Source organism: Elephas maximus, chromosome 22, assembly GCF_024166365.1.
Source record: "Elephas maximus indicus isolate mEleMax1 chromosome 22, mEleMax1 primary haplotype, whole genome shotgun sequence".
Classification (NCBI taxonomy): Eukaryota; Metazoa; Chordata; class Mammalia; order Proboscidea; family Elephantidae; genus Elephas; species Elephas maximus.
Window position 1 is genome coordinate 43,258,948 of NC_064840.1, and position 576,716 is coordinate 43,835,663.

The window sequence follows — 576,716 nt, forward strand, 5'->3', positions numbered from 1 at the left end:
AATATTTTTCAGACTGCCACTCTTGCAACTAAATGAGATCTGTCTGCATTAGGCTGTGAGGTTTTTACTGTTGCTCAAACCCAGAAATGAGCTGTAGTGGATGTGTCACATTTAGTTCATTCATTACTCATTTGTTCATTGACTCATTCCATGAATATCTGAGTACCTGTTATGTGCCTGGGTGGTACAAGTAGTTAAGATGCTTGGCTACTAATTGAAAGGTTGGAGGTTTCAGCCCATCCAGAGGTGCCTGGAAGAAAGGCCTGGCAATTTACTTATGAAAAATCAGCCATTGAAAACCCTACGGAGCACAGTTCTACTCTGACACACATGGGTTGCCACGAGTTGGAGTTGGCTCAATGGTAACTGGAATTATGTATCTGGCCTTGTGGACCAGAAGCCAAACCGTCCCACTCTTGTGTTTACAATCCAGTGGAAACAAGCAGCTGTAAGTTCCACAACAGGGCTCCCGTGGAGTGCTCTGGTGTACCAGGAGGGCCCTAGCCCAGCCTTCTGGAGGGGTAAGGAAGGTATCCCTGATTTTTTTTGCATTTTAAGGACATGGAGGAGTTGATGCCAGGGGAGGAGGATGGTGTTGCAAGGGGCAGTTGGGGAAGACTTCCAGGGCAAGTGAAGAACTGGAGGCCTTGCAGCCTAGAAGGTTCAGTGAAGGTTGTGCTTAGCGGGGGTAGATTGGCAGGATGAGGCTGGACAGGTAGGCAGGGCCCAAAGGGCAAAACTTGAAACAGCAATTTTTGCCCAAATAATACAGGACTGAGACAGAGCCCCCACAGTGCTTTATCCTTTACCTGGCTTCCTCCCGGACAGTGTTGTATTGAAAAACTGTTTCCTTTGCTGGGCTCCCGCCCCCTCCCCCCACCACAGTTTAGCATTGGAATCCTGCTTTTGCTTGGAGGTTATATGTAAACCCCATCGTGCCTGCATACTTTTATGAACTCCCTGCTTGTAAACCCCTTTAAAAGTAGCAGCAGCAGCTCCAACTGACTCCTTATCCTTGTCCAGTGAAGTAAAGGTGCCTCTCTCCCACCTCGGTCTCCCATTTATTGGCCAATACAAGTCATGCCAAGCAAGAACCTGCGGTTTCCACCTGGTAACAAGAGCTCGTATTACTCCCCACCACATCTGCCTCCACCTGGCAGCTTAGACAGGGTTTGGGGGTGCCTTATAATTTTGCCATCTTTTCTAATTATGTATAAGGAGAGAAAAAGGCCATTTACTTATTAGGTTTTTGCTGAAAAGGGGAAACTAAAATCCATCTCAAGAGACCACTGAAGAAAGGGAAGCTTGGGTGCTTTGTCCTTCAGAACTGCTTAGGAATTTCACCTCAGCCACTGGAAACCTTTAAAGCTACAGCTTTTTTGTTTTTTTTTTACTGTTAAAGGTGAAGCCCCAGGATAGATGGCTCTTTAAAAGAAGGCTCAGGGTGTGGCCTGGAACAGGAAGGTCAAGAAGAATGGACTTCAGCTATTCAGCATAATAAAGTAAAAGGAATTTATTCCACTAGGTACTGGGGCTTAGGTGGAGAAACTTAGGATCCTAAAGGTTTGAGGATGCAGCCAGATCTTCAGGCTGTAGTATCAAGGGAAGATGGTGGACTAAGAAGAAAGCTAGGTGGGCTCAGACCCACTGTGAGGGAAGATGGAACGTGGGGGCAGGGAAGCTACTGAAAATCACAGCCTCTCCTCTGGAAAAGGAAAGATAATCGGGGCAGATGCATTTAAGAGAGCACATGTTTGAACATCAGAAAATGGGTGGATTCAGGTGTTTCCCAGCATTTCCTCTTAAGCAAGAAAAAACCACATAGTGTTTAATTGTCCACTTAACCATTTTCAAATGCCCGTGGGTTCCTAGACTCACCAGTCCTTAAAAGCACAAAGGGACTGATGATCAAAAGGAGACACTTTCAACCCTCTTGTCAGTTTCTTCTAAATGACTGGTTTTATCCAAAGAAATTCCAGCCAGTCTTTGTTCAGTTATACATTTTATTCTCTAATAGGTACAATACTAAAATAAACACAAATTAAAAAAAAGTTTTATTAAAACAAAACTGTACAAAAAAGCAGTATACTACATTTTAATTACAGAACAGTCTACTGTCCAAAAGGCACTAATCCAGAATAGGAGATACAATGATACAGGACTCATTTGAACTATTTTAATCAATACAATAGAGCACTTGTTTCTTTGACCATTTACATCTAGAAACAAGGGCTATTTGCTACAATCATTACACATTGTTACAAATATGAGTCCTACAGGTGAAGGTGCAGTATCCCTCTCCCTAGAGAAGGTTAACATCAAGAGGGACCATTAGGGCGCTAAGAGGTGAATGGGCAGCAATGGGAAGGGCCTGGGGCCCAGGGCAGCTGGGTGCCTTCCCCGGGCAAGGACCCATTGCCACTGGGCACCCGGAGCTTGTCTTTCGGCCTGGCCTCTCGGTTGGTTCATTTCTTGGCCACCATCTTATTACTGGCAGCCACAATAACCTCCTCTTGTGTTTTAGCACCGGGAAAGTGGGTTCTAAGATGCTCCAGGAACTGGGGCTAGAGGTCTGTGTGATGAAGCATCAGGAACTCAACAGAAGGGAGGCATTTTGATAACCTGATCTGAGAAAAGGCAGCAACTACTCTGAAGAGGGAAGAGGAGTCCATGGGCAGCCAATGAGCTGGGCATGACAGCCAGAGCAGAGCCACCTGCTGCTTTCTGGCCAAACTTCTGGCACAGAAATAAATAAGACGTCCTATTTCTAAGTTGAGAGAGATCCTAAATGTCCCTTTTCTTGGGCTGGACGCAATGGGGAGTACATATTAGAGAGATGTGACAATTGACTTTTGTTTCTTAGAAGTTGACTTCTAGAAGTGGGATTTTTGCTTCCCAGAGGCAAGTCAAAATGCAATGGCCAGTCTGATTGGGTGAGGCATCTTCCCTCCTGCGCATTACAGGAACCCAAGCTCGAGTAAATGGGTCTGTTCATTTATCGTGTTTTGTGACCAAGACAACTCTCTAAGCCCCAGATTTCATTCTTTAATGGACTCTGGGCCTGAGGAAGGGAGATACTGCAGCTTTCAGAACAGTGTCAGACACACAGAAGACAAAGACAGGCATCTGGATGTTAACAAAGTAACAAAGAAATATGATTAAACCAAATCTCTTCTCACAGCATCCTATACTACATCCTCCTTCTGCTTAGCAGAAAATTGTACGTACACAAAAATACAAATACACAATTTTGTAGAACAGTCTGATTTTAATATATTTATATATATTTATATTTATACGAGTGGCAGGTTAGTTCATCATATAGAGCTTTTTGCACTTTTGGCTCATATGCAACAAGGCTTATAAATTCAGCATTAGCTTTCATTCAGGTTTTATAGCTTTTGAACAATTGTTTTCACATTTAAAGCAGCATCCAATTTGCACTAGGAGTTTGTGGTGATTACAGGAAAGACAGGGTCAGGAGGTTATTGAAGGAGAAGGGGAAGTAGGGACAGGGGAAGATATACATTCCAGTGTGTGTGGCAATGTAAAAAGGACTGTGATGTGGACAAGAGTATACCATGGTGACCCTTGAGGTAGACTGAACACCTTACAGCAGACTCAGACACAGGTGTGACTCGCCCTCAGGGACACATGGTGCACAAGATGGGAGAACAGAGACCAGAGGAGACTCCAAATGGAAACACAAAGACTTAAGACACACAATGGCTGAGGCAGGAAGGGCGCACTGTCCTCCCAAACTTCTCCAGCAGAGATCCTACACAGCCTGTCTAGGTATGTGTTTGATAGATGCTAAACACTTTCAGGCAATCCCGAGGCATCTGGTCCATGGTATCTGATCAAATTGCTAGGGTTAAATTTGTTTTCTTTTTTATAACTTGCTATGCCAGCTAGTTCCCACCCCTACAATGAACAGTAAAACAGAAGCTGCACATCATTCCGAAATGGAGATAATTCCCCAGCACTCTGCTCTGGCGGGATGTTCAAGTCCAGTTAAGTGAAAAGAAGCTGGGTTTCTTTTCCTGCCTCTAATTGCATTTCATTGCTACATTCCCTAGCTTGCTGCACTCTCTTGCTTACATTCATCTCTTTTCAATTACAGCCGGGTAATTGATAAGCACTTGGCAGAACCTGTAACACAGCATCTAGAGAACTGAGTGACAATGTGCGGCCAAAGAGTCCAGCCGGGTTTACACGTTCGGGACAAGCTTTATTTCATTACTACCACAGCAATATTGCCCCCATCTGATCACTTTTCATCAACAGCACCTTCCCTTCTCTATCCAAGTCAAAGGGTTTCACTTGCAAATTTGCCCATATGCGTTAAGTGAGAATGCCCAGTGTTTGGGTTATCCCATTTTCTAAACAAAAATGCTAGATTATTAATGAAAATAAAGTGCTTGGATATGGATTGTTCCATTTTGCAAAACCTTTTAATATATCAATAAATCGTCTGAGTGCTGCTTAGTTATGTGATTTGAACAGAGTGCAGTCACAAAATAATCTGTCATACCCCCACCATGGAATAAAGGCCCCATACTTAGATCAGACTTCAGTTACTTTAAAAAAGAGGCAAGTAATCTCATACTCACTTTCAAAGGTGCACTTTCGACCTTAACACCCTACCAACGACAGCCTTTCTGAGCCCTTGTGAACAGATACCCTGATCCCTCCAGTCTAGGAAGGGAGGATGAGGACAGGCAGCCAGGGTTTGTGAATGAGTCATCACATTTATTAATCATGATTATTTGACTCTTTGCCCTCTTGGATCAGGTGCATTTTCCAGGTGCCGACAAAAACAGAGGCAGAATTCTGCTCTGAGGCTGTTTTGCTTATCTATCTTCTTCGCTCAATAACTAAGATTTAGCTAAGCAACAGAAGACTCCTGAAAAAATTCTCTATAAGCCAAGACCATGAGCACATGAACAGAAACACCCCTAAAAAAGAAAAACATGAAAACAGTGACAAAGCCAGCCTGACGTAGCGTGAAGCTCTCTCCTGTTCGCTCTTGCAGTTGTTCTGCCTGCAGAACGCCAGGGACACAGGAGAGGGCGCCACCCTATGCCCACCCATGAGGGATAAGTGCAGGCTGGGAAGGAAGTGGGCATAGAGCATAGGCTGACTCTCTGGCAGGTTCCAGAGGCCTGTAACTTGCTTAGGCACTTAAAAAACATAAATAAAAATTTATCCTTGGAAGCTACTTGCATACCCAACATGGCTACAGCCGTGGGATGGGGAGCCCGTGGGGAGGCAGAGAAGGCTGTGGGCTCTTCCAGGGGAGGCAACCATGATGTCCTTGGGATCTTCTGACATACACAGCTTCCCACCTTGCAGCCAGGGTTAATCTGAAGAAATCAAGTAATATGAGGGCTCAGACATGGACAGCAGAGGCCTCTGTTTTTGTGTCCTGCTAACCACTGAAGAAGTGCAGTGGGGCAAAGAGCAAGTCTGCGAGTGTTCTGACGCCTGCTCCAGACTCGCTGTCACAGGATGTGGGGATTGATGTGAGAGAAACTGCTAGGAAGAGAAGGGATCCTTTAACTTTGGTTTTGGTTTAGTGCTGCCATCCTCACAGATGCATGACTAAGGGGTTCACCAACGCTAATATATTGAAATGTGGTTTTCAAGGCAAATGATAACAATAATGCTTCTTGAAAGAAGCCCACAGCTGGGCGCTGTCACCTCCATTCAATCCACTCACTAATGTATGTACTTGGGTGCTCTCCCCCCCGCCCCCGAATCTGTATAAAAACAATGTAATATCACTAGAGTGGCTGCTGTTTACATTAACATAGCACTCGCGTCATTTTGTTTTCCAGTTTAAGAGCTTCAATGAATGATGAAATGGAAAAATGACCCTCACAAGTCTTTTGCTAGGCTCTTAGTTCCAGTAAAGCAAAAAAAAAAAAAAAAAACGTAAGAGGTTTTTGTGCTTAAAGGAAGCCACAACAAAGACTGAAATTCAGGCCTGACTTGGAAGTGATACGAAATTGGAAAAGTCACACAGGGAGGACTAAACCTTGAAACAAGTCTTATGACTTGTCTCACCATGAATGGAACTTTGTGATTATGTCCTCTTCCTATGGAAGAGTTAAACAATGCCTCCATTCCAAAGTTCAGTGGCATCAAACCACCACCAGAGAAGAAAATCTGGATCAATACCAAACTGGAAGCCATGCATGCCTTCTTCCCTTCAAATGAAATTTTTTTTAGGGGGGGAGGAGGTATTGGATAATAAAAACACCCATTAACCAGGGAATGAAAAATGTCTATTATTGGGATCATCAATCCTAACTCATAAGCCTAGTGGGTTTTCTTGCAGAGATGATCTCAAAGCTGTGGCTTTCACCCTCCTGGGCTTTCATTCAGGTTGTCCATGACATGACAGAGTGGGTTAAGAGCGAGATAATCAAAGAACCAACCACTGGACAAGCACTCATTTTTAAAAGGAAAAGAGCTAGAAAAGGGAAGGGAGGAACATGGAATTCCAGGCTGGCTGAATCCTCAGTTCAGTTGGGAGCCCACGTCCTTTGTTCAGGGTCCCTGACCAACAACCACCGAGCCTCCACATGAGCCATGGCAGGGACAGGGATCCTCCAATCCTCAAGACACCTTGCTGCTTTGCTGGATTCGGACTATAAGAAAGTGGGGTGGTCTTACGCTGAGCCAAGTACCTGGATCTGTCTCCATGAAACTGCTATTTACTGGCCACTGAAGGCTCATTTAGAACCACTGAGTGCCCAAGGCAGGGCTGGCACTCATTCAGCATCAGAATACGAGCTTCGGGTTTCCACAAGTACTGGCCCAGCACCACAGCCTTCTGTGGTTCCCCACCTCCAAGTCATGGCTGTGATGGCAGGGATGGCACAGCAAGCTGGAATGGTTTAGCAAAACATAAATACCAGCAGGGTGCCTGAAAGTTACAGGCACTAAGAAAACACTAGAAGCGCTGACTAGAGAGAAAGCAGGAAACATGAGCAATTTTAACGTTCTTTGCCTTCACTAACTGGAACAACACCTCAAGAGTGCAAATGATTTCTAGCTCCTCTCAGTACTCACACCGTTAAGACAGCCATCTACGCTTCTTCCCCAAAGGCAAGACTTTCACATCTGCATCCCTGACACCACAAAGTGGAAACAAAATGTTTCCCATCACGGTTGCAGAGCCTCACCAAGTTAAGTGCATTTCTGTCGCCAGCACTAACTAACCAGGGAGGAAGGCTAACCATGACGAAAAAGGCCTAGGCTATGGTATCTAGACCATAATGACAATGCCAGTCCAGTATTAGAGGGAATGGAGTGCCAGACAGCGACAGCAATGCTGCAGTGTGACTGTGGGGATTCTCCAAAGCTGCCATGGAAGAAAACGAAACGGCTCAGATCCAGTGAGTTCATTCAGAGCAGGGACAGGCTGGCTTTTCCTACGCGTTCCATTTTATGATTAATATTCTACTAAAATGAAAGAAGTGACTGGAAATTTTACTCATGAAGGACTTTGTAGGGTGGTATTGCTCAGTGTAGGGTCCGTGAATCTTTGAGTAATGAAGAGATGGTGTGTGTAAACACACTCAGTAACGCACCCGGCACAGAGTACATGCTGAGTGAATGGCGCCTGCTATTACCATGACCTTCGAATGCTCGGGAGGTCTCTCTCTTTTTGTATTACGGTTTAGAATGACAGCATCTTTACTCCAGTTTCTTCTAAGAACAATTTACTTTTGATGTTTCTTTAAAATAGAAAAAAAAAAAATTTTATGGGTAAACACCCCCTATGTTTTCACCCATTTTTGTGAGTTGGGTTTCTTTTCTTATTAGGGGAAGGGGAGCGGGGTGCTAGTTTGTTTTTTGAGTCACCAAAGTGTTCTCTGGAGACACCTGGGAAGGGAAATCTTCCCAACTCCAGTTCTTTCTGAAGAGCACCATCCCTTCGGCAGCACATCTAATACTCTGATCCCTAAAATAAGAGACCATGTTACAAGGTTTTAACTGCAATGATAATTCTATTTCCTTTCAATGTAAGCAAATCATCAGAATGTTCTGCTGGCTGTTTTACTGCATGTCTCTCAAATCAGTATTCTAGTCGTCTAGTCAGAGCTTAGAAACCCCGGTGGCATAGTGGTTTAGTGCTACAGCTGCTAACCAAAGGGTCAGCCCGCCAGGTGCTCCTTGGAAATTCTATGGGGCAGTTATACTCTGTCCTGTAGGGTCACTATGAGTCGGAATCGACTTGATGGCACTGGGTTTGGTTTGGTTTTGGTTAGTCAGATCTCAGAATTTTTAATCTTAAGACTTGCTCTAAATTATAATGAAGATATTTAGCTATCTTTCAGCTGAGCAAATAAGCAAAGGGATGCTCTAATCTTCGGTGTCATAAATTCATAATCATTTCAGTTGTCATGAAGACAGGTAGGGTCCCGCTGCAAGCAGGCTCCATGACGTACGTATCTCTGGAATGCAGGTGTGCAGGGTGCATGGGCACAAAGTTGCTTTTATATCTTACACAAAGAGAAATGCTAAGCAAAAACCTTTTACACATTTTTTTTTTCCTGATCTAGCCCAACTAGTACACATTCGATTGTTACTGTAGGTATTTTGGGAAGAAAAAAAGTAAAACAATACTGTGGCATAAGGACCTTTCCTCAACTCTAAAGGTGTGTGTGTTTGTTGGTCGAGAGAAGAGGACAATTATAAATAAGCTGCCCACCTCAGCATTTTATAAAACTGATTTTGTAATTAGACAGTTAAGCTAGGTTAGGATTCCTTCAGATACATGGAGGAGGGAAAAGATGTGTATGAGGGGAAGCAGCAAAATATGAAAAAAAAAAAGAAAGAAAGAAAGAAAAAGGCAAGAGCTGTATTTTCTTTAGTGGCTACTAACCAATCTTGGAGTGTCCAGCCCTGAGAAAGGAAGGGCTCCGGAACCTGGGCTTGCCTAGCACAACTATGAGCCTCCTGGAGACAAACTGCTCATGAGGGACCTTTGGCACTATGTTGGGTGCTGGTGTTCTTGCAGGCTCACTCTTGATCATACAACAGAATAAAAACTTCTGCAAGTGATGGAAAAAGAAAAAATAAAAAACCTACATATGCTAGAGCAGGGCTAGCTGCGACTCTGCAGCTCTCATCCAGTGTCTGATACCTCAGGGTGAGAAGAGTGGATGCCACGGTCGTGGCTGTGTAGGGAGTTAAGACCACATGACAACCCACAGGACAGGGTGGTTGGAAGAAGAGAAGTGGGGAAAACTCAGGATAACAAAAGAAACCCCTAACAGAATAACGCTGGTGACAACATTGAACAGTGATGTAAGAAAAGCTGGGGAAAATTCACTGGTGTTCTTTTGCTCCAGGAACTTTAGGATATTGCAAGTACCAGTACTCCCTTTATGCCACATAGCTGTTTAAAGCTGGTAGGTATAAATTCATTCTTATGTGTTCGTGTCGTGTTGTTTGTTCTAGATCATATGATTCAATAAGGAAAACCTTACTTAACCCCTATGTAAACTGCTGTTTGATAAATACTTTCCTGCAGTGATGGCAGTGGACATATCACATAACCAAGGAAAACTCTGAAAATTCTAGGGAGCTCATTAAGCAGTAAATGTCCTTAAGTCAGGCCAACATGATACGGTAGCTGGTTAGCAAGTGGGACAGTGACCTAGAGGGCCTGTCTGTGGTTGGCTAGTTTGGAATTCTGACTGTGGTTTCTACTGAAAGGTAGAACAGGCTGCAAGTGGATGTGAGACAGAGGTTTCAAATACTTTAGAAGTCACATGGGGAGCAATAAGCAAAGGCTTCCATTTTGAAGCTGAAATAAATCCAAATCCTATTCTTCCACTTGAGAGAACGTGAGCACCATGTCATTATTTTAGTTTACTGGGTTGCTGTTTCAAATGTTCCCGGGAGCATTAGTGCTAAAAGGGACAAGGGGATGGGACATCTGCCATTTTCAATCATATAAAGGACAGAAATCCTTTTAGTTATGACCACGCCAATCCACATCTTGCTAAAACAGCTAATTACATGTCAGGAGGACACTCAGTCATTCAGAGCAATTGTCATTATATTTTTATATAGTCATTCTATGCCACCCCCCTCAAATTACCATGGTTACAATTTGAAAAGATTCAGCCAAACATTCATTTGATCACAGCACACCAATGTGAATTTGAGCGTTATTATGGCTGTACAGAGCCATTTTTATTTAAAAGAGAGAGAAAATGAAAATGGAGCTGAAGGAGCTGGTATCCCAAGCAAGAGCTAGGCTGTATGTGCACACACGCCCCTCACTGGGGTAACCCCAGAGCGATGACAGCACACAACCCACTGCTGTCCATATGCCACCTGCACCTGGGTGCCTGGACACTCACTGGAGGGCACAGAGAGTCCAAATACCACTCGGGGAACACTGGGGCAAAGAGATCTGAAAAATTACCAAGTTAAATGGATGGCAGGGGAGGGAAAAGGCAAAGCTGCTCCCTGCAGATGCAGCCTTCTGTTTGTTGTTAGGGAGCTAGCTAATGAGATCATGGGTGTGAGACGTGCGTGGTAAACTGTCAAGTGGTATAACAATGCCAGTTAGATTTCACCTGAATAAAATCAACTCTATTTAGTTCTGCTTACTGCCTGGCCCCCAGCACAGTATAAAGAGTCAGAAAGAAGTTAAGAGATGTGGATGTTTGTAACCCTGAGGCACTTACTATGTCTGTGAAACCCCTGGGTGACTATGATAAGAAGGTTGTGTAAGATACCTGGGTGCATACAAATTTTCTCTCAATCTTTTCTCTCCTGCATTTCTTCGCCCCTTGATAAAAACAAAACAAAATGAACAAAAACCCCAGGGTTAGAAGAAACTGGATTTCTCAGATCATGAGGTTTCTTGTTGCTGCTATTTCTCTTCTCCACCAAGAAAGAACAATAAAGCTAGCACAGAAACTTCTAGCTCTTGAATGTACATACACAGGCACAGAGCTGCACTTCAGAGAGAAATGAGTCAACGATCGGCCCTCTAAGATGGCAAGAGTGGCAGCATATCATTGAGGCTAATAAATAAAGAGAATTAAGAACAGAGTTTCCCAACATAACCTGTTTGTGAGAGAGAAGTTTCTTTAATCAGAAAACTGACTTGTTGGCTTGATGCATTCAAAAAGCCTTTCCTGCCAACCTTAGTATCGTAAATTCTTTTCAAAGTGGCAAGGGGATCTTTCTTTTTAAGTGACAGTCATCTTTTGAAACAAACAGTATATAATGAAGGAGTCCACATTACAGAAAAAAGGAAGGTCCTGTACTCCGCCCAGCATACTATCGCAGTCTCCTCAGAGGATAACTGCCTCAGCAAAGCACTGGCCATTCAGTTGCCTCCTCTGGAAAACCTTCCATTCTCATTACTGTGCAATACCTTTAAACTGGATAACTTAGGCATCACTAGGCAATGTAAATCAGACAATATGGAAGAAAGAAACAGTAAGAGGGCTTTCAGGGCATGCAGCTCCATTTGCCAAATTCACTATGGCTGACAACTGATCCCCAAATCCTGATTAAAGATCCTTGCTATTTAAAGAGCACCCAGAAAAGGAATGCTTTATATGTGTAATTCCCACCCTCACCCCAAAGCATCCCCCCCGCCCACAAGATGCCACCAGCAGAAGCTGGTCAATGTGCCCACCTTTTACTTGGGAAGTCTTGACAAGTAGATCCGGCTCAGTAAAGCTATAAATGGATTTGGCTGGTCTCAATGCAGCCCCAATGAATACAGTAGTAAAACACTGCCAATAACCACAACAACAAAAGGACAAAAACTATCATCACTGACTTAAGATGAAAATCACAGAGATTAACACAGAAAATCAACACACAATGTACAGGGTCAGGACTACTCAATGTAGAGTGTTACCAAGAACAAAATCATCAAGAAGAAAAATTATTGCCTAAGAATCTGCTGAGACTCATTGGGGAAAAAATACTTTGCTTGTTCTCTGAATAACAAAATGACAAAAAGCAATTTTAAAAGGCAGAGCCGTGAGTTAAATGGGAAGACTGCTTCTAACCAAACCCTTCTTAAGAGCAAAGAGACAGTAAGGACTTAAAGTTCACATTTTTAGGACAGGGGTGGGGTTCACTTATGAAAAAAGGGACTATTTCCACTGTTGTAAAGATAGAGAATGTAGCTGGTCAGTGGAATATGTAGCTGTCAAAAAGGATGGGCTGCAAAGCAGGAAGGAGCAGCTGTGTCAAGAAATGGACCATACCCACCCGCTCTGCCAGCTATCAAAGGTAACAGATTCCAGGTCAGATCAGAACCAGTTCTGGAGCACAGACAAAAATGGAAGAAGACTGAGAGAATGTGATTGGAGATTCCTGACTGAATGAAAGTCTGTTTTATAGTTGGTGTCTGATGGTTGGAATTCAAGAGGAAAGATCTGAAAACCAATGTTTCCTAAAGACAAAGGCCAAATAGGGAGAACTGAAACATCTGTATTAGTTCTTGAGTTTTTTTTTCCTTCAAGGTAAAAATACCTTTGGATGTCTGAACCCAAAATAGGTGTTACTGATCAGTGGATTATCTACCAGGAACTGGAGTACCACAATCGCATGCCTCAGTGTTAATGCACTTCTTCCTCACATCTTTAGGTGGTCATCCCTACTGAGCTGGGGCAAAAGGTACCCTAGAGGGGGTTCCATGCCTTTCTGCCCCAGGTTCCTTCTTCCTGTGAAGGGTCATAGGAATGTATGTGGGGGGCTGTCCCACCAAATGACAATGTTGGAAACTGTACAGAACTCATGGATAGGTGGGAGGTAATGACATTTACCAACCATTTAAAGGATTGAGATTGTGAAGAAGGAAACTGCCTTAAGGGACGCTCCACCATTATAAGCTTTGCTGAAATAAACCAAGATGTCTACTTGGTACTGAATGGCTCCATAAGGTCTCAGATACGAGTGTACTGTATTGTCCATCCTGGGCCTTCATCTGATGTTAGGGCTATAAACAGACAGGCAGACATTGCATTTGGATGGTCCATCTTTAAAAGGTCCCTATGTAAAGTTGTGTTGTAAAAAAAAGTAGGAAGTTCACCCATCTGACCTCTGTAATTCAATTAAAGTATCTTTAAATATAGCAAGAGAGAAAAAAATAGTAACAGATAAATTACATGAATAACAGTCAGTAAGATTCCTCCCACCCCACACATTTTAATAAAGTCTTCCTCAAACAGGAAGGAACAGCCCCTGAGAGAGTCCTTTCAGGCCTGAAGGACAGACGTGGTGAGAGAAGAGGAACAGAGCCACTAAAGGGCATAAAATTCTTAAGAGCTTGGATATTTTTCTTCCAGTAATAGAGCAGCTTAGGGTTTCTAATTTAATACCACCTCTAAAGCCTGAAAAAGCTTAAGAAAAAAAAAAAATCTCTCATCTAAAGATATTACAGATTAAACAGTGGCAACTTCATGTGCCATTATGAGAATGAAAGTGGCTGGGACAAGACAGCAGAACTGAACCTGAGGACAAATAGAAAACCGATGGAAGATTTAAATCGAGGTCCAAAAGTAGACTCTTGGTGAAAAACCAAAAGTTATAGGTAAGGCAGTAGGTCTTTATAGGAGGCTAGCAGTGTTCTCTAATCAGAGAATTGTTGGTGAAATCTATTTCCCTTCCTTCTATTTCTACTGAACTGAATAGGATACTATCCTACACTGGTAGGAATATTCTTCAGTTTTACCACATTGCCAGATAGGGCCTGGTACTGCCTTCATGGATACTAATTCTCCTTTATTCCCAAAAGATTTTTCTTTCTTTCCATAAGTCTTAAAATAATGAAACCTTTTAGCTTTTCTGTGGCTATCATTGTATTTCTTTAGAAACTGCAGCTGTCTAACAGTTTGAGTCTGTTCCTTTAAAAAGGCCAGCAAGAACAAATGGTAGTAGCAATCCTATCATTAAGAAGCTATCAATTATAATAATCTCCTTACAATAAATCATGGATGTGGCTTGTCAAAGAGTATACTTTTTTCTTTCATTTTCTTTCTGACTCAACTGAGAATAAGCAGACAAAATTCCACCAAAATGAGAAGATATGTTATATTTTTTCTAATAAAAGGAAAGAAAGATAATACATGTCCTAATTGAAATAAAAAGTCAAACAAACCAAGAAAGAATAGAACCGAGGGGATCATTCCTGAGATTAACAAATACTACTCTTGAAATGGTTGGTTCAAGTAATACAGTGAAACAGGAAAGACTGCTCCGCTTTACTTCAATTCTGGGAAGTTGGAAAAAGCACATGCGTTTTCCCCCTGAAATCCACAGACGAGAGTAGGATCAGGCTTGCACAAAGGTCTCTGAAGCACTTTCAAGTCCTCTCAAAGACTTTTCCTCACTTATGTAAGCAAAATAAACAGAGCGGGAGATGGTCTAGTCAGTGTGTGCCTTACGTAGAGTTAGACCAGCTGAAAACTGGTGGGTATGTAATGTCTCAGTAATAAGAAAGGGAAAACAAGGAAGGTAAGTCTCTCTCTCAATGGTTTTAAGTTGAATACATCTGGTGGGGGAGGAGGGGTGAAGTGGTGAGGAAATGGCACCTTCCTTCTACTTTAGAAATTGTTTTCAGATAACAGACATAACGACAGAAGCTCTGCTTATTACCAAGCCCCATATTCCCCTTTAACCAAGGCTTCATTATTCGTAGAAAGGAGAGATGGAATGAGGCAGAACACACGCAGCACTTGAGCCTCCCGCAGATGCACCCTATGCTGCTACGCTGAATGCTGTCTCCTCTTACCTGCAGTGACAGTGTGTCATTTAATCGGGATGTCAAGAGATCACTTCATACAAGACCAGCAGATGTAATTTTCTTTGATGCATGAGTAGTTCATCATTTTGCTACTAGATGACAAGGTGATCACAGGGTGACTTTATAACACAAATTCACTGTTTGGTATTTTGAGTTCTCAAAATGAAAAAAGGATTTATCAAATATAAATATCTTTAAAAAGTAACAAAAGTACTACATATGTGATCAAGGACAAAAATTCCATTAGTTACTGCCACTTAAAGTAGATTAAACTTTACAAATATTACCACATCCATTATCAATATGGCTTCCAATTATTAAACAAATTGCCTGTAGCAATATAGCTTTTCATACCTCTACAAGGACAGAGTAAAGAGAACACTAAAGCAGTCACATCTCGTTGTGTTCTCACACCGCCACAATGTGTGGTAAATGTCCCCTGCTTTTTTCTGCTCCTTTCTAGGTATTTGCACTTGTGATAGTCAGCATAATCCCATTATAAAGTCCTCCTCAACCTCTCACATTGAGGGGCCTCAGTTAATAGACACAAAGACAGTAAGTTCATTCACTCATGTTTGACCTCAGTTTCATCCTTGTAGCAGGGAAAAGGGGACACAGAGAGGAGGCAAAGTAACTTCTATGATGACCTCAGGACTTTTCCAGGCAGGCATTGGTAATTGTGCCACATAAAGTACAGTGGTTCTGAGAACTGGACGTTAGCATCCATTAGACATTCAGGTCATATTTTTTCCAATGCTCTCAAGCTGGGTTTTGTTTCTTTGTCTTTTTTTTAAATCATGGTCCCAAAGGCAGAAGGCAGTATTTTATCTACTAAGTCACACAGCTTGTGAAAGGAAAGGATGTCTGTGTTAGGCATGTTAACATCAACCAAAATCCACTGACATTCTTAGCACAGCACCCAAAGAAATATAATCTAGCCACAGTGTGACTATAATGAGGCACGGCTTATTGCAGCTGGAAATCAATTATTCTCATGCTGAGGTGGGGACTCTAGTGTTCCTTTTACTCTGTGGATACTCCCCAAGTGGTGTCTGTCCATCCTGTGCCAAACGACCTCAGCTTGCATCCTATCAGTCTTGGGGAAGGAAAAGGGTGTACAGACTAGTGTTACATGAATCTAAAGGTATCCAAGATTTTATACATTGTCTAATATTTGAGAACTGAGGGCTATCTAAATACCTGGAAGCACTTTCTTGGAATGCTAAGACGGAGCAGCAAGATTTTCTAGCCTCAGGGGCTGGGAGAGAGAAGTTTGGTTGGTTGGTTGGTTATTATTTACTGGGAATTAATACTGAGAGAGTATATGCAAAGGCTGAGGGCACCATGCCATCTTCACAGAACAAGACCCTAACGGCTAACTGACATACAAGAAACTGTAAAGTTATACTGTTAAGAACACATGTTAAGGACCGAGGAAAGTCTGCTAAGGTGCTACATCTAAAACTAAGTTAACGTCTTATGTTTAATCCTTCCTGATCAGTCGTCATCCAGGGCCTCTGTCTTGATTTCGCTGGCCCCTTGACAGGCCAATGCCAAGATAGTGTGGTTGACTGCCGCCATTTCCACAGCTAATGAGATGGGGTCTTGGTGGTCACTATGGCTAGTGCTGTCATCCTAGATGTGCAGAAATAAGAAACAAGATGTTATTAGTGGAGTGCTAAAATTCTCCAGCTCACAGAAAGACATGCTGGGGCAGGGGAGGTAGAACATTCATGAAGGAAACAGAATACGGGAGGGTCTCATGATAAAGGTGAACTGTATTTAGGTAGACACTGGATGGATACAGGTCCAGAGACTCAGAGTTGATGACATTTTTATGATCCAACTAATAAAAAGTACTAATATGTTTTTTTTTTTTTTACTGGGGATTTTATTCTTTCTTTCAGAAAGATTGCTGGTGATGATGATCAAACCTGGAGTGACTGATATAAAACCAACAATTTGGATCTTTTGGTTTGAAACAAAGAACTAATCTTGAAGGCCATACACATAAGCTATTAGCTTCTAGACTGGCATTCTTTCAATCAAATTATTAGAATTCAGGGTATCTCTCTATTTAACTGAGAAAGCTAAACAAAGTTTAAAACTACAGAACAATATCTTGCAGACCAAATGCCCACTACTTTACAATTAAAAATGCATTTTTGCCAAAAAGAAAGAAATAATTTTAAGTTACGACAGTTCAAAAGTATTAACTGCCTGAAATGGATATGAAGTGTGGAATTCTCCTGCTGTAAGGCAGCTGTGTAATGAAAGTGGCAGGTATTTTATTTAGCAGGAGTGTGAAGCACTCCTTCCACAGACAAGCTCCATGTGCTAAAAAATAAAGCCGTGAAAGGAAACTGGCATTTTGGGATATATGTCAGGGACTGAAGATGGTGTTACAAATAAGGGGTAAGTTTCTCACCTGTCACATCTTCAGGGGAATTCTGTATCAAAGAACTCTGAAAGGGTAAGTCTCTTAGGGAAAAAAGCATGGGATGTACTACTTAGGGCATCTGTAAAACAAGATGGGAACGAGCCATCTATGGAAGTAGACTGAAAAATAACAAGAATGTTTCTAATTAAAAAGACTTATAGGACATTCTCTTGAGTGAAAGGTCTGAGATATGTTTTGGAGTCCTAAAAGGAAAAAAAGGAACTCTTGGGAAGTGTGGATATCATTGTTTCATTGTCATTTTCACAGATTAGCCTTTAGAGTTTAAAAAGGATCAGTGTAGAAATGCAGCAGCCTTGCAGTGTCTGCTCAAGCTGGCAAACAGAGGCTATACAACAGTTGGTAGAAAGAAAAAATAGGGGAAACGACAGTTTGGAACACAGTGGACTATATCTATGAGCTGGCTGAGGGGCAAGGAAAAGGTGTAAACACCCTGGGAAAGCGTGAACGTTTTCCTGCTGGGTGGGGTCTAGGGGAAAAGGCTGCACATTCTCTTCATATTCCAAATGGAAATGAACTCTAAACCCTATAAAAAATTTTAATGAAATATGACAATAGATATGTGGGGGGAATAACTCCTACATTCTTAGTTACTGAATTATTCCATCCAGTGGCTATAATTAAGTAAGTGTTTTCCAGGCAATGAGGAGTACACCATGGTGAAACGGGAAGACATGCAGGTATTGCACTGATGAAAGGATGTGTGTCAACGTGCCAGGGAGACTCTGGAAGAACCACTCATCTTGGTACGAGGGTTCCTACTGCAATGGGGCCATAGTGGGTGGGACTTGCCATTGCATCCTGTATTGGTACATGTTTAGGCATGGATTACAGCTACCCAGTTGCCCCTAGTATTTCTCAAACATTGAGTGTGTATGTGGTGAATGGTGTAACTTGCTTGTTTGGATCAGATCCTCCTCTCTTCTTCTACCTTCTCTGCTTCTCTGCCTCCCTCTGAACTTCTTCCCTCCTCCTCCTCCCCATTGCGTACTTGCCAAGTATCCTGTTGTATGACAATAAATCCATGTGGGTGAATAATGATTTCTCACAATTCAACAGGACAACTGAATCTTACCACATTCCTTCAAATTACATGAAATCTAACTAGACATCTAAGCAGAATGGGAGGACGTTAGATTGTTTCCCCTCCCCCACCCCGTACAAAACACACCCACAGACCTGAGTTGTCACACTGTCCCATCCACTCTGTAACCAAGAACCTCTGTTCAACTGTTCACCTGCTCTGAGTAGTCATTTCCATCGACGTCATCACTGTTAGAATGGCCTCCTGGACTCTGTACATCTATCCCATGACTCTCCAGGATTGCTGCTTCTTCGAAAAAAGCAAATAGATCCCTAAATTATCTGTTACATTATTATAATGGGTGAAATACTAAATTAACTTTTGTGTTGAAGAAATGAAAGTGTAACTAAACAAGAACTTAGATTCCTCAACTTATTTTTTTTAAACTTCAGATGGATGAAATTCAATGGCACACGGGTCAGGGGAGATATATATTTGACATTCTTGAGCCCCTGATGCTATACATGTAAGGTTTGAGAAGCTGTTAGGTGCTTAATAACTACTTGTTAACTAATTAATTCAAATTTATGCACCAACCACTAAGGCCAAAAATGAAGAAAAATAAGATTTTTATCAGCTGCCGCAGTCTGAAATTGATCAAACATGCAATCAAGATGCATTGATAATTACTGGTGATTGGAATGCGAAAGCTGGAAACAAAGAAGAAGGATCAGTAGTTGGAAAATATGGCCTTGGTGATAGAAACAATGCTGGAGATGGAATGACAGAATTTTGCAAGACCAACAACTTCTTCATTGCAAATACCTTCTTTCACCAACATATATACATGGACCTCGCCAGATGAAACACGCAGTAATCAAATTGACTACATCTGTAGAAAGAGATGATGGAAAAGCTCAACATCCTCAGTCAGAACAAGGCCAGGGGCCGACTGTGAAACAGACCATCAATTGCTCATATGCAAGTTCAAGCTGAAACTGAAGAAAATCAGAGCAAGTCCACGAGAGCCAAAATATGACCTTGAGTACATCCCACCTGAATTTAGAGACCAACTGAAGAATAGATTTGATGCATTGAACACTAGTGACCAAAGACCAGACAAGTTGTGGAATGATATCAAGGACATCATACATGAAGCAAGAGGTCACTGAAAAGACAGGCAAGAAAGAAAAGACCAAGATGGATGTCAGAAGAGACTCTGAAACTTGCTCTTGAACGTTGAGCGGCTAAAGCAAAAGGAAGAATTGATGAAGTAAAAGAACTGAACAGAAGATTTCAAAGGGCAGCTTGAGAAGACAAAGTAAAATATTATAATGACATGTGCAAAGACCTGGAGATGGAGAACCAAAAGGGAAGAACACGCGCGGCATTTCTCAAGCTGAAAGAACCGAAGAAAAAATTCAAGCCTTGAGTTGCAATAGTGAAGGATTCCATGGGGAAAATATTAAATGATGCAGGAAAACATCAAAAGAAGATGGAAGGAATACACAGGGTCATTACACCAAAAAGAATTAGTCGATGTTCAACCATTTCAAGAGGTGGCATATGATCAGGAACCGATGGTACTGAAGGAAGAAGTCCAACCTGCTCTGAAGGTACTGGCGAAAAACAAGGCTCCAGGAATTGATGGAATATCAACTGAGATGTTTCAACAAACAGATGCAGCGCTGGAGGTGCTCACTCGTCTATGCCAAGAAATATGGAAGAGAGCTTCCTGGCCAACTGACTGGAAGAGATCCATATTTATGCCTATTCCCAAGAAATATGATGCAATCGAATGTGGAAATTATAGAACAATATCATTAATCTCACACGCAAGCAAAATTTTGCTGAAGGTCATTCAAAAACGGCTGCAGCAGCATATTGACAGGGAACTGCCAGAAATTCAGGCCGGTTTCAGAAGAGGATGTGGAACCAGGGATATCATTGCTGATGTCAGATGGATCCTGGCTGAAAGCAGAGAATGCCAGAAGGATGTTTACCTGTGTTCTATTGACTATGCAAAGGCATTCGACTGTGTGGATCATAACAAACTATGGATGACCCTGCAAAGAATGGGAATTCCAGAACACTTAATTGTGCTCATGAGGAACCTTTACATAGATCAAGAGGCAGTTGTTCGGACAGAACACGGGGATACTGATTGGTTTAAGTCAGGAAAGGTGTGCGTCAGGGTTGTATTCTTTCACCATACCTATTCAATCTGTATGCTGAGCAAATAATATGAGAAGCTGGACTATATGAAGAACATGAAATCAGGATTGGAGGAAGACTCATTAACAACCTGCATTATACAGATGCTACAGCCTTGCTTCCTGAAAGTGAAGAGGACTTGAAGATCAAAGACCACAGCCTTCAGTATGGATTACACCTCAACATAAAGAAAACAAAAATCCTCACAACTGGACCAATGAGCAACATCATGATAAATGGAGAAAAGATTTAAGTCGTCAAGGATTTCATTTTACTTGGATCCACAATCAACAGCCATGGAAGCAGCAGTCAAGAAATCAAAAGACGCATTGCATTGGGCAAATCTGCTGCAAAGGACCTCTTCAAAGTGTTGAAGAGCAAAGATGTCACCTTGAAGACTAAGGTGCGCCTGACCCAAGCCATGGTATTTTCAATCACATCATATGCATGTGAAAGCTGGACAATGAATAAAGAAGACTGAAGAAGAACTGACACCTTTGAATTGTGGTGTTGGCAAAGAATACTGAACATACATTGGACTGCGAGGAGAATGAATAAATCTGTCTTAGAAGAAGTACAACCAGAATGCTCCTTAGAAGCAAGGATGGTGAGACTACGTCTTACATACTTTGGACATGTTGTCAGGAGGGATCAGTTCCTGGAGAAAGACATCATGCTTGGCAGAGTACTGGGTCAGCAGAAAAGAGGAAGACCCTCAATGAGGTGGACTGACACAGTGGGTGCAGCAACGAGCTCAAGTATAATAATGATTGTAAGGATGGCTCAGGACCGGGCAGTGTTTCCTTCTGTTGTGCATAAGGTCGCTGTGAGTTGGAACCTACTTGACGGCACCTAACAACAACAACAATTAGATAGCTTTCTAGTCTTGGGAGTTTATAAAACATTTGAGAACTGTAAGGATGAACTGGAAGCATGTTTATAAATAAAATATAATTTTAGAAGCTCAAAACCAATCCCCTACCCCAATTTTATCAATTCAAATTTCTTAAATGCTCTTTTTATCTACTGCCTTTTGTTGTGTCCCTTGTCTAGAAAGTCTTTATTCTAATATTATTAATCAGGTATTTCCTAATACATATCTTAGTTAAAATCAAACCCATTGCTGTTGAGTTGACTCTGACTCATAGTGACCCTATAAGATAGAGTAGAACTGCCCCACAGAGTTTCCGAGGAGCACCTGGTGGATTCAAACCGCCAACCTTTTGGTTAGCAGCTGTAGTACTTAACCACTAGGCCACCAGAGTTTCCGTATCTCAGTTACAGTCCAGTAATAACACAGGAGCTTAGGGTATCATATTCCCTCCCTCAAGCCCCTACAGGTACCTTTAACGTGTCCCACATAAGTAATCTGCAATGGGGCATGTCTAATATTACATTCTAAAACATTAAGAGCAATGAGTTTTATAACAATGCTGTTTTATTATTATAATAAAAATAGTGTAAATAATACTAAGTTTGGATTATTAAGAATACAATGAAAAAAAACATAAGGGCAATTCTTGTTAGGCTTAAATGCCAGGATCACTTAGACCTAAAGTTTCTAAACTGCACTCTTAAAATAAACACAATGTTTGTAATGGTTTCAAAAAGAGAAAACAGCCTCTCTGATACATTACCGATATTGGCTCTCCTCTTGATCTCCTTCCGTCTGTTAGCAAACCAATTATATACTTTCAGGGAGGTAACTCGTTCCAGATCTGACAGCTTTTTGCCTGTGAATGCATGCAATAAAATTCAGATAATCTATATCTGGAACCCAAGGATGAACAAGTCTCAAGGGATGATACTTCTCCTTTCTTTTATTAAAGATGCTTTAGATTGCATTTATTGCTATAATAATTGTAGAGGAGATTTTTTTTTTTAGCATGTTTTTTTAGTACCATGTACACATTTGGAAATTACTGAATGAATAAACACATAAATGAATTTAAAAAATAGCACTTAGTAACATAACATGCTTCAATCTAAAAAGTCATATACATTATTAAGGAATTTTACAAAGTCAGTCTAGTCTACTAGGGTTTCAGATCAAAGTTCACGTTATGGTATCAAGGAGGCTTCATTTAATTGGCACCATTCTAGATAAATATGGTATTCTGTATCAAGATGCCAGATAACTGAACTTTGCTTACATTTTCAGGCCTTGTATTAAATGTTTCCTGCCATCTTAATGAGAATATTACACATTTTCTTGAAGACTACAGGTCACTATGATCATCGTAACTATGTAGACACAATCCAGCTATGTTGGATAGTAGAATTCAGTTTGTTCTTCAGGTTTATTATCTTCTTTGCTATCAAATGTCCTTTTTTACTGGTAGTACTATGCTTTCCAATAATGAACAACCTATACTACTTCCCTTTGCCTCTGTTTTTTTCTGTTTTTCACCTTTTAATCCACAGTGGGCTGGGAAACTAGAGAACAGGTTTGCTAGGGTCTGAATGGTAAGAGGTAGAGTGTTTTCCAGGAATAGCTCAAGCTCCTGAATGGCTTTAGGGCTGAAATAAGGGTACAGAAGCTCTCACTTACATGTACTTGGAGCTGACTCGTAGGGTCTAGATTGCTAGAAGTCTGGCTTATAGCTAGGGGAGGGCCAATTGCTGTTTGCCAATTAAAATAACCAAACAAATGGAGATCAGTTGTACCATCTTAAATGAGAATCATTTCTGGTAATAAAAACTGTAAAATGTAGAATAGCACACACACAAAAAAACACATATGTTCAAGTGGCTCTGTTGACTTGCATAGAAACAATAGCAAGGACTTCAAAATAGAATTCCTCCAAGTTTTTCCTAGAGAAGCAGAAGTTATCCCAATGTGGGAAGGACAGAGAAGCCAAACCCCAAAATAATTCCTTCCCCAAGCAGAATTACATAATTTACAACAAATGTAAAAAGATATAACTCAATATTTTTATTAACAAACCCTGCTTACATATTTTAAACTTTAAAGTTACTATGGAATTGATATATTTATTTTATATTTCTGAAAAAAGAAATCTATACATTCTTTGAAAAAATAATGCCAAGGACTCATATCCTATTGCAGGGTCACTCCCTGGGAAGTTTCCAATGTGAGCATGTGATTCTGAATACCATAACAGCATCCCTGAGATGTACTGTTTGAACAGAACATGGCAGTAACTACTGGCAGAAGGATGGCAAAGATTGAGCTGACGGCACCAAGCTGGGAAACTAAGATGAAATTTAGTATCCTGAACGCTGATTTATAACTGAGGACTCCACCACAGAGCAAAGCTATGCTTGCTGACTTACCTGGCTTCTGAATAACTGCATTGCAAGCATTTGCAATTTCTTCTCTCTTTGCTTCATCTGGGTATTGATTCTCATTGAAGTAACTGCAGAAGCAACGAATAAAGGCAATTTTTTTTTTTAAATGTACTATCATTAAAACACTAACCCACTGAAAAATATGTTCTTCTTTAAGATGTAACACTGGAGTGTGCAGACAAGGTTGCCAACACAACTTTCTGTGATAATGCAAGTGGTCTATTCTGAGCTGTCCAATATGGTAGCCACTACACACGTGTCCATTGAGCACTTGCAATGTGGTCAGTGTGACTGAAGAACTGAAATTATTTAATATTAACTAATTTAAATTTAAATAGCTCCATGTGACCAGCAACTACTGTATTGGACAGCACAGGTCTAGACACTGACGTGCTTCATTAAAAGATGTCACTGATATAAAAGTTATTTTTGATATGTATGGCTGACTGAAGTCACAGAATTATATTATCTGAAGCTCTGGTAACAGTAAAACTTTTTTTTTGGTCTCATCAAACAGGATATCAAACTGTCCATCGATGGGAGAATGGCAGGACAAACTATGGTACATCTGTATTTATACACAGCTATTTAAAAATGTTTAGGAAAAATATAAGTTACAGCTCTATTCACTGACTTGGACGGATGTTTAAGACATACACCTAAGTGAGAAACACTCAGAATAACGTGCATGTGAAAATACCATTTTGGAATTAAAAGAAAATTCCTGTCTGTGTATACATAAGTTTGTGTGGATAAAAGCTGGCAGAGTGCACATCAGGCTGTTAATATTGATTACATCATTATAAGGCAAGGAACATAGTGGGAAGAGATTTAAAACATTTTCTTTATTCATCTTTGCAATTTTTCACATGTTAAAAAGCATGTATTACTTTCTATAACACTACTTATTTAAAAAAATTAGCTTTACTGTACCTATCCTTAGCATTACCAGACCTGTGAGACTTTCTTTCATCTATGAGTTTAAAAGAAGAAAAAAGAGCATCTTCATGCTTTGAACCTGGAAACTTAAGATCAGGAAATGATCACTTGTCAAATTCTAATAATACTATCTTCTCAGGGCTTCCCTTCCCCCATAATCTGGCCTTACCTCTTCCCTCATCATTCCTGCCTACACAGGTGGAAATGCCATTTCATTGTGAATAAATACTGAAGGCCCCTAACCCTTCTCATGACCCACCCCAAAAAGCCAGCTTCTGCTACCACCACTCCTCTCCCGCACAGCCTCCTCTGTGGAAGGCACACCTTCACAGCAGTCCCAACTCACAGAAGCTGCCATTGCCCAAGAATCTTTCTTTTCTAAAATATAAGTCTTAGAGCCCTATTACCCAGTCTTGCCAACTAGCATCCTCCAAACGGTCTCCTGCTTTATTCTATGATTAAAGTATCCAGATTATTTAACGCATTTATCATTTTGGGGGCTCCAGTGTTTATACTGAAGGTCTTCCCATGTCAGTGTCCTTATAACTGCTCCCCTTGCCCATTTCTGATAACTTTATCTTGACTCTGCTTCTGCTATTTACTTGGGCAAAGAAACTCTGGATCAGTTCCACAAACCAGCAGCACTGGCGACACCTGGGAGCTTGCCCGAAGTACGGAATCTCAGACCGCACCTCAGACTTAATCAGAATCTCAATTTTTATAAGGTGACATGAATGCACATTAATTCTGAGATGTACCAAATTAATTCATTCATTCAAAACTCAACAACAAAAAGCAAATATTAAACAACTAATATTATGTGCTTGGCACTGTGGATACAGAAGAAAAATAGATGTTTCTGACTTCAAGGAATTACAATCTACTGGAAAAACAGACATATAAATACATACGCTTGTGGTAAAATGCAACAGATATATGAACAAAGTACTGTAGGAGCACAGATGAAGGTATGTTCAATGGGAAGACTTCTCAGAGGAAGTGACATCTGAGTAGATCTTGAAGACAGAAAGGAGATTGCAAGGCAGAGAAGAATAGGAACAGCATTTCATGCAATGGAACAGCATGTGCAAAGGTAAAAAAGATGTATAGAAGCCTCGAGGATTCAGGAAACAGCCTTGAGGATTCTGGGAATAGAGGAGTTCTATGTAGTTAGGACATGGGGTTCATAAGAAATGATGACCTATTAGATATATTAGCCTGGAAAGTAGAATGGAGCCAGCTTGTGAAGAATTTTCTCTTCTGTAAGGAGTAAAGACTTCATCTTGAGAAATGGGGAGCCCTAATGGTTATCAGGCCATTCAGAGACATACCCTCATCTGTTCTTTAGAAAGATAACAGATCTTCATCTTCAAGGCTCAACTCTTAGAATTCTACCTCCATGATCTTAAATTCTGAAATTTCCCAATCAACTTTCTACTTCAAAACTTCTTTTCAAAAGAATTTTTTCTTTACCTTCTTTAAATTTTGTCACCAATCCCTTAACCTCCCCACCAATTTTTTTTTTTTTTTTTAATTTCAGTTTACCTATCACTGGTGTTCTGGTCTCGCTTCTCCTTTCTTAGCCTGAACTCCATGGCAAGCCAAATCAACAGTATTCTTTAGATTATTTAGCTCTTCTATCTCGGTTTTTTATCCTTTAACCATACCTGTCCAGTCAATATCCTACCCTGCAGAAAGTGCCTTCCATTTGTTTTCTTCTATCCATTTCTCGGGGTACCAAGTGTTCCTGGACAAAATCATAAAATAAGGCCAATTGGGTTTTTTTTTTTTTTTTTAATCTATGCTTTTTAACCTTCACTGGGCCCTCCATTTCTGCTGGGAATTCTTTTACTCCTTTTTAACCTCCTATCTTTCATACCCCACTTACTAGAAAACTTTTCCACTCTCAAGTCCCAAGCCCTCAAGCGCATCACCATCACTCTTTTGGCAGATAATCTTGTCTTCTCTTTTATCAAGGTGAAGGTTATTTAATAGGAATTTGCTTAATTTTTAGCTTCTCAACTTCAAATCTTCTCAGGATCATTGCTCATTCATTCCTTCTTTTCACAGCAGAGGAAGACGCATTCTACTCCTACTCAAGGTCAACTTCTCCATTTGTGTCTTTGATCTCAGCCCTTCCTTCATTTCCTCAACTCTCCCTTTTCTCTCTTGAATATCTTTTTTATGTGCCCCACACGCAACTGCTCTATTTCACTGATTTTAAGATGCATGTTTCTTCATTATAAAGATTTCTGAATTCAGGATATATCTTACAATTAATTGGCAGCATATTTTTCTCCTTCACTGGTACGCAAAATAAAGGTGCATCTTAAAACAAAAGCCTTCTTAGATTTGATGGAATACAGTAATTGCCAAGACATACAGGTCCAATTTCGGCAATAGTTTTATAGCCACTACAGCTCATTGTGATAATTTTTCATTCGACTTATTGTAATGGCCTGTGACTGGTATTGCCTCCATTGCCTGGTTTATAGTCCTAAAGCACATCTCTAACCATGCCACTATCCTATTTAAAATATTTCAAAGATTTCTTACAGAAGCACTCAGGATCTTCTCCCAAACTACCTTTGCACTTTTATCTACTGTTACTCTGTATATGCGTGCTACCTTCTAGGAAAATGGAGTAACTTTGTAAACTCCCTGTTCTCTGTGTCTTTCTCCTGCCAATACATCTGCTTTATCCCCTACGACCAACCAAAATCTTGTCTACCTTTCAGTGTACAGCACAAATATTACCTCTTGGTCAGCTAAAGGTGTTTTCTTTACACTTTGGATCCCACAGCACTTTATCTGTTCTCCTCACATCTTTTTCATCACTGTATACATCTCTTTCCTACTACACTGTAAGCTACCTGAGGGCAAGGCGCAAGTCTGACTCATCCTCATACATGCTTCATCCATGATAGTGCTGATGCATCAATAATGGTGGACAAAGTCACCATCAATGCAGTGTAAAACCAAATCTGCTGCCATGGAGTCAACTCTGACTCATAGCAACCATACAGGACACAGTAGAACTGCCCTGTAGAGTTTCCAAGGAGCAGCTGGTGGATTCGAACTGCCACCAGGACTCCAATGTAGTGTAGGGGTCTCCAAAAAAATTTAAAAAAGGATATCACAGTGAATGTACTGTTGACAACTAGGGGTATACAGCTATTTGCAATAGAATGAATCTTAAATGGAGCCATTTTATTAATAAACTTTGTTAATGCCAGTTGACCTAAATGTCCCCCATGGTCCCCAGGCCCCATCCTCAGCTACTCTGTCCCTCAAAGTATTCGGTTGTGTTCAGGAAAGTCCTCAGCTTTTGCTTTGGTGCGCTTACACTGACTTCCCCTGTATTGTGTGCTGTCCTTCCCTTCACCAACGATGATTCCTACCTACTATCTAGTTAGTGAATTCTCCTCTCCCTCCCTCCCTCCTCACCCTCATAACCACCAAAGAACGTTTTCTTCTGTGTTTAAATCTTTTCTTGAGGTCTTATAACAGTGGTCTCATACAATATTTGTTCTTTTGTGACTTACTAATTTCACTCAGCATAATGTCTTCCAGATTTATCCATGTTGTGAGATGTTTCTCAGATTCATCATCATTCTTTATCGTTGCATAATACTCCATGGTGTGTATGTACCACGGTTTGTTTATCCATTTGTCTGCTGATGGGCACCTAGGTTGTTTCCATCTTTTTACTATTGTGAACAGTGCTACAATGAACATGAGTGTGTATATATGGCCACTGGTTTTAAGAACATACAGTTCAGTGCAGGAAGATGTGAAAAAGCTAAACAATAAAAGGAGTCAAAAAACAACAGTCAAAACAGTAACGTAACTGACAAATCAGAACATCTAGCTAGAAATTAAGTATATAGGCAATCTGTTAAGTAAATTCAGGGGAGAGAGATATCTCTGTAGACTGTGCTGATCTGGGAAAGCTCAATGAGTTGGGCAGAGTTCCGAAGGATGCATAGGCTCCAGACATTGGGGAGGGAAGGGCAAAAGAAACAATAAAGGCAAATATACAAAGACATAAAAACCTAAGATGTACTTAAAAAAAGGAAGGCAACTAGTAATACAATCTGACTGGACTATAGGGGTTATATAGGGAGTGATCATACATCCTGGTTTTCCTGGGAAAATGCTGTTATCTAGGGTTATTAACAAAGTCCCTTTTACTCCATAAAATATCTCACTTGGACAATAAATAATGTTTATATAATTTATATAAATTATATTTATATAAATAATACCACATCACAGTAGTGACTTACACTGAATTTAATATCAACTTAAATTCCTAAGTCTTTTTCACATGCGCTCCGTGACAGGATATGGTAATTGACTAGAAAAATGAAGTACCAAAGAGGAAGATAACTAAAGTTTCTATCTAGTTACTAACACAGAGGAGCTAATCTGGGTCCAGATTTTAAAGGGTAAAACAGAGTTTGGAGTTAACTTTTTAAGCAAGTGGGAACCAAGGTTTTAAGGCAGGAGTATTACACAATCAAACTAGTTTCCATAGGGCTGAAGCCAGTTTGGCAGTGTGGCAACAGCTGTGGAGAAAGGCTGAAGCAGACTGACCCACGGAGATAGAGAGGATAGGTAAGACATTTGAATGGTAACAAAAATCATTCAAGATAGCTCTAGGAACAGTTATTATTCACCTTCAAACATTTTAACCTTTGTTGTTGTGCCGTTCGGTGCTGTGGAGTCAGTTCCAACTCATACCAACCCTATGTACAACGGGAAGCAACACTGCGCCATTCTCACAATCGTTGTTACGCTTGAGCCCATTGTTGGAGCCAGTCTATCAAGTTCATCTCTTTGAGGGACTTCCCTTTTTCACTGACCCTCCACTTTACCAAGCATGAAGTCCTTCTCCAGGGACTGGTCCCTCCTGATAACATGTCCAAAGTACATGTGATGAAGTCTTGCCATCCTTGCTTCCAAGGAACACTCTGGCTGTATTTATTCCAAGACAGATTTGTTTGTTCTTCTGGCAGTCTATGGTATATTCAATATTCTTCACTAACACCACAATTTAAAGCCCTCAATTCTCTGGTCTTCCTTATTCATTGTCCCGCATTGACATGCATATGAGGTGGCTGAAAATACCATGGCTTGGGTCAGGCGCTCCTTAGTCCTCAAAGTGATATCTTTCCTTTTTAACACTTTAAAGAGGTCTTTTGCAGCAGATTTGCCCAATTTCAAAGCAGTAGATGTTTCTAATGTTAGAAGGTGGATAAACTGTAGAACTTGGCTCTGTCCAAGACTGTAACAGGGACGTGTTTTTGTTTTTTTAATTAATTTCTTGTGCTTTAGGTGAAAGCTTACAAATCAAGTCAGTCTCTCATAAAAAAAGGTAAACACGCCCCACTGTGCACTCCCAGCTGCTCTGTCCTTAATGAGACAGCACATTCCTCCTCTCCACCCAGTATTCCCCGTGTCCATTCAACCAGCTCCTGTCCCCCTCTTCCTCCTCATCTTGCCATGAGGCAGGAGTTGCCCACACAGGCTCCTGTGTCTGCTTGAGCCACGAAGTTCACGCCTCACCAGCATCATTGTCTATCTTATAATCCAGGCCAATCCCTGCCTGTAGAGTTGGTTTCCAGAATGCTTCGAATCTTGGGGTATCAAAGGGCCTGGGAACCATGACCGTCAGATTCCTCCCGTCTCAGTCAGACCATTAAGCCTGGTCAGGGACATGTTTTTGAAATGAAACTCTGGAGCTAAAAACACAGTTCTGTCCCATATAAGCTTGTTTACAGTCCCGGAAACCCTGGTGGCATAGTGGTTAAGTGCTACAGCTGCTAACCAAAGGGTTGGCAGTTTGAATCCGCCAGGCGCTCCTTGGAAACTCTATGGGGCAGTTCTACTCTGTCCTATAGGGTCGCTATGAATTGCAATCGACTTGACGGCACTGGGTTTGGGTTTGGTATGGTATAGTCCTAGACATTTATAAGACAAAAGTAAGGAATAAGACAAGTAGAAATTTACAGGTAGCAATAAAAAGGTGATAAAAATAATTTTTAAGGTCACTACACTTCTGTAGACTAAGGACACTGTCAGTTGAGTGATCAGTGATTATCTTCACAGAAACCAAATGATCGTTTTGCCAGACAATGACAGCAAAGAATTAAAATGAAAAGTGGAAAAATAATTTACATGAGATGAGAAACCATAAGCTATAACAAATGGAAATGTCCTTGAAGCACTTTCATTTCAAGAACAATGTAATCTATAAAAACTGCAGAGAATTCCTCCTTTTGTGTCTTGGTGAGCATATAGAAAAGATAGGCTGATTCTCTAAGCAAGGGGCAATGCCACATAAATGTCTTCATGCAAACTATCTCTGCTTAAGAGATTTTTAAACTCTCCATTTTAGTTATACAAAATAAGGTTTCAGGATTGTCAGACAGTGCCCACTACTTACAATTCAGTGTGCCTTTCTTCATCACTAAGTAAAATTCCTGGGCAGTGGACAGAAGAGGTCCACTTTTACAAGAAAGACTACTCTTTCCGAATAAGGGCAGTGGATAACATTTTCTAACACACTTTGGAACCTAACTGTGCCATCTCCTATTTGAGAGCATCTATGTGTTAAAGGATCTTCAGGAATAAACAAAACAATTAAATTTCTGATCCATCTTCTTTTTGAAACAGCGGGGTAGAGGTAGAGGTGACAGAAACGGGAAAATCTTATCCAAGTGGTTAAGAGCTAGTGGCATAGTGGTTAAGTGTTAGCCAAAAGGTCGGCAGTTTGAATTCACCAGGCACTCCTTGGAAACCCTATGGGGTAGTTCTACTCTGTCCTATAGGGTTGCTATGAGTCAGAATCGACTAGGTGGCAATGGTTTTTGTTTTTTTTTTTGGTATCCAAGTAGAGCAACTATCTTTTGTTAATCAGTAAGAGCCTAAGGAACATCCTCAGTCCTTGTGCAGGCTAGAAAACTGATATCCTATATTTTATCTAAAGCTGTCAAAGCCCTTTCTGAAACGAATCCCTACAGACATACATCTTAAAACACCCCTGAGAAACAATCAGGAGACAAACAAGTGGGACAGAGTCAGAAATCAGCTATGCATATGACTCTTTTAACATTTAATCTGGACTTCAAGACAATTAGGGATCTTGCAGATCATTGATCAACCTCTTCATCTGAAAAATGAACACAACGATAAGTTGAGCTTCTCGAGGTTACACAGCTGGTTAGTATCAGAGTCAAGTTTCTTGACTTACAGTTCCACGGTCTTTCCACTACTGCTTGCTAAAAAGTTGCAGGGTATAGTGAGTTGAATAGTGTTCCTCAAAAATTCCTGTCTCTCTGGAACCTCAGTCTGTGACCTTATTGGGAAACAGGGTCTTTGCAGGCGTAATTAAGGTAGGATCAAGATGCGATCACGGTGGATTGGGGTGGCCCCTAAGTCCAAAAAGAGTGTCTAAGAGACAAAAAAGGACATACCTCCATAAGAAGGTGATGTGGAGGTGGAATAAATTCAGCTTTTTAGCAGGAGGAGGTAGTATTTTGGCCAAATGTATCATGATTCTTAAAATTTTTTTATACCCTTTAATGTAACACTCTTAGGAATTCATCCTGACACAAAAATCAAAGGTTCAGAGATGTGGGCAAAAGATACGGATGAGGGTGTTCATGTCGGTACTATTTAATAGGGCAAAATTAGGATGAATTTAAATGTCTGATAAAATAGTAATAAATTTTGGTATTAAAAAAAAAACAGCCATCTGATAGAAAAGAAAGGAGCCATTAAAAAATCATGTTTTCAAAGAGTTATAATAATAACATGAAAATGTCAGTGGAGGAAAAAAAACAGGCTACAAAACCATGTATTCTAATTATGTAAAAAGATTATTACATATATATATATATATCTTAGGAGCCCTGGTGGTACAACGGTTAAGCACTCGGCTGTCAACTGAAATGTTGGTGGTTTGAACTCATCCAGTAGCTCTGCAGGAGAAAGGCCTGGCGATTTGTTCCCGTAAAGATCATAGCCTAGAAAACCCTATGAGGCAGCTCTCCTTTGTCACATGGGGGTCACTGTAAGTTGAAATTCACTAGATGGCACCTAAGAACAACGACGAATATATACTTTATCTCTCTTTTTCTCAGAGAGACAGACACAGTAAATGTACTAAAATATTTTTAATGGTTATTTACAAATGGAATGAATATTATTTTCTTTATACCCTGTATTTTCTAGTTTACAATATCTCAATGCTCTTTCTAACAAAAATGTTACTCCACATAAAAAGAAATTGAGTTATATAATATGATAAAAACATACCTCTGATTAATTTAAAAATTGCTTCTCAAAACACTTTTTTTTCTTTTACCATCCTTATATTGTGTAAAAACAAGCAACATAGTCAGTTACGAAGCAAGGACCTGAGCTATACAGTTGTCAACCTAAATGTCCAATCATAGTGGACTGGGAAGTAAATGATAGTATATTCTTAAAATAGATTTAATTATTAAAAATCCTGTTTTCAAAGATCATATAAATGATAAGTATAAAACTACATATCCAGTATAATCTTCTTTTGTTTCAAAAAATTACATAGATACATAACACAGAAAAAGGAGTGAAAAGAAATATACCAACATGTTAACAACGATTATCTCTGGATAGTGGTATTAAGGGGTGCTTAAGCTTTCTTGTTATATTTTCTTGCATTTCCCCATATTTTCTATAGTAAGAATGTGCTGATTTTATAATTAAAAAAAATTATTTGAAGATAAAGTTTGCTGTCTCAAAGCTTGAGCAAAATGGAACTGCATAAAATGGGTGGATAATATATTTTCTTAGTTTATCTCCATGCCTTTTGGCCAACAAACAAATTTATAGTTTAACAGTTTGTTTTGCAAACACACTATAGTACAACAAACAAAAGATGTTCTATATTTCCTAGGGTGTAATCTTGAGTACAATGTACACATGGTGACTTTATGGTTAATACTTAGCTATTTATCATTATGATGACTTCCCCTTCTTGCATCTCCAGTTAAGCAACATGTTATCTGAACTTTGGAGGGGGAAAAATCTGTAAAAGATCTATTCTCACCATATGGGGGAAAAGTATTTTGGTAGATTTATTGACAAGATGGTAAACAGACTACTCAATAATTTTGGGAGGGATGAAGTAGTGGAACAATGATTTATTGTTAGAATACTTAATCTGAATAGATTATCTTCAGTGTATTTTTATTTTATTTTTATAAATTTTAATTTTACAGAGTTAATAAAAGAAATAATGGCTCTCTCCAAATCAGCCTTTTAGAAGGTCTGACTATAAGGAAAAGCTGAAATATAAATGAGTTTCTATTATCAAAGAAGCTGTAAGTTCTTTTGGCTCTGCAGCTTCACAAAGTTTTAGAATAGAAAAGCCTATGAAAAGAGAAGGCAGTTTTAACTGGAAAAATCATTGTTGACCTATGAACAGATTAAAGCAATCAGATATGAGAAGTTAAAATTTTGAATCCTAATTTATAAATGAAACAGAATTCCACAATATAGCTCATTACATATGAGTTTAGATATATAACACATTAGATCCTGACAAAGAATCAAAGAACTTTAAGTTGGAAGGCAACATTTTACCAGGTCAGCCTCTTCCTTTTGTAGGTGAGGACATGACTTGCCAGAGGAGCCAGACAGAAGAATTGACTTGTTCAAGGTTACATGACCTAGAATGAAGGTTTCCTGACTCAATTTATTGGCTCAGAGGCCTCAAAGGAACAGTCATTATTAAGCAAAGACATGTTATTGTTTTAGACTTCATTAAAGATACATAATGCAAATCTCTGTACCAATGAATCATCTAAACTGAACTGTGTGTTTCACAAGAGTTCCTGGAAGCAAAGATGTGACAGCATCAGTAAGAAGCCCACGACAGCCCTAGGACCACAACTGTATCTCATCTAGAGGCTTTTTTCTCCTTAGAAAGGAAATCTAATTGCTCTGGAGACAACGATAACATTGACCCTACCTTCTTCATCCTGGAATCAAATAAACCCTTGGACTTCTCAACTGAAACAAATATCAACATACAGTAAAATCTATGTATCCAGAAATTAAACCCATACACCTATGGTCAATTGATTTTTGACAATGGTGCTCGGTCCATTCAATGGGGGAAAGAATAGTTTCTTTAATAAATGGTGCTGGGACAACTGAATTTCCACTTACCTCACATCATAAATGAAAATTAACTCAAAATGGATCAATGACCTAAATGTAAAATCTAAAACCATAAAATTCTTAGAAGTAAATAGGGCTAATGTTTGGGATCTACTTTTTGACAATGAATTCTTAGATATGACACCAAAAGCACGAGCAACAAAGACAAAACAGATAAATTGGACTTTGCCAAAATTAAAAACTTTTGTGTATCAAAGGGCTTTATCAACAAAGTGAAGAAACAACCTACAGATTGGGAGAAAATTTTTGGGAACCACGTTATCAGATAAGGATATATGTATATATGTATCTGTATACACATGTATACCTATATTTCAACTTAACAAAAACACAAACAGCCCAATAAAAAAAAATGGGCAGAGGACTTGAATAGACTATAAAATAGTACAGCTGCTGAGGAAAACAGTTTGGAGGTTCTTCAAAAAGTTAAACATAGAATTACCATACGATCCAGCAATCCTACTCCCAGGTATATACCCTTGAAAGAAGGAAAACAAACAGATATGTACACACCAATGTTCACTGCAGCACTATTCACAACAGCCAAAAGATGGAAACAACCTAAATGTCCACCGACAAATGAATGGGTTAACAAAATGTGGTACATACATACAATGGAGTATTAGTCTGACATAAAGTGAAATGAAGCCTTGATACATGCTACATCATGGATGAACCCTGAAAACATTTATGCTGAAATAAATCAGTCAGGAAAGGACAAATATTGTATGATTCCACTTACATGAAATATCTAAGAATAGACAAATATACAGAGGCCAAAGTTTATTAGTGGTTATCAGCGGTGGGAGGGAAGGGGGAAGGAGGAATAATTGCTTAGGGGACACTGAGCTTCTGTTAAGAGTAATGGAAAAATTTGGAAATGGATAGAGGTGACGGCTGTACAACATGATGAATGTAATTACTGTCACTAAACTGTACACATAAAAAGTGCTGGAATGGCAAATGTTTTGCTATACATTTTAACATAATTAAAAAAAAGTCTATGTATATAGTGTAGTTAACCTATAGTAGAAGAGTTAGTACCTCCTCAGATACTAGCACAATCAAAAGCTTCCAAATCATTATCAGGATGGCAAGATGCCTTTTTTCATTTGTTTAAAAAAGAAAAACCCACACACGAGAATTATGGACACCATGTATGATATGCGCCCCATCATGGACTGAATTGTGTGCCCCCAAAATATCTGTCAACTTGGCTAGGTCATGATTCCCTTGTATGATTGTCTACCATTTTATCTTCTGATGTGATTTCCCTATACGTTGTAAATTCTATTGCTATGATGTAATAAGATGGATTAGCGGCAACTGTACTGAAGAGGTCTACAAGATTAGATAGCATCTTAAGCCAACCTCTTTTGAAATATAAAACAGAGAAGCAAGCAGAGAGACATGGGAGCCTCATACCACCAAGAAAGAAGCGTTGGGAGCAGAGCTTTGGACTGAGGTTCCTTTGGACCTGAGGTTCCTGTGCTGAGATGCTCCCAGACCAGGCGAAGACTGACGACAAGGACGTTCCTCCAGCGCTGACAGACAAAGCCTTCCCCTGGAGCCAGTGCCCTGAATTTGGGCTTCTAGCCTACTGGACTGTGAGAGAATAAACTTCTCTTTGTTAAAGCCATCCACTTGTGGTATTTCTGTTGTAGCAGCACTAGATAACTAAGACATGCCTTAACATAAAGTTTTCACCTGTCAAGGTCCTTTATTGCAAAGATTCTATGTTATTTACCTGCAGCATGATAATTTTCACTACATTTCACTTGTTACTTTGATAAACAGGTTTCAAGGCTAAAACTGAATTTAAAAGCTGAGTTTTCAGCACACTTTACCCTATCACAAAGCTTTAGAAAAAACACAGGCTATCACTTATCCAATAACTTGCAGCCTTAAAGGAAGTACTATCATATTAGAAGTTTGGTATACGTTTTATTGCTATGTGGCAATTATATAGCAAGTTTTCTTTTTAATCTGTATTACCTTTTAGTCATAGTCTTTCCTTCTATGAAGACCATGAAATGAAGAGTAGAGACAATTTTCTGGATTTGTCAAGCAGAACAGTAAAACTGACAACAAATTCTAACTACCTTAAACACACACACACATACACACACACAACCAAGAAAGATCATTCCTCCCACAACTCTCTTGACTGAATGAACACCCACTGAATTCATCAAATACTTGCTCACCTCTTCATTTTATTCAAATAAGGAAGAAAGAAAACTTGCACAAGAGGGCAGTGTTTAATTTTGCTGGTCCACTAACTTCACAGTTTTCCTAACAGTGAAGGTCATACCAGTGGAAACTGTGGTGCCTTGGAAAGTGAACTGCATCTACCAGTTCACTAGCTATTACAACACTGGTGCTGGCACGCTCCTTGCTTCATTTGCTTTACCTCTGGTTAGGTATCAGCTGCATCTTCCTCCTCTCTCTTTTGTCAGCCTTTGCTGGTAGGAACTAGGTTTATAGCAGAGATTTGCAAGGTTATCTGGAATTAAGTTTCTTACATTTGGTATACAAGTTGTACCAAGGCAGGGAGTCTATTTTTAAATACAGAGAACTGAATTGTTAACTGACCACTTAAAAAACTGACACTACGGACCACCAGTTTACTATAACGTGAAGACTGACAGAACAGGATTGATAAGGATCAACCATCTACTGCTTGCTTTTTCTTTTGATCATAACTGGTTATCATAGTTGGTTTTTCTTACTCTGCAACATGCCTAACTCTTGCTAAAAGGATATAGTCTGTATCTAAAATGAGATCCTCCCAAAGATCAATCCAAAATCTTTGTCTCAATAAACAGCAAACCAACCAGAGACAACAGCATAGAGTCTTTGAAGAATCAGGTGTCCAGGATTATCTTGATTACTTTCCTCAAGGCAGACGGAGAAACAATACCATGTACATACATAAGTGTGTTTATTGGCTTCTCAGAAACAGTTTGTGTGTCTTGGGTTTGCTACAGTTTTTAGTAGGAATTAATCTAACTAGCCAGAATATAGATAAATAACTCTTCAAATTGCCTTTTAAAAGGCCAAATTAATTCTGATAAAACTTGACAAAAACGAGCTACTTATATTAATATTGTCAGGATTGGAAGGTTACTTTACTAGTCATATGCACTTCACAATAATACTGCAGAGCAAATCTGGGGAACAGTCATGTCCCAAGTTAGGTATTTTGATAACAAACCAAAGCTTCTAATCCCAGTAAAATGATGATAAGTACATGACAGTCTCAAAATGGTTAGAACCATACATTAGTCTGATCTATTAATGCATGACATGCCCAAGTGTGGCCCAATAAAAACTGAGATCTGGACGAGGTACTATTATGATTGGAATTTCTATGGTACACAGGTTTTCAAAGTATAGTCTGAAGACGACTTTTAGATGCTTTATACCACTGTAATTCACAGTCCATTCAAGCTTTCTCAACCAAACGGCAACCAAAAAAAGAGGTAGGATATTCATCCACAGGTTCACATTCTACCAATTTCAATTCTTCAAACACCAAATACATATTTAAACCTTTGTATGTGCTGTGAAGGTTTAGTCTATCAATAATTTCTTCACCCAAGAGCACAAAGGACCACATCTGTCTTGTTAAAAATTGTACACCCCAGTGTCTATCACAGTGATTGGCAGAAGCTCTATAAATATTTGTTGAATTTTAAAAAGAAAAAAACCACTAGTATTTGGTGAAGACTTTTCTACAAGTTAGTCTTTATTAGTATTAATATTTATGACACCTTTAATTCTGCTTCTCTGATGAATCATATACTTCACTGGTGACTCATTAACACAATACCATATTTGCCTAATTATGCTTCATTTCTTTGTAAACTGTGGCCAAAGAACAGTATGAGGAACGCAGAGTCTTTCTGTCTTGCTTAAGGGGCTTAAAGACTAGGGAAATGAGAGGTCTGTTGTTTATATAAAATAAAGCTACTGGCAAAGAATCTATATGAAGATGGGAAAAACTTCTAATCTGCTTAAAAAACATTGTGATAATTCCTCTTTTGGCTATTTCTGTTTGACCAAAAAGGAACCAGGAAGTGTAATTTGCCAGTTTTAAAATGCATTTAAGGACATTTCATCTTCTTGCTGGCTATGAAAAATGGATTGGACTAACTCTACTTGTCAATAAGTGGGAAAGTTTTGTTGTTTTTTTCCTCAAATAGTCTAATGGATTGAAATGAGGTCATGTCCAGGCTCCTGCTGTCTCATATAAATGTAAAGAACTTCCTTTTATTTGTAGAGATACAGGAGGTGTAGTTCATTATGGTCCACCTGAGTCATTCTATAAGGAGTATGAAAAAGGACAAACTCTTTTTAAAATTCAACTTGCAGAATCTATTAACTCCAAAATATGTAGTGTATTCCTCCAACATTTTCTACCTAGAACAGTTATGACATCAGAAGAGAGGGAAAGCAAGACCAGCTCAAAAGGGGTTGCAGTGATGGCCAGACAACCTAAGGGAGGCAGAGTACAAATATCTTCATTCCTCACTTGTTACAGACGATGACAAACAGTAGATTTTATAGGACTCAACTCTGCTTCTACAAAGCGATTTTTGTACTGGCTGAGGAAAAACAACGAGGCATTTAAAAGTCATTTTTCTGCTGTTTTTGAGTCTTTTGTTGTTGTTGTTTCTTTTTGAGTCATTGTGATTGGATCCTTTTTATCCTTTAATCACTGAACTGGATTATTATTTATCACTGAGTTGCATCAAAAGTAGAAAATACTGTTTTCTTCTACTCATGCACCCCTACCTCCTGGATCTAAGACATCGAAGCAGGAAATGGTGGGGGTGGGGGTGGGGTTACACTAAATTCTAATATTGTTAAAGTTGTAGGGTCTTCTTAAATATTGAATTCAATCTCAGCAACACTTACTGATGTGTCAGGTGTTATGAGCCAGCCTATGGGCGAGCTGAGTAAAACCAAACTCTAGCCTGTAAGAGCTCATAAACCACACTACTAAAATACCAGGTAAGGTTACTTAACAACAGTGAAAATAATTCACTCTGGCAAAGACTATTACCCAATTTTCTTAATAACAATGCAGCTCTATAAAAAATCAGTAGGAAAGCTGGATTTTATAATTTTATAACAATGGACCTTTATAATATAATACAAGTCAACAGGGAAAAAAAAGTATCAAATGATTTTTTTTCGATTGAAAACTGCTGGAATTTCAAGGTATTTTCTTAAAAAGAAATATTATCTAGTTTCTGTTCTAAAAAAAGGAAGGCTGGAAAGGTTTTTAAAAGACATTTTCAATTTTTTAATTTACAGGATAATTTGTAAATATTAACACAAAAATCCACCTCATCACAAATTCTCTCTCTTTTATACTTGGGAGGAGAGGGGCACAAAAACTGAGAAAATGGTTTAAGAAACTTAAAAAAATTATTATAACAACCACGCTTGAGTGTAAATGTAAATAAAAATGCTTTGAGAAAAACAAACATTTCAAATGTGACAACACAGACTTTCGACAATCTGGCTGCAATCTCCTTACCTAGCCTCATTTCCTGCCTGATTGACCATACACTCAAGTTATTTAATTTTTCATGCTGCTGTGCCTTTGCACATACTGCTCTCGTTGTCAAAAATGTCTTTTTTTCCTCTTCTCAATCTATCAAAATTCTACTGCTCTACAAGACCCAGCTCAAATATCACCTTCACGGTGTTGCCACTGCTCATACCACTCTCCGCTATGTTCCTACCATACTTGGAAGGCATCACTTAAGCTACTTTTTTAGCCTGTCTCCCCCGCTACACTGTCCTACAGATCTAGAACTTTATATTTGAATACGCTTCACCACTGGGTACAACTGCTTGACATGGAGGAAATGAATGACTTTTCATTTTTATTATTTTTATTGTGCTTTAAGTGAAAGTTTACAAATCAAATCAGTCTCTCATACAAAGCTTTATATACACTTTGGATATACTCCTAGTTGCTCTCCCCCTAACGAGACAGCACACTCCTTCTCTCCACCCTGTATACCCCATGTCCATTCAACCAGCTTCTGTTCCCCTCTGCCTTCTCATCTCCCCTCCAGACAGGAGCTGCCCACATAGTCTGTGTCTACCTGAGCCAAGAAGCTCACTCTTCACCGGTATCATTTTCTGTTTTATAATCCAATCCAATCCCTGTCTGAAGAGTGGCTTTAGGAATGGTTCTGGTCTTGGGCTAACAGTCAGTCTGGGGACCATGATCTTTGGAGTCCTTCTAGGCTCAGTCAGGCCATTAAGTCTGGTCTTTTTATGAGAATTTGAGGTCTGCATCCCACGGCTCTCCAGCTCCATCAGGGATTCTCTGTTGTGCCCCCTGTCAGGGCAGTCTTTGGTTGTAGCCAGCCACCATCTAGTTCCTCTAGTCTCAGGCTGAGGTACTGGTTTATGTGGCCCTTTCTGTGTCTTGGGCTCATAATTACCTTGTGTCTTTGCTAGCATTTAAGACCAGAGACACCACTCACCAAAGTGGGATGCGGAATGTTTTGTTAATAGATTTTATTATGCCAATTGACCTAGATGTTCCCTGAAACCATGGTCCCAAATCCCTGTCCCTGCTACTCCGGCCTCCGAAGCATTCCGTTCATTCGGGAAACTTCTTCGCTTTTGGTTTAGTCCAGTTGTGCGGACCTCTCCTGTACTGTGTGTTGTCTTACCCTTCACTTAAAATAGTTCTTGCCTACTACCTAATTAGTGAATACTCCTCTCCCACCTACCCTCCCGACACTTATAACCATCAAAGAGTAGAGTATTTTCTTCTGTGTTTAAGCTATTTCTTGAGTTCTTATAATAGTGGTCTCATACAATATTTGTCCTTTGCAGACAGAATAACTTCACTCAGCAAAATGCCTTCCAGATTCCTCCATGTTATGAAATGTTTCAGATTCATCATTGTCCTTTACCGATGCATAGTATTCCACTGTGTCAATATACCATAATTTATTTATCCATTTCATCTGTTGATGGGCACCTTGGTTGCTTCCATCTTTTTGCTATTGTAAACAGTACTGCAATGAACATGGGTGTGCATATATCTGTTCATGAAAAGGCTCTTATTTCTCGAGGATATATTCCAAAGAGTGGAATTGTGGGATCATACGGTAGTTCTGTTTCTAGCTTTTGGAGGAAGCACCAAATCAATGTCCAAAGTGGTTGTACCATTTGACATTCCCACCAGCAGTGAATAAGTGTTCCAATCTCTCCACAACCTCTCCAACATTTATTATTTTGTGTTTTTTGGATTAATGCCAGCCTTGTTGGAGTGAGATGGTATCTCATTGCAATTTTCATTTACATTTCTCTAATGGCTAATGATCATGAGCATTTCCTCAAGTATCTGTTAGCTGCCTGAATGTCTTCTTTGACGAAGTACCTGTTCATATCCTTTGCCCATTTTTAATTGGGTTATTTGTCTTTTTGTAGTTGAGTTTTTGCAGTGTCATGTAGATTTTAGAGATCAGGTGCCAAGTGGAAATGTCATAGCTAAAAACTTTTTCCAAGTCTGTAGGTAATCTTTTGATTCTTTTGGTGAAGTCTTTGGATGGCATAGGTGTTTGATTTTTAGGTGCTTCCAGTTATCTACTTTCTCTTCTGATGTTTGTGCACGGTTAGTAATCTTTTGTACACTGTTGATGCTAGGTAGTAGGGCTCCTAGCGTTGTCCCTATTTTTTCTTCTATGATCTTTAGCATTTTAGATTTTACTTTTAGGTCTCTGATCCATTTTGAGTTCGTTTTTGTGCATGGTGTGAGAGGTGTGGGTCTTGTTTCATTTTTTTGCAGATGGATATCTGGTTCTGCCAGCACCATTTGTTAAAGAGACTGTCTTTTCCCCATTTAACTGATTTTGGGCGTTTTTGTCAAATATCGGGTGCTCATATGTGGATGGATTTATGTCTGGATTCTCAATTCGGTTCCATTGGTCTATGTATCTGTTTTTGTACTAGTACCAGGCTGTTTTGACTACTGTGGTGGTATAATAGTTTCCAAAATCAGGTAGTGTGAGGCCTCCCATTTTTTCTTTTTCAGTGATGCTTTATTTATCCGGGGCCTCTTTCCCTTCCGTATGAAGTTGATGATTTGTTTCTCCATCTCATTAAAAAATGTCATTGGAATTTAGATCGGAATTGCATAGTAGCTACAGATCGTTTTTGGCAGAACAGACATTTTTACAATGTTGATTCTTCCTATCAATGAGCAAGGTAGGTTTTTCCACTATGTAGGTCTCTCTTGGTTTCCTGCAGTAGTGTCTTATAGCTTTCTTTGTATAGGTTTTTTAAATCTATGGCTAGATTTATGCCTACGTATTTTATCTTCTTGGGGGCTACTGTAAATGCTATTGATTTGGTGATTTCCTCTTTACTGGTGTAGAGGAATCCAACTGATTTTTGTAAGTTTATCTTGTATCCTGATGCTCTGCTGAACTCTTCTTTTAGTTTCAGTAGTTTTCTTGAGGGTTCTTTAGGGGTTTTTTTGTGTATTAGATCATGTCATCTGCAACTAGAGATACTTTTACTTCCTCCTTACCAATCTGGATGCCCTTTATTTCTTTATGTAGCCTAATTGCTCTGGCTAGCACCTCCAGCACAATGTTGATAAAGGGCATCCTTGTCTGGTTCCCATTCTCAAGGGGAATGCTTCCAAACTCTGGTGATTTAGGATGATGCTGGCTGTTGGCTTTATATAAGTGCCCTTTATTATGCTGAAGAATTTTCCTTCTATTCCTATTTCGCTGAGAGTTTTTATCACGAATGGGTGTTGAACTTTGTCAAATGCCTTCTCTGCATCAATTGATAAGATCATATGATTCTTGTCTTTTGTTTAATTTATATGATGGATTACATTAATTGTTTTTCTAATGTTGAAGCATCCCTGCATATCTGGTATAAATCCCAGTTGGTCATGGTCAATTTTTTTTTTTCCATATGTTGTTGAATTCCATTGGCTAGAATTTTGTTGAGGATTTTTGCATCTAAGTTCATGAAGGATAGACGTCTGTAATTTTTTTGTTTTGTGGTTTTGCCTGGTTTTAGTATCAGGGATATGCTGACTTCATGGAATGAGTTTGGGAATATTCCATCCTTTTCTGTGCTCTCTGAAATACCTTTAGTAGTAGTGGTGTTAACTCTTCTTTGAAAGTTTGATAGAACTCTCCAGTGAAGTCGTCTGGGCCAGGGCTTTTTTTGTTGGGAGTTTTTAATTACCTTTTCAATCTCCTTTTTTGTTATGGGTTTATTCAGTTGTTCTACCTCTGTGTTAGTTTAGGTAGGTAATGTGTCTCCATGTCTAGGGTGTGTCTCTTGTAGGCCGCATATAGACGGATCTTGTTTTTTAATCCATTCTGCTACTCTCTGTCTCTTTATTGGTGCATTTAGTCCACTTACATTCAGCATAATTATGGATAGGTATTAAATTAGTGCAGTCATTTTGATGTCTTTGTGTGTTGTTGACAGTTTGCTTTTCCCACTTAATTTTTTGTGCTGAGTAGTTTATATATTGTCTTTTCCTCCTTTTTGGTTACCTTAATATTTACCCGTTTTTCTAAATTTAAACCTTACTTTTATTTCTTTGTATCACCTTATCCTCCTCTCCATATGAAAGATCAATGACTACATTTCTTAGTTCCTCTTTATTGTTTTAAAGTTGTCTTTTACATAATAATATCACTGTTTCCCTGTTTCGAGTGTTTTTTTAAATCTTGATTTATTTTTGTGATTTCCCCATCTGGGTTGACACCTGATTTCTCTGTCCAGTGTTCTAGTGTTGGGTTGAAACCTGATGTTATTGATTTTCTAACCAAAGAGCTCCCTTTAGTATTTCTTGTAGTTTTGATTTGGTTTTTATAAATTCTCTAAACTTTTGTTTATCTGGAAATGTCCTAATTTCATCTTCATATTTGAGAGACAGTTTTGCTGGATATATGATTCTTGGCTGGCAATTTTTTTCCTTCAATTTTTTTAATAAGTCATCCCATTGCCTTCTCACCTGCATGGTTTCTGCCAAATAGTCTGAGCTTATTCTTATTGACTCTCCTTTGTAGATGACTTTTCATTTATCCCTAGCTGCTCTTAAAATTCTTTATCTTTGGTTTTGGCAAGCTTCATTATAATATGTCTTAGCGACTTTCTTTTAAAATCTAACTTATGTGGAGTTAGATAAGCATCTTGGATAGATATCTTCTCATCTTTCAAAATATCTGGGAAGTTTTCTGCCAACAAATCTTCAACAATTCTCTCTGTAATTTCTGTTATCCCTCCCTATTTTGACACTCCAATCACTCATAGGTTACATCTCTTGATACAGTCCCACATGATTCTAGTATTTCTTCATTTGTTTTCAATTCCTTTATCAGGTTTTTCTTTGAATATATTGGTGCCAAGTGTTTTTTCTTCAATCTCACTAATTTTGCCCTCCACTTGCTCAATTCTGCTCCTCTTACTTTCTATTGAGTTGTTTAATTCTGGAATCTTATTGTTAATCTTAAGAATTTCTGATTGCTGTCTCTCTATGGATTCTTGTAGCTTATTAAATTTTTCATTATGTTCTTGAATAACCTTTTCAATTTCTTCAGCTGCTTTATCTGTGTGTTCTTTGGCTTGTTCTGCGTTTTGCCTGATCTCCTTCCTGATCTCATTCCTGATGTCTTGAAGCGTTCTGTATATTAATCTTTTGTATTCTGCACCTGGTAATTCCAGGAAGTTACCTTCATCCAGAAGAGTCATTGATTCTTTGTTTTGAGAGCTTGTTGAAGCGATCATGGTCTGCTTCTTCATGTGATTTGATATTGACCGCTGTCTCCGAGCCATCTACAAGTTATTGTATTAGTTTATGCTTATTTACTGTATCATAGCTTCTTGCTTTGTTTTGTTTTGATATGCCCAAATAGGCTGCCTGAATGAGCTGGCTTGATTACTTTCACCTTTGAAGCACTAACAGCCTGTCACCAGATGGCTAGAGCTGTTATCAGGTACATGGGCCTAGGAGTCTATTTGTTTTTCTTCTTTGGATTCAGCTCAGGTGTCCAGGTAGTTGGTCATCAAGTGTGTGGTAGATGCTCTGTCCTACAGTCTTAGAGGGGCAGGGGTGATTGGTATAGATACTGGTATCTGGTTGCAGTAGGAGCTCATGCTCTAAACAAGGCAGGGGGATGACAATCATCCCCCGGACGTCTGTGAGGAAAGCACGTCCCTGTTCCCTACAACACACAGGTGGGTGGGTTCTGCAGAGGGACCATGGGCACCCAATGCTTTTGGTTGTAAGGACTGGGAGGTACCACTTATTCTTGGACCCCTCTTGTGGGTGGCTAGGTGATGTGGGAAGAGCCACCTGTCCTTAGGCCCCTGATGTGGGTAGGTGAGGACCTTGTTTAATAGGCAAAGCGGTGTCAAACACTGAACACCCACCTCTCCACCGTGTAGATGAAACAGTTGCCGTCTGTCAACAAGGGCCTATTCTCCTGAAATAGGCTCACACAGTTCCATGCCAGGGGGAAAGGTATTCAAAGTCCATGGACCGTTTATGCCTGGACAGGAGCCACTTCTGTCCTGAGCTCCCCAGCTTAGCGGAGCTGGCAGATTATCTTTTACCCTAGTTGTGAATTTACTCCTTTTCCAAGGCCAGGAGAATGGCTCAGCACTCCCAGCCGGGCCTACCTCAAGCCAAGGGAAATTGACAGCCTCTGCAGCCGGCTTGGGGCCTGAGGGTACAGTAAAATAAACACAGGTACTTAGACTTTATTGAGAGCGCCATTCTTCTCTGGTTCCAGAGGTGTGAGTAGGCTGTGCAGCTCTCTGTCTCTCCCTGATTAAACTGTGTCCTGAATGCTACCACCAGCTCTGCAGCGGTCACTCCAGGGGATCGTGCTTGAGGGGCACTGACTTCTGCCTAGTCGGTTTCGGTAACTCCTTGCTGCTTCTGAAATGTCTCTCCCTCCCCCTGCAGCTCAGTCCAATTTCCTAACTTTGCCTTTGATATTCAGGGCTTCTAGCTTGTCATATATATAATCGTTTCACTTGTTTTTTCGGGTCTTTGTTGTAAGAGAGATCACTGGAAGTATATGACTACTTTGCCATCTTGGCCCCACCTCCTGACTTTTTTTTTTTTTTTAGTAAAGAAATGCTAAATAGATTCTTAAGAATACATGAGAAAATAACTCTTTGGAAAATTCCATTTGGGGAAATGCAGAATTCCTTTTGGAAGTTCTTATTTGTTTAATATATTTGTACTATTCAGTAGAGGAGGAATATTGATTCAGCACCTACTATAACATCAGAGATTGCAGGACAGAATTTTGCACGATCAATGACTTCTTCACTGTAAATAACCTTGCTTCAACAACTTAAACAGCAACTATACACGTGGACCTTGCCAGATGGAATGCACAGGAATCAAATCGACTATATCTGTGGAAGGAGGTGATGGAGAAGCTCAATATCAACTGCCAGAACAAGGCCAGGAGCCAACTGCAGAACAGACCATCAGATTATATGGAAGTTCAAGTTGAAGCAGAAGAAAATTGGAACAAGTCCACAAGAGCCAAAATACAACACTGAGTATATCCCACCTGAATTTAGAGATCATTTCAAGAATAGATTTGATGGATTGAACACTAATGTCCAAAGACCAGATGAGCTGTGGAATAACATCAGGGGCATCATACATGAAGAAAGCAGAAGGTCATTAAAAAGACAGGAAAGAAAGAAAAACCAAAATGGATGTCAGAAGAGACTCTGAAACTGGCTCTTGAAAGTCGAGTAGCTAAAGTGAATGGGAGAGATGATTAAGTAAAAGAGTTGAACAGAAAGTTTCAAAGGGTGGCTCAAGAAGACATAGTATTATAATGACATGTGTAAAGATCTGGAGATGGAAATCCAAAGGGAAGAACACACTCAGCATTTCTCATGCTGAAAGAACTGAGAAAAAACTGAAGCCTCAAGCTGCCATACTGAAGGATTCTTCGGGGAAAATACTGAACAATGCAAGAAGCATCAAAACAAGATGGAAGGAATACACAGAGTCCCTAAACCAAAAAGAACTGGTAGACATTCAACCATTTCAGGAGGTAGCATATGATCAGGAACGAATGGTACTGAAGGAAGAAGTTCAAGCTGCAACGACGGTAATGGCAAAAAAACAAGGCTTCAGGAATTGACAGAATAACTGAAAAGTTTCAACAAATGGATGCAGTGCTGGACGTGCTCACTCCTCTATGTCAAGAAATTTGGAAGACTGCTTCCTAGCCAACCGACTGGAAGTGATCCATATTTGTGTCTATTCCAAAGAAAGGTGATACAACAGAATGTAGAAATTATAGAACAGTATCATTAACATCACATGCAAGTAATACTTTGCTGAATATAATTCAAAAACTGCTGCAGCAGTATATCACAGGGAACTGCCAGATTCAAGCCAGGTTTAGAAGACGACGTACAATGAGGAATATTATCGGTGATGTCAGATGGATCTTGTCGGAAAACAGAGAATACCAGAGAAATGTTTTCTTGGGTTTTACTGACTATGCAAAGGCATTCAACTGTGTGGATCACAACAAATTTATGGATAACATTGTGAAGAATGGGAATTCCAGAACACTCAGAACAGAACAAGAGGATACTGCGTGGTTTAATGTCAGGAAAGGTATGCGTCAGAGATGTATCCTTTCAACAGACTTATTCAATCTGTATGCTGAGCAAATAATCTGAGAAGTTGGAGTCCTGGTGGTGGAGCCCAGCTACTCCTACTCTGTCCTACAGGGTCACTACGAGTTGGAATCGACTTGACAGCAGTGGGTTTGGTTTTCTGGTTTATTCGGTTTGCTGAGCAAATAATCTGAGAAGCTGGACCATATGAAGAAGAACGTGGATGTTGGAAGATGACTCATTAACAATCTGCAATATGCAGGTGACACAACCTTGCTTGTTCAAAGTGATGAGGACTTGAAGCATTTACCGATAAAGATAAAACACTACAGCTTTCAGTATGGACTGCACCTCAACATAAAGAAAAGGAAAATCCTTACAACTGGACCCATAAGCAACAGCACCTTAAAGAGAGAAAATGTTGAAATTGTCAAGGATTTCATTTTACTTGGATCTACAATCAACGCCCATGGAAGCAGTAGTCAAGAAATCAGACAACACACTGCATTGGGCAAATCTGCTGCAAAAGACCTCTTTAAAGTGTTGAACAGCAACCATGTCACTTTGAGGACTAAGGTGCACCTGACCCAAGCCATGGTATTTTTAAATGCCTCACATGCATGCGAAAACTGGACAATGAATAACGAAGCCTAAAGACCTGATGCCTTTGAGTTATGGTGCTGGCAAAGAATATTGAGTATAACATAAACTGTCAGAAGAACGAATGAGTCTCTCTTGGAAGAAATACAGCCAGAGTGCTCCTTCGTAGCAATGATGGAAAGACTGTCACACATACTTTGGATATGTTATCAGGAGGGACCAGTCCCTGGAGAAGGATACCATGCTTGGTAAAATGGAGGGTCAGCAAAAAAGAGGACGGCCCTCGACAAGATGGATTGATACAGTTGCTGCAACAATGGGCCCAAGTACAACAAAGATTGTGAGGATGGCACAGGCCCAGCGGTGTTTTGTACTACTGTACATATGGTCACTCTGAGTCAGAACTGACTCATGGCACCTGACCACCACAACAACAACAATATATACATACATATGCATATATATACATATATATATATGATAAACCAGTTGCCACTGAAATGACTCCTACCCAGGGATGGTGCAAACAGTTAATGCACGTAGTTGGTAACCAAAAGGTTGGAGGTTTGAACCCATCCAGAGGCAGCTTGGAAGAAAGGCCTGGTGATCTACTTCTGAAAAATCAGACACCAAAAAAACCCTATGCAGCATAGTTCTACGCTGACATGCATGGGGTCACCATGTGTCAAAATCGACTTGACAGCAACTAGTACTGGTATGTTGTAAAAATGGCGGCGTGGCAGTATCTGACCTCCCTGTCTAACTTTACGAGGGGGAAGAATCACCATCAATATCAGCCCAAGGGTTATTCCTATGAGGTTGAGGTCAAACATACCTCCACCTGTCAACTTTTTTACCAAGTCTGATACCAGGTATCCTTTCTACAGCACTCTCTACTTCTCTGTTGCATTTGATAATTGGTTAAAATGGCCACACAGAACTCAGAGGCAATACTCACAATTTATTACAGAAGTACCAGGTTACAACTCATGATAAGGATCAACAGGCTACAACTTGGAATCAGGATCAATAAGCATGTAGGCAGTCTCCGTTCTTCAGTGCAGGATAGCTCTCTCAGCTCCTCTCAGCCATGTGGGGCTCCTCCCAGCTCCCTGAGAACAGGCTCCTCTTGGCCCCCTCAGGACAGAATTCCCTTTCTCAGCCCTTGGCCTGGCCTCTGCCCTGCTTGGGCAAGTGTTACAAAGCTCTTTTAGCTCTACTATTAAGTGCCCAGAGGTACCCCACTCCTCCAGCAAGCCTCCTTACAGAAGGCGCTCAGCTCTCTTGATCCATGGGTTGGCATACCTACCGGAGCTGCCTCGGTGGGTTGGGGAGTCCACCATCCTGTCTCACATTATTCCCCTGGTTCTCCTGCCTCTGTTTCTCTGCCTCTGCTTTTTGTTGTCTCCTACTACAGCTCCCTCTCCATCTCCCGGATCTAGGAGGTTCTCAGTGCAGGGATCCTAGGTCCAATGGATGTGCTCCACTTTCAGCTCTTCATTCTTGGTGGTGGTGAGGTTCCCTCTTTGGTTCTAGGACTGGCCCCCTTTAAGCCTAGCAGGATGGCAAAACTGACCAATTCCCTCTCTAGGGTTCCATACACCTTATTTGCATGGTATCACCTCTCTGCAAGGGTTCCATACACCTTATCTGCATTATTAGCTAGATGTCCAATCCCCTTGGTGGACCATAAGCACTTTATCTGTAGAGTCCCACCCAATCATTGTGTGGGAGTTATAAGACCATGCATGGCTGACACGGCCATATTAATTCACTACACAGCACATGTGTACCATGTATCATGCTTAGTACCTTCCATGCACTGTCTTTTGGTATGAAATCACAGCAATCCCATAAGATAAGTACAATTATTATAGCTATGTTATAGCAAGTAATTTGCCTAAGGACACATAGCTGGCAAGTCAAAGTTGAGACTAGAACCAGAGTCTTTTTACTTCCCACATTCTGTATTCTTAACCACTGTGTCATTAAAAATAGGCAGATAAAAAGTAACATAAAAATGTATAAACCATTCAACACTTAAGGCAAATAACTTATTGAAAAGTTTTATTACCTTTCCCAATCTTTATCTGTGTACCTGTATGTATTTTTACATTATAATGAATGTTTCTTCTTTTGCTTAACATTATTTCATTTATATTTTTCCTAGAATATACACAGGCCACATCCCTCATTTTATCATAGTATCCCCCTTAATAGGTGTATCATCACTGACTTCGCCACTTGCTAAAAAGCTATCATCTGTAAAGAAGCTGAAATTTTTTTTACTAGGTTTCCTATCTAAACAAAATCACTACCGTGGTCCAACATGGCTGATCATGATCCTATATGTGAGGAACATATTTTTTTCAGCTAGTTCACTCAATTCAGCAGAGACATCATAAAGGAGAAACTAAAATTTAAGTTTTCTTCCAATTGTAAAACACTGAACAAATTTTTAATCTTAGACATAAACTAAAAAATAAGAAAAGCCAATTTCTTCTAAACAGCAAGAACATGAGCATCTAGTTTTCTCATTTTATAAGGAAGAAAGGAATTGTAACTTTCTAGACTTAAAAAAGGAGCCCTGGTGGCATAGTGGTTAAGAGTTCGGCTGCTAACCAAAAGGATTGGAGTTCAAATCCACAAACCGCTCTTTGGAAATCCTATGGGGCAGTTCTACTCTATCCTACAGGGTCACTACGCGTCAGAATTGACTCGATGGCACCTAACAACAACAGCAGACTTAGAAAAGGAAGGCAAATAGCATGTTCTTTGTATTTTCATATTGTAACACCCTCAAAATATTTCACAAGTATAATACATAAATATAGGAATTGAGGGAACCAGAATACAAACTGATTGCTAACACAAGGAACTGAGATAGATTATGCTGATACACCTAAATGTAGTCCTAGAGAACTGCTTTTCTGACAGAACTTAGATATCATGGAGGTGATTTTGTTCTCTGAAGTTAGCCTGTTGGTGCTGTTATGCTAAGCACCAATTATTTTGCAGAGATTTAATTCCAGGCTGGGAAATATCTTACTATCAAATGCCACTGAGTCTCAGAAGGAACAAAGTCTCTATACACACAAAGAATTATTTAGAATCATGTTGCTGTCAGGTGCTGTTAAGTCGGTTCAGAGTCACAGCAGCCCTATGTACAACAGAACGGAACACTGAATGGTCCTGTGCCATCTTCACAATTGTAATGCTTGAGCCCATTGTTGCAGCTACTGTATCAATCTATCTCACTGACGGTCTTCCTCTTTTTCGCTGACCCTCTATTTTACCAAGCATGACGTCCTCCAGGGACTGATGCCTCCTGATAACATGTCCAAAGTATGTGAAACAAAGAATCATCATCCTTGCTTCTAAGAAGCATTCTGGTTGTACTTTTTCCAAGACAGATTTGTTCATTCGTCAGTCCACGGTATACTTGATATTCTTTGCCAACACCATAACTGAAAGGCGTACATTTTTCTTTGGTTTTCCTTATTTTCCAGCTTTTGCATGCGTATGAGGCAATTGAAAACACCATGGCTTAGCCCAGGTGCACCTTAGTCTTTAAGGTGGTATCTTTGCTTTTTAACACTTTAAAGAGGTCTTTCACAGCAGATTTGCCCAATGCAATGTGTCATATGATTTTCTTGACTGCTGCTTCTATGAGTGTTGATTGTGGATCCAAGTAAAATGAAATCCTTGCCAACTTCAATCTTTTCTCCGTTTATGATGATGTTACTTGTTGGTCCAGTTGTGAGGATTTCTGCTTTATGTTGAGGTGTAATCCATACTGAAGGCTACGGTCTTTGATCTTCATCAGTACAGTACTTCAAGTCCTCTTCATTTTCAGCAAGCAAGGTTATGTCATTTGCATAACACAGGTTGTTAATGAGTCTTCCTCCAAACCTGATGCACATTCTTCTTCACATAATCCAGCTTCTTGGATTATTTGCTCAGCATACAGACTGAACAGGTATGGTGAAAAGATACAACTCTGACGTACACCTTTCCTGACTTTATGCCACACAGCATCCCCCCTCTGCTGTTCAAACGACTGCCTCTTGATCCATGTACAGGTTAATCATGAGCACATTTCAGTGTTCTGGAATTTCCATTCTTCGCAATGTTATCCATAGTTTGTTATGATCCACACAGTTGAACCCCTTTGTACAGTCAATAACACACAGGTAAACATCTTTCTGGTATTCTTTGCTTTCAGCCAAGATCCATCTGACATTAGCAATGATATCCCTCATTCCACATCCTCTTCTGAATCCAGCTTGAATTTCTGGCAGTTCCCTGTCGATGTACTGCTGCAGCTGCTTTTGAATGATCTTTAGCAAAATTTTACTTGTGCGTGGTATTAATGATATTGTTTGATAATTTCTGCCTTTGGCTGGATTACCTTTCTTTGGAATAGGCATAAATATGGATCTCTTCCAGTCGGTTGGCCAGATACCTGTATTTCAAATTTCTTGGCATAGGTGAATGAGTACTTCCAGCGCTGCATTCATTTGTTGAAACATCTCAATTGGTAGTCCGTCAATTCCTAGAGCCTTGTTTTTGCCAATGCCTTCAATACAGCTTGGACCTCTTCCTTCAATACCACCAGATTCTGATTACATGCTACCTCCTGAAATAGATGAATGTCAACCAATTCTTTTTGGTACAATGACTCTGTGTAATCCTTCCATCTTCTTTTGATGCTTCCTGTGTTGTTTAATATTTTCCCTGTAGAATCCTTCAATATTACTTTCTTCACTTCTTCCAGCTTGAGAAATTCTAAGTGTTTTCTTCCCTTTTAGTTTTCTAACTCCAGGTCTTTGCATATGTCATTATAATGCTTTACTTTGTCTTCTTGAGCCACCCTTTGAAATCTTCTGTTCAGCTCTTTTACGTCATCATTTCTTCTATTTGCTTTAGCTACTTGACTCTCAACAGCAAGTTTCAGAGTCTCTTCTGACATCAGTTTTGGTCTTTTCTTTTGAATCACAGACTGATACATTTTTGAGCACTGGAAGGATCCTCAGAAATTATACAATATTTGATACTGCTTTGAAAAGTATAAATTGATGAACCTGCTTTTTAAATGAAATAGAAGCATAATACTTTATTCAATAAGTGTAAGAAATACTAAAATATATACTGAGTTTTACATTTTGATCAACTAATAACAACCGTGGGAGCGTAGAAGGCATGCTTAAGGGAAAAGAAAGTGTGTAAGAGGAAAGAAAGGATTGAGGTCTGAGAGAAATAAATGAATAAAGAACCACAGAAAAGAAACTCAAAGTTAAATATAATAAGGATTTTTGTCTTAGTCATCTTTGTATCCTAATTCTTAGAATAAAGTTTAGCACATAGTAGACACTCATGAAATGTTTATCAAATAAAAATTAAGAAAGTTAAAGTTGAGAAGTTCAAAGAGTATTTTTTTTTTTAAAGCATATTCTATGGCTCATGTGGCTATGTTTTCAAAATACACAACTCATTTCTTCTGCATATTTACCAAAGTCAGTTAATCTCTTTGAACTAAGAGTTCTTGATTAAAAAAAGAACAGAATGAACTAGATGATCTTTAGGGTCCCTTCCTTATTCTCGGCAGGAATGATGACCAAATATAGGTAAACAAAATCAAAGTGAGGTTTTTAGCTTCAACCTGCTCTTCTTAAACTCAATCAGTGGCCAATAAATATAGTTTATATATTTTTGTATGGTGGAGCCAAAGCAGTGCTTTTATTATTCAAACTATACAAGTTATCTTCCAAATAATAATCTAGATATGTCTCAATCTCTCAGAAGAGCACTAAAGGAAAGCATGGTAAAACATTTTGACTCTAAATTTTTTCAGGCCACGTGTAATCTTACTAAAATGAGTAGGCTTCTTACTTCATATATTTCTATATAGAATGAATGGTACCAAATAAAACTGGAAATGATAACAAATAAAACTGGGACATTACACAAAATAACAAAAATGATACTGATAAAGAAGAAAAGGTGACGGTTTTTGCATTTTACAAAGTAGCAAGATTCTCTTCAAGAGTTAAGTGTTTTTTAGAAAGAGGAGGAAAAGCCTACTAGGAGAACAAGCAGCTATTTCCCCATTTTATATGGTAATTAACAAAGTCTCAAACTACATAAAGCAACACAAGAAGAAAGAATATTTTTCCTAAATGTGGTTTCGTGAAATGGAAACAGAAGTGGAGAGGACTTGCTGAGAGATTTTTCTTTCTATGTCTCATAATGGTAGCTAAAGGTAATAAAGGAATACTGCAAGCAGTATCATGAACACATGACAGGATAATATCACGAGGAGACTAGGTGATCTTCCAGACACTTCAAGCTTGAACCTACAGTAGCTTTTTGTCTTTTATTTTATTTACACATACAAAACTATGTGCCATATATAGCCATGCCATCATAATCCAATATACTTCAGAGTTAGGCGACCAGGAAAAGAAATGTTTCATGCAGGTCAAGGTTTTGATGAGTGGCAAAACAAATCAGGCAAGCTTGCACTGCAGTTGTCTAAGCCACACACAGTCTGCAGTTAAATACAGAATTTAGTTTCTGGAATTATTGGTCTTCTTAACCTACACAGTTCAAGTATTCACTGAAAAAATTAAAAGTAAAAAAGAGAAAGGAAAGAGACTAAAACCAAAGTCCAAGTACTAATAAACTCTCCTGCGAAGAACTTCAAAATGCAGTAAAGGCCAACAGAATTAAACTACAGAAACCTCAAACAACATTCTAGAAACACACTTTATAAATGGATCTATCTCTTCCATGCTAATTCTCCCAGTATGTAATAACACATTTGTATAAAATGCATTTGTGTACCAGACCATGTCTTTAATTCAGATTATGTAAGTCAGGTTAACATCAGTGGCACCAAATTTAAAACTATAATTTAATTTTGGTTTGTTATAGTATTTTGGTTGCAATGCCCTTCTTGTTCATGAAGAGGCACTTTTACCCTAACAACCTATTTTTAGACACTTAGAATTTCTGGGAAGAGATACTCTCAAGCTGAAATTTTTTTAGAATTGTCCATTAGGTGAAGGTTTACACACAAATTAGTTTCTCATTAAACAATACACATATTGGTCGCCAAGCCCATGACGTGTCACACTCTCCCCTTCTCGACCTTGAGTTTCCCATTTCCATTCATCCAGCTTTTCTGTCCCCTCCTGTCTTCTCATCCTTGCCCTTAGACTGGTGTGCCCATTTGACAACAACATGTGTTATTGTTAGTTTTTTTTTTTCCATAGTTTTTATTGTGCTTTAAGTGAAAGTTTACAAATCAAGTCAGTCTCTCAAACAAAAACCCATATACACCTTGCTACACACTGCCAATAACTCTCTCACTAATGAGACAGCCCACTCTCTCCCTCCACTCTCCCTTTTCGTGTCCATTTCGCCAGCTTCTAACCCCCTCCACCCTCTCATCTTCCCCTCCAGGCAGGAGGTGCCAACATAGTCTCAAAGTGTCCACCTGATCCAAGAAGCTCACTCCTCACCAGCATCCCTCTCCAACCCATTGTCCAGTACAATCCATGTCTGAAGAGTTGGCTTCAGGAATGGTTCCTGTCCTGGAACAACAGAAGGTATGGGGGCCATGGCCAGCGGGGTCCTCCTAGTCAGACCATTAAGTCTGATCTTATAAGAATTTGGGGTCTGCATGCCACTGCTCTCCTGCTTCCTCAGGGGTTCTCTACTGTGTTCCCTGTCAGTACAATCATCGGTTGTAGCCAGGCACCATCTAATTCTTCTGGTCTCAGGATGACACAGTCGCTGGTTCTTGTGGCCCTTTCTGCCTCTTGGGCTCGTAATCCCCTTGCGTCCTTGGTGTTCTTCATCCTCCTTTGATCCAGGTAGGTTGAGACCAATTGATGCATCTTAGATGGCTGCTTGCTAGTGTTTAAGACCCAAGATGCCATGCTTCAAAGTGGGATGCAGAATGTTTCCTTAATAGATTTTATTATGCCAAGTGACTTAGCTGTCCCTTGAAACCACGGTCCCAGAACGCTGCCCCTGCTATTCTGGCCTTTGAAGCATTTAGTTTCTGCAGCGAATCCGTCCCAATCAGGGCTTTTTTTTTTTTGTTGGGAGTTCTTTGATTACCTTTTCAATCTCATTTGATATGGGTCTATTTATTTGTTCTACCTCTGTTTGTGTTAGTTTAGGTAGGTAATGTGTTTCTAGGAATTCGTCCATTTCTTCTAGGTTTTCAAATTTGTTGCAGTATAGTTTTTCATAGTAATCTGGTATGATTCTTTTAATTTCAGTTGGGCCTGTTGTAATATCACCCCTCTCATTTCTTATTCGGGTTATTTGCTTCTTCTCATGTTTTTCTTTTGTCAGTTTGGCCAGTGGTTTATCAATTTTGTTGATTTTTTCAAAAACCAGCTTTTGGTCTTGTTAATTCTTTGAATTGTTTTTCTGTTTTCTAGTTCAGCTTTAATTTTTATTACTTGTTTTCTTCTGGTGCCTGTGGGTTTCTTTTTTTGCTCTCTTCCTATTTGTTAAAGTTGTAGGGATAATTCTTTGATTGTGGCCCTTTCTTCTTCTTGGATGTGTGCATTTATTGATATAAATTGGCCTCTGAGCACTGCTTTTGCTGTGTCCCAAAGGTTCTGATAGGAAGTCTTTTCATTCTCATTGGATTCTCTGAATTTCTTTATTCCATCCTTAATGCCTTCTATAATCCAGTCTTTTTTTGATCAGGGTATTGTTCAGTTTCCAAGTGTTTGATTTCTTTTCCCTGTATTGATTGCCACTTTTACGGCCTTATGGTCAGAGAAGATGCTTTGTAATATTTCAATGTTTTGGATTCTGCTAAGGCTTGCTTTATGACCTAATATGTGGTCTATTCTAGAGAACGTTCCATGTGCACTAGAAAAGAAAGTATACGTGGTTGCTGTTGGGTGGAGTGTTCTGTATTCATCTACAAGGTCAAGTTGGTTGACTGTAGCATTTAGATCTTCCGTGTCTTTACTGAGCTTCTTTCTGGATGTCCTGTCCTTTACCGAAAGTGGTGTGTTGAAGTCTCCTACTGTTATTGTGGAGCTGTCTATCTCACTTTTCGATGCTGATAGTTTGTTTTATGTAGGTTACAGCCCTGTCATTGGTTGCATAAATATTTAATATGGTTATATCTTCTTGGTGTATTGTCCCTTTAATCATTATATAGTGTCCTTCCTTATCCTTTCTGATGGATTTAACTTTAAAGTCTATTTTGTCAGAAATTAATATTGCCACTCCTGGTCTTTTTTGATTGTTTGCTTGATATATTTTTTCCATCCTTTGAGTTTTAGTTTATTTGTGTCTCTAAGTCTAAGGTGTGTCTCGTATAGGCAACATATAGACAGATCTTTTGTTTTAATCCATTTTGCCACTCTCTGTCTTTTTATTGGTGCATTTAGTCCATTTACATTCAGGGTAATTATGGATAGGTATGAATTTAGTGGTATCATTTTGGTGTCTTTTTTGGTGTGTTGAGAGTTTCTTTTTCCCACTTTATTTTATGTGCTGAGTAGGTTTTCTTTATACATTGCCCTTTCTCATGTTTGTTGTTGTTGATTTTGTTTCTGCTGAGTCTGTATTTTTCCCTTGTATTTTATTTTGATGAGTAGGATAGTTTGTCTCCTTTGTGGTTACCTTAGTATTTACTCCTATTTATCTAAATTTAAATCTAACATTTCTTTGTATAGCCATATCTTCCTCACCATATGTAAGTTGTATGATTACATTTCTTAGTCCCTCTTTATTATCTTAATGTTGTCTTCTTTTGTATAATAACGTTGCTGTTACCCTGTTTCGGGCTTTATTTTTTTTATATGTAATCTTTCTTTTTTTTTTTTTTTTGATTTCCCTCTCTGGGTTGACTTCTGGTTGCTCTGCCCAGTGTTCTAGTCTTGGGTTGATACCTGATATTATTGATTTTGTAACCAAAGAACTCCCTTTAGTATTTCTTATAGTTTTGGTTATGTTTTTATGAATTCCCTCAACTTGTGTTTATGTGGAAATGTCTTAATTTCACCTTCATATTTAAGAGACAGTTTCGATGGATGTATGATTCCTGGCAGGCAATTTTCTTCCTTCAATGTTGTAAATATGTCATCCCATTGCCTTCTTGGCTGCACGGTTTCTGCCAAGTAGTCTGAGGTTATTCTCATTGGTTCTTCTTTGTAGGTGACTTTTCGTTTATCCCTCGCTGCTCTTATAATTCTCTCTTTATCTTTGGTTTGGCAAGTTTGATTATAATATATCTTGGTGCCTTTCTTCTAAGATCTACCCTATGTGGAGTTTGATGAGCATCTTGGATAGATATCTTCTCATCTTTCACGATATCAGGGAAGTTTTCTGCCACAAATCTTCAACAATTTTCTCTGTATTTTCTGTTATCCCTCCCTGTTCTGGTACTCCAATCACTCGTAGGTTATTTCTCTTGATAGAGTCCCACATGATTCTTAAGGTTTCTTCATTTTTAAAAATTCTTTTATCTGATTTTTCTTCAAATATATTAGTGCCAAGTGATTTATCTTCGAGTTCAGAAATTCTAGCTTCTACTTGCTCAATTCTGCTCCTCTGATTTTCTATTGAGTTGTCTAATTCTGTAATTTTATTGTTAATCTTCTGAATTTCTGATTGCTGTCTGTCTATGGATTTTTCCAGCTTATTAAACTTTTCATTATGGTCCTGAATAATCTTTCTGATTTCTTCAGTTGCTGTATCTGTGTGTTCCTTGGCTTGTTCTGCCTATTTTCTCATTTCCTCCCTGATGTCTTGAAGGGTTCTATATATTAAACTTTTGTATTCTGCAGCTGGTAATTCCAGGAATGCACTTTCATCTAGAAGATCCCGGATTTTTTTGTTTTGATAGCCTGTTGAGGTGATCATGGTCTGTTTCTTTATTTGACTGGATACTGACTATTGTCTCTGAGCCATCTATAAGTTATTGTATTAGTTTATGCTTGCTTACTGTGTCGTAGCTGCTTGCTTTGTTGTGCAAGCTAGTTTGATTATTTTCACCTTTGGAGTTCTGGTGTCCTGTCCGCAGCTGGCTAGAGCTGTTATCACGTATATCAGTCTAGGAGTCCATTCAGTTTTCTTGTACGAATTCAGCTCAGGTTTCCAGGTAGCTGATCATCAAATATGTGGTACAGGCTCTGTCCTACAGTCTTAGAGGGGCAGCGGTGATTGGCATATATACCAGTGTCTGATTGCAGCAGGGGGTCACGCTCTGAACAACGCAGGGGGCTGAGAACTGACCCCCAAGTGTCTCTGAGGAAAACGCGTCTCTGTTCCCTTGAGCGTGGTGGTGGGTGGGTTCTGCAGAGGGACCGTGGGCACTGAAAGTTTTTGGTTGTAAAGACTGGGAGGTACCAGTTATCTCTGGACCTGTCGTGAGTGGCTTGGTGACCTCAGTGGAGCTACTAGTTCTTAGGTAAAAGGACCCTGTTTAATAGGCAAAGCAATGTCAAACGTGAAACACCCACCTCTCCATCGTAGAGCTGAAATGGTTGGAGTTTGCCAACAAGGGCCTATTCTCCCAAATTAGGCCCATACAGGTCTATGCAGAAGGGAAAGTTGCTCAAGGTCCATGGACGGTTTATGTCTGGACAGGAGCCGCTTCTGTCCTGAGCTCCGCTGTTTAATGGGGCTAGCAAATTATCTTTCCCCCCAGTTGCACATTTTTTCCTGCCCCAAGGCCAGGAGGATGGCTCTAGGTGCTCACCAGGGTCTCTCTCAGGCCCAGGGATTCAGCTGCTGAAGCTGGCTTGGTGTTGGGGGTGGGGCACGGTAAAATGTATGCAAGTACTTAGCTTTTGCCAAGAGCGCCGTTCCCCTTAGTTTCCAGGGGTGTGAGTAGGCCGTGTGGCTGGCTGCTTCTCCCTGAGTAAACTGTGACCGATCAGTAGTACCAGCCCGCCGCCGCCGCTCCTGGAATGGTGCTTGAGGGCTCCCCGCGATTCAGGTCTGGTAACTCCTCTCCACTTCTGAATGGTCTCTTCCTCCCCCTGCCCCTCAGTTCGTTGTCTAGGCTTGCCTTTGATGCTCAGGGCTCCCAGCTCGTCACAAATATACTCGTTTCAGTTGTTTTTTCGGGTCTTTGGTGTAAAGAGGGCTCACCAAAAGCGTCTGTCTATTCTGCCATCTTGGCTCTGCCTGCTGTTATTGTTAGTTGTATAGGCCTGTCTAATCTTTGTCTGAAGGGTGAACCTCCTGAGTGAGTTCAGTACTGAGTTAAAATGGTGTCCGGGGAGCATACTCTTCAGGTTTCTCCAGTCTCTGTCAGACCAGCAAGTCTGGTCTGAGTTTGAATTTTGTTCTACATTTTTCTCCAGCTCTGTCTGGGATCTTCTATTGTGATCCCTGTCAGAGCAGTTGGTGGAGGTAGCCAGGCACCACCTAGTTGTGCTGGACTCAGTCTGGGGAAGGCTGTGGTACTTGTGGTCTATTAGTCCTTTGGTCTAATTCAAGCTGAAATTTTTAATGCTGATTCCTTGCCTACTGGGGAGAATATTTTGTACGTTGCTTTGGAGAATGACAAAGGCTAAAACAACAACGAAAATGTTCTCCTTACAACTTCAGAGGGTTCTAAGTTTTATTAATGATTTTAGGTATTAAGATGATATTGTTTGCTGAAGATGAAAATGGAAAGACTCTAAGAGGAACAGAAATTTATCACAGGTGTACTGGTTCCATAAAACATTTAAAACATGCAATGCTTTTAATTACACATTCATAAAGAGGTATTCAGAATTTTGCATTCATTTGCCTGGACACACCTAGATACAGAGTCATCATCCAGCCACATTTATTAACAGTAACAGCAATAAGTGTCCTCTATACACAAATCTGGTTCTAAAGCTGGTGCTCTTAAACTATTATAGTCTATTGCTTCTACCTTTTACAGCTGGGTATTCTCACATTCATTCCTGTAGTCTTTGCCACTTTCTTCATCTTGCTTAATTGGACTGAATAACCTATAAGGAAATATGAAAGTTCCCTTTACCTTTCTTCCTTGAGACCAGAATTGGCACAATAGCCAGGTCTTGCTCCTTCATGTCCCAGGCACATACCCTAACACTCCAGAGTCAAATCTGTTTCCAAAGCCAAAGGAATATCCTTTCTAATCAGTGAAACATTAATAAGGAAAAAGTATGTTAAAAGCCTCACTCCTAGGCCATCATTAATAAAACCCAGAAATCTCTGAAGCTCCTAAGCTCTAAAACTTGTGACCATAGACTCTAAAGACTTCTCAGGTCCACTAGGTTCATCATCCCCTTCACTCCTTCACCCTAAAATGTACCTCTCTATCCTAGCACTTTGCCTCTTACCTAATAAGTACCTTATTGAGTGAATAAAGGGACAGTTAGGTTTGCAAAATAAAAATCGTATGTGAGTCTTACATCATTTGCATTTGCAGATTTTCTGAACATGTGGTTATAATACAGATTACTTTTTTTCCCTTGTGAATCTGTAAACTACTTAAGGTCAGAGAGCTTAGTGTTAGCACACAGCAGATGGTTTATAAATAAATGACTGAATGAATAAATATCGGCGAATGATCTAATTCTATTTTACCCACTAAAATCTAGTCAGGTCCTCTTTACACAACAGTAACAACAAAAAACTTTTTATTGCAGAAAATTTCAATTCTACACAAGTATAATGAACCTATGAACCCTCATGTACTTAATAATTATCTTAATAATTAAGGTTCAACGATTACCAATAGTTTTGTCATTCTTGTTTCATTTTCCTGTTACCATCTCCATATGTTCTTAGGTAGGTGGAAAGTTGTAACATATACTAATGGCATCAACCTTGTCCCCAGACTTTAGGATTCAGTTGGTAAGGGGTATAACTGTAACACTGATAGTTTTCAAAGCTCCCAGGTGATTCTAATACACAGCGAGGCTTAAGAACCATGGTCCTGAAACTATTAGGTAGATGTTTTATGAGGAACTTTCTTACCTTTTGGTTAGCAGCGAAGCTCTTAACTACTGTGCCACAAGGGTACCAAGACTAATTAATGGGAAAAAAACAGTCTTTTCAACAAATGGTTCTGGGACAACCGGATATCCATATGCAAAAGAATGACGTTGGACTCCTACCCCAAAGCATACACAAAAGGGAACTCCAAGTGGATCACAGATCTAAATGTAAAAGCTAAAAGCATAAAACTCTTAGAAGGAAACTTAGGGATAAATGTATATGATCTTGGAAATGTTCACAGAAGCATCATTCATAATAGCCAAAAAATAAAAATGAGAATGTCCATCAAGTAAGAAATGAATAAATAAAATGTGGTATAACCAAACAAAGGAATATTATTTGGCAATAAAAAGGAAATGAAGTACCAATACATGCTAAAACATGGATGGATGAAATCTTGAAAACATTATGCTGAATGAAAGAGACAAATCACAAAAGATCACATATTGTATGATTCCATTTATATGAAATGTCCAGAATATGCAAAATTACATATAGAAAGAAAATAGACTAGTATTTGCCTAGAAGTGAGGATGGCAAGACTTCCTCTCATGTACTTTGGACATATAATCAGGAGGGACCAGTCCCTGGAGAAGGACACCGTATTTAGTAAAGTGGAGGGTCAGTGAAAAAGAGGAAGACCCTCAAGGAGGTGGACTGACACAGTGGTTGCAACAATGGGCTCAAACATAGCAACGATTGTGAGGATGGTGCAGAAAGGGGCAGTGTTTTGTTCTGTTATACAAAGGGTCTCTATGAGTCGGAACCAACTTCATGGCACCCAACAACAACAGCTGGGAGGGGACGGAGGAAAAAAGAAGTGACTGCTAATGGGTATGAGGGTTTTCTGGGAAGGTGATGAAAATGTCCTAAAATTGATTATACCAATGTTTGCATAACTTTGTGAATATACTAAAAAACCATTAAATTGTACACTCTAAATAGGTGAGCTGTACGGCTGTTATCTGAAAAAAAAAATGAGATGAACTACTACCTTTATGCATACACACACAAAAAAAAGATTACAGGTTTTACTTAATTCTTTTGATTTTATATTTCTTTTTCCTCTTACACTAGAAGTCCTGGTTCCTAATAACACTGATATCATTACTTGTTTTATCTCTCTCTGTCTCTACATATATATACATATACACACACATACATATAAATATAAAATAGTATTTAAATGATACCAAAGTTATCCAAAGGGTATTCCTTTCTTTAGTGTAAAAATATTTTGTAGCTTTTTTATTCTTAACCTATATCCCACTAGGGAAGTATAGTAAATTTACTGTATTGTAAATTTATTTGATAAAATTCTTGAGTGTTTAAGTCACCAACCTGATACACCTTTAGGTTTGCTTGTTTCATTTTAGTTATTTTTTAGGGATCACTTTTTCCCTTATTTTAAAGTTTTTTTTATAATTATGTATTCCATTTATATAGTTACAGTGTCAAAATAAAGTATATTTAAAGAAGCCTCGCTTCTATCCCTGCCCTCTCCAACCTGTCTTCTCTTCTCCTGCTGGTAACAATTTTATTTATGATTTATTCCTCCATTTTTAAACAAATACATAAATGGTAGCATATTATATAGTCGACTCTATCTTTTTTTTTTTTAACTGAACATTACATCCTGGAGATCACTTTATATATAGATATTCCTTTTTTCACCTGCAGGGTACTCCAGTATGTTAGCCTGGACACCCAACATATAGATGTACCATAATTTATTCATCCAGGCTACTACTGATAAACATAAGTTGTTTTCACTATTTTAATATCACCATTTACAGCTGCATAATATTCCATTGTAGGTATATACCACATTTTGTTTATCCATTCATCCATCTGTTGATGGGCATTTAGATTGGTTCTACTTGCTGGTTATTATGAAAAGTGCTGCAATGAACATTGGTGTATAGGTTTTCCCAGTGTTTTTCACTGGCTGATTTTTGGAAGTAGATTTCCAGGCTTTTCTTCCTAGTTTGTCTGCCTTAGTCTTGTGGCGATGCTTGAGGTACACTTACTGGTCGCTGAACCCAGGTCTCTGGCATAAAAGGTGAGAATTCTACCACTGAACCACCACTGTCTTCCTTTATATATTTGGGAAAACAATAAGTTGCAACTATTTTTTTTTTTACCTTTTTACTTTGCTCACAGTTTCCCCCCTGCCACGCAATGTTTTTCTTTTAATTTTATGTAATGAAGTTTATCAATTCTTGCCCTTATTGCTCTTGGATTTTTAATCATAACTGGGAAATTTCCCTCTATCTCTGCAATATGGAGGAATCACCCACATTTACACCTATTACTTACATATATTCAATTTTTTTGATTCATTTGAAAGTTATCTGGTGAATAGTGAGGAATAAAATCATTTTTTACTTTCACCTTATATTAATATATCTAAGTAAGAGTTACATTACTAGTTTTACAATCTGTACATATGTATTCATTCACAAAAGGTTTTTGCCATTTTTGTAACTATTGGAATAAACCATATGCTCTGTTACTAGCGCCAAGATAAAATTAAATCAAAGACAACCAGCTTCCGTATTATACAGATACTTATTAATTAAAATTAAAGGTAAAAAGAGAAAATTAAGAACAAATGGGAGTCTTACACAGGTTGAGTACTCAGTATCGCTTTAACTGAACTTAATCCAGTCAGTGGTTCTGTAGCTATTTCTTGTTTCTAGCCTTTGAGATTAAATTCTGAAAATGCATTAGGAATATCATCAATCATTACTAATGTTATCAATTTTTAAATTCTTTCTTTCATGTTATGACATTATGTGATAAATGTATACTGGTGTCTTCATGAAGAAGAATTAAACAGCTATCATAGCACAATTAGAACTTAAACCAACGAGAAACCAAAGGTTATTTTATTTTTCCCTGAAGGAAAATACACAATATTGCAAATACTTTGTTACATGTTAATTTAATTCGCATCTGCTATGCGAAGAAGGGATACTATGATATGTTCTGAAGAAACTGTTAAAAGAATCAAAATTTTCAGATGAGAAAAGTAGAAGAGATTTTAAATGTCAGGTCTCCAGGACAATAAAGTCTTATTCTGTTATTTTAACTCTCCGGCATATCAGCGTTCATTATTCAATAAATGACTTCTACTTTTATCTATAATAAAGAGAATGAGAAAGGGAATAGATGATTAACATCACTGGATAACTTATGGTCTCATTTTAGCCACTGGAACCAACATTCTCAAGTAAAGTTTTTAATTTCAATTTGACCAAAAGAACAAAAACATGGTCTGAATGTCAACATTTTAAATATCCTTCTCTAACTTTCAGGTAGAGATGTTAATGTCCTGTGAGACTGGAGTCAGGAAGAAAGATAGTAAAAGTGCTAAATAACATAAAATTCAATACTGGGTATTAGAAAACCTCATTTTAGAGATGAGGAAGTTAGAGCTTAGAGTTTGAGACATACACAGTTAAACATTTGCTTAAAGGCAAAGCCAAGACCAGGTTTCAGCTTTTCTAACTCTGCATCAAATGCTCATCCATTATGCCATTCTACTAGTCAGACTAGACAACTGGAATAACATAAAGCTGGCTCAATGTAAATATGTATTCTATATCAGCTTGGAAGTTAAACCTAGTTTTAAATACTCTATTCCATTCTTTTGTATTAAATTATTGAGGCATCTCAACATGAAAATCAATTGTTTTTCACCGATAGGTAATATATATTATTCTCTACGTTTAATCTTAGGAAATAGAGATTTTTCTAATGGAGAATTATTACTTTTTTTGCATATAAAGCTCTCTGTAAAAATAAAATTCTGTAGACGTCACTTATACTTAGGAGAATAAAAAGATAATTATACTACAGAATCTGCAGTAAATATACTGAGCATTTCACAATCATATTTAATTAATTTGTACCATTTCAGATGGGAAGACTGAAAAAAAAAAGGTAAGGTCAAATTCAAGTTAAAAAAAAGTACTGAGTACCTAGTATGGATCAGGTGTACTGCTCTTTAGATAAATTACCAAATCAAAGTCAAAACAAATATTTCTAACCTTTGGGACTTAAGCTCATTTAGACCATATGTCCTTACTGAAGACAGTTGTCTTAGTGATCTCCTATACAACTAACTATTCAATTATTATTATTTTTTTAATACTTTTTATTCTGCTTTAAGTGAAAGTTTACAAATCAACTCAGTCTGTCACATATAAGCTTATATACACCTTACTACATACTCCCATTTACATTCACCCTGAGTCAGCCCGCTCCCTCCTTCCAGTCTCTCCTTTCATGACCGTTTTGCCAGTTTCTAACCCTCTCTACCCTTCTATCTCCTCTCCACACAGGAGATGCCAACACAGTCTCAAGTGTCCACCTGATACAAGTAGCTCACTCTTCATCAGCATCTCTCTCCAACACATTGTCCAGTCCCTTCCATGTCTGATGAGTAGTCTTTGGGAATGGTTCCTATCCTGGGCCAATAGAAGGTTTGGGGACCATGACCGCCAAGATTCTTCTAGTCTCAGTCAGACCATTAAGTCTCATCTTTTTCTGAGAATCTGCAGTCGGCATCCCACTGTTCTCCTGCTCCCTCAGGGGTTCTCTGTTGTGCTCCCTATCAGGGCAGTCATCGGTTATGGCCGGGCGCCATCTAGGTCTTCCGGTCTCAGGATAATGTAAGTCTCTAGTTCATGTGGCCCTTTCCGTCTCTTGGGCTCATAGTTATCGTGTAACCTTGGCGTTCTTCATTCTCCTTTGATCCAGGTGGGTTGAGAACAATTGATGTATCTTACATGGCCGCGTGTTACCATTTAAGGCCCCAGACAGTACACTTCAAAGTGGGACGCAGAATGTTTTCATAACAGAATTTATTTCGCCAATTGACTTAGAAGTCCTCTTAAGCCACAGTCCCCAAACCCCCGTCCTTGCTCCGCTGACCTTTGAAGCATTCCGTTTATCCTGGAAACTTCTTTGCTTTTGGTCCAGTCCACTTGAGCTGACCTTCGCTGTATTGAGTATTGTCCTTCCCTTCACCTAAAGTAGTTCTTATCTACTAACTATAATCAGTAAATAACCCTCTCCCACCCTCGCTCCCTCCCCTCCTCATAACCACAAAAGAATGTATTCTTCTCAGTTTATACTCTTTCTCAAGATATTATAATAGTGATCTTATACAGTATTTGTCCTTTTGCCTCTGACTAATTTCACTCAGCATAATGCCTTCCAGGTTCCTCCATGTTATGAAATGCTTCACAGATTCGTCACTGTTCTTTATTGATGCGTAGTATTCCATTGTGTGAATATACCACAATTTATTTAACCATTCATCCGTTGATGGACACCTTGGTTGCTTCCAGCTTTTTGCTATTGTAAACAGTGCTACAATAAACATGGGTGTGCATATATCTGTTCATGTGAAGGCTCTTATTTCTCTAGGGTATATTCCGAGAAGTGGGATTTCTGGGTTGTATGGCAGTTCTATTTCTAACTTTTTAAGAAAACGCCAGATAGATTTCCAAAATGGTTGTACCATTTTACATTCCCATATAAGAGTTCCAATCTCTCTGCAGCCTGTCCAACATTTATTATTTTGTGTTTTTTGGATTAATGCCAGCCTTGTTGGAGTGAGATGGAATCTCATCGTAGTTTTAATTTGCATTTCTCTAATGGCTAATGATCAAGAGTATTTTCTCATGTGTCTGTCAGCTGCCTGAATATCTTCTTTCGTGAAGTGCGTGTTCACATACTTTGCCCACTTTTTGATTGGTTTCTTTGTCTTTTTGTGGTTAAGTTTTAAAAGAATCATATAGATTTTAGAGAACAAGCGCTGGTCAGAGATGTCATAGCTGAAAATTTTTCCCAATCTGTAGGTGGTCTTTTTACTCTTTGGTGAAGTCTTTAGATGAGCCTAGGTGTTTGATTTTTAGGAGCTCCCAGTTATCTGGTTTCTCTTCATCATTTTTAATAATGTTTTCTATTATCTTTATACCTTCTTTAAGGCTCCTAACGTTGTCCCTATTTTTTCTTTCACGATCTTGATCATTTTAGTCTTTATGTTTAGATCTTTGATCCACTTGGAGTTAGTTTTTCTGCGTGGTGTGAGGTATGTATGGGTCCTGTTTCATTTTTTTGCAAATGGATATCCAGTTATGCCAGCACCATTTGTTAAAAAGACTATCTTTTCCCCAATTAACTGATACTGGGCCTTTGTCAAATATCAGCTACTCATATGTGGATGGATTTATATCTGGGTTCTCAATTCTGTTCCATGGGTTTATGTGCCTGTTGTTGTACCAGTACCACGCTGTTTTGACTACTGTGGCTGTATAATAGGTTCTAAAATCAGGTAGCGTAAGGCCTCCCACTTTCTTCTTCTTTTTCAGTAATGCTTTACTTATCCGGGGCTTCTTTCCCTTTCATATGAAGTTGGTGATTTGTTTCTCCATCACATTAAAAAATGTCATTGGAATTTGGATTGGAAGTGCATTGTATGTATAGATGGCTTTTGGTAGAATAGACATTTTTACTATGTTAAGTCTTCCTATCCATGAGCAAGGTATGTTTTTCCACTTATGTATGTCCCTTTTAGTTTCTTGCACTAGTACTTTGTAGTTTTCTTTGTATAGGTCTTTTACATCCTTGGTAAGATTTATTCCTAAGTATTTTATCTTCTTGGGGGCTCCTGTGAATGGTATTGATTTGGTGATTTTCTCTTTGATGTTCTTTTTGTTGATGTGGAGGAATCCAAAAGATTTTCGTATGTTTATCTTATAACCTGAGACGTTGCCGAACTCTTCTATTAGTTTCAGTAGTTTTCTGGAGGATTCCGTAGGGTTTTCTGTGTATAAGATCATGTCATCTGCAAATAGAGATAATTTTACTTCTTCCTTGGCAATCCGAATGCCCTTTATTTCTATGTCTAGCCTAATTGCTCTGGCTAGGACCTCTAGCACAATGTTGAATAAGAGCAGTGATAAAGGGCATCCTTGTCTGGCTCTCGTTCTCAAGGGAAATGCTTTCAGGCATTTTCCATTTAGAATGATGTTGGCTGTTGGATTTGTATAAAAAAAAAAAACTAGTATAGACGCCCTTTATTATGTTGAGGAATTTTCCTTCAATTCCTATTTTGCTGAGAGTTTTTATCATGAATGGGTGTTGGACTTTGTCAAATGCCTTTTCTGCATCAATTGATAAGATCATGTGGATTCTGTCTTTTATTTATATGGTGGATTACATTAACGGTTTTTCTAATATTAAACCAACCTAGCATACCTGGTATAAATCCCACTTGGTCGTGGTAAATTATTTTTTTGATATGTTGTTGTATTCTATTGGCTAGAATTTTGTTGAGGATTTTTGCATCTATGTTCATGAGGGATATAGGTCTGTAATTTTCTTTTTTTGTGGTGTTTTTACCTGGTTTTGGTATCAGGGATATGGTGGCTTAATAGAATGAGTTAGGTAGTATTTCATCATTTTCTATGCTTTGAAATACCTTTAGTAGTATTGGCGTTAATTCTTCTCTGAAAGTTTGGTGGAACTCTGTAGTGAAGCCGACCAGGCCAGGGCTTTTTTTGCGGGGGAGTCTTTTTATTACCTTTTCAATCTTTTTTGTTATGGGTCTATTTAGTTGTTCTACTTCTGATTGTGTTAGTTTAGGTAGGCGGTGTTTTTCTAGGAATTCATCCATTTCTTCTAGGTTTGCAAATTTGTTAGAGTACAATTTTTTGTAATAAACTGATACGATTCTTTTAATTTCAGTTGGGTCTGTTCTGATATGGTGCATCTCATCTCTTGTTCGGGTTATTTGTTTCCTTTTCTGTATTTCTTTAGTCAGTCTGGCCAATGGCTTATGAATTTTGTTAATTTTTTCAAAGAACCAGCTTTTGGCTTTGTTAATTCTTTCAATTGTTTTTCTGTTCTCTAATTCATTTAGTTCAGCTCTAATTTTTATTATTTGTTTTCTTCTGGTGCCTAATGGACTCTTTTGTTGCTCACTTTCAATTTGTTCAAGTTGTAGGGACAGTTCTCTGATTTTGGCTCTTGTTTATGTATGTGTGTATCTGTCAATATAAACTGACCTCTGAACACTGCTGTTGCTGTGTCCCAGAGGTTTTGACAGGAAGTGTCTGCATTCTCGTTGCATTCTATGAACGTCTTTATTCCCTCCTTAATGTCTTCTATAACCCAGTCTTTTTTTTTTTTGAGCAGGGTATTGTTCAGTTTCCAAGTATTTGATTTCTTTTCCCTGATTTTTATGTTATTGATTTCTACTTTTATGGCCTTGTGGTCTGAGAAGATGCTTTATGGTATTTCGATGTTTTGGATTCTGCAAAGGTTTGTTTTATGACCTAATTTGTAGTCTATTCTAGAGAATGTTCCGGGTGGAGTGTTCTGTATAAGTGTATGAGGTCAAGTTGGTTGACTGTAGAAATTAGGTCTTCCGTGTCTCTATTACGCTTCTTACTGGAAGTCCTATCTTTCTCCGAAAGTGGTGTGTTGAAGTCTCCTACTATAATTGTGGAGGTTTCTATCTCACTTTTCAGTTCTGTTAATGTTTGTTTTATGTATCTTGCAGCCCTGTCATTGGGTGCATAAATATTTAATATAGTTATATCTTCCTGGTCAACTGTCCCTTTAATAATTATGTAGTGTCCTTCTTTATCCTTTATGGTGGATTTAACTTTAAAGTCTATTTTGTCAGAAATTAATATTGCTACTTCTGCTCTTTTTTGATTGTTGTTTGCGTGATATACTTTTTTCCATCCTTTGAGTTTTAGTGTGTTTGTGAAGTCTAAGGTGTGTCTCTTGTAGGCAACAGATAGACAGATAGTGTTTCTTTATCCACTCTGAGACTCTCTGTCTCTTTATTGGTGCCTTTAATCCATTTACATTCAGAGTAATTATGGATAAGTATGTGCTTAATGCTGTCATTTTGATGCCTTTTTGTGTGTGTTCTTGACAATTTCATTTTTCCACTTACTTTTTTGTGCTGAGACTTTTTCTTTGTAAATTGTGTGTTCCTCATTTTCATAGTATTTGACTTTATATTTGCTCAGTCGTTATGTTTTTCTTGGTATTTGAGTTATAGACATCTTTGTGGTTACCTTAATATTTACCCCTATTTTTGTAGGTAAAAACCTCACTTGTATTGTCCTGTATCACCTTGTTTTCCTTTCCATATGGCAGTTCTATGCCTCCTGTATTTAGTCCCTCTTTTTGATTATTATGATCTTTTACATAATGACTTCAATGATTCCCTGTTTTAAGCATTTTTTTCTTTTTACAATTAATCTTAATTTGTTTTTGTGATTTCCCTATTTGAGTTGATATCAGGATGTTCTGTTCTGTGACCTTGTGCTGTGCTGGTATCTGATATTATTGGTTTTCTGACCAAACAATTTCCTTTAGTATTTCTTGTAGCTTTGGTTTGGTCTTTGTAAATTCTCTAAGCTTATGTTCATCTGTAAATATCTTAATTTCACCTTCATATTTCAGAGAGAGTTTTGCTGGATATATGATCCTTGCCTGGCAGTTTTTCTCCTTCAGTGCTCTGTATATGTCATCTGATTGCCTTCTTGACTGCATGGTTTCTGCTGAGTAGTCTTAACTTATTGATTCTCCTTTGTAGGAGGCCTTTCTTTTATCCCTGGCTGCTTTTAAAATTTTATCTTTGGTTTTGGCAAGTTTGATGATAATATGGCTTGGTGATTTTCTTCTGGGATCAATCTTATATGGGGTTTGATGAGCATCTTGGATAGATATCCTTTCATCTTTCATGATGTCAGGGAGTTTTCTGCCAACAGATCTTCAACTATTCTGTCTGTATCTTCTGTTATCCCTCCCCGTTCTGGAACTCCAATCACACGCAAGTTATTCTTCTTGATAGAGACCCACATGATTCTTAGGGTTTCTTCATTTTTTCAAAATTCTTTTATCTGATTTTTCTTCGATTATATTGGTGTCAATTGCCTTATCCTCCAACTCCTCCTTTCTGCATTCCAATTGCTCGATTCTGCTCCTCTGACTTCCTACTGAGCTGTCTAATTTTGTAATTTCACTGTTAATCTTTTGGATTTCTGAATGCTGTCTCTCTATGGATTCTTGCAGCTTATTAATTTTTCCACTATGTTCTTGAATAATCTTTTTGATTTCTTCAACTGCCTTATCAGTGTGTTCCTTGGCTTTTTCTGTAGACTGCCTTATTTCATTTATGAGTTCATCCCCAATGTCTTGAAGCATTCTGTAGATTAGTTTTTTTATATTCTGCATCTGGCAATTCCAGGATTGTATCTTCATTTGGTAAAGATTTCGATTCTTTAGTTTGGGGAGTTGTAGAAGCAATCATGGTCTGCTTCTTTATGTGCTTTGATATCGACTGCTGTCTCTAAGCCATCTGTAAGATATTGTAATGATCTATTTTATATTTGCTCACTGAGTCTTATCTTGTTTTGTTTTCTTTCAATATGCGTAGATGGGCTACTAGATTGTGCTGTCTTGATTGTTGTATCCTTTGAATCACTTATGTCCTATTACCAGGTGGTTTGGGCTGTTACCAGATATATAAGCCTTAGGGTCCATTCACTATTCTTGAGTAGAATCTGATTTCGAGTTACCTAGTGTGTGGTGTAGACTGTAACCTATTCACTTAGAGGAGTAGTGGTGACAGTTGTGTGCACCATATTCTAGTAGCAGCAGGGGGTCACACTCCAGGGGAGGCAGGATGCTGACAGGCTTTCCCCAAGTGCCAGTGAGATAGGTGTGTCTCTATTCCTAAAGCACTTTGGTGGGTGGGCTCTGCAGCTGTACCTTAGGCACCCAATGCATGTACCTCTACAGATTGGTAGGTGTCACTATCCTCAGACCTCTATGGCAGGAGGCTAGGTGGTTTGGGGGGAGCTTCAGCCCTCAGTTCCCTGTTGTGGGTCAGTGAGGGCTCTGTTTAATAGGTAGAGATATCAGACCTGGGAAACTTGTTTTTCCAGTAATCCACTAAAACAATTATAGTCAGATCCCTATCAGAATTACCTTTGCATTATAATAGCCACCTTGTTCCCTGTAGGGATGAAAGCCCTAGACAGTGGATCTCATATGCTTGGCTGGAGCTGGTTCTGTATTTTTAGTCCAATTTTGGTAAGTCAGGGAAGGCTTCTTGGTCCCTGGGTTTTCTGTAGCTGCTTCGCTCAGGCCAGGAGAATGGGTTAGAAAGGACAAAAACAAAAAACAAAAAAACCGCAGAGCACTTCACTCTCTGGCCCAGGAAATTCCAATGTTAATGAAGCTGCCTGGGAAGGGGACAGGAGGGATCTGATAGATAGTTGAGAGTAGCACCCAGGAATATAGAGAAAGTTACTTATCTTGCTTGGTAATGACTGTTTTATCTGAGATTCCCAAGGGGTGTGTAGCCTGTGTGTTGGCTGGCTGGGTCAAGATTGTCCCCAAGGGTCAGGCCCATGTCCTGTGCTCGTGCTGTCTCAGAAGCCGTGGTCAGTTCCTCTGCTCCCATTCCAAAGCCTAGAGCCGAGTTTCCCCAGCTGGGACGCTGCACTCCAGGCTCCAAAACCAGTTTCTGCCTCCCGGTGACTTCTCCTCCTGTGAGCCACGTCGCTGCGCTGCCTGCGTGCACTGGCTGGGCTTCCCCCGAGGTCACTTCCGAGGGCTAGGGCTGCATCCCATGTTTGCGCCATCTCAGGATGCCGTGCCCAGCTCCCCTGCACCCAGTCCAAAGCCTGGCGCCAAGGTTTTCTGACTGGGACGCTGGCTCCAGGCTCTGAAAATAGTTGCTGCTTCCCCGTGGCTGCTCGTTCTCTCATTAGCTGCGTCAGTGTGCAGCCTGCTTGTGCTGGCTGAGTCTCTGTCACTCAGGTCAACCCTTTAGATCTGTGTTTGATAGTTAGGGTTCGTAGACTGTCATGTATGTGATCGATTCACTTGTTCTTCCGAGTCTTTGTTGCAAGAGGGATCCGAGGTAGCATCTACCTAGTCAGCCATCTTGGCCTCCGTCTCCTATTCAATTATTTTTGATGGAAATAAGACTTCAAATAGTTTTTTCCAAAAATTTATATAAAGATCTAAACTCAAAAAAATATTTCCTCCACATCAACCACAAAAGGAAAAATATTGCATGATCTCACTAATATGAATTACCTAGAACAGGCAAACGTATCACGATCAGAGTTTAATAGTGGTTACCAGGAGTAAGAAGGTAAGAGAAAAAGGTAAGCACTGTTTAGAAACCACTGTTTATAGTGACGAAAAATTTAGCAATGGAGATTGGTGATGGTTGTACAACATGAATGTAGTAATTGGTCTCACTAAAGTATACATGTGAAAAATGTTGAACTGGCAAATACTGTTTTATCTATATTTTTAAAACAATAAAAAATATCCTAAAGTTCTTAAATTTCGTATAAATTATAAGTAAATTGACAGATGCTAACTTCCTCTTCTTGTTAGGTGCTGTCAAGTCGATTTTTGACTCATAGTGACCCCATGTGACAGACTAGAACTGCCCCATATTTTTCTAGGCTGTAATCTTTATGGAAGCAGTTCGCCAAGTCGTTCTCCCACAGAGGTGCTGGGTGGGTTCAAACTACCAACCTTAGAGTCAGCAGCAGAGTGCTTACCTGTTGTGCCACCTGGGCTCTTTAGATGCTAACTATAGCTTTGTTGTTGTTGTCTGCCGTTGAGTTCGTCCCGACTCACAGTGACCCTACAGGACAGAGTAGAACTGCCCCATAGGGTTTCCCAGGCTGTAATATTACAGGACCAGATCACCAGGTCTTTTCTTCTGCAGAGCAGCTGGGCAGTTAACCATTGTGCCACCATGGCCCCTTAACTGCAGCTTTATAAATACTGAATGCTAAGATCACCTTTATTTCAATAATACAGCATTTATAATAGTCCAAAATGCTTTAGAGATGAAACCCACATCTCAAATTATTAGACTGAAATGAAAACTGTCCAAAACGATCCAGTTTATCTCTTTTTTAAGTTTGAGAGATTTCTCACAGGAAAAGGGGAATGTACCTTTCCATGACAGCCAGGCATTCCTTTCTCCAGGTAAATCGACTACCCCGTCTTAGTCGGAAGGTGCCAGGTGTGGCAGAGACTGGGGGAGGTGTTTGTCTCCACTCTGGATCCTCTACTGGAATGGGAGCAGGTCTCATACTTAGTGTAGCCCCTGAAATAAACAGGATATTTTCAGCAAATATCTTGCAATTTCTTAAAACCAATATAAAAAATACATCACGAAATCAAGAACATAAACTTTTGTCCTTCCACTGAAACTTGCAGGCCAAGTACATTTGATACTAACATTAAAAAAATATTTGGCCAAAATAAAAATCCAAGTTACTTTTAGCCAATATTCTTCCTTAAAAGTCTATCATTAATAAGATATGTAAAAGACATCATTTTTCCAGTTTGTCATTTGTCTTTAGTTTTTGAATTTTTCAAAACAAAGCACAAATCTATCTCCTTATGTGAACAGACATATATGGTCTTTGGCTTAGTGACAATGTAATCAATGTACCCTCCTCTGAAAAAGCTTCTCTAGAAATTCCTTTTTGACACTTTTAATCATTTTGAATGATATGCCCTATATGTTCAGAATCTTTCTTTACTACTGAAAGGACATTTTGTTGTTGAGCAAACGGAGCCCTAAGGAATTTGTGTAGGAAGGAGAAGAATTTAAAATAACCCTAACTGTTTTAAGCTCTTTAAAAAAAAAAAAAAAAAGTCAAATACAGCATCAAAGATAATAATGTCGGATATGCTTTCAGTCTATTAACTAAATCAGGTCTCCATACATCTACTACCTGTTGATAGTATCCTATTTTCTGTTGCCTCCTTAATGTAAGGAGCCCTGGTGGCACAGTGGTTAAGAGCTCAGGCTGCTAACCAAAAGGTCAGCAGTTCAAATCGACTAGTTAACCCTTGGAAACCCTATGGGGGCAGTTCTACTCTGTCCTATAGGGTCACTATGAGTTGGAATCAATTCGACAGCAACAGGTTTTTAACTGTATTTGAGATGTTTTATAAATTCAGACCAGACTTTTCTCAAATAGCTTGATCTAATAATGCATTTATACATTGATTTTATATTTACTGAACCCTGTCTTAGTCATCTAGTGCAGCTATAAAAGAAATACAACAAGTGGATGGCTTTAACAAAGAGAAGTTGATTTTCTCACAGTAAAATAAGCTATAAGTCCAAATTCAGGGTGTCATGTCCAGGGGAAGGCTTTCTCTCGCTGTCATCAATCTTCCCCTAGACTGGGTGCTTCTTTGCAGAGGAACCCCAGGTCCAAAGGACACACTCTGCTCCTGGCACTGCTTTCTTGGTGGTATAAGGATCCCCTATCTCTCTGCTTGCCTCTGTCTCTTATATCTCAAGAGATTGCCTCCAGACACGATCCAATCTTGTAGGTTGAGTCCTGCCTCACTAACAGAACTGCCACCTACCCTCTCTCTTTAACATCGTAGAGGCAGGATTTATAACGTACAGGAAAATCACACAATACCAAGAATCACGCCCCAGCCCAAATGATACACACATTTTGGGGGGGACATAATTCATTCCATGACAAACCCCTTTTACATGGCTTACTCTAAGGCTATAAACCAAAAAAAACAAACCCAGTGCCATCGAGTTGATTCCGACTCATAGTGACCCTACAGGACAGAGTAGAACTGCCCCACGGAGTTTCCAAGGAGCCCTTGGCGGATTCGAACTGCCGACCTCTTCGTTAGCAGCCACAGCACTTAACCACTACACCACCAGGGTTTCCACTCTACACTATAAGCTAGGAATAAAACGGGAAGAGGAACATTGTCTCTGACTACCAAAGATTTGTCTCAAAGAATTTTCATGAAACTTGGTATGCTTTCATAGGGTTCAATCCCTGGCTTCCTACTTTTCTGTCACTCCTTACAGGTTAAACTCATCTTCCCAAAGCATACTTCTGGTCATATCACTTCTCTGATTTTAAAAAAAAAAACCTTCAAAAAGTTCCCGCACTCTATGGAATAAAATTCAAATTCTTAGTATAGTCCTAGAAAGACAGGTAAGAACTTGGGAGTTTTATGCACATATTCATAAATATAAATATACATTTATTTCTTCATAATAGGAAGCTAACTCTATTGTACCTTACAATTGATACCACAAATAGTTTTGCTACTTCAATATATGCAGATCTATTTGTAGGTCCTCTTCTGAATGACTACATTTTTTTGTATTCTCTTATAAAGATGCCCAATATTTTCACCAATCCTGATTCTCCTCTCCAAACCTTTTGTCCTGTAGTCTTTCACATCTCAGTAAACGGCATCGTTATTCTTCAAATTGCTCAGCCCAAAAATCTGATTCATCTTTGACTTCTCTGTTTCTCCCACATACTACGTATCCTATTCATAAGCAAATTCTGTCAGTTTAACCTTCAAAATATGTCCAGAATCAGAGCAATTTTTATTACCTTCACTGCTACCACTTTTGAACAAGTCAGCATCATTTTTCATGATCCCAACTTCCTGTGATAGGTTCCAAAGATGACCCTTCACAATAAGTCATACCTCCTGGTAATCATGACCTTGTGAAATCTAGGCTGGTCCTGTAACATGTTTTTGATAAGAGGCAGTGGGAAAAGTGATGTTCTATGACTTTTGAGGCCAGCTAATAAGATGCTTTGTAGATTCTGCCTAAGTCTCTTGAATTGCTGGCTCTGCAGGAAGCTAGCTGCCATACAAGAAGTCTGACAAACCTGAGACTACAATGTTATAAGGAAGCCCAAGCCAGCCTAATGGAAAAACCACATGAAGTAAATAAAAGATGCCCTACCAGTACACAACTGCTCCTGTAAATCCATCCTGGAGCCAGGCATTTGAGTAAAAATGCCATCTAGGACATTCTAGCCCCAGCAGACACATGTGGAGAACTAGAGAACCAAGCTGACAGAGAACAAGGCTGCAGCAATACAGTTCCAGTAAAGCTACATGGTAGCCAGCCTCTGAGGTGGTCTCTAATGATCCCTGCCTCCTGGTATTCACACCCTTGGGTAGTTTCTTCCCATATCATACCAAGATTAGTCCCTGTGACCAATGGTATATGGCAGAAGTAATATGTCACTTCCGGAATTAGGTTATAAATGATACTGTGGTGTCTGTTTTGGGTGCTTTCTCTATCTTGGGTTATTTGCTCGGGGGAAAACCAGCTGCCGTGTTGTGAGGACACTCAGGCAGCCTATGGGAAGGCCCATGTGGTGAGGAAGTGACATCTCTGGCCAACAGGCAGCAAGGAACTGAGGCCTGCCAACACTCATGTGAGTGAGCCTGGACGTGGATTATCCAGCCCCGGTAACTATCGCCCTGCCTAACAGCTTTACTGCAACCACATGAAAGACTCTGAGCCAGAACCATCCAGCTAAGCCACTTCTGGATTTCTGACCCATAGAAAGTGTGAGATAATAAATGTTTGTTGTTTTAAGCTGCTAAATTGTAATTTGTTATACAATATGTAACTAATATAAGCCATTGCAACTATGTACAGTTGTTTATTCCCCCACATTCCTCAACACGCTATTATGAATTATTCATATTTATAAATTTGGCAGGCCAAATCTTTTTTTTTTAATATAGAGATTTCACTATTATTAAGAATGAATACCTTTTCCTGTTTATTGACCATTATATTTTTCTGTGAATTCATTTCTTTCATCCCTTTTTCTTTTGGGTTATTCAAATTATTCTTAGTAGTGTATAGAAACCATACTAACTGCTAGTCATATAGATTGTAATTATTTTTTTTTTCCAGTTTATCATTTGTCTTTTATCTTTAAGGTTTTTTTTTTTTAATCTTAATTTTTATATAGTCAAATATTTCAATCTTCTTTGGTCTACAGGTTTTGTATCACTTGGAATATCTTTACAGTTTTTATTTTTATGTTTAAGCCCTTAATACATATGTAATTTCCTATTGGGCATGATCAAAAGTATATATTTAACTTTTTTCTCAAATGGACAACTGTGTTACCATACAACACTTCAGAGAGTCATAGCTTAAAAGAGGGTCAACAAACAGTTTTACTGGAACAGTAGTGCTCATTCATTTACTATGGTGGCTTTTGCATTACAGTTGTGACAGATCACATAGCCCACAAAGCCTAAAGTACTATCTGGCCTTTTACAGGAAGAGTTTGCTGATCCCTGGCTTTAAAACATTCCTGGCCTATCCACAATGAAACTCTAAACCAAAACCCTTCTTTAGATGGTTCAAGAAAGAAGATTGCATTCTGCCAAAATAACCTGGGAATTACGTCTGGGACTAATTCAAAATTAAGAAGTTTAGTTATAAGTAGGAATTAGGTGGCTAGATCAAAGTCTTTGTTTTGTTAATTTGACAAAAGCAAGCAGGAATTACAGCATAGCAAGAGCTCTGGAACATACATGTTTGTTCTGGATCAAGGGTAAAAAAGTCCAAACACAGCCAAGCTGCTATTACGGTTGATCAAGGTGGAGGTGGAAATAAACTGGGTAAGGGCAGTAGGTCCTCTCATCCAAAGCCTAGTTTTGATAAAGGGACAGAGAGTTTCATTGCTTGAGTGGGTGGACAGTGGAGAAGAGGTCAGTGAATTCCAACTAATAGGCCTCATGGATAACTGCGGCATGCATTCTTAGGTAAGTAAGAGTGATTAAATTGGTACAAACAAAACAGACAATACAAACAATCTTAAATGAATCACCCTCGTTTCCTTCATTTCTCTTGTCTGGTGAAAATGCTGATTAGGCTTTTGTCAATTCTTCTGTGCCAGGTAGTATTTATGTATTTATTACTGATAAATTATTTATTACTTGTTTTTGACAAATTCAATGATGTGACAATTTAGAGCCTTTTCTAAGAGAATCAGTTTTTTTCTAAAGTTAAGCTGTACAAAAATTCATGGCTAGTGCTAAAAAAAGAGGTAAAAGGAATCAAGAGGTGGAAAGAAATAAGCCAACTGCTAACAATGGTTCTTTCTCGGTATTGAAGATTATGGATAATAGTTTTATATTTCACTATAACATTTTGTATTTTCCAGATTTTCTATAAGAAAGTTACATGAAACAAAACTGGTCAGGAAAAAAATGAAAGAGGAAGAAAGGGAAGGAGGAAAGAAAAGACTACAGAAGTAAATAGTGGCCTGATTACTTTGAAAGAAATCAGGAAAATTTATGCACAGAAGGTGGAAACTGAATAATTCCAAACTTGTAAACATAATTTATTATAACCTTACTTTTTAAGATTTTTTTTTTCCTTGCTCCCTTTTCTTCTTCAATGCAGCAGTGGTTAAAAATAGCATAAGAAACACTGTGGAAACACTCCAACAAACACAGATTTGTTCTAGAAACCTTAGTTCATCTTGCTTCGGTTGAAACGGTTGGAGAGCCATGAATAATCCAAGGATAGGTTCAAAATTATTGACTCCAAAAGAAAAATTAAAAGATATGAGAATGCAGGAATAATGTACATAAGTCTTTAAATTCTTCTGAGGTAAAATACAGAAGTTCTGGCTATGCTAAAGATCCTACAGGAAAATGCTACCTATGTTCTTTAAAAAAACATGTTTTTCCACATCATATCTGGATTACCATTAAAAAAGAACTCTGCACATTCATCTGGCAAGTCTTAACCCAAGACAGGGAAAAAACTCTTCATGATTTCCTGATAGGTTTCTAAATTTTGGTAAATGTTCTCTTTGTACAAATAATAATTTTCTTGCTTCTAAGGATTAGTTTTGAGTGAGCTTTTACCAATCAGCTAATGAAAGAATAACTAAAAGCACATCATCACTACTCTGTCCATAGAAACTACTGTTGTTGTTAGACGTTGTCGAGTCAGTTCCAACTCATAGTGACCATATGTATAACAGAACAAAACATTGCCTAGTCTTCTGTTGTCCTCATAATCGTTGTTATGCTTGAACCCACTGTTGCAGCCACTATATCAATCCATCTCTTTGAGGGTCTTCCTCTTTTTCACTGACCTTCTACTTTAACCAAGCATTATGTCCTTCTCCAGGGACTGATCCCTCCTGACAACATGTCCAAAGTATGTGACTCTCGTCATCCTTGCTTCTAAGGAGCATTCTGGTTGTACTTCTTCCAAAACAGATATGTTCGTTCTTTTGGCAGTTCATGGTATATTTGGTATTCTTCACTAACACCACAATTCAAAGGCGTCAATTCTTTTTTGATCTTCCTTATTCATCACCTAGCTTTTGCATACATATGAGGCAACTGAAAATACCATGGCTTGAGTCAGGCACACCTTAGTCTTCAAGGTGACATCTTTGCTTTTTAACACTTTAAAAAGGTCTTTTTTAGCTTTTGCATACATATGAGGCAACTGAAAATACCATGGCTTGAGTCAGGCACACCTTAGTCTTCAAGGTGACATCTTTGCTTTTTAACACTTTAAAAAGGTCTTTTGCAGTAGATTTGTCCAATGCAATCTGTCGCTTAATTTCTTGACTGCCGCGTCCATGGGTGTCGATCGTGGATCCAAGTAAAATGAAAACCTTGACAACGTCCATCTTTTCTCCGTTTACCATGATGTTGCTTATTGGTCCAGTTGTCAGGCTTTTTGTTTTCTTTACGTAGAAGTGTAATTCATACTGAAGGCTGTGGTTTTTGATCTTCATCAGTGAGTGCTTCAAGTCCTCTTCACTTTCAGCAAGCAAGGTTGTGTCATCTGCATAACGCAGGTTGTTAATAAGTCTTCCTGAAATCCCAGTTCTTCACATAACCCAGCTCAGATTATTTGCTCAGCATACAGATTGAATCAAACGCAAACCCGTTGCCATTGTGTCGATTCCGACTCATAGCGACCCTATAGGACAGAATAGGACTGCCTCATCGGGTTTCCAAGGAGCACCAGCAGATTTGAACTGCCGACCTCTTGGTTAGCAGCTGTAGCTCTTAATTACTACGCCACCAGGGTTTCTGCAGATTGAATAGGGATGGTAAAAAGATACAACCCTGACACATACTTTTCTTGACTTTAAACCCTTGTTCTGTTCAAATGACTACCCCTTGATCTGTGTACAGGTTCTTCATGAGCACAGTTAAGTGTTCCGGAATTCCCACTCTTCACAATGTCATCCATAATTTGTTATGATCCACAAGGTCGAACGCCCTTGAATAGTCAATAAAACAGAGGTAAACATCTTTCTGGTATACTCTGCTTTCAACCAGGATCCATCTGACGTCAGCTATGATATACCTGGTTCTGCATCCTCTTCTGAATTCGGCTTGAATTCCTGGCAGTTCCCTGTCAATATACTGCTGCAGCCGCTTTTGAGTGATCTTCAGCAAAATTTTACCTGCATGTGATGTTAATGATATTGTTCAATAATTTCCAGATTCAGCTGGATCACCTTTCTCAGGTGATCCAATTATGCCATAGAAACTAGCTTCTCCAAAAGTAATTTTTCATCTTCTCTCACGTCACACACATAATTTCCCTGAGGCTCTGATACTCTGCAACAGTGAGGGATGAGGCATTACTTCTGATCTCCAAATTTACTTCAGGTGCTTGCTGCATAAGCCTCTTGACAAACTTTATTTAATTGCTTAATTTAGAAGTATGCCAAATCAGTGCTGTGAACCAAGAGGAACTCAGCAAACCCTGTGTGATGTGGTAATGTTTAAATCAGGCAAGGAAAAAGATTGTTGAGCTTCGTTTGATCAAATAAAGGGGCTTTTGATGTCAACCATGCTTAAGTTGGTTTTCCCTTCTTTTTAAACAAATAGGAATTTTGTTGTAAATGTTTTTGTAAGAAACAAGATAAAATGTATTTGATCAGTTGCCATCACTATTATATTCATATGCCTTTGCAGGCTTTGCATTATGCTGGGAAATTCTGTTGATGAGTCTGTTTATCAGTGAACTCTACTATATCTGCCGGATATTTAAAAATAACCTAAATATCCACTCTATTATTTTCTTGCTGAGTCCACTTAAAAAGAAACTCAAAAGAATCCATATCGAAAACAGAGCAAACAGGCTGAAAAAGAGAACTTCAATCAAGGTATATACAGAGAAATGCTCTGAAGCCCAGAAAGAGAGACATACAATGTACAAATGTCTTTTGTTTGTTCTCTAAATGTTTAAATTTACAGAGAAAAAGCACTTTTTCATTTTGTGATTTTCATTCATTTTTAATTTTTCTCTCAGAATACACACAAAAGGATGGTACTATTTACATTTCCTCTGATAAGCTGTCTGTTCTGGACAGAGAAAAATTTATTAAATTAAAGATAATCAATAAAAATCGCTGGAATCTTATTTTCTATTTAACTGTCTCTCAACGGCAGCAGGTCAAGACCATATTAATCTAGGTTCTTCAGTTGTTTAAATCTTGAAAGCCATTAACAAGGCAGATTGATTTTGTTGTTGTTACTTCCTTTAATTATACTTTATATGCACTTTTGGGATATATAATACAAATACATGGTACAAAATTTGGAAAGACAAAAGATTGCATAGTGAACAGTCTCCTTCCCACCCCTGTACTCCTACCTACCCAGGTCCCCTCCACAGAGCCATTCTTACCAGTTCCTAACATAGGCTTCTGGAGATGTCTATGAATATATAAACACTGTGTATGCGCGCATGTGTGTGTGCATACTTGTGTGTATTCTCCCTACATAAATGGTAGTATACTATATATACTGTTTTGTACCTTACCTTTCTCATTTACAAATTTCATATAAATATAAATCCAATTCTTACTCAACTTTTTTTTTTTTTTTTAAGACTAGCTATACAGCCTCGTGGTATTCCACTGTACAAATACACCGTAATTGATTTAACTATCCTCACTTTTAAGGAGCATTCTGGCTGTATTTCTTCCAAGATAAATTTGTTTGTTCTTCAGGCAGTCCATGGTATACTCAATATTCTTTGCCAACACCGCAACTGAAAGGCATCAATTCTTCTTTGGTCTTATTCATTATCCAGCTTTCACATGCACATGAGATGATTGAAAATTCCATGCCTTGGGTAAACCACACCTTCGTCCTCAAAGTGACATCTTTGCTTTTCAAAAAGAGGTCTTTTGCAGCAGATTTGTCCAATGCAATATGGCGTTTGATTTCTTAAGCTGCTTCCGTGGACATTGCTTGTGCGTCTAAGTAAAATGAAATCCTCAACAACTTCAGTCTTTTCTTTGTTTACATGATATTGCTTGTTGGTCCTGTTGTTGTTTCTTTTTGTTTTCTTTATATTGAGGTGTAACCCATACTAAAGTACATAGTCTTTGATCTTCACCGGTAAGTGCTTCAAGTTCTCTTCGCTTTCAGCAAGTAAGGTTGTGTTATCTGCATACTGCAGGTTGTTACTGAGTCTTCCTCCAAACCTGATGCTGCATTCTTATTCATATAGTTCAGATTCTTGGACTATTTGCTTAGCACACAGATTTAATAAGTGTGGTGAAATGATACAACCCTGACACATAGATTTCCTGATTTTCAACCATGCGGTATCCCTTGTTCCGCTGGAACGACTATCTCTTGGACTATGTACAGGCTCTGCGTGAGCACAATTCAGTGTTCGGGATTTCCCACTCTTTGCAACGTTATCCATAGTTTGTTATGATCCATATGGCCTTTGCATCGTCAATAAAACACAGGTAAATATCCTTCTGGTATTCTCTGCTTTCAGACAAGATCCATCAGACATCAGCAATGATATCCCTTGTTTCACGTTCTCTTCTGAATTTGGCTTTGAATTCCTGGCAGTTCTCTGTCAATTTACTGCTGCAACCATTTTTGAATTATCTTCAGCAAAATTTTACTTGCATGTGATAGTAATGGTATTGTTTGATAACTTCTGCATTCTGCTGGATCATCTTTCTTTAGAACAGGCAAGTTTATTGATGTTTTCCAGCTGGCTGGCCAAATAGCTGTCTTCGAAATTTCTTGGCATAGACAAGTGGGTTGCATCCATTTGCTGAAACATCTCAAATGGTATTCTGTCAATTCCTGGCGGCTTGTTTTTTGCCAATGCCTTCAGTGCAGCTTGGACTTCTCTCTTCAGTACCACTGATTCTTGATCATACTCTACCCTCTGAAATGGCTGAATGTCAACTAGTTCTTTTTGGTACAGCGACCCTGTGTATTCCCCCTTCCATCTTCTTTTGATGCTTCTTGCACTGTTCAACATTTTGCCCACAGAATCCTTCAATATTGCAACTTAAGGCTTGAATGCTTTCTTCAGTTCTTTCAGCTTGAGAAAGGCAGAGCGTGTTCTTTTCATTTAGTTTTCCAACTCCAAGTCTTTGCACTTGACACATTTCATTATAATACTTCACTTTGTCTTCTAAAGCCACCCTTTGAAATCTTCTGTTCAGCTCTTCATCATTTCTTCCATTCACTTTAACTACTGTACATTCAGCAGCAAGTTTCTTCTGACATCTACTTTGGTCTTTTCTTTGTTTCCTGTCTTCTAAACGACCTTTTTGCTTTCTTCATATATGATGTGCCTGATGTCATCCCAAAACTTGTCTGGTCTTCGGTCATCAGTGTTCAATGCATTGAATCTATTCTTGAGATGGTCTCTAAATTCAGGTGGGATAAACTCAGGGTTCTTCTTTGGCTCATGTGGAGTTGTTTTAATTTTCTTCAGTTTTAACCTGAACTTGCATATGAGCAATTGATGGTCTGATCCACAGTCAGCCCCCTAGCTTTGTTCTAACTGATGATATTGAGCTTCTCCATCATCTCTTTCCACAGATGTGGTTGATTTGATTCCTGTGTATTCCAACCAGGAAGGTTCACATGGATAGTCGTTATGTTGTTGAAAAGCCATTTACAATGATCAAAGGGTTGGTCTTACGAAATTTTATCATATGATCATGTGGTTTAAGTTGCCAATATACAGTTATTCTTGATGAAATGAAAATTACAAACTTACCCTCTTCTCTTCAGGTACCTGTAAATTAAGTCTTACATAAAGCTTGACTGAAGAATCTCAGAATCAGTATGGATTTGGTTTTCAATTAAAAAGTAGAAAGTCCTTAAAAACAGGACAGTAACGCAACTTCATCGGAAAGCAAATGCGTGTAATTAAGGGAACTTATTTTTAAAAGGCAGCACTATCTCCTTAAAAAAGCGGCTCCTAAACAATACCTAGATGAAAGCTATTAGTCCTTTCTCATTTTACCTGTTCTGATGCCCTAGTTCCACCTTCCTCCAACCTCCCAATGATGGGTGAGCCTAGCTTTGGTACCAATATGAATTCAAGTGTGACGTAAGATTACAAACAAAACAACAAAACCAGGTTCAGACGAATACTACTACACCAGTGCTAAAAACTGGAATCCTATAATAGTATTCTGCAGTCATCAGTACTGACCCCAAATGCTATCGAGTCAGCTGCATCAGTGCTGCTCCAGCTTGAGAGATGCAACTTTAGTCCTTATTCCTATTTCTAGCGAATTAACTATCCTGGTATCTTAGTCTTTGCTTGGGATTGGATCCCATTCATGAAATTTCAGTGTGGAAATTTAGCCTCACCAACTGTGGTTAGATTATATGCCAGGCACTGTCTAAGTGCCAAATCTAAGAGACAAAAAAACATTCTTTTATAGAGTTCACAGCTACCTCCTATATTCAGGCTTATTGCCTGACATAGTCGAAGAGTGCCTGCCCTCCAAATTCTTCATTAATCTGCCCTACATACATTGGAACATTCCGATTATCTCTCTGGAGGTCCTCCTGGTAGCCAACTGCTTGTCTGGAATGTGACCAGACTTTATGAAAACCCTTGGTATTATACAGTTTCTTGTTTACTTAGTTGAAGCCTAAACTGTTCTATTAAACCACAGTTTTGTCCCTCTCCATCTGATATGCTCCGTTGTGAATCACAGAAGAAGTGATTTTGGGGGGGAGGAAGACTACTTAGAGCTGAGTTTGAAGTGTACCTTCAACTATAATAAACCTTAAAACTGTGCTGTCTCGTACAGTAGCCACTAGCCGTATGTGGTTACTGAACACTTAAAAGTGACTGATTGGGACTGATATGGGCCGTAAGTGTAAAATATATATTGGATTTCAAAGATTCAGTACAGAGAGAGAAATCTCAATAATTTAAAAATATTAATTAAATGTTGAAGTGATAATACATTTGTTAAATAAAATATATTATTAAAATTAATATTAGCTGATTCTTACTTTTTTAATGCAGTTGCTAGCAAATTAAAAATTATACATGTCATTCACATCATATTTCTACTTGATTGCACTGTCTTAGAACATTTAACTAATAGAAGCAATAATAGTCATTATTTTGAAAGGTTTGCTTATATATCTAGATATCATATCTAAAAATGAAAACCCTTTTTTGCACAAAAAAATCCCAGCTAATAAATGCTGAAGGAGTGATAGAATTAGAAAATCACCATTTTGCAACCTATACTGGAATAACTGATTCATGTAAGGACCATCAGAGGATGCTAAAACCACAGGTAAAATTGTTGTTGGGCAAGAAGATATTCAGCCAGTGACAAAGTGTCATCCTACAAACTATCTATAAACTGCAAAGAAGAGATTTGGTGGGCACCACTTTTAACAAAAAGTGATCAAATTTAGCATATAAGTAGTACTACAACCTGACATGTGCCTGGTGACGTGCTAATAATACAAGGTAAACACTACCTACAAAATAGTTTTCCCAATGTTTTATTATGAACATTCTCAAACATACAGCAAAGCTGAAAGAATTTTACAGTGAAATTTCACTCCTATCACCTACCATTTTACTACATCACATATCTATCCACTAATTCGTTTTATTTTTGATGGAGTTCAATAAACTGCAGCCATTACTACATGCTGCCATCTGTAATCTATGAAGTTATTTTGGCAAAAATGTTTAAGCCGATTCTAACCAAGCAAGCTCATTATCCTAATTTCCAGTTTACAAAAAAAAAAAAAGAATAAATAAAGAATAAATTCAGGGGGTCAAGATGGCTGACTAGGTAGACGCTACCTCAGATCCCTCTTGCAAAAAAGACTCGGAAAAAACAAGTGAATCGATCACACACATGACAATCTACGAACCCTGACCATCAAACACAAATCTAAAGAGTTGACCAGAGTGACAGACACTGAGAAAGAACAACCATGGGGAAGCAGCGACTGTTTTCAGAGCCTGGAGCCAGCATCCCAGTCAGGAAACCTTGGCGCCGGGCTTTGCACTGGGCGCACGGGAGCTGAGCACGGCATCCTGAGACGGTGCAAACACGGGGCGCAGCCCTAGCCCCCTGAACTGACCTCAGGGGAAGCCCAGCCAGTATATGCAGGCAGCGCAGTGACGCAGCTGACAGGAGGAGAAGTCACCAGGAGGCAGTGACTGATTTTGGAGCTGGGAGTGCAGTGTCCCAGCCGGGGAACCTTGGTGCTGGGCTTTGGACTGGGAGCAGAGGAACTAACCATGGCTTCTGACACGGCGCAAACACGGGGCATAGCCCTAGCCGCCTGAACTGAAGAAGGGAAAGCCCAGCTAGTGCACGCAGGCAGAGCGGCGACGCGGCTGACAGGAGGAGAAGTCACCAGGAGGCAGCGACTGGTTTTGGAGCCAGGAGTGCAGCGTCCAAGCCGGGGAACCTTGGCGCTGGCCTTTGGACTGGGAGCGGAGGAACTGACCGCGGCTTCTGAGACAGCGCAAGCACGGGACGTGGGCCTGACCATCGGGGGCAATCTCTACCTAGCCAGTGTACACAGTAGACGCACCCCTCAGGAATACCAGATAAAACAGTCAACCCAAGCAAGATAAGTAACTTTGTCTATATTCCGGGGTGATACTCTCTCCTATTTTTTTTACTCTCTCCTATTTATCTGAACCCTCCCCTCCCCTTCCCAGGTGGCTTCATTAACATTGGAATTTCCTGAGCCTGAGAGTGAACTGTTCTGCGGTTTTTCTTTCTTTCTTTTTTTTGGTTTTTCCGAATTCATTCTCCTGGCCTGAGAGAAGCAGCTACAAAAAAACTCAGGGACCAGAAATCCTTCCCTAATTGGACTAAAAACACAGAACCAGCTCCAGGCAAGCATATGTGATCCACAGTCTTGGGCTTTCATCCCTACAGGGAACAAGGTGGCTACTATAATGCAAAGGCATTTCTGATAAGGATCTGACTGCAATTGTTTTAGCAAGGTTACTGGAAAGACAAGTTTCCCAGGTCTCTTATCTCTGCATATTCAACAGAGCCCTCACTGACCCACAACAGGGAACCCAGGGCTGAAGCTTCCCCCAGACCACCTAGCCTCCTGCCTTAGGGGTCTAAGGAGGGTGACACCTACGAATCTATAGAGGTACTTGCATTGGGGGCCTAAGGTACAGCTGCAGAGCCCACCCACCAAGGTGCTTTAGGAATAGAGAAACACCTACCTCACTGACACTTAGGGGAAGCCTGTAAGCATCCTGCCCACCCTGGAGTGTGAACCCCAGCTGCTACCAGAATCTGATACACACAACTATCACCATTACTTCTCTAAGTGGATAGGTGACAGTCTGCATCACACACTTGAGGACCCAAAATCAGATTCTACTCAAGAATAATGAATGGACTCAGGCTTATATATCTGGTAACACCCCAAACCAGCTGGTAATAGGACATGAGTGAGTCAAGGGCTACAACAATCAAGACAGCGCAATCTAGTAGCCCATCTACGTATATTGAAAGAAACCAAAACAAGATAAGACTCAGTGAGCAAATATAGAATAAATCACTACAATATCTTAGTGATGGCTAGGAGACAGCAGTCGGTATCAAACCACATAAAAAAGCAGACCATGACAGCTTCTACAACTCCCCAAACTAAAGAATCAAAATCTTTCCCAAATGAAGATACAATTCTGGAATTGCCAGATACAGAATATAAAAAACTAATTTACAGAATGCTTCAAGACATCAGGGATGACCTCATAAATGAAATAAGGCAATCTACAGAAAAGCCAAGGAACACACTGATAAAGCAGTTGAAGAACTCAAAAAGATTATTCAAGAACATAGTGGAAAAATTAATAAGTTGCAAGAATCCATAGAAATACAGCATTCAGAAATCCAAAAGATTAACAATAAAATTACAGAATTAGACAAAGCAATAGGAAGTCAGAGGAGCAGACTTGAGCAATTAGAATGCAGAGTAGGAAACCTGGAGGACCAGGGAATTAACACCAATATAGCTGAAAAAAATTCAGATAAAAGAATTTTAAAAAATGAAGAAACCCTAAGAATCATGTGGGACTCTATGAAGAAGAATAACTTGCATGTGATTGGAGTCCCAGAACAGGAAGGGATAACAGAAAACACAGAGAGAACAGCTGAAGACCTGTTGGCAGAAAACTTCCCTAACATCATGCAAGATGAAAGGATATCTATCCAAGATGCTCACTGAACCCCATTTAAGACTGATCCAAAAAGAAAATCACCAAGACATATTCTCATCAAACTTGCCAAAACCAAAGATAAACAGAAAATTTTAAAAGCAGCCGGGGATAAAACAAAGCTCTCCTACAATGCAGAATTAGTAAGAATAAGTTCAGCCTACTCAGCAGAAACCATATAGACAAGAAGGCAATGAGATGACATATATACAGCGCTGAAGGAGAAAAATTGCCAGGCAAGGATCATATATCCAGCAAAACTATCTCCGAAATATGAAGGCGAAATTAAGACATTTACAGATGAACATAAGCTTAGAGAATTTGCAAAAACCAAACCAAAGCTACAAGAAATACTAAAGGAAATTCTTTGGTCAGAAAACCAATAATATCAAATACCAGCACAACACAAGGTCACAGAACAGAACATCCTGATATCAAATACGGAAATTACAAAAACAAATTAAAAAAAAAAAAAAAACAACTCGCAAAACAGGGAATCATTGAAGTCAATATGTAAAAGATCACAATAATCAAAAAGAGGGACTAAATACAGGTGGCATAGAACTGCCATATGGAGAGGGATACAAGGCGATATAGGACAATACAAGTTAGGTTTTTACTTAGAAAAATACGGGTAAATACTAAGGTAACCACAAAGAGGTATAACAACTCCATAACTCAAAACAAAAACCAAGAAAAACATAACGACTCAGCAAACATAAAGTCAAATACTATGAAAATGAGGAACACACAATTTACAAAGAAAAATGTCTCAGCACAAAAAAGTAAGTGGAAAAATGAAATTGTCAACAACACACATAAAAAGGCATCAAAATGACAGCACTAAACACATAAAGGAAAAATAATTACACTGAAGGTAAATGGACTAAACGCACCAATAGACAGAGAGTCTCATACTGGATAAAGAAACACGATCCGTCTATATGCTGCCTACAGGAGACACACCTTAGACTTAGAGACACAAACAAACTAAAACTCAAAGGATGGAAAAAAATACATCAAGCAAACAATAAGCAAAAAAGACCAGGAGTAGCAATATTAATTTCTGACAAAATAGACTTCAAAGTTAAATCCACCACAAAGGATAAAGAAGGACACTACATAATGATAAAAGGGACAACTGACCAGGAAGATATAACCATATTAAATATTTATGCACCCAATGACAGGGCTGCAAGATACATAAAACAAATTTTAACAGAAATGAAAAGTGAGATAGACACCGCCACAATTATAATAGGCGACCTCAACACACCACTTTCGGAGGACAGCACTTCCAGTAAGAAGCTCAATAGAGACACGGAAGGCCTAATTACTACAATCAACCAACTTGACCTCATTGACTTATACAGAACTCTCCACCCAACAACTGCAAAGTATACTTCTTTTTCTAGTGCACAAGGAACATTCTCTAGAATAGACCACATATTAGGTCATAAAACAAACCTGTGCAGAATCCAAAACATCAAAATATTACAAAGCATCTTCTCAGACCATAAGGCCATAAAAGTGGAAATCAATAACAGAAAAATTAGGGAAATAAAATCAAATACTAACTAGGAAGCTGAACAATACCCTGCTCAAAAAAGACTGGGTTATAGAAGACATTAAGGAGGGAATAAAGAAATTCATAGAATGCAACGAAAATGAAAATACTTCCTATCAAAACCTCTGGGACAAAGCAAAAGCAGTGCTCAGAGGTCAATTTATATCGACAAATACACACATACATAACCAAGAGCCAAAATCAGAGAACTGTCCCTACAACTTGAACAAATAGAAAGCGAGCAACAAAAGAGTCCATCACGCACCAGAAGAACACAAATAATAAAAATTAAAGCTGAACTAAATGAATTAGAGAACAGAAAAACAATTGAAAGAATTAACAAAGCCAAAAGCTGGTTCTTTGAAAAAATAAACAAAATCGATAAAACCACTGGCCAGAGTAACTGAAGAAATACAGGAAAGGAAACAAATAACCCGAATAAGAAATGAGATGGGCCATATTACAACAGACCCAACTGAAATTAAAAGAATCATATCAGATTATTACAAAAAATTGTACCCTAACAAATTTGCAAACCTAGAAGAAACGGATGAATTCCTAGAAAAACACTACCTGCCTAAACTAACACAATCAGAAGTAGAACAACTAAATAGACCCATAACAAAAAGATATTGAAACGGTAATCAAAAAACTCCCAACAGAAGAAAGCCCTAGCCCGGACAGCTTTACTGCAGAGTTCTACCAAACTTTCAGAGAAGAGTTAACACCACTACTACTAAAGGTATTTCAAAGCATAGAATATGACAGAATACTACCTAACTCATTCTATGAAGCCACCATATCCCTGATACCAAAACCAGGTAAAGACATCACAAAAAAAGAAAATTACAGACCTATATCCCTCATGAACGTACATGCAAAAATCCTCAACAAAATTCTAGCCAATAGAATTCAACAATATGTTGAAAAAATAATCCACCACGACCAAGTGGGATTTATACCAGGTATGCAAGGCTGGTTTAATATCAGAAGAACCATTAATGTAATCCACCATATAAATAAAACAAAAGACAAAAACCACATGACCTTATCAATTGATGCAGAAAAGCCATTTGACAAAGTCTAACACCCATTCATGATAAAAACTCTCAGCAATATAGGAATTGAAGGAAAATTCCTCAGCATAATAAAGGGCATCTATGCAAAGCCAACAGCCAACACCATCCTAAATGGAGAGAGCCTGAAAGCATTTCCCTTGAGAACGGGAACCAGACAAGGATGCCCTTTATCACCGCTCTTATTCAACACTGTGCTAGAGGTCCTAGCCAGAGCAATCAGGCTAGACAAAGAAATAAAGGGCATCCGGATTGGCAAGGAGGAAGTAAAACTATCTCTATTTGCAGATGACATGATCTTATACACAGAAAACCCTAAGGAATCCTCCAGAAAACTACTGAAACTAATAGAAGAGTTTGGTAGAGTCTCACGTTATAAGATAAACATACAAAAACCACTTGGATTCCTCTACATCAACAAAAAGAACATCGAAGAGGAAATCACCAAATCAATACCATTCACAGTAGCCCCAGGAAGATAAAATATTTAGGAATAAATCTTACCAAAGATGTAAAAGACCTATATAAAGAAAACTGCAAAGTACTACTACAAGAAACTAAAAACGACCTACTTAAGTGGAAAAACATACCTTGCTCATGGATAGGAAGACTTAACATAGTAAAAATGTCTATTCTACCAAAAGCCATCTATACATACAATGCACTTCCGATCCAAATTCCAATGAAGTTTTTTAATGTGATGGAGAAACAAATCACCAACTCCACGCGGAAGGGAAAGAAGCCTCGGATAAGTAAAGCATTACTGAAAAAGAAGAAGAAAGTGGGAGGCCTTACGCTACCTGATTTTAAAACCTATTATACAGCCACAGTAGTCAAGAACAGCGTGGTACTGGTACAACAACAGGCACATAGACCAATGAAACAGAACTGAGAACCCAGATATAAATCCATCCATATATGAGCAGCTTATATTTGACAAAGGCCCAGTGTCAGTTAATTGGGGAAAAGGTAGTCTTTTTAACAAATGGTGCTGGCATAACTGGATATCCATTTGCAAAAAAATGAAACAAGACCCATACCTCACACCATGCACAAAAACTAACTCCAAGTGGATCAAAGACCTAAACACAAAGAAAGACTAAACGATAAAGATTGTGGAAGAAAAAATAGGGACAACGTTAGGAGCCCTAATACAAGGCATAAACAGAATACAAAACATTAACAAAAATGACGAAGAGAAACCAGGTAACTGGGAGCTCCTAAAAATCAAACACCTAGGCTCATCTAAAGACTTCACCAAAGAGTAAAAAGACCACCTACAGACTGGGAAAGAATTTTCAGCTATGACATCTCTGACCAGCACCTGATCTCTAAAATCTATATGATTCTGTTAAAACTCAACCATAAAAAGACAAACAACCCAATCAAGAAGTGGGCAAAGGATATAAACGCGCACTTCACTAAAGAAGATATTCAGGCAGCTAACAGATACATGAGAAAATGCTCTCGATCATTAGCCATCAGAGAAATGCAAATTAAAACTACGATGAGATTCCATCTCACTCCAACAAGGCTGGCATTAATCCAAAAAACACAAAATAATAAAGGTTGGAGAGGCTGTGGAGAGACTGGAACTCTTAGACACTGCTGGTGGGAATGTAAAATGGTACAACCACTTTGGAAATCTATCTGGCGTTTTCTTAAAAAGTTAGAAATAGAACTACCATACAACCCAGAAATCCCACTCCTGGGAATATACCCTAGAGAAATAAGAGCCTTCACACAAACAGATATATGCACACCTATGTTTACTGCAGCTCTGTTTACAATAGCAAAAAGCTGGAAGCAACCAAGGTGTCCATCAACGGATGAATGGTTAAATAAATTGTGGTATACTCACACAATGGACTACTACGCATCGATAAAGAACAGTGACGAATCTGTGAAACATTTCATAACATGGAGGAACCTGGAAGGCATTATGCTGAGTGAAATTAGTCAGAGGCAAAAGGACAAATATTGTATAAGACCACTATTATAAGATCTTGAGAAACAGTATAAACTGAGAAGAACACATACTTTGTGGTTACGAAGGGGGGAGGGAGGGAGGGTGGGAGAGGGTTATTTACTGATTATAGTTAGTAGATAAGAACTACTTTAGGTGAAGGGAAGGACAATACTCAATACAGGGAAGGTCAACTCAACTGGACTGGACCAAATGCAAAGAAGTTTCCGGGATAAACTGAATGCTTCAAAGGTCAGCGGAGCAAGGGCGGGGGTTTGGGGACTATGGCTTCAGGGGACTTCTAAGTCAACTGGCAAAATAATTCTATTATGAAAACATTCTGCATCCCACTTTGAAGTGTGGAGTCTGGGGTCTTAAATGCTAACAAGTGGCCATCTAAGATACATCCATTGGTCTCAACCCACCTGGATCAAAGGAGAATGAAGAACACCAAGGTCACATGACAACTATGAGCCCAAGAGAGAGAAAGGGCCACATGAACCAGAGACCTACATCATCCTGAGACTAGAAGAACTAGATGGTGCCCGGCCACAACCGATGACTGCCCTGACAGGGAGCACAACAGAGAAACCCTGGGGAGCAGGTGAATAGTGGGATGCAGACCCCAAATTCTCATAAAAAGACCAGACTTAATGGTCTGACTGAGACTAGAGGAATCCCGGCGGTCATGGTCCCCAAACCTTCTGTTGGCCCAGGACAGGAACCATTCCCAAAGACAACTCATCAGACATGGAAGGGACTCGACAGTGGGTAGGAGAGAGATGCTGATGAAGAGTGAGCTACTTGTATCTGGTAGACACTTGAGACTGTGTTGGCATCTCCTGTCTGGAGGGGAGATAGGAAGGTAGAGAGGGTTAGAAACTGGCAAAATTGTCACAAAAGGAGAGACTGGAAGGGCTGACTCATTAGGGGGAGAGTAAGTGGGAGCATGGAGTAAGGTGTATATAAGCTTATATGTGACACACTGACTTGATTTGTAAACGTTCACTTAAAGCTCAATAAAAATTATTAAAAAAAAAAAAAATAAATTCACTGACACCAAGAGGAAACAGATAAATCCAGAATGTGGAACATTCTGTAAGATGTCTGTTGATTGGATGCTTTGAAAAGTTTATGGTATGAAAAAAAAGTCTGGGTGGCTAATTACAGATTTAAGAGTCTAAAGAGACATAAAGACAAATTACAATTTGTCAACCTAAATAGCATCCAAGTTACAAAAAAAAAAAAAAAGGGGTACAAAAGATATTCCCGCAATAACTAGAGAAATGTGAATATGAGCTGGATAGTGGATAATATGGAAGTATTGTTAATTTTTAAATTTTCTTAGTTGTGATCATACGATTGTGATTATATAGGCGACTGCCCTTATTCTTAGGAGACAAATGCTGAAGGAAACAAGGGCCATGAGGTCTTTAATTTACTTTCAAATGGTACAACAAACCCCAAGCATGTATATCTGTATCTTACTTTTTTAATTTATTAATTTACTTTATAGAAATAAAACCAGTATTAGCAAACATTATTACAGAAACAGGTGTTCATTGTGTTGATCTTTCAACTTTTCTGTGTATCTGAAAATTTTCAAAATAAAAAGTGGCATGGGGTATATAAAAAATACTCCCTGCAGAGAGGTTGATACACTAGTTTGTGGAGTTTTTCCTGCCCAAGACTTTCAGTCTGAGAATGTGATCTTTGAATAAAATCTTATTACAGGCAATAAAAAAAATACGTCTCTAGAACATTATTTCTCCTCAGAGCCAATGCTATTATTAGCTAAAAGTGTTCAATATACAATATTCCAACTTGTAATTTAGTCTGTAAACAAAGGCTTTAATGCTGTGGTATTACAGAAAAGAGTTCCACCATAAGTTTAAACTTTTTTTTTTTATTCTGGTGCTGAAATACAAAGCTAAAACTTGAGGTTAGGCTCACTGCCACCAGTCTGTGGACTGCATATTTATAGATGTTTACTTTACTTCAGATTTTACTTTGTGTATCTCTTATTAAAAGTATCTCGCAATAGATCTTGCCTATTTCTGGTAACTTTAGCACAGGTTTTTGTGATCCTTTTTCCTTAAGATTTCATTCCACTTTCCAACCTACTCCTGTTCCTGAAAGTCATCGTGGCAGGTTCATTCTAATGTCCATTAAAAACATTCAACTGAATTAGAAAATCATTCGCAGAGATTAATGGATATGACGCAGCATGAACTAAATAAAAATATTAAATTCATACTACTAATTAAAGCAAGAATTTCAAAAAAAGAATAGGGAATCTTAAATGTGAACCTAGGATTGTGGAAAAGATCAAGCACTGACAATCATGATCCTTCTTTCAAACTATAGTTATAAAAACCACCTAACGTAGAAGCAAAGAGGTGCCCTGGAGGAAGAGTGAAGATGACTAGATAATATCAGACACTAAGCTAAATATTATTACAATCCGGACTTAGGCTTTACTGTAAAGAGTGTTCTTTCGTGTAAAAGAACAGGAGAAAAGTGTAGGAAATGACCTTATAGAAGATAAGTGAGCACATGGTCTTAATAAAATAAATTAGTTATATCTGTCTTGTTTTAGATACAATAAAAAATTTAAAAAAGGGAAACAGTATTTACCAGGGTTTGTCTTCTCAAGTTGATACCATCGATAAAATGCCCTCTTCTTCTGTTCACTCAGGTCTGATCCCTGCTGCAATAGCCAATGAGAGATCCGGCTCTGACTGATACCTATGAAGAAAGAGAAATAGCTTTTGGGAATTACTGAAATTACAGTGAAGTTAAAAGGGATTCTGTTGGTTCTAGGTTATTGGGTGCTTTATTCTCTGTGTTACTTGAAAGAAAGCTGCAACTTCAGTAAACTCCTTAATATTGGACTTCTTTGTAAAGGCTGACTGCATTGGCTATGATACACTCAGAAATAATCTAGTACAAGTTAAAGTATTTTATTAATCAAGACTTGACCGTGGTCTCTAAAATTAAACTCCAAACCAGGTCCAGGAATATGAGATAAATGAAAAGATTCCTAAGTACTAGTTATTTGTCAGAAGTTGATTATATCTGTGCTCCTTCAACCACTCCTTCCCACCTTTTAGAATATTAGCACTTTTATCAGAATTTGAGAAGAAAAAAAATCAAGTAAACAAGTTTTGCCCCTCACTGTTGATAATGATAAAAAGACTGAGGGGTTGAGACTGAAGAGGTCATTAAAAATACCATTTTCAATAGGTTTTTGGCTTATTTGTCAACCCATTTGGGCACTCAGACATGTTACCATTAGTACAGATAACTAAGATTTGACAGACGTTTAGAGTTATTCTGAAATATGACCACTTAAGAAATCTCAAGAGCTAAAGATATTCTTCCAACACATATACTTAAAACAAATGAATAGAATATAAAGCAGTAGCTTTCTGCGGCCACTAGGAAGCTCTTGACAGGAATTAACAAGAAATGTGGAGAACCTCCAACTCTGAAAGTAAAAGACCCTATTTTAAACTTACTAGTATGAGAATCACACGCTCATTCTGGTCATTATAGCTGTTCCAAAAGTGAATGATTTAACATTCAACTGAGAAAAACAAAGAATAACAGGAAAGACTGTCTTATAAGCCCACAAGGCACTTTGAAAAAGATCATTCAGCTATCATAGAGGGTTAATTATATCTAAACCCTCCCAAGGAATTACTTATGGTAACTGGATATTACTGAACACCACCTGTGCCAACACCTGTTTAAAGCTATAATACACAACAGGAAGAGTGGTTATCACGAAGTAATCACATCTCCTAACATAAGAAGACACAGGTCTGGTTATCACACCGAGCTCACTAAAAGCAAGCCCCTAATTTTCACACACCTTAAAAAACCTACGTTAAAAGAAAATTTGAATGAATGAGGAAGAAAACTGTTAAAAGTAAGGCTGGACTGTGAAGCAATATTCTCTGACTGGAATCATCTTTCACTTTGAAAGGGTAAAATTCTAACAGTTTTCTAAAACCTAAACAATTACATTCTCAACTAATTCACACAGCAGTTTTCCAATGGATAGGAAGACCTACGTGTTGCAGGTGCTGGCAGCTAGCACTGTGTGCTTATTCTAAGAGAATGCAAATTGTTCTGGAGAATTAAATTGGCTGTGTTTAGCACTGCTTTCACCAAAAGTCCAGTTTCAGATATTATAGGGTTTTTTATGTTACTTTTAAAAAAGAACGAAGAAAACTACCATAAAATCAAAATCAACTTTCATGTCAACAAAATAAAACTATTTTATATGACACTTTATATTGGTGCCATAATACTCAAAAACAGAAGGAATTAGAGGAAAATCTGTTTTTTTAAAAAAAAGAATATATTGGCTCTATTAATTTGAACATTAAATTCTCCTTACACAGTCAGGTTAACACACAGAATAATCCACAGAGCCCATTAAATATTAGAGCTGTCCAGACTCTGGCTCTACTATAAAAAAAAAAAATATAGAGGAGGAAAAAAGAAAAAGTTAAATGGTTACTGAAAGGAGACTGGTTAAATTATGATCTGTTCATATGATAAAATATTGGGCAGACTTCTAATATTAATATTAAAAAAAAAAAGCCACTGATACCAAGTGTTGACAAGGACATGGAATATCTGCAACTCTCACACTACTGATGGGACACACAGTTTTCTGAGCCCTGGGACCACTTTTGAAAACTGCTGGGCAGCAGTTTCTCAAGTATATAGGCAACAGAAATGTGTACATATTCAATAGAAATATGTTCAAAAGACATGCACAGCAATGCTCATACCAGCATAACTCACAATAGCCCCCAACTCCAAACAACTCAAACATCCATCAATACTAGAATGCATTAAGTTGTGATATTTATGCATTTTACTATAGAACACTATACCAAATGGAAAAAGAACGGACTACTATATGCTATCACATGGATAAACGTCACAAAAATGCTGACTGAAAGAAGCCAGAAACAAATGAGTACAGCTGTATGGCTCAATTTATATAAAGTTTAAAAAAAGGCATAGCTAATTTATACAGATGGAAATCAGAATAATTTACCTATGGTTTTGGGGAAGGAGGTTAATGACTGGAAGGTAGTATGAGAGATGCTTACAGGGTGACCAGCATTGTTCTTAATATCAATGTCAGTAGTGGGTATATGGGTGTGTTCACTTTGTAAAAATGTAGTAAGCTGCACACTTTTCTGCGTTCATGTTATATTCAATAAAAAGCTTCCAAAAAAAGTTCTAAAAATACTATACAGTTTTAAAAAATAAATGGGCAAGTATTAATATGGAAAGATGCCCACGAAATAAAAAGTATATATTTATAACTATATATTTTTTACACACTATACATTGTTGTATGTAACAAAAGCTTATTTATATACAACCAAAAGATACACAAGGATTTATAGTGGCAGAGTCTTCCTACATCATATAGCACCTCTATATTGTTTTCTTAACCTTTCTACAAATATATATTGATTTATTTTATTTTTAGCTTCCCGCTAAATACTACATACTTTGTTCACTGTTTTATAAACAAATATGTCACTATAATAAACAACACAGAGGTGTAAAAAGAAGTTAATTTCTGCATTCCCTCTCCAATTTTACCTTCAGAGTTAAGCAATGATAACTAGTTGTTTGACAGTTTTCTCTATGTTCAATTATTAATTTCATAACACAAAGGGAGAGGAAGATGATAAAGAATATTCTCCTGTCTAGTCTTTTTGTATGAAGAGATAAGAAACTATCAGAGCTTCTTCCTTATGTATCTAATCTTAGTTTCCATACAACAAATGTAGAAAACAAAATAATGAAGCAGGTAGTTTTTCCAGAAGTTGTTATGTACTGTTGAGTCAGTTCCAACTCATAGCAACCCTATAGGACAGAGTAGAACTGCCCCACAGGGTTTCCAAGGAGCAGCTGGTGGATTCGAACTGCTGATCACTTGGTTAGCAGCCTGAGCTCTTAACCACTTCGTTACCAGGGCTCCAGAAGAGGAACTATAAAAAATATACATATTCAATGATTTTTCTTACTGAGCAGCTTGTTGAAAGGTAAGGTTCCTTTCACTCATCCTATATTCCCATCTTGGAGACAGACTCCTGGAGTTGACACATGCCTTTGAAGCTTCACTTAAAGAGCCTCTGCAGTTTTACCTTACTGTAGCCTTTGGTACTTCTCCTTGGGAGAAAATTTCCTTAACTTTCCTCTTCCTATCTCCCGCTGCTGAAGAAAATCTCATTCTCCACAAGTGTTAGCTCCCCAAAAGCCTCTTTTCTACCTTTTACAGGGAAAAGAAACAAGCAATTTACGTACAACCTTCAAACACAGAGAGACTAAACCTATGATTAATAAGAAAGTAATCACGTTTTATTCAAAGAACGATAAAGCCTTTATGGCTGCTTCACTCCTGTTGTCTTCTGAGTCTCAATTAACATTTTGGCTCATTTCAGTTCCTCAAGTGCCATGTTCCCTTCCACTAGAGGGCTCTCCATCATAACCCACTCTTGTCAAAGTCCTGAACGCTACAAATTTAAATGTTTCATCTTCCTCCACATAACCTTACTGTGGAGTGAGACACTAATGATAAGTCAGATCATCTTCATGCTTGGAATGCTGGACGTAACTCCTTGTCTTAGTTATCTAGTGCTGCTGTAACACAAATATCACAAGTGGATGGCTTTAACAAAGACAAAATATTTTCTCACTGTCTAGGAGGCTACAAGTCCAAACTCAGGATGCTAGCTCCAGGGGAAGCCTTTCTCTTTGTTAGCTCTAGAGGAAGGTCCTTGTCATCAATCTTCCCTTGGTCTAGGAGCATGTCCACGCAGGAACTTCAGGTTCAAAGGATACACTCTGCTCCCAGGGCTGCTTTTGGTGGTATAAGGTCTCCTCCCTGTCTCTCTGTTCAATTCTCACTTTTATATCTCAAAAGAGATTGACTTATAACAACCTAATCTTGTAGATTGAGTCCTGTCTCATTAACATGACTGTCAATAATCCTGCCTCATTAACATCATAGAGATAGGATTTACAACACAGAGAAAAATTCTATAAGATGACAAAATGGTAGACAATCATACGATACTGGGAATCATGGCCTAGACAAGTTGCCACACATTTTTGGGGAACACAATTCAATCCATAACATTCCACCTTTAGGCCCTCCAAAATTCATGCCCCTGTCACATGTAAAACATATTCACCCATCATATCATAGCAAAAGTCTTAAATTAACTCCAAGTCCAAAACTGAAAAATTCCTCTTCTCTGAAATCTAAAATACAAGTTATCTGCTTCCAAAGTAAATGGTGCAACAGGCACAAGGTAGACATTTTCATTACAAATGGGAGAAACTGGAGGGAAAGAAGTGATAACGGGCACCAACCAAGTCAGCAGAACACATTACCTGAGTCCTCAAGGCTTGAAAATAATCCTCTGTTCTGTGAGACCATTCCAAGAACCCTGCCCTCCAAATGGCTATGCTCTCCGGATTCTAGGTGGAGGCCTCTCGGCTCTAGGTTTCAGCTCTACCTTCCAGGTCCACTGCACTCCGCTCCCTTGCATTTGGGCAGCCCCATTCTCCTAGAAGATTTGTGTGGTGACTCCACTGTTTGAGACCACAGAGGTCCTACCCTTTGAGACCAAGGCATCTCTGCTTCCTGTGTTTCTTGTCTCTTCAGCTTCTACTTCCAGGTTCCTTGGCCTCTTGGGTCCTCAAGCCTCACCTCCCATGTCTGCTGTGATGGGGCAAGAGTTCCAAAGCTCTATAGCCCTACCGATAATTGCCTGGAGGCAACCCACTCCTCCAGTAAACTTTAGCTGGGAGGCACTCAAATCTCTTGCTCTTGGGTAGCTAAGCCTCCTGCGCAAAGGAATTTAGCTCTTTCACTCTGAGGGTCAACTCCAGGGATGTCTTGAGCTAGTCTCCTGGTTCTGCTGCTGCTGCTTCTCACCATCTGTGCCATCTTCAGTGTAATACCTCTCCTCACTCCCTTCTGAGTCCTCACCAGAATTGTCTTGGAGGTCCATAATTCCATCAGCAGTCTCTTCAAGGCAATCTAGGCTTTCACTATTAGGCACTTTAAAACTCTTCCAGCCTCTATCCGTTCACAGTTTCAAACCAGCTTCCACATTTTAGGTCACACTTCTAGTAGCAAATTCTTAGTTATCTAGTGCTGCAATGACAGAAAAACCACAAGTGGGTGGCTTTAACATAGAGAAATTTATTCTCTCACAGTCTAGAGAGCTAGAAGTCTGAATTTGGGGTGCCAGCTCCAGGGGAAAGCTTTCTCTCTTTGTTGGCTCTGGAGGAAGGTCCTTGTCATCAATCCTCCCTTGGTCTAGGAGCTTCTCTGCTCAGGAGCCTCAGATCCAAAGGACACATTCTGCTCCCGGCACTGCTTTATTGGTCGTATGAAGTCCCCATGTCTCTCCGCTCGCTTCTTTTTTATTTCAAAAGAGACTGACTGAACACACAACCTAATCTTGTAGATTGAGTCCTGCCTAATTAACATAACTACCTCTAATCCTGCCTCATTAACAGGGATATTATAATAACCGATCGTGATTGAGAAGGTTTTGTGTCCACATGGCTGGGCCATGATTCTCAGTGGTTTGGCAGTTATGTAGTTTGGCAGTCGTATAATGATATGATCACCTCCATGATGACATCCGATATAATGTGATCACCTCAATGATGCGATCTGCTGGGAGCAGCGAATCAGTTTAAAGGGAGTTTCCTTTGGGGTGTGGTCTGCACCCAAAATAGGTGGACTTTCTGGCAAGGCTTGTGGCCTTTTGCTCACTTTGGATCCTGTAGCTGATTTCTGTTTGTCTGACCTCTGGATCTTGGGACTTGAGCTAGCAGCTTCCCTGACATCTTGCCTGCCGATCTTAGGATGTCGTTCTTTGCAGCCTGTGAGCCTGAGTCCTGCTGTCTGATGTGCTGATCTTGGGTTTGCCAGCCTCTGTGGCTATGTGAACCAGGAGAAGACTCCAGCCTGACCATGGACTTGGGACATTCCAGCCTCTACAGCCACGTGAGACATTTCCTTAATATAAATCTCTCTATATACATATTTATACGCTTTACCGGTCTTGCTTCTCTAAAGAACCCAGTCTAAGACACTGATGAAAAAAAACAAGCCATCCAAGATACACAAAGTATAAAACTCCCCGTGACTTGGTAATTTTTAATTAGGTTATTTTATATTTGAAAGAATAAAACAGCCTTCTTCAACGAATTTTCTACTTGAAAACTGCTCTTATTTCTACAATCCACCTCTCATAGTACAACCAGAGTTACATTTAAAAAAAATTAAAACACATGCATTCTATAAACAGTCAAATAATTCACAAACGTGCAGCAAAAAAAAAAGTTCTTTCTCTCTTCTGGCCCTTTCTCTTATTTCCTAATCTAAAGGTTACTCGGTGGAAACCCTTCCAGACTTGTTCCTATATATGTAATACACAAACATGTGCATATATATGTACACCCAGTTTTTTTTTTTCTTTTTAGGAGACCTAGTGGCTCAGTGGTTAAGAGCTTGGCTGCTAAGCAAAAGGTGGGCAGTTTGAATCTACCAGCTGCTCCTTGATTTTTTGCTCTGGTGGTACAGTGGTTAAGCGCTTGGCTATTGATCAAAAGATCAGTAGTTCGAATCCACCAGACATTCCCAGGGAGCCCAATAGGGCAGTTCTGTCCTATAGAGTCTTGATGTCAATGGGTTTGGTTGGAGCCCTGGTGGTACAGTGGTTAAGAACTTGTCTGTTACCCAAAAGGTCTGCAGTTCAAATCTACCAGCCACTCCTTGGAAACCCTATGGCACCATTCTACTCTGTCTTATAGGGTTGCTATGAGTCAGAATCAGCTTGACAGCAATGGGTTTGGTTTATTGTTTTCTTAGTATTTTTAAAACACACACATACAAACACATTTGGGGTTTTTCTATACATAGCAAGTATTATGGGTTAAACTGTGTTCCCCCAAAATGTGTGTCAACTTGGCTAGGCCATGATGCCCAGTATTGTGTGATTGTCCACTATTTTGTCATCTCATGTGATTTTCCTATGTTATAAATCCTACCTCTATGATGTTAATGAGGCAGGATTAGAGGCAGTTACATTAATTAGGCAGAACTCAATCTACAAGATTAGATTGTGTGCTCAGTCAATCTCTTTTGAGATATAAAAGAGAGACACAAGCAGAGAAGACGGGGAACTTTGTATCACTAAGAAAGTAGTGCCAGGAGCAGAGTGTGTCCTTTGGACCTGGGGTCCCTGTGCACAGAAGCTCCTAGACCAGGGGAAGGTTGATGACAAGGACTTTCCTCCAGAGCCAACAGAGAGAGAAAGCCTTCCCTTAGAGTCAGCAACCTGAATTCGGACCTCTAGCCTCTAAGATCGTGAGAGAATAAATTTCTCTTTGTTAAAGCCATTCACTTGTTGTATTTCTGTTATAGTAGCACTAGATGACTAAGACAGTAAATAACTTACCTTTCTCACAAATTATCTTGGCATGTTCTCATGTGGAATATTATAAATCATCCTCATTCTGATGGCTACCTGGTATTCTACATCACAAACATATCATAATTAATTATTTATTGATTACTGGACATTTCAGTTGTTGCTAATGTTTTACTACTATAAATGATGCAATGAACACCTTACACATATCTTTGGCACATGAGATAAATATTTCTTCAAGGCAGATTCACCGGAATAGAATTTTTGACTCGTAGTATTTAGTATTTAAGTACCATTTAAACTACCAAAACTGCCTCCCAAAATTACTACCAAACTGGACCAAAAAGAAAGTTTTAGCCAATTTTATGTTCTAATAGTGATGAGAATTTTCCCTGTATTCTTACCATTAGTGAATATTAGAAAATTCTTTATTGAAATTCTGACCTTCTTTTTATAAACACAGTACATTCTCATTGTAGAAAAAAATGAAAACAATTCAGAGAAAAGAGAAAATGTTAAGAAAAAAGTTTTAAAAAACCATACACTGGAGCCAATGTGGTGCTATAGACAGAAGTACCATGCCATCCCCCCACAGCAAAGACCCAAAAAACTAAGTAAAACTGAGACAAATGTCAATCCTGGAACCCTAAGCATCAAATAAAGAGATAAGGAGCTCAACTGAAAGGAATAAGAAACTGATGCAGGATTGCATCAGCCAGATACCAACCTAGGTAATAAATTCTCAAGAACTAATGAAAACTAAAAGATTTACAACAGGAAACCAGAGAGGGTAATCTGTAAAGGACAACAATGTCAGAACAATGGAAGTGGGAATAAATGGTGTAGTTATAGAACTTTCAAATGGAAAGGAAGGCAAGGCAACACCAGGTAATAAAAGACTGTTCAAACTTAAGAAGATAAGGACAAATTTCAAAGTGATCACAAAGAAAGTTAACAAACCTACTCATCAAAATAAAGAAGAAAAACAAAGTCTGAGTAAACATAAAATCTACAAAAGCAAATGAAAAAAAAAAACAAAAAACCACAAACAAAAGGAATTCACCACAGGAGAGTAACAAAAACAAAGAAAATGTCAGAACAACCCAAAAAAAGCACTACAAAATGACAGCAGTAAACTCAAACCTATCAATGATTACAATGAACGTAAATGGCCTAAATGCACCCATAAAGAGACAGAGACAGAATAAATTTAAAAAACAAACTCCACTGATACGCTGTCTACAAAAGACACACCTTAGAAAAAAAGACATGAATTTACTAAAAATCACAGGGTGGAAAGAAAATATGTCAAGCAAACAAGTACCAAAAAAGAGTGGGAGTGGCAATACTAATCTCAGATAAAATAGACTTTAAAACAAAATCCACCATAAAAGACAAAGAAGGGTATTATATAATGATTAAAGAGACAATCCATCATGAAGACATAACCGTAACAAATATCTACGTACCCAATGACAGGGCTCCAAAATACACAAAACAAGCTCTAACAGCACTGAAAAGGGAATCTGACAGTTCCACAATAACAGTAGGAGACTTCAACACGCCGCTCTCGGTAAATAATAGAACATCTAGAAAGAAATTCAGTGATATGATACTACACATAGAGAACCCAAAAGACTCCACGAGAACACTACCAGAACTAATAGAAAGATTCAGAAGAGTAGCAAGAGACAAGATAAACATACAAAAATCACTTGGATTCCTGTATACCAATAAACAGAACAACAAAAAGGAAATCAGGAAAACAATACCATTTATAACAGCCCCTAGAAAAACAAAATACTTAGGAATAAATCTGACCAAGGACATAAAAGACCTATACAAAGAAAACTACAAAACACTATTGCAAGAAACCAAAAGAGATCTATATAAATGGAAAAACATACCAAGCTCATGGATAGGTAGACTCAATATTGTGAAAATGACAATTCTACACAAAGCAATCTACAAATACAACGCAATCCTGATCTAAATACCAACAGCATTCTTTGAAGAGATGGGAAAACTAATTATTAACTTTATACAGAAAGGGAAGAGATCCCAGATAAACAAAGCACTACTGAAGAAAAAGAATAAAGTACGAGGACTCACACTACCTGACCTCAGAACCTTCTGTACAGCTACGGTAGTCAAAAGAGCCTGGTACTGGTACAATGACAGATACAATGCCCAATGGAACAAAGTTGCGAACCCAGGTGTAAATCCATCCAACTACGGTCACCTGATCTTCGACAAGGGCCCAAAGTCCATCAAATGGAGAAAAGATAGTCTTTTTAACAAATGGCGCTGGCAAAACTGGATGTCCATCTGCAAAAAAAAAAAATGAAACAGGATCCATACGTCATGCCATATGCAAAACTAACTCAAAATGGATCAAAGATCTATACGTAAAACCCAAAAGTATAAAAATCACAGAAGTAAAAATAGGATCAATGCTAGAGGCCCTAATACAGAACACCATATATAGGATACAAATCATAATTAACAACACACAAACTCCAGAAGATAAGCTAGGTAACTGGAATCTTCTAAAACTTAAAACACTTATGCTCATCAGAAGAATTCACTAGAAGACTAAAAAGAGAACCTACAGACTGAGAAAAAAATTTTGACTATTACAAATCAGACAAACATCTAATCTCTAAAATTTACAGAAAAATCCAACACCTCTACAACAAAAAGACAAATAATCCAATTAAAAAATGGCCAAAGGAAATGAAGACACTTCACCAAAGAAGACATTAGAGTGGATGACACATGAGGAAATACTCAAGATCACTCTAGCCATCAGCGAAATGCAAATCAAAATCACAAGGAGATTATCATCTCACCCTGGCATTACTGGCATGAAACAAAAACATGGAAAATAACAAATGTTGGAGAGGCTGTGGGGAGACTAAAACTCTTACACACTGCTGGTGGGAATGCAAAATGGTACAACCATTTTGGAAAATTATATGGTGCTTCCTTAGAAAGCTAGAAATAGAAGTACCATGCGATCCAGCAATCCCACTCCTAGGAATATATCCTAGAGAAATAAGAACTGTCCCATGAATAGACATATGCATACCCATGGTCACTGCAGCACTGCTCACAATAGCATAAAGATGGGGGACACAACCTATATGCCCATCAACAGATGAATGGATAAACAAACAGCAGTACATACACACAATGAAGTACTATGCAACAATAAAGAACAATGATGAATCTTCGAAGCATCTCACAACATGAATCAGTCTGGAGGGCATTATACTGAGTAAAATAAGTCAATCACAAAAGGGCAAACATTGTATGAGACCACTACTATAAGAACTCATGAAAGGTTTATACACAGAAAGAAACAATCTTTGATGGTTACAAGGGAGGGAGGGCTGGGGATGGAAAAACACTCAATAGCCTATAGATAAGTAGTAACCTTGGTGAAGGGTAAGACAGTATACAATACTGGGGAAACCAGCACAACCTTGTACACGGCAAGGTCATGGAAGCTTCACAGACACATCAGAAGTCCCTGAGGGATCAAATCACTGGGCTGAGGGCTGTGGGGACCATGGTCTCGGGGAACATCTAGCTCAACTGGTATAATATAGCTTATAAAGAAAATGTTCTACATCCTACTTTGGTGAGTAGTATCTGATGTCTTAAAAGCTTGTAAGCAGCCATCTAAGATACTCCACTGGTCTCATCTCGTTGGGAGCAAGGGAGAATGAAGAAAACCAAGACACAAAAGATTAGTCCAAAGGACTAATGGCTTACAACTACCACAGCCTCCACCAGACTGAATCCAGCACAACTAGATGGCGCTCAGCTACCACCACTGACTGCTCAGACAGGGATCACAACAGAGGGTCCTGGGTAACACAGGAGAAATACGTAGAACAAAATTCTAACTCATAAAAAAAAGACCAGACTTACTGGCCAGGCCAAGGTCTGAAGAAACCCCCAGTGTATGGTTCCTGGACATTCTTGTAGCTCAGTAATGAAGTCACTCCTGAGGTTCACCCTTCAGCCAAAGGTTAAGACAGACCCATAAAGCAAAACTAGACTAAAGGGACACACCAGCCCTGGAGCAAGGACTAGAATGCAGGTGGAGACAGGAAAGCCGGTAATAGCGAACCCAAGGTCGAGAAGGGTGAGTGCTGACATGTCATGGGGTCGTAACCAGTGTCATAGAACGGTATGTGTACTGTTTAATGAGACGCTAGTTTGTTCTGTAAACCTTCATCTAAAGTACAATAATAATAAAAAAAAAAAAAAAACCCAAATTCTTAAAAACCAAACCCAATGCCATCGAGTTGATTCCAATTCATAGTGACCAAATTCTTAGCACTGAGAAATAAGAACATTCATTTCAAGATTACCTCAAGAATACACACAGAATAGGCAGAAATGATTAATGGGGTCACAGTATAAACAGAATTTTTAAAACTATAATAAATTACTATATAATTAATAAATATATAAAATTATAATAAAATAATAAATTTAGTTTGATTTGACTACAAAAAAAAGAAAAAAAATGTATGATTTCATTTTTTATGAAATAATTTAGAGTAGACAAATCTATCAAGACAAAAGAAGATTAGTGTTTACCGGGGGCTGGGAGAGAGTAGAAGGGAAAATTTAAAAATAAAAAATTGAGACGTCTTGAGAATTAAATCCAAATTTAGTTTGAGGTACACAATATTCCACTTATAGGGTAAGGATAACAACAACAACAAAAAAATTTAAGCTAGGATGAAGATGAAAGACTGACTAAAACTTAAATAAATTCCTTTATAAGGGAAATAAGGTTCCCGAAAGAGCCCTCTAAAGCAAAGAAAAATAATTATACAAAAACATTAGGAGGTTAGCAGCATTATTTTTAAACTTTTAGACAGTATTTAACTGCTCCTGGCTAAGAAAGCTAAGGAAATTAGCATAAGGAAGTAGCCAGCCTCCAAAATGAACCCCAATAATCCCTATTCTGCTGGTATTCCCACCTTTGTGTAATCTCCTACAATGCAGCAGGGTTGGTCTGTGCAACCAACATAATATGGCAGAAATGATGCTAAGTGACTTCTGAGGCTAGGTCATGAAAAGCATGACTTCTCCATTGCTCTTTCTCTCAGATCATTGGCTCTGGGGGAAGCTACATGCCGTGTCATGACGGTCTCAAGCAGCCCTACGGAGAAGCCCATGTGGCACGATACCGAGGCCTTCTGCTAACAACCATGCAAGTTAGCCATCTTGGAAGAGTAGCTTTTAGCCTCAGTCAAGCCTTTAGATGACTACAAACTCATGTGAGATCGTGGACCACAACGACTTAGCTAAAACATTTCTGGATTCCTTACCCTTAGAAATTGAGTGAGATAAAGGATTATATTTCAAGTTGCTAAATTCTGACGTAATTTTTTATACAGCAAAAACTAATACACATGCTTATATTATACTCTCCCCATCTCCCATCGTAGTCTTTATACCCAACTCTTAATATCTGTAAGATATTTTTATATAGTAAACATTTATAATGTGTTCAGAATTCATTAAATCCCATAGTTCATACACAGTTCTACATTTAAATAGATTCAAAGTTTGCCAAAAAGTTTTCCATTCCTAAATTCTTTATTTTTGTTTTTAACTCAGGTATATTTTACATACAGCAAAATATACTGCTCCTAAGTGTACACTTCAGTGAGTTTTGACAAATGATATACCCATGTAACTATCGCTCACATAAAGATACAAGTTATTTTGGTGCCCCTAAAAGGACTCTCTTTCCTCTCTACAGTCAGTATCTACGTTCTGTATTTTTTATTTAACACTCAGTTGGCCAGGTTTCTTCACCAAGAGGTTTTTTCCAATAAAGGCTTATTAAGGCTGTATTCCTCCAAGTCCCTGTACGCTTATATATTTATCTTCCGTGTTTATACTTTGAGAACAACTCTGCGGAGAGAAATTTTGGGAGGTTACACTTTCCTTTAAAATCTGTTAAAGTGATTAAATTCAGTAAGAATGGTAGAATAAGGACATTGTCCATAAAAACAAAGAGAACACGGGCAAAAACTGTCAAAATCAACTTTTCGGAACTTTGGAAATTAACCAAATGCTTGTAACAATCCAAAGGGTGTTTATACAAGACAAACAGCTAGATTTTGGTAAGAACAGATTTGTGACATTTTAACTTGCCCTAATGTCATGCTGGAGCCCTGGTGCCGCAGTGTTTAAGAGCTCAGCTTCTAACCGAAAAGCCAGCAGTTCAAAATCACCAGATCGCCTCGGAAACCCTACGGGGCAGTTCTACTCTATCCTACAGGGTCACTATGAGGCGGAATTGACTCGAGAGCAACAGGTTTGTTTTTTGTATCATGCTTGAGCCCTGGTGGCACAGTGGCTAAGTGCTATGGCTGTAAATCTTCATGGAAGCAGACTGTCACATCTTTCTCCCACTGAGTTCAAACTGCTAACCTTTCAGTTAGTTAGCTGGCAAGGGCTTTAACCACTGCACCATCAGGGCTTATTAGGTGAAGACCAGCAGCCTACTAACTACTGGAGAAGGAAAAATGGGTTTGGAGTTTCCAAATATACTATTCTAAAAGAATTGTTATTATTTCACCTACCTGACAATTCTCTGGAAACCCCCATTTGCAAAGCAAATTTCTTTGATCTGACTCAGATCTGATTCTGTGTGAATAGCCTTTTCCTGGGTAGAGGAACAAGGGATGGGAGTGTTTTGCTGAAAACAATCAGTGGCAATCAGTTAACATTGGAACTGCCCAGGCAACTGTAACAGCTGGGGCAAACAAGAAGCTAACCAAAAAATTTAAAAGGAAAGCCAGAACATAAGACGTCCAGGTGGAGATCTGCAAAGCTTTGGCATATTCCTGGATATCTAGGGGGCCATGCATATGCATAGGGCTGTGAGCATGCCCAGGGCTATGCACATGTCCAAAACTACATGCATGCTCAAGAAAAAACCCTGAAAGCCTGAGGCTTTCCCCTCTGGCTGACCTTGAGATCCTTCACAAGCAAAATGTGAAGGAAAAGGCAGAGTTGTAAACTGCCTGCCTCAATACTGAAGTCATTCCCCAATACATATACAAAGCCCCTCAGCAAAAGCAGGCACTTACTGGTTCCAGACATTTAAGGAAATTTTTGTTCAATAATTAGCTGACAACTAAGCTAACTGGGAAGGAACTTCAGTGGCCACACATGACAAAGAATACTGAAAAGTATTAAGTTCAATACTAGAAGAAAGTTCAGGAAAGTCACTAAACACATAAACAGCAACAACAAGACCAACAAACAGCAACAATGACAAATCCAGGGAAGGAGAGAAATCTGATTTCCAGAGTTGTCACACTACATTATTTAAATTTTTCAGTTACCAAAAAACTCATGAGATACTAAAAGAAGTAAGAAAGTATGGCTCATAAATAGGAAAAGCAGCAGTTAATAGAAACTATCCTTGAAGAAATGCAGATTTTGGTGTAAAACGCTGACCCTACTTGCTGTGCCAACAGCACCAAACTGTCAAGCCAAGGCCCAAGTCTGGGGTTGCCAACAAAAGCACAACAAACACATAGGCAGCTGATGTAATAATGCTTTACTCACATAGAGAACAGACAGTGCAAGATCAGCTTCAACTATGGGTGCCAGTCTCCTGTGACTAATGTGTTACTCCCTACAGCCAACACACAGCTGATGGGATGCACACCCTTCTCATGCCACAGTTTAGAGACCCTGTTCCCTCCTTGCCAGGAAAAGATATAGAAACTATGCTGGCCAGGTGACATATAACACACACACTTAGTTATGCAATTTCTGAGAAAGTTGCCATGTACTCAGGATAAGATGGGCTGATAGCCCACCAGCTACTAGGGGATGCGTTTTGAGTCAAGACACCCTGGAAAGGGGAGTCAGCCTACATTCTCATCCTGTCCAAGGAGACAGGTTGACACATTTGGTCCTAAGCACAAAGTTTGTTTTAGGGACACAGAGAAAGGCGGCAGGCTGCGCTCTGACTGCCTCTTCTACAGCTGAAAAGTCCTAGAAAAAGATTTAAATTAGCTACTTTAAATACATTCAATGAATTAGAGAAAACCATGCCTAAAGAACTAAAGTATGAAAATAACTCTTACCAAGCAGAAAGAAAAAAAAAAAAAAGATAGAAATTATAAAAAGAAACCAAATAGAAATTCTGGAGTTGAAAAGTACAATAACTAAAGTGGAAAATACACTAGAGGGGCTCGACAGCAGATTTTAGCTGGCAGAAATATCAATCAGCAACTTTTAAAAATAGGTCAATTGAGATTATTCTGAAAAAAACAGAAAGAAAAAAAAAATGAAGAAAATTGAATAGAGTGTCAAAGACCCAAGGAACACTGTCACACATACCTGAAAACTTCTCAGATTCAATAAAAAAGAACTAATCTACACACACAAGAAGCTCAATAAACTCTAAGTAAACTGAAAGAGATCCACACCTAAACACATCAAAATCAAACTACTGAAAATCAAAGACAATGAAAAAATTCAAATGCAGCAAGACGGAAGTAACTTATAATGTACAAGGAATCCTTAATAAGATTGATTTCTCACCAAAATCATAGAGATCAGAAGGCAATAACATGAAATAGCCAACGTGTTGAAAGAAAAAAAACTATCAACTAGGAATTCTACACCCAGCATAGCTATCTTTTGAAAATGAAGGAGACATTAAGATGTTTCCAGATAAACAAAACCTGAGCGAATCTGTTGCTAGCAGATCTGTCCTATAAGAAATACTACAGAGAATTCTTCGAGCTGAAACAAAGGGGCACTAAACAGTTACTCAAATACACATAAAGAAATAAAGAGCACCATTAAAGATAACTACTTAAGAAAATATAAAAGACGGTATATATGTATTTTTTTGTTTGTAACTCCTTTTTTCCCCTATTTTAATTTAAAAGACCACAACGTAATAATTCTATATGCAAGTTGATGAGCATACAATGGACAAACATGCAATCTGTATAATAAGAAAGGCACAAAGAAGGGAGTAGGAAATGAAGGTACACAGAAGCTAAGTTCTTCTATAGTACTAAAATCAAGTTCATATTAACCCAAAGTAGAGTATGATAATTTAAGACATCAATGGTTATCTCCAGGGCAACCACTTAGAAAACAACTCAAAAGTACATATATAGTAGAAGAAATGACAAGGTAATTAAAATGGCACCCTGGAAAGTATCAATTTAACACAAAAAAGACAGTAACAGAGAAACAGATAAATAAAAAAGACAGGGACATAAAAAATAGCAAAACGGCAGATGTAAACCCTATCTTCTCAGTAATTACATTAAATTTAAATGGATTAAATAGGCCAATCAAAAGGCAGAGATTGGCAGAACAGATAAAAGAACAATCATTAACAATAAACTATTATCCAATTGTATGCTGTATACAAAGACACATTTTAGATCCAAAGACACAAACAGGTTGAAAGTAAAATAATGGAAAAAGATAAATCATGCAAATAGTAACCAAAAGAGAGCTGGAGGAGGTATACTAATGTCAGGCAAAAGAAACTATAAAGGACACTGTATAGTGACATAGGGCCAATCCATGAAGAATATATAACAACTGAAAACACATACACACCTAACAACAGAGCCCCAAACCACACAAAACAAAAAGTGACAGAATTGAAGAAAGAAATAAAAAAATTCAACAACAATAGCTGGAGATGTCAAAACCCCACTTTTAGTAGTTGACAGAACAACTAAACAGAAGATCAACAAGGAAACAGAGGACTTGAGCAACATTATAAACCAACCAGACTTAAAAGATATCTAGAGAACATTCCTCTCCAAAATAGCAGAATACACATTCTTCACAAATGCACATGGGACATTTTCCAGAACAGACCCATATGCTAGGCCATAAAACATGTCTCTAAAATTTTAAAGGTACTGAAACCATACAAAGTATGTTCTCTAGCCACAATGGAATAAAGTTAGACATGGCAGGAAAAAAAATTGGAAAAGTCATAAATATGTAGAAATTAAACAAAACTCTCCTAAATAAACAATATGTCAAAGAAGAAATTACAAGGAAAATTTAAAAATACTTTGAGACGATTAAAAACAAAAACACAATATACTAAAACATGAGATGAAGCAAAGGCAGTGCTTAGAGAAAAATCTACATCCGTAAACGCCTCTACTAAAAAGAAAAAAGATCTTTTATCAATAACCTAATTAGAAAAAGAACAAATTAAATCCAAAGCAAGCAGAAAGGAGTAAATAATAGGATTAGATCAACAAAACTGACACATCTTTAGCTAGAGACTGACCAAGAAAAAAAGGATTCAAATTACTAAAATCAGGAATGACAGAGGGCACATTACCATCAACCTTAAAGAAATAAAAAGGATTGTAAAGGAATTCTATGAACAACTGTATGTCAACAAATCAGATAATCTAGATGAAATGGACACATACTAGAACAAAATACTGAAACTGACTGAAGAAACAGAAAATCTGAATAGGCCTATAACAAGTAAAGAAATTAAATTAGTAGTAAAAAAATCTTTCCACAAACCAAAGCTGAAGCCCATGTGACTTTACTGGTGGACTCTAACGAACATCTAAAGAAGAATCAACATCAATCTTCACAAACTGTTTCAAAAAATAGAAAAGGTCAGTATTTTATGAGGCCAGTATTACTCTGCTAACAGAACCAAAGATATCACACAAACACACACAAAAATTTCAGACTGATATTCCTTACAAATAAAACCTCTTCTAGGTAGCTCAAAATATCCCTAATTGTTTTCAGTGGCATTTATTCCACTTTTGGTTGTTTGTATTATGACTTTTTTTTTCTGTAATTTTCTGTTTTCTCCCTTCTACTTTTGCCAATTCATATTTTATATCCTTCTGTTTTCCTGTGATCTCTTTTTTAACTTTTACATTCTTCTTGAATTTTTTTTTTTTTTTTGATAAAGAGATTTCTCTGAGACCGTTAGGAATTACTTGTTGAAATTTTTCCAATTTTTATTCAGTTAATTCTTTTGTGAATTGTATTTTTCATGTGCTATAAGCCTTTTGGAAACCCTGGTGGCGTACTGGTTAAGTGCTACGGCTGCTAACCAAAGGGTCGGCAGTTCGAATCCGCCAGGCCCTCCTTGGAAGCTCTATGGGGCAGTTCTACTCTGTCCTATAGGGCTGCTATGAGTCGGAATTCACTTGCCAGCACTGGGTTTGGTTTTTGGATAAGCCTTTTAAAACTCCCAACTTCTTCCTCCTTTACTTATTTATTGTAGTTTCTAACACAGACTTGATGCTAGTTTTTATTTCTGACTATCATTCATCTTTGCAAAGGAGCTAGCCAAGTGCAGAAGAATACACAGAAGAATTGTGAGATCGATTTGGGCATGGGTAGGGTTGCTATGAGTTGTAATCTACTCGATGGCAATGGGTTTGGTTTGTTTGTGTGTTTTGGTTAGTCCAAATGTCCAATTTGGGAACAGTCTTGGCTTGAACAAGTTTCTATAAAGTCTTATTCCCTTCAGCAGGGGAGGACAGGAATCACCACTAACTTTTGAGCATTCAACATGATAGCCTGGCTCACAGCAAAGCCTCATAGGTCAGATATTCTTTCTATGTGTTGCAAATTAGCGATTATGTACAATTTCCTTCTTTGTTTCTAGCAGTCACTCTTGGCTAGAAAACCAGTGAGTAAACAATAGAAATGACATGTCTGCATGGTTTCTTTTTATGCTGAACTGTATCTGTACAGGAACATTCCTATTATTCTTGTTGCCCCCTCTCCCTAGAATGGTTAAAAAAAATATTTTTTTTTGAATGGTTAGCCTTAGCCAAAAGATCATGAATTAGCCTTTTGTAACTAAGATACTAATTTTTAGAGAAACTGATTTCTTTCTCCAGGTTGGAGTAGGCCTGTGTCAGCAACTCATCATTTTCCTTTGTTTTGCTCCAGAATTCTTGTTTTAGTCTAGCTTTTAGGGTTCTAGCTACTGCTTCATTGAAGATAAAGGGTTTTCTTCTATTTTTATTTTTTCTGGGTTTTTAGGGACAGAAGTAAAGAAAAATTTTATCCTGCTATTTTTTAACCAGCAGGATCCCTCAACCTTCTAAAGTCTGCCAATCTGATAGGCAAAGAACTGTTAACTGGCAGTTCATCTTGTTTAATTTTCCATGAGGCTAGAAATCTTTTTGTACATTTATTAGACATTTGTATTTCTTTTTCTGTAAATTACATACCAATATCTTTTGCAAATTTTTCTACTGGGATATTTGTTGTTTTTAGAATAACTTGTAAGAGCTTTTGATATAGATACCGACTCTTTACTCCATATGGTGCAAGTATCCTTCAGCATGAATCTTATTTACAATGTCTTATATTGAACATATGCAGAAAAGTTTTATACAGTCAAATCCATTCAACTATCTTTTGGATTTTATGTATTGCTTAGGAAAATATTACTCCAAAATAATAAAAACATTAAATATTTTCTTCTAACAGTAGTGTAGACTTGTTTCACATTTAAAAAATCTATATTTAGCTTATTTATCCATTTGGAACTGATTTTTGTTTCTGGTGTGATGTTGGGACTTTATTTTCATATAGACAACGTATGGAAAAATACCATTTCTTATGAATTTAAAATGTTTCCTTTAATTATGCTAAATTTCCGTGTATACAATGTTCTATTTTCTGAACTCAGTTTTGTACAATTGATATATCTATCTGCCAGTATAACCGTGTTTTATTTACTCTGGCCATATAAACAAATAGAGGATAGAGAACTTACGCATGGAGTAAAAAATTCAAAAGTTACAAAAATAAGTCATCTTCCTCCTACATTTTACAACCCATTCCCTTTTTCATTCCACTCTAAGACATAATATGGCAGTATTATTCTTTCAGCGGCTAACAGTGCTCCATGATATGTATGTACCGTAATTTACCTAACTAGGCTGCTACCGATGGACACAGGTTATTTACAGCTTTTTGCTATCTTATTGACATGCTGCAATAAATATTCTTGAACATTCATCACTCTAGACACAATCAAATAATTCTATAGGGCAAATTCCTAGAATTTACAAAAGGAGTGTACATCCACAAATAAAGAACTATGTTACACATACAAAAGAATATGTGGATTTTAAACAATACTAAAATCAACATCAACATGCTAAGAAGCAAAGGCTTTTGCATGGGTATATGCATTTTATTTTAATTTTAGTAGATGTTAACAAATTGCCACTTTTTAATCTAAGCTAATCTCTTAGGTGAAAAACAGTTCCTTCTAGTTTTAACATGTATTTACATTTTTATGAATAAGGGTGTTATCTCCCTAAAAGTTAAAGTGCAATTTTCTCTGGGTCATCTCTTCATATCTTCCGCCTATTTTTTAAAAAAAATTGGATTGTTCTTCTCATTTCTTTATGAGCTCTTTATATACTAAGAATCTGTTACAGTGGTTGTTGTTAAGTGTCATTGGGTCAATTTTTGACTCACAGTGACCCCATGTGACAGATTTTATCCAGATTCACTCTCATTGAAATCTTTGCTCTATCTGCAATTTATCTTGCTGTAAAATGTAAAGTAGATCCATCTTCTTCATTTAGTCTACAAAATTTTCTGTTTCAGGCGAGCTAATCCATTCAGCATTGTACTGTATTATCCCCATACTCCCACCTCCATGTCTTTCATCCAACTATTCCTTCTGCCCTTACCATTTTTCTAGGTTCAGCTTAAATTACATCTTGTACATTAAAGCTTCCCAACTCTTTTACACATATTAACCTCTTTTTTCCTGGAATTGTAACTCTATTTGTAGTATTTGGGCTAATTATACCTTGTGTTATCTTTTTATGTGATTATAACTTGAATCCCTTATACACACCCCCATTCAAGCATAGCTTTAGAAAACATGTACGATGCATTATAATTACAGGCTATTTTAACTACTCAATATTTACTTACACAGTGATTGCATTTAGTGGACTAGTAGGTTTGACTGAAGCGCTTGTCACACAAAAGCATTCATAACTGATGGGGTATACTCTATGGAATAAGGAAATTCTTGAGAAGAGGAAAGACAAGATGAAGCATTTAGGCAGCTCGAGAATAAAGAGAATAAATACAGTGGTGGTGAGAGTCAGTAGACAGACGAATAAGGGGCTGTGGGAAAAATACGTGAAGTAAAGCAGTTTGTTGCAGTGGGGATGGAAAAAAAGGGGAAAATTCTAAATGATCCTATTTATTCAATTTATTGTGCAGGTATTTAATAAGTGCTTACTATGTGTATAATAAAGACAAAAATTGGTTTAAATAGTTATTGACTTGCTAAATGTTAACAGTTTATTGAAAATTGTAGTTTCTAAAAGACAGAGTACTCTGCACTTTTAAAAAATAGTAATGACGTTCTTTATGTAGTGATATGTGACAATTTCCAAGTTAAAAAAAAACAGGTGTAGAATAATTTATATAGCATGCCAACTATCTGGCAAAAAAGGAAAAAGGACTAACGAAAAATGTCAAGGCAATTATAAAGGTCCCTGGGTGGTATATACGGTTTGTGCTTGACTACTAACCTAAAGGTTGGTGGTTCTAACCCAACCTGCAGCACCAAAGAAGCAAAGCCTGGTGATCTATTTTCAGTAAAGTCTACCATCAAGAAAACTCTATGGAAATCTGTAACATATGGGCTTTCCGTGAGTCAGAATCAACTCAGTGGCAACAGGTTTGGTTTTGGTTTTTGTTATTTGCCTATCAATGCATAAAATATCTCTGAAGAAATTGGTAACACTGGTCTCTTCTGGGAAAGGGGACTATGGTTGATGGACAGAGAGAGCAGAGAGATTTAGCACTGTATACTTTCATGCACTTCTCAAGTTTGAATCATATGAATATACTTTCTAAAATAAAAGTAAATATGTTTACTTTTTAAAAGTTGATTATTAACTGGTATAGGGCTCAAAAAAATACAGTTACTAATATACTTAGTCTTAGGAAGCTTAACCTCAGACAAGTCAAATCAGAGAGTGATAAATGGAAAATGACTGTTGGCTAAAAATAAAGCAGCAAAGTCTCATGGTTAATAATGATAATAAAAGAAAACATTTATGGCATTTACTGTTTGCCAGAAACTTTACATAAATTAACTCACTTACTCAACTTATGAACACTTTTAGGTAGGTATTATCATTATTTGAATTTTCCAGAAGAGGAGTCGCTGGGTATATAAATGGTTAACGTGATCAAATGCTAACTGAATGGCTGGAGGGCTAAGTCCACCCAGAGGCACCTTGGAAGAAAGGCTTAGCAATCAACTTCTGAAAAAAATCAGCCATTAGAAATCCAATCCTTCCTGCCGGCTTCAAACCAATGACAAAGGAAAAATTCTGAAAGCAGCTTGAGAAAAACGAATAGTCACATACAAAGGGAAAGCAGTGAGACTAAACTCTGATTACTAAGCAGAGACCATGCAGGCAAGAAAGCAATGAGAGGATATATACAAAACCTTGAAAGAAAAAAAAATTGCCAAACAAGAATAACATATCCTGCAAAACTCTCTCAAATATGGTAGTGAAATTAGGACATTTCCACATAAAAAGATTAAGGGAATTTGTAAATACCAAACCAAACTTACCAGATTTATTAAAGGAAGTCCTTCAGTTAAAGAACCAGCAACATGAGACAACAACCTGAATCTAGGATACAGGTCAGTGTCAGCCACATACTGATCTAGGTAATGAACTCTCAAGAATAAAGCAAAACTAAAAGATTCAAAACAGGGAACTAGAGACATCAATCTGTAAATGATGACGATGTCAGAACAATAATGGGGGAATATACTGTGTAGATATGGAACATTCAACAGGTGATGAAGGCAAGGCAATATCAACTAATTAAAGACTGGTTCAACTTAGGTAGATAGGGACAAATTATAAGGTAATCACAAAGAAAGTTAACAAACTTACCCATCAAAATAATGAAGAAAAACAAAGTAAACACAAAACCTACAATAATGAAAAAACAAACAAAAAAAATCACAAACAAAAGGAACTCAGCACAGGAGAGTAAGAAGAACAAAGAAAATGTCAGCACCACAAAAAAAGCACTACTAAACGACAGCAATAAACTCACACCTATCTATAATCACATTGAACGTAAAGGGCCAAAATGCACCCATAAAGAGACAGAGAGTGACAGAACGGATAAAAATACATGAGCTACCAAGATGTTGTCCACAGGAGAGGCACCTTAGACACAAAGATGTAAATATATTAAAAAATCAAAGGATGGAAAAAATGTATCAAGCAAACAGCAACCAAAAAAAAAAAAAGCAGAAGAGGTTAATACTAATCTGAGATAAAAATAAACATTAAAACCAAATCCACCATAAAAGGCAAGGGAGGACATTATATAATGACTAAAGGAACAATCTACTATGAGGACACAACTATAATAAATATCTACACACCCAATGACAGGGCTCCAAAATACATAAAACAAAACTCTAAAAGCATTGAAAAAGAGAGATTGACAGTTCCACAGTAATACTAGAAGACTTGAACACATCACTCTGCTAAAGGGCAGAAATTTAGAAAGAAACTCAGAAAAGATACATAAGATCTTACAGCCAGTCAACCATTTTGACCTCATACACATATACAGAACACTCCACACAACAGAAACAAAGTATACATACTTTTCCAACACACATGGAATATTCTTCAGAATAGACCACATCTTAGGCCAGAAAGTAACCCTCAAGAAAATCTAGAACACTGAGATAATACAAAGCATCTTCTCTTATCACAGCATCATTAAAGTAGAAATTAATAACAGGAAGAGCAAGGGGAAAAAAATCAAATGCATGGAAATTGGAAAAGAAAATCTTACTGAAAAAACACTGGGCAATAGAAGAAATTGAAGATGGAATCGAAAAATTTATAGAACCAAATGAGAATGAAAGCACATCATATCAAAACCTATGGGACACAGCTAAGGCAGTGCTCAGAGGTCAATTTATAGCAATAGGCACACACATCAAGAAACAAGGGACACAACATTAGCCCTACAACTCGAATAAATAGAAAAAGAACAGCAAAAGAAGCCCAGAACCACCAGAAGAAAGAAAATAATAAAGATCAGAGTAGAAATAAAATGACATGAAGAATAGAAAAAGAATAAACAAAATCCAAAGCTGGTTCTTTGAAAGGATCAAAAAAATCAACAAACCATTGGCCAAACTGAGCAAAAGAAAAAGAGGAGAGGAAGCAAATAACCCAAATAAGAAATGAAATGGGGGACATTACAATAGATGTAACTGAAATAAAAAGGGTCATAACAGAATAATATGAAAAACTGAACTCTAACAAATTTAAAAACCTAGAGGAAATAGACAAATTTTTAGAACGACACTACTTACATAAACTAACACAAACTGAGGCCAAAAATCTGAATAACAAGATAACGTATTGAAAAAGTAATAAAAAAATTCCCAACAAATAAGAGCTTTGGCCCAGATGGCTTCAGTGGAGAATTCTACCAAACATTCAGAGAACAGCTTGCATCAGTACTACTCAAACTATTTCAGAACACAGAAAAGGAAGGGATACTTCCAAATTCATTGTATGAAGCTAGCATAACCCTGATACCAAAACCAGGCAAAAATGCCACAAAAAAAAAAAAATTGTAAACCAATATTTCTCATGAATATATATGTAAAACTTTTCAACAAAATTCTAGCCAATAGAACTCAACATAAAAAAAATATACCACAACCCAGTGGGATTCATACAAGGTATGCAAGGATGGTTCAACACTACAAAATCAATCAGTGTAATCCACCACATAAATAAAACAAAAGAATCACATGATCATCTCAATTAATGCAGAAAAGGAATTCGACAAAGTACAACACCCATTCCTGATAAACACTCTCAACGAGATAGGAACAGAAGGGAAATTCCTCAACATAATAAAGGGCATTTATTAAATTTTTTTTTTTTTTTATACAAAACCAGGATACCCTGGTGGCACAGAGGTTAAGTGCTACAGCTGCTAACCAAAAGGTCGGCAGTTTGAATCCGCCAGGTGCTCTTTGGAAACTCTGCGGGGCAGTTCTACTCTGCCCTATAAGTGTCATTATGAGTTGGAATCGACTCGATGGTCAACAGGTTTTTGGTTTTTATACAAAGCCAACAGCCAACATTATTCTCAATGGAGAAAGGCTGAATACATTCCCCTTTAGAAATGGGACAACAAAAAGACGCCCTTTATCACCACTCCTATTTTTTTTTTTTTTTTAACACTGTGCTGGAAGTCCTAGCTAGAGCAATAGGCAAGAAAAAGAAATAAAGGGCAAACAAACTGGTAAGGAAGAAATAAAACTATCCTCATTAGCGGATGATATGATACTATACATGTTGTTGTTGTTAGGGTGCCATAGAATCAGTTCTGACTCATACTCACAATATGTACAACAGAAAGAAATATTGCCCTGTCCACTGCCATCCTCACAATCATTGTTATGCTTAAGCCCACTGTTGCAGCCAGTGTGTCAATCTATCTCGTTGAGGGTCTTCCTCTTTTTTGCTGATTCTCCAGTTTACCAAGCTTGACGTCCTTCTCCAGGGACTGACCCCTCCAGATAACATGTCCAAAGTATATGAGACGCGGTCTTGCCATCTTATTTCTAAGAAGCATTCCACATTCTGGCTGTGCTTCCTCCAAAACAGATTTATTTGTTCTTCTGGCAGTCCATGGTATCTTCGATATTCCTTACCAACACCATAATTCAACGGCATCAATTCTTCTTTGGTCTTCTTTATTCATTGTCCAGCTTTTGCATGTCTATGAGGTGACTGAAAACCCCATGGCTTGGGTCAGGAACACTTTAGTCCTTAAAGTGACATCTTTGCTTTTTAACACTTTAAAGAGGTCTTTTGCAGTAGATTTGCCCAATGCAATGTGCCATTTGATTTCATGGCTGCTGCTTCCATGGCTGTTGATTGTGGATCCAAGTAAAATGAAATCCTTGACAACTTCAATCTTTTCTCTATTTATCATGATGTTGCTTATTGGTCTAGTTGTGAGGATTTTTGTTTTCTTTATGTTGAGGTGTATATAATCCACACTAAAGGCTGCAGTCTTTGAACTTCATCAGTGAATACTTCAAGTCCTCTTCCCTTTCAGCAAGCAAGGTTGTGTCATCTGCATAACACAGGTTGTTGATGAGTCTTCCTCCAACCCTTATGTCCTGTTCTTCTTCATATAGTCCAGCTTCTTGAATTATTTGCTCAGAATTGAGTAAATAAGTATGGTGAAAAGACACAACAATGACACACACCTTTCCTGACTTTAAACCACACATTATCTCCTTGTTCTATTTGAATAAAATACTATACATACAGAACCCTAAAGACTCCAACAAGAAAACTACTGGAACTAATAGAAAGATTCAGCAGAGTAGCAGGGTATAAAATCTATATACAAAAGTCAGTTGGATTCCCATACACCAATAAAGAGAACTATGAAAAGGAAATCAGGAAAGCAATACTATTTATAATAGTCCCTAAAAAAACTTAGGAATAAATCTAACCAAGGACACAAAAGACCTACACAAAGAAAACTACAAAACACTACTGTAACAAACCAAAAGAGACCTACATAAATGGAAAAAAACATACCACGTTCATGGACAGGTAGACTCAACATTATGAAAATGTCAATTCCACCCAAAGCAATGAACAAATACAATGCAATCTTGATTCAAATACCAACAGTATTCTTTAAAGAGATGGAAAAACTAATCATTAACTTTATACGGAAAGGAAAGAGGCCCTGGATAAGTAAAGTATTATTGAAGAAAAAGAACACAGTAGGAGACCTCACACTATGTGACCTCAGAACCTATTACACAGCTACAGTAGTCAGAACAGCCTGGTACTGGTATAATGTCAGATACATTGACCAACAGAACAGAACGGAGACCCAGGTGTAATCCACTTCCTACGGCCACCTGATCTTTGACAAAGGTCCAAAGTCCATTAAGTGAGGAAGACACAGTCTCTTTAACAAATGATACTGGCAAAACTGGATGTCCATCTGCAAAAAAATGAAACAAGACCCACACCTCACACCATACACAAAAACTAATTCAAAACAGGTCAAAAACCTAAATATAAAACCAAAAAATATAAAGATAATAGAAGAAAAAATAGGGTCAACACTAAAAAAAAAAGACAAAAACCAAAACCATTGCCATCAAGTCGATTCCAAAAATTTTTGGCTGTGACATATATGACAAAGGTCTAATAATCTAAAATCTATAGGGAAATCCAACATCTATACAATAAAAAGACAAATAATCCAATTCAAAAATGGGCAAAGTCTATGGACAGACACTTCAACAAAGAAGACATTCAGACGCCTAACAGACACATAAGGAAATGCTTACAATCTCTAGCCATTAGAGAAATGCAAATCAAAACTACAATGACATACCATCTCACACTGACATTACTGGTATGAATGAAAAACAGAAAATAACAACTGTTGGAGAGGTTACGGGGAGATGGGAATGCTATGCCCTGTTGCTGGGAATGCAAAATGGTACAGCCACTTTGGAAAATGATATGGAGCTTCCTTAAAAAGCTAGAAATAGAAGTACCATCCGATTCAGTAATCCCACTCTGAGGAATATACCCTAAAGAAATAAGAGCCGTCACATAAACAGACATACGCACACCCATGTTCAATACAACATTATTCCCAACAGCAAAAGGATGAAAACAACCTAAGTGCCCATCAACAGATGAGTGGAGAAATAGACTACGGTATACACATGCAATGGAATACTATATAATGATAAAGAACAATGATGAATCTGCAAAACATCTCACAACAGATAAATCTGGAGGGCATTATGCTGAGTGAAATAAGTCAATCAGAAAAGGTCAAACTGTATGAGACCACTATTATAAAAACTCATGAAATGGTTTACACACAGAAAGAAATAACCTTTGATGGTTACGGGGGAGAAAGGGGTAGAAAGGGAAAAACACTAACTAGATAGTAGGTAAGTGGCAACTTGGGTGAAGGGTAAGAGTACACATCCCTGGGAAAGTCAGTACAACCTGACCAGGACAAAATCATAGAAGCTTCACAGACACATCCAAACATCCTGAGAGACTGAGCTACTGGGCTGAGGGCTGGAGACCACGGTCTCAGAGGATATCCAGCTCAATTGGTGTAACACAGTATATAAAGAACATGTTCTACATCTGACTGTGGTGAGTAGTAACTGGGGTCTTAAAAGCCTGCAAGTGGCCATCTAAGATGTATTTACTGGTCCCATTCTGGCTGGAACAAGGGATAATGAAGAAGAGCAAAGACACAAGGGAAAGATTAGTCCAAAGGACTAATGGACCACAACTATCAAAACCTCCACCAGGCTGAGCCCAGAACAACTACAGGGTGCCAGGTTACCATCACCAATTGCTCTGGCAGGGATCACAAGAGAGGGACACAGGGGGAGAAAAATGTAGAACAAAATTCAAATTCACACACAACGACCAGACTTGCTGGTGTGACAGAGACTCGAAAAACTCTGAGAGTATTGGCCCCGGAAACCCTTTTCACACATGAGGGATGTGCTTCATAGTTCAATCATGTATATGAGACTAATGGGTACCCCAGCCCCAAAGCAAAGACAAGAAGGCTACAGTGTTGACACATTATGGGGTTGGGTACCGATGTGCCAAAATAATTTCTGTATTAACTCTGTAATGAGAAAATAATTTGCTCTGTAGACTTTCACCTAAATCACAATTAGGAAAAAAAAAATCCTAAGGAACACAGTTCTACTCTGACATGCATGAGATCGTCACGAGTCAAAACAGATTCAATGGCAAATTCTTTTTCCCAAAGGGGAAAACTAAGGTTCAGTAATTTGCCCAAAGTTATATAACAAATAAGTGACAGAAATCAGATTGTGAACCCTCAAACTCATGCCTTTGACCACTCCAGTATACTATTTCTACATAGTGAATTTTTATGTTAAGAACGTTGGTTTTGCAGCCAGACAAAACAGCAATTAGCTGAAATCTACTTTCGCCTCAGTTATTCTCATCTGTAACTGAGGAAGTTAACACTTTCCTCTCAAAAATAAAACAGTGCAGAATGTAGCACCTAATAAGTATAAAATAAGTTATCACTAAAAAACAAAAACCCTTGAAAAAGAGAAGTTTAGCTAATGGGGTGCATGCTAGTGAAAAGCAGAGCCATTAGTCAGCTATAACTCACATGGATGGTTATCTGTTACCCTGGTAGGCATTTAGCATGATGATAAACCTGAGTTCAAGACTGAAAAAAAGGTGATCAGTAGTTAAGAAATACTGGTCTTACTAAATACTATTATGTGAAATAATAATTATTTTAACACATAGCACTCAAACATTTCAAAGATATTCTCTATGCCCTAGAAAAATCAAGACAAACTGGTAATAACTGTCCTACAAAAATTGTTCAGCAATAGTAAGTCCGTGTGCAACAGACAACTGTCACGTTAAAAAAAAGCCAAAGGAAAAAAAAACACATCCTAAAAAATGGCATAATCTAGTTCTTAAAATAGCTTGAAACATTAAATTAAGAATGTTGATTAAAAAACCTTTCTACATTTCTTAACAAGTCTGGGGCAATAATTATATTGGACATGTACCTTAAAATCAAAGTGTTCAAACTACAGATCTGCTTGGGAGGAGATCTAGAGATAGGTCATACAACCTTTTTAAAACTACTGTTGTTGTTGTTGTTAGCTGCTGCTGATTCGGCCCTCACCTTTTGGTGACCTCATGTACAACAGGATCAGACTATTGTGACTCAAAGGGTTTTCACTGGCTGATATTCAGAAGTAGATCACCAAGTCTTTCTTCCTAGTTTATCTTAATCTGGAAGCTTCACTAAAACCTGTTCAGCATCACAGCAACATGCAAGCCTCTGGTGACAAATGAGTGGTGGCTGAGCTTTAAGTACACTGGCTGGGAATCTAACCTGGGTCTCCCGCGTGGAATGTGAGAATTCTACTAACGTTACGGATTGAACTGGGTCCCTCCAAAAATATATGTTGTAAATCCTAACTCCTTTAGTGATTATAAGGAGCCCTGGTTGCACAGTGGTTAAAACATTTGGCTGCTAATCAAAAAGTCGGCTGTTCGAACCCACCAGCCATTCTGAGGGAGAAAGGTATGGCAGCCTGCTTCTATAAAGATTTACAGGCTTGGACACCCTAGGAGGCAGTTCTATTTTGTTCTATAGAGTCACTAGGAGTCGGAATTGACTGGAAGGCAGTGGGTTTGGGTTTTTTTGACTTGTAGTGGTTATAATCCCATTTGGGAATGCGTTTTTCTTTGTTACGCTAATGAGGCAGTATTATGTTAGGGTGTGTCTTAAGTCAATCTCTTTTAAGACATGAAAGAGCACAGATGGGGGAAGACAGATGCTACACCACAGGAAGATCATCAAGGAACCAAGAAACAGAGCTGGTAAAGAGACAAACATGGACCTTCCCCAAGAGATGAAACAGGAAGAAAGCCTTACCCTAGAACTACCCAGTGCCGTCGAGTCGATTCCAACTCATATCGGCCCTATAGGACAGAGTAGAACTGCCCCATAGAGTTTCCAAGGAGTGCCTGGCAGATTCAAACTGCCAACCCTTTGGTTAGCAGCCGTAGCACTTAACCACTATACCACCAGGGTTTCCCCCCTAGAACTAGTGGCCTGAATTCAGACTTCTGGCCTCCTCAACTGGGAGAAAAGAAATTTCTGTTTGTTAAAGCCACGCACTTGTGGTATTTCTGTTACAGTGGCACTAGATAGCAAAGATATCTACTGAAGCACCACTGCCCTCAAAAACAGTTGCCATCATGTTGATTATGATAGGAAGCAAAATCTCATAGTTTAAGCAAGGCATCATAAGGATACAGGGGAGTGGCTACTGCTGAATCAAAAGCCAATTCAATTTAGTTTGTTTTTTGTTATCCTGTTATTTCAGGCAAATGGCATAAGAAAACATTCTTGCCAAGGGTAAAATCATACAGTACAATGCTGGCAACCTTTGAGGTTTTAAGGACCCAATAATCTTACTGCTCTATTTTATTCTGTTGACATTAGTGCAGGGTAAAGCTCAACAGGATTAGATCCAGTGTAAGATATTCACTGTAATAAAAAAGGCACTAGCTCAAGACAGACATTTAAGGAATAATAGCAATTCTATACTAACTCTTCCAGAAAAGAGAAGACAAGGGAACACTGTTGAGCCCATTTTACGAGGCCAGCATTATCACAATAATAAAACTAGACAAGAACATTATAAAAACAGAACAGCAAAAATGAAAAATCTCACCCTATATGAGGCTAATATACCCCCCTTAGGAACATAGATGTAAATAAAAATAAAAATGAAAAATAAAAATTCTTAACAAAATATTGGCAAATTTAATCAAGCCACAAAAAGAAGTAATTCATTATGGCTTAGTGATACAAGGTCGATTTATTATGTGAAAATCAATCAAGGTAATTCATCATATTAATAAAATTTAAAAAGAAAAACCATACGATCACAACAAAAGATACAGGAAAAGCATTTGGCAAAATACAACATCCATTAATGACTAAAAAAAAATAAAAACTCTCAGAAACTAAAATAGAAGTGAACTTCCCTTGCAGGACATCTTGATAAGGGGCATGTATGAAAAACCTACAGCTAAGATCATACTTAATGGTGAAAAACTGAATGCTTGCTCCTTAAGATTGAGAACAAGATAAGAATGTCTGTTTTCATCACCGTATTCAACATTGACCTGGTCGTTCCAGTCAATGCAATACGGCAAGAAAAAGTAATGGAAGACATACCGACTGCAAAGAAAAAAAGTAAGACTATCTTTAATCAGCAATAACATGGCTGTCTGCATAGAAAATCCTATGGATTTAAAAAATTCTACTAGAACAAATAAATGAATTTCGCAAGGTCACAGAACACGAGGTCAATATACCAAAATCAATTGAATTTCTACATACTACAAACAACTGGGAACTGAAATTAAAAAGATAATGCCAATATAGTAGCAATAAACACATAAAATATTCAGAGGTAAACGTAAGAATATATGTGCAAACTACAAAGATACTTGAGAGAAATTAAAGAACACCTAAACAAATGATGAGTCGGAATCGACTCGACAGCACTGGGTTTGGGTTTAAACAAATGAAGAGATATGCCATGTTCATGGACTGGCATACTCAGTATCATTAAGCTGTCAATTCTCCCGAGATTGATTTATATATGCAACACAATCTGAGTCTCAATCTCACTAGAGACATGCTTTTTCCTAGAAATTACAAGCTGATCCTAAAATGTATATGGAAATGCAAAAGACCTAGAATATTGAAAGTTAAGAGAAATTACAATTTCTGATTTCAAAACTTACTATTAATCTACACCGTCTACATAGTTTTGTATTGGTATAAGACAGACATAAAAATTAATGGAACAGGATAGAGAAGTAGAAACAGACCCACATATATGTGCTCAACTGATTTTCAACAAAGGTGCCAATGTAATCAAATGGGGAAAGACCAGTCTTTCCAGCCAACGGTGTTGAAATAATTGGATACCTATATGGAGTGGGGGCTGGGTAGGGGGAGACAACCTCAATCTTTACTTCACACATTTACAAAAATTAACCTGAAAAGGTACACAGACCCAAAATTAGGACACTGTAAAATTTCTAGAATAAAACATAGGATAAAATCTTTGAGATTTCATTTAGGCAAAGTTTCTTAGATAGGACACTAAAAAACATGAATTATCATGGAAAAAAGATAAATATGACTTCATCAAAATTAAAAATAAGTTTTCCTATAAGACAACATTAAGAAAATAAAAACACAAGCCACTGACTAGGAGAAAATATCTGCAAAATATATATTTAAGGACTTGTACCCAGAACACACTAAGAGCTCTTATAACTTGACAAATCATCTGATTTAAAAAAAAAAAAAAAAACTCAAAAGATTCGAAGACATTTACTTCATCTAAGATACATGAAAGGCAAATGAACATATGAAAAAATGCTCAACATAATTAGTCACTAGGAAAACACACATAAAATTAGCATAAAATACCATTATATATGCACTAGAACTTAGAATACCTAAACTTAAACATCAAGTGCTGAAGAGGATGTAGAGCACCTGGAAATCTCATACATTGCAGATGGGACTGCAAATGGTACAACAATTTTAGAAAACAGTTTCCCAGTTTCTTAAAAAGTTCAACTTACTAACAATGCTAAAATCTCATTCCTAGGTATTTACCCATGGGGAATGAAAACATATGCCCCCACAAAAACCTGTAAACGAACGTTTACAGTAGCTTAATTATAATAGCCCAAACCTAGAAACACCCAAATGTCCATCAACTGACTGATGGATAAATTAATTTTTTGTATTCAATAAGAGTAACTCAGTATTTAAAAGTTAAGAACTACTAATACATCCAACAACACTAATTAATCTCAAAAAACACCATGCTGAGTGAAAGCAGTCAGTCATAAAAGGTATGTATTGTATGATTCCATTCACATGAAGTTCCAGAAAAAGGCAAGCTACAGTGACAGAATGCAGATTAGTAGTTGCTAGGGGTGAGGGACAAGGAGAGCTGGATGAGTGCAAAGAGGCATGAGGGAACATTTTAGAATAATGAAAATATTCTGTATCTTAATTGTGGTAATATACAATGTATACTGTACAATGTTGGCATAACTCAGAGAACTCTACTCTTAAAATGGGTGGATTTTATTTAATGTAAATTTATCTCAATAAAGGAATTACAAACAACTGAATAAACAAATTTCCCCTGTACACCTCAAAGTTTATTTTTTGAGGATCAAATGATATAACCAAATTTAGCTCAAGTTGACAGAGAATGATATAAAAGCTTTCTTAAGAACCAGAAGAATTTGAACAATTGCTTCCAAATTTTATGGGTCTCTCAGATGTGAAGGTCCTCAGCTGTAGTTTGGCTACCTCAGGGTTCAGTCTCTTACCTACTCAGGTTTTATAATCTCATATTACTTAATAAATTTAGTCATTTCATATTACTAAATCTAGTACACCTTCCTGACTGAACAAAGTATTTGTAACAACAGATGCCAAATTCCTGAATTAAAATCTATCCATGACCTTATTTATTAACAGAAAGATTCTCTAATACGTATAGGCCCCTATCTTCAGTTTACAAAAAATGGGGTATTTATTCCCTTTAGAACCTTTTTTTCTGCAGAAAAAGAAGTTATTAATAATACTGCCTAAAGACCCACATGGACTACATACAGCTGAATCTTCAGGTTTTGTCATTTTATCAGATACTTATCTTTTGATTTTCTTACTAGGATATAACTTCTTTTTTGTCATCTATCCTTGTGGTTTTCTTTTTTTGCAATATAATGAAAATTATGTCAGTGTCTTAGTTTCTTAGTGCTGCTGTAACAGAAATATAACAAGTAGGTGGCTTTAATGAAGGGAAATGTATTTTCGCACAGTTTAGGAGGCTAGAGTCCAAATTCAGGGTGCTGCCTTGAGGGGAAGGCTTTCTCTCTGGGGGAAAGTCCTTGGTCTCTTTCTAGCTTCTGCTCCTCAGTGATTTTCTTGCAGCATAAACACCTACCTTCCCTCATCTGTGCTTGCTTACTTCTGTGCCTAATCTGCTCAAAAAAGTGATTGGCTTAAAACACACCCTAAACTGATAATGGCCTCATTAATATAACAAAGAAAACCCTACTCCTAAATGGGATTAGGATTTACAACACGTATTTTGGGGGAACATAATTCAATCTCTAAAAGGTTAAGAAATATTTCATGAAACAGTCAAAGGAATATTATATATTAAGTACAGGTTTTTCTCCACAACCTTAGGAAACAAGAATTGAGGAGAAACCAAAATGGAAATTACTGAAGGAGGGTAAAACACATCCATGCTTAACCCTTCTAAAGCACAGTCACATTTTATGGCAGAATAAAATTTTTAAAAATACAGTTTCTACTTTAAATATGAGTGGAAGAGAGATCTTGTTTTATACTTGAAAATCAACCTTCATAACCTTTACAGTATAATGTACAGTCCTATACACTGCATTTGAAATGTTAAAAGCCCTAGTAGCACAATGATATTTCAAGAACTGTAGAGAATTGAGACTTCTAACCAGTAAGTATCCTCTGAAATTTTCACTCCAGTTCTTACTTAGCCATCACCAAAGTGAAAAATACGGGTATTTATGAATAGAAGAAAGTGAAAAATACGGGTATTTATGAATAGAAGAGGCTGGAGTTTTTTCCTATGAAAAAAGTTAGTAAGCTCATGTGTTAGGTTAACTGCCAACAATTAAAAATGATGAGAAAAATGTAAAAAAAAAAAAAAAGTAATTTAAAAAAAATAAATAGTAGTAATAATAAAGTAAGACTTTATGAACCACAGGACAACATCTGTTCTTATTTTCCAGAATCCAAAGGATAAGAAAAAATTCCAAATGCACTCTGCAAAAATATTTATAATCGTGGTAAATGAAAAAGATTTGAAAATAAGCTTTCTCCTAACAGAAACTAAACCTTTTCAATCTGGAAACAGTTACATCTCATTTGTAGAAATCTGCCTATTTTCTGAGCAGATGTTAACTTTCAAGTTGGAAACCTATATAAAACTAGTAAAATTCCTTTGGTGGGAATTCTGAGAAAGTTTTCTTAAATGATCATAATTACATCTGGTTGTGTTACAAAAGGACAATTCCACAGCCTATGATTCAAACCCTACCAACATTGCTTTTCTGATGTAGATATAAATGCTATCTGCAATATCCTGTTAACACATGCATTCATGAGATTTTGTCATTTAAACAGTATGTAAGGAATTAAAAAAAATTTTCATCGTGGTATAACACAACACAAAGCTTGCCACCCTAACCATTTTAAGCATACAATTCAATGACATTAATTACATTGACAATGTGTGTAACCACTACCATCCAAAACTTTTTCATCAGCTAAAAAAGAAATTCAGTATCTATTAAGCAATAACTCTCATTCCTTCCTCCCCCAAGTCCCTGGTAGCCACCAATCTACTTTTGTTTGGATGCATTTGCCTATTCTAAATACTTCATATAAATGATATCATACAATATTTGTCCTTTTGTATCTGGCTAATTTCACTTTTTTTTTTTAAATTTTACTTAGCATAATGTTTTAAAACTTCGCCCATGTTACAGCATGTATCAGAACTACATTTCTTCTTATGGCTGAATAATATTCTTAGTCTAGTGCTGCTATAACAGAAATACCACAAGTGGATGGCTTTAACAAAGAGAAGCTTATTCTCTCACAGTCTAATAGGCTAGAAGTCCAAATTCAAGGTATCAGCTCCAGGGGAAGGCTTTCTCTCTCTGCTGGCTCTGGAGCAAGGTCCTTGTCATCAGTCTTCCCTGGTCTGGGAGCATCTCAGCACAGGAACCTCAGGCCCAAAAGATGCGCACTCCTCCCAGCACTGCTTTCTTGGTGGTGTGAGGTTCCCATGTCTCCCTGTTCACTTCTCTCTTTTATATCTCAAAAGAGACTGGCTTAAGACACCACCTAATCTTGTAGACCTCATCAGTGTAACTGCCACTAATCCATCTCATTATATCATAGTGACAGGATTTACGACATATACGGAAATCACATCAGAAGATAAAATGGGAGACAATCATACAAAGAAATCATGACCTAGCACAGCCAAGCAGACAGATATTTTGGGGGGACCCAATTCAATCCATGACATATCCCATTGTATATATCCATTCATCTGCTGATGGACACTCGGGCTGTTTAAACCTTTTCACTATTGTGAATAATGCTGTAATGAACATCGGTCTACAAGCAGCTGAGTTCCTGCTTTCAAGTCTTCTGGGTATATACCTAGGAGTGGAATTGCTGGGTCATATTGTAATTCTAGGTTTAACTTTTTGAAGAACTACCAAACTGTTTCCACAGTAGCTGTACCACTTTACATTCCCAACAGCAATGTATGAGGATTCCAATTTCTCTACATCCTCACCATTGTGGTTCTGATTTGCATTTAGTCCCTAATGACTAATGATGTTCAGCATCTTTTTGTGTGCTTATTGGCCATTTACATATTTTCTTTGGAGAAATGTCTATTGACATCTTTTGCCCATTTTTTAATTCGGTTGTCTTTTTGTTATTTCAGTTGGTGTTTGGGAGAATAAGTGGCAAGGCCAGAAGTATATAAAAATTTCAATAACACTTATTTTCTGCCAGTCTTTTTCCTTGCTCCTCTCCTATCTTCCAACACATTATTGCCCTCTCCCCACAACTGCCTAGGTTTGAAGTATTTCAGTGCCACCTAAAAGCTCCTAACTAGTCCTGTCCTCCACCAAAGGCATTCATATTCCAAAATTCTCCCTTTCTGCATTAAAATGTTCATTCCCTTGAAACATTATGAGGCCAACCAAACTTAAATAAGAATAGTCCTGATTTACCAATATTTTGGGAATAGATATACTTGTTACAAGGGGGAACAAGCTGCTGGCAGAAGCAGGAAAATCCACCATGCTGAAGAACTAGGAACACCTGTTCTTCCCGAGTTACAGATAGAGCTGTTCAAAAAAGCTTCTCTCTTCTTCCCACAGCTATTTCATAGAAATCTTGTAACCATTCTAGCTACTATAACCATCAAACTCCTTCCCAAGTTCAGTCTCTATTCTTTTGTTTACCTAGACAAAAGAAATAGAGTCATCCCCATCCCAGGTACTGACTTCCACAGGGGGCTTCTATCTTAGGACTCATCTCCACCCTAAATGTGTTTCATTGGGATAGAATCAAGTAGATGGAATATCAGCAGGCTGGGTCTTAGAATGAAAGAAGGAAAAAATCATGTAACATAAATCATTATGCATGCCATTAAATATGCCAGATAAATTTCTGTGTTCTTCAGAGTTTTCTGCTCAGGTAGCAAATTCTTTTTGGCATAAATTAAAAATTAGAGGAAACACTGAGTGGTAGAAGTAGATAAATTAGAAGATGGGTTTAAAATCTGGTGATTCATAATGTTCAAACTACTTAAGCCAAGCTGGTATGAGTCTGAGCTCACGTTCAGCATGCTTCTCAAGAGTTTAGATACCTGAGAGTTCAAAGGAAGTATATGGACTACCAAATGTTAGTTTTACCCAAATTTCTTTAACTATACTCATGTCTAGCATATCTGTTATCTTTTCACTTATGGTCACTTTAGATTTGATATGTAATTAATAGAAAATGGAGCTAACCTTCCTCCGACTTATCTTCCAGTGGCGGCGGGGTTATTTCCTGAGCCACATGGAAAGAAAAAAAGAAACAAACACAAAACTGGGTTTGACAAGAAGGCGAGACAATCTCTTAATTAGATTTTGTTGCATTTATTAACTGTCCCCATTCCAAGAAATAAATTGAAGTGCTTAGAGTTTCTAATATTTTTTTAAATTTTAGAAACTGCACAAATAAAATAGAAATTTAAAAATTACTTACAATCATTCTGCCAGACCAAGAAATATACTGTTGTAATTTTTCCAAGATTCTTTCTCATTTGTACCCATCAATTTTTTTTTTTTTTTTTTAAACACAGTTGCCATGGCACAGTACTTGCCAGAGAACATGGGGTATTGGATAAATATCTGCAGTAAATTTTCACCAACACCTTTACCCATTTATCAAATAGCACCCTATTTTTCTTAATAATTTTAGATGAGCATTTTGGGGCTCATATAATTTTTTTTTTCATTTTCATTTCTAAGACTAAACTTAGCAGGGAGATAACTGAAGAATAATAAACCCAGGAGTCTCAAGTGTATCCTAGGTTAATTGTTTTGAAAAAAACAAATTAGAGGTAATCTGACAGCGACAATGCCAAAAGCTTTTAAAAATATATTGACACTTTAGTTGGTTTTTAATATCTGGTCTCGAGTTCTCCAACTAGGAGGAGGGTCAATATATATCCATCTATGTAAAGAAATTATCATTAGACATACAATATTTTTATTCTTCATTTTAGAGGTAAATTTAAAAAGGGAGGTGATGTGAGTACAATTCAGAATTTTTTTTTACACAAATTCTTACATTTTGGGAGAGAAAATCATGAAATACATATAAGACACACACCTGTTAAATGTAATTGCAGTTTAAAACACATTAAAATGTTACCACTGGAAAAGGCACTCAGAAAATATCTGGTCAAAGCCCCTCATTTTATAAACAAGCAATCTGAAGCTCGGAGAAACTAAACGACTTGCTCCAGGGTCACAAGCCTATTTAGTGGCAGAAGGACTAGAACCTTGGTATTCTGTTGCTCTTCTATTATGCTACCATGATTCAAGAAAACAATAGAATTCTGATAAATTCCTTAAATTTCAGAGATGGTAATTTTTTTTCCTTCCTCCATAGTTTATTAAAGAGAACATGAATCCAATTACTATATTTCTTTGGCTGATACACACCCACTCAAGCACTACTCATTTACTCGTTTATTCTACCCTCTTGATTTTCCCCAGATAGTTCATTTTTTTAAAAAAATCATGTTTTAGGAATTCTAAAACAGCCTAATATTTTGGGAATAAACACACTTGTTAGAATGAAGAACAAACCGCTGGAAGATGCAGGAAAATGTTTTACCTTGAAAGTGAATGCAGAACACACATGTTTATTACTAAAACAAAAGGCTATTCTCACCACCCCTACCATTGTTAGTAAGAATTTAGAATTCTGGTTGACCTCTTAGAGAGGTAAAATTCCACCCTCGGTGGGAGAAGCTGCGACTGCGAAAGCAGCTACAAATAACATGCTGGGAAATTTAGCAGGCACTGTTATTATATCCTGTTTATACTGTCATTTTTCCTATCAGTGGGATATTATTTATACAGACCCCACCCATGAACTTCTTGTTTATCATACAAATCCTCCAAATCTATAAAAAGAAACCTCTGTATTTGTTTCTGGAACATTAACATGTGTTATAATTTTGCACCTCACACACTTTTTCATTTAGCATCTTGTTTTGTTATGCACCACTCGTTCTATTTTTATCTAAAGGCTGATTTATTTCATTACTTCACATATTAGAGCTGAACTTAATCAACTTTTAAAAAGAGTTCATTACAAGGCAAGATTCTGGAGCACCACGTCCTAAACTACATTTTAGGGTAGGTTTCATCAAGCAGATATTCCTCTAAGATACATTTGACTAATTTGTTTAAAGACAAAAAAAAAAAAAATGTATCTTTATACTGATCAGGAGAGCCCTGGTGGTACAGTGGTTAAGAGTTATGGCTGGTAACCAAAAGGTCAGCAGTTGAAATCCACCAGCTGCTGCTTGGAAACTCTACGGGGCAGTTCTACTCTGTCCTATAGGGTCACTATAAGTTGCAATCAACTCGACAGCAATGGGCTTATTTTGTTTTGTTTTATGATATACTGATCTGGTACCCTAGTGAATGACTTCTGGATGCCTACATGATCCCTTAACCAGGCACACTTTACCCTAGGTGTGCCAATTATGAGGGCCAGACTTTATTTTTGTTCTAACACAGTATTCTCTAGCTAGATCTCGTCTCTAGAATGAGAAGCCCCGCAACTGATTTCAGCATAATAGCTGGATGGGCTGGGAGAAAAAATGTAACACAATCAAGGATACATGAGAAACACATGAATTCAGTAACCTGCCCAATAGGAAAATGAACCATTCCGGTTATCAACCATCCTCTCTTCTCTTCTTTCCCCTGCCTTATATAAATAATTAAATTAAAGTAGACAAAAGAAAAATGTGAGTTCCTTAAGGACAGAAATTCATGTAGCACTTCTTGAGCAAATGAACACTTGTGGAAAGGGAGCACTACTGGACACTGTCATGCTGGACAATTGTTCACACATGTAACTTGGTGTTGGCATCACCAACAGTCAGTTCCTTTATTCTACAAGGCAGCTAGGTAAATATAAAATGTTCAGAGTACATACACAATGCTAGATTCTCTGGGGATAAATAAGAAGAGGTTATTGCATTTGATATTATGCTAGTATGTATAACTGAAATGAGTACTAAACCTCAGGGTAGTGAACTAAGTGTAACTAATAAATAAATAGTTGGCATCGGCTAAAGTGATCAAAGAAGGCAGAATGAGATAATCTTGATAAACAGGAATTGATGAAGCTGAGATGAGGAGGAGAAAGGCACCCTAGGTACAACCAACAATTTTGAAGCATCCAAGTGAGCAGAATTCTGGAAACGGTAAGTGAATTTAGCTAGGGAGTATACCAAATAGAAGATGGCAATAAAAAAGAAGGCTGGAAGTCAGATTATAAGATGTTTCATTTTTAAGACAATGAAGTACCAAATCAAAGATTTCTGATCAAGGGAGGATAAATGCATGCTTTTAGTTTAGGAATGAAGGGGAAGAACAAGTAGTACAAGGGTGAAATTGGGGGAAAATGATTTTAATAGCACCAAATCCTGTGGTTAGGGTGGGAAGTAAGACCATACTGGATTTCAAATACTGAACAGAATAAATATTTACAAAAACAAAAACATTTTTCTTTTAAAAGATGGCTTATAAGTAGGAATCTTCATTTTTAAGACAGACAAACTCATTTTGCTAGAAGAAATGTAAACATATATAAAGAACATAACATATTGGGGTTTATATTTTCTTTAATCACTTATATCAAATGTTATTTAAAAAAATTTCCAACAAAATTCAATCTAAAATGCATAAAATTGTTTTATGTTGATCATATTGATTACACTAGGAATATTTACTTAAAGAAATTATACAACAAAATTCATTTGTTTCAATTCAAAATAGTTACTTAAATTATTTGAGATATCACTGAATCCAACATAACTTGCTTTGGTTATATGTAATTATTAAACAGAAAAGATATTTAAAGTGGTGTTGGTATTTCATGTATCATCAAATATTTCTGTATTGCCTTTATAAATTGCAATAGAGTAGGAAGAATAAAAGATTGAACGTCCGAAGTGTGTTCTGAGTCCCACTCTACCACAATGTCACTATTTGACTTTGAACAGATCACTTAAACTATTTGGACCATTGTTTCTTTACATATACAATGAAAGAAAGAGTTAAGTTCAAAGCACTCTTTCTTACTTAATCTTAGAGGTGGTTGGTTTTGTAAGAAACCATAGATGAGCTTTGAAGAAGCAGTTTCGAAACACTGGTAGGGCCAGTAGAACTCAAATTATACAAGAGTATGAAGTCAATGAGGGATAGGAGAAGAGGGAAAAAAAAGTTAATACCATAGACTACTTTCTTGGGAACTCCTGCCAAAAAAGGTTAAGTATAAGTAAGGAAAATAACCAAAGAGAAGTAGGGTCAACGGAAAAAATGTTAAGGCTGGGAAGACAAGCATGTTCATAGGTTAAGGAGAAGGATCAGTGAAGAGGGAGATATTTAAAATACAAAGGGGACAAAGGTGTTAATAAAAATAACAAAATATATAATAAATAGGTAATAATATGGAAGTAAATCTTAAAAAAGAAAAAAGAGCACTCAGAAGATAAGTAGAAGAGTTAAAGGGAAGAAACTTAAAGACTTCACAACAGATGGAGAAGCAAGAAGACAGGCTGTCTGCTAAGAGTGCAAAAGGTAGAGTTTGGCTCAGAACCTGAAGTGATGAGGGAAAGCTGTTATGGAGATAGGAAAATAGGGATAAAGATGAATAAAATTCAATACTGAAAACAGCATTAATCTTTTTCTAAGTTAAGAGGCTAGAAGAATATTTATAACACTGACAAAAGCAACATAATTGGGAAGGAAAACCAGTTTGGGGAACAAAATAATAGATTCAATTTTAAATGTGCAGTGTTTGAAAAGATAAGAAGCCTGAATAAAAATGTCGTAAAAGAGAACTGGAAGGAAATATAACACCAGAATACAAAAAAAGTTATTTTTTTTCCCTTAAAGTAGTAAGGCTCAAATATGCAACTTTAAGAGTTATCAAAAAAGAAGTGACAGCTTAAGTTTTAATGATGATGATGACAAATATCTATAGCTCTAAAAGAGAGTTTTATAAAGCAATTTCACAAGGGAGCTGAAACTTTCACAAGACGAATTCAAGGAACTCTTCTGTCTGGGGAAAGGGCAAATGACTAAGACCACACCTTTCGGAGACACCAAATAAATATGAAGCAAACATTGAATGGCTAGAAGAAAAAGAAGAGAATCAGGAAGTATCAATATGGAGATGGTATGGGGTAGAAAAAGGATGGACCATGTGATAAAACAAATAAATATGTAAATATATTTTCAAAAACAGCAGGATGCATCCTGATGACTTTTACTTAGTAAGGCAATGCTAAACATTGTTAATCCATTGACATTAATGTCAGGAAAGCTAACCACAATAGGTTAACTTTAGGTCTAACCTGGAGCAGTACGTCTCAAACCTAAAGCTGGGGGATCCGGTTAAAAAGCAAGTTCAGATTCAGTAGATTTAGGGTGGTACTCTCTATTTTTACATTTCTAACAAGCTCCCAGCTGATGCCAAAACTGCTGTTCCATGGCCTATATTTGAGTACTAGACATTAGAACATATCCCTGGGTTTCCCTTTTCAAAAAGGTAATATTTGATATACCATGCTTAACCCATTACAGTATTTCTAATGCTCTTAGACATGCCTAAGGAATGCCTTTCTAAGGTATTTTATTATGATCTGCATCAATACTGGATGGGTTTCCAAAGCTAGTATTTCAAAAGTCCAAGATGATTTAAGATGCAGAGTATTCAGACATGCTCTCCCCTCCTCCCAGGACAAAAATCAGCTTTGTGATGCTGTCCTGTAACACTAAAATTTTGTCATTTTTTAGGCTGGCAAATTAGAAAATATTATTGTTTCTAATCTTAGAGCTGAAGTAAAAGTGCTAGATAACAACACTGCATCTTTTCACAGCACTCATCAGTAGGTTTCAGTAAAACCTGCTTACTTGCTCTCACAGTGTCTTTAGCAGCATAACTAAGTCCTTGAAGATAAAGGAAATAACTTGTTTAAAAATGTGCTATTGAAGAATACCTAAAGATTACAACAATTAAATTCACACACTGTTTACAATTTGTGTTCTCTTTAAGATTTCTATACTGAAAGACATACATTTAATTAGTCTTTTACCATGAACAAAGGTGTTATTATGAACTTTCCCCCCAAAATGTGTGTCAACTTGGCTAGGCCATGATTCCCAGTATTGTGTGGTTGTCTATGTTTTGCATTCTGTTGTAATCTTCCTGTGTCCTGTAAATTCTACTCACATGATGTTAACAAGGTGGGATTAGTGGCAATTATGTTAATGAGGCAGGACTCAATCTACAAGATTAGGTTATGTCTCAAATCAATTTCTTTTGAGATGTACAAGAGAGAAGCAAGCAGAGAGACATGAGGGCCTCATACCACCAAGAAACATGAGCCAGGAGAATAGTGCGTCCCATGGACCCGGGGTCCCTGGGAGGAGAAGCTCCTAGTCTAGGGAAAGGTTGATGACAAGGGCCTTCCTCCAGAGCTGACAGAGAGAGAGAGCATTTCCCTAGAGCTGACGCCCTGATTTTGGACTTCTAGCCTACTAGACTGTGAGAAAATAAACTTCTGTTTGTTGAAGCCACTCACTTGTGGTATTTCTGTTATAGCAGTACTAGATAACTAAGACATGTATCATTTATAAAAATATATTATGTGTATGTGTACACACACGTGCACACACACGTGCACACATACACATATTACAGAAGACTGGCAGACCTTAGATTCTTAGGATGAAAATAAAGACTCATTTCATTTTTTAACTAAATTAATGGTTAATAACAATCTTTTAGGTAAATTAGCTTTAGTATGTATCAATGTCTGGGGGACAGAAATAATATCTTAAGACTGGAATGTACTGCTGAAGATCAAATCCAGTATTTCAGTGTTGTTGATGGGTGCTGTAGAGTTGGTTCCAACTCATTATCAACCTCATAGCAATCCTATGTACAACAGAATGAAACGCTGCCCCATCCTGTGCCATCCTCACAATCACTGCTATGACTGAGCCCCTTGTTGCAGCCACTTGTGTAAACCCTCCTCATTGCAGGTTTTCCTCTGACCCTATACTTTATTAAGCATATCTTTCTCCAGGGATTGGTCATTCCTCATAACATGTCCAAATTAAGTGAGATGTAGTCTCGTCATCCTTGCTTCTAAGCAGCATTCTGGATGTAACTTCTTCAAGGTAGATTTTTTCATTCTTCTGGCAGTTCATGATATATTCAATCTTCTTCAACAACACCAAAATTCAAAGGCATCTAATTTTTCTTTGGTCTTCCTTATTTGCTGTCATGGACTGAATTATGTCCCCCTGCCAAAATGTGTATATTAACTTGGTTAGGCCATGATTCCCAGTATTCTGCAGTTGTCCTCCATTTTGTGATCGTAATTTTATGTTAAAAAGGATTAGGGTGGCATTGTAATACCCTTACCAGGTCACATTCCCAATCCAATATAACAGAGTTTCCCTGAGGTGTGGTCTGCACCACCTTTTATCTCTGATAAGGTAAAAGGAAAGGGAAGTAAGCAAGGAGTTGGGAACCTCATATCACCAACAAAGTAGTGCCAGGAGGAGGGCGCATCCTTTGGACCTGAGGTTCCTGTGCTGAGATGCTCCCAAACCAAGGGAAGGCTGATGACAAGGAGCTTCCTCCAGAGCCAGTAGAGAGAGAAGCCTTCCCTGGAGCCAGCGCCCTGAATTTCGACTTCTAGCCTACTAGACTGTGAGAAAATAAACTTCTCTTTGTTAAAGCCATCCACTTGTGGTATTTCTGTTATAGCACCACTAGATGACTAAAACATTCACTGTCCAGCTTTCGCACGCATGCGAGATGATTGAAAATACCACGGCTTGGGTCATGTGCACCTTAGTCCTCAAAGTGACATATTTGCTTTTTAACACTTTAAAGAGATCTTTTGCAGAAGATTTGCCCAATGCCATATGTTGTCTGATTTCTTGACTCCTGCTTTCACCATACTTACTCAATCTGTATGCTGAGCAAATAATCTGAGAAGCTGGATTATATGAAGAACACAGCAGCAGAATTGGAGAAAGACTCATTAACAACCTGTGATATGTAGATGACACAACCCTGCTTGCTGAAAGCAAAGAGAATTTGAAGCACTTACTGATAAAAAACAAAGACTACAGCCTTTGGACCAATAAGCAACATCATGATAAATGGAAAAAATATTGAAGTTGTCAAGGATTTCATTTGATTTTGGATTTCACTGTAGAGGTTATAAAACTGAGACACAGAGGCTGAAAAGCCTGATGAAACATAGCTTGCTAGTGGCATGTTAAAAAAAAAAAAAAGGAGGCAGAGGAGCAAATTAATTTTCATATCTATCACTGTATCTTTGCCTACAAAATGTAGTTGAAAGTGTTTCTGGCTCCTCTAATGACTAAGGCATAGTTAATTTTTTTTTAAGGGTCCTATAAATCACTGAGATACAAGAAAGTGAGGCTACATACCAACAACATTCTACCCCCAAATTTAAGAATTTCATTTTAAAAAAATGCAGTCTGAATACAGAATGGCACATATACACCACATATTAGGGATGGGACTAGGGTGGGGGTAGGGTGGCAAGGGTAATGGGATGGGAAATAAAGAACAAAGAGAAGACAATGATAATAGCCATTTAACTCTCATCTTCTCAGTAATGGCTTAAGAAAGTTTTCATATACAGGAAAGTAGTTAAAAACACAACTTCCTTTATCCTCATGAATCATTTTTTAATTGGTAAAATGAGGGATTAAATTTGGAGGATTCCAAGCTTTTAAAAATGTAGTAAATAGACAGCAGTTGAATGTGCATGTGTCACAGCTACGTGACAATTAAAAGAAACTAGATCAACCCTTTTTTAGCCACAAAACAGGGAAATTTGTGCTTATTATATAAAAATTATTATATAAAGGGTATAAAATTTACTAGCACAAATAAAAAGAACAAAAAATCACTAGAGAAATTCCATGATATCAGACACAATGGGTTTTAAATCACAGGCATACATTATTATGCCTAAGTTGACAGATCTGCACCATGATGCAGAAATGCAAGCAATATTCCAACATCTGCACCCGCAGGCAGAAATCAGACATGACTCCAGAATAAAGGGCTCTTTAGCTCTTACCTGTTACCTGTGCAACAACTGCTTGGGAAATCCTCCGATTGGCAAGAAAGGCTTTGATTTCCTCTTTTATCACACTGCTGTCCCTCCTAACAAAAACAGAACACAAGACCAACAATGTATGTTGAAGGTAGAAATCCTCATCTTTGCTAAGAAAGGTGAAGCAGAAAGGTGGGAAGAACACAGGAAGAAAGGACACAAAAATAAAAGGCAAAGTGACCAAATGTATGAAAATATGAAATCAAAACAAACCAAGAAACACCAAACATTCAAGTCCTAAAACGTCACATCCTCAGACAGACGCTTTTGTGAGTGCGACGGCAGGTGTAAGTCTTGTACCAGAGGGTGATTTATGTTGTGTATGATTCACATTAGGAACAAGGCAGCCATACGGTACAGACAAAGTTTCACTACTAGTAAATGAATATATCTTATACAGACAGAAATCCTAGAAAAATAAAAAGCAACAACAAAAACAAAAATCAGATGTGAGTAGACCGTGGGTTCGCATGTTAATTATGAAACTGCCTAAATGATACTCATTTTTAAAACCTTTGATAAGATAATAAGTAGAAATCTCATCATCATTCTCACAACTACTAAAATATTAGCCATTTTAAGAAATGTTTTGCTTTTTAATTTGCCTTCTGTTTCTTGTGTAAATAAAAAACTTTAAACTGGCATGGGTTGAATATAAAATTTTAATATTAAAAAGGCACTTATTAATTGTGCAGCACTGGGTATTACATATAAGTCAGAATACTCAGTATTTAAAAATACACTATATTCTGTATCCTCTGGATTATATATTATGGACTTCATTTTTCCTGCAGTAAGATGCCCATTATAAATTTTTTCTTATTTAAAAACTTGACTAATTCTCAGAAGACTAGACATTCACTAGATTGACCCTTAAAACTGACCAATTTCTCTTTGAATGCTGTATTTTCCAAAGAGTTACATAAATAGAGCACAGATTTTTGTTCAACTTCAAAAATAAAACAGAATAGTGGTAATTTGTTATCTAATACAGGGCTCAGCAAACTATGCCTCATGGGCTAAATTCAGACTGCAGCCTGTTTTTGTACAACCTCTAAGCTAAGGCTGGTTTTCACAGATGAACATTTATGATCGATTTCGTGACAGGAACACTAACTTTAAACCCCAACTAGGCAAAATATTATCCCCTCCAAAAATATTCCATTCCTTTCAATAGTAGACCTGTGTTACCAAAAAAAAAAAAAGCGCTGCCAACCCTGGTCTAATTATGACACAAAGGTTATGAAACTTTTATAAATCATTTTGTGAATGGAACCCAAACTCTTTACAGGGGCTCAAATTTCTCTGTAGATCATTTGGAGAAACTCATGAGAAGTATTCTATCCAAAAAGAATCAGTTGTGATATAATCGAGATCAGGTATTTCAACTTCTCGGTGAGAAGGGGCTATATACTCTGCTTGTGAATTCCATGCTCCCTTTTGGAAATTCTGGAAAAGAATAGAAAGGTCATAGTCCTGACAGCTTCGACTCTGGAGCGCTACAGTATATGCCTGATCCACTAGTTGGAGATCCTAATCAAGAAGATTTCTAAAGGAAGAAAATAGCTGCCGAACCCAGTATTTAAAATTTCCCATTCTAAGCTGGATTCTGACCTAGGTACTGCCTAGATTTCCCCCAAAATATGTGTTTGTATTTGAAATATTTCTTTGAAAAACATGCATTCATGTTTTATTTCAAAATTCTGTCTGAAAAAAACAAAACACAAAAATATTTTTTAAAGTCAAAGTACCTAACCGCTGATTAAAATACAGGAAATGTAGAACAGTTCTCAAATACCCATTACTAATCAGTATCTTTACCAACCAATATCTATTTCAATTGGCTATGTAAATAAAACAACCAAATCATTTGGTTTCTGATACAGATGCAAAATTAATCTGACAGAAAATTTAAACAGAATATTAAATATTTCAATGTAAAGAATGTTCTAGGAAAATGAAAATTGAGTTTAAGAGAATATTAAGATTAAATAAAAAATGTGTTTCGTGGGTAAAAATGATTAAATGGTATTTTCTTGACTGCCGATCTAAATTTAATTTAAAACAACTTATTTTAACTCAAATTTACCAAGAGTAGATACTAAATAATATAGAGATAACACTCAACTATTCTAACAGGGAATTATCCAGTTTGTGAATTATTCACAACTTTGCAGCATGGTATTATCAAAGGAGTGCAGCAAATAAAGGAAACCCTGGTCGTGTAGTGGTTAAGAGCTATGTCTGCTAACCAAAAGGTCACCAGTTCAAATCCACCAGGCACTCCTTGGAACCTCTAAGGGGCAGTTCTACTCTGTCCTACAGGGTTGCTATGGTCAGAATCGACTGGACGGCAGTGGGTTTCGTTTTGCAGCAAATAAAAGGAAGCCCAAAACTCTGCAAGATAGCAGCAATTCACTTACCCTTTCATAGACTGTATCTTTAGATACCTGACAAGTTTCTAAGAACCCACAATGAGTAAAAAAAGCAAAACAAAACAAAATAACATACTCTTTACTCAACAGCTTTACCAGAGAAGCTTTTTCATACTGAAGAAAAAACATAAGACTTAAAAGATAAAGGTATGCTTGGGCAAGTCATTTAATCAAGTTGGGCCTTGGTTTCACCACCTGGTAAAATGAGAGCAGGCTTTTAAAATCCTTCTCCAATAACTTACAGTATTAAATGTAAATCGAAAATTTCTTAATGCAAAAATTTTTGAAACTGTAAAAGCAGTAATAAACATTGACTCTTATTTTATAAAACCTCAGAAAAGATCCCACGAAAAGTAGAAACAAATGATCCTCTGTAACCGCATAAGATTGAGGTAAACATCTGTTATCAGATACTTTGAGGCACCATGAAAAGATTTCAGTGAAGTCAATTTAGATACAAGCAGTGATGTGTCATTTAGTTGGTTTTACCAAGTACTTTCAAATTAGAAATAGCATTCAACTTTCATTGTGGTCAATTCTCTTACATATTTCAAAGATTTACATTCTGCTGGGTTAGCTTTTTGACTCATAGGGTCGCTATGAGTCAGAATCGACTTGACGGCAATGAGTTTGGTTTTTTGGGGGTTGGGGTTAGCTTTGTTATTTAAACTTTCACATGTTTTTGAAGTTGTTGCTAGCTGCATAGAGACCTTATTTACAACGGGATGGGACAGTTGTAATCCACAGGGTTCTTACTGGCTGATTTTTCTGAAGTAGATCACCAGGCCTTTCTTCCTAGTCTGTGTTAGTCTGGAAGCTCTCCTGAAACCTGTTCAGCATTACAGCAACATGCAAGCCTCCACTGACAATGGCTGCCCGTGAGGTGGGTTGGCTGGGAATCAAACCTAGGTCTCCTGCATGGAAGGTAAGAATTCCACCACTAAACCAGTATCTCATAAACTTCCACATATTTCCCCTTATTCTCACCTCGCTCAGCCCTCTTTTATGACCTCCCTCTCCTACTGTTTATATTGTATCCTATGCAATCATGAGTTTCTTAGCATAAAACACCGTCATTTACTCCAATTCTAATTCTCATGTCTTCTCTTACTTCTCTTCATCTGAAATTTTACATCCTCCTTAAAAAGGACCCCAAAAAATCCATTGCTGCTGAGTCAATTCCAACTCATGGTGGCCCTACAGGACAGAGCAGAACTGCCCCATAGGGTTTCCAAGGTACAGGTGGCGGAGCTGAACTGCTGAGCTTTTGTTAACAGCTGAGCTCTTGACCACTGTGCCACCAGGGCGTCCCCTTAAAGAGAATGAATCCCTTATTCCTCCTTTCTCTAATATAAATCTCACACTCTTCATGATTTCTATACCTCAAGACTTAATAGAATTAAAGCGAAGGGTAGGCTGACCTTTCCCCTGATTCCATACCTTACTTCCAAGATAAGCCAGCACTCTGTATTTGCATTTAACCACTAGAAATCCATGTTTTCTCCTCCTACTACCCTTTTTAAATCACTGCTAAGAGGATTCATTTATCTAGATGATTTCAACATAAGGATGAAATTCCTCCTTCCCACATTCCACTGTATAAAAATAACTATAAAAAAGTTATTTTTATAGCTTGCTAAACTTTCCACTGTTACCTAGCCCTTTCTAATATCTGAATGAATTCATCTGTGATACCTCTTTATGGAAACATTCCTTTTTTAAGACACGATTTAACTGTCATCTATTCAGAGAAGTTCTCCCTGTTTTCCCCAGCTAAAAAAAGATCTTTTCTTCCAATGGCTAACGTCAGCATTTCAATTATACTACTCATATGTTAATGCAGTACATGCTATTCTGTTTTATGATTGTTCCTGATCTTGTATTATCTCACCTACTAGCCTATAAAGATTGTGTCTTATTCATCATTGGCTCTGCATACACAAGGGTAGAAGAGTCTGATTTGTTCAATGAATGAAAAAAAATTGTAGTATAAAAGGTTTTATAAAATGGAAAATTTGACCTAGATAATTTTTAAAACAGCTTTAAATTCTAATTCTATTCTCAAATACATTTACGCTCCCCAAATCAGAATGGAAAGGAGTTATTAATATTAGTTCAAAAAGACATTGCTTCCTTTTCTGGATATTGAGGATTGCCAATATAAAAGTGGTATTCTTAAGACCTTCCACATGCTTTTAGTTAATATATACTATTTATACTTTAAAATCCCTTAAAGGTAGTCATCTAAAAGATTGCCAGAGATGGAGAATACCTACCTAGTCAGACTCTTCCACAGTTGAAAAAAATATAATTACTTATAAATTCTTTCATTTTTGAATAAAAACCTGCTGTCTTTAATTTCCATGGAGATAAAGAAAACATAATTTAAAATTTTTAAAAGATAACTCTAAAAGGAAAACTACTTTAGCTGTATAAATGACATGGGAAGTGTATATCATGGTTATATCATCTTAATACGTACAGAACAAAAATACCCTACCTACGGAAGTAAATACCCTATTGTTAGGCCTACAGATAATCAACTTAGAAGAAAGTCTTCAAACTTTCTACAAAATACTAATACACTTATAAATTTTAATACATGAGTAGTTAAGAATAATATCTTTAATGTTTAGCATTATTAATTCTGATAAACCTCATTTGGATTGTTATTTTATAATATATACACAATAGATACACATAGGTAGATGTTCACTATTATCAGATATATAAATGTGTGTGTGTGTATACACACACACACAGATCAAACAATTCCATTGCCATCGAGTTGATTATGACTTATAGTGACCCTATAGGACAGAGAAGAACTGGCCCATAGGGTTTCTAAGGAGCGGCTGATAGATTTCAACTGTCAAACTGCAGATCTTTTAGTTCAAAGCTTAGCTCTTAACCACTGTATCACAGGGTTCATATATATATATAAATACTGCACCTTGCACACTGAAGTCCCTCTAAAAGAAAAGCTCATTAAAGTTCAAGACTTATATGGATACCTCCTTTGGCATATCTCCTCTTCCCTTTCAGTATGCCTTCACTCCTCCCTAACAAAAAATAACATGATACTACTCAGTTTTGTGGTCAGAGGAAGGTAAAAAAGGAGGCAAGCAATGTTAAAGTCATTTAAGTTGGTGAATCGGGATTTTTTAGTCTTTTGTCTTTAGTCTTATGTCTCAAGGCTGACCCAGCCTTGAGAGGACTTATGCTAAGCATGTGTACCCATGCCCCTCGTACTGCTAAGATTTGGCCTCAAATGCCCAGAGATGTAGAAATGTTCCAGAAGCTTCAATAAGAAGTCAAGAACACCTGTGGCTGGAGGCCTACCTGCCTCCTGGTCAGTATGAACTCTTAGCCAAGTTCTTGGGAAAACCCGGTCTACATCCCTGAAAGAGCAGTCTGGTTTTGGACCCTAGTGGTTTTCAGTAGCAGTATGGGCATCCTGCATAGTTTTAACCTTCATAGGAAAATCTCTTTGAGCAGACTATAAATGCTTTTGGAGGTGGGAAAGAACAGGACATAGAAATTGGAACCAGCAGAAAGTCCCTATTGGCAAAGGGAATGGACAGCTTCCAAGAAGTCCTCATCAGTGTTTTCATTGCATACCACGTCTGACAGTCTTCCAGGTCTCAAACTCACTCAGCCTAGCTTCACAACACACTTGAGAAGTGCTTTTTCAGCAAGACCCAGACCCAGGGACCCTCATCCCCAAAGACTGCCATTGGCCATGACCTTCCTCATAAGGTCTCTGAGCACACTTTCTGGGGCATACTGTAGAGATTCCTCTACCTTAGTCTCCCTTCTCCCAGGACTCTTCCTAGTGGATTCAGTTGCCCTCTTTTTTTTTTTTTTTTTGCCCGCAATCACAATTATTCTTCACTAATGTGTTGGGAAATGACCTTTTTATTTTACACAGATATTTGCACATTTATGGAGAAAACTTAGAAAAGTTCATTTTTAACTCTAAAGGGAACACTTTTCTTTAAAACTAACTAAAAAGTTACTGATACAGATGGGGAACATGCTTAGTGGAAAACCTGTGTGGTAAGACCATGTTTATCCCTCCTGTACATATTCTCAACTGCTATTAAACAAGTGAGCCTATGTACCTGTTTAAAGGCAAATATATATATAAATGTATATATAAAAACCCAATGCCACTGAGTCCATTCTGTCTTACAGTGACCCTGCAGGACAGAGTAGCATTGTCCCATACGGTTTCCAAGGCTGTAAATCTTTAAAGAAGCCAATTGCCACATCTTTCTTTTGCAGAGTGGCTGATGTGTTCAAACCGTCGACCTTTGGGTTAGCAGCACAACTCTTTAACCATTACACCACCAGTACTACTATATTAGTAGATACATGTTACAAACATTAAAATATGAAATGGATCTTCCTTCTAGCTCACAACTTTAAAATCCTCTGTAAAATGTTATATTCAACAATTTGTCGAGAATTTACTAGTTTTCCATTCTTTTTTTATGCTTTCCAAATCAAAAATGAATAAATCAGCAGTTTCTGACTCTTAACAAGTTAATACAGTGTATGGTTATAACTTGATCAAGTTCTACAAAAAAAATGTTAGTCTGTTGTACTGTGGGGGTTTGTATGTTGCTGTGATGCTGGAAGCTATGCCACCGGTATTTAAATACCGGCAGGGTCACCCATGGCAAATATGCTTTAGCTGAGCTTCCAGACTAAGAAAGACTAGGAAAAAGGATCCAGCAGTCTACTCCAAGATTTACCCAGAAAAAACCTTATGAATACCACTGGAACATTGTTTGACAAAGTGCCGGAAGATAAGGCTCTCAGGTTGAAAGGTACTCAAAAGATGACTAGGGAAGAGCTGCCTCCTCAAAGTAGAGTCGACCTTAATGACATGGATGGAGCCAAGCTTTTGGGACATTCACCTGCTGATGTGGCACGGCTCAAAATGAGAAGAAACAGCTGCAAACATCCATTAATAATTAGGATGTGGAATGTACAAAGGACAAATCTAGAAAAATTGGAAGTCATCAAAAATGTAATGGGACACATAAACGTTGATATCCTAGGCATTAATGAGCTGAAAAGGACTGGTATTTGCCACTTTGAATCAGACAATCATATGGTCTACTATGCCAGAAACGACAACTTGAAGAGGAATGGAGTTGCACTCATCATCAAAAAGAACATTTCAAAATCTATCCTGAAGTACAACACTATAAGTGATAGGATAATATCCATATGCCTACAAGGAAGTCCAATTAATATGACTTATTATTCAAATTTACACAACAACCACTAAGGCCAAAGATAAAGAAATTAAAGATTTTTTACCAACTTCTGCAGTCTGAATTTGATCAGGATAGAGCGATAATTACTGGAGACTGTAAGATGAAAGTTGGAAACAAAGAAGGATTGGTAGTTGGAAAATATGACCATGGTGACAGAAACGATGCCAGAGACTGCATTATAGAATTCTGCAAGACCAACGACTTCATTGCAAGTATCTTTTATCACCAACATAAGCGGCAAGTATACACAGGGACCTCACCAGATGGAATACACAGGAATCAAATCAACTACATCTGTGGGAAGAGATAACAGAAAAGCTCAACATCAACAGTTAGAACAAGGCCAGGGGCCGACTGCGTAACAGGCCATCAATTGCCCATACGCGAGTTCAAGTTGAAAGTGAAGAAAATTAGAACAAGTCCACAAGAATCAAAGTACAACCTTGAGTAAATCCCACCTGTATTTAAAAACCATCTCAAGAATAGACTTGACGCGTTGAATACTAATGACTAAAGACCAGACCACTTGTGGAATGAAATCAAGGACATCATACACGAAGAAAGCAAGAGGTCATTAAAGACAGGATAAGAAAGAAAAGTCCAAAATGGGTGTTAAGAAGAGACTCTGAAACTTGCTCTTGAACGTTAAGTGAAAGGAAACAAAAGGAAGAAACGATGGCGTAAACGAGGTGAACAGAAGATTTCAAAGGGCAGCAAGAGAAGACAAAGTAAAGTATTATAATGACGTGCAAAGAGCTGGAGATGGAAAACCAAAAGGGAAGAACATGCTCTGCATTTCTCAAGCTGAAAGAACTGAAGAAAAAATTTAAGCCTCGAGTTGCAATAGTGAAGGTTGCTATGGGGAAAATATTAAACGACTCAGGAAGCACCAAAAAGATGGAAGGAATACATAGAGTCACTATACCAAAAAGAACTGATCAATATTCAACCATTTCAGGAGGTACCATATCAGCAGGAACCAATGGTACTGAAGGAAGAAGTCTAAGCTGCACTGAAGGCATTAGTGAAACACAAGGCTTGAAGAGGAATGATGCTGCATTCATCATCAAAAAGAACATTTCAACTGACATGTTTTAACAAACGGATACAGCACTGGAACTACATACACAGTCCTCTATGACCAAGAAATGTGGAAGACAGCTACCTGCCCAACCGACCGGAAGAGATCCATATTTATGCCTACTCCCAAGAAAGGTGATACCACTGAATATGGAAATTATCGAACAATATCATTCATATCACACGAAAGTAAAATTTTGCTGAAGATCATTCAAAAATGGCTGCAGCAGTATATCGCTAGGAAACTGTCAGAATTTCAAGCTGGATTCAGAAGAGGATGAAGAACCAGTGATATCACTGCTGATGTCAGACAGATCCTGGCTGAAAGCAGGGAATACCAGAAAGATGTTTACCTGTGTTTTATTGACTATGCAAAGGCATTCGACTCTGTGGATCAAAACAAATTGTGGATACCGTTGTGAAGAATGGGAAATCCAGAACACTTAATTGTGCTCATGAGGAACCCGTACATAAATCAAAAGGCAGTTGTTCGAATAGAACAAGAGGATAGTATGTGATTTAAAGTCAGGAAAGGTGTGCATCAGGGTTGTATCCTTTTACCATACCTATTCAATCTGTGTGCAGAGCAAACAATCCAAGAACCTGGACTATATGAAGAACGGGGCATCCGGATTGGAGGAAGACTCATTAACCTGCATTATGCAGATGACAAAACGTTTCTTGCTGAAAGTGGAGAGGACTTGAAGCACTTACTGACGAAGATCAAAGACCACGCCCTTCGGTATGGGGTACACCTCAACACAAAGAAATCAAAAATCCTCACAACTTGACCAACAAGCAACATCGTGGTAAATGGGGGAAAGACCGAAGTTGTCAAGGATTTCATCTTACTTGGGTCCACAATCAACACCCATGGAAGCAGCAGTCAAGAAATCAAAAGACGCGTTGCATTGGGCAAATGTGATGCAAGAGACCTCTCTAGAGTGCTGAAAAGCAAAAACGCCACATTGAAGACTGAGGTGCACCTGACCCAAGCCATGGCGTTTTTAATCACCTTCTATGCATGTGAAAGCTGAACGATGAATAGAGGAGACCAAAGAAGAACTGACGCCTTTGAATTGTGGTGCTGGAGAAGAATATTGATTATACCATAGACTGCCAAAAGAACGAACAAATCTGTCTTGGAAGAAGTACAACCAGAATGTTCCTTAGAAGCAAAGATAGCATGACAATATTTCACATACTTTGGACATATCATGAGGGATCAGTTCCTGGAGAAGGACATCATGCTTGGTAGAGGGTCAGCGAAAAAGAGGAAAACCCTCAATGAGATGGACTGACATAGCGGCTACAACAATGGGCTTAAGCATAACAATGATTGTGAGGATGGCTCAAGACCAGGCAGCATTTCGTTCTGTTGTACACAGGGTGGCTATCAGTCGGAACCCACTCAATGGCACCTAAAAACAACAACACCAGTTATAACCTGATAGAAGTTCTACAAAAAAATTTCCATTATATACCTCGAAATTGTTAGGAGTTAAACTGTGGATTCAGTGGGTTATAAGATCTGAAACAAGTATGTCTTATTGTTGACTGCCTTAGAGGTTGGAGAATGTTAACAGTAAGAGGTGAAATACATATGTAAAAAATGATGTGGGGGTGAATTACATATGTAAAAAATGATGTGGGGGACATAGAGGTACCCATTCTCCCTGACTAAAGCCAATCCATGGCCATAGAATACTCAGAAAGATCCACTGCTTAAAATTTTCTCTCACGTTCCATCAAATAAAAATTCACTTGGTTAATAAGTGATCGATTTAAAGCGGCAAACACCATCTGGGATAATAAGTCCATTAAGGCAGTTACACCTTTTATAGACATGAAAAATTTATTTACACAGGCAACATATATAAGCGACATATTGGTAATAAACATATGAGCTAAAATTCAGCTCTGTCACTTAATATTTAAATTTTCCTGGGCAAATTATTTAATTTTGTGAATCTCAATGATCTCTGACAAACCTCACAGGATGGTGTAATGTTTAAAATGGGAACAGACGTTGAAGAAACTTTTCCCACTGACCTGGGAAGGATAACTATCATCTGTAATGTTGAGAAAAATGAGAGATGGGGAGCACAGGGGGAGTGAAGGAGTAAAGCTGTGGGTGAGGGTACAAGGGCAGAGAATCAAAGAAAGCCAAAAAGCCCAATGAGACCCTACATGTTTAGAGGCGAGCAAAGCAGAAGTTCTCAGAAGGAACCAGAGAAAGTGAAGATAAAGTTTCCTAGTCATGAACAAGTGGCAGCTTATATGTAAATAACAAAGTACTAAACGTGTATGTTTCACGTTGAAACTTGCATATGTGTAATAGCGGGATTTAACTACAAATCCTAGAAGTTAGTAAGTTTTCTGTCTATTTGGAGGACTTTTAACTACAATAGTCAAGTTTTTAGACCCTCATTAGACCAGCTAATCTTCTACAGCCTTACTAAAAATAAAATTTTCCCAAACTTCTCGATAGTCTAATATACATTTGGGAATTAACTGTTATATCCAAAGCTTATCAAAATAGCAGTAATAACAACAAAAACAGGCTAGTACCCTAAGAAATAAATTTTGTTGTTAATATCCTCTCAACTCAGGATAATTAGAAGCTAATTTTGTCATATTTCAATGACTGAAATAACTTTTATTTGCCCAAATTGTTCCACCTTTTAATTTTGACAATAAGCTAAATTCAAAACCAACATCTGAACTTTGGCCAGGTGCTTTAATAAGTACAAACAAAATCAAAGTCGAATTCATCTCTTATATTTTTAAATTCTGGAAGCTTAATAACAAGGTCCTGCAACTGCTTTATGAAACTATTCATTACAGGAATTACACTGGAATCGAGACCCAACAGTCCATTTAACCCAGAATTCCATATAAGGCAGTTCTACCCTAAAATTAATTCAGGACAGTTCATTTCTTTAAAGTATATTTCACTTATGTAGTAATACATGTGGCAATATTAAGTCATTATAATGCTATTTTAAGTCTGAAAATCATTAGAAAGAACTAGAATTCAGGAATTATAGGTTTTAATTTGATTTCTTACAAATTCCTTCTACATCTTCTTTCATCATTTACTCTACCTAGTCTGTCTGCAGGTCCCCCCCCACCCCCCGCCCTTCTATAGTAGTGATAATCTTCTGAAAACAATGCTTTTATTATCTCTATTCCTAGAGACCTGTAAAAACTCCTTAATTGCAACCAAATTAAATATAAGCTATTTAGTATGGAATTCAAAGCCTTCCAAAACTGGTACCATCTCCTAATATTATTACCATAGTATGTAATCATTATCATACTAAACATGCCTCGCCTTCTTTATGAGCTACTAGGTACTTTAAATAAAGTTCCTACATTTTAAAACTGCGGCTATTTTTTAAGGTTCAGGTCAAATTCACTTGGCACAACTGCCATGTGCCAAGGACAGTTCTAGACTTTGGAGTCACAACAATGAGTAAGACATGGTTCCTGCCCTTAAAATGCTCCAGGTCCAGTGTGAAGCCTTTTCTACTACCTCTGTTGAAAGTGGAATTCCTCTTTTTAAAGTGATTAAAACTCTGAGTACTTAGCACTTATCTGGTAATAATTATATTAAAATATATACATATCTATTGTCAAGGAGCCCTGGTGGTGAAGTGGTTAAACTGCCTGGCTGCTAACTGCAAGGTTGGAGGCTCGAACACATCAGCAGTTCCACAGGAGAAAGATGTGGCAGTCTGTTTCCGTAAAGATTTACAGTCTTGGAAACCTGATGGGCAGTTCTACTCTGTCCTATACACAGGGTCACTGTGAGTTGGAATCAACTTGATGACGTGGGTATCTATTGCCGAAACAAGAATTTTAAGCTTTTTGGGGGCAGAAAGCGTGTCTATATTTCTTAACAACACTACTTTTTATAAAATAGGTGCTCAAATTATTTTGTTGATTGGAACGTTGGAGTGAAAAATTAAGAGTGTATACATTCTGTATCATGATAAAATTATCTGATCCCTCAGAAAAAGTACACGCAATGGACTTAAAGATTACAATACAACTGTTAGCATGAAGTTAGCAATTAGAGCCACACACAGAAGGCTAACCTTTAATAAACAGAGAGAACGGAAAAGGCTTTTCAAATAGCAAAGAGAAAGGACGGAAGTAAGAGAGAAAAAAAATTGAAAACATAAAATTTGAAATTCTTTTCTTTCATTCAAAAGAAGGGAAGAAATCACAGTTATTATAAATAAGTAGCTAAAATATAACTTATGCAAAAACAACTTAAGGACATATATATTTGTTGGGGACTCTGAAAAAGCAAAGCCACTAACCTCATTAATTCTTCCACTTTATCATCTACATCTAGGTCCTCTTCTGAGGCTTCAAAACTGTATGACCTCTGACCCATGCTGTTTGCATGATAGCGAGTTGGTGACATCTTTCCATTGTAGGTGGACAATCGCTCATTATTCTCTCTCCCATTTTGATTGGTAGTGCAAGGCTGTGGGGAGGTATCATAACTGTTGCTGGGTGATGGGGACATTCCCGAATGCTGGGTCTGTGTGGAAGCTGTAGCTGTGGAGGAAGATGCTGGAACATTGCTGGTACTATTCCCATACGAACCTCCTCCATAGCTGGACCTTCTTCCAAACTTGTCACTATGCTCTTGATCGAGACGTTCCAAAGTTTCCAAGGCATGGAGAATTTCATGTTTAGTCATTCCGGTACGCCGGAGGCGCTGAAGCAGATCTATCTGCTCTATGGTAAATCTGGGTTCATCTGTATAGTGAGACATGGTTTCCAGCAAACTAAAAAAAAAAAAAATCCCTTTATTTCAATATTATTACAGAGAATGTTCAGCAGAAAATTTATATATTTCTACATATAAAGCTACACCAACGTCTTCACTGAAAATAATAAGGCATGTCACATGGTAAAATGATTTTTACATGGCAAATGGATTGGTAAAGATATTGAGTTTATTAGCAGATGTACATTGTTGTTATGTGCCGTCGAGTCAGTTTTGACTCATAGTGACCCCATGTACAACAGAATGAAACACTGCCCAGTCCTGTGCCATCCTTACAATTACTGCTATGTTTAAGCCCGCTGTTGCAGCCACTGTGTCAATCCATCTCACTGAGAGTCTTCATGTTCTTTGCTGACATTAGTGATAATGTAAAACCCGATTTCATTTGACATGCAATTTACATTTTCCTCAATTTTGGTAAATATCTAAACCAATATTTCAGTTATGGCAATAATTCCAAAAACAACAGATTAGGTACATCCAGCACATTAAGTCTAGTGGGCTATGTGATAACTCACAAGTGTTTTTTCCATCTCAAACCTATTACTTTACATCAGAGTAGTAATGAAACACTGCTGAAAAAATAGCTTGTATTATTGTCCCTTACCAAACAAATACCAGCAAAACCTGAACTAGAAACTCGATAATTTCATTTAGTGAAAACAAATGATTTGCTAAATTAGCCCAAACAAACACAAAGAGAAGTACATAAATAACTTATTAAAGCACCCATTTCCTCAACTACTTAGCAAGTTCATAAGTATTTCACCTCTGTAATACATTCTCAATAATTATCCTGAGAAATGGATCTTTCACGGTTGTAGCCAAACTGAACTATTTAGTTTTCTTAGGAAATTGCTTCTAGTTTAACTAGCACAAGATACTACAGCACACCAAAAAATGTCTTTTTAGAGTGAATAACATTAAGAGGCTTGTCAGGTATAAAAATCCTCACAACTCAAAATCTTTTAATAAAACCTGACTTTCTTATTTAAGATTTTTAAAAAGTGACGACGTCTTTTATTTTTATAGTTCTAGTGTCAATATGATGCATGGCATGCAGCGGGTTCTCCATACTGTTTACTGACTGAAATGGATGCTAAAGAATTTTCTCATCCCTTACTGCTCTGGACTAGTTCCCTTTAGCTTCTTCCTCCTTCCTCTTTGCTAAAAATTTATTGAACACTCACTTCTAGCCAAGCATTGGGTAAGAGCTCTGATAATGTAATCTCTTATATTTCTCACAACAGCCCTCTGTGGTAGATATTATTATTCATTTTATTTTAATTTAGATGGATTGATGGTTGAGGAACCTGAGGCTCACAGTAGCTTTGTATTTTGCAGAAAGCCTGAATAAGAATTAGAAAAAAGATTTAAGCCCAGATTTTACTGATTCTAAAAAGCATATCTCGTTCTGCTTTATACTATATGGTAGGATTTTTGGAATCGTATGATTTGAGGCATAGGCTATTGTGCTGTTTTAGGTCCCCAGTTAAAATCACCTAGATAAAACCGCTGTAATAATCGCTAGACTAGAGGTTCTAGTAACAGTTTTTTACATTTAAAACCTTTGCTCCAACCATAATTTATATTTACTTAATGAGGGTGAGAGCTATGGCTGCTAACCAAAAAGTTGGCAGTTTGAATCCACCAGCCACACCTTGGAAACTCCATGGGGTGGTCCTACTCTGTCCTGTAGCGTCACTACGAAGTCAAAATCAACTCAACCGCAATGGGTTAATGAGGGCAAAAAGGTTTTCAGCTTTATTTTCTCCAAAATGGACAGCTAATTACTCAAAATAAATTTATTGTATAATACATCTCTTGCCCTCTGATCTGTAATGCCACCTTGACCATAAACAAAACCTTCATTTAAATACAGATTTACTTTTGGATTATTCTATTCCATTGGCTATTTTGTCTTGTAAATCCTTTAAAAAATAGGTGGGGTGCAATTTACAAATAAATGAAATTAAGTATATGCAGAAATGCTAATAAGCAAACATTCCTTAACATATTGACAACTAATTTAATTAATTTTTATCAGTGGTATAAAATAGAAAAAGTTATATAAAGAGATCTCATCGGTCTTTTAAAAGCTTTTATAGCCTAGATCTCATTTGCATGGCTTAAGAATTAAATAGCCTTTCCTGAAATACCAAATATTAACAGAGAAAAAGCACTTGATGGATGCAAAACTTAATGCATTTAATATGGTTCTAAGGGCTATAAGGAGTCTTCCAATTTTTTTTTAAAACAGGAAAGAACATTACAAAAAGTTCCTGGACTGCTCTCCAATACTTATAACGTAAATTATTCTCTTGAGGCACACAAACAATTTTTTAAAAATTGACTCTCCAATATAACAGTTAAAAAATACGATAGGTAAAAGTCAATAATTTTTTCTTTTGCTTATCACATTCAATGTTATTCCTATCCATTCCTAAGAAATGAAAACATAACCTGAATTTTGGCTAAGAGAGTGAAAGGATTTTTTAAAAAACAAAACATTAAAAACATTTTCTAAATGTGTTTAATGGATGTCAAAATAACTTTGACATCATAAAAATATTTGCAACCCACCACATGAACTACAGCCTCCACCAGCCTGAGCCCAGAAGAACTAGATGGTGCCCGGTTACCACCACTGACAGCTCTGGCAACAGGGATCACAATAGAGGGTCCTGAACAGAGCAGGAGAAAAATGTAGAACAAATCCACACACACACACACACACACACACACGAGGAACATGCTTCTTGGTTCAATCAAGTATATGAAATCAAATGGGCAACACCTACCCAAAAGCAAAGAAGAAAAGGCAGGAAGGGACAAGAAAACTGGACGAATAGACACGGAGAACCCAGGGTACAAATGGAAAAGGGGAGAGCACTGACACATTGCAGGGATTGCAACCAATGTTACAAAACAATTTGTTGATAAATTTTTTTTTGAATGAAAAACTAATTTGCACTGTAAGCTTAACACAATAAAAATTTAAAAAATTGCAAATCATATATCTGAAATAGGACTATTATCTAGAATATATAAAGAACTCTAAAAACTTAACAATAAAATACAAACGACCCAATTAGAAAATGGAGAAATGATGTCAACAAACATTTCAAGGCCTAAAAAGAAATACTGCCCTTTTAAATAATGACTATTAAAAAGACTGGGACAATTTTGTTCGACAGTGGATGTCAACAAAATTAAGTACCCATGCCCTCTAAATAACCACATTTTAGTTTTACTTTAAGTAGAGTATCAAGATATAATAAAAATAGTTCATTTAGAGTTAGGGCATCAAGCAAAATTCGGGGATAATGTAAAATTAAATTTTTTAATAAGACGGGGTTTTCAATGAATCATATTTAATGTCCAAAATGAACACAGATCTTATTTTAGATGTTCTCCAATGACATTTATAACTTAAGCTGGCTTTTTACCTATTTACAACTTTTAAGTGGCTTTTTATCAAGGACGAAAAAGAAAAATAAGAAACTTTACATAGAAGAAAATGAACTTAAAAAGCACATCTTGATTATTACTATTTGCGGGACAACAAACTTGGTTTGCCCTTTTGTCTCTGGTTTCTCTCAAGGGACTTTTGTTTTACAAAACAGCCAGGCAACACTTAAAACATATATAGGTGAGTTGGGACTACCCAACTCATCACTTTGGCAACAGGCCTCAGAAAGGGAGGAGGCATGACCTCCTCCACCCTCTGAGGCCTAACACTTGTTCACATAGTGTGTCATGTGGGCTTTGGCATATAAAAATGGCTGGACGAAGGATCTCGGGATCCCTTGCTACAGTACTTCCTAAGGCCCTGCTATATCCTTGCCCATTTTGCTGTTTTGTTATGTGGAAGAATAAATTTCTCTTTATGCTCGTCCTCATTCAAATTAGATGTCTATGCCTTACACCAAGGGAGGCCCCTAGTACAGAGATATATCTAAAGCAATAAGAGCCACAGCTGTTTGAATGGAATATGTGATCACTATAGAGCAGAATGATAAGGACACAGCAAGAAGGACCAAATCATGCATGTGGCACTGAAAGAACAGTATTTTACTGAGAAAATGCCAGGATTAGAAGCACCCTTGGATATATAGAATAATATTCCAGTGTGTATTAACATACACAAAGGCATCCATTCTGTAATCTACAAATTTTATTTCTGACAATTCACCTAGTTCAAGCACATATTCATGGAATTATGGCAGTAAATGACCTACAAAGGTAATCTAAATCCATGATACCAGTCATTCTTTTATAACAAAAAAAAGGTAACACATAAGTAAGAATGGAATTAATTTTCTTAAGTGGCACAGGGCTTGTTCACAGCGTAAGGAATATCTATCACTTTAAATTACTAATCTGAATGCAAACTCAGGCCAACAAACTGAAAATTATGTGAGAAGAATTTCTACACTGCAGTAACACAGGCAATGTTTAAAGCATAAAAGGTTACATTCAGAAACAAAGGTATAGTGCATAAACTGATGTTCTAAAAGATCATACTATGAGATTGTTTTAAGTAAACCTATTATACCATAAATGTTATCACTTCTTGAATATGTACGTAAGGCACGGGAATAAGGCATGGGGTTCAAGCACACTTTCTTAAACCAAATCCCATAAACGTGTGAAGCAAAGGTTAACATATTCACAAATAATTAACCTTGAAATCACATGGGCAAAGAGGAGATTATTACATTACTTGTAAAGCATCAACAGTTAATAAAATTTTACTGGATAACAAAGCTTTTTCCTCAACTTGATTCTGATGGCTTTATCTTTTATCTACAGTGACTAGGCAAAATAAGTTAGTTTCATTTTGCATACATGGCATTTACTGTATGTTAATCTAATACATCCTGGAATCAGTCATAATATTCACCAAAAGTATACTCCGCCCCTTATTACTATCTATAGCACATTGCTCTCTTTCTCAATTATTACTACTATCGAAGAATTGACAGTCTTAAAAGTAAGAAAATGACAAGAGGTGAGATTAAGTAAGAAATGAAGATTTACCAGGGACTAAGCTTGCTGGTGGTGTACTGGTTAAGTGCTATGGCTGCTAACCAAAAGGTCGGCAGTTCGAATCCACCAGGCGCTCCTTGGAAACTCTACGGAGCAGTTCTACTCTGTCCTATAGGGTCACTATGAGTCAGAATCAACTCGACGGCAGTGGGTGTGTGGTGAAAATGATTCTATAACTCAAACCAGCAGGAGAGGTGACTAATACATAAAAACAGAGGCTATCATTGTAGATGATGGTATAAAAATGTTCTTTTCATACTAAAAGAACTTTAAGAAGAGTGGAATTATGTTCTAATACATGTCAATAACAATTAAGATTGAGGGTTTTTAAAAATTGTACATTGGTAGCCACCTTATGCACATATGGGAAAAAAATTCAAGTAAGAACGTGTAAGTTTATAGGAGGAAATACAAGTTAGGACTGAACTCAAATAACTGGAGATCATTAAGAAAAAACAATTATTTGACTAATATTTAATGACTACCTACTATATGCCAGGCTCTGTACAGGGCGCATAACATTCAACAGGAACAAATCAGGCAAAAATTTCTGATCTCAAGCTGCTTACATGCTAATGGCTATTGGGAAAGGCAATTAGTAAATAAATAGGAAAAAGGAAAACTAAGGCTATATGCAGTTCACATTTTCTGGGCCTACTCCAGGGGCTTCACTAGATCAGAGTCATTGAAAGGGAAAGAAAAACTTTAATGGAAAAACCTAAATAATAAGGAAAACTCATCTTAATGTCTACTTACTGGATTATGGAACTGTCAACCCAAACGGAAGGGATTTAATCAAAGCCTAGACTGTACCAAATTTTAGAAAATACTTATGCTAAAGGCACTCTGCATTAGACTTTAAAGATGCACTTAATGAGCTAATAGGTAATTTATCTTCTCTAATATCTGAAATTCCTGGAATACTTTCATTCAGAGGCCTATTTAATATGAACTGGTGGTTACAGTTCATATTCTAGCACAAAAACATTTTTACAATAATACCACCATCTCAATTTCTATTTTTTTGCCTGACTCCCAAGAAAGGCTAGCAACTACATTAGCAAATAGGCTTAACTATATTATTATCCCCCGTGGTTAAAAGGAAATGGCTAAGGTGCTAGGAGTTTGCACACAAATAGCAGCATTAAGGTAACAAGTTCAATATTCTAGTTGTCACAAGAAACCAAACACTACTTCTCTCGATTAACCACCTATTTCACAACCTTCTAGGCTATTTCAGCAGTTTAAAATAATAAGTAATTTTATGTTCAATTGAAAATTAATGTCAGATTTTAAAGCTGGAAACAGAATGGTAAAAGAAAAGGTTGATAGATTTGAAAATTCATTCCTCATCACGATTATGCTTGTTCACCTTAATGTCAAATTTAAGTTTTTCTAAAATATTATTTTGAATCTACAAATGTCTGCTGTAAAATTTGCATCATAATCATATTGATTTTTTAGCTTTAATAAAACAACCAAGAAGACAAAAATTAAGAGAAAGATTAGGTACTTACAGCACTGGAAAGGAACTGAGCATACTTTACATGAGGCGAATCAATAACCTTTCCAGAGATGGTCAGCGATATTTACCATTCTGTAGAATAAAGACAGAAAATTTAGAAATATTTATGTTAATCATGTATTGAATAAAAATTTAATTTTATAATTTAAGGATATTAATAGCTAATATTAGCTAATCATGTTTTTAAAATTACTGAATATACATCATTTATAGTTCATAAATATTTGTTTGGAGCAAAATTTAAAAAGACAGAAAAACGCCATTGACAGCTTTCCAAGTTATTCACTGGGGAGAAGTAATGAATATCATACCCTGAGGTTTTATCTGTTACCCGACACCCCATAGGGAACCAGATCTAAACATAAAAAAAAAAAAAAACGCAGTACAGTATAAACTACAGTGACATTTGGATAACTTTTCGATAATAATATCTGCGTATTTATGTAAAATCCTACAAACAAATGACACCCCCAGCGTGACTATGGCTAAAAAAAAAAAAAGTCTTGAGCTGGGGTAAACTCTGAGGTGTAGTTTCAAGTACATTATTTACTTTACCACTAGCATAATCTTCAGTGAATTAGAACTTCTCTAAGTCTCACTTTCCTAAACTATAAAGCAGGAATAAGGGATAACTACTTCAAAGAGCTACTATAGAGGTAAAAAAAAATTTTTGTTTTAATGGGGGTGATGAGGCACTCTATCAAATGGTGAGGGGCTATAATTACCAATTTTAAAAAGATATGAATACTTATGTTGCATTTAGATTTTTGAACACAGCATAAATTAATAACGGAAGGAGTCTAGTACTACTACTTCTATCTTCTGATTTGCGTTTATGGTTTAGTCAAGATTCAGGCCCCTTTCAATTCAGACAGATCTTAAAACAAAATAAAAAATGTTATCTACTATTCATGGTTTAGGAGCTAAAGATCATGTATTACCAACTACACCTGTTAGCAGTTTCAAAACAATCTACAGAGGCAACTAATAATGCTGAATTAAGATTATAAATTAGACAAAAGTTAAAAATGTTGATGTCAAAAACTCTGACATTAAAATATACATTCAGCACTGAATTATACTAAGCCAGACCAAAGCATCTAACAGGAACTAATATATATGCAAAATGAACAGGTTAAAGTTAGAAACATTTCATATTTGCATATCCTAAATTGTATCTTAAATGAAGTTCCTGTTGTAGTTAATTTTCTTGCTGACTTAAATGCCTGTCATGAAAGAGGAGATGTAAAGTACAAAGAAAATCTAATGAAAATGTTTCTTATTACATTTTCTAGGCAAAACAACACCATCAAGCCATAAAATGATTATCAGTCAATATACATTTTCAACTCTCTGCTCAAATTCGGTTAAAATATACTAAGTATCTACTTGTCCCGGTCTAGGCACAAGGTCAGCATTAAAGGAACTCTTGATACTAAACTGAAGGGTTGGGAGTGCAGACAAAAATTACGCACACATACACACCCAAAATACAAGGTCTATGAGAGTAACAATTTAGAAATTAACTAAGTAGGGAGATCTGGAAAGACTTCTTAGAGTGAGATCTAAGCTGTTATCTGAGGATCAGAACAGGACCCAGCAAACCAAGGTGCGGAGGGAGGTGAGAATTAACGGAGGAACGATTCCAGGGAGACAGAATAGTTAAAGGAGATTATGAGGTTTAGGGAATAACAAGTAGACCTTGTTGTTAGCCTTTAACAAAGTGGCTAGAAAGGGAGGACTTCTACAATTTACGGAGGGTCTGTAAGTGCCTGGTAGTGAATCCTGACCTTTATTCCATAAGCGTGAGGACCATACTACAACTGAATCAGGGAATCTAGGAAGCAATCATCAAAAACCCTCATTTTACAGATCAGGAAACTAAGATTAAGTCACTGATTCAGATTTGTATCACTGCAAATCACTGAATATATGTCATTAATATTTCAGCTATAAATGGCTTAAAATATTTTATGAAAATAAAATGCTCTAAGAACAGAAGACCAAGCAAGCAAAGGGGTATGATTCTCTACTCTCAGGCTCAATTTCACAGAGCTCTCAAAGTTAAGAGATTTTTAAAAACTTATTTTTTAAAAAAGAGTCTAAGAACTATATAAAAATATATATTAAAAGGTGTCTGCAATAAAAGTCTATTTATTCTGGATCACATTCAAACACCCAGCTATAAAAAAACAAGTAACCTACCAAAAGAAAAAGAACTGGACTTCTCATCATACTTCTCATCTGTAGTACTTAAAAGAGAGCTGAGTAATATTTACATACAATTGACTGAAAGAATTTTATACCAACAAAGATCACATCCTGGCATATGAAAAATAATTACAAATATGCAAAAATTCAAAGTATATTTTTTCATGTACCCCAACTGAGAAAAATAATTGAGAAAAGGCTCTAAGAAAAAATAAACTAGAATACTGACCTGGTGACAAGAAAGATTAAGAGAAAGGGTAATATTGTAAGCAATTAAACCTGCAGTTTATATCATATAATATCCATTTAGATAATAACCAGAATGTCTAGGAATGTATAACTTAAATGCTAAATAAGGACTTCTAAAACATGACTTTACCACAAGAAAATTTTAATGTATTTCTATACAAGATATACAAAACTATCTGTCCAAAGTGTAAGAGTTGTAGGCAGGTTAAATGGAGGTAGCTAGAAGTATTGCCAAGTTCTCACTGGGAAGAAGGATATAGGAGAAAAAAGAAGTGAAGCAGAAAATAAAAATACTCAAAGCCTCATCTTATCAAGAGAAAAAAAAAAAATGAGCACCTTTATGGGGAAAAGACTATTTTGTTTCCAAGTTAACTGCAATCAAGGTGTGATTTTAAGGTCAATAGCACTTAGCAGGAAAAAGAGAAGATCACACAATTATAAAATACACAGTTTATGACCAAGATATAAGAGTTACAAACTAGTATATATCAGGAAAAAAACAGGTAATGAAGGAAAATTTATTTGAATAAGAACAATTCTATGAAAAATCCCAACACAGTGAGTTATTTCAGTATACTCAGGACAGGCAAATACCGTTGGAAAAAAGAAAAAAAAACTGAATTTAATCATTTATGTTATCAATAAACATGATTTCGTAACGATACAAAAGATACCTTACAACCCTCTGACAAAACCCTCTAACAAAGCCATTCTTCTATCCATTACCAAAACTGATCACACATTTGGTCATAATAAAAGTTTTAATAATTTCAGAGATAAAACCAAAAAAATTTACGAAAAATTTACAAATATAACTACTTAGAAATTATGAAATACTCCTAGATAATCATAGATCAAAGAGGAAATCAAAAGGGAAATTATGATTTACATACAACACAATGACAAAACAGAGACTCATTCTCCATAATTAAAGTGCAGGTGACTCGCAAAATTGTATTAAGAGATAAATTTCTGGCTCTAAAGGCTTTTAACATTTTAAAGAGGCAAACTAAATAAAAATAATAATAAAACACAACAATTTAGTACTTAAGAAAACAGAAAAAAATAACAAAATAAGTTAGGAAGAAAAATAATGAGATAATATTTAAAATCAATATAAAATTAAAAAGCTACCAAAAATTTTTCAAGTAAATCCAAAAACTGGTTCTTTGAAAAGACTATTAGATAATCACACAGAGAATCTAGTAAAGGGGGTGGTAGGTGAGTGGGACAGTAAAAACTGTAAGATTCAGAATGAAAAGAAATCAACCATAAGTACAGAAGAGAATGTATAAACAAAAAACTAAAATAACTTCAAAGCAATTCAAAAAGAGAAGAATGATTAACTAGTAAAATATGAGTTATCAAAATTGACCCAAGAAGAAGTGAAAAACTTGAATAAGAATCAAATACCATCAGCTAAAGGTAATTAAAGATAAACTCCAGAAAAAGGCATCAAGACCACACGGGTTTTCAGAAGAGATTTGTTTAATCTTTCAAAAATTACAATAATATTAAACCACAAAAAATAGGAAACGTTACAACTGATTTGATGAAGTCAGAATAACTCAATATCCAAATCTATTAAAAGGCACCAACATCTACTGTTTTCCTTTTTTGTTTTGATCACTGCCATTCTAACAGGGATGAACACCTATCTCATCCCAGTTTTGATTTGCATCTCTGTAAGGGCTAATGAGTCGGAATTGACTCCATGGCACCGGGTTTTTTTTTTTTTTTTTTAAAGGGCTAATGACACCGAGCATCTTATCATGTGCTTGACAGCCAACTGAATATGCCCTTTGTTGAAATGTTTATTCAAGTCCTTTCCCCTTTTTTGACTGGATTGTTTACCTTTTTGTTGTTCAGTTGTAGAAATTTTTAAAATATATTTTGTATATTAGACCCGTACTGGTTACACGGTTCCCCAAAAAATTATTCCAAACTGTGGGACGTCTTTTCAATTTTTTTATACAAGTCTTTAATTTTTTATGAGGACCCATTTATCCATTTGGAGCCCCGGTGGCGCAGTGAGTGGTTAAGAACTACAGCTGCTAACCAAAAGGTCAGCAGTTCCAGCCCAACAGTTGCTCCTTGGAAACCCTACTGGGGCAGTTCTGCTCTGTCCTATAGGGTCATTACAGTTGGAATCAACTCGACAGCAGTGTTTTTTTTTCTTTTTAATATTTATTTTGTATTTTACTGCTTGTGCTTTTTGGTTGTCAGGTTTGATAATCCATTGTTAAAAGCTAGGTCCTGCAATCATGCACCTACATTTTCTTTTAAGAATTTTATGGTTTTAGTTTTCACATTTAGGTCTTTGATCCATTTTTAATTGGTTTTTGTTAATGGTATGAGGCATGGATTGATTCATTCTTCTGCATGTGGAAATCCAATTTTCCCAGCACAATTTATTGAAGAGACCCTTCCTGCCCCATTGAATGGTCTTAGCACCCTTATGGAAAATAAGTTGACCATAAATGTATGGATATATTTCTGGACTCTCAATTCTGCTGCATTCGTCTGTATGTCTGTTATACTAGTACCAGGCAGTTTTAATTACTGTGACTTTACAGCATCTTTTGAAATCAGAAAGTATGAGTCCTTCTACTTTATTCTTCTTTTTCAAGATTGCTTTAGTTATTCAGGGTTCCTTGCCCTTCCATGTACATTTGAGAATTAGCTTTTTTATTTCCATAAAGAAGGCTTTTGGAATTTGATGGGAATTGCACGAAATTATAGATTGCTTTGGGCAGTATTGATATCTTAACTATATTACGCCTTCCATTCCACGAACATGGATAGCTTTCCATTTACTTGTGTCTTCTTTAGCTTCTTTTGTAATGTTTCAACATCTGATTTCCAAATCCAGAGTATATTAGACGATACCAGACTAGAAAGTGGTTGGAAGAGTATGAAAAGGCTTAACCACAGAGGGGGGTGGGGAAGATAGGTGCCAGAAGAGAGGAAAATAGGACAAATAAAAATTATTCAGTTATAGATACACATAGCAGTTACTGATCAAGAAGTTAGTCATATTTAAATCTTTGTTTTAAAAAAGAGAAAATATACATGATGTATTTTACAAAATATTTTTAAAACATTAAAATAAAAATGGCAAAAGGAAAAGTGTGTATTTTAAGAGGTTAATCAGGAGGTGTTTCACTTTGACTAGTCAATTTTTTTCCCCTGAACAGTGCCAGATGAACGAGGCTTTATATTACATTTAGCTGTGATTTAAGACACATGTAGAGAGTTTGAGGGTGAAGAATAATTGGTGATATATGAGCAAAACACAGACCACAGATATTAGGAATTAAACATTCATCTAGATTAGAATACCAATCTCTCAAATACCTCTAGGTAGCTTAAAAGTATAAATAACAACAACTGCTAATACTATTTTTTGAGTACTTCCTGGGCCAGAAATTGTAAATGCTTTATACATAGAAGCTCAATTAATCTCACAATTCTGACACAGGTAACAAAGACAAAGCACTACTTGCCCAAGGTCAATCAGCTGAAAGTTCAAATACTTTGCTAGGCTTCACCTTTCTTCAAAATTTAAGATTAGGAATACTTTTGTTTTTTGCCATTTCGCTGCAGAAAATGTTTAATGGTGACAGGTGCTGTGCAAAAAGTTGAACATCAGATATACCACTAAATACCCAATGATTTTTATATTAAGTTTTACTCATTACATTTCATGATCAAAGGTAAATATGCCACATCCAGGGATATTTTTACTACAAAAGGATCATTTACATACACTATCTGTCAAAATCTTATAAACCTATATAGACACTCATGTAGCTTCTCCTACATTTCCAGTGACAGGGAAGTTTAATGGAGAGTTTTACTGATAAAGATCTTCCTTTAATAGATTCTAAAACTGTTTCTTGTAACTTCAACCCACTTGTCTAGCTGGATCAATAAAGGCTGTTTCTTCTTTATTCTTTCACATGGCAGCCTCCTAAATATTTGCATAATCCTTGCCAGTCTCTCGGCCAAATATCCCTTGCCCTTCAACTGATTCCAATTTGACGTGGTTTCCTCATTTGTCACTATCCTAAGTGACTTCTTCTAGAAGTGACCGTCAATGTTTCTCTTAAAAAGTGGCTCCCCAAATTCAACACAAGATTCTTGTAGAGAGTCCTAGCCAGAGCAGAATATAAGGAAACTATTTAGTTCCCATGTCCTGGATCTAAAATTACATTAGATATTCTCTTCCGTCACCCACTCATTTTCTGTGTCTATTAAATTTACAGACAGCACTAAGTCTCTGTCATATTTATTCAAGAAACACACACTAATTAAACAACTATGATGCAACTGAGCCAGGCTTCCCTTAGCTAAACTCAGCTTTTTGGTTTAGGCAAAATAGCTTCATTTTTGCTTTCTTTTTCTTCTAATTTATTTTTTTCTATTTATTTTATTTGTCTGTTATCTGTGTCTCTACTGTCTATTATCCATATGTGTTCTTCAAATAGTTTCTGTAAAATAACAAACCAAAAAAAAACCCTCAAACCCACTGCCATCGAGTCGATGCCAACTTGTAGCGACCCTACAGAAAAAAGAAGAACTGCCCTCCAAGGGTTTCCAAGCTGCAGCTAGTGGATTTGAACTGCTGACATTTTAGTTTGCCGCCTTAATGCTTAAGAACTAACTCATGAATAGTTAGAAGAAGGTAAAACATTCATATCCTTTACACTTCGGGAAAGGAGTCTCTATACATCTCACTGCTACATGATCTTGGAGCTTCATCAATAAACACAAGTAATTAGAAGAGCCACATGATTGTCACATGCCTTCTAGAATCTACTGTGATAGTATAATGCAGAAATTAAAGGTCTTAATTACTTTAAGGTATGTGGTGGTTTTTGATGTCCCCCTCAATATGGTCCTATTTTTTTCCATTCTAAAATAATTACACAACCTGAAAATAAAAGTACAGATTTTCCTACAATTAACAATGAGTCATTGGTAAACTCTACTGAACTATGCTATGAAATATTAGGGTCAGGCCAGGTCAGAGCTGAACCACCATCTCTGCCTCTATCTGTGGCCTCAAATGTACTGACTCCAACCATGAGCACCTTCACATCAGTCAGTTTAGATGCCACTTTGCTTAGGGCTTCACTATTTTTGAGAGTTGCAGTTGTACACTACGTGGTTTTATTTCATATTTAAAAATTCATTAAAATTCAAAACACATTTATGGAGCAGCTACTACTGTTTAGTATTTTCTTCTACGGAAATCTCAGGGTACTCCACTGGAGTTGATACCATTAAATTACACGTGAAGCTACTCCATTCTTACTGAATTATAGTACAAATATACCATAGCAGACACAACTTTCTTTCCAACATCCATGTCAGTTTAAGGTACTTGTTCCCAAATTATGCTTCCACCAGCATCACATGGAAGTCTTTTAAAACCACAAAATCCCCAGCCACCTCTGGGCTTAATGAATTGAATACCTGGAGGTAGCGGTCCAAGACTATTTTAAAACAGCTCCTGAGGTGATCCTGGAGCCCTGATGGCTCAGTGGTTAAGAGCTCAGCTGCTAACCAAAGGGTCAGCAGTTCGAATCCACCGGCGCTCCTTGGAAACTCTATGGGGCAGTTCTACTCTTTCTTATAGGGTCACTATGAGTCAGAATTGACTCAAAATGGCAATTTTTTTTTTCTTGGTTTAGTCTCTTTACCCTCTACTCTGTATCTCACATAGTAAACTCTAGCCCCAGTCAAGCAGCTCTCCTAGCCATTCCATAAGAGAATTCCTTCCTCTCCCTTTCCTTTCCACCAGCCTTAGTGAACTCTTATTTATGTAACAAAGGAAACATCTTTTACAAAAACTCTCCACTAGTACCATAAATACACTTCTGCTGTACTATATTACAATAATGTACATACGTATCTTGTCTCTCTCCTAGAATGCGAGCTCCCTAAGAGGAGTATTGTTTCTTACTCATTGCTGTAGTCCCAGCCCCTACCAATGTGCTAAATCATAAGCAGTGAATCAATCTTTGCTTAGAGAAGAAATAAAAGAAAATGCCTGTTTTCAAGTCTTACCCAAATAAAATTCTCTCGAGGGTTCTGAACTTAAAAATTAACACCAAAGGTTCTATGTCACTAAATAAAAAACAATGCAATTTGAACACTTTCCAAAACAATCAATAAGCATTTATTAAAAAAAAAATTTATTAAGCACCTAAAAAATAAGCCAAATGCCACACAAGTACTAAGAACACAAAGACAAAAGTGCTTTCATTTTAGGAAGGTAGTGTGTTTCTAGGAATTCATCCATTTCTTCTAGGCTTTCAAATTTGTCTGAGTATAGTTTTTCACAGTAATCTGATATGATTCTTTTAATTTCAGTTGGGTCTGTTGTAATACCGTCCATCTCATTTCTTATTTGGTTTATTTGCTTCCTCTCCTGTTTTTCTTTTGTCAGTTTGGCCAATGGTTTATCAATTTTGTTGAGTTTTTCAAAAAACCAGCTTTTGGTCTTGTTAATTCTTTCAATTGTTTTTCTCTTTTCTATTTCATTTAGTTCAGCTCTAATTTTTATTATTTGTTTTCTTCGGGTGCCTGTGGGTTTCTTTTGTTGCTCTTTTTCTATTTGTTCAAGTTGTAGGGATAGTTATTTGATTTTGGCCCTTTCTTCCTTTTGGATGTGTGCATTTATTGATATAAATTGGCCTCTGAGTACTGCTTTTGCTGTGCCCCAAAGGTTCTGATAGGAAGTGTTTTAATTCTCATTGGATTCTCTGAATTTCTTTATTCCATCCTTAAAGTCTTCTATCATCCAGTCTTTTTTGAGCAGGGTATTGTTCAGTTTCCAAGTGTTTGATTTCTTTTCCTTGCTTTTCCTGTTATTGATTGCCACTTTTATGGCCTTACGGTCAGAGAAGATGCTTTGTAATATTTCAATGTTTTAGATACTGCTAGGGCTTGCTTTATGACCTAATATGTGGTCTATTCCAGAGAATGTTCCATGTGCACTAGAAAAGAAAGTATACTTGGTTGCTGTTGGGTGGAATGTTCTGTATATGTCCACGAGGTCAAGTTGGTTGACTGTGGCATTTAGATCTTCCATGTCTTTATTAAGCTTCTTTCTGGATGTCCTGTCCTTCACCAAAAGTGGTGTGTTGAAGTCTCCTACTATTATTGTGGAGCTGTCTATCTCCCTTTTCAATGCTGATAGAGTTTGTTTTATGTATCTTGCAACCCTGTCACTGGGTGCATAAATATTTAATATGGTCATATCTTCTTGGTGTATTGTCCCTTTAATCATTATATAGTGTCCTTTCATATCCTTTATGATGGATTTAACTTTAAAGTCTATTTTGTCAGAAATTAATATTGCCACTCCTGCTCTTTTTTAATTCTTGTTTGCTTGATGTATTTTTTTCCATCCTTTTGAGTTTTTGTTTGTTTGTGTCTCTAAGTCTAAGGTGTGTCTCTTGTAGGCAGCATATAAACGGATCTTGTTTTTTAATCCGTTCTGCCACCCTCTGTCCCTTTATTGGTGCATTTAGTCCATTTACATTCAGGGTAATTATGGATAGGTATGAATTTAGTGCTATCATTTTGATGTCTTTTTTTGTGTGTTGACAGCTTCTTTTTCCCACTTGATTTTATGTGCTGAGTAGATTTTCTTCGTATATTCTCCTTTCCTCATATTTGTTGTTGCTGATTTTGTTTCTACTGAGCTGGTATTTTTCCCTTGTATTTTACTGTGATGAGCAGGATAGTTTGTCTCCTTTGTAGTTACCTTATTATTTACCCCTATTTTTCTAAATTTAAAACTAACTTTTAAGTCTTTGTATCACCGTATCTTCCTCTCCATACGGAAGGTGTGTGATTACATTTCTTAGTCCCTCTTTATTATTTTAATGTTGTCTTCTTTTATATAACAACATCGCCATTACCCTGTGTTGGCCTTTTTTTTTTTTTTTTTTGGATTTCGCTGTCTGGGTTGACTTCGGGTTGCTCTGCCCACTGTTCTAGTCTTGGGTTGATACCTGATATTACTGATTTTCTAACCAAAGAACTCCCTTTAGTATTTCTTGTAGTTTTGGTTTGGTTTTTATAAATTCCCTCAACTTGTGTTTATCTGGAAATATCTTAATTTCACCTTCATATTTAAGAGACAGTTTTGATGGATATATGATACTTGGCAGGCAATTTTTTTAAATATGTCATCCCGTTGCCTTCTTGTCTACATGGTTTCTAATGAGTAGTCTGAGCTTATTCTTATTGGCTCTCCCTTGTAGGTGACTTTTCTTTTATCCCTCACTGCTCTTACAACTCTTTATCTTTGGTTTTGGTAAACTTGATAATAATATGTCTTGGTGACTTTCTTTTAAGATCTACCTTATGTGGAGTTCAATAAGCATCTTGGATAGGTATCTTCTCATCTTTCACAGTATCAGGGAAGTTTTCTGCCAACAAATCCTCTACAATTTTCTCTGTATTTTCTGTTATCACTCCCTGTTCTGGTACTCCAATCACTCGTAGGTTATTTCTCTTGATAGAGTCCCACATGATTCTTAATTTTTTTAATTCTTCACTTTTTTTTTAATTCTTTTATCTGCTTTTTCTTCAAATATATTAGTGCCAAGTGATTTATCTTCGAGTTCAGAAATTCTAGCTTCTACTTGCTCAATTCTGCTCCTCTGACTTTCTATTGAGTTATCTAATTCTGTAATTTTATTGTTAATCTTCTGAATTTCTGATTGCTGTCTATGGATTTTTCCAGCTTATTAAAATTTTCATTATGTTCCTGAATAATCTTTCTGATTTCTTCAGTTGCTTTATCTGTGTGTTCCTTCACTTGTTCTGCGTATTGCCTGATTTCCTTCCTGATGTCTTGAAGGGTTCTGTATATTAAACTTTTGTATTCTGCATCTGGTAATTCCAGGAATGCACTTTCATCTAAAAGATCCCTGGATTTTTTGTTTTGAGAGCCTGTTGAGGTGATCGTGGCCTGTTTCTTTATTTGACTTGATATTGACTGTTGTCTCCGAGCCATCTATAAGTTACTGTATTAGTTTATGCTTGCTTACTGTGTCGTAGCTGCTTGCTTTCTTTTGTTTTCGTATACCCCTATGGGTTGCTTGAGTGAGCTAGCTTGATTATTTTCGCCTTTGGAGCTCTGATGTCCTGTCCTTACATGGCTAGAGCTGTTATCAGGTATATCAGTTTAGGAGTCCATTCACTTTTCTTGTATGAATTCAGCTCAGGTTTCCAGGGAGCTGATATCAACTGTGATACAGGCTCTATTCTACAGCAGGGGTGATTGGCATATATACCGGTATCTGATTGCAGCAGGGGGTCACGCTATGAACAAGGCAGGGGGCTGAGAACCGACCCCCAAGCGTCTCTGAGGAAAATGCGTCTCTGTTCCCTAGAGCGTGCTGGTGGGTGGGTTCTGCAGAGGGACCATGGACACCCAAAGTTTTTGTTGTAAGTATTGGGACGTACCAGTTATCTTTGGACCCCTGTCACAGGTGGCTGGGTAACCCAAGTGGAGCCACCAGTCCTTAGGTCCCTGATGTGGGTAGGTGAGGACCTTGTTTAATAGGCAAAGCAATGTCAAACGTCAAACACCCACCTCTCCACCGCACAGCTGAAATGGTTGGAGTTTGTCAACAAGGGCCTATTCTCCTGATATAGGCCCACACAGGTCCATGCAGAAGGGAAAGGTGCTCAAGGTACACGGACGGTTTAGCCTGGACAGGAGCTGCTTTTGTCCTGAGCTCCCCCAGTTAATGGAGCTAGCAAATTAACTTTTCCCCCCAGTTGCAAATTTTTCTCTTCACCAAGGCCGGGAAGACGGCTCTAGGTGCTTACCAAGGTCTATCTCAGGCACAGGGATTCAGCTGCTGAAGTCAGCTTCGGGGCTGGGGGGGGGGGGGCGGCGGTTAAATGTATGCAAGTGCTTAGCTTTTGCCAAGGGGGCCCTTCTCTTCAGGTTCTGGAGGTGTGAGTGGGCTGCGTGGCTGGCTGCTTCTCCCTGAGAAAACTGTGGCCCAATGCTAGGACCAGCACGCTGCCACCACTCCGGGAATGGTGCCTGAGGACTCCCCAGGATTCAGGTTCGGTAACTCCTCTTCACTTCTGAACAGTCTCTTCCTTACCCCGTCCCTCAGTTCGTTGTCTAAGCTTACCTTTGATGCTCAGGGCTCCCAGCTTGTCACAAATATACTTGTTTCACTTGTTTTTTCGGGTCTTTGTTTTAAAGAGGGCTCAACGGAAGCGTCTGTCTATTCTGCCATCTTGGCTCCACCCTCAAGAGCTTTGCTTTTGATAATCAAGTAAATAATATGAGTGTCTTCAGGAGCAAAGACATATCCTGCCATTGGATTACAATCTACAGCTACACTGTTACTGTGGTTGTTGCGTGCCGTAGATTCTATTCCCACTCATATTGATCCAGTGTGATAGAGTAGAACAGCCACAGAGAGTTTCCTAGGCTGTAATCTTTACGGGAAGAGATCACCAGGTCTTTTCTCCCTCAGAGCTGCTGGTGGGTTCAAACTGCCTGCCTTTCGGTTAGCAGTTGAGTGCTTAACCACTGCACCACTAGGGCTCCTGGATTCCCAGGTTAGTGGTAAATAACAGTAAAAATTTCAGTCATTCAGAAGCTTAAAAAAAAAAAAAAAAAACACCAAACCCATTGCCGTCCAGTCAATTCCAACTCACAGGGACCCTACAGACAGAGTAGAACTGCCTCATAAGGTTTCCAAGGAGCGCCTAGTGGTTTCAAACTAACCTTTTGGTTAGCAGCCTAACTCTTACCCACTATGCCACCAGGGTTTCTTTCAGAAGCTTAGGATCTATTTAAATGCATGTTATTTAAAGGTTTTGTCAGAGCTCAGAATTGTTAAAAAAAAGAAAAATTATAAACCTGCAAATAGAAGCCCTTCACAGTTGGCCCTAGGCAAGTATTTCCTGAAGAGGAGGAAGGCATAACATTTTACATATTTGGCAAAATACTATCTTAAGAAAAATTGTACAATGGGATAATTATTTGGTATCCTTTTTCTAGTAGGCACTTCTTCTATTCCACAATCCTGTAGAATCTTGTATTCATTCATTTACCATTCACCTATGACATTCTAAAAAACCCAAAACCAGTTGCCATCAATTTTGACTCATGGTGACCCCATGTGTTTCAGAGTAGAACTGTGGTCCATAGGGCAATTAAGGCTGTGACCTTTTGGAAGCAGATCATCAGGCCTTTCTTCAGAGGCACTCTGAGTGGGTTCAAACCATCAATTTTTCATTTAGTAGTGGAGTGTTTAGCCAATTACATCATCCAAGGACACGCTTATTTCATGCTAGGCCGTGGGAAATATAGCAATGATCAAAACAAAATCCCTGCTCAGATAGAGCTCACATTATTATGGTGGAAGACAGGCAAATTAAAAAATATATATACAGTATTCAGATCATTATAACTGCAATAGAGAAAAATACAGCTAGGATAGTAGGGCAGGGTCAAAATTTTAAATAGGGTGCTCAGAGAAAGCCTTACTGGGAAGTTTCATCTGAGTAAAGACCTAAATGAAATTAGGAAGCAAGCCGTGTAGACACGGGAGAGAGAGCATTCAAGAGCAAGACCTTAAGGCACGAATGGCCTATCATATTAAAAAAAAAAAAAACAGCACTGAGGACAATATGGCTAGAGTTACACGAGCAAGGGGAAAGTATTAGGACGTGAGATTAGAGAAGCATGGCGGGGGGAGGGTCAGATCAAAGAATAACCTACAGTTAATTTCTATTAAACCAATACAGAATATTATTTAAGCTAAATAGGGATTAAATCAACAGCCTTACTAGGGATAACTCAATTTAATAGGAAACTCAGGATGACTAGCTAACAGTAGAATTTCTGATAATTTCAACAGGCCTGTAGAGACGTTATTTTTGGACATTCCCAGAATCCATTAAATTGTACTTCTGAGAGCATCATCATCTACTCTTATGACTAGCTTTGAATTACCCTGTCAATTTACTAGGAGGTAAGTGCTGAGAAGAGGATAAGAAGGCAAAGGATGAGGGTATTCATATGTTTTCCATTGCAAGAGAAGTGAAGAAGTGTTTTAGCTCCCCCATCTCAAGAGATATGCCAATACATAATTCAAAATAAGGAAGTGGTCAATCAGATAATGTTTAACAACGAAAAATTAAAGTCAAACAAATTCTAGAGACCCAACTTATGCTTTACTCAATACTCATAACATCATAAGCATCCCAAGGACAACAGTTTCTTTTATTTCTCTGCATTCCTCAGAGTCTACTACAGAGCTATTTTAGGGCCTCACATTTCATATTGTCTCACCAAAGAGACATAAAAAGTTTCTCAAGTCATGAGAAAAGACTCTCTACCAGCACTAGGGAGCATAAAGCTTTCTCACACTCCAGTTTTTCAAAACCTGGGGTTACAGATAACCATCACATTTCTTCTATTTTTATGTTCCTCCATGTTCCCCATAACCTGGGTATTCCCAGCAAGATTATGTCTTCTATTCCAGAGTCATAAGGGCTTATCCGAATTACATCTTCTGAAGTCTCCATGTATTTCAGATTTATTCTGAATTACTTCCTTCACACATTTACTGACAAGTTCATAGGTTCTCAAATTACAATGACAGTTATAAAGTATAATATACCCTGCAAATAAATGGAATTAGTATTTTAAATTATTTATTGGATGCTACCAAATATAATCAGCTCTCAAAAAGTACACTCTGCACTATGGATTTACTTCTAATTACAGGTTGCAAGACTTCTTCAATCTTTGGAATAATTTCCAGATTCAAATCAGTTTTGAATCCTTTTATATTGTTTCTAAATAGCATAAAGAATGTGCTAAATCTGCCTCCCATGCTCTTTATTACCTCTTTTATATGAGTTAATATACAAATAAAAGTATGTAAATACTTTTATTTATACAAATAAAAGTAAAGATTTAAAAATACCTATCAAGCACATCCTTATCACATAAAGGATATCCCTTATGAAAGACAAGGTATGATTCATTCCTAAAATTCTGAGTTTATACCTTACACCATATCCCAAAATACCGATTTTGAGTAACTTCAACATATAATTGTTAGGTCATAACTTTAAACTGAAATTCACAGCTAGAAAAACTCACTCTTCACTAAACCAACAATGAAGGCATTCTCTGGATTTCAGGTTAAAGTTGTATACTAGTAGACTTGCTCACCTAGGTACTTCCTATTTATCCCTACTTGTCCAGGATTATTTATGAGAGTCAGAATCATATTCTGATAATCTCCCACTATCTATTACCTAACTTCTACTAACTCTGTAAGGCCTTTAGAAGTCTTGATCATATAATCAACAATCCACAAGGATCAATTTCTTTGAGATAAATTAATCTGGATGTTAGGGGCATCTAGCGTTCAGAACTTCCAACCAGCAGAACAGTGGTCTCTACTATATTCAGCACAGCCTATTATTTAGGCTCAAAAGGAGAAATAAAAGAAAAGTGACCATACTTATTCAGCTATTTTGTGTTCAAGTGACCCTTGAAGAGAGGCTTCATCATTTGACAGTCTATCAGCAATTGCCTGTTTGGGTCAAAAAGAACAGCTCTTTATTATATCTTTTATATGTACTTGAGGTTAAAATTAAAATTTACTTCCCAATATCAAGCTGTAAATCCAATTTCATACTAGCAGATTCAGAAGGGAAGATGATATAACTGAAAAATCTGGCCATAGGTTGCCCTTTCATAAGACTTTACTGAAGAATTTTCACCTCAAACTACCACCAGTTTCCCCACAGATCATTTTAGGGCACCTGAATTTATCAGCTTTATTCACTGAATCACTTAAACATTCATTTTTAATTTCATGAACTGGAATATCCTTCTTTAGATTCTAGAATCATTTGTTAGCTTGGCAATATCTCCTTCTCAGTGATGCCTTCCCTGAATTTAAATGTTTCACTTCCACATACAATCTCTATCCTCCCTACTACCCGCAACCTTGTTTTTTTCATTGCAGTTATCACCATTTGATATATTATACATTTACTTGCTTATGCACCCCTATAAAATAAATCCCTACGAATACAGGGATTTTTGCCTCTTTTGTTCACTGGTATAAAATCTGGCTGGCATGCAGTACAGGTTCATAAATATTATTGAATCACTGAATAAAATTAATTACCTAAATATTATTCCTTTATAAGGAGAAATATACATTTAGTCTGAGAAAGTTACCTACATAACTGAATTAGGAATTCCTATTTAGAACAATAAAGCTAATAAATATAAATAATACACTAATTTTCTTAATTAACCAGGTAGTATCTATAAACTTCTGAATAATAATTATTCTATCATGCATTCGTTACTTACAACCTAGTAGTGTTATCTATTACCTATTATTTAAATATATTATCTATTAGAATTCTGTTTGCTATTCGTTCTTTATATCAATTAGCTAAAAATATACTCTAATACTACAGATGAGCTAGGCAGGTAGTTCATAAAGATTTCTCTAAGCTGCCTGAATTTAACTGTTTCTCTTGTCTCACACAATTCTTTCTAGACTGGTTTCTCTGCTACAGAACAAGTGGTATGTGCTAAGCCAACTGATGCCAATTACCCCTCCGCATATCCTTCCCTGACCTTCTTTCCAATCTCACTACTTCCATACTACTTACAGACCTTCTTTCTGTTGTATGAATGCAACAGTTTCCAACTGCCCACCCTACCTCCACTCTTACCCTTCTTATACAGTTAACAAAGTTGTCTTTCTAAAACGCAAGAGACTTGAAGCAAGACTGCTGTGTGTTTGAAACCTCAAGTTCAATCACTTACTACTGTTTGATTTTGTATAAATTTCTTAATCCTGCTAAGCCTTGCTTTCCTCTTCTGTGAACTGTGGACAATAATTGTCTCAAATGATAATTTATGAAGACTAAACAAGATATAGCAAAAAAAAAAAAAAAAAAAGATCCTAGGGTTGGCACCCAAAAATGTTAGCTGCCTTGTCCCCTTGCCAGTTTGATTGATCAATCTTTCTAAAGGAATACTGCATCCAAAGGAAAAATTGATTTAAAGAGGGTAAAATCATAGAAGACAGTATTTGTATCAGAAAACCAATGTAATGGCTTCTATTCATAAGATTTCCTTTCCGGGGGGGAGTTTATTTGGGAAAAATCAAACTATGACGAGAAAGTTGTTTAGTGAGTATGCAGAAATACAGAGCAAGGCAGGAAGCTCTCTGCCAAGAACTGCTTGGACAAGGCTTCCTTTCCCGCCAGTAACTACAAGAACACACTGTCTCAAGTTTCTTTTCAAAATTTAGTTTTTTACATTTTGTGATGGTTAAGGTTGTGTGTCAACTTGGCTGAGCCATGATTCCCAGTGGTTTGGCAGTTATGATGTAGTTTGGCAGTTGTATAATGATATAATCACCTCCATGATGAGATCTGCTATGAGCAGCCAATCGGTTGAAAGGGAGGTTCCTTGGTGGTGTGGCCTGAATCCTAGAAAGAGAGGTTCCTTGGTGGTGTGGTCTGAATCCTATATGGACTTTCTGGCAAACCTTGCTGGCTTCTGCTTGCTCTGGATCCTGCACACAGCTTGTCATCATCTGACCTCCAGTTCCTGAGACTTAAGCAAGCAGCTGGCCATCTTACATGCCAATTTTGGGTTCACTGGCCACTGCAGCTATGTGAGTCAGGAGAAGCCTCCAGCCTGATACCTAACCCACAGACTTGGGGCTTTCCAGCCTCTACAACTGTGTGAGCCATTACCTTGATATCAATGTTATGTCTCTTTCTCTCTCTCTCTGTATACATATACACTTCATTGGTTTTGTTTCTCTAGAGAACCCAGCCTAAGACATTCGGTACTGAGAGTGGCTCTAAAGAAACAAAATTGTTAGGATGAGGTTTCTAAACTGGTTCTCAAGTCTGGTTAGTCTTAAAGATGTTGATGATTCTGTTTCCAGTAGTAAAGAGGGCACTGCTAATCCATGACATGAGGTGGAAAAAGAAATACCCAAAATATCACCACCAACAGATTAAGTATGAGTGAGAGGCGAGGTTCTAGATGAACACATGTTTGATACTTTTCTATAATTCTGTCAGAATGAGAAGTATAAAGAAACTGGTTGGTTGGTCCTACTTTTGCTAGACAAAGTGGTGAAAGACAGAGATGAGCTCATGGCTTCAGAGTCAAAGCTGAAGCACTGCATAAACGACCTCAAAGTTTCCACTTATGCCTTGAAAGAAAAGTCTTATTTCTTGCAATAACAGAGCATTAATATTGTCAAAAACCAAACAGAGTCTTATAGGAAGGGTGGCTGAATTATAATGCCAAATGAATTCCCAGCCTCAAATGGCATCTGAAGTGAGGGCACTGATTGGGAAGCAATGGAATCCTCAAACTTGGGATGGTGACATATGGGCAGAGAATCAAGAAGCTGTGGACACTGAGCTCCTAAATTGGCTTGAATCGCTCCTGGCAACAAAACCATTGGTTCCTACACCCCTGTCTGATGAGATAGACCCAGCTGTGTCTGAAGAGCCTTTGTCTGAGATACTGCCAGGAGCAGCATCTAAGTCAATGCCTGTGGTATCACCTGGGGCAGATGCCTTACAAGAGATTGCTGAACGTTCTCAAAACATATCCCTACCACCCACTTTGGTTTCTAGACCTGTAGCTAGACTTAAGCCCCAGTGAATCCCAAAGGGGAACTATAAAGTGTGACCCAGGAGGAGGTACATGACACTCCAAAAGAACTTCTTGACTTTTCTATTATATGAAAGCAGAAACCTGGGGATATGTATGGGAATGGCTCTTAAGGATGTGGGATAATGGTACAAAGAATATAAAGTTGGATCAGTCTTAGTTTACCTGATATGGGGCCACTAAGCACAGGTTCTTCCAGTGTCTCAGCTCGAGAGGTCAGAAAAGGATCTAATAGTTTATTTGGTTGGGTTGCTGAAGCATGGATTATTCGGTGGCCTATACTAAATCAAGGTGAAATACCAGATGTGCCTCGGTATACCATAGAAGAAGGTATTCAAAGGCTTACGGAAATTGGAATGTTAGAGTGGATTTAGCAGGTTTGACCCAAAGACCTACACATGCAGGGCCCAAAGGATACACCTTTTACCGAAATGGTGAAGAACGAATTTGTGAAGGGAGCTCCAGAATCCGTGAAGATTATTGTGATTGCTATTTTATGTAAGTCAGATTTGACAGAAGGAGCTGCCGTAACTGAACTAAAACACCTAACTACAATGGGGCTCATTTTGTAGGGGCCAAGTGGTGGCACTCAACTGACAAAGACAAGGTGGGCATGATTATCGTAATGGACAGCAGAGTCAACACAGTAATCAAAATAGTCTGACTTGTATGGACTTACAGCGTTGGCAACTTAGACATGGTATCCCTAGGAGTGAAATAGCTGGAAAATCTACTAAATATTTACTTGATCTGTACAAGCAGAAAAATTCTAGGTCAAGTGAATGGCAGCCTAATTTGAATCCCAAGAATTCAGTCACTCAATCAATTCCCAGACTTCAGCCAGTTTTTATAGGTCTACAACCCCTTGAATAAACAGGAGGCCAGGTCTAACTGAGAAAGGACCCCACTGCACTTCCAGAAATGTATACTGTTAATCTTTCTCCCAGCTTTCCCCAAAGAGATCTATGGCCTTTTAAGAGAGCAACTGTTCATTGGGGAAAAGTAAATAATCAGACTTTTCAGGGATTACTGGATACATGCTTTGAAACGACACTAATTCCTGGAAAGCCAAAATGTCACTGTGGCCCACCAATCAGAGTGGAGGTGTATGGAGGTCAGGGTATTAATGGAGTCTTTTTTTTAGCTCAGCTTTGGCTCACAGTGGGTCTAGTTGGTCTACAAGCCCAAACTGTAGTGATTTCCCCACTTCCAGAATGCATAATTCGAACAGATATACTCAGCAACTGGCAGAACCTCCACGTTGGATTCCTGACAAGTGGAGTAAGGGCTATTACGGTAGGAAAAGCCACGTAGAATCCTTTAGAACTGCTCCTACCTAGGAAAATAGCAATACCACATTCCTGGAGGCACTACAGAGATTACTGCCACCATCAAGGACTTAAAGAATGCAGGGTGATGATTCCCATCAGAGCCCCATTCAACTCGCCTATTTGGCCTGTTCAAAAAACAGATGGATCTTAGACAGCAGATTATCGAAAACTTAACCAGGTCACAATTCCAATTGCAGCTGCTGTTCCACATGCAGTTTCATTTCTTGAGCAAATTAATACATCTCCTGGTACCTGATATGCAGCTACAGAGCTGCCTTTCTCTAAAATGCCGGTTTTGAAGTAACATCAGAAGCAGTTTGCCTTCAGTTGGAAAGGCCAGCAACACACCTTCACTGTCCTGCCTCACGGCTACATCAACCCTCCAGCCCTTGCATAAGATGTCACACTGGTATGTTACACTGAAGACATTATGCTGATTGGACCTAGTAAGGAAGAACTGTCAATGACCCTAGAGTTATTGGTAAAATACTTGTAGGATGGGAAATTAAACAGACAAAAATTCCATCTCAGTGAAATTTCTAGGGGTCCAGTGGTGTGGGGAATGTCCAGATATTCCTTCAAAAGCGAAGGACAAGTTATTGCATCTGGCCTCTCCCACAAGCAAAAAGGAGGCACAATGCCTGGTGGGCCAATTTGGATTTTCTAGGAAACATATCCCTGATTTGGGTGTGCTACTCTGGCCTGTTTATCAAGTGACTTGAAAAGCTGCTAGTTCTGAGTGGAGCCCAGAACAAGAGAACGTTCGACAACAGGTTCAGGTTGCCATGCAAGTAGCTCTGTCACGTAGGGCATATGATCTGTCTGATCCAATGGTGCTGGAATTATCAGTGGCAGATACAGATGCTGTTTGGAGTCTTTGGCAGGCCCTTATTGGTGAATCACAGCACAGATCTTTAGGATTTTGGAGCAAAGACCTGCCATACTCTGCAGAGAACTAACTCTCCTTTTGAGAACAGCTTTTGGCCTTAGTAGAAACTGAACACTTAACCATGGGACATCAAGTCACCATGCTGTTTGAACTGCCCATCATGAACTGGGAGTTGTCTAACCCACAGAGCCATAAAGGTGGACATGCACAGCAGTACTCCATCATTAAATAGAAGTTGTATATACAAGATCAGGCCCAAGTAAGACCTGAAGACAGAAGTAAATTACATGAGGAAGTGGCCCAAATGCCAACAGTCTCCAGTTCTGTCACATTACCTTCCATCTTCCAGTCTGTATATATGGCCTCATAACTGAGGAAAAAAAAAAAAACTAATGCCTGATTTATAGATGGTTCTGCATGATATGCAGGCACCACATGAACATGGACAGTGCAGCACTACAGCCTCTTGCTGGGACCTCCATGAAGGACAGAGGTGAAGGAAAATCCCTCCAATGGGTAGAATTTTGAGCAGTGCACCTAACTGTTCACTTTGCTTGGAAAGAGAAATGGTCAGATGTGCAACTGTGCACTGATTCATGGGATGTGGCCAATGGTTTGGGTGGATGACCAGGGACCTGAGAAAGAACATGACTGGAAAATTGAAGACAAGAAAGCACAGGGAAGAGGTATGTAGATAACCTCTCTGAATGGGCCAAAGAAGTGAAGATACTTGTGTCTCATATGAGTGCTACCAAAAGGTGACCTCAGCAGAGGAGAATTTTAACAATCAAGTGGTTCAATGATGTGTTTTGTGGAAACCAGTCATCTTCTTTGCCCACCTACTCCCGTCATTGCCCAATGGGCTCCTGAACAAAGTGGCCATGGTGGTAGGGATGGAAGGTTAGGCATGGGCTCAGCAACAGGAATTTCTACTCACCAAGGCGGACTTGGCTATAGCCACTGCTGAATGCCCCATCTGCCAGCAGCAGAGATCAATGCTAAGTTCCGACACAGAGCCATCCCTCTAGATGATCAGCCAACAGCCTGGTGGCAGGTTGATTACATTAGACAACTTCCATTATGGAAAGGCAGTGTTTTCTTCTATCTGGAATAGACACTTACTCTGGATTTGCCTTCCCTGCACGCAATGCTTCTGACAAAACTACCACCTGTGGACTTAATAGAGTGCCTCCTCCACCATCATAGTATCCACATAGCATCACCCTGGTTCAAGGGACTCACTTCACAGCAAATGAAGTACAGCAGTGGGCCCATGCTCATGGAATTCACTGTTCTTACCATGTTCCCCATCATCCTGAATTAGCTGGCTTGATAAAAAGATGCAATGGCCTTCTGATGAAACAATTACAGAGCCTGCTAAGTGGCAAGACCTTGCAGGGTTGGGGCTACGTTCTCCAGGAGGCTGCATATGCTCTAAACCAGTGTCCGATATATGGTGCTGTTTCTCCCATAGCCCAGATTCCTCGGTCCAGGAATCAAGGGGTGGAAATGGGAATGACACCACTCACTATTACCCCTAGTGACCCACTTACAAAATTTTTGCTTCCTGTCTCCATGACCCTATGCTCTGCGGGTCTAGGCTTCTTAGTTTAAAAGGAAGGAATGCTACCACCAGGAGACACATCACTGACTCCACTGAACTGGAAGGTAAGAACGCCACCTAGCCACTTTGGGCTCCCCTTGCCTCTGGATCATCAGGCAAAGAATGGAATATGCGCCGGTGTCATTAATCCTGAGTAACAAAACAAACTGGATTCATATTACATAAAGGAGGTAAAGAAGAGAATGTCTGGAATACAAAAGATCCCTTGGGACATCTCTTACTACCACCATGCCCTACTATCAAAATCAATGGAAAACTAAACCCCCCCACCCCCCCCAAAAAAACCAGTGCCATCAAGTCAATTCCGACTCATAGAGACCCTACAGGACAGAGTAGAACTGCCCCATAGAGTTTCCAAGGAGCGCCTGGCAAATTCAACCTGCTGACCCTTTGGTTAGCAGTCCTAGCATTTAACCACTACACCACCAGGGTTTCCAATGGAAAAACTACAGCAACTCAATTCAAAAATGACTACGAACAGCTGAGGGCCCTTCAGGAATGAAAGTTTGGGTCACCCCACCAAGAAAAGAACTAGAATTGGGCTGAAGTGCTTGCTCGGAGTAAAGGAAATAAAGAATGGGTGGTGGAAGAACGTAATTCTAAATACCAGCTGTCTTAGTCATCTAGTGCTGCCGTAACAGAAATAACACAACTGGATGGTTTTAACAAAGAAAGGTTTATTTTCTCACAGGAAAGTAGGCTGAGAGTCCAAATTCAAGCATCAGCTCTAGGGGAAGGCTTTCTCTGTCAGCCTTCTCATCAATGTTCTCCCGACCTAGGAGCTTCTTCGCGCAGAGACCCTGGGTCCAAAGGACGTGCTCTGCTCCCAGCATTGCTTTCTTGGTGGTGGGTATCTCCCTGTCTCTCTGCTGGCTTTTTGCTTTTACATTTCAAGAGATTGCCTCAAGACACAATTCAATCTTGTAGACTGAGTCCTGCCTCACTAACACAACTGCTGCCCATCCTCCTGTATTAACATAGCAAAGGTATGATTTAACCACATAGGAAAATCACACAATGCCAAGAATCATGGTCTAGCCCAATTGATATACACATTTTTAGGGAGGAATAATTTAACCCATGACACCAGCTACGAACCCATGACCAGGTGCTGAAACAAGGATTGTAACTGTTATGAGTATTTCCTTCTTCTATGTGTGCATCAAATATTTTTTATTTTTTTATACTTTTTTTTGTGCTTTAAGTTTACAAATCAAGTCAGTCTCTCACACAAAAACCCATATACACCTTGCTACACACTCCCAATTACTCTCCCCCTAATAAGGCAGCTGGCTCTCTCCCACCACTCTCTCTTTTTGTGTCCACTTCACCAGCTTCTAACCCCCTCCGCCCTCTCACCTCCCCTCCAGGCAGGAGATGCCAACATAATCTCAAGTGTCCACCTGATACAAGAAGCTCACTCCTCACCAGCATCCCTCTCCAACCCATTGTCCAGTCCAATCCATGTCTGAACAGTTGGCTTCGGGAATGGTTCCTGTCCTGGGCCAACAGAAGGTCTGGAGGCCATGACCACCGGGGTTTTTCCAGTCTCAGTCAGACCATTAAGTCTGGTCTTATAAGAATTTGGGGTCTGCATCCCACTGCTCTCCGGATCCCTCAGGGGTTCTCTGTTACGTTCCCTGTCAGGGCAATCATCGGTTGTAGCCGGGTACCATCTACTTCTTCAGGGCTCAGGATAATGTAGTCTCTGGACCATGTGGCCCTTTCTGTCTCTTGGGCTCATAATGGCCTTGTGTCCTTGGTGTTCTTCATTCTCATTTGATCCAGGTGGGTTGAGACCAAGGGATGCATCTTAGATGGCTGCTTGCTAGAGTTTAAGACCCCAGATGCCACTGTTCAAAGTAGGATGCAGAATGTTTTCTTAATAGATTTTATTATGCCAATTGACATAGACGTCCCCTGAAACTATGGTCCCCAGACCACTGCCCCTGCTACGCTGGCCTTCGAAGCATTCAGTTTATTCAGGAAACTTCTTTGCTTTTGGTTTAGTCCAGTTGTGCTGACCTCCCCTGTATTGTGTGCTATCTTTCCCATCACCTGAAGTAGTTCTTATCTACTATCTAATTAGTGAATGCCCCCTGCAACCCTCCCTCCCTCCCCCCTCATAACCACAAAAGGATGTGTTTTTATCAATTTAAACTATTTCTGAAGTTCTTATAATAGTGGTCTTATACTATATTTGTCCTTTTGCAACTGACTAATTTCACTCAACATAATGCCCTCCAGGTTCCTCCATGGTATGAAATGTTTCACAGACTCCTCACTGTTCTTTATCGATGCGTAGTATTCCATTGTGTGAATATACCATAATTTATTTATCCATTCATCCGTTGATGGGCACCTTGGTTCCTTCCATCTTTTTGCTACTGTAAACAGTGCTGCAATAAACATGAGTGTGCATATATCTGTTCGTGTAAAGGCTCTTATTTCTCTAGGATATATTCCAAGGAGTGGGATTCCTGGATCGTATGACAGTTCTATTTCTAGCTTTTTAAGGAAGCGTCAAATCGATTTCCAAAGTGGTTGTAGCACCTGACATTCCCACCAGCAGTGTAGAAGTGTTCCAGTCTCTCCACAGCCTCTCCAACATTTCTTATTTTCTATTTTTTGGATTAATGACAGCCTTGTTGGAGTGAGATGAAATCTCATTCTAGTTTTGATCTGCATTTCTCTAATGGTTAATGATCGTGAACATTTCCTCATATATCTGTAAGCTACCTGACTGTCCTCTTTAGTGAAGTGTCTATTCATAACTTTTGCCCATTTTTTAACTGGGTTATTTGTTTTTTGCAGTTCAGTTTTTGCAGTATCATGTAGATTTTAGAGATCAGGTGCTGATTAGAAAGGTCATAGCTAAAAACTTTTTCCCAGTCTGTAGATACTCTTTTTACTATTTGGTGAAGACTTTGGATGAGCACATGTATTTGATTTTTAGGAGCTCCCAGTTACCTAGTTTTTCTTCTACATTCTTTATAATGTTTTCTTTACAGTTTATGCCTTGTATTAGGGCTCCTAACGTTGTCCCTACTTTTTCTTCCATGATCTTTATCGCTTCAGATTTTATATTTAGGTCTTTGATCCATTTTGCGTCAGTTTTTGTGCATGGAGTGAGGAGGTATGGGTCTTGTTTCATTTTTTTGCAGATGCATATCCAGTTATGCCAGCACCATTTGTTAAAAAGGCTGTCTTTTCCCCATTTAACTGTTTTGGGGCCTTTGTCAAAAATCAATTGCTCATATGTGGATGGATTTATGTCTGGATTCTCAATTCTATTCCATTGGTCCATGTATCTATTGTACCAGTACCAGGCTGTTTTTACTACTGTGGAGGTATAATAGGCTCTAAAATCAGGTAAAGTTAGGCCTCCCACTTTGTTCTTCTTTTTCAGTCATGCCTTATTTATTCGGGGCCTCTTTCCCTTGCATATGAAATTGGTGATTTGTTTCTCCATCTCATTAAAGAATGTCATTGGGATTTGGATCGGAAATGCATTAAATCGCTTTTGGTAGAATAGACATTTTTATAATGTTAAGTCTTCCTATCCACGTGCAAGGTATGTTCTTCTACTTATGTAATCTCTCTTGGTTTCCTGCAGAAGTGTGCTGTAGTTTTCCTTGTATAAGTCTTTTATATCTCTAGTAAGATTTATTCCTAAGTATTTTATCTTCTTGGGGGCTACTGTAAATGGTATTGCTCTGGTGATTTCCTCTTCGATGTTCTTTTTGTTGGTGTAGATGAATCCAACTGATTTTTTATGTTTATCTTGTATCCTGGCACTCTGCTGAACTCTTATATTAGTTTCAGTAGTTTTCTTGAGGATTCTTTAGGGTTTTCCGTGTATAAGATCATGTCATCTGCAAATAGAGATACTTTTACCTCTTCCTTACCATTCTGGATGCCCTTTATTTATTTATCTAGCCTAATTGCTCTGGCTAGGACCTCTAGCACAATGTTGAGTAAGAGTGGTGATAAAGGGCATCCTTGTCTGGTTCCCAATCTCAAGGGGAATGTTTTCGGACTCTCTCCATTTAGGATGACGTTGGCTGTTGGCTTTGTATAAATGGCTTTATTATGTTGAGGCATTTTCCTTCTGTTCCTATTTTGCTGAGAGTTTTTATCATGAATGAGTGTTGAACTTTGTCAAATGCATTTTCTGCATCAATTGATAAAGTCATGTGATTCTTGTCTTCATTTATTTATGTGGCAGATTACATTAATTGTTTTTCTAATGCTGAACCATCCATGCATACCTGGTATGAATCCCACTTGGTCATGTTGAATTATTTTTTTGATATGTTGTTAAATTCTATTGGCTAGAATTTTGCTAAGAATTTTTGCATCTACGTTCATGAGGGATATAGATCTATAATTTTCTTTTCTTGTGGTGTCTTTACCTGTTTTTGGTATCAGGGATATGGTGGCTTCATAGAATGAATTTTGTAGTATCCTGTCCTTTTTTCTTCTCTGAAAGTTTGGTAGAACTCTGTAGCGAAGCCATCAGGACCAGGGCTTTTCTTTGTTGGGAGATTTTTGACTGCCTTTTCTATCTCTTGTTATAGGTCTATTCAGTTGTTGTACCTCTGTTTGTGTTAGTTTAGGTACGTAGTGTGTTTCTAGGAATTCATCCATTTCTTCTAGGTTTTCAAATTTATTTGAGTATAGTTTTTCACAGTAATCTCATACGATTCTTTTAATTTCAGTTGGGTGTGTTGTAATACCGCCCATCTCATTTCTTATTCGGGTTATTTGCTTCCTCTCCTGTTTTTCTTTTGTCAGTTTGGCCAATGCTTTATCAATTTTGTTGAGTTTTTCAAAAAACCAGCTTTTGGTCTTGTTAATTCTTTCAGCTATTTTTCTGTTTTCTATTTCATTTAGTTCAGCTCTAATTTTTATTATTTGTTTTCTTCTGGTGCCTGTGGGTTTCTTTTGTTGCTCTCTTTCTATTTTTTCAAGTTGTAGGGATAGTTCTTTGATTTTGGCCCTTTCCTCTTTTTGAATGTGTGCATTTATTGATATAAATTGGCCTCCGAAGACCACTTTTGCTGTGTCCCAAAGGTTCTGATAGGAAGTGTTTTCATTCTCATTGGATTCTCTGAATTTCTTTATTCCATCCTTAATGTCTTCTATCACCCAGTCTTCTTTTGAGCAGGGTATTGTTCAGGTTCCAAGTGTTTTGATTTCTTTTGCCTGCTTTTCCTGTTATTGATTTCCACTTTTGCAGCCCTATGCTCAGACAAGATGATTTGTACTATTTCAATGTTTTGGATTCTACTAAGGCTTGCTTTATGACCTATTATGCGGTCTGTTCTAGAGAATGTTCCGTGTGCACTAGAAAAGAAAGTATACTTGGTTGCTGTTGGGTGGAATGTTCTGTATATGTCCACGAGGTCAAGTTGGTTGACTGTGGCATTTAGATCTTCCATGTCTTTATTAAGCTTCTTTCTGGATGTCCTGTCCTTCACCAAAAGTGGTGTGTTGAAGTCTCCTACTATTATTGTGGAGCTGTCTATCTCCCTTTTCAATGCTGATAGAATTTGTTTTATGTATCTTGCAGCCCTGTCATTGGGTGCATAAATATTTAATATGATCATACCTTCTTGGTGTATTGTCCCTTTAATCACTATATAGGGTCCTTCCTTATCCTTTCTGATGGATTTAACTTTAAAGTCTATTTTGTCAGAAATTAATATTGCCACTCCTGCTCTTTTTTGATTCTTGTTTGCTTGATATATTTTTTCCATCCTTTGAGTTTTAGTTTGTTTGTGTCTCTAAGTCTAAGGTGTGTCTCTTGTAGGCAGCATATAGACAGATCTTGTGTTTTAATCCATTCTGCCATTCTCTGTCTCTTTATTGGTGCATTTAGTCCACTTACATTCAGGGTAATTATGAATAGGTATGAATTTAGTGGTATCATTTTGATGTCTTTTTTGGTGTGTTGAGAGTTTCTTTTTCTCACCTGATTTTACGTGCTGAGTAGATTCTTTATATATTGTCCTTTCCTCATATTTGTTGTTGTTGATTTTGTTTCTGCTGAGTCTGTATTTTTCCCTTGTATTTTATTTTGATGAGTGGGATAGTTTGTCTCCTTTGTGGTTACCTTATTATTTACCCCTATTTTTCTAAATTTAAAACTAACTTTTATTTCTTTGTATTGCAGTATCTTTCTCTCCATATGGAAGGTGTATGATTACATTTCTTAGTCCCTCTTTATTATTTTAATGTTGTCTTCTTTTATGTAATAACATCACTGTTACCCTGTTTTGAGCTTTTTTTTTTTATAATCTTGCTTTGTTTTTTTGGATTTCCCTGTGTGGGTTGACTTCTGCTTGCTCTGCCCTGTGTTCTAGTCTTGGGTTGATACCTGATATTACTGATTTTCTAACCAAAGAACTCCCTTTAGTATTTCTTGTAGTTTTGGTTTGTTTTTTACGAGTTTCCTCAACTTGGGTTTATCTGGAAATGTCTTAATTTCACCTTCATATTTAAGAGACAGTTTTGCTGGATATATGATTCTTGGCAGGCAATTTTTTTCCTGCAATTTTTACAATATGTCATCCCATTGCCTTCTTGCCTGCATGGTTTCTGCCAAGTAGTCCGAGCTTATTCTTACTGGCTCTCCTTTGTAGGTGACTTCTCATTTATCCTTCGCTGCTCTTATAATTCTTTCTTCATATTTGTGTAACATATATGTTTATTTTTTTCATTTATAAAGTATAGGAGGTAAACAGAACTACTGCATTTTCAGTTGTATCATGTTAGGTGAACATATGACTTTATAATTGTCTTTAATTTAGAGATTATGCATGGTTTAAGATTTGTATAGGTACCATGTCGATAACTGGTGGACTGTGATGGTTAAGGTTGTGTTTCAACTTGGCTGGGCCATGATTCTCAGTGGTTTGGAAGTCGTGATGTAGTCTGAAAGTTATAGAATGAGGTAATCATCTCCATGATGAGATCTCCTATGAGCAGCCAATCAGTTGGCAGGAAGTTTCCTTGGTGGTGTGGCCTGATTCCAGTATATATGGACTTTCTGGCAAATCTTGCTGCCTTTTGCTCTCCTCTGGATCCTGCATCCAGCTTGTCATCATCTCATCTCCAGTTTTTGAAACTTGAGCCAGCAGCCTGCCGTCTTACCTGCTGATGTTGGGTTCATGAACCCCCGCAGCTACATGAGTTAGGAGAAGCCTCCAGCCTATGCCCAATTCATGGACTTGGGACTTTCCAGCTTTAGACACACACGCATACACATATATACCAAAAAACCAGACCCACTGCCATTGAGTCAATTCCAACTCATAGTGACCCTATTAGACAGAGTAGAACTACCCCATAGGGTTTTCAAGGAGTGGCTGATGGATTTGAACTGCCAAACTTCTGGTTAGCAGCCTGAGCTCCTAACCATCATGCCACCGGGGCTCTCTTTTTCTGTCTCTCTGTCTCCCCATATATATATATGCTTCGCTGGTTTCACTGGTTTTGCTTCTTGCAAGAACCCAGCTTAAAACACAGTGCCTCTAAGTGATCTTTTAATTACTCTATGAATAAATGATCTTGAACTATTTCAGAGAAAGAATCAAAGGATTCTAACCATCTTATAAGGAATTATTTTTTATCTTTCCAAAGCTCTGTAACCACCTTTGATGGCTTTGAGAGATGGGGATGTTAGTCTCTGACAACAGGGAAGGAAGAGGTGACACTGGCAATTGTACATTCCTCTCTAGTGGGAATTTCTGAAAAATAAAACAAAAGGAAATACCATAGTAGAGACCACCAGTTTTCAATCAAATGGGAATTGTAATCCTGTGGTTGGAGATGTTAGCAGAAAACTTATTAATTCCTCTTCCAATACATCATGGAACAAACTATATTTAAAGAATGCATCAATGACTTCAGACAGAAAAGAACACTTCTTGCGAAGCTCTACTGTAATACTTAGTTATCTATAGAGCCCTGGTGGCAATGTGGTTAAGCATTCAGCTGCTAACCAAAAGGTTGGTGGTTCAAATCCTTAGCCACTCCTTAGACACTCTATGGGGGCAGTTCTACGATGTCCTATAGGGCTGCAATGAGTCAGAATTGACAGCTACAAGGTTTCTTTCTCTTTTTTGGGCTTGGCTATCCATAAATGTATTACCACTGATCATTCAAATAATCATCAAAATCTACATTAAGAAGATAGAACATGATGATATGCAGAACTGAGTATTTTAAAATCAGCAGAACATTTAGAAGCAATATCCTACTAACAGTAAATGATGAGGAACTAGAATATGTGGGGAGTCAGAGGTTGAAAAATAGGCCAAAGATTGCCTCTGCATGTCCAACAGATGAGGGCATGAACTAGGAGCTTAGAATGTTGGATCTGTCCTATGGATGTATTTGGTTTGGTCACCACATTATTTAAAAGTTGGAAGACTGCATAAAAATACCCAGGTTTTTGCTTTCCTAGGGAAAAAAAAAATTACAGGATCTGTCACTAATGAGCTTGTAACTCTCCTCATGTGCCAACAAGTGGCTGGGGTTGAATTGCACTGCCCCCTTTTTATGGAGCCTGAATCTTCCAGTTCACTACAGTCCCTATTATCTCTTTATCTCTCAGCTTACACTGTGGTTTGTTCCATGGTAGAGAAATGATTCTTTATAGTTAATGTCTCTATCAAAATTGTGAAAATAAAAAATTAAATCTATTTTTAATTCTTACACCTGGCCCTCTTCACTTATTTATATTGTCTGGGCATTACCTTGCCAATCAACAAAGAAAATGAGATGATGAAGTTGGTTCACTAAAAGAAGCCTAGAGTATAAGCGAGGCAGTAGCAGATCAACCAATGAAAACCCTATGGATTTTGATAGTATCTACAATCTATCATGGCGATGGTCCAGAGCTGGACAGAATTTCATTCCATTGTGCATGGGGTTGCCATGAGTGGGGGCCAACTTGATGGCGGCTAACAACATCAACAGTATAAACAAGAAAATTAAAAAAAAAAAAATCTGAGTTAAGTAACTGAAAATGTAACAGAATCCTAATTACACTGTATACAACCTTTAATGTAGCAATCCCAGTTCTGGGGACTTATCCAACAGACATATACAAAAAAAAAAAAAAACTCTGATATTCAATGTTATTGCTGGCAGCATTATTTCTAACAGCAAAAGATTAGAAACAACACAAATGTCCACCTTTAGGGGATAGGAATAAGGGAATTCTTTGTGCTACTACAAAACAATTTCCAAGTGAAAAGAACAAGGAACACCATAACATATATTATGTCTTTTGTGAAAGAGGAGGAGAAGAGTGGGAAAGAATAATATATAAACTAACTATATAAAAAAAAAAACTATATACAGATTTGTTTATAACAGTTATAAAATATTTCTGGAAGGATACAGAAGAAACTCATAACATTGATTCTTTTTGGACAGGGAACTAGATAGCTGAGGGATGGAGGCAGTAGGGAGCATTTTCACTAAACATATTTTAGTACCTCTTGAATTTTATAGCAGGTAAATGGGTACCTACTAAAAAAAAAATTTCTTTTTAATTAAACAAGTTAGCCAAACTGATTACAAATATGGTTAAGAATCCAGCAACTGTCAGAATTGGTGAGCCAGTGACCCACAAGATACCTATATATATATATATATATATACATACACACACAGTATTTTGCCTTTTAGTTCCAAGAAGATGGAGATTTCAGTGGACACTCAGTGGGGGTGAGGGTAAGGGAATGGGCAGAAGGAAAGTGAGATGAAATAAGGACAAAATGGCTTGGTGTCTTTTTCTATTTGGCTTTTTGAACTGGTTTTAAGCCCAGAAGGAGTAAAAGGGTAGATCCAAAAGATACGAAATCTTTTCAAATCTAAAAGATATCTTTTCAGGACAGACTATGAAAATGTGACAACTGACTGCTCCTTTGGGAATTAGGGGCAGTGTGGCAAAGAGATGGGAGAGAGGCCATCTTTGATTTGGTCCTGCACCTCCCCAGTATCTTGAAGACTAGCATTTTTGAAAATACTAAAAGACAGCACTCCTGGCACTGCCACCATCCTTCACAGAGGACCCAGCAGCAATAGCTGTGATACGGACTTCTCCGAGACTATAAGGAACATTTACCTTCTGTTCCTGAATACAGGTTACAGTATATTTAAGGGAGCTCTGATGAGGGCTGGAGGTTTGTGCCAACAGGAGGGAACAAAAGTTACAGTTTATCCCTCAACAGATGATAAAACCTAGAAACATTTAGGCTACATAACTATAAAAATATTATGTAGAGGACTAAAAAGACAGGAAAACAATACTCTGGCAAGAGAGCAAGAAGGAAATGTCTTCCTGGATTTTTTTTTTTTTTTTTTCCTTAACTTAGGCAATTGCCCACCAAACAGGAAGTAGATGAGAAAAAACATAAGGCTAGCAGGAAAGAGGTTACTCAAGGCTCTGCTGGGAACCAACACACTTAGTTATGCAGTACCTATTTTCCAAAGTGAAATCTTTCAACTGCTTTAAAATGTTTCTTTTCTAAGCCACTGAAAGCAATGAGATCATGTTCTTGATTAGGTGCCAGGTTTTTTTCCCCTGCAACCCAGATTGTTGAAGTTAAAAAGTAGAAGAATGAAAAAGGTTGAAGGTAGCAAAAACTAGAAAGGGAAAACGGGGGGGGGGGGGGACATAATATATTTTAATAAGCAAGAGGTGGAACATTATAGGATAATGAAATACAGGGAGTTTTATTATTATTTTTTTTCCCCTAAAGTTGAGGACATCTTTCCCTGTTCCAAAAATACAATGTTTTCCTATTCCATTTTTTCCACAGTTAAAGTAATATATATAATCTCTCCATGTCCCACAGCACAAAAGTAAGTTATAAACACAGAGATAAGCCATTTGTAAAATACAGGGTTTGCACTAATATCTTAGGGCTTTGCTGAATCACAGACAGAAGAAATTTGAAGGATACCCTTGGGTAATTTTGGTTCATACGTTTTCATAAGTAGAAAATAAATGGCATTCACTTCCCTAAACAATGTATAGTAAAAGATGTAATTTCTAAGATAAGTAAGCACTCACATATACAACGTGAACTAGAGATTAAACCCCATCTCAAAACACAACTGCTGTGGTTCAGAAAATAAATAACAATACCATGGTACATGTATCAGTGCCTTCCACCTACATCAGTGGCTATTCAATTTAATTTTATATTTGAATACAACTTTATACTTTTCAAAGCCGCTTCAAATTTCTCATTTGATTTTCACAACACCCTCTGAGGTAAGTAGGGCAGGTTTCATTCCATTTTATAGATACCAAAACAGATACAAAAAAGTTAGGAGAGAAATTACAAATCAGTTGTAAGTCAGGGTTAGAAAGCAGGCATTCAGAACTCTTGGCTCCATGTCTGTCAAAGTGAATTCTGTGGATCATTATTCATTCACCATTCAATATTTAAGTGAATACTCTATTTCAAGACCACCACCCATCTGTCAGTTTGTTGTTGTTCTGCGGTAGTTTGTGTGCTACTGTGATGCTGAAAGCTATGCCACAGGTGTTTCAAATACTAGCAGGGTCACCTATGGTGGGTAGGTTTCAGCAGAGATTCCAGACTAAAACAGACTAGGAAGAAAGGCCTGGTAATCTGCTTCTGAAAACTAGCCAATGAAAACCTTATGGATCACAACAGAACACTGCCCGACTTTCTTATTTTGAACACATCATCAGGAGGAATCAACTGCCAGAGGAGGACATCACATGTGGTGAAGGAGAGGATCAGAGAGGGTGAGGGAGACTCATAGTGAGATGGATTGGCACAACAGCTGCAACAACGAACTCAAACATGCTGATAACTGCGAGGCTGACATAAGACCAAGCAATGTTTTTGTTCTGTTGTACATAAGGTTGAATGGAGTCAACTCTTGACAGCAGCTATCTAATCGATCTCTATCCGTATTTCAGGAACTATCCTAGGCATCGGGAATATAATAAAGAACAAGAGTACGCAGTCTCTACCCCTAAGGAGCTTCTGGTTTAACGAGTGTCATTACTTAAATAACTACATAAATAATGTAAAGCTGCACTTGTGATAAGTGCCATGAAGGGGGGTACCCATGCTTTACACACATATAATGTGGGAGATTTGATCTAGTCAGAGAGGCTACAAAAGGATCCCCTTAGGAATTAAGGATAAAGCTCACATCTGAAGGACAGGCATTACTTAAGACAATGACGCAAAAGGAAACACCATTCTAGGTGATGGCAACATCAGATGCAAAGGTCCTACTGTGGGAGGGGCCGCGTAAAATGGGAGGGTGAAAGAAATAATAGTGTAGTTAAAGCAGAGAGCCTGACGCCTAACTTAATGCAATCAGAGTATCCAAGTGTGGAAGCTCAGGACTGGTGTTTTTTAAACAAGCTCCCCATGTGATCTTAGACACATTAAAGTTTGACTAGTTCCCCATTATAAAGATATTTTCATAGCATCTAAATGTTTCATTCAGGAATAGTGGGGAGGCTTTGGAAGAAGGCGAAAATAAAGGAATTGCTATGTTCATTAAACAGATCCCAAAATATCTGCATTACAGGAGTGGCATGGCTTTTAATTTAGGGAATAAAGGAAGAATTCATCAAGGTAGTCATATCTGCCCTAGGCTTTTTGAGGTGTATTAAATTTCCACAGATGGAGGTGGGAAGCCTTCACCTCTAGATAAAGAAATGAAAAGACCGAAATGATGAATCATAGGAGTGTGAGTATTTTACCATAGCCTTTCCTAAATAACACTTTAGTTGCAGAGGATCTTGTGGCTTACAAAACTTTAATTTTATGCTCATACAACAAATTCTATTAAGTTGTGAGGGAAAATAATAATTTTCTCAATTTTGCAGATAAAGCCAGCTGAGTAAGGTTAACTTGTGCAAGGTCACATTTCCAACAGTGCTCTTTTCTTTTAAAATATAGATTCCTGATCATCACAATGTGGAACTGATGTCAAGTTTATTATCCAAAACACAGGGAACTAACTAGGCCTGGGATACTAGATACATGAGAATTTTGCTATAATTTGAGATAAAAGCCCAGTTACTGTGGCTTTAGTTAAATGCAGTTAATGGACAAGTGTTCTCAGCTGGCGAGAGAGAAAGAAAAACAGAGAGACACAGACTCTAAATAAGGCACCCACCCAGCAGCACCAAGGAAGAAAGGCCTAGAGATGTTTCTCAAAGATTACGGCCAAGAAAACCCAATGGAGTTTAGTTCTACTCTCTGTACTTTGTGGTACACAGGGTGGCCATGAGTAGGAATTGATTCAGCAGCAATGGGTTTGGTTTTGATGAGGCCTAATAACTGAGGTATAAGGACTGAGGGACAAAAACAAACAGATAAGGGGACACATTCCTCACCTTCAAACAGTACTTTTTAATGTGTGATTGTGATTTTTCAGTTTTCTCCCAAAAGTTACCTTCAAGAAAACGCTGATGATGACATCTTAAGAACCTATGATGTTCTTAGCCAAACACAGTCTTTCATTTCCTTTTCTAACATCGAAAAACCAAACCTGTTGCCTTTGAGTTGATCTTGACTCATAGCGACCCAACAGGATAGAGTAAAATTGCCCCCATAAGGTTTCCAAGGCTGTAAATCTTTACTGAGGCAGACTTCTACATCTTTTTCCCACGGACCACCTAGTGGGCTCAAGCCATCGACCTTTCAGTTAGCAGCCAAGCACTTAACCACTGCGCCACCAGGGCTCCTTTTTTCTAACACAGGAGGTTATAAATAATGCAAGAAATAATCTTGCTTTTAATAAATATGGAGCTGCAGATTTGTTCAAAATACTATGGAAGGTACAAAAACAAGGTCCTTAGCCCCAAAGGTATACGCTTTATCAATACCAGTAGATACTATGAATACCTCACAAGACTATATTCAAGAAAACTTGTTGGGCTTTACCCAGTTTTCATAAGCAGAAATGACTTTCCTTTTCTATGGAAGAACAAAAAATTTTAAAGTCAACCATTTCAAAACCACTTTATAATTCTTTTTCCCATCATCCCTTCTCCTGACCATCTCTCTCATCTTGTCACAGTGAGACAGCTTGAGTGACTTGGAAAGATGGCACATCAATAACAAATAAAAAATATAGAAGGAAAAAGACACCCTATTTTTTTTTTTATTTCTTCAATACTACTGTCTCATCCTATCTTATCTACCTTAATATAAAACGAAGAACAATGCTGTACTTTAATTGTATTAACTGAATAATATTTCATGTGATCTGTTTTTATATTAGAAGTATAATCAATGTAATGTTTTCCTTTTTTTTTTTTGCCCCAAGCCAAACCCAGTGCCGTAGAGTCAATTCCGACTCATAGCAGCCCTCTAGGACAGCGTAGAACTGCCCCATAGAATTTCCAAGGAGCGCCTTAATTTGGCTTTTTGCTGTTTGTTGTTTTTTAACCATCTGGACCAGTGGTCCTTGACAGAAAAAAAGGTTCTTCACCTCAATGATACAGAAAGTTTACATTTATAACAGATAAGTATGGATGAGTCTCCACGATCTAACATTCAGATATTAAAAAACTTATTTTCGGGGACATCTAAGTCATTTGGCATAATAAAATCTATTAAGAAAACATTCTGCATCCCACTTTGGAGAGTGACTTCTGGGGTCTTAAACACTAACAAGCGGCCATCTAAGATGCATCAATGGGTCTCAACCCACCTGGAGCAAAAGAGAATGAAGAACACCAAATACACAAGGTAATTATGAGCCAAAGAGACAGAAAGGACCACATAAACCAGAAACTACATCAGCCTGAGACAAGAAGAACTAGACAGTGCCTGGCTACAGCCGATGACTGCCCTGACAGGGAACACAACAGAGAACCCATGAGGGAGTAGGAGAGCAGTGGGATGCAGGCCTCAAACTCTCATAAAAAGACCACACTTAATGGTCTGACTGAGACTAGAAGGACCCCAGTGGTCATGGCCCCCAAACCTTCTGTTAGCCCAAGATAGGAACCATTCCCAAAGCCAACTCTTCAGACAGGGATTGGACTGGACTATGGAATAGAAAGTGATACTGGTAAAGAGTGAGCTTCTCAGATCAAATAGCTACATGAGACTATGTTGGCATCTCCTGTCTGCAGGGCAGATGAGAGGGCAGAGGGGGTCAGAAGCTGGCCGAATAGACACGAAAATAGAGAGTGGAGGGAAGGAGTGTGCTCTTTCATTAGGGGGAGAGCAATTAGGAGTATATCGCAAGGTGTATATAAATTTTCGTATGAGAGACTGACTCAATTTGTAAACCTTAGGCACAATATTAAAAAAAAAAAACTTATCTTCTTGTGCCAAAGACAAGTGGATATGTGAAGCAATAGAGTTTGTCTCATTGGACATAAAATCATTCTTTTTAGTTCAAAGTGCCTAATATGTTCTTGGGAACCACTTAATTATCTTTCATTTCCCAGTGTATATGCTTTAGAGTACAGTCATACTCACCATTAACTGAAAAAGGACAGAGGAAAAATGTATAGAGAAGAAATTTCCAGGTAAAAGGTATAATAATGTCCAATTATTATTAGTAGTACTAGTAGCATATTATATAACATAGTATATATTTATAATGTCATAAGATTAATATAATAATTGTGATTATTATTTATTATCTCTAAACCCCTAGAGTATGTTTTTCAATTGCTTATAAAAATAATGGTGGTAAAAGGCATCAGCTTGGCATAAAACACTAAGGCATACACAACAGCAGTGTGAGCACTTCTTCCCTAAAAAATAAAAAAAATTTAAAAAAAGTATACCCATTTTTTACTTCTACAGTTAACAAGAAGAATAAACGGGAGTCCATCCGTTTATGCATCTACTGAAACATTAAATAAATTTAGACTCTCCTTAAGAGATCATTATAGCTCATTAAGTAAAAAAGAGAGGTCCTTTCATACCATTTTTTAAAGGGCAGAATTATTAAAGACAAACTATGGATTAGAATACTAATACTTAAATAAAAGGATCACTTTACATGTATTTTTCCATATCTTTTATTCAGTTCTCACTATTTATTCAGCCCTACAGGGAAGGCATTATTATTATTACCATCACACACACACATAATCGAGACTCACAGAATCTAACAAAACTCTTACTGAGTAACTTAGTTAACAGGATCTTTGACAAGTGCCAGGGTTAGGATTACACATCAGAAGTTCCTGACTCTCAACTCAGGACTCTCTCTTCTCCACTACACTGGAATGATGGATTACAAAATAAGCCACAAATTCCACCCATCTGAAGATGCATGTCTATTTGCAATGTGACCCTGTTGCTCTTTAATCACGTCTTTGGAGGAACAGAAGTTCTTAATTTTCATGAAGTGAAAGTTATCAATATTCTTTTATAGTTCATGTTTTTGGTTTCACTCTTAGGAAAAAAAAAATCACAAAAATTTTCTTCTCTGATTCTTTTCGAAGTTTCATGGGTTCAGCTCTGAGGTTTAGGGCTATAGTCCATTTAAGTTAATTGACATATATGATTTGAAAGTCAAGTTTTTTATTCACCCTGAATATGGATATCCAATTCCTCCAGCACCATTTGCTGAAATGGCTTTGCTTTGCTCATTGAATTACCCTGGCATCTTTGTTAAAAATCAATTGACTATAAGCATGTGGGTCATTCTAGACTCTACATTCTGTTTCATTGATCGATCCTTATGCTAACACCACAATGTCCTGGATACTGTAAGTTTACGGCAAGTCTTAAAGTAGTGCACGTCATCTAATTTTATTCTTCTTTTGAAAAATTGTGTGGGTTACTCTAGGTGCTTTGAATTTGCATATAAATTTTAGACTCAGCTTATCAAATTCTACAAAACAGCCTCCTAGGATTTTGACTGGGATTGTGTGGAATTTATAGATCAATTTAGGGAGAATTAAAATTTTAAAGTTACTGTATCCTCTAATCCATGAACATAGTATATATATCTCCATTTATTTAGGTCTTCTTTAATTTACACCAGAAACCCCTGTGGTGAAGTGGTTAAAAGCTACAGCTTCTAACCAAAAGGCTGGCAATTCAATCTACCAGGCACTCCTTGGAAAACTCTATGGGGCAGTTCTGCTCTATCCTATAGGGTCGCTATGAGTCAGAATCAACTCAACAGCAATGACTTTAGGTTTTTTTGGTTAATTTACATCAGCAGCGTTTTGTGATTTTTTAGCACCAGGTCTTGTACAAATCTACTATTTATTCTTAAGTATGTAATTTTTTGATACAATTGTAAATGGCATTGTTTTTTTATTTCTACTTTCCAACTGTTCATTGCTAGTACAGATACAGAACTAAAAATTATTTCTGCAAGCTGACTTTGTATTCTTTGACTTTGCTAAACACAGTTCTAGGAGCTTTTTTAGATTCCTTAGAATTTTCTACACTCAGGATGTCCAGTATTTCTCTAAATATTTTTTTGTCCTCCTCTCCTCCTATCTTTCTAGAATCCAGTTACACTTATGTGAAAACTCATGATACTGTCCCCCAGTTCACTGAGGCTCTGTTCATTTTCTTTGTCTTTTTCTGTGCTTCATCGCAGAAGTTCCAACTGCTATATTTCCAAGTTCACTGATATTTTCTTTTGGAGTGTCTTTTTCATTTTACTTTACATACTGGATTTTTCTCTGTAATATGTGGAACTTTTGTTTATATTTTTAATTTCTCTCTTCATTGTGTTTGTTTTTCTTTCCCCCCTTGAGCATAGGGAGCATATTTATAAATCAGTTTGACTTTCTTGTCTGCTAATTACAGCACCTTCATCATTTTTGGGGCCTATCCTTACTTACTGCTTTTTCTTCAGGTAATAGATCACATTTGTTTCTTCATATGTATAGTAATTTTTCTTATTTTATTTCATATCTTGTAATCTTTATGTTGTTCAGTGCTGGATTTATCATATTCCTTTAAAGGGCACTGGGCTATTTTGAGCAGGCGAGTAACTTACCTGTGAATGAGTCTGATCCTTCCAAAGCCCAATTTTATGCTCCTTTAGGTAGAGTTTATAGTAGCTGCAGTGCAATGAATTGCCTTTACATGGGCTTTCTCACCATGGTCTTGTAACTCCCACCACATGATTGGGCGGGACTACACAAATAAGGTGCCTATGGCCCACCAAGGGGATTAGACAGCTTGCTAATAATGTAAATAAGGTACATGGTACCTTCATGGGGCTGGGACCATGCAAATAACTCAAATGGAACCCTAATGTTGGTATTGGTCACTTTTGCTATCCTGCTAGGCTTAAAATGAGCCATCCCAGAGGTGAAATGGAGGGACTTCACAACTACCAAGAGTTGGGAGTGGAGCACGTCCTTGGGACCCAGGGTCCCTGTGCTTAAACTTCCTAGGCCCTGGAGAAAGAGAGAGCTATTAACACTGTAGATGACACAAGATGGTGAGAAGCAGCAGCAGAGAAACGGAGGCAGCAGATCAGGTGACTGCCATGAAGACAGCTCAGTGGGCTTCCTGGTCCACAGAGCAAGGCAGTTACAGCAGGTGTGCCAACTCACGAAGCAAGACAGCTAAGCACCCTTGGGCAGGAGGCTTCTTGGTGAAGTGGGGTACCCTTGGACACTTGTTGGCAGAGAGCTAGGCTTGCCGACCCAAGGAGCGAGAAAGCTGAGCACTTTTGGGTAGGAGGTTTCTTGGCAGAGTGGGGTACCCCCAGGCACTTATTGGCAGAGTTAAACAGCTATGTAACACTTGCCTGAGCAAGGCAGAGGCCAGGCCAAGAGGCCAAGGGGCCAACAGGCTGACAGCCAGAGAGAAGTCTGCCTGCAGGCACAGCTGAGAAGAGGCTGCCCTGATTGAAAAACTGTATCCTGAGTCGGTTCTGATGCTGAATTGTAACCTGTTATATCCCTAATAAACCTCATAACTCTGAATATGGTCTGTGAGTTGTATGTGACCACTGCAACAAATTATCGAACCAGCCAAGAGTTACCAAGTGCCACGGGAGGGACAGCTGGTGTCAGAATAGGTAAAAAGGCTGGAGAAAGGAGGTATGTCTGATCTCAATCTCATAGCAATTAGCCTTGGGCTGCTGATACTGATAATGATTCCAGTCCTCTCTTGTGAAGTTAGACGAGGAGGTTGAATGAAGATGCTGGCACCCCATTTTTACAGTTGGTGTCAGAAGTGGGACTCTTTTCAATGGGTTCAGAATCATAGAAACATGGGACTTTGTAAGAGAAAGAACGAAAGGGCACGGGAAGTGAAACTTTTGATTCTTGGATGGTTACTTTTATTGTTGTCTATAATGGCTGAAAGGAAAGGAAGAGATGTTATGCTGCAGCAGAGTAGAGAAAAGCTGCATCTGGAGTGGACTGGGGGAAAAGCCTGGCTGGTTAAACAAGATGACTGACAAGAGGTTTCACCCAGGCAGAGGCCCAAGGCCACATGCATATGAATGTGAAGACAGTCAAGGTGTAGAGAAGGGAAGATGAAACTGGAATGTTTTTAAAAGGGTTATGTGTTTATCTGAATATACTGTGGATATTGAATGTTTCTCCTACCTAGTGTTGCAAAACAGACCTAAATGTATGATGAAAATGAATATTGGGTATTACAGACACCACAGAGCATGTAACTCCACCTTCAGCCAATACCTGATTGGGTATGCTAAAAGAGGAACTAGGATTTACCTCAAAGAAACACAGATTGTTCATTTCAATGCAGTAGGCTTGTGTACAGGGTATTGGGGCCTTAGGTGGAAAACCTGGGTCCCACCCAAAATCTCTTAACTCAGGAAATTTGCATTTGGAAAGATATGCAGACTGACCACTAACTGCTGAGAGAGCAGGAGATTTGCATTTGAAGGAAGACCTGCAAGGAAAAAAACAAAACTTTTTTGCTTTTTTAATTTTGAGGAAGCAGTTTGCCTTTGGGTGCATTGAGGCAGGAAAGGTCTGTGCTCATCAAAAGAACCCCCTTCCAGGACTAGAAGTTAAAGGAGGCTGGTGAGTGGACACCTTGGTATACTCACCTATTGTGACTACCTGTGTCTACTCATGAGTGGAAGGGAGGAAAGTGCAGCAATGAAGAGATGGGCTAAGTCTGGACATGTTCCACTAGCACATGTTGACCTGGCCCATAACAATTCTTCTCCTTCCTCGTGATCTTAGACAAGAAGGTTGGATGATGCTGCCTCCACGCCATTTTTACAGTAGCCTACATTCTAGGGCTAATTTAGCCCTTTTTTTTTTTTTTTTAGTCGGAATCGACTCGACAGCAAAAGGTTTGGTTTGGTTTTTTTCTAAGATGACTAAATGTCCTTTACCCATGAGTCTACAACCTGGCTGCAGGGAAATAAGATGATTTCAAGTTCTGTCCAAACTGTGGGAATTGTTCATCTTATAACCCAGTGCCATCGAGTCGATTCCGAGTCATAGCAACCCTATAGGGCAGAGTAGAACTGCCCCATAGAGTTTACAAGGAGCGCCTGGCAGATTCAAACTGCCAACCCTTTGGTTAGGAACTTAACCTCTACACCACCGGGGTTCCTCTTATAGCTCCCTAATAATTGTTCTTTCCTCAAAAGTTTTTACCCAGCGTCATGGAGTTTAATTTTGCTTGTGTGGAGGGGCGTTCAGCAACCCCTGTACAAATTTCTCCAACTGCTTCTCTGAATGGCTCCCTGCATTTCAAAACTCTGCCCCTCAAATTTTAACTGCCCATCCTCCCTGAACTGTGACTTCTTTCCTCACAGTGAGATCGCTGGACTTTGTTTCAGCTGTTACCACTCCATACATTGCAGCCTGGATATTGCCTTTCAGCCTGAATGGATGGGCAGTCATAGTGCTGATTTGGTTTGTTTCATTTCAGCTCTACCTATTGTACAACGTCAACAACCAATTTCATACATTTTGTTTGGTTTTCCGCCCTCAAAGTTTTATCAGTATGTTTTCAGGAGCAAGTGATAGAAAGCACAACTCAAAATGGCTTAAACTACAGGCAACTTATTATTTCTTATAACAAGTCTAGAAGTAAGGCAGTTTTGGAATAAGTTAATTGAGAAGAGCAATGATCTTATCAAAGACCCCAATTACTTCACTTTTCCTGCTCGGCCACCCCCGCTGAGAAACAATGGCTTAGTATTTCTAAGCTACAGGTAGCGTCACGTGTAGGTGCATGAGCCTAAACACCAACAAAATCAGGGCTCTGACAGCAGGGAGAAAGAGGGAAATGTTGAATAGGCAACGAGAGAAATGCTGGTTAGGCAACCAACAGTGCTTACTACTTAGGTCCAATCCAAATACTGGTATTTCAAAAAGTCTTTTCTGACTACTCCAGCCTTCAGTAAAATTACATGTATGGCTTATATGGCATTTTATCCTTCTAATGCAAGATTATCAATTATTATTACTGATATCTAAGTAGAGGAATATATCACAGGTTTTTTTTTACTTATACATGTTACTTATACATATCCCATGCTCACTATGAGAACAAATATAATAAGATTGTCATTATATAAAAGAAGACTTTTGAATTTATATGTGTATATATATGTATTTTATAGATGTGTACAAATATTAAACTGCAAGGATGCTTAGAATAGTGAAATACTGGAAATAACCCACATGTCCAGCAATAGAAAATTGTTAAATATACTATGACACAGTTACAGAATGAATTAATATACATTCTTAAGGAAAAATATTGAGAATCACCACTTAACATGAAAAATGTACCTAATAAAATAAGTAAATAAAATAAAAGGAGACTACAAAACTGTATGTAGGTTGTTTCCCAGAGTATGTTAACTAAACAACATAGTAATTATATCATGTTTGGTACAAACAGTCATTGCAGCATTTAGGTATTTTTAAAAGTAGTAATTTATCTCACTTTCACATAAAGGAGATATCTACAAATCAAGCTTAGATAAAGGTAGGCCCAATAGAAGCAAGGATGAAGAGACTTCATCTTGCTTACTTTGCACACATCACCAGGAAAGACCACCTGCTAGAAAAGCACATCATGTTTGGAAAAGCAGAGGGTTGGTGAAAAGAAGGATCACCCTCAGAGGGACAGATTGCAACAGCCTCAACAATAGACTCATACATATCACAGATCATGGAGAAGGCACAAGATCGAGCAACATTTCCATTCTGTTATACATAAGGTCACCATGTATACTCACCCGAAGGAAACTAACAAGAAGAATTGTTGCAGTTAGTTCATTAATCAATACCAGCAAGTACAGGAGACAGAGAACTACCATGGCTTAGTGGTTTGGCTCTTCACTAGCAGTTATACATTTCAGACTCCTTTGTTTCAATTCTGGTGCCACTCTGAATCCAAGGTGCATTGGGATTATTGAACAAGTACAAATGTGTAACAAATAAAAGACAAAAATCAGATTAGCTATAAATCAAAGCACTTAGTCTTCAGTCACAGCTAACTTTATTACATTAACAGATCACTAGTATAATGTTAGATATATGACTGCTAGGAAAACTAACCTATAAATTATTCCTAATCTGTGCAGGGACATATATTTTGCAGTTTTTGAATGATCCTTCCAATGATGTGTAAATCCATTTCACATGAAAACGACACTGCTGATAATAAGCTCATGAAAAAAATGCATTAAATTCTGAAAGTCTCCTTAAATAATGTCCAATCTTTCAATCCAAATCAGTGAAGATAGATCACAAGAGTGCTCACAACTGTATATCAACACACTATTTCAATAAGAAGGATGTGCCCTCATTGTTGTTTTTGTTAAGTGCCATCAAGTCAGTTCCAACACATAGCAACACAAGGTAAAACAGAGCACTATACTGCCAGGTCCTACATCATCCTCACAATCATTGCTATGTTTGAGCCCATATTACAGCCACAGTGTCAATCCATCTTGTTGAGGGTCTTCCTTTTTTTTCAATGACCTTCTACCAAACATGATGTCCTTCTCCAGAGACTAATTCCTCCTGACAATATGTCCGATGTAAGTAAGACAAAGTCTCACCATTCTCCCTTCTAAGGAGCATTCTGGCTGCACTTCTTCCAAGACAGATTAGTTAATTCTTCTGGCAGTCCAACATTCTTTGCCAGCACCATAATTCAAAGGCATCAATTCTTTGGTCTTCCTTATTCACTGTCCAGGTTTCAAATGCATATGAAGCGACTGAAAATACCATGGCTCGAGTCAGGTACACCTTAGTCAACAAGGTGACATCTTTGCTTTTTAATACTTTAAAGAGGTGAGGTCTTTTGCAGATTTCCCAAATGTAATAAATACGTCATTTGATTTCATGGGCACTGACTGTGGATCCATGTAAATGAAATCCTTGACAACTTTGTGATTTTCTCCATTTATCATGTTGTTGCTTATTGGTCCAGTTGTGAGGATTTTTGTTTTCTTTAAGACATAATCCATACTGAAGGCTACAGTCTTTGATCTTCATCAGGATGCGCTTTAAGTCCACTTCACTTTCAGCAAGCAAGGTTGTGTCATCAGCACATCACATGTTGTTAATGGGTCTTCCTCCAATCCTGATACCCTGTTCTTCTTCATATAATCCAGTTTCTATGATTATTTGCTCCGTGTACAGACTGAATAAGTACAGTTAAAGGATACAACCCAGGCGTACACCTTTCTTGACTTTAAACCACGCAGTATCACACTGTTCTGTTCAAATGGCTGCCTCTTGGTTGATCTACAGTATTTGCATGAGCACAATTAGATGCTCTGGAATTTCCACTCTTCACAATATTATCCATGATTTGTTATGATCCACACAGTCTAATGCCTTTGTATACTCAATAAAACACTGGTAAACGTCTTTCTGATATTCTCAACTTTCAGCCAAGATCAATCTGACATCAGCAACGATATCCCTCATTCCACGTTCTCTTCTGAATCTGGCTTGTATTTCTGGCAGTTCCCTTTTGTTGTACTCCTGCAACCATTTTTGAATTAACTTCAGCAAAATTTTGTTTGTGTGTGGTATTAATGATATTGTTTCTTTTTGTGTGTAAACCTTTCCATGAGTTTTTATACTAGTGGTCTCAGACAATACTTGTCTTTTTTTGATTGACTTATTTCACTCAGCATAATGCCCTCCAGATTCATCCATGTTCTGACATGATTCACAGATTCATAATTATTCTGTATCATTGTATAGCATTCAATTGTGTGTATGTACCAAAGTTTGCTAATCCATTCATCTGTTCATGGGCACTTAGGTTCCTTCCAACTTTTTGCTATTATGTACAATGCTGCAATAAACATGGGTGGGCATATATCTATTCATGTCACAGCTTTTATTTCTTTAGGGTATATACCTAGCAGTAGGATTGCTGGATCATATGGTATTTCTATTTCTAGCTTTTTGAGGAAGCGTTATATCGTTATCCATCCGGGTTATGCCATTTTACATTCCCACCAGTAGTGTATAAGTGTTCCAATCTCCCCACATCCTCGCCAGCATTTATTTTCTGGTTTTTTTTTTTTTTTGATTAGTACCAGTAATGTTGGGGTGAGATGGTATCTCATTGTAGTTTTGATATGCATCTCTCTAATTGCTAATGATAGTGAACATTTCTTCATGTTTGTTAGTAATTTTTGAGAATACTCGTGGGTGGTCTGTAATGTGACATTCTGGGCTTAAGAGATCTATGTAAGCACAGCAGCTGTATTTCTCTTCTGTATCTTACTACAGTACTAATCACAAAATAAAACAAATAAACACATACTTAAACTACACATAATCATATAGCTTTTGGTAGGCAAGTCAGCAGCTGGGTATAGAATGGAATCCAGGTTCATAGGCACTCAGTAAATGAAATATATTCCCTTGGACACAAAAATGTGATAATCACTTATATGCATATAAGTGAAATTACTTAGGTGAGAAACATAAAAAGAGAGAGTATGAGTAGCTAAGCCAAACAAGATTTCCCAGAATTTAACTCTCCAGTATGAAAACGCAACACTAAAGTTATTTCAAGTCTTTTATTCGATTGCACCAGTAATTATTTCCAGTAATTGAATTCACCTGGAATAACCAGTGACTAAGTCCCTGATAATTTAATACAAGCAGTCCCTGTGTTACAAACAAGATCCGTTCCTAAGTGTGTCTTTAAGAATCTGTAGGTAAATCGGAACAGGTGCATACAGTTCTTATTTAGCCTTACTTTAGTGCAACAAAATGCTTGAAGCCTTTTCAATAATGTAAAAGCTCCATGTGCAGCAAGTGAAGGTGACTGTGATGAAGAATTTGTTTCAGTAGGGGTGGTTCAATCATTTCAAAGTGAGGGCAAATTTACATAATATTAAAGGGAAAGTACCAGTTTTAAGTGGGACATTCCTAGCCCCAGGACTGCCTGTACTCGGGTTCCTTGAGAATTAACATTAAAGAAACAATATTCTGCAGCAGCAACAATGACCACTGACTATTTTTCTAAAGTCTATCAATATACTTTCATTTAGTAAAAATATTATAATGTAGATGTTTTGAATATTTGGGTACCCACTAATGTGCATGTTTTCAGAAACAGACAAAAGCTATTAACAACTTCTGGGTGCACCCTGGAAGTTCTTTGTCTCAGTTTTCTTCCATTTCCCCAATGATTCCTAATATCTGAATCTGCCTCTCAGTTTGCTGCTTTAGGCTAGCTCACAAAATTTCTTTTCATTGATTCAGGGCTTTGTTAGTTCTCCCTCTAGGCTGTTTGCTTGTTTGCATCCTGCCTTCCTTTTTCATGGCTCTAGTTTCTCTCTTTTTTGCAATTTGCAGAAACTAATTTGCAGACGAATAACAGAGCTATCTTAAATTTTAGATCTTAGTTTGAGCACCAAACACAAAACTCAAAACTCCTGCTCTTCTCCACATTTTGTCTCCTATGACCTTGCCATTCAAAACAATAGAGTTTATTGGATGGTTTCAATTTCCTGGGATCCAGTTGGGGATTCACTACATTTTGTGTATTGGAGTTTCTCGTGACTGAACTCAAAGCAATTTCCTAAAGAAATTCATGAAACAGTCTCCATACTTGTATGGTTCTTTTCACTAGAGAAAAAAGAAATTCACATTTTAGAGATGTCAGATTCAAACATTTTTATTTCTAAAAAGTTGTTGTAACTTCTGAGAATAAACATCTCTACAATATTTAGTAGGTATTCAATGCACACGATCTTTCTTAGATTTCATTTAAATCTGCCATGTCAGGGACATAAAAAACACAACTTTGATGGTCACTGCTATTTCCTGTATTGGTATTACCTTGGTTATGGCTCTTTTAAGTAATTAAAAGCACAATCATACAAGAATGTGGTGCTATCTTCATCCTGTGATGAGTAATAGAAAATTACTGCAATAAACTCTAGTGCATCAACACAATGGAATACTATGCAAAAGTAACAAAGAATGAGGAAGTTCCTTACATACTGATATGAAAAAAATTTCCATTACACAGTGACTCAAATAAGATGCAGAAAAACAGGTATGTGCTACCTTTGTCCAAAACTGGAAGTGAAAATAAGAATACATATTTGTATTTCCTTGTATTTGTATAAAGAAATTCTGGAAGGTACACAACAACCTAAAAACAGTGTAACATAAGAGCAGGTATACAGAGGAACTGGGTGGGTAGGGGACAAATAGAGACTTTTCACTGTCTCTGTATAACTTCCTACATTTGTTACTTAATCACGTGGAATGTATTAGGTAGTGAAAAATAACCTAACTAGTTTTCAATCTCTTCACCTGAAATGAGAGGTGTAAGTTAATATCAATGCAAAAACAAAGACAACTTTTCTTTTTAATTAAAATGTTATGCTGAAAATCAGTGTGCTCATAAAAAACAAACACACACACAAAAAGGGACTATGGGATAAAGGGCAGCCAAATATGTCCTAAAAGGATTTCTGGTGACTCTCTCAGTACTCTATTATATCATAATCATAACAATAATTTATATTTAGCATGCCCAGCTGGGTGCTGGGTGACATGTTCCTTATCCTCAAAGGTTTTACGACCTCACTGCCAAAATAAGAAAAATACTATTTAACTATTTTTTAAATAGTTAAAAAAAGAAAGAAAAGCAGACAATAATTTAAGGCAGAATATGTCCAATGCCACCATGGTCCCAGGGAACATCCAGCTCAATTGGCATAACATAGTTTATAAAGAACATGTTCTACATTCTACTTTGGCGAGTAGTGTGTGCAGTCTTAAAAGCCTGTGAGTGGACATCTAGGATGCTCCACTTGTCTTACCCCTTTGGCAGAAAGGAAAAATGAAGAAAACTAAAGATACAAGGGAAAGATTAATCCAAAGGACTAATGGACCACATCTACTACACCCTCCTCCAGACCGAATCTAGTGCAGCTAGACGGTACCCGGTTACTGCCACTAACTGCTCTCACAGGGATGCCACTAACTGCTCTCACAGGGATCACAATAGAGGGTCTCGGACAGAGCAGAAGAAAAAATGTAGAACAAAATTCTAACTCAAAAAGAAAGACCAGACTTGCTGGCCTGACAGAGACTAGAAAAACTCTGAGAGTATGGCCCCAGACACCCTTTCAGCTCAGAAATGAAATCACTCCTGAGGTTCACCCTTCAGCCAAAGATTGAACAGGCCCATAAAGCAAAGCGAGACTAAAGGGGCACACCAGCCCTGGGGCAAGGACTAAAAGGCAGGAGGGGACAGGAAAGCTGGTAATAGGGAACCCAAGGTTGAGAAGGGAGAGTGCTGACATGTAGTGGGGTTGTTAGCCAATGTCATAAAACAATGTGTATACAAACTGTTGAATAAGAAACTAATTTGTTCTGTAACCTTCAATAAAGTACAATAAAAAAGAATATGCCAAATGAGTGGTACAAACAATACTATACATCATTCAATGAAAGGAATGATATCTGTGCTTCAGATAAATGAGGACTCCAAAGAGGAAGCAGGAATTAGATAAGTAGAAAGAGAGAAGAGCATTCCATGAAAGTGGAATTATTATAATGAAGATGTTATGGGAGAGAAAAAAAAAAAGAACAGTAAACTTAACGATATTGACTAGACTGATGTGACTGGAACAGGAGGCTGGTAAACAGCAGGAGAGAGGATGAAGTCTAATAACTATAATAACCCTTGGTATTTGTATAATATTTCACTTATCTCATTTGATCACCAAATTAATTGTGTGAAGGACAGATTGTAGAGAGATCTGAGTATCATGCTATAAATATTTAGTGGTAGTACCTAAATATCTAAAACGGAGTTATTCCATCACTAGAGGATAAAGAAACTAGAGGCAGGTATAGTAGTTACGAAAATTCTGATATAAGCTACTTAGGACCCAGGTTGACATAACAGCAGTGGGAATACACAGGAAGGAAGCAACTTACAAGGCTATGGTGATAATGTACAGATAATGTATAGAAGTAAATAAAATGGCTACCAAGGTTTAGACCTCAGTTACTAGGAGAATGATGGTATACTTGAGAGAAATAAGTTAGGTCCATTGTCTAGATCCTCTATCACTCATCCCAAGAAATGTCTTCTAAATCTGCTAGCACCCTAGCCAAGTGAGATATTTTCCTTGCCATTAGGCCCTGTGTCCACCATCCTCAAAAAGACAGCTAATGCGGTCAGGGAGTAACAGGTGATCACTGCTTAAGAGGTACAAGGTCACTTTTGGGAGTGATGAAAATGTTTCAGAACCAGATAGAGGTCATGGCTGCATAACACTGTGAGTGTATCATATGCTATTTAATTACACCCTTTAAAATAGTAAATTTTAGGTTTTGTAAATTTCACGTTAATTTTTTAAAAAAGCTACTAAAACTGAAGACAATGCCTTTTATCCTGTTATTAAAGGTCCACGCCCAGAATGCCTTCTATATTTTGCCCGTTCACTCTGCCTATGACTCTCCAACACCCAAACTGTCTCTGACATTGTCTTCAGCAATAAAAAGCAAATTATATCTTCCAATTTTTCCCTGAATTCTATCTCCTTGTTTTAAAGAAAAGTGAGCTCTCCCCTGAGTACAATGCTTCCTTGCAACCCATTTCTGTGTTTTGTTATTGTTTTTTTCTTCACACTCTCAGTGGAAGGAATACACAGGGTAACTGTACTAAAAAAGAGTTGGTCAACATTTAACCATTTAAAGAGGTAGCATACGATCAGGAATAAATGCTACTGAAAGAGAAGTCCAAGCTGCGACGAAGGCATTGGTGAAAAACAAGGATCCAGGAATTGACGGAATACCAACTGAGATGTTTCAACAAACAGATGGAACACTGGAAGGGCTTACTCATCTACGCCAAGAACTCTGGAAGACAGCTACCTGGACAACTGACTAGAAGAGATATTTGTGCCCATTCCAAAGTAAGGTGATCCAACACAGTACACAAATTATCAAACAATATCCTTAATATCACAATTAAAATTTTGCTGAAGATCATTCAAAAGCAGTTGCAGCAGTACATCAACAGGGAACTGCCAGAAATTCAAGCCTGATGCAGAAGATGTGGAACAAGAGTTATCGTTGCTGATGACAGATGGATCTTGGCTGAAAGTAGAGAACACTAGAAAGATGCTTGCCTGTGTTTTATTGACTACGCAAAGGCACTCGGCTCTGTGGATCATAACAAATTATGGATAACAATGCGAACAACGGGAATTCAAGAACACTTAACTGAGCTTCTGAGGAACCTGTATGTAGACCAAGAGGCAGTTATCGGAACAGAACAAGGGGGTACTGCGTGGTTTAAAATCAGAAAAGGTGTGCCTCAGGGCTGCATCATTTCACCATACTTATTCGATCTTATTCGATGCTGAGCAAATAATCTGAGAAGCTGGATTACATGAAGAACAGGGCATAGGATTGGACGAACACTCATTAACAACCTGCGATAGGCAGATGACACAACTTTGCTTGCTGAAAGTGAAGAGGTCTGGAAGCACTTACTGTTGAAGATCAAAAGCTTTTGTCTTCAGTATGGATTATGCCTTAACATAAAGAAAACAAACATTCTCATAATTGGACCAAAAAGCAACGTCATGATAAACGGAGAAAAGACTGTAGTTGGCAAGGATTTCATTTTACTTGAATCCACAATCAACACCCATGGAAGCAAGAGTCAGAAAATCAAAGGACACATGGCACTGGGCAAATCTGCTGCAAAAGACCTCTTTAAAGTGCTAAAAAGTAAAGATGTCACTTTAAGGGCAAAGGTGTGCCTGAACCAAGCCACAGTGTTTTACATAGCCTCATATGCATGCAAAAGTTGGACAATGAATAAGGAAGAAAGAAGAAGAATTGATGCGTTTCAATTATGGTGTTGGTGATGAATACTGAATATGTCACAGACTGCCAGAAAAACAAATAAATCTGTCTTGGAGGAAGTACAGCCAGAATGCTCATGAGAAGCTAGGATTGCAAGATTTCACCTTACATACTTTGGATATGTCATCAGGAGGGACCAGTCCCCGCAGAAGGACATCATGCTTGGTAAAGTAAAGGGTCAGCAAAAGAGAGGAAGACCCTCAGCAAGATGGACTGACACACTGGCAGCAACAACGGGCTCAAGCCATCATGAGGATGGCGCAGTACCGGGCAATGTTTGGTTCTTTTGTACACGGAGCTGCTATGAGTCGAAACCAACTCAATGGCACCTAACAACAACTAGGTACCTAATGCTTAGGAGGAGAAACTGGGTTTCCCTGGTCCCTACACGACTTCTGGAAGATTGCTCTTTCACCATCTGTTATGGATTAAATCATGTCCACGGAAACTGTGTACCAATGTGGCTAGGCCATGATTTCCAGTACTGTGTGACTGTCCATTTTGTGATCTGATGTGATTATCCTATGTATTGTAAATCCTAACTTCTATGATATTAATGAGGCAGGATTAGAGGCAGTGATGCTGATGAGTCAGGACTCAATCTACAGGATTAGATTATATCTTTGGTCAATCTCTCCTGAAATATAAAACAGAGAAACAAGCAGAAAAGAGGGAAACCTCTTGCCACTAAAAAAGAAGCCCTGTGAGCAGAGCGTGTCCTTTGGACTCGAGGTCCCTGCACTGAGAAGGTCCTAGAGCAAAGGAATACTGATGACAAGGACATTCCCCCCAAGCTGACTGAGAGAGAAAGCCTTCCCCCAGAGCTGTTGTTGTTAGGTGCCACGAAGTTGGTTCTGACTCACAGCCACCCTATGTACAACAGAACAAAACGCTGCCCAGTTCTGACCCATCCTCACAATGGTTGCTATGCTTGAGCCCATTGTTGCAGCCACTGTGTCAATCCACCTCGTTGAGGGTCTTCCTCTTTTCCGCTGACCCTATACTTTACCAAGCATGATGTCTTTCTCCAGTGACTGATCCCTCCTGACAACATGTCCATAAGTATGTAAAGGTGAAATCTCACAATCCTAGCTTCTCATGAGCATTCCAGCTGTACTTCTTCCAAGACATATTTGTTCATTCTTTTGGCAGCCCATAGTATACTCAATATTCTTCGCCAACACCCTAACTCAGATGCGTCAGTTCTTCTTCAGTCTTCTTTATTCATCGCCCAGCTTTTGCGTGCATATGAGGCTACTGAAAACACCAGGGCTTCAGTCAGGTGCACATTATTCCTTAAAGTGACAATTTTGTTTTTTAACTCTTAAATGGGACCTTTGCAGATTTGCCCAACACAATGCGTCGTTTGATTTCTTGACTGCTGCTTCCATGGGTATTGATTGTGGATCCAAGTAAAATGAAATCGTTAACAACTACAATCTTTTCTCTGTTTATCACGATGTTGTTTATTGGTCCAGTTGTGAGAATTATTGTTTTCTTTATGTTGTGTAATACACACTGAAGGCTGTAGTCTCCGATCTTCATTAAAGGCTTCGAGGTCTCTTCACTTTCAGCAAGCAAGGTTTTGTCATTTGCCTATCCCAGGTTGTTAACAAGTCTTCCTACAATACTGTTCTTCAAATAGTCCAGCTTCTCAGATTATTTATTCAGCATACAGATCGAATAAGAACGGTGAAAGCATACAATCCTGACATACACTTTTCCTGACTTTAAACCACGCGGTATCCCCTTGTTCTATTCAAATGTCTGCCTCTTGATTTAAGTACAGGTTTCTCATAAATACAATTAAGTGTTCTGGAATTCCCATTCTTCACAAGGTTATTCGTAATCTGTTATGATCCACAGAGCTGGTAAAACACAGATAAACATCTTTCTGGTATTCTCTGCTTTCAGCCCAGATCCATCTGGCATTAGCAATGAGATCCTTTGTTCAGCATATTTAGCATGCCCAGCTGAGTGCTTGAATTTCTGGCAGTTCCCTGCTGATGTACTGTTGCAAACACTTTTGAATGGTGTTCAGCAAAATTTTACTTGTGTGTGGTATTAGTGACATTATTTGATAATTTCCACATTCAGTTGATATACTTTTCCTTGGAAGAGGCATAAATATGGATCTCTTCCAGCAGGTTGGCCAGATAGCTGTCTTCCAAATTTTTTGGAATAAACAAGTGAGGTCTTCCAGACTGCATCCATTTGTTGAAACATCTCAATTGGTATTCCATCAATTCCTGGAGCCTTGTTTTTCACCAACACCGTCAGTGTAGCTTGGGATACTTTCTTAAGTACCATCAGTTCTTGATCATATGCTACCTCCTGAAATGGCTGAACATCGACCAGTTCTTTTTGGTACAGTGACTCTGTGTATTCCTTCCATCTTCGCTTGATGCTTCCTGCATCATTCAGTATTTTGCCCAGAGAATCCTTCATTATTGCAACTGGAGGCTTGAATTTTTTCTTCAGTTCTTTCAGCTTGAGAAATGCCAAGTGTGTTTCTCTCTTTTGGTTTTCTAACTCCAGGTCTCTGCACATGACGTTATACTACTTTGTCTTCTCAAGCCTACCTCTGAAATCTCTGTCTGGCTCTTTCACTTCATCATTTCTTCTTTTTCTTTAGCTACTCTACATTCAAAGCAAGTTTCAGAGTATCTTCTGACATCCATCTTGGTCTTTTCTTTTCTGTCCTGTCTTTTTAATAACCTCTTGCTTTCTACAAGTATGATGTCCTTCCACAAATCATCTGGTCTTTGGTCAAGTCTGTTCTTGAGATTGTCTCTAAATTCAAGCAGGATATACTCAAGGTTGTACTTTGACTCTCGTGGACTTGTAGTATTTTTCTTCAGTTTCAATTTAAACCTGTATATAAGCAAGTGATGGTCTGTTTTGCTTTCAGACCATGGACTTGTGACTGATGATACTGAGCTTTTCTATCGTGTCCTTCCAACAGATGTAGTCGATTTGATTCCTGGGTATTCCATCTAGTGAGGTCCATGTGTATAGTCACCATTTGTGTTGTTGAAAAAAGGTATTTGCAATGAAGTCATTGGTCTTGTAAAATTCTATCACGTGATCTCCGCCACCATTTCTATCACCAAGGCCATTATTTTCTAAGTACTGATCCTTCTTCTTTGTTTCCAATTTTCACATTTCAATCACCAGTAATTATCAATTCATTCTGATTTCATGTTTGATCAATTTCGGACTGTAGAAGTTGGTAAAAATCTTCAATTTCTTCAAATTTGGCCTTAGTGGTTGGTGTGTAAATTTGAATAATAGTGGTATTAACTGGTCTTCCTTGTAGGCATATGGATATTATCCTATCACTGACAGCACTGTACTTCAGGATAGATCTTGATATGTTCTTTCTGACGCAACACCATTCCTCTTCAACTTGTCATTTCCAGCTTAGTTGGCCTAGACTGTCCAATTCAAAACAGCTAAGACCAGCCGATTTTTAGCTCACTAATGTGTAGATATTGATGTTTAAGCGTTCTATTTCATTTTTGATGATTTCCAATTTTCCTACATTCATACTCCGTACATTCCACATTCTGATTATTAACAGATGTTTGCAGCTTTCTCTTCTCATTTTGAGTCATACCACATCAGCAAATGAAGGTCCCAAAAGCTTGACTCCATCCACATCATCAAGGTTGACTCTACTTAGAGGAGGCACCTCTTTCCCAGTCATCTTTTGAGTGCCTTCCAACCTGAGGGGCTCATCTTCTGGCACTACATAAGACAATGTTCTGCTGCTATTCATAAGATTTTCACTGACTAATTCTTTTCAGAAGTAGACCACCAGGTCCTTCTTCCTATTCTTAGTCTGGACGCTTAGCCGAAACTTGTCCACCATGGCTGACCCTGCTGATATTTGAACTCCAGTGGTATAGCTTCCAGAATCACAGCAACATGCGAGTCCCCACAGTATGACAGACTGGCATCTGGGGGCTCCTGGAGTTGGCACCCTGAATTTAGGCTTCAAGCCTCCTAAACTGTGATAGAATAAATTTGTTTGTTAAATCCATCCATTTGTGGTATTTGTTAGAGCAACACTACATAACTAAGACATTATCATATTAAAAAATAAAATAACCCACTCTTACTTTCTCAGGGCCTCTCAGCTATATAATCCTCTCTCCTCCTCCTCACTGCTGTCATTTCCTAACATCCCAGCCGTTCTTTCTTCATTTGCGTAAGTCTCTGGCACCCAGTTTACAATCTTTCTCTCCCTAAGCCTTGTGATCATCCTAGATAACTTTCATATCCAAAAGCACTGCCTTCCCAACAAGATGCCTTCAAGTCATCTGCAATTTATTCTCCTCCATACCACTTTAGTCAAGTACTGCCAAGGTAAAATTTCGGACCCTGATCATTGTTCAGAACTGCTCGTCCACCAAAATTAATAATTCAGATATTCTATTATTATCCACTTCCTCCATGCAGCCAAGAACCTACTACAGAAAGTTTTCGAAAGACAAGTTGATTCCATTAATTCATCATTACTGATCTAAGTGAACCATCCGCACAAGGTAACAATGCTAAATTTCTCTGATTAATTCATTCTTTGACATGCCACCAGGACTACCGAAAATCTCCTTTCTCCTCAGCCCTCTGAATGGCATTCCTTTCGCTCTCTCTGAGATGCTGACCTTGTCTTCCAGTTACAGAGAAAATAACCATAACACAAGAACATCTTCCCAATATGAAAAGCAAAAACATACCTACAACCACACCCATCCTATTCTTTCTTCCTATCTGTTAAAAACAGTGAAATGTCTTTCTTCCTATCTTAAGCAAACCCATAAAATCCTAACTAAACCCCTTCATTCATTCAACATCCAACAAATATTTATTGAAGGCCTACTAAGTGCCAGGCACTGCTCTCCACATAAAATACACAGTGACCAGACAAAAATCCTATCCCTTCTGGGCCCTACTTGCTGGTACTTGAGAGAGGACAGAAACAATATAAAATAAACATAGTCAACGAGTAAATTACATAGGATGATAGAAAATAAGTTGTTGTGGAGGATGACATGCTAAGTGTATGTCGGGCACAAGACAGCAGTGTTTCACTTTAAAATGGGTAGTCAGGGTGGGCCTCACGAACTTATGTCTCTGAGCTCCAGATATGTATATCCAACTGCTCATCGAACACAGACAGGTCCAACCTGAATGCATGAATGTCTCCCCCTCCCCATCTCCTTATCTCAAATAATGCAAACGGAAACACTATGCTCTTTCAGTGTTCCCTATCTCAGTAAATATCAATACCTTTCATCAAGAATCTTGACATTATCCTTCATAGGCTATACTCTTTCACTCCCTATATGCAATTCAAAGTCCTATCAATTTAACCTTCAAGGATTTCTGTAATCTGTCACTTGTGTCCATCAAGAGCCACCACCACCGAAGGGTATGACAGTACACAATATTGGGGAAGCCTGCACAACGTGACGAAGGCAAGCTCATGGAAGTTCCATAGGCACATCCAAACTCCCTGACGGACTGGATTACTGGGCTGGGTGCTAGACACCATGGTCTCAGAGAACATCTAGCTCAATTGGCATAACATAGTTTATAAAGAAAATGTTCTACATCCCACTCTAATGAGTAGCTTCTGGGTCTAAAAAGCTTGCAAGTGGCCATCTAAGATACTCTACTGGTCTCACCCCATCTGGAGCAAGAAAGAATGAAGAAAACCAAAAACAGAAGGGAAAGATTAGTCCACAAGACTAATACAGCCTCCACCTGCCTGAGTCCAGCACAAGTACATGGTGCCTAGCTACCACCACCGACTGCTCTGACAGGGATCACAGTAGGGGGTTCCAGACAGAACTGCTGATAAATGTAGAACAAAATTCTAATTCACACACACAAAAAAACCACAGAACATTTATTTTTTTAAGGTATATTTATTTTAGAAATATAGAAAGACTGACTTTATATGGACCAAATAAAAGAATTTCTTTGAAATTAAGATGCCTCTCCCTAAAAAGACCAAAAAAAAAAAAAAAAAAATTAGGAAGAAACAGAATAATAGATAACTATAAAATTTTTTTTTTTATAAAATAATAAGAGAGATTTTCACAAACAATTGTTATGGTCATAGGTGCTCATTACTTTGTGTTAAACCCTTAAGGCTGGGTCAATGTTTCTGTTAGAGTCGATATATTTTACCTGCAATTCTTTACTAAGAACTACCACATTTTATTTTCTCCTATAAAGCTCCATGGGCCTTCAAAACATTTATCCCATCACTATCCACGTAACTGAGAGCAGGCAATAATAAATATACTGTTTGTCAACAAAGAAACAAAATAAAGGATTAAAAGACCAAAACTAGGACTAAGAAAACACCCTGAAAAAAAAGTTTCTTATCTACAAACCAATTTGATCAGACACAAATGTTGGCTTATTCTATCTTCAAGGTATTCTTACTCAGGGGCTAAGTTCTTAGTTACTCAGGGGCTAAATTCTCAGTCATTGATGTAAAATACCTGAAATACTCTGCAAGCATAGACACTACGTAAACAAACAAGTATGGCTGTGTTCCACTAAAACTCTATTTATGGACAATAAAATTTGAATTTCATATAATTTTCACATGTCACAAATTATTATTTCTTTGTTAATTTTTTCTAACCACTTAAAAATGTAAAATCATTCTCAGCTTGTGGACTGTACAAAAACTGGTAATGAACCAGATTTAGCCTTTTGCCGCAGCTTATCAGCCCCTGGTCTAGGAGAAAGATCATTAATCAGATATATGACATGTTCTGCTGCTTACAAATATGTAATCTGTTTCATTGAACTTCACTGTCTTCAACTTTTATAAAGAAGAAACACCATACACAAAAATTAACTAAAACAGATCAAAGACCTAAATATCAAAGCTAAAATTATAAAACTCTTAAAAGAAAAGAGGGGTAAATCTTTATGATCTTGGATTTGGCAATGGATTCTTAGACATGACCTCAAAAGCATAAGCACCGAAAAAAGATAAACTGGACTTCATCAAAACTAAAACCTTCTGTATACCAAAGGACACAATCAAAGAGGGTAAGAAGAAAACTCATAGAACAGAAAAAAAATATTTGCAAATCATATACCTGATAAGGGACTAAAAAGAAAAAAAAAAAAAAAAAACATTGCCATCATGTCAATTTTGACTCACGGTGACCCTACAGAACAGAGCAGAACCGCCCCACAGTTTCCAAGGAGAGGCTGTTGTATTTGAACTGCTAACCATTTGGTTAGCAGCTGAACTCTTAACCACTGTGCAACCAGGGCTCCGATAAGGGTCTACTATCCAGAATACACAAAGAACCCTTATAACTCATCAACAAAAAGACAACCCAATTTAGAAAATGGCCAGAGGAACTACCACAGTCTTCACCAGACTGAGTCCAGCATATCTAGATGGTTCCCCACTACCACCACAGACTGCTCTGACAGGGATCGTAATAGAGGGTCCCGGACAGAGCTGGAGATAAATGTAGAATAAAATCCTAACTCACAAAAAAAAAGACCAGACTTACTGGTCTGACAGAGACTGAAGATATTCCGAGAGTATGGCCCCCAGACTCCCTTTTAACTCAGGACTGAAGTCACTCCTAAGGTTCACTCTTCAGCCACAGGTAAGACAGGCCCATAAAACAAAACGAGACTAAATGGGCGCACCAGCCCAGGAGCAAGGACAAGAAGGCAGGAAGGGACAGGGAAGGTGATAATGTGGAACCAAGGTTGAGAAGGGGAGTGTTGACATGTTGTGGGGTTGGCAACCAATATCATAAAACCATATGTGAATGAATTGTTCAATGAGGAACTAATTTGCTCTGTAACCCTTTATCTAAAGCACACCAAAAAAAAGAAAAAACGTCATCAAAGGACTTGAATATATATTTCTCCAAAGAAAAAAATACAAATGGTTCAACAAGCACATGAAAACATGCTCCATGTCATTAGTCATTCCAAACCCATTGCTGTTGAGTCAATTCTGACACATACCAAGCCTTTACAACAGAGAAGAACTGACCCATAGGGTTTTCAAAGCTGAAATCTTTACAGAAACAGACTGCCACTTCTCCTGCAGGGTGCCTAGTGGGTTCGAATTGCCAACCTTTCGGTTTACAGCCAAGCACTTAACCAACTGCACCACCAGGGCCACTTTATTAGGCATTCAAAACCAAAAAGCCAAACTCACTGCTGTTGAATTGATTCCGACTCACACCAACTCTATAGGATAGGATAAAACTGCCCTATAGGGGCAGCTCTGTCCTATAGGGTCACTGAGTCGGAATCGACTCAACGGCAATGGGTTTGTTTTGTTTTGTTTTAGGGTTTCCAAGTCTGTAAATCTTTACAGAAGCAGGCTGCCACATCTTTCCCCCGTGGAGCATTGGTAGGTTCAAAACACCGACCTTTCAGTTAGCAGCCGAGCATTTTAACCACATTACTCATTAAAACCAAAACCAAACCCGTTGCCATCAAGTAGATTCGTATTCATGGTGACCCTAAGGACTCTGTAGCGACCCTACAGAATTGTACCATAGGGTTTGCAAGGAGGAGCTAGTGGATCTGAACTGCCAACCTTTGTGGTTTGTAGCCACAGCTCTTAACCACTGCACCACCAGGGCTCTACTTTAGTCATTCCAAAACCAAACTCACTGCCATCAAGTCAATTCAGATTCACAGTGACCCTACAGACAGAACAAAACTGCTCCATAAGGTCTGCAAGGGGCAGCTGGTGGATTTGAATTGCTGACCTTTTGGTGCAATGCAACTCTTAAGCACTACACCACCAGTGCTCCCTATTAGTCATTGGGGAAACGTAAATCAAAATCACGATGAAAATTTCACACCTAGTAGGATGACTATATAATCAAGACAATGGAAAATAAGAAGTGCTGCTGATAATGTGGAGAAACTGCAACACTTATACACTACCACTGGGAACATAAAATGGTGCAGCCACTGTGGAAAACAGTTTGGTGGTTCCTCAATAAGTTAAACATAGTATTACTATATGCTCCACAAGTCCACTCCTATATATAAAAAAAAAAAAAAACCCCAAAATTGTAGACAAGTGTTAAAACAAAAGCTTGTACAGGTATGTTCACAGGAGCAACACTCATGAAACACAAAGTTGGAAACAAACCGAATGTCCATCAATTAATGAATGAATAGACAAAACATATGTATATAATATTATTCAGCTCCCCCACGTGTCTGTCAGTTTGTCAAACTGTGGGGGCTTATGTGTTACTAAGAAGTACCCGGCAGTCTACTTCTGAAAAGTATTAGCCAGGGAAAACCTTATGAATAGCAGCGGAACATTGTCTAATATAGTGCTGGAAGATGAACCCCCAGGTTGGAAGGCACTCAAAAGATGACTGGGGAAGAGCTGCCACCTCAAAGTAGAGTCAACCTTAATGACGTGGATGCAGTAAGGCTTCTGGGACCTTCATCTGCTGATGTGGCATGACTCAAAATGAGAATAAACAGCTGCAAACATCCATTAATAATTGGAACCTGGAATGTACGAAGTATGAATCTAGGAAAATTAGAAATCGTTAAAAATGAAGTGGAACGCATAAACATCGATATCCTAGGCATTAGTGAGCTGAAATGGACTGATATTGGCCGTTCTGAATCAGACAATCATATAGTCTACTATGCTGGGAATGACAACATGAAGAGGAATGGTGCTGCATTCATCGTCAAAAAAGAACATATCAAGATCTATCCTGAAGTACAATGCTGTCAGTGATAGGATAATATCCATACACCTACAAGGAAGACCAGTTAATATGACTATTATTCAAATATATGCACCAACCACTAGGACCAAAGATGAAGAAATAGAAGATTTTTATCAGCTGCTGCAGTCTGAAATTGATCGAACATGAAATCAAGATGCACTGATAATTACTGGTGATTTTAATGCGAAAGTTGGAAACAAAGAAGGATCAGTAGTTGGAAAATACGGCCTTGGTGACAGAAACAATGCCAAAGATTGAGGGATAGAATTTTGCAAGACCAACGACCTCTTCATTACAAATACCTTCTTTCACCAACATGAACGGCAACTATACACACTTACCTCGCCAAATGGAGCACACAGAAATCAAACTGACTACATCTGTGGAAAGAGACGATGGCAAAGCTCAATATCATCAGTCAGAACAAGGCCAAGGGCCGATTGTGGAACAGACCATCAACTGCTCATATGCAAGTTCAAGCTGAAACTGAAGAAAATCAGAGCAAGTCCACGAGAGCCAAAATATGACCTTGAGTATATTCCACCTGAATTTAGAGACTTTCTCAAGAACAAATTTGACACATCGAACACTGGTAACGGAAGACCAGATGAGTTGTGGGATGGTATCAACAGGTAACTGCCAGAAATTCAGGCTGGTTTCAGAAGAGGACGTGGAACCAGGGATATGACGTCAGATGGATCCTGGCTGATAGCAGAGAATACCAGAAGGATGTCTACCTGTGTTTCATTGACCATGCAAAGGCATTCGACTGTGTGGATCATAAGAAATTATGGATAACATTGCAAAGAATGGGAATCCCAGAACACTTAATTGTGTTCATGAGGAACCTGTACATAGATCAAGAGGCAGTTATTCGGACAGAACAAGGGGATACTGATTGGTTTAAAGTAGGAAAGGGGTGCGTCAGGGCTGTATTCTTTCACCATAACTATTAAATCTGTATGCTGAGCAAATAATACGAGAAGCTGGACTATATGAAGAAGAACGGGACATCAGGATTGGAGGAAGACTCATTAACAACCTGTGTTACGCAGATGACACAACCTTGCTTGCTAAAATTGAAAAGGACTTGAAGCACTTACTAATGAAGATCAAAGACCACAGTATTCAGTATGGATTACTCCTCAACATAAAGAAAACAAAAATCCGCACAGCTGGACCAATGAGCAACATCATGATAAACGGAGAAAAGATTGAGGTCGTCAAGGATTTCATTTTACTTGGATCCACAATCAACAGCCATGGAAGCAGCGGTCAAGAAATCAAAAGACGCATTCCATTGGGCAAATCTGCTGTAAAGGACCCCTTTAAAGTGTTGAAGAGCAAAGATGTCACCTTGAAGGTTAAGGTGCGCCTGACCCAAGCCATGGTATTTTCAATCGCATCATATGCATGTGAAAGCTGGACAATGAATAAGGAGGATCGAAGAAGAATTGATGCCTTTGAACTGTGGTGTTGGCAAAGAATATTGAACATATACTGGACTGCCAGAAGAACGAATAAATCTGTCTTGGAAGAAGTACAACCGGAATGCTCCTTAGAAGCAAGGATGGCAAGACTGCATCTTACATACTTTGGACGTGTTATCAGGAGGGCTCAGTCTCTGGAGAAGGACATCATGCTTGGCAAAGTACAGGGTCAGCAGAAAAGAGGAAGACCCTCAACGAGGTGGCCTGACACAGTGGCTGCAACATGGGCTCAAGCATAACAACGATTTTAAGAATGGCTCAGGACCAGGCAGCGTTTCGTTCTCTTGTACATAGGGTCGCTATGAGTTGGAGCTGACTCGACGGCACCTAACAACAATTATTCAGCTATAAAATGAAATAGTGATTTATGCTACAAAATAAAAAGAGTACGCTAAGTAGAAGTTAGACACAAAAGGCCACATATTGTAGGATTCCACTTACATGAAATGTCCAGAACAGGCAAATTTATACAAACAGAAAGTAGATTAGTGGTTGCCAGGGGCCGGGGATAGGGAGAAATGGGAAGTAACTGCTTAGTGAGTACAGAAGTGATGAAAAAGTTCTGGAACTAGATAGTGGTGACAATTGTACAACACTGTGAAAGTACTTAATACTTAATGCCAATGAATTGTATATTTGGTAATGGTTAAAACGATCAATTTTATGTCAGGTGTATTTTACTGCAATAAAAAAAATGTTTTAAAAAGCAAAAGAAACAGGGTGGGGCAGGGGATAATGCTTTCCTATCTCTAAGACTTTAGACAGGATCACTTCATGCGTAAAATGAGATCAAGCACATATCATCACTTTATAAACTATAAATCATTATTACTCCAGGAAAAACTGTTATTCCAGGGAAGTGAGGATGCTAACAAAACACACTCTAGATAGTCTAAACAAGATAGTAGTTCATAGACTGTATTATTAATAATATATTGTCAATCCTCTTCAAACTCAACTTTATGGGCTCAAAGCTTCCATTATAGATTAAAAACAATTCAAGGAAACAACTATGGTATTAATGTCTGGTAAATTCTTAACCTGACAATTACCTGAAATTACATGGAAATTGTGTGTGTGTGTGTGTGTGTGTGTGTGTCTATTACTATGGGTAAAGAATTCTTAATTTTCAGATTTTAATGGTACCCAGGTTAACAACTGCTGACAAGCTGCAAAGATTCTATTAAAATAAAGAATGCTTTGTTTCATTTCTCAAAGCATAGATTGGTATTTGCAAAGATAAGGTGCTTGATAAAAGTAGAATTTAGAAATAAAAGCCCACTGAAATAATGCTCTATTATTTCAAGGCTAAGCTTAGATACAGCCTCTTTCTTGAAGGTTTTCTTGATGACTTCAGTTCACAATTATTTCTCTTTTCTATTATTATTCTTTAAAGCCTTATTTCTGTGATGGTTAGCTTCTTGTGTACTGCTCATTTGCTGGTTCAGTATAATTTAACACTTTGGTATGTCCTGCCAACATCACTAGCAGTTTTGTGTACAGGTCTTCTCTACCCCCAAAACCGTAAGCTAGCCAGAGATAGAAGTTTGTCTTTTACTTGTTTAATAGCCCTTGAACATAAAAGACAACATATTTACTTATTTGGTTTTTATAAGCTTCATGCATATCCTTCAAAATTAAATAAAAGCATTATTTTATTTATGATAGTACATGTTCCATATTTCAAATAAGGATGTATATCTTAGTTTAATCTTGTAGTTATCATAACATTGAATAATGAATGGAACATATGCAATGATCAAAGTCATCATTAAAGAATCTCCTAACCATGCTCTTTCATTTGGTGAATCATATCTACTAATGCTTTGTTGCACTACTAGTATGGTATAAATTTCAAGAAGTGCCAAAAAAACTTATTCCCTTACAAATATTTCAAGTACAAAGGATAAGATCTATTTAAACCATCCTTCATCTCCAAAAGAGAGCCTAAGTTAAAATTTCATTGGTGTCAAGGTCATCTGATATCTATAAACGAAACAGCTATAAGTCTTTGTTTACAATATCACTGTCATAACATTGGTACATAAAGATGGTATATGGCATACATGATATACGTATAAAACTGTTATTAAACTATTTTCAACACTCTTATTTTGTGTCAATTCTTTCTTGTTTTGCTTAGGATGGAAATTCCTGACTATGAACTATAAAAATAAAAGAGAAATGATTCCACAGAAAATAACTATGGAAGACATTGAATATTGCTTGCTGAAAATTTTTTCCTATATTTCTTACTAACAAAACTGTGATTTTGCTTGTGGTGACAGTAAGAGTCACCAAGCTCTCTTGAGAACTGTAATAATCATATAATATAGTTCTGACCTAAGAGATGGAGGCAGAAATAGCTTGTCAAGTCAGCGTTGGGGAAGAAATTTAGTTAAAAAAAACGATGGCAGTAGGATAGCAAATAAGAGATAATCTACAGCAAACAGAAATTCCACAGACTGTATTCTAATTTTTTTAATTAAAAAAAAAAAACACTTATTTTCCCGCAAAATATAGTTATGAGTCAACATAGTAACTGCTAACACTAATGAAGTCCTAAGTATTTAACCGTTCTGTGTGTATCTGTTAAATACTCAGGACTTCGTTAGGGTTAGCATTTATTATGTTAAATACCTACATTTTGCAGGAAAATAAATGGTTTTTTTATTTAATTAAAAAAAAAAATTAGACCTGGTGTTATAGCAGTTAATAGCTACGGCTGCTAACCAAAAGGTCGCAGTCCAAATCCACCAGAGCTGCGCCTTGGAAACCCTATGGGCAGTTCTACTCTGTCCTACAAGGCCACTGAGTCTGAAACGACTTGACAGCAACAGAAGATCTGGTGTATTTACTTATTTATTTCCGTAAAGCTATGTGCCTTACGCCAAGTAACTCATTAATCCAATCCTCTGAGGCAGATAGAGTATTAACTTCTTAAAGACTACAAGCTTAAAAGTAGCACATCCTGAATTCAAACTCATGTGACTTAACTCCAGAGTCTATAAGGTTAACCACTATGCTCATCTGCTAATTAAGTTCCATACATGCCAACAAATGTATGTATGTGTGTGAATGTGTGAGTAAAAATAAACATGTTATGTATTTGAACACAAAAACCTTCTCATAATAATAAAACCGATAGTATATTTAAACTTTAAGCAAATATTCCTTAGGGTTTTAATTTACAAATAAATATGAAGGGCTTATTCATTTGATGTGACCAAGTCTATCTTATTCACAACTACACCTGGTGCACAGGAGGAACTAAACAGAGATTTGCTCAATGACTGAATAAAAAGTACTACATATTACCTTTGTCTTCTAAATTTTTTATTTTATTTTTTAAAGGGTAGAAGCAAAAAGTTTTTGAAGTATTTATTATGAGCCCAAGAGACAGAAAGGGCCACATAAACCAGAGACTACATCAGCCTGAGACCAGAAGCCCAGCTACAACCAGTGACTGCCCTGATAAGGAACACAACAGAGAATCCCTGGCGGAGCAGAACAGTGGCATGCAGACCTCAAACTCCTATAAAAAAAGACCAGACATAATGGTCTGACAGAGACTAGAAGGACCCCAGTGGTCATGTTCCCCAGACCTTCTGTTAGTCCAAGACTGGAACCATTCCAACTATCAACTCTTCAGACAGAGACTGGACTGGACTATAAGACAGAAAATGATAACAGTCAGGTGTGAGTTTCTTGGCTCAAGTAGACATGAGCTGGCTGGATGGACACGGTGAATACAGGGTGGAGAGGGAGAAGTGTGCTATCTCATTCAGGGGAGAGCAACTAGGAGTACATAGCAAGGTGTACGTAAGTTTTTGTATGAGAGACTGACTCGATTTGTAAACTTTCACTTAAAGCACAATAAAAAAAGGTTTAAAAAAAACTTTATAAAGTATTTACTTATATTTACACCAAATTTCAAAATTTTATACAGGCAGTCCCCAGATTATGAACGATGTTCCATTCCTAAGCCTGTCTTTCAGTCAAAGTCATACATAAATCGAATTAGATACAGGTCATAATAAACATTAGTTACTCAAATGTCTTAGCATATAGTATATAATGTACCTTTTTATGCATGTTGTTGTTGCTGTTGTCAGCTGCCGTCGAGTTGGTTCCGACTAATACCAACCCTATGTACAAGAGAACGAAACACTGCCCGGTCCTGCGCCATCCTTACAATTGTTGTTATGCTTGAGCTCATTCTTGCAGCCACTGTGTCAATCCACCTCATCGAGGGTCTTCCTCTTTTCCACTGACCCTGCACTCTGCGCCAAGCATGATGTCCTTCTCCAGGGACTGATCCCTCCTCACAACATGTCCAAAGTATGGAAGACGCACTCTTGCCATCCTTGCTTCTAAGGAGCATTCTGGTTGTACTTCTTCCAAGACAGATTTATTCGTTCTTTTGGTAGTCCGTGGTATATTCAATATTCTTCACCAACACCACAATTCAAAGGCGTCAACTCTTCTTCGGTCTTCCTTATTCACTGTCCAGCTTTCACATGCATATGATGTGACTGAAAATACCATGGCTTGGGTCAGGCGCACCTTAGTCTTCAGGGTGACATCTTTGCTCTTCAACACTTTGAAGAGGTCCTTTGCAGCAGATTTGCCCAATCAATGCGTCTTTTGATTTCTTGACCGCTGCATCCATGGCTGTTGATTGTGGATTCAAGTAAAATGAAATCCTTGACAACTTCAATCTTTTCTCCGTTTAGCACGATGTTGCTCATTGGTCCAGCTGTGAGGATTTTTGTTTTCTTTATGTTGAGGAGTAATCCATACCGAATGCTGTGGTCTTTGATCTTCATTAGTAAGTGCTTCAAGTCCTTTTCACTTTTAGCAAGCAAGGTTGTGTCATCTGCATAACACAGGTTGTTAATGAGTCTTCCTCCAATCCTGATGTCCCGTTCTTCTTCATATAGTCCAGCTTCTCGTATTATTTGTTCAGCATACAGATTAAATAGGTATGGTGAAAGAATACAACCCTGACGCACTCCTTTCCTGACTTTAAACCAATCAGTATCCCCTTGTTCTGTCTGAACAACCACCTCTTGATCTATGTAAAGGTTCCTCATGAACACATTTAAGTGTTCTGGAATTCCCATTCCTGCTTATATGCAAGTTTAAGCTGAAACTGAAGAAAATCAGAGCAAGTCCACGAGAGCCAAAATATGACCTTGAGTACATCCCACCTGAATTTAGAGACCATCTCAAGAACAGATTTGACGCACTGAATACTAGTGACTAAAGACCAGACAAGTTGTGGAATGACATCAAGGACATCATCCATGAAGAAAGCAAGAGGTCACTGAAAAGACAGGAAAGAAAGAGAAGGGTCGAGCAGCTAAAGCAAAAGGAAGAGTTGATGAAGTAAAAGAACTGAGCAGCAGATTTCAAAGGGCCTCTTGAGAAGACAAAGTATTATAATAACATGTGTAAAGAGATGGAGATGGAAAACCAAAAGGGAAGAACACACTCGGCGTTTTTCAAGCTGAAAGAACTGAAAAAAAAACTCCAGCCTCGAGTTGCAATAGTGAAGGGTTCCATGGGGAAAATATTAAATGATGCAGGAAGCATCAAAAGAAGATGGAAGGAATACACAGAGTCATTATACCAAAAAGAATTAGTCGATGTTCAACCATTTCAAGAGGTGGCATATGATCAGGAACCGATGGTACTGAAGAAAGAAGTCCAAGCTGCTGCTCTGAAGGCAGTGGCAAAAAACAAGGCTCCAGGAATTGGTGGAATATCAATTGAGATGTTTCAACAAACAGATGCAGCGCTGGAGGTGCTCACTTGTCTATGCCAAGAAATATGGAAGACAGCTTCCTGGCCAACTGACTGGAAGAGAGCCAATATTTATGCCTATTCCCAAGAAAGGTGATCCAACCAAATATGGAAATTACAGAATATCATTAATATCACACGCAAGCAAAATTCTGCTGAAGATCATTCAAAAACGGCTGCAGCAGTATAGCGACGGGGAACTGCCAGAAATTCAGGCTGGTTTCAGAACCAGGGACACCATTGCTGATGTCAGATGGATCCTGTGTGAAAGCAGAGAACACTAGAAGGATGTTTACCTGTGTTTTATTGACTACGCAAAGGCACTCGGCTGTGTGGATCATAACAAACTATGGATAACACTGCGAAGAATGGGAATTCCAGGACATTTAATTGTGTTCATGAGGAACCTTTACATAGATCAAGAGGCAGCTGTTTTTTTATGCGTAAGAAACCTTAAAGAAACACTTCAAGATACCCTAAAATATCTTTAACATAACAATACAATAATAATAATAAAGAACCACTGGTGGTGCAATGGTTAAGCTGTGGGCTGCTAATCGAAAGGCTGGCAGTTCAAACCCACTAGCTGCTCCACGGGAGAAAGATGTAGCAGTCTGCTTCTGTGAAGACGTACAGCCTTAGAAACTCTATGGGGCAGTTCTATTCTGTCCTATAGGGTCACTATGAGTCAGAAATGACTTGACAGTAGTGGGTTTGGGTTTTAATAACAATAATATTTTGATGTACGTTGCAAAGTAGCACCTGTTCGATATCATGAACCACTGTATGTACCTCAAATTTTTAACAGGCTTTACAGGGGTTGGTTCTTAACTACGAGATGTGTTTGTAACCCAAGGATAGCCTGTATTTTAAATATACTTAACTCCTGATGTAAGGGAGGACTGATGAATGAAGACAAGGGGAATGAAGAAGCTAAAACAGAACTATAGGAAGAGCACAACACCCAGAGTACACAGACAAGAGTACAATACACATACTAAATGAAAGAATAGTTTATGTACAATTTTGGCTATTAAATACCTGATCTTAACCAAAAGGCTGAGAAGCAATAATTTTGGCTCTTATAAGCAAATACTCTGATTTGTTATTCTTCAGTGATTTACTTTATATATACATCTGCTTACCAAACTTCTAATACCTGATAACACTGGCACCAATCTTAAAAGTTTCTTAAGAATTACTAAGAATGAAAAGATGAAAAAACAAAATGATAGGAAAATTGTAATGAAAATAAATGATCTGTCACCTATGACAAATTAAAGCCAGTTGTTTTCTATAACCACCACCTTCTTGTTGATAATTACATCACCAGTAATTTCTAGATAGCATTTTTCTACTAACATGTTAATATTTAAGTGAGTATCTTGCAAGGTTTGATTTCTATAGCTATACTTACTTTAAGAAAACAATACACTTAAATTTTATGAAACAGTTAATGATAAAACAGGTAACCAAATTATTCTTTATGATAATTTACCAAAAAAATTTACAAAAGGAATTTTAAATAAAGAAGTTCTTCTGGGGGAGGAATCAAGTCTGTCTTATTCATAACCGTATTCCAAAGCCCACATCCCAGTGCTCGGTGCATAGCAGGAACTCAAAGAGAACTGATAAGTGACTGGGTAAAAGTATAGGGGATTATTGAAAGCAAACAAATTTGATACAGAAATGTATAAATCAGTAAAGGTTATCCAGAGCCAATAAACACTAATAAATAAAGGGTTAACACATATACATATGTTAGATAGATTTGAAACTATAGCTGTTGTCACGTTTACCTGGCTAATGTTAAATCCTGGAAGAAACAGAAAAAATGCTATTATTTGCAACAATAAACAATTTTTTTCATAATTCACTTTTGTATGCAAGACATCTCTAACTACTAAAAAAAAAATTTTGCTTGTTCTTTACAATATTTAACATTTGAAAGATCTTTTTGATTAAGTCTTTCATTTTTTAATTAAGGTAATATTAACTTTCACTTAAACAAAACTCTATTTACAGTCACCTTCAAGCTTTAAGAAAAATAAAGACTAAATTTTTATAACATTAGTCTGCGAGTATTCATTTAACAAAAGAATTTAAAACAGTGGAGTTTTTTTGGTTGTTGTTTTTTGTTTTGTTTTAAGCTTTGCCTGTTTCTCCCTTAGGGCAGTTGCAACAAAATATGATTTATAAAATTTCAAATTATAAACTGTCTTTCTAGGACATGGTTTTTGCCAAAAGACCGTAAGAAAAGGTGTGTGTGTTTATTACTTTGACATCCAAAATTATGAACATGTCTTTCAGGTTATGGACATCCTCTATCTTTCATTTGTCTCTATCTGCTTACCAAGGTGATCCTTCACCTTTAAAGGAAGGCTATGACTTGAACACTGAGCAGCCAAGATTCTGTCACTTTCCTTTTCTGGTACTTTGGCAAAGAAAAATAACTTTTGTGTTTTAATTTCCTAATTTTTCAATTTAGAATTGATGATATAAAGAAATGCTTTAAAAGATGCTACCATGTCTGGATAACACCTGCAGACAAAGTCCCTACTGTTTAAAAATGGATTATGACTTTAGTAGTCTTCATTGAATCCAGGTGCTTAAATGACTTTGGTAACATATCACAAATGTTATCATAATTTTTTTTTTTTATGTCTTCACTCACGTCTCAGAAAATGACTATGTTTTTGAATGACCTTGATTCTACTACCCTCAGACACTTATGCTAAATGAAAGGTTAGAAGCATTTAATCTTCATGTGCTGCTGGCAAAATGACATTTATGTACTCAAATGCAGCACAAACATTTCGTCAGTTAGGATTGTTTGGTAATGAAAGAGGGGACATCACTAGAGGCACTAGAGAGATTAAAAAGATAAGGCAAAACTACAAACAACTCTATGCCTATAAATTCACAACTTAGATGAAACGGGCCAACTCTTTGAAATAAACTACTAGAAGAAATAACCTGAGGAGTCCAAAGAACTATTAAAAAAAAAATAGAGTTCATAATTTTAAAATATTCCAACAAAGAAAATTCCAGGCTCAGATGGTTTGACTGGAGAATTCTACCAAATATTTAATGACAAAATAATACCAGTTCTACACAATCTCATCTAGAAAATAGAATGGAACATTTCCCAAAGCGTTTTATGAGGTCAGAATTGCCGTGACACAAAAGAAAAATAAACTACATGAAATTAAACAACAGGCCAATATCCCTCATGAACACAGAGAGAAAAATCCCCAACAAAGGAATAGCCAATTAAAACTAGCAATACATAAAAAGTATAATACATTCTGACAAAAAAAAAAAACCCACTGCAGTCCAGTCAATTCTGACTCATTGTGACCCTACAGAACAGAGTAGAACTGCCCAATAGGCTTCCAAGGAGCAGCTGGTGGATTCGAACTGCTGAGATTTTGGTTAGCATCTGAATTCTTAACCATTGCACCACCAGGGCTCCACATCATGACAAAGCAGGGTTTATCCCAGGAATGTAAGGCTGATTCAGCATTATTACGCTGTATTCAAGGTAACTAACTATAATAACAGACTAAAGAAGAATCATCTCAATACGTGTAGGAAAGACATTTAACAAAATTTAACTTCTATTCAGGATCATAACTTAGAGCAAACTAGGAATACGAGAGAACTTCCTTAAACTAGTACACAGCATCTTTAAAAAAAAACCTACAATTAACATCATACTTAATGGTGAAAGATGGAATGCTTATTTAACATTGAAAATAAGGCAAGTTTTTCTGCTCTCACCACTACTATTCAACATAGTACCAGAAGTCCTAGCCAGTACCGTGAGGCAAGAAAAAAGAAGTAAAAAGCATACAGATTGAAAAAGAGTAAAACTATTACTATCAGCAGATGATATGATTGTCTAGTAGAAAATCTCAAGGTTTTAAAAAAAAAACTTCAAACTAATTAATGAATTTAGGTAGTTTGCAGGATACAAGGACAATATACACACACAAAAAAAGCTGCATTTCTACATACTACTAGCAATGAACTGGAAATGTAAATTTTAAAAAATATATCACTTATAATAGCACCAAAAACATGAAATACTTAGGTATAAAACTAACAAAATAAGTACAGGATTCAACTCAGGGCTTGCATGCTAAAAACTAGAAAAAACTGATAAAAAAAAAAAAAAAGATCAAATAAGTGGAGATATATAAAGGGATTTGGACTTTGGGCAAACACCGTATCATATACAGGAGAGAGGTGCACAAGATGGTCACAAGGCAGGCCCAGGACCTGCACTGCAACCGCTGCTCCAAGGACTGCGTGAAAACTTTGGCTCTGAGACTGCTGGTCCCGCATGGTCGATGCCCACTCCCTGGGAGACAAAAGAATGAACAGAGCTGTCTTGGAAGAAGTACAACCAGAACGCTCCTTCAAAGCAAGGATGGCGAGGGTACATCTCACATACTTTGGACATATCATCAGGAGGGATCAGTTCTTGGAGAAGGACATCATGCTTGGTAGAGCAGAGGGTCAGCAAAAAAGAGGAAGACCCTCAATGAGATGAACTGACACAGTGGCTGGAATAATGAGCTCCAGCAAGGCAACAACTATGAGGATGGCGAAGGACCAGGCAGTGTCTCATTCTGTTGTGCATAGGGTCGCTATGATTCAGAACCGACTGGACAGCACCCAACAACAACGCCTAGACTATTGATATTTATGTGTTTCATTTCATTTTTGACGATTTCCAATTTTCCTAGATTCACACATTCCACGTTCTGATTATTAATTCCTGTTTGCAGCTTCTTCGTCTCATTTGGAGTCATGCTACATCAGCAAGTGAAGGTCTGAAAGCTTGACTCCATCCATGTAATCAAGGTCGAGTCTACGTTGAGGAGGCAGCTATTCCCTAGTCGTCGTTTGAGTGCCTTCCAATCTGAGGGACTCATCTTCTGGCACTATATCAGGCAATGTTGCACTGCTATTCATAAGGTTTTTCACTGGCTAATTCTTCTCAGAAGTCAAGTCTTTCCTCCTAATCGGTCTTAGTCTAGAATATTAGTTGAAACCTGTCCACCATGGGTGACCCGGCTGGGATTTGAATACCGGTGGCATAGCTTCCAGCAGCACAGCAACATGCAAGCCCCCACACTATGACAAACTGACAGACATGTGAGGTACTAAACATTAGAATCACGTAAAGGAATCTAAGCTCTAAAACAAGAAATAATTTGATGGCAAAAGGCATTCATACACTGATTCCTGTACCTAATAAATAGCACTGCCATAGGCATGCACAATTAAATTAGTCAAGTCCAAGTTTGCACTAGCTGTAGTCAAATGTATTTGTATGTGTGTGCAGTGAATGAAGGTAAGAAAGGAGGTAAGACTCTAGCTTCAGGCAAAGTACTACAACACACAACTTCATCAAACAAGAAGAAATTGCAAGAGAAGTTATCAGTTTGTTATTTCATTTGATTCTAAACTGCTGAAAGCAATTTCAATTTGATTATCAACAAATTCTTTCATCCAACTGCCTGTAACTGTAATCCCAGAATATACTTACAATATTCAGGGCGTACCACAAACCATTTTCGTATTCTGCACAACACTTCACTGTAAAGATTAATGCATTCCTATAAATCTCTTCAGAAATCCTGGCTGCCCAGTGGTTTGGTTAAGTGCTATGGCTGCTAACCAATTTTTTTTTTTTTTTTAAATAAATCTCTTAAATCCTGGCTGCCCAGTGGTTTGGTTAAGTGCTATGGCTGCTAACCAAAAGGCTGGCAGTTCAAATCCACCAGGTATTCCTTGGAAACTCTATGGGACAGCTCTACTCTATCCTATACGGTCGCTATGAGTCGGAATTGACCTGAGGGCAATAGGTTTGTTTTCTTTTTTAAAATCTCTTCAGAGCCAGCATGTGCTGTGCAAACAACTTAGTAGGGGTATAGTTTTCTTGGGGTCACAAATGTATTTTCTTGCAGGTGTTTATTTTTAAAGGTTTTTAAACGATAATATAATCATCAAAATTATAAAGTCTATGCTACACCATTTTCACTAGAGATATAACCCGCATCTTTTTTTTATTACTTTTTGCCAAAAGGTAAACTTTATAAATTTATGATTTAATCTCTTAAACATCACTACTGTTAAAATTGTAGACTTCATTTGAAACACCAGAGAAAGTGAGAATAATCTTGGTGTTCTAAGTTAATTTGGTCAATTAATATCATTAAAACATTTCAATGAGCCACCTTGTTTTTGTTCTTCCCCTTTTCTACTATTACTTCAAAACACTCCTGCCCTTTTCCACTCCCATGTTCCTTCGGTAACTGATTAAAACTGTATACTCTAACTAACGCTTTTATTTCCAGACCTAGTTATGCATATATTTTTTGTATAACAACAAAAAAAAAAAGTGACATTTAGTTAAAAACCATATACATGCACATAACACGTTCCAGTATTAGTTATGCACTTTGAGAAGTCATTAAGGCAACCAAATGAATGCAAGAAGATGAAAAAACTAGGAAGCAAAGTCACTTATCTCAGAAAATCTAAGCATTGTGGTTTTATCAGTATGAATCCAAAAAGATAACACAGGGGGTCTTCTTCACGGCAATACCATGTAGAAAAGTAGTATGTATGAAAAGCTTTAAAAATCAAGTTCTTGAGTGTACTGCACTATAAACAGTCTTTTATAAATTTTAAACATATAAAAATATGCTATAATTTGGTTCTCTTCCTCCACAACTAAACAAACAGCCAAAAGACTTCAGTCCAATAAACATTTTTATAAATTAGATTCGCTTCTACTGACAAACACCTTGATTTCTATCTACTGCAATTAAATTACGATTAATAGACTTCTTTTTTAAACATTCATTTTTATAAAATGAGCATGTTGTTGTTGTTAGGTGCCGTCGAGTCCGTTCCGACTGATAGCGACCCTATGCAAAACAAAACGAAACACGGCTCGGTCCTGCTCTATCCTTACAATTGTTGTTATGCTTGAGCTCATTCTTGCAGCCACTGTGTCAATCCACCTAATCGAGGGTCTTCCTCTTTTCCGCTGACCCTGTACTCTGCCAAGCGTGCTGTCCTTCTCCAGGGACTGATCCCTCCTCACAACATGTCCAAAGTATGAAAGAAGCACTCTCGCCATCCTTGCTTCTAAGGAGCATTCTGGTTATACATCTTCTAAGACAGATTTGTTCGTCCTTTTGGTAGTCGGTGGTATATTCAATATTCTTCGCCAACACCACAATTCAAAGGCGTCAACTCTTCTTCGGTCTTCCTTATTCACTGTCCAGCTTTCACATGCATATGATGCGATTGACAATACCAAGGCTTGGGTCAGGCGCACCTTAGTCTTCAGGGTGACATCTTTGCTCTTCAACACTTTGAAGAGGTCCTTTGCAGCAGATTTGCCCAATCAATGCGTCTTTTGATTTCTTGACCGCTGCATCCATGGCTGTTGATTGTGGATTCAAGTAAAATGAAATCCTTGACAACTTCAATCTTTTCTCCGTTTAGCACGATGTTGCTCATTGGTCCAGCTGTGCGGATTTTTGTTTTCTTTATGTTGAGGAGTAATCCATACTGAACGCTGTGGTCTTTCATTTTCATTAGCAAGTGCTTCAAGTCCTCTTCACTTTCAGCAAGAAAGGTTGTGTCATCTGCATAACGCAGGTTGTTAATGAGTCTTCCTCCAATCTTGATGCCCCGTTCTTCTTCATATAGTTCAGCTTCTCGTATTATTTGTTCAGCACACAGATTAAATAGGTATGGTGAAAGAATACAACCCTGACGCACACCTTTCCTGGCTTTAAACCAATCAGTATCCCCTTGTTCTGTCTGAACAACTGCCTCTTGATCTATGTAAAGGTTCCTCATGAGCACAATTAAGTGTTCCGGAATTCCCATTCTTTGCAGGGTCATCCATAGTTTGTTATGATCCACATAGTCAAATGCCTTTGCATAATCAATAAAACACAAGTAAACATCCTTCTGGTATTCTCTGCTTTCAGCCAGGATCCATCTGACATCAGCAATGATATTCCCGCTTCCACGTCCTCTTCTGAAACTGGCCTGAATTTCTGGCAGTTCCCCGTCTATATACTGCTGCAGCCGTTTTTGAATGATCTTCAGAGAATTTTGCTTGCGTGTGATATTAATGATATTGTTCTACAATTTCCACATTCGGTTGGGTCACCTTTCTTGGGAATAGGCAAAAATATTGATCTCTTCCAATCACTTGGCCAGGAAGCTGTCTCCCATATTTCTTGGCATAGATGAGTGAGCACCTCCAGCGCTGCATCTGTTTATTGAAACATCTCAATTGACATTCCATCAATTCCTGGAGCCTTGTTTTTTGCCACTGCCTTCAGAGCAGCTTGGACTTCTTCCTTCAGTACCATTGGTTCCTGATCATATGCCACCTCTTGAAATGGTTGAATATTGACTAATTCTTTTTGGTATAATGACTCTGTGTATTCCTTCCATCTTCTTTTGATGCTTCCTGCATCTATTAATATTTTCCCCATGGAATCCTTCACTATTGCAACTCGAGGCTTGAATTTTTTCTTCAATTCTTTCAACTTGAGAAACACTGAGCGTGTTCTTCCCTTTTGGTTTTCTATCTCCAGCTCTTTGTACATGTCATCATAATACTTCGTCTTCTCGAAAGCCCCTTTGAAATCTCTGTTCTTTTACTTCATCAACTCTTTCTTTTGCTTTAGCTGCTTGATGCTCAAGAGCAAGTTTCAGAGTCTCCTCTGACATCTGCCTTGTTCTTTTCTTTCTTTCCTGTCTTTTCAGTTACCTTTTGCTTTCTTCATGGATGAAGTCCTTGATGTCATTCCACAACTCGTCTGGTCTTCGGTCACTAGTGTTCAATGCGTCAAATCTATTCTTGAGATGGTCTCTAAATCCAGGTGGGATATACTCACGGTCATATTTTGGCTTTCATGGACTTGCTCTGATTTTCTTCTGTTTCAGCTTGAACTGGAATAGGAGCAATTGATGGTCTGTTGCACAGTTGGCCCCTGGCCTTGTTCTGACTGATGATATTGAGCTTTTCCATCAGTTTGATTTCTGTGTGTTCCATCTGCCGAGGTCCATGTGTATAGTCACCGTTTATGTTGGTGGAAGAAGGTATTTGCAATGAAGAAGTCGTTGGTCTTGCAAAATTCTATCACTCGATCTCCAGCATTGTTTCTAGCACCAAGGCCATATTTTCCAACTACTGATCCTTCTTGTTTCCAACTTTCGCATTCCAGTTGCCAGTAATTATCAATGCACCTTGATTGCATGTTCGATCAATTTCAGACTGCAGTAGCTGATAAAAATCTTCTATTTCTTCATCTTTGGTCCTAGTGGTTGGTGCATAAATTTGAATAATAGTCGTATTAACTGGTTTTCCTTGTAGGGGTGTGGATATTATCCTATCACTGACATCATTGTACTTCAGAATAGATCTTGAAACGTTCTTTTTGACGATGAATGCAACACCATTCCTCTTCGACTTGTCATTCCCAGTATAGCAGACTATATGATTGTCCGATTCAAAATGGCCAACACCAGTCCATTTCAGCTCACTAATGCCTAGGATATCGATGTTTATGCGTTCCGTTTCATTTTTATGATTTCCAATTTTCCTAGATTCATACTTCGTACATTCCATGTTTCGATTATTAATGAATGTTTGCAGCTGTTTCTTCTCATTTTGAGTCGTGCCACATCAGCAAATGAAGGTCCCAGAAGCTTTACTCCATCCATGTCATTAAGGTTGACTGTACTTTGAGGCGGCAGCTCTTCCCCAGTCATCTTTTGAGTGCCTTCCAACCTGGGGGGTTCATCTTCCAGCACTATATCAGACAATGTTCCGCTGCTATTCATAAGGTTTTCACTGGCTAATGCTTTTCAGAAGTAGACTGCCGGGTCCTTCTTCCTAGTCTGTCTTAGTCTGGAAGCTCAGCTGAGACCTGTCGTCCATGAGTGACCCTGCTGGTATCTGAATACTGGTGGCATAGCTTCCAGCATCACAGGAACACACAAGCCCCCACAGTACAACAAACTGACAGACACTTGGGGGAAAATAAGTATAAAATAAGTATAAATGCTACAAAATGGTGGAAAAATTGAATAAGTATTTTTTTATAAAGTTGGGAAGCTTGCTGAAACAAAGTTCTGTGTGTTGGCTAGAAGGAAGTAAAATATTTCCTCATTAGCTTACAGGGAAAAAACCTCTAACTGTAATATAGAAAAGCCAAACTGGGTTTTCTTAAGTTAATGGATCAAAATGTGAATTATATAAAAGTCAACTACATGAAATCAAGAATTATCTACTGAGCCGCAACACCAATCAACTGAGTCACACCAATGATCTACTGAGTGCTTGTGTTCTGTACTGTGAACAAAATGACTGTCGAGTTTTCAGGATTCTGGACAAGATTTTCCCAATTCTAGCCAGATTATGTTCTTGCTATTCACCAAAGTCAAGGGTTAGTCCCCTGAATTATAAAAGACCAGCTCCCCAAAATTTCAAATGTTTAGGTCTACCACAGTTGTGTGCCTAGAAGGAGAAATCTGAACATGTTTAGGTTAGTATTAAATTAGTATAGTCACCACCCTCTAGCTCCCAAAAAACATCATTCAATGATTACTAAATGAAAAGTCATCAACTTGACAGTATGAGGATTAAAAAAAAAAAAAATTTTTTTTTTTTTTTTTTAGTATGAGGGAGATAATCAAAAACAGCCCTTTGCCCTAAAAGTAAGACAGCACACTGTTTCTTTACCAAAGCATATTTTAAATTAAATTAAGAAAAGACATTCTCATTTTCTTGAGCATATATTATAACTTGGAAATTTTAATTCAGTTCAGACACTTAACAGGGGTAGGAAAGGTGGAGAGAATCAACCTAACTTCTCAAATACGTGGTCATGAAAAAACAAATATCTAAAACAGAAACAACATGAACTTTAACAATATCAGTCTTTTCTAATAGCTTCTATCTTTAGGGGAAACCCTGGTGGCGTAGTGGTTAAGTGCTACGGGTGCTATCCAAAGAGCTGACAGTTGGAATCCGCCAGGAGCACCATAGAAACCCCACAGGGCAGCTCTACTCTGTCCTATAGGGTCGCTATGAGTCAGAATCGACTAGACAGCACTGCGTTTGTTTTGGTTTTGGTTTCTATCTTTAGAAAGCAACAGTAAAAATCATTACTGAAGTAGCTGGTAATACTATATGCCTTTGGTGGAATTTCTAATATATACTGACTTCACAATGCGGGAGTTCATTCACACAAGGCTCCAAGAATAAAATGACGCAGTTAGCAGCCTGAATGACTGGTTTTAGTTAAGTTTTGTGAAGTGGCCTTTTCTTTTCTTTTTTAACTGCGCTTTAGGTGAAGGTTTACAGCTCAAGTTAATTTCTCACTCAAAAATTTATACGTATATTGTTTTGTGACATTGGTTGCAATCCCCACAATGTGACAGCACACTCGCCTTTCCACCCAGGTTCTGTGTCCGTTCGATCAGTTTCTGTCCCTTTCTCCCTTCTCATCTTGCTTTTGGACAGAAGCTGCCCACTGGGTCTTGTATATCTGAATGAACAAAGAAGCACGTTCCTCGCGTGCATTGTTTTTTGTTTTATAGTTCTGTCTAATCTTTGTCTGAAGAGGGGGCTTTGGGAATGGTTTCAGTTCTGGGCTAATAGAGTGTCCAGGGGCCACAGTTTCAGGGGTTGTTTTTTAATTTAATTAATGAATTTAAACATAAAGTAAATGGAAGTGTTTTGCAATATTATATTGTACTGGTTTTTCTCTCTTATTTTGTTATCACATGTATACTACAAGAGTTAGAAGTTAACTTCATTTGCTATGTCCTAGCTCAGGAATGCATGAACTATCTGATGACTAAACCTCAAAAAAAAACCTCAAGCAACAGTTATTTTCATTTTGTTTTCCCCCTTCTTTCACACTGAATTCACAGGATATGACAGAGCTCACGTGACAGAATTTCTTGAAGGAAATCTATCCATACATGTGGCAAGCAAATAATAAGGACGTGTGGAATTAGAGAATCCTTCTCTAATCTACCATAGATTTACTGGATTGGCCAGGAACACTGAAAACCATCTCTCAGAGCTGCATATCCAGTGTAAAATTATCTTAGAGATAATTGATAATACTCAAGAATTTCAAAGCTACATAGGAAAGAAATAAAAGAAAAACTCAGAAGAATTTTGTAAAGAATTTTAAATCAATTGATTAACAAAGATGTTCCAACTGTATTATCTTATCTGTAAAATGATGATTGGCATCTACTCGGGGCTCCAAAGAGGTCATTCTTTCCTTTCTAGACTACTCTTACTGTTTTACAGTTATTTTTTACAGACACTTATCACCATTTACCATCAATTTTTTCAAGTGAAAAAGGTAGGTACTCACAATGACCATAACAACTACTGAGATGACAGATCAAAGAGAGATATATTTCATTAAAAATTTAAATTTCAAGCAACCAGAATCACTGCCTCTAGGGATGGAAGAGCTGAGGTGATTCAGTCCAAATGAACTACTTTTATTTAAAAAAAGGAGAGAGGGGGCCAACATGATATCCTAGACAGATGCATCATGCTGACCCTCTGTAGCAAAGACACAAAAATTTAAGTAAAAATGAAACAAATGTCAATCCTGGAACCCTAAGCATTAAATGAAGCGTGAAAGAATTAAATAAAACACCAAATGGAAGAAGAAACTGAAAGAAAAGAGAATGAGGAAAGACACAGATTGGAGGTCCCCAACCAACCAACACGATACAGCATCAAAATCTGGGAGCACAGCCACCAACAACCCTGGACAGGGAATTCAGGAAGGCAACTTCACGGAGCACCCAAGAAAAAACAGAGCACCCAGTAACGAGAGAAACTCACTTTACCATACCTCACCCTTCTGCCCCATATGCTACACACACCTCTTCCTGACAGGCCACTCCACAGCACCATGGGTAGAGAACCACTGGCCCACTGCCACCCCATGCACCTTCCACCCCAACCTGTTGCCTCCCACTGTGCCATTTTATTCCCTTTCATCCTTTTCTTTCTCCCTCCTACCTAGCCCCGTACACCACCTCTACCCCTTGCCACCTGGAAATGATGACACCCGTGGCTAGACAGGCACCAACCCACTGTCACCCTCATCACTGCCAGCCAGCTCCCAATGTGCCATTTTTTTTCCCCCTTTCATCCTTTTCTTGGAAACCCTGGTGGCGTAGTGGTTAACTGCTATGGCTGCTAACCAAAATGTTGGCAGTTTGAATCTGCCAGGCACTACTATGAGTCAGAATCAACTCGACGGCAGTGTGTTTGTTTTTTTTCCCTTTTCTTTCTCCCTCCCACCTAGTCCCGTATGCCACCTCCTGCCCTTCTCATCAGGCCACGCTGCACTACCATGAATAGAGAGCCACCAGCGTGCTGCTGTCTACCTTCCACTTACCCTGTAGACCACCTAGTACCCCTTCACACTAACCATCAGTCCCGTACTGTCCCCGCCAGCCAGATACCTTTTGTTTTTCCCTCTCTCTCTTTCCCTAGTTCCACCCACCTAGCCCTGTATACTACACCTCCCCCTTCCCTTCGGCCATCACTATGCCCCTGAAGCTATGGCATCCCCAGCTCAGGCCCACTGCCACACCAGCCTGCACTGCCCCTCACCTCCCGCCACTCAACCAGCTGCTAAACAGTGGGATGCAAGCCCGTACTACCCCCATCTGACATCCCCACCTATCTGGCAAGGGGCAATGAATGCTCCTACGCGACTGGACCAGCATGAAGAGGCAGACAGCACCTGCCCAGACTGCCCTTAAACACCTTGCCAAACCAGTGTACAGCGAGGTGAGCTTATCCTGCCCGCTGTTGCACTGACCATCTCGAAAAGGTGGTGAGAGCTAATGTTCCCACAGATGAGCAAGCAGCAAAGCACACCTGGCCCACCAGCCCTGACATATCAAAACAAAACAAAGAAGCAGGATAAAACAAACAATCGTACAATCAATCAATCAATAAAATAATACCTTGAAGTCTGAGGTAACAGACAACACCAAAATATATAAAAAGGAAGGACAAGATGGCTCCATCAAGTGACCAAAATAAAGAATCAGATGACCTTCCAGTAGACAAAAAGGCAGCGCAATTATTTGATATGGAATTCAAAAGACTAATTATCTAGTGGTCTGTAAGAGATTAGTAAAGACATTTAGGAAAACACACACAAAATCAAAGAAAAAAACATTGAAATCATAGACAAAACCAACGGAACAAAGCCAAAATAAAGGAAAACACAGACAAAGCAATAGAAGAACTCAGGAAAATAATACAAGAACAACACATCAAAATAAATAAACAGTTAGAAATCATACAAAAACAGCAACCAGAAATCCAAAATATAAACAATAAAATTTCAGAAATGGACAACTCAACAGGTTTTAGGAGCAAATTTGAAACAATGGAAGACAGCATCAGCAAGACTGAAGATAAATCCATGAACGCCACTTTGTTTGAGGAAAAAATTAGAGAACAGAATGAAGAAAAATGAAAAAAACCTAAGAATTATGTGGGACACAATCAAGAGGAAAAATCTGTGTGTCCTTGGACTTACAGAATGGGGGAAGAAAATAGAAAACACAGAGTAGATTGTTGAAGATTGCCTGACAGAAAACTTCCCAAATATCATGAAAGACAAAAAGCTGACCATTCAAGAAGCTCAATGAGCCACATATAGGATAGACCCCAAAAGAAAGTCACCAAGACATATCATAATCACACTTGCAAAACCGAACACAGGAAGAATCCTGAGAGCAGTGTGAGAAAAATGAAAAGTCACTTACAAAGGGGAAACAATAACACTAAACTCTGGTTGCTTGGCAGAAACTATACAGGCAAGAAGACAATGGGATGACATATATGACACCTTGAAAGAAAAAAACTGCCAACCAAGAATAATATATCCTGCAAAACTATCTCAAATACGATGGCAAAATTAAAACGTATCCAGATAAACAGAAATTAAGGCAATTTGTAAAAACTAAACCAAACTTACGTGAAATATTAAAGGGAGTCTTTTGGTTAGAGAACCACCAACATCAGTCAGCCAGATACCAACCTAGGTAAAGAACTCTCAGTAATAAAACAAAGCTAAAAGACTTAAAACAGGCAACAGAGATGTCAATCTGTAAATGACGACAATGTCAAGACAATAAAAGGAGTAATAAATGGTGTAGGTAAAGAACTTTCAAATGAAGAGGAAGTCACTGCAATATCAGGTAATAAAACACTACTTTAAACTTCGGAAGATAAGGATAAATTTCAAGGTAACCACAAAGAAAGTTAACAAATCTACTCATCAGAATAAAAAAGAAAACATAAAGGGTCAGTAAACGCTAAATCTATAATAATAAAAGAAATTCATAAACAAAAGTAACTCAGCACAGGTAAGAAAAAGGAGCAAAAATAAACCTCAGCACCACCAAAAAAGGCACAACAGTATGAGAACAATAAACTCATACCTATCGATAATCACACTGAATGCAAAGGGCTTAAATGCACCTGTAAAGACACAGAGAACAGCAGAATGGATTAAAAACATGATGTGTCATTATGCTACCTAAAACAGACACACCTTAGACACAAAAACATGAATATATTAAAAAGCAAAGGATGGAAAAAATATATCAAGCAAACAGTGATCAAAAAGGGGCAGAAGTGGTAATACTAATTTTAGATAAAATAGACTTTAAGGCAAAATCAACCATAAGATACAAGGAAAGCCATTATATAATGATTAAGGGGAAAATCCATGAAGAAGACACACCCTTAACATTTCCACACCAAATGACAGGGCTCCAAAACACATGAAATAAATTCTAACAGCGCTGAAGAGAGAAAAACACAGTACCACAGTAATAGCAGGAGACTTCAACACGCCATGTAAAGGACAGAACATCTAGAAAGAAATTCAACAACGATACGGAAGATCTAAAGGCCACAATCAACCAACTTGACCTCATAGACATATACAGAATACTCCACCCAACAGCATAAAACCAGCACACATGGAACATTCTCCAGAACAGACCACATTTTAGGCCACAAAGCAATCCTCAATAAAATCCAAAACATTAAAATAATACAAAACATTCTCTCTGACCACAGTGCCATAAAAGTAGAGATGGACAGCAGGAAAAGAAGGGAGGTGGGGAATCAAATACATTAGAAACAGAATAACTTCTTGCTTAAAAAAAACTGGGTAACAGAAGAAATCAAACAGAATCAAAAAATTCCTAGACTCAAATGAGAATGAAAACACATCATACCAAAACAGCAAAAGGAGTGCTCAGAGGGCAACTTACACCAATAAGCATACACAGTAAAAAGGAAGGGACTAAAATAAAAACATTAGCCCTACAACTCAAACAAACAGAAAAGACAGCAAAAGAAACCCACAGCCACCAGAAGAAAGGAAATAATACAGACCAGACCAGAAATAAATGAAATAGAGAATACCAAAAAAAAAAAAAAAAACAGAAAGAATCAGTAAGACCAAAAGTTGGTTTGTTGAAAAGATCAACAAAATCGGCAAATCACTTGCCAAACTGACAAAGAAAAACAGAAGGGGAAACGAATAACCCATATTAGAAATGTGATGGGGGATACTACAACAGGCCCAACGGAAATAAAAAGGATTATAGCAAAATACAATGAAATATTGTGCTCCAACAAATTTGAGAACTAGAGGAAATGGATACATTTCCAGAAACACACTACCTACCTAAAATAGCACAAGCTAAGAGAGAAAACTTGAACAAATCTATAACAAGAGCAGACACTGCAGAAGTGATAATAATAACAAACAAACAAAAAAAACTCTCAACAACAAAAAGTCCTGGCCTGGACAGCTTCATCAGACAATTCTAGAGAATTGGACATTCCCTGGACATTCAGAGAAGAGCTCACACCAGTACTAATCAAACTATTTCAGGGCATACAAAAGAAAGGAATACTCCTGAATTCAATCTATAAAGCCAGAATAACACTGATACCAAAGACAGTCAAAGACACTACAAAAAAATAAAGTGACAGACCAGTGTCTCTCATGAATACAGATGTAAAAATTCTAGCCAATAGAAGTCAGCATCACATCCAAAAATAAAACACCATGAACAAGCAGGATCTGTACTAGGTATGCAAGGATATTTAGACATTAGGAAATCAATCAACATAATCTACACCCACATAAATAGAACAAAAGAATCACATGCTCATCTCAATCTACGTAGAAAAAGCATTTGATAAAGCCCAACGCCCACTCCTGATAAAAACTCTGAGCAAAATATAAATAGAAGGGAAATTCCTCAACATAATAAAAGGCATCTATACAAAACCAACAGCCAACATTGTTCTCAACTGAGAGAGGCAGAAAGCATTCCCCTTGAGAATGGGAACAAGACAAAGATGCCCCTTATCATCACTCCTATTTAATATTGTGCTGGAAGTCCTAGATAGAGCAATAAAGCAAGAAAAATAAATAAAGGTCATACAAATTGGAAAGAAAGAAGTAAAACTATCCCTATTTGCACATGGTATGATCCTATACATAGATAGCCCCATACATTCCACAAGGAAATTATTGGAACTAATAGAAAGATTCAGCAGAGTTGCAGAATACAATATCAACATACAAAAAATCAGTCGGATTCCTATAAGCCAACAAGCACTAGAAAAAGGAAATCAGGAAAGCGATACCATTTATAATAGCCCATGAAAAGATAAAGTACTTAGGAATAAATCTAACCAGGAATGTAAAAGACCTATACAAAGAAAGTAACAAAACATTACTAAAGAGAAGAGGTCTCTGATAAGCAAAGCATTGAGATAGATATATAGATAAGCAAGGTCTCTGATAAGCGAGGCATTACTGAAGAAAAAGAACAAAGTAAGGGGCCTCACACAACCTGATATCAAAAACTATTATATACCCACAGTTGTCAAAACAGCCAGGTACCGGTACAAGGACAGACACATAGGCCAAGGGAACTGAATTGAGAACCCAGTCGTAAATCTATTCACCTACAGTCAGCTGATCTTTGACAAAGAACCAAAGTACACTAAATGGGGAAAAGACAGTCTTTAACGGTGCTGCAAAACTGAATGTCCATTTGCAAAACATTTAACCAGGGCCCATACCTCACACCCTAAAAAAAAAAACTAACTCAAAATGCACACCACAGGCCTAAATATGAAACCTAAAATGAAAGATCATGGGGGAAAAAAAAACAGGGACAACACTACGGGCCCTAATACGTGGCATAAATTCCATACAGACCATAATTCACAATTCACAAACAGAAAATAAATTAAATAACTGGGTTGTTCCTGTCAGGTGCCATCGAGTCGGTTGTGACTCATAACGACCCTGTTTACAATGGAATGAAACACTGCCTGCGCCATCCTCATGATCATAGCTATGCTTCAGTGCATTGCTGCAGCCACTGTGACTTTTGCTGAGACTCTTCCTCTTTTTCGCTGACACATTACTTTACCCAGCATGATGTCCTTCTCCAGGGACTGATTCCTTCTAATAATATGTCCAAAGTATGTTATACAAAGGCTCCCCTTCTGTGCATCTGAGGGGCATTCTGGTTGTACTTCTTCCAAGACAGATTTGTTCCTTTTTTCAGTAGTTCACAGTATATTCAATATTCTTCGCCAACACCATAATTCAAAGGTGTCAGTTCTTCTTCAGTCTTCCTTATGTATTGCCCAGTTTTCACATGCATATGTGGTGACTGAAAACACCATGTCTTGGGTCAGGCGCACCTTAATCCTCAAGGTGACATCTTTGCTTTTTAATACCTTAAAGGAGTCTTTTGCAGATTTGCCCAATGCAATGCATCATCTGATTTTACGACTGCTGCTTCCACGGGCACTGATTGTGGATCCAAGGAAAGAGAAATCCTTGATGACTTCAACCTTTTCTCCATTTATCATGTTACTGCTTATTTGTCTAGTTGTGAGGATTTTTGTTTTCTTTATGTTGAGGTGTAATCCACACTGAAGGTCTCTGATCTTCATCAGTAAGAGTTTCAAGTCCTCATCACTTTCGGCAAGCAAGGTTTTGTCATCTGCGTATCACAGGTTGATAATGAGTCTTCCTCTGATGCTAATGTGTCATTCTTCTTAATACAGTCCAGTATCTCAGATTATTTGCTCAGCATACAGATTGAATAAGTACGGTGAAAGGATACAACCCTGACACACACCTTTTCTGACTTTAAAAAGTGTCAGCTCATTCCATTCAAATGATTGCCTCTTGGTCCATGTACAGGTTTCTCAGGAACACAATTAAGGGTTCTGGAATTCTCATTCTTTGCAATGTTATCCATAATTTATGATCCACACAGTCTAATGCCTTTGCACAGTCAATAAAACACAGGTACACATCTTTCTAGTATCCTGTGCTTTCAGCTAGGATCCATCTGACATCAGCAATGATACCCCTCGTTCCACACCCTCTTCTGAATCCCGCCGAATTTATGGCAGTTCCCTGTCGATGTACTGCTGCTACCGTATTTGAATGATCTTCAGCAAAATTTTATTCACATGTGATATTAATTATATTGTTCAATCACTTCCACATTCAGTTGGATCACCTTTCTTTAGAATAGGCATAAATATGGATCTCTTCCAGTCAGTTGGCCAGGTAGCTGTATACCAAACTTCCTGGCATAGAAAAGTGAGTACTCCCAGCACTGCATGCATTTGTTGGAACATCTCAACTGGTATTCCATCAATTCCATTGTTTTTTGTCAGTGTCGGTACAGTTTGGACTTATTTCTTCAGTACCGCTGGTTTCTGATCGTATGCTGCCTACTGAAATGTATGAATGTTGACCAATTTTTTTTGGTACAGTAACTGTATTCCTTTCATTTTCTTTTGATGCTTCCTGAGTTGTTCAGTATTTTCCCCACAGAATACACCAGTATTACAAGTTGAGGCTTGAATCTTTTCTCAAGATCTTTCAGCTTGAGAAATGTCGAGTGTATTCTTCTCCTTTGATTTTATAACTCCAGGTCTTTGCACATTATAATAGTTTACTGTCTTCTTGAACAGCCCTTTGAAATATTCTGTTCAGCTCTTTTAGTTCATCACTTCTTCCTTTTGCTTTAGTTACTCAACGTTCAAGAGCAAGTTTCAGAGTTTCTTCTGACATCCATTTTGGCCTTTTCTTTCTTAACTTTTTCATGATCTCTTGCATTTTTCATGTATGATACCCTTGATGTCATTCCACAACTTGAATGGTCTTCAGTCATTAGTGCTCGATGTGTCAAATTTATTCTTGAGATGGTCTCTAAATTCAGGTGGGATATACTCAAGGGTTTACTTTGGGTCTCATGGACTTGTTCCACAGTCAGGCCATGGCCTTGTCGTGACTGATGTATATTGAGATTTTCTATCATCTCTTTGCAACAAATGTGGTCAGTTTGACTCCTCTGTATTCCATCCAGCAAGGTCCATATGTATAGTCACCATTTACGTTGTTGAAAAAATGTATTTGCAATGAAGAAGTCATTGGTTTTGCAAAATTATATCATGCGATCTCCAGTATTGTTTCTGTCACCAACATCATATTTTCTGACTACTGATCCATCTTCTCTGTCTTCAACTTTTACATTCCAATCGCCAGTAATTATCAACTCACCCTAACTGCACATTCAATCAATTTCAGACTGCAGAAGTTTGTAAAAACCTTCAATTTCTTTATCTTTGACTTTAGTGGTTGGTGTGTAAATCTGAATAATAGCCATATTAACTGGTTTTCCTTACACACATATGGATACTATCCTATCACTGACAGCATTGTACTTCAGGATAGATCTTAAAATGTTCTTTTTGATGCAACACCATTTCTCTTTAATTTGTCATTCCCAGGATAGTTGGCCACGACTGTCCAAACCAACTCATTAATGAGAAGGATATTGATGATTATGCGTTCCATTTCATTTTTGATGATTTCCAGTTTTCCTAGAGTCATACTTCATACATTCCACATTCTGATTATTAATCTATTTTCGCAGATTTTTCTTCTCATTTTGAGTCGTGCCACATCAGCAAATGAAGGTCCCAAAAGCTTGACTCCATCCATGTCATTAAGTTCAACTCAACTTAGAGGAGACAGCTCTTCCCTAGTCATCTTTTGAACGCCTTCCAACTCGAAAGGCTCATCTTCTGGCACTATATAAGATAATGTTCTGCTGCTATTCATAAGGTTTTCACTGGATAATTCTTTTCAGAAGTAGACCACCAGGTCCTTCTTCCTAGACTTAGTCTGGAAGCTCAGCTGAAACCTGTCCATCATAGGTGACCCTGCTGGTATTTGAATTCTGGTGGCATAGCTTCCAGCATCACAGCAACATCCAGGCCCCCCAGTACGACAAACTGACCAAGTCGTGCGGGAGATAACTGGGAGCTCCTAAAAATTAAATACTTATTCTCATCAAAATACTTCATCAAAAGAGTAAAAAGAGAACCTACAGGCTGGGAAAAATTTTTTGGCTACGACATATCCAACAAGGGTCTAACCTCTAAAATATATAGAATACCTCAAAACCTCAATAACAAAAAGACAAATAATCTAAAAATGGGCAGAGGATATGAACAGACACTTCAAAGGATATGAAAAAGGCATTCAGGCAGCTAACTGACACGAGGAAATGCTCACGATCATTAGCCACTAGAGAAATGCCAGTGAGATACCATCCCACCCAGACATTACTGGCATGAATAAAAAAAAAAAGAGAAAATAATAAATGTTGGAGAGGTCGTGGGGAGATGGAATTCTTAAGCACAGCTGGTAGGAATGTAAAATGATACAACCACTATGGAAAATGATATGGCGCCTCCTTAGAAAACTAGAAATGGAAATACCATACAACCCAGCAATCCTATCCTAGGAATACATCCTAGAGAAATAAGAGCTCTCACATGAATAGACAAATGCATACCCATGTTCACTGCAGTATTATTCGCGATAGGAAAAAAATGGAAAGAGCCTATGTGCTCATCAAAAGATGAATGGATAAACAAATGACGGTGCATGCACAATGGAATACTATGCAATGATAAAGAACAATAATGAATCCACGAAACTTCTCACAGCATGCATGTATCTAGAGGGCATTATTTATGCTGAAAGAAATAAGTCAACCACAAAAGGACAAATATTATATGAGACCACTATTATAAAAAACCAAGAAATAGGTTTAAACACAGGGAAAAAAACAACTTAGATGGTTACAAAGGAGTGAAAATCACTAACTAGATAATAGACAAGTGTTTACTTTGGAAAAAGGAAAGACGGCACACAATATAGGATAAGTCAACACAACTTGACCAAGGCAAGGCCACAGACGCTTCTAAGACACATACTAACACCCCGAGGTACCCAGTTACTTGGCTGAGGGCCAGGGACCATGGTCTCGTGGGACATCTAGGTCAAGTGGCATAACATAACTAATAAAGAATATGTTCTCTATCTTACATTGTCGAGTAGCATCTGGGGTCTTAAAAACGTGGGAGCGGCCATCTAGAATACATCTATTAGGTCACATCATGTTTGAAGCTAAGGAGAATGAAGGAAATCAAAGACACAAGGAAAACATCAGTCCAAAGGACTAATGGACCACGTGAACCACAGTCTCCACTGGCCTGAGCCCAGAAGAACTAGATGGTGCCCAGATACCACCACAGACTGCTCTGACAGCACGAGAGAAAAATGTACAACAAAATACAAATTCGCAAAAAAAAAAAAAAAAGACCAGACTTACTGGTCTGACAGAGACTGGAGGAACCCTTGAGACTATGGCTCCTGGACATAATGCTGACTCAAACCTGAAGTGCAACTTTCAAACAAAGATTAGACAGGCCTATATAACAGATGCAGCCCCGGTGGTGTTGTGGTTAAGAGTTTGGCTGCTAAGCAAAAGGTCAGTAGTTCAAATCCTTGGAAACCCTATTGGACTGTTCAACTCTGCCATATAGGCTCGCTATCAGTCGGAATCGACTTGACCACAGTGGTTAGTTGGTTTTTTTTTTTCCTTTTTTTAATATGCAACAAATAAGAACACATGTGAGGAAGGTGTTTCTAAGTTCAAGTATACGAGACCAAATGGACAACACTTGCCAAAAGAAAAGACGAGAAGGATCGAAGAACGGACACGGAGAACCCAGGGTGTACAGGGAAGGGGGAAGAATGCTGATACACTGCAGGAATAGCAACCAATGTCACAAAACAGCTTGTGCATAAATTTTGGAATCAGAAATTAATTTGCGCTGTAATGTTTTACCTAAAAGACTTTTTTTTTTTTTTTAAATCTAAATTTCAGCAGTACGCTGGTTATTCTCCTGACTGTGCTGCACATAAAATAAGCCACATAAAATATAGGGATGTCTTCTACAAGTTTTCTCTAAGTGTCAAGAGCTTACCTACAGCTCTTGTGTGTATACACAATAAAATTTGGACTGATAAGAGTAACACTTTTGCTAATCTTACCCAGAAATCTTCAAAGCTTCCTTCTAAGAAGAAGCGTTTAATATTTCTATTGGAAATCAGTTACAACCCTTCCTGCTAGACCTTAATTTTCTCTTTTACATCAATAGATAACACAAGTACAATATTTTTAATGACTTCTTTTGTTTATTGTCAGTCTCTGCCCAGCAGAATGTAAGCTCTATGAAAGCAGGAACTTTTGTCTGTTTCAATAACTGCTATACTCATTAATGCCAAGCAATAGGACCAAATCAACGAAAATTTTTTCTTGAATCAATTTTCTTTCCTCTATATACTCATCTAAGCACGGTAATTTAACAAAATGGATTAACATGTTTTTTGAGCTAGGCTGTGTTTTCAATCTTCTACATTTTAAATTAAACAAAGCAATAACTGGTCTGTTCTCTCACTGTATTTTTTCTGTAGGCAATCTCCAATAAAGCTAATGTACACGTAGTTAATACATTATGTAACAAATTAATGTTCCCAAACCAGATCAAATCTCTGAGCTCTAAATCCACATATCCATCCTCTTGATAACATCATCTTAGATGTCTGAAAGAAACCAGTCACTCAATTATGTCCAAAGTCTAACTCAGGTTCTCCTTACCCCATCCCACCTTACTCCCAGCCAAGTCTGTTCCTCTTCCTGTGTTTTCTAATTCATTAAATAGCACTGCCAACTCAAAGCACAAAACAGAAATTTAAAAGTTAGGTATGACAGATACTTCTCCCTTCTTATCCTTCAAAAACTAATCTATCATGACATGATCTTATACACAGAAAACCCTAAGGAATCCTCCAGAAAACTACTGAAACTAATAGAAGAGTTTGGCAGAGTCTCAAGTTACAAGATAAACGTACGAAAATCACTTGGATTCCTCTACATCAATAAAAAGAACATCGAAGAGGAAATCACCAACTCAATACCATGCACAGTAGCCCCCAAGAAGACAAAATACTTAGGAATAAATCTTACCAAAGATGTAAAAAACCTATATAAAGAAAACTGCAAAGTACTACTACAAGAAACTAAAAACGACCTACTTAAGTGGAAAAACATACCTTGCTCATGGATAGGAAGACTTAACATAGTAAAAATGTCTATTTTACCAAAAGCCATCTATACATACAATGCACTTCCGATCCAAATTCCAGTGACATTTTTTAATGTGATGGAGAAACAAATCACCAACTTCATATGGAAGGGGAAGAAACTTCGGAAAAGTAAAGCATTACTGAAAAAGAAGAAGAAAGTGGGAGGCCTCACTCTACCTGATTTCACAACCTATTATACAGCCACAGTAGTCAAAACAGCCTGGTACTGGTACAACAACAGGCACATAGACCAATGGAACAGAATTGAGAACCCAGATATAAATCCATCCACATATGAGCAGCTGATATTTGACAAAGGACCAGTGTCAGCTGATTGGGGAAAAGATAGTCTTTTTAACAAATGGTGCTGGCATAACTGGATATCCATTTGCAAAAAAATGAAACAGGACCCGTACCTCACACCATGCACAAAAACTAACTCCAAGTGGATCAAAGACCTAAACATAAAGACTAAAACGATAAAGATCATGGAAGAAAAAATAGGGACAACATCAGGAGCCCTAATACAAGGCATAAACAGAATACAAAACATTACCAAAAATGATGAAGAGAAACCAGATAACTGGGAGCTCCTAAAAATCAAACACCTAGGCTCATCTAAAGACTTCACCAAAAGAGTAAAAAGACCATCTACAGATTGGGAAAAAATTTTCAGCTATGACATCTCCGACCAGCGCCTGAACTCTAAAATCTATATGATTCTGTTAAAACTCAGACACAAAAAGACAAACAACCCAATCAAGAAGTGGGCAAAGGATATATATGAACACGCACTTCACTAAAGAAGATATTCAGGCAGCTAACAGATACATGAGAAAATGCTCTCGATCATTAGCCACTAGAGAAATGCAAATTAAAACTACGATGAGATTCCATCTCACTCCAACAAGGCTGGCATTAATCCAAAAAACACAAAATAATAAATGTTGGAGAGGCTGTGGAGAGATTGGAACTCTTAGACACTGCTGGTGGGAATGTAAAATGGTACAACCACTTTGGAAATCTATCTGGCGTTTTCTTAAAAACTTAGAAATAGAACTACCATACAACCCAGAAATCCCACTCCTCGGAATATACCCTAGAGAAATAAGAGACTTCACACGAACAGATATATGCACACCCATGTTTATTGCAGCTCTGTTTACAATAGCAAAAAGCCGGAAGCAACCAAGGTGTCCATCAATGGATGAATGGTTAAATAAATTGTGGTATATTCACACAATGGAATACTACGCATCAATAAAGAACAGTGACGAATCTGTGAAACATTTCATAACATGGAGGATACTGGAAGGCATTATGCTGAGTGAAATTAGTCAGAGGCAAAAGGACAAATATTATATAAGACCACTATTATAGGATCTTGAGAAATAGTATAAACTGAGAAGAACACAAACTTTTCTGGTTACGACGGGGGGGAGGGAGGATGGGTGGGAGAGGGTTATTTACTGATTAGTGAGTAGATAAGAACTACTTCAGGTGAAGGGAAGGACAATACTCAATACATGGAAGGTCAGCTCAACTGGACTGGACCAAAAGCAAAGAAGTTTCCGGGATAAACTCAATGCTTCAAAGGTCAGTGGAGCAAGGGCGGGGGTTGGGGGACTATGGCTTCAGGGGACTTCTAAGTCAATTGGCAAAATAATTCTATTATGAAAACATTCTGCATCCCACTTTGAAATGTGGTGTCTCGGGTCTTAAATGCTAACAAGCAGCCATCTTAGATGCATCAATTGGTCTCAACTCACCTGGATCAAAGGAGAAAGAAGAACACCAAGGTCACATGATAACTATGAGCCCAAGAGACAGAAAGGGCCACATGAACTAGAGACTTACATCATCCTGAGACCAGAAGAACTAGATGGTGCCCGGCCACAACCGATAACTGCCCTGACAGGGAGTACAACAGAGAACCCCTGAGGGAGCAGGAGATCAGTGGGATGCACCCCAAATTCTCATAAAAAGATCAGACCTAATGGTCTGACTGAGACTAGAGGAATCCCGGCGGTCATGGTCCCCAAACCTTCTGTTGGCCCAGGACAGGAACCATTCCCAAAGACAACTCATCAGACATGGAAGGGACTGGACAATGGGTTGGAGAGAGATGCTGATGAAGAGTGAGCTACTTGTATCAGGTGGACACTTGAGACTCTGTTGGCATCTCCTGTCTGGAGGGGAGATAGGAGGGTAGAGAGGGTTAGAAACTGGCAAACTTGTCACAAAAGGAGAGACTGGAAGGAGGGAGCGGGCTGACTCATTAGGGGGAGAGTAAGTGGGAGTATGGAGTAAGGTGTATATAAGCTTATATGTGACAGACTGACTTGATTTGTAAACGTTCACTTAAAGCTCAATAAAAATTATTAAAAAAAAAAACTCATCTATCAACAACTTCAGAGGATTTTGGCTTTCTAAACAGTACGGATTACTCTTCAACATAAAGAATACAAAAATCCTCACAACTGGACCAATAAGCAACATCATGATAAACAGAGAAAAGATTGAGGTTATTAAAGATTTCATTTTACTTGGACCCACAAACACACACGGAAGCAGCAGTCAAGAAATCAAAAGACACACTGCATTGGGCAAATCTGCTGCAAAAGACCTCTTTAAAGTATTGAAAAGTAAAGATGTCACCTTGAGGACCAAAGTGCTCCTGACCCAAGCCATGGTTGTTTTCAATCGCCTCATACACATGCGAAAGCTGGACAGTGAATAAGGAAGACTGAAGAACTGACGCCTTTCGATGGCGGTGTTGTCAAGGAATATTGAATCTATGATGGACTGCCATAAGAAAGAACAAATCTGTCTTGGAAGAAGTACAACCAGAATGCTTTTTAGAAGCATAGCGAAACTACGTCTCACATACTTTGGACACGTTATCAGGAGGGATCAACCCCTGGAGAAGGACAACATGCTTGGTAAAGTACCGGGTCAACGAAAAAGAGGAAGACCCTCAACGAGGTGGATTGACACAGTGGCTGCAACAATGAGCTTCAGCATGGCAACACTTGTGAGGATGGCACAGGACTGGGCAGTGTTTCATTTAGTTCTGCACAGAGTCGCTATGAGTCGGAACTGACTTGACAGCACCGAACAACAACAAACATTTTTAGAATCTATCCCTTATTTGCATCTCTGCCACCACTCTAAACCAATCTACTGTCATTTCTAGCCTGTATTACTGCAATAATTACTCAACTGGTCCACGGGGGAACCTACTTTGTGCCCTGCCCCTTCCTAATTTCTTTCTCCATTACTGAAAAGTAATCTTTTTAATTGAACATTTGATCAAGACACTCTTTGCTTAAATATCTTGAATAGCTTTATATAGTTTTAAGGATAAGGAAAAGCCTCCTTAAAAGAGTCTTGAATGACAGATCTGGATACTACCTACTTCTCAAGCCCACTGCCGTCAAGCCGCGTCACACTCATAGCAACCCTGCAGGACAGAGAAGAACTGCCCCGTAGGGTTGTGGAGCGTCTGGTGGACACGAACTGCCCACCTTTTGGTTAGCAAACACTTAACCACTGCACCACCAGGGCTCCTCTGCCTCTCAAGTCTTACATATTCCCATGACACTTTACTTCACCCCTGGTTTTACTTTTTTCCCAATTCCTAATCCTCAGAACCTTCCCTCCTGCTACATTTATTCTTACTTACACAACTCACACTTAATATTTTTATGTGTGACTACCTCAGAGAAGTCTTCTCTGACTAGGTAAAATCCCCTAATTACACAGCATTGCTTACCTTTCTTGCTGTTTTTTAAAACAACTTTGAAGTACCACTTATATACCATGAAATCACTTAAGTATACAATACAATGATTTTTTTGTAAATTTACTGAGTTGTGTAGCTATCACCATCCTCAAGCTTTAGAACGATCATCTCAGTAAGACTCTTTGTTTTAGAAAACTACTGAAACTAATAGATTTCAGCAAAATATCAGGATACAAGACAAACATACAAATATCAGTTGGATTCCTCTACACCAACAAACAGAACTTCGAAGAGGAAATCACTAAATCAATACTATTTACAACAGCTCCCAGGAAGATAAAATACTTAGAATAAATCTAATCAGAGACATAAAAGACCTATAAAAAGAAAACTACAAGACACTACTGCAAGAAACCAAAAGAGACCTATTAAAGTATAAAAACACACCTTGCTCATAGATAGGAAGACTCAATGTTGTGAAAGTGTCTATTCTACCAAAAGCGATCTACAGATACCACGCAATTCTGATTCAAATTCCAATGGCATTTTTTAATGAGATGGAGAAACAAATCACCAACTTTATATGGAAAAGGGGCACTCGACAAGTGTTACTGAAGAAGAACAAAGCGGGAGGCCTCACACTACCTGATTTTAGAAACTATTATTATATTGCCACAGTAGTTAGAACAGCCTGGTACTGGTACAACAACAGATACATAGACCAATGGAACAAAACTGAGAATCCGGACGTAAATTTATCCACCTAGCAGCAGCTGATATTTGACAAAGGCCCAAAGTCTGCCAAATGGGGAAAAGATAGTCTCTTTAACAAATGATACTAGCATAACTGGATATCCATTTGCAATAAAAGTGGAACAAGACCCACACCTCACACCTGCACAAAAAATAACTCAAAATAGACCAAAGACCTAAATATAAAATCCAGAACGATAAAGATTATGGAATAAAAAATACAGACAATGCTAGGAGCCCTAATACAGGGCATAAACAGAATAGAAAACAAACATTACTAACACTGCACAAACACCAAAGGAGAAATTAGATGACTGGGAGCTCTAAAAAAATCAAACACTTATGCTAATGAAAAGACTTCACCAAAAGAGTACAACCTACAGACACGGAAAAAAATTTTGGCTAGGACATATCTGATCAGGGTCTAATCTCCAAAATCTACAAGATACTGTGAAACCTCAACAACAGAAAGACAAATAACCCAATTAAAAAACGAGCAAAGGATACGAACAGACACTTCACCGAAGAAGACATTCAGATGGCTAACAAGAGGAAATGCTCACGATCATTAGCCATTAGAGAAACACAAATCAAAACTACAATGAGATACCACTGCACTCCAACAAGGCTAGCATTAATCTAAAAACCACAAAATGATAAATGTTAGAGAGTTTGTGTAAAGACTGGAACAGTTATACACTGCTGATGGGAATGTAAAATGGTACAACTACTCTGGAAATCAATTTGGAGCTTTCTTAAAAAGCTATAAATAGAAGTACCATAGATTCAGCAATCCCACTCCTTGGAACGTATACTAGAGAAATAAGAGCCATCACAGGAATCAATATGTACGCCCATTGTCACTAAAGCACTGTTTACAACAGCAAAAAGATGAAAACAATGTAGGTGCCCATCAACGGACAAGTGGATAGACAAATTATGGTATATTCACACAATGGAATACTACTGCAACAAAAAAGAACAACGATGAATCCGTGAAACATAACACGGATGAATCTGGAAGGCATGCTGAGTGAAATTAGTTGCAAAAGGACAAATATTGTATGAGACCACTATTATAAGAACTCAAGAAAAGGTCTGAACACGGAAGAAAACATTTTTTGATGGTTACAAGGCTGGGGAGGGAGGGAGAGAGGTATTCACTACAAGAATTATCTCAGGTGAAGGGAAGGTCAAAACACAATACAGGAGAAGTCAGCACAACTGGACTAAACCAAAAACTATCAAGTTTCCTGAACACAACCCAACACTTCAAGGGACAGAGTAGCAGGGGCAGAGGTCTGGGGACCATGGTTTCAGGGCACATCTAAGTCAAGTAGCATAACAAAGTTTATTAAGAAAATGTTCTGCACCCCACTTTGGTGAGTGGCATCTGGGGTCTTAAAAGCTAGCAAGCAGCCATCTAAAATGCATCAATTGGTCCCAACCCACCTGGAGCAAAGGAGAATGAAAAAAACCAAAGACAAAGGAAAATATTAGCCCAAGAGACAGAAACAGCCACATAAACCAGAGACTCCATCAGCCTGAGACCACAAGAACTAGATGGTTCCTGGCTACCACGAATGTCCACCCTGATAGGGAACACAACAGAGTCTCTGGAGCAGGAGAAAGTGGAGTGTAGAACTCAAATTCTAGCAAGAAGACCAGACTTAATGGTCTGACTAAGAATATAGGAATCCCGGAAGCCATGGCCCCCAGAGTCTCAGTTAAACCAGAACTAAAACCATCCTCTTCAGACAAAGATTAGACTGGACTATAAGACATAAAATGATACTTGTGAAGAGTGTGCTTCTTAGTTCAAGTAGATACATGAGAATAAATGGGCAGCTTCTATCCAGAGGTGAGATGAGAAGGCGGAAAGAGACAGGAGCTGATTGAATGGACACAGGAAACTTGGGGTGGAAAGGAGGACTGTGCTGTCACATTACAGAGAGAGCAACTAGGGTCACACAACAATGTGCGTATAAATTTTTATATGAGAAACTAACATGAGCTGTAAACTTTCACTTAGAGTACAATTAAAAAAACTCCTTGTGTTCCTCTCTTTGACGGCCTAAACAGTTCCAATTTGATTATCTGCTTCTATTATTATTCGATTAAAGTTTTTGTCTCCCACAAGACTAGACTTTGAACTCTACAGAGATAGAAAACATATCTGGTTTTGCTTTATCATTTTATCCTTGGTATCGGGCACAGAACCTGGTACACAATTGGCATGCAACTATTTGCTAAATGACTGAAGGTGACATTTTTATAAACGTACTGAACTTCTTCCTAACTGATGAAAAAAAAAGAAACCATATATTTTTGTGAACTAAAGGGCCCAATAAAGGCCTAAAGAACAATTTCTAGATAAATATAACAAAATAAACTCTGTAATTCATTAATTATATTTAATGTTATTTTCACTATTATACCAACATTTTTAAGAGGCAAAATATTTTACTGAAGTCCCAATTTATAAAAAGCAAAAGACTGCATAGAAGATGCTGTCATCTATCATCAGATATAATTAATTAATAGGAATCTGTAGTTGGTTTGTGAGAGAGAATATTCAGTCACCATGTATAAAATTTTTTGATGAGAGAAAAACAGCTTTTATCAGCATGATTAAACAGTCAACTGGTTTCAAAGTTTTCTTTTCAAATAAGGAACAGTGAGTAAAACAATCATATTGTAATCAATATAAAATGAGAATTTATTTACATGTTTCGTGTTGACAAATTCTCTATTTTCTAAAACAACCCCACTGTAATAAAATTGAAGAGTCAGAGACTAGGAAGAAAAAAAATAAACAAAGCAGTAGTCTATGAAAACAATCAAAATCACACACTTTAATAATAAAAGAATGAAGAAGAAAAACAAACTCTACACAGCTTTTAAATTTAAATGATCAAAAGCAACTGGGACCTCGACATTACTTTTATATAAGAGGTACTATAAAAATAATTTTTATAACACAAGTATTCTTTTCATGGCTCATAGAATACACTGTTATGGTAACATAGTGTTGAAAACTGGATAAAAATTTTTAAGTGTAAATTTCAAAATAAAGTTTGGTTAGAATGATCAAACATGTTATACCACTGACATCCTTTTTCCCAAAATGGTTTTGAACAAATTTTTATTTTCTGACATTTTCATAATTACTTATTGTAGCCTGTATTTGTTGGTTGCTTATCCAGCATCCATTACTCATTAACACCTTCCTAACAGGTCCACAAATCTCCACGTCATAAATATGATAAGCCACACATCCAAGGATGGACTCTGATTGGCTTATGCCATTAAGATATCTCATCCTCCTGAAAACAATGAATGGATCATGAATGGACATAAGGCCCAATACAAACAATGATACAGAAACATATGCTGAAGTTTCCTCTTATTTCTAAGGGTGCTAACGAAAAGATTTTCTCTCCTCTCCTGTGGATATCTACAAGGAAAATAGGTAAAACTGGTGATTTGTATATGGCAAACTTGAGAAAGTGTTGAGCACCAGCCTTAAGACAAAACAAAAACAAAAACTGTGCTATCCAGTACAGTAGCCACACAGCCACGGGAGGTTACTGAGTACTTGAAATGTGGCTAGGCCGAAATGACACGTATGGTAAATATAAAATACATACCAATTTTGAAACCTTAGAATAAAAAAAGGATGTAAAATATCTCATTAAATAATTTTTATACTGATTACATGTTGAAATGGTAGTATTTTACACATACTACTAACCAAAAGGTTGGAGATTCACGTCTACCCAGAGGTTATTCAGAAAAAAGTTTTGGCAATCTACTTCCAAAAAATCAGCCACTGAACACCCCTTGGAGCACGGTTTGATTGCGACACACATTGGATCAGCATGAGTTGAAGTCAACTTGATAGCAACTGGTGGCTGCTAGCTGAATTATTTAAAAGTTATTAAAATTAATCCTAACTGTTTCTGTTTTTACTTTTTTTAAACTAATTTCTACATCAGTGAAAAGAGACAATGGAAAAGTTCAATATCATAAGTCAGAACAAGGCCAAGGGCCAACTGTGGAACAGATCATCAACTACTCATATGCAAGTTCACATTGAAGCTGAGGAAAATTAAAACAAGTCCACAGGAGAAAAGTATGACCTACAGAACAACCACCATGAATGTGGAGACCATCTCAACAAGAGATCTGACCCATTCAATACTAGTAACCAAAGACCAGAGCAGCAGTGGGATGACATCAAGAACATCATTCCTGAGGGGGGAAAAAAGGTCATTAAAATGACAGGCAAAAAAGAAAACAAAATGGATGTCAGTAGAGACTATAAAACTTGTTCTTGAACACAGAGTAGCTAAAGTGAAAAGAAGAAACGATGAAGTAAAAGACCTGAACAAAAGATTTCAAAGGGTGGCTCAAGAAAACAAGGTAAAGTATTATACTGAAATATGCAAAGACCTGGAGTTAGAAGTCAAAAGGGAAAAAGGCACTCAGCATTTCTCAAGAAGAAAGAACTGAAGAAAAAATTCAAGCCTTGAGTTGCAGTACTGAAGGAATCTATGGGCAAAACAGTGAACAAAAAAAGATGGAAGGAATATACAGAGTCACTATACCAAAAAGAATTGGTCAACGTCCAACCATTTCAGGGGGTGGCATATAATCAAGAACCAATGGTACCGAAGGAAGAAGCCAAGGATGCACTGAAGGTACTGGTGAAAAACAAGGCTCTAGAATTGATGGAATACCAACTGAGATGTTTCAACAAATGGATTCAACGCTGAAAGCGTTCACTCATCTATGCCAAGTAATTTGGAAGACAGCTACCTGGCCAATGAACTGGAAAAGAACCATGTTTGTGCCCATTTCAAAGAAAGGTGATCGAACAGAACGTGGAAATTATCAAATAACATCATTAATACCACACACAAGTGAAATTTTGCTGAAGATAATTCAAAAATGGCTACAGCAGTACACAGAAAGGAAACTGCAGAAATTCACGCCAAATTCAGAACAGGATGTGGAATTAGGACTATCACTGTTAGTTTCAGATGGATCTTGGCTGAAAGCAGAGAATACCAGAAAGATGTTGACCTGTGTCTTACTGACTACACAAAGGCATCCAACTATGCGGATCATTACAAATTATGGGTAACACTGTGAAGAACGGGAATTCCAGAACACTTAACTGTGCTCATGCAGAACCTGTAGATAGACCAAGGGGCAGTCATTCAAACAGAAGTAGAGAATACCTCATGGTTTAAAATCAGGAAAGGTGCGTGTCGGGGTTGTAGGACCATACTTATTCAATCTGTACGCGGTGAATCAGGGTTGAAGGAAGACTCAGTAACAACCTGCGATACCCAGAAGGCAAAACCTTGCTTGAAGCAAGCGAAGAGGACTTGAAAGAAAGGACAGAAAAGAAGTGCCCCATAGGGTTTCCAAGGCTGAAATCTTTACGGATACAGGCTGCCACATCTTTCTCCCACAGAGTGGCTGGTGAGTTCAAACTGCTGACCTTTCGGTTAGCAGCAGAGCACTTTAACCACTGTCAGCCACCAGGACTCTGTTATTGCTGCTATAATAGAAATGCCACAAGTGGATGGCTTTCACAAACAGGAGGCTGAAAGTCTGAATTCAGAAAGCCAGCACTAGGGGAAGGCAGCTTTGGAGGAAGGTCCTTGTCTCTTCTGAGCTTCTTCTCCTGGGCAATCTCTTTCCCCCATCTCTACTCTGCACCCTTGTTTAATCTCTTTTATATCTCAAAAGAGACTGACTCAAAATACACCCTACAGTAATCGTGCTTCATTAACATAACAAAGACAAACCATCTCCAAATGGGATTATAACCACAGGTTTAAAGGTTAGGATTTACAACATACTTGGGGGCACATAATTTAGTCCATAACATTCCACCTTTTGGTGCACCAAAATTTACATCCTTGCCACATGCAAACCACATTTACCCCATCACATCATGCCAAAAGTCTTAAATCAACTCCAAGCCCAAAATTTCATCTTCTGAAGCATTTAAATCAAATATGGGTAACATTTTAGGCGTATTCCATTCTGGGGCAAAAATCTTCTTCACCTGTAAACTTGTGAAATCTAGAATACAGATATGCCTTCCAAAATACAATAGTAGAACAAGCTCAAGGTAGACGTTTCCATTATAAATAGAAATTGGAGGGAAAGAGAGGATAACAAGCACCAAACAGGTCCAAAACCCAGCAGAAAAATTACACTAGCTTTGAAGACTTGACAATAAACCTCTGTTCTCTGAGACCATCTGGGCAACAGCCCCACCCTTCAGACTCTGGCTGGTGGCCACGCCCTCTGTCTTCTGGGTAGAAGCCCCTCCAATCTGGGCTTCAGTTCTGCCTTCCAGGCCTACCAGGATGGCAATTTTTTGCTCCCTCAGCTTTAGGCAACCCCACTCTCCTAGTTCACCTGAGTGATAATCCCACCCTCTCAGCTCTAGCAGGCCCCGCTCTTCTGCCCCTTGGGCATGGCAGCTTTGGGCGGCAGCCCTATACCTCTGTCACACCTTAATGGCTGCCCCACACTCTGGAACCGAGCTGGCGAAGACTCAACTCTTGGAAACCTAGGAGGCTGTGGCCCCACCCATTGAGATTCAAGAGAGTGTGGCCCTACCTTTTGACACCAAGAAGGCCCTGCTTCCTGTGTTCCTTCCCACTGTTCTGCAGATCGCCAAGGTGCTCAAGGATGGTCCTTTTCTTTTTTTGGAGGGCAAAAGATGTAGCTCATTCAGCCTGTTTCCTGACTGTAGGATTCCAAAAGGCAGACAGCTTTCTTTCCTTTTGTTCTTTCTCTGTCCCCTTCAGTCTAAGCTGATGGGTTTTCTGCTGTAGTGGTTAGGTAGATCTATCAGTTACAGGCTTAATCGCTTTAACAAGAGATTGTGCAGCCATGTCCTTGGTGAACATTCTAGGACACATGTCTTTAATTTGTACAAAAAAATTTTCCAAATCTTTAAGTTCTGTTTTCATTTTGCACAGTTCATTTTTAAGTCTGTCTCTATCCTCTTGTATTCAACTATAAGCGGCAGTCCCTTTAAGATCTTGCTTAGAAATCTCATCAGCCAGATATCAAATTAATCACTTACAAGTTCTACCTTCCACCAAACGTTTGAACTTAATTCAGACAAGTTTTTTGCCACTGAACAAAAAGCATCACCTTTCCTCCATTTCCAATCACGTGTTCATCATTTTCTTTTAAAGCTTCACCAGAAGCACATGTGATGTCCAAATTTCTACAACATTCTTTTGCTCCACCATATGTATTCTCTAAAACAACAGAGACTTTCTCTATGGCTCTCCTCACTTCCTTCTGAGCCCTCACCAGAACTGCCTTTAACATCCATAATTCTACCAACAGGTTTCTTCGAGTCAGCCTAAGGTTTTACTATTAAAAAAAAGGTACCTTAAAACTCTTCCAGCCTCCACCCATTATGCAATCCCAAAACCACTTCCAAATTGTAGGTATTTGTTAAGTGCCACCCACTCTTCTGGTACCAAATTCTGTCTTAGTTATCTAGTGCTGCTATGACAGAAATACCACAAGTGGATGGCTTTAACAAACAAATTCATTTTCTCACAGTTTAGGAGGCTGTAAGTCTGAATTCAGGGTGCCGGCTCTAGGGGAAGGCTTTCTCTCACTGTTGGCTATAGAGGAAGGTCTCTGTCTTCTGAGCTTCTGCTCCTAGGCGATCTTCATGTGGCCTGGCATCTCTCCCCCCATCCTTCTTCTGCTCCCTTGTTTAATCTCTTTTATATCTCAAAAGAGACCAGTTCAGGATATACCCTACACTGACCCTGTCTCATTAACGTAACAAAGAATACCCATTCCCAAATGGGATTATAACCATAGGCACAGATTTTAGGATTCACAACACGTATTTAGGAGGTATAATTGAATCCATAACAATAGTTTAAGTTAGCTTTGGTAGATCTTGTTATTTCAGAACTGAAGTTTCGTAACTCATACTCTAATCTAGCAGTATTTCTACTATTACCACCTTTGAACAAATAAAGATATGCTCTGTAAAATTTTTACTTGTACTTCTTTCAAATAAAGAACTCACTAGTTTTTATAATGCAGTGCATTCCCATTATAGATACTGTAATTATAACATTGTTTTCAAATAAAGTGGAACAAATTCTAGGCAAATAAGCACTCACTAAAATAAGAGATTCTCATTGAAATGAAAACCACATGTTCATTTATTAATTCAAATGTTTACTGAGTTCCTACTTAGGCTAGGGATGTCAAATTTATTAACATAAACTGTCATGGCTGTGTATAGCGTTGTAACTCAAAAAATGCTAGAATATATGTTAGGTAAGATGATTGTCATAATCAAGGACAAGAGTGAAGACCTGTGTTCACATATTTGCCTCTCCTACAAAATAGTGCCTCCCCATAGCTAAATGTGGGAAAGATCATTTTGATGGAACTTAATTTTTAAAAGAAACTTTTAACTAATAAGTTAAATTTCACATTAACCATTCATTAATAGATGGATTACATATTTGATCCCACAATTACAATTTCATCCTCAGGTTCCTAAACACAGGTTTTACTATAGCAGTCCCAATCATTTTTCTAATACTCAATCTGAAAATTTAGGTTTATACAATTCTAGGTATTTTTATATAGACTAACCTAGTACAGGACACTGAACTCACCTATCCCACTGATTTACTAGCAGGCTTTTTCTCTTCAAAACAGATCAAGGAGCCCCTTATCATTCACTTAACAAATAGTTACTGAGCATTTACTATATGTCAGGCATTATGTGGGATGCTGTCTTTGTTATCTAGTGTTGCTATAACAGAAACACCACAAGTGGATGGCTTTAACAAAGATAAGTTTATTTCCTCGTAGTAAAGTAGGCTTAAAGTCCAAATTCAGGGTATCCGCTCCAGGGGAAGGCTTTCTCTCTGTCCACCTTCTTATCAATCTTTCCTCAGAATAGCAGCTTCTCTGCGCAGGGACCCCATGTCGGAAGGGCGAGCTCTGCTCCCAGCACTGCTTTCTTGGTGGTATGAGGTCCCTCTGTCTCTCTGCTTGCTTCTCTCTTATATCTCAAGAGATTGCCTCAAGACAATCCAATTTTGTGGATTGAGTCCTGCCTCACTAACACAACTGCCGCCCATCCTCCCTCACTCCCTCATTAACATCACAGAGGCAGGATTTACAACATATAGGAAAATCAGACAATACCAGGAATCATGGCCCAGGCAAACTGATACACATTTTTCGGGGGGGGGGGGGGGGGGAATACACATTTTTTGGAGGGGGGAGGGGGGATAATGCAATCCTTGATAGGTGCTGTGGATATATTTTTTAAAACCTCTAAGCGTGGCCCTTGCCTCTATGGAGTTTACAGTCTAGTAGAAAGAAAGACAAATACATTACAGTAAATTGTGATGAGTACTATGATAAGGAAAGCACAAAGTATTCTAGAGGCATATAAGACAGTGATGGTCTAGAGGATCATACTTACACTGAGATGTGAAAATTAACGGGTGCTGTGATTAATATATGTGTGTGCTTGGCTTCTAACTAAAAGGTTGGAAGCTTGAGTCCACTCAGAGACACATGAGAAGAAACGCCCTGTGATCTACTTCCGACAAATTAGTCACTGAAAACACTATAGTGCACTATTCTACTCTGACACACATGGGGTTGTGATGAGTCACAACCAACTCTAGGGCAACTGCTGTTGTTTGTTACCAGGTTGAGAAATAGAGAAATGGGATGGTGAAGTGAAAGTGAGAGGGAGAACTGACCTACTTAGGGAGAACAACATGTGGGATAACTCAGGTAGGAAGAAGTTTGTCCAGTTGAAAAATTGAAAGAAGTTCAGTACAGTTTGAACCTCAAGTGTAAGAACAGTAGAAAGAATGCTAGTGATTAAAAAAAAAAAAAAGTGATTGCTGAGGTACAAATATCCTGAACACCCTTATAAGGCACACAAATAGTTCAGACTTTATCCTGAGGGCAACAGTTTACCACTGCAAGATTTAAGGATTAACATTATCCATTAAGCTATCCTGTGGAAAAAAGGACAAGACCAGTGCCAGGGAGTGCTATTAGAAAGTTTACAATAATCATTCTGGCTATCACTGGTGTTGGCCTGTACCAGGTTGACTACAGGAGGAAGATAGAGACAGCAATGGTGAAATTCAAGAGATATTTAGGAAACAGAATTCTAGAAGATGTGGTGGTGTGAAAGGAAGTCAAGAATAATCCTCAGGTTTCTATTCTGAATAGATGGTTGATTTGTGGTATCGCTTCCTGCAATAAGCAACACTGGAAGAGGAAAAAATCTGAGTGTGGTTTTAGAAATGGTGATTTTGAAGTGTCTTTGACACATCCAAGAAGGAATGTCTAACTGGATGTAAAGCCCTCTCGGGAGTTCATGGGAGAGGTCTGGGGTAGTCTACGAGAGGTGACTTAAGCTATGCGAGTATCTTAGGCTGGGTTTTCTAGAGAAGCAAAACTAGTGAACATTACATATAGAGAGATTTATCTCAAAGAAATGTCTCACACAGTTGTAGAGGCTGCAAGTCCCAAATTTGTGGATCAGGTATCAGGCTGAAGGATTCTCCTGACTCAAGTTTCAGGGGCTGATGAACCCAAAATTGGCAGGCCAGACATAGCGTGCTGGTCCAAGAGGCTGTGGAAGCTGGTGAATCCTAGAATTGGTAGGTCAGACGGCAGGATGCTAGCTTACAGGGCTGCAAAAGCTGGTAAATCTCCAAATTAGCAGGTCAGATGGCAGGCTGTTGGCTCACAGGGCTGCAGAAGGTTGGTTCAAGTCCCAAGAACTGGCAGTTAGATGCAGGATCCAATGCAAGGGTGAGCCTTTCCAAAGCATCCATATATGTATTGGATGCAGGGCACCCACCCAAGAAAACTTCCCTTACATCACACATCTTCTTGTAAGGCTGTGACTCAAGATACACCCCACACTAATCCTACCTCATTAACATATACAGGTTAGGATTTACAACACTTAAAATGGAGGATAATTATACATCACAAAATGGAGGATGATTATATCAGATCACAAAATGGAGGACAACTACACAATACCGGGAATCGTGGCCTAGCTAAGTTGACACTTAACACTAACCATCATAGGGAGTAAATTAGCTTGCCTATAGAGTGTGCATAGGTAAGAAGAAAGTAGGGCCTGCAGCAGAGCTTTGAGAAACACTGCCATTTAATGGAGTGCAAGAAGAAGCCTCCAAACAGACTGAGAAGAAAAATCAAAAGACTGGGGTATTAAAGAAGCCAAAAGAAGAAAGAAAGGAAAAAAAAAAAAACAGTTGTCGTCAAGTCGATTCCAACTCATAGTGACCCTATAAAACAGAGTACAATTGCCCCATAGAGTTTCCAAGGAGCGCCTAGTAGAGCTGAAATGCTGATCTTTGGGTTAGGAGCTGTAGCACTTAACCATTACACCACCAGCGTTTCCAAAGGAAGGAAGTGTTTCAAAAAGGAGGGATAATCATTGACAAAAACTGCTGAGATGTCGAAGTGCTGTTGTTAGATGCCGTCAAGTCGGTTCCAAATCAGTGACCATATGTACAATAGAACAAAACACTGCCCACTCCTGTCCTAACCTCACCATCATTGCTATGTTTGAGCCCATTGTTGCAGCTACTGTGTCAATTTATCTTGTCAATGGTCTTCCTCTTTATCGCTGACCCTCTACTTTACCAAGCATGATATCAAACCAGAAGGCTGAAATTTGCCCATGAGTTTCAATGACATTGTAAAAAACAGTTCTGGAGATTAGTAGGAGTGGATGTCAGATTCTACCAGGTTAAGAGAAGTCCATAAAGGTCAGGAAATAGAGGTGAGAGTAGTCAATATTGTCTGTAGAGAAGAGAAAAGAGACATGGCCGAATGTGGCTGGGGAAGTGAGGTTGAGGGAACTTTTTTTGTAATTGATGGGAAACACTTGAGCTTCTTTAAATACTAACAGGTTGTTATTGTTGTTAGCTGCCATCAAGTAGACCCCAACTCACGGCAACCCCCTGCACAACTGAGCAAAACGCTACCTGGTCCTCTGCCATCTCTATGATTGGTTGGGGATTGGACTGTTGTGATCCACAGGGTTTTCACTGCTAATTTTTGGAAGTAGATTGTCTTCCTAGTCTGTCTTAATCTAGAAGCTCCAGAGAAACCCGTTCAGTATCATAGCAACACTCAAGCCTCCACTGACACATGAATGGTGGCCATGCATGAGGTGCATTAGCCAAGAATTCTCCCTCTCGTGTAAGTTGAGAATTCTACCACTGAATCACTGATACCTCAAACACTAGTAGAAGGCAGGATCTACCTCTAAGAAGCTTGAAAATGTCAGATATTCATTTCTGAGCTTCCTTTAAAAACAGAATACAGGCAGATGTTTAATTCCCTCAGACTCTGAACTGGAAATTTGCATCACAAACAACTAGAAGTAGAGACGGCACAATCAATCTCAAGTAGAAATGGCAGTTACAGCAATGTTAAGTTTCATGGGGAAGCAGCAATAAAAGTCAAGCAGCAGCATTGTCCAGGGCCGGCATTATCAAGCCGGTTAACAGTAACGTTATCCTAACCAAACCGTTGTTCATGTGGTGCGACCCTAGCTGCGGTTACTGTCACAGTATAGCCTCCTACAGTTCTTGCCTATTGTCCAAGTCTAGCTCTCCAGTCTTCCTAACAATTCGGGGAGATTCCTAATATCCATGGAATAAATTTACCTTTAGTTTAAATAAGTCAGAGTCTGACTGAGTGGTTGAGGAATTACAACAAAAGGTGATTTTTACATCAATGGTATGGTAGCAAAATAGTGCCCCAGCGCATGCGCGCGCGCACACACACACACACACACACACACACACACACACACATCTGGTTTAAAACAGAGGCCCAAACTTTTAGCATCACCAGCAAGCAAACTCTAGTATTACATATTAGAAAAATACTAGATCATTTTTCCTACTTTTTCTCAGCATTCTGAAGTATGGCTAAAGAACAGAGTAAGGTACCCTGCCATTGGTTTCCCATTTTACTTGTCTCTGTGATTCCTTAAAGACAGCATTAATTTTACCAAGGCTCCCACTTCAAAAGACATAAGAGAAAGAAAGCAGAAGTCAAAGATGAGGAGAAAATGTTTACAAATCAAGTATCCAATGAAAGAATTGTACCCAGAAAACATATTAAAGAAAAAAAACAACTATTACAACTCAATAAGACAATCTATTACCCAATTGTAAAATGGACAAAATACCTGAACAGACATTTTACCAAAGCAGACACATGAAAAGATGTTCAATATCATTACTCATTAAGGAAATGCAAATCAATACCACACAGATACTACTTCACTCCTACTAGAATGGCTATAGTCAAAAAGAACTAACAATAACAAATGTTGGTGAGAATATGGAGAAATGGCAACCCTCATATATTGCTGGTGGGAATGTAAAACAGTTGGGCAGTTTCTTAAGAAGTTAAAGGTAAATTACCATATAAACCTACAATTCCATCCCTAGATATCTATCCAAGAGAAAAACATATTCACATAAAAACATAAATACAGATGTACGCAGCAGCATTATTCCTAATATTTCCCAAACTGGAAACAACCCAAGTGTCCATCAGCTAGTGAGTGTATAAAAAAATGTGGTATTTCCATACAATGAATACTATTCAGCAATTAAAAGGAATGAAATAGATGCTACAATATGAATGAAGCTCAAAAATATTATGCTAACTCAATGAAACCAGACACAAAAGACCACGTTATATGATTCTATTTACATAAAATAAGCAGAAAAGGCAAATCTATAGAGATCGAGAGTAAATTAATGGTTAGGGTGCAAACGTGAATTAAGTGCAAAAGAGCGTAAGTGATTCTACTGAGGTGATGAAAATGTTCAGTAACTGGAATATGATGATGTTTGCACAATTTGGCAAATTACTAAAAATCACTGAATTGTACACTTACAACAGATGAATTTTATGGTATCTAAATTACATCTCAGTAAACTAATTTTTTATAAAAAGACTTCAATGTCTAATTTTTGGTCTTCATAGGAGGTTACACATTAGCAGGTCAAGCACCTGAGCACTGTCTCTATGAATGGTGTTTGCTGGGGGTACCAGTAAGAGTACATCCCAGTCTAGGAATGACTTTTAATACACAACATTTGTAATGTTTATATATTCTAGAACTATGCTTTCTCCAGGTGTGGTCTGCAGACCAGCACTCATCCAGGGACTGTTTGTAACTGTTCCATGACTAGTTAAACCTGTGACAGCTGGAACTCAGTGAGACTGTCTTGTTGTTGCGGGTCTTTAGAGTTTTCTGCCTTTGACAGGGCGCAGTCTTACCACTTTTCTATCCCTTGTTTCAGCAGAAAAATCTCTGAGTTTTCCATCTCTGACAGGTTCCCACCTTGCACAGGTTCCAGCTTTGCATGTTCTACTGCTCAAAAATTGAGAATAAGTGTTTAGAAACTTGAATAGCAATGTGACAAAGTAATGTGATACCTACTGAATCTGATAATAACAAACTTGAGCTTGTATCTTATATTTCTTTGGTTATTTTTTCTACTTAGTTTTTCTAATAATTCATTTTTATTGTATTTTTACAAAAGAATCAACCAGCCAAGGATTGGAAATTTTAAATACAATGTGTTATCACACTCTGAGAAGCACTGTTCTAGGAGGCTTTTTGACCATCCTATAGTTGGACATCAAACAGACTGGTAGGTCAAATATCTTGTTAAACATGCTTTCATATTCCCCAACTGCTTTAGTGTTACATTTATCAGCGCCAAATTTTAAGGTCTTCTGCACATCCTAAATTTTAATAGGTGGTCATCTATTTATTTCATGTTTATAATTAAAAGACAAAAATTCAAACTAATTATGCATAATTAATGTGAGGTCCCCTTCACTTTCCCTTAACTAAAAAAAGCACCTTTGATACTGAAGAAAAATAAACATAGCCTTTAAACCTAACAAACCCATCAAAAAACCCATTGCCGTCGAGTCGATTCTAACTCAAAGCGACCCTACAGGACAGAGTAGATAAAACTGCTCCATAGGGTTTCCAAGGCTATAATCTTCACAGAACTGACTGCCACATCTTTCTCCCGAAGAACGGGTGATGGGTTTGAACCGCCAACCTTTAGTTTAGCAGCCAAGCACTTAACCACTGCACTACCAGGGCTCCTCATGGTCCTAGTAAACATACTGTAAATCAACACCAGGCAAGCTGAGTTACACCTTCATTTAAAAACAAAAGTACAATATGTTCATTTGGAAATTAATGTAAATCATGATTAATAACCCGGATATCTACACATCATATAACATGTTGCCCCAGGTGTATGTCAATGAAATAAAATTAGGCAATACAATAGCCAAACATACATATATTACTTAAGAGCTCTCTAGGAGAGAGACTTTATAGTTTAATATTTAAGGAACCTTCAGTAAAACGGCTGGAAGACTCAGGACAAACGAAAGTGAAGATAAGCTGCCTAAGATCCCAGAGAAATGTTGATCAGCCTGTAGACCTCCTAAGACACATAGATGCAGATGTACACACCAAATCAATGACTGCACAAACAGCTGGGTGAGACGGTTTAGATAATACATATTATACAATACATAATGAAAAAAAAAGGGATAAACTGAATTGCTGTTAAAAATCAAGACCTACCTATACAAAGTTATTTTGACCACTCATTTCCCTGAAACGTCCATCATAAATGTGCAGAATGTGAGCACAATGAATTAGAAAGTTCAACTGATATAGTACAATGGAGAGAGTGCATAACTAGAAGATAAGTAACTTGAGTTCTTATGCAAAACTCCTTTCTCCCTTTATTTCCTTAATGAACACAAGTGATAGGCCAGAGTACTTTTGGTCCTTTCTTTTCAAGGATTCTACATTATAGTTTATTGACACCATACCAATAATGAAAAACATTACCACCACACACATGCAATAAACTGCCTTAAAACGCTTACTGTGCCTCTACTAAACTGAATTCTACAAATATAGTTCATCTGGAAAATAATCTTTAATTATGTCTTTAAAAGAAACTAATGCCCTCCCCCCCAAAATCTATCTTCCTAATAATTTTTCTGGTAACATTTTAAACATATTTGACTTGGAATATACTATCTTAATCATGTTAGAATTATTTGATAAAACCAAAGACCAGCTGCCACCAAGTCAATACTGGCTCATGGCAACTCCATGTGTGTCAGAGTATAACTGTGCTCCGTAAGGTTTACAATGGCTGATTTTTTAGAAGTAGATTGCCAGGCCTTTCTTCCAAGGTGCCTCAGGGTGGACTCCAACCTCCAACTTCTTGATTATCAGTCAAGCCATTAAACATTTGCAATTAATACTTAAGAATCTCTCTATACATGTCATTATGCTTGAAAAGGGAGAGAAAATGAATATGCAAAGTTAAAGAATATTCATAAAATGAGTAGTTTATAAATGTAATGGGGAGATAAGACAACTACATAATAGACAAAATAATTTCTTACACAGTGAATTTTGTTTTAAATGTAAGCCTGAAGGGAAGGGATGACTTTATTTTTTAATTCTAATTAAGAGTTCAATCATGTTGCTCTAGGTAATCTCTTATCTTTCCCTAATCTTACAGTTTCTCTAGATAAGAAAATCACCATCATCAGCAGAAAGTGCAGAGAAGAAAAACTAACTTTTTCCCCAACAACTACAGAAATAGTAATTAACAATTCTATGCTACCCAGTGCCATCGAGTCGATTCCGACTCATAGCGACCCTGTAGGACAGAGCAGAACTACCCCATAGAGTTTCCAACGAGTGCCTAGTGGATTTAAACTACCAACCCTTTAGTTAGCAGCCATCGCACTTAACCACTACGCCACCAGGGTTTCTATGCTAATTCAGCTTAATCCTCTAGAAATGAGAAAGAGTAACCATCTCTTCAAGTTAATTTCCCACAGGTGTTGGTTCCTAGGAAACCCTGGTGGCATAGTGGTTAAATGCTAAAGCTGCTAACCAGAAGCCTCGCAGTTCAAATCCACCAGGCGCTCCTTGGAAACTCTATGGGGCAGTTCTACTCTGTCCTATAGGGTCGCTATGACGGCAACAGGTTTGGTTTTGAGTTGGTTACTAGATAATTCATTAGAGTATCTAACATGCCAGTTTCTGGACCTCACTGATTAATCTGATTAAGTTTAAATGATGCCACTTTTACTAGGGAATGAGTCAGCCTGCACAAATTCATGTAGCCAAATTTATGTATATATTCTGAAAATGTACATATATATTCACCAAGACTGACAAAATGTGCTAGGATCAAGTCTTTAACCAACTAACTAGTAAAAATTCACGTGCTGTATTTTAAGGAAGTATAAGAAATGCTTTAGTAAAAGTCAGGAGACTGGTTCACGGGATTTAATATACAAAGGTCCAGATGAAGGTAATCCAGAAATACAGAGGATATCAAATAAATTACCTAGCTTAAAAAAGAAAGTTGTTAAACAAGACAAGGCCAGCTGGTAATAGTCTTTGAAACACAAAGAAGTGTGACTAAATGCATTTCACGAAAAGGATTGGAATCCAGAAAAATCATAACTTCTAGATAGAAGGGGCTTCCTGGTTATCTCAAATACCTTAAAGATCTCTGTAATTCCTATCACCAGAGCATATAAATCGGGAGTGAAAAGCATTCACTTTCAAAGGCCACCACTAACATTACCTTTGTCCTTCTGCCCATCCCTCACAAATGCAAGCAATTTGGCACAACACAAGCCCAACAGTAATCTAAAATTATCTTATGTTTGTAGTTTTCTCTCTTTTTTGGCTTGTTCATTTATTTCAGTAAGAAATTGCTTACAGTGAACTTAATCTGAGAACAATTCTTTTCAACAACAAAAAAATCCTTCAGTTCCTTATAGCTCCTATGTTGTTATTGTTAGTTGCCACGGAGTCGGCTCCTACTCATGGTGACCTGGTCATTGCCTGATCCTGTGCCATATTCCTGACTGTTGCTGTGTTTGAGTATATTGTTTTGGCTGCTGTGTCAATCCATCTTATTGACAGTTTTCCTCATTTTTGCTGACTCTCTACTTTACCAAACATGGTATCCTTTTTTTAGGCAATTGATTGGTCTTTTCTGATTACATGTCCAAGGTAAGCTAGCCGAAGTCTCACCACCTTTCTGTCTAAGGAGTATTCTGACTATATTTCCTCTAAGACTGATTTGTTCATTCTTCTGGCAGCCACAGTTCAAACGTATCAATTCTTCTTTTCTCTTCTTTTTCCATTGTCCAGGTTTCATATGCATATAAGGCAACTGAAAAGATTATAGTTTGGGTCAGATGCACTTTAGTCATCAAAGTGACATCTCTGCTTTTTAAAACTTTAAAGATGTCTTTTGCAGCAGATTTGTACAATGTAATATGCTATCTGATTTCCTGACTGCTGTTTCCATGGACACTGGCTGTTGATCCACATAGAATGAAGTTACTGACAACTTCAATTTCTTCTTCATTTATCATGATTTTGCTTTATTGGTCCAGTTGTGAGGATTTTCATTTTCTTCACACTTTGGCGTAACTCATACAGAAGGCTGTAGTCTTCGGCCTTCATCAGTAAGTGCTTCAAGTCGTCTTTATTTCTGGCAAGCAAGGTCGTGTCATCTGCCTATCGCAGGTTGTTACTGAGTCTTCCTCCAAGCTTGATGCCACATTCTTCTTCATATAGTCCAGCTTCTTGGATTATTTGTTCAGCATACAGACAGAATAAGTAAGCTCATATAGAACCTCATATATAGCTCATACAGAACCTCCATTTAAAAACCTATGACAATTAACCAATGCTCTCTACCAAAAAAAGAAAAACTGGTCATCAAGTTGAATGACTCATGGCAAACTCTTATGTGTCAGGGCAGAACGGTGCTCCATACGGTTTTCAATGGTGGATTTTTTTTTTTTTTTTTTTCTCCAGAAGTAGATCGCCAGGCCTTTGAGGAGACTAGAATTTCCAACTTTTAAGTTCGAAGCTGAGCACGTTAACCAGGGACTCCAGGGCTCTCTAGATTTCCCTTTTAAAGCAAACTGATACAGGATGTTGGTTTCTGCCCACGCTGTTTATACCAGTTGTTCCTGTATAATTAAACTGGAATTTAATTATATATTATCTAAACCAATGAAATATGAGTGAATCGTTTTTATGAAAATTGAGCTAAAAAAAAGCCAGATGTTTTGATACAATTTAAGATAATTTACTAAAAAAAAAAAGAAAGAAAATGCTATTGAAGTAGGTGTGGGTCAGATAACTGTGAAGAAGCCCTGGTGGTGCAGTGGTTAAGTGCTCGGCTGCTAACTCAAAGGTGGGCAGTTCAAACCCACCACCTGCTCCGTGGGAGAAAGATGTGGCAGTCAGCTTCCATAAAGATCATAGCCTTGGAAACACTATGAGGCAGTTCAAGTCTGTTCTGCAGGGTCACTAGAAGTCGGAATCGACTCGATGGCAGCGGGATTGGTTTCCAGCAGATGACTGTGAAAGACTTGGGGACAATCATAAACTATTAAGATCTGACTCACAGGTTGTATTATAAGTGTCTTTAAGATCTCCCTCCATTTTGAAATCATAAATGATAAATTATGGGTATGGTTATCCATAAAAATCTGATGTAGAATGCCAATCTGTGGATCCATACACCAAGAAATGGCCTTGGTCCTAGACAGGGTTTCCCTGCCCCAGCACAATTAACATAATTCTTTATGGGGAGGGAGAGGGTTGTCCTGGTATTGAAGGATGCTTAGCAGTATTCATGGCTTCCTTTCTAACATTAAATGCCAACAACACCCCTACCCCAATAGCAACAATCAACAACATCTCCAAACATTGTCAAATGTCCACTGGGGAGTAAAATTCATTTCAATTGAGAACCACTGTCCTGTATCAAAAGATTAATGAATACGTGTGTTATGTTTTGATTAAAGTGAAATGTTTAAAGGCTGTTTTTTTTTTTTTTCTAATGGTGCTTTAGGTCAAAGTTCAGAGCTCAAGTTAGTTTCTCATACAAAAATATATACACACATTCTTACGTGACCCTATTTGAAATCCCTATAATGTGACAGCACACTCCTCCTTTCCACCCCAAATTTTTCGTCTCCATTCACCTAGCTCCTGTCCCCCTCTGCCTTCTCATCTCACTTCCGGACAGGAGCTGCCCATGTAGTCTCATGTATCTACTTGAAGTAAGAAGCACACTCTTCACAAGTACCACTTTGTCTTATAGTCCAGTCTAATCTTTGTCTGAAGAGTTGGCTTCGGGAATGGTTTTAGTTCTGGGTTAAGCTAGAGTCTGGGGGCCATGGCTTCTGGGGTTCCTCCAGTCTCAGTCAGACCATTAAGTCTGGTCTTTTCACTAGAATTTGAGTTCTGCATCCAATTTTTCTCCTGCTCTGTCAGGGACTCTCTGTTGTGTTCCCTGTCAGGGCAGTCATTGCTGATAACCAGCACCACCTAGTTCTTCTGGTCTCAGGTTGATGGAGTCTCTGGTTTATGTGGCCCTTTCTGTCTCTTGGGCTAATATTTTCCTTGTGTCTTTGGTTTTCTTCATTCTCCTTTGCTCCAGGTGGGTTGGAACCAATCGATGCATCTTAGATGGCCACTCACTAGCTTTTAAGACCCTAGACACCACCCACCAAAGTGGGGTACAGAACATTTTCTTAATAAACTTTGTTATGACAACTGACCTAGACATTCCCTGAAACGATGTTCCCCGCCCATGCTACCCGGCCCTTTGAAGTGTTTGGTTGTGTTCAGGAAACTTCTTAGCTTTTGGTTTAGTCGAGTTGTGCTGACTTTCCCTGTATTGTGTGTTGTCCTTCCCTTCGCCTATAATAGTTCTTGTCTAGTATCTAGTTAGTGAATTCCCCTCTCCCTCCCTCCCCACCCTTGTAACCATCAAAGAATCTTTTCTTCTGGGTTTAAACCTCTTCTTGAGTTTTTGTAATAGTGGTCTCATACAAATTTGTCTAGAGGCTCAGTTTTTAATGATTCTTTTTTATAACCAACTTTTATGATTAACTGATCAACTACTAGTTCAAATTAAGTCACGATGTCCTTTTCTATACTTAACAGAAAGACAAAAAACAATCCCTGAATTGGTAAAGTGCCCAATAAGACAGGTTTACTCCATACTTGATGATATTTCTATCTCCTCTACATCTTTTTTGAGATCAAGACAAAAGTACAGCATTACTGAGCAGGTCAGAGCAGGGAGCAACGAAGGAAGACAAAGCAAGGGGGACAGAAGAGATTTAAAAAATAATTCCCAGATAGTAGAAAGAGTAGCACAAAGAGCAAGCTTGTGATGGCTTACCTACTTAGTCCTATTCACTGTAACATTTACCACAGGCCCATCCAACATGTCAAATGAGGTTCCTACTAGACATAAGCTCCACTAGTAGGCAAATGGTTAAACAATTTATCAGTCGTTTATTTATGATGTTCAAAACAATGTACTGATATGGATGAATGTCTACTATGTATTGTTAAATAAAAAATATAAGTTGCAAATACTATAACATACACACTACTGTAACAACAGTAGTAACAAACAATAACTTGTGAGTGGAAACACAGTTAAATAGGTGAGGGAAGACATAAGGGAGTACACCTGCAAGCATACATAGTATTATGGATTGAATAGTGTCCCCCAAAAATGCTGGTCAACTTGCCTAGGCCATGATTCCCAGTATTGTGCGACTGTCCTTCATTTTGTGATGATATAATTTTCCCACGCGTTGTAAATCCTAACCTCTCGACGGCAGTGGGTTTGTGATGATGTTAATTGGCTAAGAGCTCAGGCTGCTAACCAAAAGGTTGGTGGTTCAAATCCAACAGCTGCTCCCTAAAAACCTCATGGGCAGTTCAACTCAATCCTATAGGGTCGCTATGAGTTGGAATTGGCAACAGGTTTGGTTTTTGGTTTATGATGTTAATGAGGCAGGATTATAGGCAGCTATGTTAATGAAGCAGGACTCAATCTACAGGATTAGGTTATATCTTGAGTCAATCTCTTGAGATATAAAAGAAAGAAGTGAGAAAAGAGGACAGGGACCTCATTACCACCAAACAAGAAGAGCCAGGAACAGAGCATGTCCTTTAGACCCGGGGTCCCTGTGCTGAGAAGCTCCTAGACCAGGGGGAAGATTGATGACAAGGACCTGCCCCCAGAGCTGACAGAAAGAAAAAGCCTTCCCCTGAAGCTGGTACCCTGAATTCAGACTTCTGGCCTCCCAAACTGTGAGAGAATAAACTTGTTTGTTAAAGCCATCCACTTGTGGTATTTCTGTTAAAGCAGCACTAGATAACTTAGACAAATAGGTACGCTTGTGGATATTTCTGCATACATATCTGTAAGGACTGCATGTACATCCATATATATAACAGAGCACATAGGGGGCACAGTCATGGAAACTTATTAGACACAATCAATCCCCTCGCAGGACTGAGCAACAAGGCTTGAAGGCTAAGGACCATAGTCTCAGGGGACACATAGGTCAATTAGCATTAACGTAGTTCATAAAAATAATGTTCTACATCCTAATTCGGTGAGTAGCATTTGGGATCTTAAAAGCTTGCAGGTGACCATCTAAGATACAACTATTGATCTCTTCCCATCTGGAGCAAAGGAGAATGAAGAAAACCAAAGACTTATGGAAGCAATCTGTCCAAAGAATTAATGGCCCACATGAACCACAGCCTCCTCTAACCTAAGACCAGAAGAACTAGATGGTGCCAGGCTACCGCTACCAATCATTCTGACTAAGATCACAATAGAGGGTTCCAGTTAGAATGAGTGAAAAATGTAGAACAAATTTCAAATTCATAAAAAAGACCAGGCTTACTGGTCTGAGAGAGACCAGAGGAATTCCTGAGACTACTGTCCTAAGACAACTTTCTAACATGGAATTGAAGTACCCCCGGAGGCCACCTTTCAGCCAAATAACAGACTAATCTACAAAATAAATAATTATACCCGTGAGGAATATGCTCCTTAGAACAAGCAACTATACGAGAACAAAAGGGCAGCATTTGCCCAAAAGCAAAGATAAGAAGGCAAGAAGAGGCAGGGAAACCGGACAAAAGGAGACAGTGAACCCAAGGTGGAAATGGGGAGAGTGCTGACTCTTTGAGGGGATTGCAACCAATGTCACGGAACAATTTGTGTATGAATTACTGAATGCAAAACTAATCTGCTGGGTAAACATTCACCTAAAACATGATAAAATGTTCAAAATGTATATATATATATAAGTTGCCATATGATACCATCATATAAGTATGCATTTGGGAATATGATTTGTACATGCAAAGAAAAAGATCTGAAAGTAAACCAAATTATTAATAGCACTTATCCCTTGTATGGACTGACACAGTGGGTGAAACAATGGGCTTTAAACATAGCAACGATTGTGAGGATGGCACAGGACCAGGCAGCGTTTCATTCTGTTGTACATGGCGTCATTTAGTTGAAACCAATTCAACAACACCTAACAACAACATGGCAGGCTGTATTTTCCAGAATTGCCTCAATAATGTCTTTGGTCATACACGCTTTTCTAGAACCTTGCCACTCCCCTCATCTAGAGGTGGACTCTGTGTTCCCTGCTCTTGAACCTGGGCAGGTCTGTGTGGCTACTTCAACAAATAGCATGTAACAGAAGTAAAACTGCATGACTTCCAATGCTAGGTCATAAAAAACAATATGCCTGGCTTTCTTCCTCGCTTGGCATACATGCCTTTGGAGCCCTGAGTTGCCATGTAAGGAGTCCAGCTACAAAACGGAGAAACTACAGACAGACAGAGAGAGACACCTAAGAGGCCACTGCTGTTCACCCCCAAGTTGTTTAATTCCTCCCAAGCCAGGCTCAGGCATGAGTGAGCAAGCTTTTGGATAACTCCAGCTCCAGCACTGTTAGGTTGTAAATGGTGAGAGACCTCAAGTGAGAACCACTAGCTGAGCCTAGTCAACCCCCTGAGCCCTGAGAGAGAATAATAATAAAAAGATTATCGTTGTTTTAAACCACTAAGTTTTGGAGTGGTTTGTTATGAGCAATAGCTGAGAACACCGGGGTAGAGTGTGTTGGGGGAAGGAAGGCATTACTACACTTACCTTACATGCTTGTTAATTGTTTGGATTATTTTCAACGTAGTATTTTAACAATTATAATTTTTTTAAATCCTAGATCTCCAGCCATCCTGGTAAACAGGTGAAAAATCAAGCTTACCCTCAGAAGATGCTGAATCCTAAAATTCCTACCTTATCACCACTTATCTACTCTGATTATTCTTAACCACTGTCATTGGTACTAGCATTCTACAGCCAACAGTATTTGTCAGGGAACTTAGACTCAGCAATCTGTCTACTGCTAATTTCTATTTGTGAGAATAACCCATGCACAATATTAATCACAGCTGAGTCCTCTGTCTAATCCTATCAAAGCCAAGCAGTGAGCGTCTTAAAGGCTAGATTATGTCTTATTCGCAAAATATATATGTATTCAATATTAGCTAAATGAATGAAAATTAGTAAGTGAATTGTGGAAATTGAAGAGGGAGGAGAAAGAATGCAGAGGGGGCAAGCCAAAAGAGACTCTCAAGAACCTTACATTTCAGCTAGGAATCCAATTCATACACATGAAATGAAAACTAAAATATTTTAAATGTTAAGATATTTTACAAATAAATTAAAAAAGAGATAACTGAGTATGTAAGTGCAGCTTATATGTGGAGTAAACGATGGGTCCAGGTGTGACAGGGTTAAATGGAAAATGTTTTTTCAGACAGAAGGTTTTAACTAGCAAGATAAAAATATCCAAACACAGTATGTCAGAAAAGTAGCAAATACAAAGAGTAATGGCTGAAAACATACAGCAGAAGGGAAGAAAATTTGCTTGAATGTAACAAAGTAAACATCTTTAGGAATAGGAAAACAGGATGCTAGTAAGGGAGGAAAGAAAATGTTAAAGAACCTTAAAAAACACAGGGATTAAAAATTGGCATATACCACAATTTGAACTAAAGTACCATAACTTCTTGAATAACTTGAAGAAAGGCGATGGAAATTATTCTAACAGTACTGTTGCACCATGAAATAAGAGTAGGGAAGAGGCAGGAAGATCAGTTTTACTGTTCTAATCATCTCAGCAAGAAATGATGAAGGTGGCCCAAACCCAAACCCACTGCCGTCGAGTTGATTCCGACCCATATCGATCCTATAGGACAGGGTAGAACTGCACCATAGAGTTTTCAAGGAGCACCTGGTGGATCTGAACTGCCGACCTCTTGGTCTGCAGCCATAGCACTTAACCACTACGCCTCCAGGCTTTCCATGAGGATGGCAACTATTGTTATAAAGAGAAAGAGAATGACCTAAGAGATATGATGGTGAAAGAACCAGCAGAACATTGATGAATTAGATAAAGTGGGGAGAGGGAAATATGAAAAGGAAAGTATTAAAAGGTGATTTAAAGGTTTTATATCTAGGAACACCAAGACCAGAAGTAATTTTAAAAAGAACGGAAATGGGTAACGGAAAGAATATCTGGGTAGGAAAGAATTTTAACTAAGAAGAAGTAAGTATTTGCATCACATACAGCTAAGACTACAAAGGAAAAACTGAAAACAAAATAGAAATTAGGAAGGGATTACCTGCAACATACAAGAAATCAAAGAATGAAGGAGGACAGTAAATACAGAAGCACAGAAAAACTAATGATAATGTAATAAGGTATGCCTTAATCTATGCCAATCACTATTCTAAGCACCTCATAAATATTGCCTCATCTACTCACAACACTATCATGACTTGGGTACTATTATTTGTCCCCATTTTAAAGATGGAGAAACTGAGACAGCAAGCTTTACACGAAATTACAGAATAGGTAATGGAGGTCAGATTTACACTCAACACAGTCTGGCTCCAAAGTCCAAGTTCTCAACCAGCTCAGTATTCCAGAACTAATTAAGACTCAGAGGTTCGAACCCAACCAGAGGCACCTCAGAAGACAGGATCTGGCAATCTGGTTCCAAAAGGTCACACAGCCTTGAAAACCCTATGGAGCAGTTCTATTCTGTAGACATGGGGTTGCCATGAGTCGGAATCAACTCGACAACAACAACAAAATTAACACTCAGAGAGGAATGACGAGAAACCTAAAAAAAAGTGAGGAGTTATGTATATGCATATCATCTTTTTTTTTTTTTTTTTTTTTTGAAAACCAACTGAAGCAGTGAGAGTTAACTAGCCAAAGACGGCTGATTATACCAAAGTGCATTAGGTGAAAAAAATTTTTAAAACTTGCTGAGTAGATCCAGAGCACTAGAGTAAGGAGAGTAAGTGGGTAGGGGAGAGACTGCCTTAGAAATTGGTACATGAAAATATAAACTTTAAAAAAATGAACTGATAATATAAACAGAAAAGACTAGATGGTTGCAGCATAATACTAACTGTAAAGCGTAACATTTAGAAAAACAGGCATGCTTACCCAAAACATATTCCATTCCATGATTTAGTGGCATATGCAATTAGGAAGGATGGATATGCAGTGTTTCATGAGGCAGACACATTTCAAGGAAGAAACACTCCAAATTACAAGCAGGTATTTGAGATTACCAAGCACTCTACCATAGAACCACACATATAATAGGTTCTCAGTAGGTATTATTATGCTGTGTTTATGCATTTTCCAGGGAGAGCTGTGTGGCACCGTGGTTAAGCGTTAAGTGGTTCAAAGCCACCAGATACTTCTTGGAAGAAAGATGTGGCAATCTGCTTCTGTGAAGATTTACAGCCTTGGAAACCCTATGAGGCAGTTCTACTCTGTCCTAAAGGGTCGCTATGAGTTGGAATCGACTCAATGGCAGCAGGTTTGGTTTGGTTTGGTGCATGTTCCAAGTGTTCTGAGAACCACAGTTATTTAGAATCACCTGGGTTGCTTATGAAGGATGTATATTCCTGGGCCCATCTCAAATTTTAGGAATCTGGTGGTGAAGCTCTGAAAACTAAAATCATAATAGTTTTTCCAGGCAATATATACATATATCCAAAAAACTAAATTCCCTGTTTAGCAGATTATGATACTGAGACCTAACAAGGTGATAAGCATAAACTTACACGGTCAATAAGAGTGAAGACACCTAGTTCGGCGTATTATCAACTAAGACGTTCTGCTCTGGAAAATGAATCTCAAAATTGGAAGCAACCAAAAACTTGTGCTCACTAAATGATTTCTTGTTTTAAAAAACAAGACCAAGTCAGTCGATGCCTTTGTGAAGTTCAAATGCAAGTTATAAAGTAGAATAATTCGTACATACATATGTGCGTGTGTTTATAATTTATATATATGTGTATGTATGTATACATGTATACACATATGTATGTGTGCTTGTGTGTATATACACACACACCAAAAAAACCTAACCTGTTGCCATGGAGTCGATTCTGACTCATAGCTACCCTAAAGGGCAGAAATGCCCCACAAGGTTTCCAAGGAGTGGCTGGTGGGTTCTAACTGCCGACCTTTTGGTTAGAAACCAAGCTCTTAACCACTGCGCTACGGGGGCTCCAATATATATACATATATATAAAGTTGAATGATATATTGATACTATTCTACTTTATTTAAAGGAAGCCACTTTTTCTTTTTTGAGGAAAAAAAACTCAAAGATATTCATATTTAACTTTAACCTACCACCTTTGGGGGAAAATGGCATTTTATTGAAAAGCATGATAGGTTACTAAAAATAAGTGAAATGATGCTGTCTTTTCCTGTCAACACTGTGTGCATCAACTATTCTTACCCTGAAGAGTTTTAACTGCTATTATAAAATTAACATAAACTATCTTTGACCACAGAAAATGAAATAAAGATAATATTCAGAATAATTACTTTCAAGTTCTCCACAACGAACAATTGCGTTCCAATAAGGTAAATGCTGGCAAAATAAGTGACTGCAACTAATTACAGTACAAAAACTGCACTGCAAAGATCCAGACTGGTAACTTAGCTATCTTTCTATTACTGCTAACCAGTAGTTTTATCTGAAGCTCAGTTTGACAAAAATAGCACACTCTGCTGTCCTCCTTTCCAGCTTGAGAAGGATGAGAAACAGATACAAATCACCATATGTATATTATCTACCGCGTTGGAAAACCAACTGAAGCAGTGAGAATTAACTAGCCAAGCAACCTCAAGTATAAACATTAGTATGTAAATAAAACAATTTTCTGGCTGCCTAAAAAATTGCTTTCAAATCATGTAACTCAACTTCTCAATTGTCTCAATAGTAATATTAAACACATTGGCAGAAATGGAGCCTAGAGTTCAGATTTGTGGGAAGACTGTGAAAGAAACGATACAAAGTTAATGAGTTTTTCATAAAGTTGAGTTGACAAGATATCAGAAACAGACTAGCAAGGGGGAAACATAAAACCTGTATTAACAAGGCTAGGAAAGTGTATTTTTTAAATTGTGGCCTAAATTAGACTAGTATAACTCTTTATTTTAGGAGAATGAAAAACAGAAGCCCAACCAACAGAATATATTATTGTTCTGCATACAGCAATATGCTTTAAAGTTCAAAATTAATTCTTCACTCTTGAAGATACTAATAAATGCAACTCTTATGCAAGTGTGTCTAAAGTGTCCCCTATTCATGCTAAAAAGTGCTTGTTTGGTATGGCTAAAGCACAAGGTATAGGACAGATAGTAATAAATCATGAGCTAAAAACAAGAAGATAAAATTTCTGGCATGACATGATAATTGTAATAGTTAACACTAAAGATATGCTAAAAGCATTTTGAGGACTCAACAGCGTTCTAAGGGCTCACAATAATTCAGTAATTCTGTGAAATAGGTACTATTTTTACTCCCATTCTATAGTTGAGTTAACTGAGGCCCAAAGAGATTAAATGACCAAAGACATAGAACTAGTAAGTGGCATAGGAGGATCTGGATACAGGTGGTGCAGCGCAATGAATTGCTTTTACATTGGCTTTTCTAGCCAGAGTCTTGTAACTCCCACAAAACGACTGGCTGGGACTATACAAACTGAGTGACTTATGGTCTACCAAGGTGATTGGTCAGCTCGTGGTCCTGCTCGAAGGACTGTGTTTTAAGATTGACAAGGAGTAGACTTATATAAAGGTCAATCCCCCAGAGGTGTGAGGGACCTCACTACCATCGAGAAGAGTCTGGCTAAGATAATCTTTAAATCTTAAACCAAAAATATCCCCCAAAGTCTTCTTAAAACCAAACAGTAGTTTAGCCTAACTAGTAAAGAATGTCTGCTAGTATTAAGATCCGTCTATATGGGGGATCAAATTGACAATGGCAGCTAGAAAGATCAGACAGGAACCTTAGGGGGCAGTGAGTTTATGTCAATGGGAAAAGAACAACTCAGGAAAGGATGATGAGAATGGCTGCACAACTTGAAGAATGTAATCAATGTGACTGAATTGTACATACTGAAACTGTTGAATTGGTGCGTCTTTTGCTCTTGGTTGGACCTAGCCAGTCAACTATAACCAAAGGGGGTTATAGCATATCCTCAACAACAAAAAAAATAAAATTAATTATTAAATTAAAAAAAGAAGAAAAGTCTGGAGTGGACTGCATTCTTTGGACCAAAGACCTGAGGTCCGTGCTCTGAGAACCTCCTAGAGCCACAAGAAAAAGCTGCAACACCGAAAATAGCATGAAACAGCGAGAACAGCAGCGGTGGGCTTGCTGGCCCACTGAGTGAGAGGTGAGGATCTTTGGGCAGGGGGCTTGCCAGCAGAGTTCAAAGAAGTGTAACACTTGCCCACACAGGGCAAGCGCCTGAGTGTGCCCCATGCAGCGACTGCCCCAGAGGATCCTGTACGGGGGTGGGTCTTCCTACAGCAGGGTGGAGCCAGATGCCTCTGGGCAGGAGGCTTGCCAGCGGAGCTGGAAGAGCTGTAGCGCTTGTGCAGGGCAAGAGAGGCCTGAGCGTACCCCATGCAAGGGCTGCACATCTTCCCCCTCGGCAACAGGGACCGGGGTAGCATGGTGGCAAGAGAGCCCTGCAGGCATGGGTAGCGTGGCAGGACACAGTGGCAGAAGCTTAGAAAGGCCCAGAAGCAGAGACCTGGAAGATGCTGTGCAGGAGTCTTCTTGCCAGTGAGACAAAGCCCAGCAAGGCCCAATGTCCGAGCAGAAACCTCAAGCAGCGTGGAGGTTGCCAGAGGCAGCAGTGACATGGACACAGAATCTGATCTGAACCATGGCATGCCCAGCAACATAAGAGTGGACATGGGAAACGTGGGGAAGGGCAAACGTTTTCCCTTTGAGAACCTGTTGTAATTGTTTACTGTTTGCTTTCTATAAACAATAATGGCTTTCACTTAGCCAACATCATGTAAGTGTCTCAGGTGTCTGGCTCGATCACAGATGAACATTAACACCCATAGAATGGTCGATGCCAGTGGATACATGCGTCTCATTTCTAGCAGTTTTATGGCTGCCTGCAAGTTTGAGGCACAGCCTGTCTGCATGTGGAATACAGATCCATAGACATGAACATACAGGTGGTAGAAGAGTTTGGATTTAAAAACTGAAAGGCTGGAGGGGGTTATAGCCAAAGCAGTGGCTGAAAATAAAAACGGTATTTTATTTTAGCAAGGTCCCTCAGCTAATGAAATGGACAAAAACAAAGCAGGAAGATTCGTTAAAAGACTGATGTAGTAAACCAGCAATTACAAAGCTAGATTAAGAGAAGAGTGATAAAATGAAAAGAAGATAATAGATATAAAGACTGTAAAATCAACTTGGCTTCATGATTGGATGGGTAGAGAAAGGATGATTCCAAGGCTTGACTGGCTAGGTCCAACCAAACAATAATACTACTACTTTATTAAAATTTTAAAGCAGACAAGTTCAGCCTTAAGTCATATTCATTTCGGCAACACCCACAGCATTTGACGTTCCTCTATGAAAAACGTGACATACACATTAAAATTACTGCCACTTGGCAACTCCACACTCATTGTTTAATATGTATATGGTAAAGAACGACCGTTAAATGCTTTCAATAAACCATATGCAGACCATCGCTAAACATAAGATGGACAGAAGATCTACAAAGAAAACATCCAATATATGGGATTTAGTAAACATTGTTATTATAATCATCACTTTCAGCTTAAGAAAAACCTAAATCCCCTTTATATGGATTAGAATTATTTTCTGACTTACAAGGAAGGGTCTCAGGCCACTTCTTTTATAATTCAAAAAAATTGTAACTGACCACTTCAAAGCTAAAACCAGACTACTGTCTTTTTTTCTCCTTTTGTTTGCAAATGTTAAAAAGTGTATGTGTGTCCTCATAGCCCAAGCCAAGGATCTGTGAACTTCTGCATTAAGATTATAACCAACATTGGAAAAAGTTACTGTAACATCAATCTCAGTACCACCATGAGGGTAAAACTACGCTAAAGCCAGGGCCTCCCAATAATATATGCTCTTAGCAAATGTCCAAGAAAATGTTATGGTAAACTTCAAATTTGTTTTATCCAAGGTCAAAAAAAAAAAAGTTATCTGAAGCACTGGGTTGTTTAAGTAGACCCTAACTAAAGGTTATATATCAAATAATCACTTGGAAAAATCTTTACTCTGTAACTAGAATGTACCCTAAATCCAACAATGCGGACATTGGTGGTTTAGTGGTAGAATTTTAGCCTTTAATGCAGAAGACCCCAGTTCAATTCCCAGCCAATGCACCTTGTGCACAGCTAGCATCCATCTATCAGTGGAGGCTTGTATGTTGCTATGATGTTAAACAGACTGCCACAGAGCTTCCAGACTGAGAGACTAGGAAGAAAGGCCTGGTGATCTACTTCTAAAAATCTGCCAGTGAAAATCCTGTGGATCCCAATGGCCTGATCCTGTTGTACATAGCGCTGCCTTAAATTAGGGCCTGACACATAGAAGTGAACAAGTCCAACAAGGGCCAGTTGTATTTACTTAGGACTCTTAAGTCACATATCACTTAAGATACTATTTTAAGAAAAAAATCTCAATACCAGTAGCCTCTATTTTGAAATAACATATTTTGCTTCCATTATTTTGGCATTGAGAATGATACTGAAAATCTCCATAGTTTCTATAATGTGGACAGCATGTGGGTGGTTAGCCTTCGGTTTCTAGCTTGAGCAACTGTTCAGTCTCCTGCCGTTTGTGGTTCGGATTCTTTTTTACCAGCTGCATGTCTGATCGATGTATACCAACTTCATATGTAAACATAAAGGTGTTTTATATATGTGTGTGTGCATGCATGAGTGTACACGAGACACTCTAGACAAGCTGTACTTTCCACTTATAACAATTTTTTTATAAATCAAAGCTCTACTAAAGTGAGACGTAAAAGCCAAAAAAACCAAAACCATTGCCGTCGAAGTCGATTCCGACAAGTGACCCTGTCAGAGAGAGTACAACTGCCCCATAAGGTTTCCAAGGAGTGCCTGGTGCATTCCAAATGCCGACCTTTCGGTTATCAGCGGTAGCTCTTAACCACTAAGCCATCAGGGTTTCCAAAAGCCAACAGCTAACAAAAACCTAGTCAAACAAAAGCAAGGTGAGCTACAAAATTAATTTTGAAAGCCAAAAAAAGTAAAACAGGTTCACAAAACGCACAGAAAACCAATACATTTTCACTCAGCACTTTTAAATTTCTATATAAATTTTCACATTTTTGAAAACTGGTTGGTATACTGACAAATGAATTTTTGAAAAATGACATCCAAGGATAAATTTTTAATTCCCAAGAGAAAAAATTCAAGTTTATAGATCTGCTTACAAAAATAATAGAAGCAAAAGCTGCAATGAAATAAACAGAAAAAGCAAACATGCTTTTATGGGAAATGCTAGCTCTCTGAAATATTAAAAGTAGGATGAACTAAAATAAGGAATACTCAAAATGACAAGTTAAGCATGAGTATTCCGATGTATGGAAACCCTGGTGGCATAGGGATTAAGTACTACGGTTGCTAACTAAGAGGTCGGCAGTTCCAATCTACCAGGCGCTCCCTGGAAACTCTGTAGGGCAGTTCTACTCTGTCCTATAGGGTCACTATGAGTTGGAATCGACTCAACAGCAGTGGGTTTTGGGGTTTTTTTGTTTTTTCTTTTTTTTTGGTTTATTCCGATGTATTAAAAAACTACTGAAATAAACAATTTCATTCCAATCAAAACTTGCCAAACACTATGAAACAATGCAAGATTTATTGCAATATATTTTATAACCTACCAATACTGTGCTATTAAGTTTGTATTAGTGATGTAGGCTAATAATAGAAGACTGAAATTTGTTTCTGCAGCAGTGAAAATGACTCCTTAATGAAGACATTCAACATAAAACTTACCCTAACAGCTTTTTGATGCACATTTGCAACCAGAAATAGTTGCATAAATACATGCGGTACACTAACGTAGCAACAGATTGGGTTAAAAACAGTTCGGATTTTCAATTCCCCATAATATAGGCAACATTTTTAGAAGTGATCACGTGAAAATAAAATGTGTCTTTCACAGTTATGGGATGAAATTTTAAGCTGGTCAGGCACCAATGCCCTGATTTTCTACTTTTGTAAACCATATGACTTCCACATGCTGAGAATGTTTTAAGCTTTAACCTGCAGTAAAAGCTTTATATCATCTTAATGCCCAGTGCTTAAAATGCAATGGAATCACTCCAGCGAATGCAAGGAATATATCTAGTTTGCATTTAATGATGTCAACCAGAGTACTAGTGAGAATAAGTTTCATGAAAGTTTTTCCCGTAACTTTGCATTTCCAAAGAATAAAAACAAAAAGAATAAATCCAACAAAAAATTGCTAAGCTAACGGTAGGTGGAAGAGAAAACATTCTTATATTTTTCTGACTCTTAACAAGCATTTGAGGTATTTTTCTAAAATAATTATTAAACATTTTAAAACTCTATGACTACCAGAATATCTTCGAGCAAAGAAAAAACAACAAAAAAAAAAACACTCTATTATACAGTTATATAGGATTTCTCTTCAGTTTTTGCAAAGTAATGTTTCACATTAAGATCCAAGGTTAAAACAGATAATTCTGGAAATCCTATCTATACCAAACTAAAGTCTCAGCTTTGCATCAACATATACTATAAATTCGAGATTTAAAAAATATCAATTTTTTTTGTCAGGTCCATCAGCTTAACTGCATGAATGACCAACTGCAGAAATTTCAAATCAAAGGTTATAAAACATCCCATAAAATTACATACTGTATCTGTGTGGAGTTCAGTTTTTATAGAATCTAGGGTCTCTTATGATAGGTGGCAGTTTTAAGAATCAGTAAGTTTGGGGTCATATGTAAATGTATTAAATTCTCAACAGTCTAAATAGAAATTATTACAATTCCTTTGGTTATTGAAAAGCCCATTACACTAAAAAATAGTCACATAAGAAGGCATACTAAAGAACTTCTATTTCAAATGGAAATACAAAATAAACGCTCTTAAATTCTCCTTTTGTAGTGTTATTGAATATAAAAGACTGAGAAACAAGAGATGTTGCAATCCTCTTCCCTTCACAGCTCTAAACGAAACTAACAAAAAATCAGAATTCAAATTTTTCAGAATTCAAAATTTCCAAACTTGATTTATAAACATAATTCAACTACATCTAACAACTTAGTTGCTCAATTTAAAAATAAGTTTAACGCAAAGCACTGCAATCCTTACGTGGCAATTACCTGTGGCATAAATGCAAAATAAAAACAAATGCAAAATCTTTTCATCTAGTGATGCCTCTTACAGTATAAACAACAAAAAAGCACAACCATATTGGCACAAACTAAATAAAAAGGCTCAGGAGGCATTATGTCCATCCAAATGCCAGGGAAGAAAGGAAGGAGTTTCTACACCTGCAGGATTCCATGGAAATAAACTGGTCACATCACTCTACCCTATGTGATACATGAGGGTTTTAAAGCTATTTTAAGGTAAATAAAAACAGCAATTACTTCATATCATTCAACTTCACATAGTACGGTATCTTCAAGGCCAACTGCATTCTTTCCTTCACTCACTCTTCCACACCAGCTTTCAGGCAAATGCGAGGCAGAATAGGGTGGGGTAGAAGAAAAATACAAGCAGCGCCTTTCAGCTGCCCCCCAAATAATTTCCAATAGCTTTTCCTGCCACGAAAATAAGTCGCCCTATCTCAAGATACACAACAATCATTCTGTATCTTCAGTAGACACGCACAGACACATACACAATTCAGCACTCCGTATGCCCACCCCACGCCCCAAAATCTTAATTATTAATATATTTAACACGAAGGCGGCGAGACACCTCTACCTACTGTTTCGGGGTGAGGGTGGGTGGAGGACTCCTTTCAAAGTAGCCCCAAGAGTGTAACCAAAACACGGTTCCGGAATAAAATATTAAGAACACTTTTCCTTTCCCACCTAGCTACTGACTTAAGTATGCAAAAATCCATCTCCAAACCACATCATCTCTACAATTCTCCTGCCGGGAGTTTGGGGTGGAGATGCGTCCAGAGGAGGGGGCGGAGACGGGGAAGAGGAGTGTGAGCGGGCAATCCTACACAAACGAGTTGCTAACCCCAGCTACCCAGCACCACGTCGTCAGCCAAACGTCCAGGAGCAGGACCTCACACACGCTACTCAGCCCAGGCCCCGTTAAAAGCTATGTTTCTAGCTATCTAACTTCTTATCTTTAGACATTTATGCAATACAAATATATCACACAAGTACCCGTAACACAGTTTAAACCACAGTAATACAAACCAACACACCTCAAAATCACGTCAGTTTCCCAAACTCCAAACAGAAGACCCCCCCCCCAACTCCCGGATTCAAACCTTCCGCCCACCGTGGCGGTAACAAGGAAAAAAGAGTTGGGGAGAAGCCGACGCCTTTCAATTAATGCACCCTATAAACTGCCCCACCCCATATCCTGCGTCCAGGTCAATTACTCGGAAGCCCCTGCTTTCTCCCTCCTCTCAAACCGGCCGCTTAAGAGACCCTTCCCCATCCCACTCACTTTCTCCCCAAAGCCTCTGGGGGAAAATTTTAAAAGTAAAGAGAAACAAGTGAGGGAAGAGACTTGAAGTAGTCCGGTTTCAAACTGCTCGACTCACCTCAGAATCCTCGCTGAGTTCTCTCCGCCCGGCACAGCCCCCTCCCCAACGTCCCAGTACGAAAAGCTGAGATAGGAAGGAGAAAGCGGGAGGGGGAGGGGTGTCTTCCGCGTGGGGAGCCCGGCGGGTGGGGGCTGGGGAGGGTTTGAGGCCCGCACAGGAAGAGGAAAGGGAGGAGGGGAGGCCGGTATCTCCCAGTCTCCCCGTGAAAACCTCCCTTGCCTCAATCACATCAGACTGACTGTCTTTGTCTGGCTGACAACCGCCATATTGATATCAACAGCCCCGCTCCCACCTGCTGCCGCCGGGCAGCCCTGGGAGTTGTAGTTCCTGCCTCCCTTGAGTAAAAGCTTGGGACTCCGCATCTAGACACCTCGGAGAACTACAGCTCCCGGCAAGTCCCGCATCCATTAGCCGGCCCACAGGGAGGAGGAGAAAGGGGAATCCAGACCCACCGGGACTACACCTCCCAGAAAACTATGTGTCCCAGGCCCATATGGGGGACAAGATATCATGATGGGGTGAAGAGGGAGGATGAAGAGACGGCGAGGATGACGGAAGAAGGAGTTCAGGGAAAAAAAGAAAATATGACCACAGTTCCCATGATGCATCTAGGGATGACTACATTTCCCATGATTCCTGGGGCGTGGGATGGTGGGAGACGGCCTGTCCCGTAATGCTCTGTGCAGGTTGGTGGCGGAGATTGAACCGGAAGACGCATTCTGGGTCTGAGGAGTCGAGTGATTGCTGTTGAACAGCCTGAAGTCCAATATGAAACTGGTGAGTTTCCACTCCTAGGTCAGAGGGCAAAGGTGATACCATATCCTTTTGGACTTCGTGGTTTCCACCTTGCGAAAGGAACCGTCGCGGAGGAGGGATGGCTTTTTCGGAACAGGAATATGGGGTAGACTAGGGAAATCTGCTTTTTGTAGTCGAGTAGGTCGGAATCCTCACCCTTATCCACTCCACCATGCCCCTTAAAACAGCACGGAGAACTTTTTCACTCATTGTCAGGTCAGATAAGAGGTTGACTGTCTCATTTCTTCACCTGTGAGCTAGGATTGGAGCATAGTCACCTATGACTTCTGAGCTTCCACGTGAGTATTATAATAGGCACACTGGTTGATACATGTTTAGCTCTTCTCCCTGCTGAAGCGAGTAGAAGATACTAGGCAGAACGTAATCACTTATTAAGTTTCCTGTTATAGTTTAATTATAATTGCCCTTTGAATTCAGAGAAGGAAATCAGCGTGTGATCTTGCAGGATTTGAGTTTTAAACCCTGTATAGGATTTGGATGGGCAGAGAGGAAGTGTCAAGACATTCCGGTCTAGGGCTGTAGAGATTGCATGAACAAAGGTTAGGTGGAAAATGCTAGTATACCTAGAGAAATCCTTGAATCACAGAGCTCCAGTAGCTTCTCAGATCTTTATTTTCACTCTTTACTTTTATTGTGAGTTAATTCCAACCCTATTGAATTAGTAATAGCACAATTAGAATAGGAAGGTAGCTGTGAAACACTGCTTCTCAATCTTAAAATCCTGCAACCAAGTTGTCAAGCTTCATCCATTGCCATCAAGTCGATTCTGACTCATAGCAACTCTATAGGACAGAGTAGAACTGCCTCATAGGGTTTCCAAGGCTGTAATCTTTATGGAAGCAAACTGCCACATCTTTTTCCCGCAGAGCAGCTGGTGGGTTCAAACTGCTGATTCTTTCTGTTAGCAACGGAGCACTTAACCACTGTGCCGTCAGGGCTCCTTTGTCAAGCTTTACTTTCTGTAATTTCTATACAAAAACAAATGGTTTGTTTTTCCTTTTATATAACTATTTGAGTATGCTTTTCGAAAGTACATAGCACCCATTTGATAATCATGCTACAGGCATACGCTCTGCAAAGTGGCAACTGTTTGCAGGGTGGAAGTCAGAGAAGGTATTAAAAGTAGATTCAACTCCAAAACTGTCTCCATTTAAAGCTGTTTATGTAAATTATTGTTAATACTATTGTTGCAGGACTGTCTATACTATAGTAGTTATGGTAGTTGCCCTTTATTCGCACGCTCATCTCAGTGTCCCCTTTTGCTTTGGTCACGTTCTGCTGAGTTTTCCCATATTATATATTGCTTTTCCCTTCACCAGTGTTAAGTCGTTCCTACTATATCTTTCCATCTACTACCTCTTTGGTAATTTTTCCTCCCTCCCTCTACCATCCCTGGTAACCATAAAAGAACCTACCTTCCTTCCTTCCTCCCTCCTTCCCTCCTTCCCTCCCCTCCTCCCTTTCATCCTTCCTTCCTTCCTTTTCCTTTCCTTTTTTCTGTGTGTAAGCCTTTTCTTCTTTATAAAATCAGTATCAAACAATATTTGTCTTTTTACGATTGACTTATTTTACTCACTGTATGGTGTGAGGTATGGATCCTGTTTCATTTTTCTACAGATACATATCCAGTTTTGCCAGTACCATTTGTTGAAGAGACCGTCTGTTTCCCATTCAATAACCTTTGGTCTTTTGTCGAAGATGAGCTGTCTATAGGTGGATGAATTTACTTCTCCGTTCTCAATTCTGTTCCATTGGTCTATGTTGTTGTCCCAGCACCAGGCTGTTTCAACTACCATAGCTGTATAGTAGGTTCTGAAATTAGGTAATGTGAGATCTCCCACTTTGTTCTTCTTTTGAAAAGCTTTATTATTCAGGGTCTCTTTCCATTCTGTATAAAGCTAGTGATTAGTTTTTCCATCTCACTGAAGAATGCTGTTGGGAATTGGATCAGGATTGCATTATATCTGTATATCGCTTTGTGTAGCATTGACATTTTCACAACGTTTACTCTTCCTATCCAAGAGGCATGGTGTATTTTTCCATTTATGTAGGTCTCTTTTGTTTTCTTGCAGTAGTGTTTTGTAGTTTTCTTTGTAGATGTCTTTATGTCCCTGGTTAGATTTATTCGTAAGTATTTTATCTTTTGGCGGGGGTTATTATAAATGGTATTGTTTTCCTGATTTCGTTTTCAAAGTTCTCTTTGTTGATGTAGAGGAATCTAACTGATTTTTGTATGTTGGTCTTTTATCCTACCACTTTGCTGAATCTTTCTATTAGTTCCAGTAGCTTTCTTGTGAAATCTTTAGGATTTTCTATGTATAGGATCATAAAACCAAAAATCAAACCTGTTGCAGTCGAGTCAATTCCGACTCATAGCGACCCTATCGGACAAAGTAGAACTGCCCCATATCGTTTCCATGGAGTGCCTGGTGGATTCGAACTGCCCACCTTTTGGTTAGCAGCCGTAGCTCTTAACCACTTATGCTACCAGGGTTTCCTGTATAGGATCATATTATCTGCCAATAGGGATAGTTTTACTTATCCCTTACTGATTTGGAGGTTTATTTCGTTTTCTCACTTTATTGCTAGGACTTCCAATACAGTGTTGAATAAGAGTGGTGATAAAGGATACCCTTTACTGGTTCCCATTCTCAAGGGGAATGCTTTCAGATTCTCCCTGTTGAGAATAATGTGGGTTGTTGATTTTGTATAAATTCCCTTTATTATGTTGAGGAATTTCCCTTCTATTTCTATTTTATTGAGAGTTTTTATCAGGAATGGCTGTTGGATTTTATCAAATGCCTTTTATGTGTCAATTGAGATGATCATGTGATTTTTTTTTCCTTTGTTTTGTTTATGTGGTGAATTAAGGTGATTGATTTTCTAATGTTGAACCATCCTTGCATGCCTGGTGTGAATCTCACTTGGTCGTGATGTATTTTTTTTTTTCCTTACATATGCTTTTGAATTCTATTGGCTAGAATTTCATTGAGAAGTTTTGCTTCTGTATTCATGAGGGATATTGGTCTGTAGTTCACTTTTTTAGTGATGAATTTTTTTTTTTTTTTTAACCAGCATTTGGTATCAGGGCTGGCTTCATAGAATGAATTCTAGAATATTCCTTCCATTTTTGTGTTCTGGAATAGTTTGTGTAGAACTGGTGTCAGCTCTTCTCTGAATGTTTGGTAGAATTCTCCAGTAAAGCTGTTGGGCTGGGGCTTTTTTTGGTTGAGAGTTTTTTCACGACCCCTTCAATTTCTTCTTTTGTTACAGGTCTGTTCAAATTGTTGACGCCATTTTGTGTTAGTTTATGCAGGTAGTGTATTTCTAGGTATTTGTCCATTTCTTTAGGTTTTCAAATTACAGTTTTTCATAGGGTTCTGTTATGATCCTTTTTATATCAGTTGGTTCTGTTGTAATGTCACCCATCTAATTTCTTATTCATGTTATTTGTGTCTTCTCCTGTTTTTCTTTGTCAGTTTGGCCAGTGGTTTGTTGATTTTATCAATCTTTTTCAAAGAATCAGCTTTTAGTTACATTGATTCTTTCTGTTGTTTTTGTGTTCTGTTTTGTTTATTTCTGTTCTAATTTTTATTATTTCGTTTCTTCTGGTGACTGTGGGCTTCTTTTGCTGCTCTCTTCCTAATTGTTGGAGTTGTAGGGTTAATGTTTTGATTTTTGCCTATTCTTTTTGGATGTGTGTGTTATTATCAGCCGCCCTCTGAGAACTGCTTTTGCTGTGTCCCAAAGGTTTTGGTATGTTGTTTTTTCATTCTCATTTGACTCTAGAAATTTTTTTAATTCCATATTTGATTTCTTCTATTACTCAGTAGTTTTTAAGCAGGGTATTACTTAGTTTCCATGTATTAGTTTTTTTTTCCTTGCTATTCCTATTACTGATTTCTACTTTGAGAGCATTGTGATCAGAGAAGATGCTTTGTATTATTTTGATGTTTTTGAATTTGTTGAGGCTTGCTTTGTGGCCTAAAATGTGTTGTTCTGGAGAATGATCGATGAGCATTGGAGAAGAATGTGTACTTTGCCGCTGTTGGGTGAAGTGTTCTGTATACGTCTATGAGGTCAAGTTGGTTGATAGTGGTATTTAGATCTTCTATGTCTTTGCTGAATTTCTTTTTCTTTGTTTTGTCCTTTGCAAAGAGTATTGTGTTAAAGTTTTCTAATGTTATTGTGAAGGTGTCTATTTCTCTTTTCGGTACTCTTAGAGTTTGTTTTATGTATTTTGGAGCTCTGTCATTGGGTGTGTATATATTTATTATGGTTATGTCCTTTTGATGGCTTGACTCTTAGTCATTACATAATGTCCTTCCTTGTCTTTTATGGTGCATTTAGCATTAAAGTCTGTTATATCAGATTAATATTGCCACTCCTGCTGTTTTTTGGTTATTGTTTGCTTGATGTATCTTTTTCCATCCTCTAGGTTTTTTTTAGGTTTTAGTTTATTTATATCTTTGTGTCTAAGGTGTGTGTTTGCAGACAGGATAGGATGGGTCCTATTTTTTTTATCCATTCTGCCACTCTCAGCCTCTTTCCTGGTGCATTTAGAAGTTCATATTCAGTGTGATTATTGATAGTATGAGTCTATTGCTGTCATTTTGTTATTTGTGTGTGTTTGTGTATGGTGTTGACGGTTTCTTCTTCTGCTTAATTTTCTGTGCTGAGTTTTCTTTGATTGTGGCTTGTCATTTCAATTCCTTCGTTGTTGTTGCTTTTATTTGTACTGCGTTTATGATTTTCTTCCTGGGCAGGGGAGGGGAAAAGAGGCTGTGGGGGAATATGCATGCAGTTACAGCTTCTCCACCCCTCACTGGATGGGTTAAGGGAGGAAATCATGTCTGGTGGGGGGGATGGGGGATGCACAAGCAGGCTTGGCTCCCCTGACCCTCGCTGGATGGTTTAAGGGAGGGAGTCACACCTGGCATATGCTTGCACAGTGGTACTACCTCGTACCAGGCTGAGGGGGGAGGAAGGGGCTGCAGGTGAATGCACATGTAGTCATGTCTCTTCAGTCCCTTCTGACCATATAGAAGAAAAAAGAGAGAGTCTGTCCCTTGATGGTGCAGACAGTTAACATGCCCAGCTGCTAGTCAGGAGGTTGGAAGTTCAAGCCCATCAGAGGAATCTTGGAAGAAATGCCAGGCAATCTACCTCCAAAAAATCAGCCATTGAAAACCCTGTGGAGCACAGTTCTACTGACACACATGGGGTTGCTGTGAGTCAGAGTCAACTCTATGGCAACTGGTATGAGATGTGTGTGTGTGTGTGATAGGTAGATAGATGTGTATACGTATATAAATGTGTGTACGTACATAGATGTATAAACACGCATATATAAACTGTTTTATCAAGCTATAATTCACATATTATACAATTCACCTATTTAAAGTATACAACTCTATGGTTTTTAGTATATTTACAGAGTTATGCAACCATCACCGCAGTCAAATGTAGAATATTTTCTAGAAGTAACCCCATACCCCTCAGACATCATCCATCAATCCCTCCATTCCCCCAGCCCTAGGCAATCACTAATCTGTCTCTCTGGATTTGCCTGTCCTGGACATTTCGTATAAATGGGATCATATAGTATGTGGTTTGATTGTAGCAGTTTCTTTCATTTAACATGAAGTTTTCAAGGTTCATCCATATCAGGACAGATATATTTTTTTAAGTCATGAACAGTAGAAAAGTTGGCTATACTTTAAAGTTGAACAGCGCAATTATCCTTTATTGATAGTAGGTGGACAGTAACAGAAGTTGAGTCTGAAACATTATGGCCAAGAATCTAGTCATTCAAGCAGATGAAGGTTAAAGTGAATAAAATAGTAAGAAGCAGTTCAAGAACACGGCATATGTATGTGTCTTGTGTGGATAGCGCCAGAGATGGAGAGAATCTTCTTTCAGTTATCAAAGATTTATTATGCAACCACAGTAGGCCCTTGGCGTTCAAACCTCTAAGACTTCCCACTTTATCTGTTACAGCTGATCCCAAAGATCTATGGCATGATATTATTTGTAAATTTGCTGAGGCATAAATTTGAATGTAACTCTGAGACGAATGGTAATCCTTAGGGAATGAGCCTGACTGACTGCCTTAGAATCCATGGTTGTCTGCAGAGTTACTGGTGCTCCCTGGTTAAAGGTCTGAAAAAAAGATCATTTAAATGTTTGTTTTAATATACTTGCTGAATTCGATGGAGGAAATTATATGCTGTAGTTGTATTTACAAATTTAAAAACTCAAGAAGTCTAGAAGATACGTTCTTCAGTGGTCTCTGCTCGCTTGTGCAAAATGCTATTTCATTCCTATTGGCTTTCGGGAAAGGCTCAAGCTTTAACTCACCATTTATCCTGGGAAAACAGATGGAGCAAAGAAATGGATTTGTGGAGTGCTCCCAGCGGAAGATAAGTAAAGTACCAAGAGGGATTGTAGGTTACATAAAAAAAAAAAAAAACCAAACCCACCCACTGCCATCGAGTCGATTCCGACTCATAGCAACCCTATAGGACAGAGTAGAACCGCCCTGTAGAGTTTCCAAGGAGTGCCTGGTGGATTTGAACTCTTGGTTAACAGCCGTAGCACTTAACCACTACGCCACTGGGGTTTCCGTAGGTTACATAGAAGACCTTTACTTGACCCTAGGTCAGTTTAACAAATCATTAGAAAGGGATGTGGTGAATCCTCATCTTGGATCTGAGAGTCGTGGCTTCCTTCTCCAATTTACGTAATTACGGGATCCTTTTGGCTTCCTATATTTGGATTAGGAACAGAAAATCTCTTAGCTATCAATTACACACGTTCACAATTTAACTATTGCTTTAATTCTCCTATTAGAATACAGTTGTTAAATATTAACCTGATTTCAAGATCTTTCTGTGTTTCTCTTTGCTGGTTGATTAGAGTGCCCTCATGTGTCTTTGTAATGTAATATCATTTCAGGCTTTTGAAAGGTCGTGTTTTATCACAACTTCATAAAAGGTCGTCTGTTATCACAACTTTTGTTCTATCACATCTTTTGTTACAAAATAATAGATTTTTTTGTCCTTTCATGATTTACTCAAACCCCAAAAAGCTATATGTGACACAGGCCAAGTTATATACATTGTTCAATGGTACTCTGCAATAAAAATTGGTATTTACTGCTGGGGACTTCAAAGTCCTAAATTCTTAACTCTGAAGATTAAATCTTTTTTACTTACCAAGACAAAAAGGTATACTGATAACAGATTTTTCTGTAATAATAGATGAACTGGAAAAAAAAATCTGGTTAATTTGTATGGTTAATTAGCAAAGCCAGAAGGCTGACCTGCTAATACAAGCATGACAGTATTATGGTTGCTATGACAGCAGTAGCACATTTGTTTTGTGATTGGTTTCCTCTGAAACTCACATCCCTTTGCCACTTGCTCTGATGATCAACAACATGTATTGGCAGATAATTGAGGAGGGTTGAGGAACCCTGGTGGTACAGTGGTTAAAAGTGCTCAGCTGCTAACCAAAAGATCAGTGGTTTAAACCCACCAGTTGCTCTGTGGGAGAAAGATGTGGCAGCCTGCTTCCATAACAATTTACAACCTTGGAAACCCTATGCGCAGTTCTACACTGTCCTACAGGGTCACTATGAGGTGGAATAGACTCAACGGCTATGAGTTTGAGTTTGGTTGGACGAGGGCTGAGGATGCAGCATGGCCATGGAATTTAGTAAAACGGAGCCATTCCTAATGGAAATTAGCTCCTGGCTTGCAAACACCAACAGAGGTCCAGCCATAAACTGACCCTCATATCTGCCATCACCATTCATTTATTCAGTCAGCAAATCTTACTGAACAGCTTCCTTGTGCCAGACATAACACTGGATATGGGGTATATTGCAGTGAACAAAACAGACTTAGCCTCTGTCTTTATGGGTTGTAAAGAATTGGCTTTTTGTTTTAAATATGTCACTGAGTCTTAAGTACAAGAAATACCTTTTCTTTATTTAAACATTCTTTTACATCCCTTTGCAGCATTTTAAAACTTTTTCTTAATATGTTGTTGTTAGTTGCCATGAAGTCAATTCTGACTCATGGCAGCCCCATATATACAGTGTAGAACTGCTCTATAGGGTTTTCAAGGCAGTGACCTTTTGGAAACATGACCAGGCCTTTCTTCCAAGGTGCGAGTGGGTAGTTCAGACCGCCAAACATTCGACTAGTAGGAAAGCACTGCACAGGGACTCCTTTTAATATAGGTCTTGGGTATTTCTTGTTAAATTTATGTCTAAATATTTTATCTTTTTAATTGTTGATATAATTGGAATCTTTATCCATGTTTAAAAAAAACCTATTGCCGTTGAGTCGATCCCAACTCGTAGTGACCGTACATATAAGAAAGCTATTTATTATTTATATTCTCTACTCAGTCCTTCGTTGAATTCTCTTATTGTAGTTACTAATAGTTTTTCCAGTTGATTTTCTTGGGTTTTTCAGGTATATAGCTTTGAAAATATTTTAATCTCATTTCTTTCTGAAGTATGATTGCTTTGGCTCATAACCCCCTGAATAGTTTGGAAAAGGAGTGGTGATGGTAGCATCTTCTGTTTCTGACATGAGTGGACACGTGTCTTTAACTCAACATGCCACTGTGATGTTGGCTTTTGCTTGAAATTTTTGTATATTTTAACTTACATATTATAGCTAGCTACTTCCTTGCTCCAAAATTCACTAGTCATTGGTAAAGTAAGATTCTTTCACATGGCCCAAGAATAAGTTATTTTCTAAAGGGAAGATCTATTTTTGTTTTATTGTTTGTCCTAGGCAGTTAATTATATCTTGCAAGCCATTTTCAGACTTTTGTGAAAACAACGATTTTAATAACTTAAATTCTTAGGTGGTGCATAATAGACTCATAGAAGTAAAAGACTTCTGTGACCTTAAAAAAAAAAAAATTGCAGGGAAAACAGAACGGCCAAAAATAGTTTCTCTGTACTTCAGAGAAAACCTGATAAAGCCAAGAAATATAAACAAATTAGTCTGTTAAAATAAACATAATTACCACCACTTAAAAAAAAAAAAGCCCTCTTTAGAAGCAAAAAAGGGGTTCAGAGCCTTAGACAGTGGTTTATTTATTTTAAACAGTATTTAATTCAAGCTCTGTAGATCAAATAGGAAGAAACTTTTGAGGAATGTGATAGTTACAACTAACAGATAAGAGAAGCAGTAACAAAAATCCATTCTTTGGCTATACAACTCAACAAATGCTGTTACATGCCTGTATTATACAAAACCTACTTGGTGCTGTGAGACATAATAAAGATGAATAAGACATAGATCCTACCTATCAGTAACTCACTTTTTAATGAAGTATAAATAGTGTTCAACCATTTCAAGAGGTAGCACATGATCAGAAACCAATGGTACTGAAGTAAAAAGTCCATGCTGTACTGAAGGCATGGGCAAAAAATAAGGCTCCAGGAATTGACAGAGTATCATTTGAGATGTTTCAACAAACAGATGTAGCACTGGAAGTGCTCCCTCATCTATGCCAAGAAATTTGGAAGACGTCTTCCTGGCCATCTCACTGGAAGGTCCGTATTTATGCCTGTCCCCAAGAATGGTGATCCAGCCAAATGCGGAAATTATCAAATAATATCATTAATATCACACACAAGCAAAACTTTGCTGAAGGTCATTCAAAAGTGGCTACAGCAGTATATCAACAGGAAACTGCCAGTAATTCTGGCCAGATTCAGAAGAGGGTTTGCAACCAGGGATACCATTGCTGATGTCAGATGGATCCTGGCTGAAAGCAGAGAATACCAGGATGTTTACCTGTGTTTTATTGACTATGCAAAGGCATTAAAGTGTGTGGATTGTAACAAATTATGAATAACATTGTGAAGAATGGGAATTCCAGAACACTTAATTGTGCTCATGAGAAATCTATATATAGATGAAGAGGCAGTTGTTCGAATAGAACAAAGGGACACTGCATGGTTTAAAGTCAGGAAAGGTGTGCATCAAGGTTGTATGCTTTCACCATACCTATTCAATCTGTATGCTGAGCAGATAATCCAAGAAGCTGGACTATGTGAAGAAGAACAGGGCATCAGGATTGGAGGAAGACTTATTAACAACCTGCGTTATGTAGATGACACAACCTTGCTTGCTGAAAGTGAAGAGGACCTGAAGCATTTTACTGATGAAGATCAAAGACCACAGCCTTCGATATGGATTACACCTCAACATAAAGAAAATAAAAATCCTTACAACTGGACCAATAAGTAACATCATGATAAACGGAGAAAAGATTGAAGTTGTCAAGGATTTCATTTTATTTGGACCCACAATCAACACCCATGGAAGCACCAGTGAAGAAACCAGAAGATGCACTGCATTGGGGGAAATCTGTTGCAAAGGGCTTCTTGAGAGTGTTGAAAGCAAAGATATCACCTTGAAGACTAAGCTGTGCCTGACCCAAGCCATCATATTTTCAATTGCATCATATGCCTGTGAAAGCTACACAGTGAATAAGGAAGACCGAAGAATTGACGCCTTTGAATTGTGGTATTGGCAAAGAATATTGAATATACTATGGACTGCCAAAAGAACAAACAGATTTGTCTTAGAAAAAGTACAACCAGAATGCTCCTTGGAAGCAAGGATGGCGAGACTGTGTCTTACATAATTTGGACATGTTGTCAGGAGGGATTAGTCCCTGGAGAAGGGCATCATGCTTGTTACAGTACAGGGTCAGTGGAAAAGAAGCAGACCCTCAACGAGATGAATTGACACAGTGGCTGCAACAATGGGCTCAAGCATAACAATGATTGTGAGCATGGTGCAGGACCAGGCACTGTTTCGTTCTGTGGTACATAGGATCACTATGAGTCATAACCAACTCTACGGAATCTAACAAAACAACACTGTACTGTGTATACACTTTAAGTATGTGATTTAGTGTGTATAGTTTTGGTGATAGGCTGTAATAAAGGCGATAGTAACATATGTAAGATCAGGATTATAAAAGATGAATTTCAACTGAAGAATCAAAGTTTCCTAGAGATGTAAAATCTGAGCTGGCCCTGAAAAGTACTTTGGCTGAAAATTATGTAATAGGAGAGTTGTGTCTTACGCAGGCAGAAGCATTGGTTCAAGTATTTGGAGAAGTGAGATGTTCATTTTCCCCAATAATATGCAAATGCGATCTATTATGAATTTTTTACCTTGTGCTCTGTAATGGTATGTACAAAATGGACACATTTCTGTCCTCTAATATCCTACTAATTCATTACTTCAGAATATCAGCATTTCCATTTTATATGTGTAATTAACATTTGAAAGATATATATGTGTGATTGGAACAGTAGATAACTAATTGGGTTCGGGGGTACAGTTGTTAAATGTATTGGGAGGAAAAGCTAGAAAGATGGATTCAAGCCACAGCATGGTGGACTTTGAATATAAGACAATAGTTTGGACAGTGTCATGGATTGAATTATGTCCCCCCAAAATATGTGTTGTAAATCCTACTATACCTGTGATTATAATCCCATATGGGAATAGGTTTGTTTTTTTTTTTGTTACGTTAATGAGGCGATGTCAGTGTAGGGTGTGTCTTAAATCAGTCTCTGTTGAAATATAAAAGAGCAGATTAAGGAAGCAGCAAAAAGGCACAGATAGAGGAAGGTGGATTCCATGCCACATGAGATCTCCAAGGAAACAAGAAACAAGCTGAAAAGAAGCAAGAACCCTCCCCCAGAGACAACAGAGAGAGAAAGCCTCTACCTAGAATTTGTGTCCTGAATTTGGACTTCTAGCCTCCTAAACTGTGAGAAAATAAATTTGTTTTTGTTAAAGCCATCCACTTCTGATATTTCTGTTATATCAGCACTAGGAAACTAAGACAGATGGTTACAGAAGGATATTTTTTGCAGAAGAAAATAACTGGGAGCTCTGCAAATGTGATCCAAGCAGTGTGAGGTCAGAATTACCTAACTAGAACAAAGAATTTTTCTGAAAACTTTACAAAGACGTTCATAAGCGGTAGCAAATTTATAAATACGTAAGAAGGTGAAAGGCATACAGAGAATTAGCGGGACTAGTTTGTGAACACAGTATGAGAAGAATGCCTGGATACGAAAAAGGAGAAACCGGTCAATGAATTCCTTCATTTTCAGCTTTATTGGAAAAAGGGAGAGTTCTATTCATCCAAAATTGATGAATGTGTAGAATATTCTAGGTCACATCAACAGATTAAGTACAGGCAAATCACTAAAAAGTATAATGGTGTCCTCAGGGGGTTGGTTTGTTTGTTTTTAGGTTTAATTAGCATATACTGAAACTACAACAAATTTCAAGCATACTTAACAGCTTGATGAATTTTTACCTATATACGCATGCATGTATTCACAATTAGATTTACCTGTTCTTAAACATCTCTTCAATAGAACTATACTGTATATTCTTGTTTGTGTCTGGTTTAACTCAACATAATGTTGACCTAAAATTTTGAAGGACGAAATTTGTTTAATTGTTGGTTAAACTGTGTCACACATCTACAAATAGCTATTTGGTAGAGGACTGGCAGACTGCTTCTGGGATTACCATCTGTATATACGGTCCTTGGAAACCCTGGTGGCATAGTGATTAAGTGCTACGGCTGCTAACCAAGAGGTTGGCAGTTCAGATCCACCAGGGGCTCCTTGGAAACTCTGTGGGGCAGTTCTTCTCTATCCTACAGGGTTGCTATGAGTCAGAATCGACCCTATGGAAGTGGGTTTGGTTTTGGTTTTATGCGATTCTTTAAGAGAATCTGAGAAATTCAACCTGGTAAAACCTATTTTTGTCCTCGGAAAACTACTGAAAATCAGTGGAAAACTGTCAGGCAAAGGAAACATGATTTCTTTTAAAAGGAAATCAATCTGACAAAACTTTTGGATTTCTTCAGAGGGACTAAATAAAAGAAAACTTGTTTCTTTAATTCATTTAAAGTTTCAGAATGCTTTTCTTAAAATTAAATGAAATAAATATATTTCATTTGTTATAGAATCAATACATACTCATTTAAAAAAAGTTAAATTTTTTTTTTTCGGAATATAATTGAGAGGTATAAAGAAGAAGATAAAAATCACCTGTTATCTCACCAGCTAGAATAACCCTTGTTTAACATTTTGGTATGTAATCTGCTATGATGTGCGTGTGATATCTTTCTGTGTCACTCACTCAAAAGCGTATCTATCAGTTAGGATCAGATTCATCTCTGAGTGTCAGAAAGCCTGAAGTAAGAAAGGCTTAAACTGGATAGATGTTTATTCCTCACTCATGTAAATGAAAAAAAAAAAAAAATGAAGTCCAGAGTAAATAGTCTGGAGCTGGTATGTCAAGAAGGAGCCCTGGTGGTGCAGTGGTTAAGCACTCAGCTATGAACCGAAAGGTTGAAGGTTTGAACTCCCCAGCTACTCCATAGGAAAAAGATGTAGCAGTCTGCTTCTGTAAAGATTACAGCCTGGACACTGTACAGGCAGTTCTACTCTATCCTGTAGGGTTGCCATGAGTCAGAATCAACTCCACAGCCATGGATTGGTATGTCAAGTCCATAATCATTAGGGATCTAGGCTCCCCTGCTAGCTTGTTGCTCTACCATCTACAACTTACAGCTTTTCTCTTCTGATGCAATGTGACTTTACCAGCTCAGGCCATCATCTCTTTATTCTAGTCATCAGGAAGGAGGAAAGGGCAAAGAAAGACTTGTCGCCTTCCTTTAATACTTTTTCAAAGTTGCACACACCACTTGATTTATTTATGTCTTCTTGGCCAGAATTTAGTTACCACACAATGCAGTATTTATTCCAGTTAGCCGTAATTGCAGCTAATATTTGGGACTGTATTATAAAATGACGAAGGGGGATAAATAGAATGAGAGATGACAGTCTCTTTTACAAGCGTTTTTATTTTGAACATTTGGGTATTTTAAAGATTTTTATAGCTTTATATTATGTTTATATATTTTTTATATTATGTGAAGTTATTCTACTGTTGAACATTTTGGTTTCCAACCCCTGCTGTCCCACATAATGCTGAAGGGAACATACTTTACGCTTGCTTTTTTTTGCACTTATCTCATTACTTGCTTAATGTAAATTCCTTGCTGCAGTTGCTAGGTTGAACAGTATACATGCACATTTTAAATTTTGATTCACTCTTGTTGTTCAGAAAATCTTTCATATTCACCCACCAAGAGTTAATGAGAGTTCCCATGTCTTCACACCTTCATGATTAGCACTTTATATATTAAGGATATCAATTCTTTGTCTCTGTTATATAAAAATTTACCAGTGTATAATTTACCTTGTTTGTGGTAGTTTTTGCCATGCAAAAGTTTTTAAGATAGATGTTGTTAGGTACCATTGAGTCAGTTCCGAATCAAAGCTACTCTGTGTACAACAGAACAAAACACTGACCAGTCCTACACCATCCTCATGATAGTTGCTGTGCTTGAGCCCATTATTGCAGCCACTGTGTCAGTCCATCTTGTTAAAGATCTTCCTCTTTTTCACTGATCTTCTACTCTACGAAGCATGATGTCATTCTCCATAGACCGGTTCTTCTTGATAACATGTCCAAAGTATGTAAGATGAAGTCTCTCGATCCTCACTTCTTCTGAGCATTCTGGCTATATTTCTTCCAGGACAAATTTGGGCTGGGTCAGTCGTACCTTAGTCCTTAAAGGTACCTTAGTCCTTAAAGAGACATCTTGGCTTTTTAACACTTGAAAGAGTTCTTTTGCATTAGATTTGCCCAATGCAATGCATCCTTTGATTTCTTGACTGCTGCTTCCATGGGCATTGATTGTGGCTCCAAGAAAAATGAAATCCTTAATATAGATAATCACATCTTTATCAGTATTTTCTCTTAGGATCATGGCTTTTAGCGTCATGATCTGAAAATCCTTCCCTACCCAACGATATACCAGGTATTTCCCTCAAGTTTTAGAATTTCTGTGCTCACACTCCATGACAAAGATTCTCAAAGAAGTATTTTATCATCAACCAAAAGACTGAAAATCAAAGATCTTTCTGACCTTGTTAACATAACAAAAGAAAAACCTAATTTTGAAGCAGGTCACATTCACAGGTACCTGGGTTAGGATTTCAACCTATCTTTTAGGGGACAGAATTCAGTCCATAAAAACTGTCAAATAATTCATCCCAGAAATAATGCTTGACATTTCTGCACCACTTACACATTTTATTTTTATATGTCTATATTGTTGTTCCTTTTATTTTTGACTTTTTTATTGTAGATGAAGGTTTACAGAACAAACTTGTTTCTCATTAAAGTTACCACACGTATTGTTTTATGACATTGGTTAACAACCCACAACATGTCAACACTCTCCCTTCTCAAACATGGGTTCCCTATTACCAGCTTTCCTGTTCCCTCCTATCTTCTAGTCCTTGCCCCTGGGCTGGTGTGCCCCTTTAGTCTTGCTTTGTTTTATGGGCCTGTCCAATCTTTTCACTGAAGGGTGAACCTCAGGAGTGACTTCATTACTGAGCTGAAAGGTTGTCTGGGGTCCATAGTCTCAGGGTTTCTCCAGTCTCTGTCAGGCCAGCAACCCTGGTCTTTCTTTTTGAGTTAGAGTTTTGTTCTACATTTTCTCCAGCTCTATCCGGGACCCTCTATCGTGATCCCTGTCAGAGCAGTCATTGGTGGTAGCGGGGCACCATCTAGTTGTACTGGACTCAGTGTGGTGGAGGATGTGGTACGTGTGCTCCATTAGTCCTTTGGACTAATCTTTCCCTTGTATCTTTTAGTTTTCTTCGTTCTTCCTTGCTTTCGAAGGGGTGAGACCAGTGGAGTGTCCTAGATGGCCGCTCACAGACTTTTAAGACCCCACACGCTACTAACCAAAATAGAATGTAGAACATTTTCTTTATAAACTATGTTATGCCATTTGAGCTAGATGTTCCCAGACCATGGTCCACACAGCCCTCAGCCTAGCAATTCAGTCCCTCAGGGAGTGTGAATGTGTCTGTGAGCTTCCATGACCTTGCCTTGTACAAGCCGTGCTGGCTTCCCCAGTATCATATACTGTCTTACCCTTCACCAAAGTTACATGTCTATTTAGTGTTTTTCCTTCCTCACCCCTTCCCTCGCTCATAACCATCAAAGATTGTTTTTGTGTCTAAATCTTTTCATGAGTTCTTACAGTAGTGGTTTCATACAATATTTGTCCTTTTGCGACTGCCTTATTTCACTCAGGAAACCCTGGTGGCGTAGTGGTTAAGTGCTACGGCTGTTAACCAAAGGGTCTGCAGTTTGAATCCACCAGGCGTTCCTTGGAAACTCTATGGGGCAGTTCTACACTGTCCTATAGAGTCGCCATGAGTCGGAATCGACTTGACGGCACTGGGTTTGGTTTTTTTGGTTTTTATTTCACGCAGCATAATGCGCTCCAGATTCAACCCTATTATGAGATGCTTCACAGATTCATCATTTCTTTATCATTGCGTAATACTCCACTGTATGTACCACAGTTTGTTTATCCATTCATCTGTTGATGGACATCTATGTTCCCATTTTTTTGCCATTGTGAACAATGCTTCAGTGTGAACATGGGTGTACATGTGTCTATTCGTGTAACGACTCTTATTTCTCTAGGATACATTCCTAGGAGTGGGAATACAGGATCATATGATATTTCTGTTTCTAACTTTCTAAGGAAGTGCTATATCGTTTTGTATTCCCACCAGCAGTGCATAAGAGTTCCAATCTCCCCAAAGTCTCTCCAACATTTGTTATTTCCTATTTTTTTGATTTGTGCCAGTAATTCTGGGGTGAGATGGTATCTTATTCTGATTTTGATTTGCATTTCTCTGTGGCAAGTGATCATGAGCATTTCCTCATATGTCTCTTGCCCACTTGAATGGCCTCCTTGTTAAAGTATCTGTTCATTTCCTTTGCCCATTTTTTAATTGGATTATTGTCTTTTTGTTGTAGAGGTGTTGGATTTTCTTCTAGGTTTTAGAGATTAGACCTTTGTCTGAATTGTAATAGCCGAAAATTTTTTCCCAATCTGTAGGTTCTCTGTTATCTCTTTTGGTGAAGTCATTTGATGACCATAAGTGTTTAATTTTTAGAAGATCAAAATTATGTGGCTTATCTTCTGAAGTTTGTGTGTTGTTGGTTGTGCTTTATATCCTATTAATGTCATTTATTAGGGCCTCTAGCGTAGACCCTATGTTTTCTCCTATGCACGTCATAGTTTTTGGCTTTCTATTTAGGTCTTTGATCCATTTTAAATTAGTTTTTGTATATGGTGTGAGGTATGGGTCCTGTTTCTTATTTTTACAGGTGGACATCCGGTTCTGCCAGCACCATTTGTAAAAAAGACTGTCTTTTCCCCATTCGATGGACTTTGGGCCCTTGTCAAAGATCAGCTGACCATAGGTGGATGGATTTACATCTGGGTTCTCAATTCTGTTCCATTGGTCAATGTATCTGTCATTGTACCAGTATCAGGCTGTTTTGAATACCATGGCTATATAGCAGGTTCTGAGGTCAGGTAGTACGAATCCTCCTACTTTATTCTTCAGTAGTGCTTTACTTATCCGGGGCTTCTTCCCTTTCCAAGTAAAGTTAACGATAAGTTTTTCATCTCTTTAAAGAATGTTCTTGGTATTTGGATTGGGATTGCATTGTATTTGTAAATCACTTGGGTAGAATTGTCATTTTCACAATGTTCAGCCTAACCTATCCATGAACATGGTATGTGTTTCCATTTATCTAGATCTCTTTAGGTTTCTTGTAGTAGTTTTGTAGTTTTCCTTGTATAAGTCCTTTACATCCCTGGTTAGATTTATTCCTAAGTATTTTACTTTTTTAGGGAATATCATAAATGGTATTGTTTTCGTGATTTCGTTTTTGATGTTCACTTTATTGGTGTACAGGAATCCAACTTATTTTTGTACGTCTATCTTGTATCCAGCAACTCTGCTGAATCTTTCTATTAGTTCCGGTAGTTTTCTCTTGGAGTCTTTTGGGTTTTCTATGTATAGTATCACATCATCCACAAATAGAAACAGTTTAACTTCTTCATTACCGATTTCACTGCCCCTTATTTCTTTTTCTTGCATTGTTGCTCTAGCTAGAACTTCCAGCACAATGTTAAATAAGAGGGGTGATAAAGGACATCCTTGTCTCGTTCCTGTTCTCAAGGGGAATGTTTTCAGCCTGTCTCCATTAATAATGTTATTGGCCATTGGTTTTGCATAAAAACCAAAACCAGACCCAGTGCCATCGCGTCGATTCCGACTCACAGCAACCCTACGGGACAGAGTAGAACTGCCCCATAGAGTTTCCAAGGAGCACCTGGGGGAGTCTAACTGCGGACCCTTTGATTAACAGCCGTAGCACTTAATCACTACGCCACCAGGGCTTCCGTTGGTTTTGCGTAGATGCTGTTTATTATGTTGACAAATTTCTCTTCTATATCTATTTTATTGAGACTTTTTATCAGGAATGGGTGTTGGACTTTGTTGAATGCCTTTTCTGGGTCGATTGAGATGATCGTGTGATTCTTTTCTTTCCTTTTATTTACATGGTGGATCACATTGATTTTCTAATGTTGACCCATCCTTGCGTACCTGATATGAATCCTGCTTGGTCATGGTGTATTCTTTTTTTGGTATGATGCTGAATTCTTTTTCCTAGAATTTTTTTTAAGAGTTTTTGCATCTGTATTCATAAGAGATATTGCTCTGTAATTTTCTGTTTTTGTGGTGTCCTTGCCTAGTTTTGGTCTAAGGGCATGGCTTCATAAAATGAATTTAGAAGTATTTCCTCCTTCTCTGTGTTCTGAAATAGTTTGAGTAGTACTGGCGTAAGCTCTTCTCTGAACGTTTGGTAGCATCTTCAAGGAAGTCATCTGGGTCATGGTTTTACCTTATATATATATATATAGCTTCTATTGTGTTTTAAGTGAAATATTACAAATCAAGTCAGTCTCTCACACTAAAACCCATATACACCTTGCTACACACTCCCAATTACTCTCCCCCTAATGAGACAGCCTGCTCTCTCCCTCTACTCTCTCTTTTTGTGTCCTCTTTGCCAGCATCTAACGCCCTCTACCCTCTCATCTCCCCTCCAGGCAGGAGATGCCAACATAGTCTCATGTGTCCACCTGATCTAAAAAACTCACTCCTCACCAGCATCCCTCTCCAACCCATTGTCCAGTCCAATCCATGTCTGAAGAGTTGGCTTCGGGAATGGTTCCTGTCCTGGGCTAACAGAAGGTCTGGGAGCCATGACCACTGGGGTCCTTCTAGTCTCAGTCAGACCATTAAGTCTGCTCGTATGAGAATTTGGGGTCTGCATCCTACTGCTCTCCTGCTCCCTCAGGGGTTCTCTGTTGTGTTCCCTGTCAGGGCAGTCATCGGTTGTAGCCAGGCAAAATCTAGTTCTTCTGGTCTCAAGATGATGTAAGTCTCTGGTTCATGTGGCCCTTTCTGTCTCTTGGGCTCGTAATCACCTTGTGTCCTTGGTGTTCTTCATTCTCCTTTGATCCAGGTGGGTTGAGACCAATTGATGCATCTTAGATGGCTGCTTGCTAGTGTTTAAGACCCCAGACGCCGCTCTTCAAAGTGGGATGCAGAATGTGTTCTTAATAGATTTTATTATGCCAATTGACTTAGATGTCCCCTGAAACCATGGTCTCCAGACCCCTGCCCCTGCTACGCTGGCCTTCGAAGCATTCAGTTTATTCAGGAAACTTCTTTGCTTTTGGTTTAGTCCAATTGTGCTGACCTCCCCTGTATTGTGTGCTGCCTTTCCCTTCACCTAAAATAGTTCTTATCTACTATGTAATTAGCGAATAGCCCTCTCCCACCCTCCCTCCGTCCACCCTCTCATAACCACAAAAGAATGTTTTCTTCTCGGTTTAAACTATTTCTCAATTTCTTACAATAGTGGTCTTATACACTATTTGTCCTTTTGCAACTGACTAATTTCACTCAGCAGAATGCCTTCCAGGTTCCTCCATGTTATGAAATGTTTCACAGATTCCTCACTGTTCTTTATCGATGCGTTGTATTCCATTGTGTGAATATACCATCATTTATTTATCCGTTCATCCATTGATGGGCACCTTGGTTGCTTCTGTGTTTTTGCTATTGTAAACAGTGCTGCAGTAAACATGAGTGTGCATATATCTGTTCATGTAAAGGCTCTTGTTTCTCTAGGATATATTCCAAGGAGTGGGATTGCTGGATCGTATGGTAGTTCTATTTCTAACTTTTTAAGGAAGCGCCAAATCAATTTCCAAAGTAGTTGTACCATTTGACATTCCCACCAGCAGCGTAGAAGTGTTCCAGTCTCTCCACAGCCTCTCCAACATTTCTTATTTTGTGTTTTTTGGATTAATGCCAGCCTTGTTGGAGTGAGATGAAATCTCATTCTAGTTTTGATCTGCATTTCTCTAATGGCTAATGATCGTGAACATTTCCTCATATATCTGTTAACTACCTGAATGACTTCTTTTGTGAAGTGTCTATTCATATCTTTTGCCCATTTTTTAATTGGGTTATTTGTCTTTTTGCAGTTGAGGTTTTGCAGTATCATGTACATTTTAGAGATCAGGCACTGATCAGAAACGTCATAGCTAAAAAATTTTCCCAGCCTGTAGGTAGTCTTTTTATTCTTTTGGTGAAGTCTTTGGATGAGCATAAGTGTTTGATTTTTAGGAGCTTCCAATTATCTAATTTTTCTTCTACATTCTTTATAATATTTTCTATACTGTTTATGCCATGTATCAGGGCTCCTAATGTTGTCCCTATTTTTTCTTCCATGATCTTTATCATTTTAGATTTTATATTTAGGTCTTTGATCCATTTTGAGTTAGTTTTTGTGCATGAGTGAGGTATGGGTCTTGTTTCATTTTTTTGCAAGTGGATATCCAGTTATGCCAGCACCATTTGTTAAAAAGACTGTCTTTTCCCCCATTTAACTGTTTGGGGCCTTTGTCAAATATCAACTGCTCATATGTGGATGGATTTATGTCTGGATTCTCAGCTTATTAAACTTTTCATTATGTTCCTGAATAATCTTTCTAATTTCTTCAGTTGCTTTATCTGTACGTTCCTTGCCTTGTTCTGCGTATTTCCTTATTTCCTTCCTGATGTCTTGAAGGGTTGTGTATATTAAACTTTTGTATTCTGCATCTGGTAATTCCAGGAATGCACTTTCATCTAGAAGATCCCTGGATTTTTTTGTTTTGAGAGCCTGTTGAGATGATCATGGTCTGTTTCTTTATGTGGCTTGATATTGACTGTTGTCTCTGAGCCATCTGTAAGTTATTGTATTAGTTTATGCTTGCTTACTGTGTTGTAGCTGCTTGCTTTGTTTTGTTTTGGTATACCCCTATGGGTTGCTTGAGTGAGCTAGCTTGATTATTTTCACCTTTGGAGCTCTGGTGTCCTGTCCCCAGCTGGCTAGAGCTGTTATTAGGTATATCAGTCTAGGAGTCCTTTCAGTTTTCTTGTGTGAATTCAGCTCAGGTTTCCAGGTAGCTAATCATCAAGTGTGTGGTACAGGCTCTGTCCTACAGTCTTAGAGGGGCAGGGGTGATTGATGTATATACCGATATCTGATTGCAGCAGGGGGTCATGCTCCGAACAACGCAGGGGGCTGAGAACCAACCCCAAGTGTCTCTGAGGAAAATGCATCTCTGTTCCCTAGAGCGTGCTTGCAGGTGGGTTCTGCAGAGGGACCATGGGCACCCAAAGTTTTTGGTTGTAAGGACTGGAAGGTACCAGTTATCTTTGGACCCCTGTCGCAGGTGGCTGGGTGACCCGAATGGAGCTACCAGTCCTTAGGTCCCTGATGTGGGTAGGTGAGGACTTGTTTAATAGGCAAAGCAGTGTCAAACGTCGAACACCCACCTCTCCACTGAACAGCTGAAATGGTTGGAGCTTGCAAACAAGGGCCTGTTCTCCTGAAATAGGCCCTTGCAGAAGGGAAAGGTACTCAAGGTCCACAGACAGTTTATGCCTGGACAGGAGCTACTTCTGTCATGAGCTCCCCTGGTTAATGGAGCTAGCAAATTATCTTTTCCCCCCCAGTTGCAAATTTTCTCCTTTCCCAAGGCCGGGAGGATGGCTCTAGGTGATCACCAGGGTTTATCTCAGGCCCTGGAAATCAGCCACTGAAGTCGGCTTGGGGGTGGGGCAGTGCATGGCAAAATATACACAAGTACTTAGCCTTTGCCGAGAGCGCCGTTCTTCTCAGGTTCCAGAGGTGTGAGTAGGCTGTGTGGCTGGCTGCTTCTCCCTAAGGAAACTGCGGCCTAACACTAGTACCAACCTGCTGCCTCCGGCACTCCAGGAATGATGCCTGAGTGCTCCCCGTGATTCTGGTCCGGTAACTCCTCTCCAATTCTGAACAGTCTCCCTGCCCCTCAATTCGTTGCCTAAGCTTGCCTTTGATGCTCAGGGGTTCCCAGCTTATCACAAAAATACTCGTTTCACTTGTTTTTTCGGGTCTTTTTTGTAAAGGGGGCTCACTGGAAGCGTCTGTCTATTCCACCCTCTTGGCTCCGCCTCTGTTCAGCCCTTTTATCATCACATCTTGCGTTCACTTTAGCTACTCTATGTTCAGGAGCAAGTTTCAGAGTCTCTTCTGACATCCGTTTTGGTCTTTTCTTCTTTCCTGTCTTTTTAATGACCTTTTGCTTTCTCCATGTCTGATGCCCTTCATGTCATTCCACAGTTTGTCTGGTCTTCTGTCATTAGTGTTCAGTGCGTCACATCTCTTTTTGAGATACTCTCTAAATTAAGGTGCGATATACTCAAGGTCATACTTTGGGTCTCGTGGACTTATTTTAATTTTTTTCAACTTCATCTTGAACTTGCATGTGAGGAATCAGTGAACTGTCCCGCAGTCGGCCCCTGGCCTTGTTCTGACAGATAATATTGAGCTTCTTCATCATCTCTTTCCACACATGTAATTGATATGATTCCTATATATTCCATCTCACAAGGTCCACTTGGGTAGTCACCAATTATGTTGTTGAAAAAAGGTGTTTACAACAAATAGATCATTAGTCTTGTGTAATTTTATCATGCAGTCTCTGGTATCATTTCTTTCAGCGGGGTCATATTTTCTAACTACTGATCCTTCTTCTTTGTTTCCAACTTTAACATTCCAATCACCAGAAAGGATCAATAAATCTTTATTGCATGTTTGATGAATTTCAGACTGCAGAAGTTGTTAAAAACCTTCAATTTCTTCACTTTTGGCATTAGTGGTTTCTGCGTAAACTTAAATAATAGTTGTAGTAACTGACCTTCCGTGTAGCCATATGGATATTATCCTGTCACTCACAGCATTGTATTTGAGGGCAGATCTTGAAACCTTCTTTTTGACAGTGAACGCAACCCCGTTCATCTTCAATTTGTCATTCCCAGAATAGTATACCTGATAATTGTACAATTTAAAATGGTCAATATCAGTCCATTTCAGGTTACTAATGCCTAGGATGTCTCTCTTCAGTAGTTCCATTTTTTCACCGTCATCGTTGTTGTTGTTGTTAGGTGCCGCTGAGTCACCTCTGACTCATAGCAACCCTGTGTACTACAGAATGAAACACTGCCCGGTCCTTCACCATGCTCACAATTGTTGTTATTCCTAAGCCCATTGTTGCAGCCACTGTGTCAGTCCATCTCATTGAGGGTCGTCTTCTTTTTTGCTGACTCTGTACTCTACTAAGCACGTGTCCTTCTCCAGGGTCTGATCCCTCCTAATAACGTATCCAAAGTATGTAAGATGCACTCTCACCATCCTTGCTTCTAAGGAACATTCTGGTTGTAGTTCCAAAACAGATTTGTTCACTCAAAGGCATTAATTTTTCTTCGGTCTTCCTTATTCATTGTCTAGCTTTCGCATGCATAAGATGCAGTTGAAAATACCATGGCTTAGGTCCAGGTGCACCTTAGTCTTCAAGGTGACACCTTTGCTTTTCAACACTTTAAAGAGGTCCTTTGCAGCAGATTTGCCCAATGCAATACGTCTGTTGATCTCTTTTCTTTTTTATTGTGCTTTAAGTGAAACAAATCAAGTCAGTTTCTCATACGAAGCCTTATGTACACCTTGCTATATACTCCTAGTTGCTCTTCCTCTAATGAGACAGCACATTCCTTCTCTCCACCCTGTGTTTCCGTGTCCATTCAGCCAGCTTCTGTCCCTCTCAGCCTTCACACCTCCCCTCCAGACAGGAGCGGCACGCATAGTCTTATGTGTCTACTTGATCCAAGAGTGTCTGTTCATTTCTTGACTGCTGTTTCCATGAGTGTTGACTGTAGATCCAAGTAAAATAAAATCCTTGACAACCTCAATCTTTTCTCTGTTTATTATGATGTTGCTTGTTGGTCCACTTGTGAGAATTTTTGTTTTCTTTATGTTGAGGTATAATCTATACTGAAGGCTGTGATCTTTGGTCTTCATTAGTAAGTGCTCCAAGTCCTGTTCACTTTTAATAAGCAAGGTTATGTCATTTGCATAACGCAGGTTGTTAATGAGTTTTCCTCTAATCCTGATGTCTAGTTCTTCATTAGTGAATGCCACTATAGAATATAATTTCTGTAAAATCCTTTACATTATCCCTGCCAAACATAGGTGACCTCTCTAGACCCTTAATGATTCTGTAACTGCACCAACCAACGATAAGTAGATACAGGCACTGTATTAATCCATTTAGTCCTCACAACAGCTCTGTGAGGGAAGGTTTTATTATTACATCTTACAGATGAGGGATCTGAGTCTTCGCAAAGTTAGGTAACTTTCCCAAAATCATACATTAATAACTTGCAGGACCAGAGTCTGGGCTCAGGCAATCTTATCCCAAAACCCCTGCTCTAATCAAAGTTTATTACTGGTTACCAGGGTGGAGTGGAGGGAGAAGAAAAGGAAGACACAATGCCTAGGGGACACTGAACTTCTGTTAAGGGTAATGTGAAAATTCGGAAACAGTTAAGAATGATGGTTGAACAACTTGATAAACATAACTAATGGCACTGAGCTGTACACATACAGATTGTTGAAATGACAAATGTTTTGTTACCTGTACCTTTACCACAGTTTAAAAAGGCATAAAAAATAAATAAACTGTGCTCTAAATAATTTTATACTGTCTTTCAGAACCAAAGTCATTCATCAAATACTTGACTTCAGTTTCAGGCTGTTTAATTACATCTCAGAAGAATTACTTCTACGAAGAGTTGGGTGTGATCTGAGACTTTTGAGTATTTTAAACTATTAGGGAGCAGTAAAAGGGAGGAAGCCATAGAAAGTTACCTGAACTTACACACTGTTCTTATGAGAGAAGATTATCACTTTTACTTAAATTACTTTTTAAGCTTTGTCTGTAATTGATTATTGAAAAAAGCGATTTGATTTTTTTTCAGTATTGCCTGTCAGGGCACCCAACCTTACCATGCAATATACTCAAATTCAAATCAACCACGATTATGTTGGACTGTGGACTGGACATGACTTCCACCCTCAATTTCCTTCCCTTGCCACTTGTTCAAAGGTATGTACTGATGCATCCCAAGACAAAATGAGCTTTAGTTTTTTGAAAATGATACCTATTAGTATAAAGATTACCAGTACCTTGAATGTTGTCATAGTATACTTTGTTCTCTTAAAAATATTCTTTATCAAAATAGTTTCCTTTGGCTGGGTTGGTGGAAAGTATTCTGTTGATTTACTGACTTCTTTATTATAACTTATTCTAGGTTGCTGTAAAGTGTTCCTGCAACTGCTCAGTGTGAGGTCATATATATTTCATTTTTCTTGCTAATTCATATAAGGGCTAATAAATGGTCAACTGATGAGCCCAAGAATTGAATTTTAGAATCATTTAACTGCCTTTGCAGAGACTTAACATCATAGAGTCTGACACTTCTTTTAGTTATCTTTGCAGTATTTTTGTACTAGTTGACTTCAGATGTAGAATCATAGATGTAGCCAAAGACCATGTCTTAGAACAAGTAGATTATTCCAGGCCCAAAATCAGCACTGTTTACTCTTACTAAACCATTGTCTTATGAATTGGTTCCATAGCTTGCTGCTATTTAAAAGCAGCAGTTTAAAAGAGAAGTGGTTAACTTTTAGAAGCAGATACAGTCACAGTAGGAAAAAGCGATATGTACAAGAGAGGAGATAGAAAAGTTATCTAAAGCAGATTTAAGAGCTCAGAAGCATAGCAAGCTGAGTTAACCATCTAATATAGCTAAGTCACTCCTGAAGGCATCACTTTATGCAATGATTATTCATAGTGATAACCCTGTGAATTACCTAGAAAAATTATTAAAATCAACCATTGATTCTTAGGGAAATAATAATTTGGTAGGGAAAAGGTCAGAGATAAGTCTAGATTACATTTTATCCAAAGCTGATGGAATTCAGTTAAAATTATACCCAACACTTAATAATATTTTTACCATTTTATACTGGGTTTGGTTTTGGTTTTGGTTTTATACATATTATGCAAAAGAATAAAAATAATTTATCTGCATCATTCAGGAGCTCTAGGCATCACAGACATTTCTTAACAAAAATGCCTTACAGATTATTTTTAATTAAAATAACCTGATATTATTGTCCGTTTCCTCTCAAAGATTAGAACATTCATTCACTTGGTATTTATTAAGAATCTACACTGCTTAACCAGAGGATACAAACGTGAACATGTAATTTCTCTCATGGATCTTACGATCTTTTAGGGAGAAGGCCATTACACGGTTGAAGATTTAATTCTACTTGTGATAAGAATACAACTACATACTTGACACAATTACTAGAAAAGGAAAATAAAAGGTACCTTTTTACTGGTGGTGTAATGGTTAAGTACTACGGCTGCTAACCAAAAGGTTGGCGGTTCAAATCCATCAGGCGCTCCTTGGAAACTGTATGGGGCAGTTCTGCTCTGTCCTGTAGGGTCGCTATGAGTCAGAATCGACTCGACAGCACTGGGTTTGTTTGTTTGTTTTTTTTTCATAGGTTGCTATGAGTCAGAATCAAATCAACAGAAATGGGTTTTTTTATGAGGGCACAAAGCGGGGCCTGACTTGCTCTGTGAGGTGATGGATTTTCTAGGTGATCAAAATCTCAATTGGATCGAGCTCCGCGTTTTCCCTTTCCTGTTCGTTCTTTTCTCTGCCTGTTTTCTCTGTTCTCACAGCCCTGGCTCAGTACTGTAATCTACTTCCATGCTGCCTTCCCCTTGACATTGTTTTACTCCCAGAGGGAAGTTGTACCAGTGGGATGAGTGGTAAACCTAATAGTTCCGTGTAAAAAATGTCTTCCTCAGCTCAGGCCAGAAACCTTGAAGATGTCCTTAGCTCTTCCTTTTTATACCGTACACCCAATCCATCAGCAAATGCTTTGGTTCTGCACTCACCTCTATTGCTGCCACCCTAGTCTAAACCACCATCATCTGGATTATGATACTAGCCGCCTGACTGGTCTCCCTATGTCTGCTCTTATCTTTGCATAGGCTGTTCTCCACCCAGCAGCAAAATGACCCTTTTGAAACATAAATAAATTCAAGTCACTCCCCTAGTCTTAACCCTCCAGTGGTTTCCCATTACACTTAGACTAAATTCCTATGTCTTACGGCAGGGCCCTACATGAACTGGCTCCTGGCTATTTCTGTCTCATTTCTAACTACTCCTTCTCTTGTTCATTCCTCCTCATCCACACTAGCCCTAGCCCTCTTGGCATTTCTAAAACAAAACTGCCTCAAGGCTCTGTTTCCTCTACTTTGAAGATTATTTCTCCATGTATCGCCATGACACGTAAGTCTCTGCTTCGGTGTCACCTGATCAGCAAGGCCTTCTGTGACCTCCCCATCTAAAATATTATTCTCTGTTCTTCTCTATTGTTCTATTCTTATCTTTGTCGCATCTCTATCACTTTTTTCTTTGTAGTACTTGTCGTTATATGTATATGTACATGTGTATAACCCTGGTGGCATAGTGGTTAAGAACTACATCTGCTAACCAGAAGGTTGGCAGTTCGAATCCAACAGGTGCTCTTTGGAAGCCCTGTGGGGGCAGTTCTACTCTGTCCTGTAGGGTTGCTATGAGTCAGAATCAACTTGACAGCAACGGGGTTTTTCTTTTGGTTATATACACAGATAGTTTACTTATTATCTTTCTTCTCCATTGAAATATAAGTTTTATAAGAGCAGAGATTTTGTTTGTTCTCCATTGTATCCCCAGTGCCTACCTAGAACACTTATTAGCCTGTGGTAGCGTGTTATATGAATGAATCCTTTTATCTTGCTCTGGATCCTATCCCTTCCCATCTGATCAGAGTCCTACCACTATCAGTTATAATTTTTCTTTATTTTGAGCCTTTCCATCTTGTCTCACCCCTTCCCATTTAAATATACTCAATCACTTCTAACTTAAAATTCTAAAATACACACACGCACATTTTTAACCCTCTCTCAACCCTTCTTTCTCTTTCAGCATTTCTAAGCTGTCTCTAATCAGCATTCTGCTCATACCACACCACCAGAGCAGCCCTCACTGAGGTCACAGATGACTTCCATGTCATTAAATATGACTTGCATTTGTCAGTCCTCAAATACTTGATCATCCAGCAGTACTGGCTTTTCTGAGGATACATTCCTGGTGTTTCCTCTTACTTCTCTGATTCTATCTTTTCTATCTACTTTACATCTTAGTTCTCTGATTGTATCTTTTCTATCTACTTTACAGATTCATCGTCTTCTAACTAGCCATCATGTATTAGGATTTTTCAAGTTCAGTATTTGGCTATCACAGTCTCTATCAAGGATTTTAATAAATGCTTATAGCTTCAATAACTATTTAAATAATAACTTAAAAAGGAGTATCTTTAGCTAATAATTCTCTTCTGAATTCCAGATTTATATCTCCAAAATACCTACTCAGTTTCCCTCTTAAGTTTTGCCTTTAAAGGTACTTCGAAACTTGACATGCCTAAAACTGAATTCATCTTCAGGCTTGGTCCAGGAGAGGTAAGCAGACCCTCCTAGACCCCCGCAGTTCCCTGTCTTACAGAACAGAATCCTGTTACAAAAGCCAGAAAACTGGGAGTTAACCTAGATATGCCCCCTCACTCTAACCCCCATATCCAGTCTGTTGCTAAGCCTTATTATTTTCACCTACTAAATAGCTCTAGAACCTAGTCGTAGCTCTTCATTTCTGCTGTAGTCATTATCATCTTTTACAGATATACCTGCAAAAGTCCCCTGACTGATCTCTCTGATTCTGATCTTGCCCCTTCTCTGAATCCAGCGTCATCTTTTTTTTTTGAAATAACTTCATATTTACAGTAAGTTTAAAAGAATAGTACAAACAACTCCTAATTACCCTTACCAGTTTTTAACGTTTGCTTTATCATTTTCTCTTTCAATTTGTACATATGATTTTTTTTCTGAACCATTTGAGAGTAAGATGCTGTCTTAGACTGGACTCTTTTGGAGAAGCAAAACCAGTAAAGCATATGTATATATACACATAAAAAGAGAGAGATTTACATATATATTTACATTATATACTTATAAAGATTTGTATATATACCTATAGAAGAGCGATTTATATCAAGGAAATGGCCCACGTGGTTGTAGAGGCCAAAATGTCCCAAGTCCGTGGGTCAAGGGAGAGGCTTCTCCTGATTCACATAGCTGCAGGGGCTGGCAAACCCAAGATTGGCAGGTCAGAGAGCAGGGCTCTTGCTCATAGGCTGCAAAGATTGATGAATCCCGAGACTGACAAGCAAGACTGCAGGTAAGCTGCTAACTCAAGTCCCAGCAAGTATAGGTCAGGTGAACGGGAGCCAACTGCAGGATCCAGCACAAGAAAATGCCCACAAGCATTGCCAGAATGTCTGCTTGTATTTGGTGCAGGCCACACACCCAAGGAAACTCCCTTTCAACGTATTGGCTACTCACAGTAGATGCCATCATGGAGGTGATCACATTATATCAAACCTCATTATGGAAGTGGTCACAATATCATATGACTGCCCAACCACTGAGAATCATGGCCCAGCCAAGTTGACACACAACCTTAACCAACACAATCCACCCGTTGTCAAATTGGCATTTGTGCACATCTCCTTAAACCATACATAATCTCTGAATAAAAGCGAATTGTGAAGTTGTACTTGTGCCTAACATGATACGATGAACACACATACAACAAAGAATACACTAGCCCTGTTTACACCTTATATTTTATAAGTGAAGAAGACAAAAAATATTTGATGCACACACACAAAGCAGAAGTACTCATAGCAATTACAGTCCTTGTTTCTGCAACTGGTTACGTGGCCAGCCATAACTGCTATTTAGAACTACCCTCTTTCACTACCCATTCCATGTTCCCTTTGCCCTCAGCAAGCACCTCAGCTGATCATGGTTCTCTGCCTGGTGAGGTAACCCAGACCTTCATTCCTGAAGGGTCTGGACCATTAGTAGTCATGTTGGAATTGGGTTGGAGGTAAAGAATAGTATGTCTGGAATGCAGGAGATCCCTTAGGACTAAGAGATGTCCTAAGGGATCTCCTGCATTCCAGACATACTATTCTTTACCTCCACTGTGTAATATCAATCCAATTTTCTCTTGCTAAACAGGATCTTTTTTTTTTTTTTTAAAACAGGATCAGTTGCACCAGCCAGTATAGTAGCTCCTTTCTTTGCCTATTGATCCAGAGGCATAAGGAACCCAAAGTGGCCAGGTGGCATTATTAGCTTCCAGGTCAGTGGAATCTGTGCCGTGTCTCTAAGTGAGAGCACTCCTTCCTTTGGAACTAAGACCTCTAGACCCACAGAGAATAAGTTTGTGGGGACAGGAATCAAAAATCTTGCAGATGGGTCACTAGGGTTAATAATGAGTGGTGCCACTCCCATTTCCATCCCTTGATTCCTAGACCTATGAATCCTGGCTATGGGAGAGACAGCATCACATATTGGATGCTGGTTTAGAGCATATACAGCCTCCTGGAGAACATTGCCCTAACCCTGCAAGGTATTGCAACCTAGCTGGCACCATAATTTTGTTTGCAGAAGGCCAGTCCATCATTCTGTCATATCTGCTGCTTCAGGATGATGGGAACACGGTAAGACCAGTTAATTCCATGCACATGAACCCATTGCTGCACTTCATTTGCTGTGCAGTGAGTCCCTTTATCCAAGACGATGTTGTGTGGGATACCATGACGGCGATAAGACATTTTGTAAGTCCACAGATGGTAGTTTTGGCAGAAGCGTTACATGCAGGACAGGCAAATCCATATCCGGAGTGTCTGTTGCAGTAAGAACAAAACGCTGGCCTTTCCATGTGGAAGTGGTCCCTTTATCCAAGATGATGCTATGTGGGATACCACAATGGTGGATATGGCATTCTATAAGTCCACAAACGGTAGTTTTGGCAGAAGCATTACATGCAGGTGTAGGCAAATCCATATCCAGAGTGTCTGTTCCAGTAAGAACAAAACACTGCCCTTTCCGTGATGGAAGTGGTCCAATGTAATCTACTTGCCACCAGGTTGCTGGCTGTTCACCTAGAGGGATGGTACTGTATCAGGGACTCAGTGTTGATCTCTGCTGCTGGTCAGTTGAGCACTCAGCAGTGGCTGTAGCCACGTTGGCCTTGGTGAGTAGAAGTTCATGTTGGTGAGCCCATGTATAACCTCTATCCCTGTCACCATGGCCACTTTGTTCATGAGCCCTTTGAGCAATGACTGGAGTAGCTGGGGAAAGAGGGTGACCTGGTTCCCTAGAACATGTCATCCTATCCACTTGAATGTTAAAATTCTCCTCTGCTGAGGTTACCCTTTGCTGAGTATTCACGTGGGGCACAAATATCTTCACTTCTTTGGCCCATTCAGAGAGGTCTGTCCACATACCTCTTCCCCATACCCCCTTGTCTCTTTTTCCAATCATGTTCCTTCCAAGTCCCTGACCATCCAGCCAAACCATTGACCACAGCCCATGAATCAGTATAGAGTCACACACCTGGCCATTTCTCCTCCTAAGCAAAGTAAACAACCAGGTGGACTACTCAAAGTTCTGCCCATTGGGAGGATTTCCCTTCAACACTGTCCTTCAGGAAGTCCTGGTGGTATAGTAGTTAAGTGCTTGCTATAGCTGCTAGCCAAAAGGTTGGCAGTTTGAATCCACCGGGTGCTCCTTGGAAACTCTATGGGGCAGTTCTAATCTGTCCTATAGGGTCGCTATGAGTCAGAATCGACTCAATGGTAATGGGTTTGGTTTGGTTTACTGTCCTTCAGGTAGGTCCCAGAAAAGGGTTGTAGTGCTGCCACTGTCACTTTCAAGTTGTGCCTGCATATCACACAGAATCGTCTGTACACCAGGCACGAGTTGTCTCTTCCTCAGTCAGCTGATCATAAAGAACTCCCCATGAGTCCATAGGTGCAGACTGGGAGATAAAAGGTAATGTGACAGGAGTGGAGACGGTGGGAATTTGGATGCTTCCTCATGCAACTAACTTGTGCCTTCAGGCCCAATTTTGTATATACCACTTCCATTTAATGATGGGGCGCTGTTGTGCATGTCCAACTTTATGACTCTGTGGGTCAGACAACACCCAGTTCATGATAGACATCTCAGGCTGCAAGGTGACTTGGCATCCCATGGTTAAGCATTCAGTCTCTACTAAGGCCCAGTAACAAGTCAAAAGCTGTTTCTCAAAAGAAGAGTAGTTTTCTGCAGAGGATGGCAGGGCATTGCTCCAAAATCCTAAGGGTCTGCGCCATGAGTCACCAATAGGGGCCTGCCAAAGATTCCAGATAGCATCTCTATCTGCCACTGACACTTCAAGCACCATTGGATCAACCAGATCATATGGCCCAAGGGGCAGAATGGCTTGCACAGCAGCTTGAACCTGTTGCACAGCCTTCTCTTGTTCTGGGCTCCACTCAAAACTAGCAGTTTTTTGAGTCGCTTGATAAATAGGCTGGAGTAGCACACCCAAATGAGGAATATGTTGCCTCCAAAATCCAAAGAGGCCAACTAAGTGTTGTGCCTACTTTTTAGTTGTGGGAGGGGCTGGATGCAATAACTTTTCCTTCACTTTAGAAGGAGTATCTTGACATGCCCTGTACCACTGGATCCCTAGAAATTTCCCTGGGATAGAAGGCACCTAAATTTTTGTGGGATTAATTTCCACCCTCTAGCACGCAAATGTTTTACCAATAAGTCCAAAGTCATTGACACTTCTTCCTTACTAGGTCCAATCAGCATAAAGTCATCAATATAATGGACCAGTGTGATGTCTTGTGGAAGGGCAAGGTGATGAAGGTCCCTGAGGACAAAATTATGACATAGAGCTAAAGAGTTGATGTAGCCCTGAGGTAGGCAACTGAAAGTGTGTTGCTGGCCTTGCCAGCTAAAAGCAAACCTTTTCTGATGGTCCTTTAAAACAGATATGGAGAAAAAGACATTAGCCAAATCAATAGCTGCATACCAGGTACCGTGAGATACATTAATTTGCTCAAGCAATGAAACTATATCTGGAACAGCAGCTGTAATTGGAGTCAACACCTAGTTAAGGTTTAGATAACCCACTGTCATTCTCCAAAATCCATCTGTTTTTTGCACAGGCCAAGTAGGCAACTTGAATGGGGTCGTGGTGGGAATCATTACCCCTGCATCCTTAAAGTTCTCGATGCTGGCAGCAGTCTCCACAATGCCGTATTTCTGAAGAAATGTGGTGTTGATTTTGGTTCACTCTTTTCCTAGGTAGGGTCGGTTCTAATGGCTTCCACTTAGCTTTCCTAACATAATGGCTGTTACTGCATTTGTCAGAGATCCAGTGTGGTGATTCTGCCAGTTGCTGAGAGTATCTATTCCAAGTATGCATCCTGGAACTGGGGAAATCGTTACAGGATGGGTTTGGAGACCTGCTGGACCTACTGTGAGATGGGCATGAGCTAAGACTCCATTAATAACCTGACCTTCATATGCTCCCACTCTAATTGGTAGGCCACAGTGACATTTTGGGTCTCCTGGAATTAGTATCAGTTCAGAGCCGGTATCCAGTCATCCCCGAAAAGTCTGATTATTTCCTTTTTGCCAGTGAACAGTCACTCTCGTAAAAGGTCGTAGATCCCTTTGGAGAAGGCTGGGAGAAAGGTTAACAGTATAAATGTTTTTGCAATGTGTTGGAGTCCTTCCTCAAGGGGTCCTGGCCTCCCCTTCATTCAAGGGGTTGTGAGTTTTTAAACTCGCTCAAGTCTGGGAATTGTTTTTGGGGCTGTGATTTTCTGTTCTGCTGGTTTGTGTTAGACTGCTGTTCAGTTGACCTAGAATTCACCTGCGTGTGCAGATCAAGGAAATACTAGATTTCCTGACTATTTAATCAGGGACACCATGACTAAGTAGCCAACGTTCTCAGTCCATACGAGTCAGACTGTTGTGATTACTGCTTTGACTCTGCTGTCTTATTATGGTAACCACACCCACCTTGTCTTTGTCGATTGTGTGCCACCGCTTGGCCCCTACTACCGCAGGATCCAATCAGTGCCATTGCAGATAGGTGTCTTTATTCAGTTAGGGCAGTTTCCACTGTCAAATCTGAGTTACACATAAAATAGCAATCACAGCAGTCTTCAAGGATGCTGGGGCTCCCTTCACAAATTTGTTCTTCACAGTTATGGTAAAAGGTGTGTCCTCTGGGTACTCTGTGTGTAGGTTTGTGGGTCTAACCTGATAAATCCACTCTGGCATTCCAGTTTCCCTAAGTCTTTGGATACCTTCTGCTACAGAAGTACCAGGTCTGGTACTTCAACTTGATTTCGTGTGGGGCACCCCGTAATCCATGCTTCAGCAACCCAACCAAATAAACTGTTAAATCCTTTCCAAACTTTTCGATCTGAAACATTGAGGAATCTGTGTTTAGTGGGCTCATATCAAAAACTTAGACTGATTCGTCTTTATGTTCCTTGCATCATTATCCCACACCCTTAATAGACATCCCCACTCATATTCCCCAGGTTTCTGTTTGTACATATTGGAAAAGTCAAGCAGTTCTTTTTGAAGTGTAGTATACCTCCTCCTAGATCACACTTTGTACTTCACCTTTTGGGGCTTACTGGGACTTAAGTGTAGTTACAGGCCTAGAAGCCAAATAGGTAGTGGGGAACTGTTTTGAGAACATTCAGCATTGTCTTGTAAAGCATCTGCCTCAGGCAATGCCCCAGGCAATGACTCAGACAAGGGCTCTTCAGAGACAGCTGGATTAATCTCATTAAATGGGAGTAGAGGGGCTAACGGTTTTACTGGGGAGGTGGTTTAGCAGAAAAATGTGGAGTAATCTCTTCAGATGGGAGTGAAGGGACTAGTTCTGTTTGCAGGATTGAATAAATGGGATTTCAGGACTCACTGTCTCCAGCTTCCTGATTATCTGCCCATATGTCCCCATCCTAAGTTTCAGGATCTCATTTCTTCCTAATCAATACCCTCACTTTAAGTTTAGACACCTCTTGAGGTTGGCATTTGAGTTGGCATTTTAATTCAGTCACTCCTACGATAAGACTCTAGGTTTGGTTTTCAGCAATATCAGCTCTGTTACTACAAGAAACAAGACATACTTTCAGTGTACAAGTGAAAACTTTGAGGCCGTTTATGTAGCACTTGAGTTTTGACTCTGAAGCCCTGAGCTCATCTCATTCTTTTACCACTTTGTCTAGCAAAAGAAGAACCAACCAACCAACTTCCTTATACTTCTAGTTATGACAAAATTGTAGAAAGATATCACACATGCAGTCACCCAGAGCATCACCTTTCACTGATACCTGATGTATTGGTGGTAATACTTTGCGTATTTGTATTGCCACCTCATGCCATGGATTGATTAGTAGTGCCTTCTTTACTACTGAAAGCAGAGTCATCATCTTTAAGCTAACAAGACTTGAGAACCAATTTAGAAAACTCATCCTTATAATTTTGTTTCTCTAGAACCACTCTTGGTACCAAATGTCTTAGGCTGGGTTTTCTAGAGAAGCAAAACCAGTAAAGCATATAAATATACATAGAGATTTATAGCAAGGAAATGGCTCACGCAGTTGTATAGGCTGAAACATCCGAGGTCCGTGGGTCCAGATAGAGGCTTCTCCCGATTCATGTAGCTGCAGGGGCTGGCGAATGCAAACTCTGCAGATCAGAAAGCAGAGCTCTTGATCACAGATTGTGCAGATTGACGAAGTTCAAGACTGGCAGGCAAGACTGCAGGGAAGCTGCTAGCTCAAGTCCCAAGAACTGAAGGTCAGATGAACAGGAGCCAGCTGCAGGATCCAGCACGAGCAAAAGCCCGATAACCTTGCCAGAATGTCCACTTATATTTAATGCAGGCCGCAGATCCAAGGAAACTCTTTCAACTGATTAGCTACTTAAATCCGATTCCATCATGGAGGGTGATCACATTATATCAGATGTCATTACGGAAGTGGTCGCAACATCATATGACTGCCAAACCACTGAGAATCATGGCCCAGCCAAGTTGACACACAGCCTTAACCAACACAGATGCAGACGTGATGCTCCATATTTGTTGTTGTGTGCCATTGAATCAATTCCAACTCATGGCAATCCTGTGCTTGAGTGCATATTTCCTAGCATGGACATTCTTTTACATAACCACAGTACAGTTATCAAAATCAGGAAATTGACAATGATATTATACCAGTATCTAATCTGCATGCATTATTCATATTGCACCAATTGTCCCTATAGTGTCCTTTATAGCAAAAAAAAAAATTTAATAAAGACATCTGGTCTGAAATCCAGTCTAGATCAATCACTGGAGTTAGTCATGTCTTTTGTCTCCTTTAATCTGGAAAAGTTCCTCAGTCTGTCTTTCATGACCTTGAATGTTTTTAAAAATGTAAGCCAGTTATATAATGTCCCTCAATTTGAGTTTGTTGCTGTTCCCTGATGATTCCATTTGCTGTTGAGTCAGTTACAACTCATGGCAGCTCCACATGCATCAGAGTAGAATTGTGCTCCATAGGGTTTTCAGAGGCCGATTTTCAAAACTAGGTCCCCAGGCTTTTCTTTTGAGGCATCTTTGCGTGAACTCAAACCTACAACCTTTCAGTTATCAGCCAAGCATGTTAACTGTTTGCACCACCCAAGGTCTCCTTCCTTATGATTAGGTTGAGCTTATTATTTTGGGTAGGAATGCCACAGAAATGATGATTTTGTAATATCAGAAAGTATATGATGTTGATTTTCCCCAAGTCATCTTTCAGAAATACAAATCTAATCTTGTTTCTAACCTGTTTAAAACCTTTCAGTGGTTTTTTATTGCTCTTAGGATAAATACCAAAGTCTTCATCTTGGTACAGTGGTGGTCATGCCCTCTCCTCTAATATCTCCTTTATACTCTGCCTCTTGCTCTTTGTTTTCTTTCAGGGACTCAAAGAAATCTCAGGTCTCCTCTCAGAGCAGCCACACGTTTTTTATTCAGCCTGGAAGGCTTTTCTCCCTCTTCCCTGCCCCATCTTTCACTTAGCCTGCTTAACAGGAGCTAATTCCTCAGATTCATTTATGGCTCCACAGTTTCTCTATAGGTGGCAGTGTAATTGGATTGGTAGGGCTTAGGGAGTAGTCTGTGGGACTCTTCTTGAAGTTTCATTTAAATAACCTTTTATATAAGATACCCCTGCCAAACAGTGATGAGAATGACTACCGGAAATCATTATGCTTGTAGCTGTCTTTTTTCTCTATTCCCTCCAAATCCTGCCCCTTCACTGGAGTTTTCCCCTTCATTATCCTGCTGTCTAGATCTCAGCTTAGTCATCATATCCTCAGGGAAGTCTTTTGATTCCACCTGGACTAGCTGTTCGTTATGGGACTTTTGTAGTACTTAGTGTTATACTGCTTCATCGTTTTTGACAGCTTCTCTGTTTGTGTGATTAGTTGATTTATCTGCCTTTCCAGCCTCCTTAGGGGATAGGTGTATTATGCTCATGATCATATCACCAGCATCTAGCTGAGTACTTGACACATAAATAAAGTTTCACAAGTGAATCAGTGAAGATGAGCACCCTACAGCACTACACCAAATGATGAGGCTGTTCCCTGTTACCTCTTTCTGGAAGACCTGTTGCATTTTCTCCTCCCAACTCCTACTCCTTGCTCTCTCACCCCACTGCAAACTGTCACAAGTGCCCTTTCTGTGTGAACCCATAACACCTTCTGCATACCCCTGTCGGAGGTCTTATTCTATTCTATTGTAATTGCTCTTTACTATTTCCCTATCCTATACTGTGATTCCTATTAGGCAGAGATTGTTGTATTTACTTTCATATGCCAGCAGTTTGCATACTTTGTACAGAGTTTGTTTTCTGATGATTCCACTTGCTAAAGATTTTTAATATTTATTTTTTATATAAATATTTTTAAATGAATGAGTGTTCTCATGGCTTTTCTATTTTCTGATTATAACAGTAATACATTTCAAAGTATAAAATGGGAAAAACGAAAAGTATGAAGAAAAAAATTGATTACATATCATCTTGTTCATTCTACCTTTTAGTATTTTTTTCTAAATGATAGACTACTTTAAAATGCCTTAGGTTGTTTGTTTACTTTTTTTTAGTTTTGAACCATGGGGCTATTTTACTTATTCAAAAAATAAATATTACCCAGACAATTAGATCTTACATAGATATGTTCTTCTTGGCCACAAAATTTTTAAATGATATTCTCCCCCACCCACCCAAGAAATGGTTGTTAAATAGTAGATTGATAGATGTGCTCATCTAAAATCATAATTTTTGTAGTATCTTCATCTTCCATATTTTATTTAAAATAGATTTTGGTGGAGAGAACTTCTGTCTCCTGTTTACATACAAAGTCAGCTTTTAAAATCAGTAAGAGCAAAGTAATAATAGCTTCAAATTTACTCTTTATGGTTTAGTCATTAACTCAGTGAAACTCAATATTGATCTGTATAGTTAGCATGCCTTTGCCATTTGATGACCTGTTTACATGGCCCCTCATCTTTACCATAATTGTTATATGGTCATGCTCCCCTTTGAACATTCAGTCTGCTAGCAATTTCTCAAATCCAAAATAAAAATAGGTGTTTAATAGAAGGCTTTGATGTTACAAAAAGTATTTGTCAAGAGTTCAAATCACAATAACTGAAAATTTTGCTTTTTTAAAAGAATTCTGATAAGCAGAAGTAGCATTTCTCATCATTTGTTGGAGACAACTAAATGGATCAGTCAGCTGTATTTTCAAAGTTGATTTATTTCTGTCCGGTGGGAAGCACACTGAATGCATGTCCTTTGATCTAGTTTTCTTTGTAAAGTGGGATATTTACAACCTTGTTTTAGAGAGTTAACATGCATGAAATGAGAACAGTACCCACATTGACATGTCATTACGGTTTTATTAGAATGCTTGGTTTTTTAATCTGGCTTGATAGTAAATACATTTTTTCAAGAAGTAAGAAGTCTAAAAGTAAAGGCTTATATGTGACTATTAAATGAAATGAATGGAAATTAAAGTAGCTAATAGGACTCCCCCCTCCCCAGAGGTTAGAATAGAAAACTCCCAGGAAACAACAACAAAAAATGTTACATCAGGTGTAATTTAAACCAACCAAATTTGATTCTCCCAGTTATTGCTTTCCATTCTCAAGTATGAGAGTTAAAATTCTCACTTTTTCATCACTAAAGGCAAAATGTAAATAGTTGGTAAATCTAGGTAAAGGGTGTATGGTAGTTTATATACCCTTCTTGCAACTTAAGTTTGGAATATGTCAAAAATAAAAAGTTCTCACTTTTTTTCTGAAATTAGTTATTGTATATATTTTATTCAGGTTTTTAACCTCTCTTAGAAGATTGACAAATATTTACATATTTATGTTTCTAATTGACTTTCATACCTATCACCTAATTACAAAGTCAGAATTTGATTATTTTGGGAAGAGGATGAGGACGTATACTAATATTCGATTTGTGACTATAGAGTTCTTTTAGTCACGAACTCTATTTTGTCCTTAAATTTTATTTCACAGATTATAATTTTGTTGTGAAGTTCTAAAATCTTTACCTTCCAGCTTGTACTTTTTCATCACATTTCTTCTTGGTCATTATGCTTCTTTTTAATTAACGTATTTTTCCCCTACTGAATTATTTACATTTTCTGCCCCCAGTATAATTATTCTGGTCAACTAATAATAGTATACAGCTAAATCCTGAGATTACCAAGTGTATAATTTCTGAATCCACACTTTTTTTTTAATGTAAAGTATACATAAACTTAACTCCACCTTCTAGAAATTATTCAGCTAGATATATGGTGTCATTTTGCAACACTTGGGAAAACTAGCTTCTTTTTCAGAACTGGAAACTCAGGCCACCAGTGATAAGTGACTAACCCACTTATAAGCAGTGAATCCAAAATATGAATTTCACTAGAATTCAGGTATTTTTATGCTCAGTGAATTCTGACTGGTAGATAGTGAACATCATACTAGATAGGTGTTCTTGTCAGAACACCTAACCTTTCAGAGTCTGTTTTCTCATCTGTAATATAATGCTACCTATTCTGCCAGCCCTTCAAGGTTGTTGTCAAGCAAATAAGGTGAAGTCTTAGACAGTGATTGAAAAATCATAAAATGTTCTAGTATCTCATATTTCTTTTTTCTTTACTACTCTATACAACATTCTATTTATTTTCCCAATTCTGTGCTAAACTATTTGTCCTTCTAATACTTTATTGCCACATAATTCTTAAGCTTGATAATTTTTCATCTTTCGATCAATATTTTGGGTGAGCATTGCTGCCAGTAATTTCAAACTGTTTTCAACCTAATGGAGACAGTACTAAACTAAAAAAAAAAAAAAAAAATGGAGACAGTACAGTCACCGTGAAATCACTGAGGATTATAATTTATTTAGGATAATTTATTAATCTTTTTTTTTTCAGTCCCAGGCTATCTAATCTTCCTAGCTGGTCCCTAAAGGATGGAAATGCTTACTTGGACAAGGTAATGATATTTATACCCAGTAGAAAGCCATGTTGTGTTATGCTGAAGACACCCTGTAATAATGTGACTAATGAGCTCTTTTTTTTTTTTTCCCCGTACATTTTCTATCTGAAAAATTTCAAGATCCATGCTAGGGTCTTCCGTACTTGGTGATTATTGTTTTTAAGAGATTTTAAGGGAATCTTGGTGCTCAGATTCAGATCCAGTAGGCTCATATGTACAAATCTAAGTACTTATGCTGCAAATACATTTTATCACCACAGAAAGAAAATTATTACTGTTAGAATTGTGACGGTAGTTTCAAAGGTGATGCTAATTAGAGCTCAATCCAGCTCATTTTCAAGCTCTACTGACTCTATGACTGGAATGAATAAACTTTTTTTTTTTCTTAATACCTTTAAAATATTCAAACATGTAGGTTTTAAACCCCTGCTTCTGTCAGGAGTCATATCAGGTAGGCTTCATCAGAAGTTAGGGCATTATTCTAGAGGACATGGAAGGTTGTCAGGGCTAGGAGGGCAGAGGTTGTCATCGTTTGATTAGAACACTGGCCACCGTGTGGAGAATAGACTAAGGAGCAAGGGTTTAACTTTTAACCTCTTGGAAGGTGGAAGAGGCATGTGTTCCTAGATAAATTACAGTAGAGGACCTTCCAAACTATGACCTGTGATTCTGTTCTAGCCTTTTCTTGGTGGTCTAGAATGGGCAGTCATCTAGGTTATAAAAAAAAGAACACAGTTCTAGGAATTCAGGCTTTGGGGTTGTATTATATATGACTTTAATCATCAACTGACTAGATCTAAAATAAATTATTTAAATTATTTTTCTTTTTTAAGGGTATTATATTTTTGACATTAGGGTATCTCCACAGTAATTCCATTCTCAAATCAGTATTTAGATAGTTTACTTAGGAACCAAAGGTACAAAAATGTTAAAAACTCTTTTTATCTAGTCAATTTTATACTAAAAATATCAGAGGCGAAAGAAAGTTAAGAGCTGTAAAGTTCATCCAAGCCACTCCTTAATCCTCCAAATCCTTCTTCCTCTCATAAGTTTCACAATTGAAAACTAAATAAGGAGTTTAAAGATCCTTAAAATGATTCATCTGAATAAGGCATTTCCTTCTTGTAATAGATATTGTTAAATAAAGGGGTACTCTTTTTACTGAATTAATTCCTATACCTGTACCCCAACCTGAACTATAAGCCAAATGCAATTTAAAACTAGATTCTCTTGTAGCTCACTGTAAAATTATGTGACATTCAGGAATTTGTGCACCTGATTTCATCTTAACTCTCCTGATGGCTATAAATTATTGTTCCCTGAGAAAGGCTCAGAAGCATTCCATTACCAGTGCATTGTGAGCGAAATGACTTGCATGTGTATGTGGGAGTATTTCATTAGAAGGGAGTGGTGAATAAAATACAGTGACATTGTGAGTGTTTGGAATGGTAAATGTGCTTCTCCAAACCAGGAGGGATGAGAGTGCAGAGACTAGACTTTATCATAGAAGATAGACGTGCCCTGCTGTAATGTTATGGGGAAAGAAAATTACATTGCCAATTTAAGACTAGGCAAAGCTTTGAAATTTTCTATGATTTGTCTTTAATCATTTTTAACCTCGTCCTAAGGGAGCTGGGAATATTCTCCTGTTAAACATAATTGCTCATTTGTTTTCAGTTGGTATGTACATTGTAATTAAGCACTGTTTTCAGTCTTTTTTTGGCGTAGCCTATCACTGGTTGTCTTAGTTATCTAGTGCTGCTATAACAGAAATACCACAAGTGGATGGCTTTAACAAAGAGAAATTTATCCTCTCATAGTCTAATAGGCTACAAGTCCAAATTCCGGGCGCCAGCTCCAGGAGAAGGCTTTCTCTCTCTATTGACTCTAGAAGAAGGTGCTTATCATCAATCTTCCCCTGGTCTAGGAGCTTCTCAGCACAAGGACCACAGCTCCTGGTACTATTTTCTTGGTGGTATGAGGTCCTCCTGTCTCTGTGCTTGTTTCTCTGTTTTATATCTCAAAAGAGATTGAGTCAGGATACAACCTAATATTACAGATTGAGTTCTGCCTCATTAACATTATCATGCCTCATTAATATCATAGAGGTAGAATTAACAACAGATAGGAAAATCATATCAGATGACAAAACGGTGGACAATCACGCAGTACTAGGAATCATGGCTTAGCCAAGTTGCCACACATTTTTGGGGAACATGATTCAATCCGTAACACTGGCTAACAGTACTCACATAAGGAGAAGAACCAGAGTTGTTCTGATACGAGAACCACAAAGGATAGTAAAATTCAAAAGGAAAATAACATATAGTTAACATCTGGTTTTCAAGTAAAGATTGAGAGTAAAATCACTCAGACTCTGACAAGTATGTGTGTGTATCTATGTGTATGAACAAATATATGTTCAGTGACTAATGGAAACACTATAGAAAAATATGGTAATAAAGTCATTCTCTTTCTGGAAAGAGCAAAGCAAATTGTCAAGCAATTTATATCTTTTACAGATTTCATTACACAGTCGTAGATAACTTTGGCCTTGATGGCGCAAAAAATTAGTTTATGTTATTTCCCATAACATAGTTCAATAACAGATAGGAACAGTTCAGATAAACTTGAAGAATGTAATCAGTGTAACTGAATTGTACATATAGAAATTGTTGAATTGGTATATGTTCTCCTGTGTATATTCTCAACAACAAAAACATTAAATAAAATTTTTTAAGAACTTCTCTGTAGACTTAAGTTTAAAGTATCAGTGAGAGAAGAAAACAACTCTAATGGCATTCTAGAAGCATTGTAGCAGACAGACCCTGTTGGTGGCCCACTCATATCTCTGGGGTCTTTCCACTTCACTGTGCTCTGTCAGAATTCCAGCTGCCAGTATCTGTTTCACTTTGCCTGAGAGTTTGTTTTCTCAAAGCTACACAAAATGCAGAAGTTGTTATATAAATATCTCACATCCTTTAGCCTTCAGTAGCTTCAGTAGGATAACTCTAAGATGTATGCTTATACTATTTCTCCGTGTTTATCAGTGCCAATTGCCCACAGTGGTATGTGGCTCAATAACGTATCCTTTATCAGCCACCTTCCCGTCACGTTATCACTTGTATTTTCAGCACCTCCCATATAGTAAACTCCTTGCTCTCAACCCCTTTTCTCCGGGTCTACTTCCGGAGCAACCCAAACTAAGACAGGTATGTTAAATGTGATAGGTCATGGGCAAGGTAGGAAGTTGCACTATGTTGTAGTTCTTTTGAATGAATACATTTAGTTTATAATCCCAAATAAATTGTATGTTTTGCAAGAGCGAAGATTGTATTCGTGGTGGTGGTGGTGGTTTTATCCCTACCGCCTACTCTTCTCCCCCGTCCTTACTTGGGCCTTTCACCGGATTCTTGGTAGGAGAAGAAAGAGGCTCTAAGTAATTTGTCTAGGGCTGTGACTCATAACCTGATTACATAACAGAGTCACTGGAGATGCTTGTTATAAATACAGATTCCATGGCTGAGTCCTCAGAGTTCCTAATCCCTTAAGTCTTAGATAAAACGCCCACTGCTGTTGAGTCAATTCCAACACACAGCGACCCTATAGGACAGAGTAGAAGTGCCCCATAGGGTTTCCGAGGAGTGCCTGGTGGATTCAAACTGCTGACCTTTTTTTGGTTAGCAGATACAGCTTTTAACCACTGCACTACTAGGGTAAGTCTTAGATAGGGGCAGGAACCTTTACTTTAATGAATGCCCCCAGATAATTCTGATGTTTCTGGTATGGTCTACATAAACATAACATTATTTGGATACCATTGGTAGCAATGAGCGCCCATGTGTGGCTTCCCTGAAGAGGCATCAAGAACTGTGCATTCTGGTCCTGAGTCTGCCACTAACCGATATTTTTACCCTGAGTAAAACACTTAGCCTCCTGAGCGTAAACAAGGAACAGTTGACTTAAATAATCTTTCCGCTTCCCTGCAGCTCTAGCAGTCTATGATTTTTCATGGAAAGTTGGTTTTGGGATTAAATTTCTTTGGTGTTGTGCCTATTGGATCAGATATTTCTTCCTTACAGATATTTTTCCTTTTCATTTTTTTTAGGAACTAAAGGAGTGCTCAGGTCATGTATTTGTGGATTCTGTGCCTGAATTCTGCTTACCAGAGGTAAGATTAATCATATTGTAGAAACAAAGCATATCCTGTAATCTCTCCAAGTGAAATCTGGACATCCTGTTTTCAACTTGAAATGAATCTATTCTTCCAGGCACATAGTTACACTAAATATAATCATTTAGGAGGTTTTTATATTGTATATAAATGATTTAAGTCACTTTCTTCTTCCTATCCCTAACTCTTTCCATAAATCCCCACTAACATTTCTACTAGGGCACAGTTTTGAATAAAGTAAGGAAATAGCTCAAACCTTTTCAGTTTTGTTATTATAATATCTGTATGCTTGGATTGGAAACCCTGGTGGCATAGTAGTTAAGTGCTACAGCTGCTAACCAAGAGGGCGGCAGTTCATATCCGCCAGGTGCTCCTTGGAAACTCTACGGGGCAGTTCTACTCTGTCCTATAGGGTCACTGAGTCAGAATCGACTTGACGGCAGTGGGTTTGGTTTTTTGGTTTTTATGCTTAGATTGGAGCCATGGTAGTGCACAGTGGTTAAGAGTTCTGTTGCTAACCAAAAGATCAGCAGTTTGAATCCATCAACCGCTCCTTGGAAACCCTATGGGGCAGTTCTGTTTTGTCCTGTAGGGTCGCTATGAGTCGGAATCAACTTGACAGTGATGGATTTTTTTTTGGTTTTATGGTTAGATTAACTATGCTTTTTTCCTAATCTTGTTTACAATGGATAATTGAAATTTGATACTATCCAGTAAATGCCAGTAAAATGTAAAAATTCTTGCTGACTTGAAATATATTGAATATTGCATGAAATGCATGGATTCTGAACTGAGTCATGGTTATCTGACACATACATACGATTATCACAGTGAGATTTGTTTTAAGACTTGTAAGGGCTTGGGGCCAATTTCAAGTTCTAAAGGAAAATGAAATTAGTTTCCATTATTTTTAAAGGAAACGGGTCAGTCTCAGATGATAAGCCTAATCCCCATAGCGGCCTACGGTGGGGCTCTCAACAGACAGATGAAGTATAAGGAAGCCAGTGGCTAGTCCAGAGTTCCTGAGGAAATCAGTGAGAAGCTGCTGCCCAGTGGATTACAATGCCTGTAGAAAATACTCTCACAATTCAATGTCAAAGAAACATTGAAATATAGTTTGCCTTATTTTTATTTCTTCCCTTGGATACCCTGTAAACTTCTTTTTTTCTCTTTGAAGTATGTATATATGCCCTTTTGGGATACCAGAGAGAAAGAGAGGAAGAAAAAGAGAAGGGCTTGGTAATTGAAGGTGGCAGTTTGAGATATAGTAGTAAAGAAGAACAAGGGCAGAGGGCTAATACAAGAATCCTGAGCTCTCCGTCACTGCTATTGAATCTTTCTGTCATCCTCATTTGTCATTTAGGAATTAGTGGGATAGTTTCCCATCTGTGGGAAGATTTGTAATCCCATGTGCTACATTTATTTTCAGTTCACCACATGTGGTACTGACTACTACAATCTTTAGTGTATGGGCAACCATAGAGAATTTATGAATTGGTGTTCTGATGACTTTCTGACTTGCTCAAGAATATGAAGCTTTTAAACTGCACAGTAACCATTTCATAATTCGTCTTTTGCTGATATCTAAAGAATTATCAATATACTTAGGATTCTGGAGCCATACAAGGTTTTTCAAACAAGATTTTACAATGCAAGTTAGTGATAGTCACTATTTTAAAGTAGAGCCAAAACGTAGTATGATCAGGAGGAAATGAGAGGGTAGTAGAAGCAGGAGATAAGTACCTAAAACAATCCAGTTACTTTGCTGATTTGTGGGTGAACCAAGGAGATCCAGTGCCAGTCCTACTGGAATTTATAATTTAGTACAATTACATTAAATACTTTTGTATCCCTCACAGGATCTAGCACAGTATGGTAAGCAACCAATAAATTATGGTTATTTTGACCCAATTCAAGGTCTACAGAATCCAAGAGATTATATGTAACAATTTTTAAGTTAAAATAGTATTTATTGGACTTCCACTGAAGTATCTACCTACTTAAGTATGAGTCTACAAACATGTATTTCTCAAGGGAAAAGTAAAAAATGTTCACGTAGGCACTTTTGATATCTATACAGACAGAATGAAATTATATATATGTATGTTGTTAAGCATAATGTTTTTTTTATGTTGTTAAGTATAATTAAATGTATATTGATTGATTGATTGATTGTTGGAGCCGTGGTGGCATAGTGCTTAAGAGGTTGTCTGTTAATCAAAAGGTAGGCAGTTCGAATCCACCAGCCACTCCTTGCAAACCCTGTGGAACAGTTCTACTCTGTCCTATAGGGTTGCTCTGAGTTGGAATCGACGGCAATGAGTTCAGTATTTTTATTTTTATTGGGTGCTATTGAGTTGGTTCCAACTGTTAGTGACCTTATGTGTAATAGAACAAAACACTGCCCAGTCCTGTGCCATCATCACAATCATTGCTATGTTTGAGTCCATTGTTGCAGCCACTGTGTCAGTTCATCACGTTGAGGGCCTCCCTCTTTTTTCCTGACCCTCTACTTTATGAAGCATGATGTTCTTCTCCAGGGACTGGTCCCTCCTGATAACATGTCCAAAGTATGTATGATGAAGTCTCACCATCCTAGCTTCTAGGAGCATCTTGGCTGTACTTCTTCCAAGACAGATTTGTTCGAACTTCTGGCAGTCTATGGTATATTCAGTATTCTTCGCCACCACTACGATTCAAATTCATCAATTCTTCTTCAGTCTTCCATATTCATTGTCCAGCATTCACATGCACATGAGGCCATTGATAATACCATGGCTTGGGTCAGGCGCACCCTGATCCTCAAAATGACACTTTTGCTTTCTAATACTTTAAAGAGGCCTCTTGTAGCAGATTTGCCTAATGCAATACATCTTTTGATTTCTTGATTTCTGCTTCCATGGGTGTTGATTATGGGACTAAGTAAAATAAAATACTTGAAAACGTCAATCTTTTCTCCGTTTTTCATCATGTTCCTTATTGGTCCTGTTGTGAGGATTTTTGTTTTCTTTATGTTGAGGTGTAATCCATACTGAAGGCTACAGTCTTTGATCTTCAAGTCCTCTTCACTTTCAGCAAGCAAGGTTGTGTCATCTGCATATTGCAGGTTATTAATGAGTCTTTCTCCAATCCTGATGCCCCGTTCTTCTTCCTCGTATAGTCCAGCTTCTCGGATTATTTGCTCGGCATACAGATTGAATAAGTATGGTGAAAGAGTAGAACCCTAATGCACACCTTTCCTGATTTTAAACCACGCAGTATCCCCTTGTTCTGTTCGAACATCTGCCTCTTGGTATATATATTCTTCCATCTGTCCTCACCAAATTTCTCCTAAGTCTAGACTCTGTGGGCTGGTTTTTGTATATTAAAGAAAAATTTCAAATATTTTCACTTAGTTTCCGATTGTGAGGGAAGGAGACGATGCTTTTCAGTTCTGTTGTTGCTTAGACTGTTAGTCCCATTTTTTCTTCTAGATCTGTCACTCTGTTAAACCAAAATCAAATCCATTGCCATCAAGTCGAATTGACTCATAGCGACCCTATAGGAGAGAGTAGAACTGTCCCATAGGGCTTCCAAGGAACACCTGATGGATTCGAACTGCCAACCTTTTAGTTATCAGAGGTAACTCTTAACCACTGTGCCACCAGGGTTTCTGTCACTCTGCTACTCTGTCTTGATTTCTTTGTTTAAAAACAGTCCTAGAGTACGAGGAGGAAAATGTTACATGAGCCTTTATCATGGTGTTAAGTAAAGATACTGTCTTGGAAGAGCTGTGTTCAGCACGGAGTTAATGGTGGTACTGTTGTTGTCATTGAGTATTTTATTCACATAGATTGTCATTGTACTAGCAGTGAGTAGCTTATGACCTCTAATCTGCATGCTGTCCTCAGAAGCCTATAATGCCTTGGCAGCTTTATTAAATTATTTTATATATAAAGTCATTCAGCCAGAAAATAAATACAACCAAAATGGCACACTGCCTCTTATCATTTGGTTATGTCACAGAGGTCTTTGTTACTTCTTCTCCATGGGGGATATATTGGCTTAGCTACCTATTCTCCTGACTAAAACATTTCCTTGACTTCGCCTTATGCTTGTCCCTTAGTGAACTGTATAGTTTCCCAGGGATAACTCTTCCATGAGAGAGACCAAAGTGATTGGTTTGGTGTCTGAACCATAGTATCTTACTTTCCCCACAGCGGGTGCTGCTTATAAAGACGCATTTCTTTAACAAATTGGCTGCAAGGCCTATTAAGGGGTGGCAGGGGGCACAGAGAAGTCACACAGGATTCTTGACTTCAGAGAGATTCATTTATTGAGAGACAAAGTGATACTCTGAAGTGCAGTTGCGCAGCGTGTAGACTGCCATAAAGTGGTTTGGGAGTTCTGAGGAAGAAGTGGTTTCTTTCATCCTTGCAAATCAGGAAGACTTAGTGGAAGAAGTGGCTTTTCAAGTGAACCTTAAAAAACAGGTATTCCAGAGATGTAAAAGACCTATATGAAGAAAACTACAAGACACTACTGCAAGAAGCCAAGAGCGATTTACATAAGTAGAAAAACATACCTTGCTCATGGATAAGAAGACTTAGCATTGTAAAAATGTCTATTCTACCAAAAGCAGATATACATACAACGCAATTCCAATCCAGATTCCAACGACATTTTTTAATGAGATGGAGAAACAAATCACCAACTTCATATGGAAGGGAAAGAGGCTCCAGATAAGTAAAACATTACTGAAAAAGAAGAACAAAGCGGCAGGCCTCACTCCACCTGATTTGAGAACCTATTATACTGCCACAGTAGTCAAAACAGTACCTGTACAGCAACAGATTCATAGACCAATGGAACAGAATTGAGAATCCAGACATAAATCCATCCACATGTAAGCAGCAAATATTTGACAAAGGCCCAAAGTCAGTTAAATAGGGAAAAATAGTTAAAGACAGTCTTTTGAACAAATGGTGCTGGCATAACTGGATATCCATCTGCAAAAAAATGAAACAAGGCCCGCACCTCACACCATGCACAAAAATGAAGTCAAAATGGATCAAAGACCTAAATATAAAATCTAAAAAGATAAAGATCATGGAAGAAAAAATAGGGACAACATTAAAACCCAGAACCCAGTGCTGTCGAGTCAATTCCGACTCATAGCAACCCTATAGGACAGAGTAGAACTGCCCCATAGAGTTTCCAAGGAGCGCCTGGAGGATTCGAACTGCTGACCCTTTGGTTAGCAGCCATAGCGCTTAACCACTACACCACCAGAATACATGGCATAAACAGTATACAAAACATTACTAACGATACAGAAGAGAAACTAGATAACTGGGAGCCCCAAAAAGTCAAACACCTATGCTCATCCAAAGACTTCACCAAAAGAGTAAAGATTACCTACAGACTGAGAAGAAGTTTTTAGCGACAATATTTCTGATCAGCGTCAGATCTCTTAAATCTACATGATGCTGCAAAAACTCAACTACAAAAAGACAAATAAAAAATGGGACAAGGATATGAACAGACACTTCATTACAGAAGACATTCAAGTAGCTAACGGATACATGAGAAAATGCTCACGATCATTAGCCATTAGAGAAATGCAAAGCAAAACTTCAATGAGATTCCATCTCACTCCAACAAGGCTGGCATTAATCCAAAAAACACAAAATAATAAATGTTGGAGAGGTGGTGGAGAGACTGGAACACTTATACACTGCTGGGAGGAATGTAGAATGGTACAAACACTTTGGAAATCAATTTGACGCTTCCTTAAAAAAACAGAAATAGAACTACCATACAATCCTGCAATCCTACTCCTTGGAATATATCTAGGGAAATTAAGAGCCTTTACACAAACAGATATATGCACACCCATGTTCTTTGCAGCACTGTTTACAATAGCAAAAAGACAGAAGCAACCAAAGGTGCCCATCAACGGATGAATGGATAAATTAGGGTATATTCACACAATGGAATACTACGCATCAATAAAGAACAATGATGAATCTGTGAAATGTTTCATAACGTGGAAGAATCTGGAAGGCAGTATGCTGAGTGAAATTAGTCAGCTGCAAAAGGACAAATGTTGTATAGGGCCACTATTATAAGAACTTGAGAAATAGTTTAGACAGAGAAGAAAATATTCTTTGATGGTTACGAGAGAGGGGAGGGAGGGAAGGAGAGGAGTTTTCACTAATTAGATAGTAGATAAGAACTATTTTAGGTGACGGGAAAGACAACACACAATACAGGGGAGGTCAGCACAACTGGACTAAACCAAAAGCAAAGAAGTTTCCTGAATAAACTGAACGCTTTGAAGGCCAGCGTAACAGAGGTGGGGAGTTGGGGACCATGGTTTCAGGGGACATCGAAGTCAATTGGCATAATAAAATCTATTAAGAAAACATTCTGCATCCCACTTTGAAGAGTGGCATCTGGGGTCTTAAACGTTAGCAAGCAGCCATCTAAGATGCAGCAATTGGTCTCAACCCACCTGGAGAAAAGGAGAATGAAGAATACCAAGGACACAAGGTAATATGAGCCTCAGACAGAAAGGCCACATAAACCAGAGACTACATCAGCCTGAGACCAGAAGAACTAGATGGTGCCCAGCCACAACCGATGACTGCCCTGACAGGGAACACAACAGAGAACCACTGAGGGAGCAGGAGAGCAGTGGGATGCAGACCCCAAATTCTCATAAAAAGAACAGACATAGTGGTCTGCCTGAGACTAGAAGGACCCTGGAGGTCATAGTCCCCAGACCTTCTGTTAGCCCAGGAGAGGAACCATTCCCAAAGCCAACTCTTCAGACAGGGATTGGACTAGACTATGGGATAGACAATAATATTGGTGAAGAATGAGCTTCTTGGATCAGGTATACACATGAGACTATGTTGGCATCTCCCGTCTGAAGGAGAAATAAGAGGGTAGAGGGGGTCAGAAGCTGGCCGAATGGACACAAAAAGAGAGAGTGGAGGGAAGGAGTGTGCTGTCTCATTAGGGGGAGAGCAATTAGGAGTATATAGCAAGGTGTTTATAAATTTTTGTATGAGTCTGACTTGATTTGTAAACTTTCACTTAAAGCACAATAAAAATTAAAATAAATTTTTAAAAACGTATTCTTGTTATTGTTAGGTGTTATTGCGATGTTTGAGCCCATTCTTGCAGCCATTGTGTCTGTCTGTCTCGTTGAGGGGCTTCCTGTTTTTTGCTGACCATCGCTTTACCAAGCATGATGTCCCTCTCCAGGAATTAGTCCCTCCTGATAACATGTCCAAAGTATGTAAGACAAAGTCCCGCCATTCTTGCTTCTAAAGGGAATCCTGGCTGTAGTTCTTCCAAGACAGATATATTTGTTCTTCCGGCAGTCGTGGTATATTCAGTATCCTTCGTCAACATCATAATTCAGAGACATCAATTCTTCCTTATTCATTGTCCAGCTTTCTCATGCATATGAGGCAACTGAAAATACCGTAGGTTGGGTTAGGCGCACCTTAGTTCTCAAAGTGACATCTTTGCTTTTTAACACTTTGAAGAGGTTTTTTGCAGCACATTTGCCCGGTGCAATATGTTCTTTGGCTTCTCGACTGCTGTTTCCATGGGTGTTGATTGTGGTTCCAGGTAAAACGAAATTTCTGACAACTTCAATCTTTTTGTTTTTCATGATATTGTTTATTGGTCTAGTTGTGAGGATTTTTGTTTTCTTAATGTTTAGGTATAATTCATACTGAAGGCTGTAGCCTTTGATCTTCATCAGTGTTTCAAGTCTTCTTTACTTTAAGCAAATAAGGTTGTGGAATCTGCCTATAATGAGTCTGTTCTGTTTGAATGACTGACTCTTGGTCTATGTACAGGTTCTGTGTGAGCACAATTAAGTGTTCTGAAATTCCCATTCTTCCTAATGTTATCCGTAATTTGTTATGATCCACACAGTTAAACACATTTGCATAGTCAGTAAAACACAGGTAAACATCTTTCTGGTATTCTCTGCTGGCAGCCATGATCCATCTGACATCAGTAACGATATCCATCATTCCATGTCCTCTTCCGAATCTGGCTTGAATTTCTGGCAGTTCCCTGTGGATGTACAGCTGCAACCATTTTTGAATTATCGTCAACAGAATTTTACTTGTGTGTGATATTAATGATATTTGATGATTTCTGCATTCTGTTGGATCACCTTTCTTTAGATTGGGCACAGATATGGATCCCTTCCAGTTGGTTGGCCAGGAAGCTGTCTTCCAAATTTCTTGACATAGACAAGTGAGCCCTTCCAACATTGCATCCATTTGTTGAAACATCTCAACTGGTATCCCATCACATCTGGAGCCTTGTTTGTCACCAGTGCTTTCACTGCTGCTTGGACTTCTTTCAGTACCATCCATTCTTGTGCTACCTCCTAAAATAGTTGCACATCAACCAATTCTTTTTGGTACAGTGACTCTGTGTATTCCTTCCATCTTCTTTTGATGCTCCCTGTGTCATTCAGTATTTTGCCCATAGAATCCTTCAGTATTGCAAGTCGAGGCTTGAATTTTCTCTTCAGTTCTTTCAGCTTGAGGAACTCTGAGCACGTTCTTCCCTTTTGGTTTTCTAACCCCAGATCTTTGTACATTTCATTATAATACTTTGTCTTCTCAATCTGCCCTTTGAAATCTTCTGTTCAGTTCTTTTACGTTGTCATTTTCTCCATTCGCTTTATCTACTCTGTGTTCAAGGGAAAGTTTCAGTCTCTTCTGATATCCATTTTGGTCTTTTCTTTCTTTCCTGCCTTTTTAGTGACCTTTTGCTCTCTCCATGTGTTATGTCCTTGATGTCATTCCACAGCTTATCTGGTCTTCAGTTATTGGTTTTCAATGCATCTAATCTGTTCTTGAGATGGTCTCTAAATTCAGTTGGGATATACTCAAGGTTGTACTTTGGCTATAAAAGACTGTAGGCCTTAAACATATGGGGAAGACATTCCATTCTATTAATTCAGCAATAAAAATTTTTAATAAATTTACCAAATGTGAGTACCATTGTTCCTCAACTGCTAACCTGTCTTTTCCCTTTTTACATTACCTTAACAATGGAGTAGAAACCCTGGTGGCATAGTGGTTAAGTGCTACAGCTGCTAACCAAAGGGTTGGCAGTTCGAATCCACCAGGTGCTCCTTGGAAACTCTATGGGGCAGTTCTACTCTGTCCTATAGGGTCGCTATGAGTCGAAATCGACTCAATGGCACCGGGTTTGGTTTTGGTTTGAACAATGGAGTAAGACACCAGGGAAAAGTCATAGAAGCTTCGCAGACACATCCAAATGCCCTGAGAGACAGAGCTACTGGGCTGAGGGCTGGAGACTGTGGTCTGAGGGGCATCTAGCTCAACTGACATAACATGGTCTGTAAAGAAAATGTTTTACATCCAACATAGACAAGTGAGCCCTTCCAACATTGCATCCATTTGTGGATGAGTGGCAACTGGAGTCTTAAAAACCTGCAGGCAGCCATCTAAGTAAGATGCACCTACTGGTCCCATCCCAGCTGGAGCAAAGGAGAATGAATAAGAGCAGAGACATAAGGGAAAACTTAATCCAAAGGACTAATGAACCACGACTACCAAAGCCTACGCTAGACTGAGCCCAGAACAACTAGATGGTGCCTGGTTACCACCATCAACTCCTCTGGCAGGGATCACAATAGGGGGTCCTGGGCAGAGCTGGAAAAAAATATAGAACAAAATTCAAATTCACAAAAATAAAAATAAAAAGAACAGGCTTGCTGGTCTGACAGAGACTAAAGAAATCCCAAGTGTATGATTCCCGGACAACCTTTTAACTCAGTACTGAAGTCACTCTTTAGGTTCACCCTTCAGCCAAAGATTAGACAGGTCAATAGGGCCAACAATAACACATGTGACAGACGTACTTCATAGTTAAATCATGACTATGAGACAAATGGGCACAGCAGCCCAAAAGCAAAGATGAGAAGGCAGGAAGGGACAGCAAAACTGGACGAATGTAAATAGGGAAACTGGGATGGAATAGGTGAGAGTCTTGACACATTGCGGGAATGGAACCAATGTCACAAAACAATCTGGGTGTTAACTGTTTAATGAGAAACTAATTTACTCTTTAAACTTGCACCTAAATCACAGTTTTAAAAATAAATAAATAAATAATAGAGTAAAAGGGTGGACTTGGGTTTAAGATTAGGCTAGAATATGAGCATATACTCCTTTCATGACTCTGTCCATATATATATATATATATATATACTTAAAAGTAGTAGTCAAAAGTTGCCTCCCACATTTGACATTTGAAGAGCTGGTTTCTGCGTGCGTCTTCGCCTGTTTCTCATTAATCTGCAGCAATGGTGCATTACATTGTAGTATGGCCTTATAGCTTATATTGTTCTCTCTACTTCAGGCTACCTGGTTTCACTTGCCAGGCAGCAGCTGCTAAGACATCCTGTTGTCATTTTTCCTCATGTGTCTAACTCAGAGCTGTGTTTAGTAAAATCAGAATGCTGCTGGTAGACTGGCTACATTCTCATTGTTTGCTATCCTGTCTTCCTACTTAATGTCAGTATTAGCAAATATCCTAAAATGAGAGAATAGAAGTATTGCGGGAAAGGCATCATTATTCTGTAGTACAAAAGCTACTTTTCTGCATTTGGCAACATCATTTTTCAGTTACCTCATGTTAATCTATGTGCCTGAAACAGATATGTATCATTCCCTCCCCTTTCTTTTCAGACTGAGTTAATAGATATGTCTACGGTAGATGTGATCCTCATCTCTAACTATCATTGTATGATGGCATTGCCCTACATCACCGAGCACACTGGTTTCACAGGCACCGTATATGCTACAGAGCCCACCCTTCAGATTGGCAGGTGAGAATATTTATTCTTAGCCTATTAGAATGTTGCTGGAAAGCTCCTTTCTTTCATTGGTAACTTTAATCAGATGTTATGCCAGGATCGATTGTTATTTCCTTCTGAGCAACTGATCCAGAGAATAGGCATGCGTAGGCAACTCTCTAGATAAAGAAACGTTCAGCTGAATTCTCTAGGGTTTGTTAATCTTTTTTTCTGTTCTTTTTATGTAAAGAGTTTCTAGAGAGAGCTCTCCTGTGCATATCATCCCCATTAGGGGAGGCCACAGCAATGCACAGCAAAGAGCTTCAGTAAAAAGGAACATAGCATATTTAGGAAAAGAGGAAGAAAGTATATTACTTTGCTTGCAAAATTACCCCCTTGATATGAAGAAGACTACCCCAGGGAAAAGAATTGTTTTGAAATAAATTGATAGGTATGGCATAAGTTGAAACTATCAGGACCTAAAATATGGGAACTAGGAATCCATAGACTCCTGAGTTTGGGTTCTGGTGTCTTGCAGATGTCTAGCAAGATAGAATTACTAGAAATGAAACAAAATATTTACTTATTTCTATGTCAAGCCATACTGCCTGCAGTATGTACAGAAAAACAGGGATCTGAGGAAGGGCCATTATAAGAAAGTAATAAAACACTCAAGGTAATAGATCGGTTTTAATGAGAGGATAAGCTACAAACATTGGACCGTAGTCCAAAAATTTTAAAGCATGAAGATGGACATAATGGACTATTCTTACAAAAACTACAGAGTGGTAATGAGCTTGGGTCCCAACTCTTGGAATTCTGGTTGGAGGAGGAGATAGTATTAGGACTAAATAAACAAATGGAAAAAAAAATTAAGTTGTTCAATATTCAAATGGAAATAAACTAATGGCTTGCCAGATGCACACATTTACTCCGAGAGGATTTATTCAATATGAATTATCTATACTAGATTATGGGAAACCCTGGTGGCATAGTGGTTAAGTGCTACAGCTACTAACCAAGAGGTCAGCAGTTCAAATCCGCCAGGCGCTCCTTGGAAACTCCATCGGGCAGTTCTACTCTGTCCTATAGGGTCGCTATGAATCAGAATCAACTCAACAGCAGTGGGTTTTTGGTATACTAGATTATAAATTCAAAATGCTGAAATTCTGTTTCTAGCCCTTGGCCATCCTTTAGCCATCCTTTAGCCATGAAGGATTTATAACAGTTCTCTGTCCAGTGTATTCCCCATATTATGTGTACCATTGATCAAATAGAGTGAGGCGTTTCTTGGGATCTCCCCAATCTGACTCCATGGTTAATTCATCTTGTGATCTTCAGAGCCCATTCTTTTGCACATTCTTTACTTAAGTTCTTAGGATTAGTGCTAAGAGTATTCTTCACATAAATTTTGCTAATTGCTAAAATACGTCAAGAAAATTTATCGGTTTAAAGTGACCATTTAATATTTTCATTTAAAAAGCAGCCACTACCCATACCCCTGCTGCCGCTGCCACCAGAATCAGGCACTTCACAGTCATTTAACTTTTTCTCCTTTTGTATTTTTAGTAATAAAGGCAGAGATCTCTGAGTGTTAAACCATAGGCTTCTATATTTCAGTGTTTAAAGACTAGATACACACCAGGCTTGTTTTAAAGGTGAATTTAAATCATTTCAGTTTACAATTTTTAGCATGGAAATTCAATGAGAAGGCTAGAGTTTTGGTTAACTTTGTGTGTAAAATGGTGCCAACATTTATATGCAGCAGAGAGGAAGAAGGTATTGGGGAGTGGCAAGTCCATTTCTCCTGACTACTGTGTTACAGCATTTTGTTTTTCTAATATTTTTATGGATGTTCATCACTTTTTTGTTTAAACTCAGGCTCCTTATGGAAGAGCTGGTGAATTTTATTGAAAGAGTGCCAAAGGCTCAGTCTGCCTCCTTGTGGAAGAATAAGGATGTACAGCGGTGAGGAATATTCCTCTCTTTTTCTGTTGTCGGTAGGGCCTTATACTTTCCACAGTAGTCTCATTTGTTTTCTTATTTTATGGTATAACTGAAGATTTTCTTTTCCCTATTTTATGAAAGGGTTACATTTGATTCAACCAGCATTTTTTGGGAGGCAACTATGTGATGGGTATAGGAATTATTAGATACTAGCTTTTTTTTTTAGTAGAATGGTAGCTTTATCTTTGAGGTGCTCAAAGTTTAATGGAAAGTCAGACAAACGGGTGAATTACAATCCCACATGGCATGTATTATAAGAGATGTCTGACCACAGTGCTGCAGGCATTTGGAAAAAGAATTCTCTCTGCTGAAGGAAGCTGAGGAAGACATTCCTTAGGAAATAATAATTAAGGTGGGTCTTGGAGGAAAAAAAAAAAGGACTTTTCTAGATTGAAAAAAAGATGGGTAGAGTGGTCCAGGCAGAGTATCATAGAACATAGTACATTCAGGGAACAGTGAGAAGTTCAGTTTGGATTAGGGCAGGTGGATAGGTAAAAGATAAAATTAAGGGGTAAGTTGGAGTAAGATAAAGAAGAATCTAATGTGTGAAGTTTAGGTTTCATATTATAGAGAACGAGAAGTTCTTCAGTAGATTTATAAGAAGGAGAATGACAGGATCATATTTGTTTTGGAGAAAATAATTCTGGAAGCAGCATGGGGGATGGACAGGAGTACAGAGACATGGTGACAGCAAGACCGGGAGTGCATCTGTTTCACAAGCCCAGGGAGATCACAAAGGCCTGAGTTAAAGCAGTAGTAACAAGGATGAAGAGGAGCAGTCTAGCTTAAAATAAATTTCTGAGAGAGAATTAAGAAGAATTGGTAAGAATTGTAAACAAGAGGCCGGGAAAGAAGTAATTAGGAAGGTGAGAGGAGAGCTGAGTATGATAGCCTAGTAGCCAAGGAAATACAAGGTAGTCAGGTAATATCAGGTAGGCTGGAGATGAGGCCATTGGCTATGGAAATTAGGAAATCATTAACAACCCCAGACAGATGAGTTTCAGCAGAGTGCTAGAATCAGAAACCAGTTTGTAATAGGCAAAGTAAACAGAATTATAGACAGCTTCATTTCACTTCCATGCTTTCTTATTGAAATTGGTAACTTAGGACACCAGTCATTCTAAATATACTGGGGTCCCTATAACCCCAGCAACTGCTGTCTTCACCTCCCAGACACCATAATAGTCCCAGCCTTCAGGTTTTAGCATTGAGAGTCTGGATTAAAAACATCCTTTGACTTCTCAGATAGTGTATGGTCCATACAGTCCTGCTGAAGTCCAAGTTCTTCCAGCTATCTTGCCCTGACCTCTTTCCAACAAGATCAGTGATGTGTTAGCCATCTCCTTATCTAAACTTTAGAATGTCTTAGATTTTGTGAATCTTCATCGTACAAGAATATGTTTATGTAGCTAGAAGAATATGGGTTTTTTCTGCTGTAAATGCTTCAGAGTTGTGAGCATATGAGTCTCCTCTATGCACTTCTTTGCAAATATGTTATTTATTTTGCTTAATTTATGTGGCACTCACTGTGTGCCAGGTACTACTGTAAGTGTTTTATTCATTTAATGCGTCTAGTCCTTCAACGCTCATGGAAGCAGCAGTCAAGAAATCAAACAACACATTGCATCTGGCAAATCTGCTGCAAAAGACCTCTTTAAAGTGTTAAAAAGCAAGGATGTCACTTTGAGAACTAAAGGTGCACCTGACCTAAGCCATGGTATTTTCAGTTGGCTCATATGCATGCGAAAGCTGGACAATGAATAAGGAAGACCGAAGAAGAATTGATGCATTTGAGTTGTGGTGTTGGTGAACAATACTGAATATACCATGGATGGCCAGAGGCACGCAAATATGTCTTGGGAGTAGGTCAGCCAGAATGCTCTTAGAAGCGAGCGAGACTTTGTCTCGTGTACTTTGGACGTGTTATCAGTTCCCTGGAGAAGGATATCATGCTTGGTAAAGAAGAGGGTCAGGGAAAGAGAGGAAGACCCTCAACAAGATGGATTGACACATTGGCCGCAACAATGGGCTCAAACATAGCAACAATTGTGAGGATGGCACAAGACTGGGCTGTGTTTCTTTCTGTTGTACATGCGGTCGCTATTAGTCAGAACCGACTTGACAACATCTAACAACAGCAATCCTTTAAAGTTCCCATTTTACAGAAGAGAAAACAGGCACAGAGAGGATAAGTAACAAGGTTACCCATCAGTAAGTGACAGGATCTGGATTCAAATCCAGACAGTTTAGCTAATCTATGCTGGGCTCCCTCTTGTGCATACACTTATAGCATGTGTGTGAACCTCCTACCATGTGAAGGGAGAAGTATTCTTATCTGTGCACATTTTTTTTTGTTTTATAGATCTTATCTATGTTTCTATTTTCTTGTTTTGGGATATAGTGTACGTATGATTTCACATTAAGATTTTCTGGACATGCATGTATCTCAGTCTTCTGTATTATATGAATAGCATTCTTTTTTATTTTTTGTTTTTCATTATTGTAGATGAAGGTTTACAAAGCAAATTAGTTTCTCATTAAACAATTAGTCTGATTATTGTTTTGTGACATTGATTGCCAACCCCACAACAGGTCAACACTCTCCCCTTCTTGACCTTGAGTTCTCAATTAGCAGCTTTCCTGTCCCCTCCTACCTTCTCGTCCTCACCAAAGTTACCACTTCTATATCGTCTAGTTAGTGTTTTACCCTCCCCACCCCTCACCTCTCTCATAACCATCAAAGATTGTTTCTGTCGGTGTATAAACCTGTTCTTTTGTTTTTATAATAATGGTCTCATACGTATTTGTCCATTTGTGATTGACTTATTTCACTCAGCATAAGGCCCTCCAGATTTATCCATGTTGTAAGATGTTTTGGAGATTTGTCATTGTTCTTTATTGTTGCATTGTATTCCATTGTGTGTATGTACCATAGTTTGCTTAAGCATTCACCTGTTGATGGGCACTTAAGTTGTCTCCATCTTTTTGTTATTGTGAATAATGCTGCAGTGAACATAGATGTGCATATGCCTATTCATGTGGCGGCTCTTATTTCTCTAGGATTTATTCCTAGGAGTAGGATTGCTGGATCATATGGTATTTCTATTTCTAGCTTTTTTTTGTACTTTAGATGAAGGTTTACAGAACAACCGAGCTTCCCATTAAACAGTACACGTATTGTTTTCTGACATTGGTTGAGAGCCCCACAACATGTCAACACTCTCCCGTCTCGACCTTGGGTTCCCTATTACCAGCCTTCCTGTCCCCTCCTGCCTTCTGGTCCTTGCCCCTGGGCTCGTGTGCTCCTTGAGTCACGTTTTTATTTCTAGCTTTTTAAGGAAGCGCCATATCATTTTGCAAAATGATTGTACCGTTTTACATTCCCACGAGCAATGTATGAGAGTTCCAATCTCCCTGCAGCCTGTCCAACATTTGTTATTTTCAGTTTTGTTTTTTTTTTTTTTTTTTTTTGGTTTGTGCCAGTAATGTCCAGGTGAGATGGTATCTCATTGTAGTTTTGATTTGCATTTCTCTAGTGGCTAGTGATTGCGAATGTTTCCTCATGTGTCTGTTAGCCCTCCTGAATTTCTTCTTTGGTAGAGTGTTTATTCATATCCTTTGACCATTTTTTAATTGGATTATTTGTTTGTTTTTTTTTTGTAGAAGTGTTGGATTTTCCTGTAAATTTTAGAGATTAGACCTTTGTCAGATGTGTCATAACCAAACATTTTTTCCCATTCTGTAGGTTCTCTTTTCACTCTTTTGGTGAATCTTTTAATGAGCATAAGTGTTTAATTTTTAGAAGATCCCAGTTATCTAGCTTATCTTCTGGTGTTTGCGATTGTTAGTTATGGTTTATATCCTGTTGATGCCATGTATTAGGGCCTCAAGCATTGACCCAATTTTTTTTCTATGATCTTTATGGTTTTTCAGTTTATAATTTAGGTCTTTGATCTATTTAGAATTAGCTTTTGTGTATGGTATGAGGTATGGGTCCTGTTTCATATTTTCACAGATGGACATCCAGTTTTGCCAGCTCCATTTGTTAAAAAGACTGTCTTTTCCCCATATAATGGACTTTGGGCCTGTGTCTAAGATCAGGTGACCATAGGCGGATAGATTTGCATCTGGGTTCTTGATTCTGTTCCATCGGTCAGTGTCTGTCCTTGTACTAGTACCAGGCTGTTATAACTATCATAGCTGTATAGTAGGTTCTAAAGTCAGGTAGTGCGAGTCCTCCTACTTTATTCTTTTTCTTCAATAGTGCTTTACTTATCTGAGACCTCTTTCCTTTCTATATGAAGTTAATGATTAGTTTTTCCATTTTGTTAAAGAATGCTATTGGTATTTGGATTGAAATTGCATTGTATTCGTAGATTGCTTTGGGTAAATTGGCATTTTCACAGTGTTGAGTCTACCTATCCGTGAGCATGGTATGTTTTTCCATTTATGTACATCTCTTTTGGCAGTAGTATTCTGTAGTTTTCTTTGTATAGTTCTTTTACGTCCCTGGTTAGATATATCCTAAGTATTTTATTTTTTTAGAGGCTATTATAAATGGTATTGCTTTCCTGTTTTTCTTTTTGTAGTTCTCTTTATTGGTATATAGGAATCCAACTGATTTTCCATGTTTCTCTTGTATCTCGCTACTCTGCTGAATCTTTCTATTCCAGTAGTTTTGTGTGTGTGTGTGTGTGTGTGTGTGTGTGTGTGTGTGTGTGTGTGTGTGTGTGTGTGTGTGGAGTTCTTTGGGTTCTCTGTGTATAGTATTATCCACAAATAGGGATAGCTTTACTTCTTCCTACCAATTTGGATGTTCTTGATTTCTTTTTCTTTCCGTATTGCTCTAACTAGGACTTCCAGCACAGTGTTAAATAAAAGTAGTGATATAGGGCATCCTTGTCTGGTTCCTGTTCTCAGGGGTGATGTTTTCAGCCTCTCTCCATTAAGAATGATGTTGGCTGTTGGTTTTGTATAAACCCATTGCTGTCAAGTCAATTCCAACTCATAGCGACCCTGTAGGACAGAGTAGAACTGCCCCATAGAGTTTCCAAGGAGCACCTGGTGGATTCAAACTGCCAGCCTTTTGGTTAGCAGCTGTAGCTCTTAACCACTATGCCACCAAGGTTTCCTGCTTTCTGTATAAAAAAAAAAATTATGTTGAGGAATTTCCCAGCTTTACCAATTTTGTTGAGAGTTTTTGTCAGGAATGGGTTTTGGATTTTAGTAAATGCATTTTCTGTGTCAATTGAGATGATTGTAAGATTCTTTTGTTTTATTTATGTGGTGCATTACATTGATTTTCTAATGTCGAACCATCCTTGCATACCTGGTATGAATCCCACTTGGCTGTGGTGTATTATTTTTTTAATATGATGGTGAATTCTCTTGGCTAGAATTTTGTTGAGAATTTTTGCATCTATATTTATAAGAGATATTGGTCTGTAATTTTTTTGTGATGTCTTTGCATGGTTTTGGTATCAGGGTTATGCTAGCTTCATAGAATGAATTTATAAGTCTCCATTCCCTTTTTTTTGTTCTGAAATACTTTGAATAGTACTGGTGCAAGCTCTTCTCTGAATGTTTGGTAGAATTCTCTAGTGAAGCCATCTGGACCAGGGCTTTTTTTGTTGGGAGTTTTTTTTATTACCTTTTCAATCTCTTCTCTTGTCATGGGTCTGTTAAGATTTTCTACCTCAATTTGTGTTAGTTTAGATAGGTAGTGTGTTTCTAGAAATTTGTTCATTTCCTCTAGGTTATCAAATTCATTGGAGTATAGTTTTTCATGGTACTGTGTTACAATCCTTTTTATTTCACTTGGATCTGTTGTAATGTCCCCACGTTCATTCTCACTTGGGTTATTTGCATCCTCTCCTGTTTTTGTTTTGTCAATGTGTCCAGTGGTTTGTCAGTTCTGTTAATCTTTTCAAAGAAGTAACTTTTAGTTTTGTTGATTCTTCTATTGTTTTTCTGTTCTGTTTCATTTATTTCTGCCCTGATCTTTATTGTTTCCTTTCTTCTGGTGGCTGTGGCCTTCTTTGGCTGTTCTCTATTTGTTCTAGTTGTGTGGCCAATGTTTTGATTTTGTCCTTTTCTTTTTTGACATGTGCATCTAATGCTATAAATTGACCTCTGAGCACTGTCTTTGCTGTGTCCCAAAGGTTTTGATATGATGTGTTTTCATTCTTGTTTGATTTTAGGAATTTTTTTAATCCATCGTCGATTTCTTCTATTACCCAGTGGTTTCTAAGCAAGGTGTTAGTCAATTTCCATGTATTCAATTTTTTCTTGTCTTGCTCTTCCTTTATTAATTTCTAATTTAATGGCATTTTGATCAGAGAAGACCCTTTGTATTATTTCAGTGTTTTGGATTTCGTCGAGGGTTGCTTTGTGGTCTAAGATGTGGTCTATCCTGGAGGATGTTTCATGTGTGTTGGAAAAGAATGCATACTTCGCTGTGTGGGTTGAAGTGTTCTGTATATGTCTATGAGATCAAGCTGGTTGATTGTTGATTCTATATATTTGTTGAGTTTCTTTCTAGATGTTCTTTCCTTTACTGAGACTGGTGGGTTGAGATCTCCTACTCTTATTGTGGAACTGTCAATTTCTCTTTAGACAGCATATTGATAGGTCTTGCTTTTGTATTCATTCTGTCACTCTCTGTCTCTTTATGGGCACATTTAAGCCATTTATGTTCAGTTTGATTATTGATAGGTGTGAGTTGATTGCTGTCATTTGTAGTGCCGATGTTTCTTTGTTCCTCTTATTCTTCCGTGTTGAATCCCTTTTGTCTGTGGGTTTTTTTGTTTGTTTCTTTTTCGTAGATTTTATGTTTTCTTTATTTTGATGAGCAGGTTTGTTAATTTTCTTTGTGATTACTCTGAAATTTACCCCATCTTCCTAAGTTTAAACCAGTCTTTTATTACTTGATATCGCCTTGACTTCCTCCCCATTTGAAAGTTCTATACCTACATCATATATTCCCTCTTTTATTGTCCTGATGTTGTCATTTATGGATTGACCTCTGGTTCCCTGTTGTAAATCTTTTAGTTTTGTTTTATCCTTGAGAGTTCATTATTTAGGTTGTTATCTGGCTGATGTCTTGTGTCTCAGATTCAGATTGTTGTCTGCTGTTTTTAGTTCTGTAACCAAAGGACTCACTCTAATAATTCTTGTAAATTTGGTTTGGTTTTTACATATTCCCTTAATTTCTGTTTGTCTGGAAATGTCCTAATTTCACCAGCATGTTTTAGTGAGAGTTTTTCAGGATATATTATTTATGGTTGTAAGTTTTTTCCTTTCAGTATTTTATATATGTCACCCCATTGTCTTCTTGCCTACATAGTTTCTGCCGAGTAATCAGAGCTTAGTCTTATTGTTTCCTCTTTGTATGTAACTTCTCTTTTTTTTCGAGCTGCTTTTTGGATTCTTTCTTTGTCTTTGGTTTTAGTGAGTGTGGTTACAATGTCTTTGTGGTTTTCTTTTGGCATCTATCCTATATATGGGATTCACTGAGTTTCTTGGATGATCACCTTTTCATCCTCGTAATATTAGGGAAGTTTTCTGTCAGCAAATCTTCAGTGATCCTCTCTGTGTTTTCCGTTTTTCCCCCCTGTTCTGGAACTGCAATCACATGCATGTTTTTGCTTTTGATTGTATCCCACATCGTTCTCAGGGTTTCTTCATACTTTTCTCTGATGTCTCCTCAAACAAAGTGGTTTCCAAGGATTTCAGTTTCACTGATATGTCTTCTGTTATTTCAGATTTGCTCCTAAAACCTTCTATTGCACTGTCCAGTTCTGAAATCTTGTTTTGTATCTTTTGAATTTCTAAGTGCTGTTTTTTATGATTTCTAGTTGTGTATTTATTTTGATGCTTTGTTCCTGTATTATTTTCCTGAATTCTTTCATTGCTTTGTCTGTGTTTTCCATGGTTTTGCCGGTATTTTCCATGATTTTGCCTATTTTTTCCTTATTTTTGTCTATATTTTCCTTTATCTCTTGGAGAACCCTAATATTAGAGTTTTGAGTTCCCTATCAGGTAGTTCCAATACCTTTTCTTCTACTGGAAAGTCTTCTGGTGTTTTATTTTGGTTGCTTTCTGGAACCACGCTGTCCTGTTTTTTGTGTGTGTTTTGATATTGTCTGCTATCTCCAGGATGTTCAGGAATTATTTTCTTTGTTTATTGATTGTTGATTTGTTTGTTTCATCCATCTCTTTTGTTTTTTGGTTATGTCTGGGCAGATGAGCTGAGCATGTTGCTTGCTTATCTGTGGGCGTGATCCTTCTCACCACCTTGTCCAGATGGGCATAGCCGGTCACTCAGCAATGGGGCTGTTCCAGTGGGAGTGGGCGGGCAGGGATGGGTAGTTTGTGTCACAAACTGGGGCTGACCAGGCAGGGCTGTTGAACTTTGCAAGGCAGGGTCCGGGGGCTGGGTCAGTGCCGTTCAGGTGCACGGTGCTTGGAGCATGCTGCAAATGGACAGAAGGGAAGGGAGAGGATGTGATGTGCAGAGCTAAGTGGGTGAAAGAAAGAAGAGAGGGAAACAAAAGTGAAAGAAGAAAGTAAAAATGTTGATGTGGTAGGATTTGGTGCTTGAGGGTAGGGCAGATCCTGCAAGGTAGCGTGCTGGTGGCTCTCTGGTTGAGCAGTGCGACTTGGCCTGTCGAGAAGGGGTGTGGTCAGTGCACAGGGCTTGGTGGATGGGAGAAAGGAAAGGACAGGGGAAAGAATATAGAAACCAACCAACAAACCAATAATTGTGTGTGTGTGTGTGTGTGTGTGTGTGTGCGTGTGTGTTGGGGAAGTCATCCACTGGGGGCGGGGCAGAATTGGGCTAGTGACGAGCTAAAGTCTTTCCAGTGACACGGCCTGGCCTGTCAGGAAGGGGCAGAGGCAGCACAGGGCCTATGTGGGAGGGAGAAGGAAAAGGGAGAAGGGGAAAGATAAAAATAAAAACTGTAGCACTGAGGGAGCCGTCCTATAGGGGCAGCGGATACCCTGAGAGACTGTGTGCCAGAGGCTCTCTGGCCAAGCAGTACGGCACAACCCACCAAGAATGGGGGGCCAGTGCACGGGGCTAGGTGGGTGAGAGAAAGAAAAGAAGAGAAGGGAAAGAGAGAAGAAACAACAACAACCAAAAAAAGAAAACAAAAAATAAATAGGTGCTGAAGGAGCTGGTCAGGGACAGCGGCACAGATCCGGAGAGGCCATGCGCAGTTTCCCTCCAGCTGAGCAGTGCAGCAGAGCCCCTTGAGAAGGGGCGAGGTTGGTACACAGGCCTGGATGGGCAGGAGAAAGGAAAGGAGAGAAGATACAGGAAAAAAGAAAGAAAGGAAAAAGAACAAAGCAAACCAAAAAATCACAGCCCACCAAGAAGGGGAGTGACGGCATGTGGGGCTAGCTGGGTGGGAGAAAGGAAACAAAGGAAGAAAAAGAGAGAGAAGCAACAAAAAAAGCCAAAGAATAAAATAACACCCAAAAAAAATGGCACTGAAGGGGCCGATTTGGTGGGAACCCCATGCACCTTGGCAGCAGTGAGCTGGTGTTTCTGCAGCCAAGCAACCATGGCCTGTTGGAAAGCGGCAGAAGCCAAGTACAGGGAAGAAGGGTGAGGAGTAGCAAAGCGTATATCCCTGGTAACGGAGTGCTCTGTCTCCTGCTGGGAGCTCCGTGAGTTTGCTTCCCTGTACTCCCTGGCTGTTTTCCTTGGTGGCTATAGTCCAAGATGCTGAATCCATGCCATGTTAGCTGGTAGGGGCCCTCCATTCCTTGTTATCTGTTCTGTGTCAGGTTCTTATTCCATTCAGTGCTACAGAGTTTTTTATGCCTTCATTGGATGCTTAGGGTTCCAGGAATGATGTTTGTATCTTTTTTACTTAGTTTTTCAGGTCTTTACTGTAGAGGGATGGTCTGGTGCTTCTGTCTATAGCACCATGTTGGCTCCACCTCCCTGAATGGCATTCTTGACCTTACCTGCTGTATTAGCTGTAGTACATGGTCCCCTTCCCTCGTTATTTTGTGTTCTCATTGTCTGCCGCCTTGTCTCTTAACCATTGCTATACCATCTTCCCCCTTTTCTTTTCCTCTTCTATGTGCCTAGTGGACCATGTAAGACTCCAGCTGTATGTATCTCTTTCACTAGAAACCTTAGGACTTTGTTTTCTTTCCCCATGGAACACATATGCTTTGGCTTCTGTTGCTTCCTCCTTTTAAATTTATAGCCTTTATAGTATTTTGGCACATGAGAAATGGTGTTGAAAGTCAGTATTTCCTGACTTCCAAACCCTGGGCCAAGTCTCAGGGAGTCCCAAGTCCTTATTTTTTTCCCTTCTGTGACCTTGGGCAGAGTCCTTGGCAATCTTCCTTTGGCTTCCATTCTTTGTAAAGTACAATAAAATAACTAGCTCAAAAAAGAAGTGTTATCACATATTAGGGGAAAGGGTGAATAAAACTTGAAGAAGGAGAGGCTAGGGAAGAGACCTGAAAGTTATTTCATATGATCCTTAGGAAATCTCCCTTTAAAAAGTACCCGTTGAAATAAGGAAACCCTGGTGGCATAGTGGTTAAGTGTTATGGCTGCTAACCAAAAGGTTGACAGTATGAATATACCAAGTACTCCTTGGAAACTCTATGGGGCAGTTCTACTCTGTCCTATAGAGTCACTGAGTCAGAATCAACTCAACGGCAACTGTTTCATACAATTGAAATAAAGCCTTAAGTTTGCTCTCTTGCCACCTGTTGGGCAAAAATCAGAAACTGTTGAGAGCTGGCTTGGTAAAGGAGCAAGGAAAATTACTTGAAAAATAGGAGAAGACCATATTTCATTCTGACCCTGGTCAAATACTATGATGCGAGGTAAGCCATAGTTATTAATAGAGAAAGGGAAAAGTCTAATTGTTGGAAAGGATACGCTGAGCTGTTAGTGAGACAAACTAAGAAAGCTGGGTCCTCTTTTTCTTCTGGATAAACTCAACATAAATATTAAACGTGGCAGAAGAATTTGAAGAGCTATGTATTCTATAATTGACATCAGATGAAAGAGTTCCTTTGAAATATTGACCTAGAATTTATCACTTTTAAATTTTTGTCTTTTACAAGCCAATTGGTATCTAGTATCCCAAACTACCATGACATACTACACTGAGAAACACTGTTCTTTGCCATCTAGTTCATTGAAATTTTTCCCAAGCGATATGGGCTATCTTTCCTTCATTTGTCATTCTTTCTTTTTTTTAGTTTCTGCCTTCTCTTTCTCCATTTCCTGTAAAGTAGGGGTCACAAACTGCGATGTTTACAGGAATCGGGGGGAGGTATTGTAAAGAAGTGTAGTGGACTGGTGGAAATTGTGGACTGGTGAGCCCTTGCCCCTTTAAAGGGGCAGCTGACACACAGCTGCAGCAGACTTTGGCCATGTGGGATTGTGAGCCCATCATGCCAAATAGTCACCCCCCCCTTTTTTTCTTTTAAAGAGAATCTCAAAATAAGGATGTTTTAAATATGATTGTGTGTGTGTGTGTGTGTTTAAATGTTGACTCAAATTTTTTTAAAAAATCCTTTATGATCCAAGCAAAATAACCTTTGTGGGCTGAATTTGAGGCATGAGTCCCCCGTTTTTGACTTGTGCTTGGACCTTACACAGGCAGCCTCAAAGTAGCTCTTGGTTAACTGCCTAGAATTATTATTAGCAGAAGGTCAGCAGTTCGAATCCACCAGTTGCTTCTTCGAAACCCTATGGCGCAGTTCTGCTCTGTCCTATAGGGTCGCTATGAGTTGGTTTGGAGTTTTTTTTTTTTTAATTAAGTTACTAATAAGACCATCAACTAAGGAAAACAGTAAATTAAAATCTTTCAAACTCATTGATCATAGGAATCTGACCAAAACCAAACCCAGTGCCATCGAGTCGATTCCGACTCATAGCGAATCTGACAAATTCCCCTAAATCATTTGAAGTTCATTTGCATTAGCAGCATTTGATTTAGTGTTAGTATACCAAAATAAACTATTACTCTTGCTTTTTGACAGCTGTATTACTTCCTACCTCAGTTGACACTACTGGAGATTTATTTGGAAGAAGATAGCTATTCTTCTTCCTAATGTTGACATTGCAGTTTACTCTTGAAAAGGAGATTTGTTTTGGAGGGTAGGAAAAGGAGAATCCCTCGCAATATAATTTTTGAGTCTTTGACTTTCCCACACTTACTTCACTACTTAGGTTTTTATGGAAATTTTAAAACAAATTATCCCATTTAAGAGACTAACACAGCCACTAGTATTTTTAGTCTAATGCCGGCTTTTTTTTTTTTTTTTTTTTTGAGGGGGTGGTGTGTAAGATTAGAAGCCACAGTTGTAATTAAGAATAAATCATTGGATAGTATGATAACCCTCTCACAACTTACAAGCATTAGGGAATCAATATATCCCTGGGTGAGTTGTTGTGGCAGTTTTTAGCACTCAGAGTTTAAAATGTGGGTACATATACCTTCTAGAAGACAAAAAAAAAAAGAAGAAACAGGCATACTGTAGTTGAGATTCCTCTGCTCTGATACTCCTGGAGTATTTGTAGAGGAATTTGTCAAGTTCAGCTTGACAGTAGGAAGAAAATGAATCAGTCTGGACTTGGAGGTCAGATGGATTGATGTTTGATTTTCAGATCTGCTTCTTAGTGACTGTGGCAAATTGTGTTTTTAGGCTCGATTTCCTCATTTATGAAGTAGGAATAGTGTTAGCAACTTCACAGGGTTGTCATAAGGCTTAAATGAGTAATATGAGTAAAGTACTTCAAACAGTGCTAGGTACTTAGTAGGTACTCAGTAAACACTAGTATCTTTTTCTCCTTTAAGAAAACACTTTGCTCATCTAACCTTCTTTCACTTAGCAGAACACATCTGCCTTCCACAACCTCATTAATCTTCAACGCTATCTTTCCTAATGAAAACAAGGTAGTACTGTAGACAGAAAGAAAACAGTTTTCTAATCCCAAATTGCCTCTAGTTTGCTCTGTCATTCAGATTCTTTTGAACTCAATCTCCTTTTCTGTAAAACAAGAGAATTGAGTAAAGCTATCTCTAAGTTCACTTATTTATGGTTTTAGAAAATGTCCAAAGGAGAAGCTATTTAAAGTAGGTCCTCATTGAGTAACGGTACTTTTATGAAGTCATCACACTTTGTTTTTCAGCTTTGCAATTCCAGAAACTTAATTGCTTTATTTCATTCAGAGTTAACAAGCCTCTGAGGGACTGGTTCATGCTAACCAAACTCCCAGGGTTATTGACTGGCAAACAAAAATTTCTTGATTAATTTATACTGAAACATCTGCCTGGCTCCAGAACTGGAATGGTTCATCTACCTGGGGCACTCTGTTCTGGTGGGTGAGTCCATTTAAGAGATCAAATTATAAATAAGAAATTTTTTTTTTTTTTTTTTTTTAGTGAGCATAGAATTGGAGCAGAGATAGTTACATACTCTCAAGAGATGTTTTCTATAATGCTTTGGTAGCTTAAGCAATTCCTTCATCTTTTCTAGAAATAATTTTATCTAAAACAAAAATCAAGGATTATAATCTAGTTTCCAGTTAATATTGATAAATGCTTGATTATTTTTTATGAGACTCCACTTTTGGTAAACTCCATATAGACGTCACTCTACTAAAACATCCCACCCCGCCCCTGCCCCTCCTCATATGTTAAGCTCCCTTTGCTGGAATGGGAGGGAGAAAACTTGTCTGCTCCTAATATTCTTTGTATTCTGCTCTTTTATTCATTTTGGTTTTTTTAATTCATTTATTCATTCATTCAACAAACACTTAGCAAAAAGCCCAACCTGCGTTTTATTTATCAACCTTTAAGTAGTCCCTGTCAACTTAAAAGTCTTATTCTTTAACAAAAATACATGATCTTGTGCTACCTGTTCTGCTGCTGGGATGGAGGAAGAGGAAACAGACCTCTGTTATAATGTCAGAGCACTGTGAAAGTTTACTAGGCACTCAAGTATGATAAGAACAAAACAAAACAGTGAAATCTTTTAGAAAGTACTTACAGAACATTTAGACTCTGAGAAGTTGACTTCGATAAATTAGAAAGCAAACTAGTTTGCACTGGGTTTCCTTATCTGACTTATCCCAAATCAGCCAAAAATTCTAATAGCTTTGAATGGCTCTATAAATAGGGGCTCTATAAATGCCTCTATATAATTATGGTCTCAGTAAGCATAAAGAGAGTTTCAGGGAAAGCTAAATTAGACGAGATTTTAAGAGATAGAAGGAAGTAATGACAAAGTGACTAAATACCTAAAAAGAATAAAACAGGGTATCAGCAAAAGGATTTTCTGGATATAAACATGAAATTAAAAGGGTTTCAAGCTCATTTGTTGAGCCACTAGCAAGTGCCTAGCACTGTGGTAAATTTATAGAAAAAAGGCCAAAAATTTTAAGATACAGTCCTTGAAGAGCTTGTCAGGCAAAGATTATGTACTAAGTGGGAAGACATGTTGAGCTTAGCAGGTTAAGTAGAATCTGAAAAGAGACCATTCCAAGGCAAGGGAGCAGTATAAGCAAAAACATAGCACCAACAACAAAAAAATTATGAGCAGTATGATCTAAAACATAATTGAGAGGTGACTGACTTGGTTAAAATTAGCCCATTATACACTGGGAAGGGAAAAAAATGGAAAGATAAGTCTTAATGTTGTACAATAGAATAATGAAACTTTGTTCTTTTGGAAAAGCCAGACTCTAAATATTCCACCTATCTGATGAAAGCTTATCCAAATTATTAGTTTGGAAAAATATAGTCACCAGAACTATGTAATAAATAAATCTCTCGATAGTTCTGAATAGACAAATAACAAATAATTAGAAAGTTTTAGATCTGAAAGGTGTGGCCAATATGTAAGGTACCAGAAGCTATCCCAAGAATTTGAAAGGGTGAGACGGGGAGCTAATATTCACTGAGTGTCAGAGCAAAGGAGGGAGAGATTTATATTTTTGTATTTGTTGTAGTCCTCACAATATGTGAGGGAGGTGTTTTATTTTCAGTTTAGAAATATGGGCGGGGAGACTGTGAGGTTAAGTAAATTGCTCAATATTGAAGCTAAAACAAGCAAAAATCAATATTCATTTAATATGAAGAACAGCCTTCTACAAAAGTTCTGTACAATTAGAGTTTGTAAAAATGTGAGGAAAGCCCAAACTTAGTCAAGGCATTAAAACACTGGCTCTAAAGGAATGTGCGGTCACATAGGGAGAGCAACTAGGGTCACATAACACGTGTGTATAAGTTTTTGTATGTGAAACTAACTTGAATTGTAAACTTTCACTTAAAGCACAGTTAAAAAAAACTGCCTCTGTACTAGGTCACAGCCCAAAACATTTATTAATAACACTGGGTCCTCTAGCTCTGGGTCTCTCACAAGTCTGCAGTTGTCTCAAGGCTCAACTGGGAGGAGCTCCTTCTTAGTTCACTCACATGGTTATTGGTAGGATCAGTTCCTCATGGATTGTTGGACTGAAGCCTCCCTCAGGTCCTTGCCTTGTGGGCCTTTCCATAGAGCATCTCACAGCGTGGCAACCGGCTTTATCAGAGTAACTGTCAGGACAAGAGAGAACTCCAGCAACAGAGATAGTGCTAACAAGATAAAAGTCACGGTCTTTGTGTAACCTAATCACTGAATAACATCCTGTCACTTTTGTTGAATTCTCTTCATTAGAAGCAAGCCACTAGATCCAGCCCATACTCAAGGGGAAGGGATTACACAGGTCATGAATACCAGGAGGTGGCCATGTCAGAAGCTGCCTATGACAAAACTTTTAATTGAAAAGGTCAGACTGAAGACTAGAGTAGTTGGAGACCTACTCAGCTTTCCTCTTCTGGCTCCTTGTTGAGTTCTCCCTACTTTTTCACCACCTCTCACATTGCTGTAGAGCTGACCTCTACCCAGACTTGCTGGTGCAGTTCCGACAGGACTTGTAAATAATTGACTTACTAGTTCTTACCTTTCCTAGGGTAGCAAATGAACACTTTTTTTCTTTTCAGTGTTTTATATTGGGCACTTTCCTCAGTGCTGAGGATACAAAAAATGAAAAAGATGTTACTGTGCTTATAATATCTTACGTGATGGAATTTAAAAGCAATATGTTACTGTTTCACTGGGGCATTAGTTTAAAAAAGAAAAAAAAGACATATTTAACAAGACTCCCACTTCCAACATTGCCTTACTGAACTGGTTATCAAAAAATCATCTAGAGTGATGTTTCTATATAAAAGTATGCTTTCTTCAGTTTCTCTAGAACCTAAGTTTATTATTCCTATGTCATTTACACTGAGGAGGAAGATGGGAAAACATGCATGCTAAAATATAGCTAAATTTCTGAATCTAAATCCTATGTTTCCATCATATCACAGTGCAGTGAGTTTTAGGGATGGAGAAGGAGAAGAGGAGTAGCACCAGCTCCACTCAGTAGCCTCGTCCAAAGGGAGATTCTGTACCTCATCCCTGTACTCTAGCATTCAGGGTCAGGCAGTCTCCCAAATTGCACATAAGGTGTGTACTTAGACTGGTGTTGCAAGACCTGAAAAAAGTGACAAATGGTTTAGATTTTAAAGCATGAGTAAATGTTGTTCATACAGAATGTAGAGGAAGACTCATGAGGTAAGTAGGTAGTTTACAGGCTGTTAGGCATGAGGAAACCTGACACTGAAGGAACTGTAAGTAGAATTTGTGCATATTTTGTATGTAGTTTGGTATATGGAATATTGACTGATGCAGGACTAAGATAAAGAAAGGCCTTATAAAGTCATATTAAGAGACTTGGATTTTATCCTGAATGTAATGGTGAACCATTAAAGCAGTTGTGGATGAGGGTGAAGGAGAGAGAGAGAGAGAGAGAGTGTGTGTGTGCGTGTGTGTGTGTGTGTGATGATAAGATTTACATTTTTAGTATATTATTTATGCTGTCCTGTGAAGGAAGGTAAGCCTGGAGGCAAAAATGACTCCTGGCTTTTTACATCTCTTTTATTCTCTTGTAGCGTTAAATGTTTTTTAGACTTAAGCTCCTTATGGGCAGAGGCTCTCTATTGTGCCTGTCGTATCCCTTACAGGACCTAAATGTTATGGCCATAGTCAGTGCTAAGAAATTATTCATTGAATAAACATTGAAAAACCTAAAGCAATTCAATATACATAGTGCAAATAAGTTAAATAAGAAAATCTTTATGTGTATGTTTATACAGATGGTAAAGAGGATTATTGCTATTTGGTTGAGAATTACAACAACTTGATCTATATGATATTTTGACTAAATCTGTATTCAGTGATTACCATATTTTTACCCAAATAATGCACACCTTCTATGTTTGTTTGCCAATTACGCCCCCCCCCCACCGCAGGGTATTTTCATAAGCATGCTATGCTAATATCTTTTCACAGCAACATGCGAAAAAATTGACATACTGGCACTTATGAAAATACCTTGCGGGGGGACATGGTTAGCAAATAAACATAGAAGATGCACATTATTTTAGTAAAAATATGATACATTATTATGACTGTAAAAATGCAATTCACTGGCCATAAAATATTATCAGGATTGTTTTCCCTGTCTTGCACAGCTTTTTGTTTTGCCTTGAGTTGTCTTGTTTTCTTATTTGCTTATTTTTCTGTATACTTACTAATTTATCTCTGCCCTATTTTTATGTCTCAATATATTCAAACTCACTAAGTGCTCTAACAATTGCATCTTCTTGAAAAATTCTCTCCCAGAGCCTCTCCTCCTACAGTCTGATTTCAGCTGCTTTGTGGGCCTGCTGCACAGCTGTCAGCCTAGGATTTTTCTTCACAATTGTCCTGAGGATCTCTTCACCTCTTCATTATGTTTGACCCTGTTTTCTGGATCTTCCTTTTTATTGCTTATTCTGTGATTTTGTAGGCATATCCTCCAGTAGCCTCCTGAGAAAGAGAACATGGGGCTGGGGAGCAGATTTTCTGAGACCTGCTACATCTAAAACACCAGTGTTGTACCCTCACTCTGATTGATAGAATTCCAGGTTAGATAGAATTTTGAAAACATTGCCGTGTTTTTTCCTAGCTTTAAGAAATGCTGTTCAAAAGCCCAATGCTGCTCTGAATCTAGATCTATTATATATATCTTGTTTGGAAGATGGAAACTTTTAGAATCTTTTCTTTGTCCCTCGAGTTCCTGATGGTAGGTCTTACTGTAGGACAGTTTTCATTCATGTGCTGAGTACTTAGTTGACTCTTTCAATCTAGAACAAGGGTGGCAACCTACAGCCACCTCCTGTTTTGCAGACCACATCTAGCCCACCACTGTTTTTATAAACTTTCATTGGAACAGAGCCATACTCATCCATTTTCACATTGTCTGTGGTGTTCCAATGGCAGAGATCAGTACATGTGACAGATCATGTGGCCTGTAAAGCCTAAAATAAAGTATCTGTGACCCTTTATAGAAAATGTTTGCCAGCCCTCACTATAGAAAATAAAAACCTTCAATTCTGATAAGCATTCTTTTTATTTTACATATTTCTTTGTTTTAATGCATGAATTCTTCTATTAATCTTTTTATTGTAACATAAAACACAGTTACCAAAAATCACACAAAACTAATACATAGTTTAATTATTCTAAAGCAGATATCCTTTTATAACTACCACCTAGGTCAAGAAATAGAAATTTTCCAGCAACTCACAAGCCCGTCACTGTCCCCAATCCAATCAAACCCCACTCTGAGACATATTTTGTAGGGTTCAATCCATTGTAATGTTGTCTTTTTTTGCAGCTCAAATTACTGTATCTTTGAACAGTAAGTAAAAGCCTTTTCAGGTAGTCCACTGGGTCCTTTATTATGGCCCTAGGAGTCTTTGATAGTTTCCTTGCTATGTGGTGTGGCAGGATATTTTAGGCTCTTCTTGTACATTCCCTACCCTCAATTTGGAATCACAAATTTCTCCAAGAAACCCTGGTTTTTTTTTTTAGTGGAAAATGGAATTTTAAGATCCCTTTCTTATTGTTGGAGCCCCTGTGGTACAATGGTTAAGAGCTCAGGCTGCTCACCAAAATGTCAGCAGTTCAAACCCACCAGTCACTCCTTGGAAACCGTATAGGGGCAGTTCTTTTCTGTCCTGTAGGGTTGCTATGAGTCAGAATTGACTCAATGGCAGTGGGTTTTTGGTTCTTAATTGCTGGTATTGCTCATTGCTACTGGATTGGTCATTGTTTCTAGGCCTTTTTGGAAGACAAACCATCTATAATTTTCCCCGTTTTTTAATGCTTTTACCATATGTGCATTGTCAGAATATATAGCCATTGCATACTATACTCTCTCCTTTTTAACCTTCATTTGGTCTTACTTCTACAAGTAACTATATATTTAATGCTCACCCTGTTTCTATAGAAGCTTCTATAGTAATTTTCGTTGTCTGAAGCTCATTCTTCAGTACATTTCTCATAAGAAATCATGAAAACAATATCCCTGAGTTCTTGCATATTGATAACTGCTTTTTGACATTGAAGGTCAGTTTTGCTAGATGTAAAATACTCAGCTTGCATTTTCTTTTTTTAACTATATACTTCATTTTCTTCTAGTATATAGCATTGCTGATGAAGACTCTGATAAAATAAAGCTGTCTTTCCATTGTAAGTCACTTGCTTTTTTTGCCTAAATGTCCAAAGCTTTGTCTGTTTGTTTTCTTTATAGTCTAGATATTTTCCCAGAATATGTCTGGTGTTAGTTGTTCTGGATCAGTATTCTCAGATACACAGAGTATTCTTTCAATACATAGTTTATATGAAGTTTCAAGTTCCTTTTTATTTCAACGAAGTTCACTTAAATTATAGTTTTTAGCATTTGTTCTGCTCCCTTGCTTGGGTTTTATTTAGGGACTCTCCTGTTCTATGTTGGGCCTTCCTTGCCTGTCTTCATTTTTGCCACTTCCTTTCTAATTCTTTTTATCTCTTCATTTCTTTTTGGTTTTTAATAATTTTCCTCCTATTTTTATCACAGCATTTGATTTGTGTTAACTCACTCTTGTGTTTGTATTAGTTTAGTCATTTCTGAAATGATGCATTCTTTTGTCTCTGATTCTTTATTGAGATTTGTCACTTCATTTCTTAGCTTTTCTAATTTTCATGTATGTTGTTTTTTTCATGTCTTATATTTTTAATGTTTTTAGCTTATTTTGAAAATATGATATGTTTTGTTGGCATACTTTCATTGTCTATATGCTATTATATTTAAATTCCAAGAGCTCTTTTTATTCTCTTAATGCCCTCTTTTTTGACTAGCAGTCTCTTTTCACTTTTTAGATATAAGAAGCAATGCTAGTTTTGAGTTTAAGTTTTCTTCTACCTGCCTAATATGTTTCCTCTTATTTCTCCACTTTCCCATTTGCTTTAGCCTCTATCATTTTAGAGACATTCCTCAAATGTATTGCATTCCTTGGCTATTATAGCTCGTATTTAAGAAACGGACAATAAAAAGCTGATTAGAAACTCTGTACCATGAGTAGGGCTTATTAAATTCTAGACTTTACATGAGGTAATCTGATTGGGCCATTTCTTTATGCAACCCCCAGTGCCAGTATCTTTTAGTTTCTGTTTTACTTAGGGGCTGACTGAATTCTTCAGAGAATGCTCTTCCAGTTTCCTACCCTGGAGGGTATAAATCTGACTGACAGTGTTCTGGGAGCCATATGAGAAGAAGAAAACTGTCGCTTTCAGTATATAAACTTTTACTTAAGAAAGCTACCTCCATTTATTGATTGTTTCCCCAGTCTAGACTCTCATTCATACCCTCTCCAGAGAATAACTTTTGGTGGCATGCCTGGGAGGGGAACGGGATTTGCCCAACCATATGTAATGGGTGAGGAGATCTGGAAAGGTCTATTTTTTAATCAGATTTTCAATAAATTCTCTTGTTTTTAGGCCCACCTTTAACTTCATGACTATTGTTTTCAGTTCTTGAGCTTTTTGTAAATTCTGTAGTTAGTTACTTGAATTGAACTTTGATGGGTCTGCTAGGTCACTTGCCTTTCTATTTCCCACTTTCTAAAATGCTGTTGTTATTGTCTCTTTTCGCGTTCTCTTTGTCTTGAGATGTGGAGTGTATCTGTGTGTGTGTGTGTGTGTGTGTCTGTGAAACCTATTACTTTTCTCCCATGATATCTCAGGAGAGAGAGCAGAGGCTAATGCATGCATTCAGTTTACTCGACCTGTCTTTTATAGTGAATCTCAGAGAAGTCACTATTCCCAGGCCTATTCCTGATTTACAGCAAATGATAAAATACTTTTCTGATGATATATTTTTGTTTGTTTTAAAGGATACCCATGATACTAGTCTGAAAGATCACAAATCATGCTTTGTTCTCTTTTATGCCAAGCCCCCATCTATGTTTAACACAGTTCTTTTCTACAGTTTTTCAGGCCCGTGGGTGAAGTTTATCAGGGCTTCAAACTGGTTTTGCCCAGTTCAGTTATGGCCACGGAAGTGTCACTGGAACAAACCCAAATCTTTATAAAGTTTCAGTGAACCAGAAAGATAGCTGGAATAGGAAAAATTATGGGTCAAAACCATGCTAGAAACATAAAAGCCCTCTCAGAGATCAAGGGCAGTGTATCCATTGCATAGTAACCAAAATTCTTGCCCTCAGATTTTGAGTACAGTCCGAAGCAGCACGGTCCCACTCAAAGATGGTGGCACCCCACTCAAAGATGGTGGCCAACCACACTGCTCTGAATGTGTGTCGCTCTCCTACAGTCCTGCCAGTAATCCAGTCTCACGCATAGAGCTCCTGGAAGGGCTCACTACACCTCTTCCAAGTCTCCCATCCTGGGCTTCAACTTGTAGTTTTTCCCATTCCTAGTACCATGCCAAATCTGCCAAAGTATAAAACTGCGAATTTGTTCCTGTTTGGCTTTGTCAACCATGGCTGAACTGGTTCAAACTGGTTCGAAGCTCCACAAGTATATTTCATTTATCTTTTATGAGCAAGGAGCAGAATGTGAGGTGTCATATAGAAGTGCTGTATTTTAAAATGTTTATGGTAAGCCCTAGAGCAAGCACTAAGCAAATAACTCAAAAAATTACTGAAAAATTAGTAAAGAAATTAAAATAACTGCATCAGAAAATATTCACTTAATACAAAAGAAAGTAATAAAGGAGTAGAACAAAGAAGACATATAGAAAACAAAAAGTAAAATGGCAGACATAATCCAACTATATCAAAAACATTAAGTACAAATGGATTAAACAATCCAGTCAAAAGACAGAGATTGTCAAATTGGATAAAAAATCAAGATCCAACTGTATGCTGTCTACAGGAGACATACTTTAGATTCAACAGTACAAATAGATTGAGAGTAAAAGGGTGGAAAAATGTATTATACAAACAGCAATACTTTATAACAAAAAATGTTAATAAAGAGGGACACTGGCTCCACACCCCTCCTACTGCCCACAGCAGCCCTGAGGGGACCCAGCCTGGACCTTTAGCCATTCCTCACCTACTCCAGTCAACTCCCACAACCTTCTGCGGCCCCAAGATGACCCAGGCCCTTCTCCGCTGGCTTGACCCCTGCAGCTGACCAGTGCAGCCCCAAGGGGAGCCAGCCAATACCCCAGGCCCTTCCCCACCAGCCTTGGACCCTCCTATTGCCCACCACAGCCCCAGAGTGACCCAGCCCATCCCCCAAACCCCTCCCTGCTAACTTCAGACCTGACTGCCACACCTCAAGGTGACCCACGCTGGACACCAGGCCCCTTTCTACTAGCTCTGCAGCCCCCGCACTGACCACTAAAGCCCTGAGGGGGACCCCAGGACCCTCCCCCCCAGCTTCAGACACCCACCCACTGACTGCTATGACCCTGATGGGTCCCGGCCCAAACCCTGGGTCCCTCTCCACCAGCTCTGGACCCATCCCACCGCCTGCCATAGCCCCAAGATGACCCAGCCTGGACCCCAGACCCCTGCCTCTTGGCTTCAGACACGCCTCGCTGATCACTGTGGCCTACAGGAAACCTGGCCCAGGCCCCTCCCCAATGACTCCAGACCCCCTCCCACTGACTGCTTTGGCACTGAGGTGTCCTAGCCCAAAACCTACCCTTGTCCCTGCTGGCTCAGGATCCCACGCCACCCCCCCCCACCCCCATTGACTGCCACAGTCTTGCTCCAGCCTCCAACCTGGTTCACACTGCAGAAGAAACACATATCTCTGCCCCTTCCCCCCTGCTGGACTTGCCTTGCTGCAACATAGCTAAACAACCAGCCTGCACACACAGACAAGAGGGTGAGAACAGTCATGCCAACAGATGAGCAAGCAACAGAGCATAACCAAACAAAACAGAAAGCCAGACAAAACAAGCAATCCTACAATCAACAAATAAAGAAAATAATACCTAGATGTCTTGGAGACAGCAGACAATATCAAAACGTTTAAAAAAAAAAAGTATGGCTATAGTAAGTGAACAGACTGAAGCACCAGTTGACCTTCTGGCAGAAGAAAAGGCACTGGAACTACCTTTTAGGGAATTCAAAAGTGTAATACTCAGAGCTCTCTGAGAGATTATGAAAGCAGTCAACAAAAACGTAGACAGAATCATGGAAAACAAACAAAACCAACCAAAGCATAGCCAAAATCAAGGAAAACACAGACAAAACAATAGAACTCAGGAAAATAATACAAAACCAAAACATCAAAATAAATAAATAATTAGAAATCATACAAAAATAGCAATTAGAAATCCAAAGCATAAACAACAAAATTTCAGAAATAGATGACGCAATACAAGATTTCAGGAGCAAATTTGAAACGATGGAAGACAGAATCAGCAAATTGGAGTCAAATCCGTGGCTCCTACTTTGAGGAAAAATCAGAGAAAGAATGAAGAAAACCTAAGAACTGTGTGGGATACAATCAAGAGCAAAAAAATTGTGCCTAATCAGAGTTTCAGAACAGGGAGAAAATAGAAAACACAGAGAGGGTCATTGAAGACTTGCTGAAAGAAAACTTCTCAAATATCAAGCAAGTTGAAAATATGACCACGAAGCTCAGTGAACCCCATATAGGATAGACCCGAAAAGAAAATCATCAAGACATATCAACATCACACTCACCAAAACCGAAGACAAAGAATCCTGAGAGCAGCTCAAGAGAAAATGAAAAGTCGCATACAAAGGGGAAGCAATAAGACTAAGCTGTGATTACGCGGCAGAAACCATGCAGGCAAGAAGGCAATGGGATGATATATATATAAAACCGTGAAGGAAAAAAATTTCCAACTAAGAATAGCATATCTTGCAAAACTCTCTCTCAAATATGGCCAAATTATGACATTTCCAGATAAACAGAAATTAGGGGGATTTGTAAAAGCCAAACCAAACTTAAAAGAATTATTAACGGGAGTCCTTCAGTTAGAGAACCAACAACATCAGACAACAACATGAATCTAAGGTACAGGTCAGCATCAGCCAAATACCTAGTTAATGAACTCTCAGGGATAAAACAAAATTAAAAGATTCAAAACAGGGAACTGGAGATGTCAATCTGTAAATGAGGGCAACCTCAGAACAATAAAAGGGAGACTTTGGTATAGGTTTAGAACTTTCAAATGGAAAGCAAGTCAAGGCGATATCAAGTTAATAAAAGACTGGCTCAAACTTCAAACTTTGGGAGATAAGGGGAAATTTCAAGGTAACCACAAAGAAAGTTGACAAATCTACTCATCAAAATAAAGAAGAAAAACAAAAAATAAACGCAAAATCTACAGTGATGAAAAACAACAAAAAGAAATTTCATAAACAAAAGGAACTCACCACAGGAGAGTAAGAGGAACAAAGAAAATGTCAGCACCGCAAAAAAAAAAAACTACAAAATGACAGCAGTAAACTTATACCTGTGATAATTCTACTGAATGTAAATAGCTTAAATGCACCCATAAAGAGACAGAGAGTGACAGAATGGATTTAAAAAAAAAAAAAAAAAGACCCATCCATGTGCTGTCTACAACTGACACACCTTAGAAACAAAGAAATAAATATAATAAAAATCAAAGGGTGGAAAAAAATATATCAAGCAAACAGCAACCAAAAAAGAGCAGGAGTGGCAGTACTAATCTCAGGTAAAATAGACTTTAAGGAAAAAAAAAAAATCTAGCATAAAAGAGAAGGAATGGCATTATATAATGATTGTAATGGATTGAATTGTGTCCCCCCAAAATATCTGTCAGCTTGGCTAGGTCATGATTCTCTTATATGATTGTATGATTGTCTACCATTTTATCATCTGATGTGATTTCCATGTGTGTTGTAAATCTCATCACTGTGGTGTAATGAGATGGATTAGCAGCAGTTATATTGATGAGGTTGACAAGATTAGATAGTGTCTTAAGCCAATCTCTTTGAGTTATAAAAGAGAGAAGCGAGCAGAGAGACATGGGGACCTCATACCACCAAGAAAGCAGTGCCGGGAGCAGAGCACATCGTTCAGACCTGAGGTTCTTGCACTGAGATGCTCACAGACCAAGGAGAGACTGATGACAAGGACCTTCCTCCAGAGCCAACAGAGAGAGAAAGCCTTTCCCTGGATCCAGGACCCTGAATTTGGACTACTGGACTGTGAGAGAATAAATTTCTCTTTGTTAAAGCCATCCACTTGTGGTATTTCTGCTATAGCAGCACTAGATGACTAAGACAGTGATTAATGGGACAATCCCCACCAGGATGATATAACCATAGTAAATATCTATGTACCTAATGACAGGCCTCCAAAATACATAAAACAAACTCTAATAGCACTGAAAAGAGAAATTGACAGTTCCACGATAATACAAGGAGACTTCAACAAACCACTCTCAGTAAAGGACAGAACATCTAGAAAGAAACTCAGCAAACAAACAGAAGATCTTAGGACACAGTCAGTCATCTTGACCTCATAGGCATATACAGATCACTCCACCCAACAGCAGCAAAGTACACATTCTTTTCCAACGTACATGGAACATTCTCCAGAATGGACCACATCTTAGGCCATAAAACAACCCTCAACAAAATCCAAAACAATAAGGTAATACAAAGCATCTTCTCTGATCACAGCGTGATAAAAGTGGAAATTAATAACAGGAAGAGCAAAGAAAAAAATCGGATATAAGGAAACTGAATAAGAGCTTCCTAAAAAACCGCTGGGTAACAGACAAAATCAGAGGTGGAATAAAAATTTCTAGAATCAAATGAAAATGAAAACACATCATACCAAAACCTTTGGGACACAGCAAAGGCAGTGCTCAGAGGTCAATTTATAGCAATAGGCATAGACATCAAAAAAGAAAAAGGGACAAAATCAAAACATCAGCCCTAGTAACTTGAACAAATGGAAAGAGAACAGCAAAAGAAGCCCACAGCCACCACAAGAAAGGAAATAATAAAGAACAGAGCAAAAATACATGAAATAGAGAATAGGAAAACAATAGAAATAACCAACAAAACCAAAAGTTGGTTCTTTGAAAGGATTAACAAAATCAACAAACCAATGGCCAAATTATAGAAGAAAAACAGGAGAGGAGGGAAATAACCTAAATAAGAAATGAAATGGGAGACATTACAACAGACTGAACTGAAATAAAATAGATCATAACAGAGTACTATGAAAAACTGTACTCCAACAAATTTGAAAACCTGGAGGAAATGGACAGATTTATAGAAACACATTACCAACCTAAACTAACACAAACTGAGGTCAAAAATCTGAACAGACTTTAACAAGAGAAGGTTGAAAAGGTAATAAACTCCAAACAAGAAAAAGTCCTGGCCCAGATGGCTTCACTGGAGAATTCTACCAAACATAAAGAGAAGAGCTTGCACCAGTACTACTCAGACTATTTCAGAACAAAGAAAAGAAAAGGATACTTCCGAATTCATTCTATGAAGCCAGCATAACCCTGATTCCAAAACGAAATAAAGACACCATAAAAAAAAGAAAATTAGAGACCAATATTTCTCATGAATATAGATGTAAAAATTCCCAACAAAATTCTAGCCAATAGAATTCAGCACCCTATAAGAAAAAATACACCACAACCAAGTGGGATTCATATCAGGTATACAAGGATGGTTCAACATTAGAAAATCAACATAATTCACCACCTGTTGTTGTGTGCCGGCGATTCGATTCGATTCCAACTCATGGTGACCCTATAGGACAGAGTAGAACCGCCCCATAGAGTTTCAGAGGAGCAGCTGGTGGATTTGAACTGCTGACCTTTTGGTTACCAGCCAAGCTCTTAACCACTTCGCCACCAGGGAGAGAAGACTCACATGATCATCTCAATCAACACAGAAAAGGCATTCAATAAAGTCCAACACTAATCCCTAATAAACACTTTCAATAAGACACAAATAGAAGGAAAAGTCCTCAACATAATAAAGGGCATCTATACAAAACCAACAACTAACATCATTCTCAATGGAGAAAGGCTGAAAATATCCCCCCTGAGAACAGGAACAAGACAAGGAAACCCTTTATCACCACTCCTATTTAACATTGTACTGGAAGTCCTAACTATAGCAATAAGGCAAGAAAAAGAAATAAAGGACATCCAAATTGGTAAGAAGAAGTAAAACTATCCCTATTCACGGATGATATGATACTGTGATGGTTAAGATTGTATGTCAACTTGGCTGGGCCATGATTTTCAGTGTTTTGGCAGTTGTATAATGGGATTAGTTCCCTGTCGAAATTTGATATGTGATCACCCCCTTGATGGAATCTGCTAAGTGGTACCGGCAGGGGCAGGGCCTGTGGAGGCTGACTGCCCCCTCAGCCTTCATCTCTCTGCCCTCCACCACCTCCTTCCTTCCTGCTCACCTTGCCAAGGCTTTTGGCTTGCTCTGGATTCAGCAGCTGCCTCTTGTCATCTGACCTCCAGTTCTTGTGACTTGAACTAGCAGCTTACATATCGATACTGGGATTCATAGATCTTCACAGCCTGCAAGCAAGAGTCCTGCTCCCCGACCTGCCCATTTGGGGTTTGCCAGCCCCTGCAGCTATAGGAATCGGGAGAAACCTTGTGATCTTGCCTGCCGATTTTGGGATTCTTCTATCTTAACAGCCTGTGGGCAGGAGCCTTGCTCTCTGACCTGCGAATCTAGGGTTCACCAGCTTTCGCAGCTCCATGAATTGGGAGAGTCCTCTGTCCTGATCCACAGACTTGGGACATTCCAGCCTCTACAATCGTATGAGCCGTTTCCTTGATATAAACCTGTATATATCTTTACGCTTTACTGGTTTTGCTTCTCTAGAGAAACCAGCCTAAGACAGATATTATACATAGAGAACCCTAAAGAATCCAGAAGAAAACTACTGGAACTAATAGAAAGATTCAGCAGAGTACCAGGATACAAGATAAACATATAAAAATCAGTTGGATTCCTATACATCAGTGAAGAGAACTACAAATAGGAAATCAGTAAAACAATACCATTTATAATAGTCCCTAAAAAAATAGAATATTTAGGAATAAATCTAACCAGGAATGTAAAAAAAAAAAAAACTGTACAAAGAAAACTACAAAACACTGCTGCGAGAAACCAAAAGTGACATACATAAATGGAAAAACATACCATGCTCATGGATAGGTAGACTCAGCATTGTGAAAATGTTGATTCTACCCAAAGCAGTATACAAATACGGTGCAATCCCGGTCCAAATACCAACAGCATTCTATAAAGAGATGGAAAAATCAATCATTAACTTTATATGGAAAGGAAAGAGGCCCTGGCTAAGTAAATTATTGAAGAAGAAGAAAGTAGGAGGCCTAGCACTACCTGACCTCAAAACCTGCTATACAGCAACAGTAGTCAAAACAGCCTGGTACTAGTACAATGAAAACATATTGGCCAATGGTACAGAATTGAGAACCCTGATATAAATCCATCTACCTATAGCCATGTGATCTTCGACAAAGGCCCAAAGTCCATTAAGTGGGAAAAGACCATCTTTTTAACAAAAAACCCACCACTGCCGTCGAGTCAAGATGCTGGCAAAATGGGATGTTCACCTGTAAAAACAAAAATGAAACAGGACCCATAACTCACACCATACACAAAAACTAATTGAAAATGGAACAAAGACCTAAATATAAAACCAAAAACTATAAAAATCATGGAAGAAAAAATAGGGTAAACACTAGGGGCCGTAATATACAACATAAACAGGATACAAATCATGATTAACAATACATAAACACCAGGAGATAAGCTAGATAGATGAGATCTTCTAAAAATTAAAACTTGTGCTCAGCAGAAGACTTCACCAGAAGAGTAAGAAAACCTACTGACTGTAGGTTTTTGAGTACAGCGTATCCGACAAAGGTCTAATCTCTATAATCTACAGGAAAATTCAACACCTCTACAATAGAAGGACAAATGATCCAGTTAAAAAATGGGCAAAAAGATGTAAACAAACACTTCACCAAAGGAGACATTCAGGCTCTAACAGACACATGAGGAAATGCCCGCAAACACTGACCATTACAAAACCAAACCCGTTGCCATCGAGTTGATTCTGACTAATAGCAACCCTATATCACAGAGTAGAACTGCCCCATAGGGTTTCCAAGGAGTGCCTGGTGGATTTGAACTGCTGACCTTTTGGTTAGCCACTGATCTCTTAACCACTACACCACTAGGGTTTTCTGCTAGCCATTAGAGAAATCCAAATCAAAACTCCAGTGAGATACCGTCTCACCCGGACACAACTGGCGTGAATCAAAAAACAGAAAATAACAAATGTGGGAAGGACTGTGGGGAGATTGGAACTCTTATACACTGCTGGTGGAAATGTGAAATGGTACAACCAGTTTGGAAAACGATATGGCTCTTAAAAAGCTAGAAATAGAAATACCATACAATCCAGCAATCCTACTCCTAGGAAAATAACCTAGAGAAATAAGAGCCATCATGTGAATAGACATTTGCATAACCATGTTCACTGCAGCATTATTCACAGTAGCAAAAAGATGGAAACAACCTAAGTGCCCATCAGCAGATGACTGGATGAACAAACTGTGGCACATATACACAGTGGAATACCACACAGCTATAAAGAACAATGATGAATCTGTGGAATATCTTACAACATGGATGAATCTAGAAGACATTATGATGAGTGAAACAAGTCAATCACAAATGGACAAATAGTGTATGAGACTACATTTATAAAAACATGTGAAAATGTTTCCACACTGAAAGAAAAAAACTTTGATGGTTATGAGAGAGAGCAGGGGTGGGGAGGAAAAAACACTAACTAGACAGTAGATTGGTAGTAACTTTGGTGAAGGGTAAGACAGTACACAATACTGGGGAAGTCAGCACAGTGTAACCAGGGCAAAGTCATAGAAGCTTCACAGACACATCAAAACTCCCTGAGGGACTGAGATACTGGGATGAGGGCTGGGGACCATAGTCTCGGGGGACATCTCACTCAATTGGCATAACATAGTCTATAAAGAAAATGTTCTACATCTGACTGTGGTAAGTAATAACTGGGGTCTTAAAAGCCTGCAAGTGGCCATCTAAAATACACCTACTGGTCCCATCCTGGCTGGAGTAAAGAATGAAGAAAACCAAAAACACAAGGGAAAGATTAGTCCAAAGGACTAATGGACCACAACTACCACAATCTCTGCCAGACTGAGCCCAGGACAGTTAGATGGTTCCCGGTTAACACCACCACCTGTCTGGCAGGGATCACAATAGAGGGTCCCGAACAGAGTGGGAGAAAAACGTAGAACAAATTTCAAATGCACAGCAGAGTGGGAGAAAAACGTAGAACAAATTTCAAATACACACACACAGAGACCAGACTTCACTGGTTGTGCTGACTGTAGGAACCCTGAGAATATGGCTCCTGGACACCCTTTTAACTCAGTACTGAAGTCACTCCTGAGGTTCACTCTTCATCCAAAGATTAGACAGGTCTATAGGGCCAACAACAGCACATGTGAGAAACGTGTTTCATAGTTCAATCATGTATACAAGACTGACAGGCACACCAGCCCAAAAGCAAAGATGAGAAGGCAGAAAGGAACAGGAAAACTAGACAAAGGGAAACAGGCTTGACGGCACCTAACAACAACCTACACCAACTATACATAACAGACATCTATAGACAGTTCACCCAGCAACAGCAGAATATGTATTCTTCCCACATGCGCTTAAAGCATTCTCCAAGATAGACCATATGCTAGACCATAAAATAAGTCTCAGTAAATTCAAAAAGGATAGAAATAATACAAAGTATGTTCTATGACCACATAAGAACAATGCCAGGAAGAAATTTGAGAAATTCACAAATACGTGGAAATTAAAACAGCACACTCCTAAATAACCAGTGGGTCAAAGAGGAAATCACAGGGGAAATTAGAAAATACTTTGAGATGAATGACAATGAAAACGTACCAAAACTTATGAGGAGCAATATAAGCAGTGCTTAGAGGAAATTTAATAGCTGTAAATGCCCATATTAAAAAAGAAGATCTCCCTAAAATCAATAATCTAACCTCTTTTTTTTTTTTTCCCACCTTAAGACACTGTAAAAAGAAGAGCAAACGAAACCTAAAACAAGCATCAGGAAGGAAATAATAAAGATTAAAGCAGGTATTAATGAAATAGACTAGAAAAATAGTAGAGAAAACAAATAACTAAGCTGGTTCTTTGGAAGGATCAATAAAATTGGCAAATCTTTAAGATTGACCGAGAAAAAAAGAGAGAATACTTAAATTGCTGTAATTATAAATAAGGGAACATTACTACTGACCTTGTTGTTAGGTGCCATTGAGTTACTTCTGACTCATAGCGACCTTGTGTACAACAGGACGGAACACTGCTGGGTCCTGCGCAGTTCTCACAATCATTGTTATGCTTGAGCCTGTTGTTGCAGCCACTGTGTCAATCAGTCTTGATGAGGGTCTTCCTCTTTTTCACTGACGCTCCGCTTTACCAAGCATGATATCCTTCTCCAGGGACTGGTCCCACCTGATAACTTGTCCAAAGTATGTGAGATGAAGTCTCGCCATCCTTGCTTCCAGGGAGCATCCTGGCTGTACTTCTTCCAAGATAGATTTGTTTGTTCTTCTGGCAGTCTACGGTGTATTCAGTATTCTTTGCCAACACCTTAATTCAAAGGTCAGTTCTTCTTAGGTCTTCTTTATTCATTGTCCAGCTTTCACATGCATATGAGACTGTTGAAAATATAATGGCTTGGGTCAGGAGCACCTTAGTCCTTGAAGTGACATCTTTGCTTTTTAACACTTTAAAGAGATCTTTTGCAGCAGATTTGCTGGGTGCAGTGCTTCCTTTGATTTCTTGACTGTTGCTTCCATGTGCGTTGACTGTGAATCCAAGTAAAATGAAATCCTTGACAACTTCAGTATTTTCTCCATTTGTCATGATGTTGCTTATTGGTCCAGTTGTGAGGATTTTTGTTTTCTTTGTGTTGACGTGTAACCCATACTGAAGGCTGTGGTCTTTGATCTTCATCAGCTTCAAGTCCTCTTCACTTTCTGCAAGCAAGGTTGTGTCATCTGCATAATGCAGGTTGTTAATGAGTCTTCCTCCAGCCCTGAAGCTGCATTCTTCATATAGTCCAGCTTCTCAGATTATTTGCTTAGCATACAGACTGAATAATTATGGTGAAAGGATACAACCCTGATGTACACCTTTCTTTATTTTAAACCACACAGTGTCCCCTTGTTCTGTTCAAATGACTGCCTCTTGCTGTAAATACAGGTTCCTCATGAGCACAATTAAGTGTTCTGGAATTCTCATTCTTCTTCAAAATGTTATCCAGAATTTTTTATGATCCACATAGTCAAATGCCTTTGCATAATCTATAAAACACAGGTAAACATCTTTGTGGTATTGTCTGCTTTCAGTCATGATCCATCTAACATCACCCATGATATCCCTTTTTCCACGTCCTCTCCTGAATATGGCTTGAATTTTTGGCAGTTCCCTGTCAATGTACAGCTGCAACTGTTTTTGAATGATCTTTAGCAAAATTTTACTTGTATGTGGTATAAATGATATTGTTTGATAATTGCCACATTCTGTTAGATCACCTTTCTTTGAAGTGGGTACAAATATGGATCTCTTCCAGTTGGTTGGCCAGGTAGCTGTCCTCCAAATTTCTTGGCATAGACAAGCACTTCCAGTGCTGCATCCGTTTGTTGAAACATATCCATTGGTATTCTGTCAATTCCTGACCTTAAGGAAGTAAAAAAGATTATAAAAGAATACTATGAACAAATATATGCCAATAAATTAGATGATTTAGATGGAATATACAAATTCGTGGAAAGAAACACTCCATAAAGTAAGGAATGTTCACCCAGTAATTGACATTATGATGCTTTCTCAGGCTGCTGCCTTCTCCCCTTAAGGATGCAGTGGAAGTATCAACCTGGAGAAGATGCTATTCAATGCAAGAAGTGAATTCGGCCCTTAGTAAAATCCAGCTGGTGGGATATTCCCAGAAAATTGTGAGTGTTAACATCATCTTAAGTGATTCAGGAATGCTTTAAATTCATATTGTTGCTTGTTGGAAGGGTCCTGTAGTGTCACTTTTTTAAGCCATTCACTCCTGAGGATCTTGTACTGATACAAGACAAAAAAGACAGGGCTAGACTCAAAAAAATTTTTATTGTTGCTCTTTCCTAACCCTCACATTCCTTATCACCAACTAGCATATAATGACTCAGGAGAAAAACATCTCATCCTATTCACATTAGAATAGCAGATGCTACTTCACAGATTTTGGACAAGTGAAATAGGAAATGGAGAGCATAAAAACCTCATGAAACAATCTGGCAAGTACGTAAATGATAAGGCTTCCCATTTCTGTTAACTTGTGCCCAGAACCACTCAGCACAGAAAGACCAAGAACCTAACACCTAGCCTGAAGTGAAAAAGGACAACCAAAGTATTTGTCTCTTTGGTCTATTTGTTAACATATCATGTGTGTTTTTAATGAGTTAGTCCTGAGCACGTGAATGGGCTTACACTCTGAGTGTAGATGAGTAAAAACTAGAGGATTGCTTTCTTTGTCTGCCACAAGGTCATTATCTTTCTGTTTGATTTACTTTTAATAATTTCTCATTCTAAACTGAGAAAGATGTTTTTGTTGTTTTTTCCTGCAAATGTGTCTGGTATGACTACATTACTCAAAGCTCATCACACCTTCTTGCCATGGTTCTTTTTCTTCCCCCACAACACTATTTTTTTAGTTTACGAAAAGAATCTGTAAGTACAAATTGTTCAAAGAAAATGTTTAGTGCTGTTTACATTCATTTTAAACTCTCCTGTACACAAATTTAATTCTTACCAGTGCAAACAGATCTTCATGTAATCTTTTCATCAGTGCATTAATAATGAATAAAATAACCTGATTACATTAAACAAAGTTGACCATTTGAAACCGGCTCTTTTTTAGGAGCTTTTTGGTGCTGTCCAGGTGACTCCTCTAAGCTCTGGCTATGCCCTTGGAAGTTCCAACTGGGTTATCCAGTCGCATTATGAGAAAGTATCTTACGTCTCTGGATCATCCTTGCTTACCACACACCCCCAGGTAATTATAAATGCTCTTTTAACAGCTCAGCTTTTTGTTATTTAACCCAAAATCTGAATGTATCTGGAGTACCATCAGCTGTATTTAAATCTTCCTAATTTTTGTTTCTACAAATACTCTTTATGAAAATTAGGCTATTCATGTTCCAGCAGTTAGGATTACAAGGTGTTCTGTAAGAGTTCTGTTGTCTTTATGGCCACCTCTAGAATTCTAAGATTTTTCAGCCCTTCCAAAGAGCACAGCCTAATATGGAACAAAGATAGCCACTTGTTTACTCAGCAGATACTTATTATTTAATATTTACTAAGTGCCTGCTGGACCCTTAGTGATGCAGTGATTAAGAACTCAGCTGCTAACCAAAAAAGTCAGCAATTCGAATCTACCAGCCACTCCTTGGAAACCCTATGGGGCAGTTCTGCTGTGTCCTGTAGTGTCGCCATGAGTCAGAATTGGCTCAACAGCAACAGGTATGGCAAGAGCCTACTGTATGTGTAGGTGTGAGAGATTCAGTGGTGACCAACAGACAAGGTCCCTGCTCATGTATGTATGGAGAGAGGGTGGTGTGTGGAAAATAAATGAGCAAGGTAATTTCAGATTTTGATAAAAGTACTGAAAAACAACAGAGCAGGGTTATTTAGAAAGTGATGGAGACTAGTTTATGGATGGTCAGGGAAGCCTCTGAGGAGATTTCATTTGAACTGACACCTGAAGAACTGAGTTATGTGAGGATGTGAGGGCAGAGCATTACAGAGAATAGAAGATGAATGGCCCCTCAAGCAAGAACAAGCTTGTACTTAAAGAGCAGAGAAGGCCATTGTGATTACAGAATACTACAGTCAGTAGTCAAGTCCAAGAGATTAGCAAATATACAGGACTTTGTAGGCCATGATTAGGAATTTGGATTTTATTTTAATATGTAGAGAGAAGTTTTGGAAAGTTTTAAGTTCATCATTCATTAAATGGCCATATTTAATAAGAAACTAAGCACACAAACACTGTTATGAATGTAATAGTTCTTCTCTTTTAGGATTTGTAAAGAACTTGTTCATTTCATAAATTCTGATTCTTTCCATGCTCATATGAAACATGGAGGGGGCAGCTCATATGAAATATGGAGGGGCAGCCAAGATTAGATAATTAGGTGATAGATGGATATATAGGTAACTTGGGCCCATATCTCATTTTAATATGGGAAAAAGAATGACTGCTGTAAGTCTAGAACAATAGAATGCTTCTGAGCTGCCTCTCTGCATTGTTTTTCAAACCTTTTATAATCAAGTATCATCTCAAGATATAGAAGGGACAAGCTGCTCTTTTTTCCCTATAAAAACCCACTGCCATCGAGTCGACTCATAGCTATCAGAATTCTGGACCCTTCCCACTTATTGAAATCAAAACCCCATCTGTGCCATCTTAATCTGCTTCATTGAATCATACTTTTTTATTGGCAACTTCTGTCATTCCTGATATATTCTTCCATAAAACACAGATTACTTGACTGCCAACTCTTCTAATTTGTTCTGCTTAGATAAAAGCCTTGACAGTACTATTGATGTAATTTCCAGTAAATTATTCTTACAAGGTTCATAAATTTAAAGGGAAAATAAGGTCTCAAAAGTAATGAGCATCATACCTAAGTAATTAATTTCTAGCTGGCAACCCGTTTTCTCTAAAAAAAAAGATTATTCTTTACCCAAATAATTGGATTCTGTGTAATTAGCAGGGATAAGAAAACTATAGCCCGTGGGCCAATTTGGCCTGCCACCTGTTTTTGTAAATAACATTTTGTTAGAATACAGCCACATCCCTTTATTTATAAATTGTTTATGTGTGCTTTCTCACTACAACGGCAGAGTAGCTCTTCATAGAAAAAAATTCGCTGACCCTTGGCCTACTTGAGTTACGTGAAGATGTGAGGGCAGAGCATTACAGAGAATAGCAGATGAATGGCCCCTCAAGCAAAAACAAGCTTGTCATGTTTGAAGAGCAGAGAAGGCCATTGGGATTGCAGAGTCATACAGTTAGTAGCCATGTCCAAGAGATTAGCAAATATATAGCAACTTGTATTTGCCCTTCCCTGAAGAATATAGCAGGCTACTGTAGTTATCTAGGAAACCTTGGTGGCGTAGTGCTTAAGTGTTACGGCTGCTAACCAAAGGGTTGGCAGTTCGAATCCACCAGGCGCTCCTTGGAAACTCTATGGGGCAGTTCTACTCTGTCCTGTAGGGTTGCTATGAGTCAGAATCGACTCGACGGTACTGGGTTTGGCCTGGTTTTCATAGTGATCTGATAAACTCAGGGGAATGAAGCTTTGGATTAAGGTTGAGGCAGTAGTAATGGAGAGACAAGTTTAAGAAAACATTGAGACATTTTAAACTCGACAAACATTTATTGAATACCCACTGTCTTCAGGGAAAGAAAAATACAAGTAGAGGATTTCATGCCTGAGTGACATTGAGAATGGTATAATGACACTGATAGAGTTGACAAAAAAGTTGGCAGGGGGGTCATTTGTTTCAGAAGAAGGGGGTAGGTATGATGATATAATAAGTTTGAGAGAAAATGGGACATTTAATTAAACTGTTGTTGTTGAGTCAGATCTGCCCCATCACATTGTTTGGTCCTGTGCCATCTTCCTGATCATTGGCATGTTTGAGTCCATTGTTTCAGCTATTGTGTCAAACTGTCTCATTGAGGGTTTCCCTCATTTCACTGACCCTACTTTACCAAACATGATGTCCTTTTCTAGCAATTGGTCTTTCCTGATAACATGTCCACAGTAACTAAGCCGAAATTTCCCTGTATTCCTAACCTTCAGTTTTATGGGTGACTGACCAGTCTTCCATGAAACAGATAATCTCTATCTTGTATATTTTCAACATTACAAAAGGAGGAAAGGTGCCCATATCATTTTATGAGACTAATACGTTGAAGATAATACAAGGAAAAAACTCATGAGCCCATTTTTCACTTATGAATACCGATTATAAACTTAAAAGACCAACTGATCCCAGGAGAATATTTTTTAAAGAATAAATTGTGATTCAGTCAGATTTATCTCAGAAATACAGGATAGTTAAATGTGACAAAAGCTAACATAGCAATTCACTACATGAATGGTCTAAAGGAAGGAAATCACGTATCATCTCACAGACTCAAAAAAACCATCTGATAAGATACAACATCTATGTCTGATTTTTTTGAAACCCAGACAATTAGGAATAGAAGGGAACCTTCTTAACCTGATAAAAAGTAGTGAGTTTCTGAGCACTCTATAAACTCATGTCCTGAGAAAATAAATGTAAAATTTTGTGTAGGTGTATGCATGTGTGTGTGTCTCTGTGTGGTGCATATGGTTGATGCTCTTGGCTGGTACCCAAAGGCTGGCCATGCACATTCATCCAGAATGGCCTGGTGACCTACTTCGGAAAAAATCAGCCATTGGAGACCCAGTGGGGCACAGCTCTACTCTTACTCTAGATGGCAACTGATTTTTTTTAACTGGATGTGTGTGTGTTCATACATTTATATGTATGACTCATTCTCGTTAGATTCTCAAGTAGGCTTTTGGGTCCAGGACTGTGTATTTTTGCTAAAGGAAAGCCTTCTAGCATGGTGTATTTTCTCTGCATCCCATTCTTGATCCTTACCCTTTGGAGGATGGGGGGGATGCTCATATTGCTTTGTTTTCCTGAGGTCTTAAAAACCAGGGCAGTATTAAATATCAATTCTCTTTACATTTTTTTCCCACCCTCCAACCCCCAAATTTCCCTGAATGTTTTGTTGTTGCTTGTACAATGCTTTGCTCTCATCTGGATGCTCTGTGGTAAACATTAAATTTAATATATTGGGTAAGGGCTGTGGGGGAAGCTGTGATTCAAATGGTTCATGATCAGTTTGGAGAACTGGGCCCAGTAAGTAGGTACCCGTGAAGCAAGGCAGGAGAGTCTGGGCAGCTTTCTGGACTCTTGCCTGTGTCTTTCTACACTTGCCGTTTTGTCTCAACTGGCTATATAGCTTCTCTCCTCAGAAATATCCTTCTCTCACAGGTATTGTATGCTACCGATTTGCTCACCTTGAAGACTAAGGTGCACCTGACCCAAGCCATGGTATTTTCAATTGCATCATATGCATATGGAAGCTGGACAATGAATAAGGAAGACCGAAGAAGAATTGACACCTTCAAATTGTGTTGGCGAAGAATATTGAATACACCATGGACTGCCAAAAGAATGAACAAATCTGTCTTAGAAGAAGTACAACCAGAATGCTCCTCAGAAGCAAAGATGGCGAGACTGCGTCTTCCATACTTTGGACATGTTGTCAGGAGGGATCAGTCTCTGGAGAAGGACATCATGCTTGGCAGAGTACGGGGTCAGCGGAAAAGAGGAGGACCCTCATCGACGTGGATTGACACAGTGACTGCAACAATGAACTCAGGCATAAGAACAATTGTAAGGATGGCGCAGGACCGGGCAGTGATTCCTTCTGTTGTGCATAGGGTCGCTATGAGTCCGAACTGACTCGACAGCACCTAACAACAACAACAACACTGATTTGCTCATTCTTTAATCTATTCCCTCAATTAGTAGTAATATTTACTGAACTCCTACTTTGAACAACAGGGCTAGCTAGATGGTTAAGGAAACATGAATGGGTGACCATTACCTTTACGGAAGTTATAATAGGGCAAGAAGGGGTGTATGTACAGACCTTTTCTACAAGTTGCAGTTGATCAGGACCTTAAGATTAGAAATCCCTGAGGTGCTGCAGGATTCAGGTCGTGGTCATATCCAGCTGGGGTTAGAGAAGACCTCATAGAGGAGTGGAGTTTGACTTGGTCTTTGAAGGCTGATATCATTATGTGCTTCGTAATTCCAAATTTATTTCTTCCTTTTTCTCATCAAAGAATTACAGGTCATTTAGTCGTTAAATTCTTCACTCATTCCTTCTTTTCTGCCTTTAAGCAAATTTGAGGGTTTTTGTTACAGAAAATGGCCTTCAGATGACTCTGCTTTGTCTCCTGACTACTACTGTGTTTTCTTTCTTTTTCATGGTAGTGTTGAGATTCTTTCTGTACACCTTGTTCAACTCATTCTTGTATTCCTTTGCTTTCTTCCTGTTTTATCTGTCATGGGTCTGATTTCATATTTCACTCTTAGTGAAATCACCATCTCTTTTTCAAAAATCATAAGCTTCTGGCCAAACTTAACTTTTAACTATTAATCGTTAATTTCTAACTATTTTTCAAGGCATCCTTCAGCTGCATCTGACACTGTTGATCAATCTCTTGTTAAAATTCTTTTTAATCTAGGTTTCTGAGCAATACTTTCTTGGTTTCCTCCTTATTATTCTACTTGATGTTTTGCCATATTATAGGGTTAATCTTAATGTTACTTTTACCAGCCTCATCATTTTTACAGATAGGGAAACTTTTTACTATATTATATACTTCTTTTATTTGTTCCTTTTCCCACTTACCTTTTAGTGTCCCTCAAACTATAGCGCTTGACCTGCCACTCTTTTCTCACTCTTTAAAAACTGATATTTCTATTAACTACTGCTGTCAAGGTACCCCCCAAACTTCCTTGCTATATTGTTTCATCTTTTATTCTCACAATAAGTCCATTTAGCTACTCCCAGAACACTTGTAACTTTCCATCACTGGGCTTATTATTGCAGCCCTCCTTAGTCTTTTAAATCATTGCATCTTCCAAATTTCCCTTTGACTACGTCGATGACTTCAGATTTTTGAGTCACCTTACAGCCTTGCTTTCTCCATTGTCCTATATATTCATTTCATTCCCAGATGTCTGTTGGTGCTGCAGTGGTTATGCATTCAGCTGCTAACTGAAAGGTCAGTGGTTTGAACCCACCAGTGGCTTTGAGGGAGAAAAGACCTGGCAATCCACTCCCATAAAGATTAAAGCCTAAGAAACCCTATGGGGCAGTTCTACTCTGTCCTATAGAATTGCTATGAGTTAGAATTAACTTGATGGCACACAGCAACAGGGTGTAATGTAGATGTACTTCATTCATCTCCTCAACTGCCGTGAAATTACGTATATATATATGTTGTTTTTTTTTTTTTTTTCCTTTATCCCTAGGCTGATACAGAGGCCATCCTTCTATCTGGCCTAATTCCCCTTCTTCAGCTATCTACTGTTATTATTGTTACCAAAATATCATTCCCTGCTTCAGGTCATTGTTTTCGTGTTGCCCACTCTGTCAGTCTGCATGACCCTGACCCTTTTGGCCCTTTACCAGTTATACCATCTCTCTTTACTAATCTCTTTTCTCAGCCCCAGAGTAGACTCCTTTTTAGCCAAGTAAATTCATTTGGCATCTGCAGGTGTCCTTTCCCTGCCTCTCCCTCCTCCCACATTCAACGTACTTATTCCTTCCTTCCTGACTTCCAGTGTACAGATTCCCAGTGTGGAATGTGCTCATGTTTCCAATCGGACTGTGTTCTCTTCATGCATTCATTTATTCAACAAATAATTATTTAGTATTTGCTGTGTACCAGGCACTTTGCTAGGCAATAAGGATACAAAGTTCTTGCCTTCAGGGAGCTTCATAGACCTGTGGAGGAAACAGAGAGATAGATGTTGTTGTTGTTAGGTGCCGTTGAGTCAGTTCGGACTCATAGCGACCCTATGCACAACAGAACGAAACAATGCCCAGTCCTAAGCCATCCTTACAATCATTGTTATGCTTGAGCTCATGGTTGCAGCCACCGTGTCAATCCACCTCATCGAGGGTCTTCCTCTTTTCCGCTGACCCTGTACACTGCCAAGCATGATGTCCTTCTCCAGAGACTGATCCCTCCTGACAACATGTCCAAAGTATGGAAGACGCAGTCTCGCCATCCTTGCTTCTAAGGAGCATTCTGGTTGTACTTCTTCTAAGACAGATTTGTTCGTTCTTTTGGTAGTCGGTGGTATATTCAATATTCTTCGCCAACACCACAATTCAAAGGCATCAGTTCTTCTTCAGTCTTCCTTATTCATTGTCCAGCTTCACATGCATATGATGCAATTGAAAATACCATGGCTTGGGTCAGGTGCACCTTAGTCTTCAAGGTGACATCTTTGCTCTCCAACACTTTAAAAGGTCCTTTGCAGCAGACTTACCCAATGCAATGTGTCTTTTGATTTCTTGACTGCTGCTTCCATGGCTGTTGATTGTGGATCCAAGTAAAATGAAATCCTTGACAACTTCAATCTTTTGTCCATTTGTCTTGATGTTGCTAGTGGTCCAGCTGTGAGGATTTTTGTTTCTTTATATTGAGGTGCAATCCATACTGAAGGCTGTGGTATTTGATCTTCAACAAACAGAGAGAGAAATAGGCAATTACAATTCAGTGTGATTAGTGCTGGGATAGAAAGCATTAGATACTGGGGGCACTTTTAGGAGGGACATCTTGGTGTATGTGGGGAGTGGTATCATGGAGGCTTTTTCTAAAGGTGGTGATACCTGTTGTTGTTGTTTGGTGCCATTGAGCTCATTCCAACTCATAACAACTCCGTGTACAACAGAACAAAACACTGCCCAGTCCTGTGCCATCCTCACAATCATTGCTATGTTTGAGCCCATTGTTGCAGCCACTGTGTCAGTCTGTCTTGTTGAGGGTCCTCCACTTTTTCCCTGACGCTCTGTTTTACCAAGCATGATGTCTTTCTCAAGGGACTGATCCCTCCTAATAACATGTCCAAAGTATGTGAGATGAAGTCAGACCATCCTCACCTCTGGCTGTACTTCTTCCAACACAAGTTTGTTCATTCTTTTGGCAGTCCATGGTATTCAGTATCCTTCGCCAACACCATAATTCAAAGGCATCAATTCTTCTTTGGTGTTCCTTATTCATTGTCCAGCTTTCACATGCGTACGAGGTGACTGAAAATACCATGGCTTGAATCAGGCACACCTTAGTCCTCAAAGTGACATCTTTGCTTGTTAACGCTTTGAAGAGGTCTTTTGCTGCAGATTTGCTCAATGCAACACGCCCTTTGATTTCCTGACCACTGCTTCCATGGGCGTTGATTGTGGATCCAAGTAAAATAAAATCCATGACAACTTCCGTCTTTTCTCTGTTTATCATAATGTTGCTTATTGGTCCAGTTGTCAGGATTTTTGTTTTCTTTATGTTAAGGTGTAACCCATACTGAAGGCTGTAGTCTTTGATCCTTCGTCAGTAAGTGCTTCAAGTCCTCTTCACTTTCAGCAAGCAAGGTTGTGTCATCTGTATATCGCAGGTTGTTAATAAGTCTTCCTCCAGCCCTGATGCCACGTTCTTCTTCATATAGTCCAGCTGCTAGGATTATTTGCTCAGTATGCAGATTGAATAAGTGTGGTGAAAGGATACAGCACTGAAGCACACCTTTCCTGACTTTAAACCATGCAGTGTCCTCTTGTTCTGTTCGAATGACTGCCTCTTGGTCTGTGTACAGGTTCCACATGAGCACAATTAAGTGTTCTAGAATTCCCATTCTTCACAATGTTATCCATAATTTGTCATGATCCACACAGTTGAATGCCTTTGCATAGTCAATAAAACACAGGTCAATATCTTTCTGGTATTCTCAGCTATCTTAAATTGAGTCTTAAGTTCCTTAGACAAAGAAAGAAAAAAAAAGAAACTAGAACCAAAACTTCATATGCCAAAAATCCTTATGTATTGACCTCACCTAACCAGGCATAGCTCTCTAACCTGCATTCCTCTTGGCACTTATATTCTCAGTATGAATACTTAAAATTTACATTATATTATCTATGGCTTTTTAAAAAGTTCTTTTTTTTTTTTTTTAAATACATCTATCTTTTCTTCTCAACTACATTGTAAGCTTCTGGGGCCTAGGAACTGGGTCTTCTATTTCTTATGCCCTTTGCAGAGTATTTAATAAAAGTTAACCATCAGAGGGACAACACAGTGGCCACAGTATTCTTGGGCTTAGAGTTTTTCAAAACTTTATCCCACAAACTTGATGATGATTGTCAACTTTATATGGTTTTTTTAGTTGATTTTTGTGTGTTCAAACAAAATGTTCCCACTTGAAGCACTCGGTGAGTGGCCACTGACACTAGTAATATATGCATTTGCCCTTTAGTGGTGAAATGGAGACTTCTGAGGTGTCAGCTTGGTTTGGAGAGTGTCACTAAAAAGCCTTTTAAGCCTGCAGCTTTGCAGTAGCGTTGACAATCGGTGAGGACTGTCTCAGTTATACGGTTGAAGTTACAAAAGACTAGATGACTTGATCATGGTGTCTCTTATAAATATTCCAACTAAGTGTTAACCATGCTGTAGTACTGCCTTTTTTGTTTGTTTATGGACATTTAATTCTCAAAGGAAGGCAATGTAAATGACCGAGGTTCGGGTGTAATACTTTTCAGGGCCAGAGTTTGCTCCCCATTGTATGTTTTCATCTAAGTGAGTGGTTCTTAACCTCTTTGGGGGCATGCTCCCATATGATATCCTGATCAAATCTATGGGAAAATGTACATATGCACATGCAAAATTGTATGGACCATTTCGGGGAGTTCCTAGAGCCTCTGAAGACCCCTTACACCCTACCGTCAACCCTGTGGATCTTTATTATTAGCCGGTCCTAAGAAGATCCATATAAAATTGTTGGCATTTTAAGCCAAATATGCTACCCAGTGGAGCTTGGTCCCTTTTCTTTTGTCACCATTCCCCTTTCCTTCAGGTTGATGCATTCACACACTGAAAATCCCCAGGCTCGTTACTCAGCTGCTGCCAAACCACTATACTTCACTTCCCTTCCTGCCATCTCTGGAAACAATGCATACATGTATGTTTGTCGGGAAGTACAAATAGATAGATCAGTTCTGCCCAAGCTGAGAAAAAGCTCTTCTTGGTGTGTTTCTGTGCAAATAGAAATTAGAAACTATTTAATTATAGTTATCTCTTCATAACATTTTCTGTGTCTGTATTAAAAAAGGGAAACCCTCGTGGCGTAGTGGTTAAGAGGTACGACTGCTAACAAGAGGTCACTGGTTTGAATCCACCAGGCACTCCTTGGAAACCCTATGGGGAAGTTGTACTCTTTTCTTTTAGGGTTGCGATGAGTCGGAATCAACTCAAAGGCTTTGGGCTTTCGGGTTTTTATATTAAAAAATATATTTTTTAGGGAACAAAGCAGCTTATAACATATGACATATGTTACTTTAAAAATAATGAAACTCATTTGTCCATGCTTATATAAAATGCTAAAGCAAAATACATTGAAATGCACATATACTCAGAAATAACAATCCAGAGGGTGAGACTTTACTGTGCTACTGTTTATAATTTTATATCTTTATTAGGGAATCTGAGTGGAACAGAGAAAATAGGGATAAGGCTTCTTTCTTAGTAAGCTGTGTTTCTGTTCTTTTTTCAAATCTTCCAGTGAGTCTTGAAAATGGAGGTGAGCAAGACATGTGTTACCAGATGAAAACATGTATGAGCTCCCCAACATTTCAATCTATGGGCCTTCATTTTGTTTCCAATTCAAATCCTGATTTATTTCAGAAAAGGTGGTTAGTATTTTTTTGAAATGCTCTGAGAACAATGTTAAATTCAAATTGTGCTAGGTAAAAATAAAAACACAACATTCTAAGGATCAAGTAATAGTATATCATAACCCACTGCTGTCAAGTTGATTCCAACTCATAGGACAGAGTAGAACCTCCCGATAGCGTTTCCAAGGAGCGCCTGGCGGATTTGAACCGCCAACCTCTTGGTTAGCAGCCATAGCCCTTAACCACTATGCCACCAGGGCTTCCTAATAGTATATCATAGGACTTTATAATTCATAAGAACAGAAATCATGAAGATGAGATAGATGAAGAGATACCCCTATTTTAAGGAAACTCAGCTCTGAGACTTGGCTGAGGTCACATGGCTGTAATGAAATTTGAACTAGGTTTACATTTTCTAATTCCTAAGCCAGTGGTCTGGCTACACTGCTACTAAGAATTAAAGTAAATCACCTAAACTCCTTGAGTCTCAATTTCCATATTCTCATAAGATACATTTATTTCACATACTTCACAGAGTTGTTTTGAGAATCAAATTATATAATACAACAGTTCCTAGACCAGCAACATGAGCATCTCCTGGGAACTTGTTAGAAATGCAAATTCTCAAGCCCCTTCCCAGATACACTGAATCAGAAACTCTGGGGATGAGATCCAGTGATGGGTATTTTACCAGACCCTCCAGGTGATTCTGGTATAGTTGGTACAAGCTTGAGAACCACTGCTATCATGTGGGATCACATTTTGAGAAGACCTGAGTGTTCTAGAAATATAATATGCTTTTTTTTATTAAAGTAAAATTTATATACAGTGAAACACAGAGATCTTAAATGTACAATTCTGTGAATTTGATCACCCCATAGAGTTCCCTGGTGCCTCTTCCTAGTCAGATCTCAGCCTCCTTAGACAGTGACTGTTCAGTAGTACACTGTTCACTAGAGGAAGTAAGAGGACTTGATGGGTTGGACACAGAAGGAAAGAGTACTCTATATTTTCTTTTTATCTTTACTATTTTTAAATGACTTGTTCTTTTTTAAATTACACTAACCTTAGTTCTCTGTTTTTTCAGCCCATGGACCAGGCTTCTCTCAAAAACAGTGATGTTCTCCTTCTGACGGGGCTCACCCAGATTCCAACTGCAAACCCAGACGGCATGGTAGGAGAGTTCTGTAGCAACCTAGGTGTGTATCCATGTCAGATCTCAAATCAGATGATACTTTTTAAATTTATTTTTAGATACCTTTTGGCCTCTTCCCTTCATATTCACACCCTTTGGTGCCCTTTTTAAAGGCCGCTTTTTTCCCATTGACGACCACTGTTTCTGTCCATCCTTCAAAGCATGCTGTTGTCAACAAAAGCAGATCTTAAGCAACTTAAATCTGAAGGTGCAGTAAGACTGGTTGTTATAACGGCAAAGTGGAATTTTTACCACTTTATACAACAAATACACAACATTTTCCCGCTTGGTTTATGTAGAGAATTTTTTTTAATCTGCTTGTTTTTTGGTGGGGTGTAGGTGTGCTCTGAGGGTGGTAGTTGTCAAAGACGTATCTTAGCTTTGCAAATAATAGCAAGAAAAGAACTTTATACCTTAAATTCACAACAGTGACACACTGAACAGGTGTATTTTTCCCCCACTAATATTTGGTAGCCATTATTTTTTCTTCTTTTGGGGAGGACTAGATTGATACACTTCTGAAGTGTTTGCTACCTGGAAGAAATATATTTTCTTTGGCTAGAACTGCCAATAAAATCTGGAAATTCTGCCTTTCTTTTAGAAAAGGAATAGAGGAGGTAATGAGCTCAGCCGATTCACCCCAACAGCTTTAAGTGATATTACATCTCTTCTAGGGAAAAGAAATGGCTATCTTCTCATATTTGTATGAAAGGCATTGTCCTTTGAAATTTCACTTAGCCTTGCTGACCATTGTCTGTTTTTGTTCTTTGCTGACATTAAGCAAACGTAATTTACTCTCACCTTGGAAAAATTACTAGAGTAGCCTCAAGTAGAGTCACTGGTTGGTTGGTTTATAATCTAGAATCAGAGACTCAAAGAACATCAGGTCTGAAAAGAACCTCACATCTAATTCACTGTTTCTCAAAATGGGCTCTTTGAACATACCACCTGCCTCAGGATCAAGGGTAGAGATCTGAAAATTCAATTGTGAGCACCCTGTCACAGAACTAGTAGGTAAGACTCTCAGGGAATGGGGAAGAAAATGTTGCATTTTCAACAAGTTCCCTGGCAATTTTTAAGCACAGTGAAAAGCTTGACAATCACTCATCTAGTTCATTCCACTGTTTTAACTGATGAGAAAACTGAGGCCCAGCAAAGGTGTAGTGGTTTCCCTGAGGCTCTATAGCTTGTGACAAAGCCAGGACTAGAGCCCAGGCCTCTTGACTCCTGGCCACTGATTTTGTTTTGTCACTGTACCATGCTCTAGTGGTAGGAAGTCAACCAGTACTCAAGTTATGCATCTAGGTAAATAAGAAGGATCAAAGACTTCAAGCTCTGTACCCAAAAGATGCTTGTATCAATTCATTTTAGAAACCAAACAGAAGACAAATTTGAATAAGAACTTGATTTTTTTTTTTAGCCAGTTATATAACTCTTGATATGATTATAACTCATAAGTTGCAATTCTTTATTTGATAATTATTTTAAGATGTAATGTTTGGAGGATTTTCTCAGAGACAAAACATTAATAAAAGAAAATGCTCTCAGTAAGAGCCTATTTCCCTATCGGTTGTTTATCATTGGTCAGAGCCTGAGCAGAGACAAGTGCAGCACATTTTTAAGCAGGAGACAAAAAAAAAGAAGGAACTTGGAGGGTCTGTCCTCAGGCTCAGCTGCCGTCGGTAATCTTTAAAACCCAAACTCTTAATTGTACACCCTATTCCCAGGGACTTAAACGTTAAATGAAAAATTACCTAATTATCAGCCTCTAGATCCCCCGCTTTGGTGATACGCTTCCCAGGGACTTAAACGTTAAATGAAAAATTACCTAATTATCAGCCTCTAGATCCCCCACTTTGGTGATACGCTTGAAAAGAAGTGAGTATTATACATGCAAAGTAAATTGTAAGAGCAGAAGTGGAAAAATGAAAGAAATGGAGGTATTATTTTTAAAAATTATATTCTACCATTATAAAACTGTTCTTTTGATATTTTCTTTTTCTCCTCTCTGGCTTCAATTTTTTTAGCACTCACAGTCCGGAATGGAGGTAACGTGTTGGTTCCCTGCTACCCTTCTGGAGTGATCTATGACCTCCTGGAATGCCTGTATCAATACATTGACTCAGCGGGCCTCTCCAATGTCCCTTTTTACTTCATCTCTCCTGTGGCTAACAGTTCGCTCGAGTTTTCCCAGATTTTTGCTGAGTGGTATGTCAGTGTTCTTCTCTGGGATTCTGTTTGATTCAGAGTTCATACACTCCAGCAGTAAGAATAAAAATAACCCTGGCTTTTTCTCACATCACTATGAAACTTCGATTTTGTTGTTTTGCAGTATCTGTGGTCTGAAGATCTGCCTTAGTGAAAGCCAAAACTGTTATGTTGCTAGAGTTTAGAAGATTAGTTATAAAGAAATAAGGAATGAAAGCCAAAGACTGTATTTTCCTACGCTTTCAAAATCAGTACCAAAAGAGTTATGTATTTACCTTCTCACATGCTGCCCTCTGCATCTTACAAAATGAAATTACACTCTTGAACAGTTAAAAAAAATGTTAAAGCCCATACTCAATGTTATCTAAAACTTATGCCACATCTGGTAAGAAAAGGTGGTTTTGTTTTGTTTTAATTTCAATAGCATGATATTTAATAAAATTGAGTTTGATTACAATAGGAAATTATTTGACTGAACCTAGGGTTGGTAAATTATTGAACCATATGAAGTCAGTGGACCTTTTTAGTGTTATTTAGACATATATTTGCATCTAACTTTCCTGGTCAAAAAAACCGGTGTAAGTAGATTAGCTTAACTTTTACAGTATGCCTAATAGTGTCCTAGAATGGTGTTTCCAAACTTTGAAGGGCTCTGACACACAGAGTGTGTTTAATCCCTTTTCATAGTGTGGTAGACCCAAAAATGGACACAATATTCTGATAAATTTCCAGTTAGCAAAAAAAGGAATTTGTGTATCAGTTCTGTTTTAACATATAATATTATATACTGCCCCTCTGTTCTTTAAAAATAAAACAAATCCAAACAAGCAAATGTGGGCAGATGCTGGGATAGCAAGTTGCTGGGGCTTCTGCAGGCACCAGAAGCAAAGCCATCCAGAGGCCAGAGCAGAATCCTTGTGGCTGGGAGCTACAGAGGCTGGAAGCCAAGGCCTGGGCAGTGGAAGCAGAGTGGCTGGGAACAGACCCAGGAGAGCAGGCTGGCGCTAAGGCTGAATGCCTACAGCAACCTGGTTGTAGGGATGTTGATTCCTGGAGCAGCAAAGAGGAAACAAAACCCTCAGAGTGAGCTGTGGTGGTCCGGGGATGGGGGCCAGAACTGACCTATTTACATAGCAATCACTAAGTTAATTCAAGTCAGGAGCTGGCAAGTTGCCATTTTAGTGACCAGATTCTTTATTTAGAGAGTAAGAGTGCTTTTTAAGCAAGACTGCTGAAGAGAACAACAAAATGAATTGGGAAGAGAGCTTGCCTGTTAGATGTTTGTAGGATTTTCACTGGTTTTAAATATAAGACATAAGATGCAATCTTCAACCAAAGTGAGAGAAACCAGGGAGCTGCTAGTATCTCAGCTCATGCACTGCAGTGTTGTAAGGACTCCTGTATGGACAAGGCAAACAGCTCAGAAGCCTCTTACCTAAGACTGGAGAAATTAGAAGATATGGTGGGAAACGAAAGCAAACTGGCAGGAGTATAGGGAACAGAAACAAGTATCAACCAATTGGTGGTAAACTTTGTTTCTCCTTCTAGGACAATGCTTCTTAACCATTGCTACATACTAGAATTACCTGGTGAGCTTTTCAAAATTCCATTATGCTGCAACCCTCAGACCAATTAAATCAGTCTCCACGGGTGGGACCCAGGCATCAGTATCTTTTAAAGCTTCCCAGGTGATTCCACAGTGTGCAGCCAAGGTTGAGAGCTGACAATCTTAACATGTGAAGGTGGGGTAACCAGCGGTCCTGGTTTACCCTGGGGCTGAGGGGTTCCCAGGGACATAGGACTTTCAGTGTTAAAACCAGAACAGTTGTTCATCCTGGGAGCTTCTATAAGGAAAATACTTTTCTTTCTGTAAAATGTGTTTGTGTAAATTATACTGAAGAAAGATAGATACACCAATCAATGTTCTCTTGTTCTTTCTATTTCTTTATCTGTTCCCCCTCCCTCAATTTTCAGTATCCTCTCTCTGCCTACCCCTTAAATGCTGGTACTACTTAGGGTTCCATCCTTTACCCTCTGCTCTTATAACTCTGTTTCCCATCCATTCTTGTGGCTTCAACTACCTTGATGCTAAGGACACCCCATTCTGTAACTCTAGCCCTGGCATCTCAAATCCATGGATTGGTAAATTCTTCACTTGTACATCCCACAGGCACAACAAACTTCTCAAGGACAAAACCAAAGTAAACTAACCATCCTTGCTACATAAGCCTACTCTTCCTTTTGTAGTCTTTCTTTTGTTTGGGGTCACCACCGTCTACCATGCCAGACACTGAGGCACCATTCTTGATTGTTCCCTTTTCTGTATCAACTAACTAATAAATCCTGCCAATTTTATTTCCGAATTGTTTCTCAAATTGATTCCTTCTCTGCATTTCTTCAGGGTAGAATAGACTGGAGTCTTATCTCTACATTGGCCTTTCCACTTTGTCCTTCAGTCTCACACCCCACCCCGATATGACCTCCAATTGATTTCTGAAGGATCTGTCCAAAATGCAGTTGTGATCGTGTCAAATTCCTGCTTAAAGTCCTCCGATGAGTCCCCTTTATTGAAAGGATCCCTCTGGCCTCTTCTCCTGCCTTCCCCACCTTGAATTTTATACCCTAATAGTAAGGAACTATAGACAGTTCTCTAAACAAACCAACTGTTTCAGGCCCCCACCCCCATGTCTTTGCCTATGTTATCCCTGCAGTCCACACTACCTGCCACCCCCGAGCAACCCCTCCAGTTCACCTCCAAACAGGGTTTCTGTCTGGCTAACTCTTATTTATTCTTAGGGCATCTTCTTCCAGGAAGCCATTCTTAAACCCCCAAATGGAATTAGCCACCCGTTTTCTGTATTCTTATACCATATATATTTATGTATGCATGTATGTATGTATCTATGTCTCCATCAGATTATTTTGGAGTGATAAGAGGTTTACACATCTGCCTCTTTCTTTATGCTAGAGATGCCTCAAAGTGAGAGGCCTCTTTGTATCCTCAGTACTTAACATTTGGTGGCACTTAACACATGTTTATTGACTGAACTAAGTAGAAATATAGATGGGAACGTAGGAAGAAATAATTATGGGATCACTAAGTTTAAGATTCTAAGGGAAGGATATTTAAAAAGCTTATAAGACAGAGACACCTCTCATGTCTTAGCATGGGAAGACTACTACAAAGATATAAAGTTGTAATTTATAGGTTTTATGGAGTCAGTAGGATTTGTTCTGGAAATTGATAGTGATTCTGCAGTTCTCATGCAAGAATAATGAGCAAGAATAGCTCAGAAAACTTCGACTAAGAACAGTAATTAAGGGAGAAATTTACTTTACCACATAGTATAATTATAAATGAGGCAATAGTAATTAAAATATATTTGTGCTATATTTGCCAACAAATGGATAGATCTGGATAGTCCAGAAACAAACCAAGTACGTATGTACTAAAGCTTAGTATATGCTATTAATACAAGTCAGTTGAAAAAGGAAAGATTACTCAGTTCATAGTGCCTGGACAGGCAATTCCTTGACTATTTGGGAAAATAAGATTAAATTAATGCTTCTTTTCACACTATACACTAAAACAAATTCCAGATAGTAGAACAGTTTAATGGGGCGGGCTGTGGGGGTGGGGGAGAAGGGACAAAAATGAAGAAAAAAGAAACCATAATAAAACCAAAAGAAAATGGTTATCCATCTCACATCTGTAAGGAATAGGATTTTCTAAGCATAGTATCAATAGAATAAATATCAAAAAAGACTAAAAATATAAATATATGAAAATAAAAAACTTGTTAAAAAGATCAGAGACCTAAATTCAGTGCGGTGTCCTTGGTTGAATCTTCCAACAGAAAAAAGGATATTTGTGGCAAAACTGATGAAATCTGAATAAATAGTTAATAGTAATGTACTAATGTTAATTTTTGGAAACCCTGGTGGCATAGTGGTTAAGAGCTGTGGCTGCTAACCAAAAGGACAGCAGTTTGAATCCACCAGGCGCTCCTTGGAAACTCTATGGGACAGTTCTACCCTGTTCTGTCAGGTCACTATGAGTCAGAATCGACTTGACAGCAATGGGTAGTAGGGTAATGTTAATTTATTAGTTTTGACAAATGTACCACTTTTGTGTACCACAGTTATGTAAGATGTTAACATTAGGGGAAACTGAGTAGAGGGTGTATGGGATGTCTCTACTATCTTTGCAGCATTTCTGTACATTTAAAATTTTTCCAAAATAAGTTTATTTGCTCTTAACTGAAAGATTACTGGTTTGACTCCACCAAGAGACACCTCAGAAGAAAGACCTGGCCATATCTACTTCTGAAAGATCACAGCCATTGAAAACCCTATGGAATACAGTTCTACTCATACACACATGGAGTTGCTATGAGTGAGGGTCAACTCAGTGGCAACTGGTTTGGAGTTTTTTGTTTGTTTGTTAAATGAAGAATTTAAAGATTTAAAAAATTGGCTCACGAGGTATCTATGTCCTGAATACTCTGTAGGAGAGGCTTTTATTCACTCAGATTCACTGGCGGGAAAACTTTAAATACTTTTTAAAAAACCAAACCCTTTGCCACCGAATTGATCCTGACTCACAGCGACCCTATAGGTCAGAGTAGAACTGCCCTGTAGGGTTTCCAAGGAGTGGCCAGTGGATTCGAACTGCTGGCCTTTTGGCAAGGCCCCTTAAATGCTTTAGTGTTATTTGCACTGCTACCACTAGGTGGCAACAAATACCACAGTATGTCCTAAGTAACATGCTGATCTGTTTCTCGTTTTTAAAAGGCTTTGTCACAACAAACAGACTAAAGTGTATCTCCCAGAACCGCCTTTTCCTCATGCAGAGGTAAGAAAACAGTGTTATTGGGTCAGAGCAGAAAAGAAATGTAGATAACTTAAAGTAGATGGGGTAGGGGGAGCAGTCCGTTAGATAAAAAATATCCCTAGGTAAGCTGATATATCCCTTTGCTTCCCATACAAAACGGCAATGAAGTATTCTAATACAGAAGTCAGCCCTCTGTCATATTCTTAAAGATTTATTAGTCCTTCTGACTATTAGCACATTATATTACCAATATGTTATATAGTTCATACCCTACCACATTTCTGTTGTCTGGATTAGGAATTTTATTCTAATTTCTATGACGGACTTTTTTGGTTAACAGATTTATTGTCGAACAGTTATTTTCAGTTATGTCAATTGTATATGTAAATTTTTAATGATGAAAATAATATTTCAGTTTTAAAAATAGGAAAATTCTCCTTCCCTCACATAACTGACAAACCATGCGTATAGTTTATATTTCATATAGGGTATACTAAGTTTTTGTTTTTGTGTTTTTCACCAAATGGTGTGTCATGTGCATTTTTCTATGTGCTTGATATTATTAATTGCTGCTTAATATTTCAGAGCATATCATATGAACATATCTTAATGTACTTAACCATTCTTCTGCTGTTGAAAGTAGTAACACTCAATTTTTATTACTTAAAAAAAAAAGGTTAAGTTGGTACAACCATCTTAAAAGACTGGCAGTATCTGCTAAGGCTGAACAATTTTATTCCTCAGCAATTTCCCTCCTAAAGCATGTGCACAACGAAAAGGCATACATGTCACTAAAAGACATACACAGAAATGTATATAGCACTCTTGGTATAGTGCTGAAATACACCCAAATGCCCATCAGCAGTACAATGGAAATAAATTGTGGTATACTCACACAGTGGAATGAACCGCAGTTACATGTAACAATGTAGATAAATTTTACCAACATAATGTTGATTGAAAGAAGCATATCTAAAAGACCAGCTATGGTGTGATTTCAGTTATACAATAGTTCAAAAGCACAAAAAGCTAATTTTTGGTATTAAAAGCCATTATAGTGGTTACCCTGAACGTGGAGGTTAGGCCATGGTGACTGGAAGGGGACCAAGGGGTCTTCTGAGGAGCTGGTAAGCTCTCTTTCTTGGTGTGCATGTGCTATGGTTTGGCAGTTATGTGATAATGTAATTTGGCAGTTGTGTAATGATGTAGTCATCCTCCATTTTGTGATCTGATGTAGTCCTCCGCTTTTCATAATGCCAATTTTTGCATAATAACCTGGTCTTTGGAACTTAACCATGTTGATAAGTGAGGACTGGGTGTTCTGTTTTTGTTTTATTTGTTTGTCATAAGGAGCATTGAGACAGTTGGTAAAATTTGAGTAGGGCCTTTAATTAGATGACAGTATTCCATCAGTGTCAGTTTCCTGGTTCTGATGGTTATTCTATGTTAACTGAATACACTACTTTACAACACATCCATATTAACTGTGATCATCCCCTCACATTTCCTTGACAGTTAAATCCCTCCCTCAACTAGGACAGATGGAGTATTTTCTTTTAGAGCTTATTTGTGCTGATACACAGGTATAGGGTTTTAGCTGGTTTATTTGTTTTAGAACTAACTATTTAATGCATAGCATAAATTACAACAGATTTCCTGCTAATCATTTTAAATTTGACTACTCTTTTCCCAGAGCCCTGGTGGCAAAGTGGTTAAATGATACAGCTGCTAACCAAAAGGTCAGCTGTTCATATCTACCAGCTGCTTGTTGGAAACCTTATGGGGCAGTTCTCGGTTCTGTAGGGTTGCCATGGGTCGGAATCAACTGGACAGCAATGGGCTTTAGTTTTACTCTTTTCCTACTCCAAAGGACAGGTCTTTTATGAACCAGGATGCCAAGTGAAATGTTTTGTGGCATTTATACTCTAAATAATATTACAACAGCTGAGGTTCTCCCAAACCCTGTGATTACCATCATGAAATTCAGGCTAGAAGTATAATGATGTCAGAAAATTAAGTGTGATAAAACATATTTTATGGTGGACTTTGCCACTGAAAGTCTGTTTTCACCTCCTCTAGTAACAACTAGCCTTTATTAAGAGCTTGTTTTCATAAGTAAGGCCTGGCAGTCTACTTCCAAAAGGTTACAACCTTGAAAACCCTATGGAGCAGATCTACTCTGTGTACATGGAGTCACCATGAGTTGGAATTGACTCAGTGGCAACTAACACCACCAGCAGAGCTTGTTTTCCAAGTGTTACCATATTCTTATCCCACATGGACCAGAAATGACCTTTGTTCCATTTACAATTAGGAACGTGAAAAGACCATAGTTGCATGATCGGTACCTGAAATGCACGTTATCATCAGGGAATGATGGAATTGACCACTGGTGTTGTTACCAGTGCCCATGAGAAAATATGGTTCAGCTTTTAGTAATGATAAAAAATTCCAGTGTAGCATTCTTACCCAACAGCTTCATTTCTTAGAAGATCCGGGCCTTAAATCAGTGCACCAGTAATTCTGTATGGTCAAAGGTAGTAAGTCAGCTAAAAAGGTACATCCAGTGGGCAGAAATGATAGACTTGCCTTAGTCTCTGTGCATTAATCAGGAGAACTACTGAAACTGTAGATAATGGCTGAAAAGTGACGTAAGTGTGTGAAGGCCTGCTTTATTTAGAATCCCATTCATCTTCTTGCAGTCTGTGGTTACAATAGACTTAACCTTTTACACAGCCACTCATCCACTTAACTAGAACAAGTAATGATTTTGTCCACGTGCATTATAAAAAGAACATCCGTTTTATTTTTATATGACTTTGAACGAAGGTGGGACTCAATATTTGTCCCATCATTACCTCACGTGAAGACTTCATTAAGATCCCCAAGGTAGTGCTGTGATCTTGCTGATAAAAGCAAGCCTCTCTATATTGAAGGTGAAATCTTCAAAATGAAAACAGTTCAGCTTACATGTGGTGACCATTCCATTCTGGCCATATCCTCCCCCTTGGGATGACTTCAGTTTGAAGTCTTATGCATTATGGGTTGATGAGGGATTAACATCGCAAAGAATGGAAATCCCGGAGCACTTAATTGTGCTCATGAGTAACTTGTAGATAGATCAAGAGGCAATTGTTCTAGCAGAACAAGGGGATACCGCGTGGTTTAAAGTCAGGAGACGTGTATATCGGGGTTGTATCCTTTAACCATACTTATTCAGCCTGTATGTTGACCAAATAATCTGAGACGCTGGACTATATGAAGAAGAACACAGCATCAGGATTGGAAGAACACTCATTAACAATCTATGGTATGCAGATGACACAACCTTGCTTGCAGAAAGTGATGAGGACTTGAAGCACTTACTGATGAAGATCAAAGACTACAGCCTTCAGTATGGATTAGAACTCAACATAAAGAAAACAAAAATCGTCACAACTGGACCAGTAAGCAACATGATGGTAAACGGAGAAAAGATTGGATCTACAATCAACACCCATGGAAACAGCACTCAAGAAATCAGACGAGAGACGTGGGGCCAATATGGAGGAATAGACAGACGCTTCCGGCGAGCCTTTTTACAACAAAGACCCGAAAAAACAAGTGAAATGAGTATACTTATGACAAGCTAGGAGCCCTGAACATCAAAGGCAAACTTAGAAAATGAACTGAGCAGCAGGGGGAGGAAGAGGTGGTTCGGAAGTAGAGAGGAGTTACCGGACCTGAATCACCGGGAGCCCTCAGGCACCATTCCCAGGAGCAGCTGCGGCGGGCTGATAACTAGCATTGGGCCACAGGTTCCTCAGGGAGAAGCAGCCAGCCACACAGCCTACTCACAACTCCGGAACCGGAGAAGAACGGCACTCTCGGCAAAGGCTAAGTACTTCCGTATATTTTACTGCACCCCCCACCCCCAAGCCGGCTTCAACGGCTGTTGATTTCCCTGGGGCTGAGATAGGCCCTTTGGAGCATCTAGAGCCACCTTCCCGGCCTTGGAGAAAGAATAAATTCACAATTAGGGTAAAAGACAATTTGCCAGCTCCACTAACCAGGGGAGCTCAGGAGAAAAGCAGCTCCTGTCCAGGCATAAACAGTCGGTGGACTTTGAGTACCTTTCCCCCCTGCATGGACCTGTGTGGACCTATTTCAGGAGAATAGGCCCCTGTTAGCAGACTACAACTGTTTGTGCTCTGCAGTGGAGAGGTGGGTGTTTGATGTTTGACACCACTTTGCCTATTAACAGGGCCCTCATCTACCCATTTACTCTGGCAGGCATGGGGGTGCCCAGGCTCTGCTGCACGCCGTGGGTGGTCTTGGTGCAGATCCTGGCAGCGCTCACAGTTGGCACCAGCTGTGTGGTGGCAGCAGACACAGAGGCCATGTACCTGGCAGGGAGGAGGGGAAGATGTGTCTGCCTGAGTCCTCCAGCGTGCCACCCCACCAGCCATGAAATGCCCCTCCCGTGGCTCTCACCATGCCTTCCACACTGGCTGGGGCCCCTGGTGCGGGCCTGCACTCGGATGCAGGGCCATGGTACAAGCAGCTGCCCCAGGCCACAAGCTCATAGATAGCATAATAGTAGAAAGGTCATCCCTTGAGGCCCCCTACGGGACGGGCCTGTCACCCAATGTGTGCAGTTTAGAGAAGTTCACATGGAGGTTGATCACGCACAGGAGCTCTGGGGACACACAGCCAGACCTCAGGTGCCTTGGTCCTCACCCCACCATGGATGGGATGGAGGGGAATGGGAGAATTTCCTCCCATTCCTTGTAGCCCGCCTATTCCAGCACCCCACATCAGGGGCCTAAGGACTGCTGGCTGCAATCAGGTCACCCAGCCACCCGCGACAGGGGTCCAAAGATAACTGGTGCCTCCCAGTCCTTACAGCCAAAAACACTGGGTGCCTATGGTCCTTCTGCAGGACCCACCCACCTGTATGCTCTAGATAAGAGGGACACGCTTTGTTCAGAGACATTTGGGGGACGATTCTGAGCCCTTTGCCTTGTTTAGAGGATGACCTGCTGCTGCAGCCAGATACCAGTACCTACAGCAATCACCCTTGCCCCTCTATGACTGTAGGACAGAGCCTGTACCACACACTTGTTGATCAGCTACCTGGAAACCTGAGCTGAATTCATATAAGAAAAGTGAATGGACTTCTAGACTGATATACCTGATAACAGCTCTAGCCATGTGAGGACAGGACATCAGAGCTCCAAAGGTGAAAATAACCAAGCTAGCTCACTCAAGCAACACATCTGGACATATCAAAACAAGACAAAGTGAGAAGCTGCGATACAGTAAGAAAACATAAAATAAACTAATACAATAACTTATAGATGGCTCAGAGACGACAGTTAATATCAAGTCACATAAAGAAACAGAGCATGATCGCCTCAACAGGCTCTCAGAACAAAGAATCAAGGTATCGTCTAGATGAAAGTGCATTCCAGGAATTACTGGATGCCGAATACAAAAGGTTAACATACAGAACCCTTCAAGACATCAGGAAGAAAATCAGGCAATAAGCAGACCAAGCCAAGGAACACACAGAAATTAAAAAGATTATTCAGGAACATAATGAAAAGTTTAATAAGCTGGAAAAACCCATAGACAGCAATGAAACATTCAGAAGATTAACAATAAAATTACAGAATTAGACAACTCAGTAGAAAGTCAGAGGAGCAGAATTGAGTAAGTGGAAGGCAAAATTTGTGAACTTGAAGATAAAGCACTTGGCACCAATATATTTGAATAAAAATCAGATAAAAGAATTAAAAAAAATAAAGTAACCTTAAGAACCGTGTGGGACTCGATTAAGACAAATAACCTATGAGTGCTTGGAGTACCAGGACAGGGAGGGATAACAGAAAATACAGAGAGAAGTGTTGAAGATTTGTTGGCAGAAAACATCCCTGATATCGTGAAAGATGAGAAGATATCTATCCAAGATGCTCATTGAACTCCACATAAGGTAGATTTTAAAAGTCACCAACACATATTATAATCAAACTTGCCAAAACCAAAGATAAAGAGACAATTTAAGAGCAGCTAGGGATAAACGAAAAGTCACCTACAAAGAAGAGTCAATAAGAATAAGCTCGAACTACTCACCAGAAACCATACACGCAAGAAGACAATGGATGACTTATATAAAGCATTGATGGAAAAAAAATCCAGCCAAGAATCATATATCCAGCAAAACTGTCTCTCAAATATGAAGGTGAAATTAGGACATTCCCAGAAAAACAGAAGTTTAGAGAATTCATAAAAACCAAACCAAAACTATAAGAAATACTAAAGGGAGTTCTTTGGTTAGAAAATCAATAATATCAGGTATCAACCCAAGACTAGAACACTGGACAGAGCAATCAGATGTCAACCCAGACAGGGAAATCACAAAAATAACTCAAGATTAAAAAAATGTTCAAAACAGGGAAACAGCAATGTTATTATGTACAAGAAGACAATACTAAAACAATAAAGAGGGACCAAGAAATGTAGTCATAGATGTTTCATATGGAAAGGAAGACAAGGTGATACAAAGAAATAAAAGTTAGGTTTAAATTTAGAAAAATAGGCGTAAATGATAAGGTAACCACAAAGAAGACAAACTGTCATACTCATCAAAATAAAATACAAGAAAAAAATAGAGACACAGCAGAAACACAATCAAAAACAATGAATCTGAGGAAAAGACAATATATAAACTACTCAGCACAAAAAATTAAGTGGGAAAAAGAAACTGTCAACAACACACAAAAAAAGACATCAAAATGATAGCACTAAATTCGTACCTATCCATAATTACCCTGAATGTAAATGGACTAAATGCAGCAATAAAGAGACAGAGAGTGGCAGAACGGACTAAAAAACAAGATCCGTCTATATGCTGCCTATAAAAGACACACCTTAGACTTAGAGACACAAACAAACAAAAACTCAAAGGATGGAAAAAAAATATATCAAGCAAATAACAATCAAAAAAGAGCAGGAGTGGTGATATTAATTTCTAACAAAACAGACTTTAAAGTTAAATCCATCATAAAGGATTAGGAAAGACACTATATAATGATTAAAGGGACAATATACCAAGAGGATATAACCATATTAAATATTTATGCACCCAATGACAGGGCTGCAAGATACATAAAACAAACTCTGTCAGCATTGAAAAGGGAGATAGACAGCTCCACAATAATAGTAGGAGACTTCAACACACCACTTTCAGTGAAGGACAGGACATCCAGAAAGAAACTCAATAAAGACACAGAAGAACTAAATGCCACGATCAACCAACTTATAGACATATACAGAACACTGCATCCAACAGCAGCCAAGTATACTGTCTTTTCTAGTACATATGGAACATTCTCTAGAAGAGACCACATATTAGGTCATAAAGCAAGCCTTAGCAGAATCCAAAACATTAAAATATTACAAAGCATCTTCTCTGACCATAAGGCCTTAAAAGTAGAAATCAGTAATAGAAAAAGCAGGGAAAAGAAATCAAACACTTGGAAACTGAAGAATACCCTGCTCAAAAAAGACTGGATTATAGGAGACATTAAGGATGGAATAAAGAAATTTATAGAATCCAATGAGAATGAAAACGCTTTTAGAACCTTTGGGACACAGCGAAAGCAGTGTTCAGAGGTCAATTTGTATCAATAAATGCACACATCCAAAAAGAAAAAAGAGCCAAAATCAAAGAATTATCCCTACAACTTAAACAAATTGAGAGCAACAAAAGAAACCCACAATCACCAGAAGCAAGTAATTAAAATTAGAGCCGAATTAAATGAAATAGAAAACAGAAAAACAGTTGAAAGAATTAACAAGACCAAAAGCTTGTTTCTTTGAAAAAATTAACAAAATTGATAAACCATTGGCCAAACTGACAAAAACAGGAGAGGTGGCAGATAACCCAAATAAGAAGTGAGAGGGGCGATATTACAACAGACCCAACTGAAATTAAAAGAATCATATCAGATTACTATACAAAATTGTACTCTAACAAATTTGAAAACCTAGAAGAAACAGATGAATTCCTAGAAACACACTACCTACCTAAACTAACATAAACTAACATAAAACACAAAAGAGGTAGAACAACTAAATAGACCCATAACAAAGAAGAAATCGTAAAGGTAATCAAAAAACTCCCAACAAAAAAAAAGCCCTGGCCTGGATGGCTCCACCGCAGAGTTGTAACAAACCTTCAGAGAAGAGTTAACACCACTACTACTAAAGGTATTTCAGAGCATAGAAAAGGACTGAATACTCCGAAATTCATTCTATGAAGCCAGCATGTCCCTGATACCAAAACCAGGTAAAGACAAAAAAAAGAAAATTACAGACCTATATCCCTCATGAACTTAGATGCAAAAATCCTCAACAAAATTCTAGCCCATAGAATTCAACAACGTATCAAAAAAAATAATTTACCATGACCACGTAGGATTTATACTAGGTATGCAGGGATGGTTCAACATTAGAAAAACAATGTAATCCATCATATAAATAAAACAAAAGACAAGAATCACATGATTTTATCAATTGATGCAGAAAAGGCATTTGACAAAGTTCAGCACCCATTCATGATAAAAACTCTCAGCAAAATAGGAATAAAAGGAAAATTCCTCAACATAATAAAGGGTATTTATACAAAGACAATAGCCAACATAATCCTAAATGGAGAGAGTCTAAAAGCATTCCCCTTGAGATCAGGAAGCAGACAAGGATGCCCTTATCTCCACTCTTATTCAACATTTTGCTGGAGGCCCTAGCCAGAGCAATTAGATCAGATACAAAAATAAAGAGCATCCAGATTGGCAAGGAAGAAGTAAATTGATCTCTTTTTGCAAATGACATGATCTTATACACTGAAAACTCTTAAGGAATCCTCTAGAAAACTACTGAAACTAATAGAAGAGTTAGCAGTCTGTTAGGATACAAGATAAACATACAAAAATCACTTGGATTCCTCTATACCAACAAAAAGAACATCGAAGAGGAAATCATCAAATCAATACCATTTACAGTAGCCCCCAAGAAGATAAAATACTTAGGAATAAATCTTACCAGAGATGTAAAAGACCCATACAAAGAACTACAAAATACTTATGCAAGAAACCAAAAGAGACCTACATAAGTGTGAAAACATACCTTGCGTATGGATAGGAAGACTTAACATTGTAAAAATGCCTATTCTACCAAAAGCGATCAATAGATTTAATGCAATTCCAATCCAAATTCCAACGACATTCTTCAATGAGATGGAGAAAAAAATAAGCCCCAGATAAGTAAAGCATTACTGAAAAAGAAGAGCAAAGTGGGAGGCCTCACTCTACCTGATTTTAGAACCTATTATACCGCCACAATAGTCAAAACAGCCTGGTACTGGTACAACAACAGATATGTAGACCAATGGAACCGAACTGAGAATCCAGACATAAATCCATCCACATGTAAGCAGTTGATATTTGACAAAGGCCCCAAAACAGTTAAGTGGGGAAAAGACAGTCTTTTTAACAAATGGTGCTGGCGTAACTGGATATCTATCTGCAAAAAATTGAAACAAGACCCATACCTTACTCCATGCACAAAAACTATCTCAAAATGGATCAAAGACCTAAATGTAAAATGTAAAACGATCATGGAAAAAAAAATAGGGACAGTGCTAGGAGCCCTAATACATGGCATAAACAGTATACAGAACGTTACTAACAGTGCAGAAGAAAAACTCGATAACTGGGAGCTCCTAAAATTCAAACACCTATGCTCATCCAAAGACTTCACCCAAAGAGTAAAAAGATTACCTACAGACTGGGAAAAAGTTTTAGCTATGACATTTCTGATCAGCGTCTGATCTCTAATATCTACATGATATTGCAAAACTCAACGACAAATAACCCAATTAAAAAATGGGCAAAGGATATGAACAGACACTTCTCTCAAGAAGACATTCAGGTAGCTAACAGATACATGAGGAAATGCCCATGATCATTAGCCATTACACAAATGCAAATCAAAACTACAATGAGATTCCATCTCACTTCAACAAGGCTGGCATTAATCAAAAAAAGACAAAATAATAAATGCTGGATATGTTGTGGAGAGATTGAAACACTTATACATTGCTGGTGGGGATGTAAAATGGTACAACCACTTTGGAAATCAATTTAGCACTCCCTTAAAAAGCTAGAAATAGAACTACCATAAAAAAATAGCAATCCCACTCCTTGGACTACAACCTAGAGAAATAAGAGCCTTTACACAAACAGGTATATACACACCCATGTTCATTGCAGCACTATTTACAATAGCAAACAGATGGACGCAACCCAGGTGCCCATCAGTGGATGAATGGATAGCTTATGGTATATTCATACGATGGAATACTACGCATTAATAAAGAACAGTGATGAATCTATTGAAACATTTCATAACGTGGAGGAATCTGGAAGGTATTATGCTGAGTGAAATTAATCAGTTGCAAAAGGACAAATATTGTATAAGACCACTATTTAAGAACATGAGAAATAGTTTAAACAGAGAAAAAATATTCTTTGATGGTTACCAGAGCGGGGAGGGAGGGAGGGTGGGAGGGGGGATATTTACTAATTAGTAGATAAGAACTACTTTAGGTGATGGGAAAGACAACACACAGTACAGGCAAGGTCAGCACAACTGGACTAAACTAAAAGCAAAGAAGTTTCCTGAATAAACTGAATGCTTCCAAGGCCAGCGTAGCAGAGGTGGGGGTTTGGGGACCATGGTTTCAGGGAACATCTAAGTCAATTGGCATAATAAAATCTATTAAGAAAACATTCTGCATCCCACTTTGGAGAGCGGTATCTGAGGTCTTAAACGCTAGCAAGCTGCCATCTAAGATGCAACGATTGGTCTCAACCCACCTGGAGCAAAGGAGAATGAAGAACACCAAGGACACAAGGTAATTATGAGCCCAAGAGACAGAAAGGGCCACATAACCAGAGACTACATCAGCCTGAGACCAGAAGAACTAGATGGTACCTGGCTATAACCAGTGACTCCCCTGACAGGGAACACAACAGAGAACCCCTGAGGGAGCAGGAGAGCAGTGGGATGCAGACCCCAAATTCTCATAAAAAGTGTGCATGACCCAAGCCATGGTGTTTTCAGTAGCCTTATATGCATGCAAAAGCTGGACAATGAATAAAGAAGACAATGTATAATTGACACCTTTGAATTATGGTGTTAGCGAAGAATACTGAATATGCCATGGACTGCCAAAAGAAGGAACAAATCTGTCTCGGAAGAAGTACAGTCAGAATGCACCTTAGAAGCAAGAATGGTCAGACTTCATCTCACATACTTCGGGCATGTTTTCAGGAGGAACCAGTCCCTGGAGAAGGATATCATGCTTGGTAGAGTAGAGAGTTAGGAAAAAGAGGAAGACCCTCAACGAGATTGAGTGACACAGTAGCTGCAACAGTGGCCTCACGCATAACAACACTCATGAGGATGGTGCAGGACCGGGCAGTGTTTCCTTCTGTTGTGCATAGGGTTGTGAGTTTGAAGCAACTTGATGGCACCTAACAACAAGGAATTAAGCAGTATTGTAGGCCATTTCTTTATCTATTAAACAGCCTCTCAGGACAATACTTCCTTTGGCCTATTTGATATTGAAGTTCTGTAAATCCTAGATGTTTGTCATGTGATGCTACTGTGTGAAGGTGGGGGTAAGGGCAAGGCAGCAGGCAGAAACCTGGGCAGAGTTTCTGAGCAGTGTTGTAAGATGTTATGTGAGGCTTTAACAGTATATGGTGTTACATTGGTATGGGCCTCAAATTATCAAGAAGATTATCAGGTGTTGTGCTGTAGGAAAGCTTTTTTTGGTTCAAAGCATAGATTTTTGAGAGGTTTGAGGCTGTACATGGCCTGCTTCTTAATAGGGCTCTCTGGTGTCATAAGGACATCAAATCTCCAAAATTTCAGAAAGCCAGTTTGTCTTTGCCTTTATTTAGACGCTGCAGTAACATAAAGTTCATAAAGCTGTAACTTCTCAAGGAGTTCCAGGACTGGTAAACAGTTTTTCTCATGTGAGGCATCTGTTTATTGTTGCCAGAACTTAGTGTTTCACAGCCAACAGCTTCAAACAATAACTGTTAGTAAGGGCTCAGGCAGGGCTCTGGTGTCAGGTAGCTATAAAGAAGAACCAGACTAATTCAGGCCATGACAACCGGAACAAAAGTCTCCACTGAGCATGTCAATATCATCAGAAGGACTTGACTTGCCCATCTGTTCAGAGAGTCAGATAGGTAAAAAAAAAAAAAAGTTGGTCTTTGCATAATTTTAATAAGATTTGTTTGTGTTTTTAATTCTGTTCTGCCCGTGTTCTCATGCTTTTGTTTTTCCTTCAGCCTAGGCAGGCTAATATCTCTCCATATATTTTTTTACGTATGTTCTAGCTCATCCAGACCAATAAGCTGAAGCACTACCCCAGCATCCACGGAGACTTCAGCAACGATTTCAGACAGCCGTGTGTGGTGTTCACTGGGCACCCTTCCCTCCGGTTTGGGGATGTGGTCCACTTCCTGGAGCTCTGGGGAAAGTCTAGTCTCAACACTGTCATATTCACAGGTAAATAAAGAAAACACACAGACAAAACCCTGTCCTTCCACTGGAGCTGTCAGGGAATGCACTACAAGATTACAGAGCTGTGGAAGGATTTTACAGTAAGGTATAAATCTGGATATTATTCTATCGCAAATAGCAAAGAATAAAGAAAATACAAGGAAATCAGTAAAATAGTAAAAAAGTAAAAAAAAAAAAAAGAGGAAAGTATGCAGTTAGACAACTATGAACTGAACAGAGCTTTTATATCTGTTCTTTTAAATTTCTGCCTGAGACAGAATTCTACTTTTTAATAGGATTTTGTAAGCTGTTTCAAGAACTGCAGTAATTCCGGTAACCAGTATTGTTTTATCCTTTAGGAATTATCAACTGAGATGTACCTTTCTCCTTTGATTATACTTTCTGTCTGGCTTACAGTTTTTCTTCTGGAGATGAACCCCTCAGGAAAAGCAAATCCTTTAATAAGGTTAAGTGGGGGTTTTATTTAGATAATCACTACATCAATTTCAGGTCTTCTGGCAGCCTTTGGTTTTGGAAATCTCATGGACTATGGAGGAAAAAAACCTTGATTTGAAATCTGGCCCAACTTACTATGTAACCTAAGTCACGTGACCTCACTTCTCTCAGCCTCATTTTCCTCAATCTAAAGTGGGATTTTGTGGTGTAGTGGTTAAGTGCTACAGCTGCTAACCAAGAGGTCGGCAGTTCGAATCCACCAGGCGCTCCTTGGAAACTGTATGGGGCAGTTCTACCTTGTCCTATAGGGTTGCTATGAGTCGGAATCGACTCGACAGCACTGTGTTTGGTTTTTTTGTTTGTTTGTTTAGTAGAGAGTCTAGTTGTGCCAGAAGCCTGGCCAGGGACACTTAGGACCTTCTATGTGTTCAGCCTTTGTTTTTAGTTTCTGAGGAATGTCAATGCCCTCTGGCCAAAGACCACCAGGAACACAACTTGTAGTTGAACAGAGTTAGGTTTACTGATTTGTTGCAGCAAGGGAGAAGACCTTGGGCTTGTGTTGGGGGGCTTTTGGGGTAGATACAAGGCAGTGGGACATTGCTTTGGATAGATGCTGTCAGGAAACAGGAGTAATTTTATGATTGGGTGTCTTAATGATTCTTATCTAGAAGGCAAGAAGAATGGAGCAAGGCTGAAGATGTTTGATCAGGAAGTTGTCCAGAGAACATTTTCTATAGTAGGACTCTGAGTAGTCTCTCCTGCTCTTGTTGGTGGGTTATTGATATGACGGGGCCACAGTATTTACATAGGCACAGTAGGAAGTATTTGCTATCGTATAAACTTTCCTTTAGCTAGCTAAGACATATCAAGGGTTATGTGATTGTCCATGATGGTTCTGAGTAATGAATTTACATTTAGACTGTCTTGATGGGCTTCCAGAGGAGAAGTTGTATCATTTATGATGTCTGCTGCTGTGGTGGGAATTGTAGCTCTCACATTACAGGAGAAAAGGTAGTCAGTCAGCCCTCCTAACCAGCCTGTGCTTGCCCCGTTTTGGAGGTTTTTGGGTATTCTTCTTAGAGAAACATGATCCACTGGATAAGTGGTAATTTAGATATTAGAAAGTTCTATCAGTTTTCCCAAATTCACAGGATAAGTTAGGGTGTGACAGGAGGGTATAAGCAAGATGGCCATAAGAAGTGGTACCTGTGTTGGAAAGTGTTGGAAAGTGTCATTTATCACATCAAGAGAGAGTCAGTTTTTTGGCTTAAGGTGGGCAGCGTCCTTAAGTGGGGTTGAACAGTTCCTGCCAAGCAGGCTGGTGTGGCTCTCAGGAGAGCACACTCACTGAATGACCAGCGTTGTGCCTGTAGGTGGCGTGCTCAGGCTTGCTGATAGCAATACAATGATCTTAGCAGAAGCTTTTTGTTGACCTGGGGTCAAGGTCCATATTTGTTGTTGTTTGTTTTTTCTTCTAGGTGCATTCTATCCAGAAGGTGACCCAGGACATTGATTTGTCTCACACCTCGTGTTAACTTTGAGAATTAAAGTGGCTATGCCAGGTTTCTTCACTATAAAGTCAGTTTTTCTTGTATTTAATAAGTATCTTTTGGAGAGACACTGAGAGTATGTATATGTTCTGTTCTTCATCCAATTTCTATCTGATTTCTTTAGCATACATTGATGAGATTCTGATCTGAATAAATTATTACGACGATGGTTGCCAAGTGGTGATATTTAAGTTTCATCATTTGTTTTACATTTGTTACTTGGAATTCTGTTGTGAAGAAGAGCTTTCCCTTCTCTACTTATTTCCTCATTTATCTCATCTCTTATCTTTCTGTGTTGAAAACTTTGAGTTCACACCAGTACTTTCAATTCCAACTCCATCCTACAGGGTTCATTCTGACGTCTTCCTTCCCTTACTTGTTACCCCTTTCTCTGACAGTAAGAAATCTGGCTCCAGTCGTCCTAAGTGTTTTAGTTACTTGCTCAGTGCCCCTGTATGTAACAAGTCTCTTCACCATGCTCACCACTTACCTCCCTGATCACTCTGGCCACCCCCTAACTTGGCCCTGACCACAGCAGCCACCTTCTTGCTGGGCAGCCCCTCTGTTGCCTGCATTTTTAAAATTTCTTTTCTGTACTTCCATAGAACCTGACTTCTCCTATCTGGATGCACTGGCTCCCTACCAGCCCTTGGCCATGAAATGCATATACTGCCCCATTGATACACGGCTGAATTTCATCCAAGTGTCAAAGTTGCTTAAAGAAGTTCAGGTAATGAAGTAAACCATGCTTGTGTCTTTCTTCACTTGGTGGTATTCTCTCTGTGAGCTGCAAATCTGTGATAAAAGATGGAAGGGCTACCTAGCTACATTTCAGTCCTGTTTTTCTGACTGTCTGAATATCCACAGAATGCTGACGCATATACTAGTTACCCTGAAAACAAAACTAATGATCATTACATACTGAAAGAAATTTCCACTCTACAGACATCAAAACTGGAAGGAAAAGAAAGCATAAACAGTCTGCTATTTTTGAGGAGGTACATCTGTGTCCAGTTGGAAGCAAATTGTACTCTCCCTCCCCCCAAAAAAGTCATTCTAGAAACGTGTTCACTAAACTGAAAGACAATTTGCTTGAAACATGCATTGGGCCCTTGTTGCACTTGTGGATTAGCCCCACTGATAGTGTTGTTTTGCATTTGTCAGAGGTTTTTTGTTGTTTTTGTTTTGTTTTTTCATTTTTGCATTTTCTGTCATAGAGATAGAAGTAGTGGAGGTAAGGTGGTGGATAAAATGAAGAATATATGCTCAGAGGGGAATGTAGAGGGAAAGCAGGGAATGGAAAATCACTGCACTAGGTCATTTACCACTGGTATGGTAAGTTTTTTGATAAATGGGAAGGAAAAAATGGATTGGAATTGTCAAGGAAAACAACTTAGAAAAGGGGAGATGATTTTCATAGAGAGGAAATTTTCAGGAGCTTGAATAAGTGCTGAGGTTCCCTGGCACTCCCTATTGTCCCTCCACTTAGTAATTTAGCTGGATATGATCACCTCCCTTCATTTCTTGACCTAGTTCAGATGCTCTTTCCTCTCGTTTACAGAATCTTTGACCTCAGAATGGGAGGGTCTAACACAAAACTCTTAAGAAGTATAACAAGAAAAAGAGAAAGCTGAAGAGCCTCTGGAGCGCAGAGATTATTGATTATGGCGATCACTAACTTTTTTGCTCTACAAGAAGAGAATAAGGCCTTTACCTAGCTAAGCATAATGAGAGCAGTTAACCAATTTTGGCCTTGATGGGGTAATCTGATAACCTTAGCAACATGATAGAAGAAAGAGTTAAGAGCCTGTTGGTTTTCATTACTAAGTATAACTACAAATCCCAATCCCTAAACAAGCTTTGTAACTCTTTAAACCCCATGTTGTGTGCTAATATTCGACACTGGACGTGACCTGATCTCCAGTTTAGGAGAGGAAAACCTAGGAGAAGTCCTCAGGCTATGATTGTGGAGTCAGATGGCTTTGAGATAGGGTTATAAAGATACTAACTAGATCGGGAGAAAGAAGTTTGAGGAAGAAGGGAAAGATTAGCTCTAAAGAACAAGTGCTGTTTTAAATCCAACCAATTCAGCCTGTTAGAAAGTCTTATTCTTCAAGGCACTTGAGGCATGGTCCGAAAACTCTTAAGTAAAACCATTGAGTATGTGATACCCTGTGGGTGCCAAGATTAGTTTTCAATTGGATGATCTTTGTCTAAAGTATACTTTGGCTTACTAATTTTGTTTTTTCCTCACAAGTTAACAAAAGAAACATTTTGTTAAAAAAAAAATTAAAAAAAAAAAAAGGTTCTATCTCATATGCCATGCAAATGATTAAATATATGGCCTGACCAGTCAGTGCCTACTGCCTAATGCCAGTTGACCTGTAGGCAACAGAAGAAACTCAAAACCAAGAATACCAAGCTAGCATGAGAAATCACAATTCTTGGTAATTAGCCAGTAGCCTATAATAGTAGAGATGGTATATATCACAATATATATGTTACTGTGCCCTCAGGAGCTTAGACACCAGTTAGGAGAAGACACATGGACATGAAAATAACTTAAGTATAGTAAAAAAAAAATTTTTTTAAGCAAAATAAGACAATAAATCCCTCACTCATCAATGTGGCTGCAAGTTCAGCCTGAAACTTTTATTCTTTTTTATCCCCCACTGGGCTCATGTCTTACAGAGCCTTGGTGGCACAGTGGTTAAGCATCCAGCTGCTAACCAAAAGGTCAGCTGGTTCAAACTCAGCAGCCGCTCCACAGGAGAAACATGTGGCGGTCTGCTTTTGTAAAGATCACAGCCTTGAAAACCTTATGGGGCGGCTCTACTCTGTCCTATAGAGTCGCTACGAGTTGGAATTGACTCAATGGCAGTGGGTTTGGGTTTTTTGGTGCTCATCTCTGCTCTCACCAGCTAGTTGAATTTGAGAGAAGGGAGTTAGAAATAGCCTGAAAGTTGTAATGAGCATCTGAAAAGATAGAATTAGGATAGTGAATGAGCCTAGCAAATGCTGATATTATTCGGAATAGATTGCTTTGCTTCACAGCCTCATCTTGTTTCTTTTCTTCTCCCTTCACCCTACCCCATTGGTTTCTCCAGCCCCTCCATGTGGTGTGTCCTGAGCAGTATACCCAGCCACCTCCAACGCAGTCCCACAGGATGGACCTGATGATTGACTGCCAGCCTCCTGCCATGTCCTATCGCAGGGCCGAGGTTCTTGCCCTGCCCTTCAAACGTCGGTATGAGAAGATCGAAATTATGCCTGAGGTAGGCCATTGTCTTTCTTATGGCTAAACTCAAGTTTTCCACCTGAGTCTTTTGAAGAAGATCATTCCAAAGATGGCTTTCTTTTGGTTTCAAATATGAATGAACCAAAAAACATAGACCCGACCCTTAAGCAATTTACCAGGAAGAGAGATGGAATTTTCTGAGTCTTCTATTTTTTCAACTAATGAAGTAATAGCTGTAAAAGTCAGGACTGCTGCTTATATTGATGTTGAAGCAGTGGGATTCAGTAGACCAAGTTCCAGGCCAGAACCTTGGAGAATGGAAATGCTGATGCCAGCTCTGAACTTCCTTAGGGGTTGTGGTTTTCCTTGTCCTTCCTGGACCTCATTTATGTGTAAGCATCAAGTTTCTTTGACTTCAAAGATTGATGGAGGAGGTAAGAGTAATCAAAATATAAGGAATATAAGCTTATTAGTTACATCCATTTTAGCATAACTTAAGTTTCGATTTATTAAAGTAAGTATTTTGTACTTATATAAAAATCTTAGCCTTTGTTTTAATAGGGAAAAAAGTAAAAAGCATATTGTACATGTGGAATATTTGACATACACTCTAAGAAGGAAGACACGAGAGTCAAGTGGTCCATCTCCTGCAATTACAGCATATAAAACTATGACCTTTCTTTTGCCTTTTGAGATAGCTTGAACAAGTTTTAAAAAAAAAAAAAACAGTAAAAAGAGGCAGGAAAACTTATTAAAAAACAGTATCCCCAAAGCTATTTTTGGACTTTGAAGTTCAGAAATAGTATCCATATCCTGGATTTGAACTTTAAAGCTACTGAATGTTGCTTATTCCTGTGAGCCCTGCCAAAGGCTGGTGGTGGGCCCAGGCGAGAGGACCAGGTACTGTACTCCCCACACAGTGGGGAACCAGTTTCCAGTACATCTAGTCCTTCCCAGAATTAACCTTTTGAGCTTTTTTAGTTTCTTTATTTTTTTTTTAATTAGGAGCAGTAGATAAAAGATATTCGAGTGAATTTCAGTAATTAAATAAAATTGATTCAACAATACAAAACTAACTAGCTTTTTTAAATGCAGGGAATCCTGTTTTTCATTAAAGCACAAATAAGTAGATAATTGTTCACATTTTTTACCCCTTTCTGTTTCACTCGTGGTCCTTGGAAGGGAGCATCTTAGTGTATGTGCTCTGGGCACCATTGTGTAGCAGGAGTAAGTAGAAGCACAAGTCCTGTTGGTGAGCCCAGGCTGGAGATCGACCAGGCCCTCACAGGGGCCTCCCTGATGAGTTAGAACAGTCTGCTCTCGACTCTGTGAGAATATAGTCACTGGTAGCAAGTCTTCATCCTTGGAGGTGAGATTTAACTACTGAAACCAATTTTAGAAAAATACTTGTAGTTATGTCTGGTGATCAAGATGGGGTAATCAAGCTAGGTGATATAGTGTTTTCGCCAAAACCAAGTTATAACTTCAAAGCAATGATTTAGATTTTCTTATAAGCCTTATAAGTTGGTTATAAAAATAATTTTTCAAAAGGAGTCAGAAACGTTTTAAGCAATAAAATCTTCAAAATGTTTGTATAGCTCCTCAAGTTGACTATTTTGAAGGTCATTTGGATGTTTGTGGTCAAATAATTCTTTAAGAAGAAAGAGTATTAATTTTTAGTTTGAGCTTGTGAATTTAGTAGCTCGTCCTTGTAGGCAAACACTTGGCTAAGCAGCTGACTTCCGTTTCCCTTAATTATAGCTCAGTCATGAGTGAGATGGTCAAGGTTGCATCTCTCATGAATTTCCTTCTGATGCTTACTTTACACTTTTGTAACATGCAATTTGGTTGGAGCTTGGCTCTAATACACACTTCCCTTTTAGGCTGTATCCTACCAAGACCCAAGCAGACTAGCAGCTTTGACTCTGAGACCTGCCCTGTGCCCACCTATCTGCCCTTGCAGGCCTCCGGGTCACCAGTTCAGTCTTCCTTCCTCGCAGCAGAGGCTCTTTTTGACCAGGTGTCGTCCTGAAGCCTTCTGCCAGAACTTTGAAATAATGATTCTTAGCATTAGACTTCTAGTTGCCCAGCCTACTAGGTTAACATTACCTACAGCCTGAGAGCTGTATCCGCTGGATACAGGAGGCTGGCCTTACCACATGTGCAGCTGGCCAGGCAGATGTTGTACTGGCAGCTGGGTGGGGACTTTGCACATATCCCGGCATGGAGGAGGGAAATGGGGCTGACCCACAGGGACACAAAGAGTTGACTGGTGGAGCAGATGCCTGGGTACCCGGAGCGTGGCTGGCAATGGCAGCAGTGGCTGCCGCTGCCCTGTTAGTGTTGCTGCTTCCTGATCATGTGCGGCCGCCACCTGGAGGCAGCAGCCTGCAAGCACCACAGGCCCAGCTCATGTCCCCACCAGCACCTGAAGCAGGAGCAGAGGAGCCTGCACTGGCAGCGGGGCAGGTGAATGAAGCGAGGAGGAGGGAAAGGACACGGCACTGCAGGGATTGGGATGCCCCTCAAGCCCTGCCGTTAGTTTGCTCTGGGGGATTGGAGTCTTTAAAATCATTAGGGGAAAATAATAAGCAAAAGGGGAACTGCTTTCCCTTTAAAAAAAAAATTTATGGGACCACAGATGTATATGCAGTCAGGTGTTGCCCAAACCAACATTATGCAGCACACAACCCTTCACATTTTAGCCTGGTATTTTACAGTGACTGGGGTTGAAGGCTTATGTTTTGATTTCAATACTCTAAGCCAGCAGTTCTCAAACTTTCTGGTGTCAAGACTCCTTAAAAATTGAGAATCCAAAGAACTTTCATTTATGTGGGTTATATCTATTGATATTTGCTATATGAGAAATTAAAACTTTTCAAATATAGCAGTATAATCCCATTACATGTTAAGATAACAAGTTTTTTTTTTTTATGAAAAATAAGTTTAAAAAAATAGTAAAAAGAGAAGGGCACTGTTTTTTACTTACAAATCTCCGTAACATCTGACTGTAGAAGACACTGGACTCTCAGATCACCTCTTGAATTTAATCTGTTGCAATAATATGTGTCATGTAGCCGCTGGAAAATTCCACTGAAAACCCGTAAGAGAATGAGAGTGAAAAAGGCAAATCGCATCTTAGTGTTGCTGTGACACCAGCACTGTCCTCGCAGGTCCCTGAACGAGTCTGGGAGCCCCTGGGCCCCTGGACCCCACTTACGAACCACCACTCCAGACAGGCATCTTTTGTTTTTAATACCCTGCAGTCTTTTCTTGCTTTTATTTTTATGACTGTATTTTTTATATAGAGCCCTAGTGACTCAGTAGTTAAGAGCTTGGCTGCTAACCCAAAGGTCGGCAGTTTGAATCCACCGTTCACTCTTTAGAAACCCTATATGGCAGTTCTGCTCTGTCCTGTAGGGTCACTATGAGTCAGAATCGACTTGATGGCAGTGGATTTTTGGTATCTTTTATATAACATTCATTTCTCAATAAAAATACGCTTGTTGTAGAAAATTTGGAAAATAGAAAAAAAGATAAAGACACAAAAATCAGCCCGAACCTCAGTACCAGAGACAACTATGGTTAAAACTTTCGTGTATTTTCTTTGCTTATTATTTGTGTGTGTAGATAAATCATACTGCATATACTATCTTCTTATAAGAGTAAGTATATATCATGTCGTTAAAGATATTTCAAAAGCATCATTCTGCATCGTTCTTAATGGTTGCATAGTGGTAGCTTATAAATGAATCATAATTTACTTTAACTGCTTATTGGTGGACATTTAGTATTTCCAGTTTTTCGATATTGCAAATAGCAATTAAAGGAATACTGTTTTACATAACTCTGTATATATGTTTATTTCCTTAGGAAATTTTCCTGAAGTTGGAATTTTTGGGTCAAAGACTATGAACACAGTTATGGCTTTAGGTTATACATTGCCAGAATGTTGTCTAGAAAAAGTACAACAGTTTATACTCCCACCAGAGAGTTGGACACAATTCTTGTACTTCACCCTTGCTAACATTGGTTGTTACCCTTTTTTGTAGTTTTTTTCCAACTTTATTCAAGTCCTTTGTAGTTATATAAGTATACTTTCAGATCTCATTTTAACTTGCATTTTTTTATTATCAAGATAATCGTCTCAACCCAACATTCTATAATGATTTCTTTTGCGTTTAAAATAAACATTATGAAGAAGAAACGTCGTCAAATTTAAATTCAAATCTCTTGCCCATTCAGTGACAAGTCCTTAAAAAGATAGAAAATCTTAATGTTTCTTGAGCTAATGACTAATTAAAGAAGTTATTTGGGAAAAAGCAATAGCTGTTACTGGACAGAACTCTAAGCTTCAGTTGTTGTTGTTGTTGTTGGGTACCATCAAGTCAATTCCAACTCACAGTGACCCTATAGGACAGGGTAGAACTGTCCCATAGGGTTTCCAAGGCTATAAATCTTTACGGGAGCAGATAACCAAGTCTTTTCTCCCACAGCTTCAGTAGTTCCATATAAATTGATTTTTCGAAAAGTTCATTAATCCACCCTTTATAAGAAATGCTAAAGTCAGCCAGAGCTTAGGAAACTGTCTCTTCACATGTAGGGTCTCCATCTCATTATTATGTCTGATACTGTATACCAGGGCATCTGTAGAAATTGCCCAGCAACTGGAAGAGGCTGTCAGGAGCCCTTGTGCCTAGTTCTCTCTGTGCAAAGGGAGACCCTGACTCTGCTTGGCAATACTAACGTCTGCTCTTTGCCACAGAATCTCTATACCCTCCCAGGAACTCAAAGCAGACACTTTTTGCTATAGTATCCACTTGCTCATCTTCCCCTCTCAGCAAAGATTGGAAGCAGCTGGCTATCATTGTCCATGTTAACAATGTCTTAGGTGCCCTGGCCACAGGGACAACCTCCAGTAAAAGCCTTTTCTCCAAGGCTCATGAAGCTCAAAAGCTACTGAGCTCCATGGGTTTTTGTTTTTATAGTTCTTCTTTTTGCCGCCAGGAAAAGCCCTTTTTATGTCATGGGTGCCAAAGGGAGAGATTCCTAAAAGGACATTGGACATAAAGTTGAAAAGGGAAATCATAACGTGCGTGTGTGTGTGTGTGTGTGTATGTATGTATATAATGAAACATTTGCCGTTTCAACATTTTTATATGTTCATATGTTTACCATGTTGTATAACCATCACCGCTGTCCATTTCCAGATTTTTTCCATCACCCTTAATAGAATAGTACCCCTTAAGCAATAACCCTCCATTTATCCCCTCACTCCCACCCCTGGTAGCCACTACTAAACTTTGGTTACTATGTATTTGCCTATTCTAGATGTTTCATGTAAGTAGGATTATAAAATGTATGTGGTTTTGTGACAGACTTATTTCACTCCACATAATGTTTTCAAGGTTCATTCTTATAGCATGTATCAGAACTTCATTTCTCTTTACATCTGAGTAATATGCCCTTGTATGTATATACCATGTAGCCCACCCCCCGCCCCACGTGTCTGTCAGTTTGTCGTACTGCAGGGGCTTGCATGTTGTTGTGATGCAGGAAGCTATGCCACCGGTATTCAGATACCAGCAGGGTCACTTATGGAGGACAGGTTTCAGCTGAGCTTTGAAGGTTCCGGCAGTCTAGTTCTGAAAAGAATTAGCCAGTGAAAATCTTGTGAATAGCAGGGGAACACTGTTTAATATGGTGCGGGAAGATGAGTCCGCCTAGGTTGGGGGGCACTCAAAAGACAACTGGGGAAGAGCTGCCTTCTCAGAGTGGAGTCGACCTTAATGACGTGGATGGAGTCGTACTTTCAGGATCTTCATTTGCTGATGCAGCATGACACAAAATGAGAAGACAGACCTGCAAACATCCATAATAATCAGAATGTGGAACACATGAAGTATGAATCTAGGAAAATTGGAAATCATCAAAAATGAAATGGAGGGAGGCGGAGCCAAGATGGCGGAGTATACGCTTCCGTCGAGCCCTCTTTAAAAACAACAAAGACCCGAAAAAACGAATGAAACGAGTATATTTGTGACAAGCTGGGAGCCCTGAGCATCCAAGGCAAGCTTAGACAATGAACTGATGGGCAGGGGGAGAAAGAGGCCATTCAGAAGTGGAGAGGAGTTACCAGACCTGAATCACGGGAAGCTTTCAGGCACCATTCCCAGAGTGGCGGCAGCAGCAGCAGCTGCGGCAGGCTGGTCCTAGCGTTTGGCTGCAGTTTCCTCAGGGAGAAGCAGCCAGCCGCACAGCCCACTCACACCTCCTGAACCTGAGGAGAACGGCACTCTTGGCAAAAGCTAAGTACTTGCGTATATTTTACTGCCCAGCCCCCCACTCCCAAGCCGGCTTCAGCGGCTGAATCCCTGAGCCTGAGATAGACCCTGGTAAGCACCTAGAGCCGTCCTCCCGACCTCGGGGAAGGAAAAAACTTGCGACTGGGAGGAAAAGATAATTTGCTAGCTCCATTAACCGGGGGAAATCAGGACAGAAGCAGCTCCTGTCCAGGCATAAACCGTCCATGGACCTTGAGCACCTTTCTCTTCTGCGTGGACCTGTGTGGGCCTATTTCAGCAGAATAGGCCCTTGTTGGCAAACTCCAACCATTTCAGCTGTGCGGTGGAGAGGTGGGTGTTTGACATTTGACATTGCTTTGCCTATTAAACAAGGTCCTCACCTACCCACATCAGGGACCTAAGGACTGGTAGCTCCACTTGGGTTACCCAGCCACCCGCGACAGGGGTCCAAAGATAACTGATACCTCCCAGTCCTTACAACCAAAAACTTTGGGTGTCCATGGTCCTTCTGCAGAACCCACCCACCAGCACGTTCTAGGGAACGGAGACGCGTTTTACTCAGAGATACTCGGGGGTTGGTTCTCAACCCCCTACCTTGTTCAGAGCGTGACCCCCTGCTGCAATCAGATAACCGTATAGGCACCAATTACCCCTGCCCCTCTAAGACTGTAGGACAGAGCCTGTACCACACACTTGATGATCAGCTACCTGGAAACCTGAGCTGAATTCATACAAGAAAACTGAATGGACTCCTAGACTGATATACCTGATAACAGCTCTAGCCAGCTGGGGACAGGACACCAGAGCTCCAAAGGCAAAAATAATCAAGCTAGCTCACTCAAGCAACCCACAGGGGTGTATCAAAACAAAACAAAACAAGCAGCTACGACCCAGTAAGCAAGCATACACTAAATAAAATAAATTATAGATGGCTCGGAGACAACAGTCAATATCAAGTCACATAAAGAAACAGACCATGATCACCTCAACAGGCTCTCAAAACAAAGAATCCAGGGATCTTCTAGATGAAAGTGCATTCCTGGAATTACCAGATGCAGAATACAAAAGTTTAATATACAGAACCCTTCAAGACATCAGGAAGAAATGAGGAAATACACAAAACAACCCAAGGAACATACAGATAAAGCAACTGAAGAAACTAGAAAGATTATTCAGGAACATAATGAAAAGTTTAATAAGCTGGAAAAATCCATAGACAGACAGCAATCAGAAATTCAGAAGATTAACAATAAAATTACAGAATTAGATAATTTAATAGAAAGTCGGAGCAGAATTGAGCAAGTAGAAGCTAGAATTTCTGAACTTGAAGATAAATCACTTGGAACTAATATATTTGAAGAAAAATCAGATAAAAGAATTTTTAAAAATGAAGAAACCTTAAGAATCATGTGGGACTCTATCAAGAGAAATAACCTACGAGTGACTAGAGTACCAGAACAGGGAGGGATAAAAGAAAATACAGAGAAAATTTTTGAAGATTTGTTGGCAGAAAACTTCCCTGATATCGTGAAAGATGAGACGATATCTATCCAAGATGCTCATCGAACTCCACATAAGGTAGATCTTAAAAGAAAGTCACCAAGACATATAATCAAGCTTGCCAAAACCAAAGATAGACAGTTATAAGAGCAACGAGGGATAAACAAAAAGCCACCTAGAAAGGAGAGCCAATAAGCATAAGCTCAGACTACTCGGCAGAAACCATGAAGTCAAGAAGACAATGGGATGACATATTTAAAAAATTGAAGGAAAAAAAAATTGCCTGCCAAGAATCATATATCCAGCAAAACTGTCTCTTAAATATGAAGGTGAAATTAAAACATTTCCAGATAAACACAAGTTTAGGGAATTTGTAAAAACCAAACCAAAACCACAAGAAATACTAAAGGGAGTTCTTTGGTTAGAAAATTAATAATATTAGGTATTAACCCAAGACTAGAACACTGGGCAGAGGAACCAGAAGTCACCCTAGACAGGGAAATCCAAAAAAAACAAAGCAAGATTATATATAAAAAATCCCAAAACAGGGTAACAGTGATGTTATTATATAAAAGAGGACAACATTAAAATAATAAAGAGGGACTAAGAAATGTAATCATACAACTTCCATATGGAGAGGAAAGAAATAAAAGTTTTAAATTTAGAAAAACGGGTAAATAATAAGGTAACCACAAAGGAGACAAACTATCCTACTCATCAAAATAAAATACAAGGGAAAAATACAGACTCAGTAGAAACAAAATCAACAACAACAAATGTGAGGAAAGGACAATATATAAAGAAAATCTACTCAGCACATAAAATCAAGTGGGAAAAAGAAACTGTCAACAACACACAAAAAAAGACATCAAAATGATAGCACTAAATTCATACCTATCCATGATTACCCTGAGTGTGAATGGACTAAATGCACCAATAAAGGGACAGAGAGTGGCAGAACGGGTTAAAAAACAAGATCCGTCTATATGCTGCCTACAAGAGACACAAACAAACTAAAACTCAAAGGACGGGAAAAAAATACATCAAGCAAACAACAATCAAAAAAGAGAGCAGGAGTGGCAATATTAATTTCTGACAAAACAGACTTTAAAGTTAAATCCATCAGAGAGAATAAGGAAGGACACTATATAATGATTAAAGGGACAATATACCAAGAAGATATACCCATATTAAATATTTATGCACCTGATGACAGGGCTGCAAGATACATAAAACAAACTCTATCAGCATTGAAAAGTGAGATAGCTCCACAATCATAGTAGGAGACTTAAACACACCACTTTCGGTGAAGGATAGGACATCCAGAAGGAAGCTCAATAAAGACACGGAAGATCTAAAGGCCACGATCAACCAACTTGATCTCATACACATATACAGAACACTCCACCAAACAGCAACCAAGTATACTTTCTTTTCTAGTGCACATGGAACATTCTCTAGAATAGACCACATATTAGGTCATAAAGCAAGCCTTAGCAGAATCCAAAACATTAAAATATTACAAAGCATCTTCTCTGTGGACATCAATAACAGGAAAAGCAGGGAAAAGAAATCAAACACTTGGAAACTGAACAATACCCTGCTCAAAAAAGACTGGATTATAGAAGACATTAAGGATGGAATAAAGAAATTCATAGAATCCAGTGAGAATGAAAACACTTTCTATCAGAACCTTTGGCACACAGTGAAAGCAGTGCTCAGAGGCCAATTTGTATTAATTAATGCACACACCCAAAAAGAAGAAAGGGCCAAAATCAAAGAATTATCCCACAGCTTGAACAAATAGAAGGAGAGCAACAAAAGAAACCCACAGGCACCAGAAAAAAAACAATAATAAAAATTAGAGCTGAACTAAATGAAATAGAAAACAGAAAAAAAATTGGAAGAATTAACAAGACCAAAAGCTGGGTTTTTTTTGTTTTTTGTTTTAAAAATCAACAAAATTGATAAAGCACTGGCCAAACTGACAAAAGAAAAACAGGAGAGGAAGCAAATAATTCAAATAAGAAATGAGATGGGCAATATTACAACAGACCCAAATGAAATTAAAAGAATCTTATCAGATTACTGTTAAAAACTATACTCCGACAAATTTGAAAACATAAAAGAAATGGATGAATTCATAGAAACACACTACCTGCCTAAACTAACACAGAGATAGAACAACTAAACAGATGCATAACAAACAAAGAGATTGAAAAGGTAATCAAAAAACTCCCAACAAAAAGAAACCCTGGTCCAGACGGCTTCACTGCAGACTTCTACCAAACTTTATTTCAGAGCATAGAAAAGGATGGAATACTACCAAAACTCACTCTATGAACCCATCTGATACCACCCTGATACCAAAACCAGATAAAGACACCACAAGAAAAGAAAATCATAGACCTATATTCCTCATGAAAGTAGATGCAAAAATCCTCAACAATATTCTAGCCAACAGAATTCAACAACATATCAAAAAAAAATAATTCACCATGACCAGGTGGGATTCATACCAGGTATGCAGGGATGGTTCAACATTAGAAAAACAATTAATATAACCCACCACATAAATAAAACAAAAGACAAGAATCACATGATTTTGCCAGTTGATGCAGAAAAGGCATTTGACAGTTCAACACTCATTCATGATAAAAACTCTCAGCAAAATAGGAACAGAAGGAAAATTCCTCAACATGATAAAGGGCATTTATACAAAGCCAACAGCCAACATCACCCTAAATGGAGAGAGCCTGAAAACATTCCCACTGGGATCGGGAACCAGACAAGGATGCCCTTTATCACCACTCTTATTCAACATTGTGCTGGAAGTCCTAGCCAGAGCATTTAGACTAGATAAAGAAATAAAGGGTATCCAGATTGGCAAGGAAGAAATAAAAGTATCTCTGTTTGCAGATGACATGATCTTATATACAGAAAACCCTAAGAGATCCTCCAGAAAACTACTGAAACTAATAGAAGAGTTCAGCAGAGTATAAGGATACGAGATAAACATACAAAAATCAGTTGGATTCCTCTAACAACAATAAGAACATCGAAGAGGAAATCACATCAATGTCATTTACAGTAGCCCCCAAGAAGATAAAATACTTAGAAATAAATCTTATCACATATGTAAAAGACTTATACAAAGAAAACTACAGTACAGTTCTGCAAGAAACCAAAAGAGACTTACATCAGTGGAAGAAAATACCTTGCTCGTGAATAGGAAGACTTAACATTATAAAAATGTCTATTCTACCAAAAGTGATCATACATTTAATGCAATTCCGATCCAAATCCCAACAACATTCTTTAATGAGATGGAGAAACAAATCACCAATTTCATATGGAAGGGAAAGAGGCCCCGGATAAATAAGGCATTAACTGAAAAAGAAGAATAAAGTGATTTTTACCTGATTTTACCTGATTTTAGAACCTATTATACCACCACAGTAGTCAAAACCGCCTGGGACTGGTACAACAACAGATATGTGGACCAATGGAACAGAATTGAGAATCCAGACATAAATCCATCCACATATGAGCAGTTGATATTTGACAAAGGCCCCAAAACAGTTAAATGGGGAAAAGACAGTCTTTTTAACAAATGGTGCTGGCATAACTGGATATCCATCTGCAAAAAAATGAAACAAGACCCATACCTCACTCTATGCACAAAAACTAACCCAAAATGGATCAAAGACCTAATTATAAAATCAAATGATAAAGATCATGGAAGAAAAAATAGGACAATGTTAGGAGCCCTAATGTATGGCATAAACAGTATATAAAACATTATAGAGAATGTAGAAGAAAAACTAGATAACTGGAGGCTCCTAAAAATCAAACACCTATGCTCATCCAAAGGCTTCACCAAAAGAGTAAAAAGACTACCTACAGACTGGGAAAAAGTTTTTAGCTATAACATGTCTGATCAGCGGCTGATCTCTAAAATCTACATAATACTGCAAAAACTCAACTGCAAAAAGACAAATAACCCAATTAAAAAATGGGCAAAAGATATGAATTAGACATTTCATGAAAGAAGACATTCAGGTAGCTAACAGATATATGAGGAAATGTTCACGATCATTAGCCATCACAGAAATGCAGATCAAAACTACAATGAGATTTCATCTCACTCCAACAAGGCTGGCATTAATCCAAAAAACACAAAGTAATAAATGTTGGAGAGGCTGTGGAGAGATTGGAACACTTCTACACTGCTGGTGGGAATGTCAAATGCTACAACCACTTTGGAAATCGGTTTGGTGCTTCCTTAAAAAGCTAGAAATAGAACTACCATATGATCCAGCAATCCCACTCCTTGGAATATATCCTGGAGAAATAAGAGCCTTTACACAAACAGATATATGCACACCCATGTTTACTGCAGCACTGTTGACAATACAAAAACATGGCAGCAACCAAGGTGCCCATCAACAGATGAATGGATAAATAAGTTATGGTATATTCACACAATGGAATACTACCCATTGATAGAGAACAGTGAGGAGTCTGTGAAACATTTCATAAGATGGAGGAACCTGGAAGGCATTATGCTGAGTGAAATTAGTTGCAAAAGGATAAATATTGTATAAGGCCACTGTTATAAGAACTTGAGAAATAGTTTAAACTGAGAAGAAAACATTCTTTTCTGGTTACGAGAGTGGGGAGGGGAAGGGGGGAGGGGGCATTCACTACTTAGAGAGTAGATAAGAACTACTTAGGTGAAGGGAAAGACAGCACACAATACAGGGGAGGTCAGCACAGTTGGACTAAACCAAAAGCAAATAAGTTTCCTGAATAAACTGAATGCTTCGAAGGCCAGCGTAGCAGGGGCAGGGGTCTGGGTACCGTAGTTTCAGGGGACATCTAAATCTATTGGCATAATAAAATCTATTAAGAAAACATTCTGCATCCCACTTTGAAGAGTGGTGTCTGGGGTCTTAAACGCTAGCAAGCAGCCATCTAACATGCATCAATTGGTCTCAACCCACCTGGATCAAAGGAGAATGAAGAACACCAAGGACACAAGGCGATTATGAGCCCAAGAGACAGAAAGGGCCACATGAATCAGTGACTACATCATCCTGAGACCAGAAAAACTAGATGGTGCCCGGCTACAATTGATGACTGCCCTGACAGGGAACACAACAGAGAACCCCTAAGGGAGCAGGAGAGCAGTGGAATGCAGACCCCAAATTCTCATAAGAGCAGACTTAATGGTCTGACTGAAACTGGAAGGACACCGGTGGTCGTGGCCCCCAGACCTTCTCTTGGCGCAGGACAGGAACCATTCCTGAAGCCAACTCTTCAGATGTGGTTTGGACTGGACAATAGGTTGGAGAGGGATGCTGGTGAGGAGTGACCTTCTTGGATCAAGTGGACACTTGAGACTATGTTGGCATCTGCTGCCTGGAGGGGAGATGAGAGGGTGGAGGGGGTTAGAAGCTGGCGAAATGGACACGAAAAGAGAGAGTGGAGGGAGAGAGCGGGCTGTCCCATTAGGGGGAGAGTAATTGGGAGTGTATAGCAAGGTGTATATGGGTTTTGGTGTGAGAGACTGACTTGATTTGTAAACTTTCACTTAAAGCAGAATAAAAATTACTTAAAAAAATAAATGGAACACATAAACATTGACATCCTAGGCATTAGTGAGCTGAAATGGACTGGTATTGGCCATTTTGAATTGGACAGTCATATGGTCTACTGTGCAGGGAATTGCGACTTGAAGAGGAATGGTTTTGCATTCGTCATCAAAAGGAACATTTCGAAATCTATCCTGAAGTACAACACTGTCAGCGATAGGGTAATATCCATACGGTTACTGGGAGACCAGTTAATACGACTATTACTCAAATTTACACACCAACTGCTAAGGCCAAAGATGAAGAAATTGAAGATTTTTACCAACTTCTGCAGTTTGAAATTGATCAAACATGCAATCAGGATGCATTGGTAATTACTGGTGACTGGAATGCGAAAGTTGGAAATAAAGAAGGATCGGTAGTTGGAAAATAAGGCCTTGGTGATAGAAACAATACCAGAGACCACATAATTAGAATTTTGCAATACCAATGACTTCTTCATCACAAATACCTTTTTTCACCAACATAAACAGTGACTATACACGTGGACCTCAAATACACAGGAATCAAATCGACTATATCTATGGAAAGAAATGATGGAAAAGCTCAATATCATCAGAACAAGGCCAGGGACGACTCCAGATCACACCCTCAATTACTTGTGTGCAAGTTCAAGTTGAAACTGAAGAAAATTAGGACAAGTCCACCAGAACCAAAGTATGACCTTGAGAGTATATCCCACCTGAATTTAGAGACCATCTCAAAAATAGATTTGATGCATTGAACACTAATGACTGAAGATCAGACAAGTTGTGGAATAACATCAAGGACATCATACATAAAGAAAGCAAGATGTCATTAAAAAGACAGGAAAGAAAGAAAAGACCAAAATGGATGTCAGAAGAGACTCTGAAACCTGCTCTTGTACATAAAGCAGCTAAAGCAAAAGGAAGAAATGATGAAGTAAAAGAACTGAACAGAAGACTTCAAAGGGCAGCTCAAGAAGACAAAGTATTATGATGACCGGCAATAGAAAACCAAAAGGGAAGAACACAGCTCGGTATTTCTCGAGCTGAAAGAACTGAAGAAAAAAATCCAAGCCTCAAGTTGCAGTATTGAAGGATTCTATGGGGGAAAACATTAAACAATGCAGGAAGCATCAAAAGAAGATGAAAGGAATACACAGAGTCATTATGCCAAAAAGAATTGGATTCAGCCATTTCAAGAGGTTGCATATGATCTAGTACTGAAGGAAGAAGTCCAAGTAGCACTGAAGGCACTGGTGAAAAACAAAAAGTGGAAAGAAAAAATTAATTGGCGAACTATCTATTGAGATGTTTCAGCAAACAGATGCAGCACTAGAAGTGCTCACTCATCTATGCCAAAAAATTTGGAAGACAGCTACCAACTGGACAGCCAACCAACTGGAAGAGATCCTTATTTATGCCTATTCCCAAGAAAGGTGATCCAACCAAATGCAGAAATTACCAAACAATATTGTTACCACACACAAGCAAAATTTTGCTGAAGATCATTCAAAAGCAGCTGCAGCAGTATATCAACAGGGAACTGCCAGAAATTCAAGCCGAATTCAGAAGAGGATATGGAACCCAGGATATCATTGCTGATGTCAGATGGATCCTGGCTGAAAGCATAAAATACCAGAAGGATGTTTACCTGTGTTCTATTGACTATGCAGAGGCATTCAACTATGTGGATTATAACAAATTATGGATAACATTGCAAAGAATAGGAATTCCAGAACACTTAATTGTGCTCCTGAGGAACCTGTACATAGATCAAGAGGCAGTTGTTCGGACAGAACAAGGGGATACTGTGTGGTTTCAAGTCAGGAAAGGTGGGCATCAGGGTTGTATCCTTTCACCATACCTATTTAATCTGTATGCTGAGCAAATAATCCAAGAAGCTGGACTATATGAAGAAGAATGGGGCATCAGGGCTGGAGGAAGACTCATTAACAACCTGCGTTACGCAGATGACACAACCTTCCTTGCTGAAAGTGAAGGGGACTTGCAGCACTTACTGATGAATATCAAAGACTGTAGCCTTTAATATGGATTACACCTCAACATAAAGAAAACAAAAATCCTCACAACTGGACCAATAAGTAACATCATGATAAACGGAGAAAAGATTGAAGTTGTCAAGGATTTCATTTTACTTGGATTTATAGTCAACACCCATGGAAACAGCAGTCAAGAAATCAAAAGACGCACCACATTGGGCAAATCTGCTGCAAAGGACCTCTTTAGGGTGTTGAAAAGCAAAGATGTCACCTGACCCAAGCCATAGTTTTTTCTTTCGCATCACGTGCATGTGAAAGCTGGACAGTGAATAAGGAAAACCAAAGAAGAATTGATGCCTTTTAATTGTGGTGTTTGCGAAGAATATTGAATATACTATTCAACAAATCTGTCTTGGAAGAAGACCAGAATACTCCTTAGAAGCAAGGATGGCGAGACTGCATCTTACATACTTTGGATGTGTTATCAGGAAAGATCAGTCCCTGGAGAAGGACATCATGCTTGGTTAAAGTACAGGGTCAGTGCAAAAGAGGAAGACCCTCAACGAGATGGATTGACAGAGTGGCCGCAACAGTGGGCTCAAGCTTAATAAAAATTGTAAGGATGGCGCAGGACCAGGCAGTGTTTTATTCTGTGGTACATGGGGTTGCTATGAGTTGGAACCAACTTGACAGCACCTAACAACAACATGTATGTACCACATTTGATTTATCCATTCATCTGTTGATGGACATTTAGTTAGTTTCTGCCTTTTGGCTGTTTTGAATAGTGCTCCAATGAACATTGATGTACAAGTATCTGTTTGGATCCTGCTATCAGTTCTTTTGCATACGTACCTAGGAGAGGAATCTTTGGGTCATATGGTAATTTATGTTTAACTTTTTAAGGAACCACCAGTGTTTTCCACAGTGGCTACACCATTTTACAATTTTACCAGCAATGGGTGAGGGTTTCAGTTCCTCCACATCCTTTGCCAATGCTTGTTGTTTTCTATTTTTCTGATAGTAACCTTCCTAGGGGAGGTGAAGTGGCATCTCATTGTGGTTTTGACTTGCAGCATCTTTTCATGTGCCTGTCCCTGGAAACCCTATGGGGCAGCTCTACTGTGTCCTGTAGGGTCACTATGAGTCGGAATCAACTTGAGGGCCATGGGTTTGGCTGGTCATTTGCATATCTTCTTTGGAGAAATGTCTATTCAAGTCCTTTGCCTGTTTTTTGATTGGGTTGTTTGTCTTTTTGTTAAGTTGTAGGACTTCTTTATACATTCTGGGTATTGAACCCTTATTTGATACATCATTCCCAAAGATGTTCCTCATTCTATAGGTTGTCTCTTCGCTTTGTTGATAACCATTAATGCACAAAATTTTTTATTTTGATAAGTCCAATTTATTTTATCTTTTGGTGTCATATCAAAGGATCCATTATTGAAAACTAGGTTCCGAAGCATTACTCTTACATTTGGTTCTAAGAGTTTTATGGTTTTAGTCTTTACACTTAGATCGTTGATACTTGGAAAGTATAACATTTAAAAGTTAAGAGTATGATTGCTTTCATGGGTCAAGAAAATTAAATGGGACGATAATACTCTGTCCCTTCTTACCCTAAGATTACAGTACAGGGTATACAGGGAGACACACAGTAAAGGGTGAAGGAGGCTGGGACTCCACTGAGAGCCTTGCCCAGAAAAGAGAGTACAGAAGTACTAGGAGCTCACCAAGCCTGAACCCACATCCATGTTTTCAGTGCCCAGCACTTTGGTTCGGGAGCTGCTGCCCAAGGGTACTTAAACACTCAGGTCATGGCTGCCCCAGAAGCTTTTCTAGTTTTGCTTTTCAAACACACTTGAATATTTTTCTGGATTTGAATAAATTGGCTCTCCCTCAAGAAATATAATCAGTTCCAAGAAATTGCATATAGTAAGTAAGCGGGAAAGTTTTTTACACTGATGTTCATCTAGTAACAGTGTCATCACTGGAGCCCTGGCGGCACAGTGGTTCAGAGCACCGCTACTAACCAGAAGGTCAGCAGTTTGAATCCACCGGCTGCTCCTTAGAAAGTCTATGGGGCAGTTCTACTCTGTCCTATAGGGTCACTATGAGTTGGAACTGACTCAGTGGCAATGGGTTTGATTTTGGTTTGGTGTCATCACCTTCACTTTCTCCTCCATGACCTCCCACAACTGCAAGGCTAAAACACTGAAGCTAAGCACAACAGATCTCTGGATTGTTCTCACTGATAGTTTTCTGTTGATTCCACTCTATACAAGGGTAGAGGTTTCCATCATTGTTAAAGTACAATGTAAAATAGAGCTAAAAGTTTCATTTGGTTTTTCCTGGAAAATGCATGTGTGAAATGAATGGGTTAAAATCTTACTGACTGGCAATAATCAAAAAAAATGGAAATTAACAAGCGTTGGTGAGGATGTGGAGAAATTGGAACCCTTGTACATTGCTTGTGGGAATGTAAAATGGTTCAACTGCTATGGGAAAAGTTTGGTAACTCCACAAAAAGTTAAACATAGAGTTATCAAACCAAACAACAAAAAATCCATTGCCATCAAGTCGATTCCTACTCATAGCGACCCTATAGGACAGAGTAGAACTGCCCCATAAGGTTTCCAAGGAGTGGCTGGTAGATTTGAACTGCTGACCTTCTGGTCAGTAGCCGTAGCTCTTAACCATAGCGCCACCAGGGCTCCAGAATTATCAAATGACCCAGCAATTCCATTCCTAGTATTCCACTCTTACCCAAGAGGATTGAAAGCAGGAATGCAGATACTAGTACACCAATGTTCATAGCAACATTATTCACAGTAGTCAAAAGGAGGAAACAACCTGTGTCCATCAGCAGATGAATCTGAATAAACAAAATGGAATATATACATACAATGGCATATTATTCATCCATAAAAAGGAGTGAAGCAACATGATGAATGTAATTAATGTCACTGAATTGTACATGTAAAAAATGGTGAAAATGGCAAATATGTTGTTAAATATATTTTTACTACAATTAAAAAAAAAAACTTTCTAAAGGAATGAAGTTCTGATACATGCTACAATATGAGTGAACCTTAAACATTATGCTAAGTAAAAGAAGCCAGACACGAAAGGTCACATATTGTATGATTCCAATTACAAATGTCCCGGATAGGTAATAAATCCACAGAGACAGAAAGCAGGTTAGTGGTTAGTGGTTGCTAAAGGCTGTGGGGAGGGAAGAATGGGTAGTGACTGCTTAATGGGTACAGTTTTCTTTTGGGCTGATGAAAATGTTTTGGAAGTAGAGGTGGTGGTTGCACATTGTGAATGTATTTAAACGCCACTGAATTGTTCACTTTGAAATGGCTAGTTTTATGTTTTGAGAATTTCATCTCAATTTTATAAAAAATTTTATTCTGCTTTTTGTGTTTTGCTGCTACTGAAGGATGTTTGTTTCATCCTTAAATGGAAAGTACATCATTCATCCTCTGCAGCTTCCTTATACATCCTTTTTTTTTTTTTTGTCCTCATCAGTACAAACCAGGAGACTAATATGTCTGTCAGTCCTCACAGGCCTGTTCTAATGGGAAATTCTCTTCCTGGGGTGGCAGGTGGTTGCTGGAGGCTCTGGGCAGATTTCCATTCTGGCTGAGCTGCCACCTGACATTTTCAACCCCTGTGAAGAGCCGCACCTCCCAGGAGTCTTCTTGGACATGGTTCATGGGCTGCCCAGGGAGAGGATCTCACCTTCCTGGTTCCCATAATGCCATCTCTAAACCTCCCAAGCCAATTCTTTGGCTTTAAAGTTTTGTCAGTATTATCTGTGACAGAAATAATGCCATGTGAGAAGGAAAAGAATACAGATGGAGACAGCTAACAGGAACTGGCCTTGCTAGGAGACTGGAGCGTACCTGTCCAGTAAACAACATTTCACACTGCATACATTTTCTTCATAGTCATAGGCCATTTGCCAGTCCCTTTTTTTAAGTATCCTAAGCAGCTTCCTCTGCCCATTTGGTATTAATCTTCTTGTTTACATAAATGGAATTTTGCATATTTATTTAATTTTGGTTTTAAATAAAGAAGGCTTGGATAGGTAGAGGGTCTCTGTGTAAGAACAATATGCAGCTAAACCAGAGTGTTAGGGCTCCTAGTAAGATCATACATTACGGCCAGTATCTGGGGTGGGGAGAGGTTGAAGTTGCATAGAAAAGGATGCACATCAAACTCAGGTATTAGGGAAAGAGAATGGCCTTGCAGGTAAAAGCTGTAATGTGTTCTACCTGTGGGAGAAGTCAGATTTCCAAGAATTAGAGAACTCTGTCCTTCCCACCTGACACAAGCCACCTGGAGAAGTGTTAAGGATGAAGAAGGCAGCCAGACTGTGGAGCGACATAAAGGCCAGAATGAAAAGGCTATATACTTGATATGTATTTTGAGTAATGGGCAGCCCTTATAGGTTTTTGAGAGATGCTATCAAAGAGTTAAGAGTTGTCTGGAAGCCACATGAAACCAGTATATGACAGAATAGAGGCAAGAGACAGGTGGGCCATTTTGAGGCTGCTGCAGGAGTTCAGATACATAGTGCTCTGACAGGGTGTCGGCATTGTTTGTGGGTTGACTAACAAAAGGGAGAAGCAGAGTGGGCCAACAAACTGGAGTCCAGCATGCACTGAAATTTAGTTGCCCTTGGATGACCTCTGCTGTATAACCTAGAAGTCTCCATGAAAAGCACCCAAGAGATACTATACCACTTGGAAAATGAAATCAGTCACTGTTCCTGTTCTCAGTTTATCCATCACCACCCCCTACTACTCTGTCTTCTCTTACCTCTTTATTGTGAGATGCATACAGCGTGTGTGATTGATATATTTTTTATTTGAATTTTTTTTTCACCTTTCTTAAAGTTATTTGGTCAATTTTAGACAGCAATAACATAAATAAAAATTCAGAAGAAAATAAAATGAATAATGGCAATCAGTAAAAGTTCAACTTCATGATTCTTTACCTGGTAATTTCAAGATTCCGTTCTGCACCAAATACTCAGCCATGGGTACCCTTCCCATGTAGCTGGGCAGAGCACGTGGGTACCAGCTTGCTGAACTTGGTGTGCTGACCCTTGCATATCACCATTCACCCTGAGCTCCACATGGAGGGGGAGCCAAAGCCCAATGTTGCTTCACAACTCCTGACTTTGGGTAACACAGCTGCAGCACCCGTTTTCCCTCAAATTTAGTGTGAGCCTACTGAAATCCTTCTCTACTTTCAGCTTGCAGATTCTCTGGTGCCCATGGAGATTAAGCCTGGCATTTCCTTGGCAACAGTTTCAGCTGTGCTGCATACTAAAGATAACAAGCACGTTCTTCAGGTATCCTTTCAGAGGGTGGGCTGGGCTTGAATCCATGATGAACCTCCTGGGTCTTGAAGACTAGAAGAACCCCATCTGACTGCGGTCATAGCATCCCAGCCAGCTCCCAGAACACATACTTATCTTATTTAATCTTCAGAAGATTCTACTATCATCACCATCTTACAGGTTATTTTTTTGACCTTCAGTTTCTTGACAAAGGTTTCACAGCCAGAAGAGAGCAGAGCTAGGATTTCAACCCATATCAATCTGGTCTTATAGCAGATGGCCTCAGCCACTGTGCTGTTACTATCGCTGCAGTTGCCAGCACAGTTTATTTTTAAGAAGTTATTTAGCAAATACAGAGCTAAACTGATTGAAAATTAAAGCTTCTTGATAAAAGGCAGAAATCTTAGCTAACTAAGATGTAGCATGTGGTAGAGATTGGCATTAGCTTATTTGTATCGTGAAGAGCTCCAGGTGGAACCCCTAACTAACAGTGAACTTGGACTCTAGTGCCTGCTGAATGTGCACACCACAGATGATTCCAGGCCTCTGTCAGAGAAGAGACTCCCACATGATAGGAAGGACCCATTAAGGGAACAGCCAACTCAAGTTCTAAATGTGATCTGCCCTAACCTCTGCTTCTCTAGATGTAGTTTTAATGAGATTCATATTTTCTTTCTGCTCTAGCCCCCTCCAAGGTCCACCCAGCCCACAAGCGGTAAGAAGAGAAAGCGTGTAAGCGATGACATTCCAGACTGCAAAGTTTTGAAGCCTCTGTTGAGTGGCTCCATTCCTGTGGAGCAGTTTGTGCAGACCTTGGAGAAGGTGAGCAAATTAAATTTATACTGTCTAAATGAATATAAGCTGTCCTTTCTGGTGCTCATTGGGACACCCTTGCTTCAAGGAATGTATGTTGCTGCCTTACTTAGCCTCCACTGTCTTGAGCTACTGCTCCTGCAGCATCTGCCTGGACCAAGGTCGTGCCAGGAACAGAGCCAGGGAAGAAATTAACAGAGTTGAGAGAAGACAATGTCCTCCCTCTCCTTCTGTGTTTGTTTCTCTACCAGCCCTTTCCTTACCATCAAGTACTAGGTAGCTGAAAAAATTCCTCTTCAAACCTATTTCGTATGGGAACTGGATTGAGGAAAAGCTTCTCTTGAAAAATGTAGATGAGACAGGTTAGGCAGGATGGGAAAAGACAGGCTGAGGAAGGCCCATCCCCTTGAGCCTCACTTGCATACAGGAAGACCCCTTCCTGTCAGAACAGTCAGCACACCTATTCACAGGAGATGTGGGTCTGTCTAGGCTGAGCCAGGATTGAGGCAGGCAGTGTGGGCAGAGGGCATCAGTGCTGCTAGATCTTTGGGAAATTAGCCCAGCACTTCCCAGATGGAATAGGAAGAGAGAACGAAGTGGGCGGGCATCTTGGAGAACACTGTCCAGCTGTCCATCCTACACCTACACCCCTAATAACTTCTCGGTGGAAGTTATCCTTGACTACAATTTAAAAATATATTTTTTTGTTAGATTATATTTAGTTAAAGTTAAATTATGGCTTCAGTCACAGGACCATGGAGACTACTGTTTTAGTGTTAGGATTATAGAATCCTTGATATGAAGGAGTTAGCGAAAAATAATATTCATGCTGCTTTGTCCAAGAACTGGAGCTAACTCCAATAAGTAATTACAGAAAAGGAGATTTTCTTCTGTTAAACTATTAGTAACTACCTTTTGTCCAAACTAAGTGTCTCAATTACTGAGTTCTTTCACATCTTAAAGTAAATGCTTTTTCTTTATTAGAATTTTTCTCCATTAGTCTTTTTGTTCTCTTACAATTTTTTTCTCCATTCATCTTTTCATTTACCCCCAAAGAAGAGCCAAGTTGTCAAGTTCTCTTAGACATACTATGTGATGTAGGTGAACTTACTGGCATTTGCCTCCCTCATGAGCTGAAAGTGGTCTTGTCAATATGGACAAGTCTCAAGCTTGACTTATATTTTTAAAAACTTCCAACAACTTCCTTCCCAGAAAGACCCGGCTTCTCCAGGAACTAACCCCTAGGACTTGACTTTGAATGTTCCCCTCTGCCATTTCTGCCTTATCTCCTTACTGCAGGAGGAATGTAACTGTCCAAAACTACAAATGTGCTTTCTATAACTAAATGTGGAGCACCTCCCCAGATCAGTGTCCTTTACCTGTTTGTATCCCTTTCAGGCAAATCAGCCTTCTTTCCACCTCTTTTCTTCTTTCTCAGCCATATGTCTGATTTGTAAGAAAATTCCTTAATCAGCATTAGAAATAGCTGGAGAGGTATTTGTTATGCTACTTTATCTCCTTCTCCCTTGAGAGGGATTTGCCGAATCCCACGAATCCCACTGTCAGTGATGTCTTGCTGTCGGGGTTAGCATTTTCTTGAGAGCTCAGAACAGCTGAGAGCTAGGGCTGGGCTCTGTTACTAGGGAACACAGACATGGTACTGAAACTGATGATAGAACAGCCTAGAACACAGGTGCTTGGATGTGCTCCTTAAGTAATTCAAAAAAGCTTAAGCAGGTTGTAGATATTCTGTTGCATGTTGCATGAGATTATGCATGTTTGGGGCACCTTTTAAAGTATATGAACTTGTAGTTGACTTCTACTGCTGTAGTAGTAGGCCCTACTACTAGTCTGAAGAGCTGTATTGAGGAGTATCAAAAATGCCATTTCCTAGAATGTTCAGTTCAGTTAAGTCCAAGAAGTATTTTTAGAACGCTCAGTTGCTGAAATACTATCCTACTTCTGAGTCAGCCCCTTGTTTTTTAGAATACCCATCAATCTCTCTTTTTCTTTCATTTGGAGCAGCATGGTTTCAGTGATATTAAGGTGGAAGACACAGCCAAGGGCCATATTGTCCTGCTGCAGGAAGCAGAGACACTGATCCAAATTGAGGAAGATTCAACTCATATCATTTGTGACAATGACGAGATGCTCAGGGTGCGACTGCGGGATCTCGTCCTCAAATTTTTACAGAAGTTCTAAATGGAGCATCTGAGCCACTTCCACTTCTGTGAAATCCTGCAGCCCATCACAATGGCTGCCCAGCACAAGTCAACTGAAGAAGGTGACAGAAAGCTGTTGGATGTCTTTGTGATATCTCTGCTTAAGTAACGAAGAAGTGGCTCTTGAGTGAAATAACCTGAAGTTACGACCACCATCACCTAGCCTGGATTCCTAGCACTATTTCAGGCAAGAACTTTCCCTTTAACCTGAGACTCATTTTCCTCCCACTTCTGGGTCTCTGGAGTAGCCAGGGTGGTCATGCAATAAGCTCTGAGGTGCAGCATAAGTGACACATACAGCTTTCCAAGAGTCTAATAGTGGAAGGGAAGGTAAAAGATGACTGACTGGTTTTCTTACATGGCATATGTTTGCTTTTCATAGTTTCTCATGCCTCAGCTGGGGAACTAGTCTTTGATTTTGTTTTATTTACTTGCCATCAGTGTTGGACTTAAAAAGAAAGATGATCCCAATAAATTAGGAAAATGAATCCATCTATCTGTATTTTATATTGTAAGACCATTTGGTTAATAAAACTTATTTTTTATACAAGTATCTGTACTGTTGAACATAGTTTTTACATTGATTTAATATATGAAAATATACAGAACAGCATACACGTCAAAAAAAACCATAGCATTAAGTCATATAGCCTAGCACTGTTTCTAAAAACCAAAATACGTTTTTTCTTGAATTGTATGAAAAGGTGCTTAACTTACGTGAGCTATGTCTCTGAAAAACACTAACATAAATTTATAACACCAGCCTCTAACTTAAGAGCTAACAACTAGCTCAGGCTCCACTAGTTGATCTTTGCCCATCACCAACTTTCCCACGCATCATCAGGATTCTCTGCTAGGAGAGCATTTAGCTCAGATACCCCTGGACCCACTAGCAATGATAAGGTTTTAGAGAAAAATAACTCCTCACAAAAAATTACTGCACTTGACATAATGCTGCTCTGAGTTGTTTAAAACAGATATTTACCAGATTACTTCTATGATAGTGTCAGTTGTAACATATGCCAGTATTGCAGGTATTAAAATGTGGGGGAGAAAAGGGGAGGACAAGTCTCAACTGATGAACTATGGTAACAGGCCCAGCTCAGCCTAGTGTTCTCACCATCTTTTTAGACTGGTTGAAATTCAGTCTTTAGTCCACCCTTGAATTCTGCTAACAGTGGAGCATCACAAAGGGATTTAGTGGTCAAAGAACCACATAAAATTACTATGGAACTAAAGTACAACCTTAAGTATAACCCACCTGAATTTAGAGACTATCTCAAGAATAGATTTGACACACTGAACACTAATGACCAGAGGCCAGATAAGTTGTGGGAGGACATCATACATGAAGAAAGCAAAAAGTCATTAAAAAGACAGAATAAAGAAAAGGTTAAAGTGAACGGAAGAAATGATGAAGTAAAAAAGCTGAAGAAAATTTCAAAGGGTGGCTGGAGAAGACAAAGTATTATAATGAAATGTACAAAGACCTGGAGTTAGAAAACCAAGAGGAAAGAACATGCTCAGCATTTCTCAAGCTGAAAGAATTGAAGAAAAAAATTTAATCCTCGAGTTGCAATATTCAAGGATTCTATGGGAAAAATATTGAATGACGCAGGAAGCATCAAAAGAAGATGGAAAGAATACAAAGTTACTGTACCAAAAAGAACTGTTGACATTCAAATGGGTGATGTGATACCATATGCTCAAGAACCAGTGGTCTTGAAGGAAGAAGTCCAAGCTGCACTGAAGGCATTGGTGGAAAAAAAGGCTCCAGGAATTGACGGAACACAAGTTGAGATGTCAACAAATGGATGCAACGCTGGAAGAGCTCACTCATCTGTGCCAAGAAATCTGGAAGACAGCTACCTGGAGAGCTGATTTGTGCCCATACCAAAGAAAGGTGATCCAAGAGAATGTGGAAATTATCGAACAATATAATTAATATCACATGCAAGTAAAATTTTGCTGAAGATAATTCAAAAACAGCTGCAGCAGTACATGGACAGGGAACTGCCAAAAATTCAAGCCAGATTCAGGAGAGGACATGGAACGAAGGATATCACTGCTGATGTCAGATGGATCTTGCCTGAAAGCAGAGAATACCAGAAAGATGTTTTACCTGTGTTTTGCTGACTATGCAAAGGCACTGGATTGTGTGGATCGTAACAAATTATAGATAACATTGTCAAGAATGAGAATTCCAGAACGCTTAATTGTGCTCATGATGTCACCTTGAAGACTAAGGTGCGCCTAACCCAAACCATGGTATTTTCAATCACCTCATATGTATGCAAAAGCTGGACAATGAATAAGGAAGACCGAGGAAGAACTGATGCCTTGAATTATGGTGTTGACAAAGAATATTGAATATACTATGGACTGCAAGAAGAACGAACAGCTCTATCTTGGAAGAAGTACAACCAGAATGCTCCTTAGAAGGGAAGATGGCAAGACTTTGTCATACTTACACTGGACATGTTATCAGGAGGGAACAGTCCCTGGAGAAGGACATCATGCTTGGTCAAGTAGAGGGTCAGTGAAAAAGAGGAAGAGAAGACCCTCGACAAGATGGATTGACACAGTGGCTTTGACAATGGGCTGAAACATAGCAATAATTGGGAGGATGCCACAGGACCGGGCAGTGTTTCACTCTGTTGTACACAGGGTCACCATCAGTCAGAACCGACTTGATGGCACCTAACAATACACCATATAACTAACTGCTAAAGTTTTATGGAGAGTTGATTGCCAGTTCTCTCTCTTAGAATGATCTGTGAATGGGAATGAATTCTTAGTTGTTCTTCATTAGGGATGCAAAAGGCAGCTTCCTTTTTGCCATCTCCAACTTTGCCAGACTTGGACACAGGAATGCTTAAGCAGGTCTCTTTGGATATGTCTGAATTACAAGACCCAACAGTAGGAAAAAGACTGACTTTACAAGAAATTGACATGCCATGGCTATGAAGATTTTTTGTTTTTAGGAGGAGGGGAATTACAACTATGCATCACATGTAGGTATGCTCCCTAATAAAACTTTCGAGAGAATTAAATTTTTTAAAAATTTTAACATTTTGAAAAATGCTGAGGCACTATAAAGCTCAAAAGAAATCAAATGGTCATTTTATTTCAATGTTCTCCTAATGATCTGTCTAGGAGTAACTTGGACTTCTGAACGTTTGATCTCTTATTAAAGAGCTTGATGGAGGACCTAAGGCACTGATCCCTTGCAGGATGGTTTCTAAAGAGACAAATAGTACATAAATACAAATTAGTAAATACCAGATGGATAGGGAATAATTTAGAGATTATGGAGATTTTAATGAAGTCATCACCACCCACTTGAGAGCAGTTATCAATAAGTCTACTTGAAGTTCAGATATTTGGATACCAATCCAGGTTAGTTAGTAGTAGAACCAGGAGAAACAGCAGAACCTTCCCTTTGACAACTGTAGCTATACCACTGATGGATGGCGCTGTCATTGGAAATGCAGCCCACTGACTTCTGACACCAACCTGATGAAGAGCATGACATCTAGAAAAAGTTCTACTCAATGCCAACAAAATCCTAATGACTAAGTAGTAACTGAAAAGCCATTAAAGATTAGTGAGGAGTACCCTAATTTTATTTGTCTATGTAGTCGGAATCGACTCAACGGCACTGGGAGTGGTAGTGCTGTATTAAGTATCTATTGTTGCATAACAAATTACTCCAAAACTTAATGGCTTAAAACAACTGTTTTATCATTTCATCGTTTTTGTGGGTTGCAAATCTGGTGTGGCTTAGCTAGATCCTCCTAGCTCAGGATCATATTTCCACAAGGCTGCAATCAAGGTGTTGAATGAGGAACTGAGATACAGAGGTTAAGTAACTCCCAAAGATACATAGCCAATAAGTGGCTTCTGCCTTACCATGAACATCACATGTGAGTATTACAGATCAGGAGCTGCCCAGGAAGAGGATCTGTGCCTGTTTCTTAGTCCATTTATTTTCTTCTAAAAGTAGTAAATATTTTTCTCCTTGATTCTGGGACAGCTAAAGCTTTTGGCCCTCACGGTTGTCCCATTCAGGATTCTGCTTTTTCAAACTATAGTAAAGTGGAAACAGAAACAAGAGCAAAAAACCTCCAAGCCTGTATGATGATACATTAATATGACCCAAACAGGCTGGTGGGTAGGAAAGTGGGAGACTTCTTTTCTCTGGCCCTGAGACCAGCCATGTCGAGAACTGAATGCCATTTCATTTCATGCTACACTGTAGGAAGGTAGGTAACGTCTGATTTTTTCAGATTCACTGCATCAGAGTTACAGGTAAATAACCTTACTCTTCTTTGAACCTAAAATAGGGTACAAATAACCAACTCCAATTCTGGAGATAAGTAGTGTAGAACTGAGCCAAAAATGTTCTAATCTTGCTGGAGGCTAGAACCAGCATCAATCATGACTTTATTTTACCCATATTTTATCATTGGACATGTAGAATGTTTCTTTTATCTCTTATCTTGATATCTGAGGCCACTGGAAAAAAAATGAAGATGTAGCTCCTGAATAATAATTCTTGTTAGTAGGAATTACCCTTTACCCTTCTCTAGGATAAACCACAGTAATAATTTCTAACCTATTTATAAGCCTTCCTGACATATAAATATGAAATCAGTCACAAGTAAAAAGTAATTTTAATTTGTGTAAGATATAGTAAAACACATTATCAAATGAAATAGAAGTTCACTTTTTTAGATTATTCAATATAACTCTTTAGTAACTAATTGCAATGTTCACATACTTCAAAAATAATGAACTTTGACTTAACACTCTTTTCCAATCATCAGTAAGCACCTTCCAAACAACACCCATTAAGCGCTTACTATATTCTCTGCATTGTGCAGCCTCTGATGATTTTAATTCACCAGAGTCACAAACAAAACACAGGACAGCCCCCACAACAAAGAATTACGCAGCCTAATATGTCATTAGACGCCCTGATGGCACAAACACTTAAGCACTCAGCTGCTAACTGAAAGATTGGTGGTTCAAACCCACCAAGCAGCTTTGCAGGATAAAGACCTAGTGATCTGCTCCTGTAAAGATTACAACCTAGAAAACCTTATGGGGCAGTTCTCTTGTTAGACGGGGTTGCCAAGAGTCTGAATCAACTCAATGGCACCCAACAAGAATATCAAAAACAAAGGAGGAAAGAATACTTCTAGACTTTTTATGAGGCCAGCGTATCCCTAACATCAAAACCTGACAGAGACATTACAGTAAAAGAAAACTAAAGGTAAATATCCTTCATGAGCATAGATGCAAAAATATTTAAAATATTAGCAAACTGAACCCAGCAATACAGGATAATATGCCATGATCAAGTAGTTTGTCCCCAAAATGCAGGGATAATTAAATAATTGAAAACCAATTAGAATAATTCACTATAATAATAAAGTAGAAACCTCTATGATCATTACAATAGATGGAGAAAAAGCATCTGACAAAATTCAGCATCTAAAAACTCAACAAACTAGGAATAAAAGGGAACTCCACAATCTGATAAAATGCACCTACAAAAAACCTACAGCTCAGTGAAATATTAAAGATCAAAATCGAGAACAAGGTAAGCATGCTTATCTACACTACTTCTTTTCAACATTATACTAGAAGTCCTAGTCCCTGCAATAAGGGGAGGGGAAAAAGGATATGAAAAACAAAGATAAGAAAGAGGACTAAAAAAGTCTCTATTTGCAGATGACAAGATTGTTTATATAGAAAATCTTAAGAAATCTACAAAACAACTATAATAATTTAGCAAGATTGCAGAATACAGGGTTAATATATAAAAATTAACTTTTTTTGTACACCAGTAAAAACTGGATAATGTAGTTTTTTTAAAAGCAATTCCTTTCATAATAGTGTAAAAAACAAAATAGGCATAAACTTATCAAAAAATTTTAGTGTAAGATCTTCACACTAAAAATCTGAAAACATGGCTAACAAAGAAGACCTGAATAAATGGAAAAATATATCATGTTCACCATCTTCACAGATTAGAAGACTCAATACAGGCATACCTCATTTTATTGAGCTTTGCTTTATTATACTTCGCAGATACTGCGTTTTTTACAAATTGAAGGTTTGTGACAACCCTGCTTCAAGCAAGTTTGTTGGCACCATTTTTCCAACAACATGTCCTCACTTCATGTCTCTATGACATTTTGGTAATTCTTGCAGTATTTCACATTTTTTCATCACAGGCCAAAAGCTAGGCCTCTTGCATCGAACAGCCAAGTTGTAAATGCAAAGGGAAAGTTCTTGCAGGAAATTAAAAGTGCTGCTTCACTGAACACACGAATGATAAGAAAGCAAAACAGCCTTATTGCTGATAGGGAGAAATTCTGAGTGGTCTGCATAGAAGATCAAGCCAGCCACAACATCCCCTAAACCAAAGCTTAATCCAGAGCAAGGCCCGAACTCTTTTCAATTTTATGAAGGCTGAGAGAGGTGAGGAAGCTGCAGAAGAAAAGTCTGAAGCTAGCAGAGGTTGGTTCATGAGGTTTAAGGCAAGAAGCCGTCTCCATAACATGAAAGTGCAAGGTGAAGCAGCAAGTGCTGACGTAAAAGCCACAGCAAGTCATCCCGAAGATCTACCTAAGGTAACTGATGAAGGGGGCCACACTAAACCACAGATTCCCAGTGTGGGTGACGCAATGCCATACTGGAAAAAGATGCCATAGGACTTTCATAGCTAGAGAGGAGGCAATGCCCGGCTTCAAAGTTTCAAAGGACAGGCTGACTCCCTTGTTAGGGGCTAATGCAGCTGGTGACTTTAAGTTGAAGCCAATGCTCATTTCCCATTCCAAAAATCCTAGGACTCTTAAGAATTATGCTAAGTCTACTCTGCCTGTGCTCTATAAATTGAACAACAAGGTCTGGATGACAGCACATCTGTTTACAGCATGGTTTACTGAATATTTTAAGCCCACTGTTGAGACCTACTGCTCAGAAAAAAAGATTCAAAATATTACTGACCATTGACAGTACAAGAGCTCTGATGGAGGTGTACAAGGAGATTAATATTGTTCTCATGCCTGCTAACACAGCATCCATTCTGCAGCCCATGGATCAAGGAGTAATTTCAACTTTCACATCATGTTATTTAAGAAATACATTTTGTAAGGCTATAGCTGCCATAGATAATGACTCTTCTGATGGATCTGGGCAAAGTAAATTGAAAACCTTCTGGAAAGGATTCACCATTCTACATGCCATTAACATCTGTGATTCATGGGAGGAGGTCAAAATAAGGAGTGTGGAAGAAGTTGATTCCAACCCTCATGGATGACTTTGAGGGATTTAAGACTTCAGTGGAGGAAGCAACTGCAGATAATGGTGCAAAGAGTGAGAGAACTAGAATTAGAAGTGGAGCCTGAAGATGTGACTGAATTGCTCCAACAATAAAACTTTAACAGATGAGGAGCTGTTTCTTATGGAAGAGCAAAGAAAGTGGTTTCTTGAGATGGAATCTAATGCTGCTGAAGACACTGTGAACATTGTTGAAATGACAACAAAGGATTTAGACTATTACATAAACTTAAGTTGACAGAGCAGCAGCAGGGTTTGAGAGGATTGACTCCAATTTTAAAAGCAGTTCTACTATGGGTAAAATTCTATCAACCAGCATCACATGCTATAGGGAAATCTTTCATGAAACAAAGAGTTGATCTATGCAGCAGACTTCATTGTTGTCTTATTTTAAGAAATTGCCACAGCCACCCTAACCTTCAGCAACCACCACCCTGGTATCAGTCAGCAGCCATCAACATTAAGGCAAGACCCTCCACCAGCAAAAAATTCATGACTCTCTGAAGGCTCAGATGATGGTTAGCATTCTTTAGCAATATTTAATTAAGGTATGTACATTTTTTTAGACATAATGCTACTGCACACTTAATAGACTACAGTATAGTGTAAACATAACTTTAATATGCACTGGGAAATCAAAAAGTTCATGTGACTCACTTTATTATAGCATTTGCTTTATTGCAGCAGTCTGCAACCGAAACCACAGTATCTCCAAAGTATGCCTGTATTGTTGAAATTTCAGTTCTACCCAGTGATCTACAAATTCAATACAATCCCAGTCAAAATCTCAGCATTTTTTTTAAAAAACTGACAAACTGATTCTAGAATTCATATAGAAATACTTAGCAACTATAATCGACTCGGCGGCAGTGGGGTTTTTTTTTTTTGTGGAGCAACTGTAATGTCCAAAGCAATCTTAAGAAAGATGAACAGAGTTGTAGAACTTAAACACTATTTCAAGACTAACCATAAAACTACATGAAGACAGGGTAGTCCCAAGGACTGACAAATCAGCATAACAGAAAAGAGAGTTCAGAAATAGACCCACACTTATAAAGTCTTTTTAACAAATGGTCCTGAAATGACTATTCATATAGAAAAAAAAAAAAAACCTTAACTCCTGCCACACACAAGACACAAATATTAATTGTAGATGGGTTGCAGACCTAAATATAAAAGCTAACACCATAAAGCTTTTAGTGAAAGATATAAGAGAATATCTTCATGGCTTGGGATAGGTACTGGTTTCTTAGGTTACAGAAAGCAATAACTAAAAAGAAAAAAAGTTATAAAACTAAATCTCATCATAATTAAAAACTTCTCATCAGAAGATTTCATAAAGAAAATGGATAGGATGGCCACTAATTGAGGAAAAATATTCACAAAACGTATATTCTAACAAAGGACTAATAACGAAGATAAAGAACTGCAATAACTCAATAAAAAGACAACTCAAATTTTTAATGAAAAAAATTTGTACAGACATTTCACAAAGGAAATATACTAAATGGCATAAGCACATGAAAAAGTGCTTAACATCATCAGTCATCAGGGAAATGGAAATAAAAACCACAATGAGATTTCATTACACCCCCCACTAGAATGGCTAAAATTAAAAAGACTGACAGCACCATATGTTGGCTATGGAACAACTGGAACTCTTCAACATTGTTGATGGTACAAACAGTACAGTCACTTTGGAAAAAAGATCTGGTAGTTTCTTATAAGAAATATATTTATGTGTGTGTGTGCGCGTATATAGCTCTCCTGTCACCCAACAAGGAAATCTTGGTGGCATAGTGGTTAAGAGTTCAGTTGCTAACCAAAAGGTTGGCATTTTGAATCTACCAGGCACTCCTTGGAACCCCTACGGGGCAGATCTGCTCTGTCCTATAGGGTCGCTATGAGTCAGAATCAACTCAACAGCAATGGTTGTTTTTTTTTTTTTTTTCCTGTTTTGTCACCCAACAATTCCACTCCTAGGTATTTATCCAAGAGAAATAAAAACATACGTCCACAAAAAGACTTCTATGTAAATATTCATAGCAGCTTTTATTCATAATAGCCAAAAACTGGAAACAGCCCAGGTGTCTATCACTGGAATGGACAAACTCTGTTATATTCATACAAGAAAATACTTCTCAGCAATAAAAAGGAACAAATTATTAATGCATGCAACAACACTGGATGAATCTCCAAAACATTACACTGAGTTGTAAAAGCCTTACACAAAGTAAAAATTGTATGATACCTTTTATATGAAATTCTAGAACAGGAAGAATTAATTCAAGATGAAAAAACCAAGACACTGGTTATCTCTAGCGGGTGGATGTGGGGACTGAATAGGAAGAAGCATGAGGGAACCTTCTGGGTTGATGGTGATGTTTTATATTGTGACAGGGATTTGAGTAATACATTAAAAATATGGAAACACATATTGACCCTAGTTATTGATAGGTGTGTGCATGTGTTTAGAAAGAAGTACACTGATGTCAGTAATTTACTTTGAAATGCACCAAAACTAGAATGGGTAAAAGGATAACAACAGGGATGGATAGATGGATAGCTATAAAGCAAGTCCAATAAAATGTTAATGGTGAAATCTAGATGGTAGGTATGTAGGCTTACACTATAGAAATTCTTTCCACTTTGCTGTAAGTTTGAAGATCTTTGTAATAAAATGTTGGGGGCAGTAGTTTTAAATAAATAGAATTTAAGTAGTTAAAATCCTAACATAAGCCTACACTATGACCAGATTTGCACCCTTTCACACATATAAAGAAAAATGGAGAAAGGTAAAACAATTAAAACAGGTAAAGAAACAGGTAAAATTAAATAGCAAACCAAACCGGGCCCCAGGCAGGGCTTCCCACCCTACTTTAATGATCCCTCCTGAAATCCAGTCTTTCATTCTTTTTGGCACTCTTATCCCTCTTTGCTAATGAAGATTTAAATAATACAAAGAATAGTGAATATAAGACTTCTCAGCCATTTTGTACCAGGCTTCTTTAAACTACCTGGTAATACCACATTAATAAAATATTTCAAAAGAACTACAGTACTGACTACATCAGCTTGCAGCAACTATAATTTCTATGCAGCCCCATTAGTATTTCTGTCAAATCATTCATTCCTTAAAAAAAAAAAAAAACTGTTGAGCATCTATTATGTGCTCTGTTCTTAAGGAGGTTATAATCTGGTGTGGGAGGCAGAGCAATAAGCCATTACAGTGTATGGTATGGTAAAAGACAGATATTAACTTTCAACAGATCTTTAAGGAGGCATGATTTCTGCTCTTTTATAGATGAGATGATAGCTTAAAATACTGTAGGTAACTTGCTTCTAACCACAGTTTAATGGAGAACCCAGAATTTGAATCCACACAATCTAACTCCAGAGCGTATACTCTTAACCATGATATCCTTCTTAACTGTATTTTTGTAAACATTGTAGAACCTTCAACTTGAGTCACAACAGTATCTAGAGCTAACATTTCCCACTTTGGCTTACCTTGTTAAGTCCAAACCAGAACTAAAAAATATCTTTAGTCATATTAAGACACTTAAGGACTACAGCCTCATATAACTTGTTCCAGTTCCAGGGCAAGTTGTAACAAGCAGACAGATAGCTGCATGAATAGGTTGCTGTCAACAAAAACTCCAGACCAAATAGGAATTCCCACCCTAAGGATATCCTCTCCCCATCACCTACTGCAAACCTTCCAGATCACCCGTCTGATCCATCACCCACCCTAACTGAGGAAAACACTGACCAAAGCAGCAGTCTGCTCAATCACCTGGCCCAGCTGAGGAGCGACGCTGACTGTTGAGATCCTTTTCATTCTTAGGATTGTCAGCAAAAACTCAATTCCCAACTGCAGAGCCCAGAAGAGCAACCCGCAACTCATCTCCATCTAGCTCCTCAAAACCGCGTGATGCAGTGCTCTCCATGAGGATGGCTGTGATGCTCTAAGCAGAGGTTCTAAGACCTAGGACACCAAAAAGATGGGGCTCTGACAGTTATGAAGCATTAGCTAGATGCAGGTGCTTTTAGTGAGCTGCCTTAATGTGAATACAGGCCACACCAGGGCATCCTAAGCCAGCCCTCTTCTCTGCATGCACTCTAGCTCCCCACCACACCACACACATTTTTAAAGCTACCATTAAAAAATAAAATTTGCATGCTGTGTCACATGCCATCACACATCCCATTTAAATCACTTAAACGACACCTAAGATCCTCTCAGATCTAGCCAAAACGACTAATTTCAGACCTGGATGCAGGTAAGGCTGCCTGTGTCCAGTTCATCTGTGTTCAGTTCATAGCATCACCCCAGGTTCAGGTACACAGGCTGCTGCCTGGACAAAATCACACAGCCAACAGTCTTATGCTGGAAGCGGTCCCAGACTGGCCATGAACTGGTGGCTGCCTGGGACCAGGCGGTCACCTTCTCTCAGGTCTCTTCTGTCCCTGCTGAAGAAAATCACAAAAGACCTCCAAGCTGCTTGAGTTAAAGTCTCTATTTATTTTTTTTTTTTTTACAAAAATCCAACATAAGACCATTGTGCTTGTGATTGGAAAAGGGGTGGGCTGGATGGATATGGTATGGATACCCAAGAGCTCCCCCCTTCAAACCAGTAGCCTTTCAAACCAGGAGCTCCCTAAGTGCACACCCAGGCAGCTGCTGGACAGGCTGCTCCTGCCTCCAGGCAGGACCTCATCAGCTCAGTAAGCAGGCCATGGCTTGAGGTGCAGTCCAGATCTGATGTAAAACCACTGCCAGGGGCCTAAAAGCTCAGAATGGCATGATGATAACCTTGAGGAAGCTATCACTTAGGTGGATGATCTTTCACAGTGAAAAGCAAACTGGCTAACTGGAGAACAAGGATGTGTCTGGACCCTGGGAGCAAAGACTGGGTAACAAGGAGTCTTTTACCCCATGTGCAGCCAAGGAAATCCATGTGGGTTGGCAGAGCTGTTTTCATGTTCCAGGTGTGTCAGTTAGATGCAGGTGACATCTGGGTTGCCCATGGTGATCAGCATCAAAGGCATTCTAAACTTGGTACTGGGACTCACCCTAATCCACCTGGCAAAAAGTGGCAGTCATTCTTCAGGGGCACCTAACCAATCAGCACGCAATGTCTGTCTGCTCAGCCTCTCACTACTGTAGGCTGTCCTTGAAGAATGTGGGCCAGTGTCCCTAGAGCCTGCTCTTTGCTGTCTTTCAACTTAGTGTTCCTTTCAGGCCGAACAGTGCTATCCTTATATCACAACCCTCCCTGCAGCACACTTTCATGTCATTAGTAGCCTCAGACCATTCAGCTTTTCATGGATCTACCAATAACATTCAAGGACCCAACAGTTGGGTTCTACTTAAGGGTCGTAACATACAGACCAATCCTTTCTCACCAGGTCCCAATGAAAAGTCAATTTATGAGTTCCTGACATTAAAATAAGATAAAATAGCAGCCACATATATAGCTCAAAACACCGCTCCCTTGAGGGAAGAAGACTGCTAAAAAGAACAAAGTCAGAAGTCAAGGAAAGGGTAATTAGAAAGTCAGGATACAGGACATCTGGACCTTTTTGCTAGGTTACTGAGATGTAACCAAATTTCGTAGGTAGTTGCCTCAGGCAGGAGGGCTACAAGAAGATGCCAATGGAAACCTTTGGAGAGACACACGTCCTAGGAGCAGCCTTGCTCCTGTCTGCCGATAAGGAGAGTTCCTGTGAGCCAAGCCAAAGCTACCACTGGGTAGTGACAACAGCAAAAAGCCAGGCTTCAAAATGGTACTTCAAGAAAACGCATTTGATTCAGGCAAGTTAGAGGAGATTGTACTCCCGAGACACAAAAGCACAGGGTGTCAAGGTCTAGGGAACACAGAACTGGCTGTTAAGGCATGTGCTTGACCAGGACAGACCTCAGCTTTTTGTTCAGCTGCTAGAACTTTCTATTCAACTTCATTTAAAGAAACTGGGCTTTGGAAAAATGGTAGAAATCATGTGCTAAACCCTTGAAAAATGCCATAATTCCCTTCCTGACTCCTTTACCACCACCACAAAAAAATTAGCTTATTTCAGTTTCAGCCCAAATAATAGAAATTTAAACCAGAAGTGGAACACAGTAATGTGAGGTATAAATGCCTGTTGAATTAGAAAACTGGATTTGAGCTTACCTAGCAAATCATATCATCTCACATTTTTCCAGCACATACCAAACCAGGTCCTGCGGCCAAACTGGCATTCCAAACCCATTGCCGTCAAGTCAATTCCTGCTCATAGCGACCCTACAGGACAGAGCAGAACTGCCCTATAGGGTTCCCAAGGAGTGGCTGGTGATTTTGAACTGCCGACCTTTTGGTTAGCAACCGAGCTCTTAACCAGTGCACCACCAGGACTCCAACCTGGCATTAGGAGTCTAAAAACTACAGGTAACGAAGGATTGTAGGTCCAGACAAAGGTGGAGAGGAAGGTATTAATCCTAAGGCAGGTTCCTTGGTGTAAAACTTCCCGGCCAGCCAAGTGGGGATCCTCAAAGGATGCCTGCTTGTCCTACACCAGAGAGAGTAGGTCAACCTGCAGACCACTTCAGACCACAGTTCTTCTGTCCTCTTATTCAAGAAATAACACTTCAGGAAAGCCTGAAGCTAAATCGCAACCTGTTTTTAAATGGGAGGGCCCGAACAAAAGAAACTCATTTGAGAATGCTGTCTTCAGGATTTATTCCTTCCTCACTCTTTGCCTCCTCTTTTCCACACAAGGGAGAGAATGGGAATGCAGGGATAAGTACAGGACAAGCAGTGCCTAATGATGAATCCTCAAAAACTACTGAATCCAGCAAAAGGCAGCTCAGTTGCTCACAAAGGTATGGTCCTCCCCAAGGATCCAGATGAGAGAATCTGAGTCACAAACTGCTGATTAGCAACAGAAAGGGGAACATAACAGATCTTATCTCATCCAAGGCGCCATAAAAGGGCCAAGTCCAGCTCTTTCAAGTTTCTGCATACAGATACCCCTGGGGAGGACAAGAGATGATCTTTAAGGATAAGCCAGGTCACCCAAGGCTAGGATCCATCTCTGCTGAAATACACAACATAAGGAGCCTGATGGGTCCCTCATTAGTGAGCTAATCAAAAATTTCAAACTCCATCCCCTCTAAAAAATATATTTATATGTATGTGTATGTGAGTGTGTATGTGCATACATATATATAGACATGTATGTGTGTATATATACACATATATACACACACACATATATAAATAAGCCTTGATGGCAAATCTGAAACTTTTTCCTTTTTAAATAATAATAGTCATTATTGAATTTAAAAACCACAAACCAGCTGTCCTGGGCTTATGAACTAAGTGAGTGACTATCCAGAGTCCCCGTGGTCCTCAGTGTAAGCTATCAGTCAGTGCCCTGTGGAGGGAACCCCAGTGTCTTCTGACCAGGATACAAGTGGGAGCAGTTCAGAATCTGCCTAGGCCCAGTGTGGCCAACTTCAAGATAATGGCAGCTATTTTCCACTCTTCCTGCCACCTCTCCCAGCAGTAGGTCTGAGCCACCTACACAGTGGATGTCCCCAAGGGCCTTCAATGCCTAAGAACCTTAGGAGTCATCTTCCTTACTGCCCATCCTCTCCCCAGAACTTGCAATGCCCCTAGATGAACTTGAAGCACTTGGTCTTGTCGTGGGGCAGGCGAGTCTTGAAGAGTACAGAGTCCACCCTGAATTGAGTGTACAGTAGGGGCATATAGCCATACACCTTGACAAAGAAGTTGATACATTTGTGCCGCTCATGAAAGTGGGAGTCATCATGTGACAGGGCCTGAGGGCATCCTGGGCACCGGAAAGTCCACCGTGAGGTCACCTGGACACAGAGAAGAAAGACTACAGAGTAAGAATCACTGGTGCAAACATGGCAGCAACCTTACAGCTTAATCACGTCAATGCTTCCATTTCCACAGAGGGGACGCTGAACCCCAGTGGCTCCATGGACTCACAAAGTGAGTCGGAGCAAAGCCAGATCACCAGCCCAGGGCTCTCTTCCTACCATACACGTATCTAAAACATCGTCAAGGTTATTCTTTCAAAGTGGCCCATACTTAACAGATATCAAAAGCCTTAAAATGTTACTATTTGTCTCAGTAATTCTACTCTAGTATCTATCTTGGTTGCACACCAAGATGTAGGCACAAAGTTGCTTATTTCCACAATGTTTTTACTAGCAAAATATCGGAAAGTACCCATCAAAAGGGGACTAGTTAAATAATTATAAAATACTACACATCTGTTTAAAAGACTGTTCAAGAAAATTATATTTAGACATGGGAAAGTGGTCATGTTATAATGTGGTTTATTATTATTATTCTAAGGCTATTTCAAGCAATTGGAAAAGAATTAATAATAATATAATCCCTCCATTACACGCAAAGTGGCAAACCAAATCTCATAAAAACCCTCTCAGTACAGAACACCTGAAAATGTAGGATAAAACCTACAAATAATCTCTTTAAATATATGGCTGAGCTTGCAATAAAGTGAACGAAATCCTTGGAAGCCAAAATAATAAAAAAGCCGGAATCCAATGAGACAGCCAGGAGTTCTACTTTCTAATGGGGTGTAGACATGTGGGAAGTCAGATTGGGGGCTTTCTGAAACCCTGGAATCCAGTGAAAAGCTGCATGGGTTAAAGAAAGCCCCACAAAAGAGAGCTGCTAAAGAAACATTTCCATCTCTGACTTAGCTCTAAGTGGAGAATTTACAACCACAAGCTAGACCTCACATGTGTTTGAGAATTTATGTTACTTAACAAAAACAAAAAAAAAAAACCCAACCCCTTGCTGTCGAGTTGATTCTAACTCAGAGCGACCCTATAGCACAGAGCAGAACTGCCCCACAGGGTTTCCAAGGAGCACCTAGTGGATTCGAACTGCAGGCCTTTTGGTTAGCAGCCATAGCTCTTAACCACTATGCCACCAAGGTTTATGTTACTTAAAAAAAACAACCCAGTGCCTTAGGAATCCTGAAAAGCCCCAAGATGCTAATTTAGCTTTAGGTCTCAAGTAGGTAGTGATCCCAGGCACGTGGAAGAAGCAAATAAAAATCCTTAAATCCAGGCCTCAAAGAATTTCCATAAATAAAGTCCCAAATAATATGATCTCACAATCAAAGGTTACGAAAATGGAATGAGCCATGTGAGTTGAGACTCTACAAAGGCCAATAACAATCAGAAATAATACTGGTAATAATAATGTACCAATATTGATACACTGATTATGACAAATGTACCAAGCTAAGACGTTAACAGGAAACTGGAGATGGTTGCATAGGAATCCCGTATTAGCTTCATAACTTTCTGTAATTCGAAAACTATTCAAAAATTAAAGTTTATTTAAACAGTACAAGGAAAAACATTTAAAACAACAAAACTAAGTTATAGTGTTTAGGAATGCATACTTAAGTGATAAAAGTATAAAGAAAAACAGTGAAGTGATTACCATAAAAGCCATGATAGTAATTAACACTGGGGGTAGGAAGGGGCTATGACTGGGAAGGGGCATGCAGGGAGCTTCTGGGGTCCTGGCCACCCATGGTAAAGGGTTGTTGTGTAATAATTAAGTTGCATGTTTAACTTTTATGTATATGTGCATTATATGTCACAATTTACAAGTCTGGGGAAAAAAATAAGAAAATGAAGAAACAAGGAACCCAAATAATTCTATAATCATTAAAGAAACAGCATCTTCTGTTAAGTGTCTTCTCACAAAGGACCACAAAGCTCAGAAAGATACCAAGTCTGGAAAATTTTCACATTACGTTTTTCAAATATAAAGTACCCTCTCCCCCATTTTGTCTATTTGTCCCTTCTTGTACTCTTAGTGGTTTTGTGTTGGACTTTCTCCTGTATCTTCCATATCTTTTAACCTCTTTCTTATTTTTATCTCTTTACATCTTTGTGATACCTGCTCAGAAATTTCTTCACATTGATCTTCACATTTATCATTAATTTCTTCTTCAGCTATGTCTTATTTTTTTTATCTCATTCACTGAAATTTTAGTTTTAATCACTATAATTTTCATTCCTAGTAGTTCTATTTAGGTTTTTCAAATGTGCTTATCTTTTTCACAGTGATTTGTTTATATCTTTAGTCATTTGGTTTTTGTTGTTGTCTTCGAGTTGACCCCCGACTCATAGCAACCTTATATACAACCAAATGAAACTCTGCCTATTCCTGCCCCACCCCCATGTTCAGTTGCAGATTGGACCTTGTGATCCATAATACTTTTACTGACTGATTTTCAGAAGTAGACTGCCAAACCTTTCTTCCTCATCCACCTTAGTCTGGAAGCGCCACTGAAATCTGTTCAGCATCATAGCAACATGCAAGCCCTCACTGACAGATGGGTGGTGGCTGCACATCTTAAACCTACCAGGCGCTCCTCAGAAACGCCATAGGGCAGTTCTACTCTGTCCTATAGGGTCACTATGAATCGGAATTGACTTGACAGCAACAGGTTTGGATTTTTTTTGGTTGTAGTCTATCCAGTGGTTTTATTATCTGGAATTCTTAGAGAACTAACTTCACTATTTGTCATGTCTGTGAACTCTTGGCCCATGGTTGACTGTTTTCTCATTTGATGTTAATTTTGATTCCAAACTCATTTTCTATGAGGCTTTATCTGTAAGTATCCTATATGACCTGAGGTAAAGGAATGTCTCTTTGTAACAGCTTTAGGTCTTATTCTGCCAAATTGGCTAGGTCTAAGTTTCATACAGTCATGAGTCCTCAAACCCCTGGAGGCCCAGACTCACATTTAAAAATTCTCAATCTATACTTTTTCCCCCCTACCTGCCAGAGCCCAGGTTAAAATAAACGAGTTGCCTGTCATCCTCCTGGGGCAATGGGTCAGAGATCTCAGTTCCAATTCCCTGCCTTTAAAAGGCCCAAAGGTCCTTCATTCTTTTCACGAGTGGTAAACCGAAGCCTCTAAATGATTAAGTTGGCAACATCCCACCCAGAACAGCTCCTTTGCTTACCATTTTGATTTTTAGTTCTCCCTTCCTGAGAATGCTCTTACTCATTTTAATGGGCCCAACTATACAATGAAAACAATGTTTGCTACATGTTATTTAGTATTTTTAGGTATTTATATTAACAGGGGTTTTAGGTTATCTAGGCCGCTATATTGCCAAAACTAAAAAATTTACTGTCAAGTTTTTAAAAAGTATAATTTTAAAATTAAAATTAAAAAAGCCAGGAACCATAGAACTGAAAGAAATACGCCAAAAGATCTGAGTAATTTTTATTCCTTTCTGAATATGTCTGTGTTTTCCCAAATAACTTTTAAATTATTTAAAGGAAAATAATTTTAATTTAATTCTCCATCCCACAATTTTGGCTAAAGAATAATCACCACATACAGCCAACATTAGCCATCAAGGCCTAGGTCTCCACAGTTTGAATTCAGGGGTGAACACAGGTTGGTGCTCCAAGAAGCAGCTCAACTCAGCACCAAAACTCTAGGGAGGCCATGACTTCTACAGGTCATTTTTCTCAAGGACCCACCAGTTCCTTACTTCTCCCTCTAACTCACTGGCAGTTCTAATGGAACCCTTCAAGTTTACAGTCAACAAGGAGTTATCACTGTTACCACTAGAATTTAGATGAGAATATTATCAAACAACCTCTATGTCCACTATTTGACTTCATTCTCCCTCTACCTAAAAATCTTCCTCCTTATCCCAGATGACAGCATCCAACCTCAGGGGAAAAGACTTTTAACTTGAAGTTGAATCCAGTTGGCACAAAAAGTTATTTCACGGTGTTATTTTTACCAAAGCAGTAGTTTCCAAATGTTTTTATCACATAACCCATCAATAAAAAATTTTGAGACCGCATCCCCAGTATATTCACAAAGTATAAATATATATATACAAAGTACTATGTTTATATTATAAAACATACAAAAAAGGAATTAAAAAGAATGACATAACAAACATAAATAGAAGTTTAAACTTTTACTTAGTGATACCATGGATTTTATTTTACATGGAAACATGCTGGGTAACTCAATCTAACAGAAATATTAGTTTTTTGCTTAGTAACCGTAAGGAAAATCCTTAATAGATGTTGAAAGCCTGTATTACAACAGAGAATTAAGATGTTTACTTGTTTCCCCTCTACTTCTTTTTCACTTAAGCCATCTATCTTCTCAATGCTTTCTATGTGGACTTTTTAATCCTTTATCCTGAATGAAGCCCATTTTAATTCTAGGTCTTTCTCTTCCCCCAAAGATTGCTGTCATTATTCAAATCAATAATATAATATTAACTGCCTATTCTTTATTTAGTCAGTACTGTTAAGATATTGACACTATTGAAAGAACGCTGATAATCACGTAAAGCAGTCAAAACTTTCTAACTATTAAGGAAGAGTTTGACAGTGAAATTTTGAGATATTTAAAGCAATATATATATATGTATATATATATACACACACACACACACCCTATTTTAAAAGATAAAATTTGATGTTAGGTAAACAAATAGAGATGAAGAAAATATCTTTTCTATGAAGAAAATAATTAGACTCAGAATCTGTACTAATTAACTCAGAATTTGAAGACATTCTTAATTTATTGAGCCTTTAATTTTAAAGTTATCCCAATCTTGAATTCTTCTTCTATTCCATTAAGATGGAGAAGATTCACAGAGAATATTTATTTTTGACGTTTTCACTTGGTAAGAATAATGTATACCATGCTCAAATTAGTTCTATCTCATTCTCTATACTGAAGAGATGGTTTTGCTAATAAAAGACTGGTCTAATAATACAGAAGAAAAACACATTTTAATGATGATGAAAAATTCATCATGTCTGTGAGCGCTTCAGGTGACTGATGCTATTATTAGGTATGTAATCACACAGATACTTTAAAACTTCATGGAGTAATGTTTTCTGTTCTACTATGGAGGCATAATTAGAAGCATGCATCTTAGCTGAAGTTCAGTACCTGGCTACCTAAGAATAGAAAATTGCACCATCATTAATTTCTTTCCAACTAATTAAACCTTTGCCTCCCATACAGTTTACAAAGAAGTGTGCTTTTTATTTTCTAATATCAGATCTACCACTGTACTAGAAGAACATACTATTTCTATATAAATGGCTATTATTATCATTCAAGGTAAAACAACACAATTTCATGCATTATTTTGCTAATTATTCTTCTTTTCTGAGGTTTTAGCAGAAGTCTCAGCAATAGAAGAAACTATGGGGTAATCAGGAGTTAAGTTATAAACCTGGGAAAAGGTCTGATTAGATGTAAGTGGATGCATAAGGCCCCTAAATGTTTTTTTCTTTTTCTTTGTTGCATAGAACCAGTGTCCTCCGATTATCAGCCACTCTGCTGACCACTAAAGATACACATATAATCTGATTATAGTTACCAGTACATGCTGGTAGTTACTTAGTCTAGAACTTAACTTCAAAAATATAAGAAGAATAAAACATGCATCCAATTATTATGTACTCATGGTATTAGTAGTATTTTTTTTATGAAGGTAAACTTACTGTTTTATAAAATTAAATAATATGCCTTTTTAACAATAATGAAAATAAGACCTCAATTAGTTCGCTGACCTTTCTAAGGACAAAAGGTATAAATTCATGACATGCACATTGACAGAGCACATTCACAAATATTGTTATTTGAGTTGACAAACAAGTTCTCTAGCAATAATTGTTACAAGGCCCTCACCAGGCCTAATGTCACCTTCTGTAAGGGCTGATGCTATCCTAACCCTTACCAGGGTGTTTTAACTTGTTGCCTGAACCTGCATTGATGACAGAAATGTTGATGGAACTGGTCTTTCTGTGCACTGTGGAACTGGTATATTCTGACCCGAACCTATTCAGCAACTCAAAAACTAAACCCAAATTACTAGAAGTCTCAGGGTAATTCTGTTTTTGAGCAGATACCTCATACAGTACTTACTTATGGACACTTATTAAGTGTAGCCTCATTCATAATTGAAAAAAAAAGGAAATGCTGAATTCCAGTTAGAGATTAGTGAAAATAAAGATGTAACATTTTCCCCATCCAAGTTACAAACCCTCTGACATCTATCCACTGACACTTTGGGGGAGAAGAGACCTGTATTAACAAATCACTGAACACTAATAACAATCCTCTGAGGTAGGTGGTATCACTGCCCCATTTTACAGATGAGGACTCTGAGGTATGGTGCAGTCCAGTACTGCGCTTCTGCAAAATCAGTGTATTAAGTACGCATGCATCGACAGTCCTATAACTAACGGGACCCTCACCTTAATAGGGGGTTTCCGAGTGATGTGGGAGACAAGGAAGTTCATGGCAATGTCTTCACAGTTGATGTATTCATCCACCATATCTCGGATGGCCTGGGGCATCACGTAAGAATACAGGTAGGCATAATACTGTCAGAGGAAGAAAGAGTAGTCACATAATCTATCACAGGCCATGACTCTTTGGTTTTCAACAAAAATATGCATGGGTTTAGGAGCTGTTTGGAAATGTGGGGAGTGTTTTGGGTGTGATAATAATTAGGAAAATAGCATTTAGGGAGCTGGACAGAGCTAGGGATGCTAACTAAACATCCTGCATCACAGGTCCTTTACAATGAAGAATTATCCCATTCAAATTGCCATTATCAGCGCCTCAGAGAACTTCATTTTAGGCTTCTTCCTGCCTCAGTCATTTTGCAATCAATATAAATATCTGTCAAATCAGGTCAAACACTGGTTCAGCTGAGCAATATTCTATCTCTGACAATCAAAATAAAGGGTAGTTAAGGTGAAAGGTATGGTTATCTTCCATGGTACCATGAAATACCCACTCCCCTCAGCAGCTCACTTAAAGATTTTAGAATCTGCTTACTTTTACCATCTCCACTGGCTACCCCCTGCTCCAAGCCACCATCATCTGGGTTATTAGCATAATCTCCAAATATGGTTTCCCTGCTGCTACACATTCTTCCCTACAGCCTATTCTCAGCACAGCAGGGTGATCATGTTAAAAACACAAGTCCAACTGAGTATGCCACTCCTTTACTCCAAACCTTCTGATGGATTCCTACTTCATTCAAAATAAAAGTCAAAGTCCTTAAAATGTCTCACAAGGCCCCACAAGTGATGTGCTAGAGCCGGCTCATACCTGTTAATGAATGCCAATCACTAAATTTTCAGGAATTTTACAAGTTGTTTGTTAAACGTACTAATTAAAAATAATTTATTAAATTTTGCTATTCTGTTCTTGAGGTTATTTATGTGTATTGTATCTGTATGGTGGAAATGCTATGTAAAGGTGTTCTACTGTGCATCTTTTCCCAACTCCATGTTCAGTGACTTATGTTCGTAACTTGAAATCAGCCATGGTAAGAATAGTAACAACACAAGAACTGGCAAATACTACAAAACAGCACCTGTTAATTGTAATGTGTTCACATATGCTAATAATGAGCAAATAGGCGGGGTGCTCAGTTAAACTGATTTATATTTTCTATTACCTTCGACAGTAGACTCTATGTGGTGAAATAATGATCACGAAATCACGCAGAGGTTTGCTAGTTACCTTGTAGCAAAATACTTAAGAGTCAGTGATCCTAAAAGATGAATTATACATTTTTCTTTTACAAAAAGCTAAAAAAAATGCAAATTTGCTGACTCTTTCTTAAATGGCAAGAAGCTGTCATTAGTATCTTAATGAGCATTTACTCTGAAGTAAACACAACCCATATTTCAAAACAAAGAACAGCAATAAGGTATTTTTTCCAGGAGCAATGATTAAAACCAAGTGTCAAAAATAAGTTTAATTTAAAAACAGACCTTTTTGAGCAAAGAAGAATGAAGAAAACCAAAGATACAAGGAAAATATTAGCCCAAGAGACTAAAGGACCACATAAACAGACACTCCACCAGCCTGAGATGATCAGAAGAACTAGATGGTGCCCGGCTACCACCAATGACCACCCTGACAGGGAACACAACAGGGAGACCCGGATGGAGCGGGAAAAAAGTATGGAACATAACTCAAATGCACATAAAAAGACCAGACTTAATTGTCTGACAGAGACTAAAGGAAAGCCTGAAACTATGGCCCCTGGACACTCTGTTAACCCAGAACTGAAACCATCCCCAAAGCCCACTCTTCAGAAAAAGATTAGACAGGACTATAAAACAAAAAATAATACATGTGAAGAGTGTGCTTCTTAGTTCAGTCAGATACAGGAGACAAAATGGGCTGCTCCTGTCTGGAGGCAGGATGAGAAGGCAGGAAGGGGCTGCAACTATTTGAATGGACAAAGGGTACCCGGAGTGGAAAGGGGGAGTATACTGTCACACTCTGGGGTTGCAACTAATGTCACAAAACAATGTGTATAAGAAGTTTTTGTATGAGAAATTAACTTGAGCTGTAAACTTCCACCTAAAGCACAATAAATAAAAACTGACCTTTCACTTGCCAAATTATACAGTGTTAAATCAAGATTTTCAAAAACAATGAAGCATATTCAATCATACTACTTTCACTAAAATTTACAAATTTAGTGAAAATATTACTTTGAAACTTTATTTCATCTTTATCTCAACCTTTTTTTTTATAAGTTTTATTGTGCTTTAAGTGAAAGTTTACAAATCAAGTCAGTCTCTCACACAAAAACCCATATACACCTTGCTACATACTCCCAATTACTCTCCCCCTAATGAGACATTTTTTAATGAGACAGCCTGCTCTCTCCCTCCACTCTCTCTTTTCGTGTCCATTTCACCAGCTTCTAACCCCCTCCACCCTCTCATCTCCCCTCCAGGCAGGAGATGCCAACATAGTCTCAAGTGTCCACCTGATCGAAGAAAGCTCACTCCTCACCCACATCCCTCTCCAACCCATTGTCCAGTCTAATCCATGTCTGAAGAGTTGGCTTCGGGAATGGTTCCTGTCCTGGGCCAACAGCAGGTCTGGGGGCCATGACCACCAGGGTCTTTCTAGTCTCAGTCAGACCATTAAGTCTGGTCTTTTTATGAGAATTTGGGGTCTGCATCCCACTGCCCTCCTGCTCCCTCATGGAGTCTCTGTTGTGTTCCCTGTCAAGGCAGTCATTGGTTGTGGCCAGGCACCATCTAGCTCTTCTGGTCTCAGGCTGATGTAGTCTCTGGTTTATGTAGCCCTTTCTGTCTCTTAGGCTCATAATTACTTTGTGTCCTTGGTGTCCTTCATTCTCCTTTGATCCAGGTGGGTTGAGACGAATTGATGCATCTTAGGTGGCTGCTGGCTAGCGTTTAAGACCCCAGACGCCACTCTTCAAAGTGGGATGCAGAATGTTTTCTTAATAGATTTTATTATGCCAACTGACTTAGATGTCCCCTGAAACCATGGTCCCCAGACCCCTGCCCCTGCTATACTGGCCTTCGAAGCATTCAGTTTATTCAGGAAACTTTTTTGCTTTTGGTTTAGTCCAATTGTGCTGACCTCCCCTGTATTGTGTACTGTCTTTCCCTTCACCTAAAGTAGTTCTTATATACTATCTAATTAGTGAATGCCCGTCTCCCACCCTCCCTCCCTCCCCTTCTCGTAACCACAAAAGAATGTTTTCTTCTCAGTTTAAACTATTTCTCAAGTTCTTATAAAAGGGGTCTTATACAATATTTGTCCTTCTGCAACTAATTTCACTCAGCATAATGCCTTCCAGGTTTCTCCACTTTATCTCAACCTTTTAAAAATTTCTGTAAGTACAGTTGTAGACACACATATATAATAAGTAAATATGCATATTTGTGAGGTACATGCAAGAAATTTTTTGTTGATAGACACTTAACTGTCCTAAAATAGGGATCACCAACTTACTTGCTTTCAAGGGCCAAGCAAGTAAGGCAAGTAAGTGACATTTTTAAGAAATGGATATAAGAAAAATAAGGTGTGGTGGAGCAGATAGAGTATCTGTGCCTCATCTAAACGGAGCAGTGGCTGCTCAGCCCCAGCCAGTTAGTGCTCAGCAGTAACACTCCCCTGTATGACCTTGTCTTCACTTTGTTTGTTTGCTTTCCAGGTTGAGATCTTTTTGCAAAATCTTCAGATTTTTTAAAAGTTGGCAGTATATGGGGCAGTGGGGAACAAACATGTCTGTGAGGACATGAGGCTGATTTTCAAATACAAAAAATAGTAAGTTTTACTAATTATCACTTGAAAGTGAAGAAATCTATTTTAACTTTTAAAGAGCAATAAGAGAATTTGAGAAGGCAGGTCTTTGAGAATACAGAAGGTACGCGTTGAGAAGTAATTATCTAGAAGTGTCATTGCTAAGCAATGAAAATGGTTCTCTACACCTTCCCTGCTCCAAAGCACAAATTTGGGGAAGTGAATAGCCTTGGAGTCCCCAGAAATAGGCTAAAGGGAAAATACTGTCCTAACAGAAAAGAAAGGAGATATTCTATGAAGTGGATGGTATAGGCAATTTGGTTATCTCAGAACAGTGATTCTTCAGAGTTCAGTGGAAAGACATGGGAAGGGAGTTACACAGCAACACTATACAATAGGAATATAATGCAAGCCAGATATGTCATTTTAAATTTTCTAGTAGTCACATTTTAAAAAAGTAAAAAGAAACACTGAAATTAATAATATGTTTTATTTAACCCAATATATTTCAAATATTAACATTTCAACATTCAATCAATATGAAAAATTATTACTATTTTACATTCTTTCATACTAAATTTTCAAAATCTGGTGTGTGCTGTATACTTAGAGAACATCTCAATTTTACCCAATCATATTTCAGTTGCTCAATAGCCACACGTAGCTAGTGGCTATGATTTCGAACAGCACAGGTAGAGAGGAAAGATGGGTCAGGAGTGAAAAGCAGAGCAGTATAGAGATAATGGAAACCCTGGTGGCGTAGTGGTGAAGTGCTACAGCTGCTAACCAAAGGGTCAGCAGTTCAAATCCACCAGGCGCTCCTTGGAAACTCTATGGGTCAGTTCTACCCTGTCCCATAGGGTCGCTATGAGTCAGAATTGACTCGACAGCACTGGGTTTGGTTTTGGTTCTTTATAGAGATAATAGTATGAGAGGAGTAATGACTAGAGAGGTTTGCATTTTGGATGTTCAATGAAAATCAGGAGTAAGGCATGGTGAAATAATAAGCTCTCAGGATTCAAACAGAACTTGCAGAGCCACAATGGACAGAGGCTCATGATGGTGCTTGGGAAAGTGGTGGTTTAAGAGTGCCAGGTTCAGTCTGGGATGGCATATATTAAACTGGAAGGTATTTTAGAGGACTTTTAGCTCAATACCCTTCACTTTAACAGAGGGAGAGCCAATGCCCAGACAGATAAGGCAATTTTCCCAATTGCCTACATGCCATTGTATATAGGCAGCCCTTTCATCCTGACTTTTTATTCCAGAGTTACACTAAGCATCTTGTTAACTGTCTTTCTAAGTAGAAATAACTTACTTCTAGCATAGAAGGGACATATACAAAATACGAGGAGAGTTAACTTTGGGGCAGCATTAGATTACCACTGAGAGGCTGGAGTCATACCAAGTTGATGCCATTCTTACAAGCTTTTTCTTACCTTGTGAAAGAAGGCAGCACCTGTCAGCACCATGGACAGCTCACAGGAGTAGTTAGAGTTGTAGAGCCAGGACTGATGAGGAATGTCCCACGCATGGTAACGGCCTGGGAAACCCACAATGCGGTCCCGTGCTTCTCTCCACACCCTTAAAAAACATAAATATATACACACATCTGAATACAAAGCTCTAAGATTACCAGAAACTTTTAAAATCATTGTCTCTATCTTGCAGGACTTTTACTTACAAATAGAATAACAAACAAAAGCTATCATGGTCAATGTCCTTAAAAAGTACCTGCTCTTTACTTCTCTAACGTTCAAGGCAGCCAGTATCTCTCCAGCCTTTATGGAAAGAACATGCTCAAATACTGGGGGAAGTAGCTAATAAGTCAGGGATCTCCAGAGTGGGGCATGTACAACAAAGAAGCAGGAAAAAGATAAACATTTCTATTTATTTTTTCTTATTTAATTTCTTAAAAAATTGTTTTTAACGAGCATGACGTATTAGTACAATAGAACATTCATGTACATTTCATGCTTAACTTTTCTTTACTAAAAGGGTACACAGCCACTGGTCTAAACCACAAGAGACTACTGCCTGAAGTAACATGCCACCAGTCCTAATCCCTGATCCTGAGCAGTGCTAAGGGAGAAACCTGCACCATGAGGACCAAACAATTGAAAGATTTCATTAAATGCAGGAAATATATTAGAGAATTCAGTATGTTTCTAGCAGAAACTAAAATCAGACCCCTAGTTTCACAGGCTAAAATCACAGAGCTAGGAAGCACTTACACTCCACAGAACACTACAGCCCTGCAGAAGTGCTTCAGGTGATCCATATAAAACGAAGTATCACCCCTCACCCCACACTACTCCACCTCCAAATGAAGACTTAAACTGCCCAAGAAACTCCCTCATCATTCACACAGAACTTCAATTCCTAAAATATTAAGATTTCAAAACAGCTCCTCTCATAAGTTTGAAAGCAACAAATTTAGACCAAAAGATGAGAAATCACAACTTCTATCACAATATCATAGCCTCTGGATGGCCTTTTTGCCAACTCCTAACTAGCTCCCTACTTCTACCCTAATTTACCTCCTAGAGCTGACTCCAAATTCCTAATCTAAAAATCTACAAAATGTTTTCAGAATATATTTTGACATTTACATAATGTAACAATTGCTTATAGGTAGCAATATCCAAACGTATCAGTACCCTATAGATACTGATTTCCTCAAATGCCTATTGCTCCTGCTAGTCCTAAAATATCAACAGAGGAAAGAATGGGAAATTTAATTTTTCAATCATCTGATTTGGCTATTTAAGTCAATATAATGTATCGTTGTTTCCTGTGCTATCAATTTTCGACTCAGAGCGACCCAGTGTGACAGAGTAAAACTGCCCCACAGGGTTTTCTAGGCTGTAATCTTTATAGAAGCAGATCACCAAGTCTTTCTCCCACAGAGCCCCTGGATAAGTTCAAATCACCAACCTTTCAGTTAGCGGCTGACCACTTAACCACTGCACCACCAGGGTACAGTCTCATTTGCTACATGACTTCAAAAGGTAACATATCTGATTTGTTAAAGGCTGTCAACCATGATATGGTCAATTATTTATCAAATAGTAAGAACAAATCAATATGGAAGCACTGGTGATAAACTCAATTCAAAAACAGGCATAAATACATTCCTAGAAAGATGCATCAAGAGTTTAGAGTTTGCTCTCAGTGGAGATTTAAAAGTTAGGCACTTAAAAATATTGATTATAAATAATTCTACCAATTTACATATAAAATTGTTGCACATAATTTACTCAAACTTATGGTGCACTAATTATTTGTAACCAATGTTACATTTTGGCACACCTCACCTTTATTAGTCTTCAAATGTGTTCATGTTCTTATTACGGAAAAAGTTTCAAAGTTAATTTTATAATTTAAACTTAAAAACAAAGAAACTTCTCTGGATAAATTCAACTTTGCCAAATAACTAAACAGAAATTTAAAAATAATAAAATCAAGATATTATTCTATTAACAATCTGAATCAGGAGTAGTTCGAATTCTCTTGTTAACATTTCAGATTTAAATACTATCACCTTTGAAGTAAATGCATCGATTCCAACTTAACAAGACATTAACTTTGGCACATCATTTACCATATCATTTTCACATTAACATAGTCAGCTAAACAAAAAAAAGAAACTACTGACAGCCCATACGCTACATTTTTCAAATAAAGATAACACATTTTGTACAAGTCTGTGTGACTCAAATATTTTTTTAATGTATGAACTACCTATGAGGCAAAAGGTCATATCATTACTATTGCTTTATTTAAAATTGATTTTCTGTTCTTCATAATTTAGGCAAATAGTTTTAAGTAAATATATGAAGATACTATTACACATTTAAGTAACACAGACTTTACTATACAAGGGCACATTCTTATCTTTGGTCTGTTTTAAAAAACACTAGTTGCATCCAAGTCAACTCCAACTCATGACGACGTCATGTGTGTCATAGTAGAATTGTGCTCCAGAGCGTTTCAGTGGCTGATTTTTGGGAAGTAAATAACCAGGAATTTCTACCAAGGCATCTCTGGGAGGATTCAAACCTCCAACCTTTCAGTTAGCAGCCAACCTTGTTAACCATTTGCACCACCCAAGGACTCCATGGTTGGTTTTTTTGGTCTGTTTTACTTCCCTGTTTTGCCCTCTGCTTCATTAAGAATCAAGTAATTTGAAAATTCAATTTAAAAAAATTGTAAAATCAACTATTAATCAAAGAATGTAAAAAACTATCAGTGAAATTTTTTTACCTAAAATGTCTCTTTTGCAAATCTTATGTTTCTTACATATTCTAAAGTTTGCAAATGCTTAACTTATACAAGAAGTTCATTCGCTGATGTGAAAAGCAATCTGCAATTCATATCAAACAACTGTATGCCTCCTACTGTATGTGCATACAGAGGAATGTAATTCATTTTCTAAAGATTAAGATGATAATAGTCAATTATCACACTTCAATATACACTCTGTAACTATACTGTACATGTTTAAATTCTAACAACATTAAATAATACTAGGGCTCACAGGTGAAATAAAGATTATTTATCACAGCAATTTTTTTTAACAATCCATTCTCCACAAAGCCAATGTGTTCTTTTAAAGAGATAAAATTAAATTTACCTTGTGCTTAAAAAAAAGGGAAAGGGGACTGGAGATAAAGAGCTTCACATATGTATATATATTTGCATACACACAGAATATTTCTGGGAAGATATTCAGGAAGCTATAAACAGAAAAGAAACTTTTCATTGAAACTGTTTCATATTAATTTTTTTTACTAGTTATTTTCTTTTTTTAAAACAAGTTAACACTAAAAGATACACCAACATGATTGTTAAATAAACAGTTCAGATTAATGTAGACGAATGCCTATTCTATTAAACATACAACTTTAAAAGATAGCATGTTCAAAGAAGCCTTTTCTGCCTCTTCAAAAGAAAATCTTAAAGAACCTATACTTGAAGTCATGGTTAAGAAAAAGAATTTATTAGCTGCCTTTAGAAAAGAAAAATCAGAAGCCAAAGCCACAAGGGTATAGAGAAAAACACAGTAGATCCAGCTGTGGAACTCAAAAGTCCTGGGTCCCAGGTAACAGATACTTAGAACCAATAGGAGAAACCTACCTTCCAGTTCACAGTCTCACAAGTTCTCTGAAGATTACACTGTCTTAGTTATCTGCTGCTGCTATAACAGAAATACCACAAGTGTGTGGCTTTAACAAACAAATTTATTTTCACTCACAGTTTAGGAGGCTAGAAGTCTCAGTTCAGGGCACCGGCTCTAGGGCAAGGCCTTCTCTCTCTCTCAGCTTTGGGGGAAGGTCCTTGTCTCTTTTCACCTTCTGTTCTTTGGCTTCTTGGTGTTCTTCATGTGGCATGGCATCTATCTTCACCCCACCTCCCATCTATGCCTGCTTGCTTCCTTGCTTAATCTGTTCTTTATATCTCAAAAGAGATGTATTTAAGACAGACTCTATACTAATAGTGCCTCATTAACCTAACAAGGAAAACCCATTCCCAAATGGGATTATAACCGCAAGTACAGGGGTTAGGATTTCCAATACATATTTTGGGAGGATACAATTCACATACCATAAAATTCACCCTTTTAAAGTATACAATTCAGTGGTTTTTAGTATATTCACAGGGCTGTGCAACCATCACCACTACCTAAATTCAAAACATTTTCATCACAACAAAAATAAGCCTCATACCTGTCAGCAGTCACTTCTCCCAGCCCCTTGAAACCACTAATGTACATTGTTTTTATGGACTTGCTTGTTCTTTTGTATCTAGCTTCCTTCACTTAACATATTTTCAAAGCTCATCCATATTGTACCATGTATCAGTACTTCATTTCTTCTTACTATAAAATGGTAATCCACTGTATGGACATACCACATTTTCTTTTTCCATTCAATTCACCAGTTCATTGACAGGGGTTTGTTTATCCTTTTCTACTATTCCTAAGTAATGCTGCTATAAATATTTACAAAATAGTTTTTGAGTGGACGTATGGTGTCAGGTGTCTTGGGTGTCACCTTTCTTCCATCCCTTTAGAACACATCTACCTCTTTCTTGGTTACGTAAGTTGAAGTTAGCAAAATCTATATGTATTAGCTTTTACCACAGGGAATATTTCTTGTTATGCCTGCCCTTTCCTTTTGAACCTAGGGCCATTTTGTTTCCATTTGGGTGTAATAATTAGATTGGGGCAATAAGAGAAAGCTTTTAGATTAAAAAAAAAAAGATCAAAGGATGCCTAAATCAGTAAGAAAAGAGTCAGGTTGATAAAACATTAGAATATACACTCAGAGACAATTTATCAGTCACAAAACCTAAGGCTAAATACCAAATTTCCATAATTAAGACATTAAAAGGCTTCCTATTATTCGCTCATCACCTGTAAATCTGTTGGCAACTGGCATGGAAAAGGTCAAAAGTCTTGCTAAATCAGGAGCCACAGAAGATAGCCAATGCCAGCTATTTTAATAAACGTCAAGCTCACCAAAGCCAGGACATCGTATCTCAATTATTCTTATGCTCTAGGGGCGATGAGCAATTCTCCCCCAGAAACTGTGATGACACAGACCAGTTGTTTAATCATTACGTGAATTTTTTCCTTTCATAAAAGCAAGTGGAAACTAATAGGATATGTCAAAAAGACAAAGGAACTAGTCCCAAGGGGCTCCTAGTAATAAATTTATAATAATTTGAGTATAAAAAGTATCAGTAACTGATTATAATAAATCTAGTTTTAAAAAATTTATGCATCCATATACATGTTTTAAGATATAATAAAAATTGGTAAAGGGGGGGAAAAAAACAAGTGGTGATAGCTACTTATTAACATAGTCCAAAAAAAAAATCTCCAAGTAGTTTTTTGTTTTTTTTTTAATCAGAGCAACAAACTCTTGCTTCAATAATATGCTTGGAGGAGGTCAAAGGAAATGTGAGAGGTTGGTCTAACTTGTCAGGAATAGTTATCAAATCATTCCTTAGAGATGGATTTAAGATAGATAAAGCAAGAAAGCTGTTGTTTTCATTGAACATCTCCACTTATAAACCTAAGCCAAAAGAAGCCTGAGAGCGAGGTCCGTCAGGTTAGCCTTTCAGTGAGCGTAATGAAAGCATGGAGAAAAGAGTTCTTCATCACAGATCCATACTTAATTTCAGTAAGACCTCTATGGAAATCTATTCCAGCTCTTCTCAAAATATCTGTGGTGAAAAATTGATTTCCTCCAAATTTATTTTAGATTAATATTTTCATAAAATAGAATAAAAGTGAATTGCATGGTTTCTTAAGTATGACACCGAAAGCACCAACGACCAAGGACAACATAGATAAATTGGACTTCATCAAAATTAAAAACTCCTGTGCTTCAAAGGACACCTCAAGAAAGTAAAAAGACAACCCACAGAATGGGAGAAAATATTAGCAAATCATATACCTGATAAAGGACTGTGATGGGTAAGACCATGGGTCAACCTGGCTGGGCCATGATTCTCAGTGTTTTGGGAGTTCTGTAATGTTGTGATCACTTCCCTGTTGAAATCTGATACATGATCACCCCCAGGATGAAATCTGCTGAGTGGTGCCAGCGGTGGCGGGGTCTGTGGCAGCTCACTGCCCCTCAGCCTTCATCTCTCTGCCCTCCTCCGCCTACGTCCTTCCTGCTCACCTTGCCAGGGCTCTTACTTGTTCTGGAACCTGCAGCTGGCTCCCATTCGTCTGGACTCCAGTTCTTGGGGCTTGGGCTAGCAGCTTACTGGCAGTCTTGCCTGCCCACCTGGAGATTCATCGATCTTCAGAGCCTGCAACAACACTGTTCTCCGGCCTGCCCATCTTGGGTTCACCAGCCCCTGCAGCTGCATGAAATCAGGAAAATCCTTTTTCCTGCCTCACAGATTTGGGACGTACCACCTATAAAAGCCACATGAACCATTTCCTGAATCTCTCTTTATGTATATAAATATGCTTTACTGACTCTGCTTCTCTAGAGAACCTAGCCTAAGACATTTGGTACCAAGAGTGGTTCTATAGAAACAAAATTGTAAGTGTGAATTTTCTAAATTGATTCTCAGGTCTGGTTAGTCTTAAAGATGTTGATGATTCCACTTCCAGTAGTAAAGATGACACTGCTAAACCATGGTGTGAGGTGGCAATTCACCAGTGTAAAATATCACCACCAAGAGATCAGGTATTGGTGAAAGATGAGGTATGGGTGACTGCATGGATAATACCTTTCTACAATTTTGTCATAATGAGAGGTATAGGGAGGCTGGTTGGTTGGTCCTACTTTCACTAGACATAGTGGTGAAAGAGAGAGATGAGCTCAGGGCTTAAGAGTCAAAGCTCAAGCACCGCATAAACAACCTCGAAGTTTCCACTTGTGCCTTGAAAGAAAGCCTTAATTCTTGTAGTAACACAGCTGATATTGCCAAAAGCCAAACACAAAATCTTATTGTAAGAGTGGCTGAATTACAATGCCAACTCAACTGCCAATCTCGAGAGGTGTCTGAAGATAAAGTGAGTGCATTGATTGGGAAGAACCAGGATCCTGAAACTTGGGTGGGGACCACACACCAACAAGAAAGCAGCGCCGGGAGCAGAGCGTGTCTTTGGAGCTGGGGTTCCTGCACAGAGAAGCTTCTAGTCCAGGAGAAAATTGATTACAAGAACCTTCCTCCAGAGATGACAGAGAGAGCCTTCCCCTGGACCTGATGCTCTGAATTTCGACTTCTAGCCTACTAGACTGTGCGAGAAAGACATCCGCTTGAGGCATTTCTGTTACAGCAACACAAGATGGTTAAGACAGGGACCGAAATCTAGTACAAAGAACTCTCATGACTCAATAATCAAAAAGACAGATAACCCAATTTAAAAAATAGGCAAAAAATCTGAATAGACATTTCTTCAAAGAAGATATACAAATGGCCAATACACACACAAAAAGATGCTCAGCATCATTAGCCATCAGAGATGTAAATCAAAACCACAATGAGATACCACTTCAACCAACTAGAATAGTTTTCATCAAAAAGTTAGATGATAGCAAGTACTGGTGAGGATGTGGAAAAATTAGAACTCTCATACACAGTTGGTGGGAATGTAAAATGGTGCAGCCACTTTGGAAAACACTCTGGCAGTTCTTCAAAATATTAAAATATTAACATTCATGTACAACCTTTTGTATAAACATGCTTTCATTCCTAGGTAAACAGTCAAGAGAATGAAAATATACATTCATACAAAAACACATAGCAGATTATTTATAATAGTAAAAAAAGTAAGAACAGTCCAAATGCCCATCAACTAATGAATGGATATGGTATATCCATGTAATGGAATATTATTCAGCAATAAAAAGGAATGAAGTACTGATAAACGCTACAATGCAGATGAACTTTGAAAACATTAACTTAAGATTCTTAAGTAAATAATGCGCACACTACTTTTTTTTGCATACTGCTGTAAAAAATTAACATAGCACGCGTCTTAGTTATCTAGTGCTGCTTTTACAGAAATGCCACAAGTGTGTAGCTTTAACAAACAGAAATTTATTCTCTCACAGTTCAGGGGGCTAGGAGTCCAAGTTCAGGGCACCAGCTCCAGGGGAAAGCCTTCTCTCTCTGTTGACTCTGCGGGAAGGTTCTTGTCATCAATCTTCACCTGGTCTAGGAACTTCTCAGCGTAGGGACCATGGGTCCAAAGGACACACTCTGTTCCCAGCTCTTCTTTCTTGGTAGTAGGAGGTCCCTCTCCCCTCTGCTGCCTCTCTCTTCTGTATCTCAAAAGAGACTAACTCAAGACACAACCTAATTCTGTAGATTGTGTCCTGCCTCATTAACATAACTGCCTCTAATCCTGCCTCATTAACATCATAGAAGTTAGGATTTACAACACATAGGATAATTACATAGATCACAAAATGGAGGACAACCACACAGTACTAGGAATCACAGCCTAGCCAACTTGACACACATTTTTGAGAGGCACAACTCAATCCATAACAGTGCGCTTTCAAAAACCCCGGGGTGGGGGCACAGTTGTCAAAAAAATGTGCAACACGTGTTATTTGTGTAAAAACACAGTATATTCAGTGAAAGGAGATATTCATAAAAGGTCACATGTTATATGATTCCATTTAGATGAAATATCCAGAATAAGCGAATCTATAGAGACAGAAAGTAGACTTGTGGTTGTCTAGGCCTGGGGGTTTGGAGAGAAATGCGGAATGATTCCAACAGGTATGGGATTTCTTTTGGAGTGATGAAAAAATGCTCTAAAATTGATTGTGGTGAAGGATGTACAACTCTGTGAATATACTAAAAAACAATGAATAGGTGAATTCTATGGTATGTGAATTATATCTCAATAAAGATGTTACAAAAAATGAATTGCAAGAAAAATGATCACACACTTAGAAGTCACAGTAAATGTCAAATTGCTTTAAAAGTTTCTAAATGCTTACTCTCAATTTTTGTACTTACCTCACTGTGGACAAGTAATAAAAAGTCCATGGACCAGAACAAGCAGTCCATGCATGGCATATTGAGCAGCCCTGATATACTCCATTCTCTTACCTGAAATGTGTCCAGTGGGATATTTAAGTCCGAATAAGAACTACTAAGATTCAAAAAAAAAAAAAAAAAACAGTATGGCGTAATAGCTGACATAGAAATTCTCGAGTTAGACAAACCTATGCCTGAATCCTAGCTCTGCCACTTACTTTCTAGCTTCATGGCTTTGTTCTCTCAGGTCTCAATATATTCCTATATAAAATGGAGATAACTACTATTTATATCATCAAGTTTTAAGAGGATTAAATGAGATAAACTAGTGAAAAATTCTGAGCTAGTCTCTGGCACACAGTATGGGTTGAACAAGTATTAAACATCATCATCATAATCACTACCACCATCTTCTTTTCCTCTTAGATCTTTACTTTCTCATCTTTCCCGAAGTTTTTTAGGCCTCAGGACTTTGGCAATGTGCTAGTGCTCCAACATAAAGAAACACATTGTTTCTGTTTGCCTGGGAGTTACTCCCCCCTTCCTCTAATAAAATCTCAAATTTCCTTTAGGGAACCACCCTCTTTTCCCTAATCTCAGTCCACACGGTTTGGGATTTGAGGATGACCTACCTCCAGCTTCCTGGCCTCACTGGGAGAGCCTATATGAGAACCAAGTCAACACAGAACCAAGAGATGGAGATAAATGAAGTCCTTGACATCAACTAAGACCTGGATGCAGCTATGCCCTAAATGAGCCTTACTACCTCTGAGGTTTTCTCAGTTACTATCAGCCAAGAGCAGGAGAAAGATGTGATAGTTTGCTTCCATAAAGACTACTGCCTTGGAAACACTATGGGACAGTTCTATTCTATTGCATACTGTCGTTCTGAATCAGAATCAACTCGACAGCAGAGGGTTATCAGTCAAGAAATTCATTTTGCTGCATAATCCAGGTTTGACTTAGTTTTCTGTCACTTGCAGATTAAAGTGTTTCTTGGATTGAAAATCTGTCCCTCACCGAAACCCAAACATGATTTCATCGTGGCGAAGGTGAGCATCATCATCAATAGACAGGATGGCCTCTGTCTCAATTTCATTCCAGGGCAAGAATCGATTGTTCAAACTGTTCTTCTCAGTACGGACCACCTGTAATGAGGAAGAAGGCAAAGGAAAAAACACTAAAAATCAGTGCTGCATATAGAATGCAGAACCAAACTGCCTTTAGGTCAATGGAGGTTATAGCTAAATTCACTGAACAATTTTGCCTTATTACCTACCATTTGTAAAATCTAGCATATGCCTTTCAGTAATAAAAACTGGCTTTATCATTCAAAAAACATACAGGGGTATCATGTTTTAAGCTTTATTCATTCATTAACTAATTTTCCTGTGAAACTAGCTAAAGCTGAAGATTACCTTACATATTGCAATAAACACAGTCCAGGGAAATTTTTAAAACTTTCCCAAGAGAACACAAGGTAGCCGAGCAGAACTGAGATTAGAATTTTCAGCTCCAAAATCTCCCAGCTAACAGTCCCTGGTCATAAACTTTAAAACCAAACCCAGAAAACCCTCAGGCCCCCAATTTTTTTTTTTGGTTGATACCAAAATAAAAAATACAGCTCATCCAGCTGAGGCTAATTACTTCACTTTTGCAATTCCTACCAACAATTATTAACTAGACATATAAAAGCCTTTTTTTTTCTTTTCCTTTTCAAGGGGTGCCTAATCAATAAAACTAAATATTTCTGTGTCCATAGCAAATTCCAATTCAAAGAATCTCTAATGTAATCCACATATGCAAAGCAATAGGGTACATTATTACTCAAAAATTTTTTTCTTTTAAACCATTATAGTTTACTTATAATAGCTCTGTTATTCACCTTACCCCGTACCATACTCAAATAAACGAAAATGAGCATAGTCAGTATTTTTAATGGCTCGTTTTATTTTTATGTTTTTTTTTTACACAGAAAACCCTGGTGGCATAGTGGTTAAGTGCTACAGCTGCTAACCAAAGGCTCAGCAGTTCAAATCCACCCAGCACTCCTTGGAAACTCTATGGGGCAGTTCTACCCTGTCCTGTAGGGTTGCTGTGAGTCAGAATCGACTCAACGGCAACGAGTTTGGTTTGGATTTTTTGGGTATCAACATCTGGTTAATCCAGCTAATGAGAAACCATCATTCTATTCTCAAAAGGCAAAAACAAAGAGACCACCTTTAGGAATCATCTTTTTAGAAAGCCAAGAAGTATTATCTTGCTTTCAACAGAATGTCTTACTTGTAGTAAGGATAATCTCTACCTAGAAAGATAAATATATCAGGTATCTTAAAGTTTATGAATGGTTTCAAAAGTACTCCACGACCTCACTAGCATTGTCAGTTCTGCTTAAAATACCCTTTCCTCTATTCTTCTACCAAACTATTCTTTCCCTTCAAGACCCAGCCTAGATGCCTCCTGCTGCATTCCATCTTGGAAGAATTAATAACTCCTGCTATATTCTTAAAACACAATCCTTATACTTCAAAATAAAGCACTTAGAATCCAACTAATTCAGACTGAAGATCGTATGGTTCAACTCATTTTATACACGGAAAAACTGAAGCCCAGAAGAATCATGTCACCTAACTGGTAAGTCGCAGAGCCAGAATTCTAACTTATACCTTCTAACTCCAAATCCAGTCCTTTCTCAGCTAAACTTATGTTAACTTTATAAACCTCATCAAGCCAAAGGCACCACTGACTGGAAATGCACTGTTTATTTGTATACCACCGTGAAAGAAATATGCTACCAATAAAGAAAGCACAAGAAGTACTTTATCCCTTAGAATGTTTACTTTATTAAAGATCTTTCCTAGACTTCACTTCAGCCCCAGAGAAGTCCCTCCCCAACCCAAGACAAAGAACAATCTGTAATAAGTATGATACTACAGATGACAGATGTCGGAGTCAAGTAATGGACAAAAGAAATCCATATAAAAATCCCTGAGTTGGTAGCCCAGGGTCTTCCAGACTAAGATTCAGCAGTGACAAAACACAGGAACCAAGGACTGGGGTCAGGGAATATAATTAGAGGGCAGGGAAGGGTGAGACTGCCAAGTACTCACCTTAGCAGCTCCTGGGCACCATTCCCCATGGAGTGGGAGGGTAGCCAGAAGTGGCAGGAGCCAAATGCCAAGTTCAGGGATGGTAAAATGCCTTCAATTGTAAGACACATCCCAATTTCAGAGATATTAAAATGTAAAATAATGTACACCTTACAAGCAATGAAAAATGTAGATGTTCACTCAATCTCCTCCAAGACGCCACCCTTGGATCAACCATTTTACTTTCCTAAAGTAGAATTCACTTAACTGTTGTCGTCAGCTGCTGTCAAGTTGATCCCATACACAGTGCGGTCATTTTGGAAGTAGACTACCAGGCCTTTCTTCCTAGTCTGTCTTAATCTGGGAGCTCTACTGAATCCTGTACAGTATCATAGCAACACACAAGCCTCCACTGACACATGAGTGGAGGCTGTGCTTGAGGTGCATTCACTTAATAAAGAGCTGCAATTCTGCCAGTTCAACTGAACAAAGCTCTTCCTCCACTCTAGCATGTCAATACACATCACTTAATATGAAGAAAAATCACTGAAAATTCAGTTCTTGAATATTCACTTGTAGATTATACATTCTGTGGGCTAATCACCATGAGGATTACAGCAAAGTTACTGTAAAGTTTGTAATCCAGGAACACAGCACAGAGCCTTAGTACTCAAAATGTGGTCCAAGGACCTGCAACATTGGCATAACCTGGGAGTTTGTTAGAAATGTAGAACTTCAGGCCCACCCAAAACTTAAGTCAGAATCCACATTTTTAACACAATCCCGAGGTGATTATCCTATACACATTAAATTCTGAAAAACACTGGTACAGACAGAAAATCATGGTCTTTGGAGTCAATCAGAAAAACCTGGGTTCAAATTCCAATTCCTCCACTTACTAGCTGTGTGAACGTAAGTAACCCCTCTATCAAATCAACATAGCACCATGCTGTCTGCAAAAACTGACACTATTTATCAGCCAAATCTTACAATAACATAACTCTTAATCTAAAAACAAATAGCAACAACAAAAACTAAAATGATTGTGACTTGATACATATTTGTCCAATTTACCATTTGGTTCTAAGTGAACCAAATCAAGATGACGTGCTTGGTCTTTGGAAGACTAAGCTGGGGGTATAGAGCTGATGGTTTAATATCAAATGTGGTTCAGTCGAGATTTTACATTCAATTTTTTAAAGTGGGTTAATTAAAGTCCATACTTGAATATGAAGAGGTTTGAAGAGAACACCATTATAGATTACAGTACACCTCTGCTCATCCTGAACCAGTTTCTTTGGGCTGGATGACAAGATTTTCAGATACAGGGAACTGAAGCAAAAGCAGTGAAAATAAAAGCTTTTAAGGATTCACAGAAACATCACATCAAGAATTGCAGCTAACCGTGGTTAGCTTACAAACAATTGCAGTCAATAAGTCAGCTTTAAGAATTTAGAGCAGTGGTTCCTAACTGGGAGCAATTTTGCTCCCCACAGGATACTTGGCAATGCTAGAGAAATTTCTGGTTATCATAATTGGACAGAGACATGGGTTGGTATTAAATATCTGACAACGCACAAGACAGCCCCTTACAACAAAGAATTACCTGGTCCAAAATACCAAAATACCACTGGTGCCACTGTTGAGACACTGAATTAGAGTACACCACCAGTAGACAGTAAAGCAAACAGTACTCTGAGAATTAACTGTAGTTATCTGAGGACAATCACCTTTTCTCCATAACCAAAAAGAAATTTCAGCCCTTACAAACTTTGCAAATAAAAACTAAAATCAAGGAAAATAAACAAAAGCTTCCTTCTAACAGTTTTGCTTTAAAGATACAGTACTTAATAGCTAGACAAAAGCTCAGCAAACCAACCATTATGCATTCTGGCATGGAAATCAGAAGAACAAAATGCAGACATGCAGATCAACATCGACCTCTAGGAGTTTGAAAAATGGCAGATTAAACTTAAATGAGTCATCTAGAATTAATATGTTGTGTTCAGAAAAGATTCTCATTTTGGTTGATGTTATTTTGTTTTTAAGTATAACAATGTCCCTGGCCCCTACAATTGACTATTTCTTCATGTTACTATAAAAAAAAATAAACCAAACCCAGTGCTGTCGAGTCGATTCCGACTCATAGCGACCCTGCAGGACAGAGTAGAACTGCCCCATAGAGTTTCCAAGGAGCGCCTGGCAGATCTGAACTGCCGACCTCTTGGTTAGCAGCCGTAGCATTTAACCACTATGCCACCAGGGTTTCCTCATGTACTATAGCATACTGCTATTACAGCCTTGTGGTTATACCTTAGTAACTTGTGAAAATGGAGACACACCTTCAAGTTATTGACTTTATTAATGGTACAACACTGATCAAAATATGTAGAGCGTATCACTCGAATATAGTAAATGTTCAACAAGTGTTTTATGAATGAATGAATAGGAAATAGGAATTCATTTAGCCCTGTCCATCCTATTTTCAAAATATGGAATAAAGATTTGAGAATTTTATGTATCAAAATTATTATAAACACTCAAATATTTAATAGTATTAAAAGATGATGAGAGAACTTAGAAAAACTTCTTAGTATTTAATCTAGTTTTCTCCATCAAAAAATTCATTAACTTATGACAATCAAGTCAGGAGCAATAATCACTAATACTCATTTTTCATGTTTCATATACAACGTTCCCTCATGATTCCTTACTAGTTCTGTCTACCATCGTTCATCAAAGTCTTGACTTTCTCTCACCACACCTTTCTTCTCATTATATGGAACAAAACAGCAATCATAGCCTAAGACCCTGCCATATACAAATACAAGCAAAGCCAAGATGGCAACTGAGTCAAACGCAACATACCCCTGCACCAAAGACCCAAAAAACCAAGCAAAACAGAAGCAGACAACAACCCAGGAACCATGAACATCAAAAAAGAAGGTCTAAGAACTGAACCAAATACTGACAAGAAGGAAAAAGTGAATGAAAGCAGCAAAAGAGAAGTAACAGAATGGAGAAGTAACACAGAATGGCCGTCTTAGGACAAAGCGAGCAGTGACCCCAGGTGAAGAAAACACCAAAGCATCCTCACGACTTTCCCGAAAGGGACACAGAAACTCTACAGACACACACGGAAAGAAGCAAAGGCAGGGAGGGAGCTAGGATTCAGAACCAGAAATACTCAGGAGTGGTAGCCCCTGACCTCAGGGGTGAATGGAGGACAGTGGAGATTACCACCCAACAGTTCCCTCAGCGGCTCCCCTTCCTCACACTTGAGTGGGGACATGTCCCACTTGCTGGCTGCAATGGATATGAGATGGCCGGTACCTGTGTATCCTAGCCAGAGGGACGCAATCCCCCTCACCTCCTCCTCCTGATCAGAGGCTGAAGAAAGTCCCATATCCCAACTGCCTTGCATAACTGGGGGACCACAACACGATCTATTCCTTCCCCCCCACCCCACCCAATCCCATCCACTACTCCTTTGCCCACTCAACAAGTGAGACTAGGTGTGCCCCTGTGTGTACACCCACCCACCACCTGCCCCTCCCAAGGGCCTAATGGAGGGCAGTGGCAGAGAGACAGTGAGAGCCCAACTGCCGCTACCTCCTCCTTCTCCCTGCCCAGGGAGGAGCGGAGGAGACAGGGCTGCATCATCCCTGCCACCTCATCCCTCCTCCCCTTGCTGCCACAATGTGGACGTGGTGCCGCTGTGTGCACATCAGTCAGGCATGACTCCTTCCCTTAATGCACCCAGCAAGGGGCAGAGGAGCCACGACTGTATGCACATCTCCCACAGCCTCATTCCTCCCTCCCCCTGCCCAGTGCGGGGCAGAGGGAGAGCGAGTGCACCTGCATTTGCTTGCTGCACATTCCTCCCTCTCACCACCCACCGACAGGGGGATCCAGCATGCCTGAGCATGCATCTGTCTGCTGTTCCTTCCTCCCTCTACCTGCCAAGGAAGAGGCAGAGGTAGACCGACTGCATTTCCACCCACTTCCCCTCCCTCTACCACCCACACCTACCCCTCTCAACCAGCAAGAGGTGAAGAAAACACCTCCACCTGCCTGCCACACTCACATTGGCCCCTCTACCTGCAAGAAAAGTACCACTCCTTGCTCCTGTACCACCAAACCCAAGACAGACAGAGGCCAAAGCCTTACCAACCCACCCTCTGCCTCCCAGCAAAACCACCAAACAGAAACCTAAGCTCCCACACCTACATGCCACCCCACTCACCCGGACACAGGTAGGGAGCACTCCCACATAGCCAACCAGCAACCAGAGTATCACGCCTGCTAGTAATCAGCAAAACAAACAGGACCCAGCAAACAATTACGCAATTAAAAAATAAATTCAACAACCCCTTAATATCCCAGAGAAAACAGACAATAGCAAACCACCTAAAGAAGCAGTGCAAGATGGACCCAGCAAGTGACCAAAATAAAGAACCAGAAAAACTCCCTGAGGAAAAAAAGGTAATGGAGCTTCCTAATAAGGAATTCAGAAGAACTTACGTACAGAGTCCTCAAAGGAATCAAGGAAAACACAGGCAAAATCATGGAAAACACAGATAAAACCAAGGAAAGCACAAAATGGTAGAAGATTTAGGAAAACAAAACAAGAACAAAGTGACAAAATAAATAGACAATTGGAAACCATGCAAAACCTAGAAGCATAGCAATAAAATTTCAGAAATAGACAACTCAATGGAAAGTCATAGCAGTAGAATCAAAACAATAGAAGGCAGTACCAGTGAAACAGAAGACAAATCCCTTTACACTAATCTGTACAAGGAACAATCAAAAAAAAAAAAATTGAAGAAAGCCTAAGAATTAGATGGGAAACCATAAGAGGAATAACTGATGTGTGCTCAGAATCCCAGAAAAGGAGGAGTCAACAAAAAGAACAGAGAGAATTGTTGAAGATTTGTTGACAGAAAACTTCCCCTACAATCATGAAAGACAAGAAGATAACCATCCAAGAAGCACAACAAACACCATACAGAACAGATCCCAAAAGAACACCAAGACATATCATAATCAGACTTTCCAAACCCAAAGACAAAGAAAAATTCCTGAAAGCATCTCAGGAAAAATGAAAGATCACCTACAAGGGGGCATCAATAAGACTCAACTCTAATTACTCGGTAGATACCATGTGGGCAAGAAAGCAAAGGGATGAGATATATAAAACCCTGAAAGAAAAAAACTAACAACAAGAATTATATATCCAGCAAAATTATCCCTCAAATATAACAGAGAAGTTAGGACATTTCCAGATAAACAGAAATTAAGGGAATTTGTAAAAACCAGACCAACTTCACAAGAAATGTTACAGGGAGACATTTGGACAGAAAACTAACACCACCAGACAACACCCTGAGATCTAACACATGACAACATCAGTCAGATATCAACCCAAATAAAGTCTCAAAAATAAAAGACAGAAAACAGGGAACCAGAGACATCAATCTGTAACTGATGACCACTTCAAAATAAAGAGGGGGAGTAAAGGGTATAGGTTTAGAACTTCTATGTGAAGATGAAGTCAAGGTGATATCAAAATTACTGCTTTAAACTTGGGAAGATAAAGGTAAGTCTTATGGTAACCACAAAGAAAGCTAACAAACAGCCTCATCAAAAAAATATAAACAAAGAAAATCATAAAGACTCAGTACACACAAAACCAACAATGAGGAAATAAAAAGGCAAGCCACAATTTAAAAAAAAAACCTCAGCACAGAAAATTCGGCAGAACAAAGAAACCATCAACACCACAAAAAAAAAAAGCGTAACAAAATGACAGCAATAAACTCATACATATCAATAATCTCACTGAATATAAATGGCCTAAGGATTAAAAAAACATGACCCATCACTATACTGCCCGCAAGAGACACACCTTAGACACAAAGATACAAATAAACTAAAAATTAAAGGATGGAAAAAGATATATCAAATAATAACCAAAAAAAAGCGGGGGTGGCAATATTAAACTATGATAAAATAGTCTTTAAGGCAAAATCCACCATAAAAGACAGGGAAGGACATATTACAATGATTAAAGGGTCAATTCTCCAAGAGGACATAACCATAATAAATACGTACTCACTCAATGACAGAGCTCCAAAATACATAAAACAAACTCTAACAGCACTGAAAAGAGAAACAGGCACGTCCACAGTAATACTAGGAGATTTTAACACACCACACTCGGTGAAGGACAGAAAAACTAGAAAGAAACTCAACAAAGACACAGAAGATCTAAACAACACAATCAACCAACTTGACCTCAAGACATATACAGAATAATTCACCCAAAAGTAGCAAAGTACACATTCTTCTCCTATGCTCACGGATCATTCTCCAAATCAGACCACATTTTAGGCCACAGAGCAAGCCTCAACAAATTCAAAAGCACTGAAATAATACAAAGCATCTTCTCTGATCAAAACACTATAAAAGTAGAAATCAGTAACAGGAAGAACATGGAGAAAATCTAATACAATAACACTAAATAATATCCTTCTTAAAAACTATTAAACAATGTAAGAAATCAAAGATGGAATTTAAAAATTCCTAGAATCAAATGAGAATGAAAACACAATGTACCAAAACCTTTGAGACACAGCAAAAGTAGTGCTCGGGGGCAATTTACACCAATAAACACAAACATCAAAAAAGAAGGGCAAAAATCAAAATGTTAAACCTACAAATTGGACAATTAGAAAGAACTGCAAAAGAAGCCCCCAGTCACCAGAAGAAACAAAATAATAAAAATTAGAACAGATATAAATGAAACAGAGAACAGAAAAACAGTAGAAAGAATCAACAAGACTAAAGGCTGATTCTTTTCTCATAAAGAGAGTCTGAAAGTATCTCCCTTGAGGCTGGGAACCTGACAAAGATGACCTTTATCATCATTCTTATTCAACATTGTACTAGAAGTCCTGACAAGAGCAATAAGGCAAGAAAAGGAAATAAAGGGCATCGAAATTGGGAAGGAAGAAGTAAAACTATTCCTGTTCACGGATGATTTGATCCTATACCTAGAAAATCCTAAAGATTCCACAAGAAAACTACTGGAACTAAGAGAACTCAGCAAAGTAGAAGGGTACAGCACCAACATATAAAAATCAGTTGGATTCTTCTACATCAACAAAGAGAACTTTGCAAAGAAAATTAGAAAAAGAATATCATTTACAATAGCCCCCCAAAAGATAAAATACTTAAAAATAAATCTAAACAGGGAGGTAAAAGACTTATATAAAGAAAACCACAAACCACTAGTGCAAGAAACCAAGAGACCTACATAAACGGAAAAACATACCATGCTCCTGGATAGAAAGACGTAACATTGTGAAAATGTCAATACTACCCAAAACAATGTATAGATATAACACAATCTCGATCCAAATTTCAAAAGGATTCTTCAACTAGATGGAAAAACTAACCACTAGCTTTATATGGAAGGGAAAGAGACCCCGAATAAGCAAAGCATCATTAAAGAACAACAAAGTAGGAGGCCTTACACTACCTGATATCAGAACCTAGTATACAGCCACGGTAGTCAAAACAGTCTGGTACTAGTGCAACACTTGATGGCACTGGGTCTGGGTAGTGCAACAACAGACACATATATCAGTGGAACAGAATTAAGAACCCAGACATAAATCCATCCATCTATGCACAGCTGATCTTTGACAAAAGATCAACATGCACTAAATGAGGAATAGACAGTCTCCCCAACAAATGGTCCTGGCAAAACTGGATATCTATCTGTAGAAAAATGAAACAGGACACATATCTCTCACACCATACATAAAAACTAACTCAAAATGGATCAAAGACCTAAATATAAAACCTAAAACTATGAAGACCATGGAAGAAAAAAACTCAGAAAACACTCCAAACCCATTGCTATCGAGTCGATTCTGACTCGTAGCTAGGGACCTTAATATATGGCATAGAATACCATACGTAGCTAAAAATGCACACCCAACAGGACCTCCAAAAATTAAACACTTACGCCCAACAAGACATCTCCAAAAGCGTAAAAAGAGAACCAACAGACCGTGAAAAAAAAATTCACAATATTTTGTAAAATAGTGTGAAAAATATTTCCAGAAATATTTTCACAATATTTCACGGAAAATTTTTCAGATATTCCAACAAGGGACTAATCTCTACAATGTATAGAAAACTTCAACACCTCAACAACAACCAAGAAAAATACAAGCAATTGAAATAAAAAATAGGCAAATGATATGAACAGACACTTCACCAAAGAAGACATTCAGGCTAGTAACAAACATGAAGAAATGCTCAGGATCATTAGCAATTAAAGAGATGCAAATCAAAACCACAATGAGATACCATCTCATCCCAACATTATTGGCACTAATCAAAAAAAACGAAAATACCTAATGTTGGCAAGGTTGTAGGGGGATTGGTGGGAACATAAAATGATACAACCACTATGGAAAATGGTATGGCTCTACCTCAAAAAGTTACAAATAGAAATACCGTATGATCCAGCAATCCCACTCCTAGGTATATACCCTAAAGAAGAGCCATGACACGAATATGCATGTGCACACCCATGTTTACCGCATCATTATTCACAATTAAAAAGGGTAGAAACAACCTAAGTGCCCATCAACAGATGAATGGATTAACAAATTTTGGTACATAAACACAATGGAATATTACTCAATGATAAAGAATAATGATGAATCCATGAAACACTTCACAATGTGGATGAATTTGGAGGGCATTATGCTGAGTGAAATAAGTCAATCACAAAAGGACAAATATTGTATGAGACTGCTATTACAAAGTAACAACAAAAGGTTTATACATGAAGGGAAAGACAACACTCAATACATGGAAGGTCAGCTCAATTGGACTGGACCAAAAGCAAAGAAGTTTCCGGGATAAAATGAATGCTTCAAAGCTCAGCGGAGCAAGCGCGGGGGTCTGGGGAACATGGTTTGCGGGGACTTCTAAGTCAATTGGCAAAATAATTCTATTATGAAATCATTCTGCATCCCACTTTGAAATGTGGCGTCTGGGGTCTTAAATGCTAACAAGCAGCCATCTAAGATGCAGCAATTGGTCTCAACCCACCTGGAGCAAAGGAAAATGAAGAACACCAAGCCCACATGACAACTAAGAGCCCAAGAGACAGAAAGGGCCACATGAACAAGAGACCTACATCATCCTGAGACCAGAAGAACTAGTTGGTGCCCGGCCACAATCGATGACTGCCCTGACAGGGAGCTCAGCAGAGGACCCCTGAGGGAGCAGGAGAGCAGTGGGATGCAGACCCCAAATTCTCATAAGAAGACCAAACTTAATGGTCTGACTGAGACTGGAGGAATCCCGGCGGCCATGCTCTCCAGACCTTCTGTTGACACAGGACAGGAACCATCCCTGAAGACAACTCATCAGACATGAAAGGGACTGGTCAGCGGGTGGGAGAGAGACGCTGATGAAGAGTGAGCTAATTATATCAGGTGTACACTTGAGATTGTGTTGGCAACTCTTGTCTGGAGGGGGGATGGGAGGATAGAGAGAGAGGGAAGCCGGCAAAATTGTCAAGAAAGGAGAGACTGAAAGGGCTGACTCAAGACGGGGAGAGTAAGTGGGAGTAGGGAGTGAGATGTATGTAAACTTATATGTGACAGACTGATTGGATTTGTAAACGTTCACTTGAAGCTTAATAAAAGTTATTATAAAAAAAAAAAAAAAGGTTTATACACAGAGGGAAAGAAAGTATTTAGTTACAAGGTATGGCAAGGGAAAGGAAAATTACCAGATAGTAGACACGTGTTAATGCTGGTGAAGGGAAAGGCAATACACAATATGGGAGAAGTCAGCACAACATAACCAAGGCACAAGAGGAGGTACTGAGAGGAATGCAGGAATAAAGGTTACGGTAACTACTATAGCATAGACAACCCTGCTACGATAGTATTAACTAACAATAATTTATGAATGGATAGACAGATATGCCAAGAGGTATGGGAGAGTATAAGGGAGCACACCACTGGCAGATACAGGTTTGGTGATGGATATTTCTAAATACACGACTGTAGGTGCTCCTCCTATACTAATATAGACAATACAGCACACAAGTGGCACAGTCAGATAAACCTCTTAGACATAACCACACACCTCACAGGCTAAAAATCCTAGGTTCAAGGGCAAAGAACAACAGACTTGAGGGACATCTGTGTCAGCTGGCACAACATAGTCCATAAAAACAATGTTCTACATCCTACTTTGGTGAGTAGGGCCTGGGGTCTTAAAAGCAGCCATGCTAAGATACAACTATGGGTCTCTTCCAGTCCAGAGCAAAGGAGAGTGAAAAAAAATCAGAAACTCAAAGGAGCGATTAGTCCAAAGGACTAATGACCACATGAACCACAGCCTACATGGCCCCAAGACCAGAAGAACTAGATGGTGCCCAGCTACCACTACCAACCATTCTAATTAGGATGACAACAGAGAGTCCCAGACAGAGCAGGGGAAAAATGTAGAACAAAATATCAAGTTCACAAAAAAGATCAGACATACTGGTCTGACAGAAACTGGAGGAACCCCCAAGACTATGGCCCTAAGACCCTTCTGACCTGGAACTGAAGTCATTCCTGGAAATCACTTTCCAGTCAAACAACAGACAAGCCCATAAAATAAACAATAATACGCTCCTGAGAACAATCATTCATATGAGATCAAAACAGTAATATTTGCCCAAAAGTGAAGATGAGAATACAGAATGGGGTAGAAAATTAGGAGGAAAGAAACAGGGAACCCAGGACAGAAATGTGGAGAGTGCTGACACACTGTGGGGAATGAAACCAAGGCCATGAAACGCTATATGTACAAATGATTGAATGGGAATATAATTCGCTCCATAAACTTTTACTTAATGCACAATTAAAAAAAGGAAAAAAAATGCAAGAGAGAAAACATCAATTAAAAAAAAATAATAATCAACAACTGGTTAATCTTCAACTTGGAGTTCATGAATGATACAAAAACTACTCTAATAGGCTCCTTTCTCCAAGTATTCACAAGACATCTAGCTTCTAAATTCAAACATAATTAGCAAATTCACATTAATTAGCAAAGAATCAATTCACATGTTTAAATACATGATTACCTACCATAAGTTCGACTACCAATCAATAGTCAGCAAACATCTCAATACCTAATGAATAGAAATTTAAGTAATTATTGCTATTAACAAGGAACAATGGAAGATTTCAACAATTTAGTATTTGGTAGTTGCTCAAGTGAAGCAGAAGAATTTGGATTAAAATGGAAAAACTACCTAAAAATGGTATTTTCTATAAAAGCAGTTTATGACTAGCCAAAGGAGGTCTTTGAAGTTGGTAGGCAGAAAAACAAGGCATGAAGAGATTAAGTGAATTAATCCAAGTAATTAAAGTAGACCAAGAATCACCAGCGAACACAAAAAAGCATATCCCAGCAGAAAAATTAGAAAACATGTGAAAAATATAAAGCACTATATATAAGTATATAATGCCACTTATTAAATTCAGCAATTATTCTCTCTTTAAGATCAAGTTTGACCCGGCCAAACTGAACAATCTCTTGCCTCCAACAATACATACACAGGCAAAATACACATGTGCAATGAGTCCATTTCTGAGAATTAACCCTATGTCAAACCATCATACAGTTAAGAAAGGTAAACAGCAACTAATTTTACTCCTCCATCCTCTCCTTCCCTATAATTTGTAAAGTAATCCATCCCAGGGCTACAGAAACAAGAAAAGAAGGCCCAAGAATAGGCATAGAGTCACACATGAAGACCCATGTGAACTAGAGCTTGGAGTGACTGAGTAGAGAGGTGATAAACAGAAAGAGGACAGCTAAGAAAAAACGAGCTTAAAACTTCTTGATTATTCAAGGAATTCATTCCGTCAACAAACACCAAGTGGCAGGGACACAGAGTTTGGAAATGCAAAAACAGAAAAGAATAAAAAGGTAACGTAAATTGGTTTTCCATTTAAAACCTTAAATATGGGTCTAATACAATATAAAAGACATTGAAACTTGCTCTTGAACATGGAGCAGCTAAAGCAAAAGGAAGAAATGATGAAGTACAAGAGTTGAACAGAAGATTTCAAAGAACGGCTCAAATAGACAAAGTAAAGCACTATAAAGACACGTGCAAAGACCTGGAGTTAGAAAATCAAAAGGGAAGAACATGCTCAGCATTTCTCAAGCTGAAACAACTGAGGAAAAAAGTCAAGCCTCAAGTTGCAATACTGAAGGATTCTATGGGCAAAATACTGAACAACGCAGGAAGCATGAAAAGAAAATGGAAGGAATACACAGAATCACTGTATCGAAAAGAATTGGCCAACATTCAGTCATTTCAGGAGGTAGCACATGATCAAGAATCGATGATACTAAAGGAAGAAGTGCAAGCAGCAGTGAAGGCATTGGTAAAAAACAAGGCTCCAGGAATTGACAGAATACCAGTTGAGATGTTTTGACAATCAGATACAGCGCTGGAGGTGCTCACTTGTCTATACGAAGAAATCTGGAAGACAGCTACCTGGCCAACCAACTGGAAGAGATCTATATTTCTGCCAATTCCAAAGGAAGGTGATCCAACAGAATGTGAACATTATTCAACAATATCATTACTATCCCAAGCAAGTAAAATTTTGCTGAAGATCATTCAAAAGCAATTGCAGCAGTACATCAACAGGGAACTGCTAGAAATTAACCCAGATTCAGAAGAGGATGAGGAACAAGGGATATCATTGCTAATGTCAGATAGATCCTGGCTGAAAGCAGAGAATGCCAGAAAAATGTTTACCTGTGTTTATGGACTATGCAAAAGCATTTGACTGTGTGCGTCAATGGGAATTCCAGAACACTTAATCGTGCTCATAAGGAACCTGTACACAGACCAAGAGACAGTCATTCAAACAGAACAAAGAGATACTGCATGCTTTAAAATCAGGAAAGGGTTGTATCTTGGTTGTATCCTTTCACCATACTTATTCAATCTGTATGCTGACCAAATAATCCAAAGAGCTGGACTATATGAAGAACGCAGCATCAGGACTGGAGGAAGACTTATTAACAACCTGTGATATATAAATGACATGATCTTGCTCACTGAAAGTGAAAAGGACTTGAAGCACTTGCTGATGAAGATCAAAGACCACAGCCTTCAGTATGGATTACACCTCAACATAAAGAAAACAAAAATCCTCACAACTGGACCAATAAGCAACATCGTGATAAATGGAGAAAAGACTGAAGCTGTCAAGGACTTCATATTACTTGGATCCACCATCAACACCCACGGAAGCAGCAGTCAAGAAATCAGACAACACATTGCACCGGGCAAATCTGCTACAAGAGACCTCTTTAAAGTATTGAAAAGCAAAGATGTCATTTTAAGGACTACGGTGTGCCTGACACAGGCCGTGGTGTTTTCAATCGCCTCATATGCATACGAAAGCTGGACAATGAATAAGAAGATGAAGAATTCACCCCTTTGAATTATGATGCTGGTGATGAATACTGAGTATACCATGGACTGCCAAAAGAACAAAAAAATCTGTCTTGGAAGAAGTACCGAATGCTCCTTAGAAGCAAGGATGGAAAGACTTCATCTCACATACTATGGACATATTATCAGGAAGGACCAGTCTCTGGAGAACATCATGCTTGGTAAAGCACAGGGTCAGTGAAAAAGAGGAAGACCTTCAACGAGATAGATTTGCACAGTACCTACAACAATGAGCTGAAGCATAACAACAATTATGAGGATGGTGCAGAACCAGGCAGCATTTCTTTCCATTGTACATAGGGTCACTATGACTCAGAACTGACAATGGCACCTAACAACAATGCAATATAAAAGAGTACTTAGTACGTGTTTTAATTCGTGTGGCAAATCAGTTTTAACTTATTAGGAGAAAAGCTGCCAATGATCTTTGTGAAATTGTAGGTAAAATAGCATAAATTAGAGGTTCAATATCAAATACGAATACAACGCAGAGCATGACACAGTGCCTAGCAAACATAAATGCTCAAAAACTATTAGCAATTACTTTAACATGAGATTAACACCTCTTCCTATATGAATTTTTACACACAAAATACAAATAACAAGTTTCTGCCTTTGCAAAAATTTAGAGATTTTACATATAGATATAATAGATATAGATTTTACATATAGAGATAATAAACTATGGTTAAGAGTACTGAGACCTACTTCTAATTAAGGCATTAATTAGATGAGAGACCTGAAGCAGTTAAATTCTCTCAGTCTAAAATTCCTTGCTTTTAATCAGTAAAAAGAGTATATACAAACCAAAAGAGGAAGACATTACCTAAAGAATGTTTTGCTCCAATTAGCAAATCATTTATCCATGACTGTTACATTATGGAATGAATTGTGTCCCCCCTAAAACATATGTTGAAGTCCAAACCACTGCACCTGTGAACCTAATTTTGGAAATACGGTCTCTGAAGACATTAATTATCAGGTAACGTGAGGTCAAACCAGAGTACAGTGGGTCCTAATCCATATAAAAGAGACGAGACTCACAGACAGAGGGAAGATTTCTATACCAGTAGTCCCAACTTACAACGTGTTTCAGTTATGACAAACCACACTCTTGACTTTTTTTGCACATTTTATCGTTAGTAATATGTACTAAAAAAAAAAAAAAAATTTTTTTTTTAATATGTACTACACATACAGAGTTGAAGCATGAAATTTGCTGTTATTCTCAGATGTTCACTCACTGGAATTCAATGATATGATTTATAAAGATGCTGATAATAAAAGGTAATAATGAAACTAAAAAAAGTGAAGTACTTGATTTTACATCAGAACTGACCTACAACAGAGTTATCAGAACAGAACCCCATTGTAAGGTGGGGACTACTTGTATATTGATAGAGTTATGCTGCAGTTATAAGCCGAAGAACATCTGGGGCTACCAGTAGCCGAGAGAGACAAAAAAGGATTGTCCCCTAGAGCCCTCAGAGAGAACACGACCCTGTCAACACCCTGAATTTAGTTTTAAGCCACCCAGTTTGTGGCACTTCATTATGGCACCCTGAGGAAACTAGTATAGATTCTGGTACAGGAAGTGGGGTGCTGCTATAATAACCTAAAAACATGGACGTGGCTTTTGAACTGGGTAACAGGTAGAGGGCTGAACAATTTTGATGCACTTGATAGAAAAAGACTACACTGCATATGAACAGACTGTTGGTTGAATTACGCATGTTAAAGATGATTCTCGTGAAGGCACAGAAAAGAGCAAGGAGAGCTGCAGACAAAGCTCCTATCGTTTTGTTGTCACTAGTTGCCATCAAATCAGAAAATACATAGACTGTCATGAACAGAATGTTGCTAAAAATAAGAACATCAAAAGTGTTTTTTGGTGAGCATAGATATGAGCAACATGTTATTGGCTGCTGGAGGAAAGGTGATCCTTATTACAAAGCAGCAGAAATGAATTATGTTCTACTGCTTTGTAGAAAACAAACTGTAAGCAATAAACTTGGAAATTTAGCTAAAATTTCTGAGCAAAGAATAGAAGGTGCATCTATTTTCTCCTAGCTGCTTATAGAAAAATGTTGAGGAAAGAGATAATTTGTGGCATACACTGTTAGGCAAAAAGGAACAGGAACTTGAAGATTTGGGAAATTCTCAGTCTACCCATATCGTAAAAATTGAGAAAGTGTGCTCTAGAGAGAACACCAAAGATGTGGCTGGAAAATGTCTCTCCTATCTTCTGGTAGCATCAGGTGTTCTCTCTCAAGTTTGCTAGAAAGATCAGGTGTGTGATTTATGGTTCCAATCAACTATCTCAGTAGAAATGCTGCTAGCTTAGACTTAAGGTGACAGACATGGGACAGAATGAAGGAAGGTTTTCATACTATTGAGACTCTACCAGCAGGAAATGGGCATATGGAGTTGCTCAGCTGCAAACATAGGTTGTCCTTTAAGAAAAGGAAAGAAGAGGCAGAGCCAAGATGGTAGAGTGATCGGACGCTTCCAGTGAACCCTCTAAGACCCCAAATAAAAAGGGAAACGATTATATTTATGACAACCTAGGAGCCCTTAACATGAAAGGCAAAGTTAGAAAATGGACTGAGCAGCAGGGGGAGGGAGAGGCGGTTTGGGAGCGGAAAGGAGTTGCCAGACCTGAATCACCAGGCACCCTCAGGCACCATTCCCTGGAGTGACTGCGACAGGGCAGGCAGTAGAGTTCGTGACGTAGTTTCCTCAGGGACAGGCAGCAAGCTGCACAGCCTACTGCCACCTCCAGAACTAGAGAAGAACGGCACTCTTGGCAAAAGCTAAATACTTGTGTTTGTTTTTACCACGCCCCCAGCCTCCAAGCCAGCTTCACTGGCTGTCTATTTCCCTGGGACTGAGATAGGTCCTGCGGCATGTGCTGAGCCATTCCCCTGGCTTGGAGAAGAAATACATTCAAAATTGGGGGAAAAGTTAATCTGCCACCTCCACTAAGCTGGGAAGCTCAGGACAGAAAGGGCTCCTATTAAGGCGTAAATGGTCTGTGGACTTGGAATACCTCCCCCCCCCCCCCCGTATGAACCTGTGCGAGCCTGTTTCAGGAGAATGGGCCCTTGTTGGCAGACTTCAACTGTTTCAGCAGTGCGGTGGAGAGGTGGGTGTTTGATGTTTCACACCACTTTACTTATTAAAAAGGGTCCTAACCTACACACATCAGGGGCCTAAGGACTGGTGGCTCTGCCCCCGTCACCTAGCCACCTGCGACAGGGGTCCAAGACTAAGTGGTACCTCCCAGTCCTTACAACCAAAAGCACCGAGTGCCCATGGTCTGTCTGTAGAACTCACCCACCTGTGCGCTCCATGGAACAGGGACGCACTGTCCTCACTGACACTTGGGGGATGGTTCTCAGCCCCTGCCTTGTTCAGAGCATAACCCCCTGCTGCAACCAGACAGCAGTACCTACACCAACCATGCCTGCCCCTCCAAGACTGTAGGACAGAGCCTGTACCACACACTTGATGACCAACAACCTGGACTGGACACCTGAGCTGAATCCATACAAGAAAAGTGAACGGACTCTTAGGCTCACATACTTGACAACAGCTCTGGCCATCTGGTGACAAGGCATTAGAGCTTCAAAGGTGAAAATAACCAAGCTAGCTCACTCAAGCAGACTATTTGGGCATATCAAAACAAAACAAAGACTATATGATACAGTAAGCCAACAAAAAATAAACTAATACAATAACTTATAGATGGCTCAGAGACAAGAATCAATATCAAATCAGATAAAGAAGCAGACAATGATTGCTTCAACGAGCTCTCAAAACAAAGAATTAAGGAATCTTCTGGATGAAAGTGCCTTTCTGGAATTACCAGATGCTGAAAACAAAAGATCAATATGCAGAACTCTTTAAGACATCAGGAACGAGATCAGGAAGGCGATCAGGCAAAATGAAGAACAAGCCAAGGAACACACAGGTAAAGCAGGTAAAGAAATAAAAAAGGTTATTTAGGAACACAATGAAAACTTTAATAAACTGGAAAAATCCATAGACAGCCAGCAATCAGAAATTTGGACGAATAACAATAAAATTACAGAAGTAGACAACTTAATAAAAAGTCAGAGGAACAGAATTGAGAAAATGGAAGGCAGAACTTGGCACCAATACAATCGAAGAAAAATCAGAAGAAAGAATTTTAAAAAAATGAAGAAACCTTAAGAATCATGTGGGACTCTATCAAGAGAAATAACCTATGAGTGACTGGAGTTCCAGAACAGGGAGGGCTAACAGAAAATATAGAGAGAGCTGTTGAAGATTTGCTGGCATAAAACTTCCCTGATATCGTGAAAGATGAGAAGATATCTATCCAAGATGCTCCTCGAACTCCACATAAGGTACATCAAACATTTCCAGATAAACAAGTGTAGGGAATTCGTAAAATCCGAACCAAAACTACAAGAAATACTAAAAGCAGATCCCTGGTTAGAAAATCAATATCAGATATCAGCCCAAGGCTAGTACACAGAACACAGCAGCCAAATGTCAACCCAGAGAGGCAAATCACAAAACTAAATCAAGATACAAAAATGTTCAAAACAGGGAAACAGCGATGTCATTATGTAAGAGACGACAATATTAAAACAAGAAAGAAGGACTAAGAGATGTAGTCATACATCTTTCATATGGAGAGGAAGTCAAGGCAGTATAAAGAATAAAAGTTAGGTTTAAACTTAGAAAAATACAGGAAATTATTAAAATAACCACAAAGTAACTAACAATCTTACTCATCAAAATAAAATACAAGAAAAAAATACTCAGCAGAAACAAAATCAACAACAGGGAATAACAGAAAAAGACAATATATAAACGACTCAGCACAAAGAATTAAGTGGGAAAAAAACTATCAATAACACAAAAAAAGACATCAAAATGACAGCACTAAACTCAGACCTATCCGTAGTTACGCTGAATAGAAATGGACTAAATGCACCAATAAAGAGACAGAGAGTGGCAGAATGGATTAAAAAACATGATCCTTTTATATGCTGCCTACAAGAGACACACCTTAGACATAGAGAAAGAAACAAACTAAAACTCAAAGGATGGGGAAAAAATGCATCGAGCAAACAAAAATCAAAAAAGAGCAGGAGTGGCGATATTAATCTCTGCCAAAATAGACTTTCAAGTTAAATCGGCCACAAAGGATAAGGAAGGACACAATATAATGATTAAAGGAACAAGACACCAAGAAGATATAACCATATTAAATATGCACAAAATGACAGGGCTACAAGATACATAAAACAAACTCTATCAGCATTGAAAAGTGAGATAGACACCTCCACAATAGTAGTAGGAGACTTCAACACACCACTTTCAGTGAAAGACAGAACATCCATAAAGAAGCTAAATAAAGACACGGATGATCTAAATGCCACAATCAACCAACTTGACCTCACAAACATATACAGAACACCTCACCCAACAGCAGCCGAGTATACTTTCTTTACTGGTGCATGTGGAACATTCTCTAGAAGAGACCACATATTAGGTCATAAAGCAAGCCTTAACAGAATCCAAAACACTGAAATATTACAAAGCATCTTCTCTGACCATAAGGCCATAAAAGTGGAAATAAATAACAGAAAAAACAGGGAAAAGAAATCAAAAACTTGGAAACTGAACAATACCCTGCACAAAAACAAATGGGTTATGAAAGACATTAAGATGGAACAAAGAAATTCATACACTCCAATAAGAAAGAAAACACTTCCCATCAGAACCATTGGGACACAGCTAAAGTAGCACTCAGAAGTCAATTTATATCAATGAACATACACATACAAAAAGAAGAAAGGACCAAAATCAAAGAATTATCCCTACAACTTGAACAGATAGAGAGCAACAAAGAAACCCTCAGGCACCAGAAGAAAACAAATCATAAAAATTACGGCTGAATTAAATGAAATAGAGAACAGAAAAACAATTGAAACAGTTAACAAGATCAAAAGCTGGTTGTTTCAAAAAATCAACAAAATTGATAAACCACTAGCTAAACTGACGAAAGAAAACCAGGAGAGGAGGCAAATAACCCGAATAAGAAATGATACAGGCAATATCAACCACAGATCCAAATGAAATCAAATGAATCATATTACACTACTATGAAAAATTATACTCTAACAAATCTGAAAACCTAGAAGAACTGGACAAATTTCTAGAAACACACTACCTACATAAACTAACACAAACAGAAGTAGATCAAATAAATAAACCCATAACAAAAGGGAAGATCGAAAAGGTATTAAAAAGCTCCCAACAAAAAAAATCCCTGGCCCAGATGGCTTCACTGCAGAGTTCTACCAAACTGTCACAGAAGAGTTAATACCACTATTACTAAAGGTATTTCAGAGCATAGAAAAGGACGGAATACTCCCAAACTCATTCTATGAAGCCACCATATCCCTGATACCAAAACCAGGTAAAGCCACCACAAAAAAAGAAAATTACAGACTTATATCCCTCATCCCCCATGTGTCCGTCAGTTTCTCGTACTGTGGGGGCTTGTGTGTTGCTGTGATGCTGGAAGCTATGCCACCGACTATTATTCAAATTTATGCACCAACCACTAGGGCCAAAGATGAATACAAGATTTTTATCAGCTACTACAGTCTGAAATTGATCGAACATGCAATCAAGATGCATTGATAATTACTGGCAACTGGAATGCGAAAGTTGGAAACAAAGAAGGATCAGTAGTTGGAAAATACGGCTTTGGTGATAGAAACAATGCCAGGGATCGAATGATAGAATTTTGCAAGACCAACGACTTCTTCGTTGCAAATACCTTCTTTCACCAACATAAACGGCGACTATACACATGGACCTCGCCAGATAGAACACACAGAAATCAAACTGACTACATCTGTGGAAAGAAACAATGGAAAAGCTCAATATCATCAGTCAGAACAAGGCCAGGGGCTGAATGTGGAACAGACCATCAATTGCTCATATGCAAGTTCAAGGTGAAACTCAAGAAAATCAGAGCGAGTCCACGGGAGCCAAAATATGACCTTGAGTATATCCCACCTGAATTTAGAGGCCATCTGAAGGATAGATTTGATGCACTGAACACTAGTGACCGCAGACCAGACAAGCTGTAGAAGGACATCATACATGAAGCAAGAGGTCACTGAAAAGACAGGAAAGAAAGAAAAGACCAAGATGGATGTCAGAGGAGACTCTGAAACTTGCTCTTGAGCATTGAGCAGCTAAAGCAAAAGGAAGAATTGATGAAGTAAAAGAACTGAACAGAAGATTTCAAAGGGTCTCTCAAGAAGACAAAGTATTATAATAACATGTGCAAAGAGCTGGAGATGGAAAACCAAAGTGGAAGAACACGCTCGCTGTTTCTCAAGCTGAAAGAACCAAAAAAAAAATTCAAGCCTCGAGTTGCAATAGTGAAGGATTCCATGGGGAAAATATTAAATGATGCAAGAAGCATCAAAAGAAGATGGAAGGAATACACAGAGTCATTATACTAAAAAGAATTAGTTGATATTCAACCATTTCAAGAGGTGGCATATGATCAGGAACAAACGGAACTGAAGGAAGAAGTCCAAGCTGCTCTGAAGGCATTGGTGAAAAACAAGGCTCCAGGAATTGATGGAGTATCAATTGAGATGTTTCAACAAACAGATGCAGCGCTGGAGGTGCTCACTCATCTATGCCAAGAAATATGGAAGACAGCTTCCTGGCCAACTGACTGGAAGAGATCCATATTTATGCCTATTCCCAAGAAAGGTGATCCAACCAAATGCAGAAATTATCGAACAGTATCATTCATATCACACACAAGCAAAATTTTGCTGAAGATCATTCAAAAGTGGCTGCAGCAGTATATTGACAGGGAACTGCCAGAAATTCAGGCCAGTCTCAGAACAGGATGTGCAACCAGGGATATCATTGCTGATGTCAGATGGATCCTGGCTGAAAGCAGAGAATATCAGAAGGATGTTTAAGATATTTACCTGTGTTTTATTGACTATGCAAAGGCATTCAACTGTATGGATCATAAAAAACTATGGATAACACTGCAAAGAATGGGAATTCCAGAACATATAATTGTGCTCATGAGGAACCTTTACATAAATCAAGAGGCAGCTGTTCAAACAGAACAAGGGGGATACTGACTGGTTTAAAGGCAGGAAAGGTGTGTGTCAGGGTTGTATTCTTTCACCATGCCTAGTCAATCTGTATGCTGAACAAATAATACGAGAGGCTGGACTACATGAAGAAGAACGGGGCATCAGGATTGGAGGAAGGCTCATTAACAACCTGCATTATGCAGATGACACAACCTTGCTTGCTGAAAGTGAAGAGGACTTAAAGCACTTACTAATGAAGATCAAAGACCATAGTCTTCAGTATGGATTAAACCTCAACATAAAGAAAACAAAAATCCTCACAACTGGACCAATGAGCAACATCATGACAAACGAAGAAAAGACTGAAGTTGTCAAGGATTTCATTTTACTTGGATCCACAATCAACACCCATGGAAGCAGCAGTCAAGAAATCAAAAGATGCGTTGCATTGGGCAAATCTGCTGCAAAGGACCTCTTCAAAGTGTTGAAGAGCAAAGATGTCACCTTGAAGACTAAGGTGCGCCTGACCCAAGCCATGGTATTTTCAATCGCATCATATGCATGTGAAAGCTGGACAATGAATAAGGAAGGCCGAAGAGTTGACGCCTTTGAGTTGTGGTGTTGGCGACGAATATTGAATATACCATGGACTGCCAAAAGAACAAACAAATCTGTCTTGGAAGAAGTATGGCCAGAACGCTCCTTAGAGGCAAGAGTGGCGAGACTGCATCTTACATACTTTGGACATGTTGTCAGGAGGGATCAGTCCCTGGAGAAGGACATCATGCTTAGCTGAGTACAGGGTCAGTGGAAAAGAGGAAGACCCTCAACAAGGTGGACTGACATAGTGGCTGCAAAGGATGGTGCAGGACCAGGCAGTGTTTTGTTCTGTTGTGCACAGGGTCTCTATGAGTCAGAACTGACTCGACGGCACCTAACAACAACAATGTTCACTGCAGCACTGTTTACAATAGCAAAAAGATGGAAGCAACCAAGATCCCCATCAATGGATGAATGGATAAATAAATTATAGGGTATATTCACACAATGGAATACTACACATCGGTAAAGAACAATGATGAATCCGTGAAACATTTCATAACAAGGAGGAATCTGGAAGGCATTATGCTGAGTGAAATCAGTCAGCTGCAAAAGGACAAATATTGTATAAGATCACTATTGTAAGAACTCAAGAAATAGTTTAAACACAGAAGAAAATATTCTTTGATGCTTATGAGAGTGGGGAGGGAGGGAGGGAGGGAGGGAGGGAGGGAAGGAGGGAGGGGGCGTTCACCAATCAGATAGTAGACAAGAGCTATTTTAGGTAAAGGGAAAGACAACGCACAATACAGGAGAGGTCACCACAACTGGACTAAACCAAAACCAAAGAAGTTTCCTGAATAAACCAAACCCATCAAAGGCCAGCATAGCAGGGGCAGGGGTTTAGGGACCATGGCTTCAGGGGACATCTAAGTCAACTGGCATAATAAAATCTATTAAGAAAACATTCTGCATCCCACTTTGGAGAGTGGCGTCTGGGGTCTTAAACGCTAGCAAGTGGCCATCTAAGATGCATCTATTGGTCTCAAACCACCTGGAACAAAGGAGAATGAAGAACACCAAAGACAAAAGGTCATTATAAGCCCAAGAGACAGAAAGGGCCACATAAACTAGAGATGACATCAGCCCGAGATCTGAACTAGATGGTGCCCGGCTACAACAGATGACTGCCCTGACAAGGAACACAACAGAGAACCCCTGAGGGAGCAGGAGAGCAGTGAGATGCAGACCTCAAATTCTCGTAAAAAGACCAGTCTGACAGACTAGAAGGACCCTGGAGGTCATGGCCCCTAGAGCTTCTGTTAGCCCAAGAATGGAACCATTTCCAAAGCCAACTCTTCAGATAGGGATTGGACTGCACTATAGGATAGAAAATGATACCGGTGAGGAGTGAGCTTCTTGGCTCAAGTAGACACATGAGACTACATGGGCAGCTCTCATCTGGAGGGTAGATGAGAAGGCAGAGGGAGACAGAAGCTGGCTGAATGGACATGGAAATAGAGGGTGGAGAGAAGTGTCCTGTCTCATTAGGCGGAAAGCAACTAGGAGTATACAGCAAGGTGTATATAAATTTTTGTATGAGAGACTGACTTCATTTGTGAACTTTTACTTCAAGCATAATAAAAATTTAAAAAAGGAAAGGATGATCCCCAGAGGGGTTCAGAGGTCAGGAACGCTGCCAGCAAGGGCCCGAGGGACTGGACACCTCCTCCTCAGTTCCATGGGGTGGAGCCATCACTCAAGGAAAACAGGGCAGGGCCTCTGCCCAGAGCTGACGGGGTAGGGCTACCACTCAGGTGGGCCCAGAAGACAGAGGATTATTCTCAAGCCTTGAAATCTAACGAAATGTCCGCTGCTGAATTTTGAACTTGCTTTGGACTTATGACCCCTTCTTCCCCTCCAATCTCTCCCTTTTGACATGAGAATGTCTAACATATGCCTGTATCACCACTGCATTTTGGAAGCAGATAACCTGTATTCTAGGTTTCAGGGGTCCACAGATGTAGAGGAATTCTGCCCCAGGATGGAACATACCCAGTCTCACCTATATGTGATTTAAACTGTTCAAAAGATGAGATTTTGGACTTATAGAGTTAATGCTGGAATGGGCTAAGACATTTAGGGATGCTGGGATGGAGTAGCTGTATCTTGTATATGGGAGCAACATGAATTTTGGGAATCAAAAGGTGGACTGTTACATATTATGCCTGCCAAAAAGATACACTGAAGTCCTAATCACCTGTGAACATGATCTTGTTTGGCAACAGTGTATCTGAAGATGCTTAGATCAGTTGAATTAACATGAGGGCATACCAGAGTAGGGTGGGTCCTAATGCCATTTGAGTGGTATCCTTAGAAAACAGAAGAGATATACAGAGGAAAGATGGCCAGGTGATGACAAGCTATGCTGCAGCAGCAAGCCAAGGAACACCCAAGGCTACCAGGAGACAGGAGAGATAGGAAATGATTTTCATCTAGAGCCTTGAGACAGAAGGTGGCCCCCACACCCTGAATGTAGACTACTAGCCTCCAGACAATGAGCCTGGTGATGCAGCAGTTCATCGCTTGGCTACTAATCAAAAAGCTGGTGGGTTCAAACCCACCCACCAGTCTGCTTCCGCAAAGATTTACAGCCCTGGAAACCCTATGGGACAGTTCTAGTCTGTCCTATAGGGTAGCTATGAGTCAGAATCAAATCAACTGGACAGCAATGGGTTAGCCTCCACAACTGTGACAATTTTTGTTTTTATAAGCTACCCAATTTGTATACAATGTTACAGCAGCCCTGGGAAACTAATATAAAATTTTTTCTGCAATTCCTTAAGCTTCTGTAAGTTTGCTATTAATTTCTCATTTCTGGTAGCTTTCTTTTATGTAATTCTTCTTCAGAGCCATTCAGCCCACCTCAAACAGAAAAAGAGAGCCACAACTATAGCCAGTGAATTGTTAAGTAAAATATTTTCAAAGAAACACCCAGATACCACGAAACCTAGTGAAGCTTAGCAGAGTTGGTAAAATCTTGGTCCTGTAGAAACTGGACAAGGTTTTTCTTATTAGCTTTACCTAGAAATGACAATTACAGGAAATTATTTCTAGTCTATTCAAGTAATAATTTAATATCAAGGTACAGTGAACACAGATTAAAAACAATGCTTTTAAACTTCCTAAGGAATAAGCCTTTAAAATTATTTCTGTTCTTGCCTGAGGTCTAACTACAAGCAGTAAGGCCTTTAACAGCCTGACTGGCAGAGTACCAAGGCTTGACGATACCAAGAGTTTACTACCTATGCAGCTTCTCTTCCAGTCTTCCTTCTTTTTCCCTAGTAGACTTCTGGAGAAATGGTATTAAAATAAGTCCTTTGGCACGATATTTAAGTTCCCAAAACACATAACTCTTCTTTTTCAATTCTAATACTAAGGGCCGGGAGGGAGACCAGACGGCAATGAAAAAGAATCTCCACATTTTTCATTTGGAATCCATGGTGCAGTCTCACCTTACCACTTACACAGAGACCCTGGAGTCTATTAGTGATGTATGATATGCTTATTCTCTGAACTCACCATCTCCACCACTACTACTCTAGTCCAAACCACTATCACCTCTCACCTAAACAACTCTTAACAGCCTTTCGCTTGTTTCTACTCTTTCCCTACACTCCCACACAAATCACATATCTCCCCTGTGCAACCCTCCAATGGCTTCCTAACACATTTAGAATAAAATCCTTATCATGGTCCTACAAGTCCTGGACCCCTCACTTCCTAACCCCTGCCTTATTCTCCAACCTCCTTTCAAACTCTCCCCCTCTATCACTCCACCCCAGGTACCCTAGGTGTTCTTGCCATTGCCTGAACATGTCAAGTTCGTCAGAATGTACCGTGCATGGCCCGTTCTCTCACTTCACTCAACTTCTGTTCAACTGTCACCTCTTCAAAGAGGCTTCCCAGCACCTATTCCAAAAGGGTAGATTTTGAGGTTCTCATTACCACAGAATGCTCCAACAAGACCACCACACCTATTATTGTTTTCGAGGATATAAAGCAGTGTGAAGAAAATGTGTTAACTGGCTGGAATAACAATTCTAACCAAAAATTTTGGTGAGGCTATGTATAAAAAAGGCACTAATTGGAGGTTTCTATCTCCAGTTAAGCCAAATAAGCTCCTACTAGACCCAATTCTCCTACAGATGATAACTATAAGGAGCCCTGGTGGCGGAATGGTTAAGAGCTTGGCTGCTAACCAAAAGGCTCACAGTTCAAATCCACCAGCTGCTCCTTGGAAACCCTATGGGCAGTTCTACTCTGTTCTATAGGGTCTCTATGAGTCAGAATCAATTCAATGGCAACGGGTTAGACCCAATTCTCCTACAGATAAGTATACACTCTGGGCAAAAACAGAGCTTCAAACTGGTTCAGCCACAGCCAATGAAGCAAAACCAGAACCAACCTGAATTTCTACAATTTGGGTGATCTGGAATGATAACCAGAATGGGAAAAATTTGGGTCAAAGCCCTGGAATGGGAGACTTGGAAGAGGCACAGTGAGCTCTTTCAGGAGCCTGATACATCAGATTGGATTACCGGCAGGGCTGTGGAGAGTGACACACATTCAAAGCGTCGCAGTCAGCCACCATTTTTGAGCAGGGCACCACTATTTACGGACATTGCTCAAAACCTGACCGGCAAGAGATCTGGTTGCTATGCAATGTGTACACTGCCCTTGTTTTCTAAAAGGGAGATCAGGTTTCTAGCAGGGCTTCGACGCATAATTTTTCCCATCCCGGTTACTGTTCCAGTTTACCCAAATTTTAAAAATTACAGTCTGTGCCAGTTTTGCTTCCTCAGCCATGACTAAACCAGGAAGAACGAGTTCTAAGCCCTGGACAAAAACACCAAAAAAGCAATTACCCGAAGGCACCAGAAAATGAACAAAAGATGGCAGATTATGAAGCGGAGCTGAAATTTAGAAGGAGGGAATAGTGCAGAGAGGTGCTGTTGTTTTTATCCTGAGAGCAGGCCAGAGTCGGAACCATACAGGTTAGCTAACACTCTCATAAAAAACCCAGTCTTTCTGGCCTAAAGAACAAGAAAAGAGGGTTGGGGTGACTGCAGCCCTTAGAATATAAGGAGGAAATTTCCGAAAGAAGAGACCCAAAGAGGGGTAGGTCCAAGTTCTGGGTACATACTGCACAGTTTCTGGCTTACCACTAAACTATGCATGCTTGGGGCAGTTTGAAAGCAGACCAGCTAAAGATAAAATAATTGAATTAACCCTTAAATGAGTCAGAATTTTCAGTTTGAGTTCAACCAAAGTAATTGCCTGATGAAACAAAAATATCAACACTCATCAGAGAAATAAAGCAAAATCAAGAGTTTTACAACATAACATGCACAAAGTGTATGATTCAACACAAAACTTGATATATAAAGAACCAGAAAAAGGTGTCCCAGTCCTGAAGGAAAGCTGAAATCAGTCAAAAAAAATCAACTGTCTCACATGTTGGAATTAGCAAAGATACTGAACAGATTGAGACAGGAAACAGAAACTATTTTTTTAAAAAAACACCAAGCAGAAACTCTAGAACTGGAAAATACAATATCTGAAATTTAAAATTCATCAATGGGCTTAACAGAATGGAGATGACAGAAATGTAGCTGAACCTGACGGGTCAATAAAAATTAACTGAAGAACAGAGAGGAAAAAAAGATTGAAAAAAATGAAGAGAGCCAGGAGACAATACTAAACTGTCCAACATACATATCCACCATTCATCTGTCAATTCGTCATACTGTTGTGGCTTACGTTTTGCTATGATGCTGGAAGCTATGTCACCAGTATTTCAAATACCAGTAGGGTCACCCATGGTGGACAGGTTTCAGTGAAGGTTCCACACTAAGACAGCATACAAACAAGGACCTGGCGATCTACTTCTAAAAAAATTGGTCAGTGAAAATCTTATGAATAGCAGTGGAACACTGTCTGATATAGTGCCAGAAACATCAAATGGAACACCAAAATACAGCCGGGGAACAGCTGCCACTTCAAAGTACAGTCGACATCAGTGATGTAGACAGAGTACAGCTTTCAAGACCTCCATATGATGATGTGGCACAACTCAAAATGAGAAGAAACAACTGGAAACATCCACTAATAATCCAAAAATGGAATGTAGGAAATGAATGTAGGAAAACCGGAAGCTGTCAAAAAGGAAATGGAATGCTTGAAGATAGGTATCGGAGGCATCAGTGAGCTGAAATGGGCTGATACTGGCCATTCTGAATCAGACAATCAAATGGTATACTATGCTGTGAATAACAAATTGAAGAGGAACAGGGTCACATTCACAGTCAAAAAGAGTATTTCAAGATCTGTCCTGAAGTACAACGTGTGTCCGTGATAGGATAACATTCATTCACCTACAAGGAAGACCAGTTAATGTAACTATTAGTCAACTTTCCACACCAGCCAGTAATGCCTAGAATGAAGAAATTGAAGATTTTTACCAGCTTCTGCAGTCTGAAATTAATCAAACATGCAGTCAAGATGTATTGATAATTACTATTGATTGGAATGCGGACGTTGGAAATAAGAAGCATCAGCAGTTGGAAAATACAGCCTTAGTGATAGAAACGACAATGGGTACTACATGACAGAATTTTGCAAGACCAACGACCTATTCACTGGAAATACCTTTTTTCAACAACATAAATGGCAACTATACATGTGGACCTCATCAGATGAATACACAAGGATCGAATCAGCTGTATCTGTGGGAAGAGATGATGAAGAAGCTCAATATCATCAGTCAGAACATGGCCAGGGGCTGACTACGGAATAGACCATCAATTGCTCATACAGAAGTTCAAAATGAAGCAGAGGAAAATTAAAACAAGTCCACAAGAGCCAAAGTACAACTTTGAATATATCTCACTTGAATTTAAAGACTATCTCAAGAATGGATTTGACCCACTGACATCAAAGACATGATACATGAAGAAAGCAAAAGGTCATTAAAAAGGCAGGAAAGTCCTGGAGTTAGAAAACCAAAAACACATTCAGCATTTCCCAAACTGAAAGAACTGAAGAAAAATTCAAGCCTCGAGTTCCAGTACTGAAAGATTTTACAGTCAAAATATTGAACCAGGCAGGACGCATCAAAAGAAGACGGAAGCAATGCACAGAGTTACTGGGAAGCAATACACAGAGTTACTGTACCAAAAAGAATTGGTCGACATTTGAACATTTCGGGAGGTAGCATATGATCAAGAACCAATGGTTCTGATGGAAGAAGTCTAAGCTGCACTGAAGGCATTGGTGAAAAAATGGCTCCAGGAATTGGTAAAATAAAAATTGAGATATTTCAACAAACAGATGCAGTGCTGAAAGCGCTTACTTATCTATGCCAAGAAATTTGGAAGACAGCTACCTGGCCAACCGAAAGGAAGAGATCCACATTTGTTCCCATTCCAAAGAATGGTGACCCAACAGAATGTGGAAAATACAAAACAATATCATTAGTATCACACGCAAGTAAAATTTTGTTGAAGATAATTCAAAAATGGTTGCAGCAGTATATCAAAAGAGAACTGCCAGAAACTCAAGGCAGATTGAGAAGAGAAGTGGAATGAGAAATATCATTGCTCATGTCAGATGGATCCTGGCTGAAAGCAGAGAATACCAGAAAAATGTTTAGCTGTGTTTTATTGATAATGCGAAGGCACTCAACTGTTATAACATTGTGAAGAACTGGAATTCCAGAACACTTAATTGTGCTCATGCTGAACGTGGACATAGACCAAGGGGGTAGCCGTTCCAGCAGAACAAGGGGATACCGTATTGTTTAAAATCAGGAAACGTGTATGTCAGGGTTGTATCCTTTCACCATGCTTACTTGATCTATATGCTTAGCAAATAATCTTAGAAGCTGAACTATATGAAGAATGGGGCATCAGGACTGGAGGAAGACTCATCAACAACCTGTGATATACAGATGGTACAATCTTGCCTGCCAAAAGTGAACAGGACTTGAAGCACTTATTAATGAAGATCAAAGACCACAGCCTTCAGCATGGATGACAACTCAGCATAAAGAAAACAAAAATCCTGACAACTGAACCAATAAGTACCATCATGATGAATGAAGAAAATACTGAAGTTGTCAAGGATTTCATTTTACTTGGATCCACAAATCAACACCAATGGAAGCAGCAGTCAAGAAATCAAACGACACACTGCATTGGGCAAATTTACTGTAAAAGACCTCTTTAAGGCATTAAAAAGCAAAGATGTCACTTTGAGGAATAAGATGCCCCTGACCCCAGCCATAGTATTTTCAATCGCCTAATATGCATGCAAAGTTGGACAATGAGTAAGGAAGAATTGATGCATTTGAATTACAGTGTTGGCAAAGAATACTAAATTTACCATGAATTGCCAAAATAACAAACATATCTGTCTTGGGAGAATGCTCCTTAGAAGCAAGGATGGTGAAACTTCGTCTCACATAACTTCGATGTGTTGTAAGGAGGGACCAGTCCCAGGAAAAGGACATCACACTTGGTAAACAAGAGGGTCAGAGAAAAAGAGTCCATCAACAAGATGGACGGACCCAGTGGCTGCAACAATGGGCTCAACATAGCAACAACTGTGAGGATGGCACAGGACTGGGCAGTGTTTCGTTGTGCTGTACATATGGTTGCTATGAGTTGGAACCTACTCAACGGCACCTAACAAAAACAACATACATATTATGGAGTATCCAAAGGAGAGGAGAGAAAGAATGAGGCAGAAAAAATAGCTGAAGAAATAGTGGCCAGAAATTTTCCAAACCTGATGGAAGACATAAATTTACGGATTCAAGCTCAGCATAGCCAAAGCAGAATCAAAATCAAAGAAAACCAAGCCTAGGCATGCCCTATGCAAACCGCTGAAAAACAAATATGAAAAAAATCATTTTGAAAACAGGCAGAGAAAAATGACACATCACATGTAGAGGAACAATTTGAATAAACACTGACACATTATCAGAAACAATCGAGGACTAAAAATCGAGAAACAACATATTTAAAGTGTCATGAAAGAGGTAGTCCCCAGCCTAGTGGGAAGTTTTTCAAAAGACTAGATTTCAAATGCCTTGGCACAATAATACTCTCTATTAGACTTCCATGAGATATTCTTTGTTGTTACACTCCAGGAGCTAAAGAATCTGAGTCATCTGTTTATAAAATAGACAAAAGAAAGCAGTCACCCACCATCGCCACCACCGTTCAGCCCTATGCTATTCAGATGACAGATCCACTTTGGCAAGTGGCAATACTCCTCCTCTCTGGGAGTCAGTCCTGTCACCTTTCCCAGGCGCATTTGAGTTGGACCCCTCTTTCATACAGCATTTAAGTCAGGAGTGTCCAAGGATGGTGGCACCTTCACTCTAAGCTAGATCTGATGTAGTTTTCCCTTTGTTATATAAATAATAGAAAATGATGAGAATTTTTAATATCTAAATCCTATTAGGTACCCCTAAGTTAATCCCTCTTTACTTGAATACCTATGGCTCAACAGATTCACAGTGCACAAGTATCTAGTATTTATGCCTATTGCTTAGTTGGGAACCTGAGTATAAAGGAAGTACAAATGGCCCGGCATTTTCTGAAATGGATCTAGGTTCCTGGGTTGATTCGTTTGGCCAACATGCTGACTTCAAATCATTTTCATTGCAGGACTGGAAGCTAAAAGACTGCCTGGGAACCACTCTGCTTATAAATTTTATAAAGACCTGTGAACCTATCCCAATAATGGGTTACATCTGCATCTGGGTAGAAAACCCACTCTGAGATAAAATAGTAAGTGCCATTTTACTACAGGCTCTCTCTAGCCCTGATCTTTGGGAAGTGTTGGCTCTATGCCCAAAAGGTCAGCAATTTCAACTACTGTCCAGAACAATACCATTCTTAGGTAGAATGCAGTCAAAATACTTAGAAAACAAAGTGAGATTCTCCAGCTTAAATTATTTGCTCTTTTTTTGAAGAACTGGGGGGGGGGGGGGGGGGAACTTGTATTTATAGTATAAGAAAGCTATTCAGAATGGTTCCCTACTTGGAAAGTTTCTGGCATTTTTCAAATAAGCATTTTACTAGTTCAACAGGCTGTCCAGTAATCAAAGAAAACTACTTATTCCCAATAAAGTTACATTAGTTCTGGAAGTTTTCTGATAAATGTCAGTCACTGTTAACCTGGGCAGCACCATCCTGTTCACATCCCTGTAAAATTCAAAGAAAACTAAGAAAAATGGAAAAGCTGCTTTATTTTCTACTATATGAGCAATATACACCTTTGACAGAATACTTTTTTTTTAATTTTAATAACATCCATAAAATTGTAACTGAGAGGGAAAAAAGTAAAATATATTCTAGAAGTCTATAAAAGAAACCTTCCCATTAGTAAAAATATTATAACACACAAGATAAATTCTGGGCTCAAAAGTTTTTAGAACCCAACAGACTCTTTGAATAGCCTCAGATTATAAATCCAATTAAATAATAAAACACACGAAGACATCAGCACAGTATTAAGAAAAAAATTTTTAAATGAAGATTGCTAGGTACTTTGGATAAGAAGAAAGCTAAGTAGTAACAGCTATAAGATAAAGAAAAACTGTGTAGAGGACACAGGAAACCTTTATAAATATCTGTAAAGACAGTTCATGCTTTATAACCAGAGAAAGGAAGGTGGTGGAGACTCATATCTTTCTCATTAAATGTGTATATTATTTTTATCTTTAGATACATACTGGCTTCCACCTCCTATGAAATGAAATAATAAGTAGGAATCAAATAATTGAGTACCTTCCTAGATTCCTTACTTATATCATCTAGATTGCTCTTTAACCTGAGATCAAAGAAATTAACTTACCAAAGACCAAAAAATGGTTATTTAAACCCAGGTCTGTACCACTTCAAAATTCACATTTTTCCATCAGACTATGCTGCTTCTTAGAAAATATTTCACATCAACTAATTTCCTGATGAAATAAATTTTTATAAAACTAGACTACCCCAAATATTCCCCTTCCAAATAAATCTTCCCTAAAAGCTATACTAATTTTCTTAAACAAACGTCTAGCAATACACAGCCCATCAGACCTTATGCCCTTCTTTGAATCTTTTTTTGTAAAGTTATCCATGCTGCAGCGTAAAAAACACATGGCACTTTGCTTAAGACTTGCTCTAAGGCCTCTCATTTAAGAAAGATGGGTAACAGATCTCCTTTTACGTTGACAAATTTAGTTCAGCAGGTAGACAAACAAAGTACTAATAACTCAACTCCTATCATGCATATTTGGTTATTATTTTTACTGTAAGATACAGCATCTTCACCATGATAGAGTACAGAATGAGAATCTCCACGCAACTCTAGCAGAGAAGATTTAGGACTTCCAACCCCCAAATATCAAACTGTCACTCCATTCTTCCAAAATAAGTCTATATCCTGATAAATGACACTAGTCCTCTTCCCAAATTCTTCAGGTTGTTAAAACTGCAGCTTCTGGAATCAGACATACTTAAGTCCAGCACCTCTATTACTAACTATAACCTCTGGTAAATTAATTAACCTCTCGAAGCCTCAGTTTTCATGTACATAAAATGAAATCATAATAATTTATAATGCTTATTATCATGTCTGGCTCATGAGTGTTTCATAAATTTTAGTTTTATCATCATCAACATCTTGTTATGACATGGAAAAAGTCTATGGAATAACTGAAGGGATTTTGTAAAAACTTCACAGAGCCAATATCAACTGCAGTTTTGGAAAGTCTCCCAAAATTTAGGAAGTTAAAACTGGCAAGAGAAAGAGAAACAAGCAGAAATTTTAAAGAAAAAGGTACGGGTTTAAAAAACGTGTGTGTGTGTATATATATATATACACACATATACATATACATACACACACACACACACATATATGGAAACCTGGCAGTGTAGCAGTTAAGTGCTATGGCTGCTAACCAAAAGGTCAGCAGTTCAAATCCACCAGGCCCTCCTTGGAAACTCTATGAGGCAGTTCTACTCTTTCCTATAGGGTCACTATGAGTCAGAATCAACTTGACAGCAACAGGTTATATGCGTGTGTGTGTGTGTGTGTGTGTGTATGTATGTATACAGGCAGACCCTGGGTTACAAACGTCCAACAACCAGTAGTTACACACCAACCCCTGTAACGCCTATCATATTAAAAATCCGTGGTATGTACAGTGGTTCATAACAGGCACTGCTTTGTAACATACATCAAAACATTATTATTACTGTATTATTATGCTAAAGATGTTTTAGTGTATCTGAAGTGTTTCTTTAATGTTCTTTATTCATAAAAAAGGTACAATATATACTAAGACAAATATGTGACTAACTGATATTAGATACAAACCATGCCTAACCGGTCTCCGACTTACACACAAATTCCACTTAAAGACAGACTTAGGAACAGAACTTGTTCATAATCCAGGGAATGCCTGTGTGTGTGTATCCCTCCTCTCTATTCGCTAGCATAGCTAAAGTCAGAAAGATGAAAAACGGGTTAAGAGTGAAATATTATCTCATGCAGTAAAACAAAATGCTCATTTTTCTATTACCATGATAGGGACACCAATGTCGGGCCACAGAAGGTCCTCTGATGGTAGCTTGGGAGAATTCCATACCACCACAACCTTGTTCAGGTAAGGGAGGCCATTCAATCTCTCTAAAGAGTTCATAAGCACTTCCTCCCGCTCATAAGTCAACATTACTACTGTGAACTGCTCTCGTGGAACATTGCCTCCAAGTGCAGCCTGAAACTCCTTGCCAGAACCCCCAGCTCCACCACCAATAGGCCGAAATCCAGTGCCTGACCCCAAAAATTTGGCCTCTGAGGGCAACACAGGATCAAAGGGTGTGTGGGGAAAAAGATGGAAAGGTCCCGGAGCAGAGTTCCAGCTGCGGTAAAAATCGGTGACAGTCAAAGTAAAATTGCGGAGGTATTTGGGTGAGGCATAAGGAGGCTCTGTTTCTACTGGCCCCAAGTCCAGATCCCCATTGTCAGCCATGTTGGGGTCAGTTCCAGCTGCCTTGCCTGAACGATGGGGGATCTCAGCTGCTGCCTCTTCCCGGATGGGAGCAGCTGGGATCTGTATGCGAGTCCTAATCATAGCCAGCACAGTATTAAAAATACTGTCAGCAGTTGAGAAGTAAGTTTCCCAGAGAAAGCGGCCTTGACGCCTCATAGCCAGTAGGTCACTATCAGAGAGACTTCGTAACAGGAAGTGAACCTCAGTAACACGAGGCTTGGGCACCACCAGGGCTGCCTCATTCCACTGTAACATATCCTGGTAAGGAAGCTGTATTTGCTCCCCCAGCACAACTGGGACAGCTCCAACTTCTAGGGCTTCAAAGAGCCGTGTTGCACACCCAGATGAAATAACTAAGTGAGGATCCCCAGGAGTGATAATGAGGGCAAAGGTGGAAAGCTTCAGTAATTCTAAGCGGTCCTCCCGCTCCCCACACAGTGCCCACTCAGTAGGTAGACTGGGTTTAGGCTGGTTTTTGCAGGTAAATTCTACTAGGACCTGATCTAGCTTGCTGTCCTGTACTGCCTTTAGGGTGGCAATGATGCGATCATCATAGTCAGCTGGGGGGTCACCCTCCATTTCTTCTTCAAAGGAGTGGGCCTCCTGAAGGCTGGATCTCAATGATTCAATCTTCTCACCCTGGAAGGTGAAGAGATACTTCCGCTTAACTGGCACCTGTGGTGGAATTTCCATGAAGTTGGGCTCTGACATGGCATGGACTAGTGGCGATACTACCAAGTCAAAGCCAGGTCTGTACTGGGCAGCATAGAAAGTGGACTGGGCCACCATGGCACGGCCTGTACTAACATTATAAAGTAAATTCTGTGTCTCTGACTTCCGTGACAGATTGATGATGACATGGTTGTGTCCATCTGTCCGCCAGTGGGGTAGGGAATACAACTGCTTCTCAAGTTCAGCAGGCCGCAGTACTACTGGCTCCTGCATTTCTCCCACTAATATCACATAAAGGCAGGCAATGTCAGCATTTTCTGTAATGTAAACGCTGGCTCGTGCCGTAGCCTGAAAAGCCTGTTTGACCAAGGGATCCAGGCAGTTGCCAAAGACAAACTGGTCACTGTCATAAACATAGACTGGAAAACCAGAGGTGAGCGGGCAACGAGAATAATCAAAACAATTGTGTAGCCGACAATCCCGTATGACCTTCGGAGGAGGAAGACCAGCATCATCCTTCTCCGGGAGCAACCGGATGGGCAGAGAAAGTTTGGGTTGATTTTGAGCCATTAGCTCTTTGTAAGAATGCTCAGTCTGGCTAATGACATTCTTTAGTTGAAGCAAGTCCTGCTTGGCATTCTCAATACTCTTCTTACAGGCTTCAATCTTCAGATTTAACTTGGCAATTTCACTGTTAAGCTCTTGCCGCTTGGCTTCCAACTGTAAGAGCTCTTCACTTACAGACTCACGAATGCGGCAAAGGTCCAGTACATGCTTTACCTCACACAGCTCATTACCAGCCCGTGGGCCAAAAATCCGCTTGCCTGTCTCATCAGCCTCATCCAGAGTGGTGAGATAATAGTGAGCAATGAGGGGGAAGAAAACCAGAATGATGAAGAGTGTAAAACTGAGCCATGTAAGTCGGATACGGTTAGACCACCGTAACATACAGGTTTGACCTCCATTCCCCACTCCCCCATTCCGTAACATGGTATAGCCCGTCATGAGTTCCTTTGTGGCTCTTGCCCCCTCTGATCACGTTGGGTCACTCGCCATAACCACGAGTTTCTAACAGACAAAACTCAACTTCTTTTCACTCATATGTTTCCTTAAGAATTAGGATGCTCACTGTACAAGGCACCATATAAAATAGAAATTTCATTTTCCTCAGCTATAATTGAAATGGTCTCTGACTCTATTCCACCAGATTTTAAGTTCTGGTCGTTGAACAAAGAACATGTCCTTAATTTTTATCAAAAAATAAAAGGTACCACATTGTTGTTGAGACGAAAAAGAGGAGGTCTCTGATGATGAAACATAGCTAAAATACCCTGGAATCAGACAGACTTTTTCAAGTGCCATAGCTCTTGTTCCTTGGTTTTGCTGGCCAACAATTATGCATAGTTAATATTCACAGTTATAAAGTAGCTGGTTAGAACAGAAATAAATGCCAGGCTCTTATCGATGTCTTTGCCACCAACCAGGCCTACAAAAGAAAGAGAACATGTCAGTTGAAGAGATTATGTTAAACAAAATCCCCCAGTACATTTCTAGAAAATATTTAAATTGTATAACATGGAACATTCGTGTATGTCTCCCAGAATATTGTAAGTCCAATGTGGATTTAGTTTGGTATCGGTGTTTTACCTGCGGTTAATAAGAAACGGGCAAGTAAGTGTACAAAAACAGCTTCATTTTGGACTCACACACAGACATGTCCTCCTCCTATTTAACTGGATCTAGAGCAGCATTAATGATTTTTACCCAGTAGCAGATGCAGTGATCCAAAAACAAAACAGATTTCCCAGTTTGCTCCTAAACCCTATGGGGCAATTCTACGCTGTCCTGTAGGATCACTGTGAGTTGGGCTCGACTTGACGGCAATGGAGTTTTTTTTTGATATACCAATTTCTTTTTTCTTCCTTCATTTATCTTTCGTTAGCAGACATCGTGTGCTTCTTCTTAAATATGTAATAGTAGCTTAGTCTTTTATAAAGAACCCTATACTTAGAAACTAGAGGCATTATGTTTTATATTTTGGGGACAGGTGTACTATCAAACCTTGTGCCTCAGATTCCTAATCTTAAAAAATGAAGATTAAGTGCATCCAGATAAAGACAATGCACTATGCTGCTACGAAAATAAAGGACAGATGATGTGAAAGTACTTTAGGCTAATAAATCCTGAAACAACACTCCCCATTCCATTCGCTTACCAAATTTTACTGTCACAGGCTACAGAAGATTTTTACTTGCTTTCTTTCAACTCAAACTTAATAGATCTAGAAATGAATTCATAATATTCTGTGCCAAAGAATACTCGCAATTTCTATCACTCATTTCTTCCAAAAAGTATTCACCACACCCTTAACGTATCTAAGACATGCTAAGTATGATTGGGAGAATTTAGAATGTATAATAATCCTTAACTGCACAAGAGATGAGCTATAAACAAATAGCAAGCATACCACTACAAGGTAATATAAAATAAACAGCACTTCACACATGCTCAATCACTCTCTCTAGCTTCCACCTTTGCTAAAGATGTATTTAACTACATCTTTAAGTAAAAATAAACAGTTGATGACAATGTTAATAAAAGGTGTGAGTAAGTAAGTGTTAAGGACAACAAAATATTTAATGTAATATTTATCTTGGAAAAGCCTAAATTTGAATAATCTATACTTGCATAATTAATAGCTGACCAAATATCCCAAAGAATGCAGATCAATATTTCTAAAACATTATTAGCATTATCCCTTTGACTCATCTGCTCAAATCTCTTTTTGCTTTCAAAAAGAATATTCTCTGTACTTAATCATTATCAAGTCATAACACAGAAAGAAAGGAGTGGAGGAATAAAAGGAAGGCATAATCAAGAGAACTCAGCTGATTCATTTCTTCCTTACCATACATTCAGGATCCTTTCTTTCTCTGACTTATGTAGCATTATGCTTCAGTATATCATTTCTTGAAATAATGAATTCCAGCATTTGATTTCCTGATATAAAAGAAAATAGAAAAGTAACACACTATTAGAAAAGTACTCGATCCTGAAGGTACTATTAAAGAATTATTTACCACACACTATGAAATGGCTTCCCTTATGTATATAAGGTGAACATATAATATACCATCCAAGCAGAGATGGTCTTTTAAGTGAAAAGATGTAAATAAATATATAACAATAAACACACAAATAAATTAGAATTCCTGCAGGCAAACCACATACGTGATTTATCTACTTACATGCTCCAAGGAGGAATAAAACACTAAAATGTGGGAGCGTCCTTACTGTTTAGATATACATACAGAGATATTTACAAATGAATTAGTATGAACTGAATTTGCTTCCAAATAAACATGTTCAGAGATATAAATGAAATAGGTTTTGTTGGCTGTTGTTGGCACTGAATTATGGGTACACATGGGGGTTTATTATACTATGCTCTCTGCTTTTATATATGTTTGAAATTTTTCTTACTAAAAACTAAAAAAAAATTACAGTTTGAAAAAAAGTTATTTGGACCCTGACTATGCTTAGTCTAAGATTGCTAGCGCTACCAACTTACAAATGAACAGAACTGAAATAGAAACAAATATTTTAAATGGAAATCGATTAACTCAACAATGATTCAAAAGAATTTATTACCATTAAGTTCTGTTTCACTGGAATAAGGCTAAAGTGCCGTTAACATCCAGTAGCATGAACTTTCCTTCCTAAACAGTTAATTATTTCAAGCACAAAAGGAGAAGGAAACCCTCAGAATTTCTTCTGCCATTCTCTGGAAAATAACAAGGAAGGTACTATGATCTAGAACTAAGTCTCAATGAAACACTGGTAAGAAGCAATCTCTAGAGACTTCTACTCCAAATAGAACATGCATTTCTTATTAACTCTCGGTCATCGGCCACAGCATTTAATGCCTAACTTGTCTGTCTGCCTACTTCCATTCTTGCCCCCTACAACGTATTCTCCACACCGTAATCAAAATCACGCATTAGACCATGTCTCTCTCTCCTCTCTGTAAAAATTTTCAATGGTTACCCATTGTACTGCCAAGCCCTTCATAACTAACTCCCAACAAGCTCTCTAATCTCATTTGCCATCACTGTTCCCCTTGCTCACTCAACATTAGCTACACTGACCTCCTTTCAATTCCTCAATTATGCCAAGCTGCTTACTGCCTGAGAACCTTCGTACTGGCTGTTCTTTTGGTCTGAAATGCTCTTCCCAGACTTTTCTCTGGTTGACTTCTTCTCATTCCTCATGTCTTAATTTTTGATACTCCCATTTAAAATAGCCTTTCTTACCCACTGATACTTTCTGGCAGGGACTTATCGGTTTTCTTCATAATGTATTTTCATTTACTTATTTATTACAGTGAAGCCTGTGACAGGCAGAACATGACTGGAAGCCCGGTGTTTCCGGGTCTCACAAATTTTCCACCTTTGACAGAGGGCAGTTCTACCATTTTTCTATCACTCTCTACTAGCAGAAAATATCTGAGTTTTCCTTCTCTGACAGGCCTCATACAGGTTCTGGCTTTTGCAGGTTTTATCATATCTATCTCCCCCACCAAAAGGTAAACCATGAGGGTAGGAAACTTGTCTGCTTGAATCACAGATATATCACCAGTACCCATTACAGTTTTTGGCATATTACAAGTGCTCTATAAATATTTGTTAAATAAATGAATTATATCATTGATCACTTTCTTATTCTATAAACTCTTAGCCGTTCCCTTGATTTACATGAAACCGTACATTTCTGGTGTTCCTCCATTTTTCTCTTGACTCATTCTTCCTACTTTGCTGGCACCCAGTCTTCCTTGTATCTCAAACATGAAACTGTCCCCCAAGGCTCTCAACAATCCCTTAATAAATCCACCCACTTAAATACCTTCAACCATTACCTATAATCAGCTCACTTGCAAAGCTGTAACTCTAACCTTAGCCTTCTGCTTTGCACCAGCAGTCAAACAGTGCAGCTTCCTAAAGGATACCTCTTCTGGACTATCTCATGGTCACTTCACGCTTCCAAATACATCCTCTTTCCAATAACTTTTAGTTCTCCCCATGATACTACATTCTTCCAGTCCTATAAGCTCGAAACAACATGATATTCAGAAACAGTACAGGCCTTCGAGCTAGCCAGACCTGGATTAAATCCCAGCTCTCTAAACTATTAGATATGCAACCTTAGGCAGGTCACTCAACAATTCAGAGCCAGTTTGTTTGTTTGTTTGTTTGTTTTTAATTTACTCAGTTAAAAAAAAAAAAAAAAACAGCAATGCTTATGCTGCAGGCTTATTATAAGAATTAGAGACACTGAATAAAAAAATACTCTGTACAGTATCTGGCAGGTTGCTGTTGTGTTGTTAGGTGCCATCGAGTCAATTCCAACTCATAGCAACCATATGTACAATGGAACAAAACACTGCCCGGTCCTGCACCACCCTCACAGTCGTTGCTATGTATGAGCCCATTGCTGCAGCCACTGTCAATCCATCTCATCAAGGGTCTTCCTCCTTTCTGCTGGCCCTCTACTTTATCAAGTATGATCACCTTCTCCAGACACTGAACCCTCCTGATAGCACGTTCAAAATATGTGAGACAAAGTTGCGCCATCCTTGCTTCTAAGGACCATTCTGGCTGTACTACGTCCAAGACAGATTTGTTCATTCGTCTGGCAGTCCACGGTATATTCAATATTCTTCACGAGCCCCATAATTCAAAGGCATCAATTCTTCTTCAGTCTTCCTTATTCACTGTCCACCTTTCACACGCATATGAGGCAACTGAAAATACCAAGGCTTGGGTCCAGGTGCACCTTAGTCCCTCAAAACTGACATTTTTACTTTTTAACATTTTAAAGAGATCTTTTGCAGCAGATTTGCCCAATGCAATGCATCATTTCATTTCTGATTCCATAGGCACTGACTGTGGATCCAAGTAAAACGAAATCCTTGATAACTTCAATATTTTCTCCATTTATCATGATGCTGCTTATTGGTCGAGTTGTGAGGATTTCTGTTTTCTTTATGTTGAAGTATAATCCATACTGAAGGCTGTGGTCTTTGATCTTCATTAACAAGTGCTTCAAGTTCTCTTCACTTTCATTAAGCAAAGTTGTGTGACAATCTGCATAGCACAGGTTGTTAATGAGTCTTCCTCCAATCCTCATGCCCTGTTATTCTTCATACAGTCTAGCTTCTCAGATTACCTGCTCAGAATACGGACTGAATAAGTACTGTGAAAGGATACAACCCAGATGCAAACCTTTCTTGACTTTAAACCACATAGTGTCCTTTGTTCTGTCTGAATGACTGCCTCTTGGTCTAAGCACAGGTTCCTCGTGAGCACAAAAAGTGTTCTGAAATTCCCATTCTTCCCAACGTTATCCATAATTTGTTATTATCCACACAGTCAAATGCCTTTGTATAGTCAATAAAACACAGATAAACATCTTTCTGGTATTCTCTGTCTTCAGCCAGGATCCATCTGATATCAGCAATGACATCCCTCATACCACGTCCTCTTCTGAATCCAGCTTAAATTTCTGGCAGTTCCCTGTTGATGTACTGCTGCAACCATTTTTGAATTATCTTCAGCAAAATTTTACTGAGTGTGGTATTAATGATACTGTTCGATAATTTCCACATTCTGTTGGATCTCCTTCCTTTGGAATATGTATAAATATAGATCTCTTTCAGTTGGTTGGCCAGGTAGCTATCTTCCAAATTTCTTGGCATAGACCAGTGAGCACTTCCAGCACTGCATCCGTTTGTTGAAACATCTCAATTGGTATTCCGTCAATTCCTGGAGCCTTGTTTTTCACCGATGCCTTCACAGTGCAGATTGGACTTCTTCCTTCAGTACCATAAGTTCTTGATCACATGCTACTTCCTGAAATGAATGTATATCAACCAATCCTTTTTGGTACAGTGATTCTGTGTATTCCTTTCATCCTCTTTTGATGCTTCCTGTGTCATTTAATATTTTCCCCACAAAGTCCTTCAATATTGCAATTCCAGGCTTGAGTTTTTAATTCAGTTCTTTCAGCTTGAGAAATGTCGACCATGTTCTTCTCTTTTGGTTTTCTATCTCCAGGTCTTTGTACATTTCATTATAATGCTTTACTTTGTCTTTTGAGCCACCCTTGGTAATCTTCTGTTCAACACGTTTACTTCATCATTTCTTCCTTTTGCTTTAGCTACCCTATGCTCATGAGCAACTTTCAGAGTTTCTCCTGACATCCATTTTGGTCTTTTCTAAAAGACCTAATGACCTCTTGCTTTCTTCATGTATGATGTCCTTGATGTTATTTCATAACTCATCTAGTCTTCAGTCTTTAGTGTTCAATGTGCCAAATTTATTCTCGAGATGGTCTCTGAATTCAAGTGTGATATACTCAAGGTCATACTTTGGCTCTTGTGGACTTGTTCTAGTTTTCTTCAATTTCAACTTATAGCAGGCTATTTATTAGCTACAAGCCTTGGAATAATCTTTAATTTCTCCAACTCCTTACATTCACATCTAACTTCCTGCCAAGCTTATCAATTATTTTTGTACATTAATAATTATTATGGTAATGATATATTTGTAATAGTAACGCAGAGTAACTTTTGTATCATCCCTTCCTTTTATTCTACTACCTTCATCTTAGTCCTGGCCAATAACAAATCACAATGCCTAATCTCACTTTCCCCAGCAATTCCTCCTATGTATTAACCTAAATCAGTATTGTGGAGTTTTATCTAAAAGTATTTAGCATAAATAATATCAATTGACCTGTCTTTTGAGTTCACATATCCATTCTTCTGCTACACCCAGTTTGCTGTTAATTCCATCCAATAAATTCTTAATTTCAAGTATTGTATTTTTCAGCACTAGAATGTTCATTAGGTTCTTTTTTGAAGACTACATTTCTCTACTGAAATTCTCCATCTATCTGCTTTTTTTCCATTTTTCCTCTATTTTCGTTATTATAAGAATTAAATTCTTTATCAGCTAATTCCAACATCTGGCCTATCTGTGGATCTACTGCTACTATTATTTTTTCTTGATCATACATCCTATTTTCCTGCTTCTATGCAATGTTTTATTGTTTGCTGGATACTGCATTTAAAATAATCATAAAGACTGGAGTAAATATAATTTTCCCAAGAGAGGGCATACCGTTTTCTGTCAGACAGAGTGAATATAATTATGTAGAGACCCTCATCCCTATTAAATACTTTTACCTTCAAGTCTACTCTGGCTCAAATAAGAGCCTTTACACAAACAGATATAAGCACACCCATGTTCAGTGCAGCACTGTTTACAATAGCAAAAAGATGGAAGCAACCAAGGTGCCCATCAACAGATGAATGGATAAATTATGGTATATTCACACAATGGAATACTATGCATCGATGAAGAACAATGATGAATCTGTGAAACATTTCATAACATGGAGGAATCTGGAAGGCATTATAGAGTGAAATTAGTCTGCTGCAAAAGGACAAATATTGTGAAAGACCACTACTATAAGAATTCAAGAAATAGTTTAAACTGAGAAGAAAATATTCTTTGACGGTTATGGGGGGGGCGTGGAAGGTGGAACAGGGGTATTCACTAATTAGACAATAGATAAGAACTACTTTAGGTGAAGGGAAAGACAACACACAATACAGGAGAGGTCAGCACAACTGGACTAAACCAAAACCAAAGAAGTTTCTGGAATAAACTGAATGCTTCAAAGGTCAGTGTAGCAAGAGCGGGGGTTTGGGGACTATGGTTTCAGGGGACATCTAAGTCAACTGGCATAATAAAATCTATTAAGAAAACATTCTGCATCCCACTTTGGAGAGTGGCATCTGGGGTCTTAAACGCTGGCAAGCGGCCATCTAAGACGCATCAATTGGTCTCAACCCACCTAGACCAATGGAGAATGAAGAACACCAAGGACACAAAGTAATTATGAGCCCAAGAGACAGAAGGGGCCACGTAAAGCAGAGACTACATCAGCCTGAGACCAGAAGAGCTAGATGGTGCCCAGCTACAACAGATGACTGCCCTGACAGGGAACACAACAGAGAACCCCAGAGGGAGCAGGAGAGCAGTGAGATGCAGACCCCAAACTCTCATAAAAAGACCAGACTTAGTGGTCTGACTGAAACTAGAAGGATCCCGGTGGTCACGGCCCCCAGACCTTCTCTTGGCCTAGGACAGGAACCATTCCCAAAGCCAACTCTTCAGACAGGGATTGGACTGGACAATGGGTTGGAGAGGGATGTTGGTGAGGAGTGAGCTTCTTGGATCAGGTGGACACTTGAAACTATGTTGGCATCTCCTCCCTGGAAGGGAGATGAGAGGGTAGGAGGGGTTAGAAGCTGGTGAAATGGACATGAAAAGACAGAGTGGAGGGAGCGGACTGTCTCATTAGGGGGAGAGCAACTGGGAATACGTAGCAAGGTGTATATAAGTTTTTGTGTGAGAGACTGACTTGATTTGTTAACTTTCACTTAAAGCACAATAAAAATTAAAAAAAAAAAAAAAAAGGCAGCAAAAGGTCAGCAATTCAAATCTGCCAGGCACTCCTTGGAAACCCTATGGGGCAATTCTACTTGGTCCTATAGAGTTGCTATGAGTCGAAATTGACAGCAATGGGTTTGGTTTTTTAGGTTTTGACCTACTAGTTCATTAACTCACTCTTCAGCTGTGTCTATCTGCTATTTATCCTAGCCACTGAGTTTTAATTCCAACGATTATTTTACATTTCCAGAAGTTCTGAGTTTTTTTTAATCTGCCTTTATTTTCATAAATAACATCGAGTCTCATAATTCAAAAATGTCCATGTTTTAATCAAAATCACTCATCATACCAAGAACCAGAAAGATCTTGAACTGAATGAAAAAAGATAATCGATAGGTACCAACACTAAAATGGCAGAGATATAAGAATTATGTGACAAAAGATTTTAAAGTAGCCATGAGAAAAACGCTTCACAAGCAATTACGAACATATTTGAAACAAACTGAAAAATAGAAAGCCTTACCAAGGAAACACAAAATCTCAGCAAAGAAGCAGATGATATAATGGAGAACCAAATGGAAATTTTAAAAATGAAAAATACAATAACCAAAATTAAAAGCTCAGTGGATGGACTCAACAGCAGAATGAAGGAACAGAGGAAAAAAATAGTGAAATTAGGAAAAAAATAGAGCTATAGAAAATAACAGCACCTCAGGGACATGTGAGACTATAACAAAAGATCTAATGTTAGTGTCATTCAGTCCTAGAAGCAGAAGAAAAGAGGATGGGTTGAAAAAGTGTTCAAAGAACTAATGGCTGAAAACTTTTCAAATTTAGCAAGAGACATAATTAGATTCAAGAAGCTGAGCCAACCCCAAACAGGGTAAACTCAAAGAAATTTATGCCAATACACATCATAATTAAACTTCCAAAAACCAAAGACAAAGAAAAAATCTTGAAAGCAGCCAGAGAAAAATAATGCTTTATCTGTAAATGATGACAATCCCCACTAAGACTGATGACGTCTGATCAAGATAATTACAGGCAGCTAGGGAAGACAAACAGCAATATAACTTATTCATGTAGGAAGTTTACAGACTACATAACACATACTTGGGGGAAAGAAGAAATGACTTAAATTTAAACGTGCTTATCTCTGGGGGGAAGACATTCTGTAAGTAGGGAAAGGAGGCTTTTCACTTTTTATACTACTATTTATTTGTATTTACAGAGTACTAAGTACCGTACTGTAGATAACATGCTTTACATACATTATCTTATTTTATCCTCACATCGACCATATGGGAATAGGTATTCTTCTTCCTACTTTACAGATAAAGAAGTTGTGGATCACTGAGGTTAGATACCTTGTTCAAGGCAATACAGCAAGCACACTATAGAGCCCAGATACAGATTCAGGTCTATCTGATCCAGAGCCCTGTATACTGCTTCTCACTTGCTTACTATTTGTTTACTTAAAAGACTCATTTTGTTTTAATCTGTTTTACAATAAGAACATATTACTTTTGTAATTAAGAAAAATATTTTTAATTATGTTGTTACAGTCATTTTAAAAATAAGGTGCACCACTTTAGATTTTAATTAATACTGTGACAATTAATTGCAAAAAAATAGTCAGATTCCTAAATGACAAACCAAAAATAAATTCCAGATGGATTCAAGAGTTAACTGTAATAAATTAAACCATAAAAAGAACAAAAGAAAAACATGCATAAAATTTCAACTTAAGTACAGGCAATTTCTAAGCATTGAAGCAAAAGCAGAATCTATGAAGGAAAAGTCAACAGATTTGACTACGTAAGAATCAAAAAGCCTCTATGCATTTGTTTAAAAAAAAAAAAGCTTAGACTCAATTAAAAGACTGGGGAAACATTTGCAAAATACAACAGCGTTAAAAGAAGTAAAAGCAATACAGAAATGGTCAAAGGACACAAAAAGGTGTTCATGTGACAAACACTGTTAAATGTTTAGTCATTCCAGAAATGAAAGAAATATATATTTGAAACAAGATACAGTGACATTTTCCACCTATAAATCAGCAAAAATATTGTAAAATTATAACACCTGGTACTAATCTGGATACAGGATACCATTCCTACCCATACTCTACTGGTAGAAGTAAAAACTGGTACAACCTTTCTAGATTATGATTTGGCAGTAAGTAATAAAAACCCTTAAAATTGTTTCTATCTTTTGAGCCTGCAATTCCATTTCCAGAAATTAGTCTTAAGAATTATGAATGAGAAAAAAGGACTTAACTTCAAGAATGTTCATACTAAAATATTAAAAAGGATACAACTTAATAAATTACAGTACCTCTCTACGCTACGCTGGCCAGGGTACAGTATGACAATTACTCGATATCTTGCTAGTAGGAAGGTAAACTGAAAAATAATTTGGCCATTTGCAACAAAAGTCTTTTTAAATGTTCTTTGACTCAGCAATTTTACTTTCTAGGAATGTATTCTATGTGAACAAAGATGTAACCACTGCAGGATTTTTATAATAGAATATATACACATACACACACATATATAATATATATGTAAATAAATTAAAATGTATAACAAAATAAAATGTGTATTAACATTTATATATATGTGTATGTGTATGTAAATAAATTAAATTCCAAGAATTAAAGCAAGGTTAAATATAAAGAATGGTAAATCCATGTCATTAAGACCATCATACTGTCAGTAAGCTTTTCAATAATTTTAAATAAAATGGGAAAATGTTCATAATACAATGTTAAGTGGAAAAACACAGATTTGAAACCATATATTCAGTATAATAATAGTAAATGTTTAAAATGTATATGTATATATTTCTAAATAAAAAAACAAACTGGAGCAAAAACACTAACAGTGATAAAGGGCCACATAAACCAGAGAGTCCATCAGCCTGAGACCAGAAGAACTAGATGTTGCTCAGCTACTACCAATGACTGCCCTGACAGAGAACACAACAGAAAGCCCCTAATGGAGTAGGAAAAAAGTAGGATGCAGAGCTCAAATTCTAGGAAAGAGACCAGACTTAATGGTCTGACTGAGACTGGAGTAATCCCAGAAGACATGGTCCCCAGACTCAGAAACTGGTTGAATGAACATGGGAAATCCAGGGTGGAAAGGAGGAGCATGCGGACATATTATAGGGATAGCAACTAGGGTCACAGAACAATATGTGTATAAATTCTTGTATGAGAAACTAACTTGAGCTATAAACTTTCACTTAAACCACAATTAAAAAAGAAAAACACTAACAATGACACTTGGGTGGAATTATGGGTGATATTTGTATTCTTCACGTTTCTCCCCATATATTCTAAAATGAGTGCACTATTTTTATAAATAAGGGATGTGGGGTTCGGGGGAGAAGAGAACAGAAACAGGTTATTTAATAAGGTCTTCAGATGAATTCTGCTAAAGTGTCATCCTAGAACAATCAACTTGTGCCAAGTGCCTTGAATGTAAACTAATTTCTCTGTTTTCCATTTCTCAAGAAAACACGATTTTTCTTTTATGTAGTGGAGGCACACAATTGACATTATCAGTCTCCCAAAACCAAAACCACCACAGTCAATTCCAACTCATAGCGACCTTATGGAACAGAGTAGAACTGCCCTACAGGGTTTCCAAGGCTATATAATCTTTATGTAAGCAGGCTGCCACATTTTCTTCCATGGAGCACCTGGTGGGTTCAAACTGCTGACCTTTCAGTTAGCAGCTGAGCACTTAACCACTGCGTTGCCAGGGCTCCTCATCAACCCTCAGGCCTCCCTAAGTGAAACAGAGAAACTAAAGTAAAAGTTTGCTAAAAACCAAAACCAAACCCGTTGCCGTCAAGTCAATTCCAACTCATAGTGACACTATACGACAGGGTAGAACTGCCCCACAGGGTTTCCAAGGAGCGGCTGCTGGATTTGAACTGCCAGCTTTCAGTTAGCAGCCAAACGCTTAACCGCTGCACCATCAGGGCCCCAAAGTTTGCTAGGCAATAAATAAAAAAGCAGTAGGACTCAGGCATTCCACTTAAACCTTCATGGGTAAGTTCAACTTGAGACTCAAGTTTTGCCTTCCGTTTATCACTACCAACTTTCTGATTCATCAGGTCCCCTAACTTCACAATTCCTTATCCTTCTTTACTCAAAGATTGTTTCAGATTCTAGAACCCCACTGACTGAACAACTGCCTTCACACAGAAAGTACACACATCATTCATTTGTTTGAGTTTTAGGGTTTCTTTTTGGTGGAGGTACAGGTAGAGGGCGGAGAGTCTCAACACATCAATTCAAGGCAGCAAAGCCCAAGACCTCTTCTTGTTTCACCTCCAAGATTTCAAGCTTAATGTTTTTAAGGCATCCCTTAATATTCCACTGAGTCTAATACCAATGGTTTGGGTCTTCATCAACTATTTTCTCCATTCTAAGCCACAATGTTTTTATATTTTACAGCTCTACTTCAGACATAAAGAAAGGGAAGTCATGCTAGGAAGAATAAATCAAGGCTAAAAGAAAACCAGGATCCAAAAAGACCTTATCAGTCTATAATAATTTATATCTAACCAGATAAAATTTAATAGACATAAAGCAAAGTTCAATACTTAGCGAACGAAACTGCGTGTAAATCATTTAGCTTAACCATGGCACACAGAGTTGTGATTTCAGTTAGCTATAACTTCAAAGAATCGAGAGGATGATATGACTATTTAGAAAAAAATCATCTTATTTTTGTTCTTTTTTTTTATATATACAAAGGATAGTGCAGAAATTCAAGGAGTAAAGGTCACTCCACTCTGTCAGTCCACTGTATATGTGTTCCACGCTGAGTAGCACACTTTTAGAGGGAGATGAACAAAGTAAATGGAGCGTAGATGACTAAGAAGTTGGTGAGGGGATATGAAACCATCAGGTTAGGAAACATCTGAAGATGGGGTGCAGAACTCACATTCTAGTAAAAAAAACAGACTTAATGGTCTGACTGAGACGGGAGGAACACTGGAAGACACAGACCCCGGACTCTCTGTTAACCCAGAACTAAAATCATTCCCAAAGCCAACTCTTCAAAGATTAGACTGGACTATAAGACATAAGGAAACCCTGGTGGTGCAGTGGTTAAGAGCTATGGCTGCAAAGCAAAAGGTAAGCAGTTCAAACCCACCATGCGCTCCTTGGAAACGCTATTAGGCAGTTCTACTCTGTCCTACAGGGTTGCTATGAGTCGGAATCGACTCGATGGCAGTGGTGGTGAGTTTTTTTTATAAGACATAAAATGATACTCGTGAAGAGTGTGCTTCTTAGTTCAAGTAGCTACATGAAATTAAATAGGCAGCTCCCATCTAGACTCGAGATGAGAAGGCAAAAAGGACAGGAGCTGAAGGGACAGGAGAAATCCAGGCTGGAAAGGAGGAGTCTGCTGTCTCATTATTATACTGAGAGCAACTAGGGTTACATAACAATGTGTATGCAAATTTTTGTATGAGAAACAAACTTGAGCTGTAAACTTTCACTTAAAGCACACTAAAAATAATAATGATAAAATTTAAAAAAGAAACACCTGAAAAAAATGAAAATATTTGGCCTGTGGAGTAGAAGACCTAGGAAAAGGAGGGCCATCTCAATGCCTACAGAGGCCCTGAAGGTGATGTAAATGGGCAAAGCTGGGAGGTAAGGACTTCAGCAAAATGGAGAGTACATTTAGCATCTAAAGGAGATTACTGCCATCAGAAATGTGAGCTCTTCATTGACAAATCCTCTAATGTCCACCCAAGACAGAAATAGAGATTTCCCCGTTTCAATATAAAATTTCCCCATTTCAAAAAGTTGGCTCCCAATTTAGGTTTTTGTGCAAATTGGGCAAGGTAAAAAATAATATGTAATCCAAGCCTCATTGGATCCACGCATACCAGTTTGCAACTTGAGACTTGGGAAAATATGATGGCTACCTTCAAACACTTAATTAGAAATAGACTTGTTCTAGATGGCCCTAGGGGGCGATGACCATAACGAGGCAAACTGCAGCTCAGTTGAAGGAAAAGCTTCCTCAAAGGCAAGTAGTCTACAATTTGGAACTGGCTGCCCAGGGAACTTTACTATTCTATAAGTATTCAAGCAGGATTGGTCAGCAAATATTATTGACTGGTTCAAGGGTTCTGCCACTTACTACTACTTGTAGCTTTGGTCAAATAACCTCTCCAAGCCTCAGTTGTCTTTCCGGCCACCCACGTCACCGAAAAAGAAACATTGTAACATTTAGTTATTATAAAGGTCAAAATCCACACTAAAAAAATGAAAATACTATATATTGGTTAAAAAAAAAAAAAAAAACTATAGTAACTTAAGGCATTATTATAAACTACTATCATATTTGTATGTTTCATCACGTCAAGGACATATTCCCAATCTGATTCATTTTTGTATTCCTCCCTCAGACTCCTCAAGCATTTGTTGAAGGCATGTTAAAAACGAAGTTGGAGAAGAGGGTTAAAACGATAACAATGTAAGAGAAATCAATCAACAAAGCAAACATCCAGGATGTTAATCATTAATACCACTGACCAGTCTAAAAGGTATCAGGCCCAGTCAAATGAAGGAATATACAAAAGTAATGACTATGGCAAACATTGGCAAACTCCAACCCACTGCCTGTTTTATAAAGTTCCACTGGAACACAGCCTCTCTCATTTGATTACATACTGTCTATAGCTGCTTTCAGGGCACAATGGCAGAGCTGCATAGCTATAAAGCCAAAAATCCTTACTACCTGGCCCTTTACAGAAAAAGTTTCCCATACCCCACTCTCAGGTTACAAACCACAAACCTCAGGTTGGTTGAATAGTTAGACACAGTTCCTCTTCCTAGGGCTCCATCCTAAAATTCTGATGGGTCATTTGGTGCACGTGAACAATATCCTACAATGTACATTTATGGCATACACGTAGGAGCAAGAAATATGTTACTAAAAAAATGGAGACTCCATATTCCTCTTATATTTTCAAGATTACACATTTTTTAATCCTGCTTCTTATCCACCTAGTAACACCACCAGAGAGATATGAAAGATTGAAAGTGTGAAAGGAGATGGAACTGGTTGAGGCAGGAAAAGATCAATGTTTACAGGTAAGCCTACCGCTCTTCCTCCTGAGTTCTCAAGCTCCACCTGCCTGAGTTTCGCTATTTTCATTGAACCTACAAACACATTAAAAATCACGTCTCCCTCCTACTTAGTTTAGCTGCCCTATCATTACAAGTTTTAAAAAGAAACAGTTACCAAAAATTAAGAGAAAATGAAACGGAAAGAATAAGTTAACAGTTTTCTGAGCTAAACTTAATATTCAGCAGAAATCGGTTGGCAGTTTTAGGATTACATGAAAAGTCCCTGGTTCTATCTCTTGCCTCACTCTGAAGGAATTGTTCAGCAAAGGCTCTCAAAGCTTTACTAACAGATTTAATGAAGCCGTAATACCTGATACTACTTCAGGTAATACCTTCAACACTTCTCCTGAAGACTACTTACCAATTTCATCTTAGATAAGGACCACGCACGCTGCTGCTACTGCCGCATCTCTGCACTACCCTTTACTGACTTTTCATGCCACAGCTAGCCTAGTGTGCCCTGAAGAAAGGGCACCTCCTTATCTAGTCCCCTACACTCTTCTGAGGGTTTCAAACCATCCTTTGAACCTTCCCCTCTCTCCTGGAAATCCACTTCCGAGGCTCAACTCTTCAACAAAATACAGGAAAATTGCAGACAATTTTGCATGACTGCAGCAAAGATTTAAAAAACAAAACAAACACAGGGAGCCCAGCCTTCGAAAGTGAAGAAACTTAAATTGGAAGAAGAATAGGAAAAAGTGGAGAAAACAAACGCTAAAGTTGCCTCTTAAGCCAATGACAAACGGAAAAAAAAAAATGTGCTGTTCGCGTTTCCTCTTCCAAAAGAGTCAAAACCAACAGGGCTTCGTGAAGCCATTAGAATCTTTAAAAAGGAAAAGAAAAGCGACGAAGAGGAGAGGTTGTTCACCAAATTCCAGTCTTTTGAGAGCCAGAGATACATGAAAAGGAACTAAACTACCCCCTCAATGTGGGGAAGAGACAAACGCCCAATCTGCAGTCCTACAGCCCCGCCTGATCTTCAAAGGGCTATGGATTCGTACTGTACCGTGCAACGTGGGCCGGGTGACTCCGCTAAGATTTCAGTAGCTAGACATGCACTCCACAGCCCCGCTCGCATCTAAACAGAGCTAGGCCTATCGCCACAGAACCTGGACGCCAGAGTCCCCGATCCAGGGAACAGCAGCACCTGGGCACCTGGACAGGAAGTGATTATTCTATGGGTTCATCACGAAAGACGGTGGACCTGCAAGGCTGGACCTGCAGTTTGTCCAGTAAAAATAACCAGTGGAAGAGCAGCAGCAGGCGACTGTATCCGAATGCAGCGCAAGGCAGATGAGGGAGTCTGTGCGCTGAGAAAATGGGGGACTGGGCGACAATCCGATGCTGCTCCTTCGTCTACAGAAAGTGGTCCACACAAGCAGCTGGACAAACACTGGGGTCAAGGAAGGGGTGTAGGGTTGCAAGAAGAGGCTGAAAGCGGAAGCAGAAACGCAGGTGGAGGTGGGTTTGAGGCTACCCAAACCCGGGCTACAGGAGGATGTGGGGGTGGGGAGGTCGTGTATATACCTACAAAGAGACCCGTTACCCCTCATCGCCCAGGCCCACCAAACGTTTGGGAAGGCCTACTCCGAGGCAGCACGCCTCCTGCTGCCCTGGACAGCTGCTTCCACCCGGGCTCCCACAGCCCTATTCAGCCCGCCCGGTCCCCCAGCCCCCGGGGTAAGCGCCGGGATCCATACCGCGAACCTCTTCCGGGCCGCTACCGGACCCCAGGCCGCCTCCCCCGGCTCCTCCGGGCTCCTGCCGCCGCCAGAAGTCCTACCGGCATCCAGTTCAGGAACAAGCCGCTACTGCCTACGCGAAACTCGGGTTCCCAAAAGCCGCTCCCGCCGCCTGCCGCCTGCCGCCTGCCGCCTGCCTTCCAGGCCGCATCAAGTCCTCCACTCCCCCTGCCGGCAGGCAGCCATTTCCGACGTGCTACGGCGGAACTTGCCGAAGTGCGCTGGGCCGGAAATGGCCGAACCCAAGCGTTCACGCGAAGAAGCGGGGGCGAGAGGAAAGCGGAGGGCGGTTCGAGACTTTCCGGAAAGCGCCCGAAGGGACGTCGAAGCCTACAGGCTCTGGCTTTTGCTGGTTCAGCAGTGAGCAGGAGGGCCGGGGAGCTGTTGGAAAGACACGATTCAGGGTGGGAAAGCAAGCCCTACCCCGGGCCAGGGAAGCGGGGCTGGCCGGGAAAAAGCACCCTCTGTAAACCCACTTTCTATAAATATCCCTTCACCCTTCTCGAAAAAAAAAAAAACTTATCTATGGCGTGCGAAGAAAAATGTTCCCGGGAGTTCTGGAACTGGTTAAAACTCCAGAGCCTCGGCTGCTTCAAAAGTGTCATTGGCAGTTTAGGGCTGGCCCCGTGAAATTCAGGTCAGCCCCCTCGATTCTAAAAATAAATCTATGCTCAAAGAAGAGGTCTTTCTAAATAAAGTGACCAATCTCCAGCAAGTGGTCTGAGGTTTTAAAACACTTTGACTATTTAACAACAAAGAGCTTGCGGCGTTGATGCTTATGAAAAACTCTGGGGCTCTAACAACAGGTTTATTAACAAGTTAATCCAGCTGTGTGGAATGATCAAAACTAGGAGGAAAAAAGATTCAATTTTAAATTAAGAGCCAACCCTCTGAACGAAAAATTGTACGTACCCTACAATCAAAAAAGACGTGTGATTGTTGTTTATTTCAACACTTGTAAAATAAGGGCAACCCTTTTTGGATAGCTGCAACAAGGGGTTGTGATACTCTAAAAAAATAAATAAAAGACACCTATTCACTAGTGTTAAAACCATTAGTTAAGCATGTATAACTGCAGTGGTAATCTCAAATCAATTTGCTTCAATGTATAAAATTTTTTTCTTTTTAATTCCCAGAGGGCAGGGGTTTTACTCCAGGGCTTCCCAACCAAGGAACCCAAACACCAGGGCCTGTAGTACCTGGGGAGGGTCAAGGCCAGGGCCAGCTCCTTTCCATGTGCTTCCATGATCCCTTACTTTCAGCCAGAGACAGGGCTCCACAGCTGGCCTATCCCAGCCACACACCCAACTTGGTGGAGCCCAGGCACAGTGCTCTATCTAGGAGGCTGAGAAAACAATAAGGATTGATTAGTTTCCCACAACGGACAGTTTAGGCTAAGGATTCAGTTTGCAGAACAAAACTAGAAAAACCTAGCAACCCGTTTTCCAGACAGCACACTCTTCACCCCACCATACCCAAATCAGCCCTTTTTGTTCCTTTCCTCTTTCCTGACATCTTCTCTCTCCTCTTTTCTATTTTCCTTTCTCCTCACACCGCACTCTTTTGCTCTCCTTTCCCCCTTACTGCAAACAAACACAAACTTTCAAAGTCCTACCACCCTTGTATATGTACAAAAACAAGCCCTTTTTAACTTTTACTCATTTTGTTAAGGAAAACCGGACAGAAGGAAACAAATATAAAAAATCACAAGCATTCCGGTTAGCCAAACATGGGGGAAATATTCTCCAAGTTTCATGAATAGCCTAAAATTGTCTTGTTTTTTTTTTTTTTTTTTTACAGTTCATCTGCTTGGCTCTCCTCCAAAGTTCGGTGGCAGGAGGCAGAAGTCTTGCATTGTGGGAGGAGACATTACTGAAGCCATGGTAAGAATTACCAAGTGTTGGTTCATCTTCACACTGACAAGAGTGGACGTGCAGATACCTGCTACCTGGAAGACCCAGCCTAAATGTCTTTTTAATACATCCAAATAACCCACACATTGCAGCCCCCATGGTCAATGTATTTGATTTTAATAATAGCCAAGCTTTAGGGAGGAAAAGGATATTCAGCCAAAATTTGACTTACACTTGCCTTCACAGGAGCCCTGGCTGCCACTGGTTATCCCTCCTCCTTCTTCCTCTCGCTTCTTCTTCATCTCAAACAGTTCTACCTCAGTCTCCTTCTCTGACTTCTGTCCCTTCTCTTGACTCCTAAAAGGTGTTCCTCATCAAAGATATGCCGTTGGCCACTTTTCTTTTTCCTCTCTACACTCTCTTCCTAGCCGATTTCAATCAGTTGCCTTGCATCATCTCCACCTGCGAGCAGATCACTTGCTGCAGCTTTCCAGTCCCTGTTTTCCAATTCTACTCTAGACGTCATCATCATCCTATTAATACATATTTTATGAATACTCAATTGCCAAACAATAAGCTAAGCTTTTTGTTATGGGTTGAATTGTGTCCCCCAAAAATATGTGTTGTCAATCCTAACCTCTACGCCTGTGGTTATAATCCCATGTGGCAATGGGTTGTTTTGGTTATGTTAATGAGACAGGATGAGTGTAGGGTATGTCTTGAATCAATCTCTTTTGAATATAAAAGAGATTAAACCAGCATTCCAGAAGCAGAGGTAGGGGAAGAGAGATGCCTAAGCCAAATGAAGTTCGCCCAGGAGCAGAAGCTCCAAAGAGACAAGGACCTTCCTCCAGAGCAGAGAGAGAAAGCCTTCCCCTAGGGCCAACACCCTGAATTCAGACTTCTAGCCTCCTAACCCATGAAAAAATAAATTTCTCTTTGTTACCGCCACCTACTTCTGGTATTTATGTTATAGCAGCACTAGATACCTAAGATACCTTTTATATGTATTGTCTTATTTTAATCCTTACAAGGCAGTAGCAGCTCATAGATGCAGGAGCTGAGACTTAAAGAAGCTAAATAAATAAGGTGCCCAAAGATTACAGAGTGAGGTACAAAGCACAGATGGAACTCCCAAGTATTCCTGACTGTAAAACCAATGGTCTTGACCACTCCAACCTGATTGTCTCACCAGCACCTTAAGCAACATATCCCACAATGAACTCATCTTTATCCCTCCCCGCTCTGCTCTCCTGTGATGTCCCTATTTATAATAACTTTACCATTATCTTTCCTAACACAAAAAAACCCCTTGCTGTCCAGTCAATTCCAACTCACAGTGACCCTATTAGCATCATCTTTCTCTTCATTCTTCTCTCTTTACCCCCACATTGAATAAATTCCCAAAATGTAAAGCCTCTACCTGCAGGATCTCTACTATCCTTCCCTGCAATTCCACACCTACTTCCCTAATTCAAATCCTCATTACTCGTCTCTTGGACTGTTGCTTTAACACCTCAATTTTTGTTCAAAAATATATTCACGGTAGCTGTCCTCACAGAAAGAAATCCAAGGCAAAAGACACACAATGAAGCCAGTCTTCACTGATATCTCCATATTGTGATGCTTTACAGCACTGTCTACTTTGCATTTGGAACTTAATCCAAAATAGTTTTCACATTTTTATTTAACTGTCATATGTGTAGAGTTTTATCCGCTCAAGGAATCAGAGCTGACCCACTAAGCCTTGGGAAGAGCAGGAACCAGTGTGCCCCTGGTTCCCAACAGCAGGCGCCTGTGGGCCTTTTCTCTACAGCACAATCACAGGGACCCAGAATCAATAGCATCCAGTCTCTGTCTTTCAGTTCTACATTTTAATTCCCAGAAGAGAAACATGATGGTCCTGGGTTGGGTCAAGTGTCTATCAATGTACCTAGTTGTCACTGGGTATCCAGAAAATTGCTTTTGTAGCCTTACTCTAAAAAGCTCTCTTATTAAAGCTAACTTGAATAGGTTTATATCCCTTGCATCCAAACATGCCCCAACTAAAGTTATGATATTCTTCCCTGATAATAACGGAGTAATTACTGTGTTCCAGATACTGCTCTAAGCACTTCACATGTATTGTCTCATTTATTCTTTATAATAGATCTACACAGTAAATAACTTTATTATTCTCATTTTACAAATGAGGAAACTGAACCCAAGAGACGCTAAATAACTGGCCCAAATCACATACTTGGTACGTGGTGGCACCAGGATTTAGATTCAGTCAGCCTCACTCCAGAACCTGAAATCTTAACTATGTTACACAGCGCTGCAAGAGAAATGCTGGAAATGGCAATGTGAATTCTATGTTGTATTAATGATTTAACTAAGGTGTTTGAGTCTGTTAAATAAGTTCGACTATAGAAATGTTACAAAAGATTGGCTATGCAGAAATTGATAAGAGGCAATTCTATCAGAAGGTAATTATGGTTTGAATTGAAAATGTTAGCGAAATATAAAATGCCTATAGTGGTTAAGAGCTCAGCTGCTAACAAAAAGGTCAGCAGTTCGAATCCACTGCCTCCCCCTGGAAACCCTATGGGGCAATTCTACTCTGTCCTATAGAGTTGCTATGAGTCGGAATCGACTTGATGGCAACGGGTTTGGTTTGGCTTGGTTTAGTGTGCAAATGATACTGAACAAAGAGGTAGGGCCAAGAAAAACCATACAAATACAAACCATAACTACCAATGCACAAATACCAGAAGAGAAACTAGATAACTGGGAGTTCCTAAAAATCAAACACTTGTGCTCATCAAAAGACTTCACCAAAAGAGTAAAATGACAGCCTACAGACTGGGAAGAATTTTTTGGCTACGATGTATCAGATGAGGGTCTAATCTCTAAAATCTACAAGATACTGCAACACCTCAAAAACAAAGAGACAAATAACCCAGTTAAAAAATGGGCAAAGGATATGAACAGGCACTTCACTAAAGAAGACATTCAGGTGGCCAGCAGATACATGAGGAAATACAATCATTAGCCATTAGAGAAATGCAAATCAAAACTACAAGGAGACACCATCTCATCCCAACAAGGCTAAAGCTAATCCAAAAAACACAAAAAAATAATTGCTGGAGAGGTTGTGAAGACACTGGAACACTTATACACTGCTGGTGGGAATGTAAAATGGTATAGCCACTTTGGAAATCAATTTGGTGCTTCCTTAAAAAGCTAGAAATAGAAGTACCACATGATCCAGCAATCCCACTCCTTGGAATATACCCTAGAGAAATAATAGCCTTCACATGAATAAATATATGCACACCCATGTTCATTGCAGTACTGTTCGCAATAGTAAAAAGATGGGAAACAACCTAGGCGCTCATCAACAAACGAATGGATAAACAAATTATGGTATGTACACACAATGGAATACTATGCAACAATAAAGAACAATGATAACTTGCAAAATGTTTCACAACATGGATGAATTTGGAAGACATTATGCTGAATGAAATTAGTCAGTCACAAAATGACAAATATTGTATAAGACCACTATTATAAGAACTCAAGAAAAGGTTTGAACACGGAAGAAAACGTTCTTTGATGGTTACAAGGGTAGGGAGGGAGGGAGAGGAGAATTCACTAACTAGATAGTAGACAAGAGTCATCTTAGGTGAAGGGAAGGACAAAACACAATTCAGGGGAAGTCAGCACAGCTGGAATAAACCAAAAGCTAAGAAGTTTCCTGAATACAACCAAACACTCCGAGGGACAGGGGTCTGGGGACCGTGGTTTCAAGGGATTATCTAGGTTAATTGGCATAACAAAGTTTATGAAGAAAATGTTCTGCATCCCACTTTCGTGAGTGGCTTCTAGGGTCTTAAGAGCTAGCAAGCGGCCATCCAACCCACCTGGAGCAAAGGAGAATGAAGAACACCAAAGACACAAAATATTAGCCCAAGAGACAGAAAGGGCCACATAAACCAGAGACGCCGTCAGCCTGAGACCAGAAGAACTAGATAGTTCCCGGCTACCACCAATGACTGCCCTGACAGGGAACACAACAGAGAGTCCCTGACGGAGTACGAGAAAAATGGGGTGCAGAGCTCAAATTCTAGTAAAAAGACCAGACTTAATGGTCTGACTGAGACTAGAGAAACCCTCAAAGACATGGCCCCCAGACCCTCGGTTAACCCAGAACTAAAACCATTCCGGAAGCCAACTCTTCAGACAAAGATTAGACTGGACTATAAAACATAAAATAATACTCATGAAGTGTGTCCTTCTTAGTTCAAGTAGATCCATGAGACTAAATGGGCAGCTCCTGTCCAAAGGAAGGATAAGAAGGCAGAAACAGACAGGAGCTAGTTTAATGGACACGGGAAACCTGGGGTAGGAAGAGAGCGTGTGCTGTCACATTACAGGGATTGCAACTAGTGCTACATAATAATAAGTGTATTAATTCTTGTATGAGAAATTAACTTGAGCTGTAAACTTTCACCTAAAGCACAATAAAAAAAGAAAAAAAATACTGAACAAGACTGTGTTCTTATATCATGAAATTGGTTATTTTACAGATTTCAGCAAAATGCTTTCTTACAGGGATCCACTGATTACTTATTTTTCCAAGGTGTTTATTGTCCAGGAGAAGAGCATTTTAGTCCTATAGAAGAAGAAATTCGTGACACAAGTTATTTGAAATCTTAGGGAGGCAGGCACTAGTGGTCACTTGCCTTAATGTTGGCTGCCAGATCCACAATCCACTCACCAAGGCTTCTAGATCAATCACAGTCAAGCCATTGGTGACATCCAATAACCTTCAAAAGGTATGATTCAGGAATTACCAGTGAGTTTAAGTCAGATAAGAACTTGGTTTATCTGTAATGCTTTGATTTTAAAAGTGCTGACAGCCAGTATTCAAGATCTTTTATATATATATATGTATGTATAATACATAATTTTGTGGTTTATTATTAGAACAGTGCATGAGGATTTCTAGATTGGGGTTCCAAGGTTACTCTTCTCTTTCAATGCCAAGAAGACAAAAGGTCATCTTCTAAGATTCTACAGATAGCACTCATTTCCCTGCTAATTGGCTCACCTGAAAGTCCTGGCTTTGATGTTACCCTTTAAAAGTAGCTGTTTTTTGTATGGCAAAGGTGGGGCTGCTTGGGTGCTCTGTAAATAATTTGTAGATGGAACACTGAGTAAACATCAGCTCCAAAGCAAAGCACATATTATTGTCCAAAAGTTGTTGTTGTTAGGTGCTGTCCAATTGCTTCTAACTCATAGTGACCCTATGTACAACAGAACGAAACACTGTGCAGTCCTGTGCCATCCTCACAATCATTGCTATATTTGAGCCCGTTGTTCCAGCCATTGTGTCAATCCATCTCATTGAGGGTCTTCCTCTTTTTTGCTGACTCTATACTTTACCAAGCATGATGTTCTTCTCCAGGGACTGGTCCCTCCTAATAACATGTCCAAAGTCTTGCTATCCTTGCTTCTAAGGAGCATTCTGACTGTACTTCCTCCAAGACAGATGTATTCGTTCTTCTGGAAGTCCGTGGTATTTTCAGTATTCTATTTGCCATTATCACAATTCAAAGGCGTCAATTCTTCTTCGGTCTTCCTTATCAACTACCAGCTTTCTCATGCATATGAGGTGATTAAAAACACCATGGCTTGGGTCAGGCACACCTCAGTCCTTAAAGTGACATCTTTGCTTTTTAACACTTTAAAGAGAATTTTCGCAGCAGATTTGCCCAATGCAATGAATCTTTTGGTTTTTTGACTGCTGTTTCCATGAGCATTGATTGTGGATCCAAGTAAAATGAAATCCTTGACAACTTCAATCTTTTCTCCATTTATCATGATGTTGCTTATTGGTCCATTTCTGAGGATTTTTGTTTTCCTTATATTGAGATGTGAAACATACTAAAGGCTGTAGTCTTTGACCTTCATCAGTAAGTGCTTCAAGTCCTCTTCACTTTCAGCAAGCAAGACTGTGTCATCTGCATATCTCAGGCTGTTAATGAGTCTTCCTTCAATCCTGATGCTGAGCTCTTCATATAGTCCAGCTTTTCAGATTATTTGCTCAGCATACAGATTGAATAAGTAGGTGAAAGGAGACAACCCTGACACATACCTTTCCTGACTTTAAACCACTTAGTATTCCCTTGTTCTGTCCAAACAACTGTCTCTTGATCTATGTACAGGTTTCTCAGGAGCACGATTGTGTTCTGGAATTCCCATTCTTCCCAATGTTATCCATAATTTGTTATGATCCACACAGTTGAATGCCTTTACATAGTCAGTAAAACACAGGTAAACATCTTTCTGGTATTCTCTGCTTTCAGCCAGGATCCATCTGATATCAGCAATGATATCCCTTGCTCCACGTCCTCTTCTGATCTACCTTGAAATTCTGGCAGTTCCCTGAAGAGTTACTGTTGCAAAAGTTTTTGAATGATCTTCAGCTAAATTTTACTTGTGTGTGATATTAATGATATTGCTTGGTAATTTCCACATTCTGTGGGATCACCTTTCTTTGGAATAGGCATAAATATAATCTCTTCCGGTTGGTTGGCCAGGTAGCTGTCTTCCAAATTTCTTGGCATAGATAAGTGAGCATTATCAGTGCTGCATCCGTTTGTTAAAATCTCAGTTGGTATTCTATCAATTACTGGAAACTTGGTTTTCGCCAATGCCTTCAATGCAGCTTGGACTTCTTCCTTCAGTACCATTGGTTTGTGATCATATTCTGCCTCCTGAAATGGTTGAACATCCACCAATTCTTTTTTGGTACAGTAACTCTGTATATTCCTTCCATCATCTTTTGATGCTTCCTGCATTGTTCAATATTTTGCCCAGAGAGTCTTTCAGTATTGTAACTCAAGGCTTGAATTTTTTCTTCAGTTCTTTCAGCTTGAGAAATGACAAGTGTGTTCTTCCCTTTTGGTTTTCTAACTCTAGGTCTTTGCACATGTCATTATAAAACTTTACTTTGTCTTCTCAGGCCACCCTTTGAAATCTTCTGTTTAGCTCTTTTACTTCATCATTTCTTCCATTTGCTTTAGCTACTCTATATAAAAGAGCAAGTTTCAGAGTCTATTCTGACATCCACTTTGGTCTTTTCTTCTTAATGACTTCTTCCTTTCTTCATGTATGATATCCTTGATGTCATTCCACAACTGGTCTTCAGTTCAATGTGTCAAATCTATTCTTGAAATGGTCTCTAAATTCAGGTGGGATATACTCAAGGTCATACTTTGGCTCTTGTGGACTTTTTGTAATTTTCTTTAGCTTCAACTTGAATTTGTATATGAGCAATTGATGGTCTGTTCTGTAGTCAGCCCCTGACTTTGTTCTGACTGATGATATTGAGCTTTTCCATCATGTCTATCCAGAGATGTAGTTGATTTGATTCCCGTGTAGTCCATCTGATGAGGTCCACATGTATAGTCTCCATTTATGTTGTAAAACAAAGGTATTTGCAATGAAGAAGTCGTTGGTCTTGCAAAATTCTATCGTGTGATCTCTGCCATCATTTCTATCACCAAGGCCATATTTTCCAAATATGATCCTTCTTCTTTGTTTCCAACTTTTACATTCCAATCATCAGTAGTTCTCAATGCATCTTGATTGCATGTTTGGTCAATTTCAGACTACAGAAGTTGGTAAAAATCTTCAATTTCTTCATCTTTGGCCTTAGTGATTAGTGCATAAATTTGAATAATAGTCATATTAACTTGTCTTCCTGTAGGCATACGGATATTATCCTATCACTGACAGCATTGTACTTCAGGATAGATTTCAAAATGTTATTTTTGACAACGAATGCAAAATTTTCAGTCCCAGCATAGCAGACCATATGATTGTCTGATTCAAAATGGCCAATACCAGTCCATTTCAGCTCCCTAATGCCTAGGATATCAATGTTTATGCATTCCATTTCATTTTTGACAATTTCCAATTTTCTGAGATTCATATTTCATAATTCCACTTTCCTATTATTAATGGATGTTTGTAGCTGTTTCTTCTGATTTTGAATTGTTCCACATCAGCAAATGAAGGTCCCAAAAGCATGACTCCATCCATGTTATTAAGGTCAACTATGCTTTGAGGAGGCAGCTCTTCCTCAGTCATCTTTTGAATGCTTTCCAAACTAAGGGGCTCATCTTCCAGCACTATATCAGACATAAGGTTTTCACTGGCTATTCTTTTTTTCAGAAGTAGACCACCAGGTCCTTCTTTCTAGTCTATCTTAGTCTGGAAGAAGTACTTAGTCAAAACATACTTGCTGAAAATTAACTCAAAGACCCAAGCGTAAGAGCTAAAACCTTAAAACGCTTAGAACAAACGTGGGAGTAGTGGTTCAGGACCTAATTTTCAATAATGGACTCTTGGATATGACAACAAAAGCGTGAACATCAAAAAACAAAATAGATACATTGGACTTCACTGAAATTAAATCAAAGGACTTTATCAACAAAGTGAAGACAACCTACAGAATGGGGGAAATATTTGGGAATCATAATATCAAGAATATATAAAGAATTCCTACAACTCAACAACAAAAAGAAAAACAACCCAATTAAAAAATAGACAAAGAACTTAATAGACATTTCACCAAAGAAAATATACAAATGGCTAAAAAGTACATGAATAGATGCTCAATGTCATTAGTCATTAAACCAAAAATCCACTGCTGTCAAGTCGATTCCGACTCATAAAAAAAAAAAAAAAATAGTGACCTGATAAAACAGAGTAGAACTGCCCCATAGGTTTTTCAAGGCTGTAAATCTTTTACAGAAGCAGACCGCCACATCTTTCTCCCACAGAGCAACTGGTAGTTTTGAACTGCCAACCTTTTGGTTAACAGCCAAGCTAACCACTGTGCCACTGGGGCTCCAGTCATTAGCCATTAAAAAAAAAAATCAAAACCACAATGAGATAGCATTTCACCCTCACTAGGATTGCTATGGAGCCCTGGTGGTGAAGTGGTTAACAGCTTTGCTGCGAACCAAAAGGTCGGCAGTTTGAATCCACCAGCCACTCCTTGGAAACCCTTATGAGGCAGTTCTTCTCTGTCTTACAGGGTCACTGTGAGTCAGAATGGACTCTGTGGCAATGGGTTTGGTTTTGTTTTCATATGGCTATTATCAGAAAATATGGAAAATAACAAGTGTTGGCAAGGATGTGAAGTAATCAGAACCCTCATCCATTGCTGGTGGTATTGTAAAATCGTGTAGCCACTGTGGAAAACAGTTCAGTGGCTTCTCAAATAGTTAAACATAGAATTACCAGAAAACCAAAAAAAAAAGTTCCTGTCAAGTCAATTCCGACTCATAGCAACCCTACAGGACAGAGTAGAACAGCCCCTTAGGGTTTCCAAGGAAAGGCTGGTGGATTTGAACTGCTGATCTTTTGGTTAGTACCTAATCTTGACCACTTCACCACCATGGCTCCAGAATTATGACCCAGCAATTCCACTTCTAGGTATATACACAAAAGACTTGAAAACAAGAACACAAACAGATACTTGTACACCAGTGTTCATTCATCACTATTCACAATAGTCAAAGGGTAGAAATAGCTCAGTGCCCATCAACAGATGAATGGATAAATAAAATGTATATACATACGATTATTATTCAGCCATGAAGTGAAATGAAGTTCTACTACATGCTAAGACATGGGTGAACTTTGAAAACATAATGCTGAGTTAAACAAGTCAGACACAAAAGTACAAATATTGCAGGATCCTAATTATATGAAATGTCTAGAATAGGTAAATGCATACAGACCAAAGTTTATTAGTGGTGGCCGGGGGTGGGTGAGTGGGGGAAGTAGGGAGATACTGCTTTAACTGGGTTTCTTTTAAGGGTGTTGAAAAAAATTGGAAATGGACAGTTATTATGATGGCACACATGCTGAATGTAAATTACTGTCACAGAATTGTAGACATAAAATGGTTGAAATGGCAAATGTTTTGTTACATATATTTCACCACAATAAAATTTCTTTTTAAAAAGTAATTATTGACTCATTACTCAATGTCACTACCTTGCCATGTCTCTGTGAAAAATAAATTTTGTACTGGTTGCACATCAGGAAGCTTAGCCTGATTCAAAACTTTATCTACATAAGACACCTAACCTGAAATGACTAGTTAAGATTCAAATTAGATATTGTCCCTAAAACATAACACTATCGCTAAGGTCCCTTCTTCCTTGAAGAGCCCCTCACCCCAACCAGAGTTTTGCATTCTGTGCCTACCATGTCAATACAGCTTTGCAGGGGCAGTCATATTTGATGAAGACTAGATATAAAAATGCCATCAAAATATTCTAAGCTTGAGCTCGAGGCAGGGCCAAGATGGTGGACTAGGTGGACGCTACCACGGATCCCTCTTACAACAAAGACTTGGAAAAACAAGTGAATCGATCACATACATAACAATCTACGAGCTCTGAACAACAAACACAGATTTAGAGACGGAGAACGAACAAATACGGGGAGACAGCGATTGTTTTCAGAGCCAGGAGCCAGCGTACCAGTCAGAGGATTTTCTGGAAAAACTAGTTTCCCAGTAATGGCTCGGAGACAGCAGTCCATATCAAACCACATAAAGTAGCAGACCATGATAGCTTCTCCAACCCCCCAAACAAAAGAATCAAAATCTTTCCCAAATGAAGATACAATCCTGGAATTATCAGATACAGAATATAAAAAACTAATTTACAGAATGCTTCAAGACATCACAAATGAAATTAGGCTAACTGCAGAAAAAGCCAAGGAACACACTGATAAAACTGTTGAAGAACTCAAAAAGATTATCCAAGAACATAGTGGAAAAATTAATAAGTTGCAAGAATCCATAGAGAGACAGCATGTAGAAATCCAAAAGATTAACAATAAAATTACAGAATTAGACAAAGCAATAGGAAGTCAGAGGAGCAGACTTGAGCAATTAGAATGTAGACTGGGACATCTGGAGGACCAGGGAATCAACACCAACATAGCTGAAAAAAAAAATCAGAGAAAAGAATTAAAAAAAATGAAGAAACCCTAAGAATCATGTGGGACTCTATCAAGAAGGATAACTTGCGGGTGATTGGAGTCCCAGAACAGGGAGGGGGGACAGAAAACACAGAGAAAATAGTTGAAGAACTCCTGACACAAAACTCCCCTGACATCATGAAAGACGAAAGGACATCTATCCAAGATGCTGATTGAACCCCATTTAAGATTGATCCAAAAAGAAAAACACCAAGACATATTATCATCAAACTCGCCAAAACCAAAGATAAAGTGAAAATTTTAAAAGCAGCCAGGGAGAAAAGAAAGGTTTCCTTCAAGGGAGAATCAATAAGAATAAGTTCAGACTACTCAGCAGAAACCATGCAGGCAAGAACGGAATGGGACGACATATACAGAGCACTCAAGGAGAAAAACCGCCAGCCACGGATCATATATCCAGCAAAACTCTCTCTGAAATATGAAGGTGAAATTAAGATATTTACAGATAAACACAAGTTTAGAGAATTTGGAAAAACCAAACCAAAGCTACAAGAAATACTAAAGGATATTGTTTGGTCAGAAAACCAATAATATCAGATACCAGCACAATACAAGGTCACAAAACAGAACGTCCTGATATCAACTCAAATAGGGAAATCACAAAAACAAACAAATTAAGATTAATTAAAAAATAATAATAATAATACACATAACAGGGAATCATGGAAGTCAATAGGTAAAAGATCACAATAATCAAAAAGAGGGAATAAACATAGGAGGCATTGAACTGCCAGATGGAGAGTGATACAAGGCGATATAGAACGATACAAGTTAGGTTTTTACTTAGAAAAATAGGGGTAAATAATAAGGTAACCACAAAAAGGAATATCAACTCCATAACTCAAGAAAAAAGCCAAGAAAAACGTAACAAATCAACTAACATAAAGTTAAATATTATGAAAATGAGGATCTCACAATCTACTAAGAAAAACGTCTCAGCACAAAAAAGTATGTGGAAAAATGAAACGGCCAACAACACACATGAAAAGGCATCCAAATGACAGCACTAAAAACTTATTTATCTATAATTACGCTGAATGTAAATGGACTAAATGCACCAATAAAGAGACAGAGAGTCACGGACTGGATAAAGAAACACGATCCATCTATATGCTGCCTACAACAGACACACCTTAGACTTAGAGACACAAACTAAAACTCAAAGGATGGAAAAAAATATATCAAGCAAACAATAAGCAAAAAAGAAGAGGAGTAGCAATATTAATTTCTGACAAAATAGACTTTAGACTTAAATCCACCACAAAGGATAAAGAAGGACACTACATAATGATAAAACGGACAATTGATCAGGAAGACATAACCATATTAAATATTTATGCACCCAATGACAGGGCTGCAAGATACATAAATCAAATTTTAACAGAATTGAAAAGTGAGATAGACACCTCCACATTTATAGTAGGAGACTTCAACACACCACTTTCGGAGAAGGACAGGACATCCAGTAAGAAGCTCAATAGAGACACGGAAGACCTACTTACAACAATCAACCAACTTGACCTCATTGACTTATACAGAACTCTCCACCCAACTGCTGCAAAGTATACTTTTTTTTCTAGTGCACATGGAACATTCTCTAGAATAGACCACATATTAGGTCATAAAACAAATCTTTGCAGAGTCCAAAACATCAAAATATTACAAAGCATCTTCTCAGACCACAAGGCAATGAAACTAGAAATCAATAACAGAAAAACTAGGGAAAAGAAATCAAATACTTGGAAAATGAACAATACCCTCCTGAAAAAAGACTGGGTTATAGAAGACATCAAGGAGGGAATAAGGAAATTCATAGAATGCAACGAGAATGAAAATACTTCTTATCAAAACCTCTGGGACACAGCAAAAGCAGTGCTCAGAGGCCAATTTATATCGATAAATGCACACATACAAAAAGAAGAAAGAGCCAAAATCAGAGAACTGTCCCGACAACTTGAACAAATAGAAAGTGAGCAATGAAAGAATCCGTCGGGCACCAGAAGAAAACAAATAATAAAAATTAGAGCTGAACTAAATGAATTAGAGAACAGAAAAACAATTGAAAGAATTAACAAAGCCAAAAGCTGGTTCTTTGAAAAAATTAACAAAATTGATAAACCATTGGCTAGACTGACTAAAGAAATACAGGAAAGGAAACAAATAACCCGAATAAGAAACGAGAAGGACCACATCACAACAGAACCAAATGAAATTGAAAGAATCATTTCAGATTACTACGAAAAATTGTACTCTAACAAATTTGAAAACCTAGAAGAAATGGATAAATTCTTGGAAAAACACTACCTACCTAAACTAACACATTCAGAAGTAGAACAACTAAATAGACCCATAACAAAAAAAGAGATTGAAACGGTAATCAAAAAACTCCCAACAACAAAAAGCCCTGGCCCGGACGGCTTCACTGCAGAGTTCTACCAAACCTTCAGAGAAGACTTAACACCACTACTACTGAAGGTATTTCAAAGCATAGAAAAAGACGGAATACTACCCAACTCATTCTATGAAGCCACCATCTCCCTGATACCAAAACCAGGTAAAGACATTACAAAAAAAGAAAATTATAGACCTATATCCCTCATGAACATAGATGCAAAAATCCTCAACAAAATTCTAGCCAATAGAATCCAACAACACATCAAACAAATAATTCACCACGATCAAGTGGGATTTATACCAGGTATGCAAGGCTGGTTTAATATCAGAAAAACCATTAATGTAATCCATCACATAAATAAAACAAAAGATAAAAACCACATGATCTTATCAATAGATGCAGAAAAGGCATTTGACAAAGTTCAACACCCATTTATGATAAAAACTCTTACCAAAATAGGAATTGAAGGAAAATTCCTCAACATAATAAAGGGCATCTATTTTTTTTTTTTTTTTTTATGCAAAGCCAACAGCCAATATCACTCTAAATGGAGAGAAGCTGAAAGCATTTCCCTTGAGAACGGGAACCAGACAAGGATGCCCTTTATGACCGCTCTTATTCAACATCATGCTAGAAGTCCTAGCCAGGGCAATTAGGCTAGACAAAGAAATAAAAGGCATCCGGATTGGCAAGGAGGAAGTAAAATTATCTCTACTTGCAGATGACATGATCTTATACACAGAAAACCCTAAGGAATCCTCCAGAAAACTACTGAAACTAATAGAAAAGTTTGGCAGAGTCTCAGGTTATAAAATAAACATACAAAAATCACTTGGATTCCTCTACATCAACAAAAAGAACATCGAAGAGGAAATAACCAAGTCAATACCATTCACAGTAGCCCCCAAGAAGATAAAATACTTAGGAATAAATCTTACCAAGGATGTAAAAGACCTATACAAAGAAAACTACATAGCTCTACCACAAGAAATTCAAAAGGACATACTTAAGTGGAAAAACATACATTGCTCATGGATAGGAAGACTTAACATAATAAAAATGTCTATTCTACCAAAAGCCATCTCTACATATAATGCACTCCCGATCCAAATTCCAATGTCATATTTTAAGGGGATAGAGAAACAAATCACCAATTTCATATGGAAGGGAAAGAAGCCCCGGATAAGCAAAGCATTACTGAAAAAGAAGAAGAAAGTGGGAGGCCTCACTCTACCTGATTTCAGAACCTATTATACAGCTACAGTAGTCAAAACAGCCTGGTACTGGTACAACAACAGGCACATAGACCAATGGAACAGAATTGAGAATCCAGATATAAATCCATCCATGTATGAGCAGCTGATATTTGACAAAGGACCAGTGTCAGTTAATTGGGGAAAAGATAGTCTTTTTAACAAATGGTGCTGGCAGAACTGGATATCCATTTGCAAAAAAATGAAACAGGACCCATACCTCACACCACGCACAAAAACTAACTCCAAGTGGATCAAAGACCTAAACAAAGACTAAAACGATAAAGATCATGGAAGAAAAAACAGGGACAACCCTAGGAGCCCTAATACAAGGCATAAACAGAATACAAAACATTACAAAAAATGATGAAGAGAAACCAGGTAACTGGGAGCTCCTAAAAATCAAACACCTATGCTCATCTAAAGACTTCACCAAAAGAGCAAAAAGACCACCTACAGACTGGGAAAGAATTTTCAGCTATGACATCTCAGACCAGCTCCTGATCTCTAAAATATACATGATTCTGTCAAAACTCAACCACAAAAAGACAAACAACCCAATCAAGAAGTGGGCAAAGGATATGAACACAGACTTCACTAAAGAAGATATTCAGGCAGCCAACAGATACATGAGAAAATGCTCCCGATCATTAGCCATTAGAGGAATGCAAATTAAAACTACGATGAGATTCCATCTCACACCAACAAGGCTGGCATTAATCCAAAAAACACAAAATAATAAATGTTGGAGAGGCTGCGGAGAGATTGGAACTCTTGTACACTGCTGGTGGGAATGTAAAATGGTACAACCACTTTGGAAATCCATCTGGCGTTATCTTAAACAGTTAGAAATAGAACTACCATACAACCCAGAAATCCCACTCCTCGGAATATACCCTAGAGAAACAAGAGCCTTCACACAAACAGATATATGCACACCCATGTTTATTGCAGCTCTGTTTATAATAGCAAAAAGCTGGAAGCAACCAAGGTGTCCGTCAACGGATGAATGGGTAAATAAATTGTGGTATATTCACACAATGGAATACTACGCATCGATAAAGAACAGTGACGAATCTCTGAAACATTTCATAACATGGAGGAATCTGGAAGGCATTATGCTGAGCGAAATGAGTCAGAGGCAAAAGGACAAATATTATATAAGACCACTATTATAAGATCTTGAGAAATAGAAAAAACTGAGAAGAACACATACTTTTGTGGTTACGAAGGGGGGAGGGAGGGAGGGAGGGAGGGAGAGGGTTTTTTATTGATCAATCAGTAGATAAGAACTGCTTTGGGTGAAGGGAAAGACAACACTCAATACAAGGAAGGTCAGCCCAATTGGACTGGACTAAAAGCAAAGAGGTTTCCGGGATAAAATGAATGCTTCAAAGGTCAGCGGAGCAGGGGCGGGGGTGTGGGGAACATGGTTTGAGGGGACTTCTAAGTCAATTGGCAAAATAATTCTATTATGAAAACATTCTGCATCCCACTTTGAAATGTGGCGTCTGGGGTCCTAAATGCTAACAAGCGGCCATCTAAGATGCATCAATTGGTCTCAACCCACCTGGAAAAAACCTGGAGCAAAGGAAAATGAAGAACACCAAGGTCACACGACAACTAAGAACCCAAGAGACAGAAGGGGCCACATGAACCAGAGACCTACATCATCCTGAGACCAGAAGAACTAGTTGGTGCCCGGCCACAATCGATGACTGCCCTGACAGGGAGCACAACAGAGAACTCCTGAGGGAGCAGGAGATCAGTGGGATGCAGACCCCAAATTCTCATAAAAAGACCATACTTAATGGTCTGACTGAGACTAGAGGAATCCCGGCGGCAATGCTCCCCAAACCTTCTGTTGGCCCAGGACAGGAACCATCCCCGAAGACAACTCATCAGACATGAAAGGGACTGGTCAGCGGGTGGGAGAGAGATGCTGATGAAGAGTGAGCTAATTAAATCAGGTGGACACTGGAGAGTGTGTTGGCAACTCTTGACTGGAGGGGGGATGGGAAAAGAGAGAGAGAGGGAAGATGGCAAAATTGGCACGAAACGAGAGACTGAAAGGGATGACTCAACAGGGGGAGAGCAAGTGGGAGAAGGGAGTAAGATGTATGTAAACTTACATGTGACAGACTGATTGGATTTGTAAATGTTCACTTGAAGCTTAATAAAAGTTAATTAAAAAAAATTTTTTTCTAAGCTTGCTCCTGGAAATTCTATATAACGATACAAGTGTTCCCTAAGGCAAACATAAAGGCACCTAACATTTACCCTAAATTATGTCAGTGAGTAGGAAAAATGTGCAAAGTTTGACACAACATGCCACAACATGGTCTGACTGAAGAACTGAGCATAATGAGAGTTATAACCAGAGAAAGGAAATAAAATTAGGCAGAACGTTGATGGCTGAGTTTCAATGTCACATTTGTATGCAGCTCTATGACTCCAGAATTATCCTTATACCAAAAAAGTTATCCATAGATTCAAAATATCAGTTGTTCACTACTTTCACTTAAAAATACCTCTGTAAATAAGACATTCCAACTGAAATTTTGCAGACTGTCATAGAGGTTCTTAAAGAACATCAATTATCTTCTTAGTTAACCAATTTGGCTCTAAAATCAAAATTGAAAGAGCAATTTCCAAAAGTAATCCTGCTAAAAACTTCTAAAAAATACATAACTTATGAATAACATTTGGACTTTATGTATAAAAAAAAAAAAAAAACAGTAGTTTCTACCTATTGGATTTTTAAAAGAAAACTGTAGGTTTTAAGCCAATTTATGAATGTTTGCAACAATACTTTATTAAAGGAAAAGTTCTTCTCCGTTTTCTAAATAGTGCTCAGAATTGATTCCCCACCTAAATGGTGAGAGCATGATTCTAATGGGATTCAGTCAATCCCTGAATAAAGTAAACACTGACTACTCTACCAACCCAAGCCTTCAGTCTTGCTAATACTATGCCATAGATAAAAATTAGAACAAATGGAAAGTGACCACATTTCTATAAATCTATCAATTCTGGGGGCAAAAAAACTAACAATCAAAGTTCATCTCTAATGTGCCAGGTATTTCATCCTCATGTAAAAAAGGAATACACGTAATTACAGCAGGTATGTTATTAAGGAAAGCTTATCTATAAAGTGAGGAGATGATTATTTAGAAAATGGATACTTGACATAAATTATGCAAATAATCCAAAAATACATTAACCAAATGTGAAATATGTAAACTAAATATGAAAACATTTGCCACTTCAACATTTGCATATGTATTACTTTTATGTACATTTAAGTGTGGTTCAATGATGCTCAATATTTACCTTTTTTGATTTCATATTTAATTAGTTGAAGTAATAAACACCTAAATATTAGTAGAAATATAAATTCATAGCAAAAAAAAATCACAAAAACTGGTGAATTAACTATTTGCCAACTCTGTGGCTTCCTTCCAGCCCATGGGCATATTGTTTATAAAACTGCTAACTCGATGTATCCACCATTCAAGTTTTTTTTTTTTTTCACTTCTCTTGAATGGACTATTTAGTGCTTCCAGGAGCCCTGGTGACACAGTGGTTAAGTGGCTGGTGAATATGAACTACTGACCTTTCAGTTGGCAGCTGAGCACTTAACCACAGCACTACCAGTACTCCTTCCATAAAGATTCCAAAAAAAATCAAACCCCCATTGCCATCAAATCAATTCCAACTCATAGCGATACTAAAGGACACAGTAGAACTGCCCCATAGGGTTTCCAAGGAGCTGCTGGTAAATTCAAACTGCCAACCTTTTCGTTAGCAGCCAAACACTTAACCATTGTGCCTCCAGGTCTCCTCTGTAAAGATTATAACCTTGGAAAACCAATGGAGCAGTTCTACTTTATCCTATAGGGTCGCCATGAGGCGGAATCAACTAGAGGGCAATGGGTTTCAGTTTTTGGATTATGTGTTTCTACATGATTCTCATAGTTATTTCTAAAGGAACTAGAGCATTCATTGTTTACCTCAGTGGATCCTGAATGACAGTTTGCAAGCCAAGACAGGATGAAGTTTGCATCAGTCTGCAGTTAGTGAGAAAAGCAAAGACAAGTTAGTGAGTTTTTAATAAAGTTAAATTCATTCAACTGAAAGCATTTTCCTTTATTCTGAGATTATGTCCTTCCCTCTTTTTGTGTTTGTTATGGATTGAATTGTGCCCCCCCAAAAAATATGTGTCAACTTGGCTAGTCCATGATTCCCAGTATTGTGTGATTGTCTACCATTTTTTCATCTGATGTGATTTTCCAATGTGTTGTAAATCCTACCTCTATGTTAAGGAGGCAGGATTAGAAGCGGTTATGTTTATGAGCCAGGATTCAATCTACAAGATTAGGTTGTGTCTTAAATCAATCTCTTTTGAGATATAAAAGAGAGAAGCAAGCAGAGAGACATGGGGACCTCATACCACCAAGAAACAAGAGCCGGGAGACCATGCGTCCTTTGGGCCCGGGGTCTCTACACTGTGAAGCTCCTACTTCAGGGGAAAACTGATGACAATGACCCTCTTCCAAGACAGATCCGTTCGTTCTTTTGGCAGTCCATGGTATATTCAGTATTCTTCACCAACACCACAATTCAAAGGCGTCAGTTCTTCAGTCTTCCTTATTCATTGTCCAGCTTTCATATACATATGATGTGATTGAAAATACCATGGCTTGGGTCAGGCGCACCTTAGTCTTCAAGGTGACATCTTTGCTTTTCAACACTTTAAAGAGGTCCTTCGAGGCAGATTTGCTCAATGCAATGTGTCTTTTGATTTCTTGACTGTTGCTTCCATGGGTGTTGATTGTGGATCCAAGTAAAATGAAATCCTTGACAACTTCAATCTTTTCACCGTTTATCATGATGTTGCTCCTTGGTCCAGTTGTGAGGATTTTTGTTTCCTTTATGTTGAGGTATAATCCATACTGAAGGCTGTGGTCTTTGATACTCATCAGTAAGTGCTTTAAGTCCTCTTCACTTTCAGCAAGCAAGGTTGTGTCATCTGCATAAGGCAGGCTGTTAACGAGTATTCCTCTAATCCTGATGCCCCATTCTTCTTCATACACTCCAGCTTCTCAGATTATTTGCTCAGCGTACAGATTGAATAAGTATGGTGAAAGGATACAACCCTGATGCCCACCTTTCCTGACTTTATACCACTCAATATCCCCTTGTTCTGTCCAAACTACTGCCTCTTGATCTATGTTCAGGTTCCTCATGAGCACAATTAAGTGTTCTAGAATTCCCATTCTTCACAATGTTATCCATAATTTGTTATGATCCCACAGTCGAATGCCTTTGCATAGTCAATAAAACACAGGTAAACATCCTTCTGGTATTCTCTGCTTTCAGCCAGGATCCATCTGACATCCTTGGTTCCATGTCCTCTTCTGAATCCGGCCTGAATTTCTGGCAGCTCCCTGTCAATATAGTGCTGCAGCCACTTTTGAATGATCTTCAGCAAAATTTTGCTTGTGTGTGATACTAATGATACTGTTCGATAATTTCTGCATTTGGTTGGATCACCTTTCTTGGGAATAGGCATAAATATGGATCTCTTCCAGTCAGTTGGCCGGGAGGCTGTCTTCCACATTTCTTGGCATAGACAAGTGAGCATTTCCAGTGCTGCATCCATTTGTTGAAACATCTCAGTTGATATTCTGTCAATTGATGGAACCAAAAGGTAGGCAGTTCGAATTCACCAGGTGCTCCTTGGAAACTCTACGGGGCAGTTCTATTCTGTCTTATAGGGTCGCTATGAGTTAGAATCGATTCCATGACAACGGGTTTGGTTTATAAGTAACATTAAAAAAAAAATTATAAGTACAGGGGTAAAAAAATATATTATTTTAGCATCTAATGCCAGAGTTCCTCTTAGAGATGAAAAATGCCTTTTTTAGGAAACTACTTTCATACGTCACTTGAAATATGGGAGAAGAGACAATGGCTTAGAATAAAACTGTGAAACATAGAGATAGCTAAACAGATGTACATAAAAAAGGATTACCAAGAATTTGGGTCTCAAAGAGTACAAAGTGGAGAAAAAAAGGAGGGGGATAAGGAGAGATGAAACTCAAAGAAACAGTATAAGAGGTTGGAACTTGGCAAGAAAGTTCCCAGTAATGGGAGAGCTGAAAGAATGTTTAAAATAGAGATGTCTGTTATTGGACTTTAAGGAGCCCTGGTGAAACAGTGGTTAAATGCTTGGCTAATAACCGAAAAGTTGGCAGTTGGAACCCACCAGCCACTCTTCGGGAGAAAGATGTGGCGGTCTACTTCTGTGAAGATTACAGCCTTGGAAACCCTATGGGGCAGGTCTGCTCTGTCCTGTAGGGTCACTATGAGTCAGAATTGAATTGGGGCAATGGGTTTGGTTTTTTGGTTTATTATTGGACTTTAAGTTGTTTGTACTGCTAAGGATATAAAATCCCCTAACCCTTCAGTAATACATGCAATATTCAGATATGCCTTGTGTGAGTGATTTGAGAGAAAATCAAGAAAACAGGGGGAGAGGCTAGTTCCACAACTGGTCAGCATGGAACCAAAAATAAGAATACCCATGGGAATTGAGTTACAAGTGAGATGAAGAATTTAGTGGAACCAGAAACTCAAAGCCAAAGAAACCTTAAGAAGATGAGCTTCTAGGAATTCACAGAAGTCTTGTAGAAAGCATTGAATTTCCCAGTGGAGATGGAACAGGGCTTAAACCTATTTTACTTACATCTCAGAAAAGAGGGCTACCTTAGCTGACATCCAGGTACACATTCACTGATTCTTCTTTCATCTTTCTGGCTTTTGAGAAAGAGACATGCCTAACTCCTTTTCAAAACTAGGTGTTCCATTTGTGTATGTGCTCTCTTTCCTTTAGACCTTGCTCCATCAGTTATCCTCTCTTTGCTATAGGTAATCAGTATCTTCCTCTCTACAGGCTTTTTCCCCTCTGCTTATAAACAGGCCCAGGTCTAAGCTACCACCATATTTCAACATGGGCTTTGAACTCAGACAGATTTAGGTTTGAATCCTTTGTCCACTATTTAGTAGTGGCATAACCTTGGGCATGTTACTTAACCCTCTGAGCTACAATTTCCTTATCAGAAAATAATACCCATTGCTGTCGAGTCAATTCTGACTCATAGTAAACCTTTCACTTAGCAATTGAGTGCTTAGTCACTGCACCACCAAGGCTTCTTGAGGATAATAATACCACACTCAAACTCACTGCCACTGAGTCGATTCCGACTCATAGAGGTCCTGTAAGACAGAGTAGAACTGCCCCATAGGGTTTCCAAGGCTGAAAACCTTCCAGAAGCAGACTGCCACATGTTTCTCCACCTGACCTTTAGGTGAGCAGCTGAGCACTTTAACCACTGTGCCATCAGGCCTCCTTTAGGAATAATAATAGTTCCTATTATTGTTATGAGTATTATAAGAATTTTCCTAGATAATGCATATAAATTGTTAGCTCAGTGCCTGGCATGTAGCAAGCCTTCAGTAAATTTTTTTTTTTTTAATTGTGCTTTAAGTGAGAGCTTACAGCTCAAGTTGGTTTCTCATACAAAAATGTATACACACATTGTTATGTGACCCTAGTCGCTCTCTCTATGATGTGACAGCACACTCCTACTTTCCACCCTGGATCCTGTCCCTTTCTACCTTCTTATCTCATGCCCATTTAGTCTCACAGATCTTCTTCAACTGAGATGCACACTCCTCACGAGTATCATTTTATGTCTTATAGTCCAGCCTATTCTTTGTCTGAACAGTTGGCTTCAGGAATGGTTTTAGTTCTGGGTTAGCAGAGAGTCCGGAGGCCATGTCTTCCAGGGTTCCTCCAGTCTCAGTCAGACCATTAAGTCTGGTCTTTTTACTAGAATTTGAGTTCTGCATCCTACTTTTGTCCTGCTCCGTCAGGGACTCTTTGTTGTGTTTCCTGTCAGGGCAGTCATTGGTGGTAGCCAGGCACCATCTAGTTCTGGTCTCAGGCTGATGGAGTCTCTGGTTTATGTGGCGCTTTGTGTGTCTTGGGCTAATATTTTCCTCGTGTCTTTGGTGTTCTTCATTCTCCTTTGCTCCAGGTGGGTTGGGACCAATTGATGCACCTTAGATGGCTGCTCGCTAGCTTTTAAGAGCCTAGAAGCTACTCACCAAAGTGGGATGTAGAGCATTTTCTTAATAAATTTATTATGCCAATTGACCTAGATATCCCTGAAGCCATGGTCCCCAGACCCCAGCCCCTGTTACTCTGAAGTGTTTGGTTGTATTCAGGAAACTTCTTAGCTTTTGGTTTAGTCTAGTTGTGCTAACTTCGCCTGTATTGAGCCTTCAGTAAATCTTAAAGGCTATCATCATCACCATTCACCAAAATTCTTGAAAGAACAATTCCTACTTTGTCTCTACTTCCTCCACCACTATTGACTCTTTAATCCCCTGAAGGCTGGCTCCGGTGTGCAACAATCTACTGAAGGTGCTCTCATTAAGGTAACCACTGACTTCCTAATTCATTAGTCCCAGTGACTTCCTTTTGGAACTCTTCTGCAATACTTAATAATCCTAGTCAGTCACCATCTTGAAATAGTTCATTGTTTGGTTTGGTTTTCATGACATTGCTTTCTCACCATTCTTTCTCTTTCACTGCCTCTTCTTTCTCCACCACCCTTTAAATGATAGTGTGCCCAGGATTCCACCCTTAGTTTTCTTCTGTCCTCAATCAACACTCCCGGGGTAAACGGATTCATGACTTCAGCAGTCAAATCTTTTTCTTGAACCCAGACCTTTCTTCTTAGTTCCTGAGCCAAACTGCCCACTAGGTATCTTTTCTTAGCTTTTTATAAGCCTAGGTGGTGTAAATGGTTAAGTCCATGGCTACTCACTGAAAGGTTGATAGTTCATACCTACCCAGAGGTGCCTCAGAAGAAAGGCCCGGCAATCTGCTTTCAAAAGGACACAGCCATGAAAGCCCTATGGAGCAGTTCTGCTCTGCACACATGAGGTCACCATGAGTTGGAATTCACTTGATGTCAAGTGGTTTGTTTTTTGGGGTTTTTTTTAGCCATCCAAATCAAATTTATAGAGAC

The 576,716-nt window shown here is 38.6% G+C and overlaps 3 protein-coding genes and 1 long non-coding RNA gene across 10 annotated transcripts; 1 reads left to right on the forward strand and 3 right to left on the reverse strand.

Moving 5' to 3' along the window:
* Positions 1 to 11,640: 11,640 nt before the first annotated feature.
* On the reverse strand, positions 11,641 to 303,702 carry HMBOX1 (homeobox containing 1). 4 transcript variants are annotated; one of them, XM_049865706.1, is made up of 11 exons: positions 303,392 to 303,702; positions 167,389 to 167,468; positions 160,341 to 160,817; positions 147,168 to 147,253; positions 98,967 to 99,077; positions 76,324 to 76,477; positions 23,800 to 23,882; positions 22,140 to 22,235; positions 18,503 to 18,597; positions 18,196 to 18,267; positions 11,641 to 16,441 (listed from the first exon to the last, which is right to left on the reverse strand). In XM_049865706.1, the coding sequence occupies exons 2-11, from the start codon at positions 167,409 to 167,411 to the stop codon at positions 16,304 to 16,306; spliced, it is 1,335 nt and encodes a 444-aa protein (XP_049721663.1). In that variant the 5' UTR covers positions 167,412 to 167,468; positions 303,392 to 303,702; the 3' UTR covers positions 11,641 to 16,303. The 4 variants fall into 4 exon arrangements, with proteins under 4 accessions (XP_049721663.1, XP_049721662.1, XP_049721661.1 ...); XM_049865705.1 differs by lacking the exon at positions 18,196 to 18,267 and having other exon boundaries at positions 11,642 to 16,441; positions 18,503 to 18,591; positions 303,392 to 303,701; XM_049865704.1 differs by lacking the exon at positions 18,196 to 18,267 and having other exon boundaries at positions 11,642 to 16,441; positions 18,503 to 18,594; positions 303,392 to 303,701.
* Positions 303,703 to 304,018: 316 nt separating this feature from the next.
* On the forward strand, positions 304,019 to 457,950 carry INTS9 (integrator complex subunit 9). 2 transcript variants are annotated; one of them, XM_049865687.1, is made up of 17 exons: positions 304,019 to 304,171; positions 329,670 to 329,797; positions 345,230 to 345,290; positions 349,402 to 349,464; positions 360,210 to 360,349; positions 362,198 to 362,284; positions 395,750 to 395,870; positions 396,821 to 396,955; positions 408,564 to 408,675; positions 410,699 to 410,879; positions 415,674 to 415,734; positions 428,169 to 428,340; positions 430,946 to 431,070; positions 433,448 to 433,615; positions 454,276 to 454,374; positions 455,047 to 455,184; positions 457,201 to 457,950. In XM_049865687.1, exons 1-17 carry the CDS (start codon positions 304,163 to 304,165, stop codon positions 457,375 to 457,377), a joined length of 1,977 nt encoding a protein of 658 aa, XP_049721644.1. In that variant the 5' UTR covers positions 304,019 to 304,162; the 3' UTR covers positions 457,378 to 457,950. The 2 variants fall into 2 exon arrangements, with proteins under 2 accessions (XP_049721644.1, XP_049721645.1); XM_049865688.1 differs by lacking the exon at positions 345,230 to 345,290.
* LOC126065572 (uncharacterized) lies at positions 401,872 to 404,276 on the reverse strand. The gene is made up of 3 exons (XR_007514873.1): positions 404,089 to 404,276; positions 403,350 to 403,537; positions 401,872 to 401,915 (listed from the first exon to the last, which is right to left on the reverse strand). It is a non-coding gene; the product is annotated as an uncharacterized LOC126065572 (long non-coding RNA).
* Positions 457,951 to 466,221: 8,271 nt separating the features above from the next.
* Positions 466,222 to 551,345, reverse strand: EXTL3 (exostosin like glycosyltransferase 3). 3 transcript variants are annotated; one of them, XM_049865681.1, is made up of 7 exons: positions 551,071 to 551,337; positions 535,507 to 535,598; positions 531,456 to 534,084; positions 494,475 to 494,602; positions 484,364 to 484,508; positions 479,084 to 479,212; positions 466,222 to 472,620 (listed from the first exon to the last, which is right to left on the reverse strand). In XM_049865681.1, exons 3-7 carry the CDS (start codon positions 533,601 to 533,603, stop codon positions 472,411 to 472,413), a joined length of 2,760 nt encoding a protein of 919 aa, XP_049721638.1. In that variant the 5' UTR covers positions 533,604 to 534,084; positions 535,507 to 535,598; positions 551,071 to 551,337; the 3' UTR covers positions 466,222 to 472,410. The 3 variants fall into 3 exon arrangements, 2 of the variants coding, with proteins under 2 accessions (XP_049721638.1, XP_049721637.1); XM_049865680.1 differs by having other exon boundaries at positions 550,988 to 551,337; XR_007514865.1 differs by lacking the exons at positions 466,222 to 472,620; positions 479,084 to 479,212 and adding an exon at positions 487,561 to 493,569 and having other exon boundaries at positions 484,439 to 484,508; positions 550,988 to 551,345.
* Between the last annotated feature and the right edge of the window lie 25,371 nt (positions 551,346 to 576,716).

Bases quoted from the DNA above. Each gene is read 5' to 3' on its own strand.
- EXTL3 (XM_049865681.1), bottom strand. From the start codon at position 533,603: ATGACGGGCTATACCATGTTACGGAATGGGGGAGTGGGGAATGGAGGT. The intron at 494,603-531,455 runs GTAATAGAAAAA...TCCTCATTACAG, and splicing joins ACATTGGTGTCCCTATCATG to GTGGTCCGTACTGAGAAGAA. The intron at 484,509-494,474 runs GTGAGGGACAGA...ATGTTTTTTAAG, and splicing joins GAAATCATGTTTGGGTTTCG to GGTGTGGAGAGAAGCACGGG.
- INTS9 (XM_049865687.1), top strand. The intron at 408,676-410,698 runs GTGTGTATCCAT...CAATTTTTTTAG, and splicing joins AGAGTTCTGTAGCAACCTAG to CACTCACAGTCCGGAATGGA. The intron at 433,616-454,275 runs GTAGGCCATTGT...CTCTACTTTCAG, and splicing joins AGATCGAAATTATGCCTGAG to CTTGCAGATTCTCTGGTGCC.
- HMBOX1 (XM_049865706.1), bottom strand. From the start codon at position 167,411: ATGCTCAGTTCCTTTCCAGTGCT. The intron at 99,078-147,167 runs GTAAGAGCTAAA...CTTTCTTCATAG, and splicing joins AGTTGTTGCACAGGTAACAG to GTATCAGTCAGAGCCGGATC. The intron at 22,236-23,799 runs GTAAGTCAGCAA...ATGCATTCACAG, and splicing joins TGCAGTTATTCAGAAGCCAG to GCAAAAAGCTGTCAGATCTG.